This window comes from Stegostoma tigrinum, chromosome 7, assembly GCF_030684315.1.
Source record: "Stegostoma tigrinum isolate sSteTig4 chromosome 7, sSteTig4.hap1, whole genome shotgun sequence".
Lineage (NCBI taxonomy): Eukaryota > Metazoa > Chordata > Chondrichthyes > Orectolobiformes > Stegostomatidae > Stegostoma > Stegostoma tigrinum.
This window is the reverse complement of record NC_081360.1, coordinates 72546711-73123426: the sequence shown is the minus strand read 5'-3', so window position 1 is coordinate 73123426 and position 576716 is coordinate 72546711. Positions and strand designations below refer to the sequence as shown.

The following is a 576716-nucleotide window of genomic DNA, read 5'->3' as shown; positions in this document are numbered from 1 at the left end:
GATATAATTACCATAGGGGCAATATAGCAAGCTTTCTCCAGGATGATTCCCAGGAAGGCAGAGGTTTTTCTTTTGAAGACAGACTTTAGTCAACTAAACTTATATTCTTTGGGGTTTAGAAGAATGAGGGGGGTCAGAGTGGGGTGGGTCTCATTTATAAGATACTGACAGGGCTGGTCAGATTGAATGCAGGGATGATGTATCCTCTGGCCAGAATGTCCACAACATGGCACCATGGTCTCAGGAGAAGGACTTTTTTACTCAGACAGTAGCGAATGTGTAGAATTCTCTACTCTGTAAGACTATGGAGGGCAAATCACTGAAAATACTTAAGAAAGACATAGATTTCTCGACCAAAGAGGCTTACAGGAGTATGGGGAGAGAGCATTGAGAACGCAGTGTAGCCAGTTGGAGGATAGATGGATTATTGAGTCCGGTGAGAAGTAGAGATTGAATGGGTCCTGAGAGAAGAAGAATAGGAATACTTGAGAACAACAATTTTCCTCTAAGGTGCATGTGTGACCACAACACAGTAATGTGTAATATACTGCACTGAAATCAACAAATTTCTCTTAACTTTATGGAAGTTGACTTTTGAACTGTAATTTGCCCATGAACAGGAAAAAGTAATGCTCGCTCAGAAGTTTATAGCCCACATAGTACAAGGAAACTTAGAGGGAACATTGTTGGGCAGTACAAGTGAGAATCTGAAACTTGGATACAGGCACAAAATGACTTCTCGATGCAAGTTAGCACAACAAAATGGCTTCTAGGCTGTGAACTTTATTAATTGTGCCAGAGCAACATAAATCACTAACCCTCAGACTGCTGCAAAGGAAGATTAGTAGACAATGCGCCTTTCAGAATACAGCAGTAACCTGATAAGATAGAGAAGTACTAACCGCTCTGACTGACCTTCAAGTGCAGGTGCAGCAGCTCTCTGTAGTAAGATAAAAAATGATCTAAGTGTAGTGACATAAGTTGTTTATCAGTTAATATCATTGGACTTAGTAACTGTCAATGAAGCATTATTATATACTGATTGGTAATTGTTTGAATATACTGTACGAGCACACCTTGTAGCCTGCTTTAAGAAAAATATAAAATGTCTTTGTATTGATTTCTGTGTGCAGCTCCTCCGAAGAATACAGAAGAGCTCAACTTCTGTGTTTCTGGATGATCTGTACCCAGCCGTATTGAAGAAATAAAGAGTTAAGCGTTAAACAGCCAGACCGATTGCGAGTGTTCATTGACTGATTGCGGAACCAAGGGGCCCCACCGGGGGTCGAGATTTTCACAATAATCACCTATAAATAGGTTTCCTGAAGTAAGTACTCAGCTTGTTAAAGCCTGCACCTTTGGCCAAGCTTTTGGTCACCCAAATACCTGCTTTTTTGGTGGATTGTGCCACTGAGAAGTAGTTTGGGGGTTTTTCAGCTTGTGTGCACACTCATTGAAATGCCTCAGTGCTTACCATGATTACTTCTATTAGTTATTATACAATATATTGGAAGTGTCAAAGAAGCAAAATGAAGTATTAGTTTTTAAAAAGTCTGCAGCGAATTGTTCATAGGCATAACTTAAATGCATCTAATTAAATGTTATACTTGATCAGCATTGCACTGAAAAATACAACTCACACAAGAATAACAATGGTGTATAATTAACCTACAGATTGTGGTCATATAAAGCACTTGAACTTTGTTCTGTGATAATGGGAACCGCAAATGCTGGAGAATCCAAGATAATGAAATGTGAGGCTGGATGAACACAGCAGGCCCAGCAGCATCTCAGGAGCACAAAAGCTGACGTTTTGGGCCTAGACCCTTCATCTGATGAAGGGTCTAGGCCCGAAACATCAGCTTTTGTGATCCTGAGATGCTGCTGGGCCTGCTGTGTTCATCCAGCCTCACATTTCATTATCTTGAACTTTGTTCTTGTTTATTTAGGAATTGTAATGTTAAAAGATTTTAAAGTAAACTTTGGAATATACAATTAACACCATAACTACTTGCTTGTACAAAATCTAAATATTGATGAAACAGACAAGAAGTCAATATTTTTGTCTCGGCTCATCAGGACAAGAGACACACTTGAAGAAAGAGACACCAGTTTATACAGCAGTGAAGAGGGCCCTGATTGATTAGTCCATCAGTGTCATACAGACACAATGAAAACAGTTAAATATCAATCTTAAATCTCAGACTAGGCATGTAGACTCTAATTGGTCAGTGTGCTAATTCTATGAATCTGGGAGAGGTTGGCAGAATCCATGATCAATGTTCCGTCTAAGCTGGACATACACAAAACCACTCCGGCATTTCACACACTGCAATCAAAGTGCCAACATGGTTAGCAACACTCACAGCTTACTCTGCAATGGCTGCTGTGTGCGGACTTTTAGAGGTTCATGTCAAAAGAAAAAGAATTAAAGGGAAGGCTACCCAATCCCTCTTGTTTCATGAAAAATGAACCATCTACGTACAAATTCCTGCCTACATAGATCAAGGGGCCTGTCTTTTAAACTCCATAGCTTCGACATGCAATAATGTACCATACTGCAAACCCAACTGATGATCTGAAATTGGTCTTTAGTGTAATTGGTTGCTCAGTCCAGATTATTTAATGAATGATTTCCAATAGCAGCATCACATCTAATGGTGAAAATACTGTTCTGGGGCTTGCCAGCACGGGCTGGTTAATTACAATGGGATTAGCGCCTACTACAAATGGTCAATAGAATGTTGTTTGATATGACCAACCTATTGTTGGGATTTACAGCCCCTATATGTAGCATCACACCGGCGCTGAAATTCATATCACAAACAGTTGGGCTGAATCACAAGGTTGCCAATAAGATTGATCTTGTAATGCATGAAACTGAATCCAATGCTACATTGCCCAGAAAACATATTCTTTCAGCAGATTGTAGCTTGATAAAAAGAGATCCAGACACTGAAGACCCATTAATATTGTCTTGATATAGTCATATAGTACAAATGTCAATGTGTTTGTCTTCTGATAGATCTGCCAATGGGTTCTCTACTATTATGTACCAAAGCCCACATTGACTGGTCAGTGTATACATTGGGATTCCTACCATTCCATACACAACAAATCAACCTTATTGACAACCTCAGGAAGGGGCCTATGTTGCCAGGTCTTTGATCCTGAGTGGTATCAATCTATCTCAGATTAACCTTGGAGGAGACGTTTCTCAGACATTTGACCAATAGATGAAGCTAGCCATCTCACTTTGCTGCTTTGCAATAAACCAAAGTGGTTTTCTCCACTAAAGGAATGATCCCTTGAAGTGGGAAAGATATTTTCCCTACAACGCAGATGAATATTGTGAAATGCAAGTTTCAGTGCTGGTGTGATGTCAGGCATGTAGATCATACAGCCCAAAAACTGGCAAGCTGTATCATACAACATGTTGTACATCTGAAACAAAAAGCAGAAAGTGGTAAAGAAACTCAGCAGGTCTGGAATCATGTGTAGAGAGAAACAGAATTAATATTTGAAACCCAGTGACTGTTCATCAACATGGTGTAAGTATTAACCTAAAATTTGATGGGTAAGGCAAAATGAAGTTAAATAAAATGAAATGAAATGAGGAAAAATGTGTGAAGGCTGGTGATGACCTAACAATTTGGAACGTCACTTGTCACTTGTGTTCAAGTGATTCTAAGTTTTGCTGAAGGAATGTGTGTATGTTTAGATTTAGTGCTGTAGCCAGCAGTAATGGATTATCACACTAACTCTGAAAGAGTTCAAGTTCTGTTTAAAACATTCACAGTGAATCAGATGTCATAATATGTACTATTTAGTAGCTAAGATAACAAGGTGTAGAACTGGAGGAATGCAGCAGGCCAAGCACAATCAGAGGAGCAGGGAAGCTGACATTCTAGGTCTGGACCCTTCTTCAGAAATGGGGGAGGGGGGAAGGGGATTCTGAAATAAATAGAGAGGTGGGGGGGGGAAGCGGATGGAAGATAGTTAAATGAGATAGGTGAAGAGGAGACAGACAGGTCAAAGAGGTGGGGATGGAGCCAGTAAAGGTGAGTGTGGGTGGGGAGTTAGGGTGGGGATAGTTCAGTCCAGGGAGGATGGACAGGTCAAGGAGGCAGGATGAGGCTGGAAGGTAGGAGTTGGGGGTGGGGCTTGAGGTGGGAGAAGTGGATAGGTGGGAGGAAGGACAGACAGGCAGGGAGACGGGGACGAGCTGGGCTGGTTTTGGGATGTGGTTGGGGGAGGGGAGATTTTGGAGATTGTGAAGTCCACATTGATACCATTGGGCTGCAGTACTTGGTAACTGAGTATGTGAGTGCTATGAAATGGTGCTGTGTAAATATGCTATGGATGTTTGGATGACAAAGGTGGTGTCAGCTTGAATAATTTGGCCTGAGGTTAAAGTTATCAAGTTCAGGAGATAAGTTTCTTTCCAGGGAGACACAAGGAAGTCTTAATAAGCAATTAATCAAACTGAACATGGTAAACTGCGTCAGAGATAATGGGAACTGCAGATGCTGGAGAATCCGAGATAACAAAGTGTGGAGTTGGATGAACACAGCAGGCCAAGCAGTATCTTAGCTCCTAAGATGCTGCTTGGCCTGCTGTGTTCATCCAGCTCCACACTTTGTTATCGTGGTAAACTGCATATTTGTGATGTTTACCTGCGGTTAAACTGATCATTTACTGGAGACTGGACAATGTCAATATTTGAATATACAGCTTCTTTGTGTAGAAAAGGGTATAAGGAAGGCTTACCTCAGAGCACAGTTATCTAGCTCAGGAGGGGTCATTTGATCAGTGATTCAAGATTGGGACAGAGGAGGCCAATCTCCTGTTCTGGTCTGATTTTCACACAACTCCACAAAAATGGATTCACTTGTGATTGTTAACATTGTGTGTGTAAGATTTTTGTCGTACTTCTAGTAGTGTACTTTTTTTAATAAAGAACTTTGGGTACCCTCTGTTGTTAGAACTGCCATGGAATATTGATATCCTGAGTAAACCTGATAGATCAGGGCAAGTGAGAATAAAAGCTTACAGTGTCTGATTGACCATTCACAACAGGCAGCGTGCCATATATGCTCAACCAGCCATTGTTGCCAGCTTCACAGCAGTATCTACACTATTGGATGTGATTCTGTCATTGGACATCATTTATTGAATAACCTGAACTATGCTGAAAATTGCAATGCAAACCAATTTAAGACCATCAGTCAGGCTGGGAGAGTGATACATTTCCATGTACTAGCTGCTACATATATTAATATGAGATAACAAGGTGTAGAGCTGGATGAACACAGCAGGCCAAGCAGCATCAGAGGAGCAGGAAAGTTCACCCCTCAGGTCTGGGCCCTTCTCTAGAAATGTTAACACTCTGTTTTATGTAGGCATAATGAATTCCCAGAAATTACCATGGATATGAGGATATGGAAGGACTACTTTACTGGGAGAGGCTGAGTTTGTTTGGCCTTTAGTCATTGGAGTTTAGAAGAAAGAGAAGCAATTTTGTTGAAATATATATGATTAGTAGCAGACTTGACAGGGTTGATGCGGAGAGGTTGTTTCACCTTGTGTGGGGCTCTAGGGCCACACTCAGAGTAAGAGGTTGCCTATTTAAGATATTTCTCATCTTACAGGGTAATTAATCCATGGAATTCTTTGTTGTCAAGGTCTGTATGGGTTGGTTCATTAGGCATATTCAAGGCTGGAATAGGCAGATTATGAAGACCACCAATCTCTGCTGCATTCCTGTGGCAAAACCCTGACCAATCGGAATCTACATGCCTGGTCTAAGAGCTAAGATTGACAGTTAACTGTTCTTGCTGCAGCTCTATGCCAATGATGGCTGAATCAATCAGTGACTTCTTCTCATGCTGTATAATTTTGTGTCTCTTTTCTCAACTTTTGTGTCCTAGTCCTGATGAGTCCAAGATGAGAAGCTTCAAGTTCTTGTCTCCACTTAGCAATTAATTTTAGAGTTGCTACGTATAAAATATACTTACCCATGCTAGTTTGGTAACAAGGGAGTTAATTCAAGCTTTTATTAGTCATAGCATTTTATCGAACTTTCCAAACAATGTTACTCTGTAGCATTATGACCGCATTAATGCCATTGCCCAATTCTTCCAGATTAGTTGATCGCATGACAGCATTTCTATTTGAGGTTGTAGATATGTTCGGCGAGCTTGTAGGTTTGGTTGCAAATGTTTCGTCACCCTGCTAGTTAACATCGGTTTGCAAATAACAAGAGGGACAGAACACCGACACTTCACCGGAGGCGCACTGACAATGTTACCTAGCAGGGTGACGAAACATTTGCAACCAAACCCACCGGCTCGGCAAGCATGTCTATAACCTCATCCACAATCCAACCTGCAAATCTTCTCAAAAACTTTATAAATGTTTCTATTTAATTATGTTTGTCATAGTTGATCTTCCGTGACACATCTGATGATCAGTTGAAGGCATAAAAGAAGAAGAATGTGTTTTATATCAGCATCAAGAGCTGCCCTTGAATTTGGAAGGAGCACATGATCTGATATAAAAAACAAAATTGCTGGAAAAGCTCAGCAGGTCTGGCAGCTTCTGTGAAGAAAATATCAGAGTTAAAGTTTTGGATCTAGTGACTCCTACTCAGAACTTCATCTGGAGCAATCTAAGCTGAAAATTGTAGATACAATATCACAAGTCTGATTTTACCCCTGCCAGTGTTAAGTAGACTTACTGTTAATCACAATCACAAAAAGAATTACTACTACTACTGTTGGAAAGCATTAGAGATGAATCTATATCTGTCAGGTAATAGCCCCCGTTTAACAGAGGAGGAGAATGCACTGGGGTAAAAAATCTCAGAGATAATAGGAACTGCAGATGCTGGAGAATCCAAGGTGTAGAGCTGGATGAACACAGCAGGCCAAGCAGCATCACAGGAGTAAAAAATATTTGTTCATGTTATGTTTAGACTTCGATTCAAGTGAGGCCCTTTTCCTGTTAAGCAACTTCTGTTATCTAACATTTTATTACATGATGAGTTGTAAACAATGAAATATAAATTGGCCCTCCAATAACAGTTGAGGAGTTACAAAGTGCCTATTTACATCCTGCTATTTATGATATAGAGACTTATCCCTTGTCTACCACAAACGACCGGTAAAATGGGGCCGCTCAGGAGTATTTTCTTCTTCATAGTTTTTATAGGTTTGTCTGATGCAGAAATAAAATTATCGTCTGATTTTATGGTAATCGCTGGTCCATTGACAAATGTTCTGGTGAAGAATTTAGCAGAAGATGAAAAGAAAGACCAGAAGAACAACTTCAGTGTGCAAGAGGAGGCACAGTACTTTTGCCAGGACGCTCTTTCAAGCCACCTAAAAGATTACCTTTCCAATCTACATAAAAAAGGAATTTCCCATTACAAAGTAATCCTTCCCTGGACTAAAATTCTGCCTGAAGGTACATCTGATAAAATGGATAATGATTTAATAAAATGCCATTCAAATCTCCTAAATGTGATAATAATTGCAAATCTCAAACCTTTGCTGGTTCTGCATGACAGTGGCATGCCTCAAGAGCTGATTGAAAAATATGGTGGCTGGGAGAATGAAGCACTTGTTGATTTATTTGTGGACTACGTGCGATTTGCATTTGCAACTTTTGGAGATAAAGTTGAAACCTGGATAACATTTGATAACCCTTCAGAATTAATAAAATCCAAACATAAGCTGCAGCACGCTGGACCTTTGGCAATCAGGAATATAATCAGTGCCCATGAAAAGGTTTATGGAATTTATCACAATGAGATGCAACACAAAGGTAAGGGTTTTTAAAGTAAGTATTAGAAATTCAAGAATTCTGTTTTCTGCATGAAATAGATAATATAAATAAAGCAATCTTTTAGTTCATCATTTTGCTATCTTACAAATATGGAGCTATTAAAACCAGGCTCATTATAATTCAGTCGAAAGCATTCCACTTGATCGGTCTTACATCCTTCAGCCTTACACCCACAGTCTATCGTAAACAGCGCAACTTGGTGCAGTGTGTACTATTCACAAGTAATTTATAGATTCATCAAAGAGCCTCTAAGAAAGAATAATTACAATACAATTGATTTCTATATTATGTTTGAAAGTGACATGGTTCAATCCAAAATTAGCGTCTTAAAATCTAGGCAAACTTATACTTCTTCGAGGCACAAAGATCCATCGAGAAAGGTGATCACAGTACATCTAACAAGAGAAGTAACGGATTGTATTAGACTGAAGGAAGAGGCTTATAAAATTGCCAAAAAAAGTAGAAATTTGAGGATTTTAGAATTTTGTAATGGAGAGCCAAAGACTAATTTTTAAAAAATACTAAAAAAAACTGCATCTGTCTTCAAAGAGCAAAGAAAACTGGAAAACCAATGGGATTAACAAGAAAGAAGAATTTTTAAAAAGTTCATAAAAAATGTAGAAATGCAGAAATTAATGGGATCGAAAAATACCAAATACCATGGACCTGATGATCAATATCTAAGAGTATTGAACGAGGTGGCTGTGGAGACAATGGATGTCAATTTGCAAGTGCTAGATTTTGGAATGGTTTCTGTGGTTAGGAGAGTAGAAAAGAGAACACCACCAGTTAAGGAAGGAGGGAGAGAGAAAATAAATAACTACAGACCTGTCAGCTTGACATCAATAATAGGGGAAATTTTAAAATCAGTTGTAAAGAATGTGGAGATGAGACATTTAGAAATTAGTAGTGGGACTTGGCAGAATCAGTATTGATATATGAAGGGGAAATCTTGTTTGATGAAGGTGTTGAAGTTTTTGAGGATGTAACTGCAAAATAGGTAAAAGCAAACCAATAAGTAGTGAAACTTTCAAAACGCTTTTGATAAGATCCCACACAAGAAGTTAGCGAGCAAAATTAGAGCAGATGATTGTGGCTAATATCTAGGGTTTCCTCACTTAAAGCCAAGTGCTGTGTTCCTACAAATTGCAATTTTAAGTAAGATTCCTGTAAGAATCAAAGTTAAGGCTAGTTAGGTTCCATTAGAAACAAAATCAGAAATTGCTGGGAAAATGCAGGAGGTCAGTCAGCATCAGGGAGAGAAAGCAGAGTTAATGTTTCAAATCCAGTGACCCTTCCTCAGAAGTGAAGGCTTTTTATTGGGCCCACCTGAACAGAGAAATGAATTATAACATTATGCTTCGAAGTCGAAATACAGTATTTTAAACAATTAAGTTCCTACATTGGTAAATAAAACTGTTAAAGTAATTTTGAATATTTCTTGTGAAAAGGAAACATGTAGTATATTAATTACAGTACTTCCTACAGTGCACCCTCCGACTGTAAAGCCAGGAGTTGGGCCTTGCCAGGGAGCTATGCTGAGTGGCCTTTGCTCGTTGGGTTTTGAGCTGCCTGTTTGGGCCTTTGTTTGTTCCTAGCCACATTCGCTACAGTTAGGTGCAAATAATCCCTGAGGCTGTCGATGAGTTTAGGTGGAGTCTAACAGTTCTGCTGCTTTGGCTGCCACTTCAGTGGGTGGAGACAGTGTTTGGCTCCGAAGTCACAGGCACCTTGTGGGTCAGAGAGGTGGCTCCTGCACTCTGAGATCACTGGTGTCGGTGGGTTAGTGGGGAGAGGGGACAAAGAGTTTTGCTAGGGGCTTCTGACCTGTAATGTAGCTGGAATCCTGTACATGGAGGGGAATGGTTACTGGATGATGCAAAAGCATGGCAGGTGGAGGGATGGCTGTTAACTAACAGTCAGTATTAGCACAATAGAAAGGAATAACCTAAATACAGATGAGCATATGCATGCACATGAGCAGTCCATCAAGTGTTTTAAGGATGGGTTCTTAGAACATCACATTCTGGAGCCAAACAGATCAGGTTCTACCATGGCAACATGCAGTGAAGTAAAATTAATTAATGACCCCATGGTGAAGTTACCTCCAAGTAACAGCAACCATTATATGATTAAATTTTAAATTCATTTTAAGCGAATGACAATGCATCTAAGACTAATGTTTTAAATTTAAATAAAGAAAATGGTGAGGGCATGAAAGAACTAGCTAAAGTACATTAGCAAACTAGGTTAAAGAACAGAGATATAGATAGAGTGGCAGACATTTAAGAAACCCAAAATAGAAACATTCTAAGAAGAAAGAAAAAGAAATCCAAGTGTGAGACCCATCATTTGAAGCTAAGTAAAGGTTAAAGATAGCACATTAAGGTTAAAGATAGCACATTAAAGAAAAAGTATGTAATTGTGCAAAGATGGGCAGCAGGACAGAATATTAAAAGAAGCAAGGAATGACTATTAATTGATAAGGGCAGAAAAATTAGAGGAGGAGAAAAAGCTGGCTAGACATTTAAACAGATGGTAAAAGTTTCTATAGATAGTCAACAACAGAGAAGAGTTAAGAAAGTAAACGTTATTCCTACAGAAAGTGAATCTGGGGAGTTAATATTGGAAAATAAAGAGATGAATGGAGCAGGTATTCTGTATTGGCCTTTACTATAGAAGATATTTGTAACACCCTGGAAACGGTGTTATATCAGGAAAGGCGGGTAATGTTCGACAAAGTTACAATCAGCAAGGGAAGTGGTACTAAGCAAATTTCTTGGAATTGTGGGCTGACAAGTCCTTGGATACTGATGAACCTCAGCCTGGAGACTTGATTTTAATTTTCCAAAAATTCCCTTGATTTGAGGTAGGTTTCATTAGATTGGAAAATTTTAAGTGTAACTCATCTATTCAAAAGGGGAGGGAGAAAGAGAACAGAAAACTATAGGCCAGTAGTTTTCAAATGCTGACATGTCAGTCTTCCCTCCTCCCAGTCCATCCCAAACAGCTGTCAGAATTTTGCTTGTGGATTGGGATCGGATGCTTCAAAACTTTGACACAGGCAGAATTATTACCATTTGACCAAAGCAAAATATTATAATATCAAGAAGCTCTTCAGTAAAAATGACTAATACATGGAATTACCTGAAAACCCTGGAATTATGCAAGGTATAAAGAGTAGAAGCAACAACAGTTCATAATCAAAAAAATCTGAATGCTGCGTCTGCTGGAAATCTGAAATAAAAACAGGAAATGCTGCAAAAGCTCAACAGATGGAGAAACAGAGTTAACACTTTAGTTTGGTTGAGAAACCTTTTCTCACTCCCCAGATGTTGCCTTACCTGCTCAGTGTTTTTTCTTTGCATTTTCTATTTTTATTCAAGAAATTGTAGTTCTTCAAGATGGGAGAGATAGAACTGGTCAAATGATGTCCTTATCCATATTTATCTTATTTTGTGAAGTAATATTGCTGTGCAATACTTAATCCTCTACATGATTATGGTCATGTAAATACAAGGCAATAATAATCACACTCTTTTTTGTCAAAGTCTAAGGTCAAGAATCCTGATGTATGACAGTTTATTAAAGTTCAACAAAATAAAATTCCTCATGCCTTCCTTGATTCAGGTATGACTAACGGTTTAATTTTACAATTGATTCAAAGTGTACTTTCTAATGTGCTTCTTGGGAGATTTTATTACAGAAAAGGAGCTGTATAAATGCAAGTGGTTAGCAATCAGTATTAACAGCAATTTTGTGCTATCTTTTGGAAATTGTCAATGGTAAAGTGGCAACAAATGTAAAATCTTTCACAGAATTGAATCTAGATTCATTGTTATTTTTATTTGCAGAAGGAACATTGTCTATTGTTTTGAACATTAACGGCGTCTTTTCTACAGATGATATGTTCCAGCCATTTCGGCAACTTATCAATGAGGTGAAATATCAAACTTGAATGCTTGTTCCTTTTGAAAATGCATCTATCCAAAAGTGACCGTGTTACAAAACATTTGCCAATGCCTTCCTATCAATAGATAACAAGGTGTAGAGCTGGAGGAACACAGCAGGCCAAGCAGCATCAGAGGAGCAGGAAGATTTCGAGCCGAGACCCTTCCTATCAATAGGCGACTTGAAATTACACTATGGATTAGTTAAATAGTGCAGGTATTGCTTCAAGGCCAATACTGAATGAAACATAGAAAATGGGAGCAGAAATAGGCCATTCAATGCCTCGAGCCTACACCACCATTCAATATGATCATAAAATCTCAGCATCCCATTCCCGCCCTTTCCCGATACTCCTTGATCCCTTTAGCCACAAGGGCCACACGCAACTCCCTCTCAAGTATATCTAATTAATTGGTCTCATCAGCTTCCTGTGGGAGAGAATTCACAAGTTTACAAGTCTGTGAGTGAACAAATTATTTCTCATCTCAGTCCTGAATTGCTCACCCCTTATTCTTAGATTGTGACCCCTTGTTCTGTACTTTCCCAACATTGGGAACATTCTTCTTGCATCTAGCCTGACCAGTGCCATCAGGTTTTGTACATTTCTATCAGACTCCCACACCCCATTCTTTTAAATTCCAGCAAGTACAAGCCGAATCGACCGAGTCTTTCCTGATATGTCAGTCCTGTCATCACGGAAATCAATCGGGTGAACCTTTGCTAGACTCCCTCAACTGTAAGAATGTCCTTCCTCAGATAAGAGACCAAAACTGCATGCAACACTCAAGCTGAGGCCTCACCAAAGCCCTGTATAACTGCAGCAAGACATCCTTACTACAATACTCAAATCCTCTCACTGTGAAGGCCAACATGCCATTAGCTTTCCTCACTCCCTGCTGCACCTTCATGCCAACCTTCAGCAACTGTTCCACCATGGCATCCAGATCTCATTGCATCTCACATTCTCCTAAACTGCCACCATTCAGATAATAATCAGCCTTCCTGTTTTTGCTACCAAAGTGGTTAACCTCACATTTATCCACATTATATTACATTTGCCAAGTGTTTGCCCATTCAGCCAGTGTCCAAGTCACCCTGCAGCCTCTTAGCATCCTCCTCACAGCACACACTACCATCCAGCTTAGTGTCATCTGCAAATGTGGAGATATGGCATTCAATTCCTTCATCTGAATCATTAGTGTATATTGTGAACAGCTGAGGTCCCAGCACTAAACCCTGTCGCACCCCACTTATCACTGCCTGCCTGCGACTCTTTAAAGGACCTGTTGATTCCAACTCTCTGCTGCCTGTCTGCCAACCAGTTCTCTATTTACGGCAATACATTACCTCCGATACCATGAGCTTTAATTTTGCTTTCTAATTTCCTGTGTGGAACCATGTCAAAGGCCTTTTGAAAATCCAGATACTTAATATCTACTGATTGAGCACTGTCTACTCTACTGGTCACATCCTCAAAAAATTCCAGAAGATTTGTCAGGCATAATTTCCATTTAGTGAATCCATACTGACTTGGACCAATTCTGTCACTGCTTTCCAAATGCTCAGTTATTACATTCTTAATGATTAACTCCAGCTTTTCCCCACCACCAATGTCAGGTAACCGACTTATAATTGCTCGTTTTCTCTCTCCCTGCTTTTTAAAAGAGTGGAGTTACTTTAGCCACCCTCCTGTTCACTGGAACTCTTCCAGAGTCTACAGAATGCTGAAAAATGATCACCAATGCATCCGCTACATTTAGAGCCACTTCCTTAAGTACTCTGGGATGCAGAGCATCAGGTCCTGGGCACTTTATCAGGTTTTAATCCCATCAATTTCCCCTATACCATTTGCTGATTAATAAGGATCTTCTTCAGTTCTTCCTCCATGCTTGACCCCTGTTCCCTAGCATTTCCTGAAGATTATTTATGTCTTCCTTAGTGAAGACAGATCCAAAGTATTTGTTCAACTGGTCTGCCATCTCTTTATTATTCATTATGAGTTCACCAGATTCTAATTGCAGGGGACCTACATTTGTCTTCACCTGACTTTTTCTCTTCACATATCTATAGAAGCTTTTATAGTCAGTTAATATGTTTTCCACAAGCTTACTTCCATATTCTTATTTCCCTTTCTGAAATAAACCCTTTATTCTCCTCTGCTAAATTTTAAATTTCTCCCAATCCTTGGGTTTGCTGCTTTTTCTAGCCAATTCATATGCGTCCTCTTAGGCTTTAACACTGTTCCTGATTTCCCTTGTTAAGCATGGTTGAGCTACCTTCCCCATTTTACTGTTATACCGGACGGGGATATACAATGGTTGAAGTTCATCCATGTGTTCTTCAAATATCTGCCATTGCCTATCCACTGTCAACCCCTTAAAGTATCTTTGGCCAGTTTATCCGAGCCATTGCATGCTGCATACTGTAAAAGTTAGCTTTCTTTAAGTTCAGGGCACTGGTTTCAGATTTAATTGTGTCACTCTCCATCTTAATGAAGAATTCTACCATGTTATGGTCACTCTTTCCCAAAGGATCTCACATCATAAAGTTGCTAATTGATCATCTCTCATTACACAATACCTAGTCTAGGATGGCTTGGTCTTTCATTGTTCATCAACACATTGTTGAGGAAACCATCCTTCACACGCTCCAAAAAATGATCCTCCATCGCATTGCTACCAGTTTGGTTAGTCCAGTTAATATGTAGATTGAAGTCACCCATAATAACTGCTGTACTCTTACTGCATGCATCACTAATTTCATGTCTGATGCAGTCCCCAGCGACTACTGTTTGGTGGTCTGTACACAACTCCTACTAATGTCTTTTTTCCTTTGGAATTCCACAGCTTCACCCATACTGATTCCACAATGCCCAAGCTAATGTCCTCCCTTACTATTGTGTTAGTCGCCTTCTTAACCACCAACACTACCCTACCTCCCTTTACTTTTCTTGAAAATTAAATAATCCTGGACATTGAGTTCCCATCTTTGGTCACCCTGGAGCCTGGTTTCTGTGATCCCAATTACATCATATCCATTTGTCACTATTTGCATAGTTAATTCATCCACCTTATTAAAAATGCTCCTCACATAGAGACACAGAGTATTCAGGCTTTCTTTTTGACATTTATTGCCCATTAGAATTATTGTGAAATGTGGCCCTTTTTGATTTCTGTCTTTGGTTTCTCTGCCTTCTACTTTCACTTTTTCCCTTACTGTCCTTTGTTTCTGTCCCCACTTCTCTCCGACTTCTTGCATTGCTTCCCATCCCCTGGCCATGTTAGCTTAAATCCTCACCAATAGCACCAGCAAACAGTCCCCGTAGGACATTGGTTCCAGTGTTGGCCAGGTGAAGATCATCTGGTTTGTGCTGGTCCCACCTCCCCCAGAACCAGTTCCAAAGTCCCAGGAATGTGAATCGCTCCCTCCTGCATCATTCTTCAAGACATGTATTCGTCTTAGCTATCCTGCCATTCTTACTCTGGCTAGCACCTGGCATTGGTAGAAATCCTGAGGTTACTATCTGTGAGGTCCCATCTTTTAGTTTCACTCCTAACTGGCAGGAAAACTAAGACAATTGTTTGTATCTTGATTTTATTAGCAGATCACTGACAGGTGCTATTTTCATGATATGTTGGGTAATATGCACAATTTGTGATCGCACTTTGTGAGTTCATTTACAGTTAAGGTGACATAAACACAACTACATTTTAATTAATCCAGAAAATGCATATTGCTGAGAAAAAAGAGGCATGATATTGAAAATTTTCATCCTGTATTCATCAGGACAGATGCAAGAATGCCCAACATCAGAGGGTGCAGTAGTTTATATTTCTTAAGGAAAAGGTGCTGATTGGTTGGCTAATTGATGCTGATTGTTTAGGACATTGCTCTGGAAAATGCATCAGAAAACATCACACTAGCACCAAAATTCAAGTGGTAGGCAGAATCTATCTTATGCTTGTTCGCAGCAATTTGAAAATAAAAAATCTGATGTATTGTTTCTGTGTTCTGGCAGCTTTTTAAGGCTAGCTTCAGCTGTTACTCAAATTATTGAAGAACCTTGCTCCTGAAGGGCAGTTTGAGGTAGAATGCACACGTTAGGGACAAAATGTGCCCATTCATATGTATGCGTGATACATGATAAGCAGTGTTCTGATCAGAGTACATTTAATGTGCTTCATTTTGGCATCAAGTCTGCATAGTGAACAAATGGCTCAGTCTGCCAGATATGCAGGCTGTATGTTCCAATAACAAATTGATCATATCAAACAGCATGTCCCTCTGGTAATTTGCAAAAGACTAAGTATTGATCACACTCTACCAGTAGATGTTTTAAGACTCAGAATGTAACATATAATTTTGAACGTGACTCTGTAATTTGCCATCACTTATTGAATAATCATGAATATACTGCGAATTATACTAACAACCCATTTAAGATTATCATTTTAGCTCACAATGTGGTTAATTTATGATTGCAACATATACATTCATAAACAATAAAAAGGAACACAAAGCCTTGACGCTTTTTGGAATTAAACAAAATCTTTGGGGAACAATAGTTTTTTTTTGCTATATTTCTCCTTGGTTGTCACACCTTTTTGTCCACATCCTGGACATTTCTCCATGGGGACCCAGGAGGTGGGTCTCCTATCCTGTCTGCTTTAACTTGGAGTGAATAGGTGCAAAGATGAGATTTTTCATCTGCCCGTTTAGCAATCAACCCTTTTTTCCATCTCAGATCTTCATAATTGGATGGCAGACATGTCTTTTAGGCTGTGGGGATCTCAAAATTTTGGCAACATGGAGTTAGAGGTGAGACAGTGACTCTGACACAGCCTGAACTCCAAATTCACATCTTCCATGGGAAACTCCCAGTTGTGTGTCATTGTGACTCTCTAATTCTCATAACATCCACTCCATGCACTCTATTTCAAGTGAAATGTGGAAGGTGTAAACTCTTTAAAAAATTATGATTTTTCAATCAAATAATGTTTGCTTCATCTGGGCTTGACAATGATTATTGCATCATAAGTCTTTTGGAAGGAGTTATAAAAGTGTAGATGGGAGCTTCAGGAAGAATTAAGTATATTTAGAAATTGGATAGTAACTTACTTTGTTTCCATTTACAGGGAATGATGGATTTGATTGCTGTTGCTGTATCAGATGATTGCTTATCAAATCATAAGGTAAGATGTAAGGCGTCATACAGAAAAAAAAGTAAATAATGATACTTGAATATTTATTTATAGATAAAATACCTTCTAAGGTAACAAAGATATATTTCTTTTCACAAATACTTGGATATTCACCAAGACATAAAGATGAATTTAAATTCATTTTAGATATCATGAAGAAAATACCTTAAATGGTAAATGTTATATAAACTTAGAATATAGGGAATATTTCAGTTGGAAACAATTAATTCAACATTTATTTCTCAAAATGTTAGGCTTCCACCTCTGGTCAAATATATAGGGTGCTTCATATCATTGGCATTAACAGTCATCAGTGTTTCTCCACTAACCTAACTAGTGACTGTGAGATTTTGTGCATGGCATCGGCTCGTTAGATTTTCCATTCTTCCAAATGCAGTTAACCAGTCAAACACTCTCTCTGTACTCTGACAATGGGCTCAACGTCAGGCAAGATTCATACAATACAATGATCCCAGCTGATGGTACTAGCGGACAAATCAGATTCCAGAAAAAACCTGGCTTGATGGATCACATGTGTTTTTCTTATTTAAGTTAACATGGCGTCAACCACTGAAACATGGTCACACAAGGCTGAAGAGATTTGTTAACAACAGAACAGAAGTTTACTACGCAAAATGTGAAAACTAAAATAATCAACATATGTGAAACAATGTGAAAAGTCTTTAAAATGCATATCCAAACAAAATCCCTTCCTGTTTTGCAACAAACCCATTAGAACTGAGATACACAAATCCAAAGAACTTACCACTCTGCAACAATCTTTAGGTTCAATGTAATTAGAACATAGAACATAGAACATAGAACAGTACAGCACAGAACAGGCCCTTCAGCCCACAATGTTGTGCCGACCATTGATCCTCATGGATGCACCCTCAAATTTCTGTGACCATATGCATGTCCAGCAGTCTCTTAAATGACCCCAATGACCTTGCTTCCACAACTGCTGCTGGCAACGCATTCCATGCTCTCACAACTCTCTGCGTAAAGAACCTGCCTCTGACATCCCCTCTATACTTTCCACCAACCAGCTTAAAACTATGACCCCTCGTGCTAGCCATTGATTCTCACCAACCAATACTTTCTTGTAAACTGTGAAGTCTTCCTAAATGGATACTCACAAAGCAAACAGCTTTGATATTGTCAGGTTTTCATAACCTGCAGGTTTCTTTCCTGGTTTGGAAGTTCCACTCATTTCCACACATTTTCACTCAAGTATTGTGCTTTCCCTGAACTATCCGATACTTCTTTATAGGAGAGACCCCAGTCAGGTCTCCTCCAAACTATGCTAAAAGCTTCCACTTTCTGAGAGTTCTAAGCTGTAGCCAATTCTTGATTATCATGAATAAAAAAAATTAATGATCTTCAATGTATACCCTACCTGACATAAACCATCACACTTAAAATTAATTTTCCATTAACATGCCAGAATGTCCCTTCTCGCTAACACATACTGAATTACAACACTGTTCCAGAATAATTGTCTGACATTGTTTTTTTTTTGTAGCCCATCTATATGCTACTATTATAAAATCCAAGCATCAGGAACTTTATTTACATGTAAAGCAAACTCAATTCTAACCACAGCGGAAATAAATGAATCCAGTTGAAATTTACCTTTAAAATTATAATTTTGAGATTTGGAATGTCTGTTAAAATAAAGTGTAAAACTGAATTGGTAGGAGATTTTCTGCACATGGTTAACACAAAACCTTAACATCTGATAATTTTGTAATAGAATTTTCTGCCCAGTAACAGATCAGAAATCTTTGTTCTTCCAGATTGACTCCTTAAGGGATGAAACCTTAAAAGCAAATAGAGATTCCGTATCAGAAAAACTGGCAAAAGTGAAGGTACCGTTCATTTGAAATAAAAATATTGTTATGGTGGGTTGAGCAAGGGTTAATTGGCTCATTGCTTTTCAATTGCCTTGGTTGGCTGTAAAAAAGATTGCACTTTTTTTTAGCATGCAGCTGTACCTCTTTCTCATAAAAATGTAGTTACTCAAAGTTTATTGTATCAGTAAGAGACAATTTCAAGATTTTGTTGAGTAAAAGAAAGAGCAATTTTATTATCTGCTAACCTTGGCTACAAAGATGGTTTAACTTAGACCACTGTTGCTTAATTAATGTCTAGTATCTTCGACAGTAGCAAATATTGCAGATCTTGCTACTTTCTCAATGTCTGCATGTTTCTTTCAAAGTTGAGCAGTCACCATGTACTCTATCTTTTGAGAGGCAGACTGTGGGGGGGAGGGGGGGGGAGAGAGAGAGAGAGAGAGAGTGACAGAGAGATGTATCTCCAGTTCTGCAGTCACAATCTCCCTAGTTGTACCAAAAGCAATTCCATGCAATGCAAGCTAATGTGTGCATTTCTATGCCTGAGTTCAATGTTTCCAAGCTTGATGAAGTCTTTCATCTCCAGTATGTGAAACTAATCATACAGGTTTAAGTCAAAACAGCAGAAACAGGATTCCTTCATGAATGACTGTTGGACTGGCTTTGGTACCTTCTGATACAATGTCAATCTCAGTTCAGATCATTTGGTTTATTCAACAATGATTTCCTAATCTTGGCTAACCTGTATAATCAGTAATTTGCTGAGTCATTTCCAGTCAATGTTTGTTCCCTTCTAAAAAGTATTTCAGTCCATGGATGTTTCAGATATTACAATTAGCTGATGGAATTCAAAAATTGTTATTCCATATTTTGTCATTAACATGAAAATATATGATTTCTTGCAAACAAAGAAATGCAAACATTATGTAATCATTCTTAACATCAAATACACAGTGAGTTGTAATTGGAGAGTAGCACAACAACAGCCAAAAATTTGCAAAACTGAACATTAGACTGCGTGTACAATATCCTTTTAAATGTGGCCCCAGCACTTGTGTATTTCTAGTATATCTCAGGAAACCCTAGCAGAGGTCAGTCCTTCTGGCTACAGCAAGCAGAAGAATTGGACTAGCATGTGATGAGAGGGCTACCACGGGGGTGTGATAGCTTGTAAATGAGGTGGGTTCAAGATGATGGTGCAGGAAAACAGGTTAGGTCTCATAAACAAAAAAACAGGGAAGATTCAGCTATTGGTTTATAAAACCTTCAGATCATTTTCCAGAAATTGGGGGAAAGTATTTTTCATCACAAATAATGTATCTTTATTAGTGGAAATTGATAAAAATTGGTTGTAAGCATTCTAAATGTACTGATATAAAATAAAAAGTACCGACCAAACAAAGTAAAGGTCTACAATCTATATTCTAATCTAAATAACATAGAATAAAGAACTTCGGATTCTGGAGATCTGAAACAAAAGCTGAAATTGCTAGTGAAACTTAGCAGGTCTGGCAGCATTTGTGGGAAAAAGTGGAGTTAATGTTTTGTGTCCAGTGATTCCTCATCAGAATACTTCTGAAGAAGGATCAGTGGACTCAAAACATTAACTCCACCTTTTCTCCACTGATGCCGACAGACCTGCTCAGTTTCTCCAGGAATTTCTACTTCTGTTGTTGTGTGTGCATATGTATATGTCAAACTTAGTCTTCTTCACACAACCTTTCAATCTCAAGGAACTAGATAATCAAATTTATGTGAAGGTCCCAACTGATTTTACTCAGTACTACTCAACGCTTTCAGTAGTTAAACCTACTTTGACAGTTTTTAAGGCTTTTGTATTTGAACAACTGCCTTATTCAGAACCTGATGCAATAACTGAGCCAGTCACAGTGCAGACAGTTGTTGAAACTGTCTCAACGCCTCTTTCATGCATTAGTGACCACTGGTAAAATCTTGTAATATTTATGAATAAACCTGAGGACCACTTCAGGCTGTAGTTTTTTTTTTAATGTCCGTAATGTTAAATTTCCAGAGATTTCACATGTTCAGAATAGTCATGAAGTTTTGGTTCTGCACAACTATTGTTTGCAGCTTGATCCTAATCCTGACCCCGGCCCACTTACCAAGATGAGTGAGAAGAGGGTATTTTGGACAGATGCTCATGCCATCTGTGGTGCAGCAATCTTTTTCAGCTGAGACAGCCTTGCCTGGGCACCAGCATCAGTCCAAGACTTCTACAGAATTGGGAAGGCTGTCAGTTTTAAATTTCGCGGTTTCCCTACTGCAATCAATTACTCCAGAAGGGACTGCAGAAAGGCAATGATGCATTCAATTGAAATGTATCTGTATTCCCCTACCTGAGGCATTTAAAATTGCTGGTTGTTGGGAGCCAGGAGTTGCCTGGCATGACTGTGACATAGAGACAGGTTATAAACATAGAATCCCTACAGTGTGGAAACAGGCCATTCAGCCCAACAAGTCCACACCGCCCCACTGAAGAACATCCCAGCTAGACCATTCTCCATGCCTAACCAAAACATCCCTGGGCACTTTGAGCAATTTAACATGGCCAATCCACCTACCCTGCACATCTTTGGAATGTGGGAGGAAACTGGAGCACGCAGAGGAAACCCACACAGACACGGGGAGAATGTGCAAGCTCCACACAGACAGTGACCCAAGTCTGGAATCAAACCCAGGTCCCTGGTGCTGTGAGGCAGCAGTGCTAACCACTGAGCCACCGTGCCGCCCTAAATATATAACGCAGGATATCTGCCTCTTGTTTGTGGTGTCATAATGGATCTACCAAAATGTGGATAAATGCATTCAGCACTTCTTCAAACTTTTAAGTGTAAATTTGTGTCGAAAAGCTATCATCACCATGAAGACATTCAGCTCCTCTGACTGACAGACATTCTGTCATAAGTGGAACAAAAACAAAGTTGCTGGAAAAGCTCAGCAGGTCTGGCAGTGCTTGTGAAGGGATAAAACAGAGTTAACATTTCAGGCCTGCTGAAGTTCAGAAACGTTAACTCTGTTTTTTCCTTCACAGATGATGCCAGACCTGTTGAGATTTTCCAGCAACTTTGTTCTTGTTTCTGATTTACAGCATCCGCAGTTCTTTCGGTTTTTTTCTTTCGGTTTTTATTCTGTCATCACTGTCCTGTTTTAATGGCATTGGCATCCCAGATAATATAACTTCAAATCTCCCGAGTTTAGAGCCTTTTATGTACATTGTGACCAAGGTTGGACTTAACAGTCATAAAAGTTTATCTTGACACAAGTATGTAGCATAGAATCTATTGTACACAATAACATATGTTTTTAACTTCATTGACATCTTGGAAAATATTTTGCAATTCAGATTTCAATGGATCAGTTTGCTAAGCAATGGGCAAGTAAATATAGTAATAGTAATTTATTTTTTCACTTTTCAGAGCATCAACAAACATTTACAGATTTTGATCTTTAGCTTAGACTTTTCACAATGTGCTGTGCCAGCCGTAGGCAGCACAGAGTATAACAGAGCTAAGTTCACTGAAGTTGTAAAAGGTAAGTGAAGGTTCTTCAACTTCCTGGACATGATGGCAACTCAAGCCTCCTTTGTGACTCTGCACAACCCCTAAACCCCAATACCACTACCTACTCCATTCCAATCCAAGTCACATATTTGTCTACACGTGTGCTTTAAGAAAGCAAATCATATTATATTGATCTACGTGTATATTGAAATGATTGTACACACTTTTTTTGCTTTTAGGTGCATTTTACTGGTGGCCCTGGGCAGGGGCAATTTCACCCTTTGTTAACAACCAACAATCTAATAAATAGTGTTATATAATATCCTAAATAGAGTTTTATTTATGTCTTAGTAAGTATTGCATATCTCTGTTCAAAGTGTTGTAAGTTCAATTCTTAACTTTTTTTTCTCTCACTGAAAGCTCTAAGTAATAATGAAGTGTCAGTGATTGGCTATGATGTTAGTCACTTCCTGGACCATTTGCCACTTCATTATCAAAGAAGCAACTTGGATAATGAAAGGTAATTAAATTATAAAATATTTTAAAATCCACATGATTATGTTGGAAATTTCTTTGTAAATGAAAATAAATTTATGGAATTTTGAAAAATCTTGTTAGTGTTAAGTGAAATTGTGCTTCGCACCTTAGCCAGGGCAAAAGTTTCTGTGATTGATTCACAACATTACAAGCAAACAAATTCTACTTTTAAAAACATGTAAAACTGGTTGACGTAGAAATTGGTATGTGCCTGAATTAGTGTTTTCATCCCTATTTCAGCCTTTCGGCAACTGAAACCCAAATTTGTATCTTTGCAGCCTCTGGAGTTAACAATTTCTGTGCTCTCTCCCTTATCTCATCCCTTAGCCTCCATAAACATCAGTTTGTATAAAACATCAGCTTGTGTAAAACTTTGATTCTCAAATCTTAAACCGCAGCAAGTTTCACTCACTTATCCCTCTTCCTGCTGACCTAAATTTACCTCAACACACCAGCATTTTCATGTTCAAGACCTCATCCTTACTTAAATGCTTCTACGCCCTCTTTGGTTCCTATCTCCACAAACTCCTCCAGCCCAACAACTAGAACATAGAACATAGAACATAGAACAGTACAGCACAGAACAGGCCCTTCAGCCCACAATGTTGTGCCGACCATTGATCCTCATGGATGCACCCTCAAATTTCTGTGACCATATGCATGTCCAGCAGTCTCTTAAATGACCCCAATGACCTTGCTTCCACAACTGCTGCTGGCAACGCATTCCATGCTCTCACAACTCTCTGCGTAAAGAACCTGCCTCTGACATCCCCTCTATACTTTCCACCAACCAGCTTAAAACTATGACCCCTCGTGCTAGCCATTTCTGCCCTGGGAAATAGTCTCTGGCTATCAACTCTATCTATGCCTCTCATTATCTTGTATACCTCAATTAGGTCCCCTCTCCTCCTCCTTTTCTCCAATGAAAAGAGACCAAGCTCAGTCAACCTCTCTTCATAAGATAAGCCCTCCAGTCCAGGCAGCATCCTGGTAAACCTCCTCTGAACCCTCTCCAAAGCATCCACATCTTTCCTATAATAGGGCGCCCAGAACTGGACGCAGTATTCCAAGTGCGGTCTAACCAAAGTTTTATAGAGCTGCAACAAGATCTCACGACTCTTAAACTTAATCCCCCTGTTAATGAAAGCCAAAACACCATATGCTTTCTTAACAACCCTGTCCACTTGGGTGGCCATTTTAAGGGATCTATGTATCTGCACACCAAGATCCCTCTGTTCCTCCACGCTGCCAAGAATCCTATCCTTAATCCTGTACTCAGCTTTCAAATTCGACCTTCCAAACTGCATCACCTCGCATTTATCCAGGTTGAACTCCATCTGCCACCTCTCAGCCCATCTCTGCATCCTGTCAATGTCCCGCTGCAGCCTACAACAGCCCTCTACACTGTCAACGACACCTCCGACCTTTGTGTCGTCTGCAAACTTGCTGACCCATCCTTCAATTCCCTCGTCCAAGTCATTAATAAAAATTACAAACAGTAGAGGCCCAAGGACAGAGCCCTGTGGAACCCCACTCACCACTGACTTCCAGGCAGAATATTTTCCTTCTACTACCACTCGCTGTCTTCTGTTGGCCAGCCAATTCTGTATCCAAGCAGCTAAGTTCCCCTGTATCCCATTCCTCCTGACCTTCTGAATGAGCCTTCCGTGGGGAACCTTATCAAATGCCTTACTGAAGTCCATATACACCACATCCACAGCTTGACCCTCATCAACCTTACTAGTCACATCCTCAAAAAACTCGATAAGGTTTGTAAGGCATGACCTACCCCTCACAAAGCCGTGTTGACTGTATTTGATCAAGCCATGCTCTTCCAGATGGTCATAAATCTTATCCCTCAGAATCCTTTCTAACACCTTGCAGACGACAGACGTGAGACTTACCGGTCTATAATTGCCGGGGATTTCCCTATTTCCTTTCTTGAAGAGAGGAATTACATTTGCCTCTCTCCAGTCCTCAGGTACGACTCCAGTGGAGAGCGAGGATGCAAAGATCTTCGCAAGTGGCGAAGCAATTGCATTTCTCGCTTCCCAAAGCAGCCGAGGACAAATCTGATCCGGGCCTGGCGACTTGTCAATCTTAATGTTTGACAAAATTTTCAGTACATCAGCTTCCTCTATCTCTATCCATTCCAGCATGCACACCTGCTCTTCAAAGGTTTCATTCACTACACAGGTCGTTTCTTTCGTAAAGACAGAAGCAAAAAACTCATTTAGGGCTTCCCCTACCTCCTCAGGCTCCACACACAAGTTCCCTATGCTATCCCTGATCGGCCCTACTCTTTCTTTGACCATTCTCTTATTCCTCACGTAAGTGTAAAATGCCTTTGTGTTTTCCCGGATTCCTTCTGCCAAGCCTTTCTCGTGCCCCCTCCTGGCTCTCCTCAGACCATTTTTGAGCTCCTTCCTTGCCTGCATGTAATCCTCTCTAGCTGAACTTGACCCTAGCTTCCTCCACCTTATGTAAGCTACCTTCTTCCTTTTCACTAGAAGCTCCACCGCTCTCGTCATCCAAGGTTCCTTTATCTTACCCCGTCTTGCCTGTCTCAGAGGGACATATTTACTCATCACTCCCAACAACTGTTCCTTAAACCATCTCCACATGTCTATAGTTCCCTTACCATGGAACAACTGCTCCCAGTCCATGCTTCCTAACTCGTGTCTAATCGCATCATAGTTTCCTCTTCCCCAATTAAATATCCTCCCATTCTGCCTAATCCTCTCCTTCTCCATAGCTATGTAGAATGAGAGAGTGTTATGGTCACTATCACCAAAATGCTCTCCCACCACAAGATCTGATACCTGCCCCGGCTCGTTTCCGAGCACCAAGTCTAGAATGGCCTCTCCCCTCGTCGGCCTGTCAACGTACTGCGTTAGGAAACCCTCCTGAACACACCTTACAAAAACAGCTCCATTCAAATCTTCTGCTCGAAGGAGGTTCCAATCAATATTAGGAAAGTTAAAGTCACCCATTACAACAACCCTACTGCGTCCACACTTTTCCAAAATCTGTCGACCTATGCTTTCTACAATCTCCCTGCTGCTATTGGGGGGCCTGTAGTAAACCCCTAACGAGGTGACTACTCCCTTGCTGTTCCTAATTTCCACCCATACTGACTCAGTAGGCAGATCTTCCTCGACAATGGAAGCTTCTGTAGCTGTGATACCCTCTCTGATTAGTAGTGCTACACCCCCTCCTCTTTTTCCCCCCTCCCTATTCTTTTTAAATGTTCTAAACCCTGGAATATCCAGCAACCATTCCAGCCCATGAGAAACCCATGTCTCTGTTATGGCCACAACATCATAGCACCAGGTACTGATCCATGCTCTAAGTTCATCACTTTTATTCCTGATACTCCTTGCATTAAAGCAAACACACTTTAACCGATCCCTTGGTTCCTTCCCAGGAAAATCCTTCCCACTAGCTGGTCTACCTCTTGCTACTGCCTCACCTGCATCAACGCTCACCTCTGGTATACAGCTCAGGTTCCCACCCCCCTGCCATACTAGTTTAAACCAAACTATTCTACCATATCTCATCTGATTTTCGCATCTTGTACTTCTTTCTGTCCTTCATCAGCTTTGGTTCATCTTCAACTTGGTGTCACTTTTGACCCTGAGAAGCACCTTCAAGCATATTTTCACAGCACCACCAAGGTGGCCTACTTCTTGTCATCTAATTTTGTACCTGTTGCAGTGACTGAATCCTTCATCTATCCTTTTGTTACACTGACCCTTAAATATCCCAATGCACTCCTGGCTAGCTTCCCAAATTCTACCTTGTATAAACTTGAGGCCATCCAAAAATCTATTGACTGTGACCTTATCGCTTTCCAATCACCCATCAATGTCTCAACTTTGAAAATTTCTTGATCTTATTTTCACATCATTCTACAGTACCACCCCCACCATCGCCATCTCCACGCTTTCATAAACATCGCCACCCTAACAACTCTCAAAGACTTTTGTTCCTCTAATTTTGGCCTCTTGAGCATTCCTGATTTTAATCATGCCGTCATTGGTGTCTTTGCCTTCAGCTGCTAAGGTCCATACCCTACTAAACCTCTTCGCTTCTCCTCACCTCACATTCCTCCTTTAAAACACTTCTTAAAACCTACCTCTTTTACCAAGCCTTTGGCCATCCACCCCACTCATTCAAATGTAAGTCAAGATCAAATTTTGCTTTATAATACTCTTGTGAAGCTCACAGTGCAATATTATCACATTCAACATGATATATAAACTAAACTCTCGTTTGCGTGTTGTTGCTATATAGGCCCACGCCCCGGGATTCCCTCACAAAAATAACCCATCAAATATCTACCTCTGTGCACTAAATAATTTCCTTACAGCAGCTCTGATCTAATTTTTGTTCAATTTTGTAGCTTGGCATTCATTTTTGTTATCGTATATCTCAGCAAAGTATCTAGAGATATTTTCTGTGACAAAGACGCTTTATAAATTTGTGGCGGCATGGTGGCTCAGTGGTTAGCACTGCAGCCTCACAGCGCCAGGGACCCAGGTTCGATTCCTGCCTCAGGCGACTGTCTGTGTGGAGTTTGCACATTCTCCCGGTGTCTGTGTGGGTTTCCTCCGGGTGCTCCGGTTTCCTTCCACAGTCCAAAGATGTGCAGGTTAGGTGGATTGGCCATGCTAAATTGCCCATAGTGTGTTGGGGTGTGTGTGTTTTAGGGGGATTGGTCTGGGTGGGATGCTTCAAGAGGCGGTGTGAACTTGTTTGGCCAAAGGGCCTGTTTCTACACTCTAGGTAATCTAATCTAAATTGAAGCTGTTGTTGCAAGAATTCTATCTTTAATCTGTTAAGGACCTCCAGCTTCCATCCTCAGATCTGCAGATTGAGTTCTGATTTTCTGAGGGGCAGTTGGAGCAAAATAACTGTGATTGCCTGCCCAGTCAAATATTTTAATATTGTCTTGCCCCATCCCAGCTGTGATTTGGGTTGGCATATGCTCCTGCTCTAATTGGGCAGATATCTGAGGAGGAGCAGTAGCTATGAAAGTTTGGGCTGTAAGTCTTCCATGCCTTCTGATCCAAATCTAGGCATTATCCTCGCTTTACTGAAATAGTGAAGCTCAGTGTTTTGCGTTAACAGGATTTCTTAAGTGGTTTAACCTTTCTTTTATCTCACGTTTTCAGCAACTTTTCTCCAATGGAAGAAGGAAGTGAAGATGAGCTGGCAGAACATAACAGTGATATCCAGTTTCATGGAAGATCTCGCCTTTCAGCTTATCAGACTGTTTGGGAAAAGTTTTCTGTACAATCAAATGCAGAGAGGGACTCCTTCCTGATTGGTACTTTTCCCAGCACTTTTCTATGGAGCACAGCTACTGCCTCATTTAAAATTGAGGGAGGCTGGGCCGAACAGGGGAAAGGAGAAAATATTTGGGACAGGTTTGCACATGAGGGAAAAGTGGAAAAAAACCAGACGGCAGATATTGCCTGTGATAGCTTCCATAAAATTGATTATGATGTTTACTTAATGAGAGGTTTACAAATTAACTCTTATAAGTTCTCCTTATCATGGTCTAGAATTTTCCCGACAGGCAATTGGACTAAACCGAACCAAGATGGAATAGACTATTACAACAAGTTAATTGACAGTCTGTTGGAGTCCAACATTCAACCAATGGTAACTCTATATCATTGGGATCTTCCCCAAGCTTTGCAAGATATTGGTGGATGGCAGAATGAGAACATCATAAAAGCATTTAGTGATTATGCAGATTTTTGTTTCGCTACCTTTGGAGACCGTGTGAAGTACTGGATCACATTTAATGAGCCCTGGGTAGTTAGTTATGCTGGCTATGGCACAGGACAGCATGCACCCGGAATCAGTGATCCAACTAATGCATCCTATAAGGTGGCCCATTCTGTAATCAAGGCCCATGCCAATGTTTGGCACATTTACAATAATAACTACCGCTCTCAGCAGCATGGTCAAGTAGGAATAGCTTTGAATTCAGACTGGGCAGAACCTAAATCTCCTAATAAGCCAGAAGATGTTCAAACAGCTGATCGATACCTGCAGTTTATGTTGGGCTGGTTTGCTCATCCAATCTTTGTTAATGGTGACTATCCAGAAACCTTAAAAGCTCAGATAAAAAAATATAATCAGGAATGTCCTTCTGCCCCTGTCCATTTTCCATCATTTACAGAAAAGGAAAAACAATACATAAATGGAACTTCAGATTTTTTTGGACTCAGTCACTACACCTCTCGACTAATCAATTCTACCACCAATAAAGTATGCGTTTCAGATTACAACCGTATTGGAGACTTTTTTCCACAGGTTGACAATTCATGGCGCTCAACTGTATCACCCTGGATATACATTGTGCCCTGGGGCTTACGAAGGTTACTAAATTTTGTTACCCATGAGTATACGGGTACCAGCATTCCGATTTACATAACAGGGCATGGAATTCCAACAGAATATGATGGCCTTGATATCATAAATGACACCATAAGGATAGAGAGTATTGCTGCCTACATTAATGAAGCACTAAAGGGTAAATATATATTCCTTCTGTCATTATAGATAATTTAGGAATAACATGTAAGTAACATATAATGCTAATTATCCATAAATTATTCAGCCAGTCATTTCTGCTTTAATATCATTTGACCATTGTATTGCAGGATACCATCAACAATATACCCTGTTTTCTTAAATAAAAAAAGACCTTGTATTGCAATTACAGATTCAATATCGATGTATGATATGTACAAATAATCTATTGATAAATATTCATCTGTTTATTCAGTACTGAAGCACTCATTCCAAAGGTGTCATAATCTAAATTATTAAGAAATTAACCTACTATCTTCCACACTATGGTGTATTGATCTTGTAAACCATATTGCAACCTACAATCTAGTCTATCCCAGTTCCTTGTATGTGGTCTGATCCAGCAAGGTGACAACTATTGTAATACACTTATCACAGTGCCAAGCCATTACTAAGAAAACAAAAGCGCACAGATTTCTTAATATGCCCTCAATCAAAATAGTACAACAGTGATGATTGAAGATTCCATTAAGCCTCGACTATCATTCATAGAATCCCTACAGTGTGGAAACAGGCCATCCAGCCCCAACAAGTCCACACTGACCCTCAGAGCATCCTACCTAGACCCAACCCCCTATGACCCACCTAATCTATACATCTCTGAACACTGTGAGCAATTTAACATGGCCAATCTGTCTAATTTGCACATCTTTGGGCTGTAGGAGGGAACTGGAGCACCCAGAGGAAACCCATGCTGACACGGGGAGAATATGCAAGCTCCACACAAAGAGTCGCGCAAGGGTGGAATCAAACACGGGTTCCTGGCGCTGTGAGGCAGCAGTGCTAACCACTGAGCCACTGTGCCACCTGTCTCATATCATATTGATAAAGGTTCAAAAAGTGGTTTGCTAATTTGGTAGTTATGTGACACACACCTAATCTACTATTCCTGCCATAATACAATTTCCTTAGCTATTTTAATTAATGTTTAAGCACAAAGTTGAAGCAAATAGTAAATTACTGTATATAGCACATTTTGAGAGAAGTTGCTGAAAACAGATTTTCTTAGATGTACTGCAGAAATGCCATACAGTTTCAATAGGGCTTGTTGGCAAAAAACAAGCATTGTGATGATTATGAGTTTGGCAAGAAAGTAATGATATGAATCACATGACAAAAATAGAGAGCTACTGGTATTTTAACCTTTACTTATTTATCATAACTATTTTTGCAAAATTAATGAAGATTTAAAGGTAAAACATGTTGCAAAGCTGAATAATGACTTTAAAACTGGTTGATCGATAGCCTCACATAATTTGCTAGTTGCATATATTTGCTGCAAACATATTTAACATCACTTTACCTTTGCATTCCACCAGCTTCTATCACAGATAATGTCAATGTGAAGGCATTTACACTACGGTCATTAATGGATAGTTTTGAAGGTCCACAAGGGTACAACCATCGATTTGGACTCCATTACGTGAATTTTGAAGATTCTAACAGACCTAGAACGCCAAAGGAATCAGCATATCTTTACACACAAATAATCAAGAATAACGGTTTTGTTAATCGTTCTTTGAAATACTTAATTCAGACCACTGTTCACAACAATAATGTTAAAAAATTAACTGCTTTGCCTGCATCTGAAGTACCTTCTAAAGCTAAGATTGTGTGGGAGAAGTTTTCAGGCCAGGAGGACATGGAAAGGGATACATTTTTTTATGACACATTCCCAGAAGGATTTGTGTGGAGTGCATCCTCTTCAGCTTATCAGATCGAAGGAGGGTGGAATGCTGACGGAAAAGGACCTAGTATATGGGACAATTTCACACACACACCTAATATGGTCTTGAAAAGTCATACAGGAGATGTTGCATGTGATAGTTACAACAAAATTGATGAAGATCTTTTCATGCTTCGAGCACTGAGAGTTCAAACTTACCACTTTTCTATTTCATGGCCTCGTATTTTCTCTAATGGCAGTATTGAATCATTGAACTTAGCTGGTGTCAATTACTATAACAAGCTAATTGATGGCCTCCTTGCCAGCAACATTACACCAAGGGTAACACTTTACCACTGGGATTTACCTCAGGCTCTTCAAGATATTGGAGGCTGGGAAAAAGAAGAATTGATTGGCTTGTTCAATACATACGCTGATTACTGCTTCAAAACTTTTGGTGATAGGGTTAGGTTCTGGATCACATTTAACGAACCCTCTGTATTCAGTTGGGAAGGATATGGCACAAGCTCCTTTCCCCCAGCTTTAAATGAACCAGGTCATCTTCCATACAGAGTAGCACATGTAGTGCTAAAAGCTCATGCCAAAGCTTTTCACACATATGATGATAAATACAGGAGTACTCAGAAAGGCTTAATTTCCATCAGCCTTAATGCAGACTGGGCAGAACCCAAGATATTTAATAATCTCCGGGATGTGGCTGCAGCTGATCGCTACCTGCAGTTTACTTTGGGCTGGTTTGCACACCCCATTTTTAAAAATGGTGATTATCCCGAGGCAATGAAATGGCAGGTTGGAAACAAGAGTGAACTGCAACATCTGTCAGCTTCAAGGCTTCCTCAGTTTACAGAGCAGGAGAAAAATTTTATCCGTGGTACTGCAGATGTTTTTTGTCTCACTACATACACCACGAAAATTGTAAGTCATAATATTGCCAAACTGAAATCATTTTCTTATGAATATGATCGAGACACAGCTGAAGGATTTGACCCAGGATGGCCAACATCAGCTATTAAGAAGTTCAGGGCTGCAGCCTGGGGGCTCAGAAGACTTCTGAACTGGATCAAAGAGGAGTATAGCAATCCCCCTATTTACATAACTGGAAATGGAGTAGCTACAAAACCGATTTCCACTGTGGATGATACTGACAGAATATTCTTCTACAAAACGTATATCAATGAGGCTCTAAAAGGTTATTTGTTTCTATTTTTCATGTACAAATAGTACAGGAAGTGTTTATTGAGGGCGCTTGTAACAATTCTAACTCTTAAACTTAAAAAAACCGAAAGAATCGCGGATGCTGTAAACCAGGAGCAAAAACAAAATTACTGGAGAAGCTCAGCAGGTCTAGCAGCATTTGTGAGGCATAAAACAGAGTTTATGTTTCAGGTATGGTGACCCTTCCTCAGGTGGACAACAGCGCTCAGAACAAAACCGGACCCGAAAATTTAAGAGATAATGGGAACTGCAGATGCTGGAGATTCCAAGATAATAAAATGTGAGGCTGGATGAACACAGCAGGCCAAGCAGCATCTCAGGAGCACAAAAGCTGACGTTTCGGGCCTAGACCTTAACTCTGTTTATTACCTTCACGGACGCTGCCAGACCTGCTGAGCTTCTCCAGCAACTTTGTTTCTGATCCCAACTTTTGAACTAGTTCAGCTAGTCCTCTCATCCAAAATTAAAAGAGTGATAGAATCATAAGGACACGCAGCACAAAACAAATCTTTCTGTCCAACTCGTCCATGCCAACTGGATATCCTATATAAATCTAAACCCATTTACCAGCATTTGGTCCAAGTCCCTCTAAAAACTTCCTTTTCATATACCTCTCCGGATGGCTTTTAAATGCTGTGATTGTCCTGGTCTCCACCATTTCCTCTGGCAGCTTATTCCATACATGCAGCACCCTATGTGTGAAAAAGTTGCCCCTTCGGTCCCTTTTATATCTTTCCTCCTCACCTTAACCTTTGCTGTCTAGTTTTGGACTCCCTGACCCTGGGGAAGAGACTTTGTCTATTTATAATCCATGCCCTTCATGATTTTATAAACCTCTACAAGGTCACCCCTCAGTCTCTGACAATCCAGGGATTACAGAAATATCTGGATTTCTTCAGGAAGGAATGACCTCTAGTTACTTTTGCTCATGCTTCAGCTAATTTGAAGTCTTTTCTATTTTAATTAAAACACATAAGATATAGAAATGATGGAATCAAAAGAGAGAGCTGAGAAGGACAAAGATAAGAAGGGTCACAGCAGGAAGAAAGTTGGTTACAGTTCAGTAAATGTCAAACTTACTGTCTCTGCTCCACGAAAGGTTTTCTTTAAATATTATTAATGTTTTAGTTATATGCTGCTTTATCTGCAAACTCATTTACAGAAATATTGTACTGAAAATACAGTCAAAGAGAATAACATTGAACTACTTAATAGTTTATGCAATGAAAGATAACAATTATGAACCAAGTCACCTGGAATTCTTTGTACTCTATTTTTAAAAATTGCAGCTTACAAGTTGGATAATGTTAACCTTAAAGGATACACAGCTACATCCCTTCTGGACAGTTTCGAATGGGTCAATGGTTATAGTTTTCAGTTTGGACTGCATCATGTAAATTTCAAAGATCCTAACAGACAAAGAACTCCAAAGAGGTCAGCACATTATTTTACAGAAATAATTCATGGCAATGGCTTCCCACCTCGGAAAGAAGATGAATTCATTTATGGAGAATTTCCAAAGGATTTTGCATGGAGTGCAGCTACTGCTGCCTATCAGGTTAGTTTTTAAACTAGTTGCATACTTCGAGTTTTACAGACTTGTGCCACATAATTGATATTTTTACCTTGATTATAGTGTTTATGCATAGAAATAATACATGTTTATGTTTATTTTCTACGGGTTTTAATCAGAAATTGGCCACCATTTCTACTAACCACACTGTGAAATAAAATATCTGAACATCAAGAATAAGGGAGATGTCAGAGGTAGGTTCTTCACACAGAGAGTGGTGGGCGTGTGGAATGTGCTGCCGGCAGTGGTAGTGGAGTCAGATACTTCAGAGACTTTTAAACGACTCTTGGATAGGCATATGGAAGATAGTAAAATGTAGGGTATGCAGGGTAGTTTGATCTTAGTAAGATGCTAGGTCGGCACATCATCGTGGGCCAAAGGGCCTGTACTGTGTTGTACTGTTCTATGTTCTATGTTCTAGTACATTTACAAAGCAAAGAAAATTTGGGAGAAAAATGACTTGGATATCGCCGTCACCAGTGATTTCAAAAGGGATCTCCAGACGTTCAGCAACAGTGATGGATGCTTACTGTGCTTGCTGTTCTCACAGGCAGCAGCCAGGAAAGTACAAGCACTGAAGCCCTTCACTTTCAATTTCAACTTTCAGATAGTGGCATAACTGATTGAGTCGTTTAAAATAGATGGCGAAATGTTATAACAAACTTGTAAAGAACTATATACAGCATGGAATTTTTCATCATAGTAGAGACATTTTCAATTTTGAATATAAATTTAGTTTTATCAGACTGAGTAAATATGTTTAATTATGAGGCTAGTGTTCTGTTAAAAACTGGTTATGTTTCATTCAACAAGGTGTAACTTTTTGAAACATTTTTATGACAGTATTAACAGTATGAGAAGTTTTTCTGGGATTTCACACTGGGGGACCTCAACATCACACCTTCTGGAAAAGTATGAAATCAACAATAGCAATATGTAGATGTCTGTATTATTTGTGCATTCATGTGCTGACTCTGAAACATTGGAAGAATTACTTGGAACACCAATAGTATTGCTATCATTACCACTAGACTAATATGTATAGAACTGTTCTAATTCCTATGTTGGTGAGCCATGCGATATTACAGTCTGACTTCCCAAATGTCACACCATTGTTACTATAAGTTTATAAAATCATAAGAAATAAGAGCAGACATAGGCCATCAGGCCCTTGGACCTCCTCTGCCGTTCAATAAGGTCATAGGTGATTTGATTGCTGCCTTAAGACTACTTGCTTGCTAACTATGCCTTGACGCTCTTGTTGATTAGAAATGTGTCCAGTAAACCTCAAAACACTCAATAACCCAGCCTCTACTGATCTCTGAGGTAGATAATTCTAAAGATTATCAGACCCTTGAGAGAAGAAATTCCTCCTCATTTTAATCTGAAACAGGAGACTTCTTATTTTGAAATTGTGCCCCTAACATTATCTATTATATAGCATTATCTATACTGTCATCCATTGCTGTAATTCAGCTCCTACTTGTTTGTAACAGTTGTGTTGTTTTCTTCAGAAAATTGTGATCTGCAATCTTTATATCAACTATATTTGTCAGTCATGTCACTGGCTGTTTGCAACAATAACATCGAGTAACTCCAACATCATTGACAACATACATAAGCTGTTGTAAAAGGAAGATATCTGCACTAGTCTACTAGCACTGCAGATGAAGTGGCTATGAAAGCACTTGATGCACACTGCCCTAACCTACATGACAAACCCTGCTCAAATGAAAGAAAAAATTTAAGACTAAAAGTGCATGTCACACTCACTGACTGATTGTACCTGTTTGTGTGGAACATTATAACTTGTGGTACAGTCCTACCACTGACTTTCTTGGCAATATCTAGTAAATTCACCTTTTCCAAAGTGTGAATATTGATAGCTGGTGGGTACAGACACTCTGGACTTTTATGAAGTATTCTTTCAATTTTGAACCAAATACTTAAGTATCTGTGCATGAGTATCTTGAGCCTATCCTGACATGTAAGCAGCAACATTGCAAATTTCTCACTATGCTCATTCAAGTGCATGTGGCAACAAAGCTCTGTCTCACTTATAAAGAGAGTGAAATTCTATAGAAATTATTTCCATAATTTAGCAAAAACACTGACAAGCTATCCTTGAAACAAGTAGTTTGTCTTTCCCAATCAAATTATATCAATTTACCTAAATTCAGCAATTGCTTGGCAATTCGGGCTTGTTGCTTCAATGCAGATTCAACATAAGCAATAGAAAGCAGTAAGGACAACAGTGGTGCCATGTCACATTATTTTATTAAGAATTCCTTGTAAAATTCAGAACACCATCATGAAGAGAATGTTACTGGTAAAAATTTATCTTATTTCACAGATGCTTATATGTGAGAATTGCTGCTGAGTTGATTAGTAAAGCCAGTGATGCAAAATATATTTTCTACCACTAGATGTTGCTAGTGCACTATACTCATAATAGAAACCAATTTATGGCAACCAATTTACTTTCTGGTTATTTTGAATCAACCTGTTAGTTTATGTTATGATATACTTTTGACATGAATGGAACTTGAACCTAAACCATCTTGTTCAGAGGGAGGAACACTGCCCCTGTGCCCCAGGAGCCTTCTGAATTTGCCCTCAATGTTTGCAAAGGAAACACAAAGGACAAAGAATGTTATGATGTTCAATATTCGTAGAAGACATAATATTAAGCAGATGTTTAAGGACATGAATTAATTGTATATTTATTCTAATTGTATTTAATTTGTTTAATTGACCATAGATTGAAGGAGCTTGGAGAGCTGACGGAAAAGGACTTAGTATATGGGATACCTTTAGTCATACACCCTTGAAAGTAGGCAATGATGATACTGGAGATATAGCCTGCGACAGCTATCACAAGATTGATGAAGATTTGGCTATTCTGAAACAACTGAAAGTCAACCACTATCGCTTTTCCCTATCCTGGCCTCGCATCCTTCCAAAGGGAACCACAGGATATGTAAATGAAGTTGGATTAAATTATTATATACGGTTTATAGATGCTCTTCTTGCAGCCGACATTAAACCTCAGGTATGTATGCCTAATTAACAAAACTATATTTGTTAGTAAATAAAGCATTAAGGATCATTTCAGCTAAACACAAAATACAGCTATTTGTACTTAAAGCATTAACAGGATAACATACATCTTTAGTTTGGCAATTTTATTTTAACATTCCTCAGTTCACACTGTACCGTAAAGGTTAACTGCCCTGTTGAAAAGAGATATTTTTGAGCATTTTTTGGGACTCATTTTCTTAAGGTAATGAATTGTTAAATCAGACTAGGCACCAGGTTTACTCATAACAGTCTACTCATAACAAATGGAACTTAGGTGGGGCAATGATCATTTAGTGAGGGGTGAGTCATTCATGTTCCTGATCAATAACCCTGCTGGAGAGTGCCTGTGTGGAGCTAGCACAAGAAGGCTGTCATTTTAATGATACATCGCGTATTGGGGTTATTTTATATAAGACATTAAAACACATTACAAGTTGCGAAGCTGACTTCACAGCAAGCCAACTGATTTCTGTGCGCATAGCTTGCAGACACACAGCAGACTAGCTGCCAGGCAGGGTCACATCATTGCATACACATAGCACCTGGATCCTTAAAACTGAACTCATTCGAAGGCAAGGTGCACAATATAACTGGGGCAACAGGAGGAACAAAAGTCATGAACTGTGTGCACGAATTGGCCAGCAGTTGTCACTGTTTACACGAAAACATGGCAAGGTTTTGGTTTGGAGCAGGAGTGGACACTGATGTCTCAGAACCAGAATCTAATAAGAACCTCTTCAGAAAAGTAGGAAGAGCATTGAAAAGAATGAAGCATAGAAGTTAATTCTCAGATAAGCACATTTTAGCCATTGATGAAATGGTGTTAAATTTAATAACTAACAATCTGTCATTGTATTTTTCTCTTGCTTGCAACAGGCTTTTAAATTAGACTAAAGGAAGTAACTTAGTAAGCTTAGTAATGATTAACATAAGGATTCAAGAGCATTCATCAAGGGTTAACTATCTTTTAAAGAATTTTAAAAGATTGTAGGACTTCTTAAAAACTTTGTACTTATTAAAATGATTGATTTTATATTTTTGCTGACAGAGGCATTATATTATTTAACATTTTCTGGATTTTGAAATCTGTAATTGTATGTTGCTGTAAGAAGATTGGACAAGTGTTTTGAGCATTAAGATTGAGGTATCAAATGTCCTCTTAAAAATCTGTTGTCACTTTATAAAGTGCATACTCTAGTTTCTGCTTCTTATTTTCTGGTTATCTATAGGTCACCCTTTATCATTGGGATTTACCTCAGGCTCTGCAAGATGTTGGTGGCTGGGAAAATAGTAGTACCATTGACCGATTTGTGGAATATGCTAACTTTTGCTTTCAAAAGTTAGGTGACAAGGTCAAGTTCTGGATAACTTTGAATGAGCCTTACAACACAGCACTTCTTGGTTATGGCTACGGCACTGCAGCACCAGGTATTATGTGGTACAGGTGCTCTTTTTCAGTCCTTATGCATATGTATCATGCATGTACAAACACTTAGAAGCAAGTATTGTAGATTTGTATTTAATGCCTTACAGATGCATGTGAACAATGATTTTCACAAAATATTATTTTAGCAAGTTGTCTTTGCACCTCACCCATTTTCGTCGACATGATTCCATTGGCCTCAAGCCAGAAGTTTTGTTAGATCATTTAGACTTGCATATCTAAACCTATGATCAAACAAAAACTTCAAGCATCTGATTGAATCATTCATGTATGGATTATAGTTACGTTCTAGAAGTGAGAATGTTATTGAGTTCAGGCTACGTATGCAAGTGCAGTGACAGATTCTGTTTGAAATGTTTAACATAGAACATAGAACATTACAGCACAGTACAGGCCCTTCGGCCCTCGATGTTGTGCCAACCTGTCATACCGATCTCAAGCCCATCTAACACACACTATTCCATGTACGTCCATATGCTCATCCAATGACGACTTAAATGTACCTAAAGTTGGCGAATCTACTACCGTTGCAGGCAAAGCGTTCCATTCCCTTACTACTCTCTGAGTAAAGAAACTACCTCTGACATCTGTCCTATATCTTTCACCACTCAATTTAAAGCTATGCCCCCTCGTGCTCACCGTCACCATCCCAGGAAAAAGGCTCTCCCTATCCACCCTATCTAACCCTCTGATTATTTTATATGTTTCAATTAAGTCACCTCTCAACCTTCTTCTCTCTAATGAAAACAGGCTCAAGTCCCTCAGCCTTGCCTCGTAAGACCTTCCCTCCATACCAGGCAACATCCTAGTAAATCTCCTCTGCACCCTTTCCAAAGCTTCCACATCCTTCTTATAATGCAGTGACCAGAACTGTACATAATGCTCCAAGTGCGGCCGCACCAGAGTTTTGTACAGCTTCACCATAACCTCTTGGTTCCGGAACTCGATCCCTCTATTAATAAAAGCTAAAACACTGTATGCCTTCTTAACAGCCCTGTCAACCTGGGTGGCAACTTTCAAGGATCTGTGGACATGGACACCGAGATCTCTCTGCTCATCTACACTACTAAGAATCTTACCGTTAGCCCTGTACTTTGCCTTCTGGTTACTCCTACCAAAGTGCATCACCTCACACTTGTCTGCATTAAACTCCATTTGCCACCTCTCAGCCTAGCTCTGCAGCTTATCTATGTCTCTCTGCAACCTACAGCATCCTTCGTCACTATCCTCAACTCCACCGACCTTAGTGTCGTCTGCAAACTTACTAACCTATCCTTCTACGCCCTCATCCAGATCATTTATAAAAATTACAAACAGCAGTGGACCCAACACCGACCCTTGCGGTACACAACTAGTAACTGGTCTCCAGGATGAAAGGTATGCAGATGGGGCCGGTTAGCTCAGTTGGACAGCATGTGATTCAGAGCAGCGCTAACAGTGCAGGATTCAATCCATTCCAACTGAGGTAGATTTAAGGCCTGCCTCCTTCTCTCCCTTGTAATAAATTCACATTAACTGTGGTTCTGTGACTGTTGAATAATCAAGGATGCTGAGTGGAGAAGGTAAATCTAGATGTACTAGGTGCATTTGAATAAAAAGAATGCCCTACTAGGTCTCAAATCCATAACCTTCTGATTCAAACATCAGTTCACACTTGCATGTCACCCAGCCAAATGTTTTGCAATTCACTTTAAATCTTCCTGGAAAAATGGATGCCAGTAGGATGTAGAGCAACCAACAGAATTCTGACGGAAGTCTTTAGACTCGAGAGAGATCAGGATAGAATAGATAGAGTGAGACTGTTTCTGCTGGTACAAGGTACAAGGAGAGGGCAAAGATTAAAAATGATTTGCAGAATAAGCAAATGTAATTGAAATAACACTTCAGTAGCCAGCATTCCTTCACCAATCACTCTTTATTCACAAATGTGTAGCCTTCAACAATAGCACAGTCTGTCACTGAGGTCAGTTATTCAGGGTGCCTAATGTCCCTGACATTCATTCCTTTATGTTAGTGAGATCTCTGTAATTGGCCCAGGTTAACAACTCAAATCAGAGAACTCATATTCTATGAGGTCCTGCTGGGTAACCTCGTTTACAATCACTACAGTAATGTGAGAGTAAGTTTTTTCAAGCCATCGGTGGTTCTGGTCTGGAATGCAGTGCTTGGATGTGTGTTGGAATCAGGGTCAATCGAGACTTTCAGGATGATATTAGATAATTATTTGAATAGAAACAATGTTCAAGAATATGGGGAGGAGGCAGGTGGGAGGCACTAGGTAATGACACTCATAACAATCTGGTGCAGGTATGATAGGCTGAATGGCTCTTTTTAAGCTGTTAAGTTGTTATTCTGTGATGTATGGAATGGCATCAATTTTAACCCTTCAGGTGGGAATCCCATGGGATTGTTCAGAATCCTACACACATCCTAATGGTAACTTCAATACAGAGTAAAACCTGGCAGCGTAAAACTATTATTGCATGCAAATCCTGTCCGTTTTTCCGTGAGCAAGCTAAATACATTTGCTCCTATAAACCTCCAATATTGTGAGGAAATATTAACTTTTGTCTCAGATTTCCAGCATCCACAGTTCTTTTATTTTAAATATTTATTAGCAGTTTTACTAACAGCCTTAGTTACTATCCTGGTAAAACATTAAAATAATTAATATGGAGGTGATATTGATGCATTATATTTAATTACACTACGATTCTGACTAGCCTACTCTGTTTTATTCTGAAAAAGTACGATTTTTTAAAAATTAATCAACCGCTACGTTGTGTGTTTTAAGGTATTGGCACAAGATTAGGCAGAGCACCTTATATAGTTGGTCACAATCTAATCAAAGCACATGCTGAAGTTTGGCACCTGTACAATGAAACTTACAGACCACAACAGGGAGGGCTAATCTCCATTACTATCAACTCTGACTGGGTTGAGCCAAGGAACCCATATAAACAGGAAGACATAGATGCTGCAAAAAGGCACTTGATGGTAAGAAACAATTCATTTTGATTTACATCTTATTTAGTTAATTAAGTTGGACTCCATTTAAAAACAGGAGACTATAAATAAACCTCTTCCTGCTCCTGATTGTTGTTAAGTGACTTCCTTTGGAGGGCCTGTGTGTGAACAATGAGTTAGATTTTATGGCCACTCGTGAGCTAATACAAATGCACTGTCCACAGACTTTATATGGATAGTTACAAGTGTGCTTCTTGTCAGTTAATTGTTCAGAAAGTGTGATATCCTTTGTAGAACATCTGGAACCTGTAAAGAAGGGATCCAAATGATCCACTTAGATGGTCAAAGTCCACCATATTTCAGTGTTTCTATCCACTCTTATCCAACACCTCAATAAAAATTAGGCACATTAAATGATGTTGAAGGAATAGGGCACAACCTATGTAATAAAAGCACCTTGTACAGTTACTTAAACATTGGACAGGAAGATTTCCCATATTTCATTTATAAGTTAGTGACTTGATATGAATTGAATAACTCCAGAAGAAACACAATAGAGTCAGGACACGGTTGAAGTGTAGTTTTAAGTTCTTTGTCCTTTTAGTTTTACGGTGGTTGGTTTGCATATCCAATTTTCAAAAATGGTGACTACAATGAAGTGATGAAAGCACGTGTAAGAGAGAAGAGTCTGGCTCAAGGTTTACCTAAATCTCGGTAAGTAATATAAACTTTCCAATGACTGAAGCATGTAAAATGGTTGTGCAAATCGAGATTACAACAAATGACTTTGATTTGTCCATTGGCAAAAAGTGTTTAGAAATTTTCTATGAATCACCACCATATTGTTTTCCTTTTTGTCCATAAATCAATATTTTCTTTAAAATTAATGCAGTTATTACAGAATGATGCAAATCTTGTGGTAGCTGTTAAATTTGTAATTGAAAATGTAATTATTTAGTGAAATCATTTAATAACAATGCTGGACTTGTGCACTGAATTAATGGCTCAGATGAAAGACTGAGTAGAATTTCAGTTAGGTTCTGAGAAAGTAATCACTAGGATAAAGATACCCTGCACTTTCCCAGCACTTAGGGAATTGGGTTTAGTTAAGCGGAAAATGGGCTAGATATCAATCAGATCTTGTTGCCGCTGTATGATCTCAGGATTCCTGGGTTTCCCCAAAATATCTGTAATATTTTCAGAAAGGCTCATGTGGTACTTCAGTGTGATTATGGACTTATCATGCTGCATAGCCTGTTTTTAAGCTCTAGCCGATTGGAAATACATTGACATTTTCATTTAGATGCAGTGAACACATGTATTCTTAGCCTTTCACAATATTCCCATAATAGATCAACCATCCACTTCCACTGAAACAGCACATTTCAGGTGGCATCTGTTTGACACTTTCTGAGCACTCGTAGTGCAAGATTTCCCCAGATTTCACAAGAGATAGCACATCAGCAACAAACTAACAAAGTTGCTAAAACTAAAATGATCAATGTAATAAAAATACAAGAACTATTACCCCTCAGAAATCTTTGACAGCTAAGTAGTGAACTGCAGGGTTTTAATGACTGTGCACATTAAGATAAAGATTAAGTATTTTACAAGGTAGGACATATTACTGAATATTACAGGCTTTGTCAAGTTTTACATGACACATTCATGTCTCTTGTTTGTCCTTGAATTAAACTTTAGCATTCACTGAGGTAGTTCTGAATATATTTCTGTACAAGTGACTTGTGCAAAATCTTGCATTCAAGTTCGCGTAAAAACATCAAAGTATGGATATCTAATAATGTCAACTATAGATTAGCTCACTTGACTGTTTATTATTTTCATCTTTGCAGACTTCCTGAATTCACTGAATCTGAGAAACAAAGAATTAAAGGAACATATGACTATATAGGATTTAATCACTACACCACAGTCTTGGCTTTTAATGTCAATTTTGGGAATGCTATCCCAACGTATGATGCCGACAGGTAACAGTTTTGAAAAAGAAAATAGTAAATTTATCAGAGTTAAAAATGTTAGTCAGACTATTGAAAGTTCGCAAAACATTACATTCTTCACCATAATTCCTATCCTCTGTTGTCCAGCTCCATGGAATTTACCTCATATGGTTTCCTCTGTTAAATCCAAATCCATCCAGGACATCTTCAGCAATGTCTTCTTGTATTGACCCCATAATTTCACCCCTATGACCCACATGATCCATTGGTCCTCATCTCCTCTTTATCCACACTTAATCTGCACTTTGCCACACATTACTGTGACCATCAAATGTATACTGGTGGCCATACCTTTACTTCTCCAATACTCACTGTGGTGTTTGAACTATTTCTTGTGTTGCATGTCAAACTGTTTGTTGAACAACAAGTCCTCAATGAACCATGATTTCCTCCAGCACTACAGAAAGTAGACCAACCTATTGTTAGCAATAGCACCATCATAAACTCCACTCACTTGTTACTACTTCCATCCTTGCCCAGCTTAGGTCTTGGCTTCAACCAAACTAGCCATAATCTTGTTGTCATCTTAGGCTCATTGATTCAACTTATTGCCTCCTACCAATGCATTTAAAATATATCTTTTAAAGTTACTTTTAAAACCTACCAGACTCTCCCCAAGCTATTTCTGCAGCCTGTTCTAATCTTATTTTCCTCAATGCTGTATTCACCTGACTCTGTCCCTTTGAGCTTCCCCTCGCTTTGGGTCTCCATGTGTATTGATGTCACGATATTCAACCATTAAACTGTTTTTTGTAAAGCTTTTCCTAAACTTCCCTGATTTTACAATTCTTTTTCTATTTTTCAAAACTCCACATAACCCTATGATTGAGCCTTTGGTCGTTGACCACTCCTAATTCTCATTGATAATGGGAACTGCAGATGCTGGAGAATCCAAGATAACAAAGTGTGGAGCTGGATGAACACAGCAGGCCAAGCAGCATCTCAGGAGCACAAAAGCTGACGTTTCGGGCCTAGACCCTTCATCATGTTGGCTTGACTTTAACTTCTCCCATTCCCATTTGAAAAGCACTATATTCTTCAGATTAAAAGCACTGCATAAATGCACATAATCAGATAAATCCACTGATCTATTGGCAAACAATGCGCCAACATTTTGGATTGAGGTTCAATTAGTTTGCTGGTGTAACTGTAGCTGGTGGAAATTCTGAAGAAACAATATAAATGGTGATTAATAGTATGCTTCATTTGCAAAAAAAGTTAGTATTTATTATAGATTTTGGCCAGAATACAATAGAAAGACTTATAAAAGTTTTGGGTAATTTCAACTTACTAGAATCACAATTAATGGAGCAGTTACAACCTCAAAATAAAGCTGGCAGACGTATTGCTCTATTAGCAGCAACAATCCTATCAGTATTAGAGTCCCCATCTAAAGGATGGTCCAAATGTTTAAGAGAGTAGAGATAATGGGAACTGCAGACGCTGGAGAATCCAAGATAACAAAGTGTGGAGCTGGATGAACACAGCAGGCCAAGCAGCATCTCAGGAGCACAAAAGCTGACGTTTCGGGCCTAGGCCCTTCATCAGAGAGGGGAATGGGGAGAGGGACTGGAATAAATAGGGAGAGAGGGGGAGGCGGACCGAAGATGGAGAGAAAAGAAGATAGGTAGAGTGGGGAGTATAGGTGAGGAGGTAGGGAGGGGATAGGTCAGTCCAGGGAAGACGGACATGTCAAAGAGGCGGGATGAGGTGGTAGGTAGGAAATGGAGGTGAGGCTTGAGGTGGGAGGAAGTGATGGGTGAGAGGAAGAACAGGCTAGGAAGCGGAGACAGGCTGGGCTGGTTTTGGGATGCACTGGGGGGAGGGGACCAGCTGGGCTGGTTTTGTGATGCACTGGGGGGAGGGGAAGAACTGGGCTGGTTTTGGGATGCAGTGGGAGAAGGGGAGATTTTGAAGCTTGTGAAGTCCACATTGATACCATTGGGCTGCAGGGTTCCCAAGCAGAATATGAGTTGCTGTTCTTGCAACCTTCAGGTGGCATCATTGTGGCACTGCAGGAGGCCCATGATGGACATGTTGTCCGAGGAATGGGAGGGGGAGTTAAAATGGTTTTCATCTGAGGAATGGGAGGGGGAGTTCAGGGGGAGTTTTTGAGGTATGCATATCCAACACCTCTCTCATCAGTATTTGTGGCAGCTCTCAGTACTAAGCTTGCAGCCAGCCCAGTGCCCATTAGACTCCCTGAGTATTGTTCAGGGCAAAGCAGACAAACTGCTTCATGAGATAATGTGAACTGCAGATGCTGGAGAATCCAAAATAACAAAGTTATAACATGTCCATCATGGGCCTCCTGCAGTGTCATGGTGATGCCACCCGAAGGTTGCAGGAACAGCAACTCATATTCCGCTTGGGAACCCTGCAGCCCAATGGTATCAATGTGGACTTCACCAGCTTCAAAATCTCCCCCTCCTCCACTGCATCCCAAAACCAGCCCAGTTCTTCTCCTCCCCCCACTGCATCCCAAAACCAGTCCAGCTCATACCCGCCTCCCTAACCTGTTCCTCCTGTCATCTATCCCCTCCTCCCACCTCAAGCTGCATCTCCATTTCCCACCTACCAACCTCATCCCGCCTCCTTGACCTGTCTGTCCTCCCTGGACTGACCTATCCCCTCCCTACCTCCCCACCTATACTCTCCTCTCCACCTATCTTCTCCTCTATCCATCTTCGGTCCGCCTCCCCCCTCTCCCTATTTATTTCAGAATCCTCTCCCCATCCCTCTCTCTGATGAAGGGTCTAGGCCCGAAACGTCAGCTTTTGTGCCCCTGAGATGCTGCTTGGCCTGCTGTGTTCATCCAGCCTCACACTTTGTTATCTCAAACTGCTTCATGACACTTCTTTGATGCCAGTATTTTACTGTTATTATTTATATGAAGCCAGGTCCTCAAAATGATTCCAACATGTTAATCCCTGTATTGGGCAGGGCTGGATGAAAATGTTAAAACTGAGGCTTATTAAATCTTCAGCACTCTGATTATAAATATAGTAGAAAATCTGTCAAAGGTACTTCAATTCCTACAAAACTCAGGACAGCTGTGTTTTGAATAATTTATTCTTTATTTCCAGAGGAACAGGAACCACAGTAGACCGCAGCTGGCTTAGTTCTGGATCGTTCTGGCTGAAAGTAACTCCTTGGGGTTTTAGGAGAATTCTTAACTGGATTAAGAAAGAGTTCAATAATCCTCCTATTTATCTAACAGAAAATGGAATTTCAGAGCATGGCGACAAAGGCCTCAATGATACCTGGAGGATCAATTATCATAAAAATTATATAAATGAAGTTTTAAAAGGTAGGGAACATTGTGACTATCATTCTTACTTGTCAGTTAATTTTGTGGCATACTTGCACGTACATATAGGCAACTAAAGAAAAATGGTCTTTGCTATACATCAACCCAATCAGTTTACCATTCTAAATATTTAACAAAACAGACACTTCCTGTTTCTCTGGATTGTGTTGTTTCTTTTACAGTCCATTACAAAAAAAATGGGCAAACCAGTAAAAAACAATCACATAATTTTCAAGGCAAAAGTGTTTATTTTTGTTAAAGGCACAAAGTCTAGATACTTATACATGTCATCTCCCCCTCTCTCAAAAGGACAATTTATTGATCCAATAGGTTCAAATATGGTGTTTAAAAATAGGATGTTTAAAAATAGGACCACAATTTAAATATAACCCACAGTAATGGCATTGCATTCCAGCCAGGAAGTTGTAATCAATGTGATGAAAACCTAATTAGGAACGTTAGAAGTAGGAACAAGAGTAGGCCATTCAGCCCCTTGAACCTGTTCCACCATTCGAAAAGGACATGGCTGATCTATGATTTAGTGCAATATACCTGTCCTTGGCCCATATTCCTTAATATCTTTGCTTAATGAAAAATGATCTATCTCAGGTTTAAAGTGAACACATGTTCCTGCATCCACTGTTATTTGTTCCAAACCTCTACCATCCTTTGAGACATCTCTCATTTCTTAACATCTCTCCTGAGTGATAAAGCCCTCATTCTCAGACTATGCCCTCAGGTCTAGAATCCCCAACAAGCCACAGTAGTTTATCTTTACCTACCTTGTTTTTATCTGTTAATATCTTGAAGACATTGATCAGGTCACTCCATGTCATTCTTATGGCCACCAAAGTTTATAATTACTTTATACTTCCAGCAATATTACTGCAGGGTGGCACAGTGGCTCAGTGGTAAGCACTGCTGCCTCACAGCGCCAGGAACCCGTGTTTGATTCCACCCTCGGGCGACTGTCTATGTGGAGTTTGCACATTCTCCCTGTGTCTGCGTGGGTTTCCTCTGAGTGCTCCGGTTTCCTCCCACAGTCAAAGATGTGCATGATAGGTCAATTGGCCATGCTAAATTGCCCATAGTGTTCAGGGATGTGTAGATTAGGTGGGTTACAGTGGGGTGTGACTGGGTGGGATGCTTTGAAGTTCATGTGGACTGGTTGGGCCGAAGGGCCTATTTCCACACTGTAGGTTCCACATTCTATGATTAACTTTCTGAATTCTGAGAAAACAGACCTAATTTGTATAATCTCTCTTCATAACTTAACTCCTGAAGTCCAGGTATCATTCTTGTAAATCTACATTGTGCACCCTCCAAGACGAATACATCCTTCCAAAGGTGAAGTACCCAGATCTGCTCATAGTACTCTAAGTGAGGTCTAACCAGGATGTTGTGCAACTGCAGCATAATTTCTACATCCCTCTACTCCAGTAGTACAAGGATGCGCTCCAATGTGGTAGACCAACATTGTCAGCAATAGCATCATCATAAACTCCACTCACTTGTTACTACTTCCATCCTTCCCATTCGGTCACACCAATTATTCCAGCCCCTTCTCTAAGCCTACCACCAAGTTCCATTTATTCCATCTCAACCCTTTCCCTGGACCTGCCTTTGAGTAGCTGCCAGCAAGGAAAGTTGGTGAAAGTTTGTATTTGCAAAGCTCAAGCTACCTCTACTGAACTCACAGCAAAACCAGTCAAACATTTATTCCCACCCTTACATCTTCCATGATTTGACTATAAAATACCAATCTACATCCCATGTCCCATTTAGCGGCTTATAACCAGAAGCTTTTTTGGCAGTTGTTGTGTCATTTGTTTATAATTTGTTTTATTTACAATGTGATGAAATTCAGACTAACTATTTTCTTTTCTGCACGTGCATTCAGCTATTAAACTTGACGGAATCAACATCCGTGGCTACACAGCATGGTCACTGATGGATAACTTTGAATGGGCCATGGGATATGCAGACAGATTTGGCTTATTTTATGTCAATTACTCTGACCCTTCTTTACCTCGTATTCCTAAAGCTTCAAGTAAATATTATTCTACAATTATTCGTTGTAATGGCTTTCCTGATCCCGCTTTAGGACCTCATGAATGTCTCCAATTAGAAGGTAAATGAATAACACTGAGTATCGATATTAATATTTGAAGAACACGTATTTTAATGAAATGTTTTGACCAAATGTATTTCTTATCCTACCTTCGTATTTTTTGTCATCATTTAGCCACTTTGTTCTGAGAGTTACTTCACGGTATGTAGACAGGAATTACACAAACGTAAAAATTTTACTCATGTTTATTGTAAAGCAGACGTTGCTCTGTCAAGGTGAGAATAGAATACACAATTCCTGGTTTTTGGATGTAGCCATGAACAGTGCTAAGTTGTACCTAAATTACGTAGGAACATAGGAATAGGCCATTCAGCCCTTCAATCCTGTTCCACCATTCAATGAGATAGAGACAATCTGTTCATCTGCAGCACTGTATACACTCATTTTAATGAACACAAATGTTATATGTATTTTCTAATGTTCTTGGTGACATAGGCAAGGATAAATTTGTCGTTTACCTTTTGTTTTATTTGAAGGTGTTGAGCCTTGTCATTCTGCTACTGTTGTCCTTGTGATGATACTATTCTGACAGGAAGCTAAAATATTGACTTGCACGACCATTCAGTAAAGTCATGGCAAGCAATTACCTCAACTTCTCTCTACTGCTATTTTCAAAGTGTAGAACATTCTAAGATTTTGTCTCATGAGAGTAAAGGAGCAATAAATATGCTCATATCAGACATGGAGAGGAATTTGGAAATGATGGCGCTCCTGCAATGTTATTGGTGTCCTTCTCAGTGGTAGAAATTGCAGGAATAGTAAGTTTGAGCTGTGGTCTTGTGGATCATATATTCTGCAGATAACAAATATCAATTGCAAAGATATTAGGACTTGAGTCCAGTGACAAAGGCGCTGAAGAGCAAATGGCTTTACCTTGAAAAATATTGGTCTTCCTGATTTTAGTTGCTGGCATAGACATGTGACTTAGCCTTATGGTTAAGGGATTGGGAGGTGAACCACTTCATATAAAGTATACAGTTACTGATCTGAATGATTAGCAATGTATTGCTGAAATAAAAACAGTAAGTGCTGGAAAAACTCAGTAGATCTGGCAACATCTGGGAGAGATAAACAAGAGCTAACATTTCAAACCCAGTAGGACTCTTCTTCAGAACCTGTTTTAAATTATTCTGAGTGCTGCCAGACCTTTTGACTTCCTCCAGCACTTTCTGTTTTTGTTGCAGATTTTCAGTATCTACAGTAATTTATTTTTCTTTTGTGTGCTGATATTGCTGGTCTTGTTTTAGCTTTTGGTTCATATTGATTCTATAATATTGAAGGTGGGACATACAGTGTTTTTTGTACTATTTAAAGGGTGTGGTCTTCTCTTGTGTGAGGTGGTCAATATATACCATATGTCAGATCCAAACTAGTGGATTGTTCAGGCCCTGTCTGCCATAGGCTGCTTGATGGTGGAGGTGTGAATAGTGTCACAATAATGATAAAATATTCGATTTTCAAATTCTACCATTTGATTTGTAAAACTGGACTAAAATGGTTTTCAAATGACAAAAAAAACACTGACTTAATATGGTCATAGCAATCACCTGGTTCCCAATGACAAAAACATGAAACAAATGTCTGATGAACAAAAATAATTGAAACCAAAACTAACACATTATCAAAATGCTCTGAAACTAGTCAATCTTGTGAAAAGTGAAGAAATCCTAGTCTCCTGTTTTGGACGGTAATTTTCCAAGATAGCTTGTACAGACTAATGAAATAATGGGAGTGGAGGAAATTGTTCTTTCAAAAGCTAAATTTAAGTTAAAAAGTTTTTTATTGGGTTTGTAACACGAACGTTATATACAACAGAGAATCTCAATGTGCTCATACAATGCAGCTCTAGTGGGGGATCTATCCCTAACTCAGATTTAGCAGCTGAGGTTTTCAAATTAGCCTATTTAATCCCTAGATTTGATGAAGAGGATATAGACATCTTCTTTTTGTCTTTCAAAGGTTGGCACAGTTATTAGATTGGCCAGTCCAACAATGAACACTGATGTTACAGATTAGGCAAATTGAAAAAGCTCTTGAAGTTTGTATCCTGTTGCCTGAGAGTGTAGTTAGTCAGCGAATATGGTGATTTAAGTTTGTACTAGTAACTGCAAGAGGTGCACCAGCAATCATCTGTAACATCAGGAAATGGCTTGATCAGACATACCTGGAATTTGAACATTTTGGGCAGCTTGTTTCGGACTGCTGGCTATGATGAACAATTGCAATTGAGGCCACCTACAAAAACCTCCATGAGGAAATTCTCCTTGAAATGTTCAAGGGTTTCATATCCTTCCCAAGCCAGACTCATGTTGAGGAGCAGAGGGCACTTGTTCTCAAAGACCCCGAGGGGGAGTTCTGCATCTTACAACAGATCAGTAACATAGAAATTCTCCCTAATCTCCCATATCTGACAGGAAGAGCACGTCACTCTACTGAAGGCCATCTTTGCCCTTTAACAATCTACAGACCCAGAGAATAGCACAGTCTTACTGCTTTAAACAAAACTGCTTCAGGCCGACTTAGTACCTTTGTTTTATATTTTTAAAATTTAATCAAGAGACAGATCTCAACAAAACAGAATCAAAAAGAACCCACTCTACTAACTTATTGCACATTTACAAAAAAGAAACAGTAATATTATACTTAAAAACTATCCATTTAGCTGCTCCCCTGCTGTGAGCGCTCCCACACAGGATTCGCCTAGCTCAGTGAATTTCACTGTTTATAATTTTTCTTAGGCAAACTCCAGTGTCCAGAGATACTTGAAATCAAACAGCAGAGGCAATAGCTGTGCAGATTCACTGCTGGGTTAGACAGCAGTAGAGGTTTCTTTCTCTGTTTGAATCACTGCCCAAGTGTCCTCTACCTTTGTCTCTCTTTCTTTTTAAAGTGCCATTGTTTTGATCTTTTTTCCCCAAAGTTTCAAAACCATGAAACAGCTTATAAAACAGTAATTACTGCTCCTAGAATTCAAGGAATTCAGCATAACACTGAAGAAACCCCCAAAAAAGGAGCAGTTCATACAGACACAATTTTTTTCTCGTCCTCCACTTTGGATTACTCAGGGAACGAGAGACCAGACAGCCTGACATCAGTGATGGGCAAATTGTTGGAGGGAATCCTGAGGGACAGGATTTATATTAGTTTGGAAACGCAAGGACTGATTAGGGACAGTCAACATGGCTTTGTGCATGAGAAATCATTTGTCACTAACTTGAATGAGTTTTTTGAAGAAATAATGAAGACGATTGATGTGTGCAGAGCGGTGGAAGTGATCCATAGGGACTTCAGTAAGGCATTCAACCAGGTTCCTCATGGTAGACTGGTTAGCAAGGTTAGATCACATGGAATACTGGGAGAACCATTTGGATACAGAACTGGCTTGAAGTTGAAGACAGAATGTGGCAGTGATGGGTTGCTTTTCAGATTGGAGGCCTGTGACCACATTCTTGCGGCGGTGTGCCACAAGAATCAGTGCTGAGTCCACTGCTTTTTGTCATTTATATAAATGATTTGGATGTGAACGTAGGAGATACAGTTAGTATATTTGCATATTACACCAAAATTGGAGGTGTAGTGGACAACGAAGGAGATTACCTCAGAGTACAACAGGAACTTGATCAGATGGGCTGAGGATTGGTGGATGGAGTTTAATTTAGATAAATGTGTGGTGCTGCATTTTGGAAAGACAAATCAGAGCAGGGCTTATGCAAAAACTGAAGTTGCTGGAAAAGCTCAGCTGGTCAGGCAGCATCTTTGAAGAGAAATCAAAGCTTGATTGATTTGAGTAAATCCGCAGTTCTTTTGGTTTTTACTCAAGACTTATACACTTTATGGTAAGGTCCTGGGGCGTGTTGCTGAACAAAGCGACATTGGAGTGCAAGTTAATAGTTCCTTGAAAGTGGATACACAGGTAGGTAGGTAGTGAAAAAGATTTTGGTATGCTATCCTATCTTGGTCAGTGCATTGAGTACAGCAATTGGGAGGTTATGGTTGTTGATGGTTAGGGCACTTTTCAAATATTGTGTGCAATTCTGGCCTCCTTGCTCTAGGAACGATGTTGTGAAACTTGAAAGGGTTCAGAAAAGATTTACAAGGATATTGCTAGCTTTCGGGAGAGTCTGAATATGTTGGGGCTATTTTCCTTGGAGCGTCAGAGGCTGAGGGGTAATATAATAGAGATTTATAAAATCATGAGGGGCATGGATAAGGTGAATAGGCAAGGTCTTTTCCCTGGTGCGGTGGAATCTAAAACTAGAGGACATGGGTTTAAGGTGCGAGGGAAAAAATTTAAAAGGGACTTAAGGGGCAACTTTTTCATGCAGAGGGTGGTGCACGTATGAAATGAGCTGCCAGACAAATTGGGGAAGACTGGTACAATCACAACATTTAAAAGGTATCTGGATGGATATATGAATAGGAAGGGTTTATAGGGATATGGGCCAAATGCTGGCAAATAGGACTAGCTTAATTTAGGTTATCTGGTCGGCATGGACAAGTTGGAATGAAGAGCCTGTTTCCATGTTGTACATCTCTATTATTCTATAACTCTACAACAGATGCTCACAAATCTAGCTAGAAGGGAAAATTGTTGATTTGAAGAAGTTCCAGGTGCTAACAAAACGTGCTTATAGGAAAGAGAATGGCGGTGCCTACTGCCATAAGTCAGAAGCTTGCTGATGGAAGGATTAATATTTTATTGTGGAATTTAAATGTTAAGGGTGAATATTTGTTCTGCTGACATGTAAGAAATTAGGTGTTAAGCTGCTGTGGGTGCCTCTGTTTTCCAGACAAAATGTGATAATCTAATTATACTCTGTTCTCTGTTGATCTTCCCTACAAAGTGGGGGCCATTGTCTGAACTAATCTGTCGAGGCACCCCGAACCTTGGTATGAATTCTGTTAGTAGTGATTTTACCACTGTCGAGGCTTTATAATTAGTGGTTGGAAAGGCCTCAATCCATCTACTAAATGCATCAACGATAACAAGTCAATACTTAAAGCAAAGTACACACGGCAATTCAGTAAAATCAAGCTGAATGCACTCAAATGGACCACCTGGCAAGGAGGTTTTCCCTGTTACACACCACACTCCTTGACCAGCATTATTTTTCTGGCATGTTCGACGTGACTGCACACTCATTTGGGCTGCCTCAGCCAGTCGAGGGTGCCACCAGGTACGTAGCATGATATTACTCATTCCCTCCATGCCAAGGTGGGTATCAGTATGAAGACAGTCAATAAGCATTCGTAACAAAGCATCAGGTATACACACTTGGCCAACTGGAGTGATCCAGAAGCCTTTTGACGCAGAGCGCGAACACCCATGTGTCTTCCATATTCATTTTTCTGAGTCAGGGGCGTCCCATCGTAAACACTGCACCGTGACAATGCCTTGGTATGCTCGTTGTTTTCAAGGCAGGTGAATGATTTAGGGCCTGCCGGTTCATAGAGGACACAATAGATTTGCAAGCTGTTGCAGCGTTTTTCGCAGCTTGATCAGCTCTAGCGGTGCCCTTACTGACACCTGTATCGTCCAGTACGTGTGCAGGACACTTGATTATGGCCAATTGCTTGGGGAGGAGGATGGCTTTGAGAAGGTTTGGGGCATACAGTGAGTTCTGAATGGGCGATCCCGAGGAGGTGAGGAACCCTCGTTGGGATGAAAGCTAGCCAAAATCAGGGGCCACACCAAAGGCATATCGCGAGTCAGTATATATATTAGCTGACTTCCCAGTGGCTAAGATAAAGGCTCGTGTTAAGGCAAAAAGTTCTGCTTTTTGGGCGGACACGGGAGGATCGAAAGTGGCGGATTCTAAGGTGGTCGTGTGGCCCACAATAGCATAGCCTGACAGGCGAACTCCTAAAGCTGATAATGAAGAGCTATCATCCACGAAGAATATGAGATCTGGTGTTGGTAATTGGGCATCTGAAAGGTCTGTTCGAGGGGAGGATAGGAAATGATTGCGCAAGAAGCAATCATGGGGGGGTGTTCCTGAAGTCCCTCGGGTGGGCTACTCAAGAAGGTCACCGGGTTTACAGTCAAACAGGAAGAGACATTCAGAAGGGGATTATTAAGGAGAGCTACCTCATAATGGCTCAGGCATGCCTGTGTAAGATGTTGGGTCTGATGGGAAGTCAGGAGGGCTACAATAGCATGTGACAAATAGATAGTCAGGGCTTGTTGGAGTGTAATATTGGAAGCAGCGGTTACAAGAGAGTAAATAGCGGGGAGAATTTGCGAGCAGGGTGAGAGTCCCATGGCTACCGGGTCAAGGCGGGTTGAGTAGTTTGCCACCGGCCTTTTGTGATCCCCATGGGCTTGGGTCAAGACAGTAGTTGCACAGTCCTCCAAGATACTGGCATATAACTGGAATGGCCTATCATACAAGGATCGTCCGAGCGCTGGTGCACTGGCAAGGGGCTTTTTTAATTCCGTGAAGGCTAACTGTTGTTCATCTGATAGGGAGAAAGTATTTGGGGCAATGCCTGAGGCCAAAGGGGTTAACTGTTTGGTGAGGAATGTTATGTTCAGGAGGCACTGTCAACAGTAGTTAACTAAGCCTAAAAAGGCATGCATTTGCTTGGGATTTGAAGTCAAAGATGTCATTAAGATAGGTGTAATGTGCTCAGGGATCAACTGTCTATCGGAAGCGCTGTACAGAGTTTCCAGAAACTTTACTTGTTGCTGGGTGCGCTTAACCTTAGTGGCTGGTATAACATATCGCCAAGTGTGGAGAGCGTTCAAGAGATGGTTAGTATCAGCAATGTTAGCAGATTCTGAAGGACTAGCTAGGAGCAAGTCATCAACACATTGGACAATGGTAGAACCGTCCAATATAGGGGCGAACGGTGGGTCCAAAATTGCCTCTTGAAGGCCTCATTCTTTATAGTGATGCCTTCGTTAAGGCAAAGGTTTTCAACCTAAAGGGAACACAAAAAATCTCTTCCGGCTAGATTAATCCCTAAATCAGGAGCTATACAGATATGAGGCCAAATTGGACAATCAGTGGTTCTGTCAGGGGGTATTGCTTCTCCTGCCCGGTTAGACCACTAAGGTACATGGAGGCGGGGGAGAGCTTAAATCCGTGCTGACGCACACAAGAAGGGTCAAGTGTTAATGCTGTGGCTCCAGTATCAATCGTAACGGGGACTTCCTGTCCTTTGTCAGTCAAATGCATTATTGGTTCATCTTCAGGGTCTCTGGAAAATTTGAAAGAGGAGCTAGTCATGCCAAAAAGGGATTACTGGTGGAAAAAGGTTGTCTTTTCCCAAGGGGCTTTCCTTGAAATTGATTCTGCGGGCAGTCCCGCTTCCAGTGGTCCCGATTACCACAATTGAAGCATCCCTGCGTTGGGCGGGGTGGCCCAGACCTCATCTTTCGGTTTGGGGATTGAGACATAATTAAGCACATCTCTTAGGGTTTCCATGGAGTGTAGACCTGTGTAGTGGCCTGGGCTGCCTATCGGGGATATGGGTCAGGGACGGTTCGATTAGGAAACCGTCTCTGTCTGCATTTACGGGAACCCTTTCCTCTTCCCATTTGGTATGGGAGTGTGGAAGGTGGCAGAGAATAGGGTGGGAGTAAGGGCTGCCAGCCCTGGGACTGAGGCTGAGGTGGAGGAGCACTGACAGTAGGGTTAGGGTATATAGGTTGGTGTGGTTGTGATGGTGGGGCACTGGGTGACACTCGCCAATCCTCCTCTTGCTCATCTGTGTCATTATCCTGGAATAACATGGGCGGACCAGACATGTCAGGAGGTACCTCCGATTTTTTTCCACATGATAAACCAGCTTGACACTTAAATTCTGATTCCTTATTTTGCCTCTCCTTTCTCAATCTTTCCTGTCCTGCTTTACTCAAATCATAATCCTCACACTGCTGCTTCAACATTCCCACGACTTCGGGTTTCCCTCATGATCACATACTCTAATCCCTCTCCGACGTGCATTATTCTCCCAGCTGGCCTGTTTAGATTTATTCGTTATTTCCTCAGCAGTCTTTCTCCACATGGATATTAAAGTTTTCCATTTAGTCCCCGCATTGCGTTTCCAAATTGCTTCTTCTGCCTTTGTACATTTGTCTACATCCCAAGTTCCTCCTAGTGGCCAAATATCATTCCCTAGTTTTTTTATTAAGGCATGCTGACAGATGTCAGAACCACTCCTCATCCTCAGGAATAGCTCGGCACATTCAATGTAGGGGAGCTCCAGTGTCAGATTTATCCAAGGTTTGTCCCATCCTTAAAACCCCCTCCTTTGTGTTTTTTTAAAATCCAGTGTCTTAAGTCTCCACACCCACTTCAGGGTCATGACCTTCATGTGTGGGATTTCCCCTCTTAACAGGCGGTCTAAGGCAGGGTGGTTGAGACAGGCAGACACTGTAACGATCCTATACGTATGGCCGAACATTTATTCTACTTTACCAATCTTATACTAACATCCCCCGGACTTAGTTAATTTGACCTGACCTAGGGACTCTAACCCTGGCCACCGGAGGACTCTAACCTCCCAGATTTTCCAGTTACCCCCCGACCTGGGAACTCTAACCCCACTAATACAGGTGGACTCTAACCTCCAAATTCCTAACCCTGACCTGGGCACTCGAACCCCAGTCACTGGGGGACTTGAACCTCCCAGACTTAAGCTCTGTTAATGTCTAAGCGTATTATTCATGCTGAGATCCCATCAATACAGAGACCACTGGGACAAGGGGTTGACCGAATGCTAGGTTAATGGAGAAAGTTCAAGGCAAATCTTACCTTGTGGGCCCACATGTGTCACGTCACCGGCACAAGACACTTACTCAGTCCTCCTACGAGCTCTGTATGTATTGGGATCACATCCTCTTCGCCAAATTGTCCTTTTGAGTTCTTTTCACCTAACATTTACGTTTGAAACAAATGTACAGCACCAACACACAGATAACTTGCAGTAGCATTTATTTAAGTAAGCGCTTACAAATGTGGAGGATCACTCTACAAATTTCACGCAATATGTAGCGTTTTGCAGTTATGCCCCCCCGATAAGGGAACCGTCTTCCCTTTATATAGGATTTTACGTCACAGTCAGTCATGTACGCAAGATACAACTTTTTACTTCCCCATAGTCATATGCCTAGCAACAGTGATAGTGCATGACTTAATCACCTAACTTTAGAAGCAAAGGTCAGCTGCCCAAAAACAAGGTGCACAACTAGACAGTTCCTCAATTCTCAATCGCCGCTCTAGACAGTTCCTCATCTTTTTAGCTTTAGTTCAACATTTACAGAGAGCAGAGTATAATTAGACTACCACATTTTGTCTGCAAGACAGAGGCACCCACGGCGCAGCTTAGCACCTAATTTCTTACTTGTCAGCAGAATATTCACCCTTTAACATTTCAGAATGACCTTGCCAACAGTAAGATCAATGCCTCAAAAAGAAGCTCAAAGAAAGACGGTGGGATGCAGTTGAGACTCTAGTAACCAAGAGTGGTTCAGAAACCCCACAGAGGGCATAGAAGTGTTGAAGTAGTTCAAGATGGATAACAAATTAAACATAGCAGAAATCCAGGTCACAGTACCAGAAAGGGTCCTCAAGGATTAAAAAAATCCCATTGTAGCTAATGGCAATAAAAGGCAAGATAAGGCCAGGAAAACTGCCGAAACGTAACCAAGCAGAGCTAGATATGTGGTCAGCAGAAATTTTCATGAAAAATATTAAAGGGGGGAACCAGAAGAGTTCTTGGAGAAAATGAAGGTGAGGCTTCACTGAGTGGAGGAGCACAGGAAAGTATATCAGCAGCTGAACATTCATCTGATAATAGTAGTATTCCAGGGAAGTGGAACTGCTGAGGGCAAAACCCAATCTGACCTAAAGGGAAAGAAAAGAAAACATACCTCACAGCAGATACTGCTGGTGGAAACCACCAGGGAGTTATCAGTGAGTTTAAAAGAGTAACAGAGATAGTAGGAACTGCCGATGCTGGAGAATTTGAGATAACATGGTGTGAGGCTGGATGAACACAGCAAGCCAGGCAGCATCAGAGGAGCAGGAAAGCTTGACGTTTTGGGTCGAGACCCTTCTTCAGAATGGGGGAGGGGAAGGGCATTCTGAATTAAATAGGGAGACGGGGGAGGCGGATAGAAGATGGATAAAGGACAAGATAGGGTGACAGGAGACAGACAGGTCAAAGAGGCCGGGTTAGAGCTAGTGAAGATGAGTGTAGGTGGGGAGTTGGAGGGGGATCGGTCAGTCCAGGGAGGACGGACAGGTCAGGGGGCGCGGTATGAGGTTAGTGGGTAGGGGATGGGGATGCGGCTTGAGGTGGGAGGAATGGTTAGGGAAGCAGGGACTAACTGGGCTGTTTTTGGCATGTGGCCAGGGGCAGGGATAGATTTGAAGCTTGTGAAGTCCACATTGATACCCTTGGGCTTCAGGGTTCCCAAGCAAAATATGAAATGCTGTTCCTGCACCTTTCGGGTGACGTCATTGTGGCACTGCAGGAGGCCCAGGATGGACATGTCATCCGAGGAGTGGTGGGGGGTGGAATTGAAATGGTTCGCGACTGGGAGGTGTAGTTGCTTGTTGCGAACAGAGCATAGGTGTTTTGCAAAGTGGTCCCCAAGCCTCTGTTTGGTTCCCCCGATGTAGAGGAGGCCACAACAGGAACAGCAGATACTGTATATCACATTGACAGATGTACAGGTGAACATCTGTTTGATGTGAAAAGTCTTCCTAGGGTCTGGGATGGGGAGTGAGGGGGGAGGTAAAGGGGCAGGTGTAGCACTTGCTTCGGTTGCAGGGAAAAGTGCTGGGAGTGGTGGGGCTGGAGGGGAGTGTGGAGCAGACAGGGAAGTCATGGAGAGAGTGATCCCTCTGGAAAGCACATAAGGGTGGGGAGGGGAAAATGTCTTTGGTGGTGGGGTCGGATTGCAGATGGAGGAAATGTCGGAGGATGATGTATTGGACTTGGAGGTTGGTCGGGTGGTACATGAGGATGAGGGGGGCTTCTGTTTTGGTTATTATTGCAAATAGGGGGTGTGAGGGATGAGTTGCAGGAAATGCAGGAGACACGGTCGAGGGCATTTTTGATCACTGTGGGGGGAATGTTGCAGTTTTTGAAAAAAGAGGACATCTGGGATGTTCGGGAGTGGAATGCCTCATCTCGGGATCAGATGCTGCGGAGGCGAAGGAATTGGGAATAGGGGATGGCATTTTGTCCCCCTCCATCCACACATTGATGAGTATTACTCTCATCTGAATATTGGGCAGTTTTCCCACTGCCTCCGCCTCCGTGCTTATTTCTACAATCATGAACCTAACCCTCCCTCCAGTGACCCCTTTGCCCACCTCCAACACACCCCCTCCTCCTGGAAACCACCTCAAAGCCTCCTACCCTCCCTCGACCTCTTCATCTCTAATTGTCGTCGAGACAGCGATCGGCTCAACCTCTCCACCCCTCACCACCTCCAACCTCTCCCCCGTAGAACGTCCAGCCCTCTGCTCCCTCCACTCCAATCCTGACCTCATCATTAAACCCGCAGACAAGGGAGGTGCAGTGGTAGTATGGTGCATTGACCTCTACATCACCGAGGCCAGGCACCAACTCTCCAACACCTCCTCCTACCGTCCCCTGGATCATGAACCCACCCCTGAGCACCAAACCATCATCTCCCAAACCATCCACAACCTCATCACCTTAGGTGATCTCCCACCCATAGCATCTAACCTCATCATTCCCCAACTCCGCACTGCCTGCTTCTATCTCCTTCCCAAAATCCACAAACCTGACTGCCCTGGTCGACCCATTGTCTCTGCCTGCTCCTGCCCCACCAAACTCATTTCCACTTTTCTGATGAAGGGTCTAGGCCCAAAACATTGGCTTTTGTGCCCCTAAGATGCTGCTTGGCCTGCTGTGGTCATGCAGCTCCACACTTTGTTATCTACCTATCTGGATTACATTTTCTCCCCCTTGGTCCAGTATTTACCTATCTATGTCCGTGACACCACCCACGCTCTCCACCTCCTCTAGAACTTCCAATTCCCTGGTCCCCAACGCCTCATTTTACTCTGGACATCCAGACCCTATACACCTGCATTTCTCATGCAGATGGCCTAAAGGCCCTCCGCTTCTTCCTGTCCCGCAGACACAATCAGTCCCCCTCCACTGACACGCTCATCCGCTTATCCAAACTCGTCCTCACCCTCAACAACTTCTCCTTTAATTCCTCCCACTTCCTACAGGCAAAGGGGTTGGCCATGGGTACCCGCATGGGCCCACACTACGCCTGTCCCTTTGTAGGGTACGTGGAACAATCCCTCTTCCGCACCTACACTGGCCCTATCCCCCATCTCTTCCTCCGTTACATTGATGACTGTATCAGCACTGCCTCGTGCTCCCACAAGGAGCTCAAACAGTTCATCCTCTTCACCAACACCTATCACCCCAACCTTAGGTTTACCTGGACCATCTCTGACGCCTCTCTCTCCTTCCTGGACCTCTCTGTCTCCATCTCTGGCATCCACCTGGAAACCCAATATCCATTTTAAGCCTACCGATCCCACAACTACCTACAATATTCCTCCTCTCAACCATCTTCCTGTAAAAAGGCCATCCCCATTCCCAATTCCTTCGCCTCCGCAGCATCTGCTCCCGAGATGAGGCATTCCACTCCCGAACATCCCAGATGTCCTCTTTTTTCAAAAACCGCAACTTCCCCTCCACGGTGATCAAAAATGCCCTCGGCCATGTCTCCTGCAATTCCTGCAACTCATCCCTCACACCCCCTATTCGCAATAATAACCAAAACAGAATCCCCCTCGTCCTCATGTACCACCCGACCAACCTCCAAATCCAACGCATCATCCTCCATTTCCACCATCTACAATCCGACCCCACCACCAAAGACGTTTTCCCCTCCCCGCCCTTTTGTGCTTTCCAAGGGACCACTCTCTCCGTGACACCCTTGTCCGCTCCACACTCCCCTCCAGCCCCACCACCCCCAGCGCTTTCCCCTGCAACCGAAGCAAGTGCTACACCTGCCCCTACACCTCCCGCCTCACCCCCATCCCAGGCCCGAGGAAGACTTTTCACATCAAACAGATGTTCACCTGCACATCTGTCAATGTGATATACTGTATCTGCTGTTCCCGTTGTGGCCTCCTCTACAGTGGGGAAACCAAACAGAGGCTTGGGGACCGCTTTGAGGAACACCTACGCTCTGTTCGCAACAAACAACCAGACCTCCCAGTCGCGAGCCATTTCAATTCCACCCGGTCTCCATGGACGACATGCCCATCCTGGGCCTCCTGCATTGCCACAGTGACGCCACCCGAAAGTTGTAAACACAGCATCTCATATTTTGCTTGGAACCCTGCAGCCCAAGGGTATCAATGTGGACTTCACAAGCTTCAAAATCTCCCCTCCTGACCAAACGCCAAAACCAGTCCAGCTAGTCCCCGCCTCCCTAACCATTCCTCCCACCTCAATACCCACCCCCATCTCCTACCCACTAACCTCATACCACATCCTTGACCTGTCCATCCTCCCTGGACTGACCTATCCCCTCTAACACCCCACCTACATTCACTTTCAATGGTTCTAACTCCGCCTCTTTAACCTGTCTGTCTCCTCTCACCCTATCTTCTCCTTTATCCATCTTCTATCCGCCTGTCCCTGTCTCCCTATTTATTTCAGAATCCCCTTCCCCTCCCCCATTTCTGAAGAAGGGTCCTGGCCCGAAACGTCAAGCATTCCTGCTCCTCTGCTGCTGCTTGGCCCACTGTGTTCATCCAGCTTCACACCATGTTATCTCAGTTTAAAAGAGTTACCTACTTAATGGGTTAATATAAAGTTGAGTGACAGAGGCAATCTCAATCACTTTTGACAGCAAGTGTCAGAGTACTATCAACTAACTTTCTAGAAATCAAGTTGGAAAAGTGCCTGAATTATGAAACTGGACAGTGAAGGGTTAAAACTGGGACAGGAAGCGCAGCCCAGGGAATCATTCTGGCTGCCATTCCCAAAACAGGTTTTGAACCCAGGATAGAATGGAGAGTGAACGTTCCAATTTATGTGTTTCATTCTGACTTTATATTACAACATTCACCATAAACAAGGAGAAGTGCTGTTTGCTTCCATTTTTCACGGCAAGGTGGTGTCATGACAATCCTAAAATATCGAAAACAGATTTTTAAAAATTTCATTGTTTAATTTTAACACCTGGGTCTGAAATTGTTTTGGAAAGGATAAAATACTATAATAATACTGACTTAAAATGGCCACAGCAATTTCCTAACCGTAGGTTGATGAAACCAGTGTAAGATATACAAAGACAGTTTGAACTAAAATCAACATTATATCGAAAGACCTTGTAACCAGGCAACCCAGTCAGGGATGCGAAGGAATAAGCATATGGATGTACATGGAATAGTGTAGGTTAGATGGGCTTTAGGTTGGTATGAGAGGTCGGCACAACATCGAAGGCCGAAGGGCCTGTACTGTGCTGTAAAGTTCTATGTTCTATGAACCGTCATCTATTTTCGTCTATATCTTTTTGCACGCCAGAGATGAAACTCACTTACAATTAGCAAACATAAAGAAACATAACTGGATGTAAGTTTGCTCGCTGAGCTATAAGGTTAGTTTTCAGATGTTTCGTCACCATTCTAGGTAACATCATCAGTGAGCCTCCGATGAAGATGTTACCTCGAATGGTGACTAAACGTCTGAAAACTAACCTTCCAGCTCAGCGAGCAAACTCACATCCAGAAACTCAACCTGAGCTAAAATCTTCTCAAAACTCGCTAGAAACATGGCTTTTTGCAAATGGCTTGCGCAAAACAAATTTTCTTTCACAAAGCTATTTTCTGGCAGAAGAAGGGAGATGATTTATGACTGCAGCACTGGAGAAAGTTTTGGCTGTCTTTCCCTTTTGAAGGACAAAGCATCCGGTCACTAAAATAATTCAGAGAAACAGCCAGACACTGAGAGCTCAGAGTTCTGAAATAGTTACCACTGCTTGAGGATTCAAAACATCAAATAACCAACTGTGGCCTTAGGTTAAAATCTTTACATCTTAAGAATACTCTAAAAGTCTTCCTTTTCTACTGGATGTTATTTTTCAAAAATTCTGTGCTTGTGGTGTGTAGGTTTGATGTCACTTTTTTTCTGATTTAGCAAATAATTACTCTTCCTTTCTCACACAAGTATCTTGTAATTCACTCCTTATTGATGCAGTTGACATTGAGTAAACTGCATTTTCTTTAGAAGGCTATTACTTCATGCCAGAAAAACTTCAGTCATTGTTGTGGCCAGCCACAATGGTTGAAAGAGGAGAGCAGATTCTTCCTCTCCTGATCTTGCAAACATAGCTATCCTTAGTTGTGGAGTTGCTAAGTCTTCAGCTGATCTTTATCACTTCAATTAAAATCTTGTTAGGGTCGATACCCTTTGCTTGTGCCCAGTGTACTCAGCACTGGTGAACATCACATGGAATGAACTATATTGGCTTAACCCCAGTATCTAAGGATGAGTATTCAGGAAAACACTGAGTCGGATGACTTACTTATCAACTTTAAAGAAATTTGCACTTTCAGGATTCTACCAAGGTTGAAGGTGAGGAGGTTCCTGAAGTCTCTTCTTCCTGATAGTTGTCATTTTGTTCACCACTATCTTCATCTGGCTGGTGCAAAAGCTACAGGACTATCCTGATTGTTTTGGCTGCAGGACAATTTACCTCTGCCTCTATCAATTTCTGCACTTAGTGTTTAGCATAAATGTAGCCATTTGTTATAGCTTACCTTGGTTTCCACCTCATTCTAATGCTTGTCTGATGTGGTTCCTGGAATGCCATTCTGCACTTTGTATTGATGCAGAGTTTGTCTCCTGCTTTAATGGTGATGGGCATAATTCTCCTCTTGATAATGGCCCACAGCACCATAAAAATACCCAGCTTTAGCTAGCTAGAAGTGTCAATTTGTGCCCTCACAGTAATTTTACAAGTAGTGGACAATAGCATCATGATTGCAACAAGATTTTGTCATCATAAGGATTTTAGTTACTTCTTTTGTATTAATTTGTCAGATGAATCCAATCTACTATTGGATGTTGACTGACAGATTTCATTCTGAGAGTATAACAATGCCAGGCTGTTGCTTGATTAGTCTGTGGAACAGCTCTCTGAATTTAGGGACCAACTCCATTAGATTACAAACATTTTGCAGGATCGATTAGTAAAGATTGTCTTAATCTTCATTATATCCATTATTTATTACAGGGTTGCACTCTGTGTCCAGTTGTGCAGATAGCATTAAAATGTATTTGAGGAGCATTGGGCTAGACTCACTCATTCAATGAATCAGTTGAATGTTTATCAATATTTAGCAGCTCAGATTTATTTTTCTGGCACTATGTCACAGATATCGTCTTCAATATGATAATTTCACGTACGTTCGGGTTCATGAGATTAACAGTTGCAGCTACAATTTATATTTCCTTTGTGATTTACTAATTAATTTATTCTTTTCACTGGTTACAGGAAAACATTATCAGTCAATAATACATATATCCTATAACAAAAACAGAAATGATTTGAAAAGCTCAGCAGGTCAGGCAGCATCTGTGGACAGAAATCAGAGTGAACATTTTGGATCTACTGACCCTTCCTCAGAACTGGGCTGAAATGTAAACTCTGATTTCAGATGCTGCCAGATCCGTTGAGCTTTTCCAGCCATTTCTGTTTTTGCATCTGATTTCCAGCATCCAGTTATTTCAGTTTTTATACATATATCCTATGTTTAATGAAATCTTTGGAATCAAATGCATACATGCAACAGGCCAGTATCACAGTATCACCTTGTGATGAGGCATATCAATTTAATTAGAACCACATAATCACTCTGGTTACATCAGAGAAATAAATGCAGAAGTTCTGAAACTTGGGTAGGATGTCCAGCTGGGGTTCCCCAGTGAACAACATAATGGAAGAACTATAGGAACCACATAAACAGCTGATTATTCTATTTTCTGGGGTTTCTACCAAGGTTAGAGCAGGTGATTTGGAAGACTAACCCACCTCTTTCGCCAACTATGTCTGAATTTTTTTAAAAAAAACTAACAATGTTAATAATTGTAAGTAGAGAAATGCAACATTCTTCATGTTGATAAGTAGCAACTTATGGAATATTCTTTCACTAACTATCTGCTTGATTTTCCAGCTACCACTGTGAAACCCTCATCAGCCAAATCCCTACCAACAACCACACCAACAAACACTGGAAAGGTTCATTTTCTGGGATTACAGATATCTACTGTGAATGCCACAAGTGTTTTATATACTTTGTTTGCCATTTTACTGGTTGCTGTTGTGTTGTTGGCTCTCTTTTCATATAAAATTTGGAAAACAAGTAAAGCAAATATATCTAAATCACATTCATGCACAAATGAGTTATCGTTAGCTCATAACACTAACTTTTGAATTACGATAGAGTGAAGGGGATGTAAGCGGAAACTCTAATTCACCAAGCATAGTTTCTGCACAGCATCGACAAAAATCTGAGACACAGATGTTTATATTGCTTCAATAAAGTTTCTGCGAAAAAAAACTAAAAGACTGGGAAAATCCTCAGAAATTCCAGATAAATTTCATACTATTTGATTTTTCAATTACCTTCAACTTATTGGTTTTGTATGTTTTTACTGTGATCAACATGCAGATTGCCAAAATATCAAATTAAGTAGGTGTGTCCAGGAGAGGAGAAGCACAAGAGAAAATTAATAGGTCCATTAACCAATATTTTATGTTAATTTTCTTTGAACACTTTCCAATTACTATAAATATGGATTTGAAAAAAGGATGATTTTTAATTGACAGTCAGATAACAGAATCTATTAACTTTCCTATTTGCTTGAGAAGGTAATGTTTCACAACTGAACAGGGGCATCTTGGTGTCTGTACACTGAAATGATTAAAGCTGATAGTTGATAGGTATTTATTAAAATAATTATTAAATTGGGTTTGTAAACACAGACAGTGATAGACAGTCAAAGGGATGAAGTTAGAACTTTAGGAATCTGGTTTGCTCCAGCTGGAACACTGTGGATAATGCTGGGCACTACACTTCAAAAAAAAAATTAGGGTATTTATTCCTGTGGAGTTAGGAAATTTAAATGCGTTTCCTCACAGGAGGTTTGGTTAAGGCGTGATTTAATAGAAGGTTTCAAGATAATGTTTTGATAGATAAAGATTATTCCCTTTCCCAAATGTTGATTCAAAACCTTTAGCAAACATCTAGAAGGGAATTTGGGAATTGTTAGAACCCTTGATGATTTTTCATTATTTTAATTTTATTCATGTCAATTTTGGTTTGGAACTGCGAACTGATAACTGAAAATGACCAATGGAATGTTGTTGGCAAATTAAATAGTGTTAAATAAAGAATGAGAGAGAGACAAGTCAGGCGAGGCCTGGAAGTCAATTGCGGGTTAATTCTTCATCAAAAAGATTCCATAGATGCTTCAAGACTGGGGAAGAGCAATGTATTTGACTAGACAAAGTATTTTGGTCTTTAATGAGGCCAGTAGCTGGGAATTGGCTCCAGCAAGTCTGAAAAAGGCCTTCTGCTCAAGCAGATGGCAGATGTTAAATGGTAAATGGGATATCATGGGAAGAAGGGAGAAGCCAGTGTTTTAGACTGTGTTTTCTCTTAAAAGGAATTTGGCAATTAATGCTGCAGCATGAAGATTTGAAAACTCTCTTCCTAACCTTGCTGTTATCAACTATTAGAAGTTCAGAGAATAGAAACATAACAAGTATTACTGTCTTCCTGTGAGTGTGCTAAACAAAAGTAGCCACAATTGTTTCTTGGTTGATTTTTTTGACAATGTCAATCAAATATACCAGTGGAATGGCACTTCATGAAAACCACTAAAGCAACCTGACCAGTCTTTGGCCTGCTGTGTTCATCCAGCTCTAAGACCAGTTGTGTTATTTTGTTTATCCCATATCTGTTTATTTGTCTCTTACGTGTGAATGGGGCTCAAAACAAATGATATTGCATTTTAAACCATAGGCATGGAATTAGATTATTTTGTTATTTAATTTTGTTCTGCTGAAGTTACTGTATTGCAAATAAATTGCAAAGTTTTCTGTTTAAGCTACAATCCTGGTGTCGAGAATGGATTATTCAGAGTCGGGGATTGGTCATTCAGAAAGTCTGGTTAAGGTCAATTTTGAGGGACTTTGAAAGTTTTAATTTTACTGTGTTCTAAATGTAAAGGTGGAAAAGCGGTTTTGGATCTGCCGTCCATCTCAGTGTCATTACAGAATTGTTCACTCACTTAGTTTATGCCACAAAGTGAAATAATTTTAGGAAGTTCCTGGAGAATTAAATTGCATGTAAACTGGAATACAACCTTCATTAAGGATTAATAAGACAGTAGAGGGAAAAAAGGGTATCTACAGGCACTAACATGAATCTCCAAAAAACTAGACAGCACTTAAACACCGTTCAAAGAGGAAGCTAAGTTCAAGGTGTTACTGTGAGGTGTTTACCAGGGCCATTTCACAGATCAGCAATGTTGCCACATTGCAAGCCAGGGCAGAAACTGCTGTCTCTGCTCATGTGCAAACTCTGCTAAGTACTTACTTTCAGAGTCTATGTAGATTGCAAACTTGACATATTCCCCAATTCAGAAAAGACAGGTACCCGCAGTTATTCACAGCTGAATTTTCTAAGACTTGAAGAAAGTACAAATAAAATCGACACTTGCTCCTAATCATTGCATAGGATGACATACTGTGACAGGAATGATTCAGAAGAACATCAAGTTATGAAAGAAACAGGTATTCACGTTTCGTTGTAATGTTACCAGGCTCAGGACTGCCTCAGGGACCTGAGGTGGTTACAGAGTTGCTTCAGCATGAGTTGGACAAATTGAATGAGTGGCCAAGTACACAGCAGATGCAACATAATGTGGACAAATGTGAAGTTATCCATTTTGGTGGTAAAAACCAAAACACTGATTATCATGTGATGGCTATAAATGTAAAATGAGACACAGGTGCCCTCATACACCAGTTGCTGAAGGCAAGCATGCAGATGCAGCAGGCAGTCAAGGTGGCAAATTGTGCATTGACCTTCATAGCGAGAGGATTTAAGTACAGGAGCAGGGATCTCTTGTCATAGTTATACAGGGCCTTGATGATATTACACCTGGAACAGTGTGCGCAGTTTTGGTCTCCTTAACTGAGAAAGTTCTTCTGATACAGGGTGTGCAGTGAGAGTTTACGAGGCTGATTCCTGGGATGGCAGGACGACTTGAGGTCGAGTCATTCAGGATTATATTTACTGTAGTCCAGAAGAATGAGGGCAAATTGAGATTAGAGTTTCAGTTAGTAGAGTTATATGCCAATTGCTCATAATTGTTAACGTGCACGTAGGAGCATAATTACTTGTAGTAAGTCCATTAACCAGAGTCTAAACGATACTTTAAATTTAGTATTTCTGTAAAATATTTAACTTATGAACTGGTTCCAGGAATAATGGGGCTGGATTTCCAGTGTGCTACCTAAGTCAGGCAGAACAACAGGTTCAGGTATGTTGCAGCACAAGCCATCTTTGGGCTCATATGGTAATAATAAACCACTTCTTATTCCCATGTTTTATTATATTATCTCAACTGTAACATTTGTTTCCTGCATTGCATCATTTGATTTGATCCGTTTAGGAGAGCTTGCAAAGTTGCCATTGCAAACAATGTACACATATTCTATCATACATAAATTATACCAATGAGAACATCTTGTGGAAGAGGAAAACACATCAAAAAAATCATTTTTTGAAAACTTTAAACATTTTATTATCAGTTTTAAATTAATAGGACCAGAAACTGCATGGTGTCCAGCTAACGTGTCATACAGGCAGGAAATGGATAAACTTAAAACACAGGACTTAAAATACATATTGCTGCAAAAGGTGTTTGGAAACATAATTTGGAACTTGCTTAAAGTGATTTTTTTGCACATTCTCATTGTAGCAATTATTGCTTCCTCCGTCCCAGAATTAAAATAATCATAGAAATCCATGCAGAGCAGGAAATTAACGGTACAAAACACACCCTCTGTCCAGTTTCTCATTTTTAAAAATGGAAGTATACTTGTATAACTTTAAAGCAAAATAAAGTACAACTGTTTCTACTTTAATAAGGGGTATAAGCTACATTTGTTGAGTAGAATTGCCATTCCATGTATTATTATCATCATCGGCATCATCCTCTGTTCGCAGTCTGTAAATCCTTCCCTCCCTCTTAAAGTCCTCCCCACGTCTTTCAAGTAATCTCCTCCTTCTTACTTCCCTGAAAATGCAATAAAATCAGTGAAACCTGTACAAAAAAGATACCATCAAATTGCAAGTTTGTTTAGAACTGGACATATAGCTACGAGTCAGTAGCAGATAAAAGAAAATGCCTCTTGTGAAATGGAGATTTCTCTACACAGCATGCCTAGTGGAGAGTTATTGTTTTATGACTGGGATATTAGCTTGCATATTTCCAGCACAAAAACAGAGATTTCTTTGTCACAATGGATACTGGGTAGAGATCTCTTTCATACAAAAATTAGAAATTACAGGTTGGATGGGTGCAGGATCAAAAATGATGGCTGAGAGAAAGTGCTACTGTGGATAACAGAGTCATACAGCATGGAAACAGGCCCTTCGAGTCCAACCAATCCATGCTGACCATAATCCCAAACTAAACTAGTCCCACCAGCCTATGTTTGCCCAATATCCATCTAAACATTTCTTATTCGTGCACTTATGTAAGTGTCTTTGAAATGCTGCAACGGTAACTGTATCCACCACTTCTTTCGGAAGTTCATTCTGCATAGGAACCACTGTCTGTGTAAAATAAATACTGTCCATTATGTCTTTCGAAAATCTTTCTACTCTCACCTTCAGAATATAGCCCTTAGTCTTGAAATATCCCACTCCAGGGAAAAGACATCGACCATTCACCTTACCTATGCCCCTCATTATTTTACAAACCTTAATAAAGTCACCTCTCAACCGCCTACGCTCAAGTGAACAAAGTCCCAGCAACATCACAGTAAATCTCTTCTGAACCTTCTCCAGCTTGACAATATCGTTCCTATGACCAGGCAACCAGAACCCGACACAGTATTCCAGAAGAGGCAACACCAATGTCCTGTACAACTTCAACATGACGTTGCAATTCCTATACTCAAAGGACTGAGCAGTGAAGGCAAGTGTGCCAAATGCCTGTTTAAACCACCCTGTCTATACATGACATAAACTTTAAAGAATTATGTACAGCACCCCTAGATCCCCCTATTCTGCAACACTACCCAAGGCCCTACCATTAATTGTATAAGCCCTACCCTTGTTACCAAAATGCAATACCTTGCATTTATCTAGATTGAACTCCATCTGCTATTTTTCAGCTCATTGACCCATTTGATCAAGATTCCTCTGTGATCTTAGAAAACCTTCACCGCCCATTTTACCAATAATCTTGGTGTCATCCGCAAACTTACTAACCATGCTTTCTACATTTTCACCTAAATCATTTTTATAAAGTTACAAACAAAAGTGAGCCCAGCACCGATCTTTATGGAACAGCACTGGTTACAGGCCTCCAGTCCAAAAAACAACCTTCCACCATCACTCTTTCTCTGCTGTTAAGCTAACTTTGTGTCCAATTGGCAAGCTCACCCTGAATTCCACATAATCAAACTTTTCTAATTAGTCTAAGGTCCTTAAGAGTTGTGCTAGCTGCAGACTCAAGAGGCGAGGAAGACATGGTTTGTCATTTCTTTGCTATATTCACCTCATTTTGGATGGTATCCTAACGCTTGGAACTTCTCACATAACAGTTGCAAATTTGAAATTACTAATAAAGATTCTGAACCATTGGGCAAACTTAAAAAGGCAAATATAATAATACAAGTACTGCTGGAAAAAAAAGTCTTTAGCAAAGCTTTCCGCCTTGCTGACATTAGAACAATTTGCAAGAATGTCAATACATTCAACAGAACAGATGGTAACCACCCACTGGTTCATTTCTTAGGGATTGTTTCAACAAGAGTTAAACAAAGCCCTGGCAATTAACTGCCAATTAACATTAATCAGTACATTCTCTTTGGCAACGCCACTACCAATCAGAATACACTGGACAGTAGAAAAGCTGAATGTTATTTAGAGTGGAGGCAATGGCCTCTAGTATTAGCACTGGACTATTTGTCCAGAGACCCAGGTAATTTTCTGGCGACTTGGGTTCAAATCCTGCCATAGCAAATGGTGGAACTGAATTCAACAGAAATGTGGAATTATGGGTCTAATGATAATGAGACCATTGCTAATTGTTGGGAAAAACCATCTGGTTCACTTCTGCCCTTTAGGGAGGGAAACTGTCATCCTTACCTGGTCTGGCCTATGTGTAACTGCAGACCCACAGCAACGTGGTTGACTCCTAACTGCCCTCTAAGCAATTAGGGAGAAGCAGTAAACACTGGCCTAGCCAGAGAAGCCCACATTCTCTAATTTTAAAAGATGGGGAAGTACTGTTGACTGTGATTTGGGGTCTTAGTGCATGAATCACAAAAAGCCAGCACCCAGGTTCAGCAGTTAATAGGGAATTCAAATGAAATGTTGGCAACAAATTCATAAATTGCTGGAAAAGTGCAGCAGATCAGCGTGGCGGACAATGAAGGAGGTTACTTCAGAGTACAACAGGATCTTGATCACATGGGCCAATGAGTGGCAGACGGAGTTTAATTCTGATAAACGTTAGGTGCTGCATTTTGGATAGGCAAATCAGGGCAGGACTTTTCCACTTAATGGTAAGGGAGAGTTGGTGAACAAAGAGATCTTGGAGTGCAGGTTCATAGTTCCTGGAAAGGGGAGTCGCAAGTGGATATGATAGTGAAGGCGGTGTTTGGTTTGCTTGCCTTTATTGGTTAGTACAGAAGTTGAGGACATGTTGCAGCTGTAGAGAACACTGGGTAGGCCACTTCTGGAATATGGCTTGCAATTCTGGTCTCCCTGCCACAGGAAGGATGTTGTGAATCTTGAAAGAGTTCAGAAATGATTTACAAGGATGTTGCCAGGGCAGGAGGGTCTGATCTATAGGGAGAGGTTGAATAATCTGGGCCCACTTTCCCTAGAGCATCAAAGGCTGAAGGGTGACCTTATAGAGGTTTATAAACTCATGAGGGGCACAGAGAGAGTGAATAGACAAGGTCTTTTCTTGGGTTTGAGAATCCAAAACTATGAGGGCATAGGTTTAAAGTGGGAGGGGAAAGATTTAAAAGTGACCTAAGGGGCAACTTTTTCACACAGAGTTGTGCATGTATGGAATGAGCAGCTAGAAGTGGTGGAGGCTGGTATAATTACAACATTTAGAAAGTCATCCGGATGGGTATATGAATAGGAAGGGGAGAGAGGGATATGGCCCAAATGCTGGTAAACGGGACTAAAATTTATTTAGGATATCTGGTCAGCATGGATGAGTTGGACAAAAGGGTCTGTTTCCATGCTGTACAGCTCTATGACTTTATCTGTGCAGAGAAAGCAGAGTTAATATTTCAGGTCCAGTGACCTTTCCTGTTTTTGTTTCTGATTTCCAGCACGTGCAGTTATCTGGTTTTTCTTTTGCTTCAATAGGGAATGGAAAGTAAAAATAGGGAGGTTCTGCTAATAACTACACAAGACAATAGTCTGACCACAGCTGGAATATCATGAACAGCTGTAATCCACTTATCTAAGGAATAGTATGCAGGAACTGGAGGCAGTCCACTGAAGGTTCACTAAGTTGATCCTGGTATGGAGGAACTGTCTTGTGAGAAGAGATTGAGTAAGTTCTCCATAGTAATTAGGGAATGGAAATGAAGTTATCAAACAGGCATAAGCAAGCAATAAGCAAGATCTTTAGTTCGCTTTTAATGCAAGAGGATTCCTATACAAGATTAAAGGATTTTCTGCTATTCTACAGTGCTTGGATTTAAAGTATTGTGTTGATTTAAGATTCCTTTTCCAAAGAAATGTATACCTGCCTTAAAGTGTGTGCAATAAAAATGCACAAGATTGCATCCCAGGGTGAAATGGTCTACCCTGAGAAGAGACCAAGCAGAACTGGCCAATTCTGAGTTATCAATATAGTCTCAAGAAAACATATAAATTCTGAATTTTGATAAAGTAGATGTTGAGATCCTGTTTCCTCGATTTAGCGTGTCTACAAATAGAGGTTCCAGGATAAGGGATCAATAATTTATGTCTAAGAACTTTTGAAATTCTCTTCCACAAAGACACTCGGACACTGAGTACATTCAAAGCTAAGCAATTTGATTTTTGGACACCAAGGATAACAATGCATGTGGATAGGGCAGAAAATTGGAATTAATGCAGAAGTTCAGCCATGATCGGAAGAGATTTGGCAGGATTTATGTTTTACTCCTGATATAGGAACATATATTGATATAGTGCCATTAAAGTAGTAAAAATCCCAAGACACTTCACTATAGTAATTATTAACTAAAACTTACACTTAATGACCTAAGAAACAGTATTTCATGTGAGCAAAAGCTTGGCTTAAGAGGTAGGTTTTGAAGGAGTGCCATAAGGTGGAGAGATTTAAGAAAACAATTCTAGAGCTTAGGGCTGAGGCAGATGAATTCTGTTGACATTAGCAACGCAAAGAAAATTGGGGATGCACAAGAGGTAAAAACTGGAGGATTTTTGTCAGATTTTGAGCTGGAGGAGTTTCATGGAGCTAGGGAAGGTCCTTGACATGGAGGTTATTTAAAAAGAAGGTTGGGAATCATAAAACTGAAATGCTGGCAAAGTGGCAGACAATGTCAGTCAGTGAGCACAGGGGTGGTGGGGAGGACAGGAATTGGAGGAAGTTTAAATGGAGGCAAAATTTTGGACGACTTAACTTTACGGAGAAATCAAACTAGCAGGGCTGACTAGGTAACTGAGTAATCAAGTCTAAAGAAATTGCATGAACAAGTATTACAGCATCAGCTGAAGCAGAGGGGGAAGGATACAGCATTTAAAAAAAAACTTAGGACATCCCGACAAATCAAAGTAGAGAAAATGGGTAAGAAGAAAAAATTAAAGATTCTCTCTGAATACATGCTGCATTTATAATATGGCAATGAATTTGCAGCACAAAGAAATGAATGGTTGGGATCTGATATCCGTCACACAAGGTATGGCTGCCAGGTTCCCAAGGCTGGGACTGAATGTCTACAGATACCTGACATTTTGTAAGGATAGACAAAAAGAAAAAAATAGTGAGAATGCTCTGTTAGATAAAGATATGGGAGTTGTAAGAAATGATCTTGGCTCAGAGGAGAAAGAAGTAATATCAGTTTAGGTGGAGATGACAAATAGCACAGCTCAGATGTCACTGGTGACGGTAGTCTAAAGGACTTCTAACAGTAGCAATACTGCAGGACAGTTTAAATGAAAAAACAATGGGGCTTGTAAATAAAACAGTACAAATATTGTCAACAAACTCAAATTTCATGTAGACTAGAAATATCAAACTGACAAAGTTAGCCTGGAGGACAAGTTCATGAAGTGACTTTGGGAGTTTCTTAAAACAATGTGTGGGGAAACAACGAGAACACAGGCTATTTTAAATTTAGTAATACTCAATTACCAGAATTATTTAGTGGTCTCATAGTAGATGTTCCTGGGAAGGAAATATAGGTAGCCGAGTTCTCTGGATCTGACAATCTGCATATAAATACTTGAAAAGAAATGGCTACAGAAATAACTGATTATTACCTTCAAAAGTTCCCTTGCTTCTGCAAAGTTCACTGCAAATTGGGAAAACTGTAAATGTTACATCCCTATTCAAGTGAGGAGGGAGACAGAAAACAGGAAACCATACAATGCTCATGAATTTTGACCTATAAATGGTATTAAGGGATGGAATCAGGAGAGGAGAGTCTATCTACAGCTCTATTCTCCAACTGGATAGAGGATAGTGCTGCTAACCATATCAAAGACCACAGAAAGAGCCGGGATGCTTTTCTACAGTTACAACTGCATGGATATTACTTCTGACTAAGAGACATTTCAGTTCTGAGTCAGGGGCTGAAACCTGATTGGGAATGGGTTTCAAACATGGACTTTTGGGAAAGATGAGAACTCACTCAAGGAACTTTGAGAGGAAGATCCAAAGATGTGCAGGTTAGGTAGACTGGCCATGCTAAATTGTCCATAATGTTCAGGGATGTGTAGGTTAAATATATTAGTCATGAGATATGTATGGATAGGGAACAGGGGTGGGATGCTTTTCGGAAGGTCGGTGTGGGCTTGATGGTCTGAATGACCTGCTTCCACACTCGACGGATTCGATGATTTATTATCTGCTCACAAAAGCTAGTCATTGACCTCTCTACTAAGCATGTATAAGCCATTCCCACCGATTCAATGATAACATATATCAATGATTTAGATAAGGAAGCTAAATATAACTCTCAAAATCTGCAGAGAGCACAAATCTGGGTAGGAGAGAATGAGCTGTGAGGAGGATGCACACTTGCTTCAGTTTGATTTGGGCAAGTTGAGTGAGTGGGTATATGTGATACAGATGAAATATAATGTGAATAAATATAAACGTTATCCACTTTGGCAGCAAAAACAGAAAGGCAGATTATTAACTGAATGGCAATAGTTTGGGATAGAGGAGGTGCAATGAGACCTAGTTGGCCTTGTAAACCAGTTGCTGAAAGTAAGCATGCAGCTGCAGGCAGCGAAGAAAGCAAACTAAGAGGTACAGAGGAAGTAGGACTTAAATGCAGAATTAGGAAGGCTAAAAGAGGCCATGAAATGTTTTTAGCGAACAGGGTCAAGAAGAATCCCAAGGCATTTTATGCATCTATTAGAGGGAAGAGGGTAGCAAGGGAAAGAGTAGGCCCACTCAAGGATAACAGGAGGCAAGTTATACGTGGAGCCACAGAAGTGGGGGAGATCCTTAACGAGCATTTTGTATCTTGTTCGTCTAGGAGAAGCACATGACGGATGTTGAGGTCAGGGATAAGAGTGTGAATAAGAACAAAGAAACCTACACAGCACAGGAACAGGCCCTTTGGCCCTCCAAGCCTGCGCCGATCAAAATACTCTAGAGAATGTCAATATACTGAAGGAAATAGCGAGTTTTGAGAAGATTTGTAGCTCAGGTTGAGGTTCTGGATGTGAGTTTGGTCGCTGAGCTGGAAGGTTAGTTTTCAGACGTTTCGTCACCATTCTAGGTCACATCATCAGTGAGCCTCCGACGAAGCGCTGGTGTTATGTTTGTTGAGAAACACATTGACTTGGAGCCAAATCTACCATCCCCTGAGAAAAAGAACAGGAAATGACATCACCAACCCAAGGAAACCTAACCAGATAAATAGAAAGCGGGACATAACACCAGCGCTTCGTCGGAGGCTCACTGATGATGTTACCTAGAATGGTGATGAAACGTCTGAAAACTAACCTTCCAGCTCAGCGAGCAAACTCACATCCAGAACTGAAGGAAATTTTGGGTCTCTAAAATTGCATTAAGGTAGACAAGTCCTTGGGACCAGATTGGACCTATCACAGGTTACTGAGGGAGGTAAGGAAAGAAATAGCTAGGGCATTAGCAGATATCTCCATATATTCTTTGGACCACAGGCAAAGTTCTAGAGGACTGAAGATTAGCCAATATTGCTCCCATTTTTAAGAAAGGAAGCAGGGATAATCCAGGAAATTATAGTCTGGTGAGCCTGATGTCTGTGGTAGGGAAGTTCTTAAGTCAAAATACTGAAGGGCAAGATATATGCACATTTGGAAGAAAAATGTTCTTGATAGTGACTGGCAGGTTGGTTTTGTACAGGGAAGGTCTTGTTTAACCAACCCGATTGAATTTTTTTGAAGAGGTGACAAAGATAATTTATGAGGAAAGGGCTTAAGTAAGACAATTGATAATGTCCCACATGGCTGATTGGTACGAAAACTAAAATCACATGGGATTCTGGGTGACCTAATTAGAGAAGTACAAAACTGACTTGGTCATAGTAATCAGAGGGTAGCAGTGGGATGGTGTTTTTCAGAATGAAGACCAGTAATTAGTGGTGTTCCACAGGGATCAGTCTTAGGTCCTCTGTTGTTTGTAGTATGTGCAAATGATCTGGAGGAAAATGTGGGTGGTCTGATTAGCAAATCTGTAGATGACACGAAGATTGGTGGAGTTGCCGTCAGTACCAACAATTGAGAGGATACAAATAGATTGGTGACTTGGGCACAGAAATGGCAGATCGAATTTAATTCAGACAAACGTGTGGTGATGGATTTTGGAGGATTAAATTTAGGTGTAAATTATACTGCAACTGACAGAACCCTTAGGAACATTAACATTCAGATGGATCTGAGTGTGCAGGTCCACAGTTCCCTAAAGTGGCAACATAGGTGACCAAGGTGATTAAGGCGGCATATGGCATGCTTGCCTTCATCAGCTGGGGCATAGACTACAAAGAGTTACAGCCATACAAAACCCTTGTTAGGCCACATTTTGGAGTATGAGGGGGGTCAATACAGTGTGGAGCTGGAGGAACACAGTAGGTCAGGCAGCATTAGGACCTGATGAAGGTTCCCAACCCAAAACACAGACTCTTCTGCTCCTCCGAGGGTGCCTGACCTGCTGTGTTTCTCCAGCTCCACACTGTATTGACCGACTCCAGCATCTGCAGTTTTTCCTATCTCTCTTTGGAGCATTCTGTACAGCTGTGGTCACCATGTTACCAGAAGGGCGTGGTAGCTGTGGAAAAAGTACACAGAATGTTCACCAGGATATGCCTGGTCTTGAGGGCACTAACTATGTGGAAAGGTTAAAAAGACTTGAAACGTTTTCATTGGAAAGACAGCAGCTGACAGGAAACCTGATAGAGGTCTAAAAAATTATGGAAGGAATATATAGGGTGGATAGTTAGAGGGATTTTCTCAGCGTTGAAGTTTCAATTACAAGGGGGCACAGGTTCAAGGTGAGAGGGAGAAAGTTTAAAGGTGAGGCAAGTTTTTCAGAATGCTAGGAGCCTGGATTACATGCCACAAGTAGTGGTGGAAGCAGACATGTTGGCAACATTTAAGAGGCAGCTGGGTGGTTACATGAATAGGGAAAGAATAGAGGGATTTGGATCAAATAAGGGAAGGTTTGTTCAGATTTTTGTTTTAGTTAGGCCATGATGATTGACACAGGGTTGGAGGGCTGAAGGGCCTGTTCCTGTGCTGTACTGTTCGTTTGTTCAAATGGTATGTTAACCTTCATAATGGGAGGATTTGAGTAGAGGGATACAGGAGCTCTAAGTTCTTGATGCAAAGGTACAGAGTTTTGAGAGGCCACATGTGGAGTGTTATGTGCTGTTTTTGACTCCTTATCTGAGGAAGGAAGATCTGACTACGGATGTAACGGAAGTTTACCAGACTGACTCTTGGGATGGCTGATGCATGAAGATAGACTAGTTCGATTAGGACAACATTCATTTCAGTTTAGAAGAATGAGGGGGTAGTCTTATTGAAACCCATGAATTTCTAACAGGACTTGAAAGGGTAAATGCAAGAAGAAAGTTCCTGATGACCGCAGAGTCCAGAACCACGGGTCACGGTCTAATGACACAGAGTAGACCATTTAGGCTAGAGATGAGAAGAAGTTTCTTCACCCACACTGGTGAGCCTATGGAATTCTCCACTACAAAAAGCGATGGAGGCGAAAACACTGAATGTTTTCAAGATGGAGTTAGATATAGTTCTTAGGGCTAAAGGGAACAGAAGGTAATGGCAAGAAAGCAAGAACAAGGTACTGGGTTGGATGGTCAGCCACGGTCGTACTGAATGGCAGAATGGCCAAGTCCTGTTCCTATTTCTATGCTTCTGTCCAGACCATTCAGAAACAAAACCTCCCTCAAACTCCTGATCAACGAAGAAAAATGCCAGCTTGACTAATCTTTCCTCACAGCTGTATTATTCCAGTGCTGACAACATCCAGATAAACATCCTTTATATTTTCTCCAGTGCAATTACATCATTTCTGCAATTAGGTGACCAGGACTGCATACATAACTCATGGATTTATATATTATCAAATATAAGATCCCTGCCTTTATATTGCATTCCTTGGCTAATAAAGGGAAGGATTTCATATGTTTTCTTAACCACCGATTTACCAGCTCTGCAACCTTCAGGGGATCTGCAGACATTGACCTTTTCTAACCAGTATTTTGCTACTAGTGTGGACTTCTTTCCCTTGTTTGATCTCTCCATACGTACCACTACATTCTTGGGTACATTTTGCAGAATTAAAATTCCATTTCTTAATTGCCTGTCCACCTGATCAGTCCATTATATCTTCTTGTAGCCTACAGCTATCCTTCTTGCTATCAAACATACAACCAACCTTTGTGTCATCTGCAAACAGACACAGCACTGAGCCTTGCAGTATCCCATTGGAAACAGCCTTCCAGTGACAACTGTCAACAACTACTATTTGTTCCCTGCCACTGAACTAATTTTGTATCCATCTTGCTACATTCTCCAAGAGTCTATGGGTTTATCTTTTAACATATGTCCGTCGTACGGGATCTTGTCAAAAGCCGTGTTAAAATCACTCTAGGCCACTTTAATTGCATTACCCTCATTACTTTTTTTGAAAAATTCAAATAAAATTAGGCAGGCACAGTATTCCCTTAATAAATCTGTGCTAACCATCCATGTTTAATCGTGCCTTTTTAAGTGGCAGTTTGACCTGATGTTTCAGAATTTGTTTCAATGATTTGTCCAATTCTGAGAATAGACTGACTGGTCTGTAATTAGAGTACCTATCCCTCGCTCCATTTTTTCAACAAAAGGTTGAATGTTAGTAGTCCTCCAATCCTCTAGCACCACACGCATATCTACTCAGGATCGAAAAATATCATGATTAAACCTGCTATTCCCATCCTAGATTCTTTTAACAACTGTGGGTATATTTTATCTGGTCCTGGTGATTTTTCACTTCCACAGTTATTATTTCCATTAATGTATTTTTTCCTATTTTTATGACATCTAATGCTTCACAGCTCCCTTTTTATTATAATATTTATATTGTCACCTTCTTCTGAGAAGACAGAGTTTACATTAAGAACACTTTCCACCTCAAGGGAGGTAACAGTAGTTTAAGACAGGAACCTTTAGAACATATGTGCATATTGGATCAAATGGTACTATGTTTTTTCATCCTGGCTGCATGTGAAGCTACCTTATACATTCAGTTGCATACACTATTAAATGTACTATCTATTTCAAATAAAGTGAACAGTCCTAAGATCAAAGCAATATTTTACAAACGATACTAATTCTCAAAACATAAATTTAGAATTTATCTTCAGCTTATCAAAAAGAATAATATCGCAGGGATACCTGTCTGTGTCGGATGAATTAGAAGCTGCCGCTCTCAAACTTTCTGGGTTTGATGGAGAAGTATTTACTCTGGATGACCGATGTGTGGAATCACTAGCAAACAAATAATTGCTGAGAAACCTCCAAATTGCAATAATTGGGTAAAATAATGTATTCAAGAAAGCCCACAATCCTCCTTCCGAGGATCGTATCATTGATGAAGTTGACCGTCCGCCCTACAAATACAAGAATAAGCTCAGGGTTACTGAGTGAATCTAAATCAAAGCTTTTTAGTATTTAGTAGTCTATTTTAGTTAGTGGGTTGCCTGTAGAGATTACAAAGACTTGTCTATTAAACCAGCTCCAAATGCGGTGGAATGCAAAATTACTGCCAAATGGAAGCATTTCAAACACAGTTCATTGATATTGCTCACTTCACGTCATAGTTGCTTGGTAAAGATTCTGCTTTTTCTGATTTACACATTCTCTGGACACTTTTTCTTTATTTACCTTGGACTGCTTTGCATCATCATCTTTGTTTAAATTAATAAATCCTGCCCTCTACCCTAACACAGACCTCCTCTTTTGTTTTTTACCCCCTAACCACCCTGGTGTTGTACTTGCTTTAGATCTGTGACACCTCTAACCTTCCATTCTATGAGTCATTAATAATTTCCTTCTCCACTGATGCCCACAGATGGCCTCCAAAGCATTCACAGCTTTCTCTGCTTTTAAGTTATAATTTCCCATCAATCTATTTGTAAAATAGGTCTGACTTGGTTTCTAAACATAACTACTCTCAAAACTGTTTACTACAACATTCCTGCATAATACAGGAACATAAAAACACAGGAAAAGCAGTAGACCATTCAGCAGGCCTTTAGTCTCTTCTACCATTCATGAAGACGATGACTGATTTGCGGCCAAAACCCATATGCCTGCCTTTGGCCTATGCCACTGAATACCTTTTGCTTATCAACGGTTTACCTATCTCAGATCTAAAATCAACAACTGACTTTACAACACTCCCAACAATATTCAAGAAGCATGATATCATCCAGGACAAAGCAACGCACCCGGTCGTTTGTGGATCTAGTGCCATTCACTTACTCCACCACTGATGCTCAGTAGCAGCAGTGTGTACTATCTACAAGAGGCACTGCAGAAATTCACCAAAGATCCTCAAACAGCATCTTCCAAACCCATAGCCACTTTCATCTAGAAGGTCAAGGGCAGCAGATATATGGGAATACCACCACCTCCAAGCTCCCCTTGAAGCCACTCACCATCCTGACTTGGAAATATATTGCTATTCCTTCAATGTCACTGGGTCAAAATCCTGGAATTTCCTCCCTAATAGCATTGTGGGTCAACCCACAGCTGGAGGAATTCCACAGTTCAAGAAGATAGCCCACCACCACCACCTTCTCAAGGGCAACAAGGGATGGGGAAGAAATGCTGGCCTACCAGCGACAACCACACCCTACAAATGAATAGGAACAAAAAAAAACTGATCTAGCTTTCACTGCTGTTTGTGGTACAGCATTCCAAATATTCATCCCCATGTATCAAAGTGCTTGTTAACAATCTCTCCTGAACAGTCCAGCCCTAAATTTGGAGAACAGACCCCCTTGCTCAAGAATCTGAACTTGAGAAAAGATTTCTCTCCACCCTGTCTTTACACTGATCGAACAGATTATCACAAACATCATGACAAGCTGGATTCTAAACTTAATTTTAATTAATTCTCCTGTGAGTTCATAACAACACAAACTGATATCACTCTCAGGAAGATCAACAACATTGATAATTTACTTGATTATTTAACTTAAATTGATCATTTACTAGAGTTAACATGGAGTCCAGTGACCTCCATCAGTTCTGAAAGCAACTGGGAAATGGTGGTATTTATGCAGATGGCGTGGGGGTGGGGGGTAGCTGCTATCACTGCATCTGAAAAATCTCTCTCCAAAATCCCATCTCATGCTATCTCAAAGCTGTTCTACCCTCCAGTTCCACTTAATTTTTTGGCTTGTTTCAAATTTTAACTAAGAGCTTTTGCTATCGTTTCAAGTATTAAGGAACACAAGCTGCAACAACTCAAGAGTACAATGCCCCACTGGAACCTTCCATCCCTCTCCTTTCTGGACACAAAACTTACCTCTTGTCAGGTATTTAAGACACTTTCTAACCTTTGTTCTGATTCTGAATAGTCTGTACTCAAAGGGCTTAGTTTTATCTCTTTATGTCACCACCTCAATGAATTTGAGACACAACATGACGTTAAACTCTGCTTCTTATATCTCTGTGCTCATGTACATAGAACATTTCTAGGGACAGGAAGCTCTCCCTATCCCACAGACACGTTCATCCAATTCTCCTTTCTCCCAGGCCCCTCCCTCTGGTTTCTTATCTGCATTCAACCTGTTAATCGACAACTGGCGACATGACACCAGTTGCCTCAATTCTTCTGCCCCAGCCACCATTCTAAGCCATCTCCCACTGAAATGACTTCATTCAATGCTCTCGGATCCAAACTTGACTTTGTAATCAAACCTGAAGAGGGCGGTGCTCTTATTGTTTGGCATAATGACCTGGAGCTTGCAGAGGCTAGCCACCAGCTCTCAAACACCTCCTATATACCCGGATCATGGCTGCACCATTGAACATCAAGTTATTGTTTTCACCACTGTCACCAAACTCATCTCCCCAACACAGCATCACAACTACAATTTACAACCCTGTTCAGCCCTCTTCTACCATCTTCCCAAAGGAATGGTGGCACAGTAGCTCAGTGGTTAGTCCTGCTGTTTCACAGCGCCAGGGAGATGGGTTCAATTCCACAGGTGACTGTGTGGAGTTTGCACATTCTCTCTGTGTCTGTGTGGGTTTCCTCCCACAGTCCAGAGATGCACAGGTTAAGTGGACTGGCGATGTTAAATCACCCAGAGTGTCCACTGATGTACAAGCTGGGTGAATTAAGAAATGCGAGGTTACAGGGATAGGGTAGGGGATGAGTCTGGGTAGGATGTTTTTTGGACAGTTGGTATGGGCTCAACGGGCTGAACTGCCTGCTTCCACACTGCCAGAATTCTATGAATCTACAAAATCCACAAACAGAATTGCCCATGCAGACCCATTATTTCAGCTGGTTTCTGCTCTATGGAAATTATTTCTTCTTACTTTAACTCAATTTTTAAAAAATATATATTTTCTAATCAACCAGTTCAGAGATGGCACAGAGTCATACAGCACAGAAACAGACTCTGTGGTCCAACCAGTCCATGCCAAGTCTCATCCCAAACTCAACTTGTCTCAACTGCCTGTGCCTGGCCCATATCCCTCCAAACCTTTCCTATTCATGTATCCACACAAATGTCTTTTGAACGTTGAAATTGTACCCATATCCAGCATGTCCTCAGGAAGTTCATTCCACACGCGAACCATCTTCTGTGTAAAAAATTTGCCCTCATGTCTTTTTTTTTAAATCTCTCTCCTCTCACCTTAAAAATGTGCCCCCTAGACTTAAAATCCCCCATTTTAAGCCAAAGACAACAACCATCAACTCTAGCTATACCTCGCATTGTTCAACTTTTGTGTCATCTGCAAACTTACGATCCATGCTTTCTATATTCTCAAAATCATTTATTTAAATGACAAATGAATGTGGACCGAATACTGATCCTTTGGAATATCGATCCCTTGGAATACCAGTGGTCACAGGTCTCCGCTCTGAAAAAAATAACCCTCCACAAAGCTAATTTTGTATTCAATTGGCAAGCTTACGCTGAATCGCTTTGATCTAACTTTGCTAATTAGACTATGATGCATACCCTTGTCAAAGACTTGTAAGTCCAAGTAAACAATATCTACCAGTCTGTCCTCAATCTTTTTGGTTACTTCATTAAAAAACTTCAATCAAGTCTGAGAGATACAATTTCCCTTGCACAAAGCCATGTTGATTATCCCTAAGATAATAAAATGTGAGGCTGGATGAACACAGCAGGCCCAGCAGCATCTCAGGAGCTCCTGAGATGCTGCTAGGCTTGCTGTGTTCATCCAGCCTCACATTTTATTATCTTGGATTCTCCAGCATCTGCAGATTATGCCTAAGCACTCCTTATCTCTCCAAATGCACGTAAATTCTATCTTTCAGAGTCACCTCCGACAATTTATTCTCCACTGATGTCAGACTCACAGGACTAAAGTTTACAGGCTTCTCCTTACAGCCTTTCTTGAACAACGGTACAATGGTATCCACCCTCCAGTCCTCCAGTATTTCACTAGTGTTTATAGATTAAAAAAAATTTCTGCTAGGGCCCTGTAATTTCCTAACTTACCATAAAGTCCTGAGATAGAAGTGGCCAGGTCATGGAGACTCATCTACCCTAATGTTTTCTAAGACCTCTAGCACTTCCTCTGTGGTAATATGAACTGTTCGACTAGAAATAGTCATTTGATATCTCTCCCATCTTCTGAGATTCAACACAAAGACGACCTTGTTGATCTTTAAGGGTTCCTATTTTCTTCCTAGTTGCTCTCTTGCTCTTAAAGTGTTTATAGAATTTTTTTTGGATTATCTTTACCTTATCTACCAAGGCTATCTCATTTTCCCTCTGCCTTCCTGATTTCCTTAAGAATGCTCCGACGCTCTTTACATTCTTCAAGAGATTCAGTTGATTTCAGCTGTCTATATCTATGATTTTTTTTCATTCTTGATTAGATCCTCAATGCCCTTATTCATCCATCCTACTCGGGTGCCTCCCACAATGCTTTCTCAGGTACACTGATGACACTATCAGTGCTGCTTCTGTTTTTGAGATAATGGGAACTGTAGATGCTGGAGAATCCAAGATAACAAAGTGTGAAGCTGGATGAACACAGCAGGCCAAGCAGCATCTCAGGAGCACAAAAGCTGATGTTTCAGGCCTAGACCCTTCATCAGAGAGGGGGATGGGGAGAGGGTTCTGGAATAAATAGGGAGAGAGGGGGAGGCGGACCGAAAACCAGCCCAGTTCGTCCACTCACCCCAGTGCATCACACAGCTAGCCCAGCTCGTCCCCTCCCCCCACTGCATCCCAAAACCAGCCCAGCTTGTCTCACCTCCCTAACCTGTTCTTCCTCTTACCCATCCCTTCCTCCCACCTCAAGCCGCACCTCCATTTCCTACCTACTAACCTCATCCCACCTCCTCGACCTGCCCGTCTTCCCTGGACTGACCTATCCCCTCCCTACTTCCCCACCTATACTCTCCTCTCCACCTATCTTCTTTTCTCTCCATCTTCGGTCCGCTTCCGCCTCTCTCCCTATTTATTCCAGAACCATCTCCCCATCCCCCTCTCTGAAGAAGGGTCCAGGACCAAAACGTCAGCTTTTGTGCTCCTGAGATGCTGCTTGGCCTGCTGTGTTCATCCAGCTTCACACTTTATTATCTTGCTTCTGTTTATATCCTGATTTTGGAAAAACTGATCAATTTTGCTTCCAATCTCCATACTTCACCTTCAGCTGGTCCGTTTATGAGTCCTCCCCTCCTTGATATCTGTTTTCATTTCTGGGGACAGGCTGGGCACTGATATCCAGTACAAACCCATCAACCTCCACAGTTACCTTAATTATACACCCTCACACTGCTTCCTACAAGGACTTCATTCCATTCTCACAGTTTCTCAGTCCGATCTGTTCGGATGATATCACTTTTTGCAGGATGGACTCGGACATGTTCGCCTTCTTCCTCAACTGAGGATTCCCTGCCACTATGGTTGACAGGGTCCTCAACTGCATCAGATATATTTCCCATACTGCTGCTTTGACTCCTACCCTTCCCTCCCACTAGGATCGTCCTCACTTTTCACTCCAAAAGCCTCCACACTGATAAGATCATAAGCTGACATTTCTGCAATCCCTAGCAGGATGCCACCACCAAACATATTCCTCTCCCCTCCCTTAATAGCGTTTCTCACATACCTCTCTCCCTGGGACTCCACGATCCACTCCTCCTCAACACCCAGCACCTTCTCACATCCACACAGCACCTTCCCCAGCAATCACGGAAGGTGCAATACTTGCTTGTTTACCTCATCCCTTCTTATTATCCAAGGCCTCAGAAACATTTCTCAGGTAAAGCAATAATTCACCTGAACTTCATTCAATCTGGTTTACAGAATTCACTGCACACAATGTAAGGGCTCCCCTACACTGGGGAGATAAAATGTAGACTGGGTGACTACCTGGCCGAAGATCTCCCTTTGTCCATAAAAATGACCCCTAGCTTCCAGTTGCCTGCCACTTCAACACACCACTGTGTTTCCATGTTGACATGTGTGTGTCAGGTCTGCTCCAGTGCTCTGGCAAAGGTCAATGCAAGCTGAAGAAACAAGAACTCATCTTCTGTCTAGGCATCTTACGGCCTTCAAGATTGAACATTGAGTTTAACAATTTCAGAGCGTGAACATCTATTCATCTCGCTGCTGCATTGCACCCCCCACTCCCCCGCAAGCAGGATAAATACCACCATTTCTCAGTTCTGGTTAAGGCTCACTGGACAAGAAATGTCAACCCTTTTTCTCTCCACACATCCTACCAGACATACTGAGTTTCACCAGCACTTTGTTTTTGCTTCACATCTCCAGCACCCGCAGTTCTTTGCTTTACTTTATCATTTACTAGGGATGGTGTGTGTCGGAAATGTTTTGCTGAATGCGGACAGCATGCCACATTACAGGATTTTTAAATTCTAATCTTTGCTAATCCATTTGATCTAAACTGTGCCTTGGAAGGCATCAAAATCCACGTTTTACCAGTACATGACAAATCAGTAAACTCAACAGGCAACCAAGTTCAGAAGTCCACAAAAATACTGCTTGAAAATAATCACAAACATGAAATGTTGAAATATTCAATGTACTTTAAAGTTAGTTATGTTTTAAGTGTAATGTAGTAGAACTGGGTAGTAATGTACAGAAGTTTAAAAAAATGCAGCTTTAAAATTTACTGCAATGATGTTCGCTTTCATTCGAAGAAAGATCAAGGATATTCCATTTAATTCGTACATCAGCTGTAAACTTCTTTAAAAATATTACTGTTTTGAAATTCAAAAATATTATATTACTTTTCAAGTAAATTTCAGGTCTTTTTGTGGTGTTAGATGAAGTCAGATGGAGAGAATTCTAATACATGCTTATTCCTGGATGCGCATACTTACTGTTAATCTATTGACTTTCTGTGTGGTGTTTAATTCAATGGGTTATTTTATGTACACAAATTGGTTATCTTTCCAGCAAGAAATTACTTTGTTCTGGTAATAACTGCAAAGAGGCTTGTGTCTTTCCAACACAGTTCCAAACTATTTAAATTTTGCTACCTGTCCCTTTTCTTCGTTTCAATATTCCTAAGTTGGTTTTAACATGCTCATATATTGTTCTTTATAGGGATGGAGACAGCAAGAATTGGGGGAGAAAAAAAGCATTTTCAAAAACATACTGGGACTAGGATGATTGAGGCACTTGGTACCAACTCCAGCTCAGTCAGTGTTTTGCTGTAATCGTCCTTTGTAAATTGCTTCCTTGGAAAAGTTATTGCCAATTCAAAGTGTCCATAAATACCACCAACTTGCTGCAAGAAAGGAATTTAAGTCAGACATGGTGAATTTTTCATAAAATCATCCAGTTGTGCAAATGGTAGGTAGATACATCAGGTGATAAATTGCTGAAAACTGTCGAAAACTATAACAATATTTTCCTAGCAAGATCTACTGAATAGATTTCAAATAATTTTAAAAATGAACAATAATTTACAGAAATTGCTGGAGGAACATTGCAGGCCTGGCAGCATCTGTGGTGAGAAAGCAGTGTTCTGCTGAAAGGTTAGTGGGCTTGCAACATTAACTCTGCTTTCTCTCCATAGATGCTGCCAGACCGGAGTTTCTCCAGCAATTTCTGTTCTTCTTTCAGATCTCTAGCATCCACAGTTTTTGTTTTAGTTAACTACAAATTTATACCTCTACAATGCATTTTACACAACAAGACATCTTGAAGCACTTCAGGAGGAGCATTACGTGATTCATTTTGGTACCAAAGACAATGAGAGAAGGCGTTATAAAATGAAGGATGCAATTCTAAAGAGAATGCAGGAGCATAGGTATCTGGGTGCGTGTGCACAAACCATTAAAAAGACTGCAGGGCTGAGTAATTAATGAAGGACGCAGAATCCTAAGGTTTACAAACTGGGGCGCAGAAAGGAAGATTACAATAAATTGAATAAAACACAATAAAACTATGGTTCAACTTTGATAGTGCAGCCTCCACCCTGGGAACCATAATTCAGGAAAGACGTGAAGGCATCACAATGAATGGAGAAAGGGTCCAGGTGAATGATTTCAGCAATTCTAGTTACTTTGGTTGGGTTTGAGGGGGGGGGGGGAAGGAGAGCTGGGCTGTTATCCTTTAAGAAACACAGGCTAAGAGAGTTATTTTTTAATTCACTGACTGGACATGGGTGTCTCTGGCATTTATTGATTATCCCTAATTGCCCAGAGGGCAATAAATTGTCACCCAAAAGACTGTGGGTGTGGAGTCACAAACAGACTAGGCCAGGCAGGGATGTCAGATTTCCTTGTGTAGAAATCACTAGAGGTCTCCAAAATAATTACACATCGTGGCAGCATAACTAAAAAGAAGCTGCTTACATTTAAGGGATAAATGAGCATCAGAGGACACCACTGTATGGTGACTACCGAAGGATCAGTGCAATATGAAGAAAGAATTTTTTTACGCAACAAGTGCTTAGGACCCAGAATGTACTGCCTGAATGCGTGATGGAGGGCGATTCAACTATGGCTTTGAAAATGGAATTTAATAATTGCTGATTATATTTAAATATCTGAAGAGAAAATATTTGCAGGCTATGGGGAAAAAGACAGGCGAGTAGGAATAGGTGAGTGACTCCGGTAAGACTTTCATTCCATGCTGTAATCATTTTATGATTCTATCATAAAGCAAAATATGACACTGAACCACATAAGATTTTTGGATGGACAACTAAGATTTTGGTTAAAGAGTTTGGCTTTAAGAAATGCCTGAAAGAAAGCAGGGAGGTGGAGAAGTTTAGCGCACAGGCAGGTAAACGTACAGCCAAACAAAGATGATGCATTTCAAATCAACCTTGATGAAGATACCACAATCAATGGAGTACAGATGTTGCAGAGGGTTGAGGGTTGGAGAGGAGGTTACAGAAGGAGAGAAGTGGGGCCATAAAATGACAATTAATTATTTTAAGGTGTTGCTTAACTGGGAGCTGGTAAACATTGTGAGAAGCTGTCTTCCTGTGCAAGACATGTCTAAGACAAGAGGGCATTAGCTTAAGATCAGGAGTAAGTGGTTTAAGAGACGATCTGAGGGAAAAACCTTTGCATCCAGAGAGTGGTGGAAGTATGGAACATGCTGCCTGAGAAGGTAGGGGAGGAAAGTACTCTCGCAACATACAAGCAGTTCTGGACAAACATTTAAAATACCAGAAAGTAGTAGGCTGTGGACCTAGTGCAGGTAAATGAGATCAGTATAGTTTGGGGTTGTTGGTCAGCACAGACATGATGGATCTAAGGGCCTGCTTCTGTTCTGTATGAGTATGGCAAATAGGGCCGATGAGTGAATGGAATTTATAGACAGAGGTGTTTTAGAACCAAAGCATTAGAATAGTCCTTTAAATTCTTGCTTCAGAGATAGAAACATATGTGTTTAATCAGCTACGTTTCACTGACCCAAGGTTCCAAATGGAATGCTACACTACATTAAATTAGAAACTTCAATCAACTTTAACGTTTGAACCAAAAATTCACAGTTAATTTTTGATTTGCTGAATGAAAGCTTGTTCTTTGGAGTCAAAGTTTAGAACCTGCTAATCCATCAGGATGTGAATTTTACTCCTGGTCCCAGAAAAAAATACTTGCACAACAAAATACAACACAAAATGTAACAGTGACCCCATTGTAAAGGTGCCTCTGAACAACAGTGATCCTGTTAGAATTTCACATTGAACTCAAGAATGAGAAACATGGAACTAAAACTTAACCTTATACTAGAATGAAGGGGTAGGGCAGCCTAAAAAGTGGCAGACATATATTAAATAATTCTCAAAGACCTATTCTGTGGCTAACAAAAGTAGTTAAGCAATGTATCAGGCCAAAACAAGTGGCTCACAATTCTGCAAAGATTAATGGTAGGTCAGAGGTCTGAAGAAATTTTAGAAATCAACAATTATTTTAAAAAGTGAGAACATAGGTTATGTCAGAGACCTAGCTAGAAATAGGGACAAGGTAATAAGATTTTCTACAAACAAAAATGGAAGGAACAACTGAATTGAATGCTGACCCATTACAGGATGACAATCAAGAATTAATAATGAGAAGTAAGGAAACGGTGGAAATGTTAAAAAGTGGAATGCCACAAAGAATCCTAAAAGAACTGAAAATCAATATGGAAAGGGGAAGAACTAAAACAATTATAATGGACAGAGTGGTGGTAATTTTCCCCAAATTCATTGGATTTTGAAAGCTCCCATCATTTTGGAAAACAACAAATGTAACATTTAAATCAAAGAAAGAAGGCAGACGGAAAGCAGGAAAATAGAGGCTAGGTTGAGTAATAACTTTCATAAGGAAAATGCTTGAAATCATTAAGGAAGTATGAACAGGACATTTAGAAAATGACAACAGAATCAGACAGAGTCAATGTGATAATAAAATGTGAGGCTGGATGAACACAGCAGGCCAAGCAGCATCTCAGGAGCACAGTGCTCCTGAGATGCTGCTTGGCCTGCTGTGTTCATCCAGCCTCACATTTTATTATCTTGGAATTCTCCAGCATCTGCAGTTCCCATTATCTCAGAGTCAATGTGATATTGTAAAAGGGAAATTGTATTTGATTAATTTATTAGAATTCTTTGAGCAAGAACAAACAGGGTAATGAGGAGCCAAAACATGTAACATATCTGAATTTCCAAAAAAAAGTGAAACGATTACTAAACAATGTAAAAGTTTGTGTGTTGTAGGTATTACAAATTAGCATGAAGAGGGCATTGGTTAACTAACAGAAAGCAGATCGCAATAAGAAAGAATTCTTTTGTGTTGGCAAACTATAGCTAACGGAATGCCATAACAATCAGTGCTGTGATCCCAGCTATTAATAAACTATTATTTATGTGCATTCGGGAACCAAATGTATGACAGCTAAACTTGCAGATGACACAATGTTGGGAGGACAGCAAACAGTGAAAAGGACAAAGAAAGTCGTAGGTTAAGCAAGTGCAGGAATGTAGAAAATAGGAGTATAACATGAGAAAATGTGAGCTTTTCCATTTCGGTAAAAAGCAGAATTTTAAAAAAAATACGTATTGGAGAGAGGCTGCTGTAGTCTGTGATATATAGGTATCAGTGTCCAGGTATATACATCACATAAGGCCAGCATATCAGTATAGCAAGGGATAAGGTCGACAAATAAAATTATTATATTAAAATTAGGGAAAGTGTTGGTGAGTTCTACAGGGCAACATTTTGGATTTTGGCTTCCGTACCTCAGGAGGAACCTATTTCATTGCAAGCAATTCAGGGTAGGTTTGCGCGACTAATTCATGAGATGGAAGGTTTGTCTTACAAGGGAAGCTCGAGTAGGTTAGCCCTTACGAGGGAAGCTCGAGTAGGTTAGCCCTATACTCCGAATTGAATGAATGAAAGGTAATCCAGTCGAAACATAAGATTCTGAAGGGGCTTAATGGGATGAACGCTGGGAAAATTTTCTGCTTGGGCATAAGCCTGGAACTGAGACGGGGGGGGGGGGGGGGGGGGGTGGCTGCCACAGGTTAAAATGGAGATGACGAAGTTTTTTTTTCCTTTCAGAGTTGTTACACTTTGTAATCTCTTTTCTGAAGAAAAGCAGCAGATAGGGTCATGGATGTATTTAAGGTTGAGGTAGAAAATACTTTGACCAACAAATTAAGTGTTATGGGGACAGGAAGGAAAGTTAAGTCCACAATCAGATCAGCTATGGATTCAGTGAATAGTGCAGCAGTTTCGAAATGGCTAATGGTCTACTTGTGCTTCTATTTCTAATGGTCTTATCTGATTATTGTGTGTACCTGGTGCTGCGACTTTGTCTCATCAAAATGCTTTGGAATGAAAAGCAACAGTGATAGGATAGGGAAGTTTAATTACTATCAATCAGCAGGAAGTTGTGGGAAAAGCCAGTGCAATGAGGGATAAGATAATGAAAATGTAAGGCATGGGCACAGCTTCAAATGAGGATCCACACAATTCAACAAATAAAAAGTCAACCTTATTCAATTTGTTTTTACCGATTCTGCAAACTGTCTCGCTTCTAATAAAGTGGCTACCGCTGAGAATTGGTTTGTAAAGGAAGATCCATCAGGGAGTCTAAACTGGATTCGGCACATATTGCTACAAGACAAAAGACAGCATTTTAACCAACTTGTAATAAGACTATTTCTGACTAAGTAACTCCAAGTTCAGACTCACCATATTGAAAATGCAAATATATTAAGGCTGATCAATATCTGAACAGGTTCTCATGACATTACAAATAGAAGCTCAATTTTACTCTTCAGAAAGCCTGAAGAATGCTAAAATAGGAAGCAATCTTCACACACCTTCAAAGAGATAAAAATCAACATATGAATCTCAAACTTCAAATCCAGTTGGAGCCCATCACTATTTATAGAAGTACCAAATTAGTGTCAACCGTCTGCATCCTATCAATGTAAAATAGTTTTATGATATTTATCCAAAGATTTAATTTAGTACTTGTAACATTTTCAATGTTTATTTAGCATATTTAAATGTTTAATTAATAATTTTTTTTAAAAAGTAACTTCGTAATTTGCTCTGTAGCACTTTACAATACAGGTTGAATTCCTGATACTGACAGTGAAACAGATCTATATGTACTGCGTTGCTTTTGACCTCAGAAATTATTTTTTTTTTAAAACTAAATAATGTTCACACCTTGTATGCCTCAGATAAAAACAGCAAGAGAATGGGTTTCTAATCAGGGCTTTTCTATTTAGGATTCCAAGTTTGCTGAATGATGACGATAACGTTAACACCAGTTCATTTACAGTTTTGTTTTTCTGAATGTGGTATGTTTTTACAATGTATCTTTGTTGAATAATTGACAAATAAACTAAGTACTTTTCCTGCATAAATTCTGTCACTTAAGTTTAACTTCCCCTAAACACAGTTCTCCTGTCCCTTAGGTCTGGCAAAGTCCAGAGCTTCCTTAGTACTGACACACACTACCTTGTGTTCTTGCTACATTACACTGCTGTATTCTTAATGGCCACGAGTTACAACCCAGGATGGGCTGTGGTGTAATCCTAGCCCCAAACTATTTTTTTTAAAGTGAGACTGAATTTGGTGGGAAAGCAGCCATCTATGGCTACCCATATGCAACATCAAGAGCATTTCTGATGTCTTAATGCTTCCTCTTGGCGATAGACTGGGGACGGAGAGGAGCAACCCAGTTAAGATCTTCCCCATGTGCCTACCACCTCTTCAAATGCTTATCTGGTTATAGTTGTGACCATGTAATCCTCTGGAAGGGCTGCTCACCACAATGGTGGTCCTGCACCTCTACTCATTTTCACTTCAAATATATAAAAACATTGATCTCAACATGAAAAGTGGCTCCTTTCCCTCCTTAATGTGACAGCACATTCAGGAATGGAAGGCTACAAATTATCCTTAAAGCTTTGACAGCACATCCATCATTCCTAAATGGTGGCATTTGTAACCATCTGGCCATTCAGTAGCAAATCCAGCTTAAATCCATATTAAGTGACTGATCACTATATAGCATGAGATCAGGATGTGCATCTGAACTGGTGAAGTCCCAATCCAGAACAGAAAATCTGCTTGGAGCTGAATTATATTTGTGAAATAGAGTGGGAAATGGAGAGCAAAGGAGTAAAACCTAACTCCCTTAATATCTAACAAAGTGATGTTAGAGGGAACATTCCAGGTAAATTTTCAAGCAAACAGTCTCTTGTTCAAAGACTGAACTCAGCCTAAAAATGAATACCAAATGTTAAATGTACATACAAAAATAGAAACTTCTGGAAAATCTCATAGGTCTGGCAGCACCTGTTAGCCTAATCAGTTAACATTTTGGGTCCACTGACCATTCTTCAGAACTGGTCAGAACGTCCTCCATTCGGAGGAAGGGTCACTGGGCTTGAAATGTTAACTGATTTCTCTTCACAGATGCTGCCAGGGCTGCTGAGCTTTTCCAGCAATTTCGGTTTTTGTTTCGAATTTCTAGTATCTACAGTTCTTTCGGTGTTTATTAAATGTACACATTTAGATAGGTTTCATTGAATGCAATACCTTCTTTCCTTTTTGCTCTTTGCATCTACATTGGCCTGCCTCTGCATCTCAGCTGCTCTTTTGGCAACTTCAGCTTCTTCTTTCGTCTTTGCATAGCGTGCAGCTCTCTCTGCACGGTCCTAATAAGGAAAATTCTTTCCAGTTATTACTAAATATTGTTCATTTCACTGGTTCATCTACTTTTGCATAAATCATTGTATAACATTCATGACCTTCCTCATACCAAAGCTTTACATATTAAACAATTTAATTTTTGACAGACAGCATCCTAAACATTGTTATATTTTTGTCAGCCAAGTGGGGGAAAAATTCCATTAAATTCAAAAATAAATAATTTTGCTTTAAAGCCTCATATCTGTGGATTCTATTTTTGATAAATTTAAGGAAAAGATAGTATGACTCCAAAACAAATCTGGGTATGATCACAGAGAAGGGATTCAGAAATAAGTAGAGTTGGAAAATTTTACGGAGTACTCATTAGTCCCGTTTTTAAAAATCTATTTTGTTACAATCTTTATATGATTAAATTAACTGGCACATCACTTTGCGTACAACCAGTAGTTCCAGAACAGAGCCTCTTCCAGGTTTGAATTCCTGTTTCAACTGGCATTGCTGTTGTGGACTACTGCCTACACAAGAGAGAATAATTGGAACACTACCATTTCACTTCAGTTAAATGCATCTTCGGATATGCTGAATGTAACATTGTGATAATGCTATCCAAAGATGCAACCACTGATTAGACCATCTTACCTTCTTAAATAGATGAGAAGACTTTGGCCGCGCTGAAGCTGTGAGATAGATGGAGACTAAATATGTTCTCCTAAACAGTGATGTTTGGCTTTTACGTAGGGCAGAATTTCAAAACTTAGTTAAGGAATTAAACAAGATTCTTAATTGTCAAAGCACAAACCAATGCAATCTGCTGTCTTATTCTTTCTCGTGCTAAACGCTCTTCTTCTTTATCTCGGCTTCGTTCCTCAAGCATTCTTTTTGTCCTGTCTTCCTCTTGTTTTCTTTTGAATTCCACCATTTCCTTGCCAACTTTCCTACGCTCAATTTCAACTTTAATTTCATTCTGAAAAGATATGTTTGAAACAGTTATAAAACAAGGCTTCAATAATTTTACAAGTTAAATTTAATATATTTTAACTTTCTTTTTCTCTTAGACAAAGTGAGACAAGTGAAGTCTACACAGTTTAAAGAGCACCAAATGCTGGTATCCTTCATAACTACTGCAGTGTAATTGTTGAAAATCATCATAAAACAGGGTATTTTCCTGCTTTGTAAGAAATAATGAGAATACTTGACTATCAACAATACCCAAAACCATTGCTTATCCTTTGTTCCACAGGTTTGGGAATATCTAGTACTGCCCTTCTTCCCTTTTCCTACCTACCATCTTTCTTTACATTTTGGACTTAATTCAGAAAGAGGAAATACACAGCTATTTGAACATACAATAACCCAAAGCACTGATGAAAATTTTCCATGAAAAGGTAGGTGTAATCATTAATTTGAAGAAGTTGTATGACCAACACTTCCTTAAGATACTTGGGGGGAAAAAAATATTAAAGTAGTAGTCCTGGTGTACTCTATTACATATTATAAATGAACATATCAAAAATAGCACAAGCAATGCCACAGGAGTTGAGTAAATACAAGCAAGTTCAAATCTACCACACATTAGTGTAGGATAATAAAATGCACCACTCTATGCTTAAGTTGAGAACAGCTAGCTCCAGTGATGTTAAAATTGTAATTCTAAGCACCTTACGTCATGACAAGATTTTCCTACTTTTTAGAATGGACTCAGATAGCTATAAAACCTACTTTGACAGCAAATAAACAATAGCTATACTTCTTTATACTCTGTGGGTGAAACTCTCTTATTTCAAGCCATTATACACTCTAATGTAAGTTTTTCAGATGACGGAACTGTACTAAGCAGCTCTTCTGTACTTGCAGATTTTGATGCAATTGGTCAACAAGAATCGAAGTATCCAAAATACAAGGCAACACGTATTTGTTTTCACAGTTGTGGCAATTATTTCAAATAGGTAGATAATGGTGAAACGCAAAACTTCCTAAAAAACCAACAGTAGTTATTTTTATTTTCAAAGCAGTTGGGGGTGGGCGGTGGAGAAGAGAGCTGGATCAATGCAACATCATCATTGAAGGTGTCAGGTTAAAATAACTGCCCTTTGTGAAGGTGTGCAAATTTATTCAGTTATCTGACAGTTTCAAGAGAAATTTTTACATTGTAGTGCAATTCATAACTAAAACAAACTCTAAGCTCTTTCAGAGAAAGCCAGGCTGAACTTACAAGAAACCGTTAAAAGCTGAGATGGATGATTTTGCTCTTACAGCATAAATCATATTATCCATGTTTTTCAAAAATAACCTAAAATTTCTAGGTTCTTTTTAGGTCAATTATATTTTAAACCGGCATTCAAAAATCTGAAAACCTCAATAAATTGTAATTTTTTGTAAATTTATTTGTTCATGGGTTGAGCATCTCTAGCTAGGCCAGTGTTTATCTTGTGAAGTAGCAGGGAGTTGACATCTTGAATAGTTGCAGTCCTTGGGATGTAGGTACACCCATAGAACAGTAATGACCTCAGAGGGGAACACGCAGGTGATGGTGTTCCCATTAATCTTCTGCTTGTCCTTCTTGGTGACAGAGATTATCCATATCGAGGGAGTGCCAAAGGAGCCTTAGAAAGTTGTTATGGTGGATCACACAGATGATACAAAACGCAGCCACTGTGAGTTGATGGTGAATGGAGTGCACATTATGAAGCTTATTTTGTCCTGGATGGTGTTTAACTTCTAGAGTACTGTCAGAGTTGTTCTCATCCAGACAAGCGGACAGCACTCCATCACACTCCTGAATTGTGCCTTGTGGATGGTGGACAGTGTTTCCCAATCTCCAACCTACTTTTCTGGCTGGTGTTTACATGGCTGGTCCAGCTCAGTTTCTGGTCAATTTCAATCCCTAGGATGTTCACAACAGGGTTCCAGTGATGGTCATTGAATGGCAAAAGCCAATGGCTAGATTCTCTCTTGTTGGAAATGGTGATCCCCTGCTATTTGTGTAGCTTTAACGTTACTTGCAGCTCATCAGTCCAAGCTTGGATGTTGTTCAGGTCTTGCTGCATATGGACAATGCAGTACCTGAGAAGTCACAAATGCTGCTGAACAGTATTCAGTGGCAAACATTCCCATTTCTGCCCTTATGTTGGAGGGGAGGTCATTGATGAAGCAATTGAGGATGCTTTGACTTGACAAACTTCCCAATTCCCATTGACTTCAGTTTGGTTCAGGATCCAAAGGATATGATCAAGGACAATCACTGTTACTTCCTCTCGAGTGAGGCTCTTTTTCCATTTTTGGAAGAAAACAGCAATGAGGTTAGGAGCTGAAAACAAACTATGTCAATGCGCAGGTCATTGCTGACTAAGTGCTATTTAGTACTACGGTCATCAATCCTTACCAGAACTTTACTGATGTCTGCCAGGTTGGGTTAGCACTGCTTTTTATGTACCTGGGTAATTGCTCACATTGTTGGGTGGATGCCAGTGTGTTCCCATATTTGAACAGCTTGATTATGGATTTCTGGAAAATGTTGTTTTTAAACCATTGATGGGATGTATCAAGGTTGTTTGCAATATCCAGCGTTTTCAGCCATTTCTTGATGTCATATGCAGTGAATTAGCGAAAGACTGGCATCTGTGATGCTCAGGAGGCAGAGATGGATCATCCATTTGGTACTTCTGCTGAAGGTGGATGCAAACGTTTCAGCCTCGTCTTTTGTGCCAATGCACTGGGCTCCCCATTCTCATGGATGCAAGTACCTACAGACCCTCCTCCTCTTATGATTTTTAATTACCACCACCATTCATGACAAGACACAGCAGGGCCACAGAGCTCAGACCTGATTTATTTTTATTCACCGAGGGGAATGTGAGCATCATTGGCTGGCTGACATTTATTGCCTGTCTATAGCTGATCTTGAGGTGGTGGTGGCGAGCTGCCTTCTTGAACTGTTGTAGTCCACATGCTGTAAGCAGACCCAAATTATCCCTGAGGGAGGGCATTCCAGGATTTTGCTCCACCGATGCTAAAGGAATGGCGATATATTTCCAAGACAGGATGGTGAGTGGCTTGGAGGGGAACATGCTGATGGCGGTGTTCCCAGGTGTCTACAGCCTCGGTCCCTCGAAACACGTGTTTGGGTTTGGAAGGCGCAGGCTAAAGATCTTAGGTGAGTTTCTGCACTGTATCTTGTCAATCATACATACTGCAATTGAACATAAAAGGAGTAGAAGCAGTGCCAATCAAGTGGATAGCTTTAAGCTTCTTGAGTGCTGTTGGCGCTGCACCCAGTCAGGCATGTGGGTAGTATTCATTCACACTCCTAACAAGCCTTGTAGATGATGGATAATCTCCAGGGAGTCAGGGGTGAGTTACTTTCTGCAGTAATCAGAGTCTTTGATCTGTTCTTGTAGCCAGTGTTTACGTGGTGAGCCAAGTTGAGTTTTTGGTCAATGGTAACCCAAAAGATGTTAATAATGGGAGGTTCAGTGATGCTAACACCATTGAAAGTCAAGGGGCAGTGGTTAGAACATCTCTTATTGGAGACTGCCTTTGCTTGGTATTTGAGGGGTACAAATGTTTCTTGCCACTTGTCAGCCCAAGCCTGGATACTGTTGCATGTTTTATTATCCGAGGAGTTGTGAATGGTGCTGACCATTGCACAATCATCAACGATAGTTCACACTGCTGTCCTTATGATGGAAGATAAATCATCGATGAAGCAGCTGAAGATGGTTGGGCCAAGGACACTACTTGAAGAACATCTGCAGAGATATCCTGGAACTGAAATGAATGAGCCCCAACAACGGCAACCATACTGATCCTACGTGTCAGGTCTAATTCCAGCTAGTGGAGAGTTTTCCCCCTTGAACCCAGTGATTCCAGTTTTGCTAGGACTCCTTGATACCACACTCGTGGGAATGAGGCTGTGTCAAGGACCGCACTCTCACCACACTTCTGGAATACAGCTCTTTTGTCCATGGTTGAACCAAAGTCGTAATTATGAGGTCAGGAGCAGTGCGGTTCTTGCAGACCCAAATTAGGTGTCCATCAGCAGAGTTATAGCTGAGCAGACACTGCTTGAAAGTACTCTTAATGACACCTTCCATCACTTTATGGTCCGAAATAAAGTTTCAGGGAAGCAAGATGGCACTGGCAAGCAAGACGTTGGTTTGAAGTGTGTCTACTTCAATGACAGGAGCATCCGGAATAAGGTAGGTGAACTTGCAGCATGGGTTGGCACCTGGGACTTCGATGTTGTGGCCATTTCGGAGACATGGATAGAGCAGGGACAGGAATGGTTGTTGCAGGTTCCGGGATTTAGATGTTTCAGTAAGAACAGAGAAGATGGTAAAAGGGGCAGAGGTGTGGCATTGTTGGTCAAGGACAGTATTACAGTTGCAGAAAGGATATTTGGGGACTCGTCAACTGAGGTAGTATGGGCTGAGGTTAGAAACAGGAAAGGAGAGGTCACCCTGTTGGGAGTTTTCTATAGGCCTCCAATAGTTCCAGAGGTGTAGAGGAAAGGATGGCAAAGATGATTCTTGATAGGAGTGAGAGAGACAGGGTAGTTGTCATGGGGGACATCAACTTTCGAAATATTGACTGGGAACACTAAAGTTTGAGTACTACAGATGGGTCAGTTTTTGTCCAGTGTGTACAGGGGGGCTTCCTGACACAGTATGTAGATCGGCCAACAAGGGGCGAAGCCACATTAGATTAGGTACTGGGTAATGAGCCTGGCCAGCTGTTAGATTTGGAAGTAGGTGAGCACTTTGGTGATAGCGATCACAATTCAGTTATGTTTACTTTAGTGATGGAAAGGGATAGGTGTGTACAACTGGGCAAGAGTTATAGCTGGGGGAACAGCAATTACGATGAAATTAGGCAAGATTTAGGGAGCATAGGATGGGGAAGGAAACTGCAGGGGATGGGCACATTAGAAATGTGGAGCTTATTCAAGGAAAAGCTCCTGTGTGTCCTAGATAAGTGTGTACCTGTCAGGCAGGGAGGAAGCTTTAGAGTGCGGGAGCCGTGGCTTACGAAGGAGGTGGAATCTCTGGTCAAGAGGAAGAACAAGGCTTATGTTAGGATGAGATGTGAAGGCTCAGTTCGGGCACTTGAGGACTACGAGGTAGCCAGGAAAGGCCTAAAGAGAGAGCTCAGAAGAGCCAGGAGGAGACATGAGAAGTTGTTGATGGATAGGATCAGGGTAAACCCTAAGGCTTTCTATAGGTATTTAAGGAATAAAAGAATGACAAGAGTGAGATTAGGCCTAATCAAGGATAGTAGTGGTAAGTTGTGTGTGGAGTCAGATGAGAAAGGAGAAGCGCTCAATGAATAATTTTCAACAGTATTCACTCTAGAAAGCAACAGTGTTGTTGAGGAGAATACGGAGATACAGGCTACAAGTCTAGGTGGGATTGAGGTTCACAAGGAAGAGGTATTAGAAATCCTACAGAGTGTGAAAAGATAGATAAGTCCCCTGGGCCGGATGGGATTTATCCTCAGATCCTCTGGGAAGCCAGGGAGGAGATTGCTGAGCCTTTGGCATTGATCTTTAACTCGTCATTGTCTACAGGAATAGTGCCAGAAAACTGGAGGATAGCAAATGTGGTTCCCCTGTTCAAGATGGGGAGTAGAGACAATCCTGGTAATTATAGACCAGTGAGCCTTACCTCAGTTGTTGGTAAAGTGTTGGAAAAGGTTATAAGGGATAGGATTTATAATCATTTAGAAAAGAATAATTTGATTAGGGATAGTTAGCACGGTTTTGTGAAGGGAAGGTCGTGCCTCACAAACCTTATTGAGGTGGCCAAACAGGTAGATGAGAGTAAACCGGTTGATGTGGTGTATATGGATATCAGCAAGGCATTCGACAAGGTTACCCACAATAGGCTATTGTACAAAATGCGGAGGAATGGAATTGTGGGAGATATAGCAGTTTGGATCGGAAATTGGCTTGCTCAAAGAAGGCAGAGGGTGATCGTTGATGGGAAATGTTCATCCTGGAGCGCAGTTACTAGTGGTGTACCCCAAGGGTCGGTGTTGGGACCACTGCTGTTTGTCATTTTTATAAATGACCTGGATGAGGGCGTAGAAGGATGGGTTAGTAAATTTGCAGACGACACGAAGGTCAGTGGAGTTGTGGATAGTGACGAAGGATGCTATAGGTTGCAGAGAGACGTAGATAAGCTGCAGAGCTGGGCTGAGAGGTGGCAAATGGAGTTTAATGCAGACAAGTGTGAGGTGATGGACTTTGGTAGGAGTAACCAGAATGCAAAGTACAGGGCTAACGGTAAGATTCTTAGTAGTGTAGATGAGCAGAGAGATCTCAGTGTCCATGTACACAGATCCTTGAAAGTTGCCACCCAGGTTGACAGGGCTGTTAAGAAGGCATACAGTGTTTTAGCTTTTATTAATAAAGGGATCGAGTTCCGGAACCAAGAGGTTATGGTGAAGCTGTACAAAACTCTGGTGCGGCTGCACTTGGAGTATTGTGCACAGTTCTGGTCACCGCATTATAAGAAGGATGTGGAAGCTTTGGAAAGGGTGCAGAGGAGATTTACTAGGATGTTGCCTGGTATGGAGGGAAGGTTTTACGAGGAGAGGCTGAGGGACTTGAGGCTGTTTTCATTAGAGAGAAGAAGGGTGAGAGGTGACTTAATTGAAACATACAAAATAATCAGAGGGTTAGATAGGATGGATAGGGAGAGCCTTTTTCCTAGGATGGTGACGGCGAGCACGAGGGGCAGAGCTTTAAATTGAGGGTTGAAAGATATAGGACAGATGTCAGAGGTAGTTTCTTTACTCAGAGTAGTAAGGGAGTGGAACGCTTTGCCTGCAACGGTAGTAGATTCGCCAACTTTGGGTACATTTAAGTGGTCATTGGATAAGTATATGGACGTACATGGAATAGTGTAGATTAGATGGGCTTGAGATCGGTATGACAGGTCGGCACATCGAGGGCCGAAGGGCCTGTACTGTGCTGTAACGTTCTATGTTTACTGATGATCATGCATTATCCGATGGGGTGCTAACTGGGCTGGTTGGATTTGTTTTACTCTTTGCATACATGGCATACCTGTGCAATTAGAACTGAACACACAGGAGTGAAATTAGGCCATTCGGTCCATCGGGTCTGCCCATCTCTCCATCATAGCTGATATGTTTTCTGATCCTATTCTGTGTTCTGACTGTAACCCTTGGTCCTCTTACAAATACACTTAACGACCTGGCCTCCAAAGACTTCTGCAGCAACAAGTTCCACAGATTAATCACTCTCTGGCTGAAGAAATTACTCCTCCTCAGTTCTATATGGTCATCCCTTCACCCTGAGGTTGTGCCCTTGGTTCCTGGTCTCCCCTACCACTGGAAACTACTCCTCCACGTCACGCTACTCAGGCCTGTCAGTATTCTATAAGTTTAAAATCAGATTCCCCTCCATTCTCCTAAACTCCACTGAGTACATCTTCAGCTCCTCATATGACGAGCCCTTCATCCCAGCATCATTCTTGTAATCCTCCTCAGGATGCCCTGCAACACTAGCTCATGCCTCTTTACAAACGGGGCCCAAAACAGCCCACAACAGTATAAATGCAGTCTGATCAGCATCTTTTACAGCCTCAGCAGTACATTTCTGCTCTTGTATTCTACCCCTCCTGAAATGAATGTTAACATTGCATTTAGAACATAGAACATAGAACATATCAGCACAGTACAGGCCCTTCGGCCCTCGATGTTGTGCCGACCTGTCATACCGAACTCAATTCCATCTAACCTACACTATTCCATGTACGTCCACATACTTGTCCAATGACGACTTAAATGTACCTAAAGTTGGCGAATCTACTACCGTTGCAGGCAAAGCGTTCCATTCCCTTACTACTCTCTGAGTAAAGAAACTACCTCTGACATCTGTCCTATATCTTTCACCCCTCAATTTAAAGCTATGCCCCCTTGTGGTGCCGTCACCATCCTAGGAAAAAAGCTCTCCCTATCCACCCTATCTAACCCTCTGATTATTTTATATGTTTCAATTAAGTCACCTCTCAACCTTCTTCTCTCTAATGAAAACAGAATCAAGTCCCTCAGCCTTGCCTCGTAAAACCTTCCCTCCATACCAGGCAACATCCTGGTAAATCTCCTCTGCACCCTTTCCAAAGCTTCCACATCCTTCTTATAATGCGGTGACCAGAACTGTACACAATACTCCAAGTGCAGCCGCACCAGAGTTTTGTACAGCTTCACCATAACCTATTGGTTCTGGAACTCGATCCCTCTATTAATAAAAGCTAAAACACTGTATGCCTTCTTAACAGCCCTGTCAACCTGGGTGGCAACTTTCAAGGATCTGTGTACATGGACACCGAGATCTCTCTGCTCATCTATACTGCTAAGAATCTTACCATTAGCCCTGTACTTTGCATTCCGGTTACTCCTATCAAAGTCCATCACCTCACACTTGTCTGCATTAAACTCCATTTGCCACCTCTCAGCCCAGCTCTGCAGCTTATCTACGTCTCTCTGCAACCTACAGCATCCTTCGTCACTCTCCACAACTCCGCCAACCTTAGTGTCGTCTGCAAATTTACTAACCCATCCTTCTACACCCTCATCCAGGTCATTTATAAAAATGACAAACAGCAGTGGACCCAACACCGACCCTTGCGGTACACCACTAGTAACTGCGCTCCAGGATGAACATTTCCCATCAACGACCACCCTCTGTCTTCTTTCAGCAAGCCAATTTCCGATCCAAACTGCTATATCTCCCACAATCCCATTCCTCCGCATTCTGCACAATGGCCTATTGTGGGTAACCTTATTGAACGCCTTGCTGAAATCCATATACACCACATCAACCGGTTTACTCTCATCTACCTGTTTGGTCACCTTCTCAAAGAACTCAGTAAGGTTTGTGAGGCACGACCTTCCCTTCACAACTGCTGACTATCCCTAATCAATTTATTCTTTTCTAGATGATTATAAATCCTATCCCTTATAACCTTTTCCAACAACTGAGGTAAGGCTCACTGGTCTATAATTACCAGGGTTGTCTCTACTGCCCTTCTTGAACAGGGGAACTACATTTGCTATCCTCCAGTCATCTGGCACTATTCCTGTTGACAATGACGAGTTAAAGATCAATGCCAAAGGCTCGGCAATCTCCTCCCTGGCTTCCCAGAGGATCCGAGGATAAATCCCATCCGGCCCAGGGGACTTATCTCTCTTCACCTTCTGAAGGATTTCTAATACCTCTTCCTTGTGAACCTCAATCCCACCTAGACTAGTAGCCTGTATCTCAGTATTCTCCTCGACAACATTGTCGTTTTCTAGAGTGAATACTGTTGAAAAATATTCATTTAGTGCTTCCCCTATCTCCTCTGACTCCACACACAACTTCCCATTACTATCCTTGATTGGCCCTAATCTCACTCTTGTCATTCTTTTATTCCTTAAATACCTATAGAAAGCCTTAGGGTTTACCCTGATCCTATCCATCAACAACTTCTCATGTCTCCTCCTGGCTCTTCTGAGCTCTCTCTTTAGGTCTTTCCTGGCTACCTCGCAGTCCTCAAGTGCCCGAACTGAGCCTTCACATCTCATCCTAACATAAGCCTTGTTCTTCCTCTTGACCAGAGATTCCACCTCCTTCGTAAACCACGGCTCCCGCACTCTAAAGCTTCCTCCCTGCCTGACAGGTACATATTTGCGTTACTAAATGAACCTGTATGTTCACCTTTTCCACATTGGTCAGGTAGCTGCTGGTGTTGCAACTATACTGGAAGAACTTGGCCAGAAAAGCAACAAATTCAGGAGTACAAGTCTTCAGTGCTATTGCTGGAATGTTATCAGGGCCCATACCCTTTGCAGTATCCATGCCTCTAACCATTTCTTGATATCATGCAGAGTGAACTGAATTGGTAGACAACTGGTTTCTGTAATACTGGGGACTACTGGAGGAGGCCAAGATTGATCATTCACTTGGCATTTCTGGCTGAAGACTGCTGCGAATGCTTCTGCCTTATCTTTTGCCTTTATTTATTGGGCTGTTCCATCAACGAGGTTGGGGATATTTGTAAAGCCTCCTCTTCCAGTGGATTGCTTAAATTGTATACCATCATTCATGACTAGATGTACTAGGACTGCAGAGCTTAGATCAGATCCACTGGTTGTGGGATGTTTAGCACTCTCTAGCATTTGCTGCTTTTGCTGTTTGACAAGCATGTCGTCCTGTTTGGTGGTTTTAACCAGGTTGACACCTCATTTTTAGAAATGCCTTCCCGCCCTCTCCTTTGAGCCAGATTTCCTTCCCTGAATAACCTTACAGAGCCAGATGGGATTTTCCTAACCAACAATTTTTCATGTTATATCTGTGGATTCTCAATTCCAAACATATTTTCTTGAACTCAAATCCAACTATCTGCTATGGCGGGATTCAAACCCAAGTCCCCAGAACATTAGTTGAGCTTCTAGATTAACAGTCCAGAAATGTTATCATTAGGGCATTGTCTCCTCTTAATTTGCGTGGAATTGCTTCACTTTACTGCATCTTGCGTGCATGTTTGGCATACAAGTAATCTTGCATGGTAGCTTCACCAGGTTGACAACTTATTTTTAGGTATGCCTGGTGATGCTCCTGGCATAGCCTCTCATACTCTTCACTGAACTCCAGTTGGTCTCTTAGCTTGAGATTAATGATGGAGTGGGGATATACACATTTGAATTCACTTTCTCCAAGTTCAAAGTTATAGCATCTGGAATACTAATCCATTAATGCTATTTACTTAAAAAATTACCAGAACATGCCATAAAACTATTTATGTAAGGAAGAAAAAAATCCATAAGTTACAATATCTACCGCTAATTCATCCTCCTTCTTCTGCTCTCTCCGCTCTTCAAGTTTCTTAGTGAGCCTAGATGTAAATAATAATAAGGAAAGCAGATTAGAAACCAAAACTGGTAGTTACCACTGACACTAATCACAAGAATACTGCTCAAAGAATCTGAGCTCAAAGAATTTCAGCAGCTTCTAGATTTTCTTACTTTACATCCATCTTAATTTGGTCTCATCTTAATTTGTTGTTTTTTGAAAAGGTGAACAGATATATTGATGACAGCAGTGCAGTTGATTTGGCTTACATGGACTTCAGTAAGGCCTTTGACAAAGTCTCTCGTGGAAGGGTGGTCGAAAAGCCAAGAGCCCAGGGGTCTGCGGCAAGTTGGTAAACTAAATCCAAAAGTGGCTTGCAAATTGGAGGGAAAGGATAATGCTGGAAGATTATTTTTGTGCTTGAATCAAATTGAATTAGCATTACTGTCACAAAGTTGCCCCTTACAGTTGAATGTAGAAGGTATAGTTAGTAAGTTACAAGTGTTACAAAAAATTGATGGTGTTTTTGGTAGCAAGGATGGTCTCAGGCTACAGTCTGATGTTTGTCATTGTAAACTGGGTAGAACAACGGCATATATAATTTAATCCTGTTAAAGTGAGATGATGCATTTTGGGAAGTCTAATAAGGGTAAGATTCACACACCGAATAGTAGGTCCTTTGGGAATCCTGAGCAATAAAGGGACCATAGTGTCCAATGATCCGTGAAAGTGGCAGCACAAGGAGACAGAATGGTGAAGGTGGTTTTTAGAATGCTTGCCTTCATTAGCTGAGTTGCATACTGTAGGAACAGGCAAATTTTGTAAAGCATTGGTTACACCAATAGCGAAATAGCGTGCACAGTTCTAGCTGCCACATTATCGGAAGGATATGACTGCACTGGAGACGGTGTGAAGAAAATTCTCTAGGACGATGCCTGAGATGGAAGGTTTTAGTTACGAGGAGAGGCTGGACAGGCTGGGTTGTTTTCCTTGGAACAGTGGAGGTTGAGGGAGAATCTGACTGAAATATATAAAATTATGAGAGGCATAGATAGGGTAGATCGTGAGAATCTCTTTTCTACAGCAGACATGTCTAAGACCAGATGGCATAAGTTTAAGGTGAGGAATAAGTGGTTGAGAGGGAATAGAAGATAAACCTTTTCACTCAAAGGACAGTGGAAATACAGAACATGCTGCCTCAGGTGGTGGTGGAGGGAGGTACTCTTGCAACATTTGAGAAGCAGTACTGGATGAGAAGGCACAGCAGACTATGGAACATGTGCTGGTAAATGGGATTAGTATAGTTTGGCATTTGTTGGTTGGCAGAGACATGGCAGGCTGAAGGGCCTATTCCCCTGCTATATGACGTTGACATTAATGACCTGTGGCATCAAATTATGGAGCAAGAAGAAAATAACTAGATTGAAAGACTGCAACGCACAAAGTAATTAAAATAAATTGTGTTCAAATCATTTTACTGAATACAAAGTAAGGACCGATATTACACATGGGATGCAGTGAAAAAAAAGTGAATGTAAAAGCCAAAATTAGTTTATTGTTTTAGGTTTTTGAGGGACTTTGGCTCCACATTTTTTAAATACTTTTTCAGACTATGACTTAGTACTTGGGTAAAAATTCTGTTACTTCATTAAACTAGATGCAACTTCTTCATGGATTTGTAGCGAGAGTCGTATATAAACAGGTGAAGTTCACAACAATCAGACTTCTAATTATTCCATTTGTGCACCTGCAGTAGCACATCATGGACAAGAGAAGGATGTACTGAGGAATTTTCAAGATTCCCACACTGATCTGGACATAAGGAGACAAGCTTTTGCAGGTTTCATATATCAACAGCAGCAGTGATGATTTCACCATTACTGTAAACACAAGCCTGGGCCATCACCAAGATTGAATCAAGATTTTTACTCAAAATATACAATTCAAATGCTAGGTTCAACTAATTGTAAAATTATGGAAAATAAAATCAAACTAAAACAATTACTATTAGCAATATTAAAAGTCCAGGAACTAAGAATATTCTAATTGCTTATTTCACATTAAGCATCCATTAACAAAGCATCAACAGACTAAATACTTCAGGACATCTTCAACTAACTGTGCAGTACAGACAAGGAGTTCATTGGAAATACCTTTCAACTCGAATATTAAGGTCTTCCTCAGTTTGAGGAGGAACAGAACATTCATCAATATAGCATCTTCCAGATGGGTCAGCATGATCGGAATGGTCTGGATGTGTAGATATTTTAGAAGGTGATTCTGGGAAAATAGCAAAAATAAATGCAGAAATTTATCTTGAAGCATTAGTATTCCCACAAAATGAACAGAAGTATAAACAAGTTTGTAACTTGGACGACTTTTAAGATTATTTTTAGTGGAGTATAGTGTAAAATGCATAGGCCGTTTTTAGAGACTTGCAAAAAGAAAATATCATTCATGTACAAGATCACATAGGATGTGTTCACAGAGTACTCAATTCTCAGTGGATGTTAAAGCACATCTGCTCTCACCTAAATTTACAAGGGTAACTGGATGGGGATCAACTGCAAAAAAGATTAATGAGTTCTACAAATCAAAAGACATGCAGGCCAACTGAAATTCCTCTGGAACCATTCCAGCCAAGGTTCACCATAAACAAATAAAAACTCAAAACTAATCTATGATCAAAAGTTTGTCATCACATACTTCCACAGTAATTTTTATTTTAAATGTAGGCAACTTTAGGCCATTCTCTCTATGAAATTACATTTCAGGTATGCTTTTACTGTTAGAATGCCACTAAACTAAATCCAAACAAAATTATAAAATGTGAGGCTGGGTGAACACAGCAGGCCCAGCAGCATCTCAGGAGCACAAAAGCTTTTGTGCTCCTGAGATGCTGCTGGGCCTGCTGTGTTCATCCAGCCTCACATTTTATTATCTTGGATTCTCCGGCATCTGCAGTTCCCATTATCACCAAACAAAATTATAGTGGGGAAATAGGAGGACCTGGCCCCACTTCATCACAAGGGGGCACATGTCAATCTTCTGCTAGCAGGGAAACATGCTGTGATGAAATTGGATCTGGACTCATAGGAAAACCTGCCTGATTCGTAACGCGATATTGCCTATAGTGGTCAGCTCCTGATATCTGATTGATAGTTCTTGGTAGGCAAGGAGAATTTCTGGTGCTGATAGGCACTTAGCTGTGTCAAGCCATTCCATCAGAAATTTTGCTCAGTGTCATTACTAAGCAGAAGGATGCCACTTGGCCCATGCTGGAAAAACATGCAATGCTTAAACTTTTAAAATTATTTTACAATTCGAATAATATCACTTTCTGCCATTTGCACGTGTCACCCCTTCTCAGAAGTTCAAAATAATCTTAAAATGCTGTGTTTCAGCACACTTCCACAGCATAAATGCTCTATACCTTCACAAATTTAGAAGTATTAAACATGGCCAATATGTAAAAACTGAACATTCAAAGTTGAACTCACATTCGATAAAACCTTTCCAGTCTTTAAAGACACATATAATTGTGTTCCTTTTGTATTGTATAATGACCTTGTTCTTACAAAAAATGCCGTATCTGATTTCATGTGGGTCGTTCCTTAGAACAGTCATTATTTTAAAAATGTACGCACAAATGTTGAAAACTTTTTGCTTGTCAGTTGTCTTTCTTAAAATCAAGCAGGGGATTACGTTAAGGTTTTAATTCAGAAATACTATACTTGACAGCATGACTATCTGTTGTGCCCAATTAACATTTTGTGCTTGAAGGGGCTGGCCACACAAGACTAAATGAAGAGCAGACACATCATTAATTCCTGTTCAAGACTTCAACGTGCTTGTGTGTAATTTACAGGCTACTACAGTTAAAGCATGTGCTATACGAAGAATTGCTCAAAATGTATCAATATGATTTTGTCAGTACAACAACTGAACTTTATCAGGCTGTAATATTACTAAAGAGCTGATAGAGAAACAACTGAGTAAGGCAAAAAATATGATGAATGATAGGTGCTTTGTTTTACTGAGAATTATTGCAAGGAAAGTCTCAAACTCAAATCAAACAGCATGACTTGAAAGCTTAACAAAGCATACAGATCTCTATTTTTCACCAAATGACTGGACAATGGAATGAAAAATCAGTTGTGAAGCAGTGTACCTGCAGTTCTTAAGACTAGGAATTCAAGTGTCAATGTTTACATAAAAATTTACATTACTTAGAAGTACAATTATATAGTTTTATTTTTATTCAGGAACACTCATCATCGTAGTTTTCAGAACAAACCAGTTTGAGTCTTTCATCCAAAATGCTTATTCCACTGCCCCAAAACAGCATAACTACAGATTAATTTTAAGCAATACGTTGTTTAAAAAGAATTAGGAAGACAGTAGGTAAATGAAAGAATCCTCTCATCTTAACATTGCTCCCTATTGCACTTGTAATGGACCCTATTGCACTTGTAATGGACCCTATTGCACAAGTCAATCCAGTGCTTCATAAAAAGAGAATGTTTGTCCAATGGATCACAAGAGTTGATCTCACTCTTAACAGAGCTAAGATTTCAATTACTAGTCAATACAGAGTACTTAGCTGAGTTTAAGATAATCAGGCAGAGTCAACGTGACTTTGTGAAAAGGAAATGACAATGGACAAAACTAGTTGAATTTTCTGAAGTAGTTAACTCTGGATGAAGGGTAACTGGTAGATGTAGTGTACTTCAATTTCCAGAAGGCATTTAATAAGCAGCCATGTCGTAGGTTATGTTGGAAAATAAATGTTCATAGTAGAGGATGCAGCACATTTATGGATAGGCGATTGGAGGCTAACAAGAAGCAGAGAAGAGGTGTAACTGATTCTTTTTTAGGCTGGCAAGATGCAACATGTGATATGCCACAGGGATCAGCGTTTGGAACTCAGCTCTTCAAAATTTACATAAATGACTTAAATGAAGGTATGGTTGCCAAATTTGCTTATGATACAAAGTTAGTCAGGAAAGTAAGCTGTGAAGAGGACACAAAAAGTTACAAAAGATATTGTTTAAGTGAGTGGGCAACAATTAAACAAATAGAGTAAATTGCAAAAAAAACTGACCATTTTGGCAGGAAGAGCAAAACTGTATCAATTGCAAATGCTTACTATGTAGGTACAGTAAGTAATTAGCAAAGTTAATAGAACGCAGTTATTTTTCATGAGGGGAGATAAAGACAAAAGTGGAAGTTATACAGGACATGGTGAAGCCACAGCCAGAGAACAGTGCACAGTACTGGCCACCTCTTTTAAGGAGAAACGCAAGTATCAATGGATACAAAGAAGGTTAACGAGATTAATAACTGGAATTGGTGTTCTGCCTTTTGAAGATGGGACAGGCTAGACTTGTGCCCAATGGGGTTTCAACAAATAAGAAGGAGCTTGAGTGAACAATAAAAAACCTTCAAGTGGTTTTAACAGGACAGATGTCATGAAGACATTTCTCTTATGGTAGAATCTAGAACTAAGCTAATTGATTGAAAATCAGGAGAGTTTAAGTGAAATGTGTTCTCTCGGAGGTTATGAGTCTTTGGGGCTACTTTCTTGAATGGGTGGAGAAAGTAGAGTCCTTCCCTCTCTAAGGCAAAGGTGGAGAGATTCTTGTTAAGTCAGGGTTGAGGGTTATCAGAGGTAGATAGGAAGGCAGATTTGAAGAAACAGTCAGTCAGTCAGTCATAACTGCAATGTATGTTGGAGAATGTTCCAAGGGGCTGAATGGCCTGCAGTGAGTCACAGTTGAGACTGTAGAACCAAAAATACCAAGTGATAATTACCAATGCAATACGGCTGCCACACAAGCCAGGGATATCACCTGTCCACAACAGGATGGGCTGCAGTAAGTGTGAATGATGTCCCCACATTCTATGTGTTCAATAGGGTAGCATGAGGACATTTTGACAGGAAGACTTGAGACAAGAGGAATGGTGGAAGGAGCTGTGAAACAAAGCAGGGTGGTCTTTTCCAGCCAATACCTCCAAGTTCAACTTGGAGGCAGATCATCAGAAGAATTTCTGGAAATGTCAAGGGAGGCTTTCCAAACAAATTTTAAACCCCTATTCTTGAAATTCCAAATCATTAAGTTCTTGAGTAATTAAAAAACAATCAAATCATTTTCACAAAATGATCAGGACATTTTCCTAATAAACTGACAACTTGTGTATCCTTTTAAAATGCATATTGTTATTTAAATTTTTCATATCCTAATACTTGCATTTCTTCCCCCCCACCACTGAGTGTAATACATTTTGGTTCTACCACCAGTGACAACAGGTATACACAGTAGTCAGCAAGTGTGTCATTTGTTTGCTGAATTCATTTACCTTTGGGTCTTATTTGGGATGCCTTGGCTGGTAATGTTTCAGTTGTTTTCAAATCAGATACTTGTGGCTCATTTGGTTGAGTGGTTCCTGAAGCTTCACTTGTTGAAGGCTGGTTTTGACCTACATGGTTTTCTTGGTTGTCACCTGCTGCTGCTGCTGCTACATTCTTTTGTCTATGCATCTAACAGAAAACAAAGGAAATATTTATGAACTCAGTAGGAGACAAATCCATTGAATCCTCAACATTAACAGATAAAAGAACTTCTGAAAAATACTGAAGACATCTTAAATAGATGAGCTTCGGTAGATTTCAATCAGCAGCTGCCAAACCGTGGAATTTGAATGAATAAAAAGTTAAAAGCTCTTACAGATCATGTGCAGAAAGGAAGTACTTTGCTCACACATGAAAATAATGTAGATGTCATGCTTTTCTCTTGAACAATTGGTTCAATAGACCAGTTGGCCTTCTTCTGTCCCTATGTCTTATATCTCTATGACTCTACACAGCACAGAAACAGACCCTATGGTCCAACTTGTACATTTACCAACATTTGGTCCATATCCTTCTCAACTCTTACTCTTCACACACCCATCCAGATGCCTTGTAAATGTTGTAATTGTACCAATTTCCACCAGTTCGTCTGGCAGGTCATTCAATAAACATACGTCCCTCTGCATGAAAAAGTTGCCCCTGAGGTCCCTTTTGAATTTTCCCCTCTCAACTCAAACCTATCCCCTCTAGTTTTGGACTCCCACTACAGGGAAAAGACCTTGTCTATTTACCCTATCCATGCCCTTGTGATTTTATAAGCTGCGAAAAGGTCACTCCTCAGCCTCTGGCATTCCAGGGAAAATAGCCCCAGTCTATTCAGCCTCTTGCTACAGCTCAAACCCTCCAGCCCTAGCAACATCCTTGTCAATCTCTTCTGAGCTCTTTCAAGTTTCACAACAAAAACCGAAAGAACTGCTGATGCTGTAAATCAGGAACATAAACAGAAGATGCTGGAAAAGCTCAGCAGGTCTGGCAGCATCTGTGAAGACAAACAAAAGTCAGAGCTAACGTTTCAGATCTGGTGACCCTCCTCAGAACTTATGTAGCTGCTAAAGTTTCACAACATCCTTCCTATTGGAGGGAAACCAGAATTTCACACTTTAATTGAACAGTAGCCTAACCAATGTCCTGTACAACCAGAACATGACCTCCCAACTCCAATACTCAATGCACTGACCAATAAAGGCAAGCATACCAAACACCACCTGCACTATCCTATCTAACTGTGACTTCACTTTCAAGCAACTATTAAGTTGCTCTCCAAGGTCTCTCTGTTTAGCAACGTTCCACTGAACTTTACCATTAAGTGTAAAAGTCCTGCCCTCTCCAAAATGCAGCACCTCATATTTACCTAAACTAAACTCCATCTACCACTCCTCAGCCCATTGGTCCATCTAAACCAAGTTCCTGTTGTACTCTGAGATAACCTTCTTTGCTGTCCACTACACCTCCAAGTTTGTTGTCATCTGCAAACTTACTAACCATACCTCCTACATTCACATCCAAATCATTTATATAAAATGACAAAATGCAGCAGACGCAGCACCGATTCTTGTGGCACACCGCTGATCCCAGGCCTCTAGTCTGAAAAGCAACCTGGGTCTAACGTCAATTCCTGAAACCTTGACCAGAGTGTCGATCACTATTTCAGGACTGTTGCACTGCTCGAGGTGTTGTCTTTTCCATGAGGTAGAGTAAGTGATCTTGGGTGGTCATGAAAGATCCCACGTCACTGTTCAATCAAATGCGGGGGAGTGGCTGGACAACATTTATCTCTCAATCTAGATTACATTAGATTATTGGGCCATTTTCTTTGTGTTGCTTTTGGTATACTGATGGGCAAAAACTGGCAGTTGCATTTTCATAACTTATGACTGTGATCATATTTCAAGAAGTCTTCACTATGAAATGCTTCGGGAAGTTCTTAGATCATGAAAACCCACGACATTAGTAAGTGGTGTTCTTCATTCTTTGAGTTAACACAATGCAGTTGGTGTAACTTAATTATAAAGCATTACAGATCACATATGATTAAATGTTTCACATATACGCATATTGAAATGGTGCATTGAAGCTACAAAGTCACAGCACACTATCGGCTCGGAAGGGGCCGACTCTACCCAAAGGCTGTCGTGAATTCAATAGCATAGCTAAATTCAAAATCATTTAAAAATTCAGACAAACTTTCAGCCAGACATAAAACAATTTTTGAACTTGTGACAAAAACGAGTACAGGGGGTTAGGTTGGACGCTGAAGTCCAGGACAAACAGGGTAGTTATCTCTGGATTACTACCAGTGGCACATGATAATGAAGTAAGAAACAGGGAGAGAGTGCAGCTAAACACGTGGCTACAGGGCTGGTGTAGGAAGGAGGGTTTCCATTATGTGGATAACTGGAGCACATTCTGGGGAAGGTGGGACCTGTACAATAAGGTTGGGTTGCACCTGAACTGGAAGGGCACAAATATCCTGGGAGGGAGGTTTGCTCGAAATGTACGGGATGGATTAAACCAGATTGGCAGGGGGTGGGGAACCGGATTTATAATTCAGACGATGAGGTATTCAGCCTTCCAACAGACACAACACAGAGTGAGGTTGTTAATAAAGAAATGCTGTTGACAGACCGTAATTGTGGATACAGAGACGGTTTGAGGTGTGTACACTTCAATGCTAGAAATATCAGAAATAAGGCAGACAAACTTAGAGCATGGGTGGGTATTTGGAATTACGATGTTGTGGCCATTACAGAAACTTGGATAACTCGGGGAGAGGAATGGTTGTGGGAAGTTCCAGGACTTAGATGCTTTCAAAGAAGTAGGGAGAGTGGAAAAAGAGGCAGGGGAGTGGCACTGCTTGTCAGGGCCAGTATAACAGCCACTGAAAGGCAGTTTGAGAATATGTCTACAGAGTCAGTTTGGGTTGAGGTCCAGAACAAGAAAGGAGCAGTCACTTTGTCGGGCTTTTTTTTTTAAAAACAGACGCCCTAACAGTTGCAGAGAAATAGAGGAGCAGATTGGGAGGCAGATACTGGAAAGGTGCAGAGATCGCAGGGTCGTATTCACAGGGTGACTTAAACTTTCCAAATATTCATTGGAAACATTTTAGTAGTAGTAGTTTAGATGGAGCGGATTTTGTCCAGTGCATTCAGGAAGGATTCCTCACACAGATAGGCCAACTCAAGAGGAGGCCACTTTGGCGCTTGGCAACGAACCGGGCCAAATGTTAGACCTGTTGGTAGGAGAGCATTCTGGAGATAGCGATCATTACTGTTACTTTTACAATAGTCACGCAAAAGGATGGGTACAAACATCAGGGTAAGGTTTATAATGGGGGCGGGGGGGGGGGGGGGGAGGGTAATCACAATTCTGTTAGGTAAGAACTGGGTAACATAAGTTGGGAACAGATGCTGTCAGTGAACAGCACTATTGAAATGTGGAGATTGTTTAAGGACTGTATACTGCGTGTGCTCAATATGTTGGTCCCCAGCAGGCAGGTAGGATGCAGTTCAGTGAGGGAGCCTTGGTTCTCGAGAGGGGTCAAATGACTGGTTAAGAGAAAGGAGGCGGCTTATGTAAGGTTTAGGAAACAAGGAATGGAAAAGGCTCTACAGGGATACAAGTTATCCAGGAAGGTGCTGAAGAAAGAGCTTAGAAGAACTATAAGTGGGCATGAGAAAATCTTGGTGGACAGGATCAAAGAAAACTCCAAGGCTTTTACACGTACGTGAGGAATGAGAAAATGACCAGACAAAGGGTAGGGCCAATCAAGGATTGTAAAGGGAATTTGTGCATGGAGCTAGGAGATAGAAGAGGTCCTTAATGAATACTTTTCTTCGGTATTCACAACTCAGAATGACCTGGTTGTTGAGGAGGACAGTGTGAAATAGGCTGATAGGCTACAGGAGGTCTGTGTTAGTAAGGAGGATGCGCTAGTAATTTTGAGAAAGTTGAAGATAGATAAGTCCCCTAGGCCTGATGGGATTTATCCAAGGATTCTATGGGAAGCCAGGGACGAGATCGAAGGGCCTTTGGGGATGATCTTTTCATCCACACTGTGCACAGGTATAATGCCAGAAGATTGGAGAATGGCAAACATCGCTCCATTGTTCAACAAAGGAAACAGAGATAACCCCAGAAATTACAGGTCAGTTAGTCTTACGTCAGTGGTGAGCAAATTATTGGAAAGGGCTTTGAGAGATAGTATTTCTGGATGTGAGTTTGCTCGCTGAGCTGGAAGGTTAGTTTTCAGACATTTCATCACCATTCTAGGTAACATCATCAGTGATAGGATTTATGATCCCTTGGAAAGGCACAAGTTGGTTTGTGATAGTCTGCATGGATTTGTGAGGGGTAGGTCATGCCTCACAAACGTTATTGAATTCTTTGAAGAGGTGACCAAACACATGGATGAAGGTAGAGCAGTGGATGTGGTATATGTGGATTTAAGTAAGGTGTTTGATAAGGTTCCCCATGGTAGGCTCATGCAGGAGGTAAGGAGGCATGGGATGGGGGAAAATGTGGCAGATTGGATTCAGACCCTTAGAAGACAAAGGGTGGTAGTGGACATAAAATATTCAACATGGTGCTCAGTTACGAGTGGTGTACCACAAGAATGTGTCCTGGGTCCTCTTCTATTTGTGATTTTTGAAAATGATTTGGATGAAGAAGTGGAAGGGTGGATTAACAAGTTCGCGGACAATACAAAGATGAGTCACTGTGTGGACAGTGCAGAGGGCTGTTCAAGGTTACAAAGGGACGTTGATAGGGTGCAGAGCTGGGCTGTGAAGTGGCAGATGAAGTTTAACCCTGAAAAGTGTGAGGTGATTCATTTTGGAAGGACAAACTTGAAAGCAGAATACAGGGTTAACAAAAAGATTCTTGGCAATGTGGAGGAGCAGAGGGATCTCGGGGTTCATGTGCACAGTTCACTGAAAGCTGCCACCCAGGTGGATAGAGTTGTTAAGAAGGCGTATGGTGTATTAACTTTCATTAATAGAGGGATTGAGTTCAAGAACCATGAAGTTAAGCTCCAACTATACAAAAGCCTGGTTTGGCCACATCTGGAGTATTGTGTCCAGTTCTGGTCGTCTCATTACAGGAAAGATGAGGTGATGGAAAAGGTGCAGAGGAGATTTACCACGATGTTGCCTGGAATGGAGGGAAGGTCTTACGAGGAAAGGCTGAGCACGTTAGGGCTTTTCTCTTTGGAACAATGAAGGATGAGAGGTGACTTGATAGAGGTGTATAAAATGATCACAGGGTATAAATTGAGTGGACAGCCAGAGACTTTTTCCTTGGGTGGAGGTTGCTATTACAAGGGACATAGTTTTAAGGTGATTGGAGGTAGATATTGGGGAGATGTCAGAGGTAGGTTCTTTACTCAGAGTGGTAGAGACGTGGAATGCATCGCCGGAGAGGGTAGTGGAGTCGGCCTCATGAGGAGCATTTAAGCAGCTATTAGATAGGCATATGGATGATAGTATAAGGTAAGGTTAGAGGTTAGATAGACGTTAGGATTAGGGTAAAAGTTTAGCACAACATTGTGGGCCGAAGGGCCGGTACTGTGCTGTACTGATTTGTGTTCTATGAAATATGAATATAATTCTGCTGTACTGAATAGCATTACTAAAACACATTCTAATTAAAGCCAAGTGTTTGAATCTTCATTAAATATGGTTTATACAGCAACTTCTAGGATAGCAGAACTGCGTATCTATCAATGGTTCAAAACAGTATCAAATAAAGATCATGGTACATTACCAATAATTCTGTTCTTTTAACAATTGCACTAGGTTTGCAGAAAAGAAATTTTGGTTTCCATACAATTACACTCTAGTGTTTGATTAATTTGCAAACATAGTGATTAAATAATTGTACTCAAAACTCAAATCCTGACTATTTAAAAAAGGGATAGAATTATGTCATTTTTTTCAAAGCTACCAAGTTAAACTTTCCAAAGTTTCAATTTAGAGTAGCTTGAATCTCAGAAAACTACGGTAATTCCCAAAATGGAATGAAACAAACATTTAACAGCTGCATCTCTATACATTTAGAATCACAGAATCCCTCCAGTGTGGAAACAGGCCATTTAGCCCAACAAGTCCACAAGGTCCCTCCAAAGAGGATCCCACCCAGATTCATCTCCCCCAACCCTTTCCCCCATAGCCCTACATTTCCCACAGCTAATTCATCTAACTTACACACCTGTAAGTTAGGACCCCTAGATTCTATGGGCAATTTAACATAGCCAATCACCTAACCTGCACATGTTTAGACTGTGGGAGGAAACTGGACAACCCGGAGAAAACCCACACAGACACAGGGAGAACATGCAGACTCCGTACAGACAGTCGCCCAAGGGTGGAATCAAACCCAGGTTCATGGCGCCGTGAGGCAATAGTGCTAACCACTGAGCCACCGTGCTCAGAAATTAGATGATGATGGTTAGTAGTCTCAGTGCACCAGTATTATTGAGCAATTTGGTTCTGTTTCAAAATTCAAATATGTAAATCAAATAAAACAATATTAAGAAGCTTAATCACTACACAAAAGGATAATTTCAAATTGCTTACTTCCTTGACTTTCTGAATTCGCGTTACTAGTTCCACTGCAGTCACACTTCCAGCAATAACTTCCAATGGGATTCCATTGTCCCCTATAAAAAAACTTGATGGAATGCACACCACAGGATCTGAAAGTTATTAATTTAGGGTACTACACAGAGAAAATGTGAGATGAGTTGGCCAACACTGTTATTGATCTTATGAATTTTTGTCTACAATGCAAAGTAACAGCTTCAGAAGTTTTGGCTTCTAAAGATTTGCAAAATTATACTACCTGCACTAAATTACTTGCATCAAAATTTGTTACTGACAAACAGCTGCTATCTATTTTCATGTCTAATAAAGCAAGTGTTTTGACCACAATGTAAATCCAATGGCCCTTACAAAGCAAACAGGTGCATGAAAAAGCCAATGTCTGACAGCTATCTGTAGCATAAATCTAAAATCTCTCCCAGTGGAATTAATTCCACTAGTTGCTTTGCATTGTGTGAAAACCCGTTGTTCAAGAATTGGCAATGTGCCCTTTCCTAACATGAATGAAACAAATTGATTTAACAATGGTCCATCACGAGGATGATCTCAAAATAACAGAAAAATTCATTTACATAAATGCTAAAAAATTTCTCTCATTAATTTCATTCCTCACCTTAAAATTAATCTTTTCAACAAAAAGAACTATTTTTGGTTGCTTCTTCCATCATCAAGACTCGGTCTTCATCATTATCACCAGAGATCAACAATCTATTGACTTAGTCTTCTTAATTTCCCAGTTCTAATTCAGTGACAAACAAGTCTTATCAAGGAATCCTGCTAAAGGCTCAGTGACTTTGCAGTCAGCTAGCTTTGGTAAATCACTGTTTGGAATACTTTCCTCTGCCTTTTGCTTAGAAGAAGTGAAAAAGCAGAGTCCAGCTTACACTCAGTATAACGCAATAAAGCTCAAATAAAGTTCAAAAAGGTACTGCATTTGCAAATATACAGTGGCTTATTCACAACTTACTGCATTTTATTCAACTTCTGACTCCACCACAAAGTTCTTTTATACCATAAATGCTAAAGGCATGTGAATAAACTTTCACAGAAATCACAAGGTTCAAATTTAGATTCACTAGATAGGTTGAACTTATCAATGGATGTAACAGTCTGTAGTCAGACAGAAACTATATTCCAAAGTTCTTCAAAATATGTACCATTATGGTGTAATTAAGAGAGAAATAATTGTCATTTTATAAAAATAAAAATAAATGAAAACAACACTGCTATTCAGGTTGCAGGCTTCTTTGACTCATGTTCAATAAGGCACAGCAAGGTGGCTACGTTGGACTAAGTGAAGGGACCCTCATGGGAACTTCATGTTTCGTGTTTGAGTGTGAGAGATAATAGGGATGGCACTTCTTAGAACTTGATTTTCTTCTGTATAGACATCTTGCTATCCTCGTATCAAGGTAATTTTGGTGTCATTTTTGTATACAGAGCGCTCAGTGAATGCAAACCATCTATTTATACATTGTAATTGGCATTTCTATGTTATCATAGGGAGTCCCTTACTGGTACTGACATATTTTTGGATTTTGGCTCCAAATGGACATCTCCGGATTACAGTACCACAAAAGAAGACCGCTTTTATGCATAATTTCCATCAAGAACAGCTTTGTTAAACATTAAAAGGATACAGATTTGAGAAAACTGCACACATGTTTCACTGTAGAAAAAAGTAATAAACACCTTTATCAAATATTACAATGGCAATTACTTGCTTGAAAACATTACAATAATAATACATCAAATCAAAAGCATTGTCCGTGATTAAGCAAACTCCTGCAATTGAGCCACTTGCCTTTTAGCATCTATTTTAATGGCGACAAAAGAGTTCGCAGTTGCATCTGCTACTTCTTCAGCCTCCCAACTTGCAGCCATCTGTGCTGACTGTTCATCATCCCCTAAAAATAACCAGCATTCAAAATATGTCAGTGATATTCCATGCACACATGCAGTTATGTTCACCTTCAAATCATATCAACCTATAATTTTTTCAGTTTATTATTTCACATTATTTGGGCATACTGGCTAGGCCAGCATTCATTGTCCATCCCTAACTTCCTTTGACAAAGTGGTGACATACCACCATCTTGAAACACTGCAATCTACGTGCTTAATGCAATCTTATGCAACAGCAAAAGTCCATTTATGGTGAACTTGAATGATGCATTAGATCAATATTTTGCAGTGTTTATGCATATTTGGTAGATCTGCAAATTAAATGCTGTAAAAATTAATGTGTCTACAATGTCATATAGAAAAACAATAAGTAAATTCAGACAAAATTGAATTATTATTTTCTTTTATTTGGTACTTAAACTCTTGTAATGACCATTTCTGTAACTTGAAAGCCTGAGAAATATATCAAAGATAAATGAAAACTACAGAAAAAGTTAAAATATAAAGAATACTAGAAAGCTGATATAAAACAAAATGCTGGAACAATCGTAAAAATAAAAACCTTGCATGCACGCATTTTCATTTTTGGTACAAATTTTGCCTAAGTATTTCCGGAATGTTCAATTTTGGTTTAGTGATAATAACAGCCAGTTTTCTTTACTTATACTACAGACTGACAGCAGACACCACAATCCTTATGTTAAATATGTGCAAACAGCTACAGAAACATATCAAGTATGTTGATTATTCATGATTAAATGAGAAACCTCCTTCAAACAATGATCAGACACCAAAAGATTACCATGAACACATGCACAACTGAATAGCAATTTTATTAATTTTAATAAAAGAAAGCCCCCTTTCACCTTTGATAGTTTGCATTGCCGACTGCCCATAATGGGTTTTGGCTGTAAAGAGAATTATCGAGTTGTACCACACAGAAGTGGACCCTTCACTCCAACTTTTCCACACCGGCCACATATCCAAAATAAATCTAGTCCCATTTGCCAGCATCTGGCCCGTTTCCTTCTAAACCCTTCCTAGTCATGTACCAATCCAGATGCCTTTTAAATGTTCTAATTGTACCAGCCTCTACCACTTTCTCTGGCAGCTCATTCCATGCATGCACTACCCTCTGTATGAAAAAGCTGCCCTCCAGGTCCTTTTAATTCTTTCCTTTCTGACCGTAAACCTCTGCCCTCTAGTTTTGGACTCCCCTATCTTTGGAGAAAGACCTTGGCTAATCACCTATCCATGCCAATCACCATGATGTTTTAAACCTCTACAAGATTACCCCTCAGCCTCCCATGCTCTAAGGAAAAATAGCACCAGCCTATTCAGCCTCACGCTATTGTTCAAACCGCAGCAACATCACTGTAAATATTTTCTACACCCTTTCAAGTTGAACAATACCTTTCACAAAGCAGGGAGACCAGAACTGCATGCAGTATTCCAAAAATGGCCTAACCAATGCATTGTACAACTGCAACTCCTACACTTGATGCACTGAACAATAAAGACGAGCATACCAAATGCCTTCTTCACTACCCTGTCTATCTGCAACTCCACTTTCAACGACCTATGAACCTGTACTCTAAAGTCTCTTTGTTCGACAACACTGCTCCAGGACCCAACCATTAAGTGGAGAAGTCCTGCTGTGGTTTGCCATACAAATCTTTTGAGAAATAACAAAGCTGATGAAAGAAATCCAATGGATATTAGGCAAGTGTTTGATAAAGTGGCATCAGTGTACAGTTAACAAAACTGGAGCTTTGGCTTAATAACAAAAACGCAGCAAGTTGCTAAAATTATTCTCATTGAAGGTGATTTCCAAGAAACAGGTATAACAGACTCACTTTTTTTTGATATACATAAATGATTTGGACACTGGAATAGAGACCAGAATTTCAAAATTTTCTGCAGTTACCAAGGTTGGAGAACGAAGATGATTTCAATCAACAGCAACAGATTAGCAGAATGGGCAAACAAGTGGCAATAGAGCAGTAAGAGGTGAAGCATTTTAGCTAAAAAAAAAATCAGCATTTTTAGGGGATGCAATATCTTGTATAGTTCTAAAGAGGGTGTGGGAGAGGGGGGGGGGGCCTTTGGAGTGCATGTGCAGGGAAATAATTCTGAACAATCATACAGTTCTGAGTAGGCTGCAAAAAGAGTACTTTCTCCCTTTCTGATCAATACGCTTTAGGAAGAGGATGAAAACTTGAGTTTAGAAGGATGAGAGGGGATCTGATTGAGGCGTATAAGATTATTAAAGGGAATGGACACGCTGGAGGCAGGAAGCATGTTTCTGCTGATGGGTGAGCCCAGAACCAGAGGATACAGTTTAAAAATAAGGGGTAGGCCATTTAGAACAGAGTTGAGGAAAAACTTCTTCACCCAGAGAGTGGTGGATATATGAAATCCTCTGCCCCAGAAGGCAGTGGAAGCCAACTCTCTGGATACTTTCAAGAAAGAGATAGATAGAGCTCTTAAAGACAATGGAATCAAGGGTTATGGGGATAAGGCAGGAACAGGATATTGATTGTGGATGATCAGCCATGATTATAATGAATGGTGGTGCTGGCTCGAAAGGCCAAATGGCATACTCCAGCACCTATTGTCTATCATCTAAAACATGCAAAGGAGAAGCATTTTTATACAGCCAATCAACTGGATGAATTTCACAAATCTCAAGGATAGTAATCTCTAGATTACTCCTGGTGCCACTTGGTACCGAAAGTACAAATAGAAACATAGGGCAGATGATTGCATGGTTGAGAAGCTGGTGCGGGGGACAGGGATTCAGATTTTTGGATCATTGGGATCTCTTCTGGGGCACCTGTGACCCCACGCAAGAGGGATGGGTTGCACCTGAATGGGCAGGGACCATGGAGGGGAGATTTGTTCGAGCTACTCGGGTGGGTTTAAACTAGTCTGACACAGGGGTGGGACCCCAAACAGTAGTGAGACAAAAGAGAAGGTTGCGGCGAGTGCACAAGTTAAAGGCAGCAAGTTAAATAGACAAGGCAAACAAGAACATGAGTGAAGGAACAAGTCAAGAATGATGAGTTAAACTGCATTTATTTCAATGCAAGAGGTAGGACAGGTTAGGCAGATGAACTCAGGGCATGGATGGGAACGTGGTACTGGCATATCATAGCTATTACAGAAACACGGCTGAAGGACTGGCAGCTCAATGTTCTGGGGTTTCGGATGCTAGTGGAAGAATGGAATGGGAGACAAGACAGGAGGGGGAGCGGTGTTACTGATTCAGGCAAACTTCACAACAGTACTTAGAGAATATATTAATGGGGACCATCCACTGAACCTATATGGGTGGAACTGAGAAATAAGAAGGGGGTGATCACTTTGACAGGACTGTACTCTCAGCCCCCCAGGAGCTGGGAAATTGAGAAGCAAAATGTAGGAATATCGCAGATAGCTGTATGAATAATAGGGTTACAACAGTAGGGGATTTTAACTTTCCAGACACAGGCTACACTGCCATGATGTTAAAAGCTTGAATGGTGAGAAATTTGTTAAGTGTTTCTAGAAGAACTCTCAATCAATATGGAGATGGCCCTATCAGAGAAGAGGCAAAACTTGACTCCGCTTGAGGAAAAAAAAAGAGAGCAAGTGACTGAGATGTTCGTAGGGAGCACTTTGGGGCCAGTGAGCATAATTCTATTTGTTTTAAAACAGTTTTGGACCAGGCCAGGGCTAGTCCACCAGTTAAATTTCTAAATTGGGGCAAGGCCAATTTTGATGGTATTAGACAGAAACTTTCAAAAGTTGATTGGGGTAGGCTGTTCATAGGTAAAGGGACATCTGGCAACTGCGAGGTTCCAAAAAGTCGGATGATGGGAGCTCAGGGCCAGCATGTTCCTATTTCATGAGCAAGGCAAAGGAACACTGGATGACTTATGACATGGAGATGCTGGTCATGAAAAAGGAGGCATAGGCAGCTTGGATCAAGTGAATCCCTTGAGGAGTGTAGGGGGTGTAGGAGTACACAACAGAGGGAAATCAGGAGGGTGAAAAGAAACAGAAGGTGGTTTTGCCATACAAGGTAAAGGAGAATCCAAAGAGATTCTACAAGTACATTAAGAGCAAAGGAGTAACTAGGGAGAGAATACAGCCCCTTCAAGATCAATGAGGTCGACTATGCATGGAGCCAAAGGAGATGGCCGAGATCCTACACAAGTATTTGTCATCATTTATCATGAAGAAAGACATGGAAGCTAGGGAACTAGGGAAAATAAATACTGATATCTTGAAAAGATTCCACAATACACAGCAGGAAGTGCTAGAGGTCTAAAAACCCAAAGGTAGATAAATCCCCAGGGTCTGATCAAGTGTATCCCAGGAAATTGTAGAAAGCAGCCAGGGGTGAGGTGCCTGAAGACTGGACAGTGACTAATGTTGTGCTATTATTTGAGATAGGCTGCAAGGAAAACACAGGGAACTACCAGTGAGCCTGACATTAGTGGTGGGTAGTTTGTTGGAGAGGATTCTGAGAGACAGGTTCTACATGCATCTGGAAAGGAAGGAAAGATTTGGGATAGTCATTATGGTGGTGTGTTTGGGATATCAAGTCTGACAAATTTGATGAAGTTTTTTGAAGAGGTGACCAAGAAGATAGATGAAGACAGAACAGAGGACATTGTTGAAGCCCTTGTTAAAGTCTATGCTGACAAGGTTCCACATGGTATACTGGTTAGTAAGGTTAGAACACATGGAATCTAGGGACAGCTCGTCAACTGGATGTAAACTAGGCTTGACTGATGGTAGTAGTAGAGGGTTGCCGTTCAGAGAGGAGGTCGGCAAACAGCAGTGTGCCACAAGGATCCATTGTTTGTCATTTCTATAAAACTATTTGGATGGGAACATAGGAGAAATGGTTAGAAGTCTGTGGATGACACCAAAATTGGTGGTATAGTAGATCAAGTGAAGGTGGTTATCTAATAGTACGAATGAGAACTTAATCAACTGGGCCAATGGGCTGAGGAATGGCAGATGGAGTTTAATGCAGACAAACACAAGGTGTTGCATTTTGATAAGACAAACCAGAACAGGTCACATCCAGTTAATGGTAGGGCCCCTGGGAGTGTTGCTGAATAGGGAAACCTAAGGGTGCAGGTACATAGTTCCTTGAATGTTGAGTCACAGACATTCAGACTGGTGAAGGTGGTATCTGGCACATGTGCCTTCATCCGTCAGAGTACTGAGCACAGGATTAGAGACAGTGTGTTACAGCTGTACAAGAAACTGGTAAGGCCACATTTGGAGCTGTGCATAGAATTCTGTTCACATTGTTCTAAGAAGGATGCTATTAAGCTGGAAAAGACACAAGAAAGATTTACAAAGACGTTATCGAGACTGGAAGGTTTGAGATACAAGAAGAGGCTGAATAGGCCGGGACTTCTCACTCAACCTCTAGGGAGTGAAGGGGCTGAGAGTTGACCTTTATCGAAGTTTATAAAATCATGAGGGGGGCATTGGTAAGGTGAATAGCCAAAGTCTTTTCCCTAAGGGAGGGGAGTCCAAAACTACAGGACATAGGTTTAAGGTGAGAGGGGAAAGATTTAAAAGGGACCTGAGGGGCAACTTTTTTCACAGTGCGTATATGGAACAAGCTGCCAGAGAAAGTGGTATGGGTGGTGCAATTATAACACTAAAAGGCAGGTGCATGGGTATATGAATAGGAAAGGTTTAGAGGGATATGGTCCAAATGCAGTTTACCGCGACTCGTTCAGTTTAGTTAACCTGGTTGTCATGGTTAAGTTGGGCTAAAGGGTCTCTTTCTGTGTTGTATGACTCCTATGAGGATCATGAAGTGGAGGCAATGACTAAATCCAAAATGAAATTGGATGGATGTTTGTAAGAAATAACGTGCAGGACATGGGAGAAGAAATAGGAGAATGGGTATGGATTCTCTGTGGAAAGCTGACATGAGCTGGGTGGGCTGAATGACTCCACGGCAAGTAAGCTACAAATATTTTTAAATACACAAATCATAAAAAAGTAATGAACAAGCAACAAAAGATTAGGGTTTTCATATATAAGCTAGGAGGGAGAAGAATCAAATCAAGAGTTGAGTTTATTTTGACAGTACTACCATTTCTGAAGCCAAAATGTATAACTATTTCACAAATGACAATTTTAGCAAAGTGAAATTGGATATAGACAAGACTTGAATGTTAGTCTGTACCTGCTGTGCTAACTTGTGTAATAATAGTATCTTCCTTTCTTGAGATAGGAAAATCAGTTAATGTTAATTACAAGTAAAACTTGTGGGTTACGACTCTTTGCTTGATCGCCAAGGCAAAAGTGAAATGCTTCATTTGCTCAACCTATTGGCAGATATGTTTAAATTGTTAGATTGGTTGGTTTAATGTCAAATAAATTTAGCAAGTTAAATAGGACACTATTTTTAATCATAAACATTCAAAGGTCAAATGTAGGCATACTTTCGACATCATTTATGGGCAGGGTAATTTTCCAAATAGTTGATCCCTATGCATGCTTGTGTCTAAACTTTTAACTTTCAGTGTTTGAGACACACAGCCTCTTCTTCCTTGGGCAGCTCAGGAAATTTGGCACGTCCATAAAGGTCCCTCGCCAACTTCTATGGATGCACTACTGAAAGCATACTGTCTGGGTGCGTAACAGCCTGGTATGGCAATGGCTTTGCTCAGGACCGTAAGAAACTTCAGAAGATTGTGTATACAGCCCAGACCATCACGGATTCCATTTCCATGGCTCACTGACGTGGAAAGGCAGCTAACATCATCAATGACCAACGCACCCTGGTAAGGACCTTCTACAACCTCTTTGGTCAGGCAGAAGGTACAGAAGCCTGGATGCATGCATAAGTAGGTTCAGAAACAACTTCTTTCTGGCTGTTATCAGACTGTTGAATGGACTCTAGCCTCAAATAATGTAACCTGTATGCCTCCAATTCTTTTTGTTTTGTACATCGCTTGCTTGCTGTGATCTGCCTGTGCCACTCGTAAATAAAGCTTTTCACTGTATTTTGGTACACGTGGCAATAAAATCAATTAATCCCACATTTGATTTGAAATGTAAACTTTCAAAATTAACAACTCTAACTGTACTGCTCTTTGCTGTGGGCACGGTATAGTGCCCTTTGTTGACTACCAAAAGATGCTAATTAAGGATGAGGACAGGCTTCAGACGCCATTGGATGCATCAGGACATGAGAATTCAAACAAAGCAAAATCAAAGTGGAAAATAATGGGGCTACAACATAGACAAGATATATGGATGCTTCTAATTATTCTACTCATTTGTCAGCCATCTTGAATTCCCCTTTCACCTTCACTCCTCCAGACTGACTCATGCTGAAATGTCATCCCCAAAACATCAGCATCCTCTGGTATTTTAGTCAAGTGGCAATGTTTCACGCATTAGCCCTTCAATGCTGGTGCCAGTTTCATGGCAATGGTTATCACAACTGGGTCAAATTTGGTCTTCATTTGACATTTGCACATTTCTAACAATGCTCACCAAACAGTAAGTGATTGTTTCTCTACGCATCTCCCATCACCTTTTAACCCCTGACCATTTTTAATCCAATAAATTAAAGTCCATGCAGAATTCAGACCATTTCCTTGCTAAAATCTAATAGTTAAGTAGAACTCAGCTACATAAATTAATTCCATTCCTTTCCCTCGTATAACATGCAGAACAAAATGTTTAGGCTAAAATTCTATGAGATGAACTTACAAGCAGTGCTAAAATCAATGTTCTTTAATGTATATATATAAAGATTCATGGAGAGACAGGATGTTTGTCTGGCCCAGAAATTTGGACAATAACATCTGCAAGGAGACATCATCATCACACAATAAAATAAACTTTAACACGATAAACGGAAGCACAGATCTGGGCATCAGGGTATTTATCGTATGTGCATCACACAGCCTTTCCCATACATCCATCAAGTTCTTTTTCGGAAGTTTACCAACTCTGCCGTTCAAATCCTCCCTCGCCTCTCCGTGCTTTGGGATATCGGAGACACACCATTTTAATCAAAGGCAACAACCCGCCTTGCAAAACATCCATAACAATTCCAAGGGAGGAGACGTCTAAATATTCAATCAGGCCTCTTACTCAATTTAACCAGGCAGCCGGTCGCTGCAGAAGAAACTACACAGTAATAATAAAAGTAGAACCAGTAAACGTAAACAGTGTGCACAGAGCTGACGTGTCCGGCCTATCCAAGGGCACGGTGAAGCCGAACCGACGAGGCTCCTTAGCGGCTAGGCCATGTCCATCTCCTCCCTCCCCTCCATACCTCGAATAAAAACAATAAAAACCGCGTTCTGTTGCTTGGCGAAGGCGATAGCGTCTGGAATGCTGCCGTTGAACCAGTGCATGGTGGTCATCGGTCTGTCGCTGTCTGATCGCCTGAGCTTGGTGCAGCACGGCTCAAGTTCTCCCGTCCCCAAACGCCCTCCAACACCGGACCCGTTCACAACGGCGATGACGCAGCACCCACCTTGCACCAGTCACACTCACCCCAGCGCTGTCAATCACCGGCTCTTCCCGCCCCCTAACGGTGGGCTGTCAATCACTGGCTCCGCCCGCCCCCTCTAACTGCGCTGTCAATATCCGGCTCCTCGCTCCCACCCACAACCCTGCGCTGTCAATCACCGGCTCTTCCCGCCCCCCCACCACCAAGGGCTACCAATCACCATCTCCTCCTGCCTCCCTCTAACAGCACCGTCAATTACCGGTTTCTGTCTGACGTTACGCTTAGTGGGTGAGTGTGGTGTCAGGAGGATGCCAAGAGGCTGCAGAAGCACATGGACTAACCGGGAAAATACCTGGTGAATGCACCATAATGTGGATAAATGTGAAGTTAACCACTTTGGTCACAAAAACAGGAAGGCAGATTATTATCTGAATGGTGGCAGTTTAGGAAAAGGTGAGGTGCAATGAGACTTGGATGCCATGTTGGAACAGTCGCTGAAGGTTGGCATAAAGGTGCAGCAGGGAGTGAGGAAAGCTAATGGCATGTTAGCCTTCATAGCCAGAGAATTTCAGTATCGGAGTAAGGATGTATTACTGCAGTTGGAGCGGGCCTTGGCAAGGCCGCAGAACAAAGAGCAAAGAAAATTACAGCACCGGAACAGGCCCTTTGGGCCTCCGAGCCTGCACCAATCCAAATTCTTTATCTAAGCCTATCGCCTACTTTCCTGATTTTTCTGATGAAGGGTCTCGGCCCAAAACATCAGCTATTGTGCTCATGAGCCTCCTGTGTTCATCCAGTCCCACACTTTGTTATCTTGGATTCTTCAGCATCTGCAGTTCCCATTATCTCTGCCTACTTTCCAAGGATCTGTAGCCCTCTGCTCCCTGCCCACCTGTCTAGATACAATTTAAATGACGCTATCATGCCTGCTGGTGGAGGCGGTAGAAGCAACACGTTCCAGGCACCCACCACCCACTGCATCAAGAACTTTCCATGCATTTTCCCCTCTCACCTTGAAATCGTGACCCTTAGTAATTGAATCCCCCACTCTAGGAAAAAGCTTCTTGCTATGGCCCCTGCCTATACCTCAGAATGAGCTTGAGTATTGTGTGCAGATTTCCTAATCTGAGGAAGCATGGTCTTGCTGTTGAAGGATTTCAGTAAGGGTTCACCAGATTGATTCCTGAAATGGCAGTATTGACATATTAGGAAAGACTAAATTGATAGGGCTTGTATTCACTGGAATTTAAAAGAATGAGGGGGTAATCTCATAGAAACGTATAAAATCCTGATGGGACTGAACAAGCTTGATGCAAGAAGAATGTTCCCAATGTTGGGGAACTCCAGAACAGGGGGTCACAGTCCAAGACTAAAGATTAAGCCATTCAGGGCTGAGTTGAGGAATAATTTCTTCAGTCACAGGATTGTGAACCTGTTGGGGCCAGTTCATTAGATATATGCAAGAGGGAGCTGGACACGGCCGTTGTGACTAAATGAACCAAGGGGTATGGGGAGAGGGTGAGAATGGGATACTGAGATTGCATGATCTGCATGATCATATTGTATGTTGGTGCAGGTTCAAAGGCTCCTGCACCTATTTTCTGTGGTTCCTTCTGTCCCCTCACCCTAGCGCCGATCACTCGGCTTCCCCAACAGTGCTGTCAATGACTGAGTCCTCCCCGCATCAAACACCAATCACCGGATCCCACCATGCTTTGTCCCACAAATCACCAGGTCTCCCCACACCCCCCATAGCATCAATCACCAGGTCTCCTCTACCCCCATCATCAATCACTGGGTTGTCCCATGCCCCACACCCCACCATTCCCTAGTGCCGTCAATCATCAGATCTGCCCTCCCCCCACAACTTCCAGTCACCAGGTCCTCAAGCCACAATGAGGTGCTGATTGATGAACTGTACCCTGTCAGTAACCGGTCAAGAGTAGCATTGGGTTTATGCAGTTAGTTCCCATGGTAGCCATGAGGACAAGTCTGAGATTTTTTTTATTTATTCATTTATGGGATGTAGGTAGCACTGGCTGCCTACTATTTAAAGCCAGTCTCCTAGTTCCTCTTGAGAACATGGTGACCCTTCTTGATTCACTGCATTGCAGATGCCATAAGGTGAGCCTGAGTGTTACTTTGGTAACAAGACGTTAACTAGATTTCTCTCTCTCCCTCCAAGGTTGTTGCTCTTGTTTTTTTTCTAGAACTTTAAAGTTTTTTTTAAAATCAACTCAGCAGGTCTGGCAGCATCCGTGGAGGAAACACAATCAACATCAATGCTTGTGTTAGGGTTGCTGGACCAGAAACAGGAACTCTGCTTTCTCCCCACAGATGTCGCCAGAGTAGCTGAGTTTCTCCAGCACTTTGTGTTTTCGTTTCAGATTTCTGGCATCTACATTTCATTGCTTTTTGTTTGTTAGTTTGTTTGTTTGTAAGCTCCAGCCTCTGCGGTACTTCACTTAAAGACCAGATATGCCTGTATCAATTTAAGAGTTAGTGGCAATTATTTAAAGTGCAGGTAAATGTTAATTTGCAAAACTGTCCAAATTTAGGATACTGTTGGCTTCATGTTAAAACATTTCAGCTTCAGTGGAAAATGAACAGCTGTAAAGCTGGGGCCAGTTGACAGTGCCACACATGTACTCCTCCATCGCAGGCGGATGGTTGGTAATGTCACAGTGCACAATGGTCTGCTGTAATGACGTGATCAAGGCATTACATCACTTATAATGACATCAGTGCTGCTGTTATTCACCAGAATGTGCCAACCACAGCTGACCTAACAACGGCCCGTCAAGGGGGCCACTTTCATGGTTGCGGCGGGGGCGGGGTTGGTGGAAACATTCATTATTGCGAAAAAAGCAGGAAAGGGAAAAATCTTTCTGTTCAAAGGCATTGTGACACGCTTCCGGATCAGGTCGAACTTGAACCTGGACGTTGCTGGCGCAGAAATAAGGACACAATCATGGCACCACAATGGGCCTAACACAAGAGGGATATACTGAGTTACTGCAGGCTATTGGAGGTAAGGGGAGAAAAGAATTGGAGACAGTAATCGGGGACAACAACAATTGGTTTTTACCACAACACAGGTGAAGTGTTCAAATGCAACAAGGACTGCAAAAACTTAATTTGTTTGACAAACTGATTATGGTCGTTGAAGTAACAAATTTCATGAGGGTATGTGCTTGTATTTTTGGATAATAAATCAGCACTTAATACAGTAGCATATAAGAGACTCATTATTAAAGTCCACAAGGTTGAAGGGATGCAGTGATACAAAATTGGTGAAGAACAGAAAGTAGGTAATAGCAACGAGTAGTAGAAATGTTGCCAAGGCTACTGTCTCACTGCTCCTCTCTCTTTCTCTCTCTCACACACGTACGCACACACACACACACACACATATATGTATACAGACATTTCTTTATAAACAATCAACTGTATATGTTTGTGTGTCTGCTAAAGAGCATGTCAATACAGCATTACTGATCGCATCAGCTGGAGTCTAAAGTTAATAGGCATTGTAAGACATTCATGGATGCTCTGTGCATGCAGTAAGGTGCTCAGTGCATGAACAATAAGAGGGCACCTAAACAGCCCTGAAATGCTGCTAGGTCCAATCCATGAGTAGGTACCTACCCCTAATGTAGACTTTCAGTGCTTGTTGCTAGTGTACTCTGCAATGCACACTTGGGCTTTCCAAGCAGCCTGCAAGTGGATTTGAGAGGTGCCATGTCAGTCCTGAGGAGTTGGCAAGTGTCTGAAGGCATTGTCCATAGACAACAGGTGAGCGCTACTGGTACCCTGTGACACTGTTTGGTGCTGAGCAAGAGTCAGAGAGATTTTAAAGCACCGAAAAAAGTGTCTTATTTACATTACATCCACACTGACCATCAAAGGTCAATCTATTCTCATTTTACTTTCCAGCACTTGGTCCATAGCCTTGTATAGTATGGAGCTTCAAGTACTTCACTAAATAATTCTGCACTGTCTTCAAGGTTTCTGCCTCTACCACCCTTTTAGGCAGTGAGATCCAGATACCCACCATCCTCTCCATGAAATCCCTCATACCCCTCTTAACTTCCTGTTTCTTATCTTAAAACTATACCCTGTGGTTATCGATCCATCTAGTAAGGGGAAACATTTTTCTCTATCTACCTCATAACTTTGTAAACTTCAATCATGGCCTCCCTCAAACTCTCTACTCCAAGGCAAATAACCCCAGCTTCTATCGGCTGTGTTCATAGCTGAATCCAGTTTAAGCAACATCCTGGTGAATTGCTTATGCAAAGAAAAATCAAAGAACTGAAGATGGAGATCAGAAACAAAGAAGCAATTACTGGAAAAACTCAGCGGAGCTGGCAGCATTGTGAAGAGAAAACAGTCAACGATTCAGATCTAGTGACCCTTCCTCAGAACGGTTCTGAAGAAAGGTCACTGGACCGGAAACAGTAACTCTGAAATCTTTTCTGCATCCTCTCTATTTGAATCACATCCTTCTTTATTGTGTGGAGAGCTGAACTGTGCACAGTACTCCAACTGACTAACATCTTATGCAGCTCAGCTAAAATCTACCTGGACTTGTATACAGTGCCTCGATTATTAACTGGAAGTATGCCAAATGCCTTCTTAATCACTTTACCGACCTGTTCTGCGACTTTCAAGGATCTGTGGACATACACATAAATGCTCCTCTGACCATCTGTACTTCCTTGGGTTTTACCATTTAACCTATATCCCCTTGCCTAGTTCATCTTCCCAAAATACACCACTTTACACTTGTCAGGATTAAATTTCATTTCCACTGTTCAGCCCTTCTGACCAGCCAGTCTATATCATCCTGGACACCAAAGTCCATCAGAGCATATGGCAAGCTGAAATTGCCAGGCACCTGCTCTGACTTCCATGTCGAAATTTTTTGACATCTAGTTTATCTGAGAGGCTGGATATTAATGAGATAGCTTGTTGAATCCAACCTATGATCTCCTTTAACTGGTCACTTTCCAAGAAAGCTAATATGATGCTACCCTTTATATCGAGAGGACTGGAATACAAGGGTGCAAAACCCTGGTTAGATCCTGCTTGGAGCGCTGTGAGCTGATCTGGGCACCACACCTTAGGAAGAATATATTGCCCTTGGAGGGAGTACAAGAATGATACCTGGACTTCAGAGGTAATGATATGAGGAGACATTACACAAATTAGGCCTGATTTTTTCCAGAATTTAGAAGATAAATGGGTGATCTGATCAACGTCTTCAAGATAACAGGAAAAGACAGGGTAGATAAATATTCCACTGGTTGGTGATTTTAGAGCTAAGGGCATAGACTGAGAATTAGGGACAGACCATTCAAGTGACATGTTATGGAGTCAGAATCATACCGCACAGAAACAAACGCTTCCGTCCAACCAGTCCGTGCTGAACATAATCAAAAATGAAACTAGTCCCACCTGCCAGCTTCTGGACCATATCCCTCCAAACCTTTCCTTTTCATATATCTATCCAAATGGCTTTTAAACATCTCCACTCAAAGGGCGATAGATATTTGCAACTCTCTTAACAAATGGCAGTAGAAGCAGGATCAGTTGTTCAATTCAAATCTAAGGAAGGTGTTTTTGTTAAGCAAAGGTATTAGGGGATATGGGCCAAAGGCTGACTTATGAACTGAGATCATAGATCAGCCATCATCTCATTGAATGACAGAACAAGCTTGAGGGGTTGAACAGCCTACTCTGTTCCTATGTTCCTAACTTGCTGCTATTAAGCTAGAAAATCACTTTGCTACTAAGAAAAAGCATAAAATACGCAACAAGGAGCCCATTTTGTGTCATGGTAGTGTCCCTACCACTGGATCAGGAGGTCTGACTCCAAGTTCCACTTGTTCTTGAAATGTGTAATAACATCTCTGAACAGGTTGGTCAGAACATATCTAAAAGATAAACAAGCAAACGACCAAACTAAGATCACAAGATGTAGAGATAACACGGTGTGAAGCTGGATGAACACAGTGGGCCAAGCAACATCAGCAGAGGAAAGCTTGACATTTCAGATCAGGACCCTTCAGAAATCTGATTTCTGAAGAAGGGTCCCGACCCGAAATGTCAAGCTTTCCTGCTCAGCCCGCTGTGTTCATCCAGCTTCATACCATGTTATCTCAGATTCTCCAGCATCGGCAGTTCCTACTATCTCTGTAACAAGATGTAGAGCTGGATGGACCCTTCTTCAGACCTGAAACATTAGCTTTCCTGCTCCTTTGATGCTGCTTGGCCTGCTGTGTTCATCCAGCTCTGTACCTTATTATCTCAGATTCTCAAGCGTCGGCAGTTCCTACCATCTCAACAACCAAACTAGTCTGATAACACTCAGTCTGATCTAATCTTAAAAGCTAATCATACTCAGGCCTGGTTAGTACTTCAATGGAAGATTGCCTAGAAATTCCAGACATAATCAGTTTTGCAGGGCTCTTGCGGCGCAGCGTTCATGTTCCTACCTCTGAATCAAGAAGCCAGTGTTCATGTCCCACCTGCTCCTGGGCTGTGTAATAACATCTCTGATGATATTGATCAAAAAAAATCTAAAAGATGCAATGATATTCTCCTGATGCAGAGACTGGTCTCACCAAACATCTTGTCCAATTATGCCAAAAATCTCACCATGGCCCACATCACTCAGACCCGTAGAAGATTCTGCCCTGTTTCTACCTTCGGCTTAACATCCATTAGAAATATAGAACATAGAACAGTACAGCACAGAACAGGCCCTTCAGCCCACAATGTTGTGCCGACCATTGATCCTCATGTATGCACCCTCAAATTTCTGTGACCATATGCATGTCCAGCAGTCTCTTAAATGACCCCAATGACCTTGCTTCCACAACTGCTGCTGGCAATGCATTCCATGCTCTCACGACTCTCTGTGTAAAGAACCCGCCTCTGACATCCCCTCTATACTTTCCTCCAACCATCTTAAAACTATGACCCCTCGTGCTAGCCATTTCTGCCCTGGGAAATAGTCTCTGGCTATCAACTCTATCTATGCCTCTCATTATCTTGTATACCTCAATTAGGTCCCCTCTCCTCCTCCTTTTCTCCAGTGAAAAGAGACCGAGCTCAGTCAACCTCTCTTCATAATATAAGCCCTCCAGTCCAGGCAGCATCCTGGTAAACCTCCTCTGAACCCTCTCCAAAGCATCCACATCTTTCCTATAATAGGGCGACCAGAACTGGACACAGTATTCCAAGTGTGGTCTAACCAAAGTTTTATAGAGCTGCAACAAGATCTCACGACTCTTAAACTCAATCCTCCTGCTAATGAAAGCCAAAACACCATATGCTTTCTTAACAACCCTGTCCACTTGGGTGGTCATTTTAAGGGATCTATGTATCTGCACACCAAGATCCCTCTGTTCCTCCACACAGCCAAGAATCCTATCCTTAATCCTGTACTCAGCTTTCAAATTCGACCTTCCAAAATGCATCACCTCACATTTATCCAGGTTGAACTCCATCTGCCACCTCTCAGCCCATCTCTGCATCCTGTCAATGTTCCGCTGCAGCCGACAACAGCCCTCTATACTGTCAATGACACCTCTGAGCTTTGTGTCATCTGCAAACTTGCTGACCCATCCTTCCATCCCCTCATCCAAGTCATTAATAAAAATTACAAACAGTAGAGGCCCAAGGACAGAGCCCTATGGAACGCCACTCACCACTGACTTCCAGGCAGAATATTTTCCTTCTACTACCACTAGCTGTCTTCTGTGGGCCAGCCAATTCTGTATCCAGAAAGCTAAGCTCCCCCGTATCCCATTCCTCCTGACCATCTGAATGAGCCTACCATGGGGAACCTTATCAAATGCCTTACTGAAGTCCATATACACCACATCCACAGCTCGAACTTCATCAACTTTTCTAGTCACATCCTCAAAAAACTCGATAAGGTTTGTGAGGCATGACCTACCCCTCACAAAGCCGTGTTGACTGTATTTGATCAAGCCATGCTCTTCCAGATGGCCATAAATCCTATCCCTCAAAATCCTTTCTAACACCTTGCAGACAACAGACGTGAGACTTACTGGTCTGTAATTGCCGGGGATTTCCCTATTTCCTTTCTTGAAGAGAGGAATTACATTTGCCTCTCTCCAGTCCTCAGGTACGACTCCAGTGGTTCCTTTACCATGCTTAAAGTTTAAGTGGTTAGCTGTTACAATTTAAGATTTGTTTTTGGTGTAAAAATATAACAGCTGCTTTCTTAATTTCTTGTGCACTGGAATTCTTGGATCCAACTGGTGTTCAGGTTGTTGCTGTGTGCTTAGGATAGGGCAGTTAAAAATAATTTGGAATATTAAAACGTACATTCACATTGCTTCAAAATGAACAATTCTATTCTTCTCTGAAGAAAAATCTCATACTTCCATTTGTTTCTTACAAAGGTTCAAACAACAAATATCCTCCATCTAACGATCTGTGGCCAAAATTATTCTATTACCAGTCATTCAAATGTGTGACACTCTTCACATTAGTGTTTTGTTCATTTCTTCTTATTTGGATCCAGTTTGGATCCACTCAAGTCCACTTTTGTGTATTGTCCCCATAATTCTTGACTCCCTTACTGATGAAGAATCAATCTATCCATCCATCTATCTAGCTCAGCCTTAAGTATGCACAAGAACCTCTGCCTCTACAGCTCTCTGTGGCAAGGAATTTGTAAGACCCACAGTTCTCCATGAGAAGAAATTCCCCTTGGTCTTAAATTGGCACCCATTTATACTGAGACTGTGCTGCCTGGTTCTAAATTCTCCCATGAGGGGAAATATCCTCTTAATTTTAATATGTAAATCCCCTGAAGAATACTATACATCTCAATGGATCCCCTCTCATTCTTCTAAACTCCTACAATGACAGTCCCAACCTGTTTAAAAGACCATCCTTCCATACTAGGGATAATCCTATAAAGCCTTCTATGTAATGCCCGCAGTGAAATAATACCTTTTCTTAAATATATTTAATGTAGCATTGGTGGTACAGGATGAAATAAGTACATTAGCAAGAAATGATCTTGGATCAAAAGACGTAGAAATTGTACAGGTGGAGAAAAGAAATATAAAGGGAAGGAAGACATTGATAGTAGTTGTCTACAGGCCCTCGAACAGATACTATACAGTAGGACAGTGAACAAATGAGGAGATAATGAGGCTGTATAGCAAAGGCAATAGGTTAATCATGGGTGACTTGAATTTTCTGAGAACAATATGTTGTGGATCCAGAGATTAAGCTATTTTCGATCTAGTGATATGTAATGAACTTCATAAAGGATGACACAGTAAAATATCACTAGGAAACAGTGACCATAACATGGTAGAAGTAAGCATTCACTTTATGAATGCAGAACTTGTACAGCAACAACTCTGATAAACTTATATAAGGGTAATTAAAGAAATTAGGACAGAACTGGCTGCAATAAACAGGGAAAGGAGTTCAGCAGCAGAGATAGTTGAGGAACAATGGCAGATGTTTGGATTAGATTAGATTCCCTACAGTGTGAAAACAGGCCCTTCAGCCCAACAAGTCCGCACCGCCCCTTGAAGCATCCCACCCAGACCCATCCCCCTATAGCCCACACACCCCTGAACACTACGGGCAATTTAGCATGGCCAATCCACCTAGCCTGCACATCTTTGGACTCTGGGAGCAAACCGGAGCACCCGGAGGAAACCCACACAGACATGGGGAGAACGTGCAAACTCCACACAGACAGTCGCCCGAGGCTGGAATCGAACCCGGGTCCCTGGTGCTGTGAGGCTGCAGTGCTAACCACTGAGCCACCGTGCCGCTTACAACAAAGATGTAATCCCAGTGAGGAGGAAGGATTCCAGGATGGGATAAGCTAAACATAGTTAAGCAGGACAGTGAAGGATAGCATCAAATGGAAATAAACAAGTTAAAAAGTGGCAGGATTAGTGGTAAGCCAGAGGTTTGACAATATTTTAAAACCAGCAAATGATTACCAAAACATAACAGAGGAAGAAAATAAACTTTGAGGGTAAACTTGCAAGATGGACAGCAAGTGCCTCTTTAAATACATGAACAGGAAGGAAGAAGCCAAGTGACCAAAGGCCCCTCAGAGAAGACGGCTGGGGAATGATAGAAAACTAGGAAATGGCAGAGGAGGTGAATAGTATACAGTAGAAAACACAAAAAGATTCCAAAATTACAAAAATAATCAAGGGGCCAAAGAAGAAGTGGAAATAAATACAATAACTATCACTAGAGGAAAAAAAAACCCAGGGAAATGAATGCGGCTACAGACTGATAAGTCACTGGATCGGATGGGGTGCATCCCAGCATATTCAAGAAAGTAGCTACAGAGATATTGGATGCACTGGGAGTAATCTCTCAAGAATCCTCAGATTCTTGAGAAGTCCCAGAGGATTAGAAAACAGCCAATCTCATACCTTTATTTAAAAAGGGAAGACAGAAAGAAAAAAAAACTTTAGGCCAGTTAGCTTAATATTTGTTACTGGAAAAATGTTCGAGTCTATTATAAAGGACGCAATACCAGAATATTTAGAACAGCATAATGAGTAAGCAGAGTCAGCATGGCTACATGAAGGGATGTCATGCATGACAAATTCATTAGAATTCTTTGAGGAAGTAACAAGCCAGGGTGGATACAGTCATAAAGATCTACAAAACATTACAAGTTCAGGTGCAACCTCTCTGCCTTGTACTGGTTCCAAAATCCTCAAAAATGGTCCCTCCATCCTGCAGCAGCTACACATTTATCAGGACTAACTCCCTATTGCTATATACACTTGTATGAGGCACTGGAAGTAATCCAGAGGGTTACTATCCTTTGGGTCCTGTTCTTTAATCAACATTCTAGCTCCCCAGACTCTGCTTGCAGGACCTCATCTCTTTCCACATGTTGTTGATACCAATATGTACCACAATCTCCACTGTTTGCACTGAAGCTATTCAGTGACGACCCTGACACTGGCATCAGGAAGGCAACAAACTTTCCTGGAGTCTCTTTTTTCAGCTACAAAAATACTAGTCTTTTCCTGTTATGATTGAATCCCCAACCACTGTAGCCTACAATTCTTCTTTCTCCCCTCTTGTTCAGCAGGAACATCTACAGTGCCATGAAATTGGCTACTACTGCTTTTACCTGCCAATCATCTGCCCCGCATAGAACAGTATATTGTTAGAAACAGAATACTGAAGAGAAATAATATATTTGTTTCAAGTGGGTTTGAATCCTGCCACAACAGATTTTGGAATTTGAATTCAATAATCAGAGAGAGAAAGTCTGGAATTAAGAATCTACTGATCACAATGAAATCATTGCCAATTGTCAGAAAACCTCATCCGGTTCACTATTATCCTTCAGGGAAGGAAATCTGCCACTCTCACCTGGTCTGGCCTACGTGACTCCAGAACTACAGCAATGCAGTCGACTCTCAGTTGCCCTCTGAAATGGCCTAACAAGCAACTCAGTTGTACAAATCTCTACAAAGTCTCAAAGAAATGGAACCAGATGGATCACCTGGCATTGACCCAGGCACCAGAAAAGACAATGTAGAAACAGCCCTGTTGACCCTAAAAAGTCCTCCTAACTATCATCTGGGGGTTAGTGCCAAAATTGGGACAGCTGTCTCATAGACTAGTTAAGCAACAGCCTGACATTATCATACTCTCAGAATCATATCTTATAAACAAACAATGGCCCAGACACTACCATCACCATCTCTGGCTATGTCCTGTCCCACTGGTAGGGCAGACCCAGCAGAGGTGGCAGCACAGTGGTATTCAGTCAAGAGGGTGTTGCTCTATGAGTCCTCAACAGTGACTCCAGGCCCCATGAAGTCTCAAGTCTTCAGGTTAAACATAGGCAAGAAAACCTTCTGCTGATTACCACATTGCATCCTCCCTCAGCTGATATATCAGTACTCCTCAACGTTGAACAACACTTGGAGGAAGCACTGAGGATGGCAAGGGCACAAAATGTACTCTGGGTGGGGGATTTCAATGTCCACCACCAAGAGTGGCTCGGCAACAGTACTACTCATTTAGCTGGTAGCCTAAAGGACATAGCTGCTAAACTGGGTCTGTGGCAGGTGGTGAGGGAACATCATGCTTGGCCTCACCCTTACTAATCTGCCTGCTGCAGTTGCACCTGTCCATGACAGTATTGGTAACAGTGACCATCACACAGTCCTTGTGGAGATAAAGTCCCGCCTTCACATTGAGAATAACTTCCATCGTGTTGTGTCGTACTATCACCGTGCTAAGTGGGACAGAATTCACACAGATGTTGCAACTACAGACTGGGGGTCCATGAGGCGCTGTGGGCCATCAACAGCAGCAGGATATACTCCAGTACAATCTGTAACCATGTGGCCTGGCATATCCCTCATTCAACCATTTCCATCAAGCTAGGAGATCAACCCTGGTTCAATGGAGAGTGCAGGAGGGCATGCCAGGAGCAGCACCAGGCATACTTAAAGGTGAGGTATCAACCTGGTGAAGTCATCAAACAGAATTACTTTTGCCAAATAGCGAAAGCAGCAAGCAATAGACAGAGCTAAGTGATCCCACAACCAAAGGATCAGATCTGAGGTCTGCAGTCCTGCCACATCCTGTCGTGAATGGTAGTGGACAATTAAATAACTCACTTGAGGAGGAGGCTCCACAAATATCCCCATCCTCAATGATGGAAAAGCCCAGCACATTGGTGCAAAAGATAATGCTGAAGTATTCGTAACAATCTTAAGCCAGAAGTGCCAAATAGATGATCCATCTTGGCCTCCTCCAGTGGTCCCCAGCATTACAGATACCAGTCTTTAGCCAATTTGATTCTCTCCACGGAAATGGTTGGAGACACTGGATAGTGCAAAGGGTACGGGCCCTGACAACATTTCGGCAATCGTACTAAAGACTTGTGCTCCAGAAATTGCCATTCCCCTAGCCAAGCTGTTCCAGTATAGTTACAACACTAATATCTACCCAACAATGTGGAAAATTGCTCAAGTATGTGCTGTACACAAAAAGCAGGCCAAATTCAAACCGGCCAATTACTGTCCCATTAGTCTCCTCTCGATCATCAGTAAAGTAATAGAAGGTGCCATCAACAGTGCTATCGAGCAGCACCTGCTCAGAGATCACTCGCTCAGTGATGCCCAGTTTGGGTTCTACCAGGACCACTCAGCTCCTGATCTCATTACAGCCTTGGTCCAAACATAGACAAAAGAGCTGAATTCCAGAGGTGAGGTGAGAGTTACAGCCCTAGATATCAAGGCTGCATTCGACCAAGTGTGGCATCAAGAAGCCTGAGCAAAATTGGAATCAATGGGTATCAGAAAGCAAACTTCCCAGTAGTTAGAGAGTCATACCTGACACGTAGGTCGTGGTTGTTGGAGGTCAGTTGTCTCAGCTCCAGGACAACTCTGCAGGAGTCCCTCAGGATAATGTCCTGGGCCTAACCATCTTCAGCTGCTTCTTCAGTGACCTTCCCTCTATCTTAAAGTCAGAAGTGGGCATGTTCGATAATTGCACAATGTTCAGCACCAATCATGACTCCTCAGATACTGAAGCAGTCCATGTTCAAATACAAGGAGAGCTGGACAATATCCAGGCTTTGGCCGTAACCAGTAAGAGACTATCTAAAACAGTCTGTTGATGTTCAATGGTGTTACCATCAATAAAACCCTCACTGTCAACATCTTGGGAGTTAGCATTGACCAAAAACTCAACTAGGTTCACCATATTAACACAGTGGCTGCAAGGGCAGGCCAGAAGGTCGGAATACTGTGGTGAGGAACTCACCTCCTGACTCCTCCCTGTCAACCATCAACAAGTCACAGGTCAGGAGTGTGACGGAATACTCTCCACTTGCCTGGATGACAGTAGGCCCAACAACACTCGAAGCTTGACACCATCCAGGACAAAGTGGCCCACTTGATTGGCACTACATCCAGAAGTATCTACTCCCTCTACCACCGAAATTCACCAAAGATCCTCAGACAGCACCTTCCAAGCCCATAACAACTTCCATCTCACGGACAAGGGCTTCAGACATATGGGAACACCACCATCTCCAAGTTCCCAATCAAACCACTCACCATCCTGACTGGAAATATATCGCCGCTCCTTTACCGCTGCTCGGTCAAAATCCTGAAATTCTGTCCCTAACAGTATTGTGTGTCAAACCCACAGCAGGAGGACTGCAGCAGTTCAAGGCAGCAACTCACCACCACCTTCTCAAGGGCAACTAGAGATGGGTAAGAAATGCTGGCCAGCCAGCTACGCCCACATCCCACAAATGACATAGAAGGGGACAAGGCCACAGGGGACTCCTGTACTACTTGCATTCCTCGATACTGCCTGGTGGTCACCCATGCCCTATCTGCCTATTCAGTCTTCACCTGTGGTGTGACAATTTCATGACATGTGCTACCCATGACTTGCTCAGCATCACAGATTCTCCAAAAGGAATTTACCCACAGCTACAGCTCCAAAATGTAGTTGGCTAACAGCAGCAACTGAAAACACTTCGAACACATGGTCATCAGGCAAAACTGAAACTGAAGCTGACCACATAGCACAGGAAGAGCATATCACAGGTTCAAGCTCTACTACCATTACTTTCCTAAAGTCCCTCAGTTACTCAATTTTTCAAAAAATAATTATGTTCATGTGAGAAAGCAGTTCGCTGACTTCCCTTGTTAACTATGCTTCCCTTAACCTACTTTGCTCAGTTACTTTGGTGATAATGGGAACTGCAGATGCTGGAGAATTCAAGATAACAAAGTGTGGAGCTGGATGAACACAGCAGGCCCAGCAGCATCTCAGGAGCACAAGAGCTGATGTTTCGGGCCTAGACCCTTCATCAGGCCCGAAACGTCAGCTTTTGTGCTCCTGAGATGCTGCTGGGCCTGCTGTGTTCATCCAGCTCCACACTTTGTTATCTTGCTCAGTTACTTTATTTTGTTTTGGCTCAGATTTTCATTTACTCCTGTTGGTTTTTCAGTTAATACCTTCTTCCAAAAAAAAAACAAACACTATTTACAATCACAAATCAGTTCACATAACACTTTGCTGCAATATCACTGTTCAATTTGTTTTTCCTATCAGCAGACTCCTGAAGCCATAGCCGTTAAACTAGGACTGCCCTCTCTGTCTGTTCAGTTGAAGCTGAAGTGCTGGGGCGCTATCTTGGGCCTTAAATTTATCCTGTTGCTGACTCCCTCTGGTCAGTGGATGCTGAAGAATATAGCCTTACAAATTATAAACACAGAAAGGCTTCAGAAACCTTGAAACAAAAATAAACAAACTCTTTCCCCCTGCAATGAACTTCCATAGTGCTCGAAATTCCCAGAAACACACACACTCACTCAGATGATCTATCCCAACTACTCATGAGACATTTACAGAACTTCAGAAGGCATTTGATAAGGTATCACACAAGATTCTTAAGAACCCATTGTGTTGAAGACTCTGCCAAAGCAAGGAACAATACAGCACAGGGATAGTAGAAACTGCAGATGCTGGGGAATCTGAGAGAAGGTGTAGAGCTGGATGAACACAGCAGGCCAAACAGCATCAGAGGAGCATGAAAACTGACAAGTTCAGCCTAGACCCTTATTCAGAAATGGGAGAGGAGAAGGGGATTCTGAAATAAATAAAGCGGTCCCTAGACCTCCTCTTGGTTTCCCCAATGTGGAGAAGGCTGTTCCAGATGTGGTACACCTACGTTCGGTTTGCAACAAACAACTGCACCTCCCAGTTGCAAACCATTTCAACTCCCATTCCTTAGACGACATGTCCATCTTGGGCCTCCTGCAGTGCCACAATGATGCCACCCGAAGGTTGCAGGAACAGCACTTCATATTCTCCTCGGGAATCCTGCAGCCCAATGGTATCAACGTAGACTTCACAAGTTTCAAAATCTCCCCTCCCCCAAACGCATGCCAAAACCAGCCCAGCTCGTCCCTGCCTCCCTAACCTGTCCTTCGTCCCACCTCAAGCCCCACCCCATCTCCTACCTACCAACCTCATCCCCACCCCCTTGATCTGTCTGTCCTCCCTGGAATGACCTATCACCCCCCCCCCTCCCTAACTCCCACCTACACTCACCTTTACTGGCTCCATCCTCGCCTCTTTGACCTGGCGCTCCAGTTTCCTCCCACAGTCCAAAGATGTGCAGGTTAGGTGGATTGGCTATGCTAAATTGCCCATAGTGTTCAAGGGATGCCTAGATTAGGAGGGGTTAAAGGGGGATGAGTCTGGGTGGGGTGCTCTGAGGGTTGGTTATGGACTTTTTGGGCTGAAGGGCCTGTTTCCATTCTGTAGGGACTTTATGATTCTACAATTTGATGATTCTACAGATTGCCACTCAGCCTCCTGTGCTCCAGTGAAAACAAATCCAAATCTTTCTTCATAGCTAAAATTTCCCATATTAGGCAACATCCTGGTAAACCTCTTCTGTACTCTCTCCAAAGCTGCGGCATAACTTGTCTGTCCTTATACTCAATGCCCCTTCCAATGAAGGCAAGCATGCCATAGGCTTTATTTACCACTTTATCTACCTGTACTGCCACCTTTAGTGATCTCTGGATCTGTACACCCAGATCCCTCTGCATATCAATACTCCTTAGGGTTCTGCTATTCACTGTTTCATTTCCAACTGTACTTGACTTTCAAAATGCATTGCTTCCCATTTGTCCAGATTAAACTCCATCTGCTATTTTTCTGCCATGCCCCCAAATGATCTATATTCTGCTTATCCTCTGACAATCCTCCTCACTATGTGCAACTCCACCAATCTTTGTATCATCTGCAGACTTACTAATTGGACCAGCCACATGTTCCTCCAAACCATTAATGTCAACCATGAACAGCAGAGGTCCCAGCACTGATCCCTGTGGAGTCACTAGTCACAACCCTCCATTCCACAAAGCATCCTTTCATTGCTCCTCTCTGTTTTCTATGATTAAACCAGTTCTGTATCCATCTTGCTAGCTCACCCTTGATAGCATGTGACTGCCATGAGGGACCTAGTCAAAGGCTTGACTGAAGCCATGTTGACAACATCAAACACTTTGCCCTCATCATTCATTTCCTCCAGAAACCCGATCAAGTTAGTACGGCACGACCTCCCGCGCAGAAATCCACGCTGTCTGTCACCACTAAGTTCATTTGTTTTTAAATGCATAAAGGTCTTGGCCCTGAGCATCTTATCCAATGATTTCCCTACCACTGACATGTGGCTCACAGGCCTGTAATTTCCTGGATTATCCCTGTCCCCTTCTTAAACAATGGGACAACATTGGATATTCTCCAGGACCTCCCCTGTGGCCAAAGAGAATACAAAAACATCTGTCAATGCTACAGCAATTTGTTCTCTTGCCTCCCTCAATATTCTGGGATAGATTTCATCAAGACCAGGAACTTATCTACCTTAATACTTTTTCAGACACACACTTCCTCCTTTTAATCGCAACTTGACTTAGAAATTTGATACTCCCTTCCCCAAGATCATCCTCCACCAATTCCTTCTCTTTGGTGAATACTGACACAAAGTATTTGTTTAGAATCTCAGCAACCTCTTCTGGCTCCACACTCAGATTCCCTCCTTTGTCCTCGAGTGGCCAAAAACAAAGGCTTATATCAACTGCTTGTCTTGCCAAAATGTCAGATTGAACCAGGGACCTTTTGATCTTCAGTCTAATGCTCTCTCAACTGAACTATTTCAGCCGTCATCCTTACCACTTGCCTTCACACTTATTTTTGTGCCATCTGCAAACTTGGCTAGCATGTTAACTTTCCTCATCAAAATCATTAATGTGTTATAAATAGCTGTGGTCCCAGCATTGATTCCAGAACAGAGGGCAGTAGTGAGAAGTGTTTCAGGATTCTGGGAGTTTTTCTTGCCTACTGGCAGCATATAAAAAGGAGACAAGCTCTATCAGGAGAGAGGCTGGGAGGTCCAAGTGTTGCTTCCGAGGTCAAAATGCGGACTCTAGTTGGGCTTCTCGGAAGATGACAGTCAGAATTAAAGTAAAGCAAGGAGATAAATTATTTCCTTTTCTTTTAATCCAGAAGTTACCAGAAAGGTAGTAATGGGAGTTAGCTGAGTAATATACTCTTCCTGAGAAATATGGAAAATCAGGGAGATGTCAAATTGTCCCCGGCAATTACGTCTGCAGGAAATGTGTCCACCAGCAGCTCCTCTTAGTCTGCATAGTTCAGTTAGAATGGCAGTTGGACTCGGAGGAGCATACAGGAGGCAGAAAGATGTCTAGTTAAGAGTTTCAGGGATGTGGTCACACTAAAGGATCAGCCAGATTGATGGATAACTGCCAGGAGGAACAGAAAAGCAGTGCAAGAGTCCCCTGTAGCCATTCCCTCTCAAATCTGTATACCATTTCAGATACAGTTGGGGTGTGGATGGCCTCTTGGGGAATGCTGCAGCAGTGGCATCACGGTTGGCTTTATTGTGCAGCAGGGAGTGTTGAAGTGTAGGTGAGCAGTAGTGACAGGGGCTCTATAGTCAGGGGCATGGATAGGTGTTTCTGTGGCTGTCAGTGAGACTCTAAGAGTGTTGCCTCCTTGGTGCTGGGTCAAGGACGTCTTTAAGCAGGCACAGGACGTTCTGAAAGGGGTGAGCAGCCAGAGGTCATGGTCCATACTGGCACTACCAACCTAAGCAATAAGAGAGAGGAGATCCTGCAAATTAATTTAGGAAGTTAGGTATACAATTGAAAAGCTACACCCCTAGGGTTGTAATCTCAGGATTACTCCCTGTCCCATGTATTAATGAGGCTCGAAATAGGAAGATTACTTGGTTGCATTCATGGATAAAGAGCTAGTGCAGGACTTCAGATATCTGGATCATTTGGATCTCTTCTGGGTCAGGAAGGACCTGTACAAGGATGGGTTTCATCTAAACTGGAGGGGCACTGATGTCCTTGCAGGAAGGCTTGCTAGTGCTATATAGGAAAGATTAAAGTAGTTTGGTAGGGCAGGTGGCAACCAGAACAGGAGGTCAGCATATGGATTGATTGAGAACAAGGTCAAGGACGAGTCAGGGAAGTCTAATAAGAAGAACAGGCAGGGTTAGGATAATGAACATGGTATGATTGGTGGTTTAAAGTGTATTTATTTTACTGCAAGGTGTATAACAAGTAAAGAGATGATCTTAGGAGCCTAAATTATTACATGGGACATCAATGTTGTAGGGATTAGAGAAACTTGATTGAGAGAACAACAGGTTTTGCAGCTCAATATTCCAGGGTTTGGATGCTGTGGGTGAGATTGAGGGGGTTGGAAAAGGGGTAGGGGAGTTACTGGTTAAGGAGAATATCACAGTTGCACTAGGACAGGACATCTTGGAGGACTTGTCCAGACAGGCCATGTGGGTAGAACTGAGGAACAAGACAGATGCAATGGCTACAATGGGATTCTTCTCTAGGCCCAGCGTAAAATGGAGGAACAGATGTATAGGCAGAAAAGACGCAAGAGCAACAGGGTTGTTATACCAGGCAACTTTAACTTCCCTAATATTGACTGGGATTCCCTCTGAAGCTTAGATGGGCCAGAATCTATGAGGTGCATCCAGGAAGATTTGCTGATATAATATGTAGATAGCCCAACTAGGGTACGAGCAATATTGGACCTTGTATTGGGGAATGAACCTGGCCAGGTGATTGATGATTCAGTGGTGGAGAATTTTGGTAACAGTGACAGTCATGGTTGAGGTGAAGACTGGTCCTCGGGTAAAAAGTGCTAAACTTGGGGGTAGGCTAAATACAATAGTATTGGGCAAGCAGCTGTTTGGGGATAAGTCTGTATCTGACATGTGAGAGTCTTTTAAAGGTCATATGATCACAGTTTGGGACCAGCATGTTCCTATGAGGATGAACGATATGGATGGCAAGCTTCAGGAACCCGAGATGATGAGCAATTTTGAAAGTTTAAATCAAAAAGAAGAACATACGTAAAGTTTAGGAAATAGAAATCAAACAAGCCCCTGGAGGAGTATAAAAGTAGAAAAAGACTTAGAAAAAATTAGGAGGGCTAGAAGGGGCATGAGATGTCTTTGGCAGGAATGTTTAAGGAAAATCCCAAGGCATTTTCTATGTATATTAGGAGCAAGAGGGTAGATCAACTCAAGGACAAAGGAGAGGGATTTATTTCCCTAGAGCCAGGGAATGTAGATGGGGAGTTTAATTATTTCAACTGGGGCCTTGGGAAAGATCTTTGTATTCTCTTTAGCCAAAGACAAGGTTCCAGAAGACTGGAGAATTTGCAAGGTTGTTTCTTTGTTTAAGAACAGCAACAGGGATAATCCAGTAAATTATAGGCTAGTGAGCCTTACATTAATGATCAGGAAATTATCAGAAAAGATTCCGAGGGACAGGAGTTACTCACATTTTGAAAAGAATACACTTTTGAGGGATACTGTTCATTGCTTTGGCTAGGAGGGGTCTTGTCTCAAATTTGAATTTTTTTGAGGAAATGAAGATGAGGATTGATAAGGATAGAGCTGTGGATGTTGTCTCCATGGGCTTCAGCAAAGCATTACTTAGATTATAATGTATTAACTACAAGGAGAGGTTGGACCGTCTTGGATTGTTTTCACTACAGCATTGGATGCTGAGGATAGAAATATATGAAATTATGAGAGGCATCAATAGAGTGGATAGTCAGAGTCTTTTTCCTCCAGAGTCCAAATGCCAAGTACGAGGGGGCACAGGTTTAATGTGACAGGAGACAAGTTCAAAAGATGTGTGAGGCAAGTCTTTGTTAAAAAGAGGGTGGTAGGTGCTTGGGGAGATGGTAGAAGCAGATGCAATAGAAACATTTAAGAGGCATTTAAGACAGAAACATGAAGAGGCAGTGAACATTGCATTATGGAACACGTGCAGACAGATGGGATTAGTTTAGAATGACATCATGGTCAGCACAGACATGGTGGCCACAGTACTTGATAATAGGCTACACTGTTCTGATATTATGGCACTCCATTGGTTACAGGTTGTCATCCAGAAAATGCTCCCCTTGTCCCAACTCTCATTAGTTTGCCAAGCTCTATCCATGTTAATATCGTACCTCCATTAAGATATGGCCTTATATATTAAATAGCCTAATGTTGGTACCTTATCAAATACCTTCTGAAAATCCTACAAAAATAGCCTGATCCCTGGTTGGATCCAGATCTTGTTCTTAGTGTCTCGAATGCACTATGAGTTCTTCATTGTGGCTGATATTTTGATTGTTCAAATCTACATGAAGATTATATTCATGCATGGTTAATGTACTGAGTTTGTTAGGTGCCACCATTATTTCCTGATTTATTCTCCATCGCACTGTATAGCTACTGTCACATGGCCTAACGACTCCTTTAGAAAGCTACAGAGGGATTTGGGAGTCCTTACCCATAAATCTCAAAAAGTTAGTATGTAAGTTCAGCAGATAATAGGGAATGTAAATAGCCTTTATTTCATTAGCAATTTAGTGTAAACATTAGAAAGATTTTACTAGAACTATACAGTATCTGGTCAGAAAACAACTGGAATGCTGTGTGGAGTCTTGGGATGCATGTCTAAGCAGTGGAGGCAGTCATGAGAAGGTTTATGAGCTGATACCATGGATGGAGGACTGCCTTAGGACTGGCTGAGAATTTTGGGCCAGTCCTCCTAGGCATTGAGAAGAGTAATAGGCAACCTTATTGATGCTTGCAAGATTCTTAAGGTAGTTGACAGAGTAGAAGCGAAAGGTTTTCCTTGTGGGACAGTCTAACTCAGAATAAGGAGTAGGACATTTAATATGGAAATGAAGAGGAATTTCCTCCCTCAGAGGGCAGTAAATTTATAGACTTCTTTATTGCAGAGGCTGTTGAGGCTTGGCATTGAGCATATTCAAGGCTGAGATATACAATAGCAGTATGGAATTCCAGGTTATTCGGGAAAAGACAGGAAAGTGAAATTGAAGATTATTAGATCAGCCACAAACTCATTAAACGATGGAGCAGACCTGAATGGTCTACTTGTGGTCCTACACCTTATGATCTTGGTTCATACATGGAATTTCTCTAGATTGACTGTAACAAGTCAAAAAAGAATTATTCCCAAACTTCCTTTGACACATTACACTGTGGATATTTCCTAATTTCTGAGCTCATTCGCAAAATGTGTCAAAACATGAAAACAAATCTTTGTACAAGGGAAAACCCTGCATTTTTCAATTTAACTGTTTATTAAAGTATCTGAAAAGTAACAAATTCATTGTGAAAAGTTTGTTTCTCTAAAATACTGCTCATTGTTTTGAATTATTTACAACAGATTCCATTGAGTTCCTGACATTATTCATTTGTAGATTAACCCCCCATTTGAATTGCATTCAGTGTGTACACTACATTCATTCTGCAAAGTACAATCATATTGCAAGCAAAGCACAATCACCTTATCCATGGCCAACATAGAACAATTACACCTAAATTTACAGGGGGATGGCAGAACGGTTACTATGCAGCGATTGCATTAAAGAATTTATAAAATTTCCTTAACTAATGAAGCCTAATACAATACTCAAAATTAAGATAAAATTATAAACATCAAATGATCTGCTTCTTTTACAACATATGGGGTGTTGTAAAATTTACTCTAATTAGAAATTCACAGGGTAATTTGCTTGTTTTCAGTCAGTGTTAAAAGTCAGTAAATACAGTAGCCACTGGGCTTCATTATAGATGCATGAAAATTGTAACCCAGAAGTAATTTGTTACAAAAGCACATCAAAACAAAATCAGATTATAACAGATTAGTAGGGTACACCCTTAGCTCTGGTTGAAGTTAAACTTCCTTTATTTTACATGTATCTTCAATCTCTAAAATTATTTATTTTATTGAATACTATATCCAAGGGATAAAATTATTCCTCTAACTCGATCTCCTCCCCCAAAAATATAGTGAACGCATTGCTCAATGACAAGACGACGATACTGAACGTAACAATCTTGTGTTATCACTGGTTTTCCTCAACTAATGTTGTTCAGAATAATCCAGTCTGTTTACTGCCATCAATAGCATGTGTGTTCTGTTCAACTCATTTTCATGCCAACATAGACAGAGTGACATCTCCTTCCAGCCTACATAGTTACTTCAAGATGTCTTGTAGTTCCATTCTTGATCCCCTATTTTTGACGGGTCATCTCATTCAATGCTTGCCAAACCCTCCTTATCATATCCTCAATTCCAGACCTCCGCCTTGAAATTGTGTAGTTCTGGTGCACTGGTTAACCCTGAACTGAGATTCAAGTCTTGTATTTAACATGTCTCCACCTCCATCAAGTAGCCTGCTTTGATCCTCATCTCATCACCCCAAACTGTTGTTTAACCAATTAAATACATTTAGGTTAGTCCACTCCAAGCTTGACTTTTTCCACTGATCCCCTTACAAAGGTCTTCAATTTTCATCCTACATAATTACAATTTATCCAAATTGATACACCACCTTGCAAAAACAAAAGAGAGATTCAACAATATCTTTCTTTAGAGCAGTGTTATGCTAGATGGAGTTGATCTTGTAAAATGTTGACACTTTAGTGCAAATATTTGTCCCATTCTTCCTACGACCCAGGTTAATCCTTCATTAGCAGTGGTGGTGGGGGCTGGGGGAGGGGGGGGGGGGGGAGTGGGTGGTGGTGGTGACGATTGGTGGTGTGAAATAGGTCAGGCGCCCTGCCCACCCACTGTAAGTGAATAAATATTTATTTACAGATTACATCAGTTTATTAAAAGGTATGCTGCCCACACCAAAATATAGCTGGTGTGGACAGTTGGACAATTATGAGCAGCTCATGCAGGGTGTGCTCTGCATACACCAGACAGCAGACACTACTCCAAGATGCTATCCCAAGCTTCCACTACCTACATCTCCAAGAGAACCACTTCTTTTAAATCCACAATAACTCCTCAGCTTAAACTAAGGCCATAAGAAACAGGAACAGAGTAGTCCATTCAGGTGCTTAAACCTCTGCCATTCTGTAGATTCATGGCTGATTTGATATGACATGACTCACGACCACCTTTCCCTACGACCCTTGATTCCTGTACTGATCAATAATCTATCTCAACGTTAAATATATACAAAGATTCTGGCCCATCACTCTGCGTCAAGGAGTTCCAGACACATAATCCTCAGAGAAGATATTCCTTCTCACTTCACCCTAAAATTGGTGCACTTTCATTCTATGTCCTCTGGTTCTAGCCTCTCTGAACAGGGAAACATTCTCTCAGCATTCACCTTGTCAAGTCCCTTAAGAATCCTTTATGTCTCACTGAAATCACCTCCAATTCTTCTATACTCCAGTGAGTAGATTCCAAAGCCATTTAGCCTTTGCCATAAGACAATCCTCCTCTAGTGGGGATGATCCCAGCAAACATTCTTGGAATTACCTCCAGTAAAATAATTTTTTTTTAGATAAGGGGACCAAAACTGCTCACGCTACTCCATGTGTGGTCAAACCAGCAGCTTACACAATTGCAGTAAAACGTCCCTACTTTCATACTTCATTCCCTTTGGAATAAGGGGTAACAATCCATTTCCTTCCTGATTACTGATGCACCTGTGTGCAAGCTTTGAGCTTCACACACAAGTATTCCTAACCCAGTGTGGAGCTGGATGCACACAGCAGGCCAAGCAGCATCTTAGGAAGCTGACGTTTCGGGCCTAGACCCTAATCCCTAAATCACACTGTTGCAGTTTTCCATTTTTTTTTCCCATTTAACGCAATTCTTCTTTTCTCCCTTCTAAAATGAACTTCACATTTTCCCACATTATACTCTATTTGCCAACTTTTTGCCTACTTACGTAATCAATCACAACTTGCTCTTCCATCTGTAAAACTGAGTCTTACCTTTCTGCAGCAACCATGATCCTCTTCAGGCCTCTTCCTGCATTACCAGCAGCTCCCAAGGGCTTGACAGCTTCTCAAGTAAAGGACTCAATTAGCCAACTTCGCCTACCTGCGGTGCTTTCTAGCTGCCACGTCAGCATTCAAAGCAAAGCTGAATTTTGTATCTGTTGGTGGAAAGATGAGCTTTCTGCATCCCTGCAAATTCTGTCCTTTGCATCTACGTCACTAACTTGCAGTGTTATAAGATATGAAACACCAAGACAAGAAAATGTATTGCGTTTCAAATAGCACCCAAACCATACCTTATGCAGCTAATATATGGTTACTAATATTCTTAGATATGAGGTTGGCTTTTAGTTTTGTGATGTATTCTAAAAGAAGGATGGCCCCTTTAACTAGTAACTACTTTTATGTCAATTAAATAAAATAAATTACTATTTATAAATTCTAGTTCAGTTCTGTAAAGAAAGTTGACAACTTCATTCAAGGATTGAAACTACAAATACTTCAGACATGTAGTCACTGGTCAACACCCAAACAATAAAAAATACATTGTCCAAATAAGTTACAAAGAGTATTTTCATATACTTGTAAACATTTATTTTTTTCGAACTGAAAAATGGGAAGGGGGCAGAGAACTTGCATCAGCACACATTGTACAGCCTGGCAGGTTTACACACAACCAAAAAGAAATTATAGGTTTGTATGACAATAATCCAACAATTATGTTCATGTCCATTGATCCTCAATATTGGGTGAACTAAAAACACTTAAACTTTCTAACAAATGTCCAGCATTTAAGAAATAACACAAAAACATTGCAATCTGGGGCTTCAAAACAACAAATAAAGAATGTCCACACAAATAATTTTATGAGCCCAATTAGTGAGTCTGAAGTTGACCAAAAATAGGATATTAGGGGCTAAGTGGTAAACTGCAAAATCTTCAGGCTGCATCTAAAGGCATTATTTTCACTCATTCTTCTTTGTAGATCACTAGTGATCAGCCAAGACAGATAATGGAACAGTTTGTTCCCACTACTTTGGGCTTCTCCAAATTATTTTTTGATTTTTTTTTAATAGCGTGAACTCACATTTTGCTGGTCCTGCTGGGTATAAAACTGTTAAGGCGAGTAATTACTGGCTGATGCTATTGACAGAAGGAGTTGCTGTACAATGGAGCTCTGGATTGGATACAAGATTCACAGATATAAAACAAAAAGGCTATAAAATTTGTACTGTGGTTCTACAGCATTCTCCATATAAAGATGCTGTTTTGTGATATGCTCAGATACTTTGTTGTGACAACGGTGAACATAAATTAGGAAAATCATCGCCTTTTTTGCTGGATCACTGGTTTTCTTCAATTGTTAGATCATAAAACACCAAGGCTCCAGGAGTCTATACGTCAACAGAAACCATTATATAGGCCCAATCGAGGAGGGAAAAACAGTGGAGGAGACTGCAGGTCCAGTGCAGCACTTACTACTGAGAACTAGCCCTTTCCATAATGTGAAAATCGTAGTGCTTCTTGCTTGTTCTCAGTTTGAATTTGCTGGAGTTATTTTGTTTCAACAATGCATTCTGAGCAGCTAGTTTTGAAGGAAACATCGCTATGATTGTGTACATGGATGCCAAGTCACTGGAAGGTTTTGAGTGTTCTGTGTTTGCATTACTATCACCACTACCACCACCACTACAATGTGGCTGAGTGTCTTGCAGCCATCGAATCTTGGCACCAGCTTTAAAGAGTTCATTTAAGAGTTTATCAGCATCTGTACGACTAATTCCCTCTGGTAGGTCAGTTACCTCCAGGACTCTGCTGACAACTGGAAAACAGAGAAAGCAAGCAATTTACACAAAAAGAAAACTAACAACAAAATTAGCATTTTAAAATTTTCCATACAAAACTATAAAATTTCATTGAGGTTACTGCAACAAGGTCAGATGCCAACAACTTCAATCTCACTGACTGCTTAGAGCACAGTAAGATTTCCAGCAATTGTACTGGAGTTAAGTCCCATTCTAGCACATCCATATCAACTTATGTTATAGTTTTAATAGGCAGAAGCTTCGAACTGAAAATCTCGGTAAAGCATTTTTTTGTCTACAGCAGACTTTCCTTTGAAGAAATAGCACCTGAACAACCATGCAATCTTAGTTTTCCAGCTCCTTGACATGAAAAAAAGCATGGAGTTTAGTTTGGCATGCATTTGGTGATCTTGAATGAAAAGATACAATATATTTGCTGCAGGATTAGGAAGCAGCCCAGGTGCAAAGAAGATATAGAAACATTTATTACATCTCTCAGAACAAATGATTTTGTTGCATGTAGGAAAGTAATTCAAGAGTGACGGTCAGTATTTTGGCTAAAGAAGTAATGAACTTGTCTGCAGCAAGATGACTCGAAAACAATTCCTTGCTCTTCATACAGTGGTGGGTCAAAGTATTGATCTTAATTACTCACACAGACAAAGTATGAAATGCAATTATTTGCAACTCAATGGATTGGACCAGATTGCTGAGGTTTTCCCTTGGTGGGAAAGACACACTCACTAGTTTGAAATTTATAAATTGGTTTAGTTTGCTGTGGAGTAATCCAATGTATCCACAATGCATAATTTGATTCAGTGTGCAGCTTTGTGAATGTCATTTTGTCTAATGTTTTGCTAGCCAAACGTGTAGAACACAAAACTTAATATTCTAATGAATGGAAACTGGAAGAACTGCAGATGCTGTAAATCAGAAACAAAAGCAAAATTGCTGGAAAAGCTGAGCAGGTTTGGCAACATCAGAAGAAAAACATCAGAGTTAACATTTAGGGTCCAGTGACCCTACCTCAGAACTTCTCATGAATGGTTTAGTTACTTGCTCAGAGTTTTATATTCCGTTTTCTTCTGAAAGTGATAAAAACTTAATTAATTCAGAATAAAAGGTCTGACAGCCAAGTTAGGCTTCAACGATCTAGGAGCACTGCATGAGCCCTGATGAGTCCACAAAGCACAGAACCATTTTTATGAGGAGAAAACTTGAGCCTGCAGGGTTAGGTGGTGGAAAGTGGATTCTTTGACAACCAGTAACAATTGTCTGATGTTGCCTCTCCTAGTTCTTCTTACCACACACCTAGGTTTCTGAACTGCTCCCCCAATTGGCTCCCAAGTGTTGTTCTACCATGTTCCCAAACTTCTACCCAACTACAACATCCAGCATCGCTCCAAATATAATGGGGTAAACACTAAATAACATGGAATTTTTTGCCCTTCCCTAATTGGCCAGAGGGCAATTAAGAGTTAACCAAATTGCTGTGGGTTTGGAACCACATGTAGGCCAGGCTAGACCAGGTAAGGATGGCGCATTTCCTTCCCTGACGGACATTCATTACTAAGTCAGATGGAATTCTACAACAATCAACAGTATTACATGAACATCATTTGGCTAACTTATTTCTGAAAAGCCAGATTTGGACTAAATTCAAATTTTACTACCTACCATGGAGAGATTCAATCCTATATCGCTAGAATGTCAGTTGAGGGTTTGAGATTTCAAGTCCGTGATATTAGCACTACACCACTGCCTTCCCAGATTATTAGTCTTATTAAGTCACATATACCTTACCATATAAACCAGCTTATTTGTCACTGAACAGGTTAGCAAAATACACAGCTGTTCTGCCAGCTGAAAAAATATTAAAATTTCCTTGGCTCAAGGAATGTGGGTATCACTGGCTAAGTTAGTATTTATTACTCATCACTAATAAGCTGGAGAACATGGTAATGAGTTGTCTTCTTGAACCTTTGCAGTCTTGAGAGTATAGGGCCACTCAGAGTGCTATTAAGAAAGGGAGATTAAGGATTTTGACCAATGACAGGGGAAGTACAGTGATATAATTCAAGTCAGAATAATGTGTGGCTTGGACGGTACCTTGCAGGTGGTGATTCTTGCATACTTGTGTCTGGGTGGTAGAGGTTGTGAACTTGGAGGAGCCTTGTTGAGTTATTGCACTGCATCTTGCAGATTGTCTGCACTGATGCCACTGTGTGTCAGAGTAGGGAACGAACACTGAAGGTGACAGAGTGCCAATCAAATAGCCTGCTTTGTCCTGGATTAAGCATCAAGATTAAGTGCTGTTGAAGCTGCGTACATGGAGGCAAGTGGAAAATTTTCCATCACACTTCTGGCTTCTCTCTTACAGACAACAGACAGATACTAGGGTGACAGGGGGTGAATTAATTGCAACTGAATTCCTAGCCGTTGATCCAGTTTGTTTCTAGTTGATGCACCAACCTCTGTACATGATCTTCCTCGATCCCACAAAAGTCTCCGACTCAATCAATTGCAAAGGATTATGAAATACCCTCCTCAAATTTGGCTGCCTACAGATATGTGTCACTGTTTTCAGCCTGCTTCACGACGATATGCAAGCCATGAACCTCACCAACGTATCTACCACAACCCCAATGCAACTGCAAACTGGGGTAAAGAAAGACTGCATCTCTACAGCAACACTCTTTCCATCTTCCTCAAGCAACACTCTAACCCATCATCACAAAGCTCCTGCTTAAGTGCAGTGAATCTAATGCACAAGGCGGCATCTATTCAATTTTTGATATTTCCAGACCAAAACAAAGACTCCAGATCTGTCATCAAGCTGCAGCATGCAGACAATTCCTGTGTTGCACACACCTAAGAAACCAACCTACAAACCACAATTAATGCCATCACTGAATGTGTATCAGAATGAACCTCAGACTTAGCATTTGTCAAATACAGAATGTCTACCAGCTTGCTGCTGCCACACAACACTGTCCTGCAACTACCAAAATCCACAACGAGCAACTGGATGTGGATCATTTCCCACTCCTCAAGCAGATGTGACAGGAAAATCCATTATCGACTTCAATGTGTCAGCACATCCTTGAGATATCCGAGGGACACCAAGTTCCAAATCAACACCAAGATTATGGTCTGCAGAGCAGCCATGGACCATCATCCTTCATGTATCAGAAATGGACTAAGTATGGCAGACACCTCAAATTCCTGAGTTAACACCAGTGGTATCTTCACAAAAGCCTTTGCAAACCACTGGCAGAATAGGCATAACAAATCAAGTGTCTTCTTCCTAGCCAACATGTCCTGCTTTGAGGCAGTGGTCAAGCACGATCAGATGCAACGAGCGGGCAACACTGTCTACATGCCTAATACAAGACTCCCTAAATAAGTGCTGCACTCTGAGCTCCACAATGTAAGTGATCATGAGGGCAGAAGCAACAGTACAAGAACACCCTGTAAGCCTCTGTAACATGCATCATTCCCACCAATATGTGGGAATTCCTTGCCCTAGAACGTGCAAGCTGGAGAAGAAGCATCTGCGAAGGCACCAACCACATTGGGTGTCACCTAGTGGACCATGTGAAAGCAGGAGAAACAGTGCGCAGTATCATGAGTGACCCACCTAACTGCCTCATCAAACACTACCTACCCAACTTATGGATCCAGGCTTGGGCTGTTCGACCACTGCTGGACACTTCCACTAGTCCGAGTAAAAGTAAGCCAAGCTGAACTCTGAACGACTGCTAAAGAAGAGAACTGTCACCATCTGCCTGTTTACTCAACTAGTTCCCATGGCAAAAGCAAAACATGGTTACTTTTCCCAGATTATGGTACCTTATGAGTTACTATTGGACAGTGAGACAGTGAATCTATAAGGTTAACTAGGTCAAGATTCAATTTTGGGAAGGGTCTATTTATGGTGAGTGGAATGTCATGATCTCCCAAAAGGGATAAGTTAAATGGAAGTAGTGCCGATGATTAGGATGATGATCTGTAATTTGGGACCTGAGCAACTGCTCTTATTCTACCTTAACAAAGGGACAAAAGGTCCCAAATCTGTGGTCTCCCTTTTTAACAGTAACCATGTTAGTTACTTGCGACATCTTACAAATTTGAGATCTAAGATATTTGGACTTCCAAAAGGCCTGCAAATAAGGTACCACATAACAGACTCATGACTAAGGTGTAGAATATAGAATCAGTACAAACGTGAGAATAAATCTCAAACTGACTACAAAAAGAACTGTAAGAGATGTTCCATAGGACTGTTGCTGGGGCCACTGTAATTTACTACTGATATAAACAAGTTGGACTTGGGAACTGGAAGTGCAATTCCAAAATTTATGGATCAGGTCACATTCCGGAAGCTGGAAGATGAAATAGGGGAAGATATTGCTAAACCTGTGCAATAGGTATTTAACTGACAAATAAATTTCAATATGGATAAATTTGTGATGTTACATTTTGGAAGAGCAAATAAGGAAAATTCAAACACCTTGGAAAATAGATACTTTACTTAAGAAGAAAGCTGCATTGGAATTGGTTCAGATTAGTTTCCCAAAGTCAATTCCTGGGATGAAGGAGTTGACTTATGAAAAAAGATCAACAATATTTGACCTGTACCCATTGGAGTTTAGAAGAATTAAGGATGAGACGACTGAAATACTACTAAAAAGATTCTGAAAGGGCTTAGCAGACTAGATGCTAAGTCCTTCCTAGCAGGGGATCTAGAAGTAGGATGGACAGATTAAAGATAACAGAACTCTCACTGAAGAGAAGGATGAGAAAAAATTCCTTCCCCCCAAGAAGTCACGTGGATTTGGAATTCTCTTCCGCTGCAGGCGGTGGGAGGATGGTCACTGAACATTTTCAAGGCTAAATTAGACAGATTTGTGATCGGAAGGGGCTTTTGTGGAAAGGTAAGACAGTGACAGCCCCAATCAGATCAGCTATAAATCTTACTCAACTGTGGATCAGCCTCAATGGGTCAAATGATGTACTCTAGCTCTTAATTTTTATGATCTTATGATCTAAGCGAAGTAGAACCACAAAAGGGACCTGGGAATCAGACAGGTAAATCACTAGATGAATAACAGTTCAACAAGCCCAAAAGTAAGGCAAAAGCAAAAGCCTTCACTTCTAAATGGATGAATTGGTTACCAGAGAGTTCACGTTGAGTACTGGTACAGGTGTTGCCAAAAAAAATGCACCAGTTAGGTAAAGAAACAGTTATCTGCCAATGTTTGTTTTAATTTAAACCAAGTAGTTGATTGTGATGGGTCAAGGCATGCCCACTGTGTATTTGTTAAGTTGACATAATAACAACGTGTACACATTCCTCCTGGCAAGGCTCTTTCCATTCTCAGTCCACCTGCCAGCCAATCTAAGAACTTTTGTTCCCCAAACAGTATAACATGTTGTTTCCCTTTAACTGGTATTCTTGCAAACATCCTGATGAATGCAAGACAAAAATCTTTGGGAAAATGTGTCTTTTTCAGGAATAGTCAACCTCCATATCGAGGTTTTGCACTTATTTACGCACCAGGTTCTCCTGCACCAAGGTCTGTTGACGCTGCTTTCCTCGTTTGTTTCTTTCCTCTTCCTCCATGCCTATTCAAATTCTGACCCTAAAATTTCAATACAAACATCAATCCAACATTATCTAAATTATTCTTTCAGGATTAAAAAGAAAAAAAATTAAGAATAAGCCCTTAGCAAAGCAAATACCAAATGTAACAGAAACTAACCGGCAAACATCATGGACATTATTCCACAGGAGAAAACAAGGCTGAACTCTACCAAAAACCAGCACAAAATATCAGAAAAGATCTTTAAAAGACTGAAGGATTTCAAGTGCACCCAGTTCTGCACAAGTTGAATTTCTGGAATCTTCTGTGCTGATTTAAAAATAAGAAAAAAAATCTGTAGGAAACTGGCTGTACCACAAAACTGGTCTCGTTCCCAAACCATATGAATCACTGGCTGAGCTTCTATCCCTCATGCCTGTTTGTGGATTATCGATAAGATTCTCTAAACTGAGTATTTTTTCAAAGGCCACTAATAGAATCTAAAACTGAAAAAATGAGGCTACTTTACTGCAAAGAAACTTGTATAAGATTTGTATCTTTTTAAAAATTTCATTTTTAGCATTTGCGTTGCCATTGTTCGTTAAAAAGTTAGATTTTACTCGTATGTGGAATACTAGACACTGATAAAATGTAATTTTGTGATAAGTCTATTTTTAGCAGACAATAAAATTGTGCAAATCTATTTGTGTTAAGCCAACGAGATCAGGATATTATGACTTTTGTAATTCTCAAAACAAACCTGTTGTGTTGAGACTACGTGAGGCCCATGTAGAAGAGGACGGATCGGAGCGTTGTACTGCAAAGGCTGGCCAAGCAAAGGGTAGCGCCCATCTCCTTTAACAGAAAGGGGTTTTTTAAAAATATATACTCCTGTGTAAAGCTTCAATTTACAACCTACGTATACAGGTTCAAGCATACTTAAAGAAAACTCAAGGCATCTGTGACAGGAAACCAGACAAAATTAATGAGACTGAAGTTCTAGTTAGTTATTAGGAGTCCTTCCAAATGTTAATGACATCTATTAAAGCAATTAAACTATCGAACACCAATAAAAAAAAACACTTTTTAAGTCCTGTGTAACAGAGAATAAATAACTGATGTCAACAAGAGGCAAGTTGGTTAAGACAGACAAAGGTCAAGAGACATGGGATTCTTCTTCCAAATATTTTCCTTAATTTCATTGCATGACCAAACAGATAGCAAAACCCAAGGTACTTCTTCATATGAAAACTTACAAGTTGTGCATCAATTAAACCTATGACAAATTTGGAGTTGTTTATATCATACTTCACTGATATCTTGTCGTTCACATCACACTGCCATGCCTGATATCTTGAAAAGTAAAAGGAGCAACACAAGTTTAGGAGACTAATACGATCTGGTTCTGCAATGAACAAGAGTGCAGGAAATGCCCATTTCTCCACGCAGTACACAATGGCTGTCATTTTGGAGGACGTGCTTCCAAATTTAATTTACATCGCCCTTACATTTTACAATTAGCCTTTTCTTTCTTTGTTAACTATTTTGTCAAGTTAGCAAATAAAATGCAACTGATATTGCGAGTGATTTATTTATTTATTGTCATGTGTATTGAAGTACAGTGAAAAGCTTTGTTTACAAACAGGACAGGCAGATCATAGTTAGCAAGGTTGGACAGATCAAAAAGATTTAGACAGAGAGATACAGGTTACATTACATGGAGTGTGCACTAGGCGACATCAACATTAGCGGGATCAGCATTATTTGAGGATACAGTCCATTCATCACTCTAATAACAGCTGCAAGAAGCTGTTCCTGAACCTACTCGTTCGTGTGTTCAGGCTTCTTCAACTTCTGCCTGATGGAAGAGTTTGTAGGAGACCATTACCGGAGTGTGACGGGTCTTTGATGATGATGATTTCAGTCTTTCCCGACAGCAAGCTGTGTAAATGGAGTCCATGGACTGAAAGTTGGCTTCTGCGGTGGTTGGGGCTGTGAACACCACGTTCTGTAGTTTGGCAGTCCTAGTCAGAGCCGTTGTCACATCAGTCCGTTATGCACACTGACAGTATGCTTTCAATTGTGCATCCTGGGGTCTTCATGGATCTGCCAAATTTCCTGAGCCACCTGAGGAAGACGAGGTATTATTATGCCTTCTTGACTGTCACATCTATGTGGGAAGTCCAGGACATATCGTTGGTTATCACGCCTCTAGATAGACACATGAATGGGCAGACAGCAGGGGGATACAGATAGGCAATAAGTTTAGATAGAGGATCGGGATCAGCGCAGGCTTGGAGGGCCGACGGGCCTGTTCCTGTGCTGTAATTTTGTTTGTTCTTTGTTCTGAGGAACTTGACGCTTTCCACTCTTTCAACCTCAGTTCTGTTGATGGAGATGGTGGCGTGTTCTCATTCTTTCTTTCTGGAGTCAATAGTCAGTTATCTAGTTTAGCTGACATTGAGAGAGAGAGGTTGTTCTCATTGCACCACGTCACCAAACCTTCTATCTCCCTTCTGTATTTTGACTCATGATCTAGTACCAGACGAAGTGCAGAAAAACATTTTCAAAAAAGGTACAAATCACCAGAAATGTTGCAATCTCTTCTGAGCTCCATATATAAATAGTGCATGAACTTTGATGGCTTGTGTGACCCTAACATTTTCAGAACAACTTGAAGTATTACAGTGGTGGAATGCTTTCGACTGGATACAAACAGAAGAATATGATGAAAAACTAGGATGATGTAGGTCTGTGAGAAGGCGGTGGCCCAGGACAGAGAGATAGGAGAAAGCAAAAATGGAAGGAAAGAGAGAAAGTTTTAAAAAAAAAGTCAAGGATGGAGATAGACTTTTTACACTATATAAATATATATATTATAAACACAGACAATCAAAAAAGACCTCGTATGGTAATTTACAGCCACTGAAAATTTTTGAAATGTAAGAGACAGAACACAAGAAAAACTACAAAGGAAGTTGGGAGATGAGAGAGATTGGGGGATGGCATGGTGAAGAAACAGCATGCGTGAGATGGATATGAATGAACTTTTTTCCAGCGATTCAGTTGATCATATCTTTTCGTGCAAGGATCAGCCCTACATTTTTCTTTGCATCACCTAGAAGATCGAGATATATCTGTGTTTTGATCAGTGGTAAATACAGTACTTAAGACATGATCTAACCAGATGGACAAAACATCTCAGAAATTGCTACTTGAAACAGATGGGTAAAAAGCAAAATAATCAAAGTCTTTCTGTAGACAAACAGCATTTGTAATTTAAGGATGTTCTCAAAAACTTAATAAGGGAGTAGCGAAGGCAACACTATAAAAAGCTCATCTAGGTGAATGTGCATCACAAGTTGAGATGCTTGTGTAACAGCTGCTCAAAGCAGTGACACCATGTAATTATGATGTCTCTAAGAAATGTGGTAAAGAAAAAAAAAGCCTGCCTCTTGATGGTGAAGTGAGGCCACTCCAGTTATATCTATGGCCAATCCCCTGCTCAAAAGAATCTAGGATGATGCTTGTTGAGGTCCTTGAACTAGAATGGTGATGTGCTGCATCTAGAAAAGGTATAGAAGATGGAATACTGCTCAATTTTACAGGGATTTTTCTTCTCGGTCATGAAATGGGCAATGAACAGGGAGGCTTATGAAAAATACTCAAAAGAACTCACGGACAAATTTCAGTGATGCCTTCTTAGCTTATGCTTTGTTGTTCAACTGCAAGAGTGTTTGTACTAGTGACTTAAGAATTTACCAGATTATTGCTGAAATCAGGTTACATTATCTGCAGTCCAAGTAAATTTCAGTCTTATATTTAATAAGTAGTAAAATTTGTGCCAATTTGAAGTATGACTGGGCTAGTGATCTACTGCTGCTCTTAAAACCTGTTCAGTTCAGAAATCTCAGTAAGCCTTATTAAAAACAGTGCAAACAAGTTGATAATAAAAACATTTCTGCAATCTATTGCAAATGTTTGGCGATGCAAATATTTTCTGATGAAGGGCCTAGGCCCGAAACGTCAGCTTTTGTGCTCTTAAGATACTGCTTGGCCTGCTGTGTTCATCCAGCTCCACACTTTGTTATCACATATTTGGTGCATCCTCTTTTTTAATTGTAATAAATGTGGAAGAAGGAAATTGACTGGTACTATATCAAATCACTTTGGATTAAAATTTCCACTTGGTGGAAGCGCAACCCCACTACAGCAAGTTCCAAATCTGCATCTCTTCAAATGAGAACAGCAAGGATTGCAATCGATGGAACGTCACATCACCACCAATTAGCTCGCCTCGCAGCCACACAGTTATCCAGCTTGCAACTATACTGTAGTTCATGCACTATCACTGGGTCAAAAAATCTGGAACCTTTTCCCTGACAGCACTGTGGGTAGATCCATACCATATAGACTGCAGGAGTTCAAGTAGGCAACACCTCACCATCCTTAAAAACAACAAAAGGATAGGCAACAGATGTGAGTCTGGCAGCATCAAGTGAATGAATAAAAAAGTAGTTAAGAATAAAACAACGCCCAAGATAAATTATGGTACTGAATCCACAAAACCGAAGCTCAGAGGAAAAATAAAGTTACAGACATAAGGGCATGTCCATTTGTTTTATTTTATATGGAGCTCTATTTTAACTTTACTAAAATGGATTGTCTAGGAGTGTGAATCTTGCCTTGGTGTGATGGATCCTGGGTTCAAATGCTTGAAAAGCCCTCAATCTGTTGTGGACCAGGCCAGACCTCCTCAAAATATTTTTAGAAGGTAGCTGACACCCTAATGTTTTCTTACTTTAAAAGGCAGATGTGCAATGGGTGTTCCCTCCTGTCTATAACAATCTGTGTTTGAATTTACCTTTTGGCAAGAGGTGATGCGACTGGTCAAACCACACGGCTTTAAGCAAAACAAACTTTATTTAAATACTACAGTTGAAATACAAACAAAAGAAAGCAGAATTCACAGTAACTTTCCTGTTGGAAAACCTAACCGACCCAATACAGCAACTTAACTAATTAACTATTCCAATATAGTAACATCCCATAAACACACCTCTTGCCAAAAGGTAAATTCAAACACAGATTGTTATAGACAGGAGGGAACACCATCCAGAGAGAGATTTCAGACAAAAATCAGAGAAATCCTTTACTGAAGAGAGATAATGGGAACTGCAGATGCTGGAGAATCCAAGATAATAAAATGTGAGGCTGGATGAACACAGCAGGCCAAGCAGCATCTCAGGAGCACAAAAGCTGACGTTTTGGGCCTAGACCCTTCATCAGAGAGGGAGGAGGGTAACTTCTTCAGGTTAGGCATGAAGGGTCTAGGCCCGAAACGTCAGCTTTTGTGCTCCTGAGATGCTGCTTGGCCTGCTGTGTTCATCCAGCCTCACATTTTATTATCTTAAATCCTTTACTGAAGCTTGCAACACTTTTAGGACCCAGAATGTCTTGTCACTGTTACAGCTTTAGAAAAAACTTACAAAAAACTTGAACTGGAGAACTGGCCACTCCCTTTCGATTGTTAAACTGTAACTCCCTGACTTGTCGTGACCTCTGCCTTTACAACCTCTCTTCTAAAAGACCATGGACAAAATAGCGTTTTTAAAGTGACAGCATCGTCACATGAGAGAGGTCGAAGGGCAATGTATAAAACTGTGGGTGTTAATCATAACTATTTTGATTTGTAAAAGTTTGAGACTGACCTCAGAATTGTAACATTTGCTTCTGCTACTCATCACCTCTACAGATTCAGATGTTAAACATGAGTACACGAACGCATTAGAAAATCCAATTCCGTTATATTGATTGCATTACTCTTGTCTATTAGACATTAAGATATTCTTTGTTTGTTCTTTAGAGAATTCAGTAAAGTTAAGCCAGCAAGATCATCCATTTTGAAATTGGTACTGATTGCCATTTATCAAATTTTTAGCTTCTAGATGTTTTATGAGATCTAATTAAAGAGTCCATTAACTTTTCTATCACTGATATTAAGGTAACTAGTCTTTGGCTCTATGAATCTTATTACCTCCTTTCTTTAATGTAGATACAACCATTTGGGGTGCGCCAATCTTCTGGCACTGTTCGATTTTCTACAGTTTTATCCTGACTGTTTGATCAGTTAAAGAATACTGTATCGTTTTGCTATTTGCCTTGGGATTATGGGCACTCTTTTGAGTAGCAATTTCCTAATGCTAAATTGGGGTAAGTGCCGACAGTAATCTCCTTACATGAAATGTCTCTGGTTCGGGAATAGTAAACTTCCATTCCACATGTCTCCAAAGGGCACAACTTCAAAGATAATGAAATTGTTTATTTCCATCTGCAACAATGTATGTATTAACATTTCAAATGGAAAAATATCAGCCGCGACCCAAGTAAATCTGACAATATCACTATTGATAAGGAACATTGTTATCTCCTTTGGGAACAAGGAGTGAAGACGTTATGCACTTTTGCAGTTTAGGTGAAAATCTGTTTCAGTTACATGCACTGTAATTGAAGATATAAGAAACGGGGACACAATGCAGTAGGTGTCACAGGAAGAATCCATTCAGACCCTTTAGCTTCTTTGGTCATTCTGTCAGATCATGAATGAGCTCTCCCTCAGTTCTATTTATCCATGTTTGATCCTTACCTAATGCAAATCTTTCAATCTTCAAAAAAAAGTGTTTAATGTTTCAACACTTGAAAATCAAGCGAATACAACAGTTCTTTTTTTACACAAACTGCCATTATAATTTAAACCTTTAAGCCTATCCATTGTTGATTTATCCTTCTTAAGGTTGTATATAAAAGCTGAAAGCAGTGTTCAATCCAAGGTTCTGTACCAATAAATAATCATTTTCTCTTCTTTGTATTCCAGCCCTTTGTAAACAAAGGCAAGGAGACTGATAAATTCTTGATCTCACAAGGAATCAAGGGCTATGGGGAGAGTGCAGGGAAGTGGAGATGAAATGCCTTCAGCCATGATTAAATGGCGGAGTGGACTCGATGGGCCGAATAGCCTTACTTCCACTCCTATGTCTTATGGTCAAACATTCCACAGGGCCTATGTGCTGCCCTCTTCCTAAATTTGTATACACCTGGATACCAAAATCACTGAGTCTTAGAACCCTAGTTTCTTGCCATTATGGAAGTATTTTTACTTCGTTTTTATTGGATCCAAAATGGATGACCTTACATGAATACACTTAAGCCTATCTGCAATACTCAGTCTGCCTAGGCCCCTTTATAACTCCATGCACAGCTTTAAATATCACCTTATTTAGTTGGGTGTAAACTTTGAAATTTTCTGCAGGATTTATTTTTATCACAATAATTTAGGAATATTATGCATCTTTCTTAAAACTAAAAATGGTCAGAACTGAGGTCTGTATCTGAAGCAAATACCTTGTCCAGGGACCACAGGTTGAGGAAACTGTGCCATTAATGGAAGCGGTCCTAGTCCACTGCGGACATTTTTAATAGTTGTCATTGGTTGTGGTCCCGGTGATTGAGCTGGAGATACAGCAGGACTACCTATCTGTGGACTGCTCTGTTTAAAACAAAAGTCAATGTCAAATTCAAAGAAACTCCATGTAATTTTAGCTTTCTTATTTCATGAACTCAGAATCTTAACTAAAAACAAGTGACTTAAAGTCCCATGGGCTGACAAAACACCAATGTTGGCTAAATTCACAGACATTAATTAAAAGTCAAAATGCTTTATTACTAGGTCAAGCAATCGCCCTCCAACAACAATATAAAATTAATGACTAATATTAAAGGACAGAGTCACATTTTGTTAGGATGCCCTTACTAAAGTGCACTTTCTTTGAAGTTTCTGTGGCTATCATGTTTCCAGAGATTCAAATCCTTCCTGATCCTGGTGTTACAAGTTTCACTTGTTGGGACATGAAACGGGAATAACTCAAGGTCATCTACTGCCTCACGAGCAGAAGCATATAGGTAGGTGACAGTGATATACCAATTCTTCAAAGTATGCTGGACAGTGATGAAGCACTTTCATGTCACACTGGGATAGGTCCCAAGGCATCACACAGGCTCATTTTTGATTAAACATTTCACCAAGTAAGTGTTGTTGATCCTTCTGGAGAACGTTACCAGGAAAAGCTGTATCATCGCCTTATTTTGTAAGTTGGCTTCTCCTGCATGTGGTGTTCACTAAGCTTGGGAAATGTTAACGTTGAGATGCCTAGGTTCCCAAGATGTGATGGTTGTGTGGTGTGCAGCTCTGTCAGGGCTGTCCACGAGGATGCCTTGCAGATGCTTCATGGCAACTCCAGTTACAGGTTCTGAATACGGATTCTGACACTAGTTTTGAGAGGAGGGAATGTAGGTTGGAAGCAACCGTGCTAAGATTATATAAGGGTAATTACAAAGGAGTAAGGAGAGAGCTGGCTGAAGTGAACTGGGAAAGTAGTTTTGCAATAAAGATGATTGATGAACTATGACAGGCATTGAAGGAAGTATTCAATGACTCAGAAAATGACATACAAGGAGGAAGATTCTAGGAACAGGATAAGCCTACCATGGTTAGTCAGGGAAATTAAACATAGCACGGGATTGAGAACAGAAGTCACATACAATATGGCAAAGATTAGTGCTAAGTCAGAAAACTGGGAAAATTTTAAAAAAATCAAGAAAACACAACTAAACACGGAGAAAATGAACTCTGTAGGTAAACTTCAAGCAATATCAAGACAGACAACAAGCATCTCTTTAAACTTGAAGCAAAGCAGGAGAGAAGCCAAAGTGACTTCAGAAAATGAGAATAGTAACTAATTTTGCACCAGGAAATCGCAGAGGAGGAAAATAAATACTTTGCATCAGTCTTCAGAGTAGAAGACACTAATAGATTTCAAAAGTGCTAAGTAATCAAGGGGCAAAAAGGAGGACAGGAAATAAATACAATATCTATCACCAGAGGAAAAAGTTCTGGGAAAGGAGTGGGGTGAAAGTCTGTAAGTCCCCTTGATCTGATGGGATCCATTCTGGAATATATTAAAGCAAGTAGCTGGAGAGACATGAGATACTCTGATAGGAATCTTCTGGGAATTCTGAGATTCTAGGAAAATCTCAAACAACTGGAAAACTACCAATGTTAACACTTTTACTTGTAAAGGGGAGGAGACAAAAAAACAACACTGGAGGCCAGTTAGCTTAATGTCTGTTCTTGTGAAAAGGTTACAATCCATTCTAAAAGGCTGCTACTGCAGACCATTTAGAGATAAATATGATCAACCAGAATCAGTATGGCTTCACAAAGGGGAAATCATGCCTGACAAATATTCTCTTTTGCTCTCAATGTACTTGGAGGATCTGTTTAGATTATCTTTAGCCTTATTTTCAGAAGATTAATTTAATCCCAGTTGTCTGTATCTAATGTATGATCTTCTCTTCTTGTCCAGAACTTCAATATCTTTATTTATCCATTGTTCCCTAAATTTGCCAGCCTTGCCTTTCACTTTAACAGGAACATAATGCTTCTGAACTCTTATTATCACACTTTTGAAAGCCTTCCACTTGTCAGCTGTTCCTTTACCAACGAACAATCAACTTTTGAACGTTCTTGTTTCATACCCTTAAAATTATCCTTATTCCAATTAAGAATAGGAACTTCGACAGAAAATTTATCATTCTGCATAACTATTTTAAAACTAATAAAAATATGATCACTTATCCCAAAGTTCCCATAATAACACTTCAATCACTTGCCCTGCCTTATTTCCAAAAAGGTGGTCATGTTTTGTTCCCTCTGTAGTAGGAATATTTACATAGTGATAATGAAAAAGTTCTTGAACACTTAAATTCTTCACCATCCAAACCTTTTAACACTACAGCAGTCCCAGTCAATGTTTGCAAAACTAAAATTCCACACTACTACAATATTATTCTTGTACATATTTCAGATCTCTCCAGACATTTGCTTCTTAATTTCCATGACGATTGGGGTGCATACAATCCAGTCCCATCAAGATGATCATCCCCTTCTTACTTCTAATTTCAGCCCATACATTTTCATTAAATGATCCCTTGGAAATATTTTCACTATTTACAGCAATAATGCTTTCCTTAATCAAAATGCCACAGATGTTCCTTTTTTGCCTCTCTTTCTATCCTTCCAATAACTTCTATAACCCAAAACACTGAGCTACTAGTTATGTCCATCCCTCAGCCAAGTTTCTGCAATCGCTACGACGTCAGAGTCCTATGTTTCTCTACATGCCTTCAGCTTATCAGCCTCACCTGTAAGACCTCATGCATTGATATATATGCAGTTTAAGTGTTCAGACTTTCTTTTGTCTGTCTTTTCTAACTGATTTTCTTTTTTCTGATTCAGAACCATCCTCATCTTCCTTTCTATTTTCACTTTTACTTAGCAAGTCCACCTCTCAACCCCCAACCCTAAAAGTTTACAGGCTCCCGAAACAGAACTAGTTAAATCTCCCTGCCAGGATATTGATCCCTTTCCAATCAAGGTGAAACGCATCCTTTTTGAACAGATCTTCTCTGTCACAGAAGAGATCCCAATGATCCCAGAAAATGAATCCTTGCGCATTGTACCACCTCTTCAGCCATTGATTTATCTCCCTATTGTTTTATTGCTTCCCTCATTAAAGCTTGGTACTGGAAGTAAACCAAAGATTATTTTTATGTTCTGTTTTTTTAACCTTGCAGCTAACCTCTTATATTTACTCTGCAAAGCTATAACCCTTTCCCTAACTACGTCATTCCTACTAGCGTACAACAACTGCTGGACTCTCATTCTCCCCATCGCCAATGCGCTTCGAATTTTGAATGTTTTGAGATGCTCTTAGCCCTGGCAACAGGAAATCAACATACTATCCTAGATTCACACTCAGTGCCACAGAATCTCCTGTCTGTGTTGCAAAAATGGTAGGAGTATGACCAAGGGACTCAAAAAATAAAATCAACTAGATTAGACAAATGCAACATGGATATATCGAAGGGAAATTTGTAGGTTTGACAATAAAGTCTCACTTGAAAAGTTAGTACGGAAAATTAAAGCACATAAAACGAGATAATATATTAGTATAGGTTGAAAATTGGTTAAGCAGGAAACAGAATATTTTAATTAGGTGATTTACATGCATTCTGAACTTCAAATTACACCTGTTTATTCAGTACCATTTGTCAAGATACCCAAAATTTGTCGAAGGTGTTCCAATTTAAATTATAAATGCCATGGTCTTTTAAATCTAAGTTAAAATATAGGACTTTATTGTTACCTGTTCTGAAGTAAGCCTGGGTTACTTAATTGAAAGAGTGTGAAGGGAATTCACATTCTTTTACCAAGAGGGTGATGCAAAGTGTTTCACTTGGAGAAAACAGCAGCCGCCTATGTGCTCCGAAGTTCCAATAAAGTATTGGATATTAGATTGTAAATGTTGTGTTTCAAACTCGATTCAGTCGCTTTTCTTCAAAGGAGACAGAGTTGGAGTCGAAAAGATAGCCATTTATTACTTCTACCTGGGTACAAAGCTCATGTGATTCACACTATCATGAAGATGGGCTTTGAGAATGGGATTGAGAGAAAGGAACCCGCGAAAGAAGCCCACTGTGATATCAAGTTTAGCTTTTCCGAAAATATTACTGTAAACCACAGATCAGTTAGTCTGTTAGATTTGGGAGAGGGAGAGCAGCTATAGGCAACAAGGTGCTGTGATTCACTTCAGAGGGATGTCGATGGCAGCTTGAAAGACAAAGACTAAATTTGAGAGAACTTAAAGTGAGGTTGGAGGATTTGCCTAGCTTTTGCAACAGGGAGAAATCTCTGGCAAAACCTATGCCATGACAACAGCTTGGGAATTAAAAATTTCCAGGCTGCGCAAAGAAAATGTCAGAATTTTAGCAAAGGGATTCTACAAATACATTAAGGAGAAAAGGGTAACTAGGGAGAGAATAGGGTCTCTTAAAGATCAGCAAGGCCATCTATGCACGGAACCGCAGAAGATGGGAAGATGCTAAATGGGTATTTTGAGGCAGTGTTAACTGTGGAGAAGGATACAGACTATACAGAACATGGGGAAATAAAAAGCGACCTCTTGAAAAATGTCCATATTACATAGGTCATGGTGCTTAAACGGCATAATGGTGGATAAATCCCCAGGACCTTATCAGGTGTACCCTAGCCATCTATGGGAAGCTAGGGAAGTGATTGCTGGGCCCCATGCTGAGACATTTGTACCATCGATAGCCACAGGCAAGGTGCCAAAAAACTGGAGACTGGCTAATTTGGTGCTACTATTTAAGAAAGGTGTTAAGAAAAAAACCAGGGGTCTTTAGACCAGTGAGTCTGACATCGGTGATGGACAAGTTGCTGGAGTGAATCCTGAGGAACAAGATTTACAGGTATTTGGAAAGGCAAGAACTGATTAAGGATTGTCAACATGACTGTGTGTAGGAAATAGTGTCTCACGAATTTGATTGAGTTTTTCGAAGAATTAACAAAGAGGATTAATGACAGTAGAGTGGTGGATGTGATCGACATGGACTTCAGAAAGGCTGGTAGACTGGTTAGATCACACAGAATAGAGGGAAACCGAGCTATTTGGATACAGAACTGGCTCGAAGATAGACGACAGAGAATGGTGGCAGAGGGTTGCTTTTCAGACTGGAGGCCTGTGACCAGCGGCATGTCACACGTATCGGTGCTGGGTCTGCTGCTTTTTGTCATTTACATAAATGATGTGTATGTGAATATAGGAGATATGTTTAGCAAGTGTGCAGATGACACCAAAATTGGAGGTGTACCGGACAGCAAAGATTATACAGAGTACAACGGGATCTTGATCAGATGGGCCAATGGGCTGAGGAGTGGCAGATGGAGTTTAATTTAGATAAATGTGAGGTGCTGCATTTTGGAAAGGCAAGTCGGGGTAGGGCTTATACACCTAATGGCAAGGTCCTGGGGAGTGTTGCTGAACAAAGAAGCCTTGGAGTGAAGGCTCATAGTTCCGTGAACGTTGAGTTGCAAGCAGATAGGACAGTGAAGGTGGCATTTGGTATGCTTGCCATTATTGGTCAGTGCATTGAGTATTGGAGTTGAGGGGTCATGTTGCAGATGTACAGGACATTGTATTCTAAAAGTGGCCTACTTAATGTGCAATTCTCATCTCCCAGCTATAGGAAAGCTGTTGTGAAATTAAAAGGGTTTAGGAAAGATTCACAGGCAAGACTGCTTGGAGGATTTGAGCTCTAGGGAGAAGCTGAATAGGCTGGGGCTATTTTTCCTGGAGAGTCAGAAGCTGAGAGGTGACCTTACAGAGGATAGGCATGAATACAGTAAACAGCCAAGGTCTTTTCCCCAGGGTGGGGTGTGTCCAAAACTAGACAGCGTAAGTTTAAGGTGAGAAGGGAACGATTTAAGAAGGGACTTAAGGGGAAACATTTGCATACAGTTGGAGTGCGTGTTCAGAATGAGCTGCCAGAGGAAGTGGTGGAGGCTTGTACCATTACAACATTTAAAAAGGCATCTCGATGTGTATACGAATAGGAAGGGAGTAGACGGATATGGGCTAAATCTTTGCAAATAAGACGAGATTTAAAAGTTTGGTTCCATAAATTAAATTATAAGCTTGTTACAAGAATAGTGTTCAGTCAACACATGTTAAATTTTTGAGTCTCTATGGATTATTGGGAGCAGACAGGAAAGTAGAGTTGAGGCTGAGATGAGATCAGCCATGATTATTAAATGGCAAAGCAGGTTAGAGGGGCTAAATTTCGTACTCCTATTCCTAGCTCTTTTGTTATATAGGAATTATAACAAACAAGATATCCACAACATTGCTCCATTCTGTTATATACAACATTAATAAATGCACAAAAGTTACAGAATATCTGTAAACAGTGTATACCCTATAAACTGAAACCGAGTTGCATACTTGCGTGGTAATCTCTGGGTTGTTAAATTCTGCAGATTTATGTCCTCTATGGTCCATGGTGAAATACTTATTTTGCTTCCACTGGGGTGGAGAATGAGCACGAGGATGAGGGTTGTTGGGTATGGTAAGCTGCATCATAAGCATTCCACTGCCATGTGGTGACACAACTGCTAAGAGGAAAGAAAAAGTTATGAATGCATATACAGTCAAAATAAAAAAAGTAATTAAATCTACTCCATGATGTCCTTCCTCCTATCATTACACACCAGAGATAAATAATAACTACATCAGTCCAATAAAGCTTACAAATTTGGATAACAAAAACAATTTAGCACCAAGTATGCAAGGTTAAATAAACAAAAACCAAAAACTAGAAATACTCATTGGAACTTGTAGCACAGGCTAACGACAACAGTTTTGGCCATCTTGATGCTTAATTTTAAGGAAACTTTTTAAAAAAAATTCAAGTCTGCATGATGGACAGGCATGTTACAATACATAGAGGTGACAAACTCATTGAAGGGTGTGTGATCAGGTGGAACTAGAACTATCAGCTCTATGGAACCTGACATCATGTCTTTGGTGTTGCATCCAAAGGATTACATGAAAATGAAAAACAGGACAAGCCTTTGAAAGGGTAGATTTCTTGAAGGACTCAAGTAGTTACAGTATAAGGAAAGGAAGAATAAAAAAGTGCAGGAGCCAAAAGGATTACCGATTTGAAGTTACTGTTTTGACATTACTGAAAAATCACTTTCAGATTAAATACCTGAAGATTATTAAACATGATTGCATTTTTCACATTTCTGCAATGTGTTCAAATATATATTCTAAAAGCTATTTCTTAACCTATCAATTATGACAATTAATTGCATATTGCATCAAAGTGTACCCAACTTCATAAACTGAATGTTGATAGTAAATATCGAAGCAATTCTTAAGTAAAACAGTGCAGTTCAATATTTGAATCTTCTATTTAAAAAAAAGTCATAAACCAGTAACACTCAAAATATTTCAATTGTTTGTTACCTCTGCAAAATGACAACTTAACAATGGTAGCTCGAAGTTTCAGGTGAATTTCTTAGTTTTGAAAAAAGAACAAGTATGAAATGCCAAAAATTAAATGAATAAACCAAACATGAGAAGATTAATTTCCCTTGTTAGATTTAATCTCTCAAAAATCAATGTTCTGTTATCAAGGCAGTGGTGGCAAGTCAGGTAGAAAAAAGGTAGTAAGAGTGCACAATATTGCTTGTGCTGAACAAAAACACTATTGACAGGAAACAATGCAATTGAGTCTTGTTGGGAACCTATAATCAAACATTCAACTCATCTTGCATAGACCAATAGGAAAAGATGAAAAGAAAGACAGGAAGGGAATTCTAATTTGGGATCTGTTTTTGAATACCTGTCATTTTGCAGAGGAGTTGACTGAAATCTCTTTTTCCCTGCAAATGGAGTATTAACTTTCCAAATGCCCTCAAGCATATGAATTTTAGATGATGCTTTGGAGAACACCAGATTCTATAGTCTGATTGGAAATACTTAGCAGATCAGACAGCATCCTTGGACAGTGCAAAAGAGGCCCAGATATTCAGACAGTCATTTCTGCTGCACAGACAGGAACCATCCACTGGGACAGTGTAGGAGTCTTGATGAAACAGAACCTGAAGGAACTGACCAAGAAATTGAAGATTCCAAAGGGCAATTTCCCTGCACGCGGAAGACAAGAAAATTCAGACAGTTCCTCTGCAGTTGAAAGTTATCCAGGAACTGTAGGACAACTAAAAACTTGGTTTTACTCCCTATTAACTATTAAACTGACCCCCAAACTACCCCACACTTGCTCCAGCTACACCAGTTCCAGACCCTGACTGGAACCTTTTCCTTCAACATGACCCCACAATTCCTTTTAACCCCAGACCCAACTGCACACTTCTCTCACAGACCTAGACACCATCCATTTTTGCTCCAAGCCCAATCAATTCTGCTCTCACATCTTGTTCCAGGACACAACTTCACTGTCAGCCCCAGAATCTAACAACCACCTCTCCCTCAAGTAAATGACAAACCAGTGGGATCCGATATCCTCACACAGTTAACCCAATTAGCTCCTACCTGGCATGTGAACCTACACTCACCTCTCCCATCACTGGGCCATACACCTCCTCGGAACCCAGCAGCACCCAATATCTCTCCCAATCTGACCTAGCCTAACTTACCTGGCCCCCTTTCCATCCTGTGCCACGGCAACTACCCATCTAGCAGCTTAATCTACTAACCTAAACTCTTACTTATCCTTTGACAGGAGCTGTTAAAGTGGTAACATTGCTGCTGGACATTAAAGTACAACAATTACTTCTGTGAACAAGACAGCAAGTTTTGTCTTTCTCCTGATGATCCTGCATAACATGACAGTTGGGTTTAATGTATGCGCTGCATTTTTGTAGGAACTGTGAAAGAAATCTCCTGTCAGAAATGTAGAGCTCTTTATTCACAGGGAAAGTAAGAACAATCTCACAATGATCGCTTCTCATTGGAAAATCTGGCCCAAACATTTTAGGCTGATGACTTTTCAACAGAATTGGGATAAGTTAAAGGCATAATAGGGTTTGAGCAAACACTAGGCAGGACATAGACTTAGAAAGAATTGCAACTAGGTGGATGACAAGATGGGAGTTAAACAAAAGGACTGGTGTTGTGGTAAGTGAAGCAGCAAAAATCTGCTGGGTGCAGATATGCTGCTATCTGAAGGCAAAGCCAAGAGTAAAACTGAAACGTACAGAGAAAAAGAAACAAAAACGGGTAAGGGAAAACAGAAGCCTGAAATTATTCAACTCAATGTTAAGTCCAGTAGACTTTAAAATAACAAATTAAAAGACGTGCTGTTGTGTCTCAAACTTGCTTAGGAATTAACTGGATAAGTTTAGTAGGCCAAGGCCAGAAATGCAAATGTGAGGGCATGGTGAAGAATTAAAACGACAGGCCACCTGAAGGTTTGGGTCATGCTTGCAAATCGAAAGGTAGTGTTTTGTAAAGCAGTCACTTGACATGCTTTTGATCTCCCAATATAGACTTAACACACTATGAGCAATAAATTTAGCAAATATACTGTTTAACTGGAAGGAGTGCTTAGGGCCTTGGACATGCAGACAAAAGGTAAAAGGGTGCAAAGCTGGATGAACACAGCAGGCCAAACAGCATCAGAGGAGCAGGAAGGCTGATGGTTCGGGCCTAGACCCTGAAGTAAGGTCTAGGGCTGAAACATCAGCTTCCTCCTCCTCTGATGCTGCTTGGCCTGCTGTGTTCATCCAGCTCTACATCTTGTATTCTCAGATTTTCCTGCATCTGCAGTTCCTACTATTTCGGAGGTAAAAGGGCATTTATTACATGTTCTGGGTTTGCATGAAGGGGATGAGGTGTTAGGGTTGACTGAGAAGTGAACCCAGTATCATGGCGGACACAGTCAATTTAGAATTTTGGAAGGGAAGTATGTATTTGGTGGTGGCACAGCACTGCAGACGTGAGAAATGAAGGAAAATGATTCACTGAATATGGAGACTGACAGAAGCAATGCGAAGTCAAGTCGGGGAGGAGGAGCTCAGACATATGGGAATTGCGACAGGCACATTAAGTTCTGTCAACCATGACGACGATTGGGAGAATAATGCCCTATGTTCCTTGTTTTCATACTATCACCTCCATCCTTAGGCCACTGCTTTGGTGAAGTGCAGTGTAAACTTGAGAAGTCACACCTCATCTCCCAAAAGGATATCTTCACATTCTGCACTCTCAAAATTCAAGAATTTCACACCATCTCCCATTTTGTTTCATTTTATTTGAATATTTCAGTTCAACCTGTACTTTTATATAAAAAAATAATTGAAACAGCAGTGCACCTGCTTCCTACAGATGTTTTGTTTTAGTTTCTGTTTTTTGGCCCTCTCACCATCCCTTCGGCCCTGCAACACACAGTCCTTTGTCATTCAATATTTCCTTTCTTTCAACCCATCAAATACCTTCCTCTGTCCTTGTCCCATCCATCTTTTGGTTAAATCATATCAGATCTCTCAGTTTTCCAAGTTCTGAAAATTTGAAATGTCCACCCAGATTTATTTGTTTTTTGAGCCCACTTCACCAATCAGCATGATCATGGCTAACTCTTGACTTAAATGTCAAACTCCCCATACCCCTGGAAACCTTTAGCTTCAAGAAATCTACTTCTTTCTTAATTTTATTTTATTTCATGGCTTCATCTCCACAGGCTACAGTGGTAGCGAATTTCACAGGTTCACCACCCTGAGTGGACAAATTTCTCCTCATCCAACCCAAAATGACAAACCCTCTATCCTGGACTACAGCCCCCTTGCTCTGGATCCTCTGCTGGGGGAAGCATAATTCCCTGCATCCAGTCTATCCAGCACTATCAGAACTTCATACGTTTCAATGGGATCCCTCTCATTCTTCTAAGCACAATTCAACACAGACCCAGTCAACCTACATTCTCCTCGTATAACAAACCTGCCACCTGAGGAACCCGTCTGGTGAACCTTTCCTGCACACACTCTACGACAAGTATGTGATTTCTTATATAAACGAGACTAAAACTTCAAACAATACGCCAGATGTGGACTCAAAGGGCTGTACAACTGCAGTAAGACCTCACTGCTCTCGTACTCCAAGTGCTTTGCTATGAAGGCCAACACACAATTTGCTTTCCTTACGCTTCCTGCACCTGCATGCTTGTTTTCAGTGATTGATGTACAGGAGACATCTAGGTCCATATTTATAATCAGCATTTCCCAATTATCACCACTTCACTTATGCTTTGCTCTTGGTTTTTCCAACTTCAGTGGACAATATTTTTATTGATTCACTGATTGGACGATGGCATGTTGGCTGACCACAACTTATTGCCTGTCCTTGCTGCCCTTCAGAAGGTGGTGGTGAGCTGCCTTTTTGACTGTTGCTGCTCATGTCCTGTAGATTGAATCACAGTTCCCTTGGGGGGAAAACTGCAGGATGTTGACCAAATTGCAGTGAAGGAACAGTGATGTATCTCCAAGTCAAAATGGTGATGGGGGGGGGGGGTGGGGCGAATTTGCAGGTGGTGGTATTCCCACATATCTGCTGCCCTTGTCCTTCTGAAGAGAGGGTGTGAAAGTTTGTGGATATGGTGTCAATCAAGCGGGTCTTGTTCTCACTGGTGTCAAGTTTCTTAATGTTGTTGCAGCAGCACCTCTCCAGCTGAGGCAGAAGTATTCCATCACATTCTTGACTTGTGCCTTGGAGATGGTGGACAGGCTTTGGGAGTCATGAGGCAACTTACATGCTGCAGCATTCTTAGCCACTGACCTGCTCCTGCAGCCACTGTGTTTAATCGGAGAGCCCAGCTGACTTTATGGTCAATGATAAACCATAAAATGTTGACAGTGGGGGATTCAATGATGCTCTGTTCATCCTGTTTTTCCAACTTCAGTGGACAATATTTTTATTGATTGTCAAGGGGTGGTTGTTAATTGTCTCGAGTAGAGATGGCCATTGCCTGGCATTTGTGCAGCATTTATCAATGTCTTACTGCATCTGCCACATTTGTTCATATACCCAAGTTGTTTAAAACACCCTGATGCCCTTTTAGGTACTCTACACTACTTCCACTCCTACCTCGTTTTGTGTTATCAGCAAACACGCAGGCAACGGCCTACAGGTTTACCAGTGAGCTATTAATCCAGAGACATAGGTGATATCCTGGGTGTGTGGGTTTGAATCCCACCACAGCAGATTGTGAAATCGGAACTGAATAAAAATCTGTGAGTTAAGAGTCTAATGATAACCATGAATCCAATGTCGACTGTTGGAAAAACCCACCTGGTGCACTAACGTCCTCTAGGGATGGGAACTGCCATCGTTACCTGTTCTGGCCTACCTGTGGCCCCAGACTCAGAGCAATGTGGTTGACTCAACTACCCTCTGGGCAATTAAGGATGCAATAAATGCTGACCTTGCCAGCAAAGCCCTCATCCCATGAATGAATTTAAAAAAAACTTGATTGGCTCATCCAAATCATATTATGAATAACTGCGACCCAAGCACTGATCTCTCTGGTATTATTATGTCATTATCTTCCACCCCAAAAATGATGATTGATTGTAGACTTGCTTGCTAAGTTGCTGCGTTTCATTAGTCACCTTGCTCTGTAACATCTTCAGTGTGCCTCCAGTGAGGCGTTAATGTACAATTCTACTTATTATATAAACGCCTGTTTGCTGGGGTGGGTAGCATCACTTCTGGTTCTGTTTTTCAGTGGTGTTGGTATATCAGGTCCAATTCAATGTGTTTGTTGATAGAGTTCCAGTTGGAATTCCAGGCCTCCAGGAATTCCCTGGCACGTCTTTGTTTGGCTTGTGCTATGACGAATGTGTTGTCCCAGTCAAATTTCATGTCCTTTTTTGTCCAGGTGTATCGAGATCAGTGAGAATTGGTCATATCTCTTGGTGGCTAGTTGGTGTTCGTGTATCCTTATTGCCAGTTTTCTTCCAGTTTGGCTGATGAAATATTTCTCAGTGCTTGTATGGTATTTCGTTAGTTATATTCGTCATGGGTATGGGAAACTTTGTCTGTCAGCAGCTATCGCAGGATGGTTGTTGGTTTGTGGGCCATCCTATTACTTAGGGGTCTGAGTAGTCTTGTGATCGTTTCTGATGTACAGTAGGGTAACGTGTGTGTTTGGACATGTTGTGTCTTCTTGTGGTCTGTCACAGAGGACCACAACATGATAACCAAGGCATCCACTATTTCCATGGCAACCTCCTTTAGAACCCCAGAATGTAGATCATCAATCTCTCTTTTCCGTAAAACCCTTACTTCCCCAGCACTTTGGGGGAAGATTTTGTCTTCAGTTTGTAACTTCATTATCAATTCATCTGATACAGACTGGAAGAGGCCTACTTTCATCTTCACTTTTTTTCTTACGCCATACTTAGAAGAACTTTTACAGCCCACTGTTGTGTTCCTTGCATGTTTGTACTCATACTACATTTTTCTCTTCTTAAATCAACCTCTTGCCCTCCTTTGCTGAATTTTATCTGCTCCCAGTCCTCAGGCTAGTTAGTTTTTTCTAGCAACTTTCTAGGACTCCTCTTTGAACCGAAAACTAGCCTTAATTTGGTTACAATATTAGCCTGTTAGTTGTGTTGTTTTGTCCGAAAGGAATGTATAACTGCTCCAATGCACACAGAGTCAGAGTAATACATCATGGAAACAGACCCTTCAGTCCAAATAGTTCATGGCCAATCATGCTCCCAAACTAAACTAGTCCTACTTGCCTGCATTTGGTTCACATCTCTCCAAACATTTTCTATTCAAATATCTGTTGCTTAGAAGTTAACCATTACCTATCCACCATCATATCTTTGCATGAAGTTATCCAGTCCTGCACTCTAATCATCCCTCATACCTTCATAGATTCTTTTGTATAAATTAGGGCTACTTCATTTTCTTTCCCAAATGATAAAATTTATCATATGGGTTTTTTTCCCTTACAAGACATTTGTACAAATACGTTTAAACTTATCTTTTTGACATTATTTTTGTATTCCAGCCATATCTGCTGTTAGCACTTGTTGCCTTAGCAAGAGTGGAAGGTAATATTTCATTTTCTTCACTCATCAGGTTCCTATCCTGCTATGTGCCACAAAAGTTTAAACCTTCCATCACTGTACTCACGAATGCCCCTGAAAGGGTGCTGGTCTTGACCCTGCTAGGCTGCAAGTTATCCAGCTTATATAGGTTCCATCTTCTCGAATTGTTCCCAATGCCTCAGCAATTTAAATCCTTCTGACAGGCACCATCCTTTCAACCATGCATTAATTCAAACTATTCTCCTATACCTAATTGGAAAAGCATGTATCACTGGAAGTCATTCTGAGATTACAAGCTTTGGGGTGCTGCTTTTTACTTTATTTTTTAGCTCCCAATATTCTGCATGCAGGAGCCCATCCTTCATTTTACTCATGCTGTTAGCATGAGTACAGTGACACTCTTGCTGCTCTCCCTACCCCTTCACAATGTCCTGTAGCTGCACACTGACATTTTTCGACCCTAGCACTAGGCAGGCAACACATCGTCTTAGTGTTACAGCTGCTGCCACAAAGTATCTCTCTGTTCCTCTTTTGATAGAAACCCCTATTAAAAACTGTTCAAGCACACTTTTTCTCTGCCCCTGCTGCTACGGAATGACAGAACATTGCCCTAAAAAAATTATTTCCCCAGCAGTATCTAAAACAGAATCTGTCCCAGAGACAGTGCAGAAGTCCCTGCACTAACTGCCTGGTTCTTTTAATCTGTCTGGCGGTCACTTGCTCCTTTATGCTTCTGCAGTCTTTACCTGTGGTGTGGCCACCTCATTATTCATTCTATCCTCAACTTCTGCCTTGGTGACACGTCTCAGTAACTAACCACTATACCAGATCCAAAACATGTATTTCCACTAGCTGCAGCTGGAGAGGCACCTGACATATTTGGTCAGAAGGGTCTAGGCCCGAAACGTCAGCTTTTGTGCTCCTGAGATGCTGCTTGGCCTGCTGTGTTCATCCAGCCTCACATTTTATTATCTTGACATATTTGGTCACCCTGGACACAAAGTGTCCACAACTTGCGTCCTCATCATTGGGACTCCATTGGGCTCAGCTGCCTTGCCATGGCTTACCCTTAAATTACTCATTTACATTCTTTACTTTAAAAGGAAGATTAAATTATTTGAGGGATCTTAATCTTTACGATTTAAGCATTCAATCTGGACTGGGGGAGAAAAATAAAAAAATCAGACCTAGCTTTGCTCTTCAAGTTTGTCACACAGTCTGCACTAGCTCCCTGTCTTACTTGATGAGCTTATACTTTTCATTCAGCCCCATTCTTGAATATTTTTAAAACACAACCTTCTTGTGCAAACTTTCAACTCCTGGTCGCTTAAGGCTGTTTCTCAGCGATGTCACACTTCTGTCTTCACTGTTTCCCAAGGCTGAAAATCTCTCCCACTCTCTCATTGGCTTTTGAACTTCCCCAGTCTTGTGCTGGTTGGTATTATAATATTCATCTACTTACACCTTGTCTTTTATATATTTTGTCAACTTTACCAGCAATGTGTTCATTACGCTAAAATCTACGAAGGGAAAAGGCTAACCACTTATAATAGACTAATTAAACAGCTAGGTTCTTTCTGTATAATGCAGCAGCTCCAATGAATACAGTTCTGTCTCTGACTACGCTATCCTTCATGGGATCCTTACCGCTCCTGTGATGCTGACTGCCTGTTTCAGGGTTCTCACCTTGCCTGCTCTCCTTAAGTGGGAGTCCCAAACTCAACATTGAGAAGTTCAAATGGACCCAATTTTTGCTCTGTGAAGAGGCTTATTCTCATTGTGGGGGTTGTGAATCTTTACAGAAAGCATAAATGCTCGTGAAGCCAGAAGAAAGGGTGGCAAAATCTTGACGTTCTCAAGTCACTTAAATGGTCAGCCATTTTAAAAATAGTCTTTGCCAGTTTCTTTGTGGGTTGGAAAAAGCCACTCTAGTGGTGTAACAGTCATTTGTTGCCATATGCCAAGTTCAACCATTACTGTGCAGATAGCCCTTGATTAACATGGTTTTTACTGCTCATGATGCCAATAATATGGTCCTGATTCTTTCATGGTTCTTACCCAATTCCCAGTAATGCAGGGAATAAATGTGAGCCAAAACTCAATATTGCTTTTCAAGTTCTCCTCCATTTAACTCGTTTTGGCCATTCATCACTAGTTTTAAAAACTGTCCACAGCCTTCCACCTCAAAATAAGCTATATTGTATTTGAAACAAGAAACAAACATTCTTTTCGCATATTTTCATGTCTACTTCAGTGTTTAATATTAATTTTGTGCTTGCATTCTACACTTGTTTGACTTACTGGGAATATAATCAACTGTACATTTCTGATACAGTATGTTTTTTGAATAACCTGGCAATTTTTAGCAACGTAATAACTATGTTAATCATGGAACACTTGCATTATGAATCACTGGTTTCTTTTCACACTCTATCATTGTCACAGTGGGAGGTAGTGGGTTTTAAATTCAACTTGACTGACAGCTCAGAGAGGTTAAGTGATGAGCTGCCCTTCACATGGCCTTACGAAAACAAGCTGTTTTCATAAGTAGGGGATTTAAATGTTTGAATGGGCTTCAATAATTGGCCTTTGTAATAGCATAGTGAACTCTGCAATAGGCACATTTTCTTCCTTCCAGCTCAATTCTGGAGATCTGCACACGGTGGATACTGCGCGAGATGGCTTGGATGACGTAAAGGCAAAGGGAGGTAACTGGGGTCAATGAATTGGCACCATGTTAGCATAGAGACAGTAAGGCACCAAATGTAGGTGGGTGGTGAACATATGGCTACATGTGGAAGGGTGGGGGTGGGGTGATGGACTGGTGGAGTGAGTGAGAGAAGCATGGAGGGCCTAATATTTCAGAAAACGTCTAACACAGAGAGCTAGGGAACCGACCTAAGTAAGCAGTTGCCTGCTTCAGGAATGAGTATTCAAAATGTGGACTCTGCTTTTCCCTCCACAAATGACGCCTACCCTCTTGAGTATTTAAGATTTTCATTTTTTATTTCAGGTTTCCAACATCTGAAATATTTTGATTTTCTTTAATTTATTAACCAGTTAACGACTTCAATTGCTGCCTACCATAATTGCTGAAAAGTATCTTGTAATGTTTTTACTGTTTTCCCTTCGGGTTGCTTTTAAAATATACAATTGTATCTATAGCCGAGACTTTGCTGTATTACTTGGTCAATTAGCATCCTGACCGTAACTTCCTACACCTTTACATGCATAATAAAATGTGAAATCCAGAAGCTTCTGTCAAGAGGTAACCAGCTCATCCACAGGGTGTACTGTTCACCAATACCCTAAAAGCAATATTATGACAATAAATAAGGCTACTTATCCATTTGTTTCATGCTAGTGCTTTTGGGAGTAACTGAGTTTTTAAAGTAAAGCAAGAAATGGTAGTTACTACTGAGCAATCACTCCTCCTGAAAAGTTATATTTACAAGTGCTGAGTTTCATTTCCTTCTGAATAAAATTAATGGAAATTTTAAAAAAACATTTCTTAGGCTTCTTCCTGTTCTCCCACTATTCCATTTGCATTTCCTAATCCTTACTTTGCTTCCTTGTATACAATTTAGATGTAACTTCCACTTCCTGTTTGTACTTCCTGGTTTATGCTCTGGTGATTCTTCAATCTGATTGGTTGAAGAGTCACACTCTTTCTCGTTCTGTTCATAGACATCACAGATCCACTAGACAGGCTGCTGTATTGAGGCAGACACCAAATGATTACCCATGAAAATGCCTGTAAGCAAAAAGTACAGCAAAAGCCATTCCTTGGCTACCAGAAAGAAAGCCTATGGTTTAAACCATATGCAAACAAATTCAATCTTTGGGCTACATTGACATCAATTAGCATGCAGAATGCCAGAAAGCAAAACTGAAAATATACAAGGATAGACAAATATAGAATATCACATGGATTAACCGGAATTAGCATTATATAAATTAGGCTAGGTGAAAAACAATAAGATAGACATACAGAGCCACAATAGCCACAATCTTAAACTAGCAGGGGAGCATGTGAAGATTTCATTTTGATTGGGAAGTGCAAGTGAGAAAGTTGTTATTTACTCCAATCATTAGAACAAAATGGTAAAGACATGGACAAGAGATAGAACAAAAGGTGTGAATCAGACGTAATGTGTAATGAAACACATATTGTGATATTCAGTATTGAGAACTGTTCAGTCTAGCCTGTGGAGCAAAGATAATATCACCTGAGACATTTCCTCGAAACAGGATAACCTGACTGTGGGCTCTAACAGATGCCCAAAGAATAAAAGCTGAAAACAGGTAATATGTAAACAAAGCTGAAGTGATTTAAGATAAAATTGTAAAATTATTTTGTTTTAATGAGAAGAAAATGGGAAGTCAAGATAATACGAGACTTTAAACAGCTGGCATAAAACTGCCAACAAAAATATGAAAATAGTAGGACTTGTTAAAGAAGTATTCTGTCATTTTTCTCGGTCGAGGAAGAGAATGAACATAGGGCAAATAATGGTGCATCTAAGACTGGGATTTATCAAAGCTATAAGTAAACAATATTAGGGAAAAAATATTAAAACACTGACAAATCTGTATGTTCTAGTGGGTTCCTTCGTCAGGTGAGTAGATTAGAGATGCTGGAACAATAAAATTTCAAGATCTTTTGATTCACGAACCGCCCTTCAGACTAGAAAACTGCTAACATAACTTCTATTATTTGAGATAAGGAAGAGAAACCAACATCAGTATACTACAGAGATAATGGGGACTGCAGATGCTGGAGAATCCAAGATAACAAAGTGTGGAGCTGGATGAACACAGCAGGCCAAACAGCATCTCAGCAGCACAAAAGCTGACGTTTCAGGCCTAGACCCTTCATCAGAGCCTCTGATGAAGGGTCTAGGCCCGAAACATCAGCTTTTTTGTGCTGCTGAGATACTGCTTGGCCTGCTGTGTTCATCCAGCTCCACACTTTGTTATCAGCGTACTACAGTCCTGCTTTAATCTAATATTTGAGGAAATTATTGGGATCTATAAAAGGAAAGATAAATTGATTAAAAACTTAAAAATAAATTCTAGCTGAAATAGAGCCAATGTGGATTTGTAAAAGGACAATTCATATCTGAAGTACCCAACTGAATTTTGAGAAGTAACTCTAATAGTAGGCAAGGAAGTGGCTACAGATGTAGTTTATATGAACATCAAGAGGACACTTGAGAAGGTCCACATTAATTTTTGAGCAAACAGATGCTAAAGCTTACAGAATTGAAGCCAACTAATTTGCATCATTCAGAAATCAGTGTTTGAGGATAGAATAGGATAATGGCTATGTATTGCAACTGGAAATAAATGGCAAAAGGTGTTCCTCTAGGGTCTATGCAGTTGTCTCAATTATTCACTGTACAAATTACATTGATCGTCTAAGAGATACATATGTATATCCACATTTTCCAATGACAAAACTGTAGACAGGAATATAAAATTGTAAGCGAGACCTAGATTAAACGAGTGGAAAGAACATGGTAAATGCATCTCACTGCAGAGAAAATCCACACCGGGCCAAAAACAACAAATCTGACAAGACGGGGGTCCAAAGCAATTTAGAGGTTCATGCCCACAGACCACTAAAATACAATGGTCAGGCAACTAAAAAAGGCAAATAGAAAAAGTTAACCATTATAACTAGAGGGTTAGAACATAAAAAGGACTTTTGATCAAGCTAACAACAGACCACATCTGGTGCACATTTGGCCACTGAAAGGATATACCGACTTTGCAAGGAACACATTGCATATTCACCAGATGGGCTACTGGGGCTCCACAACACAATTGGAGGGATGTGCAGTCAAGACTGATGGATGGACACAGGACATAGATTACGCATGATCTCACTGAATGGCAGAAGGTTTAAGAGGTTCAATGACATAATCGACTCAGTCTCGTCTTGTATGATGAACCCACCAATCCATCAATCATTTCATTGAATCATTGGCGCACTCCCTTTTGAGTGCAGCATTTATTTGTTATGGAGACTCAAACTGTATACAATACTTCAGGAACTGAGATGCTGCTTGGCCTACTGTGTTCATCCAGCTCCACACTTTGTTATCTTGGATTGTCCAGCATCTGCACTTCCCATTATCTCTGTATACAATACTTCATGTGTTATTTCAACAAGATTCTCAATACTTTTCACAACAAATCCAAATATTTTGAAGTATTGGGACTGAAACATAGAAGATATGAGCAAAAGGCCATTCGGTCCATCCAGCCTGCTCCACCATTCTTCATGGTCATGGCTGATCGTCCAACTCAACTGCTTTCTTCCCATAATCTTTGGTCCCATTCACCCCAAGTGCTATGTCCAGTTCTTCGAGTACATTCAATGTTTGGCATCAACTACTTTAAAGCGGCACAGTGGCCGAGTGGTTAGCACTGCAGCCTCACAGCGCCAGGGACCCGGGTTTGATTCCAGCCTCGGTCGACTGTCTAGGCGGAGTTTGCACATTCTCCCCACTTGCGCGTGGGTTTCCTCCGGGTGCTCCGATTTCCTTCCACAGTCCAAAGATGTGCAGGCTAGGTGGATCAGCCATTCTAAATTGCCTGTAGTGTTCAGGGGTGTGTGGGTTATAGGGGGATGGGTCTGGGTGGGATGCTTCAAGGGGCGGTGTGGGCTTGTTGGGCCGAAGGGCCTGTTTCAACATTGTAGGGAATCTAATCGAATCTACTTCCTGTGGTAATTAATTCCACAGGCTAACCATTCTTTGGGTGAAGAAATATATGTCTTCTCATATCCGTCCTACATCAGCTACCCCGAATCCTCATACCATGACGTCTGGTTCTGGACACAGCTACCATCGGGAACATCCTCTCTGCATCTACCCTGCCCAGTCGCCTGTCGCCTATTTTCCAAGGATCTGCATCCCTTTGCTCTCTGCCTGTTCACGTATCTATCTGGATACATCTTAAATGATGCTATCGTGCCAGCCTCCACCATCTCCACTGGCAACATACTCCAGGCACCCACTACCCTCTGCATAAAGAACTTTCGAAGCATATCTCTCTTTAAACTTTTCCCCTCTCACCTTGGAATCGTGAAATTCACCTGAACTCTAGCAAAACCAATCCCAACCTCAATCTCTCCTCATATGGTAGGCCTGTCATCCCTGGAATCAGCCTGGTAAACCTTTGTTGCACTCCCTCAAGAACAAGAACATCCTTCCTCAGAAAAAGGAGGCCAAAACTGCACACAATATTCTAGGTGTAGCCTCAAAGCCCTATATTACTGCAACAACACATCCTTGCACATGTGCTCAAAACCTCTTGCAATGAAGGCCAAAATACCATTTTCCTTCTTTACTGTCAGCTGTATCTGCATGCTTACCTTCAGTCGCTGGTGGATGAAGGACACAGAGGTCCTGCTGCACACTCCCCTCCCCCAATTTACAGCCAGCCATTCAGGTAGTGATCTGCCTTCTTGTTTTTGCTTCACAAGTGAATAACCTCAGATTTATTCAAATTATACTGCAGCTGCCATTGATTTGCCTATTCACTCAACCTGTTGAGATCACAATGAAAGATCTCTACATCCTCAAAGTTCACCTTCCCACCCAACTTGGTATCATTGGCAAACATGGAGATGTCACATTTTGTTCCCCTATCCAAATCGTTAATATATACTTGGCGAACATCTGGGGTCCCAGCACCGATCCCTGTGACACCCCATGAGTTACTACCTGCCAATTTGTAAAGGATCCATTAATTCCTACTCTTTGTTTCCACTCTGCCAACCAGTTTCCTATCCATCTCAATAGGCTTTCCCCAACCCCACATGCTTTAATCTTGCACATTAATCTCTTACATTGGATTTCATCAAACGCTTTCAGTATAATTAAAATTGACAGTGGGTACAGAAAAACTAAACATTGTCAGGTGCAAAAACCTTACATCCATACCAGAGATTAAGCTTTGTGGTGGAAATAAATACTTTGTCAAATTGCTGCTCTTACACTGACAATTTTTACATTTGCTATACATACCAAGCTGTTCTCTCTGGTCTTCAAAAGGCATGTCAGTCGGATTCTCCATAATAGTCGTATATGTATTGGCAATTGTTGACTAAAATCAAGGGCTTCAAATAAATCAGTTCTCCATTTTTATGCACTTTTCAAAGATTACAGCAGCCATCTTTAAGTCCCTTCTTGCAGGTGTAAGTCTTTAGTTCCCTTTCAATTACAATTATCAAATTAATATCTATTTGCAACAGTATATCTGTGGTATTTAGTGCCTTCTCTCATTTGGCTTCCTCTGCCAGTTTTGTCCTGAATTGTTATTATTTTATTATGAACAATTGAAACATGAATCCCTTAGGAGTATTAACCAATCACCACCTAGGATGTCCACTCATACTTCAGACCCCACCTTGCTCATAGGTGGAAATGAGCAAATTGAAACCAATGAATATTGCCATCATATGAGATAACAAGGTGTAGAGTTGGATGAACACAGCAGGCCAAACAGCATCTTAGGAGCAGGAAAGCTGTTTTCCTTACAATGTATGTTAATCTTCATTGTATCAATACTCTTCTCAACATCTCTAATTAAGGATACCCATATCCAATTTCTAATTCGATTTTCCCTACAAACTCAAAAAAGGCAAAGACTCCATCAAAATCATCCAATTCCCTTTCATGGGCCTTAAACTTCAATTTCCCTTCACTCTTCTTTCTTAGTCTACCTCCTCTTCTCCAAGTTGTAATCTTTACCAGTTTGGCCTTGCTTCTAACACTGAATGATTCAATAATCATCCTACATCATGCCTAGCCATCAAATTTCTTCAAATCACAGAGGAGTCACAAAATCAACAGGCTTCGACTTTACCCCCTCCTGTCTCCAAAATGAGCCAGTATGTACACCTTTCACATTCCAGTACCGTCACAGCTTTAGCATCACAGTTCTTGTGCAACCTCTTGCCCAATTTTATCGTGCTCCTTAACACCGCTGATTGCGGACTCAAGGGGCCATGATATTAAATCCCAATGATGACAAGGAGATCAGGGTTGATTCAGAAAATGCAAACTGAACTCAATGCACTGCCACAATATTTACAGCATTGCCTCACAAAATGGTCTTTATCTTGAATGCAGAGAATTTAATTAAATGTTTTAAAGTAAGACTCTAGTTTTAAATTTGCCTGCCAACAGATTTTCCAAGGGTTGTGAAAACTGGCAAGTAATATCTTCATATGGTTGGTGCTTTGTTCAGTATCTGTAACAGACCAAGAGACTCCGGTGTCTCTCAAGGGAGGTGTCCAATCTGCCTATCTGGCAAGTATCAGACAAGAACTGAACAACATCAACGATCATCTCTTATTAAATTTGGTAGGACATTCACTCCCTGAAATTCTCTGTATCCCAAAAATTGCCAAGACTAGCTGGGGAGATTAACTTATTAGGTATAAATTTATAACCATAGTTGAGGGGTTTTGAGAAAATGATAGGGAAACATTTCATTGTTTTTGAATTTGCACAAGTTGCCCCTTGTGCTTTTGGTTGATTGTTGCCAAAAACATGAATGAGACAACAATCTCACTCCCTCCCTTTTCTCTGCAGCCGCTGGACATTTTCCATTTTTCAATTCATGTCCAATTGCTTTTTGAAATGTATAATTGCATCTGCTTCAGATTGAGTAAAATAATCTCTTTCATTTCACCTAGAGCTCTGTTACTGATTATTTCAAAATCAATGCCAATTTTGACCCCTTTGCCACTGGAAACATGTTTTTCCTTATTTACTCAAGATTACTCCTACCCTTAATGTTCTTGACTGTCAAAGAAAACCCAGGTTCTCTCTCAGAACTGGAATGCTGTGTCCTTCAAATTATTCGAAAAAATTGTCCTCTGCAACCTTTTACAAAGGCCACAGTATTCTTCCTGAAGCATCATGCTTGAGCCAGGGTATTGCCAATGATTTATAATGGTTTAGCATAATTTCTGTGCTTTGTACATTATGCCTGAATTCGGAAAATCCAAGTTCCAAAATGCTTTTTCAATACTCATCTCAAGTTGTCCTGCCACTTCTAAAGATTATGTGCTTTCATGTCAACAGCTCTATTCCAACACCGATCTATGAAATTTATATTAGATCATAAGACATACGAGTGGAATTAAGGCCATATGGCCCGCCGAGTCCACTCCGCCATTTATCATGGCTGATGGGCATTTCAACTCCACTTCCCTGCACTCTCCCCGTAGCCCTTGATTCCTTGTGAGATCAAGAATTTGTCAATCTCTGCCTTGAAGACATTTAACGTCCCGGCCTCCACTACGGTCCGTGGTAATGAATTTCACAGGCCCATCACTCACTGGCTGAAGAAATGTCTCCTCATTTCCATTTTAAATTTACTCCCTCTAATTAGCGAGTGGAGAAGATTTGTAGCTCAGGTTGAGGTTCTGGATGTGAGTTTGCTCGCTGAGCTGGAAGTTTAGTTTTCAGACGTTTCGTCACCATTCTAGGTAACAGTGAGCCTCCGATGAAGCGCTGGTGTTATGTCCCGCTTTCTGTTTATCTGTTTAGGTTTCCTTGGGTTGGTGATGTCATTTCCTGTTCTTTTTCTCAGGGGATGGTAGATTGGCTCCAAATCAATGTGTTTGTTGATGGAGTTTCGGTTGGAATGCCATGCTTCTAGGAATTCTCGTGCGTGTCTCTGTTTGGCTTGTCCTAGGATGGATGTGTTGTCCCAATCAAAGTGGTGTCCGTCCTCATCTGTATGTAAGGACACTCTTGATAGTGGGGTCATGTCGTTTTGTGGCTAGTTGATGTTCATGTTTCCTGGTGGCTAGCTTTCTGCCTATTTGTCCAGAGATAGAAACAACAAGCACATTGGCTCCAAATCAATCTACCATCCTCTGAGTAAGAAAACAGGAAATGACATCACCAACCCAAGGAAATCTAAACAGATAAACAGAAAGTGGGCCATAACACCAGCGCTTCACCGGAGGCTCACTGATGATGTTACCTAGAATGGCGACGAAACATCTGAAAGCTAACCTTCCAGAATCTGCAGTTCCCATTATCTCTGATCACTTTCAACTAGAATTTTTTTTCTCTTTCATTAGGTTGGGATGCAGGGTTTATAAGTGGCCATTTTGCAGTGAATTACAAGCATAGCTTGCTTCAGATAAATACTACATTTGAAATAAATAAAAGTCTACAACACGCTTCCAAATTTTCTTGACCTCTGCCGGAAGTTAGTTAGTGTCATAAAACAGCTGATCTGACAGCACCCTCTTGTGGCTTCAGTGAGTTGAAAGTTTCAGCCAACAGAATGAATTCCACACAAATAGAGAACATTTAACTTTGATATCTATAAATACATTAAGGCATAAGGATATACTGGTTATTAACTAGCAAGATAATTCTGTCAATTGGACTTCTAACAGAGCTCCTCCCCTTGGAAATCTCTTTAAAGCTTTTATTACTTTTTTTAGCTATCCATACTTAGTCATCGAAAGAAAAGTCAACCCAAATATAGTTAATTCTTCATTTAATGCTTCATTGTTGGTTTGAGGGCATACAATTGGTCTCCCAATAAATCAATCTTAGTCAACCATGAAAAGAAATAGCTAATTATATTAAATAACTGTTAACGGTGATAGTTCTCAAGATGTCCTTCCGATGAGATCAACAGCCCAAAACTGTAGCTACTGCAACATTAACAAGATAAAAGATGTACCTCTTTGCAACCAACGGTAACTCAACGAACAATGGATTTTCTTTTCCTCCTCAAACCTACAGCCAGACCAACAAAGTAAGCTTTCTTCTTCTTCAATCTAGCTTGTGGCAATAAATTTAAAGTGATCACAAGATCATGCACACAGATATTTACATTTCTAATATGAATCAGGACACAACACTATCAATGTAGTGTACCGAATAATCAGGCAGTGCCATATATTTCTGCATAAATATCATTGCCAGACATATACTTTGATAGCTTAATTGTTTATGTACAAATTTAACCATAGTGGATACCATGCTTAAAACAAACACTTGCTTTGCAGTTATCTCAAAACACTTTTCTCATTTTGCAATTTTTATGCATTCTGAATGCACAAACAAAATAGACAAACGATTGAATGTTCATAAAATGGATTCACAGAAATGCAGGATCACAGAATATCCTGGCCTCAAATTTCACTTGGATCTTGTTTAACCAGTCAATCCCTGGCCATACTGGTAAAGGCTTTTTCTGACAGACACATGGCCATCAATTAATGGGGGAACATTAACTGGGTCCAGGGAGTAATCTTAAGCCTATTTCCTTCTACATGACATTATCTGAAGTGGCAAGGGAGCACGCAGCTGATGCGTGGCTATCAGTACACAGCCCTTCAGCCCAAAATCCATTCTGTGACACTTGATTCCATACTGACGTTTCTACAAAATCTAAGACGGTGGAATCAACTATTTTTCACTGATTCACCTTGCATGGTGGATGATGTCACAGAAAATGAAAGACAACAAATGCAACAACACAAAATGAACCAGGCTGTCCCCCATTTCACAGAAATATATTGTTAAAATCTTTTGTTTAAACGTAGGAAACTGAGCAGGATTATTCATAAGATATTCAACAGCTGGGGTGAGGGCAGTTAAGTGTAAAGTAGGTTGACAGAAATGGGCCTTCCCAAGCACAGGTCATCTCATTCAGAAAATTTTTAGCTCTAACATGTGTTAGGACTTTTCTCAAATCCATTCAGAGAATGTGGGCATTAACATGGGCATTCATTGACCACTCCTTAATTGCCCTATAGAGTAAGTTTACTCCAAATGAATGGCTCACCTGACCATTTCAGAAGGTAAGAATCAAACTCAATTGGGACTGGAGTCGTATCTAGACCCAGCTAGGTAAGTACAGTAAATTTCCTTCTCAAGACGGGAATGATGAATCAGTGAGTTTGTTTTCTGACAGTAGTTTTATAGTCACCCTTACTGACAAGATATTTTTTAAAAAGAATTTAAAAAGTCTTGATATCAACACTTCTGTAAAGAAAAAAAGCTAAAGGAAGCTCAATTATGTTCATGTTCAAAACCCTCTCCCAGTCAAATGTCATCACTGTTTAAAACAAATATTTCAAAAGAAATTCAACAACTACTAAATTTAATGACAATCTAAAAAGGGACACTTCTTTATCTCTATGCAACAATAGCCTTCAAATTTCATTACTGGTGCATTGTCCAGGTCTTAAAAGAATCCAATTCCCGCTCCTTCCAAACAGTACCTATTATTACCAGAGCTATGCCTCTACTTTCACGATTTTATACAGTTTGTTCTCCTGTCATTCATGCTGGGTTGTGCTTAGCACCTCCTGCAGTTTTGCTCAATGTACCATTTGTTGGATATTATTTTGGCAATATACCAAAATAAAGCAAAAGTGTATTTCCTTTGCATTCAAAATGATGAGGTTAATTATAAATAAAGGATGATAGTTAAAGGTATTTTAGGCATTGTGGATGGGGAGGATATGTTGAATGGCACATATTGAGTTATGAGGCCCTGTTCTGATAGCAATGGCTACAGGTGAAAAGGTATGGTGGTTTGTAATTCTGGTTCTAACTGTAGACTAGGAAATCGCGGGCTCTTGTGGCACAATGGTAGTGCCTTACCTCTGGGCCAGAAACAAAAACAAATTGGTGAAGAAACTTAGCCTGTCTGGCAGCATCTGTGCAGGGAAAGCAGAGTTAACATTTTCAGTCCAATGATCCTTCCTCAGAACTGACTGTAGCTAGGAAAAGGTGATGCCGCCAAGCAGAGAGACCGCAAGGAGGGGGGGAGAAAGAGAGAGAGAGAGAGACGAGAGAGAGAGAGAGACGAGAGAGAGAGAGAGACGAGAGAGAGAGACGAGAGACGAGAGACGAGAGACGAGAGAGAGAGAGAGAGAGAGAGAGAGAGAGAGAGAGAGAGAGAGAGAGAGAGAGAGAGAGAGAGAGAGAGAGAGAGAGAGACGAGAGAAGAGAGCACAAGAGCAAGCGTGAGCGAGGGAGGAAGGGAAGGGGAGGTAGGACAGAGGGAAGCAGGAGGGAGAGGGGAATAAGTGGGGGTAGAAGAAGAGACCTCAGTGAGGAATAAAGACAAAAGGACAATTTGTCAAAGAGATTGTTCATATTACACCGGGGAAGGGGGAAAAAAAGGGACCGCGAGCAAGTAAAAATGTGTTGGCTCTGATGAAAGCAGCCCATGCTTTGTCGGGGCCTTGAGTGTGGGCATGGGGAAAAGGTATTGAACTTCAATAATTTTGGAGCTTGAAACACCACCTTCCATATCTTAATACCCATGCCCACACTCCAGGCCCTGTCATAGCATGGGCTGCAAAAACACAACCAACCTGTTTTAACATATGCACTGTCCCCAAGGCCAGCCTTTACCCTTCTTTGGCTTATTATAACCCATCACTTTGTCTGCGTAGCCTGTCTTTATCTTCCTCGGAGCTCCATCCCTACCTACCTGCTCATTCCTTCCTCTCCCCATTCCCAAACACATCATATCACTTTTTCTTAGTTACTATCAGTTTTGAAAAAGCATCACTGGGCTTGAAACATCACCTCTGCCTTCTTTTCCACAGACGCTGCCACACTTGTTGAATTTCTCCATCAACTTCTGTTTTTGATTCATATTTCATATCACAGATTGTGTTAAACAATTTTGCATCTTAATAGCATGCCTTTTGCTTCAGTATAACCACATAATTTGTCTATAGAAGAAAACTGGTTTGAAGGAACTTTTTATTCCAAGATTAATACAGAAAAAGCATCCGATTGCTCATTTTAGGAACTGAGTGAGACAATTAAATACATGTTTGTGACTTGTGAAGTAGCTTAAAAAAGGTGGGCTCCTTCCATCTCAATTGTAGCAGCAAACAAAACAACAGACAATATGGGCTTTGACAAAGGACACGAGACTTTTGAGCTGAGTGTTAGAATTGCATGATACCACATTTGATTTCGCTAAGCAGCAGCAGCTTCCAAAATGGAAGAATTGCATTATCAGGAGTATACTCTTCCTTGGCACGTGAATCCTTTCCTTTTACCAAGGTTGTATTCAGATACTTTATGAAATAGAAACAAGAGAGAAAAGTAAAACTAGAAGTTCTATTTAAGCTTTAATGGCAGAAGTATTTTGCAGATCAACTTCAATATGAGCTATATTGATCAGTAACCAGCAGAAAAGACAAAATGCATTAAGAGGAACAAAAATACAAATACTTGACCCTTGTAACGATGATGTAGAATTAATGGTAAATGAATGGTGTACAATTGGAAATAGATATCTAAATTTATTAAGTATAATTCAACAACTTGTTGGGGATCACATAAAACACAAAAATAGTTTCCAATCTCAGTGACTAGGAAAAGAACAAAAAGTATTTTTTTCTGTCAACTTTATAACAGGCCAATCTGTCTCCTTGGTGATTATCTTTCAAGATTAAACACGTCCAAATGAGAGAACGCAACCCTTAGGATTCGATCTGCCTACAATACTCCAGTAATGATTTAGAGAAACAAGTTGATTCTGCACTTCCAAAGGCAACCACGATCCTGAAGTAAAGTGGACATCAAAGACACCTTGCTTGCTATCCTACCAGTAAAATATTTGTCAGTTGCTCAGTGGCCTGTTGATGACTATCAGTATGAAGCCTTGCAAGGCAAGCATCAACTTCAGGAGATCCAACAAACATGCTGAACAGCACAGAAACATAAAATTAGAGAAGTTAGTCATTCTGCCCTTCGAGACTGCTCTGCCATTCACTATAAGTTACGGTTCATTGTTCAACGGGGTACTCTTTGATGCCTTTAACCCCAAGAACTATACCTAATGCGTTCTTGAAAACAACAAAAAAAAAATCAATACTTGACCTCACCCACTTTCTGTGACAGAATTCCACAGGCTGACCACGCTGGGTGAAGAAATTTCTCATCTCGGTCCTCAAAGGCCAACTCCCTATTTGTAAACTGTGATCCAGCATGTTAGTCATGACAAGCTGCTGAGATTTTAGTTGCTTAAAAATTTGTGGAAATCTGTGGCAAATGCAATCTTTGTTGACACTTGTAATAACATAGTCCATCTGATGATTATACTTGTGACTGGCAGTTTTTGCAAAGCATCCTAAAACAGGAACGATTATCAGTATAAACAGTGAATGTATATGTCCCCACAATTCACCCTGTGTTTGTTTTATCAGCAACAATCCAATTACAACCTCAGCAAGAAATAGTTTATGGATCAGCGGATTCAGTGAATTTAAGTTTCCATACTACCTTGAATTCCTGCTAAGTCCTGTGTTTGCTTAGTGACTAGCTTCACTGGTGAAGAATGACCACTGGTCTGAGTATTGACACAAGTAGCAAATGCCATATTGAAGTTACACCAATCGGGAATGAGAAGACAGAGGAGTGACTTGAGGGCAGCTTGAAACTTATGGAAAGGTTTGATCGGGTAGAGATAAAGAAACCATCTCCAATTTTACCGCAGACCAACAGGAAGGCTAAAAAGTGTAATACAAGCAATTACAAATTCAACTAATAAATTTATCAAAGACATACTTGATTTAAAGAATAACTAGAAAATGGAACTTGCTACCATAAGCACTTGAGGCAAATGGTACAGATCAAGGCAAATCTAGATGAACACAAAGAAAAAAGGAATAAAGGTTATACATTTTTCTGAAGAAGGGTCTAAGCCAGAAATGTCAGCCTTCCTGTTCCTCTGATGCTGCTTGGCCTGCTGTGTTCATCCAGCTCTACACCTTATTATCAAAGGTTATACTGATAAGATTAAATGAAAAGGGGTGTAAAGAGCTATTTTCAGAGCATAAACACAAGCATGGACTAAATGCCCTTCGTTTTGCTTAACCTACATAATTGGGATCCATGAAAAACATTCCAGCAGTCAACACTTCCATTAATGAGGAAGATCAACAGATGAAAAATTTCAAAAATTGTCTAAAGATATAAGCAGCAATTTAAACAATTTTACTTCCTGATTTCTTCAATGCCAATACTGAATTTATCAGGTTGCTTAAACCTAAAGCCTTTGTTTTGTCTGAGTCTATTTGCAAAATAATCAAAGACATTTGGCTAAACAATTACTCAGACATCAGATTTTAATCAATTTCCTACCTTCTAGAGTTTTCATTCTTTGAAACGGTCTGCATCCTCCAGACACCATGGGACTAAAGCCTAGCTTGAGTGGTTCTGTGGAAAATCACCTGCCTAACATGCACACAAAAAATGTTGTCATGACTTTGCAGATCAGCATTGCTGCAGTTGGTCTCCTACTTCCACAGTATATAGCCAAAGGACCTGGTTGTTTCAATTATAAAGCCTGACTTTTTCTTCTTCGCAAACCAACCCAGTTCCAATCAATGTATTCTGATGGGACAACTTAAAATTGCTTGGTTGTGGAGGTTAAGTCTGTCTCCTTGTGGAAATAGCAAGCGTATTCAATCAAACTCCCAGCAGTGTAAAATAAATTGCTCAAGGAAGCAAATTCGACGTCTAACATACTCATGCTTCATAAAAACCAAAAGGACTGCAGATGCTGTAAATCAGGAACAAAAACAAAGTTGCCAGAAAAGCTCAGCAGGTCTGGCAGCACCTGTGGAAGAGCAAACAGAGTTAAGGTTTCGGGTTCGCTGATCCTTCCTCAAAACTGACGGTGGCCGGGGAAACATCTATTTATATGCAGAAAATACGAGTGGGTGGGGTAGGGAGTAAACGATGGGATAGAGCCCAAAGAGACAGAAAGACAGTCGGACAGACAAAGGAGTTGCTAATGATCAGGCTGGGAGGGGAATACTTGTTAATTGGGACTGTTAGTGACTAACAACAGGGGGTGCGAGGTGGCAGGCTATGTGGTAACAAGGCCTGGTGTGTGGGGTGGGAGGCTGGGACATGGGAGAGTTTAGGTCCTAAAATTATTGAACTCAATATTGAGTCCAGTGGGCTGTAGGATCCCCATGTGGAAAATGAGGTGTTGTTCCTCCAGTTTGCGCTGAACTTCACTGGAACACTCTAGCAAGCCAAAGAAACAGATGTTGGCCAGGGACCAAGGTGGTGCATTCAAGTGGCAGGCAACAGGTAGTTCAGGGTCTTTTTTTGCAAGCAGAACGTAAATGTTCTGTGAAGCAGTCACCAAGTCTACGTTTTGTTTCCCCAGTGTAGAGGAGGCCACATTGTGAGTAGCGAAGGCAGCAGGCTAGATTCTTGGAAGTGCAGGTGAAGTGTTGCTTCACTTGGAAGGTATGTTATGTTTGGGCCCTTGGATACTGGGGAGGGAGGAGGTAAATGCGCAGGTGTTGCACCTTCGCCAGTTACAGGGAAAGGTGCCGGAGGGCTTTGGGGAGGTGTTGGGGATGAAGGAAGTACGGACCAGGGCGTCCCGGAGGGAACAGTTACGCCAGTTTCAAAGCTTCCAGTTTACCGGCTCCAGCCACCTCCTCTTTACCATGGATGTGCAATCCCTTTTACATATCCACTCCCCACCAGGACAGCCTTAGGGCTCTTCGCTTCTTCCTAGAGCAAAGACATGAACCACCCCCACCCACCTCCGCTTGGTTGAGCTTGGCCTCACCCTCAACAACTTCTCTTTCAACTCCTCTCATTTTCTTCAGGTAAGAGGAGTTGCCATGGGTACCTGCATGGGCCATTGTTATGCCTGTCCTTCATGGGGTATGTGGAGCATTCCTCGTTCCAGTCCTATTCTGGCCCCCACCCACAACTCTTTCCCCAATACATCACCACTGCTTCCCCCTCTCTTCAAGAATTGGAAAACTTGAATTTCGCCTTCATTTTCCACCCAGCCCTCGCTTTCACCTGTTCGATCTCTGACTCCTCCTTTCCCTTCCTCGACATTTGTGTTTCCATTTCTGGGGATAGACTGGCCACTAATATCCATTACAAACCCACTGACTCGCACAGCTACTTGGACTATACATCCTCATACCTTGCTTCCTGTAAAAACTCCATCCCATTCTCTCAGTTCCTCCACCTCCGTCACATATGTTCAGTTGAGGCCAACTTTGGCTAGGGAACCTCCGAAATGTCCACATTCTTCCTCAACCGAGGATTCCCCAGGTCCACTGACGACAAGGCCCTCGATCAGGTCCGACCCATCTCCTGCAATTCTGCCGTCACCACTTCTCTTCCCACCTGCAACAGCGATATGGTTCCCCTTGTCCTCACCTATCATCCCACCAGCATCCACATCCAGAAGATCATCAGAAGCCATTTCCGCCACCTCCAGCAAGATGCCACCCACCAGACACATATTCCCCTCCCCTCCCTTGTTCACCTTCTGCAGGGACTGTTCTCTCTGGGACACCCTAGTCCATACTTCCTTCACCCCCAACAGCTCTCCACAGCCTACGGCACATTCCCCTGTCACCGAAGGTGCAACACCTGCACATTTACCTCCTCCCTCCCCAGTATCCAAGGGCCCAAACATATCTTCCAGGTGAAGCAACAATTCACTTGCACTTCCAAGAACCTAGTCTACTGCATTCACTGCTCAATGTGGTCTCTTCTACGTTGGGGAAACGAAGTGTATACTTGGCGACTGCTTTGCAGAACATTTACGTTCTGCTTGCAAAAAAGGCCCTGATCTACCTGTTAATAAAATGTGAGGCTGGATGAACACAGCAGGCCAAGCAGAGGCATCCAGCCTCACATTATATTATCTTGGAATCTCCAGCATCTGCAGTTCCCATTATCCCTGATCTACCTGTTGCCTGCCACGTCAATGGACCACCTTGGTCCCTGGCCAACATCTGTTTCTTTGGCTTGCTACAGTGTTCCAGTGAAGTTCAGCGCAAGCTGGAGGAACAACACCTCATTTTCCACATGGGGATCCTACAGCCCGCTAGACTCAATATTGAGTTCAATAATTTTAGGGCCTAAACTCTCATGTCCCAGGCCCCCACTCCACACACTAGGCCTTGTTACCACATAGCCTGCCACTACACACCCCTAGTTGTTAATCACTAACTATTCACAACTAGTAACAACTATTCACCCTCCCAGCCTGATCGTTAGCAACTCCTTTGACTGTCCAACTGTCTTTCTGTCTCTTTGGGCTTTATTCTATCGTTTACTCCCTACCCCACCCAACTTCCTATTTTCTGCATATAAACTGACATTTTACCGGCCACCATCAGTTCTGAGGAGGGGTCAGCGAACCCGAAACGTTAACTCTGTTTTCTCCTCCACAGATGCTGCCAGGCCTGCTGAGCTTTTCCAGAAACTTTGTTTGTATTTGATACTCATTCTTCAATTAGTCTAGCTGAGAATGGGAACTGTAGTATTGCTGACCAGTGCTTCCCCCTTGGCAGGGTCAACTGTGTTTTACTTCTGGTTTCAGTCAATGGGTGAGAAGCCCACAGTACTCAGGTGTGCTGGAGAATTCCTGACGTCAAATAAATTTTCCATCTGGCAACGATACACACAATGATATGCATACATTCAGAGATGTTTAAGCAGGTGAAGCCAACACCAAATTTAACAATTCCCAACTGAGACTGACTGCCTTTTTGTGCTTTGCTCCCACATTTGGCAGCGATATCCCTTCACTGGTTAATTGAGAGATAAGGACAGTAAGTTTTCAATACATTGCTATTAATGGTAATAACAATAACTTGCATTTTATAAAATCTCTTAGGACAACATCCCAAGGAGCTTCACAGGACTTATTTTTAAATATAAAAAAGTATACATACAACAAGAGGATAACTAGGTAAAGATCATAGGGACCATAGAAGTAACTTGTACTTGGACGAGAACTTGCAAGCACAGTCCTTAATGAACACTCAGTCTTCATAATGGAAAAGGATCATGCAAGTACAGACGTCAGGGTGGAGGACTGTGAAATATTAGAACAAATTAATAGAACGCGGGAGAGAAAAGAGGGTGAGAGAAAGGATAGAGAGGTACTAGCAGGTTCAGCAGGCTTAAAAGTGGATAATTCAGAAACCCTAATGAGATGCCTCCCAGGCTGTTGAGTGAGTCAAAGGAGAGAATATCAGGGGTTCTAATTGTATTTGTCAAATCATCTCTAGCTACAGGTGTGTTGATTGATGCTGGAGGACTGTTAACGTTATCCAACATTAAGAAAAATGAATCAACCAGGAAAACAGAGACCAGTCAGTTTAACCATGGCGATGGGGAAGTTACCAGAAATAATTTGGAGGGATAGAATATACGTGTACTTGGACAGAGACAGGCTAATCAGGGATAGGCAGCACAAATTTATTAAGGGAAGGTTGTGTTGGACAAGTTTAATCAATTTTTTTTGAGAAGGTAACCAAAAGTATTTTTTCTGAACTCATTCATAGTATGAGGGTGTCATTGGCTAGGCCAGTTTTCATTGCCCATTCTGAACTGCCAATAGTGCAGTTCAGAGTCAACCACATTGTTCTCGGTCTGGAGTCATACATAGGCCAAACCAGGAACAGATGGCAGTTTCCTTCTCTGAAGGGCATTGGTGAGCCAGATGCGTTTCTCTTGACAATAGTTTTATGGTCACCATTAGACTTTTAATTCCAGATTTTCAATGAATTCAATTCCACCATCTGCTACAGTGGGACTTGAATCCAGATTCCCAGATGATTATCTGGGTCTTCAGATTACTAGTCCAGTGATAACACCAGTGTAATTGCCTCTCCATTTGATGAGGGAAACGTATCAAATGTGATCTACATGGATCTTAACAAGGATGTTGACAAGGCCTCTCATGGCAGACTGGTCAAAAAGGAAAGAATCCACGGGACGTAAGGTGAAACAGTACTTTTGATCTAAACTCAGTGGACAGGCAAGAAGCAGAGGGCGCTGGTAGACGGATGTTTCTAAGACTGCTGAAAACGGACTTCCAAGATTCCACAGGGAGTGATGCTGGGACCTGTGCTTTTTGTGGCAGACATTAAGATTTGATGCAGGTGTACGATCAAAGTTTGCAGATGAAAATTGGTAGGGTGGTAAATTTTGAAGTTAAATCATAAAGCCTCAAACAGGGATATCAGCTGATTTGCCATCTGGGCAGAGCAACAGTAAATACAGTTCAACCCAGCAAGTGTTGGGTAACGTATTTGGAGGGGGCCGACACTAGGAATTTCACGAAGAAGGGTAGGACCTTGGAAAGTACCGAAAATCCGCGTGTCGCATGTATCCAGTGGCAGGGTAGGTAGGTAAACTAGTTAAAAAGGAATATGGGATACATGCCTTTATTAGTTGAGGTACAGAATACAAGAACAAGTGTTTATGATGGAACTATGTAAAGTTCTGGTTAGGCCACAAGTGGAGTTTTGCATGCAGTCCACTCAGCACATTATAAGAAAAATGCGATATTGCACAAGACAGGATACAGTGGAAACTTACCAAAATGCTGCCCAGACTGTAATGTCTGAGCAAGGGTTGTTTGCCTTGGAGCATTGGAAGTTGAGAGGGGACCTGACAGAGGTGCATTAGATTAAGAAGAGCACAGATAGCTTGGATGGGAAAGCACTTCTTCCATTAATAGAAGGGTCAGTAATCTGGGGGTATATATTTAAGGCAAGCGGTAGAGGCTGACTTTTTAAATCACGCAGAGGGTTGTTGGAGGAGTCTAGAACTCACTACCAGAAAGGGTAATTGAGTCAAAGGTTTTTTGTAACACTTTAAGTTGTACTTAATGTCCAATTGTATTGCCATAGACTCCAAGGTTATAGGTCAAAAGCTGCAAATGAATTAACGCAGTCAGATCTTTGTTGTTCAGTACTGATACAATGAGCCGAACAGCCTCTTTCAATGCTGTAAGCATTGAAGTCTGACAGTGTAATCGAATAAAAATGATATTGAACTAAACAGTATTAGGTCAAAGGAGTAGATTTTACACAGGAACTTAAGGGAAAACATGGAAAAACAAAGGAGCTTTGGTAAACGAAGAGTGTGATTTGGATTTAAAACTGATGAAGGCATGGTTTTTCAATAGTAAGGGGAAGGGAATGGGGTTACATAAGAAACCAGAACTAAAGAAATGTGGAGTTCGGGATGGTTTGTAGGACTAGAGGTAGCTGAATTTGATTAGGAGGGCTTGGAGTGATGAATGTTTAATTGGAGCAAATTATAGCTCACCCAGAATTGTATATCAAATAAATAGACCAACATCAGAGGCAGTGGAGGATTTGATAAGAAATAGGTGGTATTCAGGAGATCCTAACTTTCTTTTTGCAACATGTTAAGACTTGGTGTACCCAGAACCAGATTATGCTTTACTCAATGTCTGGAGAGGTATTAATTGTGAGCGACTATTTCCAAAATATGAAAAATTTTCACGTTAAATGAAGTGACTGAGATACTTGGAAGTTTTGATTGTGACTCCAAAGAAAATTTGCAATATTGTTAACAGTGGAAAAAAGAACAAAACAGGACAAGATTAAAAATCAATTTAGTAGGTGATGAGGCAATTCTTAAAAAGCAAATTCTTGTGAATTAATAGGTATAAACCAGAGCAAAGAAAGAACCAAAAGAAGTTACTTTGCTCAAATTTCAATCAGTTTATGACCGAAAAGAGAAAAAAAACAAAAAGGTACTTAATATCTGTCAGTTGGACAGAGGTGAGCAAGAGCTGCCTTCGGTAAATTTTGGACAAAGGCCTTTCAAGCATAATGTTAACAGTAGCAGCACAAAGTTGTATTACTGCCAAACTCAACAGCACATCAAGCACCAAAGGGATCCTTCATAAATTAATCATAAAAGCCAGGTCATATCTGTCAGTGTATTGTCTTATATTTTTAATGATTTTTGTGAAATAGACTTGATCTTTCTGGATATATTTGAAACTCAAATATAAAGACTTATACACGAATTAAAATTTTTGAATTAGGTACAAAGGAAGACGGATTGAGGATCAAATCACCAAAAGCTAGTCAGATATTCAGGTGAAGGTTATGTTAAAAAGAGTGATTATAAACTTAGAACTCAGTCCAGAGGAGAGACAATACAGAAATGACCAGTCAATTTCTCAAGTTCTCAAAAAGTAACTACAGTCTAATTATATATACCTATTATTAAATAGATAAAAAGCACCACCTGACGAAAAAATAGCAGAAACATCTATCAAGCTGATTCAATCCATCATATAAAGCATTGCTAAAAGTGCTTACACAATATTGGCAAAGTTGCACACTTAAATTTACAGCATACAACAACCATTTGCTAAGTTTAAACCATCTTATAAAACACATGTATTGTCAAACTAAAAATCATGCTGAAGAGTTAAGTATTATGCTAAAGGGAACTCAGTTAAGGATGACAAACTGCAATGTTGCTAAGATTATTTCGTATGAATTTCAATCTTGTCAGTGTAATTTTGAACCCATGTTGTTAAACTCGTGATGACGATGATTCGGACAACCATATCATTTTCGCACTTAACAGAGTTTGGAGACACTGTTAGAGATAAAGGTTTGTATCATAATTCCTTTTACGGTCACTGGCGGAGTTAACTACAGCATCTTGTTCAATTTTTAAAATTTAATTGGTGACAGGGTATACTTCATCAATATAATGAATTGTGTTGATCTCAATTGATCTGTTATGGCATTTCATGTTGGGAGTGAAAATCAAGTTCAGTTTGTAGATGAATTACGGAGAAGATTGTCCCAAAGCACACAGAAGCAAAGTATGTGAAAGTCTTCAATTCTGCCCTAATAACATTATAAATTTGAAGAAATTTGAATAAATTTTTGCCAGTGGAGAGCATGTGTATTATGTAAGATCATTAGAAATACTGGCCAAATGGTTCATCCAGCCTGTTTTATCATATGATTACAGCAGATCTAACTGCGGCCTTAACATCCACTTCGTGGCTACATTCCATTGTCTTGAATTTCTCTATCTGTAAAAATCGAACACACCTTTGAATGCATTGAGTGACAGTCTCCATTGCTCACTGAGGAAAACAACTCCAAGGACTTTAAAGCTTTAATGAAGAAACTCCTTCTGTATCAATTTTGAATGGAAACCTCTAATATTTAAATTGTGCCCTCCAATTCTAGACTTCGAGAAGAGAACTATCCTTCCAGCATCTGCTCCAGTAAAGACCCCAGAATTTTATACATTTCAGAAAGATTATCCCTCATTCTTCTAAACACCAGTTGGGCATCCCCAGCTGGCCTAATCTTTCCTTCTAAGTCAAATCTTTCATTGCAGGAATCAGTCTGGTGAAGACTCTCTGGACTGCTTCCAAAGCAAGTATTTCCTTCCTTCCTTACACGAGGAGACCAAAACAGTACATAATACTCCAGATGTGGTCTCAAATGTTTTGCGGAGCTGCAGCAAGACTTTGCTGCATGCAGTAAAGGACAACATATCATTTGTCTTTTTGTAATTCAAGTGTAAGAACACGCTTTCCTACTTTTCCTGTCAAATGGGCAACCTCAAACTTTCTCAAATTACTTTATTTGCTAACTTTTGGCACTTAACCTATCAATTCTTTTGCAGACTCTTTGTATTTTCCTTATAACTTATTTCCCCCAAGTTATTTTTGTCTCATCAAGAAAGTTGCCTACAATACAATCAATCCTTTCATCGAAGTCATTTATACACACATTCTAAGTACTTGAGGTCCTACAAATTTGCTAACTTAAAAATGACCCATTTATCCTAATTACCTCTTTGGGATAATCCACCACACTCATGATCTCTTACTTTGTGAGGTAATCTTTTATCTGGCAACCTAATGAATGTTTTGAAAATTCAAAACATACACCTCTACCAGTTCCCCTTCATTCCATCCTGAGAGAACTGTGCTAGATTTGTCAAACATGTATTGGCTTTTACAAAATAATGACTAGTTGTTTTATGCATTTTAAAAACACCACACAAATGTAAGGAAGAGGTGAATTTTCAAATATTTGACAGTATGTTAGATTTTCCAGTTAATTTTCTTTATTCTGTTGTGTCCTTGGGTTTCAAGATTTGAGTATCTAATTTTAGCACAGATGAGAACCTCAATTTCCAGACAATCATTTTTATTTGGTGTAAATGGAAATTCTAAATTTTTTAAAATAAGAATTTCCACTTAATTTGTTAAATCTAGGAACATAATCTGGAGTACGAAGTTCATTTACTCACCTGCACACTGTTGGCTTTGCAGTTGTTGAGAATTGCATGGTGAAGATGGCCGAGGGAACTGCATCTGATCTGTTCCTGGAGGCTGCAGATAACCTACTGATGAACTTTAAAGAGAAACAATGCTTACTATGTGTTTAAACTATCTGGATTTAGATCAGAAGTACGAGCTCCACTCTCGGTAAAATCAATAAAAAATAGCTACTTTTTGCAGGTCTTTTAAATGCTGAGAGTAATCATTTTCCACTTTGATCACTTGCAATCTATTTCAACAGAAATGGAATGAAATACACAGGGCGTCTTTGGAGTTACAACTGTAGCCAACTAGTCATGGTACAGATGTCTTGGAGCTGACAATTGTCAAAAGCAGCTTGTCTAAAGTGAAAAATGCAGATCAAAACAAGGCAGGAGTAAAAATCTGCAGGATCTCATTGCTAACAGCATATTTAAATTTGATGAAGCTAATGGGCAAACCCAAAACATGGTATTTTACAAACAAAAATCTAAAACTTTTATATAAATAAAAGCATGACAGCAACCATACTCCTTGTATAAAATGGTCAGAAATCATGGCAGTGAAATCATTTCCAGGCTGTTAGAGCTGTTCAAGTGAGGAGTGGGATTTAAGTTGGAATTTCAATTGGAATTTCAACACAGAAGGTTTTCAGTAAGTGATCAGAAGTTCAAAAAGCCTTGCTCAGAGCCAACTTTCAGTCTATGTTGAAACATGAGAGACAAAAGAAGACACTATTCAAGTCCTCATAAGTTGGAACACAACATGGCTTCTCGTTTTTCACATATTACAGGTATTAAGAAGAAACAGTGGTAACTTAAGATTCTAACAGGAAGGTAACGGTTCTTCGCCTTTTGTATCTACATGAAAGATAGCATCATGAACCCTAAGTAAATCACAACAAGTGCAGTGGAATCATAATACTTCAGTTTGCTGTTTTGTGCATTCAGTAGAAGGGCATTCAATTCAGTTCCTAAACGGGATACTTATAATGGGAGATTTCAACATGCAATAATCAGAGACAGCAATGGAAAAGTAGTGTGAAACTTGATTAAAAGCAATCAATGACAACAGGAACTCAAAACTCTAAAGAATTCATAAAGATATTACTTTTGTATGCTAATGGAATAGAAAAGGAAGGCAAAGTTTTGCTCTTTCAAAAAAAAATCTGATCAAACTGATGTGGGCATGACTGGCTCGGTCGGTGTTTATTCCACACTGCTGCGGACAATGTTGTGGTGAGCTGCCATCTTGAACCAACGCTGTCCTTGGCATGTAGGGGCACCCAAACAGCTATTTGTTAGGGAATTGTAGGATTTGACCCAGTAGCACTGGAGGAACAAGCTTAATAGTTCGACCTCAGGATAGTGGATGGCTTGGAGAAGACCTTGAAGACTTTGATACTCAGAACATTTGTTGCCCTTGTACTTCTGGGTGGCAGCAGACTTATCTTGAAAAAGTGAAAAGTTGGAGGAGCCTGGATGAGTTAGAACATAGAACATAGAACAGTACAGCACAGAACAGGCCCTTCAGCCCACAATGTTGTGCCGACCATTGATCCTCATGTATGCACCCTCAAATTTCTGTGACCATATACATGTCCAGCAGTCTCTTAAATGACCCCAATGACCTTGCTTCCACAACTGCTGCTGGCAACGCATTCCATGCTCTCACAACTCTCTGCGTAAAGAACCTGCCTCTGACATCCCCTCTATACTTTCCACCAACCAGCTTAAAACTATGACCCCTCGTGCTAGCCATTTCTGCCCTGGGAAATAGTCTCTGGCAATCAACTCTATCTATGCCTCTCATTATCTTGTATACCTCAATTAGGTCCCCTCTCCTCCTCCTTTTCTCCAATGAAAAGAGACCGAGCTCAGTCAACCTCTCTTCATAATATAAGCCCTCCAGTCCAGGCAGCATCCTGGTAAACCTCCTCTGAACCCTCACCAAAGCATCCACATCTTTCCTATTAATAGGGCGCCCAGAACTGGACGCAGTATTCCAAGTGCGGTCTAACCAAAGTTTTATAGAGCTGCAACAAGATCTCACGACTCTTAAACTCAATCCCCCTGTTAATGAAAGCCAAAACACCATATGCTTTCTTAACAACCCTGTCTACTTGGGTAGCCATTTTAAGGGATCTATGTATCAGCACACCAAGATCCCTCTGTTCCTCCACGCTGCCAAGAATCCTATCGTTAATCCTGTACTCAGCTTTCAAATTCGACCTTCCAAAATGCATCACCTCGCATTTATCCAGGTTGAACTCCAGGTTGCACCATACCTTGTAGAGATGGCACACACAATTACTGTGCAATGGTAGAGAAAGGAGTGAATGCTGAAGATGAAGGTGGTGGATGGAAGGTCAATCACATGAGCTACTTTGTACTGCATAGTCATTTTTCTTTATTGCTGCCTGGAGGAGTACAGCTCCCACAAGAGTACAATACTTCATCAAACTGCTGATTTATACGTTGAAGATGGGAAACAGTCAGTGGGGAGCCAAGTGTCGAGTTACTCGCAGTAGTATTCTGAACTCCTCTTGTAGATACTGTGGCTACGCGATAGGTCGAGTCCAGGTTTAGGTCAACGGTAACTCCAAAACGTCGGAAACGTGGAATTTAGCAGTGACAATGCCATTGAGCATCAAGAAGTGATGGTTAGATTCTCTATTGTTGGAAATATTATTGCCTGATGGCTGTGGGGCACAAATGCTACTTGCCACTTAGCCCAAGTCTTGAGCGTTGTATAGATATTGCTGCACATGGGTACACAGACTGCTTCAGTGAACTTGTGGCATTAAACCATATGCAATCATCATGGAACAAGGTAAGCAATGAAGAAGCAGCTGATGATTGGGCATACGACACTATTCAAATGAATTCCTGCAGTAACGTCCTGGGGCTTAGGTGACTGACCACCAACAACCATGACCAGTGGAGGGATTTTCCCCACTTTACATTGACAGCAGTTTTGCTAGGGATCCTTGATGCTAAAGTTGCTTGAATGTGGCCTTGATAGAAGGCCAGTGTCTTTCACCTCACTTCTGCAGTTCAGCACTTGTGTCCATGTTTGGACCAAGGCTGCTATGAGGTTGGGAGTTGAGCAGCTCTAGACCTAACAGAGGTCATTTCTAAATGTATTTGGTACCTGCTACTTGGTAGCACTATTCACCATCCGTTTCATCACTTTCCTGATCGGGTGGCAATAGGCCAAGTTGAATTTGTGCTGCATTCTAAACTTAGGGCATATCTGGACAATCTTCCATAGTCAGATGGATGTAAACGTTGTAAATGTACTAGCACAACTTCGCTAGCAGTGCACCAGGTTCTGGCACACAAGTCTTCAGTAATATTGTTACAATGTGACATCACTCAACACTTGCAATATCCAGCATTTTCAGCTGTTCCTCGACATGGCATGCAGTTAACTGAATTGACTGAAGACTAGCATCTACGATACTGAGGAGCTGTGGAGGAAGCCGGAGATGGACAATCAAATTGGTACTTCTGGTTGAAGACTGCCACAATACTTCAGCTTCGTCTTTACACTAATATACTTTACTCCCATATCATTCAGAATGGGAATACTGTGGGCCTTTACCTCCCGTTAGTCGTTGAATTGTCTACCAGCAATTGTAACTAGCTGTGACAAACTGCAGAGAGGAGGTCTGATTTGTTGGCTGGGGGATTGCTTCAGCTGTCTACTGCATTGCAAACAGTAGAAGTATGATGCAAATCGACTGATGTTGCAACTTCATTGGAACCTTTGTGTAGTATGGGATGCAGTAAACCTAAAAGTTTGTTGTTACTAAAATGATAACAAAACACTGAGCAAGGGAAATGAAGCAAATATAAGAGCTAAATGAAATTAAATTTCAACACATGTCCAACATTTTCATCACCCAAAACTTGAACTTAACATTCCTCAAAATTCTTAAGATTAGGACTGAACTATTGTTGATAAAACACAAAGTCAGATATAGTTCGGAATGAAAAGAAAAAAAAACATTTCATAAAGTAACAAAGTGGACAGTTTAAAACATTGCACCAAAGACACTGACCTGATACTATTTTGTTGAGGCGGTGGGATAACACTGTAATAAACTGGCATTCCTGCAGAAGGTAAAGGCCCTTGGTTTGAATGACTTGGAATTAGAATTGGCTGATGATAAGACTGTTGACCGACTCCTTGAGAGCCTGGAGTTAATGATATCTAAATTTTAAACACAAGGCGTTAGATAACTTGTAGCTTTTTGGACAGCGTTGAAGCAAAAAAACCAAAAAAGTTATTCAAGTATCAATTAATACATCGGTTTTTTTAGGCTTTTTAACATGTTAGCGAACAGTCTATTGGATAACATGCAGGATCAGAACAAGTGGCAAGTTCTAATTTTTTTTAAACCACATATCAGGCAACGAACAGCATACATACTCACATTTTCTTGATATCGAGCAACATTATCACTGATGGATTTACCAGAAAATCAAAATCTTAAGGATCACAACTGACAACAAAATTAACTAAACAAGACACGATAATAATGTTGGCTTCTTGAACAGATCGGAGATAATGTAATCTGACAAAAGTGGCTCATCCCTTATTCTTTAAAGGCTATCAACACATCATAAACTGAGTATTCTTGAATTCCCTTTCTTGGACTGCTGCAATTCCATCAACATCGAGGAGCTTTACACTATTCCTGACAAAATAGCCTGCTTGGTGAGCACTCCATTTCAATGGTTTCAAACACCTTTCATCATTGATCAATATGCTCTAACTAAACATGCACAACTGACACTGTTCTTGCATAACATTGCCGAGACATATTTAGGAGCATTCTCCAAGAAAATCCACACCACCCTGATTTATATAAAAAGGTCACAAACACAAAATCCTGGAACTTTTTGCTTCCTAGCACTGTGGGAATACCTTCAGTGTATGGACTGCATGATTTCAAACAAAAAGCTCATGACCACATTTAGGTGGGAACCTAGTGGTGCTGCACTGCCAGTGTCATACTCATAAGAAAATTGATATTTAAAATCTTTTCAATTTCAGTATTAAACAGCTTAATTGCAAAGTGACTGAACTGTTCCAAACAACCCAAATTTAGGAAAAACACCAGACATAGGCAGCGGTAATGGTGTCACAGGTTCTTCATCCTACAATGTGATCACAAGCACGCAGTGACTTTGGGGAAGCTAGCAAACTGATGAGAAGTTATTCCCAATAAACTGCTATCAGGTTATGTTACTGGAGCCACTAGGATGGAATACATTAAGTTACATGTCAGTAACACAACTGATTGCATTTTAAACCAAAGATTAAACTTCCTTCATTAAAACAACTAGTTGAGGCCAGGGGCATGTCTTTGTAATTTGACCAAAAAGCCCGATATTTATCATTCCCTTCAAACTTTACTATTTCTTGAAGTGGATTCCCAGAGAAGTAGGAAAAAAAAATCACTTAAAAAGTGACATACCTGATAGGATTGCATTGAAGGATACTGGACCATCATGCTTTGCATCTGATTGCCCATATTGCTATGTTGGCCACTCACAACATTTTGATTTTGAGGCTGAACACTAACCAAGCCCTGGTAGCTCTGCTGTTGACTCGACAATACTGTTTGAAAGCCTGCAACAACATAATTACAAATTTATAAATTTAGTTGATTTCTTCCAATAAGTGGATATGGCCCAAACGATATGAAAGGACATATAATGCCTTGGAACATAAGCATTGATAAAATGACGTTACAAGAAAATCCTGTGAAGTTCAAATTCTATTTGATAATATGCAAATTTTCAAAATGATGGATCTTTTTATTTAATTCTGCATTACATCATGTGGTACCTTCAAATTACACTTCTTTCTCAAATCACATTGTCTTATTTAAAATCAAAACATCCAGATCACACTTTATTCAAAATAATCTGGCCACTTTCATATTAAAGAGAATGTGCAGCAGAAATATGCCATTTTAGTAAAAATAAGAATTCTTACTATTTATACTTTTATTCAGTCTTGTGGATTTTAGTAGACTTTTACTTAACAAAGCAGAATTGAATCTCCTTTCAATGCGTGTTAAGTCACCTGCACTAATATTTCATCTAATTCTTGCTAATTTTGCTTCTCTCATGCCTTGCTCACAGTTGTGATTCATCCAGGTCTGCATTACAGACAAGCAGCTTGACAGCACAGATGGGCAAAGAGAGTAGATAAATAATTTTCAATGTTGTATGTCACGTGTAAGAACTGCAGATTCATTTATGGGTAAACCAGATGATATTTTCAAATCAACCAGTTTAAAAGATATTATCACACACCTCTGGAGTAAATGGGAGTTGAACTAGACGTCATAGCTCAGAAGTAGGGACATTACCACTGCACCACAATTAGCCCTATAAAACTTGAAACGGAGTTCTGGATTACTCGTTAAGTGACATTACCACCCCTAATGGTGAGCGAAACATCTCCACAGTTGAAGCAGTACAGGTGACGCTCATTGGAATTTGTTTTTAAGAGTTAAGTCCTGGGGTTCTTGTGGTGCCGAGAGACCCAAGTTCGAGTCACATCAGCTCTAGACATGTGTAATGACATTTCTGAACATGGCTATTAGGAGATTGATATCTAAAAATACAAATAACTGGTTTTGTGTCCTTGAAGAGGCAGCATGCAGTTTCCACCAATATTCTTGGGGTTTTTAGAAAATGGGGACCACAAGGGTAGAGTACCTTATTTCCTCATCTAACTCAATTATGGATTAATTGCCTCCTTTTCACTTTGCCTTTTCCATCGTTAATGGTATTGTATTGACCCTACCAGGTTTTGCATGTAAATTGATTACTTGGAAACATCAATAATTTTGTTGTGGCAGATAAGTTAAAAAATATCACTGGTGAATTAGCTGTGGAAAAAGTGCCAGTTGTACGTAATAACACTTCTGGACATTAAAAACAGAAAAGCTTCTTATTGAAAAAAAGAAGTGTTCAGTTATGCATGAAAGCAATTTATTTTAAAAGCTGCTGGCTCTTGTGGAGCAGTGGTAGTATCCATGTCTGAGTCAGGACGCCTGAGTTCAAGTCCCACTTGCTCCAAAAGGGTGTAATAACATTTTGGAACATGGTGATGAGAAATTTGAAGACAGGGCTGGGTTTTGCCACCAGCAATGTTCATTTGCTCAGTTCATTAGTTAGGGGATTCAATAGTAGGTCCACCACAAAAAAAACTGTTTTAGGGCTCTTGTGGCACAGTGGAAGTGTCCCTGCCTCTCACCCACAAAGTCCTGGTTCAAGTCTCATCTGTGCCAGAGATGTCATCTCATGTTTGAACAGGTTGCTTAAAGTAACCGAGAGCTGAGTTATTAGGAGAGCTCTAGTGGTGCAGTGGTGCCTCTGTCTGTTGCTGATCCAGAAAGCTTAAGTTCAAGTCCCAACTGCTTCAGAGATGTCAAAACATGACTGAACAGGTTGAATATAACTAAAATGCTGATGAATTAGAAAATATATCGTTTGTATCCCACAGAAGTAAATATATTATCACTATTCCAAGGTGATAATTCAACATCAGCTTATAAACCCAAGAATAAATTTTACATATGATTTTTAAAAAGTGACCAAATTTACAAACTATGTTAGAGAATACAAAATACCGAATAAATTATTTCAGCATTTAAATGAATTAAATTTTTAAAAATCCCATCATACCTTGAGACTTTTCAACCATTTAGTAAAATCTTAAGCCAACAGGCATAAGTAAACAGCATTATTTTACAATCAACCTGCTCAGAAATGTTATTACACATCTCTGGAGCAGGTGGGACTTGAACATGAGTCTCCTGGGACAGAGGCAAGGATACTACCACTTTGTGAGAAGAGTGTATTACATAAACTACACTGAATTCTCTGTTAAGCAGGAACACACAAGAACAATATTAAATTTTAAGCAAAATGCTCAATGGCCAAATTACATGGAAGATGCTCTCAGTGACAACCAGATAAAGTTCAAGCGAAAGGTGGCAAGTGACTGCAGCGTGACCATGTGCAATTTTCAATTATTTCAACACTACACAGCAAATCACCAACATCCCCTGAATACTGCAAAGCAGGGCAGGGTAAATGGATGATACAGAATATTTCTTCAGGATTACAAGCATCATTCCATTTTTAGATGATTTTATTCATTTCCCATCACCAAAATGGAGAAATAACAGGAGTATTTGGTACCAAAGACAATTCAATAGGAGTTAAAGAAATTTTCTACAATCCTATTTTAAGCAGAAAATACATTTAATTTCTTACAGTTTACAAGAAACCAAATCAGAGTACAATCCCACTTTTTTAAAAAATCAAATTATATTAATCTTCAGATTCACAGATTTTCATTTAAGTAACATGCTATTCAGGCATTTCGGAAAAAATACAGGTTCCAAGATCTGTTTCATCATATTTCATTTTGATTTTGTAAATCATCAAACTGGACATGTCCCCCGTGGTTTATGAAGCAGCTGAAAAAGAGACCGGTTCACTGTGAGAAATCTAGCACTCTCAGACAGTACTCCGGCCTCGTATTCAACAGCTCGTGGAATACTGATGATAAATTCACATTCAACATCCTTCAAACATTTGCCAGAGTGGAGACCAACAAGTTGACAAGTTCAAAGAAAATCATTCAGCACCTCTGATTTTCACAAAATGGTTTAATTTTGTTTCTTTTTGGACAATAATAAATGTGACCAACAGCATAATTCTGTAACCTCCTCTGTTCTTCAGGAGACATTTCCAAGGACTTTAAGATGATCAATTGAATGAAAAATTTAAGTGATCAGATTCAAAAACAGATGTGAAAACAAGAAAGAAAATGAGCACAAACAGAAACCAACCTGTTTGCTGGGCAGTTTGTGACAATGGCTGGTTCTGCTGAGTGTTGTAATGGATAGGGGCTACAGGTCGATACTGTTGATTAGAATGGGGGTACTGACCTGGAGCACAGTAACAACTAGACAGCTGAAAAAGGAAAAGAAAAACAGTTCTTAAAGAGGATTGTTGCTATGAAACATGAGCTAAAAAGGTTTTTTTTTAAAAATCAACACAATAAGCAATCATCTCATTCGCACCAAAATTTGTTACAAGAGCACTGCTCATTTAAATACACCATCAATATATTGTGGGCATTGTACTTAAGTACTGTCCCCTTAACCAGTTATTCAATCCCCTTTAAGGACCCCAAAAGATTATACATCTGTATAATCATTTTGTATATGGGCCTTTTTCATATATTATTATTAGAAGTATCAGTGTACAGTTTACCAAGGCAACGTGACGCAACATGAATGCTTGGTACCCAGTTTTGCAATGTAAGCTTCTGCTTTCAGTTCAACTCATCTTCTCTCAAAATTCTTCTGTATTTTACACAAATCAGTTTGTTGTGGATGCAAAGCAATCTAAGAAGAGTACTCCAGTGCATTTTATAAACCATACAACAGGTGACCTCTGAAGGATTAGGCTAGTGTTAGCACCATTTCACTTCAGAATGAGCAGTCAGTCATTAATGGCGCATCTGGCCCTAAGACCGTTATCAACACTCCCTATAAACTGTACACTCAACCATCTGGAATACTTTGCACACTGAAGTAGACATTTTGATCACACCAGCAAAGTTGGGCAGTGTTGACATGTTAGATATTGGCCTATATTAAGAGCAAAAACCAGTGATTGAAGGAACAAGGAGGCTTGAGTGAGATAGATTGGGAAGTGTCTTGACACATGGGACAGGCAGGGAGAAAGGTGAGCAATGAAAAGTCTAACAAGATCTCAGTTCATTGGAGACAGAAGGTAGGCAATGCATTAATGAGGCCTGAGAGAGGTGATCTTTAAAAGAAAGGCATGTTGGAGCCAGTGAGGGGTGGATGGCACATGGCACATGACACATTTGAGTGTTAAGAAAAATGGTGAGAAGGAAAAGGTTTCCCTCAAAGATACATGGTGCATGTCAAGCTGCAATTTATAATGGACTGTGCATCAAAATAAATAGACTGCCTGCAATTTCTGGAAGTTCAGTGACTTTCAAAATGGTCACTGATAAAGTAGTAGTGCTCTAAAAAGCCTATATCCCAGCCAATACAACAAAAAGGAAGGAATACTGTGCATTATGCGCTGTCCAAACGGTTGATGAGACAATCATAAGAATCACACTTTGTAATAAAGAGAATTAATGCCACGAGGAGCCAACGGTGTATTGCTGGACTACTAATCTTTGGCAGAAGATGGGACAGGATTATTTTTGGAACAATCTAGAACTAAAACATCTAATTATGACCATGAAAACATTGTCAATAATGGTAAAGGGCCATCTGGTTTACCAATACCATTGAAACACAAACGCAGAAGATAGAAGCAGGGGCAGGTGGTCATTTGGGCCATCTAGCCTACTGCACCGTTCTTCGCAATCATGGAGATCGTCCAACTCAGTGGCCTAATCCTGCTTTCTCCCCTTAACCTTTGATCTTATTCACCCTAACAGCTATATGTAGCTGCCTCTTGAACACATTCAATGCCTTGGCATCAGCTACTTCCTGTGGTACCACTTTTGGGTGACGAAATGTCTCATCTCCATTCTAAATGGTGTACCGCAAATCCACAGACCTAGACCTCCAGGTCGGGACACACATCATCGGGAACATCCTCCCCATATCTATCCTATCAAGACCTGTTATAATGTTAAGTCTCTAGGAGATTACCCCTGCAATTGTCTCAACTCCAGCAAAAACAATCCTAACATAGTCAATTTCTCCTCGTATGTCAGTTTTGCCATCCCCAGAATCAGCCTGGCAAACGTTCATTGCACTCCATGGACAAGAGAATCCTTCATTAGAAAAGATGATCAAAACTGCATACAATATTCTAGGTGTGGCCTCACCAAGGCCCTGTATAACTGCAACAATTCTTCCCTGCTCCTGTACTTGAAACTTCTTGCAATGAAGGCCAACATACCATTTACCTTCTTTGTTGCCTGCAGCACCTACATACTGACCTCGAGAGACTGGTCGAACAAAATCTGCCATCCTAGTCTCGATAAGCCTAAATGTGACTCTGGATCCACAGCAAAGTGGTTAACTCTTAAATGTACTCTGAAATGGCACCTCAGTTGTATTAAACTGATGAAAATGTCTCAAATCGAGCAATGACATATGATGGAGCACATTGCAGCAACCTTGGCACCGAAACAAAAGCACACTTAGCCCTGTCAACCCTGAAAAGTCCTACTTACCAACTTATGGCTTCGAGAGACAAAGTTAGCTGGCAAACCTGTCTCACGGAATAGTCATACTCACTGAATCATACCTTATAGACAGATAGCAGGAAGATTGTGTATGCGTGGGTCTTGCCTCGCCGGCAAAATAAAAGGCAAAAGACAGAGTGAACAACAAAGTAAAATACAATTAGGAAGCAGCTGTCCTTCATGTACTGAACATTGGCTCCAGAAGCCAGGCTGCCTTATGGCATTAAGTCAAACATGGGCAAAGAAATTGCCTTCTTATCACCACTGAGCACCTCCGCCAACCACCAATGAATCCATACTCCTCCATATTGAATGCTTTTGCACAAAGCACAGAGGAGGGAAAGGTCCGCAGAATGTCATCTGGATGAGGTCAACGTACATAACCAAGAGTGGCTCAGCAACATGCCTACTAAGCCTTAAAGGATACCACTGCTAAATTGGATCTGAGGCAGGCGGCAACAGAACTAACAAAGAAACTGGAAGCAGAGTACACCACATGTCTCTGTGCCTGCTCTACCATTCAGTATGATCATGGCTGTAACAACAGGGGGACAAAAAGTCCACATTATTTCTACATCACAAGCGTGTTTGCCACAGAGGCATTGGCCCATGACAGTACTGATCATACAGTCCTTGTGGAGATATAAGTTCCTTCTTCACAAGCAGTACATGCTTCATAGTGTTGTGTGGCTCTACCAGCACCTTAAATGTGATTGATTTCAAAGAGATCTACTAACTCGAGTCTGGACATCTCTGGGTGCTGTATGCCAACTACAGCAACAGAATTGGATTCAACCACAAATCTGGAACCTCATGGCCTAGTTAAACACAGTCAGGAGGTAACCCTGGTAAAACAGGATGCAGGAGGTCATACCTGAAAATGAGGTATCAATCTAGTAAGCTACAAAACAGGGTTACTTGTGTGTTAGTCAGCATAAGCAGCAAGTGATAGACAGGGCTAGACAATTTGACAACCAACTGGTCAGAACTAAGGTCTGCAGTCTTGCCACTGCCAATTATGAAGAGTAGATAATTCAACAATTCACTGGGGCAGGAGGGTCCACAAACAGCCCAATTTTCAATGACGCACGAGCCCAGCACATCAGTGCAAAAAGACAACACTGAAGCACATGAAACGATCTCCAGCCAGTTGTGGCAAGTGGACTACCTCCTCCTGAGGCGCCAAGTATCACAGATGCCAGATCCTGAGATATCAAGAAACGGTTAAAGACACTGGATACTGAAAGGCTACGGGCCCTGACAATAATCTGGTATTTGTACTGAAGACTTGCGTTCCATAACTTGCTGGACCCCTAGTCAAGCTGCCCCAGTACAGGTATCTACCAAACAATGTGGTAAATTGCTTAGATATGTTCAGTATACAAAAAAGGTCAAATTCAACTGACCAATTACCATCCCAGTAGGTGACTCTCCACATCATCAGTAAAGTGATTGAAAGGGTTATAACAGTGCTTTCACAGGGCACCTGCTCACAGATGCTTAGTTAAACTTTCTCCAGGGCTACTGAGCTCCTGACCTAAGCTCAGAATTGGGCTGAAAAGTGGCAAGTATCATTCCGCATAAGAGCTAGACAATGGCTATCTCCACCATCTGAGATTGTAACCATCTCTCCCAAACTCAAATGTCATTGCCATCAATATCAATGCATTACCAATGGTAATGACCAGAAAGTAAACTGGATGAGCTATGTGGAGAAGTTGCTTCCCTTTGTGGAACAGTCTATGACTGGAGGGCATAATCTCAAGTTTAAAGGGCTGCTCACTGAACCAGAGTTGAAGAATTCTTTTTCTTTCAAAGGGGAATGAATCGGTGGCATGTTTTTGAATGCAGAGGGTGGTAACGACTGGGTCATCAAGAATATTTAGGGCCGAGATTAAAAATCTGTCAATTACTAAGGGGATCAAAGCAAACCTACGGCTTGTCTTATAAATATGGTACCAGGTCACAAGCAAGGAGTACAGCAGGAACTCACCTCCTGATTTCCCAAAGCCTGTCTATCGCCTACAATGCGTAATTCAGGACCTCGATGGAATACTTCTCACTTGCCTGGACAAATGTAACTACACCAAGCCTCAAGAGGCAGCCATGATTGGTAGTACAGCCTCGAAACTTTCAGTCCCTCCATACCAACACACAGCGGCAGAAGCTGGTATTATCTACAAGCATCCCACAACTCTTCATGGCTGCCTTCCACAGCACTTGCGAAACCCACAACCGATTTCATCTGGAAGGACGAGGGCAGCAGATACATGGAGTTGATTGCCTTCTTGAACCAGGAATATATTGTCATTCCTTTCAGTGTTGCTAGGTCAAAATATTGGAATTCCCTCCACAATAGTACTGTGGATGTATCTACATTAACGGACTGCAGCGGTTCCAGAAAGCTGAAACACCATCTTTTCAAGGCTACAAGAGATGAGCAATAAAAATGTTGGCCCAGCCAGTGAAGTGGATTTCAGAGTGGTAGGTCTGAGTCAACGCTTTGGTTGGGTTTAGTTAAGTTTAGCAAGAGCTGCCATATTTATTATGATCTTATAAAAAGTGTCCTTTTCAAATCACACAGGGTCTTACACTGCATTGCCTCCTGCTACTTCATAATAGGAACCAATCATCTGCAGGAAATTTATTTATCTTGCAAATTCAAATCCTCCAAACCAAATGACAGCATTCCATTCACAGTTTTTAAGACCATTAGCAAGCCAATCATTCAGTAAAGGAGACAGTACTTGGTAATGTGCAATGTAAGTCACTTTACAAGCGTAAGAGGGATTTCTACGGAGGTTTCCGCTGTGGAGGCTGCCAGCACTGGTGCCTTGGCTTTGCTGAATCTGTTCAACATGGATGATTTTTGTCAATGTACTTCAAAGCTTGGTGCTCATAGATGAGGTCTGTAACAGGACATTTGTTCATTACTTCCTGTGCTTCCCATTCCTTGATGCAGAAGATATTTAATGGCACATTCTCTCAGGAAGGCTGCTCACCACACTGTGCTGAGATGGAAGGCAGACAGTAGGTACTTAGGTTGAACAAGTAATCACAGAGGTAAATCAAGTGTAGCATGATAATTTCAACTAGCTAATGGGTTTTTGATGTGTTGGGGAGTGATTCTTGAAACAAAAGGAAGACAACGGAGGAGCTCAGTTAGGATGCACATTGTTGTGTTTAATTGAAGCAGAAACTTGTGTAACTCGGAGAAGAATGGTTGTTGGAAGATCCGGGGTTTAGATGCTTTAAGAGAAATAGGGAGAGTGGAAAGAGAGGTGGGGGAGTGGCATTGCAAGTCAGGGCTAGTGTCGCAGCTACTGAAAGGCAGTTTGAGAATGATACGTCTCCAGAGTCAGTTTGGGTTGAGGTCAGGAACAAGAAAGGAGCAGTCACTTTGTTCGGGGTTTTTTTGTTTAAACAGACGCCCTAATAGTTGCAGAGAAGTAGAGCGGCGGATTGGGAGGCAGGTACTGGGAAGGTGCAGAAGTCACAGGGTGTTTTCAACTTTCCAAATATTGCTTGGAAACATTTTAGTTGTAATAGTTTAGATGGAGCAGATTTTGTCCAGTGCGTTCAGGAAGGATTCCTGACACAGATAGACCAACATGAGGAGAGGCCACTTTGGATTGGGTGCTTCGCAACAAACCGGGCCAAATGTCAGACCTGTTGGTAGGAAAGCATTTTGGCAGTAGCGATCATAACTGTTACTTTTACAATAGCCATGGAAAAGGATTTGTACATACAGCAGGGTAAGGTTTATAATTTGGGGAAGGGTAATTACAATTCTGTTAGGCAAGAACTGGGTAACATAAATTAGGAACAGATGCTGTCAGGGAAGAGCACTATTGAAATGTGGAGATTGTTTAAGCAATGCATACTGCACGTGCTCGATATGTTTGTCCCTAGCAGGCAGGGAAGACGCAGTCGAGTGTGGGAGCCATGGTTCTCGAGAGAGGGCGAATGACTGGTTAAGAGGAAGAAAGAGACATATGTAAGGTTTAGGAAAAGAGGAAAGAAAGCTCTAGAGGGATACAAGTTAGCCAGGAAGGAGCTGAAGAAAGGGCTTAGAAGAGCTACAAGGGGGCATGAGAAAACCTTGGCGGATAGGATCTTACACGTATGTACAGAACAAGAGAACAACCACACAAAGGGTAGAGCCAATCAACGATTGTTAAGCGAATTTGTGCAAGGAGCCTAAAGAGATAGGAGAGATCCTTAATCAATATTTTTCTTCTGTATTCACAACTGAGGGGGGCCTAGTTGTAGAGGAGAACAGTGTGAAACAGGCAGGTAGGTGAGGGGAGGTTGATGTTAGTAAAGATGATGTGCTAGGAATTTTGAGAAAGTTGAAGGTAGATAAGCCCCCCAGGCCTGATAGGATTTATCAAGGGTTCTGTGGGTAACGAGGGACAAGGTCGAAGAGCCTTTGGCGATGATCTTTTCATCCACACTGTCCACAGGTATAATGCCGGAAGATCGGAACAAGGCAAACATCATTCCATTGTTCAAAGAGAGGGAACAGGGATAACCCCGGAAATTACAGGTCAATTAGTATTCCATCAGTGGTGGGCAAATTATTGGAAAGGGCTCTAAGAGATAGGATTTATGATCCCTTGGAAAGGCACAGATTGATTTGTGACAGTCAGCATGGATTTGTGAGATCATGCCTCACAAGCCTTATTGAATTCTTTGAAGAGGTGAGCAAACACATGGACGGAGATAGAGCAGTGGTGGTGTACAAGGATTTAAGTAAGGTGTCTGATAATGTTCCTCATGATAGGCTCAAACAGAAGGTAAGGGGGCATGGGATAGGGGAAAATGTGGCAGATTGGATTCAGAATTGGCTGATCCTTAGAGGACAAAGGGTGGTAGTGGACATAAAATATTCAACATGGGGCTCAGTTACGAGTGGTGTACCACAAGGATCGGTTCTGGGTCCTCTTCTAATTGTGATTTTTGTAAATGATTTGGATGAAGGAGTGGAATGGTGGATTAGCAAGTTCGTGGATGATACAAAGGTGCGTCACGTTATGGACAGTGCAGAGGGCTGTTCTAGGTTACAAAGGGACATTGATAGAATGCAGAGCTGGGCTGAGAAGTGGCAGATGGAATTTAACCCTGAAAAAAGTGAGAGGCGATTCGTTTTGGAAGGACAAACTTGAAAGCAGAATACAGGGTTAACGGAGAGATTCTTGGCAGTGTGCAGGAGCAGTGGAATCTTGGGGTTCATGTGCACAGATCCCGGAGAGCTGCCACCCAGGTGGACAGAGTTGTTAAAAAGTTGTATGGTGTGTTAGCTTTCATTAGATGGATTGAGTTCAAGAGCCGTGAAGTTAAGCTCCAGCTATACAAAAGCCTGGTTTGCCACATATGGAGTATGGTGTCCAGTTCTGGTCACCTCATTACATGAAAGACGTGGAAGTGCTAGAAAAGGAGCAGAGGAGATTTGTTGTCTAGAATGGAGGGAAGGTCTTATGAGGAAAGGTTTGAGAGCGCATTTCTTTTTGGAAGGATGACAGGTGACTTGATAGAGGTGTACAAAATGATCAGAAGTACAGATAGAGTACACAGCCAGAGAGTTTTTCCTGGGGTGGAGGTAGCTTTTACTAGGAGACATAACTTTAAAGTGAAAGGAGGTAGATATCAGGGAGATGTCAGAGGTAGGTTCTTTACTCAGAGTGGTAGGGGCGTGGAATGCATTGCTGGAGAGGGTAGTGGAGTCGGCCTCATCAGGGGCCTTTCAGCAGCTATTAGATAGGCATATGGATGGTAGTATAAAGGTAACGTTAGACCTTAGGTTTAGGGTAAAAGTTCAGCACAACATTGTGGGCCGTAGGGCCTGTACTGTGCTGTACTTTTCTATGTTCTAAGGTATGTCTTTGTGCAAGATGACTTTTGCTAGACAGGTGTGCAGTTCAACTCTGGGGAGAATTAAAAAGTGTTGAGGTCTGGAGTATTGTGCCTGCAGTGGCTCATTTAGATCCAGCAAAAGTTTGGTTAGTTGTATTCATTAGAGTTCAGAAGGTTGAGGGGAGATCTAATAGAAACTTACAAGGTAATATATGGCTTAGAAAGGGTGGATGCTGGGAAGTTGTTTCCGTTAGGCGGGGAGACTAGGACCCATGGGTGCATCCTTAGATTTAGAGGGGGTAAATTTAAAATGGAAATGAGGAGACATTTCTTCAGCCAGAGTGTGGTGGGCTTGTGGAATTCATTGCGGAGTGCAGTGGAGGACGGGATGTTAGATGCCTTGAAGGCACAGATCGATAAATTCTTGATCTCACAAGGAATCAAGGGCTACGGGGAGAGTGCAGGGAAGTGGAGTTGAAATGCCCAGCCATGATTTGAATGGTGGAGTGGGCTTGATGGGCTGACTGGCCTTACTTCCACTCCTGTCTCTTATGGTCTTATGAACTGTTTCTGATTTTTACTGTTTTGCTCAGACATTCCTGAATACAGAAAGTCAATGTTGAATACCAGAATTATGGTAGATCTAAAGACACCAACAGTTCAAAATTTAGAAAAAAAAAACTATGATAAGAATACCTGAAGCAACTGTCTGTAATAAAAAGCATAAAACTTTATCTGTAGACAGTATGAAAATTTAAAATGCACAGTGAGTTCTACCATATGTTTAAGTTATTCTAAATTAGGAAGTAATTAAAGTAAATTAAATAAGCAGCACAAATAACTAAGTAAGGACAGGTGTTAAGCTGCAGCTGTGGAATGTGGAAACTTTGGATGCTAAAGCAATCCAGGACAAACAGATTTGCGCAAAGTGTGAGGATTTCTTTGAATGCCAGATCAGAATCATTGAACTGGAAACTGAACTGCAGACACTGTATAACACAAGGGAGAAATACCTGGACACCGTCTTTTCTAAGAAAAATCACACCTCTTGGAATAGGGTTGCATGTTTTTGCCAGCAGCGAGGAACAGGAAGATGTGACCATGACTGAGGAAGCAAAAAGGACGAGGTAGCTAGCAGTGGAGGAGCCTCAGAATGCAACTGCTTAACAGGTTTGAGGTGCCTTCAAACTCTGTAGACAAAAGCACACAGTCTGGAAAGTGAAAGAGTAGACTAGCTATAGCACCATAGTAAGGAAACCAATCAAGATGGGGGAACAAAAACGAATGTCACCCTCGTGGAGAACTGTATTGTGAAGGAGATTGACACTGTTCTCAGCACAATGAGTTTGAGTCCAGAAGGTTGTGTCACCTGTTTTGTGCCAACGTTGGGGACATGTGCTCACAGCTGGAGAAGAACTTGGAATGGATGAGAAAGGATCCATTTCTTCTGATCCATGTCATGCAAATAACAAGTGGGACAAGAAAACAGATTCTGCATAGTCAGCATTATGAGTTAGGCTCAAATCAAAAAAAGGACTTCTAAGCTAATAATTCTGGATTGTTACCCAAGTTCATGCAAATTGGCAGAGGGCAAATCAGATTACAGAGATGAATGTGTAGTTTAAAGACAGATGTTAGAGAAGTGGGTTTTGGTTCGTGGTGCACCAGTTTGGAGGAAAATGGGTACTGCACAGTTGGGACAGCGTACATGTTGAGATGGTGGTAGCGATGGCGACTTGATAGTCAGGGGCAGAGATGGGTGCTTCTGTGGTCAGGAGTGAGACTTCAGGATGGTGTATTGCTTCTGTGGTGTCAGGGTCCAGGGTGTCATTGAACAGGCACAGCACATTCTAAAAGGGGAGGATAAACATGCTTGAGGTTGCGGTCTGCATTAGTACTAATGACACAGGCAGGAAGAGAGATGAGGCCCTGCAAAGGGCATTTAAGGCAGTTAGGTACATAGTTGAAAAGCAGTAACTCAAGGCTTGCAATCTTACGATTAAATCCTGTGCCACATGCTAGCAGGGCCAGAAACAGAAAGATACAGTTGAAAGCAAGACTAAAGAACTGGTGTAGGAGGTAGGGCTTCAGATATTTGGATCATTGGGATCTCTTCCAAGGCAGGAGGAACCTGCCCTAGAAGGACAAATTTCACCTAAACTAGAGGGGCACCAATATCCTTGCAGGGTGTTTGTTTGTGCCAGTCAGGAGATTTTAAACTCGTGTGATGGGTCTGGTAACCAGAACTGGAGATCAGTACATGGAGTGATAGAGGAAGGGAAAGGGGCTAAATCAAGTAGGTCTAATTGGGAGAACAGGCAGGACGAGGTTAATGAATATGGCAGGACTCATGGGCTGAAGTGTATTTATTTTAATGCAACGAGTATAACAGGTAAGGCAGATGATCTTACCGCCTGGTTTACATAGGACTACGATGTTGTAGCCATTACAGAAACTTTGTTGGAGAAGGGCAGAAGCTTATGGTTCTTGAAGAACTGGCAGTTCAATGTTACGGGAATAAGATGTTTCAGGCATGGTAGGGATGTAAAAGCAGTGGAGGAGTTGCCTTACTGATTAAGGAGGAAACATCTTTCTACCCACATCTCCAGACAATTCTGTAATTCAGTGCTCTGGTAGATGAAGTTCATGTAAGCAAGCTGCTGACCAGCTTCATGTGCTGAACTGCAGGTTCAGCCAGTTAAACTCTAATAGCAGTTTCATTAACACAAAAGCTATCTCAATTACATTCCTACCTGCACTCAAATTGCTATTTTCAGCATGCATTTTTTAAAATTACACATACACAAAGAAACACTTCCTAGAAAGGCAAATAAAACTACACATAACATGTCCTTCTCAGTAGCCTGAAGACTGAAGCACGACTACAGGTATCCTTAATTGCTAATCAAATAGCACACCCAAGCCAATAGCTATCATCGGTAGATCTGAATACAAACTGCTTTGAAATGTTAATCACAATATCAAGTATCACATCAGTAAATTTAAAAGAAATCTAGAACTTCAATATCTTTTTGGAAACTCCTTTGGTTTATTCACTGAAGTTAACAGTGCATCAGCAAGGTAAAAATCAGAGCTCCTTGTGTCCAATAGCGTTTATCATAAATTGGGAATCACAGAATTTGCACAGTACGGAAGAAGGTCCTTTGGCCTATCATGTCCCCAGCCATCAAGTATCTTATTTATTCTAATCTCAACTTCCAGCACTTGGCCTGTAGCTTTGTGTGATAGGGCATTTCAACTGTTCATCTAAATACTTAGTCAATTCTTTTTGAGGGTTTCTGCCTCAAGGACCCTTTTTGACACCAAGTTCCAGATACTCACCACCATCCAGATGAAATACATATTTCTTCAAATCCCCTCCACCTGTTCTTTACCTTAAAACTGAGTCCTCAGGTGGGTCCCGCCACTCGGGAAAAGTTTCTCATCTATGCCCGTCATCCTTCTGTATACCTCAATCAGATTCCTCCTCAGCCTTCTTTGCTCTAAGGAAAACAACACCAGCCTAACCAGTCTTTTTTCAGAGCTGAACTGCTCCAGCCCATGCAATATCCCGGTTAATCGCCTCCACATCCTCTCGAATGCATCCACATTCTTCCTATAGAGTGGCAACCAGAAATGCTGTGTTCCAGCCTTGGCCTAACTAATATTACATAAAGCCCCATCAGGACTGTAAAATCTAAAGTTATCTTTTGTCAAAAATATTATCAGTTGCATCTGTGATATGTTAGTATGTTTACTATATGTCCTGGTGAGACCAATGCTGCAGTCAGTCAGAGTCATGTCATGCCAGCACATCATATTTTTGTTGGCTGGGGACATGAATAGTCATGCATATGCATCAGATAGAAGCGGTGACATTTGCAAACACATGGACAACAACTGTATAGTAATGATATAAAATAGAAATGTTTGACAATGATCAGTTCACTAATCAACATGTTTAAAAATTATTTTTAATTAATCTATTTGGCCATATTATGGCACACCTCTAGGACATGTGGGGCTTGACTATGAACATTCTGGCCCACAAGTAGTGACACCGTTACTGCACTACAAGAAACACAATACCTCCACCCCACTCCCTGCCACCCTCAACCCCTTAAATAGCCAAATGTAGCTTCAATCTATCAACCTCTGGGTCGGAGTTCGCATGTTACCACTGCATGGCTCTCTGTGCTTAAGATTTATGCTGCCTTAAGAACTGAATTCTGATATAATTTAACCCCAATCAAGTACTTAATTATACCAACTTATTAGAACATTATAACAGATTGTAATAGATCTGGGTAACAATATTTTTGACAGGTTGGAAGATATGGAACTTTTTTTGGATACCTGACCATATTCAAACTGAAGATAATTTTGGGTAGTGTAAAATTCATAATTGGGGTACACAAGGATGCTGCGAAAAAGAAAAACGACAGAATCCAACATCAAATTAGGAATCAAACAAAAACAGGGGAAAACAACCCGAGTACCTAATTTAAATGCTCTATGAACACATCGTAGCCTGGCACTGAAGAACATTGCTAAACCTCACCCTTCATTTATTCCGTGCAGCAATTCACCAAATAGTGCTTAACAGCAACATTAAGTTCCATTATCTGACAGTAACACCCCTCAACTAGAAAACAAAATTTTTCCTTGATGAGAAGGATAAAACCCAGAGTTGTGCAAAACAAAGTCACTACATGCAAGCTCTCCATTACACTATCAACTCCGCATTTTAGCTGGGCTGTCTAAGGAAATGCAAAATGATAAGATCTGTCCTTTTTAGAGGAAAAAAGTTTCACTTGTGCTTTCAGAGGTCTTCAAGTTAATTCTGCTAGGTAGTTAACTAATGGATTCATAGGAAGAACTGAGCAAACGCACAAGCAAAGAGTTGGAAGCTACTTCTCAAATGTCATTTGCTGTGAAGTCTTTGGGGTGGGGGGGGGGGGAATGGTTTGCAGTGGCAGCTGGAGGAGATTCTTTACAAGACAACAATAAATTTAAGGAAGATATTTAAGAAGGCTTTTTTTAAAAAACCAATTAAGTGAAGGAGGAGGATAACTGAAAAGTGGTATGCTGCATCTTGCTTTTACCTGCAGAGGCTGCTGCACGTATCCCTGCTGTTGAAGCACCTGTTGATTAACTGCTGGACCAGAGGCAGAATAGTTAGATGTAGCAAGTGGCTGGCCTGGAGATGCCACAATAAATCCAGGCTGCTGTTGTGGCTGAAGCACGACAGACGATGGGAATATGGCAGTGTGGGTATCTGGGGCTTCAGCAGATGGCTGACGGCCAATGCTCATCTGGCTAAACTGGGCCCCCAGACTTTCTTGCTGCATGAAAAATAGAAAAAGTTACAATTAAAATTGAACAGTACGAGTAATTAGCACATTCCCTCTTATTCTACAAAACTAATGGCATGCAGATGCTTAATCAGCCTTTCTGGGAAAAAGGGTCTAGTCTAATACTACGAAAAGCACTTCCTTCTATTAAAAAGCAACTAAGATTGAGAAATCACCACCATTCTTTCAATCATTCATTCAGAGGACTTTGGTGTCACTGGCAAGACTAGCATATATTACCCACATCCTAACTGCCTTTGAGGTACAAGGGGTTGACAGCCACTTTGTTCTCAAATGAGTCTGCTAGGCCATTTCAAACAGCTGTTAAAATTTGTCCGTATTGCTGTGGGTCTGAGATGCACAGGTCCTTAACTGAGAAAATATGTTAGATCTTCTTTCCCTAAATTGGACCCGAATAAAGCAGATATTTTTAATGATAATCCATTAGTTAATGGTCACCCGGTGCTGGTGTTAGCTATTGCTTAACAATTCCAGGCTATTCAAAAAAACTCAATGAAAAATTCCTAAGTTGCCATGGCAGAATCTAAATTAATGTCTCTGGATCATTCTTCTAAATTTCTAGGTCATACTAGAAATTGTGGGCGAGAAACATATTAATATATATGAAGGAAGATGTGTTCTACGACACTAAGGTATTAGATCGATAAGTACATCCCAAAGTATAGAAATTTACACAGCTCTTCTACTGCCAAACATGCTGGCTATATTTATTAAAGGAACACCTTATCCGTAATGCAAATTGTCTATGGCATGTCTACATTACAATTTAAAAGAGGTTACGGACAGTGTTAGATACAAAGAGGAATCATAAAGTTCCAAGAAAAAACTAGGTAAAGACTGAGAACTGGATGCAGTTCAGAATTCAGCACAGGAAGACCATGAGGTTAATTAGGAAGTGAAAAATACAGCATGAGAAAAAACTTGAAGTCTGCTTTTATGACCCTTGCAAGAGCTTTTAAAGTGAAGACGAACATTGGCCCCTGACAGTCTGAAACGGGAGAACGGATAATGCAGAACAAGGAAACAACAGATTAACTAATTAATTTTGTTGTGACTTCATAAAAGATGCAAATAACTTCCCAGAAGTACTAGGGAAGTAAGGATCATTGAGAAGAACGAACTGAAGGAAATTAGTATTACTAAGTAAGTAATGCTGGATAAATTAAAATAGTAAAAGGAGGTAGTCATGGAAATAGTGGATGTGTTGTCTGTCACCTTCAAAATTCTTAAATTTCTGGAACAGCCTCCACAAATTGGAGGGGGCATTTAATGCAACTCTGCCTTTTAAAAGAAGCGGAAATGGGTAAACTGGGATGTACACATACTTCGGTAGTAGGGAAAATGCTCGAGTGTATTCTAAAGAATGTGATTAACAGGATACATTTTATAAAAAAAAAATCACTGATATTACACGAAGTCAACATGGATTTACGAAAAGAAAATGACATTTTATAAACCAGGAGCAGCTTTTTGGGTATTTGGATTTTCAGAAAGTTTTTGATCAAGTTCCACATAAGAAATTAGTTGGCAAAAACCTTGGTATACTGGTATGATTGTGAACTGGTTGGCATGCAGGAAGCATATGTTTGGAATAAATAAGTATTTTCCAGAGAAGAAGGCAGTGACAATCTTGGTATTGACATGATCACTGCTTGGGCCCAAACTGTTCACAGTATAGCACTGATTTTGAAGAATAAATCAGGTATAATATTTCTCAGTCTGCTAATAACACAAACTAGATTGGAGCCAGAATGGTGGGGAAAATGTAAAGGGCCACTCAGAGAATTTGAGTGAGTGGGATAATACATGCACGTATAACTTGGACAAATGTGTAGGAGAAACAAAATGGCAGATTATCTAAATCATGACAGGTTGGGAAACATTAATGTGCCAGGGGCCTGTGTGTCTACGTATACTGTTCACTGAAAGCAAGCATATAGGCACTGTAAGCAGTTAAGAAGGCAAATGGTATTCTGGGTTTCACTGCCCAGATGTCTGAGTATAGGACCAAGAAGTCTCAGTGTAGTTGTACAGGAGCTTGATCAGACCACACCTGGAGTATTGCGTACAGTTTAGGCCTTTTTTCCCCCAAAGAGCGGGGATACCCGCCACACAGGAAATGCAGCAAAGATTTACCAGACTGATTCCTGGGATGCTAAGTGAGGAAAGATTGGGTTCCTTCAGTCTATATATATTGGTGTAAAGAGAAACGAGAAGGATTCTCATTCAAATTTATCCAATTCTGACAGGACTGGACAGACTGGATCCAGGAATGATGGGTTCAATAGACGAAATGGCCTATGTTACCGCCTACATTGTGAAGTCAGCACTTCATAATTCAACAAGGAATATTCACATTTAAGCAACAAGAGAGATTCAGATAAAGTGCATGTTCAGGGTACTTGAGCCATGTTTGAAGTTTAAAAAAATGAAATAGAAGGACTAAGGATCAGCACTCAGGCTGCTTTAAAGCATTTGTTGTTGGTTCAATTGTAGAGGCACCTTTGGACACACCCATACTTTAAAATCAATAGAACAATGCTCCAAAAGACCAAAGACCATCCAGTTTCTGTAAAGTTCAATATATCACTTCGTTTCTGTTCCAATTATATACAAGGAACCAGCATTTTGTACTTTAGATAAATACTATCCTCTATCAATAAGGTGTTACACTATTGCACAGGGACAGTGCAGGGAAGTGGTGTTGAAATGCCCATCAGTCATGATTTAAATGGCGGAGTGGACTTGATGGGCCAAATGGCCTTACTTCCACTCCTATGTCTTATGGTCTTATTAAATTTATTAAAGACAGGAAAAAACAAAATTATGAAATCAAATAACTTTTAAATTAAATCATGTGTTGCTTGCTTCTTGTTTAACTTGGGAATATAAACTTCTTTTAGATTAACCTCAAACAAAAATATTTTTAATTCATTCTTAGACTAAAGGTGAGCTTAAGTGAATTATAATCAAGCAATTCATTTGCAGTAGTAGTAAATGAAGTCCACGGCAACTTTCTTGAATTTTTCATTGTAAAATTAAGCACAAACTAAATTAACAGCAGCTTCTGCTGTAAGTAATTCGTTTTAGGTTTTTTTTTCAAACAAAAAAGAAGAAATTTTAGGGCAGTACCTTTTGATTAAACATCCTCCCTTCTGACAGATTATTCAGCTCTGACTAGAATGGGTATTCTTTAAAAAAAGTCAACTTTAGCTCTACCAAATAGGCACTTTGCTACCTGAATTTCAATGCAGATTTCAAAGGAATACTTTGAATAAGTTTTAACCATCTTAAAGAATAAATGCTGATATAAAGAAACTAAATTTTGAAAATATCTTCAGCATATCAAGAGCAACACATAGCAAGTACATAAAAATTACAAGCAGCAGTGAAAAGAAAGACACACATGTCTAAAAACTAAAGATCAGAAAGATGAAAATAGAATAGTGAGTGTCAATACCACAGTGTATTGCTGGGTGGGTGATACTGGCACCAGTTGAGGTGGGTAAGAGACCGCAGAGTACTGGATAGGCTGTGAGGAAGATTGAAGAGCCCGAATTGGCTGAAGAAGCAATAGTTTGCACAGTTAAATTAGCAACGTTCACCTTAAAACACCCCAAAAGGTTGCAGTGTAATTAAACAAAAACATCATATTATTCCAATTTTTAAAAAAAATTTTTAAACCAAAAAATAGAGATATCATTTCATATCCTTCTGCTTAATGTAAAAACTGCCATCCAACAAATAAGTCAATACTTCAACTTTAAAAGATTCCTTTAAAGTTAGTATTTGATATGGTTTACCCAATTTAAAACATGCACCCCTGTAATCAATTGTCAATATATTCAAAGCAGCAGGAACTGAGGAGTTCAGAAATTTAGGAGTTCAAGTACAGAAATCATGAAAATCAGGTGGAAAGGCACAAAATATTTGTGTTAGCCATATAGGCACAAACAGAAACTACTGGAAAAATGCAGCACGTCTTGCAGCATCAGTGGAGAAAAATCAGAGTGAACATTTTAGAACCCAAAACATTAACTCTGCTTTCTCTCTGCAGATGCTGCAAGACCTGCTGAGTTTCCCCAACAATTTTTGTTTTTGTTTCTGATTTCCAGCATCGGCAGTTCTTGTTGTTTGAGCTACATAAACTCTGTTTAAACTCCATTTCAAATATTTTGATGAGTTTCAGCACCATAGTATAAAGGAAATATATTGGTGTTGAGGGGCCTGCAGTGCAGATTGATTCACCAGAGTAGTACTGGAGTTAAAAAGGTGCAATGATTACAGATAGCAGATGTGGATTTCCTTAATTACAGAAGATTAAAGAGTGATCGAACTGAGGTGTTAAGATTATTAAAGAGGAGTTGAATGGCTACAACAGAGAGGACTTTGTTTTAAACTGGTGAAAGAGTTCAGTACAAGGAGTAGCAGAAACCTGAAACACTTTCTTGAATAGGTGCTAAGATTAACCACATTGAAAATGTCAAGAAATAAGGAGATACATTTTTGATAGCCAAAAGTATTTAGGAATATGGAACTAGGGCAAGATGCAGATAATCAAATCACAGAAAATTGAATGAGCAGACACCCACGTGGCCCAAAGAAGCTGCCTCGCCATTCAACACGATCATGACTGATCTTATATCTCAATGCCACACATATGCTCTCATACTCCTGGACACTCTTAGCCTTGACAAATCTATTTCATTGTGAAATACATTCAGTAACTTGGCCTCCATAGCCTACTGTGGTAGAGAATACCATAGGTTCACCATCCTCAGATGACATTTCTCCTCACCTCAGTCCAAAATGGCCTACCACATATGCTGAGACATAGATCCCTTCTTTTGGAGCCCACTGCCAGAACAATCAACGGAGCCAAATCCGGTCTGTACTGCACTGTCATAATTTTATGTTTCAATTAGAACCCCCTCATCTTTTTCCCCCAACTCCAGTGAACAGAGCCCCACTTGCCCCGAATTTCTTTTCATATAACAAACCTATCATTCCATGAATCAGTCTGATGAACCTTTGCTGTACTCAGTCTATGGCAGGTAGATCTTTTCTTAGGCAGGATTAAAAAAAACTTCACACAATAGTAAAAATGTGATCTCATCAAGGCCCTGTATAGCTGTACTAAGTCGTCCTTGCTCCTGCACCTTTTTGCTACAAAGGCCAACATACTACTTGTTTTCCTAACTGCTTGCAGCACCTGCATGCTCGCTTTCAGTATTTGGTGTATTTGGACATTCTTTGTATTCTCCTCACTCTCTCAATATCCCTGTGGATGTGCACTGTCAACCGCAATCAAACTGAATAGTGGGTTATAGGCTGAGTAGTACACTTCTGTTTCTAAATTTTTGATTGGAGAGCACGTGTAAACTGAGATCCGGTTGCCCCATTCCAAATTCCAGACTGCTTTATATAATGCATTGACAGCAAACATAATATTATCCATCTGGGGCATAAATATTTGGAGAAGGCAGACAGCTCGGATCCCCGGAAAGAAATTAAATGGCCTGGCAACTGGACCAGAAGATGCCTGCCCTGCAACCCTAAGATGCTAGACAGGCTAAACTTGAAGTGAGAGAGACTTCTAAACCAGTGTAGGGGGATGTGTCAACCTCTGGAGCTCTAGCAGATCCTTATGGATTCTGGACTCAAATAATGGGCAATGGGGCAGGGAGAGTTTGGATAAATTCAGGAGAGGGATGAGGAATTGAGTCTAATTTGGGGAGGGAGGCCTGGGAGATTAAATTTTCTGGGTGGGGGTGCACCTTATGTGTAGGCAGCATCCACTAAAAGTAGTTTTTAAAATGGCAGGGAGAACAGCATTTTCTCTAAATACAGGCTGGCTGACCAACCACCCACCCACCACTGTAATATGGTCAACTACGCCTGCTTATTTTCTACATCTGATGATTAAATAGACAATGATGTAACATCTTACTTCCAGGACACACTCAAAGATATGTACAGATTCAACTCAAAAATGGTCAAAAAGTTAGTATATTCTGTTACATCATAGCTGAATGTTATAATGGAGGTACAATGCCCTCTTGAAAAATTTATGTTAAATAGAAAGTAGTTCAGAACAAGAACCATTTGTACTGCTGTCAAATGCTACTCATTTTTTTAATATATCATAGGCACGCACTTAGCACATGACTAACAACTGCAATGCTCCACACAGGCAGTGGATTAATTTAATTATCAGTTATCTTCCTTCTGTAACTCAAATTATTTCTTGGTTTTTCTGGACTACAAGGATCAAAAGTTTTCTTCTTTAATGGAAATTAAAATTATTAATTTATATTATTCAACTTAAATATGACCAACTGAAATAGAGTAAACAAATAAGGAACAACATTAATAATTAGTCATTTTGAACTAAAAAAAGGTTGGAATTGAATTCCCAGTCATACCTTTGAACTTTAAATTATGATCAGCTAACCTGAGAAAGGATGTGATTTGCTACTTGCTGCTGTTGTGGAACAGGTGGTGGTTGTTGTGCAGAACCAGCCATAGAGTTCCTTACAGTCTGCTGGGCTGGAGGTGGATTATACACTACTGCTGTACCATCTGGATTCATGAATGGTTGTCCTGGAGAAAAGAAAATTGATTCATGCATCAACTGAAATAAAAAAAAAAATGATTTCCAAACTGAATTCATAAGATATGCATTTTTAAATTAAATCTAAACAATTAAAGATTGAAAAGCAAAGGGAAAGTGGAATGCAAAAGGAGCAAACTGAAATCTAATAAGTCAGGAAGGCGAGGCATGGAAAGTTTGAGGAAAAATTATGAGTGTACGGCAAACCTTGACTGTGAGAAAACCAGAAATACCAAACCTAGCCACATTTTCTTCTGTCCAAATAGCGAACTAGTTCAGGATCCTCCTGGGAAACAAAGATATATAACTCACCGGGCAATTTCTTTCAGTACCAACTGTTTCCTTAAAAGTTCTGCCCTGCCATCAACTCACTTGGAAGTGCAAGAAATTCATGGCCTGCTTTATCTTCAAGATGGAGATAACTTGTTCAATTGCACTTCTCTCCTTTCCCTCCTTTCCCTTCTCACCTAGCCTCTGTGGGTATGGACTGTGCTACATTATCTTCATTCATTTGTTAAACTGCCTTGCAATCCGAAACAGGCAATGATAGCAATACAATGCCATGTACTTAGTTCTACTTTTACCATCTGATCATATGAGAGCATTCCCAGCATTGGCCTCTGTTCCCACTCTTTTACCAGCAACTTTGGTGAGTTTAGGAGTGTTGTCCATTTCCCCTTCATTTGCTTACCAAAGACATGGGGCCAGCTTCCACATATACACTGCACACACATCATCTATATTCTACCAGGCCTTCCATATCATTTGGATCCAGTTAGAATTTCTACATTCTTTGTCATCAATTCCACTTCATCATTCCTAGCCACTGTCTCAGATCTCAAACTCCCATCATGATGACCACCACACTCAACATTCTGACATTAAATACTTTGCACTTCAAAGACTGTGTACTTCTACGTCTGAAATATTGCTCATTGCTGTTCCAGTCTCAGCATGCCAAACAGTCTTTGAATTTTCCATTGTCGTATCAGCCAAGGTTACATTTCTCTACACCATAAAACAGCAGCTCATAAAACACTGTTGTACACATCTTTTTCCACCTCAAATCATGCTCCAGTTTAATGTGTGCGCTTATTAACCTCTACTTGATCCCAGCCAATGTCTTAAATCTGAAAAGTTTAACCTTACATTTCAATCCATGATTCTGTGTTGTCTTGTCTCTAACTTTCATCAGCCATTCAATACCCATTGTACTTCATTCTCCATCAGTGTTCACAGCCTTGTATGTCCCATGCTCTGCCCCTCTAATTATCTCTTCGAGAAAATAAAAGTTTTTTCCCCCCCAATCTTTTGGCATGTTGAACATCTCCTTGGTAATGGCATATACTGTCTGATTAGGCAACTGTAAATTCTGCAAAATAACCTGTATGTTTTAAGTTCTATATAAATGCAATTTGCGGTTGACAATTCTGTCAGGTTTAGTCCCTTTCATTTCAAAATTGTTGAAAGCAACATATTTTCAAAGTTGTTCAATAAATTGTTAAGGATGGTTAAAGTAATCTTGGCAACGGTAGCTCAGTGATTTTACGAAAAACATCAACTCTTTATGTAAAAAGATGCAAAAGGCTAGATATGCAAACAAAGTGAAGAATTGAGCATACATGAGACAAAGGCCAAGGTCAAACAGGTCAAACTTCAGGCTGGACTACTTAAAATCAGCAACGGTGTTTCATCTCAAAATGCATAATACGTACTAATATTAGGTGTACGTGCATGATTACCAGTTAAACAGCAGAACAAGACATTTCTCAGTAATATTAAATTAGTGTACAACACAAAAATTTTGTTGAGAAAAACAATTGCCACTACTCAGTAAGAGCTGATCATTTGAAGGTATTTCATACTGTGAACAATATGCATCTATTAAACATATTCAAATCTAAGAGTCATATAATTTAAAATTCCAGAAGAAAATACAATTAAAAGTACTTTAATTCCTTATAGGAATTGCAATATCATTATGATAATTACCAATGAAAATAAATAAACTTACATACAAATCATGAAACAACATTGAGAGAATATCTAACACGTGCATAACGTATGATCATTGATGCAAAGTATCTGTTGATACAGTCCTACATTTTTATCTAATCTGAAGTAAATCTTGTAAATAACCATTTAGGCAGATCACCAGTACATCAAAGATAAATGAAAAGTCTAACAGCTCAAGTGACCACAAGTGAAGACAATTGAAAGAACAGAGAATCAATTTGTTTCTAATGGTAAATCTACTGGAAGTATAGCCCTGAATTTAAACTTGTGCCCAAGTCTCAAAAACACACAAAAATTGGTAGATTTAAACAAAACATTTAAACATTTAATGCACAGCTAACATTCATAATTGGACAAGTTGACACATCAGGGCTCTTATGGTGCAGTGGTAGTACCCCTATCTCTGGACCAAGAGGTGCGGGATCAAATCCCACTTGTTCCGGAGGTGTGCAATAACATCTCTGTACACGTTGATTAAGAAATAACCAGAAGTTTAATTCTGTTTCTGTTTAACAGAAAAATACCTATGTATTCCTTCAAATGTTCTGTTATAACCTAAAGCACCCTTGTAATTTGGTAGTACTGTATGAAGAACAAAGCATTTGGATATTCCTTAATTTACCACATACTGCCATGGAACATATTAGTTATCATAAACCCAAAGTACAAATGACCAGACCCCATATCCTGTATTAAAAAGGGTGATTTTAATCCTACTGTCCAAAAACTTTTCCCTCTTAAACTCGGGCAAATGGTAGATTATTTTTTGCTTAGTTCCAAATTGATGGTTTTAATTTAGAACTGTGCACACATTTCAACTGGTTATTAATATTTTCAAATATTCAGCAAAATCAAAAAATTCAGCAAAATGTATAATTAGGGACAGGCACTAAACACTGGCGTTGCCAGCAATGCACACATCTCATGAATGAATGAATGCAGAAAATGTTGAGACAAAACAAACACTTTGAACTAAGTTCTTGGTTGACTTGCAAGAAGGGCGGTAAGTCCATTTTTATTTTGTTACGCATCATATTTCACCAGGGTATCCTGATAATTTGCTTCCTTTACTGGACAGAAATTCAGTCTTCTAATTTCAAATCAGTCAGGCTATCTGAATAGCTTATGTGCTGTCAAAGTATGCTGTACTTTGCTTTGTGTTGTAAATGGACTTTGGATCCATATTAATTATATATGTGGCAAAAATACTGCACTGGAAATCAATGAACTAACAGAAGGGGAATCCATCCAATTACAATAAAATATTCCAAAATACTGAACAGCAAAAATCTGAATTACAAATATCAACACAAGCTTTCAGGCAATAGGATACCATTTGATACAACTTGGCTTTCTAAAATTATTCCAGTGCCTTTTTTAAAAAAAACATGTCCTGTAATGCATATCCATTATGTGCTCTTTAAAATTAAGCACTGTGTTTTCTGCAATCTCCTAATTCATAATTTTTGAGAGATCATCTTCTGATTCTTATAGTTGTATCTTTCGCTTTCTACACAGGGATAGCTTGTGGCCCATTGTTTGCAAATGCAGATGCATATCTTTGACCAGAGTTAGAAATGGCCAGATTCTTTGATAGAGTAATTAGCTTAGAAATTGGAAAAAGTCTCAACTTTCCATCAAAACTTCAATTTTAAAGTTCATGTCAAATAAGGTCGCAATTTAATCAGCGATTGTACATTAACCTTCGAAATATCCCTTCCCAAAATTCAGAATCAGTCCCATGACTGTGTTTGATGGTTATTTAATTCATTATTGCTCTGATCAATAAATATTTCATCTGTTTTTAAAAAAAAAATCACAAAAAGTAGTATCTGTATTGTCACTTCAATGTAGTAAAGCCTTTCCAAGCAATGTTATCAAACAAAAATATTACCAAGCCACATAGGAAATTTTAGGGAGATGACCTAAAACTAGGTCATTAAAGATAAGTTTAAGTAGCTTCTTAAAGCAGGAAGAATGAAAAATAGGTGGAGCATGTTTGGGAGGAAATCCTAGAGGTTTGGGCCATAGCAGTTATTGAACATAGGAATATTTATGAGGGTGGAACTGGAAAAGTACAGACATCTTGCGGGGCTAGAGGATCGAATCATAGAAGGATTTTTAAACACCAAGAATGTTAACATGAAGAGATTGCTTACTCAAAATGAATGGTGGCGATTTACAGTGCTTGGTCCAAGTGAGAATAAGTAGTAGCATTAGACCTCCCTTTAGAGGCTAGAACCTGGGAGATCAGTCAGGACTGTACTGTAGCTGTCACGTTTAAATATACAGAGGCACAGATTATGGTTTCAGCAGCAGATAAATTGAGACAGGAGTCAACTTTGATGGCATGATAGATAGAAACATAGTTATGATTGTATGGTGTACAGCTGAAAGCTCAGCTTGGGGTTAAATATGAAACAAAGATTATGAAGACTGATTCAGCCTTAGATGGCTGCCAGAGAAGAACTCGCTCGCTCTCTCTCTCTCTTTGGGAAAACAGTTGGAGAGGAAGACTGAAATCAACGGCTTCAGTCTTCCAAATGTTTGGACAGAATGCGTGCTCATTGAGTACTGGTTGTTAAACAAGCAGTCTGACAATTGAAAGATAATGGAAGAGTGAAGAGGAGTAGTGGTGAACAATTCACAGCCAATGAGTGGAAAAGCTATCCCTGACTTGTATACGCACCAATGTGAAAGACATGAGAATTATTTTGTAAAACGTTTAAAAAATTGAAAAAAGATGAAATAAAGACTTGTTTGAAAAGATTAAAACTGAGCAACTTTTAAAAACTTACATGATACAGAAAACTGCATAATTTATAAATGGAACTCAAGTCAACTTATTTTTGAGGAAATATCTACAATTACATACGTATCCAGGATCACTTTAAACAGCCTGAACAACATTTCAATTAAAATAGCAAAGTTTTGCAGAGTAAATTCCAATTACAAATATATTTCACATAAATCCCAGCAGTGGATACCAACCTGTTTGAGGGTTCACGAGAATACTGCCAGGTGGTATGCCTGCAGCTTCCAAGGGAAGCAAAAAGAAGCTAGTGCTAGTAGGAATCACTTGCCCACTCATGCCACCATCAAAGGAAAGAGAATTACTAGTGTTGACAGCTGAATAGACGGCTGGCACACCATGAGTTTGGCTCATAGCTGTGACTGGAAGAGGTTGATGGGTGCGAGAGAGGGAACCCGTGGATGACCCTACACTACTAGAAGACTCTGAACCTGGGAAAGGAGCAATGAAAAATCTTTATCTAGAGACAGAAACATCATGCCTTTTTCCTTTCTATGCATCACGATGAATTGTCTTAAGAGTTCAAGCATGCACAACGTTAGGAAAATTAGCAAATCCCCGTTGACTCTAACATGTTAAATTATTAACAGCACACAGTAACAACAATTTAATCAAGCAAACTCTTATCTCTTATATAACTGTACAGCTACAACATGCAGGCTTAGTAATATGAATGCATTAGCTTTACAAGTAACAGTAAAAGCAGCCTCTAATGAAAAGGTCAGACATTAAGCGGCCAACATTCTTTTCCAGTAATTATAGGTTTCTGTGTCTAGTTGCAGTTATCACAGCACAAAAAAGTTTTGTTTCTAAATATCCAAAATAAAGCAAACACTCCATAATATAATGAACACAACAATTCAGTAAGGAAGAGAATGCAAGCTCTTGGCACAGACCAAGTTATAATAGCAGACATTATTCTGAATATGACAAAAAAAAGTGTTAACACAAATTAATGTAGGCTAGTATATACTTAAATAAAGAAAATTATTAATTTTGACAAGGAATTCAGAAAGCTTCAAAAGAATAAAAGAACTAAACCGCAGTTTGCAGAAATATTCAATGACTAGGTATTCCCGGACTTATTTGTGATCATGAAATTGTAATGTCAAGACTTTTTTTGCATTTTTCTGGAACAACTACTGCCCACATTACTTTGGATAACCAAAGAGATCTAAAACAGTATAGCACTAATTAGTTGTACAAGTCAAAGAATAATTATTTACAAATGACTTACTGGCTCCTCAATAATTTAGTTTTTAAATACAATGCCTGATGCACTCCTAAGCCATACAGACAAGTAGGTTCCAGGTTGACCACTAGTCTGTATGCAAGTTGCTCATCTCAAGTCAGGAAAAAAACAGATGCCAACAGTGGCTTCAGCACCCCTGAGCTCAGCAAAGCAAAAATCAATCTGCAGTGACCCTGGTTGCAAAATACAGATGCAAACGTCCACTCAGGACAAGTTCGACCCAGCTGCAACACTCCTTCGTTGGTGAATGTGCAAGCGAGCACGTGACTCAAATATGAATAATGGTCAATTTGATGAGGTACTCGAAGGCTGTTAGCCTTTGAGGAATAGTACCTACAGCAAAAGCCCTCACCTTCGGGCAACAGGGAATGGGCAACAAAAAAACTCTAACAAAATCTAATTCATAAATCAGAAAAGTGATGAGAAATATCAAGTTGATTTGACCCTCTGAAAGCCAACATTTGCCAAACTAGTACTTTACTGTGATTGTGCAATGTTGTGTATAATAAGAATGTACCTGCTTTTGAAAGCCTGCCTGTACTTTTGCTGCTACCAGAGCTATCACCTCTTGCCAGTACAGAAATTCCACTGAAGCTGCTAGCTTTTGTCATTGCTGGTTTCAGGTTGCGGTTGGAACTATCTGAATCTGTACTGCTCCAAGGACGTGGCTCGGACCACTTCAGCTCATTTTCAGTACTGCTCTGACGACTGTTGGAGGATCTCCCAGTTCCGTCCTTATTTCCTCTGCAACGTACAAAATAAAGTTAACATTTATCTTAATTTTCCAAGACCTCAAAATGTAAACAATGAATGAGTTCAGACTGCACAGTCATACAAATGTTCTAATTTGAACAAGCTTTCATGTACCTAAATATTTGTCGCCTTTGTTGTGTGCTATTAGCAGTTTCTTCTTCATGAATTCTGTTGATGTTAACAGGAGATTTCAGAATTTATGACGAAACACCATGAAAGCCTAATCAATTAAACTGTCCATTCAAATCATCACTAACCTTTTATCTGTAAAGTAATTATCCTGGGAAAATGATAACTGAAACAAAAACACAAATTTTTAGTTGCAGCAACAAAACTAACAAAAAAAACTAACTGATGAACAATCATGGCTTTTTTATACACTAAGGTGAAACCAACATTATTCATTGGTACCAATGATGTTAAAAAAACCCATAAAAACTCAACTATTTTCTGTACATAGTGAATTGTTTAGTTTAAGGACAAGTCAAGGTTATCAGCAAGTTGTGTACATCTTGTAATGAACCTTGAAAGAAATTTGTGATAATGCATGGTTTAAATCAAAAATCGACAGCAAATGCAATAACAGCAATCTGCAAGCTGTTGATTCAAGAAAATTGTTTTTACTTCATTATAAATGATCAGGGTATAAACAACAGCACTGAATGATATGAGTTTTATAAACAGCAATCTGAGCACTTATAAATTAACATTTGAAAGATTCTCCTTCAAATACATCAAGGAAAGATGATTGAATTGAATTGTTCAAGACAACGAAGGGTCTTGATAGGTAGAGACAGTTGATGTTTCCTGAGGCTCAGGAACAAAGGGGAACAAGTCTGGCTTGGGGATTCAGGTGCATAGATCTTTATCATGCCACTATTAGGTGCAGAAAACAACCAAGACAGCTAATGCAATGCTGGGCTTTATATTGAGGGGACTGGGATGTAACGGTGCAGAAGTTATGCCGTAGTTACACAAAATCCTGGTTAAACCCCACTTGCAGTACTGACAGATGTGGGCATCATACCCTAGGAAGAATATATTGGTGTTGGAACGAGTATTACATTGGTTTACAAGAATGATACCTGCACTTCAGGAGCAACATTATGAGGTGAGATCATGCAAATGAGAGTTTTAGAGTCGTACAGCACAGAAACAGACCCTTCAGGCCAATTCGTCCATGATGACCAAGTTTCGCAAACTGAACTCGTCCCACTTGCCAGTGCTTTGCCCACATCCCTCTAAAACCTTGCTTACTCATGTGCCTGTCCAAATATTTCTGAAATATTCTAACTGTACCTGCATCTACCACTTCCTCTAGCAGTTCATTCAACACACAACCTAACATCTGTGTGAAAAAGATGTCCCCTGTAAATCCTTCCCCTGAAAAAGATGCCCAAATTAGGACTTGATCTCTAGAACTTAGAAGGTTACGTGATCTTATCAAAGTCTTCAAGATATTAACAGGAAAAGACAGGTAAAGACAAAATTAAACTATTTCCACAGGCTGGGGATTCTAGATTGAGGGGACATAGCATGAGAATAAGGGCAAAACCATGCAGGAGAGCTATTAGGAAGCATGTCAATACAAACAGGATGGCAGAAATTTGCAACACTCTTCCACAAATGGCAGTGGATGGTAGTTTAGTTGTTACCAAAAATTTATCTATCTCAGATTTAATGTTAAGCAAAAGGTATTAAGGGATATAGGCCACAAGTAGGTAGACGGAATTGGGGTACAGATCAGCCACGATCCCACTGTGTGGCAGAACAGACTCGACGGGATGAATGACCGACTCTTATGCCCTCATGAACAGGGCCTGATCATTCAGGACGAACACGAGAAGTTTCTTCATTCCAATGGGTGAAAATCATCAGAATTCTTTATCGCAAGGGGTTATGGATGCATCATCATTGACTACATTTAAACGTGAGATAAACAGATTTCTAGGCAATGAAAGATATGGGCACAGGGAGGAAGTGAGAGTTGAGCTTAAGATCACCATTATCATATTCACTGACAGACTTGATGGGCTATATGGTCCCCTGCACCTGTTTCTATCTTCTTTTTGTTATGGCATATAATAAAAAATCAGTAGGTAGACATCCAGCAATGGCATCCAACATAATGGCATCCAGTATAAAGACAAATGTTGATGGCATCACAATTTTTCAACAGTGGCTTTAAAACATTTGAACATTCATATTGAAGGTATACACAACAAGTATGGGAAAAAAAATACTATGGCATAGCATTAGTTCCAAACCTGCAATGAAAGTATACCATAATTGCTGTTAATTGTGTGGCTTCCTGTCCCTCTTGAACGAACAATATGCCTATAATGCTCTGCACTGAGTGCAAAATAAAAGTTACATAAAATCTAGATCTGAGAAGAGCTCTTCGGAAAAATTATTTAGCTTTTTAACAACTTGCATGTCTTAAAAATACTTTTACAAAGAGTAATTTATTTTTGTTTTCCCCCAGAATAGAGTCTTGACCAGTAAAAAAGCTCCAAACTTCAATGGTAAGGTCATTATAATATTCTATTTCAAAAGCCTGTTGTTTTTTTTTTATTTAGACTGCTTTAAAGATGATGTTTGGTGCTCCAAGTAAGTGTTTTCATGCAAGTGTGATGTAGGGAAAATTCATCTTTAAAAGGAGCTTGAAGTGCTTCAGTCCTATATGCCATCTATCAGAAGCATTATTTACGTTGTCATTTCTTCTACCTCATATTCAAACACTCTGCTCAAAGGACAGTTTTCTATCATCATTTACCAGAGCTGAGTATCTTTTTTTCACATACGCGACAGTGACTGTGCTTATCAAGCACAACACCCCAATTGTGGCTGTGACTCGAAAGCACCCTTTCAAATTTAACAAGTAGTACAAAGTCCTGTCAAACACTATTACAAGAGCACCTGAACATGATCACTAATCTGCTCAACAGGGCTTGGGATTTGTGGCCATCTAATACTGTCAGCAACCAAACTTTGTTAAGGTGAAAAACAAAAAAGTGGCTGTGGATAAAATAAACTCCATTATCATTCTGCCGGCTTCTCTTTTACATACTTCCTGCTCAATGAGCTTCAATTTTTTCCAGGCCTTTCCTCAGGATAGTTGACAACCATTTATACTTACAAGGTTCTACGGAACAGCATTCCATATCATACAGCAAGACTCCACAAAGATTTCCTGGTCAAGGCTACAATGCAACTTTCGGTTTACTAATGTATCATTTACTCTAAAATCTCCACAACCAAATCAGTCAAGTTCAATGCCTTCCAGATTTTCAACTACTTATACAAAAGCTTGTAACATCTATTTGCATATCCAATTTAAAACCATATATTTACTTTTCTCTTTCCCACCCTATACTTACATCTTGAGAAAATATCCTATCTCTGACCCGCTGATATTCCTCTTCCCTCTCCTCTATTGATTTGCTTCTTCTATCATCCCGCAATCTGATACGTATCTGGAAATTTTGAACACATCGTCTTCTTAGGAGATTGAAATATTTCAAAGTAAAAAAAATTTAATTGAAGCTTTAACAATATCAAAAATATATGTATTTTTGAAAACAAATTCCAAAAAAAGCTTTGGAATTTAATTTGTCCATATTAGTACTGCTACACTCCTTTCTGAAAAAAGTGTTTTCTCAAGTGTCAATTTCCATTCTCCCGAGGCAATGTATGTTTCTGTCACAATTGCCTTAACCAATTCCAGATATTCCCAATTTTGCCTTTCATTTCCAGAAGGCAGTTGTAAGTGTTTCATTTGAAACAAATAACCTGTTTAATGTATGAGTCTCTCAGACTCCATTACTATGAAATATTCCAGTACCACCTGTGAATAATCTCTTGGTTAGAAGAAATGCTTACAATTTTATAATGATCATTCCTGGACTGAACTGAAAGTAAACTATGCAACCAAGTTTTAAACTGATCAATCTACTGGGTAGTATTCACACAGAAACAACTCACATGGGGAGTACAAACTTGGGCAGTCTCTTATCATTCATTGTTCTGCTAAGCAATCGTGTCATTACTTAGGAGGATATCCCCATTTAATAACTTGTCAATGAGTTTCATATTCAAAAGCCTGCCAATATGGTAAACCCAGCATTTGCTAATGCAAAGAGCAACATCCTTGAAATACTTTGCTGTTCTTATCTTCAGAGTGTCAAATAATGCTTACTACAGTGATCATATAGGACTTGATGCACATGACATCTGGTATACATAACACACAAAAGCACTGTGAACAATGCAAAATTACCTGAGTAAAAATGCAAAATTAATTCTTTCCTAAATTCAATTATTGCATTGAATTTAAATATAACATGTGTAGACAAAAGATTATGGTCTGTAAACTTCCAACAATTGAATGATATTATTAAAGGTGAATCCAGGGCTCAACTAAGCTATATTCCAAACCAATGGCTTGAATTTAATTTGATCCCTCCATCTGGTTTGTTAAAACTTCAGCTCCATATTTGTGCCAGTGGAAAAAAAGCACAAAAAAAATCGCAATGCTATTTATGACATCATTTTATAAACAGAATTTAAGCCAGAAGTTACAATTGGTAATTTGATTAGCAACAGTCCAAGATGCCTGCTGTATATGCAGCAGTTTATAAACTAGTCTAGTAGTGTCTGAATGCACCATTTTGAATGAGTGTTTTCAAAGTTGACAAATTCCACAACATGAAACTAGAATATAACTGCTGCTCCAGAAAGAAATATATAAAACCTAAAACAGCAATACAACAACTTTTGCTTTAACAGAGGGATGAAATCCAAGGCTGCAGTCAAATCAAGCACTTACTTGGTTATCATCTTTGTCAAGGCTTGAGTTATCTCGTTTTAAAATATATCTCTTCTGAAAATCATCACTTGTATCATCTTTTATATGTTCACAAAACTTCTGGTCAGGTCTAAGGAAACAAAATTGAACTGTGACTGACTGAATTAAGCAAATTACATATTTCCAAATCATCAATGGCAGACAGTACCAAATCCAAAAATTCTACTTTTCTCCTGATTTTGAGATGGTCTGTTTTCAATCTGTGCAAAATGTTCAAAATTCTCTCAAAATGCACCATAATGATTTTTCCATCTCTTGATTCAAATCAATTCGGTCAGTTTTCTGAGCAAGGAGTCAAATAAGTGTTCTCGGTTCACATCTGCTTCTTTTGCAAGTTATTTCAAATCTGTGCTCATTTATTTTTATGAGTGGGATGAGTTTATCCCTATTGACTCTACCTATGCCCCTCATGATTTTCAAAACTTCCACCAAGTCACCACCTCGATGTTTCTTCCAAGAAAAACAGTGACAACTTCTCCAATTTATCTTCATAATTGATGCTTCTCTATTGCTATTCTCAGAAACCACTTCAGAACTTTTAATATATGCTCATTCTTTCTGAAGTGTGGCAACCAGAACTGCATATGATCTTTGAGTTGAGGTTAAACTGGTGTCTTTAGCAAGTTCATTATGACATCCTCATTCTTGTCTTATGCTATTATTTAATAAAGCTGAAGATACTGTATGTATTAACTGCTTTCACCACTTGTCCCGTCACCTTCAATGTCTCATACAAAAAGTTGTTTTCTGCGCACCAATTTACTCTGTTTTATTCAGTTTAAATAAGTATCAATACTTCACTTTATGCACGCTTGCAGAATTTTATGAAAATTTGGGATTTCTTCCCAGGAAAGACATCAAATTCTCTCTCTAAAGGCTGTTACCTTGATGATATCAATGGGCCAGCCTTCCACAAATACATGGATGTTTTCTGTTGCCACGATTCCTGCCCCTGTCTACTGACTTAGTTTTCAGACTTGTCTGACGTGCAGTCTGGCAGTAAACTGCAAATTCCTTGAACAAAGCATTGGGATGATTAACAGTTATGGTTTTAAATTCCCATCCCAACTGAAAACTGCATTTTGGAAACCAACTCAAGCTGGTGACCGGCCTCCGCCTTACATTTAAGCAAACAGTTTGCAACTTTGATGCAATAGCTCAGCTGAACTTCATAGAATCATAGAATCCCTACAGAATCCCTGGGAGCAGGTCATTCAGCAAATTGAGTTCACACCAACCCTCCAAACAGCTTCCCTCCCAGATTCACCCCCTACCCTCTCCCTGCAACCCTGCATTTACCATAGCTAATCCACTTAGCTAGCACATCCCTAGATATTTTGGCCATTTAGCACAGCCAATCCACCTAATCTGCACATCTTTTGACGAGGGAAGGAAAGCGGAGAACCAAGAGGAAATCCAAGCACACATGGGGAGAATGTGCAAACTCCACAGAGACAGTCGACGGGGGTGAAATCCGGTCCTTGGTGCTGTGGGGCAGCAGCACGAACCAGTGAGCCACAATGCTACCCTATTTAACCTGAATTCCTTAAATGTTTCCATTCCAAAGATCACAGCCACACTTCCCACTTTATTTTCTATTCTTCAAGCAACATGGGCATTGCTGGCTAGGCCAACATTTATTATCCATCAAAGAACGAAACATGCTGTGGGTCTGAAGTCACATGTCGGTCAGACAGCAGATTCTCTTCCCTGAAGAGCATTAGTGAAACAGATGGGCTTTTCTGACAATTTACAACAGTCATCATTCAACTCTTAATTCAACTTCTACAATTTGCTATGGCAAGATTCAAACCTCGGTCTCTGCATCAATCATCTCAATAATTCCACTGATCTATACAAGCTTCTATGTCCTTATTATTCAAATTCACAAGAAAATCTTACATTTAACATGTTCACCTGCCCCACAACTTAGCCCTCAGGTGCCATTTACTGCTGAGACTGATCTCATGCATCTAAACTCTCTGCTCCTTTACTGACAACAACGAAGTGTTGTAGGCCCAGTGAAAATATGAATTCAGTGCAGGAGTATGCCACTGAGCTCCTCTAAACTGTGCTGCTATTCAACAAGATCATGATTGCTCTGACTTTGGCATCAACTCTGCATACCTACAAACCCCAAAACCAGAGCGTTTTTTGGTTAACAAGAGAGGCAACCTTTAGCCTTGAAAATATTCCATCACCACAAACCCAGGGAAGAGAGTTTCAAAAACTTAAAACACAAAAAAAATTCTCATCTCTGGCTTAAAGTTCTCATTCCTAAATTAAACCTTGTGCCTTAATTGAAAGTCTTGCCAAAGGAAAACATCTTATTCTGTAACCACCCTGTCAAGTGCTCTCAGAACCTTATGTCTCATGAAAATCACCTCTTGTTCTTCTAAATTCCAATGGAAGACAGACACAGCCTGTCCAATCTTTCATTGCAAGATAATCTACTACAATACAGGCTTCAGTGGAGCGAATTCTTCTTTGAACTGTGTCCATGGGACATAAGAACTAGGAGCAGGAGTAGGCCATCTAGCCCTTCGAGACTGCTCCACCATTCATTAAGATCACGGCTGATCTTTTTGTGGACTCAGCTCCACTTAGCCGCCTACTCACCATAATTCTTAATTCATTTACTGTTCAAAAATCTATCTTTGCCTTAAAAACATTCAACAAGGTAGGCTCAACTGCTTCACCAGGCAGAGAATTCCACAGATTTACAACTCTTTGGGTGAAGAAGTTCTTCTTTAACTTAAGTCCTAAATCTGGTCCCCCTTATTTTGAAGCCTTGCCCCCTTGTTCTAGTTTCACTCGCCAGTGGAAACAATATCCCTGTTTCTAGTCCATCTATTGCCTTCATAGTTTTATATGTTTCTATAAGATCCCTCTTCATTCTTCTAAATTCCAGACAGTACAGCCCCAGTCTACTCATAAGGCAACCTTCTGAATTCCAGAATCCGTCTAGTGAACCTCTTTTGTAACCCCTACAGTGCCAGTATATCATTTCTCCAGTATAAGCAACTAAAGTGGCACATAGCATTCCACATATGGTCTAACCAATACCCTGTCGAACCGCAGCAGAAAATCCCTACTTTCACATTACATTCATCTCGCAATAAACAAAACATTTCACTCCTAGAGGCACTAAGAACTGCCGATGCTGGAGTCAGAGATAACACTGTGGAGGTGGAGGAACACAGCAGGCTAGGTAGCATCAGCGGAGCAGGAAAGTTGACGTTTCAAGTCGGGACCCTGCTTCAGAAGTGGGGGGGGGGGGGGGATGAGATCTCCAAAATAAACAGAGAGAGGAGGGATGGGGCTGGCACTATCGCCCACCCCTTCCTCCACTACATCGATGATTGTTTCAGTACTGCCTCATGTTCCCACGAGGAGTTGAACAGTTCATCCATTTTACTAACACCTTTTACCCCAACCTCAAGCTCACCTAGACCATCTCAGATATCTCTTCTTCCTGGACCTCTCTGGCTTTTTCACTGGTAACCACCTTGAAACCGACATCTATTTCAAGCCCACTGACTTGCACAACTACCTCGACTACACCTCCTCTCACCCACCTTCTTGTAAGAATATGATCCCCTACTCCCAATTCCTCCACCTCCGTGTCTGCTCCCAAGATGGGGCGTTCCACTCCCGAGCATCCCAGATGTCTTATTTCAAGGATCACAACATCCCCCCTTTGGTGGGTGAAAACACTCTCAACTGCATCTCTTCCATTTCCCATACCTCTGCCCTCACATACCCTTTGTGCGATAAAAACAAAGGCAGAATCCCCCCTGTCCCCACTAACCTCCATATTCAACACACCATTCTCCACCACTTGCAATCTGACCCCACAACTGAAGGTAAACTTCCGCCCCCAGCCCACCTGCCTTCCATCAGAGCCACTTTCTCTGCAACTCCCTCATCCAATCCACACTTCCCACTAGCCCCACCACCCCTGGCACCTTTCCCTGCAACTGCAGAAGTGCATACCTCCCTGTCATCCCCACCACTCTGACCTGACACAACCTGTTCATCTTCTCTCCCAGCAACAAAACCAAACAGACAAAACGTGCCCAGAAACCATAACCACTCTCCCCTACTTCAAAGACATTTTGGAAATGACTGCCAGACTACTCAGACCTCTTGGCATCACGGTAGCCCACAAACCCACCAACACACTATAACAGCAGCTAATGAATTTAAAAGACCCTATACAGACAACAAGCAAAACGAACATCATCTACAAAATACCTTGCAAGAACTGTGACAAACACTACATTGGACAAACTGGCAGAAAGCTAGCCACCAGGATACGTGAACATCAACTAGCCACAAAACGACAAGACCCACTATCACTCGTATTCTTACGTACACGAGGAAGGACACCACTTTGATTGGGACAACACATCCATCCTAGGACAAGCCAAACAGAGACACGCACGAGAATTCCTAGAAGCATGGCATTCCAACTGGAACTCCATCAACAAACACATTGGCTCCAAATCAATCTACCATCCCCTGAGAAAAAGAACAGAAAGTGACATCACCAACACAGGAAATGACATCACCAACCCAAGGAAACCTAAACAGACAAATAGAAAGCGGGACATAACACCAGCGCTTTGTCGGAGGCTCACTGATGATGTTACCTAGAATGGTGACGTAAAGTCTGAAAACTAACCTTCCAGCTCAGCGAGCAAACTCACATACAGAACCTCAATCTGAGCTACAAATCTTCTCAAAACTTGCTTCTCTCCCACCTATCCATCCGTCCCACCTCACGAACCAACTGCCTACCTGCACTCACCTATCACCATCCCACCTACCTTCCCCAGCACAACCCGCCCTCTATTTCTGAGCTCCCTTCCCCCTCCCCCATTTCTGAAAAAGGGTCCTGACCCAAAAAGTCAACTTTGCTGCTCCTCTGATGCTGCCTGGCCTGCTGTGCTCCTTCAGTTCCACACTGTATTGACCCATATGTCATCCCAAGTCACTTGCTGTGATTCACGGACTGATGTTTCCCAGATCCCACCTTACCTCACATGTTGAGGAATCTATATTTAAATATTATGTGACTTTCCTATTCCTCCTGCCAAAGTGGACATTCAATTTTTTATGTTACATTCTTGAATTCAGATTGACTGCTCATTTAATCTTTAATCCCTTTCCAGATTCCTGTCTTTTTCACAACTTAATTTCCTACCTACTGTTGAATCATCAGCACACAGTCAGTTCTGACATAATATGCGTTCCTTTGATGTGAATAAGCAGAGGAGAACACTATTTGGCTATCAGGAAATTCCATCCCCATCACTTTCAAGTGTTGCAGTTAATGTAGGATTTTCTGAACTGCGAGGTTGTGCAAGAATGCAATTATTGCGTTACATCAGAACAGACTGTACTTAGCAATTTATTCAGTCCCTTCATCCAAATGATTTCTATTGACTAAATAATTGAGGCCCAACACCAATTCCTGTGATACACCATTGTCACATCCTGCCAACTCAACCAATCCATTTATGCTCATCCTCTGTTTCCTACCTGCCAAGCAACCGTAACACCTGGCATAAATCTAGGCACAAAAACAACAATGACAGATTCAGTAAAACTAAAGAACTGTGGCAATCAGAAACAAAAACAGAAATTGCTGGAAAAACTCAGGTGTGGTAGTACCTGTAAAGAAAAAGCACGAGTTGACGTTAAGTGATTCTTCTTTAGAACCTTGAACCCAAGATGTTTCTTGGCTAATTTCTGTTTGTTTCTTTTTTTCCTGTTTAATGACCCCGAGACGATGCAAAGGTCACTTTGCGGCCATCCACTTTGGGTCAAATTTAGTCGAACTGTCTCGTGGATTAGGCAGGCAACAACCTGACACAGTCATACTCTCAAAATCATACCAGAGAATGAAGCAGACTTCACTGTCACCATCTCTAGATGCCCCTCTTCCCTGCAGGACAGAACCAGCAGAGGTGGTGGCACAGAGATCATACAACAGGTGGAGTTGCCCTGGGAGTCGTCCACGTAGGCATAGATTTTAAGAGCAGGGTATTTATACTGGAACATGTTACGGACCAGGCCAGACACCCCGGAAAAAACTTTGAAAGGTAGCCGTGACCCTAACTTTTCTTACTTTAATGGTAGATGTGAAGTGCATATTCAGGATGTGATGAGATGGGCCAAGCTACCTGATGTTAAGCAAAATACAACTTATTTAAACACTATAGTTAAACTACAAACAGAAGAAAGGTGGGGGGGGGGGAAACGAGGGTGAGGGCGAACGGGGGGGGGGGAGAAAGAGGGAGGGGAGGGAGAGAGGGGGGAGAGAAAAAGAGGGGGGGAGGGAGAGAGGGGGGGGGAGGGAGAGAGGGGGGGGGGAGGGAGAGAGGGGGGGGGAGGGAGAGAGGGGGGGGGAGGGAGAGAGGGGGGGGGAGGGAGAGAGGGGGGGGGAGGGAGAGAGGGGGGGGGGAGGGAGAGAGGGGGGGGGAGGGAGAGAGGGGGGGGGAGGGAGAGAGGGGGGGGGAGGGAGAGAGGGGGGGGGAGGGAGAGAGGGGGGGGGAGGGAGAGAGGGGGGGGGAGGGAGAGAGGGGGGGGGAGGGAGAGAGGGGGGGGGAGGGAGAGAGGGGGGGGAGGGAGAGAGGGGGGGGAGGGAGAGAGGGGGGGGGAGGGAGAGAGGGGGGGGAGGGAGAGAGGGGGGGGAGGGAGAGAGGGGGGGGAGGGAGAGAGGGGGGGGAGGGAGAGAGGGGGGGGAGGGAGAGAGGGGGGGGAGGGAGAGAGGGGGGGGAGGGAGAGAGGGGGGGGAGGGAGAGAGGGGGGGGAGGGAGAGAGGGGGGGGAGGGAGAGAGGGGGGGGAGGGAGAGAGGGGGGGGGAGGGAGAGAGGGGGGGGGAGGGAGAGAGGGGGGGGAGGGAGAGAGGGGGGGGAGGGAGAGAGGGGGGGGAGGGAGAGAGGGGGGGGGAGGGAGAGAGGGGGGGGGAGGGAGAGAGGGGGGGGGAGGGAGAGAGGGGGGGGAGGGAGAGAGGGGGGGGAGGGAGAGAGGGGGGGGAGGGAGAGAGGGGGGGGGAGGGAGAGAGGGGGGGGAGGGAGAGAGGGGGGGGAGGGAGAGAGGGGGGGAGGGAGAGAGGGGGGGGGAGGGAGAGAGGGGGGGAGGGAGAGAGGGGGGGGAGGGAGAGAGGGGGGGAGGGAGAGAGGGGGGGAGGGAGAGAGGGGGGGGAGGGAGAGAGGGGGGAGGAAAAAAGAGGGGGGAGGAAAAAAGAGGGGGGAGGAAAAAAGAGGGGGGAGAGAGGGGGGGTGGGAGGGGGAGAAAGGGGGGGGAGCAGAGCGAGAGGAGGGAGGGGGGAAAGAGGGAGGGGGGGGAGAAAGAGGGAGGGGGGGAGAAAGAGGGAGGGGGGGGAGAAAGAGGGAGGGGGGGAGAAAGAGGGAGGGGGGGAGAAAGAGGGAGGGGGGGAGAAAGAGGGAGGGGGGGGAGAAAGAGGGAGGGGGGGGAGAAAGAGGGAGGGGGGGGAGAAAGAGGGAGGGGGGGAGAAAGAGGGAGGGGGGGAGAAAGAGGGAGGGGGGGAGAAAGAGGGAGGGGGGGGAGAAAGAGGGAGGGGGGGGAGAAAGAGGGAGGGGGGGAGAAAGAGGGAGGGGGGGAGAAAGAGGGAGGGGGGGGAGAAAGAGGGAGGGGGGGAGAAAGAGGGAGGGGGGGAGAAGGGAGGGAGGGGGGGGAGAAGGGAGGGAGGGGGGGGAGGAGGGAGGGGGGGGGAGAAGGGAGGGGGGGGAGAAGGGAGGGGGGGGAGAAGGGAGGGAGGGGGGGGAGAAGGGAGGGAGGGGGGAGAAAGAGGGAGGGGGGGAGAAAGAGGGGGGGGGGAGAAAGAGGGGGGGGGGGAGAAAGAGGGGGGGGAGAAAGAGGGGGGGGAGAAAGAGGGGGGGGAAGAGGGGAGAAGAAGGGGGGGGGAAGAGGGGAGAAGAAGGGGGGGAAGAGGGAGGAGAAGAAGGGGGGGGGGAAGAGGGAGAAGAAGGGGGGTGGGGAAGAGGGAGAAGAAGAGGGAGAAGAAGAGGGGGGGGGAAGAGGGAGAAGAAGAGGGGGGGGGGAAGAGGGAGAAGAAGAGGGGGGGGGGAAGAGAGAGAAGAAGGGGGGGGGGAAGAGGGAGAAGAAGAAGGGGGGGGGGAAGAGAGAGAAGAAGGGGGGGGGGGAGAGAGAGAAGGTGGGGGGGGGGGAGAGAGAGAAGGTGGGGGGGGGGGAAGAGGGGGGAGAAGACACACACACACACACACACACACACACACAGGGAAAGAGAAAAAGGAAAGAAAAAGAAAAAGAAAGAAAAAGGAGGAATTAGAATAACTTAACTAATTGGAAAGCCGAACTGAACAATAGATATACAGTGCGTGTTCTGAATGAACAGTTCTAGTATGGCAACATCCCAAAAACACACCCTTTGGCACAGAGATAAATTCAGACACACATTGTTATGTGCAGTTCTTCAATCAAGGAGGAAACAACGAGAGAGAGATTTTAGAGAGCGGTGTTGTGAAGACTCATTTGCTGAAGTTCCATCTCTTCTGGCACCCCAAGCAGCTTTTGACTGCTACAGCTTTAAAAAAAACCAGAAAGCCTGGTCTGTGAAAGCTGACCTCTGCCCTTTCATTTTCCAAATCTTTTTTAAAAAATCCTCGAGGCCTCCTAAGTTATTTAATTAAGTCGTTTTCAGTAGCCAGGTTGGGACCTCTGCCTTTGCAAACCCTCTTCCAAAAAGCTCCCCGAACAAAATAACCTCTTTAAAGTGACAGCACCATCACAAACTTTATAAAGTATTTGTTAGACCTAAATTATCGTGTTAGTTCAGGAATCCATATTATAGGAGGGATGTGACAGCATGGGAGGGGGTGTAGAGGAGTGCAGCTTGGACTGGAGAGTTTCAGTTATGGACAAAGATTGGACAGACTGGAGTTCGTCTTCTGAGAGCATTGGAAATGAGAGGAGATAATGATTAATACGTATACAATTATGAGGGGCACAGATTCAAAATTCACTGCCTCTAAGAGTGGCAGAGACAGAAACTGTCATACCACTTATATTTGTATTTACACTGCAAAGGTATACAAGGCTATGGGTCAAGTGCTGGAAAATGGGATTAAAATAGCTAGTTGGTCATTTTTGATCAGCTTAGATGGTCTGAAGGGCCTTTTTCTGTGCTTTTGATTTCTAGGACTCCAAATTCCATGAATCTTGTGGCATCAGATAAAAAAATGGCAAAGAAACTGGCTGCTGATTACCACGATTACCATCTCCCACTTCAATTGAAAAATGAGCACTGTCCATGTTGTACACCTGGAGGAAGCAGAAGCAGAAGCAGGGCAAGAGTGCAGAATGTACTTTGGGTGGAAGGCTTCAAGACTGTCTTAGCAGTACACTACTTACTGATCTGGTCCTACAGAACGTAGCTGCTAGACTTGGTCTTTGGCAGAAGAGGGAAATATATACTCGGCCTCATCTTCACCAAACTGTTCATTACTACCATAGTGCGAAATGGAGTAGATTGAGAACAGGTCCAGCAGCTCAAAGCAGGCTATCCATTCGGCACTACATGTTATAAAGTAGCAACAGAATTTTTTTCCCATACAGTTTTTAGGTTAATCTCATGGCTTGGCATGTCCCTCACATTACCATGATCATTTGAATTCAGTCATCAATGTAGGAAAGCATACCACTACCTAAAAGAAATAGGTGATAGCCTGACATTCAAAAGTAATGCTGAGGATGTACAGGATGCTGGCGTTCTTCTGGAATACTGTGTCCTGTTCTGGTTGCCCAAATATAGGAAGGAACAAGTGTAGTAGAAGGCTGAGAGGCAACCTGATAGAAGTCTACAAAATAATGAGAGGTATTGATAGCGTTAATTGTAGTTGTCTTTTCTCTGAGAGGGGGGATTTCAAGATTAGGAGAGTGCATTTTTAAGGTGAGAGGAGAGAGATTTAAAAAAGACATGGGGCAAATTTTTTACACAAAGGGTGGTTTGTGTGTGGAATGAACTTCCTGAGGAAGTGATGGATGTGGGCACAGTTACAACATTTAAAACATATTTGGTTAAGTAGGTGATTAGGAAGGGTTTGGAGGGATATGGCCCAGCAGCAGACAGATGGGACTAGTTTAGTTTGGAATTATGTTTGGTACGGACTGGTTGGACTGATGGGTCTGTTTCCATCTGTCCGACTTTAATTCTCTATCTATGCCAATTTAACTCCTACACTACGAGCTCTTATTTTTCAAAGGAGCCACAGATGTGGCACTTTGGCTAATGTCTTTTGGATATCTGAATACTGTACATGCATCACTTCCTCATCATCTACTTGCTTATTACTTCCGCAAAGAACACAAATTAATCAGGCATGATTTTCTTTTCATGAAATCATGTTGACTCTGCCTAAGTGACTTAAGATTTTAAGTGCTCTGCTATAACTTCTTAAATAATTGATTCTAGCACTTTCTCCGTGACAGGTATTAGGCTAATTGGCCTATAGCTTCTTGTTTTCTATCTCCCTCCTTTCCGAAGTTGGAGAGGACTTCCGCAGAATCTAGGATGTTTTGAAAAAGTAAATACAGCGCACCCATCTTCTCAGCAGCAACTTCTTTTAACACCCGAGGATGAAGCCTATGAGGGTCAAATATTTGCCAGATTTTAGTTCTTTGCAATTTTCTCAGTTTCCTTTTCTGATGATTATGATTGATAAAGTTCTGGATGTGAGTTTGCTCGCTGAGCTGTAAGGTTCGTTTTTCAGACATTTCGTCACCATTCTAGGTAACATCATCAATGAGCCTCCGGTGAAGCGCTGGTGTTATGTCCTGCTTTCTATTTATCTGTTTAGGTTTCCTTGGGTTGGTGATGTTATTTCCCGTTCTTTTTCTCAGAGGATGGTAGATAGGCTCCAAATCAATGTGTTTGTTGATGGAGTTTCGGTTGGAATGCCATGCTTCTAGGAATTCTCGTGCGTGTCTCTGTTCGGCATGTTCTAGGATGGATGTGTTGTCCCAATCAAAGTGGTGTCCTTCCTCATCTGTATGTAAGGATACTAGTGATAGTGGGTCATGTCTTTTTGTGGCTAATTGATGTTCGCGTATCTTGTACAGTGTATTCAAAAAGAACTGATACCCAATGAACACATTCCGCCATTTTCTCAGCAACAAACCCAAACAAACAGACAAAACGTGCCCAGAAACCATAACCACTCTCCCCCACAAAGACATTTTGGAAATGACTACCAGACTACTCAGACCTCTTGGCATCACAGTAGCCCACAAACCCACCAACACACTAAAACAGCAGCTAATGAACTTAAAAGACCCTACGCAGACAACAAGCAAAACGAACATCATCTACAAAATACCTTGCAAGAACTGTGACAAACACTACATTGGACAAACTGGCAGAAAGCTGGCCACCAGGATATACGAACATCAAATGGCCACAAAAAGACATGACCCACTATTCACTAGTATCCTTACACAGAGATTAGGAAGGACACCACTTTGATTGGGACAACACATCCATCCTAGGACATGCCAAACAGAGACATGCACGAGAATTCCTAGAGGCATGGCATTCCAACTGGAACTCCAACAAACAACACACTGGCTCCAAAGCAATCTACCATCCTCTGAGAAAAAGAACACGAAATGACATCACCAACTCAAGGAAACCTAAACAGACAAACAGAAAGCAGGACATAACACCAGCGCTTCACCGGAGGCTCACTAATGATGTTACCTAGAATGGTGACAGAACATCTGAAAATGAACCTTCCAGTTCAGCGAGCAAACTCACATCCAGAACCTCAACCTGAGCTATAAATCTTCTCAAAACTCGATTGATAAAGTTCTTCATTCTCTTAATGCCAGCTCCAACTCAACATTCAAGTGAATGTTTATGAAAATAATCAAATTATTAGCTCAATTATAAACAAAAACATTTCACTGTTTAAATTACTTACATTCTTGTGTTGCTAGTTTTGTTTATGATCACAGCCTTTCCTGTTTGGTCGACATTGTGATCCAATCCAAAGTATGCAGCCACTCTGTGCAACAACATCCTATGGTAGGAGGTCATTGGAGGAAACTTCCTATATTGAATACTGAAGAGGAAGAAAGAGACACCACTGGTGACAATACACAAGCCGTGAAAACATGTTGAGCTAATGTATTGATATCAGCTCTTACTTGTTATTACTGATAAAATCCAGAATTTCTTGTTCTAACTTCAGCAACATCATTCTATCCCTGGAGAACAAAAAAAAGAGTCCATCAGCAGCATTTATTTGCCAAATACGCAACACGGTTCAAATAATTGAAATGAAGCAACCAGAAACTAACATAATTTTTCCATCAATGATGAGCCCACTGCCAAGACAGCGAGTCCTTTTAGAAATGGAGTCATTGCTATTTTGTGGGCAATGCCCAACGCATACATTAAGGCTCTACGAACATTTTTGAGATGAATGATGAATTAGTATTAAAGTAAAAACCAAAAAAAAACCAAACTGTGGATGCTATAAATCAGAAACAAAAACAAATTACTCGAAAAGCTCAGCAGTTCTGCACATCTGTGGAGAGAAATCAGAGTTAATGTTTCAGGTCAAGTGACCCTTCCCCACAACTCTTGACCTGAAACGTTAACTCTGATTTCTCCCCAGAGGTGCTGCTAGACCTGCTGAGCGTTTCCAGCAATTTCTATTTTTGTCATCAATGAGTTAACACTATTGGTTTGGTGGTGTTGCTTGACCCAGTTGCGAGTTCTATACTGTGTTAAACTGACACTATTCACGAGACGAACACTTGTAATATCACTGTAGGAAAGGACACTTGTATACTTCAAGACAAAACAGAAATATGTATTACTGGAACAGTCTTTGGAGAAACAGTTAAAAGCCCTTGTAGGATTTAGCGTCATAACTTAAAAGACACATGAAGCAGTTTCACACCTTTCATTGAACAAAAGAAAATATCTGGAAGAATAACTATGATGCTTGTTATCTATGTAATGTTGTACATATAATCAACAGTCCAAAGATGCGCAGGCTAGGTGCAGTGGCCATGCTAAATTACCCGTGGTGTTCAGGGGTGCGTGGGTTATGGGGAATGGGTCTGGGTGGGATGTTTCAAGGGGTGGTGTGGACTTGTTGGGCCGAAGGGCCTGTTTCCACACTGTAGGGAATCTGAAAATAATCAACAAATAATCCAACAACTTGATTTGAAAACACATGCTTTCGGAGTGTCAATCCCCAAGGAGGACTGACGCTCCAAAAGTTTGTCTTTTCAAATAGACCTGTTGGACCAGAACCCTAGTGTCGTATGGTTTCTGACTTCAATATTATAGTAGTTCAAAAGCTGAACAACTGCAAAACAGGAAGTGTAACCGTGGATGGCAGCTATTAGTAAAATTATAATTTTGTTGATATAAGCTGTGTTAAATTTAACCAACGTTAAGTCAATAGTTAACCATTTCTTCACAGGTTGACATGGCGGAGTTCGACTACATGCATAACCATGGCATATACCATTGCAATTCTAGCACAAGGCTATTCAATGCCTCAACATGTTAATGCTTCAATTATATTGAATTTAATTTCACAGTCTTGCTCATTCCTCCGTGTAGCAAACTATTTGCTGTGCACACTTGCAATATCACCAATTATTTAATTAGTGATCAACATTAGAACACCTTATACAGAAAGTGTGCACTGTTATTTGTGTAGAAAATGCTGAAGTGTGAATCTGATTTGAAAACAAGCAGATTTTGGCACAGTAGTTTTTTGTGCACTGCATAACCATATACTGGATTTTCATAATGCAGTTATTGAAGAGCTTACGCCAGCTTCGGTTCTTTAGTAAAAGTAGTCTTTCAATATCTCCATTTGGCAATAATTTTCTTGTTTGTACCTTTGGAAATGTAGATTTTTGTGTGTTTATCAATTATGTGGCAGTAACATATATTGTTTGAAACTGCTGGTAGTGGTCCAAAATTCTTCAAAATTGTTACGGCAACTATGGTTACAACTAACAGCTGCTAAAAGGAAGGTGAGTATACAGTTATTTGACCAATAAATATCAACTGGCTGGTTTCATCTTTCACCTCAAGTACAAATATTAAAATTTCCTAATTTGTACAAAGCTATGCAACATGAGCACTATGTAGCTTAACATATGACACATCTTCAAAATGTAAAATCAGAAATGTCAGTTTAATATATACCTGGGATTATTTTTCAAAGTATTTACTAAAAATTCATGAAGATCTATTCCAGTGGAATCTGTGTATTCTTGGCTGGAATCTAGTCAAGAGAGGGAGAATGAAAAGTTTCATTCATTCACAAGTAAATCATTAATTACGAAAATCTTGAAATATTTTCACGAAGAAATGCAATCTGCACAAACCTCTTGACAACATTTTTTTCTGTATTTTGTCTGGTTTCTCTGCACATTCTTCCTTTTCGGTTTCATCTTTAATAGTCTGATCTTCTTTATCAAATGCTTGTGTTAACTGGAGGTGAATTTTATCCTGTGAAAACACAAAGTAAATTCTAAGAAAAAATTCAATACGACCAACAGATTCAACCTATTAATGGTTATTGTGGGGCAGGTAACACACCATTATTTTCAATATATTTTGCCAAATGTTTGAAATCAATTTGGAAAATGTGTAAATACCTTGGATGGTGTGTTATTGATCCACTAAGGAGACTCAAGTTTCATATCATTTCAAGTTAAATGGAAGAGAGCCAGTAAAATATTGAATAAGTTAGATGACATAACTATGAGATACACTCTCATGACAAGCAAATCAATTATTACAATACAAAGAACAGGCAATGTTTGGTAGAAAGCAAAGATCAAAGGGAAAGATGAAATTATGAAGCTACAAGTCTTATAAAACTGCTCGCTTTCCTTTCAAAAGGAAAAGATTGCACAAAAACTTCCCAGTCACTAGAAAGTGACCTTGCTCACATACACAAACAAAACTGTTTCACCGTGCACTCAAACTCATGTTGACGAGACAGACTCTTATACATATTTACCAACATAGCTGTACTAGGAAGCTCTGGCAACTTGATGCTGGCTGACAACAAAGCAAAGAATAACCCGTTGCTTAGGCTAGAGTTATCACTAGAGCTGAAGGAAGGCTTAGTGATCATTCAAAAGGTACAACTCATTAGCAGGTTTCTAGCTGCATTCCTCGCTTCCGATTCATACATTTTCTGTATCTCCAATACAAAGTGCGAGCAAGAGAACGATAGTCAATGGAAGGTCTAGCTCTGAGGGGTAATTGGGGAAGCTGGGGGTGGGGCGGGGGGGGGGTGGTTGAGCAGGGGGTGGAAAAGAGAGGGAATAACAGGGAGAGAGGTATGAAAGATCAAAATCAAAAGATGACGATAACCAGAAGAAATGAAGATTCATCTGACAACATGATGAAAGATGAGATTGATAAATATAATTAAAGACAAAAAAAGGTGCTGGTCCAGTGAACTTTTTACAACTACAAAAAGACTATTCAAATATTATTAGTGGAACCCCTATGATCATTCATGAAAGTGGAAATTCTCCCTCCATACTAGTACAATCAATAGTAATTTTCATGAAGATCTCTTGTTTTGAATAAGACATTCAATATTCGAGACATGCTTGGGTACTGGGGCTCGTCCTCACCATTTACCTGCTTGTCTCACTTCTGGCCTGTTGTTTATATTATTCCTGTATACGTCCTGTCCTTTGTGGACTGAAAATGTTATTTCCTCGATAGTATCATGCTTCAGTTCCTTTTGGCTTTATGAAAAAGCTTTTAAATGTTCGCATGCCAAGGAATTGTGAACTGTATAACACAATGTCTCAAACACATGCTGTACCTTCATTCTTCCTTAAACTTCCAAACAACCTTTAACATTTCCCAGTTTTTGCCTGCACAATCAGAACACCACAACACTGATTCTGACCAAGTAAGCCAATGTTGGTTCTGGTCCAACTAACTATCCTTTGATAGGCCACTCGCCAAACCAGGTTCATCTAAAAATCACACAGACAGCAAGAACTGCAGATGCTGGAGTTAGAGATAACACAGTATGGAACTGGAGAAGCACAGCAGACCAGGCAGCATCAGAGGAGCAGGCAAGTTGATGTTTCAGATCAGGACCCTTCTTCAGAAGAACAATTTTCTGAAGAAGGGTCACAACCCGAAATGTTAACTTTCTTGCTCCTCTGATGCTACTTGACCTGCTGTGCTTCTCCAGCTCCAAACTGTGTTATCTCGTCGAATCACATGCCTGTTAAGATCCCTCAACATTTCTTTTATCTCTGCCACATAACCTTCAATATTCCTGCAAAACTGCAAGTTTACTTTTAAAACAGCTGTCACTGCAAGGGTTTCATAGCAGAAGTAGTCTTTTTGATATGGTTAAAGCCATGGTCAGAAGGGCTCAAAAGATTGAAAGCATCAAATATTCGAAAGAGCCAACAAACACTAATATTAGGGTGTTTTGGGTCAATCTACAACCTTGGACTGCAGCAGTTCAAGAAAGCAGCTCACGGCCACCTCAAGGACAACTAGAGACAGGCAATAAGTAATGGCCAGCGAGCGATACCCATGTCCCACGAGTCTATAAAACAAAAACTTCAGCAATCATTTCATTCAAAAGAAGTAGACAACCAAGGAATAATGAAGAAAATAATTATTTAAATCACAATACAGAAACAGGAACAAGATAGGAGGGCCAATAATTATTATTTTGTCTGTACAGTCTGCTGGGAAATACAGATATTGGAGCTACAGTGCTACCTACTGTTGGGATATCCAACATTGCAAGTTCGACTGCTACCTCTGGGGTTATATGCCAGGCATTATCAAAATGGCAAGTCGGGAGTAAAGCACAAGAGTATGACAGAATCTATGTACACAACTGCACAAGAAAAACCTCAACATCCTCATTAGACAGATTACGTATTTGAGCAACTGGTTATTTAACATTTTTGATTTACCTTCTCTACCACACCAACTGTCACAAACCCCTTACGATCCTGGTTTCAAAACATATCAAGAAAATTGGATTAAATTACTTAACACATGAAAACAAGACGGAGAAAAAAACAAGCATGGTTATCACTCAAAATCACAACACTGAACAATCTCAATTATTCCGGTTTCAACCTGCATAGATCACATTACTAACTTGGCTAGTTTTCTTTTATTCCTTCATGGAATGAGGGCATCACTGGCTAGGCGAGCACTTATTACCCATCCCTAATTACCTGGGGGGGCAGTTAAGGTCTGGCATCATGTGTAAGCCAGACCAGGTGAGGATTGTAGTTTTCTTCCCTAATGGACATTAGTAAACAATCGACTCACGGTCATCATTAGTTGATTAGACTTCTAATTCTAGACTTTAAAAAAAATTTCAAACACCACTATCTGCTAACATGGGATTTGAACCCGGGTCCCAAGAACAGGGTCTTCGGATTAACAGTCCAGCAATAATGCCACCAGGCTATCACCTTCCCCTGTTACCTCTAAGCAATACACAAACATTTCCCAGGCTGGACTGTCTCACTTTCACTTGGCGCACTGAATCCTGTTTCTTTTTAAAACACAATCATACCATATTGATGAAATAGTGAACTCTATCATTTGTGCGCACACACACACACACACACACACACACACACACACACACACACACATCCAAAATGAACAAAACTGTTTGCAGCAAGACAAGTGTACAATCTAAGTGCACAGAGTTAGACAGAGCAACTAATCAAAATCAAAGAAATCATAATTAAAATTGTTTAAAGTTATGGTGTAAACAGTACCACAATTCACCAAGTTTTAACACCATGAATAAATAACTCAAACTGCACTTAAGTATTCCGTCCCCAGTCTGAATTCGGCCTCCAACACAGTTTCAATGAAAACTGTGCAGAAGTTTGAGGAACAACATCTAATCTCTCAATTAATCTTTCAAAACCTTCCATAACCAACAGCAACTTAACATCACAACTGCTGCTTCTAAGTTTTTGGACAAAACGTTGTTTTCATGGTGATGCTTCTGAAGCTAATGTTAAACTTCAAGAGCTTTGTTTGTATAAGTGAGTTTTATGTTCTGCAGAACATCATTCATGACTTTTTTGTGCACCCACTAAGCTATGTTTCCTCGCTTAAAGAAAGCTGGCAAATCTGGCATACACGATACCTATTCCTGCCCTAAATTTTCATATGGGTGATGACAACCATTCACAGCTTCAAAACTCAAGCTGCATGTACAAACTTTCAATGTGGTATAGCTGCATTCAGAGATTCATTTCCAATAAATGGTTAATCAAAGTACTACATCGAAGAGAAAACATAAATGTAATGATGAAATTTGAATCCAATGACTGCATCTTCTAGTCTAAGCAATGAACTTGCCAGTATTAAACATTCATACAAAGTTAATATTTTCACATTATTTTAAGTACAAAAGCAAATCATGAAGATAGAATTCACATAATTTAGTTTTCTTGATGGTAGACTGAAAAAAAAACACCTCTGTAGAAATCACCACTTATCAACTGATCTAATTGAAAAGGGATTTCGATTAATATTTAAATCCAAAAACTGGAAGCTATCTTCTTTGTCGTGCTGTATGACCTTTAAAAGTGCAAAGATCAATGTAAACACAAAATAAATCGTAAAAATTATTACAAGATATAACCAATACAACTTTTAAAAATTCTAGAAAATACAATAAAGCAAACAGGATTAAAATTTGGTTGAATTCTTCCTACTGAAGTATATATACAGTCTATAAAACTTGGATTTATATACACATTCTTTTCCTCGCATTACCACCAATCAGCTCCTTTCATCTTAATTTAAATTGATATTGTTGCAAGGTAATTGGTGTTCATGAAAGGCACGTTGAGAATTTATCAAGACAGTTACTTCTCTCTGAAATGAAAGCATTTATTTCAAGTAGCAAAATACTACACCATCAGACAAGGGTTTTTGCTTAATCCATTTACTGTTGCATGTTACCTGATTATCCTGCGGAACATCAGCTGTGGGCGGAGGAGAAGACTCTTCACACACAGCCAGGCTCCTTACTAGCTTTAACTTTGCATTTGACTAAAGGAAAACATTCATTGTTAGGGCAAATGCAGTGATGTAGAAATATATTTATCTACATTTATTTCATCAAACATCAGCTCTTTGCAACAGTATACCCGTAACAGCTTAAAATGAATTTTGAAAAAAAAAAACTTTTATTTTCACATATCTATTTGAATTTTTCATTGGAAAAATTGCTTGGATAAATCAACTCATCCTTCCTTTTTATGTGGTCTGCCCAAAGATGTTCATCATCTGTTTGTGCTCTGGCCTGAGCAGTTTTTCTTGACAGTTCTGTCAGTCATGGTTTGCCACTATCTTCCATACTCAGGGACAGGATGAGGAGGCAGTTAACAAATCTACCTCAGTCGGAACAGGAATTGAATCCATCCTGTTGGCATTCATCTGAAACACTCACTAGCTATTTGGCCAAATGAACTAACCAGCTCCTGCTTTAAATCTAAGCTCTTTGATTAGGTGAGGTGACAATGATTTAAAATTCCATACTATGTTACGGCAGGATACAATTTTCCAATGGTTATTTTGTTTAAATACCCTATATACTTGAGTAAAAGTCAAATCATGTAAAAGCCGACCCCTTATTTTTGGGCAAAAACCTAATTTTCCATATACCTCATGTAAAAAAGTCAACCCTAGTTCTTCACAGATAATTCGGATTTTAGGGCAAGTGCTAGATGGTGTTCATTCTCATCTGTCAAAGAATCTTCACAAAGTGTATCTTCACACCGAAGATGGAGATGAAAAGAGGATTCAGTGTTTTAATTTTCAAATAGTACTATGTTAGTGGCCTGCAGATGGAGATGAAGTGCTACCATCCAGTCTCCCAGGTTTGATGTGACTTTGTTTTCAACTCCAGGATACTCTGGCATTTTAGCAGATTTCTCTTCATCAGCTTTCATTCCTTTGTCAGAGTTTCAAAAGAATGAACCCAGTAATTGAGACACTTTGGAACCAATGATTTACTGTTTCACGGAGGATGACAGAGAGCTTTGGACACAGGAGTAAACGGAAAAGATTCAGGTTTACTTCGTGAAAGAACACTCAGGTTTTAATTTAAAGGGAGAATAAATCGATCTGTTTGTTTTTTTCTGCTGACAATAACGAATGCTCATGTGAGCTGTGATACTATGAGACATTATGACTTTCACTGCAGTGTTTGTTTTTCATGGTGCTAGGGTCGCAGAAGTACCAGTAATTAACAATTTTTTTTTATTCTTTGTTCATCTGGAGATCAATTGGGCGTCTGCTAACAATACAGTATTTTTTGACTGTAGATTGAATTTCAGCCCCTCAAAAGTAGTGCCAATGTAATAGTTGACCCCATAAATTTAAACGTACAAAGTCTAAAAATTCAACCTTTACACAAGTATATACAATAGTCAATTCTAATTAATAGGTACAAAATTGAAAACCCAAAAACACAAATATCAATTTCTTTTAAAGTGGGCCTGCCATTTATACAGGGGACAAGTGTACACTTCTTGCAAGTATATAGTTTTACACTTATAATAAAGCAGCATTTACCAGTCTATAATTCAAGACAACGTTGCCAAAATCATTAGAATAGGAATACTGAATTTAATTCTGTTGTGAAATTGTCAGATGTGAATTTGAAATGATGTTGCATATACCCACATAAATGAATCTGTTCAAAAGGTAAACTTAAATTTAGTGCCATCTCCCAAAATGTGAGATTCTACGTTTAACTGATTAGACAGGGCATCAGAGTTCAAATTTGACATACTTTACCATTACATAAATTCAAGGTGTCATTAAGCATCTCACAACAGAGAGGCACATAATTTTGTACGATTCCAAAGCACACCCAAAAAAAAAATGGATAAACTATTTTTCGAGAGCTGTTGACTCGCTTCAACATGGCTACTATTTGAAGAATACAAAATGTTATCAAATTATTGCTGCACATTAGGAACCAATGAAAACGTATTCTCTCAAAAAAATTGATTTGATCTTTGGTTGATGTCTCAAGACAACATTTCTCATGCCAGCCCTTTTCTTAAAAAAAAATTAATGCACCTTAGTGGTGCAATGTTTTCCGAGTTTGAATAAAATTGGCAACTGTCAACACCCAGGAGCAAACAATAAATTTACTCTTTTTGACAACAAAGTCCCAAAATGCAAAGAAAAGTTTGCTTTGAGCTCCAAGCGCTAACTAAGCACACCACCATGCAAAATTGCTACTGGTCCAAAAACGCTTTCACAAGAGCAGAATCAAAAACTACACACAATTAAGCAATCACAAGATATAGATACATCTAAAAGCACCTGACTCATTTTCAACTGAGCATTGAGAACTTTACTAAGTGAAGCACTAAGCCAGTACAAAAAGCACTGCAAACTATTTGGACAGCAAAACCTAAATTGGAGCAAGTATACATGCATGAGAGTACAAACTTTTGAGGATACAATGCTGCAATAAATGAAACATGATTTAAATAAAATACATTTCTAGCAAACAATAGTCATAATAGAGTCATCAAGCATAAATGGCTTCCTCTAGCATGCTATGACACACTTCTACTATACCTTTGACTTTTTCCCCGCCTGTCCAAGACTTTGTCTCTGCACAGTGGACAAGAGATCATTGCAGTAAAATAGTTTAATACACATGACAACAAATTTCCAAAAGGAGTAAGCTTGTCATATCCACCTGAGCCAAATAGCATTTAATGGAGTTTAATAAAATAAAATAAATAAATAGAGTCAAGAAATAGGATTCAACAATCCAAAAATCTACATCTCAACTCGATAGGTTGTATTATGGAGCTAAGTCAGCCAAATTTCCTCATCTCTTTTTGCTTCTCGTAGGATAACACAGTATTCAATTTCAGTACACGTTAGGCAGAATAAATGACTAACTAAACCAAAAAAGTACACAACTGAGCTGTTCTGATAAGTAAAGGTCTACTATCCAGGTGTAAAGAAATCAAATATTTAGGGCCCTCAATGTAAAATTTGTCCACGGCACAGTAAGTTCTCCCTTTAACTACAAGTGATCACGAATTCCAAGTTGCTAAGGTAATCAGGGATCAAAGTGACATAACAAAAACATCAGAGAGTTCAATAAAATTATCTTCAGAATCTGGTATGAATGCTGCTGTAAAATTTACAATATGCTTAAGTTACTGAGCTCTAAATATGCAAAAATATAGTTGATCTGTTTAATGTTTTTTGCTGACTAACTTCAAGAAAAGCAATTTAACAAAACATACTTGCTGAATCTAGGTCTTATTAATATATTAAAATGAACTGTTTCAATAATGAAAGGAGAAATCTTCTCATTGTTTAATGTAATTTTGAATTGCGTTATCCATGAATTCTCCACATTTGTAATCTTACGTCAAACAAGTTTGATACATTTTAACCCAGGAGTGTAATCACAAGATTTTTGACACTGAAATTTATCTAGCATACTCAGCACTCAAAACAACCACTCTATCTCCAACTCATTCAACATAAAATTCTATTTTAGTTCAAACAATTCAATTAATTCAACCACCCTGTCCTGAGAGATATGAAATTGTCTAATTCTGATCTTCTGAGCATCCCCAATTTCCACAACTTGTAGCATAGATCCAAACCCTGATATTCAATTCATAAACCTCTTCAACTCCAAACCTTCCTATCCATTTTTAAAGGCACTGCTTTAAATTTCTGTTCCCAAAATCTCCTCAGCCACGTGGTGTCATATGTTTTGAAATGCCTGTTACCAACGCTTCTGGTCATTTTATGTTAGAGGTGTTATGTAAATACAAGTAGTTATTGCTTTTCAATGTTCCTTTTGCCCTCACTACTCAGATGACCACTCTTTACATTGATCAATCATTCATTCACTTCAATCCTTTCATTCATCTTTAGAATGCTGTTCCCCAGACATAACTGGAGGGTAGGTCATCAAGAATATGCAAGACTGAGTTAAGACAGATTTTCAACTAAAGGAGTTAAAGATTACTGGAGAAGGCAGGAAAGTGCAGTTAGGGCCACTATCAAATTAGCCTTGATATTATCAAAATGACAGACCAAGCTCAATGTAACAAACGATTTATTCCTGCTCCTATCTTTTTATTATCCATGATCAAACTGGCTTTTTGAAGACAGGTTTGTACTGATGCTCCCTTTGGATTCAGAAGTTGGTTTTCAGGAACCGGTGATAACAATTTCTCCCTAGTTTGAATGCATGCAAGGCCATACACAATAAAATGAAAAAAAATTGAAATGGGCTTGAATATTTCTAAGAAGTGTATAGGTATACTGACTAGGTCACTGCTGTTATTATACAGATGGCTGTTCATTTCTTGAAAATACTTGAATCATTAGCCTTACAAGCTTCCTGTCGTTGTAGTATATGTCCTTATTTTTAAGTAGTCAATAAAATTCATCCTACCCTTATTTTTAAATTATGCACAATTGTACAGTACAGTAATTACTGGTTCAGAGTCGTCATTTTTCCATTTGGCCAATATATCTTCATGTGGAAAAGACATGTTCAAACCCAGAAATTGAGTTATACTAACTACCTCACTAAAAGAAACTGACAAAAGATCCAAAATACAAAAAGAATTATCTCTCTTTTCACTGCTTTTGACATGGGACCTAGGCATTGCTGCCCAGGCCCACATCTGATACCCATCCCTAATTGTTCTTTCACTGAATAACTCCAGGGTGCAGCGAGGAGCTAAACACAATGCTGTTCGTCTGGAATTCCCAATTCTATATCGGGGAAGTCAAGTGGAGGCTTGGGGCCCCTCGGTGGAACATCTACGCTCTGTTCACACCAAACAATGCACTTCCCAGTTGCAAACCAGTTCAATACCCCCTCCCACTCCTTGGATGACATGTCCATCCTGGGCCTCCTGCAGTGCCACAACGATGCCACCTGAAGGTTGCAGGAACAGCAACTCATATTCCACTTGGGAACCCTGCAGCCCAATGGTATCAACGTGGACTTCACAAGTTTCAAAATCTCCCCTCCCCTGAATCCATCCCAAAACCAGCCCAGCTCGTACCCACCTCCCTAACCTGTCCTCTGACCTATCCACTCCTCCCGCCTCAAGCCTCATCCTGGTCCCTTGGCCTGTTTGTCCTCTTGTCTCCCTAACTCGACACCTACACTCACCTTCACTGGCTCCAACCCTGCCTCCTTGACCTGTCTGTCACCTCTCCTTTTATCCAACTTCTATCTGCCTCCGCCTTTCTCACTATTTATTTCAGAATCCCCTTCCCCTCCCCCATTTCTGAAGAAGGGTCGAGACCTGAAACATGAGCTTTCCAGCTCCTCTGCTGCTTGGCCTGCTGGGTTCATCCAGCTCTACACCTTGTTTGTCTCAGATTCTCCAGCATTATGGCAAGTTTCCTTGCTATAACAGCCAATAGCAAACCAAATGGGGTTTTATGGCAGTTGAACACAGCTTTAAGGTGATTATTAACAGAGCCACTTACAATTCTAGATTTTGTTGATTGATTTTAAATTTGATCAGCTGCCAAGGTGGGATTTAAACAGATGTTCTCAAGGGATTACAACCTAGGCTGCTGGATTATTAGTTCATTGACAATGCCACACCAGTACCATTCCCTGATGCATAACAGGTGTGCATAATCTACTGCAGCTCAGAAGTTTTAATTTTTTAAAAATGGTGGAAATCTTGATCTTACTACACCAATGTCAATACATGCACTGTCTGCAGGCACGAGATGCAAGCTGTTAAAGTTACAAATATTTACTTGCAAAACATGTCACATTTCTGTTTTGGTCAAGAGACGCTAGGGGAGGCAGTCCAGTGAAGATTCACTTGGCTAATATCAGGACTGCCTTATGGGGAGAGGCTGAGTAGATTGCATCTGTGATCACTGGAATAAAGAAGAATGAGAGGCAATCTTATTGAAGCATAAAGATTCTTGGGGGGGTCTTGACTGGGTAGATGCAATAAAGTTGTTGTCCCTTGTGGGACAGTCTGGGACCAGGTAGTATAATCTCAGAATAAGAGGTTGCACGTACAAGGCAAAGGCAGAGATGATGAGGAATTTCTTCTTTCAAAGGGTATTCAATCTGTGGAATTTATTACCGCAGAGGGCTGTTGAAGCTAGATATTAAGTATACTCAAGGCTGAGGTATTAAGGGAATCAAACAAAGCTGACAACAGAGAACTTGAAGAATATAAAGTAAGCAGGAAACGACAAAAAGCTAAAAAAAGGGGCTATGAAATGTCCTTGGCAAACAGGATTAAGGAAAATCCCAATGTTATATATGCATATAACATGCAGGAATGTAGCTAGGCAAAAGGGGGAGGTCCACTCAAGGACAAGGGAGAAGGACATGTAAACAGGGGTATGTTAATATTCTAAGGGATGTCAAAGAGTGGGTGTTGGGGACTTTGAAAAGCATTAAAGTCAATTAACTCCCAGAACTTGAGATCTATCCCAGAATAGTGGGGAAGGGAGAAAATTGCTGGGGCCTTATGTGAAATATTTGTACCTTTAGTCACAGGATCGATCCCAGAAGACTAGAGGAGAGCCAAAGTTTTCTCTTTGAGGAGGTCAGCTGGAATAATGCAGGAAGTTACAGGCTGGTGAGCCTTACATCTTTGATTGGCAAATTATTGGAGGACAAGATTTTTGGAGACATGAGTTTCTCACATTTTGCAAAAATGCAGAGTTATTAGCGATGGTCTGCATGGTTTTGTGCAGAGTAGATCATATTGCAACTTTGATTGAGATTTTTGAGGAAGTGACAAAGATGACTGATGCGGGCAGACAGTTGATATTTTCTGCATAGAATTTAGAATGGCTTTTGACAAGGTCCATCATGGCAGGCTGACAGAGAAGGTGAAGTCATACGAGATCTGCAGTGAGCCATTTGTAGATAGATACAGAATTGGCTTGGTCATAGAAGACAGAGTAGCACTGCACGGGTGCCTGTCTGACCGGACATCCAAAAGGTGTTCCAAAGGGATCAGTGCTGAAACCCCTATTGTTTGTAATGTTGATTTGGCATCCTAATTAGTGAATTTGTAGATAACAAAGAGTAGGGAGCTGTGGAGAGTGAGGAGGATTGCCAGAACATCAAGAGGTTGGAAAATTGAGCAGATAAATGGAGAGTGAGGCATTTTGAAAGATCTAATGTAGGAGGGAAATGGCAGAACCCTTAGAAGCATTAGCATATATAGGGGTCTTGACATACAGGTCACAGTTCCCTAAAGGCCACACAAATGGATAAAGTGGTCAAGAATGTAAAGTTGCCTTCAATGGTTGAGGCAGAATATAAAAATTAAAGCATAGAGTATAAAAATATTAGAGAGGTGGAGATTTCAGACAGGGTACAGAAAAGGTTTACTGGGATATTGCCTGGTTTGGAGGGTATTAGCTCTGAGGAGAGAGTGGACAAACGTGGTTTGTTCTCACTTGAATAGAGGTTGAGGAGGCAACCCGAAAGTAGTATACAAAAATTATCTTAGGCATAGAGTGAATTGATATTTGGTGTCCTTTGCCCGGAGTAGAAATGTCAATTACTGGAGGACACAGGTTTAACATAAAAGGTGGGAAGTTTAAAGGATATGAGAGAGGCAAGTTTCTGTTTTGAAACAGAGGGTGGCAAGCACCTGGAATGTGCTGCTGGAAGAGGTAGCTGAAGTAGATACAAAAGCAACGTTTTAAAGGCACCCAACAGTACGTGAATAAGCATGGAATAGAGGGATACCACTGCATAGGTGTACAAGGTTTTTAGTTTCGAAAAGCGTCATGCGTTCGGGCAGACTTGGTAGGTTGAACGGCCTGTTCCTGTGCTGTGCTGTTCTTTGCGCAAAGTTCAAAGGGCAAAAGCAAAATGGAATTATGGATTATCAATTTAACTATAATCTCATTGAATGGTGGAGCAGACTGGACGGGCTGGAAGAATTCAGAAGTAAGCGCATCTCCTCTGCTCTTCTTGGTGAGCACATTAAAGATGTATTTAGATGAGCACTTGAAATTCCATAGCACACAAAGCTATTTAAAAATAGCTAGATGCTTGATGACTGGTGCGAAATGATAGGCTGAAGGGCTTTTTAATATGCTGTGGAAACTAATACTGAAGAGGACAAAAATGATCCACCAGTTGACAGTAGTAAAGGTATTCACATTTAAATGTAAAAGAAAATTGCAAGTTGGGAAACTTCAAGGTTTTTTTAATCTCACCTGGTGCCTTTCTTTCCCCCCTTTATTCATTCACGGGATGTGGACGTCACTGGCCTAGCCAGCATTTATTACTCATCCCTAATTGCCCAGAGGGCTGTTAAGAGTCAACCACATTGCTCTGGATCTGGAGTCACATATAGGCCAGACCTAGTAAGGATGGCAGTTTTCTTCCGTGAAGGACATTACTGAGTCAAGTGGGTTTTTGCAACAAATCGACAATGGATTCATGGTCATCATCAGATTCTTAATCCTAGACATTTATTGAATTCAAATTCCACCACCTGCTGTGGCAGGATTTGAACCTGTGTCCCCAGAAAATTGTCTGGGTCTCTGGATTAACTGTCCAGTGGTAATATCACTAGGTCATCACCTCCAACATGCTATCGAAGTCTCCTGTAAGGCTCTCTTTGACATCCTCCTATTTCTCATCTATATTTTGCTTCAAAGCAAACATCAGGTTCGATATGTATGTTAACAGCACCCAGTTCCATCTCATCATCATTTCTCTTCGTCCCCCCACTGATTGTAGTGTTGACCAACTTCTTGTCCCAGATCCATTCTGACTGACTCCAAAAAAAAAATCAAGATCCAAAATATTTCTTTGGCCCTTCCATAATTTCATGCACTCACCACTGATTTTGTGCCCTTTGCTAACATCCATGCCAACCTGAAATGGACATGGCAAACTCAGTATCCTGGCTGATCCTGAGTTCTCCATGAACTATTAGAACACATTTGAAATCATAAATAAAAAAAATTAAACACTCAGGGATAATGTGGTAAAAGCAGTGCCCAGAGGGTTCAATGTGCAATGTGCCTGGCTTAATAACACAACTGTCCCCTTGTTACATTTTAAATGTCTAAAAGATTTTAATGGTTAAACTTCACTAAGCTTTGCACATTTGAACAAGGATTGTGCAGATACTAGCGTCTTCTGATATAATGCACAGTCACAGATACAGAGGTACAACAGATTATAAGAAAAAGGCACATGCACAATTATACACTGACCTTCTGACTGGGCCAGCCTTCTCGTAAATTACATGCTTGTTTACAAATCCATTCAACGTCCTTTGTTTATCTACTTTCCAGTTGAATCTTGAATATCAATGTAATTCCTGTCTCAACCTGTCATAGGCAGTAAAATTCATAGCCCCGAAAATAATTCTCTCTTGGTCCGTGTTCTAAATCTTTTTAACCTAACCTTGTGCTGTGTCTAACTAATTTTTTATGCTCCGAATTAAAAAGGATACCTCATTCTCAGCAGCTAACATTGTTAAACTCCATCTGAGAAAATAACATAAATGTGGTAAATATGTTTTTGTCAAATGTCACTGCCCAACTATACAGTATAGCAGCCATGTGTTGCAAACGTGCAAGTGAGTTGCATTGAAACATTTGATAGTGAGCCTGAGAAACATGTTAAGACTACTCAAAATTTGTTAATTGAAAACAGACTCCAAACAAATCATTTTCAAAATGTCATTAGAGGCAAAACTTATTTTACAAATATATAGTGCATGTCAACATGCAACTACTTGATACTCACACCAAAACTCAAACAGTTGACCTAAACTGTAGGAGTCAGTTATCCATATGTTTAACAGCGCTTACCTGAGAGTCAATTCTGTTATCCATACAATTTTCATTCTTTTCTCCTGCCTTTGGCTCATTGCTTTCTGATTTTACCAGATTTTCTGATAATGATGACTGTTTAAGGAATTTTTCTTTCGCCCTCATTGCTTCAGCTTCTTCTTTTATAAGGCCAGTATCAGACATGCTCATTAGATAAGTTTACTGTGCATTCTACTGAAAATATGGAACCTGCAAGGTACACAACACCAGCTTCAGGTTACAGAACAAATTTTCCTCCTAGGTTAAATTTTTTTCTACAAATCTCAAATATGGGCAGTTATGATACTGCAAAATTACTGTTAAGTAGTGCACTCAAAATTTAATTCAGCAACCTCAATACAATTATTTGAGAAAGCAAAAATATAAAAATAATTTTGTAGAAATTGGATTTTCAAAACATATTTAATAACATATCAAACCAACAGAGATTTGTATCACTGATACAAATGAATGATGACTGTTGTAAAGAGACAGTGGCAGGACAAGAGTTTGACACAAGATAGCAGTCATCAAAAATTCTGTTGCCTATCAAATCAACACAATGCTCACTATTGCTCTTCGCAGTCACAGGAATACATTTGGGTAGAGACAGCATAATAATAAATTTGTTGACTGTATAACAGTAGATAGTAATATCAAACATGAAGTCAACTGTAATAGAATTCAGAAAGATAGATGAGTTACTAAATTGAACAGTTCGATGTCAGATGGAATTTAATGCTGAGAAATAGGACATGAAGTATTTTGGGAAGATGAATAATGAGAAGACATTCACCAAAGGGAAAAATTGAAAAGCAGTGAAACAACAGTGACTGAGGGACTCAAAAATAAAAATTGCGCAAGTGAATGAAGCTTAAAAAAAAAGAGAGTTTGGTACAACGGATTTATTAAACAAGGAACATTAAGGCAAAAGCCAAAGATAACGTAAAGTTGCGCAAACTCTCAGTAATTTCAGATTTACTAAAGCATCCAACTCTAGATACAATTAATGAACGAGCCAGACAGCATCAGAAATATTTTAATAAGATGAAGTCAAGGATGAGAGGTTTTCATACTGAGGGTACTACAAAAAGCTAACTTGTTACTTAAACAAGACTTGTGGGATGGAAATTGTGTCACAAATTACAAGGTCAACAGCAAATGATAACTTGCATTTTAACAGCTGATCAAATTGACTAGTCCAAGACATCAGGATGATCCCAGATTGGAATACAGTAGCTCATCACAACCATGGTTGCAGAGGCACATTGCAACTGGTGATAGCACCTCAGTAGCCCAAATAATTAAAAGTACTATGAGGATATGGTCAAGCTGAGTTCATTTTTCCATAGTAACGTAGCTTGCAAGACCTTGAATTGGCTGTGGAGCTCAAGCCCAGTATAATTATTGGCACCTTCCTCAACTTGCAAAGACAGGAGGTTAGGAAAGAGGGCTGTATAAAAAGACCTAATCAAGAAAATGAAACATTCCAATGAAATAATATTTAACACTAGGGTCTTTCATGTATTTTTTGAATGTTATGTACATATGGATAAACATTACTACAAAATGTGTTTTATGTTACCCAGTTGTTATAATTAACTTAAATTTTCTTAAGCTATTTGATTGAAATTCCATATGTAGGCCTGCTTCAAGAGAGGATTCTGGAATTTTGACTACGAGACCCCAGGTGACATCATGACCCAATCTGGGAGCTTTTGAACGAAGTCTTGGATGTTTTCAAAGTTACCCTATGGTTTTAAAAAGAAAAATAGCTGAATAGGAAGTTTTTTTTAAATATACAAGCGGCATGAGAGAGAAAAAGAACTTGCAACTCAGGATTTATTACTCTCTCTGAACTTGCTTCCACAGACAACCTTTCTGATTATGCACGTATTGAACACGGAGTGATAACAGGGGAAGAAGTGTGACAGGACAATGATCCAGTGTTCTCACGCAAGAGGTGACTATTAAGTGACACCAGCTACGAACAAAGCAGCTGTCAGTTAACTCAATTTCCTCTAACTGTCACCTTTAATACCAATCGTGATGTGGAGAAATTCAATTGTACAAGCAATAACACAGCAAAGGTTACAACCAGAGGCTGGCTTGAAGAGGTAATGTGCTCACATCCAGCAACAGTGTCAGCAGTTTCTGCACCATCCCTGAAGATCTTTACTGTAACACAAGACTTAGCCTTACAAAACTCAGAATATGGGAACCAAAAAGTGGAAAGGCTGTTTGATTATGTGTTCATCCAGACAATCCACAACTAGTCTTAAAATCTTAATCTTTGTTTTTAGGCGTGCACAGATAATTACTCCTTTTCAGAAAGAGATATTGTTTCTCTTTCTCTGTACAGAAGTAGTCATTTGCAAAACCTATACACTGGCTACAAAGTATTGTCAGGTGTCCTGCGAGTGCAAAAGTTGTTGATGTCATTAGTCGTCAAAAAAATAAATAAATAAAAATCGGTATAATGGCAGCAGCTCATTTACCATAAACTGATAGCATTCTATCAATAATTTACCATTTTACCCACTGCCGACTGAACTATTTGTGTTATACACATTTATTATCATCACTTATTCCGATATGGTTGACAGAATTTTTTTCTTGGATGACTGATCAGATGCTGTCAATTTCCTCTATTTGCAGCTACTATTACTGAGAAGAAGAGTTTTTTTTGTTGGTGGTTTCCTACTTACAACATTTTTAGATGAGTTAAGAGAAAGAAATAATCTGCTCAGCCCATAAAGCAAGTGGACAATACACCACGAAATCCTCCAGAAAAAAATTAAACACTCATATGTGTAAACTGAAAGGATTTTTTAAAAAATGACCACGTTTGAAGAGTCCAGATGATTTTTAAGCATCTGGATTGAGAGTGCCAATTGATGTCAATGATATGACCTTGGTATTGGATAAGGTTTCAACAAAGGGAGGAGAAATGAAAGAGCACTGACTTAAGGCAAGAAACAAAAGACTGGGAGATAAAGGGAATATTTTGTCAGTGGTACTTTACAAGTGGCATTCTCCAAGGTATCTGCACTTGATTTCAGTTCTTAACCAACTACATGAATGAGCCAAAGGGAAAGTTAACTGGATTCCAAAGTTTGCAGGTGATTAGAAAGCATGATAAATAATATTAATGGAAACAGCAAGTTACAAAAGGTGACATTCTTAGACTGGGTGAGTAAATGGGTAAAATTATGGGATATGTCAATGTGGAGAAAAATAATGTACTTTCTAAATGGCGAGAGTTTAGGCCCTGCCTAAAAGCAAATGACTTAGATAAGTATACATAAATGATTAAAAGCTGCAATCCAGCTGTTCAGCAAGTAATAAAAAGACAAATCTACTTTTTAAAAAGTAAGAAACTCATTCACAGGATGTTGATATATTGGTAGAGAGTCACTTCTTTGAACCATTAAAATCCATTTGGTACAGTTCACATCATTGCCTGCCAACGCACGAACAGAAGTTCTGATGTCATCACTGTGCACTCTCAGCACACTGTAACAGGAAGTTTCTGTGACTGTTCCCAGAGCACTGAAAAAGGATATCTGATGTCAGTGTCTGTGCACACTACTACTTACCACTTGCTAGCCATTGCCTCACTCCACTTACTACGTTGTTCGCAGCTACACTCAGGGCTTTGAAGGCTTTGCTGCGTCAATGGCATGCACTATAAATGTAAACACTGTAAATGTGAGCTTTTAAAAAAAATTAATCAAGGCAAATTTGTAAACTTTCCAATGCAGCAAATCAGATATGGGCTGTGTGGTTCTCTGGTGAATCTGGATTGGCATGCATGGAAAATTTTCAAAAAACAGGCAGCTCAGTGACGTCGCAGATACTGTGGGTACGTGGTGAGTGCGTGCACTCTCTTGCAATTGCAGTGGGAGCAAATACGTGCATATGAGAGTGACATGAGGGAGCATTTTGTTTTCAATGAGCTGATAGTAAACAATGAAATTCTTATTAGTCCATATGGCTGACTTGCAGCCTTTTTAAAATTAAGATTTTCAAGACTAAGATTTTATGTGGTAAGGATATTAAGAGGTAAGAAGCAACAGAAAAAATTAAGTCGAGGCACAGATCAGCCAGGATCTACCCGAATGGTTGAACAAACTTGAGAGCACTAACGGCCTACTCTTGATCATGTACTGCCTTTTCTAACATCAAACTGAAATTGCACAAGTTCAATTTAAATTCACATGGTGTAGACCCCTTACCAATACTACAAATATTCATGCAATGAACAATACATTTGGTGCTCGATAAAGCTCGTTTTCTAAAAGCTCAAAACATGATTTATCATTGTAGTTTGAATCATAAGATTTGCAACTTCAAAGACAGTAAGAAAATCACGTAATGAATATTGGTTTATATTTGCACATGGAGAAAGATAACAAAATGCAGAAAGTTGTTGCACTTGATTAGTGCACTCTACTTTAATGCCAAATTTGGCCCATTTGGTTAAACCTAAACTTGTACCTTAATTACAGCCAATTTCCCAAGTCAACTTTTCTGCTTCCTTCTTCTACCAACTGCGCCCTTTTTCTTTCTCCTCGTATATTCATGATCATTATAGATGATTACCTCGCACTACACAAAGATCTACACTGGTTGATTCCATCTTACAAGGGCCTAGAGAGCAAATGCGACAGCCACATTATGAGATGTTGCTGAGCACAATCAGCAAATATGATGAACAGCAAATTAATCTATTTTTGGTGGTGTCTGAGGAGGGAGAAATGTTGGCTGGGATACCAGGAGAACTCACTGCTCTTTCATAGTGCAATGCAATCTTTTATGTCCACCTGAACAGAAAGACAAGTGGAATTTATAATATGGTCTTTCATGTGGCAAAACACATACACCACCACGGGATAGTACAACACATCAACACACAAATACAGTCTACCTGTTGTGTGTTTTCAGCTGAACCTAAACGTGTTATGAACTTCGGCCCATTTAACCATGATATGAAATAAATTTTTGGGGCAGGGCATGCCAGACAGTGACAGAGAGACAGAGAAAAAAATGGTTCCAACTACGAAATGTGAGAAGAAAAAAAAACTGTTATCCAATGTGCACTGCAATACCAAAACCAAAGCACAGTTCTGGGTTTAGGATTGCAACAAAAATGATCTCTGGCTTGCATGCAATGATGAGAACAGATCTGATACTTCATGTTGGGATCTGTGAGAGGCATGATATTCCAATCCCAAAGATTATTCAAGGCAAAGAAAACAAAAACAAACAATAACGTCTGAGGCTTTGGGGATATATAAAACAAGCAATAATCCACATGAATCCAGGTGGCAAGAGTTAGGTTGAAAGCAATGTAAAGACTCAAGTTAAAAACTATATCAAGAAAAGGATTAAATTGCAGAAGAGAATTCCAGAGTATTGGCTGATTTCTTTAAAATGAATCAAGGACTTGTGAGGAAAAGAAAAACAATGGCTGTATACAAAACAGTATTAATAACAGAATTAGACCATTTTAATAATGGTAATATCAAAGCTCAAGCCAGAGTCCTGTAAGCCAGAAGGGGGTTGGAGAGTAATTTTTAACAGAACTGCTGAGTGTGCAATGCCCTTCCCAATTGAGGACAGACTGCTTCACTTACAAAGGGAGAACTGCCCAAGGATGGAAATGAGAATGCATGGGGCAACTGTCTTTCTTCAATTCCAAAGTATAAAACAGACAAAATGATGAAGAATAAAATCCACTTGAGGTGCTATTTAATTTCTTTTACAACAATTAACCTATGTTTGTTTTATCCTTCAATACTTAAGAGGTTACATCTAGCAGTTCATTTTTGTTATTCTGTACTAATGAAGTAATATACACTGTGATCTGTAGTTTAGGCTCCAAATTTACCTTCAGCCTTTGATAGTTATGTTTCTGTGGCAATGAGGTAATAAACCAAGCCAAGATTTGCCCTTAGTGCTGCTGATCAGGAGGTCAACTGTACTGAGCCTGCTGGAAGTTGACAAGAGGAGTCCCATGTCCTTATCACCAGTGTGGAGCCCTGGTCTGAATAGGTCTTCCACCAATGAAGTAAATCATTCCCAAACACCTAAAAAGGAAGAAATATACTATATTAACATAAAAATATTAATCCAAGATACTTTAAAATGTTAAATTCAACAGAAAATATTGAAGCTAGATTCTTTTAGACATGTCAACAACCAGCCAAAAATAATCCTTCAAGAATGAACTTCTCTTCTATGCCTATATATGAAGTTAAGGGAAGCCTACACACATCTGACATACAACAATATTTGCTCATTAGGACCAAAAAGGATGATTTAAAAATTGCTGAATCACTGAGCAAGAAAGTATCAATTTAAACAAAAAAGCACACAGAGTCTGATTCAAACCTAAGTACACAAAAACATTTTTCAAAAATCAGAGAATTTTCTTTCTGGGAACTGATAATCTTCTGTGAAACACAAGAAGAAAAGCATGTAACAACTGTGATGCAAGGTGTGACAGATTTAAGTAATTTAACAACTGTTTGCATTTTTGAATTTTGGACCGGCAGTATATGGGTTTTGTGTGCGTCTGAAGGAGTTTAATGATCAACTTGCAAGTTGCTCTGCAGCCGCAATGATTAAGAAGAAAAGAAACAAACAATCAAATCTGTACTTGAGATAGATTGCCTCAAGCACGAAGCAGTTTTAAGTATATTGTGACAGTCTCAAATAAACAGTTATACTTTGGGGTTTCAGATAAAAAACAAAATTGCCATTTTTTCAGAGCCCATGAGGAAAAAAACACCACAGGATGAAAAATAAAATGTTTTAACTCCAGCTTCGGTAGTTTGCAGGTATTTGGCCAAACCTGGATATATAAAAAAGTGGGTGTTTCTCCTGAGAAAGCAAAATAATTTAAGACTGTTACAGAAGAGGTTAGTCTCTGTCAGGAGTTTGGTTTAATAATTAGATGGTAGCCTAATGGTATTATCACTAGACTATTAATTGAGGGACTCACATTTTAATCTCACCATGGCAGATGGTGGAATCTGAACATAGTAATAATCTGTAATTCGGAGTCTAACGATGACCATGAAACTATCGCCAATTGTCAGGAAAAAAAACATCCAGTTCACTCACGCCCTTTTGGGAATGACATAAAATCTGCCACCCTTACCTGATCTGGCCGACATGTGACTCCAGAACCACAGCTTTGTGGTTGGCTCTTAATTGCTCTCTGGGCAATAAATGCTGGTCTGGCCAGTGACACCTGGATCCCATGAATGAATACATTAAAAAAGCTGCATGCCACAAGTGTTTGATTAAAACCCTGAACACATTATGTCAAGCTGAGAAAGCTTCAGCTCACTTATGTGACAAAACATGGAAGAAGTTATCAGATTCTTCTGACCAGGAAATGAGCCACAGCTAAGTCAATCCATTTGAGAGCAAGAGAGGGTGACAGTCTGTGAGGGCGAGAGCAAGAATGCGAATTCTCTCTGTTAGGAGCACAGGAAAAGTAGTGCTTTTCAGGTTAAAGTAATTGTATCTTACAGCGTGTTTCAAAATCTTTAAAATTTTAATCCTCGTTTCTTCTGCGTTACAAACCACTGTCGTATTGCTCAACTCAACTCTGCAGGGCCCAGTGTTTGTGCTTCAGTGAAAGGGCATCGCCTTAAAATCATTATTAGAAGTAACATATATAGCCAGATTTCATTCTGGGATCCGACTTGCCCTATCACAACATCAGTTGGGATCATAAGATCTTCAAAATAATGTTGTCTGTTGTATTCATGAAAATTTGAATATCAATGTGAAAATATTAATACAATTTGCAAATGTAGAGAATTGACAAAGAGTACTGGTGTTCATTGTTGTAGTCAACAAATAAAAATTAAGTAGATAAAATTCACTAATTAAACTCTTAAGGGCCTGGAACATGTACCAGTCACCCCTGCGAATAAAGTAACTTGCTCCATTTTCATCTTGATGTATTACTTCTTCTAAGTATTATTCCATACTGAACAACAAAATTTCTTCTGTGATACAATTCAGAATTCTGCACAGTGACGCTGGACTCATTACTGTGTTAAATACTAAAACAAGAAAAGGAAACATTAAAATGTGCCGAGTAAGATATTTACAGATATCCTTAGTTACAATCCAATTGGATTAAGCGTTTTCAGGTAAAATCGTAAACTAGAGTTAACATCATTTAAAAACTTTGAACTAATCAATAGTTTAAGTCATTTAAAATCCACAATTTTTACTGCAACTGTACATTATCCTTTATATATGCATGTTATCCAAAAGGACATAAAGTGTTAGCCATCTCATTACTCTTTGCTCATTTAAAATTTTTCCTAAATGCTGAAATGGCACAGCCTTTTTCAAGTTTGTCAACATGTGTGTCTTGACAAACTTAGAGCTGTTACTTCCTGTAAGAGAGAATGAAAAGTTAATGTCATAGTTTAGAAATTAGTTGGAAATTATCGTGACAGATTCATCCAGGAATCCGTTCTATTAACTGCCCACATTTTCAACGTGAAATAAAGCCAAAAATAATAATAAAATGAGGTGAAAATTCATTTATAAGTCAGGATTGTCAAAGTTACATCTGAACTAATCACGTCTTATGTTTGTGAAGTTGCACTCAACTGAGCAAAACTTTTGCCTGCAAATTAACAAGCCGTCATTAGCTGATGAGCTAATTGTTCCATAGTTCTACACGTGCTTAAAAGTTGAAGCTGCTCATCAGACTATTGATGAAACATGGGAACAAGTATAGATCATTGAACTTCCAAAGTTTATTCTGCTATTCAAGCAGGTTAATCTAAGGCTTAACTCTAACTTTGTCACATATCCCTTAAGGCTTTGATCAGCCAATCTCCATTCTAAAATTAAGAACTTTTAACTGACACTTACACAACAGGGTTTTAAACTTTAACACCCACTTGGTGAAGATACAGTCATCTGTACATTGCATGTTTTCATAAATGGAAACATGCAAACTGGTTTGCCTTTTCCTCAACAGTGATTACACTTCAAAATTACATTAATGGCTCTATGTTAATATCCCTTGATATGAAAGATGTCACATAAAACAGTCTTGTTTTAAAAAAACTCCACTGTTTCAGACTCCTCAACAAGCAGAATGTGTTTCTCTGAATTTGGCTTTTCTGTTTCTGTTACTTAGAATTAAATGACAGTTGTCTTTTCCCCAGGATGGATACTGCAAAACTAGGGAGCACATTTTCAAGGTGACAGGGGAGAGATTTAAAAAAAAAGACATGAGGAGCAAATTTTTTTAGTTTACACAGAGGGTGGTTTGCGAGTGGAATGAACGTCCTGAGGAAGTGGTAAACGTGGGTACAATTTACAACGTGTGAAGGACAGTTGGATAAACACATGAAAAGGAAAAGGTTTGGGTGGATATAGGCCAGGTGTTCAGCTTGGACTGGTCGGACCGAAGGGTCTGGTTCCATGCTGTTTGATTACGTTGAAAACAGGATGGCTTTCTATCATCACAATGAAGCATGTTATAAATACATGGCCAACTGATGATTTTACTATCAATATCAAGTTTTCTCATGATCAAGAGTCAAAATATTTTGATTGCCCATGTTTAAACCTATAAACCTGAAAGTGAGATAAGGACTAGCATGACATACTACATGTTATAAAATTGTCAATTACCAATTAACACTATTCCCTTAATATACCATCGGTTCTACAACAGACAGGAATCAATGGATGGCTTGGTTTCCATCAACTTTACTATAAACTTCAGCACTTCCTCCCACCACTGGCATGGAAACCAATAAATTTGTGCAAAGTTGTGTCAGTGTTTTTGGGTCATTCTTTGAAAAAAAAAATTGAATCATGAGTTATTATTCCTAATTATTTCCTCCGAAACATTTCCAAATGTATTGCAAGAACACATGCAAAACATCGTGAAGAAATGATGCTGATTGAATGCAAACTGCACATTTTATGACAAACTGCTGGGGTATCTGCATGTGTGGAAAGAAAGCAGAGTTACTGTTTCAAGTTCAGTGACTCATCAGAACTGATAGCAGCTGGAAAAACGACTGGCACTGAAGAGACGAATGAGGAGATTGAGCCAAAAGGGGAAGGTCAAAGAAGGGATTATGGATGGCAGGCCAGGACAGAAGACAAGCTGAATAGGTAATAGTGAGAGCGGAGGGTAGCAAGGAATGAGTAATCTGAGCTGAAAGCACCCAATGTGACAATTGGCCTGAGATTTGGTGAAGACAGGTTGCCTGGGCTAAAGAAAAACACATCGTAACAGCACTGGGTACGGGGTCAGTAAGATGCATGAAATGATAGAATCAAGCTCTAAATATATTGAACTCTGTCGACTGTGAAATTACCATTATGACAATGCACAATAAATAATCAAGTTGCCATAGTCCCAAGGTACCATAAGGATGCTCTCTCAATTGACGTGATGGCTTAATTGAAGGGTCATCGTGCCTCAAACAAGCATGAAATGCTCAGTCCAGACATGTGAGGAATACAAGAATTCCAGAGGGAATTAGGAGAGCAAGAAGGGACCATGAAATGACATTGGCAAGTAGGGTTAAATAGAGTTCCAAGGCATTCTATACATACACAAAAGAAACGAATAACAAGGGAGAATGTGGGACCACTCAGGGAGCTTCTGCTTGGTGGCAGAGGATGTGGGCAAGATTGTCCATGATTTCATTGCATAGGTATTCACTCAGGAGGAGACGACATAGGACAGGGAGATTTGCGTGGAGCATGCCCAGACACTATGAGATCAAGAAAGCAGTGGTGTTTGGGTATCTTGAAGAACATGCAGGTGGCAGAGGTAAGAGGGGAGATTCCTAGGGCCTTGGCCAAGACCTTTGTATCCTTGGCAGGGGCCAGAGTGGTCCTGGAGGACTAGCAAGTAGCTAATATTGTTCCTCTGGTCAAGAAGGGAAAGAGATAATCGAGAAAATTATAGGCCCGAGAGTCTCACACTGGTGGTTATGAAGAGAATCCCTAGGGATAGAATTTACTTGCATTTGGAAAAGCTTGGCCTAATTAGGGACATTAGCATGGCTTTGTGCGTGGCTGGTCATATCTTACTAACTTGATTAAATTTTTTGAGGAGGTGACAAAAGTTATTGATGATGGTAGAGCAGTGGATGTTGTCTGCATGAATTTTAGAATTTTAGGCTTTCAGCAAGTTCCCTCAAGGTAGGCTCACGCAGAAGCTTAACATGCATAGGAACTATAATGACGTGGCTGCTTGGATTCAGGATTGGTTTTCCCACAGAAAGTAGTGGTGGAAGGGTGACTTTTTTTTCGGGCTGGAGGTCTAGTGGCATTCCACAGGGATCTCTGCTATTTGCGATATATATGAATGACATGGATGAAAAAGTAGACGAGTGGGTCAGTAAGTTTGCAGATGACAGAAAGATTGCTGAATTTATGAAGAGTATACAAGGTTGTCAAAGAAAACAGCAGAATGTCGATTAGTTGCAGATATGGACAGAGAATTGGCAGATGGAGTTTAATCCAGTTAAGTGTGAGATACTGCACTTTGGGAGATCAAACGTTAAGGAAAACTATACAGTTAATGGCAGGATCCTGAGCAGCTTTGATGTACAGAGGGATCTTGGGGTTCACATCCATAGCACCCTGAAAGTGGCCACTTAAACTGATAGGGTGGTAAAGACGGCGTACAGCATGCTTACCTTTAATAGTCAGGGAATTGAGTACTAGAGTCAGGATGTCATGCTGCAGCTTTAGAAGACTTTAGTTAGGCCACACTTACAGTACTGCATTCAATTCTGATTGCTACATTACAGGAAGAATGGAGAGGCTTTGGAGAGGGTGCAGTTTAGGTTTATCAAAATGTTGCCTGGATTAGAAGGTATGAGTTATAAGGTGAGGCTAGAAAAAATTGGATTGTTTTCTCTGGAGTCGCAGAGGCTGACAGGAGACTTGGTAGAAGTCTGTAAAATTATGAGATGCATAGATACAGCTGACAGTCAGGTTCATTGACCCCCAGGAGTTGAAGTGTCTAATACTAGGGGGCATGCATTTAAGGTGGGGAGAGGGAAAGAGTTCAAAGGAGATGTGAGGGGCAAGTTTTATTTCAAAACACAGAAATTGCTAGGAGTCTTGAACGCACTGCCAGGGATAGTGCTGGGGGCGTTTGAAAAACTTTTAGATAAGCACATGAATATGCAAGGAATGGTAAGGATTTGGAGCAAGAGCAGGCAGAAGGGATTAGTTAAATTTGGCGTCAAGTTCAGTGCAATGTCATGCGACAAAGGACCAGTTTCTGTACTGTCCCTGGCAGATAATGAGAGTTGGTTGTGGCTGCTTTAGGATAATCAACATGCATGAGTTAATCAGGGCTGCAAGCTAGACTTAACTATCTTTCTCTGCTTCATTATCTCCATCAGGTCAGAAGTGGGCCTGTTTGATGAGCATTGCACAGTCATCAGCTCAGTATATTATTCCTCAGATACTGAAATAATTCATGTCTGCAGGCCTGGGCAAAATCCACATGTGGGGTAATATTCCTACCTAACAAGTGTCAGCTATCAGCCATCTCCCAGGAAGCACCAACCAGGAAGGGTAGAAGGGGTGGCAAGAGATGACGGGAGTTGAATTCTTGATTATGAATAACGTTATGAACAACGTGATGGCAGTACTGAGAGATGATATTCTTGAAGGTTCGGCCACCGAGTACGTGGTTAGAACTTGAGAAATAAAAAGGGGGAGGTTATTTTGATTGGATTGTACCACAGAACCCCAATCAGCAAGAGAATGAGGAGTAAATATGCAAGGAGATCACAGATAGCTGCAAGAATATGGCTGTGACAGTAGGGAATTTTAACCTTCCCAACATCAGCTGGGTGTGTCATAGTGTTAAGGGGTTGGATGGAGAGAATTTTTCCTTTAAAAAGTCTGTTCAGGAAGAATTTCTCATGCAATATGTAGATGGCCCATGAGGGAAGGGGCAAAACATGACCTCCTCCTGAGAAATAAGGCAGGGCAAATGACAGAAGTATTAGTGGGGGAGCACTTGGGGACCAGCGATCATAATTCCATTAGTTTTAAAACAGCTATGGAAAAGGATAGGTCTGGTCCATAAGATAAAGTTCTAAATTGGGGCAGGGCAATTTTGATGGTATTAGACAGAAGCTTTCAAACGTTGATTGGAGGAAGCTGTTTGCAGGCAAAGGGATGTTTGGTAAGTGGGAGGCTGTCACGTTTCAGTTAGTAAGAGTTCAGAGCCAGCATGCACCCTTTAGAGTAAAGGGTAAGGCTAGCAGGAACAGGGAGCCCTGGTTGATGAGAATTATTGAGGGCCTGATCAAGAAAAAGAAGGAAGCTCATGCCATGCATAGGCAGCTGGGATCAAATGAGTTCCTAGAAGTGTATAGGTAGTATTGGAGTACATTTGAGAGAAATCAGGAGGGCTAAAAAGGGACACAGGAAGGTTTCGGCAGATAAAGTAAAGGAGAATCCAAAGGGATTCTACAAGTACACGAAGGACAAAACAGTGCCTAAGGTGAGAAGGCTTTCTGAAGATCAACAGAGTCATCTACATTCTGAGCCTCAAGAGATGGGTCACATCCTAAACAAATATTACTTTTCAGTGTTTACCACCAATAAAGGCACGAATGCTGGGGAATGGTCGGGGGGGGGGGGGGGTGGAATAAACAGTGATGTCTTGAAAAAGAGTCCACATTAACACAGAGGAGAAGTTGCTGCAAGTTTTAAAACATATTAGGGTAGATAAATCTCTGGGGTCTGATAAAGGGTATCCCAGGGCTTTGTGGGAGGCTAGGGAGAAAATTGTGGGGCCACAGAAGAGATATCTGTGGCACTGACAGCCATGAGTGAAGTGCCCAAAGATTGGAGGGTGGCTAACGTTGTGCCATTATTGAACAAAAACTGCAGGGAAATGTCTGGGATCTAAAGACCGGTGAACCTACTGTCTGTGGTGGCTGAGTTGTTAGTGGGGTTTTGCTGAGACAGGGCCTACAGGCATTTGAAAAAGCAAAGACTCATTTGGAATGATCAGCATGGCTTTGTGCTTGAGAAATTGTACCTCACAAGTTTGACTGAGTTTTTTGAAAGGGTGGCCAAGAAAGTAGATGAGGGCTTGAGCAAGGCCTTTGACTAGATACTGTATGGTGGGTTGTCGAGTAAGGTTAAATCTCATGGATCCGAGGGAAGCTAAACAATTGGTTAGAAAATTGGCTTGATGGTAGATGACAGATGGTGGTGGTAAAGGGTTCCTTTTCAAACTGGGAGGCCTGTGGCCAGTGGTGTGCCACCTTTATATAAATGATTTCGATGAGAATTTAGGAGGTACAGTTAGTAATTTTGTGAATGACATCAAAATTCAAGGTATAGTAGACTGTGAAGGTGGTTATCTGGGAATAACGCAAGATATTGATCAACTGGGCCAATGGGCTGACAAATGGCAGATGGAATTTAATTTAAACACAAGGCATTACGTTTGAGGTCAAACCCAAGCAGGACTGACACAGTCAATGGTAGGGCCCTGGGTAGTGTTATAGAATAAAGAGATCTAGGGGTACAGGATCATAGGTTCTTGAGAGTGGAATCACAGGTAGACAGGGTAGCAAAGGAGAAGTTTGTGGTGCTTGCTTTTATCAGTCAGAGCACCAAGTATAGGAGTTGGGATGTCTTGTTGCAGCTGTACCAGACATTGTTAAGGCCACATTTGGAGTACTGAATGCAGTTCTGATTGATCTACTGTAGAAAGGGTATTACTAAACTGGAAAGAATGTAGGAAATATTTACTAGGATGCTACCTGGACTGGAAGATTTGAGTTATAAAGGAGACTGGATAGGCTGAAACTCTTTTTGCCTGGAGTGTAGGAGACTGAGGGGTGACCTTCTAGCAGTCTGTAAAACCATGAGAGGCATAGATGAGGTAAATAGCCAGTAGCCTTTCCCAATGGTAGGGAAGTCAAAAACTAAAGGGCATAGGTTTAAAAATGAGAGGAGAGAGATACAAAAGGAAGCACAAGGGGAATTTTTTCATACAAAAGGGTGGTGAGCATCTGGAAAGGCTGCCAGAGGCAAGTACAATTCTGGCATTTAAGAAACATTAAGACAGGTACGTGGATCGGACAGATGTGGACGAATATGGGCCAAACACAGGCAAATGGGGCTGGATGAATTATGAGAACTGGTTGGCGTGACAAGTTGGGCCACTCTAAATATTTTTCTCCAAAGATCTGTTGATGATTTCTTAAAATGGCAATTGAAAATCAATACAGATGAAGACAGAGATGATGCTTTTTGCTAGGACAATTCAGACAACTAGGTTTCAAGGGTACAAGGTAGGTTAATATTGCTATAAAAATGAAACAAGGCAATAGGGATCATTTCAGGAGAAACATAACTGAAAAGTATAGAGGTTATGTTCAAGATACATAAAATTTTAGCATGTATGCAATCTTTCCACCAAATTAAAACCAAGATCTGGAGGTACAGAAGAAAAGTCAAGAATGATTTACAAATGTAGTACAAAAACAGACTTCAAAATTGTCAGGAAAGACTGGATAGTCAGTTTTTTTGTCAAGCAAAGTGAAAGGAAGAGGAATGACTAAGTTGAGAAAGTGAAAGTACTGAGATAGTAGGAACTGCTGATGCTGGAGAATCTGAGATAACAAGGTGTAGAGCTAGATGAACACAGCAGGCCAAGCAGCGTCAGAGGACCAGGAAAACTGGAAACGCCAGCTTTCCTGCTCCTCTGATGCTGCGTGGCCTGCTGTGTTCATTCAACTCTGCACCTTGTTGTCTCTGAAGTGAAAATACTAATGGGTTTGACAGATGGACATGGACAATATTATCCATTATGTCAGAGTCCAAATCTAAAGGAAACAAGATAGTCACAAACAAATCCAAGGAGCAATGTGGGAGAAATTTCTTCACACTGAGTGTGTGGAAGGTCTTCACTCTCTTGCTCTCTTCCCCTCTTACTCTGGACTCCTTAACCATATTAAAAGCTGAGAGATCTTTAATCAGTGAATGACCAGCCTCTACAGTCCTTTGTGGTAAACAATTCCACAAACTCACCACCGTCTGAGAAGAGGAGACCTAGATGTTCTTAGACATGGTCATTTCTGAAGAAGGGTCCCGACCAGAAATATCAATTTTCCTGCTTCTCTGACGCTACCTGGCATACGTTCCACCAGCTCGACGTTATATTGTCTCTGACTCCAGCATCTGCAGTCCTTTGATCTCATACCCCCAACTTATCCGCCAAACAAAGGAGGGCCCAGAGAGAAAGGCATCACGTCCTGCTATACAAAGCAAAATAGTAACAAACTATGCAAATGATTTACAATGTTTCAAACTATTGAGTGCACCTCCCTGATTGGCCAAAACAATAGAAAAAGATCCAGAAAACCATCCAGAAAGAAATGAAAACACCTTGGACCTTGTGGAGACCTTTGGAGGAGACCAGCATGGTAAGAGGCAGAGACCAGCTGACCATCCGGAGTGAGACAGAGTAGGAAAGAGAGAAAGCAGTTTTGCAGACAGAGCCCAAGAGTTTGAGCATGCAAAAAAAGAGACCTGGGAAAGCCTGCAAGCTTAAGGGGTCACAAGGGATTAGAGATAGTATTATTTCATATTTAAAGGTTCTTGTAACTTGTTTCCTAATAAAGTTGTAACAGCTGTGCTCATAGGGATTTGGCTGCTTCAGTAATATCGGACAATTGGGCAAATTCATTCATAACATTCTGGTTGGAGTTTAAAGGAGAAAATAAACAACCAACACAAGAGCCCACAAAGGCAAAGAGTACACTGCTGTCCACTGCAGAAGAGCTTCAGCACAGGCACAAGGATGCTTTGCTGTAGCTGCACAGGATTTTGATGAGATCATACCTTGACTATCCAGTTTTTGCCGCTTATCTCAACAAAACTTCACCAGACTGATTCTTGGGGTGCTGGTTTGACCATCAGAGGACAAATTGTGTCAACGGGCCCATATTCACTGGGCTTTAAAAATAACAAGAGGGAATCTCACCGCGATATAAAATCCTGACAAGTTGGACCAGATCAGCCGCAGGGAATGAGTTTCCCCTGGCTAGTGAATCCAGTGCAAATGGTAACGATCTAAGATGTATAGTTATCCACTTTAGATTACGATGAGATGAAATGTTTTTACTCAGAGGCTGATGAACCTATGGAATTCTATACCAGAGAAGGATGTGGAGACCAATTTAAAGGTTATATTTAACAAAGAGGTGAATAGATTTCTGGAAGCTAAATATGTCAAGGGGTATAGGGTAGAGACTTGATGGGCCCCCACTGGCTTATGTCTGCTCCTTTGTGTGTCTCCGTGAAGTTACTGCACCAGCTACGCACAGGTCACCAGTATGATAAAAAAAATGAAACAACTGCGGATCCTGTAAATCAGGAAACAAAACAGAAATTGCTGGAAAAGCTCAGTGGGTCTGACAGCATCTGTGAAGGGAAAAAAACAGAGTGAATGTTTTGGGTCCAGTGACTGTTCCTCAGAACAGTTGAGGAAAGGTCACTGGACCCGAAACCTTGACTTTTTTTTTCCCCCCTTCCTAATGCTGCCAGACCTTTTCCAGCAATTTCTGTTTTGTCACCAGTATGATAGAATGCTTTCCATTTGCCTGAATGGTGCAGCTGTCAATACAGAGGCAAGATTGAAGGATTGTGTGGACTCGGACCTGAATCCTAAGTACAGGCCAGTAAGGAATGACAGCAAAGCAAGAAAACATGGTGGGCTGGCTCCATTAATGATGATCATAACATCTTTGAGAGGGATGACCTAAGTTCCGGAAACCAAGATGTAGAAACAATTGTGTAGTGGTGAGAAATTATAAAACGAGTTGTCACTTAAGAGAATGGTGAACAAGGCCCATAACAGTAAGCACACTGCATGGTGTATATGACAGAAAGAAACATAATGAGAGCTTGAGAGAAAGTATGGTGATAGCCATGTGAAGTTTTAATTTAAGTATGAAGGGGAAAAGTTCGACAGACAAAATAGCCTTGAACATGAGTTCACATAACAGCATGTTCCGGAGCAGGCTAGAGAACAGGCTTCACTAAACCTCATAAAATTCCATGAAATAACATTAAATCAATAATCTAAATGAAGAGGGGTAGGTAAGAGAAAAAAGGAGAAAAAGCATGCTAGAAATATTTAAAAAACAAGTAGCAATGTCTATAAATAGGCTATTGCACAAAATGCAGAGGAATGGAATCGTGGGAGATATAGCAGTTTGGATCGGAAATTGGCTTGCTCAAAGAAGACAGAGGGTGGTCGTTGATGGGAAATGTTCATCCTGGAGACCAGTTACTAGTAGTGTACCACAAGGGTCGGTGTTGGGTCCACTGCTGTTTGTCATTTTTATAAATGACCTGGATGAGGGCGTAGATGGATGGGTTAGTAAATTTGCAGACGACGCTAAGGTCAGCGGAGTTGTGGATAGTGACGAAGGATGCTGTAGGTTGCAGAGAGACATAGGTAAGCTGCAGAGCTGGGCTGAGAGGTGGCAAATGGAGTTTAATGCAGACAAGTGTGAGGTGATGCACTTTGGTAGGAGTAACCGGAAGGCAAAGTACTGGGCTAACGGTAAGATTCTTAGTAGTGTAGATGAGCAGAGAGATCTCGGTGTCCATGTACACAGATCCTTGAAAGTTGCCACCCAGGTTGACAGGGCTGTTAAGAAGGCATACAGTGTTTTAGCTTTTATTAATAAAGGGATCGAGTTCCGGAACCATGAGGTTATGGTGAAGCTGTACAAAACTCTGGCGTGGCCACACTTGGTGTATTGTGTACAGTTCTGGTCACCACATTATAAGAAGGATGTGGAAGCTTTGGAAAGGGTGCAGAGGAGATTTACTAGGATGTTGCCTGGTATGGAGGGAAGGTCTTACGAGGAGAGGCTGAGGGACTTGAGGCTGTTTTCATTAGAGAGAAGAAGGTTGAGAGGTGACTTAATTGAGACACATAAAATAATCAGAGGGTTAGATAGGGCGGATAGGTAGAGCCTTTTTCCTAGGATGTTGACGGCGAGCACGAGGGGGCGTAGCTTTAAATTGATGGATGAAAAATATAGGACAGATGTCAGAGGTAGTTTCTTTACTCAGAGAGTAGTAAGGGAATGGAACGCTTTGCCTGCAACGGTAGTAGATTTGACAACTTTAGGTACATTTAAGTCATCATTGGACGAGCATTTGGACGTACATGGAATAGTGTGTGTCAGATGGGCTTGAGATCAGTATGACAGGTTGGCACAACAACATCGAGGGCCGAAGGGCCCGTACTGTGCTGTAATGTTCTATGTTCTATGTAAATATTATAAATGCAAAAATACATATCAGTCTTATGGAAACTGATCCTTGGGAACAAATAAAAGGTAAATAAGTAGTTGGCAGGTGAACTGAACATATTTTGCATTGGTCTTCACGATAGAAGATATAAGTAACGTCCCAGAAGTAGGGCTAAATTATGAATTGGAAAGAAGGGAGAAATTTGGGGGAAAAAAAATCCATCACCAGGAAATGGCATTGCATATACTGTTCTAACTGGGGACTGATAATTGCCATGCCCCAACTGACTTCAACGTGGGGTCTAAAATGAAGTTGCTATCGAACAGCAAGTACAAAGATTTTAGTTTCCCTTGATATACAGGGAATCCTATTAGATTGGAAGATAGTGAATGCAAATTCTTCAATTAAGGAAGTCAGGACAACAGAAAGCATGAAATTCCAGGCCAATTAACTTAATGTCTGACGTAAGGGAGATATTAGAAACTATTATTCAAGAAATTATCACAGGGCACTTGGAAAAGTTCAAACCAATCAGGCAGAGTCAACATAGCTTTCTGAAGGACAGATCATATTTGATCAATCTACTGGAATTCTTTGAGGAGGCAGCACTGTTGTGGATAAAGCTGTATGTATTGTACTTGGATTTCCAGAGGCAGTTGATAAACTGCCACATAAGGTTATTGGGGAACATAAATGCTCATTGTTATCCAGAGACAGGTTGGTTTACAAGAACCAGAAAGTAGGCATAAATGGATCATTTTGAAGTTGCATGCTGTTACGAACGGTATACCAAAGGGAGTGGCTTTAAGGTGGCAAAGGATCATATGACTGTGCTACTGGGTGCCTATGCCAGTGGAGACTTAAAGCTTAAGCCTGTGGTGGTGTATCACTCTGCCAAACTGCGGGCCTTGAAAAGTTACCTTAAATTTACATTAGGTGTCCAGTTGAGGTCAAGTAAGAGAGGTTGGATGACGAGGCAAATTTTTTCTGACCTTATTGTTGATGCTTTGGAAGATGTTTTTAGGAAGTGTTGCAGGGAAAAAAAAAAGTTTTATTTCAAGATCCTCCTCATCCTGGATAATGTGCTAAGCCATCCTCCCACCATTGGTGAGCTTTCTGAAAACAAAGTACTTTTTGTCCCCAAACACAACCTCTCTCCTTCAACCCATTGACCAGGGTGCAATAGCAGCTTTTAAATACGTGTCTTAAACTTCGAAAAAAAAACTTTAAGATGCTGATTGCAGGCACTGACAAGGATAAGTAAAGTGTTCTTCAATTTTGGAAGAGCTTCAATATCAAGAATGCAAGTGACATTATCTTGGAAGCCTGAGGCAATGGCAATAAAGGAATCCTCGCATGCACTGTGGCAGAAGCTTCCTCCGGATTTCTTTCAAGATTTTAAAACTTTGATCTGTCAAAGAAACTCCCAGGAATCAAACAGCATTGTGCTGATCTTGTAAGGCAAGTTCAATGCGAAGAAGTGGAGAGCGAACACGTTGAAGAGCTGCTGGAATCCTACTGTGAAGGCCTTTCTACAGCTGATCTGCAACGACTTGTCGCTGAGGGGAGAAGTGGAAGCTGGAGATGAAGATGATTAAGTCCAGGATGCAGCACCACAAGAGCTTTCCACTTGTTTTGTCTTGTATTCAGAGAGAAATTGAGAAGCAGTTGCAACTCTTAGAGGACAATGGTAACAATGCAGAACGCTGGAGGCTAGCAGTTCGTGGAATAGGATCTGATCTGGCACCCCATGAACAGCTTCTTCATGAAAGAAGAAAAACCGCAAAAATAGGTCTGGTCAGGTAGATATAGGGAAGATGTTTCTTTTAATTGAAGAAGGTAGAACTATGCATGACAATCTTAAACAATGGGGTTCCCACTTAAAACAAAGATTAGGTGATTTTTAAGCCAAAACTGTCAGAAGACAATGAAATATAGCATTTCAATTCTGGATTAGCTATTTTTTCACCCTAACCCTGCAACCACAACTGCACCTGAAGATGGTGGTGGTGATGACGATAACGATGATGACGCCCCTCAGCCTGTACATTAAAGACAGAGCAATCTCAAAATCTCCATCCCCATCAAGTCATCTTGACATTTTTTCAAAGATAAGGTGTTAAATTTACTTTTGTTTCATTACTATATTAGTTAAACATGTATGCAAACTGCGCCATCCTGTGTGTTAGGCTTTTGAGTGATTTTTGAATGATTGACTTTGTTCTTAAGTGATCTGCTCCAACCTCATTATTTCTGCAGCACGATTTTCAATAATGCCATGTTGTGCAGGAATTCAACTATCCTGTTATAACAGAACTGACCATAAACAGGTAAGCTGATCGAATTTAAACATTTATCACACAGGGTACCGAATATAGCACACTGGTGGCACTGCATCTGCAGCACTGTGCACAGAACTGGACATTTTTTTAAAAAAAAACTTAAATATGTAAATGCATTAGAGGCAGTTTAGAGAATGTTTCAAGACAATCTAGAATAAGGTGTCTTAGGTCAGGTTAGCATGGAAGGCTTCTAATCTGCTGTCATTCAGAAGAGTCGGACAGATAGAAGGATCCTGTGGAGCTTCCCTTGAAAAACGTGGTGGAAGGCAAGTCCTTTAATATTTTTAAGGCAGAGATACATAGATTGATAACCTTTGACCATCTTGCTTAAGAATAGTTGGACATGCAGATTTGGAGGTGATAATCAGATCAGCCATGATTGAATGTTGAAAGGGATGGTAGAATTGAAGGGCTGAATGGCTTAATCCTGCTATTTTCCTAAGTCACACAAGCAAGCCACTTCACAAGCAGGCCATCCAGCACTTCAAGCATTCACTCCCTTCATGACTGTAGTGTATTCCCTGCCGGGTACACTGTAACAACTACCAACATCTCTTCAACCGCATATGTATAAAAAAAAAATCAACTGCATCCACTAACTAGAAGGTCCACGGCAAACATACCATCCAGGGTCCTCCTCCAGGTTACAACCCTTGCTCATGTAGACAAACAAACACCTTCCTTTGTTCCTGAGCTAATATACTGAAACTTCACAGTTCTCACCATTTCAAGAATAAGTAACTGAAATGGACTGCGTTAACTTTTCAAGTTCAACGTGACTCTTCGTTGGAATTCTGCTTCTCTCCACAGATAGCGGAACACCTGCTGAAATTCTTCAGCACTTGGTTTTTCTTTCAGATCTCCAGAATCCATGGCATTTTGCTTTCATTTGAAATGGGCTAGAATAGTTTGATAAGGCGGCTCATTATTATCTTCTCTAAGGCAAATAGGAAGCGGTAATAAAATGTTGTTAACCAAAAGCAAAATATTTAATGACACATGTATGGGCTGTACGTTACCACGTGCTACATCCTTTTCTCAATTCATGAAACTTTTTTCACTACTGCTGAGTTAATCAATTTACCTCCTTACAAGTTAGCAGAAAAAAAATTGTTGTTAAATCACAAAGGGAATGCCAGAGGACAGTCACAAGCAAGGAGCCAGAAGGAAAATAGAACATAGAACAGCACTGCACGGTACAGGCCCTTCAGCCCACGATGTTGTGCTGAACTTTTACACTAATCTTAAGGTCTATCTAACCTCCACGCCCACCTTATACCGTCATCCATATGTCTATCTAATAGCCAGTTAAATGCCCCTAATGAGGTCGACTCCACTACACTCTCCAGCAATGCATTCCACGCCCCAAACACACTGTGGGGGAAAAAAAAAAGAACCTACCTCTGATATCTCCCCTATATCTACCTCCACTCACTGAAAAGCAATGCCCCCACATAACAGCTACCTTCACCCTCGGAAAGATTCTCTGGCTGTCCACTTTATTTATACCTCCATCAAGTCACCTCTCATCCTTTGATGTTCTAAAGAGGAAAGCCCTAGGTCTCTCAACCTTTCCTTGTAAGATGTCCCCTCCATTACAGGCAACATATCCTAGTAAATCTCCTCTGCAGCTTTTCCAACACTTCCACATCTCTCCTGCAATGAGGCGAGCAGAATTGGGCACAATACTCCAAATGTGGCCGCATCAAGGTTTTGTACAGCTGGAGCTTAACTTCACGGCTCTTGAACTCAATCCCTCTGTTAATGAAAGCTAACACACCATTCGCCTTAACAACTCCATACAAATGGGTGGCAGCTTTCAGGGAACAGTGGACACGAACCCCAAGATCCCTCTTCTCCTCCACCCTGCCAAGAATCTTTCCGTAGACCCTATATTCTGCTTTCAAGTTTGTCCTTCCAAAATGAATCACCTCACACTTTTCAGGGTTAAATCCGATCTATCACTTTTCAGCCCAGCTCTGCATTCTATCAACGTCTCTTTGTAACCTAGAACAGCTCTCCACACAGTCCACAACTCGACCCACCTTCATATTGTCCACGAACTTACTAATCCACCCTTCCACTCCTTTTGGGGTGGCACGGTGGCTCAGTGGTTAGCACTGTTGCCTTACAGCACCAGGGACCCGGGTTCAATTCCAGCCTCAGGCAACCGTCTATGTGGAGTTTGTACATTCTCCCCGTGTCTGTGCACTCCGGTTTCCTCCCACAGTCCAAAGATGTGCGGGTTAGGTGGATTGGCCATGCTAAATTGCCCATCGTGTTCTTGGCATGTATAGATTAGGTGGGTTATAGAGGTACGGGTCTTGGGTGGGGTGCTCCTAGGGTTTGTGTGGACTTGTTGGGCCAAAGGGCCTGTTTCCACACTGAAGGGATTCTATGAATTATCTAAATCTTTTACAAAAATCACAAATAGAAGAGGACCAAGGATAGATACTTGTGGTACCCGTGTTGAATATTTTCCGTCCACTACCCACATTTTCGGTTGGTCAACCCAAATGGTCACAAGTGTTACTTACACAAACAGAACCAAAATTCAAGGATTCAAATCAAAAATAAAACAAATCCATACTGCATGCATTTCTGGAGCCCTGCCACAGCAACGATGTTGTGAAACTCGAATGGATTCGGAAAAGATTTAACGATGTTGCCAGTGTTGGAGGGTTTATGCTATAGGGGGAAGCTGAATATGCTGGGGCTGTTAGCCCTGGAATCTTGGAGGCCGAGAGGTGGTCTTATTGATTTTATAAAATCATGAGGAGCATGGATCGGGCTAATATCCAAGATCTTTCCTCCAAGGTGGGGAGTCCAAAACTAGAGGGCATAGCTTTAAGGAGAGAGGAGAAAGATTTAAAAGGGACCTAAGAGGCAACTTTTTCACGCAGAGGGTGACATGCATGGAACAAGCTGCCTGAGGTGGAGGGTAGTACAATCACAATATTATAAAAGGCATCTGGATGGGCACATGAAAAGGCAGGGATTAGAGGGCAATGAGCCAAATGCTGGCAAATATCACCAACTTTAAAGGGCATTTAAATGGTCACTGAATAAACACAAGGATGATAATGGAATAGTGTAGATTAGATGGGCTTCAGATTGGTTTCACAGGTCGGCTCAACATCGAGGGCCAAAGGGCCTGTACTGTGCTGTAATGTTCTATGTAAATGGGACTAGATTAATTTAGAATATCTGGTTGGCATGGATGAGTTGGACCAAAGAGTCTGTTTCAACCTATACAACGCTATAAAAACTCCAGTAGAATGACATCCTCTAAACTTATGATAATTAGTGATTATGATAATCATTACAAGTATTATTGGTTCAACAGACTTAAATGTGAACACTAAAAGGTGAACTGAGGTTTGATCAGACTGTAGATATGGCCGAACACCCAGTCTTAGTTCACAATCATACTTAATTCAAAACTGAAAAAGATATTATCTAGGTATTATTTGACAACATAATGTGGTTGCAATATAGAGCAAAGCATAAACACAGCTTCAAATTTGTACATTTGATGCGAATGTGTTTATGTTTAATACAGAAATAGTAACATGGAGCCAGAAGATTTTAAAGTTTCAAATTAAAGGTCAGATGTTAAGATCTGTAAAATAAACAGAAATCCACAGGTGATAATGTGTTTGACAATGACAGTCAATTGCCAAACAACTGTAGATGTATGCAAGAGCTAATCACAGAGTCAGAAATTCAGTCAGTAATTGTAATTCGGGTACAACTCAGTACATATAAAAACACTAACTATTGGCTCACAATGTGATCACAAGTCCAAGTGCATCATGAACAGAGAGAGTGTTACAAACGTGGTGGAAGGAAGAAATCAATACAGATGTAAACTTGAGACAGTATCCAAATTTTTTCCTTTCTAAGTTTAGGAAAGAATAAACAAAATGAATATAAAATAATGCAGATTAAGATATGACAGCAGATCAGATGCCTGGACTGCAATATGTAAATGCTATTCCTCCATGTCCTGTGCTTTGATTTTTCTTATATTCTCCAAACTGGACCTCTTGCCTACTCTTTGTTATGGACCGGTCCCAATGCTGAACACTGTCTGCATACTCCTAATACTTTCCAATGTCCTTTCAAGAAACTTGAAAATGTCCGGCATTCTCAGGAAAGCAGGGAATACACGATGGGAGATCTCAATTGTGCTTACTAAAGGATGCAATTTGATCCAGCATGACTAGAGTGGCATACCTCAAGCAGACATCTTTTATTCCCAATCATTCCTCAATATACTTGAGGTGCAGTATCATTGGACAGTAGACAAACAAACTTGTTTCAGACTTCAACAACCACATTCGAGGTGACAGTGATTGATTGCCCTTGACATTAAGGCTGTACATTACGGAATGTTGCATCAAGGAGCTTTAGCACAACTTTAGCCAATGGGGATGAGGAACAAAACTCTCCGCTATAGGAGTCAAACCTTGCAAAAAGGAAGATATTTGTAGTTTCTGGGAGGTCAATAATCTTAGCTCCAGGACACTGTTGCTGGAGTTCCTCAGGGTAGTGTCCTGGGCTCAACCACCTTAAGCTGCTTCATCAATACATATCTATCAATCATTAGGTCACAACCGAGGCTAGTTGCTGATGCCTGTATGATGTTTGTGATTCCTCGGATGCTGATGCAGACCATGCTGAAATGCAGCAAGACCTGGACATTATCAAGGCTCGGGCCGTAAACTACCAAGTCACATTTGCATCACACAAATGCCACGCAATGACTGTTTTCAACAAGAGAATCATCCCTTGAAATTCCAGTGTTACCACCACTGTATTCCCTACTATAAACATTTTAGCATTACCATTGACAAGAGAACTAGACTGCCATATAAAATTACGTAGCTACAACAGATCAGAGGCTAGGAATCCTACAGCAAGGAATTCACATCCTTTCCATCATCTTGTCACAAGTCAGAAGTGTGCTGGAATACTCCCCACTCGGCTAGATAAGTGCAGCTTCAGCAACACTCAAGAAGCTTGACATCATCCATGACAAAGCAGTACACTTCAGTGACATGACATTCACTCCTTCCACCACTGACAATCAGTAGCAGTGGCGTGAGCCACATGTAAGATGCACTAAAATCCTCCAGGGCTCCTTAGGCAGAATCTTCCAAACTTTTGACCATTTCCATCTGGTAGGGCAAAGACAGCAGATACATTGGAGCACCACCCTGACTTACTATTATCATCGCCATTCCTTCAGTGCCACTGGGCAAAATCCTGGAATTCCGTCCCCAAGGGATTGTGGGTCTACCTACAACAGATGCACAGTGGTAGCTCATACTACCATCATCTTGTTCATCTACATCCCACGAATGGATAAAATATATCTGGTTGTGGGGAAATAATTGGAGAAAATTTTGAAGGTAAGTAATCCCCATTTAGAGAAACAAAGTTTGATCAGGGATAATTAGTATGGTTTTGTTAAAGGGAAGTCATTCCAAACAAATCTTGTTGTTTCATTTTATCAATGAGGTGACCAGCGGTGTGCATGAGAGTAGTACAGGTGAAGTAATTGGTACCAATTTCAGCAAAGTCTTTCAAAAGGTCCCACGAGGAAACTGTTAAAAGCAAATGATATCCAGGGCAACTTGGGAAGTTAGGCCCAAATATGGCTTAGTGGCAGGAGACAGAGTGGTAGTCAAAGGTTGTTTGAAAGAATGGAGACCAATATCTAGTTTCATACCAGGGAGATAAGTGTTGGATCCCAAACTGGTTGCAATTTAAATCATATAAGGAAGATGATAAGTACATGTGCAGATGACATGAAGAGTGGCTGGGTGAGGAGGAAGCTCTTCTATTACGGGAGGATATAACTAATTGGACAGATCAGTAGTAGATGGAATTTAACACTGAAAAGTAAGAGGTGATGCAGTTTGGAAGAAGTAACAATACAAGGGGGTATGCGGTGAATGCAGGATACTGGGAAGTTCAAAGGAACAAAAGGATCTTGGCATGTTTGTCCACAATTCGCTGAAGGTGACAGGGCAAGTAAATAGGATAGTCAAGGCAGCATATGGGGTCCTTGCCTTTATCAGTCAAAGCAAAGATAATATGAGCAGAGGGGTTATATTGAAGTTGTGCTGGACTTTGGCTTGGCCACAGCTGGAAAGTTGCGTGAACTACAGAAATCATGAGACTGCACTGGAGGTGGTGCAAAAGAGACTCGCCACATGTTGCCTCGGATGGAGCATTTCAGGTGTGGAGAGAGGCTGGATAAGCTAGAGTTATTTTCTTTGGGTCCGGGAAGGTTGAGGGGGACCTGACAAATATCTATAAGATTATGAGGAGCATGGACAAGGTGAATAAAAAGCAGTTGATCCCCTTAGTCAAAGAGAGGGGGTTATAACTTTAAAGTGAAAGCGGAAGGTTCAGACAGAATTTGGAGAAATATGCATTCGCCCAGAGGGTGGAGCAGCTCTGGAGCACACTGCTTTGGAGGGGAGTTGAGGCAGGTAACCTCACAACCTTTAAAAAAGGTACTTGGATGAGCACTTGAAATGCCGTAACATTCAATGCTATGAGCCTAGTGCTTGAAGGTCGAACTAATGTATACGCAGTGTAGAAGTGATGGGCCAAAAGGGCCTCCTCTGTGCTGGATAATTCTATGATTCTACGATTCTACATGTTACTCTCTACACTCATTTTATAGAATAGGCCATAAACTTGTTTAATAACCCAGCAGGCACTGACGCAAAGTAAGTGGGATGGTTTAAGAATTAAACATTTCCCATAGTAATATCTAAGCGATCTATGTGACAGAAACAGACAGGATCAACTGAACAGATTAACAGACAAAACGAAAAGAAAAAATAAAATCATATGAAAATTAAAAAAAAAATACAGAGATCTTGGTCAAATGAAAAACGTAAAAGAACAGCAGAAAGTAGTAAAACATATCGAGATAGAGATACAAAAGCAAATAGGGAAAACAAAATTTACAAAAGGACAAAGTGAACCCAAAATTCTAGAATTACAATAGAAAAGAGGGTGATACAAAGCACTATAAGCTCCTTGACAATATGGCAAGAATCAGTTTTCAATAAAATAAGGAAGTTGTGGATATATTGAAAACTACTTTATGATGAGTCAGAGTCAAACTTCCAGTCCAACTTACTTGGCAAAGTACTTGAAGTCCTAAGAGATTAACATGCTAGAAATACTTACCAAACTGATAATGAATCAGGTAGTGATCTTATTCAAATTAATGTAAATAACAATTATGAAGAAAAAATGGCATAAAAGACAGGAGTCCCAGGATCAGATGGTTTTCATCCCAACATATGAAAGATACTAGGTGAGAACATTGAACATGTCCCAACTGTAATGTTCTAAAGTCCTTCTCATTCAGAAATCATTTGTTTAGGATGGAAACTTAGGCACATCATTACACTGTTCAAGAAAAGGTGAGGTGGGGGGGGGGGGGCAAAGTCAGGAATTACGCAACTATTTACCAACATTAAAGTCATAAGAGTTGTACAGCACAGAAACAGACCATTTGGTCCAACTCAAACATGCTGACCCGATATCCTAAATTAATCTAGTCCCATTAGCCAGCATTTGGCCCCTATTCCTCTCAACTCTTCCTGTTCATATACCCATCCAGATGCCTTTTGAATGTTGCAATTGTACCAATCTCTATCATTTTCTCTGGCAGCTCATTCCATACACCACCCTCTGCATGAAAAGATTTGCCTTTAGATTCCTTTCAAATATTTCCCCTTCCTCCTACGCTCTCTAGCTTTGGACTCCCCTACCCTGGGAGAAACGTCCTGACTATTCATCCTCATGATATTATAAACCACTATAAGGTCACCTCTCAGCTTCCAACACTGCAGGGAAAATAACCACAGTCTATTCAGCCTGTCTGTTGTTCAAACCCTGCAACCCCAACAATCTGTAATATGATCCATCATCTGAACTGGATAACACAAAAACTGAGAACAATGAAAACTGAGGCTGAAAACACAAAAACAGGTTGCGATAACTTGCAGCAAAAACACTATTTTCTGAGCCCTTTTCTTATAGCAGGGAGATCAGAAGTGAATGCAGTATTCTAAAAGTGGCCTAACCAATGCTCTGGACAGCCGCAACATGACCTCCCACCTCCGGTACTCAAAGCACTGTCCAATAAAGGCAGGCATACCAAACGCATTCTTCACTACCCTGTCTACCTGCAACTCTACTTTCAAGGAACTATGAACCTGCCTGCCAAGTTGAAGCTCATAGAAGCTCAGGCAAGCACTGAGTAGCAGGAAACAGATGATATGATTAATGGGCAGGATTGTAATTGGCAGAATATGCGCAATGGCATCCTCCAGGGGTATATATGGGGGCCTAATCAACTATTCACTGTGTTCACTCGCATCTCCGGCAATAAGATATCACGTCACAAATCTAAATTTGCTAACAAATTAAAGATGGGGCAGCATAAGCAGTTTAGATGGAAGCAGATGATTACAAAAGGGATTCACTGAATGGACTAGAAGCAAACAGGTTTTCACAGAGCAACTTAAGCATACACTCTGAACATAAAATGAGTCAAATAGGGTAGTCCTGACATAGATCCTCCTGAAGTTAGAAACAGTTGAGCTTTAGGCTGTGCTGGGGATGCAGGTACATAGATAATTAAAACGTCATGAATATCTGGGAATACTATAAACACTTTTCGGTACTTTAGCAAAGATATACTGGCTTTGGAAGGAGTGCAGCACAAATTTACCAGAATAATATGCGACAGTATGAGATGAACATGAGGATAGATTGCATAAACCAGGATTGTGTTGCCTAGAACAGGTAAGGGAAAGGGAAACGTAATTGAGATTTCTCAGATACAAAGGGAAGTAAATGAGGTACACAAAAAAAAATACACTTTTTGCTATGTTAGTAAGTATTAAATTAAAATAGATGAAAAATTTAATTAGACTACCCTGGAGTGAAATTATGCAATATTGGCAAAGGGTTGCTAGAATTTGGAACTCAATTTGAAAAATGCAATTAACGTTACAGCAAGTGCAAATAAAAGAGACTGATTGATTTTTGCTCTCCAAAAGGTATTAACAGTGATGGGGCAAAGAGAAGAAATGCATCTGGGGCACAATTCAAACTGGATCTTACTAAATGGTGGTAACAGCTTCAAAAGTCACCAGACTTGAAATGTTAAATCAGCTTTCTTTCCATAGATGCTGCCAGATCTGCTGAGTTTCTTCTGCAATTTCTGTTTTTGCTGTAAATTATCTCCAACTGTTTTTGTGTTCTCAGCCTCAGTTTTCATAGTTCTCAGTTTTGGTGTTATTCAATTCAGACAATAGATAACATACAATCTAACCACTACATACTCATTGGAAAAGCATACATCTTTGTAAATAAATTATCAACAGTCATGGAAAAGCCGGTGTAATATTCACATGATGAAACAGATCAGTCGTTTTGAGGGATTGGATGGCCTTTCACCTCTGGATTTAAGATTACGCACAGCACTGGCTAACATTAACATGTATGCTAAGTGCAACAGTCTCTTTGTAAAAAGTTGGAATGGCTACACAATTTCTAGCTACATGATGCAAACACACAAAATTACATTTTACTTGGCATTAATTTGCAATCTTGGTCAAAAGCTGACAGAAGTGATTCTTGGGAAACTGAAAGGTGTAATGGATGCTCTTTACAAATGTGGTGTTGTGGTTAAGCTTAAGCATAATGTCATTAGAGGGCTGAAAGAGCACTACACTAAAACAACCTCACTTGGGAATGCTCGAAAAGCAACAATGAGTAACAAAACACATGGCACACTATTTCTCCACGCCAACGTTTTCTATCTGAACAAGAACAAAAAATTTACCCCAAAGAGAAAAGAAGCAATCACTAGATGCAGTCATGACAATAAACATCATCATAGAAGGTACATGCACTTACACTGTGCTTCATTTGATCTTGGAATATATCAGTGCTTCAGATTCATATAATTGTCTTGAAGTGCAATCAATTGTTATGCAGAAAAATTTTACAAGATTCTATAGATAACAGACAAGGTGGATGACTTTTAATCTCTAGCAGTTCTGATCAAGTGATGAATGCTGGTTAGGACAATACGCTTTCCTTTGAATAAACTGTAAGAAATACAACGTGTTAGAAAGTCATTCCACCAGCCAAATGGCTATCTGATCTTAGCTTCACCAACACATTTGTCTGTTCCCCATAGCCCAACTCCTGGATCAAAAATCTATCCAAGTGAGCCATGGCTATCCACCCTCTTGCTCCTCGTGGAAAAGAACTGCACAGATTAAGAGAAGGAATTTCTCATCCTGTCCATTTTAAAATCAGAGGCTTTTTGTCTTTAGTTTAGTAGAAATATGAAAGAATAACAGAAATTGCTGGAGAAACTCAGCAAATCTGCCAGCATCTATGAAGAGAAAGCAGAGTTAATATTTCGAATCCAGTGATCCTCTTTCTCCACTGACGTTGCCAGATCTACAGAGTTTCACCAGCACTTGCTGCTTTTATCTTTAAAGTGCACCTCCCTACTCAACATGCCCTCTTCAAACAGAAAACGTTCTCTCAGCAGTGACCCTGTCAAGGCAGTTTATAATCAGATATGTACAAAATGTTATTAACTCCAATGAGTATCAGCCAATCACAGTCAACCCTTCATCCCGGGAACTATGCGAGTGAACCTTTAATGAAGTAAGTGTTTCCAATGCAAGCATCTTATTATTTAAGAAATAATTAAATCAAAACCATAAATAGTACTCCAGCTGTGGTCTCACCAATGTCTAATGGTTGCAGCAAGACTTCCGACAAGTTTTATTCTCTAGCCATACTATAACAGCCAAAGCACAATTTACCTTCTAAGTTACGTACTACAGCTGCGTGCTGATTCAAGTTATAAGGTTCTTTGTATCCACAAGAATAAATTGATGTGAAAGCAAGATCTGAAAATCTTAACCAAAGCAGCACTTATTCAGCGTGACACCAAAGCGTGAGACTGATTCAAGTGGGCCTGTACTGAAACCTTTCTTAAAGAGATGAAAACACCACTAATTGATCCAAGACAACAGTAAGCTTACAGGTAACTCACAAAGTGATAATAAAAGCTTGCATAGGTACGGAAAGAGAGAAAAGATTAGAGAAGACAAAATTAATTTCATTAGTCAAAAAAGGGGGCCGACATAGGACACCAGTTCAAATACATATTTTGGTTGTTGTCATAAAAGGAAGACAAACAGCATTCCAAAAACATTGGGAAACACAGGGTTTAAGTGACAGGGCGGAACTAAAGGAATTCACGATTGTAGGGAAATGGTGTTGGGGAAATCAATGCACAATGTAGCCATTTTAAAAAGGAGGTGTAGAGAAGATGGACAATGGTAGACCAGTGAGCCAGGCATCAGTAGTGAGGAAAATGCTAGAAAAAAAAATATGAAAGATTTAATAGCAGAGTACTTCAAAAACAGTGACATGATCAGTCAGTACCAGCATGGAATCAGGCAAGGGAAATGAGTCAGCAAATCTACTGGAATTTTTCTTAGACATAAGAAAGTTGAAAAGGGAGAGCCAGTGGTTGTGATTTACAAAATTTCACCAAAGAAATTAACATTAAAAAAAGCGTATGGAATAGGGGATAGTGCATTGACATAGTTAGAGAACTGGATGGCAGACAGGAAACAAAATGACCCATTTATTTCTATTCTTTATGAGTGGCAGGTAGTGACACACACACACACTGCAATATCTTCAAATTTGCAGATTCGACAAAGCTGGGTGAGAGGGTAAAATGAGGAGAATGCAGAGATGCTTCAGTGTGATTTGGACAAATTGAGTGAATCAGCGAGCGTAAACCTGGCAGTTGACATATAAACATGGAAAAATGAGGTTATTCACTTTGGTAGAAAAAACAGAAAAGCAATTTTATTATCTGAATGATGATGGACTGGAAAAGGAAAACGTACAATGAGGTTTGGGTGTCCTCGAGGTGGCTGAAATCATGCAAGTACAGCAGGCAGTGAAGGTGGTAAATGGTCTGATGGCCTTTATAGCAAGAGGATTTGAGGACAGGAGCAGGGGTGTCTTGCTGCAAGTTGATCAAGGTCTTGATAAGTCCACACGTGGAACATTGTGTGCAGCTGGATCTCCTCATACGAGAAAGAATGTTATGGTTACACAGGGATTGCAATGAATATTTGCCAGATTGATTTCTGGGATGGCAAGACTGACATACCAAGACAGATGGGATCAGTTCAGATTGTATTCACTTGAGTTTTAGAAGAAGAATGAAGAGATGATCTTGTACAAGCCTATAAAACGCTAACATAACCAGGCAATATATACATAGGATGGATGCTCCTGATGACTGGGCAGCCGAGAACCAGGGGTTATTTCAGACAGAGACGAGGAGTAATTTCCTCATCCAAGGAGGGGTGAGCCTGTGGAATTCTCTGCCACAGGAAATCAGCTGAGGCCAAAATATTGAAAGTTTTCAAGATGAAGTCAGATACTAGTCTTGGGGCTAAAAGAATCAAAGGAGAGAAAGAAGGAACAGTGTACCAAGTTGGATGAGCAGCCATGATCATACTGATTGGGGGAGCAGGCCCTCAGGCCTACTCCTGTGCCTATTTTCTGTGTTTCTAACTGAAAAACTCAGAGCAGCAATGACCATAGTAGCTTAAAATAAGGGGCTTGCATGTCACAGACTGGAGGTCAGGTATGTAAAAGAACACAAAAACTAGAAGCAGAGGTCGGCAATTGAGCCTGCTCCACAATTTAATATGATCATGGCTGATCACATCCTAGCCTCAAATCCGCTTTCCTAACTGCTTTCTGTAACCCTTTGACACATTACTCATTAAAATCTATCCCCTTCTTAAACTTACACACTGTCCCACCATCCACTGCAATATAGGGTAGTGAATTCCACAGATTAACAACCCTTTCAGAGAAGTAATTCCTCCACACCTCGGTTTTAAATTTGCAACCCCTTAACCTAGAACTATGACTCATCATTCTAGGTTATACAAGAGAAATCATCTGCTCTATGTCTACTTTGTCAATCCTCTTTAGAATCTTACATGCTTCAATTAGATCACCTCCCATTCTTCCAAATTCTAGAGAATGTGTCAGCCTAAACTGCTCAATCTTGCCTCATAAAACAAGCCTTTCATTTCTGGAACTTATCTCGTGAACTTTCTCTCAACTGCCACCAATGCAATTACATTCTTCCTCAAGTAAGAGGACCAAAACTGTACACCGTACTCTAATACAGTCCCACTAATGTTTTGTACAGTTACAAATTTTGCTACTTTTCTCTTCACTCCTGTACCTGCGTTTCTGCAACTGATACAGGACACTCAGATCCAGCATTTAAGTTTCTCTCCTTTTAGATACTAAGTTGCATATTTTCCTTCCAACCAAAATGGACAGCCTCACGCTTACTCACAATAAACTCCATTTGCCACATATTGGCCCATTCACCTAATCTATCCACGTGCATTTGTAAATTTCTTGCTTCTTCACTGCAACTACTTTCCCAGCTATTGTAGTGTCATCTGCAAATCTTGCTAAATTATGTTGTTCGCACAAGTCATGAATATAGATGGCATATAGTCGGGACCACAGGATCAGGCCATACTATTTACAGCTTCCCAACCACAATGAGACACATTTATAAAGGCTCTCTGTTGGTTAGCCAATCTTTTTCTAAGCTAATACATTACCTCTATCCCAACATGATTTAACCTTTTGGGTCTTTAGGAAATGTGGACATACGACATTGATTTTAACATCAAATGAGCTCCAACACATTTGTCTAACACAAGTTACCCATCATAAATCTATGCTGTCTCTAACGACTTGCGCTTTGACTTTCCAAATTACTCCATGTTACACCCTTAACATATTCCAACAATTTCCCAACAAAGACGTTAAACTAACTGACCTATAGCTTTCTGTAAACAAGTCCTTCTTTGTACTTGGCACGGAATTACAAGAGGAATATTGGAAGAGACCCCAAGATCTGAACCTGAGATAATTTGGCCTGCTGTGTTCATCCAGCTCCACACTTCGTTATCGCAGATAAAAACCTTTGGCTGTTCTACTTTAGACATTCCACTGTAGTACAGAGGGACCAGTGAACTGCCTGCACATAGGAACATAAATAGGCACAGGAGTAGGCCATTCGGCCTGTCAAGCCTGCTCTGCCATTCAATAAGATCATGGCTCATCTTTTTGTGGACTCAGCTCCACTTACCTGCCCACTCACAATAACCCTTAACTCTCTTACTGTTCAAAAATCTACCTCTGCCTTAAAAACATTCAGTGAGATTGCCTCAACTGCTTCACTAGGCAGGGAATTCCACAAATTCATAACCATTTGGGTGAAGAAGTTCCTCCTCAACTTGAGCCTAAATCTGCTCCCCCTAATTTTGAGGCTCTGTTCCTCAGTAGTTTCACCCACCAGCGGAAATAACATCCTTGTTTCTACCTTATCTACTGCCTTCATAATTTTATTTATTTCTCTAAGGTGGCCCTCTCATTCTTCTAAGTTCCAATAAGTATAGTCCAAGTCAACTCAATCTCTCCCCAGAAGCCAATCTTCAAATAAGATGCTGAATTGCAATCTCTACAAGTAAAAGTAAATGAGCCTGTGGCATTCTTCAGCAGGAGTGTTATCCCTGGCATCAACGGAAATAATTCTCTTAACTAATATTACAAAAAATACATTCATGTCATTATCATGCTGATGTATGGGAGACTGCTGAGCATATATCAGTGGCCATGTTTACTATGTTATAGTGGCTAAATTTCAGTGCTAATAATGCAAATTGGTGAAAAATGACTGAGGGGCAAGCTGTCAAGCAAAGATATGACTGAACATCTAAAAGGTGACGTAAAGAAGCCAATGAAAAGCATAACTGAAAACGCAACTTCCAAATCTCAGGTCATTATCACTAAGGACAACAGTTGTATGCAAGCATCATCATCGTCAAGGTGTCCTCCAAGCAACACACCATCCTGACTTGGAATTACATTGCCATTCCTTCACTGCTGCTAGGTCAAACACCAGAAGTCCCTTCCTAAAAGCACTCTGGCAACACACACAGGATGACTGTGGTGGTTCAAAAATTTAACTCACTGCTACCTTTGAGAGCAGTTGGGATGGGCAAATGCCAGTTCTACCACTGCAGTCAAGGCTAAGAGAAATTCCAAATGGATGCCCAAAGTTAGAAATAGTTGGCTGCAGTCTGAAGAAAGACAATGAATATCAGTAAAATCAGCAAAGGTTCATTTCATCGAATGGGTGAAGATCATTATTGATAGAGGGACTTGATTTACAGAAGCATTGAGTTAATGCAAAATAATTGAAATAGCCAATGCTACAGCCAAGTTAAAACAATGACAGGAAATTAGAATGCAACAACACACCTGTAATTTAGTTAAGATGGTTACTTGTTGAAATATAATTCCAAGTGCCATCATCTTAAGAGATTAAAAAAGTAAACAAGCAGAATGCAAGAAAACTCTAACAGAAAACCAATCAAAATTGAACAGTAGATTACAAAACGTTTCCAGTTTCCAGGCTGACTGCAAATGAAGTAGTTCTATTGTACGTGGAAGTAATAGACACTATCGCAACGCAGGCCACATTGTTTCTGTTTTTTTTTGAGTCAGGCTGGCTTTCAGGAACTGCACAGCATTGACCAAGAAACATCAATGGTCTACCAATGTTCTTGCATTGAACATTTCGAAAAAAGTGTTTTCAGCCAGTCTTGTTCACTTGGGGATCTGCTGTTTGCTTCTCAGGAGGTATACAAAGACTTCAAACATAAAGATAAAGCGCAAGGCTTTTGGGAATGGTTTCTGATGAACTTTGCAATGGCATTCTCAACAGTTCCAAGGTTGATAGGAGAAAACAGGCTTGATATATCACAATTTCAGATTGTCATACAACACAACACATCTGAAATACTTCAAGAGTTCATTTTTGTCAGTTTTATCAAATTATTAGGGCTATTTACAGATAACATCTACACTTGGGGAGCAAAAAGACCAATATCAGACTCAGAGACATACAGTATAGAAACAGGCCCTTCAGCCCACCAAGTCAATGCCAACCAACAAACACCAAACTACACCAAACCCATTTATCTGCATTTGGCACACAGTCTATTATGCCGTGGCAGTTCAAGTACTCGAGATACTTCAATATAGAAAACTATTTTGAAGCACTTAAAGCAGTTACAAGTAGTAACTATAATAATACAGGGAAAATGAGCCGCTTTTCTGTAAAAATTTAGCATTACTCAGGGATACCAACACACTTACATTTTCTGTAATAGTTTCTTATACATAGTTTAATGCAATTTCCTAATATTCTTACAACTTCAATGGCTATAAAGCTCTCAAGCTTAATTCTACCTAATTACATTGTTGTATTATCTCCTTGTACTACATCCCATCAGATATTTCTAGTTGCTCAGAAATGTTTAATGGTTTTTGTTTTAAAAAAAAGGCTATCTATTCTCAAACATACTTTTCAGTTTCATTGTCTGGGTGCTTTATTTCATTCAAATGAAGCGTTTGCCAATAACTTTGACATGCACTCATCAAAATGAAGGTTAACTGCATGCCACCCCAAGAGGATGCTGCACATTTGATTTTTTTTGAAAGTAAAAACTAATAAAATGGTCCATTTATGTACTATCAAAAATTAAGAAAAACAGGAGCTTCCTGCTCATCTTTCGACCTACTTTCTATTTCCACAGAGGTAATCATGAAAGAAAAAACCCAGCAATTTAAAGACGGGCAATTCCAGTTAAAGTAAGCTTACAGAGAAAGCTTGTCAAATTTGAAAAAAACACAATAATCAAACGCCCTTCCGACAAAATGAGAGTTATGTTAAAAAAATGCAAGTTGATACCCTAATCCTCGCTACTCACCGTCACTTTATTTTCAGCCAGTCGAAAATATAAATCATAGTCGATTTTAGCGAAAAGGCGGTAAGATTTTATATCTAATACACTCCAGTCCTACTGGTCTATTTTAGTAGCATGACTGAAACATTGTTTTATGTATTATTCAATTTTTAAAAACTCATCAATTCCATGTCATAAAAGACAAGCCACCAGAAAATAAAACAAAATCGACGACTCCGTGCAGGTCCGATTAGTGTCTGAATAAATGAACCATGCCGAACTCTCACCTGGTTAAAACATGTCGTATACTCACCCAGTAGCTGTGCACACGCGCGCATGGACATGGAAGATCTCCGACAGTACAACCGATATAACGAGCTGGTGGAGCATTCAGACGAATAGTAAGGTCACAAGGACTATCTATTCGAAATCCCCTCGTTGGGTTTCTCCCAAACCCACCGCCAGCGCAGGGTTGGGGTTTCGGCCTATCGGGGAGGCAGAAAAACTAGGCCGCCGGTCTAATTTTACCCAGCCAAATCTTTCTATACGTCGCTTCCGCGACTCCTTCATTCGTCCGTCATCAGCAATAGCGATGACCTTCTCACTGTGCGTGGCGCACATTTACCACCGGTCCGCCTCCCTCCCCCTCAAAGTAGCGAAAGACACCAACCCCTGATTTAAACTAATTGGATCAGCTCTGCAGGAAGCTGATTCTTTTTAAAGTCAGAAAGACTTACCGGCCTTCCACCGACAGGATTTGTTGCAACGAGTCGGGAGCATGGCTGAACCAAGCTCATTACCTCGCTCGCTCCCGACCCCCTCTTTTTCCACCCCTCACCCAACTCCAACAAACCTAATGGAGGAAGCAGTGACGCTCGCCGACTGACACTGACAGCGCCCAATAGAGGCCACAGTAGCAGCTGCCGAAGCCGGAGCAACTCTAAATATAAATGTTTAAAAGGCTTAGAGGGGCTACACCCAAAAACTAGCTTCCAGTTGATCTTACGGCCAAGTCATTTTGCACTCGCCGTACACAAGGAACTGTTAAATGCGAAAAATATTATGTGTGTGTTCATGTGCTTAATAAATATATCCAACAACCTGATTCCTGACAACTACTAACAAACGTGGATGTGAAATCAATTAGAATGCAATCTCTGAATGGGTAAACATACAATTACTTAGATTACAGCAGTGTGTATTCGGATTTGATATCCGGCTCTTACACTGTACTGTTGATTGTATCCGTTTCTCCTAAATCCCCCACAAAACGAGAAACCGGCATTGGCTGACGTTTCCACAAACGCTATCCAGAGGGCCAATCTTCATCAAAATCGTCCCTTGCGTTTTACACTGATCCACAGTTATACTGGGGTGCAGCATAAAACATGATGGATGTCAACAGGTTGTCCTGACAACAATTTGCAACCTCATCTCTCCTATCTTGCAGCATGCACCCCAAAGAAATCAATATTCTGTATATCCTGAGGCTGAACATCAAGCTTGCTTCTGTATTAAATTACGATGAGGATTTTGGAGCAGTCCTTTTTCTACCAGCAGTTCTATCCTTTCTGCCATTCTCCCTCAAGCCCCCCCTCAACCAACAGGCAGCTGTCAATCACCCGGGCACAATGGTGACTCTGAGCCAATGAACGGCAGCAGAGGGCGGGGCCAGGCCGCCATCACGTCAGACTCAGGGAGCGGGCGCTCTCTCTCAAGCCCCGGCGCACTCTCCGAAACCTGCTGGTCCCTTTCAGGGACAAAAAAGGGGCCGCGTTAAATAAAACTCTTGCTCAACAAAGCAGACGCGCGATCGATCTTACCCACCATCCACGTGCGAATTCATCGAACGGCCGAATAGGAAATTGGCGAAAATAAAACCCAGCCTCAAAAATCTACAGAAGAATCCCCCCACCCCCAACCAAACGCTGACCCGGCATCACTGCGTTACATCATCACGTTTAACATCACTCGCAATGACGGAGAGCACGCTAGCGTGATGACGCTACTAACTTGGTTCAAGCGCGCTTCTCGGGTATAGTGTGACAATGTAGTAATTCTTCATTGAAGAAAATGTGTTGACTACTACTGCTGTTGCAGTAAGTTTGGTCATGAAGTTACCGAGTTTAATTTTTGCATTATATGCTAAGAGTGTTCTATCACTTGCTTTAATTTGATGCCGGAAGGTTTCTCAAAAGTATTACTTATGTAATGATTTTTTTAGAAAACATATAATATTTTTGATTTCTAAGTTATTGTAAATTATATTTTGGTAGTAACACTTGGTAGAATGGTTTGTTGAAATATATATTGTGTAGAAACTATTTGTCGTTCTTTTAAACCGGGTAGGGCATAAACGATTTCACATGGCGTAGTATCAGAGATAATGGGAACTGCAGATGCTGGAGAATTCCAAGATAATAAAATGTGAGGCTGGATGAACACAGCAGGCCAAGCAGCATCTCAGGAGCACAAAAGCTGACGTTTCGGGCCTGGACCCTTCTCTGATGAAGGGTCTAGGCCCGAAACGTCAGCTTTTGTGCTCCTGAGATGCTGCTTGGCTTGCTGTGTTCATCCAGCCTCACATTTTATTATCACATGGCGTAGTGATGGTCAGACCTGCCGATGCTAGTGAGAGATAAAACAGTGAGGATCTGAATGAGCACAGCAGGCCGAGGAGCAGGAAAGTTGGCATTTCGGGTCGGGACCCCGAAACGTCAGCTTTCCTGCTCTGATGCTGTGCCCCATGGCGGAGAGCTAGTTTATGCGTACAGTACAGATAACAAGGTGTAGAGCTGGATGTTTGCATACAGTAGTCGCGCAGTTCTTACGTTTTCAGGGAAGTCTACTCATATCTCCTTCTAAATCGGAAAATAATTTTACACATGAAGTCGTGATGAAAGATCCGACGCTGAGTTATATTGCATCCAACACTTTGCAAACGAGTGGTGATGGTCATTAGGGAGGCGTTTGCACCAGACGGTAACTTGTCACAATGCAGTGCCAACATCGGGAAAAATTTGCAGACAGGCTGACTCTTTTTTTCAAAAAAGCTCGCATATCTCACCAGCTAGGATTTACTTTGACTAGAATTCAGTTAATTGCTGGGCAAGTGTCTTTTTGATGCTGTTCGTGGGATAAAAGTCAACTACAATACAATCACAGTACTTGAAGGAATCCTGTATTCTCAAAAATCCAGACAGAATGTAACAGTATTGTTTTTTCTGTGTAAAACTAATTATGCAGTTAAATGTATTATAGAAGACCGCAACAAAATTCAAGTCTTTTCTTGATATATATATTCAAGGGGTCTAACTTTGGTTTGAAATTAAATGTTAGATGACATAAATGCTGGAAAAAATAACTAACTGATATGCAAGTTTGAAGTAATTACCATTCAAGAACAAATTGTTCAATGTTTATTTGCCTAAACTACTGTCTCTTGTGCCTTGCTGAAGCTTACTGTGATCTTAACTATTGATCATGCTGCCTATCTGATGTCAGACTTGTCCTTTTGCATGCTCCGCTCAGTCTATCCCCCTCACTATTTACCACCCCATGAATTTTCATATCTTCCACAAATTTATTGATCTTTCCCCATACATTTGTGTCTGAATTGTTTAGATGTACTACAAATTGTGAAAGGCCCCAACAGACACAGGCTTCCAGCCACAAAAACGTCTTTTGATCATCGCCATTTGCTTCTTGCCAATCAGCCAATTCTGGATCCAATTAGCAAAATTTTCCTTGTATCTCAAGGGCTGTTAACTTTGCTATCAATTTCCCATGCAGGACCTTTATCAAAAACCTTACAAAGTAAAATGCAAGTGCCCTTGACTACATACCTGGTCAATTTGTTGAAAAATTCATTCAACATGGTTAATCATGACCTCCCCTTAACAAAACCGTGCTGCCTGTTTTTGAGTAATCCATGCCTGCTGTGTGCCATTATTTTGTTTACCTATCTCTCATGCAGCACCTTATCTAACACCCACCGATGACATCCTTGAAAAAAAAATTTATTAGCGCTCTATTTCCTCTTTAAAGCTTTACAAACGTTGTAAGACACAAGAAAAGTACTAATTGGACCGGAGGGGAAAAAAAACAGGAAATGCTGGACACACTCAGCTCGTCTGGCCACATCTGTGGAGCGAGAAACAGTTCATGTTTCAAACTGATACTTGTTTTCTCTCCATCTTCGGTCCGCCTCCCCCTTTCTCCCTATTTATTCCGGTTCCCTCTCCCCATCCCCCTCTCTGATGAAGGGTCTAGGCCCGAAACGTCAGCTTTTGTACTCCTGAGACGCTACTTGGCCTGCTGTGTTCATCCAGCTCCACACTTTGTTATCTTGGATTCTCCAGCATCTGCAGTTCCCATTATCACGAGTATTCAGACTTATTTGAGTAAAATTACTTTTAATTTCTCATTTGTCTTTCTATTGTTGACATAAAAAAGAGATCTGCTGAATAAATCAAGGCCCAGACAATTAATTAGGCATTGACATGTGGATATAAAATTGGTTGAGGTCGAATGTAGTGGGAACGTGGTACTTTTTCAGACTGGGAACATATGCTTTGGTATCTGTTACCAGGCTTTGTATTAGGATGACTGCTCTTTTTGATGTTTATTAAAACATTTTTGTTGGAGGTGCCTACATAAGAATTGAGCTAAATTCTGGATCAGTATGTACCCTGAAGTCATACAGGCCCCTCTTACCACTTAATGCAATCATAGTCAAAACAATGTGAGATAATCTGAAATTTTTTTTTAAAAAGTATCTGTAAATGTGAAGAGTAGTGTAAATCCAATTGTGTGGGACAGATTTGAAGATGAGCAAGAGAGAGCTGCACAAAGGATTTCTGATACTGATGATTTAAAAAATTTTTTTTTTGCAATTGCTTACAGGGAAAGGGATAATTGAGGGAAACATGGGCCTTCCAAAAGTAAGGATGATTTACAAATGAATGAAATGACAGACAAATTGAATAATCACTTCTGTCAATTCTTCAGTGTATAGGAAGAATTTAATATAACTGTTATTGTTTGTGGTGGCACAGTGTGTGGCACTGCTGCCTGACAGAGTCAAGGACCCAGTTTCAATTCCAGCCTTGGGTGACTATCTGTGCAAAGTTTGTGCATTCTCCCCAAATCTGCGTGGTACTCTGATTTCTTCCCATCGCCCAAAGATGTTTGGGTTTAGTCAATTGGCCCTAATAAATGTGGGGTTACGGGGATAAGGTGGGCCTAGATGGAATGCTCTTTGGAGGGTTGGTATTAGACCTGATGAGCACTGGAGGGATTCTGTGAACTTGGTGCTTTGTTCACATTTAAAGTAAGCAAGGCAATAGTTTAGAAAACAAAAGGCTGATATGTTCTAAGTATAGTATTTTCAAAGAGAACTAATGAGGAAAGTGAAGACGATATTTTTAATCTTGCAAAACGCTCACACCTTGTTATCTCAATTCAGGAATTGTCCTTTTTAGTAATTGGGGAATTAAAAATGTAACTGCATTATTTAAGGTAGGCTGGATGAACTTGGAAATAATGAACCTGTTAGTGCAATGTCTGTTGTGAGGAATATTATTACAATCTGGAGTAACAACTGAGTGGTCCAGCAAGTGAGCTTTTCAATAAATTTGAGCTTTTTGAATTGTTCAGGGGCTGTGAGCAGCATTTATTGTCCACCTCTGTTCCCCTTGAACAGGAGAGTTAACGTCGATTAGCTAAGAATTGGTCATAGAAGTGTGTGATGGTGTACTTCAGGAGGACAGCAACACAGAGGAAATTTGAGAAAGTTGCCAGTCCTGGAGAAATGCAGCTGTAAGGAAAGCTTGGTTACCCTGGGGTTTTTCTCCTTGGAACCCAGTGGGCTGAGGGCAGACTTGAGTGAGATGCGCAAAATTGCAGGAAGCCTGATAAAGTGGATGGGAAGACCTTGGCAGAGAGGTTAGTGATTTGGGACATAGATTTTTAAGTGATTGGTTGAAAAAATTATTGGGGAGATGAGAAATATATATTTTTCACCACACAGTGGTAGGTGTCTAGACCTCAATGACTGAAAGCGTTATAGAGGAGAATCCCTCCCTTATTTAAATGGTACCTGGAAAAATAGTTCAAGTGCTGTAACCTGCACACCTGTGGACCAAACACTGAAAGCTGGAATTAGGTTGGGTAGCTTGATTTTTGACTGGCACAGATGAACTGGACCAATTGTCGTTTTCCTGTGGTCAGATGTTCAGTAATTTCTATGATACTGATTCAAATTTTATTTTTTGTACCAATAAGCAATTTGGCGTGGAAATGTCTATGAATGTAGTGAACCTCCTGAAGTCAACCCATAGTTTCCATAAGAGTGTGTTAAGATAAAAGCCAAGCTCATGAAAAGAGCGGGGAGGTGATTTTGACTTCTACAAGACACTTGTTAGATCTCAGTTAGTGATGTGTGAACTTGTGGATGGCACATTGTAGGAAAGAAGTGAATGTACTGGAGAGAATGGCTCAGAAATGAGAAACTTCAGTTATGAGGATAGATTGAAGAAGCGGGGCTGTTCACCTTGGAAAGCAGAAGGCTGCGAAGAGGTCTGTTTGAAATATTTCAAATGGTAGGGTAAATGAGATGAAACTGTTTCTGCTTGTAAAATGAAAAAGGAGAAGGCGTGGATTTAAAGTGACGTGTGAATGATGTATGAAATTCTATTTTCACACAGTAAGTGGCCAGGGCATGGAATGCACTGTCTGTGAATGTGGTGGAGACAGGTTCAATTAAGGTATTCAAGATGACGTTGAGTGACAATTTTGATGGAAATGCAGTGCAAGAGTGTAGGGGTGGGGGGAGGCAAGGAGAATGGCGCTGGTTAATAGAACTGGTACAGGCACAGTGGACCAAATGATGACCTCCTGCACCCGAACAATCTGTGTTTCTATGAATTGAGGGCAGCTAATTGACCTGGTTAGGCAATTGTTAAAAAGCAGAAGAGAGGTGGTAGAGAAAATGGGTTAAAAAGTATATAATTTTTAATGAACCTATTTAGATATGCTATGACACACCTCACTGGCACCTATAACTTAAACCTAGACCTGCTGGCACAGATGTAGGAACACTCTGATTATGCCCCAAGACCATTTTTGTAATGGCTATGTGCTTGAATTGGAAGAAACTAATCAGCACTATCATAAAAATATATCTGTTGCCACATAGTTTATTAATAGCTTAACTAACAGAATAGTGTGGCAGTCAAGAAGCCTGAGCAAAACTGGAATGCGTGGATATCAGAGGAGAAACTCTCCTCTGGAGTAGTCATACCTGGCACATAGAAAGACGGTTGTGGTTATTGGAGATCAGCCATCTCTGCTCCACAGCATCTCTGCTGGAGTTGCTGAGAGTGGTATCCTCGGCCCAACCATGTTCAGCTGCTTCATTAATTACTTTCTCTTCTTCATAAGGTCAGAAGTGGGGATGTTCACTGATGATTGCACAAAGTTTGGCACCATTTTCAACTCTTCAGATACTGAAGCAGCCCATGTTCGAATACAAGAGGATCTGGACAATACCCAAGCTGAGGCTGACAAACAGCAAGTAACATTCACGCCACACAAATGCCAGGCTATGACTGTTTCCAGTTAGATGCAATCTAACTGCTGTCCCTTGCTCTTCAATGGTATCAGATGACTGGATCTCCAATCATGTTGATACTTCAGGTTACCATTGACTAGAAACGTAACTGGACACGCCTCATTAACCACTCAGAGATAGCAAGAATTCCAGGTGCTGGTGTCAGAGACAACACAGTACAGAGCTGGAGAAACATTGCAGGCCAGGCAGCATCAGGAGGGCTTTTCTGAAGAAGGGTCCTGAGCTGAAATGTCAACTTTCCTGCTCCTCTGAGAGTTGTCTCACCTCATAAACATCGTGGGCACAAGAGCAGGTCAGAGGCTATGAATTCTACAGCGAATATCTCCCCTCCTGATTGTCCATCATCTACAAGGCTCAGGTTGGGAGTGTGATAGAACACTCCATGCTTGCTTGGATTGGTGCAGTTCTAACAGCACTCAAGAACCTTGACATCATCCAAGATACAGTAGCCCATTTAATTGGCACCACATCCACAAGCATCCACTCCCTTCACCGCTGGTGCTCACTGACAAAAGTGTGTACTATCTACAAGATGAACTGCAGAAATTCACTAAAGATCCTTTGATAGTAGTATTTGTGAGTTTGGAAGATGCTATCTAGAAAGACGGGGCAGCAGATACATGGGAATAACACCTGTAAGTTTTGGTCAAAGCCACTCTCTAATCTGACTTGCAAACATATTGCTGCTCCTTCACAGCTGCTAGATCAAAATCCTGGAATACCCTCTCCAACCGAACTTTGGTTCAACCTACAATAAGTGGCAAGTGACTGCAACAGTTCAATATATGTTGGCCAGCTAAAATGCCTATGCCCCATGAGTGAATAAATAAAGGGATCCATTTGTACATGTTTGCATGTTGATACAAATTGTTCAAAAGAACAATTGTACAAAAGTTCAAAGAACAGTATACGTGAACATAAATTTGTGAAGAGGCAATACCTGATTTAAGTGCAGGTAGTAGGCATGCATTTTTTTGTGAATGTTTTTAAAAAAAAACCTATCAATTTAAAGCCAGTGGGAGTTTTGGTTTTGTGCATGCAGTTCTATAAAATGTACAAAACATCAGTAAGAAAGCTTGAGATAATGCTGGCCTAAAACCTGGAGAGTTAGAATATAGAGGGTTTTTTTTGTGTACAGTGATACAAAACCTTGGTTAGATCCCTTTAGGAGCATGAGGTGTAATTTGGGGCATTGCTGTTTATTGTATATTAATTTTGAAACCACTGGATAGAATTACCTGAATTATTCGTTTCTTCCTTTATTAATAATGGACCTGCCAGTTAAACTGGCTGCCTTGTTTTGGGTGATGTTGGAACTGCACTAATCCAGGCAAGCATGGAGTGTTCCATCACACTCCCGACTTTCGCCTTGTAGATGGTGGACTGGCTCTGGGGAGTCAGAAGGTGAGTTTCTAGCTGTAGAATTCCTCACCTCTGACTTCCTCTTGCAACCACTATGTTTATGAGATGAGCATGATTTCCAAGTTGCAATGGACCTGAAACTCAACTACATAGTCAGCACACAGAAGATTTATGAAATAGGCAGATCTGTGAATTGATGAAAATGCCCCTGAATAATAATGCATAGTCATGTGAAGTGATCCATTTTGGAAAGAAGAATGGGCAAAGACAAGATGGACTAAATTGTTTTGTTTCATAGGGTTGCAGGAATGTGATGACGGTGGGGGTGGATGGACACAATTTATTTAAGGCCTTCAGACAAGTTTAGACAGTGTTTTAAAGATGCATTACTTTAAGGGACGTGGGCATCATGAGCTAGCCCAACATTTGTTGACCGCCACGTTTCCTTAGACAGCATGGTGGTGATCCACTGCCTTTACGGTCAACAGTCTGTGATGTAGGTCCACTGACAATCCTGTTAGGGAGGAAGTTGAAGGATTTTAACCCAATGACGGTGAGGCAGCAGCAAGATTATTCAAGTCAAGATATTGACTTGAGTGTGGAAATATTCTGATGCATTTGCTGTCCTTGTCCTTAATGGCAGAGCTTGCTGGTTTGGAAGGTGTTGCTGACAGAGGCTTTGAGTGTTTGGAGTGTATCTTGTAAATGGTGTACCCTGCTGCCACTGTCCATTGTGATGGAGTGGTTGAACGTGGCATCAATCCATCATGCAAATCAGGAAATCTGCTTTGTCCTGAATAGTGTTGCAACTCGTTGCTTGGATGAGTGCAGCTCAAACAAATGTCAGATGTTCCAGAGATAGTAGGAACTACAGATGCTGGAGAATCTGAGATAATAAGGTGTAGAGCAGGATGAACACAGCAGGCCAAGCAGCAAAAGAGGAGCAGGAAAGCTGACATTTTGGGCCTCGACTCTTCTTCATTTATGTGACCGTCTAACCTTCATTTCTGAAGAAGGGTCTAGGCCCGAAAAGTCAGCTTTCCTGCTCCTCTGCTGCTTGGCCTGCTGTGTTCATCCACTTCTCCGCATTGTAGAATGTTCCATCACACTTGTGCCTTCCGATGATGGGCAGATTTTTGAAGTCAAGAGTTGAGTTACTGTGCTTGGAATTCCTAGCCACTGAACTGCCATAGCATTTATATGGTTGGTGCATTTGAGTATTTTGTCCACAGAAAATTCCAGGTTATTGATAGTATGATCTTTTATGGAAATGCCATTGAGTTTGAGTGTTAGTTAGTTAGATTTTTTTTCTTGTCAGAGATGTTTGCCTGGCAGTCATGTGGCATAAATGAGCCAAACTTGCATGGGGACTTCAGTGTTCATCACCAAGAATGGATCATGAGCAACTGCCGACTGAACTGGCTGAGGTCTAAAGGCCAGAGCTGCTGAACAGGGTCTGTTGTAGGTGGAAAAGGAGTCAAGAAAAGGGAAAAATCTACTTGAATTCATTTTTACAAATCCATCTTTCAAGATTGATCTTTCCATGACAATATCGATAAGAGTGGCTATCACAATGTATTTTTGGTGACTGAGTGTTGTCTTCGCTTTAAAGATATTTTCCATCGTTTTGTGTGGCACCACTACCATGGTAAATGGGATAAATATTTGACAGGCCCAGCTACTCAACTGAGCATCCATGACGTGCTGCATACCGTCAGCAACTGTAGAGTTCTTTGTTTATTTATTCACAAGATGTGGGCATCATTGGCCAGGCCAGCATTTGTTACCCATCCGTAATTGCAAGTTAAGTGTCAACCACGTTGCTGTAGGAATGGAGTCACATGTAGTTAAGGATGGTGGCTTCCTTCTCTAAAAGACATTAGTGAACCAAATGGGTTTTTCCTGATCAACAATTGTTTCATGTTCATCATTAGACTCTTAATTCTGGATATGTATTGGATTTAAATTCCACTATCTTCCATGGCAGGATTTGAACCCAGGTGCCCAGAAAATTACCGGGGCGTCTCGATTAATAGTCTAGCAATAATACAACTAGGCTGTCACCTCCCCAGTAATTACACTCAACCTCAATTTATAACCTCATGACACGGTACATACCTGATCTGTCTTTATGATGAATCCAGCAATCAGTTCTGGCTCCATAAAGAGTGGAAGTGGCACCAGCCATAGCAGAAAATTGGGTGATACCAGATGAATCTACTCACTGAGCTACCTACTTGCCAAGCTGTAAGTGATAAATGGAGCTAAATGATTCTACATCCAATGAAGGGAATCTAATTTCTGTAGCCCTCCAACGTCCAGTCATTAACAATGATAGACAATTAGAGAAGTAACTGGAAGAGAAGGTAACCTAAATATCCCCATCCTCAAGTACAGTGATTGGAATCCAGGGTATCAGCATGAAATACTGGGCTGAAGCATTGACCAGAATTTTCAGCCAGTAGTACCAAGTGGATGATGCCTCTCTGCATCCTTAAGTCTCCATCATCACAGATCCTCGTTTTTGATTAGTTCAGTGTGATGTCATGAAATGGCTGAAGGCATTGGTTACTCTGAAGGCTTATCGTCCTGACAACATGTCAGGCATGATGGCACGGTGGCTCAGTGGTTAGCTCTGCTGCCTCACAGCACCAGGAACTTGGGTTCAATTCCACCCTCTGATGACTGTCTATGTGGAGTTTGTGCATTCTCCCTGTATCTGTGTGGGTTTCCCCCGGGTGCTCCAGTTTCTTCCCACAGTCTGAAGATGTGCAGGCTGGGTGGATAGTCCTTGCTGAATTGCCTGTAGTGTTCAGGGATGTGTAGATTAGATGGATTATAGGGAATGGGGCCTGGGTGGGATGCTCTGAGGGTCGGTGTGGATTTGTTGGGCTGAAGGGCCTGTTTCCGCACTGCGGGGATTCTATGATATGATTCTATGTCCACTGTTGTACTGCAGATCCGCTCCGCACATAGCCATGCCTGTAGTACAGCTACAGTGTTGCTATCAACTGATAATGTGGAAACTTGCCCATGGGTGTTGTCCACAAAAAGCAGTTGCAATCCTGCCCATCCAGTTTCCACTTCGTAAGAAAACAACAAAATGAGGATCATAGCAGGTCAGACAGCGTCCATGAAGAGAGAGCAAGCTAATGTTTTGAGCCTAGATGACACTTCAGCAGGGACATACTGCAGCAATTTGCTCGTACCGCTGCATAAGTCTACTCTTGATCATAAAATAAGTGACGGAATGAGTCATTGACAGCACTGCCAAGTGACATTTATCAACAGTCATATGCTCGTTGCTCAGTTTGGGCTCTGACAATATTACTTAGCTCTGGACTTCACAGCAACCTTGGTCTAAATATGCACAGAAGTGCTGAACACTCGAGATAACACAGTATGGAGCTTGAAGAACACAGCAGGCTAGGCAGCAGAGGAACAGGAAAAGTTGACGTTTTAGGTCGGGACTCTTCAGAAATGGGGAGGGAATGGACCTTGGAAATAAATAGAGAGGAGGGATGGGGCTGTGGAAGGTAGTTGGATTGGTGGTAGGTGAGTGCAGAAACGGAGTGGTGGGGATTGATTGGTGAGGTCGGCAGAGTGTACGGGTAGGAGAGAAGATAGACAGTTGTGTCGGGTCAAGGAGGCAGGGATGAGAGGGAGGCTTGGATATGGGCTGAAGCCGGGGTGGGACATTTTAAAAACTGTTGAATTCCATGTTAAGGCCATTGGTCTTTAAAATCTCCCCACTCCTAGCCTAATCCCATGTCCAAGCCTCGCTCTCATCCCCACCTCCTTGACTCGACGCAACCTGTCCATCTTCTCTCCCACCAGACAGAACATAGTAAAAGTCAGATTGTGGTAAAACCAGTGTTGTAATTAGTTGTGGATTTGAAGTTACAGTATGGCCGAGTGAATATACGAATTTCATTTCTAGAGCTTGATGTTTGTTTTGATTTATTGTCTGTCCAAATAAAGCAGTTCCTGCAGTGTTTGGGATAAAAAGTGTTAATATTATGTGCTAAGTATTTTTAGCAAAATATTAATTACAGGGCTTAACCTATGTCCTATTATTTAAAAAATGCAGTTGAAGAAATCATGAAAAAATCCCAGCAGCTCCAGCAATCTCCTCCATCTTTATTTGCTGAGAACAAATGCTCAGAAGACGAATTTGATATTCTGCTTTCGACACTGCCTGAGAAACTTAATCGGAGATTACTTCCTTTCCAGAAAGAAGGAATTAAGTTTGGCTTTGAAAGAAATGGCAGGTAAGCAAATGTTTATCATTTTGAATTGGTGATGATGAGAACACACATCACTCTGTTTCACTTTTTAATGCCTATGGCATTGTTCATCAGGAGGCTGGAGTCTGGATCATACTTGATGCTTATCTGCTTAGATTGCCTGGCCCTTAAAGGGCATGCCTTACACAATCTTTTGAGAATCCAGGTAATTATCGCCAAGATCAAATAGCCAAGTGAGAATCAGGTGCCTAATGGATGTAGGATGTTTGACTATTGGGGTAGAGAGCCCTGGAAGATGTATCTATGTTGCTTACTCTTAACTGCCCTGTAGGCAACAAATACTGGCCTAGCCAGTGATGCCTTCATCACATGATTTGAGTTTTTTTTTATCCTAGCAGCCCTGTGAAAGTATTGTGTTATTAAAAGACATTCTTTGAAGTTGCTTTGGAAAAAGCATTTCAGTGATTTTAAAATATTACTGGTTGCTTGGTGGTACAGGATGAGAGTTTTGTTGAAAAAAGAGACATGACCTCCAATCTGCTTGTCTTGTGCTCATGGAAACAGAAACACAAGAACATCAATAACTTCTTCCCTTTGCAAGGAGACTAAATTTCAGTTCTGTCCTGATGGGTGCAAAACAAAAGCTTCAACATTATGTCTTGTTTCACACGCAGCAATATTCTAACTCTTGCTGACGAAGGCAAAGTGTACAGCATTGTCCAGCAAGGTTTATTGCTTCCAGGTGGCTATTTTACAAGTGTTTTGTAGTTTGCATTTTTAAATTCCACATAGCCTGAACTGCCAGAAGATAGGGCATACAGTTGTTATTTTCTGCCTGTTAACTGAAGTTACTTCGTGCTGACATTTTTGTTGTCATTGGTGAAATGATGTTGGTCAGCACTGGCCTCCAGGAAAGCTGCCCACAAACATTTATCAATCTCTGTAGCATGAAATTCTCATTTCCAGACGTGAATTTCAATCTGATCTGGGGCACAGGAATCGCCAACATGTGATCCTATCATATTGGGAAAGTAGCCAATCTCACTGAAGAATTCACACAGATGATAAGCCAGGAATATAATGTGCTTTCTTTTTCTTGCTGTTTTGCTTTTCGTGAAATTTATGAATAAATTGGAATGTACACATCAAAAGACTGAATATCATGAATGACCTTAAAAAGTGACTGTATTAGAGATGGAAATTTCGTCATTTTGGAAAGATCTGACACTATACACAGAATATGAGTTTTTCAGGGCCATTACAATTGTTCAGTCTTCATCATAACTTTGTATATGCTGGTGAAAATGCAGTCTTGCTTTATTGGATTTTGACCCAGTGACAGTGAAGGAATGACAATATATTTCTAAGTCATGATGGTGAGTGATTTGGAGGGGAACTTGCTGATGGTGGTGTTTCCATGTTTCTGCTGCCCTTGTCCTTCAAGATGGAAATATTAATGGCTTTGGAAGGTGCTGTCTGAGGTTCTTTTAGTTAATTTCTGCAGTACATCTTGTAGATACTACATATTTCCGCTATTGAATGTCAGTGGTGGAGGAAATGGATATTTGTGGATGTCATGCGAATTAAGTGGCTACTTTCTCCTGTAAGCTTTTTGAGTCTTCTTGGAGCTGTAATCATCCAGGCAAGTGGGGGGTATTCCATTATTTCTGGTGGCCCATTATGCTAATGTGGTCAGTCCAGTTGCGTTCATGGTAAATGGCAATGCCAAGGATGTTGATAGTTTGACACTAGGTGATGGTAACATCATTGAATGATAAGGGTCAGTGGTTAGATTATGTCTTATTGCAAATGGCATTGCCTGGCATTTGTGTTACACAAATGTTTTGTGACATGTTAGTCCAGCCTGGATATTGTCCAGCTGTTGTTGCAGTTGAACATGGATTACTTCAGTGTCTGAGAATTTATGAATTGTGCTGAACATTGTGCAGTCATCAGTGAACATTATGATGGAACGAAGGTCATTGATGAAGCATCTGATGATGGTTGGTCCTAGGATACTACCCTGAGTAACTTCTGCAGAGATGCTCTGGAGCTGACGTGACTGACATCCAAAAATCCCAACCATCTTCCAATGTGCCAGGTATGACTACAGCAAGTGGAGATTTTTTCCCCCCGATAAACATATATTCCAGTTTTGTTTAACCACCTTGATGCCACGTTCTATCAAAGGCCAGACCTCTGAGATTCCATTTATTTGCCCATGTTTGAATTGAGGCTGTAATGAAATCTAGAGCTCGTGGTCCTGGTGGAATCCAAATTGGCCGTCAGCGATCAGGTTATTCCTGAGTTGATACGGCTTGATAGAAATGCTGATGACCCCTTCCATCACTTTACTGATGATCGAGAATGGACTGATGGGGAGGTGATTGGCTGGGTAGGACTTATCTTGCTTTTCATGTACAGTTCGTACGTGGGCAATTTTCCACATTGTAGGACAGATGCCAGTGTTGTAACTACACTGGAAGATCGTGTCTAGGTGAATGGTAAGTTCTGAAGCACAAGTCAGAAGTGATGTTGTCTGAATATCGTCAGGCCCATAGCCTTTGCAGTATCCAGTGCCTCCGACCATTTCTTGATATCATGAATCAAATTGTCTGTAAACTGGTATTTGTTACGTTGAGGAGGTTGAGCTGGATCATCCACATGTCATTTCTGGCCAAAGATTGCAGCGAGTACTTCAACCTTATCTATTACACTGATGTATTGGGCTCTTTCATCATTGAAGTTAGGGATCATTTTGGAGCTGCCTCCTCCAGTGAGCCGTTTAATCCATTCAGGACTGGGTGTGATAGTACTGCAGAGCTTAAGTCTGATCTGTTGCTTGTGGAATTGCTTAGCTCTGCATTTCATTTGCTGCTTATGCTATTTGGCATGCAAGTAGTCCTGTTTTGGTAGCTCCACTAAGTTGACACCTCATCTTCAGGTACTCTTGGTGCTGCTCCTGGTATGTCCTACTGTACCCTAAGTTGAACCATCGTTGATCACTTGGCTTTGATCGTAATGGTTGATTGGGGGATATGCCAGCCCATGAGTTTGTAGATTTTGCTGGAATTCAATTCTGCTGTGTTGATGGCCATAGTGCCTTATGGATGCCCAGTCTTGAGGAGTTGCTAGATCTGTTCAAAGTCTGTCGCAGTGGTAGTGCCCACAGTGCAGTAGAGGGTATTCTCAGTATGAAGGTGGGATTTCACCTCCACAGGCTGTGCAGTAGTCACTGTTATCAATACTGTCATGGACAGATGCTTCTGCATCCAGTAGATCAGTAATGATGAGGTCACGTGTGTTTTTCCCTCTTGTTGGTTTCCTCACGACTTACCACAGACCCAGTCGAACAACTATGTCTTAGGTCCCCACCACCAATCTGCTGCTGAGCCACTCTTGTCGGTGGATATTGAAATCCCTCACCCAGATTACATTTTTGTTCTTGCCATCCTCAGTGCTGCCTGTAAGTGTTTGTCAAGATAGAGGAGTACTGATTCATTGGCTGAGGGAGGGCGGTATGTGGGGTTCAGCAGGAGGTTTCCTTGAGGTTGTAGACATGCTTTCCAAGCCAGTGGATTTGGTTGCAAATGTATCGCCACCCTTCTGGGTAACATCATCAGTGCACCTCCAGTGAAGCATTGGTGTTCTGTCCCATTTGTTATTTATATGCCTCAATTTTTTGCAGTGGTTGGTACCAGTCGCAGTTCTGTTTCTCAGTGAACTGGACCAGGTGTACAAATCAATGTGTTTGTTGATGGAGTTCCGCTTAGAATACCAGGCCTCCAGGAGTTCCTTGGCGTGTCTCTGTTTAGCTTGTGCGATTATGGATGTGTTGTCACAGTAGAATGCATATCCGACGTTGCCCATGTGTCGTGAGACAAGACACCCAACAAACTAGTTGAAGATGGCAGATTTCCTTCCCTGAAGACCATTACTGAGCCAAATGGGACTTTTTTTTTCCAACATGTGACAATGGTTTCATGGTCACAGAAGATTTGTAATGCCGAATTTTTTTATTTTTCTGAATTGACTTCAAATTCCATCTGCTGCGATGGAATTTGAACCAAGGTTCCCAGAACATGAGAACGAGAGAAGGCAAAATCGGATGTAATAGTGTTACACTTAAAGGTAATTACAGGGGCATGAGAGAGGAACTGATGGAAATCGACCGGAAGCAGAGCCTAGCGGGGAAGACAGTAGAGCAACAATGGGAGAAGTTTCTAGGTGTAATTGAGGACACAGTACAGAGGTTCATGCCAAAGAAAAGAGAGATTATCCGGCTGGGTGGGGTGGGGAGGGGTTATACAACCATGGCTGACCAAAAAAGTCAAGAAATGTATCAAAGAAAAAGAGACAGCCTATAAAGTGGCCAAGAACATTGGGAAATCAGAATATTGGGACGGCTACAAAAACAAACAGAGGATAACAAAGAGACGAATAAGGAAGGAGAGGATCAAATATGAAGGTAGGCTAGCCAGTAATATTAGAAATGATAGTAAAAGTTTCTTTCAATACATAAGAAACAAATGAGAGGCAAAAGTAGACATTGGGCTGCTCCAAATTGATACTGGAAGGCTAGTGTTGGGAGATAAGGAAATAGCTCAAGAACTTAATAAGTACTTTGCGTCATTCTTCACAGTGGAAGGCATGAGTAGTATCCCAACAATTGAGGAGAGTCAGGGGGCAGAGTTGAGTATGGTAGGCGTGACAAAAGAGAAAGTGCTAGAAAAGCTAAAGGGTCTAAAAATTGATAAATCTCCTGGCCCCGATGGGCTACATCCTTGAGTTCTGAGGGAGGTGGCTGAGGAAATAGAGGAGGCTTTGGTTGTGATGTTGCAAAAGCCACTGGAGTCAGGGAACATCCCAGATAATTGGAAAATCACCGTTGTAACCCCCTTGTTCATGAAAAGATAAGACAAAAGATGGAAAATTATAGGCCGGTTAGCTTAACAAAGAACATAGAACAATACAGCGCAGAACAAGCCCTTCGGCCCTCGATGTTGCGCCGACCTGTGAACTAATCTAAACCCCTCCTTTTCTACACTATCCCATCATTATCCATATTCTTGTCCGAGGACTGTTTAAATGCCCCTAATGTGGCTGAGTTAACTACATTGGCAGGCAGGGTGTTCCACGCTCTTACCACTCTGAGTAAAGAACCTGCCTCTGACATCTGTCTTAAATCTATCACCCCTCAATTTGTAGCTATGCCCCCTCGTACAAGCCGATGTCATCATCCTCAGAAAAAGACTCTCACTGTCCACCCTATCTAATCCTCTGATCATCTTGTATGTCTCTATTAAATCCCCTCTTTGCCTCCTTCTCTCCAATGAGAACAGACCCAAGTCCCTCAGCCTTTCTTCATAGGGCCTGCGCTCCAGACCAGGTAAATCACCTCTGCACCTTTTCCAATGCTTCCACATCCTCCCTGTAATGGGGCGACCAGAAATGCACGCAATATTCCAAATGAGGCTGCACTAGCGTTTTGTACAGTTGCAGCATGACATCGTGGCTCCGGAACTCAGTCCCTCTACCAATAAAACCTAACACGCCGTAAACCTTCTTAACAGCGCTATCGACCTGGGTGGCAACTTTCAGGAATCTATGTACATGGACACCAAGATCCCTCTGCATACCCACACTACCAAGAATTTTTCCATTGACCCTGTATTCTGCCTTCCTATTATTCTTCCCAAAGTGAATCACCTCACATTTATCCGCATTGAACTCCATTTGCCACCTTTCAGCCCAATTCTGCAGTTTATCGAAGTCTCCCTGCAACCTGCAACATTCTTCCACACTGTCCACCACTCTACTGACTTTAGTGTCATCTGCAAACTTACTAACCCATCCACCTATGCCTGCGTCCAAGTCATTTATAAAAATGACAAACAGCAGTGGTCCCAAAACAGATCCTTGAGGCATGCCGCTAGTGACCTGACTCCAGACTGAATATTTTCCATCCACCACCACTCGTTGCCTTCTTGGAGAAAGCCAGTTTCTAATCCAAACTGCTAAATCTCCCTCAACCCCGTGCCTCTGTATTTTCTCCAATGGCATACCATGTGGAACCTTATCAAAGGTTTTACTGACGTCGATGTACACCACATCAACTGCCCGGCCCTCATCCACATGCTTGGTCACCCTTTCAAAAAAACTCAATGAGGTTTGTGAGACACGACCTGCCCTTGATGAATCCATGCTGACTATCTCCAATCAAATTGTTGCTTGCTAGTTGATTATAAATTCTATCTCTTATAATCCTTTCCAAAAGTTTTTCTACAACAGATATAAGGCTCACAGGTCTATAATTACCTGGGTCATCCCTACTTGAACAAGGGCACAACATTTGCAATCCTCCAGTCCTTTGGTACTAAACCTGTAGACAATGAAGACTCGAAGATCAAAGCCAAAGGCTCTGCCACCTCCTCCCTAGCTTCCCAGAGAATCCTCAGAAAAATCCCATCAGGCCCAGTGGATATATCTACCTTCACACCTTCTAGAATTGATAGCACCTTCTCCTTACTAACCTTAATCCTTTCAATTCTAGTAGCCCATGCCTCAGTCATCTCCTCTACAATATTCTGCTTTTCCTCAGTGAAAACAGATGAGAAATAGTCATTTAGCACCTCTCTGATCTCCACAGGGTCCACACACAACTTCCCACTTCTGTCTTTGACTGGCCCTATTCCTACCCTAGTCATCCCCTTATTCCTCACATACCTGTAGAAAGCTTTAGGGCTCTCCTTTATTCTACCTGCTAATGTCTGCTCATGTCCCCTCCTTGCTCTTCTTATCTCTCTCTTTAAATCCTTCCTAGCTAATCTGTAACTCTTCATCACCTCATCTGAACCATCGTCTTATCGTCACATAAACCTCCCTCTTCCACTTAACAAGAGATACAATTTCTTTAGTAAACCACGGTTCCCTAACTTTATCGCTTCCTCCCTGACTGACAGGGACATACGTATCAAGGACACGCAATATCTCTTCCTTAAACCAGCTCCACATTTCGATTGTCCCCATCCCCTGCACTTTGCTAACCCATTCTATGCCTCCTAAGTCTTGCCTAATCGCATTATAATTGCCTTTCCCCCATCTATAACTCTTGTCCTGTGGCATGTTCCTATCCCTTTCCATTGCTAAAGTAAACATAACTGAATTATGGTCACTCTCTCCAAAGTGCTCACCTACCACTAAATCAAACACCTGGCCCATTACCAAGTACCAGATCCAGTGTGGCCTCCCTTCTTGTCGGTCCTTCGACATACTGAGTCAGGAAACTGTCCTGCACACGTTGGACAAAAACAGATCCATCCGACGTTCCAGAGTTATAGCATTTCCAGACAATGTTAGGGAAGTTAAAGTCTCCCATAATGACCACCCTGTTCCTTTCACTCCTGCTCAGAATAGTTTTGCCGATCTCTTCTCCATATCCCTGGAACTTTGCGGAGGCCTATAAAAAACTCCCAACAGTGTTACCTCTCCTCTCCTGTTTCTGACCTCAGCCCATACCACCTCGGTTGTTGTTAAAATTCTAGAATCCATTGTTAAGGATGAGATTTCTAAATTCTTGGAAGTGCAGGGTCGGATTAGAACAAATCAGCTTGGATTTAGTAAGGGGACGTCATGCCTGACAAACCTGTTAGAATTCTTTGAAGAGGTAACAAGTATGTTAGACCAGGGAAACCCAGTAGATGTTATCTATCTAGACTTCCAAAAGGCCTTTGATAAGGTGCCTCACGGGAGGCTGCTGAATAAGGTGAAGGCCCATGGTGTTTGAGGTGAACTACTGGAATGGATTGAGTTTAGGCTCTCTGACAGAAGAGAGAGAGTTGGAATAAAAGGCTCTTTTTCAAAATGGCTACCAGTGACAAGTGGTGTCCCGCAGGGTTCAGTGTTGGGGCCACAGCTGTTCACTTTATATATTAGTGATCTGGATGAAGGGACTGGGGGCATTCTGGCGAAGTTTGCCGATGATGCGAAGTTAGGTGGACAGACAGGTAGTACTGAGGAGGTGGGGAGGCTGCAGAAAGATTTAGACAGTTTAGGAGAGTGGTCCAGGAAATGGCTGATGAAATTCAATGTGAGAAAATGCAAAGTCTTGCACTTTGGAAAAAAGAATACAGCATGGACTATTTTCTAAAAGGTGAGAAAATTCATAAAGCCAAAGTACAAAGAGATCTGGGAATACTAGCCCAGGATTCTCTAAAGATTAACTTGCAGGTTGAGTCCGTGATTAAGAAAGCAAATGTGATGTTGACATTTATCTCAAGAGGGTTGGAATATAAAAGCAGCGATGTACTTCTGAGACTTTATAAAGCTCTAGTTAGGCCCTATTTAGAATACTGTGTCCAATTTTGGGCCCCACACCTCAGGAAGGACATACTGGCCCTGGAGCGTGTCCAGCGGAGATTCACACGGATGATCCCTGGATTGGTAGGCCTAACATACATTGAACGGCTGAGGATCCTGGGATTGTATTCATTAGAGTTTAGAAGGTTGAGGGAAGATCTAATAGAAACTTACAAGATAATGCATGGCTCAGAAAGGGTGGATGCTGGGAAGTTGTTTCCGTTAGGCGGGGAGACTGGGACCTGTGGGCACAGCCTTGGAATTAGAGGGGTCAATTTAGAACGGAAATGAGGAGACATTTCTTCAGCCAGAGAGTGGTGATCCTGTGGAATTCATTGCCACGGAGTGCAGTGGAGGCCAGGACATGAAATGCCTTCAAGGCAGAGATTGATAAATTCTTGATCTCGCAAGGAATTAAGGGCTACAGGGAGAGTGCGGGTAAATGGAGTTGAAATTCCCATCAGCCATGATTAAATGGAGGAGTGGACTCGATGGGCCGAATGGCCTTACTTCCACTCCTATGTCTTATGGTCTTATTAGCTGAATTTCTGGATTAATAGCTTAGCAATAATACCACTCGGCTATTGTCTCCTCTTGTTTGTGCTATAGCCACCTAAAAATCAAATTAAGATCCTTTCCCCACCCCACCCCCCCCCCCACCCCCGACAAGGGGGGGAGGAAAAAGCATGCTTCTGATTTTGTCATGTGCCGTAATGCCTATGGATAGAACTTGAGCTTAGCTCTATTACAGGAGTGTGTGTGTGTCTGCCTGTCAGTGGGCATAGAGATAAGTAAAAGAAACTTTTCAGACAATTCATATCAAAGCATGTATTATCATCTTTAGCATTCAGTGTTCAAAATTTCTTGGACTCGTTGGAATTGAGAAATTGTGCTATTATGAAAAGCATATTGCCTTACCTGAACTGGAGAAATGCATGAAGGCGGAGGCTGGAGGGATGATAAGCAAACTGACCATAGCTCCATGGTACAGGGGAGCCATTTAAGAAGGGTGTAATCAGATCGGGGATCGTGTTGTCAGGGGAGTAGACATTGTAGCCAGGATCAAGAGTACCAAAGGCTATGTTGCCTGCCTGATGCGTAGATTCAGAATAGCTGATCTGGGTTGCAGAGGAACATGGAGTGGGAGGGAACGCTCTAATTATTGTGGTCCCTGTATATGCCAATGATATAGGGAGAAAGAGGAAAAAGGTTCTGAGGTAAAATGAGCAGCAAGGAGCTGAAATTAAAACATAGAACTGAAAATGTTCTATGGATTGCTACCTCAGCCATGAGCCATGGGCACTGAGTCAATAACATTAAAGAGGTGAATGCATGGCTCAGAGTTTGATGTGGGAGAAATGGGTTCAAATTCGTGGGACACTAGCACCAGTACTTTAGAACAATGTGCCCTTTTCCTCTCCCCTCCAGTGGACAAGCTCAATTTGAATCAAACTTTGACCAGAGTTCTGGCAAATTGCGTAATCATGGCTGTACACTGATCTTCATGGCTGGGAACTAAATATTTTTGGTGACCGTGTCCTTATGAAATGACAAGCAGATGGGCAAGAGGTGCAGGGTAGCCTTGTTAATAAGAAATTACATTAATTTCACAGCAAGAAGTGATTCAGTGTTGGAAGATGTAGCATCTGTATGGACAGAGTTGAGGAACTTCAAAGGCAATAAAAGACTCTGATGGAAATTAAGAGCAGGGCTCCTAGCATTGTCAGGATGTGGTGAAGGAAACATATCAGCGCATTCAAAAGACATGTAAGAAAAGCACTATTAGTATAATGGAGGATTTCAATATGCAGGTGGACTGGGAAAATCAGGTTACTAGCAGATCTTGAGCAAAGGAATTTTGCTGCAGCAGCTTCTGATAGAACCCGCTGGAACAAGCAATTCTGGATTTGGTGAAGTGCAACGAGGAAGCCTTGATCAGGAAACTTTAAGGTGAAGGATGCCCTTGGGGCAGCGACCATAATATGATAGAATTCACACTGTAGTTTGAGAGAGAGAAGGTGAAATCAGATGTTACAGTATTTCAATTGAGTAAAGCTAACTACAAAGACAGAGGGAAGTGCTGGCCAAGAGTTGATTGGAATGGGAAGATGGTGGAGTAGCAATGACAAGAGTTTCTGGGGTAATATGTGAGCCACAGCAGAAATTCATCCCAAAGAAGAACAAACGTACTAAGAGGACCATGGCTGACAAGGGAAGTTGGAAACAGCATAGGAGCAAAAGATAAAGCATACAGTGTGGTGAAGATGATTGGAAAGTCTTTAGAGGAGACTAACTAAATATCGCAATAAAGGGGGACAAGATGAAATATGAGATAATAGGAACTGCAGGTGCTGAAGAATCCGAGATAACAAGGTGTGGAGCTGGATGAACACAGCAGGCCAAGCAGCATCTGAGGAGCAGGAAGGCTGACGTGTCGGGCCTAGGGTCCAGGTCCGAAATGTCAGCCTTCCTGGTCCTAAGATGCTGCTTGGCCTGCTGTGTTCATCCAACTCCACACCTTGTTATCTCTGAAATATGAGGACAAGAGTTTTTATTTTTAAACACATCTGGATAGTAAGAGGGAGGCAAGAGTGTACAATAGATTGCTGAAAAATGAAGCTGGAGAAATGGTAATGGGAAACAAATAGGGGAACCAAATAGGCACGTTACATCACTTTTCACAGTGAAGACACCAACAGCACAATAGAACCTCAAGATGGCGGGTGGGGCAGACATGAGTGCAGTAGCCATCACTAAGGAGAAGCTGCTGGGGAGGCTGAAAGGCCTGAAGCCTGGACAAAACACCAGGACCAGACCGACTAATGTCCCAGAGTTCTGAAGGACCTAGCTGAGCAGATTGATCACCACCAGTCCTTCCACATTCAAGAATCACTCGAGTCAGAGAAGGCCCCAGAGGACTGGAAAATGGCTAACGTAACCCTCCTGGTTAAGAAGGGAGGGAGGCGCTATGTGCAGTCTACAGCTCGTGGCTTGTCATATTCCAACCACCCCACCCCCACCCCGGTCAACCCATATCAAGGCTTGGGAATCAACTCTTGTCAATCTGAGCAACTCAATGCTGCAGTAGGCTATGGAGTTCAAGTCATTGAGTGAAATTAAGACACAGATAGATGTTTGATTGGTAAAGGAATCAAAGGTTGTAGGGAGAAGGCAGGAGAACGGGGCTGAGAAACATATCAGCCATGGTGGAGTAGATTCAATGGACTGAATGGCTTAAATCTGCTCTTATATCATATGATCTTATGATGAAGGACCTGAGATCGTTTACCAAGCAATCTGCAAGACAATAACTACCACTCAACTCTGATCCAACATACATTGAATAGTTAATAGAGAGAGATGTTGGGAGTGGTTAAGTGTTAATCAGATTACGTTGTGCAGAAGAAGCAAGTGCCTGGAAAAATGGAGCATTTGCATTTGAAGTTGGGCATTTTATTTGTATGAGAGTTTCCATCAATTAGCATTGAAAAATAACCTTTGACTTTGAGACATGAGTCATTGATCTCTGGCCAAAAAACCTTTCTCACATGCTTCTGTTTGCCAGATAAAATGTGACTATCTAGAAGTGATAGGAGATTTACTGGTTAAGTAAACAGGCAGGAGATTCTGTGGTACTGAGCGAGAGTCCCGGATGGTATGTTACCTCCCGGGTGCCAGGGTCAGGGATGCCTCGGATCGGGTCTGCAGGATTCTTAAGGGGGAGGGAGAGCAGCCAGAAGTCGTGGTACATATCGGTACCAATGACATAGCTAGGAAACGGGCTGATGACCTGAAAAATGTTTATAGGGAGTTAAGATGGAAACTGAAAGCCAAGACGAGTAGAGTCGTAATCTCAGGATTACTACCGGTGCCACGGGCTAGTGAGGCTGGAAACAGAGAGCGCAGCTGAACACGTGGCTACAGAGCTGGTGTAGGAGGGAGAGCTTCAGGTTTGTAGATCATTGGGATACCTTCTGGGGAAGATGGGACCTGTACAGGAAGGCCGGGTTGTGTCTGCACTGGAGGGGCACCGAAATCCTGTGTGGGAGGTTTGCTCGATCTCTTTGGGGGAGGTTTAAACTCGTTTGGCAGGGTCATGGGAACTGGAGCTACAGATCAGAGGATGGGCTAGCCAGTGTACAGACAGACAGACAGGGCAAGCAGAAAATGCAAAAATGCAAAAAGTATCAGGATAAGGGTGACAGACTTAGAGCACGGATCAGTACTTGGAACTACGATGTTGTGGCCATTACAGACACTTGGATAACACAGGAGCGGGAATGGTTGTTGGATGTTCTGGGGCATAGATGTTTCAATTGAAAGAGGGAGGAAGGTAAAAGAACTGTGGGGGGTGGCATTGCTAATCAGGGATGGTATCACAACTGCAGAAAGGGAGGTCTTGGAAGAGGGTTTCTCCACTGAGTCAGTATGAGGTGGAGGTCAGAAACAGGAAAGGAGCAGTCACTTTATTGGGAGTTTTCTGTAGGCCCGTCCCCCCTCCCAGTAGCAACAGTGACACTGAGGACCTGATGGGAAGCAGATTTCGGAAAGACGCAGAAGTAATAGGGTTGTTGTCATGGGCAATTTCAACTTCCCTCATACAGACTGGAACCTCCTCAGTGCGAATAGTTTGGATGGAGCAGATTTTTTTCCAAGTGTGTCCAGGAAGGATTTCTGACTCAAGCCGATTAGAGGGGAAGCCATGTTGGATTTGGTGCTTGGCAATGAACCAGATCAGGTGTCAGATCTCTCGGTGGAAGAGCATTTTGGTGATAGTGATTACCACTCCCTGACCTTTACTATAGTCATTGAGAGGGATGGGGGGTTGCGCAGATGGTATGGGAAAGTATTTAATTGGGGGAGGGCGAGTTACAATGCTATTAGGCAAGAAGTCTGGTGCACCAATTGGGATCAGATGTTCTCAGAAAAATGCACGATAGAAATGTAGGTTGTTTAGGGAGCAGTTGCCTAACTGTACTCAATAGGTTTGTCCCACTGAGGCAAGGAAGGGATGGTAAGGAGAAGGAAATTTGGATGACAACACATGTTGAACACCTAGTCCAGAGGAAGAAGGAAGCTTACTTAAGGTTGAGGAAACAAGGATAGAACAGGGCTCCAGAGATCTACAAGGTAGCCAGGAAGGAACTGACGAATGGACTTGGGAGAGCTAGAGGGAGTATGAGAAAACCTTGGCAGGTAGGATCAAGGAAAACCCCAAGGCATTCTATGCTCATGTGAGGAACAAGAGCATGGCCAGAGGTAGGGCTAATGAGGGATAGTGGAGGGAACTTGTGCCTGGATTTGGAGGAGGTAGGGGAGGTCCTTAATGAATACATTGCTTCAGTATTTGCCAGTGAGAGGGACCTTGATGTTCGTGAGGACAGCGTGAAACAGGATGATGTGCTGGAATAGGTTGGTGTTAGGAAGGAAGATGTGCTATAAATTTTGAAAAAACATGAGGATAGATAAGGCCCCGGGCCAGACGGGATATACCCAAAGTTGCGACAGGAAGTGAGGGAAGAGATTGCTGCCCCTTTGGCCATGATCTTTACGTCCTCACTGTCCACTGGAGTAGTACCAGAAGATTGGAGAGTGGCAAATGTCATTCCCTTGTTCAAGAAAGGAAATAGGAGTAATCCTGGAAATTACAGACCAGTCAGCCTCACTTGTGTGGTGGGCAAATTACTGGAGAGGATAAGAGAGAGATAATATTTATGATTGTTTGGAAAAACACAGTTTGATTAGAAATAGTCAGCATAGCTTTGTGAGGGGCAGGTCATGCCTCACAAGCTTTATTGAATTCTTTGAGGATGTGGCAAAACACGTTGAAGGTTGAGCAGTGGATGTGATGTATATGGATGTTAGCAAGGCATTCGATAAGGTTCCACATGGTAGGCTCATTCAGAAAGTAAGGAGGCATGGGATTCAGGGAAATTTGGCTGTCTGGATACAAAACTGGCTGCCCATTGAAGACAGAGGGTGGTAGTGGATGGAAAGTATTCAGGCTGGATGTCAGTGCCAGTGGTGTTCCGCAGGGATCTGTTCTGGGACCTCTGCTCTTTGTGATCTTTATAAATGACTTGGATAAGGAAGTGGAAGGGTGGGTCAGTAAGTTTGTGTCATCGGCAAAGGTTGGTGGAATTGTGGACAGCGTGAAGGGACGATCTAGGTTGCAACGAGACATTGACAGGATGCAGAGCTGGACAAAGAAGTGGTAGATGGAATTCAACCTAGAAAAGCGTGAAGTGAGTCAATTTGGAATGAATTTGAATGCCGAATACAAGGTTAATGGCAGGATTCTCAGTACTGTGGAGGAACAGAGGGATCTTGGGGTCCATGTCCATAGACCCCTCAAAGTTGCTTGATAGGGCTGTGAAGAAAGCGTATGGTGTGTTGGCTTTCATTGGCAGCAGAATTGAGTTTAAGAGCCGTGAGGTTATGCTGCAGCTTGATAAAACCCTGGTTAGACCACATTTGGAATATTGTGTTCAGTTCTGGTCACCTCATTACAGGAAAGATGTGGAACCTTGAGAGGGTGCAGAGGAGATTTACCAGGATGCTGCCTGGACAGGAGGGCAGGTCTTATGATGAAAGGTTGAGGGACCTAGGGCTTTTTTCATTGGAGTGAAGAAGGATGAGAGGTGACTTGATAGAGCTGTATAAGATGATAAGGGGCATATATAGAGTGGATAGTCAGAGATTTTTCTCGGGGCGGAAATGACTATTACGAGGAGACATAATTTTAAGGTGAGTGGAGGACGGTATAGGGGAGATGTCAGAGGTAGATTCTTCACGCAGAGAGTGGTGGGTGAGTGGAATGTGCTGCCAGCAGTGGTAGTGGAGTCAGATACTTTAGAGACTTTTAAGAGACTCTTGGATAGGCTCATGGAGGATAGTAAAATGTAGGGTATGCAGAGTATATTGATCATAGTAGGATAATAGGTTGGCACAACATCATGGGCTGAAGGGCCTGTTGTACTGTTTGATGTTCTAAGTAAGCCAGTCAGCCCATCAAATGTGTTCCTCCAGTCAATGTGATCATGGCTACTCAATTCTCGATTCCACTTTCCTGTCTTCCCCTAATAACCTTCAATTCACTTACTGATTTAAAATCTGACTATTAAATATAGTTGATAAGCCCACCTCACCAGCCCTCTGCAGTAAAGAATTCCACAGATACACGCCCCTCTGCGAGAAGAAACTCGTCCTCTGTGACCCCTTTTTCTGAGATGATGCCTCTCGTTCTACGTTGGTTCTCCCGCAAGGGGAAACTACCTTTCTGCATCAATCCTGATAAGTCCCTTCAGAATTTTGTATGTTGGAATAAGTTCTTCTTTCATTCTTCTATAGTCCAATGAGGACCAAACTACCTTTCTGCATCAATCCTGATAAGTCCCTTCAGAATTTTGTATGTTGGAATAAGTTCTTCTTTCATTCTTCTATAGTCCAATGAGGACCAGCCCAATATACTCAAACTGTCCTTCAAGGATAGTTCTTTAACTGTTGTCATCCAAGTCAACCTTCTCTGGAGTGCTTCCAATGCCAGAATATCTTTTCTTTGCCGAGGGCTCCAGAACTGTTCACAGTACTCCAGTTGTGGTTTAATTGGTGTTTCCAAAGGTTAATCTACTTTTTGATATTCCATTCTCTTTGAAGTCGAGGGCAACATTCCATTTGCCTTTCCTGTTATCCACTGTATTTTTGTGATTCATGGATGAGGTCTCCCAATCCCTCTATTCCATAGCTATCTGCAGTCTTTCTCCAATTAAACAACATCCAGCTCCTCTATTCTTCCTGTCAAAGTGCATAACCTCACAATTTTCCATGTGAGATTTCATCAATTAACCCTTCATTTTCCTGCTGCAGAGTCTTCATGTCATTCACACTACTTGATTTTTCGTCTGTTTTTGTGTCCTTCTTGTTTTGTCTATAGTACAGTCGCTTCCTTCATGGAGGTCATTGCTATATGTTTTAACAATAATGACACCAGCACTGTGTGCTGAGACACACTCATAGTGACAGTTTGACATCCTGAAAATACCCCCCCTTTACAACTCACTATCTTCTGTTTGTTAACCAATCATCTATATATGAGAATATACTCCATCCAATACCGCTTGCTCCTATTAATGGTACCTTATCAAACAACTTCTGAAAATCCAAATATATTACATCCTCTACTTCCCTTTTGTCTATTCTGCTTGTTACCTTCTCAAAGAATTGTCGTAAATTTTTGTCAGGTGTGATTTCCCTTTCATGAAGCCAAATTGACTCTGCTTGATCATGTTATGATTTCTAAATGCTCTGTTACAATAGTATAATCTTTTGTAATAGACTTTAATATTTCCCAATAAAGATATTAAGCTCACTGGCCTGTCGTTATTTGATTTTGTTACTTTTAGAAAACTGCAATCCCTGGGATGACTTCAGAATCTGATGATTCCTAAAAGATTACTACCATTGCATCCACTTTAATATCCACAGATACATCCAGTCAGATCCAGGGGATGTATCAGTCTTTAGCCCTATTAATTTCCTGAGCACATTTTTCTCTGGTAATCGTTATTTGTATTTAGTTCCTTTCCCCCTTTTGCCCACTGAATGGTAATATTTGAATGCTGTTGGTGACTTGAGCTGTGAAGACTGATGCAAAGCATTTGTTCAACTGGGATTGGCAGAACAGTATTATTTCCCAGCCACTTTCTCTTGGGGCTTCTGTTGCCTTTGGATTTGCTCTTCCTTTTCATATATTTGTGGTTACATTCGGGAACTAAATTAGGAAGTCTGAATGAGAACATATTTACTCCTAAGTTGTATTCATAAAGATTACACACTTTCGGTGTAATTGTGCAATATTTTGAATACAATCACGGGATATTTTTAACGCAAGCTTTTTTAAACTTCATTTTTGTAGAGCTATAAAATTGTGTTGGTTAATAGAACTTATAAAGTTTGGCAATGTGAAAATGAATTTGAACAAACTCTTAAGCAAAAAACTTATTAAAACTAACACAACTGTGAACATAATTTTTGCCTGTTTTACCGTAAGCAACAACATTTTTTTCACACTAACAATCTGAAAAAAAATCTACTTTTCATCATTTTGCTATATATATATATATATATATCCTATATTTCACTCCGTTCAATCACTTCCCTTATCCTACAGTTCAGGCAAGGTGTGATGTCTCTGGACAAATAATTCAGAGACCGGGGCAATGTCCTGAGTAGATTTTAATGATTTCAAATTTCATCATCTGTAAGTAAAAGTCAGTCTAATGGCAACCAGTGCCAGTTGTCGTAAAAACCCATCTGGTTCACTCATGTTCATTAGGAAAGGAGAATCTACCATTCTTAGCTGGACTGTCTATATCTGACACCAGAGCTTTAACATTGTGGTTGATTCTTGTACGTCCTCTAAAATTAGAAGAGCCCCAGTCGTTTCTAAGTGAATTGGGATAGGCAACAAATACCAGCCTTCCTAGTGATGCCCTTATTCGTGGCAAGAAGAAAATGTACAATCAAAATCATAATTCTTAACAATGAGCAAATTTAGCCTTGCTTCATAACAGCTCTGTAACTACTTCAGCCCTATGTTTACTGGTGAATGTTCCCTTCCTCTGAAAGAGGCCTCCTGTGGTATCCTCGCACTGTGGGACTTCAAGCATTCAGCCAACTTGGTTCTACTGCTTGAAACTCCCTTTGCTATTCACTCCACTTTATTAAACTTCCTCAGCCGATGTATTAGGCCCAGACTTTGGGCACTCCTTATTATTTTAACAGGAGGCATGTATTTTCATGACGCGTTTGTGAGACATCTTGGGACACAGTTTACATTTAAGGTAATATACACATGCAAATTAGCATGTTTCAGATGTAAATCGATTTGTGAAACAAAGAAATTACTGCAGAGCACTATATTGTAGTCATTGTCAACAGCTAAATATTACTCAATCCAACACCTTTGCATGTAAGGCGTTTTGAAGAACTATGAGCCAAAAAAAACTAGTTGTGTTTTGATATGGAGTCTTTTCCTATAAATTAATCTGTAAATAAATCTTTGGTCACTGGTATTGGGCTTTTGTGTGTAAGTGTAGAAATGAAATATTGTGGACATGCTTGAAACGTCAGGAGTGGGGGAGTATCCTGGAAGTGTCAAGAAGCAACAAGGCTTTTGTTTTTGACTCCTGTCTGATATTTGGATTTTGGTGAAGTGAGTTAAATTGTAAATCATGCAGTTCAACATCACTTAACTATACTTTAAAACTATTTAGACTTTTTCCCAAATAAAATTTTGTTATTGCTGATTCTGAAGTGGCAAATGACCTGAGTAATTTTTTTCTTTGTTTAGTGTTTCTTATCCTTTTGATACTGTATCAGTACCCGTTAACTCATGGCGCAGATGGAAGTGCTATATGTAAGATCAGCAGGAATTTTGATAAAATGCCTGGATTTGTTTAGCATAGAGAACAGTTCCTTAAAATAAAGGACTTGTTCATCACTTTTGTCACAACACTACTTTTTTAAATTGTCCATTCCATGGTGCTTTTTTTAATCATGACAACTGGATTCCAGGGAAGGCTGAGAAATTTCTTTTGTGGTTTCTGTAGAGACAGAGACACACATATCTGAACATATGCGGGCAGTTACTTAAATTACAGATGAGCTTCCAGGTGTCAATTACTCCTTCTGGTCACCATGATGTTGATCAGCCTGCTTCATCCTGGCTAGCTAGCTATCATGTTAGACACAGTTCCTCATACCCTGCTCAGAGCTTGCTATTCATGTCATTGGCTCTGGAAAGGCAGAACCTGCCTTCTTGATGCTCAGCAGTTTGAGCAGTTGTGGGATCATTGGAATCTATCTTCTTGAGGCTGAGCAGCCACTTCAAGATTTCTGATTGTATTTCATAACTCATTCTTTAGCTCTGTCACAACAAACAAGACAATTTCACTTCCACCAACTTCTTGTTTTTCAAGCAACCAAAGCGCACGCTGTGTTTGTTACAAATTTAACAAGATCTTTAATCTTTTATTAATTTATAACAATAGTGCAGTTACATCAAGTTATTCATTTTACAAGCTTGAAATCAAGATAGACTGTAGGAATCACAAGTCACTTAAACTCATTCAGTTCCTTATAAATGCATTGATTGTATTTGCATGCTTTCCCCATAGTAGGCACCAACATTTTAACTCATCTAGCCAGTACTTACGATTTTGCAACCACTCCATCTGGATCTTTTATCCAATAATAGAATTCAAGACAGCAAAGGAACAGGCTTTCAACCCACTATGCCTGCACTGATTTGTAATCCTCTATATCTGCTACTTCTTGTTCAGAGGCAGTTTGTATACCTCAGTTCTCCTCCCATTCATGTGACTATCAAGATACACCTTTAAACATTGCAAACATGCCGGTTTCCATCACCTCTACTGGCAGTGCTTTTCAGGCACCACTACCCTCTGTCTTTTAAAAAAAAATTAAGTTTCCTTGCACTTCTCCCCTAAACTTTTCCCCCTCACCTTGAACCTGTGCCCTCTTTCCCCAGGGGGGAAAGGTCAACTTCAAAAGCCTCTGACTATCCGTGTCACTCATAATTTTGTAGACTCCTTTTTAGGGCACTCCTCAGCTTCTATCTTTCTGGTGAAACAATCTGAGTTTATCCAACCCCTCCTTTATAACTATAACTAAAACCATCTAAACCAGGCAATATCCTGGTAAACCTTCTGCACCCTCACCAAAGCATCTTCTTCCTTCTGTAGTGTGGCAACCAGAACTGTCCACAATTTTTCAAATGTGGCCTAACTAAAATATTGATACAGCTGTAACATTTTATAGCTTTTATATTCCGCACCCCGGCTGATGAGGGCAAACATGTTGTATGCCTTGTTGATGACCTTATCCACCTGTGTTGCCATTTTCACAGCTCTGTGGACCTGTACGTCACTGCTCCTAGGGATTCTGCAAATTATTGTATCATTCATGCCTGAATTTGATCTTCCAAACTGCATTCTCTCATTGTCCACATTAAACGCCATCTGCCATTTCTCTGCCCAAATCTAAAATCTGTCTGTATTCTGCTCTATCCTTTGACTCCACTAATTTAAGCCATCTGCGAATTTACTAATCAGACCACCAGCATTTTCTTCCAGATCATTAATACATTTTACAAACAACAAAGGTTCTAGCATTGATCCCTGTGGAACGCCAGTATTTACTGACCTCTACTCCAAAAATCACTCTTTCACCACTACTATCTTCTACGACCAGTAGAGCAGTTTTGTATCTGGCTAGCCAGCTCACCCTTGTGAGACTCTACCTTTTGTATCAGCCTCCCATAAGGCAACTTATCAAATACTTTACTAAAGTCCATATACACAACATCCACAGTCCTTCTGTCATGAATTATTCTTGTCACATTGTCAAAAACCTCCAGTCAAGTTGGTGAGACATGACCTTCCCAGCACAAACCCATGCTGCTTATCACTAACAAGTACATTTGCTTCCAAATGTGAATAAATCCTATCTCTCAGTATCTTCTCCAGCAGCTTCCCCACAATTGATGTCAGCCTCACCCAGCCTATCATTGCCTGGATTATCTGTTTCCTTTTCCTTTAAATAAAGGAGCAACATTGGCTATTTTCAAGTCCTGTGGAATGAATGAATGAATTAGCTCATATTGTTGTGTACACTTGAATGAGTGCAGTAAAAGGTTTGTCATGTCACCACTTATGTTGCCGCCTTGGGTACAGATTCTTCAGTATTTGGTACAAAATTGAAAGAATAATAATGGAAGTCCAGGATAAGGATAAAGGTGGTTGGGGGGGGTGGGGGGAAGATATTTGATTTACAGCCCTTTTTCCCCAGTCCATGGTAGTACCTAGCTTCCAAACTGCACCAATCTCACCTGAGGTCGAAGAGGATGTGAAAATATCTGTTAAGGCCCAATTTATTTCCTCCCTTACCTCCCACAGTGTCCTGGCATAGATCCCATCTGGCCCTGAGTACTTGTGTACCTTAATACATTTCAATGTACCCAATATTTCTTCCTTCATTATGGTGACCTGCCTGAGAGTATTCGCACACCCTTTCTCTAACCTCCACATTCCTCACATGCCTTTCCTTGGTGGGCACCAATGTAAAGTGCACATTAAAAATCTCACCCATTTCCCTGCCTCTACACATAACCTCCCTCCTTTATCCTTGAGTGGGCCTAGTCTTTGCCTACCTACCCTCATGCTCCTCAGATATGTTTAAAATGCCTTGGGATTCTCCTTAACCCTGCTGGCCGAGGACATTTCGTAGCCCCTTTTAGCCCTCATAACTCACCATTTGAGCTCTTTCCAACTTTATCTATATCCTTCAAGGACTTTGGCAGTTTTTTGTTGCCTACATCTTGGGCAGGCTTCCTTTTTGTTTTTAGTTAAGTTGATAATTTCCCCTGTCATCCAAGTTTCCCAAATCCAGCAATTCCTTTCCTTCATGTTCACAGGAACATATCAAGAGGGTGGTTAGAGAGTGGGTAGGCCCACTTGAAGACAAAGGAGGGAAATTATGCATGAAGCCAGGGGAAGCGAGTGAGGTCCGTAACACAAACCCTACATCGGTACTTACAAAGGAGAAGGATGTGGTGGGTAGTGAGTTTCGGAAGGAGTAATGATGATATTCTAAGGCATGTCAACACACGAAAGGAGGTGGTATTAGAGGTTTTGAAAAGCATTAAAGTTGACAAGTCCCCAGGACCTGATGGGACCTATCTCAGAATATGGAGGGAGGAAGTTGCTGGGGCCTTGTATGGAATCTTTATTTCCTGTTCAGTCACGAGATATTCCAGATGACTGGAGAATAGCCAATGTTGGTCCTTTCCTTAAGAAAGGAAACTGGGGTAATCCAGGAAATTACAAGTCTTCTGTCAGTGGTTGGGAAATGATTGGAGAAGATCCTTTAGGAACAGAACTTCCTGATGTGGGAAAAATATGGACTTAGTGGCAATCAATTTTGTGCAGAGGAGGTCATGTGTCACAAACTTGATTGAGGTTTTCGAGGAAGTGAAGAAGGTGATTGAGGGTAGGATGTCAGATGTTGCCGATATTGACTTCAGAAAGAGCTTTGACAAGCTCCCTCTTTATGGGCTTCTACAGAAGGTAAAGTCACATGGCATCCATGGTGGGTTGGTAGAATGAATACAGAACTGTCCTAGTCATAGAAGACAGTAGCAGTGGGAGTGTTTACCCTACTGGAGATCTGTGACCAGTGGTGTTTTACAGTGATCAGTGCTGGGACCGTGTTGTTTATACTTTATAAAAATGATTTGGAGCAGGATGTAGTCAGCCTGATTAGTAAATTTGTGAATAGCACATAGATTTGGGTGGGGGGGGGGGCATGGTAGTGGCGTGGGGTGGTGAGTTGCGGTTGGGCAGAGAAATAGCAGCTGGAATCGAATCTGGACAAATTCATGTTGCTGTATTTTGGAAGGTCGAATGTGAAAGCGAAGTATACGGTAAATGGCAGAATTCTTAGCAGCATCAAGATACAGAGGTATTGAGGCATACAGGTCCAGTGTTCCCTGAAAGGGGCAATATACGGGAATAAGTGGTCAAGAAGGCAAATGGTGTGGTTGCCTTCTTTGATTAGGACTTGGAGTATAAAAATTTGCAAGAATGTTGCAGCTGTATACAAATTTAGCTAGGCCACACCTTGAATATGATGTACAGTTTTGGTCACCACACTACCAGAAGGATGTATGGCATTGGAGAGGTTTCAGAATCAGTTTTCTGGGTGTTAGCTGGTTTGAAAGGTATTAGCTATGAGGAGACATTGGACAAACTTGGTTTATCTTCACTTGAACATCAAAGGATGAGAGGCAACCTGATAGAAGGAGAGACAAAGATAGAATGGATAGTTGGAGTCTTAGTGAGTTTTGAGAAGATTTGTAGCTAGTTGGAGTCTTTTCCCAGAAATGTCAGTTATTAGGGTACATTGGTTTAAGGTAAGAGGGGGTAACTTTAAAGGAGATGTAAGAGACAAGTTTCTTTATACAGAGGGTTTCAAGTGCCTGGAATGTGTTGGAAATGGATACAAAAAGAATGTTTGAGGCATCTTGACAGAACTATAAATAGGCAGGGAACAGAGGGATGCGGACTGTGTAGAGGCCAAAGGGCTTTGGTTTAGAAAGGCATAATGTGTCAGTGTAGCCTTGGTGAACCGAAGGGCTCATTCTGTGCTGTGTTGTTCTTTATATTATTGTATTTTCTCCCTCAATAACAATGCAATTATTATAGAGCCATACAGAAAGGAAACAGTCTAACTCATCCATGCTTACCAGCCATCCTAATTTGACCAGCCCCATTTGCCAACATTCGGCCCATATTGCTGTGGACCCTGGCTGTTCATATACCCATCCAGATGCCTTTTAAAAGGTTGTAATTGCATCTACCTTAATCACTTCTTCTGTTCTGTAAAACCTTAGTAGACTCAACTAAAGTTTGTTTTATCATGTCAGGCTGATTAATGAAAACATGAGAATGATTAAAAAAATGCTTAAACCATAAATTTTTTTCAAAGTTAAAATTTGATGACCGTTTTGTGTTCAAACAGCCTTGGAGGAGTCACCATCTTTTATAAATATATGAAGGTGACTATTAATGTAGAATGTCTTTAAATCAATACAGAAAACCTAATCGGAGCTTGTCTTTCCGTCAAGTTGCAATTCTGTCTATCCATGTAAATGGTGGACAAGTGCCTGAGTCCATTCACAAGATGTACAGATTCAACATCAACATTCAACATAAAGTATGCAAGGGTTATGGGAGAAGACAGGAGGTTGCCACTGGATATCTAGGATTACTATGATACCAGGATAACCAAGAGCACTGGGATTGCCGCTTCAACACACCATCGTATTCCTATGCCAACATAGTCTTGGACCCACTGCACCAGTGCAGCAAGGCTCCAGGCAAGCTGGAGTAACAGCACTTTCTGTTTGAAACTCTTCTCACTTCAGGATGAATGTCAAGTTGAATAATTTTAGAGCCTGGACATCACCTTCATGTCTTTTATTCACAAACATATGTCAGGTCCTGTCACACACAAGTTGCTTTCAGCTCAGCCAACCTATTTTCAGAATGTAAGTTTGCTCGCTGAGCTTGGAAGATCCGTTTTCAGACGTTTCATCACGTTTTTTTTTATTTGAAAAAATATACTTTATTCATAGAATGTACAAAAAATAAAACATTTATACACCTACCCAGTCATGCAAGCCGCTCCGGTTTACCCGGGGGTACGTACACCAACTAAAGGAAAAAAACAAAACAGAGAGAGGAAAAAAAAACAAAGCAAAAGAAAATACCCCGGCAGTCGTCACCCCGCACAGTCCCAGTTGGCCCCCTGACCAGTTGGGGAAGGCGCCAGCTGGGCCCAGTTACCAGATAGGGTTCTTTTTCGTATTCTGGACGAGGGGGTTCATACGGTGGTCTTTCCCCACCGCGCCTTGGCGGTGGCTGCCCCAAGCTTTAGCGCGTCCCTCAGCACATAGTCCTGGACCTTGGAGTGCGCCAGTCTGCAGCACTCGGTCAGGGTCAGTTCTTTCAGCTGGCAGACCAGCAAGTTGCGGGCAGACCAAAGAGCATCTTTCACCGCATTGATGGTCCTTCAGGCGCAGTTGATGTTGGTCTCGGTGTGCGTCCCCGGAAACAGCCCGTAGAGCACGGAGTCCCGTGTCACGGAGCTGCTCGGGACGAACCTCGACAAATACCACTGCATCCCCCTCCAGACCTCCTGCGCATAGGCACACTCCAGAAGGAGGTGATCGACAGTCTCGTCCCCCCCGCAGCCACCTCGAGGGCAGCGTGCGGTGGCGCACAGATTCCGGGCATGCATAAAGGATCTCACTGGCAGAGCCCCTCTCACCGCCAGCCAAGCAATGTCCTTGTGCTTGTTTGAAAGTTCTGGCGATGAGGCATTCTGCCAAACGACTTTGGCAGTCTGCGTGGGGAACCACACGACGGGATCCACCCTCTCCATTTCCCGAAGGGTCTCGAGGATACTACGTGCTGACCACTGCCTGACGGCCTTGTGGTCAAAGGTGTTTCCTTTCAAAAATTTCTCCCCGAAGGACAGGTGGTACAGAACGGTCCAACTACTCGGAGCGTTCCGCGGCAACGAGGCCAGGCCCATCCTTCGCAACACTGGGGACAGGTAGAACCTCAGTAAGTAGTGACACTTGGTGTTTGCGTACTGAGGATCTACGCACAGCTTGATGCAGCCGCACACAAAGGTAGCCGTCAGGGCGAGGGTGGTGTTCGGTACGCCTTTTCTCCCATTTCCCAAGTCTTTGTACATGGTGTCCCTGCGGACCCAGTCCATCCTCGACCCCCAAATGAAGTGGAAGATGGCCCGGGTGACCGCAGTGGCGCAGATCCAGGGAACAGGCCAGGCCTGTGCCACATACAACAGTACCAAAAGCCCCTCGCACCTGACAACCAGGTTTTTACCCGCGATGGAGGGGGACCGGAGCGTCCACCTGCCCAGCTTCTGCTTCAATTTGGTGATACGCTCCTCCCAAGTCTTAGTGCACGCCCCAGCTCCACCAAACCAAACACCCAGCACCTTCAGGTAGTCTGTGCTGACGGTGAAGGGGATGAAGGAGCAGTCGTCCCAGTTCCTGAAGAACATGACCTTGCTCTTACCCCTATTGACTTTGGCACCCGAGGCCAGTTCAAACTGGCCGCAGATGTCCAATAGTCTACTCACCGACTGACGATCGGTGCAGAAGACGGCGACATCGTCCATGTACAGGGAGGTCTTGACCTGAAGCTCTCCGCTGCCTGGGATAGTCACGCCCTTCAGGGTCACGTCCTTCCTGATGGAGGCGGCGAAGGGCTCCACACAGCACACGAACAAGGCAGGAGAGAGTGGGCAGCCCTGCCTGACTCCAGATCTAACAGGAAAACTGTCTGATTCCCACCCGTTGATCGGGACTGCACTAACGATGTTGGCGTAGAGCAGCCGGATCCAATTGCGGATGCCCTCCCCGAACCCCAATTTGGAGAGGACGTCCCTCACGTAAGCATGAGACACCCTGTCGAAGGCCTTCTCCTGGTCCAGGCTGACGAGGCAGGTGGCCACCCCCTGTCCTGTACATAGGCGATCGTATCCCTGATGAGCGCGAGGCTCTCAGCGATCTTCCTGCCCGGCACAGCACAGGTTTGGTCAGGGTGTATCACTGACTCCAGGACAGACCTGACCCGGCTGGCTATGACCTTGGCCAGGATTTTGTAGTCCACGTTCAAAAGTGAAATGGGACGCCAATTCTTAATTTCTTCCGTCTCCCCCTTCCTCTTATAAATGAGGGTGATGATGCCCTTCCTCATGGAGTTGCACATTTCCCCTGCCCGAAGTGCACTATCGTACACCTCCAGCAGGTCCTGGCCGACCAGGCCCCACAGAGCGGAATACAGCTCAACCGGTAAGCCGTCGCTTCCGGGAGTCCTATTCCTCTCCAAGGACTTGAGGGCTCTGGTCAGCATGTCCAGGGATATCGGCCGGTCCAGCCACTCCCTCGTGCCATCGTCTAAGACCTCCCTGATAGACGACAGGAACGACTCGGAGGCCGTGCTGTCCGTGGGCTTCGTGTCGTACAGTCCGGCATAGAAGGATCTGCTGATCCTCAAACTGTCGGGCCAAGACGACGTCACCGAGCCGTCGTCCTCCTTCAGCCAGCTAAGCACAGAGCTCTCTTTGTGCACCTTCTGAAAGAAGAAACGCGAGCACGTCTCGTCCTGCTCCACGGAGTGGACCCTGGACCGGAAGACTATCCAGGAGGCCTCCACGGCGAAGAGTGAGGCTTGCTGGCCCCTCACCACGGAGGTCCTCCGTGACATCGACCCCCATCAACTGCAGAAGGAGCAGGTTCTGCACCCTTTTCTGGAGTCGCGACAGCTTTCCCCGCCTCTCTCGTGCCTTCTGAACACCCTTGAGGACAAAGAACCTCTTGATGTTCTCCTTCACCGTCTCCCACCAGTCGCCTGGAGACTCAAAGAGGGGTTTCACGGTTCTCCAACCGGCGTACTCCCTCTTAAGCTCCTCGACGTTCTCTGGAGTCAACAGAGTCGTGTTGAGCTTCCACGTCCCCTTGCCGGCCGGCTGGTCGTCCTGTAAGTGACAGTCGGCCAACAGGATGCAGTGGTCAGAGAAGAACACCGGCTCGACACCGGTGGATCTGACCGAGAACGTCCGTGACACAAAGAGGAAGTCTATCCTTGAGCGGATAGACCCGTCTGGCCGCGACCAGGTGTACCTCTGCTGCGCTCCGTCTGCAGGGGTGCTGAAGACGTCGAGCAGCTTGGCGTCCTTCACCGTGCCCATCAGGAATCTGGACGTGACGTCCAGCTGAATCCCCCCACCCGCTGTCCCCACGCCGGATCTTCCATCTGCATCGATGATGCAGTTGAAGTCTCCGCCTAGGATGACCGGCCTGGACGTAGCCAGCAGGGGTGGAAGCCGCTGCAGGACGGCCAACCGCTCACTCCGTACCACTGGGGTGTACACGTTGATCAGCCTCAGGGGAGCATTTCTGTAGGTGATGTCAGCCACTAGGAGGTGCCCCCCCACCACCTCCTGAACTTGAGAGATGGTGAAGTCGCGCCCCCGCAGCAGAATAGCCAGGCCCGAGGAGCGACAGTAGTTACCCCCCGACCAGATCGAAGGCCCACAGGTCCAGGCGCCGGACCATTTCCCGTACCTGCCGAGGTGCGGTATCCCGCACTGCTGCAGAAACAGGAGGTCGCCTTGATGGTGGTCAGGTAGGCCAACGTGGACACACATCTCGCGGTTGACTTGACGCTGCGCACATTAATGCTCGCAATTCGTACCCCCATTGTGGGCAGTGACCGCAGTACCCTCCCCAAGTCCAAGGTCCAGCCCCTCCATCTGTCCCTTCATGCCCATTGCCCGGGCTAACTGCTGGACGCTCTCTGGGCTCAGGAAACCGTCCGTGCTGCCTTCCGGGTGGCATCCCCCCGTCAGGGGTGCGGAGGCAGGAGGGTCCGGCTCCGGGTCAGGCTGGGGACGCGCTGTTTCTTCCTTCCCGCCTGGAAGTTCCGGGAGGCCCTCCAGTGCTCCACCGGCACTTGACTGGGTGTCAGAGTGAGCCTCAGGACGCCTCCCGTCACCTGGAAGCGGGGTACTGCTTTCCTTCCCCCTCGAGACCTTTACCTTCTGCTTCGGGTGGGCCCTCTCCGAATCCTCCTCGTCAGAGGAGCTCTTGTCGCCCCCCTGTAGCTGCCTCTTCCTGCCTGATTGTTGCGGTTCCTGGGCCCGTCGACGCACCTTCCTCCTCGCTTTCCGGACTGTCGTCCACTCCCCTGGGTCGCCTGTCGCCGCCTCCATTGGCTCCGGGTTGTCGGGGGGGATCGGAGCCTGCAGGGGTGATTTGCTGGCCTCGGGCCCATCCTGCAGGGCTGGGCCCTCCTGCACGGCCTGGCCCTCCTGCACATTAGTGGGGTCCTTGCTGGGCCCTGGTGCCTTTCTCTCCTCCAGGGGGGCTGGCCCCGCATTTCCCCTGCCGGCGACCTGGGCGTAGGTGGCCCCCCGCTGCGGGCATGCCATAAAAAGGTGGCCTGCTTCCCCGCAAAGGTTGCAGCTTCTCTCTAGTGGGCAATCCTTTGCAAGGTGTCCCTCCTCCCTGCAGATGGTGGCTTTGCAGTCCGCCGCCATGTGACCTGACCTACCACAGGCATGGCAGACTTTAGGTAGCCTTGCATAGGTCAGGTAGCCCCTGCTCCCGCCGATCGCGAAGCTGGACGGTGGGTGTGCGACATTCCCGTCTGCGCCCATCCTTAGCGTCACCTTGACCTGCCTCTTACTCGTCCAGATGCCAAAGGGGTCCACGATGTCAGTTAGGTCCCCTTCCACCTTCACATACCTTCCGAGGAAGGTCAGGACATCAACTGCTGGCACATGCGGGTTGTACATGTGTACAGTCACCATACGGCTCCTCTGTGCTGGCATCACAAACAGTGGGACAGCGGTCAATACAGAGAGGGGGCCCTCACCTCCTTTCTCCTTGAAAACCTCCAGGAAGCGCTCGCAAAGCTTGGCACTCCGGAAGGTCACATCGTAAAAACCCCCTCCGGGGAAATCCTGCAGGCAGTAAATGTCCGCAGCAGCAAACTCACAACAGTCCAACAGGACCCTCTTCACGAAGAAGGTGCGGTCCACAGGTGCACCTTCATCCACTTTCTTTACAGAAACACGGATGGTGTTCCGGACCCCCTGACCTGGGGCACGAGCACTTGCCGCAGCCATCGTTGCAGGTTGGCTGCTCCCCTGAACCAGCGTTAGGCCGAAGCCAGCATTAAGATCCACTGGTCGCAAGGGTGCACAGCCAACCCGATGTCCTCCTTTCACCTCAAAGACAGCACTCTCGTCCTCTCGGTCCACAAGAGAGTGGGTCTTTATTGTGTTCGAGATGTAAGCTGGTTCACTGAGCTGTAAGGTTTGTTCCCAGACGTTTCGTCACTATTCTAGGTAACGTCATCAATGAGCCTCTGGTGAAGCACTGGTGTTATGTCCTGCTTTCTATTTATCTGTTTAGGTTTTCTTGGGTTGGTGATGTCATTTCCTGAATTGGTGATGTCATTTCCTGATTTTTTTTTCTCAGAGGATGGTAGATTGGCTCCAAGTCAATGTGTTTGTTGATGGAGTTCCGGTTGGAATGCCATGCTTCTAGGAATTCTCGTGCGTGTCTCTTTTTGGCTTGTCCTAGGATGGATATTTTCACTATTAAGCCCATTTTCACTCTGTTCCAATACTCACTACCACCTTTTTCCATGATAAGATAACAAAATGTAGGGCTGGATGAACACAGCAGGCCAAGCAGCGTCTTAGGAGCACAAAAGTTGACGTTTCAGGCCTAGACCCTTCTTCAGAAAAGGGGGAGGGGGAAAGGATTCTGAAATAAATAGGGACAGAGGAAGAGGCGGACTCAAGATGGATAGGGGAGAAGAAAGGTGGAGAGGAGAGTATGGGTGGGGAGGTAGGGAGGGGATAGGTCAGTCCGTGGAGGACGAACAGGTCAAGGGGGCGGGATGAGGTTAGCAGGTAGGAAATGGAGGTGCGGCTTGAGGTGGGAGGAGGGGATAGGTGAGAGGAAGAACAGGTTAGGCAGGCTGGGATGAGCTAGGCTGGAATGAGCTGGGCTGGTTTTGGCAGTGGGGGAAGGGGAGATTTTGAAGCTAGTGAAATCCACATTGATACCATTTGGTTGCAGGGTTCCCAGGCGGAATATGAGTTGCTGTTCTTGCAACCTACGAGTGACATCATTGTGGCACTGCAGGAGGCCCAGGATGGACAAGTCGTCTAAGGAATGGGAGGGGCAGTTGAAATGGTTTGCGACTTGGAGGTGCAGTTGTTTACTGCGAATCGAGCATAGGTGTTCTTCAAAGCGGTCCCCAAGCCTCCTTTTTCCAGTATCCTAGTTTACTGTCAACAATCCGTTTGTCTGCCTAAGACTCCCACCACCCCTGCAGCTCCATCGCCATCTATGTTTTTACTCCTTTTCACTCCCCATCCCTCCTCCACTCTACCCCATCATCTTGTCTCCACCGCACATACCCCCCCCCCCCCAAAACCGCCTGCCATCATCAAGATGAATGCTACTGTTTCCTAGATGCAGTTGTGAAGAAAGGTCCCTGGACTTGAAATGTTGACTCTGTTTCTCTCTCCACAGATACTGTCAAACTGGCTACGTTTCTCCAGAAATTTCTGTTTTTGTATTGGGTAATGATTTTTGAAGAGCCACTGTGGCATGATGGGATGAATGGACTCCTGTTCCATAACAGTTCAGTGATTGATCTAAATCCGCAGCTTTTGAATATAATTATTTTCAGTAATAATGCATTATTTGTGAGTGATTGTAACCACTGACAATGTTTTTAGTTTTACCAAATGAAGTTAGGACTAATGGTCAGCATGGTAAAACTAGGATTCAAACACAATTGTTGTGATCAATTAATTCATACTGCAGTAGTGATAAATGTGATATTTGGTGTATATCCTACTATTTTCTTTCACAGCCAGTATAATATTCAGGCTTCTAGTTCAGTATAGTGTGTACATATTCTCAATACAACATGCTGTGTAAAATAATACTTCAAAATATCTTAACGGGAAACATTTCCTTGATTGAGCTTCATTATTCTCAGACTACTGTGAAGATTTTGTTTTAGTTGCTGCAGTAACTAATATTTGAGGCTGACTACTGCCTTAGCGCACAAATGATAGGTTAAGCCTAAAATTGAATTTTGCTTGCGCTGGAGCAAAGGAGATTGAGCAGTAACCTTACAAATGTTTATAAAATCACGAGTGGCATAGAGAAGGTGAATGTCTTTTCCCTACGGTTTGGGATTTCAAGGGCAGCTGGGGATGTCCAACAAATGCCCACATAAAGGAGAGAATTTTAAAACGCTTTTTGATGGAAAACAGAACAATAACTTTTTTGATTCTGATTTTCCATACTCTCACGTTATTAGTGCTGCTGCAAACATCAGTAACATGTATAGAAAGACAGGAGATAGGAGCAGGAGGCGGCCATTTGGCCCTTCTGCCTGTCATGCCATTCAACACGATCATGGCTGATCATTAAAGTCAATAGCCTAAGCCTGCTTTATCCCTATAACCTTGGATCACATTCAACCCAAATGCTATATCTAGCCACCTCTTGCAGAAACATGGAGTCTCAAGTCTGGCTGTTGGAAAATCAAAGACATCCATGCATGTGACACTACGTTTATGACTCTGACAAAAGGCTGAAAATACTTCTTCGGTATTCTTGACAACTGCTCTTGAAAATACAGCTGTGAACCCCCAGCTTGAACTGTTGCAGCCAATTTGGTGCTACTGAGAGCCAGAATCACTCTTCCAAGTCAGAATAGTGTATGGTTTGGTGGAGGACACGTTATGGAAATGTTGTTCCCATATGTGTTGTTCCCATAACCTGCCCTACAGGTTATGGATTTGGACGATTCTGTTTAAGGAACCCAACCTGGTAGCTATAGTCCACCTATAATGGAACTCACTGTTTCCACTGTACATAGGTGGGGAAGGAAGACAATGCTTAAAATTGCACACAGTCACCTGCAGGTGGGATTGAACCTGGAACTGTGAGGCAGCATTGCTAACTGCTGAGCTGTTGGGAGTAATAGAATGTGGCCTTTATTATTTTTGATGTCTTTTTGATGTAAAAATTTCCATTAGGGAACACGAATATCTTGTTCACCATATATACGCTCTTACCCTTACCTTTTTCACCTTGCCATCTCTACTGGAGTCCAGATCATCGACAAGACAATCTCTGAGTAAATGTTTCATTCTCTTATTCAATCCCTCCTTCCTCTTAGTATTTTCAGCAGAACATTGTCACCCAGTAACACAAATATATACTCTTAAATTCTGATTTTCATCCATCTGCCACAGAATAGCACAGCTGCTGCTGTTCAGCTGAATCACTTCCTTGCCATTTGCCAGAATCCCATTATTTCCCAGAAAATTAATTGTCCTGGAGTCACACAGTGTGGCCCTACCTCTGTTAGTTGCCTGCTCAAGCTCCGTAGCTTTGCCCCTTCAAGGCGGAAGTGTCCACACTTGAACAATTCTGGCTCATGATTGACAGAATCACCAATTGCCAAGTTGGATGTGATGAAATAAAACAATACTCATTCTCTTTACTTGAAATAGTGTATTACTCGACCTTTCTGGAGGGCAAGAACAATGATTCTGCACAAAAAACTACCTCCATAAATCCCTTTCCCCTATCTCAAGTAATACATGCAAGTTATTCATGAAACTCTTCCATTTCTAAGAGCAAGCCCATAAGGCTTCTGCCCTTTCCCTTGCTTTTCGTCTCCTTACCATTACAGCATTGGACCTCAACCATTTTGCATTTTCTTGTCTTGTGTTTTTCTTTTTTACCCTCAAGAAGATAATTTTGTTCATGTGACCCACCTTCTGGTTTGTCAGCTTTCACCTCATTCGAGCTTGAAGTTATCAAAGTTTTTAAGCTAATCTATTTTCTGTGATAAATGACTGACATACAGTGGTATCCTTAACCTTGCTGTGTCTTTCTGTTCAAAATTTCAATTAACAATTTCTCTAAGGGAAAACTCCATTGTCACAAAATGCCGTCCTTCTCTATTATCCTTTTACCTTTTACTGAAGCTCTTGAATGTTTCCAGAGCTGTGCTTAGCTTTTGCAAAGTTTCAATGTCAGATCAATCTCATCTAGCTTCTTAGATCTTGGTCAAAGCTAAGAATGATATAGTGTGTTTGTGTGATTCTGGTGCTTTGTACTTCCTGGGTCTTTGTTTTTAAACTTAGAAAATCAGAACTCCACTTGTTCAGCCCATTCCTCCATTCAACACCGTCAAGGCTGATCTGAGCACCATATTCCTGCTGAATTCCATACCCCTGACACCGTTAACTTCTCGAAATATATCTATTTCTTTCCTAAATAGATTCATTTGGCTTTGCCTCCACAACCTTCTGTGGTGGAGAAATCCAGAGGTTCATCACTTGTTGTGTGAAGATGTTTCACCTCATCTCAGTCCAAAATAGTCTATCCCCTACCCTGTGTACCCTTTCTGGATCGATGGCCAGGCGAAACATCATTCCTGCATCCGGTCTGTCCATTTCAATGAAATCGCCTGTCATTCTTATTAGTCCAATGAGTATGGGTCCAATCAACATATGACAAACAGCCATTCTCAGGAATCAGCCTCACGGACCTCTGAACTCCCTCTCCAGCATGTATATTGTTTCTTGAGTTAGGAGACCAAAATTGCTTCCAATATTCCAGATGTAAGATTTCTTTGTCCCTGCACTCAAATTCCTTTACATTGAAGGCCAACATACCATTTGCCTTCCGAACTGCCTGTTGCACCAGCGTGCTTGTTTTCAATGACCAATGTACAAAGATACCTCAGTCCCTTTGCATGTCAATCGTTATACTTATGAAGCTACCCTGCATCAAAAATATCAGAAATAACAACCAGACTCCTTTGACCTCATAGTATCATGAGTGCACACAAACCTACATCAACACTGCATCAAGTGTTATCAAAGAGAAAAGACCCCATTCTGACTGTAAACAGGACTAACGTGATATAGAGTGCCATGCAGCAAGCACAGAAAACATAACATTGGATGAATGGGGAGGAAACTGACAACCAGGATGCACAACATACCAGCTGGCAGTAAAAAGACATAACCAATATTCACTTGTCTCTGTACACACAGAGGATGAAGACCATCACTTTGATCTGGACAGGCAAACAACAGACATGCAAGGAAATTTTTGGAGGCCTGGTTCTCAACACGGGACTCAGCAGACACATAGAAATAGACCAGCACACAGACATCTGCAATAAAAACAGTCAGGAAGTGACAAGATAGTAAGAATTGCCGATGCTGGAGTCAGAGATATCACAATGTGGAGCTGGATGAGCACAGTGGGCCAGGCAGCATCAGAGGAGCAGGAAATTTGATGTTTTGGGTCGGGACCCTTCTTCAGAAAAGGTGACAAGACTCACCATAATCGTAAAAATTCAGAATGAAGTGGAACATTAATGCTTTATTTAGCGGTCGCTCTGTTGATGTTGCCTAGAATGGTAACGAAATGCCTGCTCACCATGAAACAACTAGCTCAGCGAGCAAATGAACGACTGCTTCCACAACCTGAGTTACAAATTTTTGTTAAGACCTTAAAAACATCAATCATCTCCCAACCTATCATGAGTTAATTAATGCCAATCTATTTGCCAGTTGAAGCAGACAATTTCACATATATTCACATTATACTTCATCTGTCACATACTTTTCCACTCAACTTGTCTAAATACCCTGAAACCTTTGTTATCCCCCCTTTTGCCACTCTCACTCGCAACTAATTTTGTGTTAGCAGCAAATTTGGAAATATTACACTTGATTCCTTCATCCAAATTGTTGATAGGTATCATGAATATCTGATGCCCAAGCACTGATCCTTGCAGTACCCCTTGTGTTACCACCTTCCACTTTGAAAATGACCTATATGTTCATTCTTCCTGTTTGCTGACTAATTCCAATCCACGCTAATATATTATTAGCGATCCCACCTACTTTCATCATGCACAATAACGTCTCGTGGGACTTGATCAAAAGCTTTCTAAAAATCTAAATACACCACACTCCTCATGTATCCTGCCTGTTTCAGAATCTGCACAATTTTGGAAAGGAACAGCCAATATGTTGACTATTTACAAGATCACTTCCTTTAGTATCCCAGGATAAAAATTATCAGGCCTTGGTGATTTTGTCAGCTGCCCGTCCCATTAATATCTACAGTGCTTTCTTTTTTTTGGTAATGCTAATATATTTCGATTCCTCCTTCTCAATAGAAAATCTTGACTCCTTTAGATTTTGAGAAATGTTTTGTCATCTTCTGCGAAGACAGACAAAACTAATTAATTTTTCTGCCATTTCTTGTTCTCCATTATTAATCCTTCTATTTCAGACTATAATAGGGCCTGCATTTGATTTAGCTAATCTTTCGTTAAAATAGAGCTCTTACAAACAGTTTTTATGTTCCTTGCAAGTTTACTCTCATAGTTTTTTCCTCTTGGTCTTCCTTTGCTGAATTCCAAACTGCTCTCAGTCCACAGGCTTGCTGCTTTTATATGACTCCTGTTTGGATCTAATAGAATCTTTAATCTCTTTTATTAACCATGGTTGAGCCACTTTTCTGTAATGTTAATGTACCTAAAAGCACTGCATTCATTCCTTTTCACCATGCCCTGTTCACTGTCATGCCTGTTTAATTAAAGATGCGTGTAATCTTAATTTCCTTCTCAACGCTAACCTCTGCCTCTCTATCCTTTTTGGATGCCCATAGATCTCTCTCCATTACTTTCTGCACCTTGGTGCTTCATAATTCCATTCAGATTTAGATGTGGAGTTAATCAATTTCCTGTGCCAGTATCCTTTCTGAGTTGTATTTGTTTAATCTTTCACTAACAGACACGCTTCATCCTGTTCCATTTTTGCCAGTCTTTCCCAAAGCTTGAACACTCTTGGACAGGCCTTGGTCACTACATGGTCTTATTTCCATGATCATAATCATATTGTACCTGTTTGCAACTATTTATATTGTTGATTTATCTAACTTATTGTAAAAGTTCTGTGAACTCAGATATAGTACCTTTTGAACTTTTGTGTTTGTTTGACATTGCTACACTTGAATTTTGTATCCCTGCCCTATTAACTGATAGCTCTTGTTTCCTGTGCCTTCCACTTCTGCTTTCAATTTCTGTATGTTCCATTTCCATCTTCACTTTCCTCACTCTTGTATCCCTATTCATGTTCCTATCCTCCCCCACCCATTCCAGTTTAAACATGCACCAATTGTGCTAGTGAACACCCCTGGAAGTATGAGTCCTTGTCTTGCAGGAGTGCAGCCTTTCAAGCTTTTTACAGGTCCCTCTTTCTCTAGAATTGGTTTCAATGTGTCAAAAATCTAAATCCATCCCTCTTACACCATCCTCCTAGACACACATTTATCCAATCTGTATATCGGTGAAGAGATGGTAGGAATTGCTGATGCTGGAGAATGTGAGCTAACACGGTATAGAGCTGGATGAACAAAGGTCTCGATCCGAAACGTCAGCTTTCCTGCTCTTCTGATGCTGCTTGGCTTGCTGTGTTCATCAAGCTCTACACCGTGTTATCTCTGTATATTGGTGAGGCCACTTTCAGAATACTGCATTCAATTCTGGGCTCCCTACTGTTGGGAAAATGTTGTTAAACTTGAAAAGGTTCAGTTAAGATTTACAAGGATGTTACGAGGTTGAAAGGGTTGAGCTATTCAGAGAGGCTGAATGGGCTGGGGCTATTTTCCCTGGAGTGTCAGCAGCTGAGGGGTGATATAGAGATTTTATAAAATCATAGGGATCATGGATAGGGTGAAAAGCCAAAGTTCTTTTTCCCAGGTTAAAGGAGTCCAAAACAAGAAGGCATAGGTTCAAGATTTATTAGGGACCTTGGGACAATCTTTTCATGCAGACAGGGTGGTGTGTGGCTGGAACAAGTTGCCAGACGAAATGGTGGAGGCAGCTTCTAAAAGGCTTCTAGATGGGCACATGATTGGGAAGGATTTAGAAGGATATAGTCAAAATCACAACAGATGCGACTAGATCAGTTTAGGATATCTGGTTGGCACGGATGAGTTAGACTGTTTCCATGCTGTATAACTCCATGACTCCTATTCCTGATTTTTGCTGTCATGTAGCACTGAGAATAATCCTGCAATGATGACCTTCAAGGCCCTGCTTTTTAATTTATTACTTAGCTCCCTATATTCTGCATATAGAACCCAATCCCTCTTTTTTTTTTAATCCCGAGTTGTTCAGACCAAAATGCTTTCCCTCCCTCTTCAGCTACTCAGCTACTCAGTGACATCCTTAACTTTGTCATCAGGCAGGCAATACACCTTCCTGACTCTGCAGTCACAGAAACATCTATCTGTTTCCCGTATGATAGAATCCCATGGCACAAAATTGCTCACACTTCTGTTTTATGTGTTCTGCCCCAGGTTCCCAAAATATGAAAGTCAAAATCCTAATCCCCATTTGACTATAAATCCTTCAGCCTCCTTCCCTTATATTTCCACTGCATTTTCTCTAGCACTGAATCTCATGTTGCTTCAAAATTCACTTTCTAAATGTCTACATTTTGTCTTTCATCTTTTGTTTAAAAAATCTCATCAGAACCGGTCTGTTTAACCAAGCTTTTATTTGGCCCTCATATATCTCCTTTCCAACAATATGCTGGCAGCAACATGCCTTCATAATGTTTCTATTATCATAGCAGAAACTTTCAAATACAATCTCTATGATTAGAACGATTGGTTAAAGCGTTGCAGCTGTTGAGTATGAGTAGGAAAACTGTAAACTGATATTTTCACCAACCTAGTATTGGAAAATATAATATTCTGTATTCTTGACCCTTTCAGTAAAATTGTTATTAGTAATTAACAGTTGCAGTCCCTAAAATGTTTCAATTTGCCTGAGCGATGAATTAGTAGTAATTCAGTGCAACCAGGATATATAAAGCAGCTGTGGGATATTTTGGATTGGTTTTTAGCACCATTTTAAAGTTAGACTAACATGGTCCATTTTGTTGTTTTAGATAAAGCCAGATAGGTTTAATATAATATATCTGTTATGATTACATTATATGTGCAGTGTTTGTGATAAGTGGTGGAAAAAATGCTTCATCTATTCTGCTAGAATGACTTGTAATATATGTGTCTAAAAGTAACTGTTTTAATTATTGATTCAGAAAAAAAGGGACCAATTGAGATAACTAAATCAAAACTTCAGTACTAAATTAAAATCTGTGAATATTTTATAGGCGTTCTTTGCATTGGTCTTTCATTTATTACTCTTTTTTTTTTTGTTTAGGTGCATGATTGCTGATGAGGTAAGAATATCACTTGATCTTTAGTCCTAAACTGGAATTGTAATACTGTGATTAAATCACATATGTCTCTTCTCCACACTTTGGTTCTTACAAGAAGAAACAAGCGGAAGATGCTGTCTGCCATCAGTTGTTCTTGTTGAGTATAATTTGAAAGAATGGATCTGTGATGCCTGATTCTTTCTAACTGGTAGCTTTCCCTATAAAGTCAAAAGGCACAACAATATTTTGTTTTATTACGTTGCCATCATTGAGATCTGACTACTGTAGTCTATCAAATTACAAAGATACTGTTAGTATTCCATGATATGCCCCATTTCCATTTGCTACTTGTCAATGTTCCCACTGCTGCCAAATAAAAAGCCTTGTCAGCAAAGCTCCTGGAGAACAGCTTTAAGTTGCAGGAAATGCATGTCTATTTCTCTTAACACAGTGCAGCCTGCCAGCAAATAGCCCAACAGACCTCCACAAGGAGAACTAAAGTACAGAATCGGTGGCCAAGTTTATACACATTTTTTAAAAAAGAGAAGGGAAGGGAAACAAAGACCAGGAAAAGACTGAGGGACACATGGCAAACTAGTGTCAAGCTTTGAGCAAATGATTGGCCATTAGGGAGGGGGTTAGGGGATGCAGACACGAATGGAAACAACAAATTAAAGCAAGCAGTTCAAATAAATCTCACAAACACAACATGGTTTTTAATGTTTTTGCTTTATACAAAATTTCAATTACTAACGAAAACTACAGTCAAAAGGGCTTAGTTTCTTTTTAAATTTACTTCAACCTTACTTTTTAACAACTTTGTTAGAATGAATCCAAATGACCAGAGGAAATTTTCTGGAGGTGGTATAAGTATGCTGTTTACCAAATTCTTACAAAAGAGATTTGAAAACTGGAATAACATCTGTAGTTGCTCCTACCACCACTTTTACTCTGTTTCCATGCCAGTATTTATGCAGAGTTGCATAATACTCTGTTATAACAATCATGGTATTGTGCGATGCAATGCAAAGCTATAATTGGAGTTGCTGATATCACTGATTAAATAATATTTTAATGGATGAACTGTTTTGAATTGCAATCAAGGCTTGAATGATTAGATTCCACAATTGTGACATTATCCTATATGATTAGATTCTTTCCTCTCCCTCGCTCTCAAATTCTGATCAGTTAATTTTCACTATCAGCGGTCTCTCTCCTGCAGCACTCCACCCCCCTACTATAGCATAAATGCTCTGCATGCGCACACACTTCACATCAGCTCTGATGAAGAGGCATCTAGATTCGAATGTTAGCCTGCTCTCGATCCGTTGATCCTACCTGTTCCACTGTGATTTCCAGCATTTATTGTTTTCAGTACAGATTCCAGCATCTGAAGTAATTTGGTTTTTAACTGAGATCTTATTGTTAAGAATTCTCAAGGCATTCATGATCAGTTTGAGGGAGTTCAACTTGGGTCTCTAATCGGTATCCTTAACTTATCTAAGACCAGTTGTTGAGTTATGAACATAGAGTTGTCTAACATGATCTAGGAAAATAAACTAAGGGCAAAGTGAGTGGTTGAGTAGTGTCTGACATTTCAGATATTTGATAATGCTGATGTAGTGGAAGGAGTCATTAAGTGGATGAACCACCTGAGGTGGACAAAATGGAAGTCAAGGAAACTACCCAGTCAAAAACTTAAGTTTGCAATGTGGTGGAAACTTATGATGAGTGAGATGGATAAGACCTTTTTGGAATCAGCAGAACATGACTAAAAAGCTAATAATGAGAATTATGAAAATAAATTAATGAGAAATATTGAAAGCAAACAGCAAGAGCTTCCACAGGTGTATATAAAAAAGGGAATAGCTAAAGTAAATGTGAAACACTTGGAGAATGCCACTGGATAACTGACATTGTAGAATAGGGAGAGGACAGATAAATTTGAACCAATATTTTGCATCAGTCTTCACGGTTTAGGATATTATAAACATCTCTCAGATAACATAAGCAAGGTGCTAATGGGAAAAAAGATCTTGGAGCATTCTATTATCACTTCGCTTGAAGTATTTGACAAATTACTGAGACTACAGGCTGAAAAGTCCCCTCCAGCCAAAAAAGTGGCTACAGAGATAGTGGAGGTATTTGTTTAAAAGTAATTGAATTTTCGGATTTAAAAATGGTTAAAGTGATGCAGTTGCTCAACAAGGGAGAGACCGAGCAAGCAGGAAACAGTAGGCCAGTTACCTTAATGTCTGTTGTTTGGAAAAAAGCTGGTGTCCAATATTAAGGTAGAAATAACAGGGCACTTTGTTTTTCTTTGCATTAAGTTTTTCAATCAACATGGCTTTGTGAAGCGGAATTCATATTTACGAAATTTGCTTGTATTCTTTGACACTATAGCGCACAGAGTTGAATAAGGGGTCCAGTTGACACAGCGTATTTGGATTTCCTGAAGGTATTCACTGAGGTGCTGCCTAAAAGTTTCTTGCTCAAGTGAGGAGCTCACAATAATGGGGGTAATGTATTAACATAAATTTGGGTCTGGCTAACAGAAGAAAAATGAGTCAAGATTAAATAGGGGGTTTTCCAATTGTGGAGTGCTGTGAGGATTAGTCCTTGGGCCTCAATTATTTCTTAGCCATATTGATGACTTGGAGTAGGGGACTGAGTTTAATGTATTCAAATTTGCTGATGATATGAAAACAGTTGAGATGAGGAAATAAGTAATCTGTAAGGGGATATAGATAAGTTGAATGAATGGGACAGAAACTTGGCAGGTAGAGTTTAATGCAGGAACGTGTGAGGCCTCGTACTTAGGCAGGAAGATCAAAAGGCAGACTCTAAGTGAAGAGAGCCTTTTTTTTAAAAAAAAGAAGTTGCAGCACAGATTCCGGTTGTTCTTTTGCATGAAACAAAATGTTAGCATTCAGGTGTAGCAAGCATTTCAGACGGTAAGTAGAATTTTGGTATTTATTGCTAGGATGTTAGAGCTTAAAGATGGTGAAGTTTTCTTACAACTCTGCAGGCTGTTGTTGAGGCTGCCCCTGGAGTTCTGCGTAAAGTTTTGGTCCTTGTATTTAAAGTAAAGGATATACTAGCAATGGAGGCAGTTCAAAAGAAATTCACAAAGTTAATACCTGGAATGAACAGGTTGACCTTTTGAGAATAGTTAGACAGGTTAGGCCTTTACTCATGAGTTTAAAAGAATGAGGGGTGATCTCATAGATGTACTCAAGATTGTAAGCGGAATGGCAGGGCAGATCTTGAGATGATTCCAGTCATGGGGAAGTCACCCACTGGGGATTACGGAATAAAGAGATACTCGTTTAAATTGAGGTACGAAAAAATTTCTTCTCCCAGTAGCTGGGCAATCTCTGCAGTTTGTTCTGTTGGAGAGTTTTGGATGCTGTATGACTGAAATTATTTAATGAGGAGGTAGAAAGCCTTTTGAAATATCAAGGAATTGATTGTGTTGGTGATCTGGCACCAAAGAGGAGTTGAGGCCAGCAGTAGATTGGCCATGATCTTGAGTGGTGAGACAGGCTCCTATTTCCCATGTTCTTGCGTAACATTTGGGAACCAAATTAAAGTATGAATCAATAAAACACCAGAAATTGTTTTCAATTGCAACTTTTTCTTCCTCGGGTTGTTTACTTATTGTTTTTATCGCATTCAGTCCAACTAATTACGGAACATGAGAAATTTTCCTGGTTTCCTTTTTATTTTGAAAATAATACTTCGTCAAATATCTTTGCAGTTTGTAAATTGCTTCCTTTATGTTTTGCGAAAAGCTCATTAGTGATTCCCTGTGTGGGGAGATCATACATTTGTAGCACTGAGCTGTACTCTGTGGAGACCAATAATGTTTGGTAATGAGATGTGTTCAGTTGACAATGGCCTGATACCATGGTGTTGGAGTTTTATAATTATTATTCATGTATAAATTATGTGTTGCAAAGTTGATGATCTTTGATTTCCATGGAGTTGCATTTTTATTTTTGTGGTATTGCTGAGATTCATTTATTACTACAAACCCTTTGACCCCTTATGAGACTATAGTAAAGCTCAGCATGATACAACCAGCAGGTTTTGAGTTTCTTGGGCTCATAACAATGGTTTTTCTTCGACTTTCAGAGTCAAAACAACCAGTTTCTGTTGTGTTTTAGAAATTTGGGTGGTTCCTTGGCCTTTTAATATGTTTACTTTCTCCCCTGATTCATCTTTCAAATGTGTGATTGTTGGGCCAAATCTTAATTCCTTAATTAACTGGTTAGGTTTGTCTTCTTGGGCACAGAAGCTACTACCAGAATGAGCCTCATTCTGCTTGCCCTCTACTGGCCTACTTGATTGCGGGTCTGCTGCTGACGTAGAATCACTGGACAGAAGTTTTGTGTTTGCAGTCACTGTTTCATTGAGTGAAACTCATAGGGCCTAAATCACTGTGGCTTGGAGTGATTTTTCTCACGCAATCTTCCCTTCTTCATCTAGCTAATTGCATGACTGGGCTCTGGGATTCTTGTGGCTGGAGAGGTGCAATCACTCGCTGCTTCTGGGACTGTCTGTGTCTGGTGCCTCTGGTGCCATATTTAGACCTGAGCTGTATGCCACCTCAGATGCTGCAAGCCCAGAACTGTTCTTCACCCATTATTACTGAGCAAATCGCCCAGAGGAAAGGCAAGCTCACTTCCTGCAACATGGACAAGGACCTGGAGATATTGGTGAACAGGCCTTGGAGAGGAGGGTAATGCTTTTTTTCAGGTGACTGCCATAGGAGCCCATACCACCAGACCAAGCCAGCCTGTGCATAAACTGAAGCACAGGTTAGAAAGGAAAGACCAGCATTGCAGAAAAAATATCCATGATCTGTGCTCCATAAGGGTTATTGCTGCAATCATCTCTGCTACCTCGTACTCACAGGTCCAACACTCACTTTAACACTGACCTTACAGACACATCTCACCATGGCTCATGAGTACAAATGTCAGGACCATGCCCAGTCAATGGCTGTTACGCACTTCATCTTCCCATAGCACTAACCCTCCTAACCTTTGCACTTCCTGCTTATTCACTGGGGGCACTTCACCATGTCTCCTGCCCCTGCATCACCACTGATGGCTTTTCCATCCCATTACATCAGACTCATTTCCTCCCTTTGTCTCACTGAATGAAAAATAAGCTTGCCGTCTCATCCCTTGGCTGACTTTGGTTGTACCCCTCGCTGACTGTCGACCCCCTTCACCCACAGTCAACAGCACCCCCCTTGGACTTTCACACGTCATCATTTACTTGAAGCACATGCAGTGTGTTTACTGCATGAAGTACTGGCATATGCTGCAAGTCTGATATTCTCATAGTACAGTGCCACGAAGCAACTCTTCGATTTCGTCTGATTGAAAGGTCGACTAGTGGCTGTTTTCTACTGTCATAAGCTGTCTGACTCTCCCTCTACAATAAAAATTAATGTAAGCCACAAAGGCTAGCAGCTGTAATTGAGCACGTAAGACCCTGTGTGCTAAGGAAGCATTGTGACCTATTTGTCAGCTGGCAGCCTGCAAGTCCAAGCTATAGTTGGTAAACAGTGAACGAAGAAAACAATGTGCAGTTCATGGATGATAACAGCCTCCGAGCAAGCAATAACATGAGGGACTGACAAGAAAGTGAGCTAAGAACTGTAAATTGAATCCTGTGCAGATGTATTTGACACGTGTGTCCCTGAATGCAAAGCAGTCTGCAAATTATTGGTGTCCCTGAGTTCCAAAGTAAAGTGTTCAAGTGGTAGCTGAGTTCCTGAAGAGCAGGCTTGTGGGTGTGGTGTGACTCCGAATGCAAACTTGTCTGAATAAAGAGAGAGAGGTGGCCCTGGTGAATGCAGAGTGTTATTAGAATGAAGCAATTACCTGATGGCAGGGAAGAGCTTGTGGCATGATTCAGCTGCTAGGTACCTGCTCTGAAAGGTGTGTCAGGAATTTGCACCTTCTGGCTTCTCAGTGAAGGAGTAGCACGTAGATAAGTCAAGATGGGCTTTTAATAAGTTCAAAATGTATGGGAGTAAGGTAGTTGCCACTTAAAGCCAAGATTCTGGATTTTCTGGAAGGCAAAAACTGTGATAAATTTTGCTCAGTCACTAGTCAGATTTTGAAAAATTATTCACTTAGTACTTTACGGTCTTTGTTGCCATTATACACATGATATCAGGGAGGGACAATTTCTACCCATTGAATTATATGCTTCAAAAGGATGTGATTTGGCCTACCCTGTCGATGACAGATTTCTAGCCTTGAGTCGAAATAGCTTTTTCCACATTACCTGAAGTTTTTATTTCCTTCGATTGAAAAGGAAATAGGGATAACCCCCGAAATTACAGGCCAGTTGATCTTACGTTAGTGGTGAGCGAATTATTGGAAAGGGCTCTGAGAGATAGGATTTATGATCACTTGGCAAGGCACAGTTTGATTCATGATAGTCAGCATGGATTTGTGAGGTGTAGATCGTGCCTCACAAACCTTATTGAATTCTTTGAAGAGGTGACCAAACATGTGGATGAAGATAGAGCAGTGGATGTGGTATACATGGATTTAAGTCAGGGATTTGATAAAGTTCCCATGGTAGGCTCATGCAGAAAGTATAGAGGCATGGGATAGGGGGAAATGTGGCAGATTGGATTCAGAATTGGTGTACCACAAGGATCGGTTGTGGCTCCTTCTAATTGTGATTTTTGTAAATGATTTGGATGAAGGACTGGAAGCGTGGATTAGCAAGTTCGCGGACAATACAAAGGTGGGCCATGTTGTGGACAGTGCGGAGGGCTGTTCCAGGTTACAACGGGACATTGATAGGATGCAGAGCTGGGCTGAGAAGTGTTATGTGGGGTTTAACTCTGAAAAGTGTGAGGTGACTCATTTTGGAAGGACAAACTTGAAAGCAGAATACAGGGTTAATGAAGAGATTCTTGGCAGTGTGGAGGAGCAGAGGGATCTTGGGGTTCATGTCCACAGTTCCCTGAAAGCTGCCACCCAGGTGGATAGAGTTGTAAAGAAGGTGTATGGTGTGTTAGCTTTCATTAATAGAGGGATTGAGTTCAAGAGCCGTGAAGCTATGATCTAGCTGTGCAAAATCTTGGTGCAGCGACATCTGGTGGTCTGTCCAGTTCTGGGCGCCTCATTACGAGAAAGTTGTGGAGGCATTGGGGAAAGGTGCAAAGGAGATTTGCCAGGATGTTGTCTAGAATGGGGGGAAGGTCTTACGAGGAAAGGTTGAGAGAGCTAGGGCTTTTCTCAGAACAACGAAGGATGAAAGGTGACTTGATAGAGGTGTTCAAAATGATCAGAGGTATAAACGAAGTGGACAGTCAGAGAGACTTTTTCCTAGGGTGGAGGTAGCTATTAGGCGGGGGCATAGTTTTTAAGTGATTGGAGGTAGGTTCTTTTTTCACAGAGTGGTAGGGGCGTGGAATGCATTACCGGAGAGTGTTGCGGAGTCGACCTCATCAGGGGCATTTAACCGGCTATTAGATAGGCATATGGATGATAGTATAAGGCAGGTGTGGAGGTTAGATAGACCTTAAGATTAGTGTAAACGTTCAGCACAACATTGTGGGCCGTAGGGCCTGTACTGTACTATACTGTTCTATGTTCTATGCTTAATTAGTTTTGAATATGCTTTCATACCCTTCCCCATTGATGCTTTCCAGATAATAACTTTCTCCTAAATTAAAATTTCCTAAAATGACACTATTGCTATCTTTTCAAATTACTTCGCTGCTTGTAAAGCCAATAGCCACTGTTGGTTTGGGACATGAGGTACCAAATCTTTCAGCAGCTTGGTTCACTGATGCCCTTCAGGGAAGGAAACTGCCATCCTTACCTGGTCTGGCCTACATGTGACTCCAGACCCACAGCAATGTGGTTGACTCTCAATTCCCTTCTGGGTAATTGGGGATGGGCAATAAATGCTGCCTAGCCAATGACACCCATATCCCATGCATGAATAAAAAGAAGAATATTATTGTTACCACTGACCTGCTACTGAAGCCACACTATCCTGGGTTGTCACAAAAGACAGTGGTTCAATTGGAGTCCTGTTAACAAAAATCACTGACCCTGTTTCTGTACTTAGCAAAATAAAACTGTGTACCATTAACTGGTTGGAGCTTAGTCCTGTATTAAGCCCCCGAGACACAACGTACAGACAAACACTGAAAAATATTGCTATTACGGTTGGAGAAAAAGACCTGCTGGTAAACACAATTTAATAAAACCGGTCCATAGGATTTGATATGTTCCTTTTGCTTCACAAGACCTTGTGTACTCAGATCTCCTTTCTGGCTTCTATAACTTCTTAGCAGGAGACACAAGACAATTGCTACATTAATTTGTCACATCTTTGAGTACTGGTTAAAGACTGCAGCTTACAGCAATTGGCTTTCTGTAGTTAGTAACCTGGTAACAAAGTATTAGTTAATGGCTTGGTTAATGGAGTATGTCTTCAAATGTTCTTATTTAATCACAAACTTGGCCAATAGGCCCGAATAAGTGTTCGTCTTATTTTGAAGCTTCTGTTTCCATTAGTGGGACATGTCTGTTGTCATGGCAACAGATGACCATGACCCTGAATTATTTATGGACATATTGAACTTTTAATTATAAATTGCTTTCCTTAGAACAAAAGACATTCAAGCTGAGGATGTAAATTCAGTGGCTATTGAAAAATCCCTGAGTGGATTGCACCAAGGCCCAAGAGGAATTCGAGGATGTCACAGCTCAGGAGTATCGAGGGAACTTCAGACTATGACACTTCAAATGAAGATATGCTATTTAAAAATCTCAACTGTGACCTCTTGTGGTGGTGGGCCCTGGACTGCGTATGAAATGTATTGGGGGGTATAAAGACACTTCTGGGTGAAAGATATATGTTTGTGTTTTATCCTTCCAAGTGTACTCAAAATAGCTGGTTAAAAACCAGTTGTCACCCTCAGTGTGTGCTAAAGTGCTAGTTTCTGGTTCAAATTGCACTTTGCTAAAATGTGCTGTGAAAGGATATGTTGATGACTTCTTCAAGACACTGAATGCAGGTTTTTGAAAAAAAACTCTAATTGCTGAAAACCAGGCATCGGCAGGCCACTTTCAAGCGCTGAAAGGGATGACTTCAAGTGAGGAAAGGGGTCACAATCTCCAAACAACACTTCACTATCATAGATAATAAGAACTGCAGATGCTGGAGAATCCGAGATAACAAGGTGTAGAGCTGGATGAACACAGCAGGCCAAGCAGCATCTTAGGAGCAGGAAAGCTGACATTTGAGGCCTAGAGGGAGTTCTTGACCACTGTGGGGGTAATGTTGCAGTCCTTGAAGAATGAGGACATCTGAGATATATGGGAGTGGAATATCTCATCCTGAGAGCAGATGCGGCAAAGGCGAGGACCGCAACCTCCTGCAAGCACACCCCGCCCCCCCCCCCCCCCACCCATGGTTGAGAACACCCTCGACCGTGTCTCCGGCATTTCTCTCGACTCATCCCTCCCACCCTGTCCCCGCAATAACCGCCAAAAAAGAATCCCCCTCGTCCTTACATACCACCCCACCAACCCTGGGATCCAACACATCATCCTCCTACAGTTCCGCCATCTGCAATCCGACCCCACCACCAAAGACATTTTTCCCTCCCCACCCTCGTCTGCTTTCTGGAGGGAACCACTCTCTCTCTGTGACTCCGTTGTCCGCTCCACACTCCCCTGCAGCCCCACCACACCCGGCATTTTTCCCTGCAATCGCAGGAAGTGCTGCACCTGTCCCCACACCTCCTCCCTCACCCCATCCCAGGCCCCAAGAAGACTTTCCACATCAAGCAGATGTTCACCTGCACATCTGCCAATGTGGTATACTACATCCGCTGTACCTGTTGTGGCCTCCTCTACATTGAGGAAACCAAATGGAGGCTTGGGGACCGCTTTGCAGAACACCTACTCTCGGTTCTCAATAAACAACTGCACCTCCCAGTCGTGAACCATTTCAACTCCCCCTCCCATTCCTCAGACAACATGTCCATCATGGGCCTCCTGCAGTGCCACAATGATGTCACCCGAAGCTTGCAGGAACAGCAACTCATGTTCCACTTGGGAACCCTGCAGCCCAATGGTATCAATGTGGACCTCACAAGCTTCAAAATCTCCCCTCCCCCCACTGCATCCCAAAACCAGCCCAGCCTGTCTCCACTTCACTAACCTGTTCTTCCTCTCACCCATCCCTTCATCCCACCTCAAGCCGTACCTCAATTTCCTACCTACCACCTCGTTCCGCCTCCTTGACCTGTCCGTCTTCCCTGGACTGACCTATCCCGTCCCTACCTCCTCACCTATACTCTCCTCTCTACCTATTTTCTTTCTCTCCATCTTCGGTCCGCCTCCCCCTCTCTCCCTATTTATTCCAGTTCCCTCACCCCATCCCCCTCTCTGATGAAGGGTCTAGGCCCGAAACGTCAGCTTTTGTGCTCCTGAGATGCTGCTTGGCCTGCTGTGTTCATCCAGCTTCACACTTTGTTATCCTGTTTTATATGGATGTGTTTTTAAAATACTTATGCACTAAAATAAATATAATGGTCATGTCAGTTAATGTATTAAGTTGTATTGATTTCCAGATCTCTCAGTTACCTTCACCTTATCCTGTAGCAGGAATCAAAATAACCATAACTTTAGACTTTTGGCTGTGGAGCTTGAAATATCATAGTGAGTAACTCACCTCCTGATGTCCACCCATTATCAACAAGGCACCAGTTAGGAATGTGATGAAATATTTTCCACTTGGCTGGTTGCATGCAGCTCCAACAATGCTCAGGAAGCTTGATACCATCCAGTACAAAACAATCTGTTTGGCACCACATTTACAAATGTCTACTCCTGCCAACATTGGCACTCAGTAGCAGCATGTACTAACAGCAAGGTGTACAAGATGCACTGCAGAAATTCACCAGATACCTTTCCAAGCTCATGACCACTTCCATTTTGAAGTACAAGGACTGCAGTTACTTGGGAACACCATCACCTGCAAGTTTTCCTCCAAGCTACTTGCGATCCTGACTTGGAAATAATATCACGTTCCTGGAATTCCTCCTTTTAGTGGCATTTTGGGTCAGCCTACAGTACAGGGGACTGTAATGGTTCAAGTAGACAGTTCATCACTGCCTTCTCAAGGCCAAGTAGAAATGGACACTGAATGCTAGCCAAACAACGACACTCACATTCCATGATTGAATTTTTTAAAAGGTATGAAATGTTCCAAGTGAACGAGAATTGTGGTACATGAAGGCTTTGAATTGTCTGATCATCAAGACCATTGACTTGCATTTCTTCTAACAAACTCCTATTACAAATGCCATGTCAAATGACTGTGCATATGTGTAGGTAATTTATAATAAGCCTGTTCAGAGATATTGCAGCACACCTTTGGAGTAGAGATAATGGGCACTGCAGATGCTGGAGAATCCAAGATAACAAAGTGTGGCGCTGGATGAACACAGCAGGCCAAGCAGCATCTCAGGAGCACAAAAGCTGATGTTTCGGGCCTAGACCCTTCTTCAGAGAGGGGGATGGGGAGAGGGAACTGGAATAAATAGGGAGAGAGGGGGAGGCGGACCGAAGATGGAGAGAAAAGAAGATAGGTGGACAGGAGAGTAAGAGATTGCAAGAGAGTTGCAGTGGGAGAGAGATTCCCTGAGGTTGGTCCGGAGGGAGGAGGGTAACTTCTTCAGACACCTTTGGAGCAGGTGAGTCTTGAACCCACTTTCCAACTTAGAGGGAAGGACACTATCACCGTCACACAAGAGTCCCTTGCATATGTGTGTATGCTGTAGCTGTGACTAAGAGCAGCTGACACTGATTGGGAGAATTCAAAACACACTAGAAAAGGACCCTTGTGCCACTTCCAGTCGTGTTCCTACCTCTGGGCTTCCTGATTTCAAGCCCCACTCTGCTCCATTGATGAGTAATAACATCTCTGAAAAGTTCGATTAGAAAATATGAGAACAATAAACAAGAAAAAACTCTTGTATCACTTTTGGTAGTGTCCCTACCTGTGTGCCAGGAGGCCCAGATTCAAATGCCACCTGTTCTAGAGATGTGTCATAACATATGAACAAGAGATTTTTGAAAATGGCAGGCTTGCCAGGGTGATTAGCTCAGGAGTAGAATACTTGACTACAGACCAAGAGATCCGTGGTTCACAGATGCCCCTAGGAAGTTGCATCTTAGACAGGATGTGTAGAACTGGAATATACTGTTCAAGCTGTTTAATTCAGACAGGGGCATTTCAGATAAGTGGTCTCCTTGGTTTTGAAGCTTTTGAGGTGGGTGTGATTGTTGCATGGTGGTAATTATCCTCATTATCCTAATGCCCAGTTTAATATTTTGTCCTTTGTGTCATAGTGGTAGTGTCCATGCCTCTGGTCCAGATTAAAGTCCTGCCAGGTTGATTAAGAAATATGTATTATTGCACCCTTTTAAATCTGCCTTTATATATACACAGTGGTGGTATCTCTACCTTTTGAGCCAAAAGATCTGCTATTCAAATCCTATTTATTCGAGACCTATGTCAGAGCATATCTGAATCGGTTGATTAAAATTATTAAAAGAGCTCTGTGGCACTGCATCTGCTCATCCCACCTGCTCTGGAGGTGTATAATGGTGTCTCCGAACACAAGTCGATTAGAAAATACTCGCATGCGCACGCGCACGTTGCCCCAGGAGAAAAGAGCTTTTGTAGCACAGTGGTAATGTACCTACCTCTGAGCCAGGAGATCTGGAATAGAGTCCCACCACCTCCACAGTTCTGTAAAAATCATCCCTTAATGGGTGGATTAGAAAATACCGAAATGCTGTAAATATAGAGGAAAAGAATACACAACAATTTTCCTCCTATAATGGGGAGTTGTTCTGTAGAAAGGAACAATAGTCTACACTTATAATGAGTATTCTGAATATACCTATGGGAGACCATACCAACTGCTGCTGCATCCTTTACCAGATGCATGTTAACATTGCAACTATTTTTTTTCCCTGACCTTCGACATTTAGTATTTTTTTTAAGTTGTAACAAAAAATTGCTGACAATATAATTTAAAGATCTTTAATTTTTACAGATGGGCCTTGGGAAAACTATTCAAGCAATTGCATTGGCATACCTCTATAAACAGGAATGGCCCATGTTGATCGTGGTCCCATCATCTCTCAAGTACCCTTGGATTGAAGAAATAGAAAAATGGATTACTGAACTGAATCCGAATGACCTCAATCTCATCGAATCTAAAAATGATATTGGGTGAGCTTGTGAAAAGTGTCCATTTTTCTGCATAAGTAAGATCCAATCATATCTCACTGAAGGAAAGCCAATTAAAATATCAGTGATATGAATCCCTACCTGTTTTTTCATTACAAGGTCACATCAGAGCTACCAGCTTGAATCAGTTAGTTAGTTAATTGCTAAAAATTGTTTCCTGGTTTGGAAATGTTGCACAGTTTCAGCTTTTGAATGGAACAATTATACATTTGACAATTTGGTTTTTTTTTACTGTACGTATGGATGGATGGAAAGACAGAATTTTCTTGAAGAAAAATTCTCAAATTATCAGAGTGAACACTTTTGAAAGAAGACCTCTTGATGCCACACACGATGACAGACAAGAGTAATTGTGTATCGCTGAGCAAGCCCTTGTGGGGTTTGGGGAAACTTCATGAAGGAAATGAATGGAATATAAATGAAGTGCTAGAAAAACTCAACAGGCCATGCCGTACCTGTGGAGAAGAGAGAGAGAGAGAGAGAGAGAAGCAGAGCTAGCTGTTAAGGTCAATCTGACTACTTCAGAACTGTCCTGAAGAAAATTCACATTGGACTTAAAGCATTAACTCTCTTTCCACAGATGCTGTCAGACCATGTTGAGTTTTTTCTGTACCATCTGTCTTCATTTCAGAAAGCTTTCCAGCAAGTAGTGTATTTCGACCATGACAGAGGAGCTGGTGAGATTTGGAATCCCTTCACATATTCATCCCCATGAGGATTGTCTGAAGGCTCCTCACATCTTCCTTGAAAAAGGCCTTACCAGTCCCCATTTATACCATTCTCAATGTTGTGCATTTGAGCTTTATTTTGTGCCCTTTTGGGGAAACAGCAATAGATTGTGAAAGAAAATTTTCAGAGTTCAGCTTGATATTTTTGCATAAATCTTGACTGAAGCTGGGTGAGTAGAACAGTTGCTCCTGATGAAAGATGATGGTTTGGAATTGCTTAAAAATATGTTGAATCTCTGTAAGCAGTTTAGTTTGAACATTCCAGACCAGGAGGATTTGGTTACAATCTTGGAGGAGTATTTTCAAAGTGAGAAACTTCAAGCTCAGTTGTACAAAAAGTCCATGAAGGGATGATCAGCTTTCCAATTCGCAAATTTCAATGATTTGATTTATTCTATTTTACTTTCTTTTCTTTTGAATAATAAACTTCTATGTTATTAATATGTAACAGATTAAAATAATTATTGTGGTAGTTGTTAACTTGTCATTTCCTGAATTGCAAAAGTCAGCAAGAAATGTTGGAGCCTTATTATGCTAATCTTGGGCACATCATGCATGAGATTTGTCATAGCTTATAAAGGCTGATAGCTTCTAAATTGTATTGAGAAATCAGCCACGTTGGACTCTCTAAGAATAAGAAAAGATACTGAAAAAATATATATTTGGCTATCATTTATCTAACTGGTCTCTTACCCTGTCAATTTGTGAATCCTGATCAAATTGTCAAACTGAACTTAAAGCTTTAGTGTTGCAACTGAAATAATCTAGTTTCAGGCAGTACATAAATAAGTTATTTTCTCCTGTGTCTTTGTGTTCTGAATATTTCACACTGATATGACTTCTTTCCCTCAATACTGCTTCCCTTTGATCAATAAATCACCTTAATTTAAAGATGAACCTCTTTGCAGCTTATATAAACTTGCCTGAGGGAAGACAATTCCATTATGTTTGATAAATGACACCAGGACACTATACTTTTTCAGCTCAAAACTGTTGGGGCTTTTAGTCTTTTGGCTCTTATTCTCAGCTGACACAGTTTATGCAGACGAGACTTAAATGCATCCAAATTTAGCTATGTTCTTGCTGTCAAATTAATCTATTCTTGGTATTTTTAGTTTGAAATAAAACTGCAACCTCTTTATTTGTTTCTTTTTACTTGCCCCACTTGGTCTTCAAAACAGAATTGGGGCATGGGCAATAATCCGAATCCCGTTAGCAAATAATTAAAAACTTCTTTCTTTTATTGATTCTTCTCTGCCTTCTGTATCAGAAACTGAATTGTACTGGTTGCAATCTCAACATTCTGTTAGACCCCAAAGTGAGCTTCCATTTAGTTAACTGTACCTCCAAACTCGCATTGTAACATCACCCAGCTCAACACTGACCTCAGATTTACCCAAAAGACTGCCATTTTTGTGCTTGCCTTTCTCTGAAGAAAGCTAGATTATTTGCTGTCAACAGTTACTATCAACTGTTGCTTTTCACTGTTAAAACTTATCCTTTATAAGTGAGAACCATTCGCTATGTGCTTCCTGCCAGCAAGTGAAAGTATTTGGAGAAAATAAATCATGGAGCTGCAAGTCCTGGCAAGCCAGAAGGTGAACCTTGTGAGCAGGGATCATTAAACTGCCTTTCCAGATTTTCCCTCCATCCACAACAGCGTTGTTTTTGATGTCTCTCTACATCTGTGTATAGGAGGGAAAGTCAGAGTTTTAACCGGTAAAGTTATATATCAACAGTTCATAGTTGTTTACCGGTAGCCAGAATCTGTTTATTTGGCCCTTGGAGACTTGTTAATCACTGTAATCAGCTTGAGTATCAGCCTTCAGATAGAATTTTATCTAAGGTGTCTGGTGGACTTTATATATACACTGAATGACCATTCTACTGATCATTCAAGATGTTGCATCATCGAAAATGCTTAATGTGTTGGTCAAAAGCTGTATGTCCCTTCTGAATTGGTGTTATCAGCATTGTTTGTTCCTTGATTCAAGAAAGATGTCTCCTTGGGGTTGCATGTTTCAACTATGATTTTTTTTGTGTGACTAAAAATCAATTGTCGACCCTCAGATCTCTGGGCACGTATACATGCATGAGACAGTGCGATCTGAAGTGCTGGATTTGTTTCCTTTTATTTTCTTTTCTGTTGCAGCTCTGCCTTATAATTAGCATATAGTGACGCAAAACAGGTGTACCTTTTATTGGACAGTTTGTCATAATTTTCGATGATTGGTAGCAATCTGATGCTGTCAATGCTGCTGTTTCAAAGCAGCTTCAGTGTACTTGAATTTTTGTTTTTGACCTCACTGAAATGCTGTAATTTACAATTTTCCTTTGAATCTGAATCTTAAGATGTAGTGGAAGCATTGCTAATGGAATTTCTATAGAATTATGCATGCTTATGCATATTCCAGGTTTCATTGAGTATAGGGCTGTGATGATGAGCACCCTGCGCGAAGACTCTAGTTGACTTGCCTTTTTGTTGTCATGGTCTCATTCACATGCTCATTGTCGCAGCTTGTTGAAGGCCAAGTTGATGCAGCTGTTTGGGCGTTGGATCTCGCCAACTGTCATGACATTTTTAAGAGAGATGGCTATCAGGATATGAGAAATTTAAAGTTTTGGTAAAGATCTGTAGCTCAGGTTGTAGGTGAGGTTGTTGACTTGCTCGCCGAGCTGACTTGGTTTCGTTGAGGCGTTTTGTTACCTGGCATGGTGACGAAATGTCTGACTATAACAAGCCAGCTTGGCAAGCAAGTCAACAACCTCCAATGTGAGAAATGATTGTCATCTTCGCCATGTATGAGAGGTGGAATATTAAGTTGACATGAGTTCTGTTTTGGAACATTCAGGGACAGGCTGAATTTGTATATGCAGAATTGAAACAATGTCACTGTGTCTGTCTTTGGTGGTCGACTTAATTTTGGCACTGAGACAACTAAGGCTTAAGAGTTACTTATCTAGGCATTATTTGTAACACCATTTGCAATGTGTAGCATGCGATTATTGTACCTTGATAATACAGTACAAAATCATTGAGTGGTTGATGTTGGAGGAGGTGAGTAGCAGCAAAAACCATGTCAGGAATTCCGCTGAAAGGTTTAAAATCACCCTTTGGGCAAATTTTCTCCGTCACAGCAGTAGGCAATTCGGGAGAATGGTGTAATGGACTGGAGGAAGATTCCTTGATTGTTCCCACAGAATGACTTATCTCCCTTGAAGATATCTATGATTTATAATATTTCTAAAGTTGGTGTCTTTGTGTGTGAGAGTTGAGGTTTGTGGGAAGGGCAATATTTCCTTTCCCCCTCCCCACAAGAAGAGTTGCTGGATCAGTAAATGAACTCATGTAATTTGTATGGAAAAAAGACATGAAAAATAGTATTTGAATATAGGAAAATTGGTTAAAGTATTTGCTACTATTAGTCAGCCAAAAAATCAGCTACTTTGGTAATATATGATCACTTTCTTATGGGCAATAATTTCCAATTGCGTATCAATATCCAAATATGTCAAGGGGCTAAAATGGCTCACTGGTAATGCCCCTGTCTTTGAGCCAGGGAGCCCAGGTTCAAGTCCCATCTGCTGCAGTGGTGTGTAATACTATCTCTGAACAGATTGCGTGGAAAGTACCTGCAACTGTTTTTGTATGTTAAAATTTTCAATTTTGGTGCTGTTATTTTGAATTTTAATATTGAATAATCTTCAGTCAAAACGTGAAATCCTTGTTTTAGAATTCCTTTCAAACCCAGATAAATTCCCTTTGGTTGAAACAGTTGGCAATTAGTGTCCTCAACAGACTATGTAAAGGTAGTTGCCATACTCCCAGGGGACCATCGGGCTGCTCTCTCATAAGAGAAAGTCAACTTGTGATATTTTTAACCTGAGGGTCACCACACCTCAGGTGAGGGGAGAAGTTGAGGAGGATAGTCTTTCGTGGTAACTTCAGCTGGTGTGGGAAAGGAATAAGGAAAACTGTAAATCACAGCATGAAATATTTGTTACTGCTTTGGGTACCCAATGTGATACTCTTAACTAGATTTTGTGAATTAACCAGTCATGTGAAAATAGATCAATCTCAGTGCACATCATTGTGCCGAAGGATGAATTTGCTTCATCAATATCAGAACAGGCTTAAGATGCTGAATGGCACACTCCTGTTCCGAAGATTTTTTTTTCCAATTATGTGGTCTTAAAAGGATCTCCCTTGAGTTGTGGATGAGTTCCAGGAACTCATTCCATTCTAATGTATTGTCTCAGCTCTTATATCAAATTGTGTTGCTCTTGATACATTTTATGAAATCGTTATTTCTGATGAACGTCCTAAAAAAATCAAGATTAATCAACATTATTACACAATATAAATGCAAAATACCTGGAAGTGCTATAGTTTTCATTTCTTAACCTAATGAGAGAATAAAATACTACATAAGAAACGGTATGGATTATAGGCTTGATTAGCACCCTAATAAGTGAACAATATGTAAAGTGGATGGAATAGGTCACAAAATTGTATATTTGTGGCTTCTTTACTTATCATGCAGCTTTGACAAACATGATCATCTCCAATTTCGATTTGTAATTTGTGTATTGCCTGCAAGTTATAAACATGTTCAAGGAAAATATTGTCATTAAAATATTTCTGTGGCACGCAGAATCAATTTGTTTGTACTTGCAGGAGAATTCCAACCAGCAAAATTACCATAGTGGGTTATGGCCTTTTAACAACCGATGCACAGACTTTAATAGATGCTCTACATGACCAAAATTTCCAAGTTGTTATAGTTGATGAGTCCCACTACATAAAGTCACGTAACGCAGCACGAAGCACAATTTTGGTACCTATTGTACAAAAAGCTGCTAGGGCAGTCCTGTTGACTGGAACTCCTGCACTGAGTCGCCCAGAAGAGGTGAGTCTGTTAACCTTCTTAAATAAGTTAGTTGAGTTTTGTAAATTTTTGCAACATTTTTCTGTTTCTTACTTTCAAGTAATGGATCAATGCTGGGCAATACAGAACTTAATTGTCATTAATAATTTTTAAATTATTGTCTGGCAGTTCAGTTTGGTCATGTGGTGTGTATACACCCTGCTTTTTTTTTAGGAAGTCATGCCCATGCCGTGTGTCTGAAATGAACAGCTGCTCGTACTCTGTTTTTCAGAACTTCAGTGATGGCTTAGGTGACTTGCTGTACTAGCATCCACAAAGCAGAGAATTATGTGGATAACACATTTAGGCAAGTGGTCATGCCACGGGTTAGGAGCATACAGGCAGAAATTGAATGTCTGATCACCAAACATTCTGAGATAACCAGGCAGGGATAGCAGCATTCCTTTGATTTTTGGAATTCTTTACCTTTGGATGGCTGTGGATGTTCAGTCATTCATTATGTACAAAACATTGATTAATAGCTATCTGGAAACTAATGACATCGAAGAGTAAGAGCTTATCATGCAAAAGTAATTTTGAGGTAAATGGCCAACAAGCACATAATTAACTGGCAAAACAGGCAGGACAGGCTGACTGACCTACCCCTATCTTTCCAATTGAAGTCAACTTGCTTTTTCTTGAGTTCAAATGCTGTCTGGTTGTAAAGAGGGCATAAGGTAAATCAGGGTAAATAAGGTAACTGAAGGGTACTGACAGTTTAAAGAAGCGGGCAATTTTTTAAAAAAGGGCAGATATCATAGGATAATGAATCTTGTCCATTTTGCAGGCGGAGTAGAAATGCAGTATTATTTAAATGTAAAGAGGTGACAAAATCGCGTAGTGTAGAGGGATCTGGGTATCTTGGTACAAGAATCATAAATGATAGAATGCAGGTACAGCTGTTAATTAGGAAGGCAGATTGAATGTTAGTGTTTACTGCAGAGGGAATTGCGTATAAAAATTCATTAAAAGAACTTCTAACTTCAGTTAAAGTTGAGAGGTTTTGTTACCGTTATGCACCACATTAGGAGCACTGTGCACCACCTAAAAAGGATGAAATTGCATTCAAAAACATTTAGAGAAGTTTAACTTAACTTCTTCATTCAAGACGTTAGTTGTCTTGTAAGGAACGATTAGACAGATTGGGCCTAATCATTTAACATGAGAAAACTTGAGGGTTTATCTTTAATGAAGAACATTGACCCTGAGAGTACTTGACAGGGCTGATGCCAGGCAAATGTTTCCTTTGTGAGGGAGAGTAGAAATTTTGGAGCACAGTTGAAAAGTAACAGGAGTCTACCATTTAAGCAGAGATGAGTTTTTATTTTCTTTGAGAGTCATTAACCTGCGGAATTCTGTTACCCCAAAAGCAATAGAAGGAGGGTTATTCAGTATTCTAAAAGTTGGGTTTGGTAAATTCTTCATTTAACAAGGGAGTGAAAAGTTTTAGCAGCAAAATAGAAAAGTGGAATTGAAGCTATAATCCGCTCAGCCATGAACTATTCCACATGGCAGAGCTTAATGGGTTGGAAGGTCTGGGGAAGAATAAAAAGTTGCTGGAAAAGCTGAGCAGGTCTGGTAGCGTCTGTGAAGGAAAGAACAGAGTTAATATTTCGGGTCCGGTGACCTGTTCTGAGAAAGGGTCACTGGGCCTGAAACATTAACTCTGTTTTTTTTCCTTCACAGATGCTGCCAGACCTGCTGAGCTTTTCCAGCAAGTTTGTTTTTGTTCCTGATTTACAGCACCTGCAGTTCTTTCGGTCGTTATTAAGGTCTGGGGAAGGCCCAGCTTGCGCATTGACATGTCTGTTCTTCTATTCTCGTATATTATTCCATGAATAATGTTTGAATGTCAGTGATTTATGCATGCGGACAGTATAATATTGCAGAAAACGATCAAAGAACCGCAGATGCTGGAAGTTAGAAACAAAAACTAAAATTGCCAGGAAAACTTGGTAGGTCTGGCAGCATCTGGGGAGAGAAAGCAGAGATAAAAAATTTTGGATTCAGTGACCCTTCTTCAGAGCAAATTGCAGCGAGGAAACGGTTGGCATATATACTGAAGATGGAGTGGAGTGGAGGCAATGATAGGGGGAGATTCAAGCCGGAGAGAGAAAACGACAGTTGAACAAACAAAGGAATGGGTAAAGATCAGCCTGAGGGAATGAAAACTGTTAGTGGCTGATAGTGGATTGGTTGTGGTAGCAGCCTGTGTGATGACCAGGCCTGGCATGTGGGTGCTGGGGTAAGATCTTGGAAGAAGGTGCTCAGGCTGCAACATTACTAAACTCGATATTGAATCCTGAAGGCTGCAGAGTCCCCATGTGGAGAAGAAGATACTGTTCTTCCAACTTGTGCTGAATTTTGCCAGAGCATTGCAGCAAACTTGAGACTGTGATGTTGGCCGGGGACCATGGTGGTGTGTTGAAGTGGGATGCAACAGAAAGCTCAGCGTCATTTTTGCAGACAGAACATAACGTGTTTTGCAAAGCAGTCCCCAGTGTGCGTTTTGTCTACCCAGTGTAGAGCAGATAACATTATTGCACAGTGAATACAGTAGCCTAGATTGAGTGAAGTGCAAGTTGAGTCACTGCTTCGCTTGGAAGGTGTGTCTGGGGTCTTGGAGATAAATTGTGATGGTCTGGGAAGGTGCCGTGGGGGTGTGGGGAGCTGTTGGGAGTGGATGACTCATGGAAGGTATAAAACATTGCCCATTTACTGTACACTGAGGAGATGAAACACAGACTGGGCAACCACTTTGCAAAGCACCACATTATGCAAAAATGATCCTCACCACCTTGTTACCTGTCTCTTCAACACACCACCGTGTTCCCTGGCCAACATCTCTGTCAGGCTTGCAGCAGTGCTCCAGTGCAGTCTGGAAGAACAGCATCTCATTTTCCGCTGTGGAACTCTGTTTAATATTTCTGACTTTGTATCTGTTATCTAAAATCCTTCAATACCCTCTGCAGTCTTTGACAATTTGCTGTCTTTTGAATAACTTATGTAAACGTCCATGATACCCTTTGCCATCGTCATTTTAGTTGATCCTAATAGTAGCCGTTGTTTTCTTGAGATTTTATACTCCATTTAATGAAATATTAGATACCTTTATCTTGCAGGATACAAGAACGTCTTAATAATTTAGAAGCTCTTAAGTATGTAGGTTTTGGTAATTGTTTTTCCATTGATTTTTCTGTTAATTTTTTCACAGCTTTTCATGCAGATTGATGCATTGTATCCGAGAAAATTTGGAACATGGACAAATTACGCCAAGAAATATTGCAATGCTCATCTTAGGTAAAAAAAGTCATTGAGAAAATTCAGCAGCAATTATTCTTTTAAAATCACAGAATCTTTGTTTAGAATGTGATATCTCATGCTGAAATAAGAGCACTGCTTCATGAGGAGCAATGTTCAACTGATTTTTTTTTGTTTTTTGCTGTTTTTTGAATAATCTAGCCAATTTACCTCCTGATCTATTTCAAGAACGACAGTTATGAGCAGATTGGGTCCTTGAAAAAATCAGTTTGTTTTAAATTTATATCATATAATATACACACTATTTGTTGCTGATATTGACAATAGAGTCAAGAATACAAGATGCTACAAATCCTTAGCAGGTCAAAAAGTAGCTTGGAAAGAAAAGCAGATTATGTTATGAATCCATTGAGTTCTGACTCAATAGACAATTGACATCAAGACCACATTTGACCATGTGAGGCAGGGAGCCCAACGAAAACTAGAGTCAATGGGAATTGGAGTAAACTGGTTGAATCACAGGAGGTTGTTTGAGGTTGTTGGAAGTGCATCATCGTGCTCCAGGACATCTCTGCAAGAGTTCTTTCAGATAGTGTGTAGACCCAACCACCTTCAGCTGCTTTGTCATTGACCTTCTCTCCATCAGAAGATCAGAAATGGGGATTTGCACTGATGTTTGCACAATGTTCAGTGCTATTTGCAACTTCACACATACTGAATCAGTCCGTGCTCAAATGCGGAAGAGCCTGGACGATATCTAGGCACGGGGTGACAAGTAGCATAATTTTACGTTGACCGTGTTGTTACCGGCACCAAATCTCCCACTAGCAACGTTACTATTGACGAGAAACCAAACTTGACTAGTGATATGAGTACTGTGGCTACAAGAGCAAGTCAGAGGCTAGAAATTCTGGAGCAAGTAACTCGCCTCCTGACCACTCAAAACTCGTCCATTATCTACAAGGCACAAATCAGATGTCTAATGGAATACTCACCACTTGCCTGGATTATATTAGCAGCCCAGGAGCACTTGAAGCTTGTCACTAACCAGGACAAACAACCCAATTGATTGACAATATATTTGCACTTGCGTTTGATCAAGCGTGGCATCAAGGAGCCCGAACAAAACTGGAATCAGTGGGTATCAAGGAGAAAGCTCTGCTGGTTGGAGTCATACCTGGCATGTAGGAAGATCTTGTGGTTATTGGAGGTCAATCATCTCAGCTACAAGACATCTCTGCAGGAGTTCCTCGGTATACTGTTCCAGGCCCAACCATCTGCAGCTGCTTCATTCCATCTCCATCACCTTCCCTCCATCATAAGGTCAGAAGTGGGGATGTTCGTCAACGATTGTACAATGTTCAGCACCGTTCATGGCTCCTCAAATACTGAAACCGTCCATGTTCAAATGCAACAAGCTCTGGACAATATCCAAGAGATAATGGGAACTGCAGATGCTGGAGAATCCGAGATAACAGAGTATGGAGCTGGATGAACAGAGCAGGCCAAGCAGCATCTTAAGAGCAAAAAAGCTGACGTTTCAGGCCTAGACCCTTCATCAGAAAAGGGGCAGAGGGAGCGGGTTCTGAAATAAATAGGGAGAGATGGGGAGGCGGATCAAAGATGGATAGAGGAGAAGATAGGTGGAGAGGAGACAGACAGGTCAAAGAGGCGGGGATGGAGCCAGTGTAGGTGGGGAGGTAGGGAGGGGATAGGTCAGTCCGGGGAGGACGGACAGGTCAAGGGGGCAGGATGAAGTTAGTAGGTAGGAATTGGGGGTACGGCTTGAGGTGGGAGGAGAGGATAGGTGAGAGGAAGAACAGGTTAGGGAGGCAGGGACGAGCTGGGCTGGTTTTGGGATGTGGGGGGAGGGGAGATTTTGAAGCTTGTGAAATCCACATTGATACCATTGGGCCGCTGGGCTCCCAAGCAGAATATTTCCCCTGCAACCGCAGGAAGTGCTACACTTGCCCCCATACCTCCTCCCTCACCCCCATCCCAGGCCCCAAGAAGACTTTCCAATCAAGCAGATGTTCACCTGCACATCTCCCAATGCGGTATACTGCATCTGCTGTACCCATTGTGTCCTCCTCTACTTCGGGGAAACCAAGTGGAGGCTTGGGGACGCTTAGAAGAACACGCATGATCGGTTCGCAATAAGCAACTGCACCTCCCAGTTGCGAACCATTTCGACTCCCCGACCCATTCCTCAGACGACATGTCCATCCTGGGCCTCCTGCAGTGCCACAATGATGCCACCCGAAGGCTGCAGGAACAGCAACTCATATTCTGCTTGGGAACCCTGCAGTCCGATGGTATCAATGTGGATTTCACAAATTTCAAAATTTCCCCTCCCCCTACTGCATCCCAAAACGTCCCCGCCTCCCTAACCTGTTCTTCCTCTCACCTATGCCATCCTCCCACCTCAAGCCGCACCCCCATTTCCTACCTACTAACCTCATTCTGCCCCCTTGACCTGTCTGTCCTCCCTACCTTCCCACCTACACTCACCTCTACAGGCTCCATCCCAGCCTCTTTAACCTATCTGTCTCCTCTCCACCTATCTTCTCCTATACCCGTCTTCAATCTGCCTCCCCATCTCTCCCTGTTTATTTCAGAACCCTCTCCCTCTCCCCCTTTTTCTGATGAAGGGTCTAGGCCCGAAACGTCAGCTTTTGTGCTCCTAAGATGCTGCTTGGCCTGCTGTGTTCATTCAGCTCCATACTTTGTAATCCTGGACAACATCCAGGCTTGGGCTGGCAAGTGGCAAATAAACTTCATGCCACACAAATGCCAGGCTATGACCATCACCAATGAGAGCCAATCTAACCACCACCACACCTTGACATGCAACGGTGTTACCGTCACTGAATTCCCCACTGGCAATATCCTGGGGGCTACCACTGACCAGAAACTCAAATGGACTCATGATATAAACATAGTGCCTGCAAGTGCAGGTCAGAAGGTAGTAATACTGTGGCGGGTAACTTGCCTCCTGACCTCCCAAAGCCTGTCCAAGGCTTCTGCAAGGCTCAAGTCATGAAGGTGATGGAATACTCCCCACTTACCTGGATGGGTGCAACTCCAACAACACTCAAGAAGCTTGGCAACATCCTGGACAAAGCAGCTGCTTGATGAGCACTACACCCACTCCCTCCATCACCTGTGCTCAGTAGTAGCAGTGTGTACTATCTACAAGATGCACTGCAGAAATTTGCCAAAGATCCTTGGACAGCAGTTTCCAAACCCACATTGACTGCCATCCAGAACAGACAGAGCGCAACAATGCCACATTTAAATTCCCCTCCAAGCCCTCACTATTCTGACTTGGGAAATATGTTGCTGTTTCTTCACTGTCACTGGGTCAAAAATCTTGGAATTCCCTCCCTAATGGCATTTTGGATCAACCCACAGCAGGTGGACTGAAGCAGTTCAAGAAGGCAGCTCACCACCACCTTCTTAAGGGCAACTATGGACAGGCAGTAAATGCTGACCAGCCAGTGACATCCACATCCCACAAATGAATTAAAACAAAACGCAACTGCATGATGTTAAAGATAATAAAATGTGAGGCTGGATGAACACAGCAGGCCAAGCAGCATCTCAGGAGCACAAAAGCTGACGTTTCGGGCCTAGACCCTTCATCAGAGAGGGGGATGGGGGGAGGGAACTGGAATAAATAGGGAGAGAGGGGGAGGCGGACCGAAGATGGAGAGTAAAGAAGATAGGTGGAGAGGGTGTAGGTGGGGAGGTAGGGAGGGGATAGGTCAGTCCAGGGAAGACGGACAGGTCAAGGAGGTGGGATGAGGTTAGTAGGTAGCTGGGGGTGCGGCTTGGGGTGGGAGGAAGGGATGGGTGAGAGGAAGAACCGGTTAGGGAGGCAGAGACAGGTTGGACTGGTTTTGGGATGCAGTGGGTGGGGGGGGAAGAGCTGGGCTGGTTGTGTGGTGCAGTGGGGGGAGGGGATGAACTGGGCTGGTTTAGGGATGCAGTAGGGGAAGGGGAGATTTTGAAACTGGTGAAGTCCACATTGATACCATATGGCTGCAGGGTTCCCAGGCGGAATATGAGTTGCTGTTCCTGCAACCTTCGGGTGGCATCATTGTGGCAGTGCAGGAGGCCCATGATGGACATGTCATCAAGAGAATGGGAGGGGGAGTGGAAATGGTTCGCGACTGGGAGGTGCAGTTGTTTGTTGCGAACTGAGCGGAGGTGTTCTGCAAAGCGGTCCCCAAGCCTCCGCTTGGTTTCCCCAATGTAGAGAAAGCCGCACCGGGTACAGTGGATGCAGTATACCACATTGGCAGATGTGCAGGTGAACCTCTGCTTAATGTGGAATGTCATCTTGGGGCCTGGGATGGGGGTGAGGGAGGAGGTGTGGGGACAAGTGTAGCATTTCCTGCGGTTGCAGGGGAAGGTGCCGGGTGTGGTGGGGTTGGAGGGCAGTGTGGAGCGAACAAGGGAGTCACGGAGAGAGTGGTCTCTCCGGAAAGCAGACAGGGGTGGGGATGGAAAAATGTCTTGGGTGGTGGGGTCGGATTGTAAATGGCGGAAGTGTCGGAGGATAATGCGTTGTATCCGGAGGTTGGTAGGGTGGTGTGTGAGAACGAGGGGGATCCTCTTGGGGCGGTTGTGGCGGGGGCGGGGTGTGAGGGATGTGTCGCGGGAAATGCGGGAGACGCGGTCAAGGGCGTTCTCAATCACCGTGGGGGGGAAGTTGCGGTCCTTAAAGAACTTGGACATCTGGGATGTGCGGGAGTGGAATGTCTTATCGTGGGAGCAGATGCGGCGGAGGCGGAGGAATTGGGAATAGGGGATGGAATTTTTGCAGGAGGGTGGGTGGGAGGAGGTGTATTCTAGGTAGCTGTGGGAGTCGGTGGGCTTGAAATGGACATCAGTTACAAGCTGGTTGCCCGAGATGGAGACTGAGAGCTGCATGATGTTAAATCTCTGTTATCTAAAGAGAATGTGATTTATTTTAAATTTTCAGTCAGCAATAATATAGTAGTTTTCAAAAGTTTGTTTATTGCAGTTTCAGCCAAGATACAATTTCCTGAAAATTGCCTGCCATGTGATCTTTTCACTGGCTCTTCAAATGAAGTTCTGATAGCTGAACTCTCTCCCAAGTTAAAGGGAGAATGTACAGTTGAAAATTAAATAGGTATATATGTCATCTAACGTTTCTTCATGCCTGAAGTATTTTAGCCAGTATGCTGTGTGAAAAATGAGAAAATGTTTCTGATATTTTGAACTAATGATAGGTATTTTGGCAAACGAGCTCAGTGGGATTGCAAAGGAGCTTCCAATTTAGATGAGCTTCACCGATATCTGAGTAATATAATGATTCGACGAATGAAGGATGAAGTTTTGACCCAGCTGCCTCCAAAAATTCGACAACAAATTCCATTTGATTTGTCAAAGGAAGCCGCTAAGGTGAGAGTTTGATTCAATGGTATTCTATAGAAATTCCTGCTTTGTGAATGAATTATTAACTTTTCCGGCTAATATTTTGAAAGACCAACATTTCTTTTTGATCCAATTCCAAGCATCAGATACTGCCAGTATGCTAAGCCTCTTGGGACTGATGCTGTGCTTAATTGCTAAGTAACCTCATCTATTTTCTGAAATCAGATTTATAGATGCCCTAAACAAATTTTTAAAAAAATAAATGAATAGATTATTTTTAATGCATCAAGAGTCTAGGTTATTTTAATATCGAAAGCATTTTGAAATTGTAAAATGTTCGTGTTCTTTTCAGTATTTGTGTGCTTTCTCAGTGAGCCTTGCAGAAGAGCAACTTGTTGTGCCTTTGCAGTATCTTTTCTTCTGCACACACCTCAATTCATTCTGAAACCCCCACTCCTCCCTCACTCTGCCTTGCTCTAAAATTCTCTAAATGATTTTACTTACAGCTCCTAGCTGCTAGTCTGGGTAATGAAGAAATGCTACAGTGCATCTATTTGTGTACTATAATTAAACATTTTTATGGGTAGGATGGATTTTGCATAGTCTGAAGTCAGACAGCAATTTGTATTTCACAAATAGTTTTAGTCATTGAATTTGACATAATATCTCTAACTTAGTAGAATGTCAAAAGCATGCATCTCTCATTTTATTGTGGCATACCTTTATTTATCTTTAAATTGCAGACCCAAAAATGATGACTACTTCTCTAATTAATTGATGTTAACAGCTAATAATTAATTTTGGAACCTCTAAAATAGTAGACACTGAAATGTTCTTATTTCATAAAATTCAGTCATTAATTATGTGAAAATAGATTAAAATTGTAGCAGTAAATGACTCTTTTAAACAGCTATTCTCCAAAATAACATCTGTTATTAAGGGTACGTACAAACTTGATCATTTGCCTTTATCAGGTGAAGACTAGTTCATATCTGTGACACAATTATTTTTACTTTGAGGTGCCCAGCACTTTAACTTTATAATCATTTAACAATTTCTCCTTGAAACATTCTTGGCTCTTGATTTATATCACCAGAGTAAAGATTTTCCATCTTCGCCCCCAGCTTGTCACTTAGCTCCTATAATTGCACAGAACGTGTGACTGACCTATCCAGCATTGATGTTTTTGCAGGAACAGTCTTGTATCTCTGAGAATTTTCCTGCTCTTGTTGCTGTACTCTTACAGGATAAAACTGGGGCATGCATCATAGATCCAGTAATTGCTGTGCCCTTTTTTTGTTCAAAGCATTTATCTTTCTGCCCACGTAGGAAATGAATAGCAGCATTGAGGAGTGGGAAAAGTTAATGAGAGAGCTGCGTTCGAGTTCAGCAGAGACTGATAACCCCTTTATACAAGTCATGGGTCTCATCACTCGCATGTATAAACAAACTGCTGTTGCAAAGGTAGATACACTATTATTTACTATGGAACTTTGTCAATTTTCAGTGTAAATGATATGTAGATTTTAGCTATATTCAGTATCAACCTAGTGTTATATTTACACTTGCAATCTGCACATGAAAACTCAACATTTAAGCCTTTTTATTGCTTTTTATTTTGATTACAACATGGTCTTTTTGTCCGTTGCGCTTTGTGCACAGATCTGCAAAGACAAGGCTTGTTTAGTACATTGCTGCACTTTGTTTGAAATATCGTGGCCTATTTCCTTCATAAGTTCCTCCATCAGGAGGGTCAGACAGTTCATTCACATTAATTGCCATGGATCTGGTGAGTGCCACTTGTCACTATGCAAGATTGTGTAATTTTGCAGTGCGAAAAAAAGTCTTGACTTTTCTTTACTGTTTCAATCATTCAGCAGATCTCCCATGAGAGAGCCTGATTTCAAATTGCAGTATAGACTGAGATATAAACTCGTGCCAATTTGCACATGGAAAACTTGCATATCAATGCCTCCTTCCACATCCTTAGAATGTCCTTGAAAAATGTATGCAATGATTTAGTTTTGACATCAGTTTTCTATGAGAATGATTGCCAATTTGTATACAGCAAGCTCCCACAACCTACAATGAGATAAATGAATAATAATCTGTCTGGTGTTGCTATTTGAGGATAAGGTTTGAGTCAGATGTTTTATGTAGTGCCATGCAACCCTGCATGTTTATTTGAGCAGTTGGCAGGACATGAGCTAATGCCATTCCAAGTACAGTTACTCTTGCAACATATCGCTTATTAACTGTCAGATTAAAGTGTCAACCTAGGTTGTATGGTCAAGTCCGAGAATTAAGTGACTTTATAGAATTGCTTATCAGAGAAGAGGAATATTCAGTTCATTGCACGTAGTGAAACTAGACTTGAAAAACAACGACCACAGAATACAAAAGGCAGAGCTAAGCAATCTCACACTATTGGATGAAACTGAAGCTCAGCCATCTTGCCACATCAAGCCATGAACAATGGTGGAAAATTTTAAAATAAAAGCTCTACAAATATCTTCATCCTCACTGAATGGGGGCGAGGGGACAAGGGAGTTGAAAGGCCAGGCTGAACGGTATCAGCAAGCTAAAAGTATTAAGTGGATGGTCCATCTGGCATCCTTTTGTGATCTGCATCATCACAGTTGTCTGTCAGTGGCCAATTCAGTTCACTCCTCCAAAGTTGTCTGTGGATAATACAAAGACTATGACAAAATTACAGCAGAGGCCCTGAAGAATTGTTCTCAGAATGAGCCATGTCTTCTGCTAAGCTGCTGTAAAAGTGTAAATGCCCAACAATGTGGAAAATTGGCCAGATGCATCCAGTCTGCAATCAACAGGGCAAATGCATTTTGGCCATTTACTGTAACATCAGTCTATTCATCATTAATGAATTTATGGAAGGCACATCAACAGCAGTGTCAGATGACACAATAGTGACCAGTTCACCAATGCTCAGTTTAATTTCTGTCAGGGCTACTTGGTATTTGACTGCTTTGCAGCTTTTGTCCAAAAATGGGCAAAAGGGTCGAAACTAGGAGATGAAATAAAATTTATTTGTCTTGAATCAAGGCAGCATTTGATAGGATGTGACATCAAGAAGCCCCAACACATTTGAAGTCAAGTGAATCAAGGAAGAAATTCTCTATTTGTTACAGTCATATCTAGGCCCAGCCATCGTTAACTGCCTCCTTGATGAGCTGTCGTCTATTGTACATCTCAATTCCTCTAACTATAAATTGTCTCCGCATGTCTGATGTATTAAATTTCACTTTCTATGTATCTGTCTATTCCACCAGTTTATCCATGTCTTCTTGAAGAGCAGTGGTAAAACTTCCAATTTCTGGGCAATACAAGTGTACAACTTCCTCTTTGTTTAAAAAAAATTATTATTCCTTTTTCCTCTTTATAAGCATGTCATTTAGGAACAGCGGTACAATTGAGCTTCCAGCCTGCACTGTCGTTCAATAAAGTCATACCTGATCTCATCTTATTGTGGCTTTAGCTTCACATTCCTGTCTACTTGCAATTGCCATCAACTCCCTTGTTAGTCAAGAATCTATCAATTTCTGCTTTTAATAGTATTCAATGTGCCTGCCTCCTTCACTCTTTTGGGAATGGAGTTCAAACAAAACTCAACCCTCTGAGAGAAAACACACATCCCCTTGTACACTTCAATGGAAATGCCCTTGTTTTTGTACTGTGATCACATGAGATGTAGAAGTAGGAATAAACCACTCATCAAGTCTGCTCCACCGTTCAATGAGATCGGGACTGATCCAATAATCCTCAACTCTACTCTTTTTTTTTTCCTTATTCCCACATTGATTCTCTTACTAATTTAAAAAAAAGTTTATTTCAGCCTTGAATACACTTAACAACCCAGGCTCGACTGCCCTCTGGGGTAATGAATTTCATGGATTCACTACCTTTATGAGAGAAAAAATTCTCCTCATATCAGTCACAGGTGAAATGATCTCTTTGCACCTTCTCTGTCAAGGTGCCTAAGAATCTTTTACGTTTCAGTAAGGCCTCTTGGTCATTCTTCTAAATGCTAGTAAGCGTACACTCAATCTACTCAATCTCCTTTCATAAGCAATCTCTCCATACCCAGAATCAATCTTGTAAGCTTGCTTGGGACTACATGCAATGCCACCACATCCCTCCTTAAATAAGAGGACCAAAACTGTACACAGTATTGCAGGTATGGCTTGATGAGTGCTTTATATTGTTTTAGTAAGACCTCATAATTTGTAAAACTCCATTTCCTTTGAAATAAAGGCCAATAGTCAACTTGTCTTCCCTATTACCAGATGATCTTTTGATAGCTTTTTGTGATTCATGCAGTAGGACCTCCAAATCTCTCTGTGCCACAGCTTCCTGCAGTCTTTCTCCTGTATTCAACCTGCCAAGACTTTTACCACTCACCTAATCTGTCTATATTTCTTTGCAGACTCTTGTGTCATCCTCACTGCTTGCATCCCCAGCCATTTATGCTTTTCACCTTTCCCACAAGGGGAAACCTTTCAGCATCCACCCTGTCAGGTGCCTTTAATATCTTTATATGTTTCATTAAAACCATCTCTTCTTAAGTCCCAAAGAATGCAGGCCCAGGCTGTTCGATTCTTCCCCAAAGATAAATCCCTCACTTCAAATGTTAGTTGAGTGACTTGTCTGGACTGCTTCTAAATTACTTAAAATTTTAAATGAAGAGAGTAAAAGTGTGCATAATACTACAAATATGGTTGGACCAATGCCCTGAAACCTTACATAACATTAATCTTTTATATTACATTCCCCTTGCAATAAACAACATTTAGCAAACTCCATACTGCCACCCATTCGTTGAATTGGCCTCTTTTGGGTAAGCCATTAAACTGAGATGTTATGTCCCCTTCTCAACATTCTCCTGACAGACATCTATTCCTCAACCAAACTTGCTGTGTCGAGATCTGGCATGGTCTTGATGAGCTGAATAGCATACCTCCTTTGCCATAAGTCACTTAGAATGACGTTTTGGTTGATTATGCTGCTTTTAAAAAATAACCAGCTAATTTATAAATGTATTGTGTCATGACTGTGAAGAATGGGCTGATAATTGTGCCTCAGGGTTCCATATGATATCACAAAAGTTGTTAAAATCTTAATGAGACCACCAAAATGGTCAACTTGCCTAACTGACAGCTACTCTGGATGAAAATATTTATGTCAAGTTAAGTCACAAACAGAAAAAAAAGGATTGAACTTCAAGATCTGTGAAAAGCAAGAATTTTTAATTCACTACTATGCAACATGAGTTATGCCCCTTTAAAAAATCCACATGTACACATAGTCACAGTTAAGACAGACAAAAGACGTGGTTTTACACATACTTTATGCATATAAAATAAATATGGACAGGTTAAACAAAATTCCAAAAATCATCGAGACCACAAGGTAGAAAATTGCTTTCTCAGTTCTTTTGATCTTTGCAGTGATGATGCACTGTTTGTAGGGTAATGATTTTTCTTGGATTTGATGGCCAGTCGGGTGGATCGAGGTCTTTTCTTGTTCAAATTATTTTAAGCTTTTTGTTTTTATGTTGCTTCCTACACAGAGGAAGGGAGAGTTGGGTGCTTTCTGTTTACAGGTTCTGGGAGTGTTTTTCCCCTCTTGTCCTGGCACTTGCAATGTTTAAGCACTGCAGCCCAACCAGTCAGAAGGTTGTTTTCAGGCAAAATTTCCTTAAATTAGGAGACTTGGTGCTACTTGCTTTTATTTTCTGTCTTACTGCTTCCAAAAGGAACATTGTGTTGCAGAACTTGACAATATGCAGCACTTAAGTTGCTGGATTCTCTTGGTATTTCAGATATAGGAACTTTTTATTTCAGTTTATCATCCCCAAAAATGAAAATATGTAGTCTCTTGGAGTAGTTATTAAAATTTTGTGCAAATTCAGGAACATTTCGATTTTATTCAAACTTTCATTATTAACACATGCATTACTGAAGTAACACATGTTTAGATTGCAATTGGTGATTATTTTCTGCTTACCACACATTAAGCATTTTAAGATAGATGTCTCATGCTGATTTTGCGATCAGATGATTGTACTTCTACTTTTTAGTGTGTATATGGTGTCCATGTACACAGATCCTTGAAAGTTGCCACCCAGGTTGACAGGGCTGTTAAGAAGGCATACAGTGTTTTAGCTTTTATTAATAGAGGGATCGAGTTCCAGAACCAAGAGGTTATGCTGCAGCTGTACAAAACTCTGGTGCGGCCACACTTGGAGTATTCTGTACAGTTCTGGTCACCGCATTTTAAGAAGGATGTGGAAGCTTTGGAAAGGGTACAGAGGAGATTTACGAGGATGTTGCCTGGTATGGAGGGAAGGTCTTACGAGGAAAGGCTGAGGGACTTGAGGCTATTTTCATTAGAGAGAAGAAGGTTGAGAGGTGACTTAATTGAGACATAGAAGATAATCAGAGGGTTAGATAGGGGGATAGGGAGAGCCTTTTTCCTAGGATGGTGACAGTGAGCACGAGGGGGCATAGCTTTAAATTGAGGGGTGAAAGATATAGGACAGATGTCAGAGGTAGTTTCTTTACTCAGAGTAGTAAGGGTATGGAACGCTTTGCCTGCAACAGTAGTAGATTCGCCAACTTTAAGTTGTCATTGGACAAGCACATGGATGTACATGGAATAGTGTAGGTTAGATGGGCTTCAGATTGGTATGGCAGGTCAGCACAACATCGAGGGCTGAAGGGCCTGTACTGTGCTGTAATGTTCTATGTTCTATATACTTACAGTTTATGAAAATGTTATACTTTGATCACTATCGGGCATTTTATTTATTGATTCTCATGGTAGAACTTACTTTGAGTAAAATCAGAAGTCTTTCAAATCTAGTATATGGTTCACGTATGTAGCATCAATAGTCATACAGCAAGAAACAGATCCTTTGGTCCAACTTGTCCATGCGAACCACATTTCTCAAACTAAGCTAGTACCCTTTGCCTGTGTTTGACCCATATTCCTTTCCTATTCATGTATCTATTCAAATGTCTTTTAAATGTTATAGCTGTACCAGCATCTACCACTTCTTCTGGCACTTCATGCCACATGTGAGCAACCCTCTTGTGATGAAAATTTTGCACTTCAGGTCCCTTTTCTAAATCTTCCTCCTCTCACCTTAAAAATATTCTCCATAGTTTTCAACTAGCTCCACCCTTGAGAAAAGACTTCTGCTCTTCGCTTTATGTGTTGAGCAGCTTCTTAATTTATGCCGTGGTGTCTAACATATTTTAAGCTAGATAAATGTGAGGTGCTGCATTTTGAAATGGCAAATCAGGCAGGGCTTGTACACTTAATGGTAAAGTCTTGGGGTGTAGATTCATTGTTCCTTTGAAAGTGGAGTCACAGGTAAATGGGAGAGTGACGAAAATGTTTGGTACGCTTGCCTTTATTGGTCAGTGCATTGACTATAGCAGATAGGTCATGTTTTGGCTGTACTGGGCATCAGTCAGCTATGTGTGAAGCTATGATCTAAATGGCTTGTTCATAGATGTGAGAGCTGCCAAGTCATTAAACAGTTGCAAGGCCAGTGTAGTTTTAGCCAAGGTTTATGCATAGTTTGTATATCCTGACAGTAAGCATTTAAGTCATCATTGGACAAGCATATGGACCTACATGGAATAGTGTAGGTTAGATGGGCTTCAGATCGGTATGGCAGGTCGGCACAACATGGAGGGCCGAAGGGCCTGTACTGTGCTGCAATGTTCTATGTTCTATGTTCTATAAACACTTCACTAATTATGTATCTCTAAGTCTATATGATAAAAATGGGCAGCAAGCTTACTTTGCTAATTTTGCTTTTAGGCAGGAGCAGTGAAGGACTACATTAGAATGATGCTACGTGATACAAAATTGAAGTTCTTGGTTTTTGCTTATCATTTGACTATGTTGCAAGCTTGCACAGAGGCTGCAATAGAAAGTAAGGTAATGTATACTTTAAATCATTCTCACCTTACTGCCAAAATTGTGTTCATCGTTGGAGCATGCATGACCAATATTGTTATCTTTCTACTTCATGATTCAATTTAGAAACCATCAATAAGGTAACAAAAGAAAATAACTCAATGTATTTAATATCTTTCAAGATCTTAAGTGTTTAACCTGGCCTAACCTCAAAGTACTTAATTACCTGCAATTCTGCCAAATTCATGAATAGTCTAATTTGCGATTGTAAGAACATTTGAAGTGGGAGCAAAAATGGGTAATTTAGCAGTTCAAACCTGCTGTGAGTCCTAATATATCTTGTATTTAGAGAATATCCTTCTTGGATCATAAAACGTATTAAGTCTTGTCCTTTGTTGCATTCCCTGTAGAATGTATATCTCTAACTGAGGAACTAAACTGTAAACAGTATTCAAGGTGTGATCTCCTCAATGTTGTGTATAACTCTAGTTAAGATTACTTTACTTTCAACCTTTTTCACAAAGAGTTTGGAGTTTTACATACAGTTTACACTTTTTAATTGCATTGGCATATCACCAGGACAGTGCTGTGTCCCTTTTTGTTTGTGAAATATATAAACAATGTAGATGAAAATAGTGGTGATGAGGGAAAGATAGTATCCTAAATAACTTTGTACGTGACTTTAGATCCTCGGAAGCAGCAGGACAGATATTAACAGGGTAGTTAAGAAGGCTTATGGGACACTTGCTTTTATCAATTGTGGCATAAGAGCAGGAAGGAGCTGTACAGGACTTTGATCTGGCCACAGCTGAAGTACTGTGTGCAGTTCTGGCCACTGCTCCATAGGAATAACAAGACAAGTCATACAAACACTGTAGCTACAAGAGCAGTTTAGAAATTTGGAATTGTGTGGTGCATAACTCACCTTCTGACTTGACAAATCCTGCCTACCAGTTACAAGGCAGGAGTCAGGGTTGTGATGGAATGCTGTTGACTTTCTAGTTTAGGTGCAGCTCCACTAACACTCGAGTGGCTTGACACTAGCCAGAAAAAAAAAAACAGCTTGTTTGATTGATACTCCATCTAACAATTGAATGTTCACTTTCCACCACAGTAGTAGGAGTGCGTGCAACCTGCAAAATGCTTTTCCACAACTCACCAAGGTCCCTACTATGGCACCTTCCAGACCCGCAACCTCGGTACCTCGAAGACCTGGGGGCAACAAATGCATGGGAACACTACTCCCTGCATGTTTCCCACAAAGCCACACATCCTGAAACTCTCTCCCTCACTGCAGGTTCAATATACCTACATCACACGGACTTACCAACACCTTCAAGAGCAATTGGGTCAACATTTATTCCCCAGAAATCAAAAAAACAAGAAAATCTAGTTAATTTTTCAAGCCCAGTGACTCTTCACCAGAACTTAAGGTGAAATTTTTAAGAAGTGTTTAAAACTATGAATGGTGTTACACAGTAAATAAAGAGAAACTGTTTCCAGGGATGAAATGTGAATGACCAGAGAATATAGATTTAAGATGATTGATGAAAGAACTGAAAGTGGTGCAAATTATGTTGAAATGAAAAGCACAGTATAAAAGAGGGGAAGCTGATTCGATGGGAACTTTAAATGGGAATTGAATAATTATCTGACAAGAAATAATTACAGGGTTATGGGGAAGAGCAGAAGAGTTGGAGTATTTGGATAGCTTTACTGAAGATCTGGCAGAGGCAAGTGGCTTCCTGTGGTGGATCATTCTGATTCTGATGTAAACTGTTCCCTATCCAAAACACTGGGCTGTTATGTAATGATTGTAGATAACAGGATGTTAATATAGAAACCGACATTCAAGGATTAACTCTTCTGGCATCGTATTGATTGTAATATTGTTGCTCAGTATTAATTATACAAATATGAAATGCCTTTTTTTTATTTAGGCACGGTACATAAGAATAGATGGTAGTATTCCATCTTCAGAAAGGATTCATCTTGTCCATCAGTATCAGAATGATCCAGAGACTCAAGTTGCAATCCTTAGCATCAAGGCTGCTGGACAGGTATTGTGATTACAATAAAAAAAGTGGAGATCAATTATTGATGTTTGATTAGGAGATACTAAACAAGAAGTGTAACCAATAAGTAATGTTGGATATTATTTTGCAATGTAATTTTAATGTAAATCTTGAAAGATTTTAACTTTCTTCCATCAGCTCTGTTGCTCTTTCATTTCAGGAAATGTTGGAACAGATGAAACAATTTTTCTTTCAGGTTTTTTAGTATTTCTTTCGGACGTATTTGTGCTTTTCATTTTTCTGCTTTTTTAAATTTTGGTTTTTGTTTGTTGCAATGATGTTTTCCCTTTTTTTTTCCAAGGGCTGATTGCACATTTTAAATGTCGGGACGATGTTGTGTGACAGGAACGGCTGGTGGAAAACAGTATATTTAGTCTGAGGGCCGTTCTCTGATACACATTTGGTGAATGTGTTGCCGCTGGGTTTTAGCTCAGCCTCTGGGTGGAGGCAGTACAGGCATTGTCTGTAAGCTGGAGTTTGGTGGTCTTGGTTCTGGATTGGAGGCATCGAAGATTGAATAGTTTCTCACTTGTGCTGTGGTTTAGTTCCACTGCAGCAGAGAATTGCAACCAAGAAGATGGGGAAGAATGCTGAATGTAAAGGGTCTGTGGTAAATCTTTTGAGGATCATAGCTTGCATGTCATCGTGAAGCAGATGAAGAATGGTGATAAATTTCAGTGGGCAGCTGAATTGAGGATTTCCATAATCCCTCAAGGTTGACAGATATAAAAGGCCTTCATGAGATTGAGGAAGCCCATGTACAGAGGTTGGTGCTATTCCCTCATCTTTTCTTGGATTTGTCATGTTCTAATAATGCCCATTGTGCTTCTTGACAGACATAAACTGCGCTGACATTTGGGGAGGAACTCTTCAGCCATTGGGAGAAGGTCACTGAGGAGGATTCTCACTATGACCTTTCCCATCGTGGATAATAGGGAAATCACTCTGTACTTTCCCTTGTTGGATCTGTCTCCTTTCTTGAAGATGGCCACTGAGATATCCTGGCTCACTGCCTTCCTTCCAGACAAGGACAACAAGATCATGGCTCCTCGTAAGAGAGCTCAAGCAGGGATACCATCTGTGCTGGAGGCTCCACTGTTTATCAGCTGTCATTGGCTTTTTGAACCTCATGCTGGGTTCAAGGTGCAATGAGATGGCAACTGATAATGTGTTGCAGGATAATATTGAGAGCACTTGTGTTTAAGCCTGTGTCTTTGTTGAGGAGGTCATCGAAATGCAGCAGGTATTGACTGCCTTTTGGTCTTTGAAGAGCAACTCTGTTTTTGGCTGTCAGCAGAATAGGACCTTGGATACTGGGAGTGTGGATGGTTTTGATTAGATTGAAGAAGCCATGCGTGTCATGGGTTGTCAGAATTTTGCTAAGTCTCTTGTGCTGTTTCCACTCACCATCTATTCCTCAGATCATGCACTTTTTTATTGCATCTCAACCTTCAGCTGCCTGTAGTCTTGTTTTGGTGTATTGAGTTTTGGTAGAGCTGCCAGTTCAGGAAAGTCTGATCCTGGATCTTCTAATTATTCTGATCAGAGTAGTCTTGCTGTTTCCTGGTGAACAGTTATACGTAGGATATTCCTCATGACTGCAACAACTTGTTGATACAATGATAGCCCCATTAGTAGATTAGGATAGAAACCTCTGAACAGGTTAATTAGAAAATGTTATGACACACCCTCGGAGCAGCTGAGACATGAAGCCAGGGCTTCTTGTTCAGAGGTAGGGACTATCACTGCACCACATTAGCCGTGTACTTACAACAGTACAGTACAGGAACACGTACTTCAGTCCAGCATGTCTGTGCTGACAATGATGTCATTTTGAACAAATTCTATCTGCCTGTAGAAGGCCTGTATCCCACTATTCCCTGCCAGTTTGTGTCTGTCTAAATGGCACTTAAACTTTGCTGACGTATCTGCTTCTACCATCTCCAGGCCGGTATTCCAAGCACCTACTATCCCCTGCTTTTTAAAAAAAACTTAGGTCAAACATCTCCCTTTAAACTTCTCCCTTTTCACCTAAAGCCTATGCCTCATAGCATTTGACATTTCCACCATGGGAAAAAGACTCAGAATATCCGTCCGATCCATGCCCCTCATAATTTTATAGACTTCTGTCAGGTTGTCCCTTAGCATCCCACACTCCTTACCCACATCCACTGGCTGCAGCCACAGGTGTTATCCCTTTGGTCCCTAATAGGTCCCACTCTTTCCCTGGTAACCCTCTTACTCTGATAATGCACTGATTAAAAAGCCTTGAAGTTTTCTTGATCCCATCTGCCAAAGGTACTTTTTGGCCCCTCTTTGCTCTCCTAATTTTCTTTTTAAACACTAGCTACACTGTATACTTTTGAAGGGCCTCCCCTGTTTTTAATATGCTCTACTTTACCTGTGGTTCCTCCTTTTCCTTTGTCAAACTTTCAATGTACCTTGACATCCGGGGTTCCCTAGCATTGCTGCCCTTGCCTTTCACTCTTAGAGAAACATACAGACCCAGAATTCTCACTGTACAACTTTTTAAAAGGTGCCTATTTTCCAAATATAGGCTCACCTGCAAGTAACTTCTCGTAGATTGTTTGCCAGATCTTGTCAAATGTTATTGAAATTGGCCTTTCCCCAGTTTAGACATTTTAACTTCTGCACTGTCCTTATCCCTTTCCAAAATGATTTTGAAACATAGAGTTATAGAACATAGAACAGTACAGCACAGAACAGGCCCTTCAGCCCACAATGTTGTGCCGACCATTGATCCTCATGTATGCACCCTCAAATTTCTGTGACCATATACATGTCCAGCAGTCTCTTAAATGACCCCAATGACCTTGCTTCCACAACTGCTGCTGGCAACGCATTCCATGCTCTCACAACTCTCTGCGTAAAGAACCTGCCTCTGACATCCCCTCTATACTTTCCACCAACCAGCTTAAAACTATGACCCCTCGTGCTAGCCATTTCTGCCCTGGGAAATAGTCTCTGGCTATCAACTCTATCTATGCCTCTCATTATCTTGTATACCTCAATTAGGTCCCCTCTCCTCCTCCTTTTCTCCAATGAAAAGAGACCGAGCTCAGTCAACCTCTCTTCATAAGATAAGCCCTCCAGTCCAGGCAGCATCCTGGTAAACCTCCTCTGAACCCTCTCCAAAGCATCCACATCTTTCCTATAATAGGGCGCCCAGAACTGGACGCAGTATTCCAAGTGCGGTCTAACCAAAGTTTTATAGAGCTGCAACAAGATCTCACGACTCTTAAACTCAATCCCCCTGTTAATGAAAGCCAAAACACCATATGCTTTCTTAACAACCCTGTCCACTTGGGTGGCCATTTTAAGGGATCTATGTATCTGCACACCAAGATCCCTCTGTTCCTCCACGCTGCCAAGAATCCTATCGTTAATCCTGTACTCAGCTTTCAAATTCGACCTTCCAAAATGCATCACCTCGCATTTATCCAGGTTGAACTCCATCTGCCACCTCTCAGCCCATCTCTGCATCCTGTCAATGTCCCGCTGCAGCCTACAACAGCCCTCTACACTGTCAACGACACCTCCGACCTTTGTGTCATCTGCAAACTTGCTGACCCATCCTTCAATCCCCTCATCCAAGTCATTAATAAAAATTATAAACAGTAGAGGCCCAAGGACAGAGCCCTGTGGAACCCCACTCACCACTGACTTCCAGGCAGAATATTTTCCTTCTACTACCACTCGCTGTCTTCTGTGGGCCAGCCAATTCTGTATCCAAGCAGCTAAGTTCCCCTGTATCCCATTCCTCCTGACCTTCTGAATGAGCCTACCATGGGGAACCTTATCAAATGCCTTACTGAAGTCCATATACACCACATCCACAGCTCGACCCTCATCAACTTTTCTAGTCACATCCTCAAAAAACTCGATAAGGTTTGTAAGGCATGACCTACCCCTCACAAAGACGTGTTGACTGTATTTGATCAAGCCATGCTCTTCCAGATGGTCATAAATCTTATCCCTCAGAATCCTTTCTAACACCTTGCAGACGACAGACGTGAGACTTACTGGTCTATAATTGCTGGGGATTTCCCTATTTCCTTTCTTGAAGAGAGGAATTACATTTGCCTCTCTCCAGTCCTCAGGTACGACTCCAGTGGAGAGCGAGGATGCAAAGATCTTCGCAAGTGGCGAAGCAATTGCATTTCTCGCTTCCCAAAGCAGCCGAGGACAAATCTGGTCCGGGCCTGGCGACTTGTCAATCTTAAATCACTCTTATGATCACTCTTCCCAAAATGTTTGCCCACTGAAGCTTTAACTATTTCTTGGGCTTTGATTTAGCACCTCCCCAGATCTAGTAGGACTATCTACATACTGACACAAAAAGTTATCCTGGATGCTCTTTAAAAATTCCACCTCCTACTAATCCTTTTATCCAATAGCGATCCCAATTCATGCTAGGAAAGTTGAAATCCTCTACAACTGTACCACAGTTTCTCTCATGTCTTTCTGTGATTTACTTCAATATCTGCTCCTTTATCTCACATACTATATATTTCATTTTATTTTATTTCTCCTCAATTACAACATTAATTTGATCAATTCCTTTATAGCACCTGTCAAATGCCTTTGGGAAATGCAAGTGCAGTGCATCTACAGATTTCACTGTTCCAAAGAGCTCTAATTAAATGGTTAAATATGATTTCCCTTTATTCAAAACCAAATCCCAAAAACCTTGAGTTTTTTTCATTGCCCAGCGATAAACTCCCTAACAATTGATTTTAACCTACTCCCACGACAAATGTTAAGCTAACTGGCCTTTAATTTTCTTTTTCTACCTCTCACCCTTCTTGAAAAGATAAATTGTGTTTTCTGCTTTCCAATCTGGTGGAAGCTTTCCTGAATCTAGTGAATTTTGGAAAATTCGAGTCTGAAGTCTAATTAAACCTCTTAAATCACACATGACCGAATATAATCTGGTCCTTCATTGAAAGCATTCTATGAACTCCTTTTCCAGGCTGCCATTGCCAATTTGATTTTTCCACTTTACATGTAGATTAAAATCACCCATGATTTATTGCAGCCGTTCCATCATAAGCATGCAATTTTTTTTCTTGTAACTTTGTCCTGCACTGTGGTTGTTATTAGACATCTGTGGACGACTCCACACAGGTAAGCACCTGGAATGTGCAAGTTAATCTCAAAAGCACAGCAGTATCCTCTGACCCCTCTCCTACCTTATTCATTGTCACACCTTCCTGTCCTAAGTTGTCTACTTTTTCTCTCTAACAATACAAAGACCTCCATGATCCTTGGGTTAGAAAACCTGGAAGTGAATGAATTGTCACTGCTTCAAGGGTCTATATACGCTGATCAATGTTGCTCATGTCCCTTACTACAGCTGGAATCAGACAGCCCTGACTTGAGGTGTAGGTCTGACTTCTGGAACCAAGTGTGAGATATTTCTCCACCCCTCCCCCCCTCCCTTGCTGTGTTGGAAAATGTTCAATTTGGCAGCTATTTACATGACTTTGAGTTGGAGCAACTGTATCTTTATACATTTGTTCCAGATGTTTGTCTTGGATCACTTTCAGGTCCAGAAGCTCCCACGTTCCACATTTGTAACACACACCTATCCCATCAATGTCTCTGTACTAATTAGTTAAATTTAATTTGTTCATTTAACTATTTATGTGAAATTAATTGCTCCTCTCGAGCAAAAAATTACTATATGCATTAAATGCTGATACCACTTGGAATGTTGTATACTTCTCAATTAAACTGTTAAGTGTCTTGGGTATCTATGTTAAAGTTTTAGTGCTTTCTGTGAATAGACCTACCCTAACTGAAGCATCTTTAGCAGGCTATTTACACAATTCCTTTAGTTTGGCACAAGCTGGCAATCACTTTACTAGATACCTGTGATAGCAGTCTTGATTTTCACTCTCTGATTTTACAAAGCAGTAGCAGTGGAACCTGAGTAACAGAAATCAGTTGGGTACAGAATTATGGATAATAACCAGTATCCAAAATCTATTGTATTAATACTTCATGTTGTAAATGAGTTGCAATGATTCCCCTACATTGCAGTCTAGATGTACTAAGCTGTAACACTGGTGAGTTTTAAATCATGTAGGCTATTAAAATGTTCTCTACTTAATTTTATTGTATTAAACTTTATTCTGCAATTCAATAACTTTTGTAAATTTTTAATGTTGAGAAGTGTGATTTTTCAGAGCAGCCGAAATGCAATGACCGTGTTTTCATTTACTTTTTCGTATTACTTACAGGGTTTAACATTTACGGCTGCTACACATGTTGTCTTTGCTGAGTTGTTCTGGGATCCTGGTCATTTGTTGCAGGCTGAAGATCGGGCTCATCGTATAGGACAATGCAGCTCGGTTCATATCCATTATCTTATTGCCAGAGGAACACTGGACTCACTCATGTGGAGCATGCTTAAGCGTAAGGTAGAGTTTCCACTAAATGTTTTAAGGAATATTATGTACCAGGATGTTGAGTGCCAGTGGGCATGCAAAGAACAGCCTATCAACAGTAAGATGCTAACTTGGTGAAACTGCAAAACAGGACCATTTACAAGAATAGTTATAGAATGTGGATAGAATCAAGAAGATGGGTGGTCCTCCTTGGAGAGAAGGAGATTTGATAGAGGTTTATCAAATCATGAGTAGACTAGATAGAGTAGACAGGGAGAAGCTGTTCCTGTTCATAAAAGGAGCAAGACAGAGAGGATATTTAAAGGTTAAAGATTTAAAGTGATGTGAGAAAGAAACAAGGATGATTTGGAAAAGTCTCTTTCACAAAGCGAGTAATTAAGGTATGGAATGCACTGCCTGGAAGTGTGGTGGAGGCAGGCTCAATTGAGGTATTAAAGAGGACACTGGATGATTATTTGGATAGAAACAGTAGCGAGAATGGGGATAAACTGGAGACTGACGCTAAGTAATGATTCTCGTTTTGGGGAACCAGTGCAAGAACACAGAATGAGCCATAACACCATCTTCTGCATCGTAACAACTGAGAGATTCTGGGACTTAGATGCCATACAGCATAAGCAGCAAATGTTTAACATGGATAAGCAGTTCCACAACCAGTCAATCAGCTCTAAGATCTCTAGTCCTATCTTATCCAGTCATTAATGGTAAGGGACAAACAACTTGCTGGAAGAGTCTACACAACATACCCATATTCAACGATTAGGGTGCCCAATGTATCAATGTAAAAGATAACACTAAAGCATTTACAACCATGTTTTCCAGTGGATTATCTATCTTGGCCTTCTCAACATGTATCATAGACTTCAGCCAATTCAATTCATTCCATGTGATATTAAAAATGTGGGAGGCATTAAATACTACAAAGACCTGATGACATTCTGATGATAGTACTGAGTTGAGTGCTCCTGATCCTGCCATGGAGTGAGCTAAGTATAAAAGCTACAGCACAGCTACCTGACAATGTGGATAATTGCCCAGTTATGTTCTGAACACAAAGCAACAGTCCAGCATTGTCAATCAGTCTACCTATCAGTCTACTCTCGATCATCAGTAAAATGATGGAAGGCATCATCAAAAGTGCTAACAGACATCAATTGCTTAACAATAATCTGCTCACTGATACTGTTTGGGTTACACCAAGGCCATTCCACTCTCTTGATTTTATTACAGCCTCGATTCAAACATGGACAAAAGAGTTGAGTTCCTGCTAAGGCTGAAACCTTTGATACCAAGGCCTCATTTGTCCAGGTTTGGCATTGATGATCCTGAGCAAAACTACAACCAGTCGTAATTGGGAAGACTCGCCACTGATGGGAGTCTGTTATTGGAGGTCAGCCATGTTATTTCCAGGACTTCTCTGCAGGTGTTGCAACAGGAGCAGCTCCAATGTTATTCAAGAAGCTTGGTACCATCCAACATTAAGCAGCTCTTTGATTGGCATCGCATCCAAAAATATTCATTATCTCCACAATTTGCACTCCCTGGCAGCAGTGTGTGCTATCTCCAAGATGCACTGCAGAAATTTGCCAAGACTCCTTAGTCAGTACGTTCCAAATCATGACCGTTGTCATCTAGAAGGACAAGGGCAGCAGATACAAGGGGGTATCACCAACTGCAAGTTCCCCTTTTAAGCCACTTTCCATCCACACTTGGGAAAGTATCGCCGATGCTTTAGTGAACCTGATGAAAATCCTGGAACTCACTCCCTATTTACAGTATAGGTCTAATGACAGCAGTTCAAGAAATCAACTCACCTCCACCTTCTTAAGGGCAACTAGGATTTGATTCTAAATGCTGGCCCAACCAGTAATGTCTATATCCCATGAGTGAATTATTCTTTTTAAAAATGCAACACAGAAATAAGCCATTGGCTCAGCAAATAGCCCAAGGATTTCTTCCCTCCTGAGAGAGAATCTGAGTAAAGACTATCAACATGACATTGTCACCAAGAAATCTAAGATGGAACTGGGAAGAAATTTTGTTTATCTGAAGAGTGGTGAAAATGCTGAACGCTGTCATTTGAAGTGGTTGATACCAATAGTATAGATGCTTTTAAAGTGACTGTGTGCATGTAAGTAAGAAGGGATTAGAGGGTTGCAATAATATAGTTAGGTAAGGAAAGATGGGAGAGAAGGCTTATGTGGAGCATTATTATCTGCATTGATTGGTTGGTAGAATGGTCTGATCTATGCTTTAGATCCTTTGGAACTAATTGCTCTCCCTGATGCTTCGACCTGCTCGTGTTTGCTCTCCAATGTTATATTTAATTAATTCTGAAAGTTACATTTGAATCCGCTTCCAATATCTGAGTCTTTGCATTTCAGATCAGCTTAACATGCTACATGAGTAAGTTTCCGTTTCAATTTGATTATTTTACCAGTAATCTTAAATCTGTACCTTCTCCAGTGGAAAATTTCCTCCATGTGTTCTGTATCAAAGCTTTTTATAATTTTTGAGCATTTGTATTAAAACTCCCAAAAAACTTCTCTGCCCTAAGAATAAAATATTATTCTTCAAACTGACTGACATTCTTTATCCCTGATATCATTCTAATTTTTTTATAACTGCACGTTGTTGACTTCTTTCCAACATGGGCATACTATTCCAGCTGTGTCTTGGTATGTGACTTATGAAGATTTTGTACAACATCCTTGGTTTTGTATGCACTTTTTCAATTTATGAACCTAAGGATCACATATGCTTCTCTAACTGGAGGAAATGCTCCTCTACACGTTTGATTAAAACTTTTCTCAGTTGTATCTCCTGTTCTGATCCTGAGGATATAATTTTAATATTTCAAATCATTACATTAGATTAGTAAGCCACACCCTTGCCCCTGAGTCAGAGCTCTGGGTTTGAGTCTCATTTCAGAGCTTGTTGACAATTACAGAGATAAACACTAGACAGGGTGGTTAAGAAGATGTTTAGCACACTTGCTCTCATTACACAGTCCTTTGATTACAGGATTGTGTTGACATTGTGCAGGACATTGGTGAGACCTCTAATGGAATACTGTGTCCAATTTTGGTCGCCCGGTTATAGGAAGGATGTTATGAGGCTGCAGAAGATTCAGAAGAGATTTACCAGGATATTGTTAGGTATGGAAGGTTTGAGTTATAAAGGAGGGCAGGATAGACTGGGTTGAGAGATAATGGGAGCTGCAATGCTGGAGAATCCGAGATAACAAAGTGTGGAGCTGGATGAACACAGCAGGCCAAGCAGCATCTTAGTGTAGGGGGTTGAGAGGCGATTTCATAAAAGCCTGTAAATTAATGAAAAGTAGAGATAGGGTTAATGTTAGTTATCTTTTCCCTAGATGGGGGATTTCAAGAGTAGGAGGCACACTTTTTAAGGTGAGAGGAGAAAAATTTTAAGAAAAGACATGAGGAACAAATTTTTTAAATTTGAGGGTGGTTCATGTTTGGAATAAACTTCTTGAAGTAGTGGATGTGAGAACAATTACAACATTTAAAAGATATTTGGATAAGTACATAAATAGGAAAGGTTTGGAGTGGTGTAGGGCAGAAGCAGGCAGGTGGAAGTAGTTTGAGGAGGGGTCACCGGACCAGAAACATTAGCTGATTTTTTTTTTCTTCACAGATGCTGCCAGACCTGCTGAGCTTTTCCAGCAACTTCTGTTTTTGTTCCTGATTTACAGCTTCTGTAGTTCTTTCAGATTTTAGTTTGGGATTATGTTCAGCATCGATTGGTTGGACTGAAGGGTCTGTTTCTGTGCTGTGTGTTTCTATGACTTGTGACACTGTTCAAACAAGTCAATAATTGATATGCAAATCCTTCCAACACTTACCCACTTTTCCGAAGGCATAAGTGTATGTGAAGATTCAGAACAGATTCCTATTTTAGTGACTTTACACAATGTTATCTTGGTGATATTTCAGACTTTTCCACAATGAGGCCTCAAAACTACACAATTTAAAATCAATCTCTTTTGCAAATTAGCATGTCTTCTTTACTCCTGTATTATATTTATAAAGCTCTAATTTTGATGGCTTTGTCTGCCTGAGCTTTACTAAGAAATTATAAATGGCATTCCTGAATCCTCTAGTCGGCCATATCTTCCAGTGACTTTGCATTGAGTTTAAACTCCCATTCTTTTCCCTTTCAAATGAATGCATCATTCACATCCACTGTAAATTACATCTGCCAATGTCTTCCCATTCTGTGAACCTGCCCTTTTGCAGTCATCCTTACTGTTTGGAAAAGTCCCTATTTTGCCACAACAAGGTTATAGATTACACCTAAATCCTAACCAACTGTACATTGTGAAAAAAAATGTAATGTAACTTATACCCCATGAGTTCAAGACTTCTTTCATATCCAAATACTTCAATTAAACTTGTATTAAAAGTTCTGCATTGATTAACTTGTCATTAATTGCCAGGTTTATCCAGATCTCTCTTCCTGAAATTGTCATACTCATTACCATTGTAACTTGTACAATTAAGAAGAGGTTTGAAATATTATCAAAAGCCCTCCTGTCTCCTTTCTGAGTAAACAAAGCCTAGAGCCGGATGAACACAGCAGCCCAAGCAGCACCTTAGGAACACAAATACCAGACAGAGGCTTGGGGACTGCTTTGCAGAACACCTACACTCGGTTCGCAATAACTTCCCCGTCGCGAACCATTTCGACTCCCCCTTGCATTCCTTGGACGACATGTCTATCCTGGGCCTCCTGCAGTGCCACAACGATGCCGCCCAAAGGTTGCAGGAACAGCAACTCATATTCCGCTTGGGAACCCTGCAGCCCAATGGTATCAATGTGGACTTCACAAGCTTCAAAATCTCCCCTCCCCCTACTGCATCCCTAAACCAGCCCAGCTCATCCCCGCCTCCCTAACCTGTTCTTCCTCTCAACTACCCCCTCCTCCCACCTCAAGCCGCACCCCCTTTTCCTTCCTACTAACCTCATCCCGCCCCCTTGACCTGTCCGTCCTCCCCGGACTAACCTATCTCCTCCCTACCTCCCCACCTACATTCATCTCTACAGGCTCCATCCGGCCTCTTTGACCTGTCTGTCTCCTCTCCACGTATCTTCTCATCTATCCATCTTCGATCCACCTCCCCCTCTCTCCCTATTTATTTCAGAACCCTCTCCCCCTCTCCCTTTTCTGAAGAAGGGTCTGGCCCAAAACGTCAGCTTTTGTGCTCTGAAGGTGCTGCTCGGCCTGCTGTGTTCATCCAGCTCTACACCTTGTTATAACAAACATGTCTGATCTCTTCAGGTTTCTGTTTAAAGAAGCTAGCCAGGAATCTTTATTGTTAAACGTATGTTGTTTGCTTCACTTCCTCTTGTCACACAGTCAAGTAATTTGTTTTTACAGTATCGGCTAAAACTTACAGAATATGCTGTTATTCAAGTTACCAAGTTACTGTGCTCCGGCTTGAGTGTGTTTTCTGAAGGAGGTATTTAAACAGGAAGAGGATTTAAGAATTAAAAATATATGTATATGAGAGTTTTTAATTTGACTTTTCTTTCTTTCACCACTTGTCTTTATTTTAACCGTTCTCATTCCTAATTTTTCTGTCAGCCAATGTATGTACGGATTTCTGTAGAATAATGTTCAATGTATTTCAGTATTGATTTGACTATTGGCTGTTGCCAATTACTCATTTCTGGAATTGAAGTGTTCAGTCATCTTAAAGACAATGGCCAGAGAACAAACGTGAGAACTTAAAGTTCAAACTTCAACCATGAGGCATTGGTCCAAAGGTCTACTGCTGTGTTTAAAAAAATGAATAATTAAAGTGCAGACCTTATAACAAATTTAGAATTTTTTTGAAGTTTGAAAATATGTTTGTTTCAAATATGTAGGCCTGGTCAAATGAGCAAATTATCTGCTGTTTTTATTCACTGAAGATGACTTACTCTGCTTCTTAATTACAGACTCGTGTAACAAGTAACACATTAAATGGAATAATGCAACACTTGGAAGTGGAAGAGGGCGATAAAGAAAAGTGGGACTTCTTAAATACTGCATTGGCCTGGGTGCCAAATGAAAATTTTTCAGGAACTGAGGATGGAGTGTTTTTCACCCATGTAAGTGGTTCAACGTTACTGACATGAATAGTAATTTTTCAAATCTAAGTATTAATAGCAACAATTTTTGAGTACACCTAATGGATAGAACATTCTGTTTCATGTTATGTTTGTTAATATTAGTACTACACTGCCAGTCATACATTTTCATATTCTGTGACACCAGTTCATTTTCAGTTTATCTCACCATCTTTGTTGCATCCTATTTCTCAACCATGATCATGAGAAAAATCAAGAAATATCTTCAAAATTGTCGTACGTAATAAAGAACAAAGCATAGCTGAGGCAATCATTCAAGTTACAAATTCGATTGATGTTTGTAAACCACTGGAGCCACTCTTGTGGATTGTGATATTAGTGCAAGAACTTGATTTGCATACCCACTTGCTCCCATAAATCTATTGTTTGTAAATTGCAAACTGTTCCTCTAGCTACCTTCCTTCAGATACTTTATTTCTACAGAGCAAAGAGAGTATATAGGGTTTTAAAATTCAACAGTAAGATAAATGGTTTGCAAATAATAACAGTTTTGAGTTACTACTGTAGACCATAACACTTTACTTGGATAAATGTTTTTAACTGTCATTTCTGAAATTTAAGATAAATCCGATGATCCCATTAAAGATTTTGGCATTGGCAGTAAATGTTGAATTTAATAAATGCTTTTAAATAGTGCTTGGACTTTCCAAATACCATCTAAATTGTTGCAAATTTAACACAAGGTTAATGACTCCCCTTTAATGGGCTTTTAAGCTTTACAGATTTCTAATTTTGTCGTTAAATTGATTCATCATTTTTTTGAAGTAAATTATATTTTCCTTTCAGTTTGAAAAAGAAAAACAGCATGACATCCGCTCATTCTTTTTGTCAAAACCTGACTCCAGGGAGAAACGCAAGAGAACCCTTCAAGATTTACCCGTCAGCCAGTTTTCTGATACATTCGAGCTGCAGCAATCACCTGATTCCCCCAATTCAGCTCAACAACCACAAGGAAAGCTGGATGAATTAAATGCAAGAGGTGGTGAAAATGAGAATGAAGTGATAAGCAAAATGAACAATGATGAGCTGCTGTTTAAAGATACCTTTGAACCACAGACTAAACGATTGAAATCTTTATTCACGCCAATCAAAAATAAGGCAAGTTCAAAAAAGAAAAAGTCCAAAGGTGGGCTGACACCATCCACAATTAGAATTTCAAGTACTCAAAATTCCCTGGGCGAAGCACAACTTACCTCACGAAAACTGCCTGTAACTGAAAAAACGTGGAACTGCAAAATGTGCACGTATACTAATAATATCTTTCTGTCTTACTGTGAAATGTGTGAAACTCTGCGAGGCTTTGGTAAGATTCTTCTTTTATCTTGAATCAAATATCTTATCAAAATACTTCCTGGAAAAAACATTCTTTATTAATAGTTTACTTCAATTAAATATACAGGTAAATTGGTTTACCAATCAAGGGGAAAGCTTCTGATCATGGGAAAGATTCTAGTACTTGGAAGATATATTTTATGTTAGTGTGATTATTATCTTAGTGCTGTAAAGGCTGACTGCTATTTTGGTTTTGTTTTTTGCCAATAAGCAACTAATATTACAGAAGAAAGCGGCTGCTATTGAATCTTTTCATCTTGCACTCATCAGGAACAGATGGAGACTACTAAATATCAAAGGGAGCTACAACTTATATTCATGAGAAACCAGGGTGCTGACTGATTGGCAAGTGGACTCTAACTAGTTGAGACGTTGTCATGGAGAAGGCACACGGGACAGATACCCCAAAGGTTTTAATTTTTAAAAAGACAGGTTGGGTCCGATCGGCCAAGGCGTGCCAAAGGAATGCACCAGAGAACCGTGTCCTCGGGCCTTTGCTTAATTAAAAAGGCACAATGTCTAGCAAGTGTAATTCAGGCATGTTGCAAGCTTGACTGATGGTCTTAGGTTGGTTGTTGGTGTAATTCTTAATAGGTTTCACCTTAGTAAGCTCAATGCCGTGCTCAAATTCACCTTCGAATAGAGCTGTCTGCCATTAGCCAGCCTTCACTGATCAGTTTGAGAGTTGGAATTCCTGTAGCTCTGCAATATTAGATTGACCCTAGCAGCAACTTTGTAAATAGTGCTCAAGCCATTTGCTCAGCATCCTCACCTGATGGTGAAATAGCGCACTTCAAAGCTGTCCTGTAGGAATTGGCCACCCTGAACAGATTGCTTGATGTATGTCATGCAAATAAATGGCTTGAGGTTGCTACTTTCATTCCTTAAGTGTGCTCAATGTACCTCAAGTTAACCTGGAAAAGTAAGTTGTCTGGAAAAATCTTGAGCATCAAGTGAAGCTGGCTATTTCATACTGCAGCTGTGTCGAGCAACACAAGTGGCGTTATCTTGGAGCAGAATGCTATTATCAAGTCAGAAGCTGTTTGGCCCACCTTAACAACGAGTAATGTGGTATACTAATTTCAATACCATAGTGATGCCAGGTCACAACACATCCTAAGAACTGACAAAATAGCAGAGGATAGTGTTCTCCATACTGTGTACGAGAACAGCATGTCACTTCGGCTGTCCACAACAAGCCACAGTACTGACCATATGCAGCATGATTTAAGTTTTAAAAAAAAGGAATATTTTCAAAGAAAAACAATTTTGGATTGGGGGAAGGCAGATTTGATTAAAATAAGGCAGGATTTGGCCAAAATTGCCTAGGAATGGCTTTGTTTGGGTAAATCTACAGCAGAACAGTTGGAGGCATTCAAAAAGGAATCAGGAAGAGTACAAGCCCAACATGTTTCCTTTAGATTGAAACATTAAAGCAACAAGCCCAGAGAACCATGGATGTCATGCAATGTTCAGGAATGGATAGGAAGGGAAAACAGAGGCTTTTAACAGGCACAAAGGGAGCATATGAACAGAGGCTCAAGTGGAGTACAGAAAGTGCCTTGAGGAGCTGAAGAGAGGAAAGATGGGACATGAAAAAGCACTTGTGGTTACGATTAGAAGAATCCAAGATATACAAGTACACTTAAGGAAAAAGGATATCCGAGGAAAGTGTAGGATGCATCAGGGTCAAGGGGCGATCTGTATGTAGAGCCAGAAGTCAATTGTGGTAGGTTGTTAAATAAGTACACCACTCGGCTGAGGGAAATTGTAGGTCCAGAGTTTGCGAAGGTGGGCTGTGGGGTTCTTGAGCAGATTGATATGGGGAGTGAGGAGTTTTCTGAGGTTTTGGCAGGCTTTAAAGGTGGACAAACCCCATGTCTGGATGAGTTGTATCCCAGGGTGCTGTGGGAGAAGACGGAGAAAATTACAGGGGCTCTGACCCAAGTTATTTTTAAATCCTCTTTAGCTAGAAGGGAGATCCGAAGAGGGCATAGGTTTTAGGTGAGAAGGGAAATATTTAAAAAGACCTGAAGAGTAAATTCTTCACAATGGAGGATTGTGTGTGCATGCAACAAGCTGCCAGAGGAAATGATGGAGGTGGGTACAATTACAACATTTAAAAGACATTTGGATGGGTACAGAGTTTGTGGGAACTGTACATGAATTGTAAAGCTTATAGCGATATGGGTCAAATGCTGGCAAAGGAGATGTGGTCAGATTGGGTTCTTGGTCAATGTGGACGAGTTGGACTGAAAGTTCTATTTTCAATCTGTATGACTGACTGGAGGCAGCTAATGTGACTCTAACTTTTTAAGAAGAGTGGCCAAACAAACCAGGGAGCTACAGTCCAGTGAGTCTCACGGCAGTGGTTGGGAAGCTATTGGAGAAAATTCTGAAGGATATAATTAATTTCCCCTGGAAAAGCACGGTTTGCTCAGGGATAATTAACATGACTTTGTCAAAGGAAGATCATCCCTAACAAATTTGATCATATTTTTCAAGGGGGTGATCAGGTGTGTGGATGAGGTTAGTGCAGTTGATGTAGTTTTTTATGGATTTCAACAAAATCCTACATGATGGACTGATAAAGAAGATAAAAGCACATGAGAGCCAGGGTAATTTGGCAATTTGGATCTAAAATTGGCTTACTGATAGGAAAGTGGTGTTTGAAGGCTGTTTATAGAGTCATAGAGATGTACAGCACGGAAACAAGCTCTTCAGTCCAACTCATCCATACCGACCAGATATCCTAAATTAAGATCGTCCCACTTGCCAGCATTGGTCCATATTCCGTCTGAACCCTTCATATTCCTGTACCTATTCAGATGCCTTTTAAATGTTGTAATTGTACCAGCCTCCACCGTTTCCTCTGGCAGCTCATTCCATACATACAGCACCCTCCATGAGAAAAAGTTGTCCCTTAAGTCCCTTTTGAGTCTTTCCCCCTCTTAGCTTAGAAGCGTGCCCTGTAGTTTTGGACTGCTCTACCTTGGGGAAAAGACCTTGATGACTATTCACCCTATCCATGTTCCTTATGATTTTATAACCTACAAGGGTACCCTGCAGCCTCCAATGCTCCAGAGAAAATAGCCTCAGCCTTTCCCCATTAGTTCCAATCCTCCAACCCTGGCAACATCCTTTTAAAATCTTTTCAGGTGAGCCCTTTCAGGTTTAACGACAGCTTTCCTTTAGCAAGGAGACCAGAATTGAATGCAGTATTATAAAAGTGCCCGAATTCATATCTTGTACAGCTGCAACATGACCTCCCAACTCCTATACTTAATGCACTGACCAATAAATCCAAGTGTTCTAAACACCACCTTGACTACCCTGTCTACCTGTGTCTCCACTTTGAAGGAACTAAAAAACTGAACTCCAAGATCTCTTTGGTAACACTCCCCTGGGCCATACAATTAACAGTATAAAAGCCCTGCCCTGATTTGTTGTAACACAATGTAGCACCTCCCATTTATCTGAATGTGATCATCTGCTCCTTGGCCCACCCAACCAAGGTCCTGCTGTACTCTTGAGGTAATCTCTGGCTGTCCTCTACAACATCAATTTTGGTGTCATCTGCAAATTTACTAAGCATACCTCCTATATTCATCACCAAATCATTTATATAAATGACAATGGGCAGATCTGTGTCTGATGGAATTTAACCTGAAAAAATTTACTTTGGAAGAAGTAACAAAACAAAGAAGTACTTGATGAATGGCAGGTCACGCAGGAGATGAGAGGAACAGAGAGATATTGGGATGCTTGTCCACAGATCCCTGAATGCAATGGCACAGACTAATAGAGTAGTGAAGAAGTCACTGAATGCTTTCAGTTGAGGCATAGATTATGAGAGCAGAAAGATTATATAGAAGCTGTCCAGGAGTTTGGTTAGGCCACAGCTAGAGTACTGTGTGCAGTTCTGGTCTTTGCACCGTCGGAATGATGTGATTGCATGAGAGGGGCTGCAGAGGAGATTCTTTCGGGTTGTTGCCTGGCACAGAGCATTTGAGCTATGAAGAAAAGTTGCATTAGCTTGGGTTGTTTTCTTCAGAATAGAGAAGGCTGAGGAGTGACTTGATTTGAAGTGCATAAAATTATGAGGGTCATAGGGTGGAAAGAGAGCAACCATTACCCTTCGTCGATGGGTCCTTAAAAGGGGGCGTAACTTAAAGATGAAAGGCAGTCAGAGGTTTTAGGGCGCATTTGAGAGAAAATATTTTTACCCAAAGAATGGTGAGAATCTGGAATGCACTGCCCGAGATGACAAATATGGCAGGAAACCTCTCAATCTTTAAAAAGTACTCGGATGAGCATTTGAAATGCCATGACATTCAAGTTGATGAGCAAAGTGATGGAAAGTGGGACTACTACAGATTTAGAGTTGTTTGGTTGGTGCAGACTCAGTGGACATGTATGAATCATACTCTACCAAACTGTGTTTGCAAAACTTAAAGCATAGCCTCCATTATTAGCTGTGATTCTGTGAATGGGCAGCAGTTATTGAGCAATGCTGAGTGTACCAAGTATTACAGAATTCTGATTATCCGCCATGTTTACAGTGTGGCTCGGTATAAGCTACATATAATCATGTATATGGCACAGTCCTCTGCAGGCAAGAGGAATTAAGACACACTGCCTTGTCAATTAAATGAAAAAAAAAGTCATGACAAATTATCCCTGGTGCGTTCTGCATAGAAAGTCTTGACCAATCATAGTCCACTTACCAACTAATCAGTATACTGTTTCCCATGCTGTATAAATTGTTTTTAATTTTGAACTTTGGTTTTCCAGAGTTGTATTTTCCCAAATATCAGCAAAATGTCAATTGTGAGGAGTATGATGATAGGTTTTCGTCCATGAGCTTGACCAACGTTATGCTCTCAATTTTATGCTACTCACTGAATTTTGAATAATGTTCTGAGATTTTGGGAATGCCGGTCAAGACGGAGACCTGGAGAAGGCAGCAACAATTTAGAATCTCCATTTACCAATGCGACTTTGGTATTGGGAATTGTCACTATCTAGTTTCTGCCCCCATCTGGGAAAATAGCAAACAGGATATAAATGCACTGAGATTCTGCAATGATGAGATGTTTATGCACGCAAATACTCTGCTCACTACTCCCCTGTGTGATTATCATCTTGCAATTAAAGCCTTAGGTGGAAAATCAGACTTTTTTTTTATTTTTAACAGTGTCAGTAATCTCATTTTTTAGATTTCACCTTACTTGTGTAATAGGCATGTCATTGCTGACATTGTTTAGGGCCTGGGAAAATATTTCGGATGTTTTGGCAACATTTTAGACTGAAGCTTTTCTTATCACAGGTGATCAAAAGGAAAAATATTTGTCTTCTCATGAAAACCTAAGTGAAAAAGAATACAAAGGAGGAACCCAACCTGATACTGACTGCACTGTCCTATCTGACCAGGAAAGTGAGGAAAAAGATGAGCCAAGTTCGCCCACAGAGCAGACAAATAATGAAGAGCTACACATCACTACAGTGAAATCTGAGGAAAACCATGTACTTTTCAATATAGACAAAAGTAGCAATGATGTTTCCAAAGCTGAAGGAAGAATGTGCAATGCCAGTCAGCAGCAACAGGGTAATTCAGTTTGTTCTTCATTTCTACTTCTGCAGCTGTTTACAGCCTTTAATTTGATTTAAACACAAGTAGTTCACAGATAATTCCTTTATGTGCTGTACACAAGTTAGTTTCTTGAGGGCAGGTTTTGCAGTATTTGTTGACTGACCATCTCAGAAATTTCCCCAAAGTGTGTCTATTCTGAAACTTATTTATCTTACATTATTTACTTTCTATTGGCATAGTACATTTACCCATAACTTCTTGGGGAACAGTATTTGATCATCTTGATGTATATCAGTTATATCGATCTATTGATTCCAACATTGACCAATTCATACCTAGGCTGATATTTATCCTATATACGAACAAGAATAAGCCATTTAGCCGCTTCAGCTCAGTTCACCTTTCTATAAGGACATACCATCAGTTCTTGAACTTGATTTATCCATAATTGTTCCATACTATTTTATACCCTTAAGTAATAAAAATGAATCTCAGCCTTTAATGTTGCGATTGGCCCAGTGCCCAAAGCCTTTGTGTTTGAGGTGCTCAAGATTTCACTTGCTAGGTTTGTTAAAATATGTGTTTTATAATAACTTGCCTCTAAATATCCAAACTCTAAAACTGTTTAACACACCTTGCCTTTCATTGCTCAGACCTTATGAGTGTAGGAAGTTGGGACATCATATTGGGGTTGTACAGGATATTGGTGAGGCCTCTTCTGGAGCACTTTGTGCAGTTCTGATTGCCCAGCTATAGGAAGGATATTACTAAACTGGAGAGGGTTCAGAAAAGATTTATCAGGATGTTGCCAGGATTGGAGGGTTTGAGATAACAAAACAGATTGGAAAGCTGGTAGTTTTTTTCACTGGAACTTAGGCAGTTGAGGGATGACCTTTTCAAGGTTTATGAAATCGAGGGGCAGAGGTGAATGGCTTGGCTCTTTTCCCTAGGATGGGGGAGTTCAAAAACTAGGGTTGTATTTTTCTGGTGAGAGAAGATTTTAAAAAGAGCATCAGGGGCAACTTGTTTACACAGAGTAGTTAGTGTGTGGAATGCACTGCTAGAGAAAGTGTAGGAAGTACAGTTACAGTGTTTAAAAGACATTTGGATAGGTTCATGAATAGGAATGGTTTGGAAGGATATGGGCCAAGTGCAGGCAAGTAGGACCAGTCTAGTTTGGGAACATTGTCAGCATGGTGAGTTTTTTGAAGAAGTAACGAAGAGGATTGATGAGGGCAGAGCGGTGAATGTGATCTATGTGGACTTCAGTAAGGCTTTCAACAAGGTTCCTCATGGTAGACTGGTTAGCATGTTGGATCACATGGAATACAGGGAGGATTAGCCATTTGTATACAGAACTGGCTCAAAGGTAAAGACAGAGTGTGGAGGTTGAGACAACAAGGTGCAGAGCTGGATGAATACAGCAGGCCGAGCAGGAAGGCTGATATTTTGGACCTAGACCCTTCAGAAAATATAGGAGGTTGAGGATTGCTTTTCAGACTGGAGGCCCCTGACCAGCGGTGTGCCACACTGATCAGTGCTGGGTTCACTGCTTTTCATCATTTATATAAATAATTTTGATTTGAATATTGGAGGCATAATTAGTAAGTTTGCAAATGACACTAAAATTACAGGTGTAGTGGACAGTGAAAAGGGTTACGTCAAAGTACAATGGGACCTTCGTCAGATGCGCCAGTGGGCTGAGGAGTGGTAGATGCAGTTTAATTTAGATAAATGAGGCACTGCATTTTGGAAAGGCAAATGAGGGCAGGACTTATATACCTAATGGTAAGGTCCTGGGGAGTGTTGCTGAACAAAGAAACTGTAGAGTGCATGTTCATAGTTCCTTGAAAGTGGAATCACAGGTAGATAGGACAGTGAAGAAGATGGCTGGTATGCCTACCTTTATTGGTTAGTGTATTGAGTATAGGAGTTAGGAGGTTGTGTTCACTTTTGGAGTATTGGGTGCAATTCTGGTCTCACTCCTAAAGAAATGATGTTGTGAAACGTAAAAGGATTGGGGAAAGATTTATAAGGATGATGCCAGGGTTGCAGGGTTTGAGCTATAGGGAGAAGCTGAATAGGCTGGGGCTATTTTCCTGAGAGTGTTGGAGGCTGAGGGGTGATCTTATAGAAGTTTTTAAAATCCTAAGTGGCATAGATCAGCTAAATAGCCAAGGTATTTTCCCTGGGGTGGGGGAGTCCAAAAATACAGGGCATAGGTTTTAAGGATGGTTGGCTCGCCAAGCTGGTTTGTTGTTCTGCAGACGTTTCGTTACCATGCTGGGTAACATCCTCAGTGCAGCCTCTGATGAAGCATCGGTGTATTTTCCCACCTGGTTTTTAAACTCTGGGGTCCGTTGCGATGGAGTACCTCACTTCAGGCTTCCTCCGTAGTGCAATGTCTATGGGTTGAATTCAATGTCTTTATTAATAACATGCTTCGTGGAGTGCCACGCTTCCAGGAATTCTCGTGCCTGTCTCTGCCTAGCCTGACACAGGATCTTGGTGTTGTCCCAGACGAAGTGGTGGTTCCCCTTGTCCATGTGGATTGAGATGAGTGAGTATTGGTAGTGTCTTTTTGTAGCCAGTTGGTGGTCAAGCGTTCTTGTTGTTAGTTTCCTTTCCGTTTGTCCGATGAACAACAAGAGTACATGAACACCAATTGGCTGTGAAAAGGCATGACCAATACTCACTCATCTCTGTCCACATGGACAAGGAGAACTTCGACTGAGACAACACCAAGATCCTGGGACAGGCGAGGCAGAGACAGGCATGAGAATTCCTGGAAGCGTGGCACTCCACGAAGCATGCTATTAATAAACATATTGAACTCGACCCCATATACATTCCACTATGGAGGAAACCTGAAAGTGAGGCAGTCCAGCGCAACAGACCCCAAAAACCAGGCAGGAAAACACGCCGATGTTTCAGCGGCGGCTGCACTGAGGATGTTACCAAGCATGGTAACAAAACATCTGCAGGACAACAAACCAGCCCAGTGAACTAACCAACCTCAACACCCACAACCCGAGCTACAGATCTACTCCAAAACCTTAGAGGGCACAGGTTTATGGTTAGATGGGAGAAGATAGAAAATGGATCTGAGGGAAACTTTTTCATGCAGAGAATGGTGATTGTGGAATGAGCTTCCAGAGGAAGTGGGGGAGGCTGATACAATTATAACATTTAAAAGGCATCTGGATGGGTATATGAATAGGAAAGGTTTAGAGGGATATGGGCCAAATGCTGGCACAATGGACTTGATCTACGATATGCGGTCGGCATGGACATGTTGAACCAAGGGGTCTGTTTTGATGTTGTATGACTCTCATTCTATAATTATGCTGTCTTGCTCTGGAATTCCCTTGTCAAAGGTAGAGATTCTCAGTGTGTATATGTATCTAAAATAATGAATATTTTGTTTATTAAACAGTCCACTTAAATAACAATTTAACCTTTTAAAACATAAGGAATTTCAAAGCAAAGTAATGCATTGGCAAAGTTAGCCCTTTAAATCCTAGTATAATTCTAATAAGTGTGCATTATACATGTCTTTCACAAAGTTTAGTGCCCAGACTTATCACGCTCCCTGTGCATTCCGTTTAACATTCCTCTCTTTGAATAACCAGTTGCCTTTGTTATGATGTACACTATGTTTTGCTTCAGTAGCAATTTATGGCAAGGAGTTCCAACAACTTTACATGTGCAGAGATTTTAAATAACCTTTTTGTGGGTATCTGAAATATCTTCTCCCTTCAGCAATCCCTTGTAATCTGCAAGACATGCATCAACTCCTCCCTTAACCTTTTCTGCTGTCATGAGAAAAACATCCTTTAAGTTTGGCATTTGATATAACTTTCCCATCAATTTCTGCATGTTTCTGCCTACCACCAGCACCCACCATCTGGCCTCCAGCCCCCACTCCCAACATTTCCTGTTTTGAAGGCAATGACTTCTTGCAGAGTATCCTGATCAATGAGTGTCAGCAAGTGTTTCAATTGCAAAGCATGACAACTGTATCTGTCCTCGCACCAATTGTTCACAAGCAGCAGTTTCTGATACTTTTAACTTTTGTACTTTGTTAGCACCCCTTCTATATTTGAATTTTTTTTAAGAGAATGGAACTAATCATGAAGTGTGTTCATACTTTTCTGATCTAGAACAATCTGTTATCAGTTACAACAGCAGTGATCAAGTTTATGATGGCTTCATGTTTTGTGCAAGCAGAAATACTGATAGAATACATTTGTACACCAAGGTATGTTTAGTCATTTCATCTCAATGTGTATTGTGCAGATGTGTGTCCATGTCTTAAATTTGAAACATAACACTTAACCTTCCTGATTGCTTAATAGACTTATTAACCATTTTACAATTTGGCTGTTCAGAAACAATTTTTAGGAAACTTCCCTATTTAATAAATAAAATCTATGTTCTGTTTCTGACTACAAATAATGTGTACTTAAAAGGCAGAACATTTCTTTGTCTCCTTGCAAACAAGAAACTTGTCCTTACAGAATACTTTCAGCACCGTTACAATTCAGTGATTATTTCATATCGTTTCACAGCCAATTAATTATTTTTGAAACATTGCACCATTGTTTTGAAGGCAAAGATAACACAGTAAAATGAATTAAGATGCATAGTTAGATAATTATTTTCTGTCATACTAGTTGTTAGATAAATATTGATCATAATATAAAAAGAATTGTTCTTCTTCAATAACCCACAGATTCTTTACATTTTCATAGATCATAAATCATAGAATCCCGACAGTGTGGTAACAGGCCCTTCGGCACCATGAGTCCACAGCAAACCTCCAGACCATCCCACCCAGACCCATCCCCCTATAACCCACCTAATCTACACATCCCTGAACACTGCGGGCAAGTTATCATGGCCAATTCACCTAACCTGCACAACTTTGAACTGTGAGAGGAAACTGGAGCGCGCAGAGGAAACCCGCGCAGACACGGGGAGAACATGCAAACTCTACTCAAACACTTGCCCGAGGGTGGGATTGAATCTGGGTTATAGGTACTGTGAGGCAGCAGTGCTAACCACTGGCTAAGCAGACAGAACCTTGATTTAATATCTCATCAGAAAACAGGATATTCACCAAAACAACATTTTTTCAGTCCTGTATCAAGGAGATGACCTTGATAACAAAAGAAAGTGCTAGAGTTGATTTTTAACTGTCTGCACTTGTCTAACATGGGGTTGTAATAACCTGACAGCTATCTGTAATTTTCAGCCCTATTTATGATGCCACTTGTAATATTTACACTGTTTCATGCTTAGGAATCTCATTGCAATTGTAATGCATATCATGTTGTTTATTCATAAGTATGAGTGAGCCGTGTGACCAATAGTCCTTAAAGACGGTACTGATAAGGAAAAATAGAATTAAATTGGTGAATGACACATAACTGATCTAAATCATCTTGACCACATCAAAACGGAGAACCAGCATGACCACTGCATTCATTTCTAATCATTACTGGAAGAATTGGAAACCACAGTCAAACAATTCAAATAAGTTAATGAAGTTAATTAAAACGTTATTACTTCTGATTCTCCTCCGTCCCCTCTTCATTCAGACTCTGTCTCACTCTGCATTGATAGTTAGGTACCTATTGTCTACAAGCGAGGTATTGCCTCAAATTGTTTGGGTTCTTGCATCATTCATGTGGCAGGGAGTGAGTACAAGAGCAAAGAAGGTTACCTCGAGGAATACAATGGGGTCTTGAAAATATGGGCCAATGGGCTGAGGAATGGCAGGTGGACTTTAATTTCAATAAATGTGAGGTGCTACATTTTGGAAAGATGAATCAGGACAGGACATACCATTAAGTATGTAAGGTCCTAGGGTGAGTTACTGAACAAAGAGACCTTGGAATGCAGGTTCATAGTTCCTTGTAAGTGGAGTTGTGTGGGTAGGTAGACAGAGTAGTGAAGAAATTGGGGATGGACAGGACATTGGTTTTAATCACATTTTGGAGTATTGTGCACAATTCTGGTCTCCCTCCTATAGGAAAGATGTTGTGAAACTTGAAAGGGTTCAGAAAAGATTTACAAAGATGTTGCTCGGGTTGAAGCGCTGTAGAGAGAGGCTGAAAAGGCTGGGGCTCTATTCCCTGGAGCATCAGAGGCTGAGGGGTGACCTTATACAAGTTAGGTACCTATTGTCTACAAGCGAGGTATTGCCGCAAATTGTTTGGGTTCTTGCATCATTCATGTGGCAGGGAGTGAGTACAAGAGCAAAGAAGGTTACCTCGAGGAATACAATGGGGTCTTGAAAAGATTTACAAAGATGTTGCTCGGGTTGAAGCGTTGTAGAGAGAGGCTGAAAAGGCTGGGGCTCTACTCCCTGGAGCATCAGAGGCTGAGGGGTGACCTTATACAAGTTTATAAATTCATGAGGGGCATGGATAGGGTTAATAGACCAGGTGTATTCCCCATGGTGGGACCACCCAAAACTAGAGGGCAGAGGTTTAAGGTGAGAGGAGAAAGATTTATAAAGGCCAATTTTTTTCACACAGAGGGTGGTGCCTGTATGGAACAAGCTGCTGAGGGAAGTGGCGGAGGCTGGTACAATTACAACATTTTAAAAGGCACCTGGATGGGTAGATGAATGGAAAGGGTTTAGAGGAATAGGAGGCAATGCTGGCAGATGGGACTAGATTGATTTTTTTAGGATATCTGGTTGGCATGGACAAGTTGGACTGAAGGGAGGGTTGTCTCCACATTGTACATCTCCAAGACTCTGACATCTCTCTCTGTGACTAAGCTTAAATTCTCTCCCCTAGGTGGAGCTTGAACCCACAATGCTCCAACTTGGGCCCATGAGCAATAAATGCTCCAGTGGCCCATAGTTTGGATTGATTTTGACTCTTTCCTGTGCCAACCTTGGAGCAAGAAATCAGGCTGCTGCTGAGATACCTTCTGCCTTTATTATAAGTCTAAAAGCAACAGCAGAAACCTGGCTGAAATAAAGGAAGATAGTTATTTCCTTTAAGTTTAATGGTGCAGGTGCTGTGATTCCTTTTGAACTGCTGCACTGAACATGTTGGCTACACACCTTTTTGAAAATATGGCGTGTCATAATGAATGTAATTTGCTTCATAATTTTGTTTTTATTTTGTACTGTTCAAAATACCCTATGACAAAATGGAACATTGCAATGGTACAAAGTCCCTGGAAAACCTGGTTCATCGTTAAATAGAAAACTCCAAGGCTTTTTACACGTATGTGAGGAATAGGAGAATGACCAGAGAAAGGGTAGGGCCGATCAAGGATTGTAAAGGGAATTTGTGCATTGAGCCTAAGGAGATAGGAGAGGTCCTTAATGAATACTTTACTTTGGTATTCACAACTTAGAAGGAGCTAGTTGTAGAGGAGGATTGTGTGAAACAGGCAGGTAGGTTAGAGGAGGTCGTTGTTTGTAAGGAAGATCCGCTAGGAATTTTGAGGAAGTTGAAGACAGATAAGTCCCCTGGGCCTGATGGGATTTATCCAAGGATTCTATGGGAAGCGAGGGAAGAGACCGCAGGGCCTTTGGCGATGATCTTTTCATCCACATTGTCCACAGGTATAATGCCGGAAGATTGCAGAGAGGCAAATGTCATTCCTTCATTCAAAAAAAGGGAATAGGGATAGCCCCGGAAATTACAGACCAGTTAGTCATATATCAGTGGTGGGCAAATTATTGGAAAAGGCTCTCCTATGAGATAGGATTTATGATCCCTTGGAAAGGCGCAGTTTGATTTGTGATAGTTAGCATGGATTTGTGAGGGGTAGACCATGCCTTACAAACCTAATTGAATTCTTTAAAGAGGTGACCAAACAAGTGGAGGAGGGTAGAGCAGTGGATGTGGTATATGTGGATTTAAGTAAGCCATTTGATAAGTTTCCCCATGGTAAGCTCATGCAGAAGATAAAGAGGCATGGGATAGTGGGAAGTTTGGCAGATTGGATTCAGAATTGGCTGACCCTTCGAAGACAAAGGGTGGTTGTGGACAGAAATTATTCAACATGTTGCTCAATTACGAGTGATTTACCACATGGATCTGTTCTGGGTCCTCTTCTAATTGTGAGTTTTGTAAATGATTTGGATGAAGACGTGGAAGGGTGGATTAGCAAGTTCGCAGACAACACGAAGGTGGGTCGTGTTGTGGACAGTACGGAGGGCTGTTCTAGGTTACAAAGAGACATTAATAGGATGCAGAGCTGGGCTGAGAAGTGGCAGATGGAGTTTAACCCTTAAAAGTGTGAGGTGATTCATTTTGGAAGGACAAACTTGAAAGCAGAATACAGGGTTAACGGAAACATTCTTGGCAGTGTGGAGGAGCAGAAGGATCTTGGGGTTCATGTTCACAGTTCGTTGAAAGCTGCCACCCAGGTGGATAGAGTTGTAAAGAAGGCGTATGGTGTGTTAAATTTCATTAATAAAGGGATTCAGCTCAAGAGCTGTGAGGTTATGCTCCAGCTATACAAAACCCTTGTGCGGCGACATCTGGTCTTCTGTCCCGTTCTGGTCGCCTCATTACAGGAAAGATGTGGAGGCGTTGGGGAAAGGTGCAAAGGAGATTTACCAGGATATTGCCTGAAATGGATAGAAGGTCTTACGAGGAGAGGTTGAGATAGCTGGGGCTTTTCTCTTTAGAACAACAAAGGATGAGAGGTGACTTAATAGAGGTGTACAAAATGATCAGAGATATGGGTATAGTGGACAGCAAGAGACTTTTTCCTACGGTGGAGGTAGCTATTACGAGAGGGCATAGTTTTAAGGTGAGCGGAGATAGAGGGGAGACGTCAGAGGTAGGTTCTTTACTCAGAGTGTTCGGGGCGTGGAATGCATTGCTTGACAAGGTAGTGGACCCGGCCTTTTTAGGGGCATTTAAGTAGCTATTAGGCATATGGATGATAGTATAAGGTAGGTGTGGAGGTTAGATAGACCTCAGGATTAAGGTAAAAGTTTGGCACAACATCGTGGGCTGAAGGGCCTGTACTGTGCTGTCCTGTTCTATGTTCTATATATAAAGTTGCTTACTCAAGCATCTTAGTTTTTGCACTGTGTCAAAATGAGTACTTATGGCAAATGTATTGAAAAACAGTTAAATCTGTTCTACAACTAGAAATGCATTGTACAAATAATGGAATGAAATTTTATGCTATTATCTTCCCGTACTGAACGCACATGCAGCCCTCCCGCCAAAACTATGTCATTGTACCCTGTTTCTGTTAATTCACCCTTTTTTCCCCCCCTATTTGTTCTAGTAGTGTAAATTAAACGAAATGAAATAGCGTAGATTTATTTTTTAGAGATATTTTCACGGAATGTGGAAGCAGGTGAGAACAGTCCAACTTGACAGTTGAAATCTTCCAGATTTGGCTTGTTTGGTGAGGAAAGGTCGGAACAGTAATACAGATGGCTAAACAAATTTTAGACATTTTTATTGTCAAAGATTTCCAGAGTTTCACACTCGATTATAAGGCAACAGAGTGAATGAGTCAAAGGGGAGAAAATGTCCATGTTGTAACGGCACTGGAAATATTATGGTCAAGTATGCAGCTAGTTCTTCAATGCAAACCTTCAGTGCCAAAGCTGGAATGTTTTTGGAATCCATAGCATTCCACCTTCAGCACTTTCTTGGAGTTGTTTTAGCATTTCTGGCTAATGATGTTTCAGATCCTGTAATATTTTATACTGATCATTGAGGGTGGGAATGTTTGTAGCATCACATTTTTACTTCTTTAAGCCATCATTTATGACTGGATTAGGCAGAATTTCAGGGTTTTACAATTAAAATAAATGGTAAAAGGCGATGGCCTAGTGATGATATCACTGCACTGTTAATCCAGAGACCCAGACAACGTTCCGGAGACCCGGGTTCGAACCCTGCCACACTTGATGGTTGAATTTGAATTCAATTAAAAAAAATTGGGAATTAAGAATTTGATGATGACCACGAATCCATTATCAATTTCGTAAAAGTCCATCTGGTTTGCTAATGTCTTCCTACCTGATTTGGCCTAGATGTAACTCCAGACCCACTGCAATGCAGTTCACTCTGAACTGCCCTCTGGGCGATAAGGGAATGGCAATAAATATTACCTAGCCAGTGATGCCCTCATGCTGTTCATGAATGAAATAAAATGGATGGAAGGTTCCAAGGTATGCCAGCTAAATTTGCTGAAGAAACAAAGATAGCTGGGAATATGAGTTGTCGACAGGACATTAGGATTCTACAAGGGAATATGAATAGGTTAAGTGAGTGGGAAATATCTGGCAAGTGCAATATAATGTGTGAAATTGTCCATTTTGGAAGAAAGACTGAAAAAGCACATTATCGAAATGGTGAGAGGATGTTGACAGATTTGTGTGTCCTAGTCCATGAATCACAGGTTAGCATGCAGGTAGAAAAAGAAATCCGGAAAGCTAATAGAATGTTATGGTTCATTGCGAGAGGCAAGGCAAGCAAGAGTAGGGAAGTTAATTTTATTAGATTCCCTACAGTGTGGGAACAGGCCCTTTGGCCCAACAAGTTCACACCTCCCCTTGAAGCTTCCCACCCAGACCCATCCCCCTATAACCCACACACCCCAAACACTATGGGCAATTTAGTATGGCCGATCCACCTAGCCTGCACATCTTTGGACTGTGGGAGGAAACTGGAGCACCCAGAGGAAACCACTCAGACACAGGGAGAATGTGCAAACTCCACACAGACAGTTGCCCGAGGCTGGAATCGAACCTGGGCCCCTGGTGCTGTGAGGCTGCAGTGCTAACCACTGAGCTACCGTGCCGCCCCTTTTCAATTACATAGGTGAGACCAAACTAGAGCGAGGCGTCAAGTTTAAAAACAAAGAGGTGTGACCATTTAAAACAGAGTAGGAAACATTAGCATTGCCAGGTGCAGTTCTGGCATGTTGTCAATGAAGAGCACTGTCAGTCCCCAGTAAGGGGTTCACCTTTGTCCCCCGCCACCCACACATCAATGAATACCAGTCACGTTTGGACTTTGAGCAGTTTTTCCGCCGCCTCCACCTCTACGCCTATTTTTCTAACTGGGCGCCTAACCCTCCCTCCACAGACCCCTTCACCCACCTCCAACACAAGTCCTCCTCCTGGACACCACCCCCAGGCCTCCTACCCTCCCTCGACCTCTTCATCTCCAACTGCTGTCGTGACGTGAACCGCCTCAACCTCTCACCCACTCCAACCTCTCCCCTGCGGAACGTGCAGCCCTCCGCATCCTCTGCTCCAACCCCAACCTCACCATCAAACCCGCAGACATGGGAGGCGCAGTTGTATGGTGCACTGACGTATACATTGCTGAGGCCAGACGCCAACTCTCCGACACCACTTCCTACTGCCCCCTGGAACAGGACCCCACCCCCAAGCACCAAACCATCATCTCCCAAACCATTCACAACCTCATCGCCTCATGTGACCCCCCCACCCACAGCCTCGAATCTCATTGTTCCCCAACCCCGCACCATCCACTTCTATCTCCTTCCCAAAATCCACAAACCCGCCTGCCCTGGTTGACATATTGTCTCCGCCTGCTCCTGCCCCACCGAACTCATCTCCACCTATCTGGACTCCATTTTCTCCCCATTGGTCCAGAAACTCCCCACCTACGTCCGTGACACCACCCACGCCCTCCACCTCCTCCAGAACTTCTAAATGCCCGGCCTCCAACACCTCATTTTCACCATAGACGTCCATTCGCTGTACACCTGCATTCCCCAGATGGCCTAAAGGCCGTCCGCTTCTTCCTGTCTCGCAGGCCTGACCAGACCCCTCCACCGACACCCTCATCTGCCTAGCTGAACTCTTCCTCACACTCAACAACTTCTCTTTCGATTTCTCCCACTTCCTACAGACAAAGGGGGTGGCCATGGGCGCCCGCATGGGCCCAAGCTATGCTTGCCTCTTTGTAGGTTATGTGGAACAGTCCCTTTTCCGTACCTACACTGGCCCCAAATCTCACCTTTTCCTCTGTTACATTGATGACTGTATCAGCGCCGCCTCGTGCTCCCAAGAGGAACTCGAACAGTTCATCAACTTCACCAACACCTTCCACCCCAACCTCAAGTTCACCTGGACCATCTCTTAACACATCCCTCACCTTCCTGGACCTCTCTGTCTCCATCTCAGGCAACCACCTAGAAACCGATATCCATTTCAAACCCATGGACTCCCACAGCTACCTAGAATACACCTCCTCCCACCCACCTTCCTGCAAAATTTCCATCCCCTATTCCCAATTCCTTCGCCTATGCTGCATCTGCTCCCAGGATGAGGCATTCCACTCCCGTATATCCCGGATGTCCTTGTTCTTCAAGGACCGCAACTTTCCCCCTCTGCCGCCCCCCAAACCTGGCACCTTCCCCTGCAACCGCAGGAAGTGCTACACCTGCCCCCCACACCTTACCCCCCCACCGCCAACCCAGGCCCCAAGAAGACTTTCCACATCAAGCAGATGTTCACCTGCACATCTGCCAATGTGATATACTGTATCCACTGTACCCGGTGTGGCTACCTGTACATTGGGGAGACCACGCGGAGGCTTGGGGACCGCTTTGCAGAACACCTACGCTTGATTCGCAATAAATGACTGCACCTCCCAGCAGCGAACCATTTCAACTCCCCCTCACATTCCTTAGACAACATGTCCATCCTGGGCCTCGTGCAGTGCCACAATGATGCCACTCGAAGGTTACAGGAACAGCAACTCATATTCTGCTTGGGAACCCTGCAGCCCAATGGTATCAATATGGATTTCATAAGCTTCAAAATCTTCCCCTCCTCCCACTGCATCCCAAAACCAGCCCAGTTCGTCCCTGCTTCCCGAACCTGTTCTTCCTCTCACCTATCCCCTCCTCCCACCTCAAGTCACACCTCCATTTCCGACCTACGAACCTCATCCCACCCCCTTGATCTGTCCGTCCTCCCCGGACTGACCCAGCTCCTCCCTAACTCCCCACCTCTACTCACCTCTACAGGCTCCATCCCTGCCCCTTTAACTTGACTGTCTCCTCTCCACCTATCTTCTCCTCTATCCACCTTTGATCCACTCCCCCTCTCTCCCTATTTATTTCAGAACCCTCTCCCCATCCCATTCTTTTCTGATGAAGGGTCTAGACCCGAAACGTCAGCCTTTGTGCTCCTGAGATGCTGCTTGGCCTGCTGTGTTCATCCAGCTCCACACTTTTGTTATCTCTGATTCTCCAGCATCTGCAGTTCCCATTATCTCTTATAATGTTACTTTACTGCTTTGATATGATCTTGAACTAAGTTTTAGTTTGAACTGTTAAGTTTGTAGATTACATTTTCATTCAATTGCTTTGTGCTGAAGTGGTGTTGTTCCTACAACTTTCAGTGTACTTATTTCTACTGTATTTTATGGGAAGCATGTTATTTTCATTGGCATTGAAACTAATGTGTGGTACTGAAGCATTCAGGTGTGTGGTTTCCACTATTTGTGTATTATTAGGAGAGAGAACCTTTAAACTGCAATTTTATTCCTTTGGATGTGAAGTCAGAAAACTGGGAGGATTTGCCACCGTTCTTTGACCGGAAAGAAAATCGTGCTGTGGTAAGTCGTTGTTAAATTTTATGAAACAAAATAGAATATATTTGTAGACTTTTTTGTTTAAGATGCATTATTTTGTATGTTGGGTACTGTTAGAATCCTGTAACGTATAAAAGTAACTTGTCTGCAGTCTGAATCTCATTCCTTGTTTTGAGTGTGAAATGCTTGTACAAGTGTGTAAATAAAATTGAGTTTGACAAAGTACACTTCCTTAAACTGCCGGAAATACTGCGCAAGTTTAAGTATGATGCAATATTCCACAGACACGTGGAAACAAAGTTACTTACAAATTAATTAATTCCCTCATTGTTGCTGTGTCAGAATTTTGAAGCCACTTAGCTAACAGCATTGTGGGTGCACCTACACTACATGGATTGCAGACGTTCACGTAGGCCTCTTCCTGGAATATTGTCAAGGGCAAGTAAGAGTGGGCATTTAATGCTGCCCTTGCCAGCTACTCCCTCGCCCCATGAATGAATTTTTAAATTATTAAATAATTAACTATTGAATTGCAAGAATGTTACTAAAGTGTGGTAAATGTTATAAACAATTGTAGCTGAATACTCCTAACAAATGGAAAGAATTTGCATTTACTTAGCTTTCAAAGTATCAGGAAAATCATTTGCAGCATGTGAGCATTGCATCTTTCATTAACATGTATTGTTGTGAGAAAATGGTGAGCAGCCTTTTTGAACTACTGCATTTCATATAAGTGCATCCACAGTGCTATGAAGGGAGCTCCAGGATTTTGACATGGTGACAGCAAAGGGGCAGCAAGATTTCCCAAGCAGGATTGTGTGGATTTTGGAGGGAAAATGTACAAAAAGTGGTGTTCTCATGCATCTGCTGTCCTTAACCTCCAGAGGGAAGGACCCTTTTGAGCTGTTGCAGTGCATCTCGTAGATTGCATATGCTGCTGCAACTGTGTCAGAGGGAGTGAATGTTGTAAGTGTTAAATGGAGCACCAGTTAAGCAGGTTGCTTTGACCTGGATATTATTGAGCTTCTTGAGTGTTCTTAGAGCTGCACCCATCCAGACAAATGGAGAGTATTCCATCATACTCCTGAATCATGCCCTGTAGGTGGCAGGCAGGCTGTGAGGAGTCAGGACTTCCCAGACGCTGACCTGCGGTTACATGCATAGTATTTATGTGGCTGGTCCATTTTGCATCTGGTTAATGATACCTCTCAGGACGTTGATAGTGGGAAATTCAGCAATGGAAATAAAACTAAATGTCCAGGGACGTTGTTGGAAACTGTCTTGTGGCAGACAGTTATTGCCGCAAATGTGAACACAAGTCTTGTATGTCAAATCAGCCCAAAGCTAAATGTTATCCTGATTTTTTTTTCCCTCTGCCAGTTTTCAGCCCAAATCTGGATATTATTAATGCATTTGGATATGGACAACTTCAGCATCTGAGAAGTGATAGATGGTGCTGAACATTGTGTAATCATCAGCAAACATCTCCATTTATAATAATGTTATTCATAATGACCATGTAATCTGTTCTTGTGGATTAATAACAGAGCAGAAAATCAGGAAAATTCCCTCATTTAAATATTCTACTGTGATATCATGTTAATCTGAATAGGCAGTCTAGGCCTTAATTTAATATCACATTCAAAAGACAGCACTACAGTGTTAGCCTGGATTATGCACTCATGTTTCTGAGCTCAAACTTGAATCCACAATCTTCTGAATCATGAATACATCCAGCAAGCATTGGCTTATCATTTTTGCTTATCAGCCTGAATGTTTGAAAATACTTAAAGATATTTTCAGTTGAAAATGGTGCTAACAGTTGCATATTGAATCACTAGTTAATTTTAGCTGAAATTGGACCAAATCTTCTGGGGACTGCCAGTCACAGTCAGATTGCCATTCTACTCCTAAACTTACTTTGTCCTTGATGCTTCACATTTCTGGCTTAAAATTCTGATTTGAGCCTCGTAAGGAGCATAGAGTGCCCTTACTGCGGGAGACTTCCAAAACTTGTATGGTAAGTTCTGGAAACCAAATAATGTGCCCCTTTTAACACAATAGCATCTGCTTCTTTCCAGGATTTAAAGTTCCAATGTCTCTTTAAGAAGCTACAGATGTAAGTTGTTAGATGAACGAGGAATGCACAGTATGTCCTGGGCTGTTGGATTGGCTGGGTCAGGGTAATGTATGTGGGGGGAGTGGGGTCCAAGTGGATTGGCGCAGAGGTTATATATACCACTGAACTGAATCTGCCATTATAACAGTTTCTTTACCTCCAGCTCTGCATAAATCCGCATCTTGACCCCATGACTTTTTTTAAAATTGAATTTCCAGCTTCTGCGTTTTGTACGAGAATGGCTCAGCTTGTCTACAATGAAGCAAAGAATAATTAGGAAGAGTGGTCAGATGTTCCACAGTCCTATTCTTGTGTTAGAAAACATATTAAAAGGCCAACATAGACAAAGCTGTACAAAACGGTAAGATTTTACTAGAATGCTCCTAATGGTGTGACACCATAGTTATTTAAGATGGAAACAAAGATGTCAGAATATGAAGTTTGTACAATTTACTTTGTACATGATGTAGCACACTTTATGAATTTAAAATGGTAGTCCCTTCTCAGTGAAGGACATTAATGCTCAAACAAAAAACGAAATTGCTGGAAAAGCTCAGCAGATCTGGCAGCACCTCTGGAAAGAAATCCAAGTTAATATTTTGGGCTGAGTGACCCTTGCTCAGCTCTGTTTTTGTTTCTAATTTACAGTATCTGCAGTTTTTTTTTAGTTTTTAACTTAAGAGATTAATGCTGCGGTTTTGGTGACTGTCCGGTCCTTGGATTATTTCACTTTCTAATCTTCCTGAGTTCTTATCCACTAAATTTTTTAAATGAAATGTTAAAAAGAGGTGAAAGCTGAAGATGTTTAAATATATTTGCTTTAGTTTGTTTACTTTAATGTTTCTTCCTTATTTTCCAATAATAAAATGAAATGCCTTACTGAAAACCTGCATGAAATATTTCTTTTATTTAGATTTATAACAAAAGATGATGTAGCTGCTGTATCTCTAAATAAGGCACAAAGTGAAGGAGGAACTGTGCGAGTAATAGCAAGAGTGAATACATTTCAGGGCAAGACTAAAATCAAAACTTCCAATCAACCAAGTGAGGAAAATCTGAACAAGTATGTGTCTATGGTTTCCTGTTTACTAGATGATGTACCATTGAGAGATGGAAGTGGTTCATTTTACAAATGGTACAGTTCTTGGGTAGCATTTCACCACTGAAGAAATAACCAAAAAATTTGCCAGAAAGGCACTTCATTTTAAGGGAATAATTGCTTATATAAAAACTGAATCAGATATAATTGATGTTGTTAATACAACAACTAAACAAAGTGGCATTTTGTAACACCATAAAACTAACTGCAAAATTTTTTATTACAAACATGCATTAAATTGTTGTGCGATATCAGACATTTGCCTATTCAACCACTGGCTTTTCTTGTCTTAAAAATCTCAATTTAGCTTCTTTTTGTCTTTTGAGTAATACTAATTGTTGGAAGTTTATATTACATGCTTCATTTACTGTTGCAGGAATTAGTTGCACTGTTGAATGATCATCAGGTATTTTTCACTGGTGTTTTCAGGCTGAAATGTATCATTGCTGCAGTGAGCTTTCTACCAGTTTTCTGAAAATATTCACTTTGAAATATTGTTGCAATCCACCAAATGTAATTATTTAATTTGAGTTGTAAATATGATTGAAGTGTTCATACTGAGCCTCTACAGATGATCCAGTATGCAATGATTATCAAAATCATGCAATTGTACTTAAAAGAAATTGCTTGAACATTTGAAATTTGTAATGTTCGCTTAACATTGTAAAATTTAAACTACGAAGTATAAATGCAGTAACAACATATTGACGTACCATTGCCTGCAGAATGAGCCAGAAACAGTTATCAATTTAATAGGTATCAGAGCATCTCATGACTTAGAATCAGATTTGAGCACAGAAGATTAATACATTTTAGAACAGTCATGTTTACAAAGAGCTAGCTCACTTTAAAGATGGAATACATTTTTGACTCATTCTTAAAAATATGTGCATATCATTTGTACTTGTCCTTCTTTCAGCAACGTAAGCGAAAGCATCGAAAATAAAATCTGCAACAGGACTTCTTTAACTGATGAAGTAGCTGGCATTTCTTTGGAAGCTGGCTATGTACAAGCTGTGAATGAAGGAGGAAACCCTCTATGTCTTGCTTGTCAACAGCCAACAACCCAGGTCAGCAAGTATCATAAATCTACAGCTTGGGATACACGATATTGCTCCCAAAAATGTCAGGAAGATTTTTTGGTTCGATCCAATCGATGTTACATGAGATCAAAGGTTTTTGAAGCTGAGCATGGAATCTGCCAGCAATGTGGCCTCGATGCACAGCAGTTGTTTCTTCGTGTCCATGATACGCAGAGAACCCACCGGAAAGAGCTACTTGAAAATACATGGCTGTCACAGCTTTCCCTCGATCAGGTAACTGCAAGAATTCAAGTTAATTTGTTTTACTTCACGTAAAATTAATTTGCAGTGTTTGCTTGTCCTGCATTTTATTGTAAAACAAATTATATTCAGGACTAGATAAAACAAAATGTTTCTGCATTGAGTTTAATTTCATACCCCTGCCTGTACCATTGCCAAGTGTGCCTTCCTGTCGGCTGCCCATCTACCTTGTGAAACCTATTTGCTGTGGTGTTTCTTCTGTCAGACTTTTCAGTCATTGTTTGGGGCTTCTAAAACTGAGGAGAAAGATTTGTAACTTGTGCAGTTGTTTTGATCTTCCACTTGGAGTTGATAATCCTTTGCAATTGGATCGGGTATTCAAGCCGAAGATTTTCACCACCCTGAAATGAGTAACCTCTTTCTCACTCCCTCACTCTCATAAGCACATTAATGAACCGGATAGGTTTTTACTACTATTGACAGTGGTTCCATGGTTGTCATTAGGCTAGCTTTTTAATTCCAGATTTTTATTGCACTTAAATTTCACCAGCTGCCGTGGTGTGATTTGAATCATTCTCCCCCAAAAAATTAGATTTGGATTCTAAATTCTAGTCCAGTACACAATGCCACCACCTCCTTTGAGGAACGATTGAGGATACTGAGCGTACATTTTCTGGAGTTTAGAAAAGTGAGAAGTAATCTGAGAAATTTATTATATTTTTGAAGGCATAGACAATGTTGGTGCAGAAAGGATGGGCTTGATTCTTCTAAGGATTGGCAAACAGTGTTAGATTACAACTGTGTTTCCTCTTTTTCTATACTAATAAATAGCTTCAAACAACACAAACTAATCAAGGCTCCTTTAGAAGTTTGCAGCAAGCTTTAGATCCAGTAGGTCCCTCTAGTGCAGGATCGGTGGCATGTTAAACCATGCCTGCTTTCGCATAACAGTAGTTGCAATATTCTACGATTATCTATCAGACTGAACATTTAAATCACTTTGACAGCTTACTTGAAAGAGTATGTAAAGTGTGTGGTTTGAATAAAAGGGTGCAGGGTGGGAAGGATGCCAGCTAAGTAATGGAATGTTTAGGGTAGGTCAGGGTGCATGCACGCGTTGTTCTGTGGGGGTCGGGTGTCAAGTCCAGTAGCAGGCAGTTGGGGCATGAAGGAGGTGGGGCGATGGGCCCTGGATGGGGAGATGAAATGGTGTTAAGTCAGCTGGGTGGGACAAGCTGGGTGTCAGGTTCTGGGAGGTGGAGGGGGTTGGAAGGTCAGGGGTCAAATGAGTTTATTTGGGGACATGTGTTGTGTTTGGGGTGGGAGGGGGTGCAGGTTCATAATTAACCAGAAATTGGATGAGGTTTTTAATTGTTGAACTCTTCCTGGATAACTATTTATTTAACTGCAGTGGAGCCCTCAAGTCTCTGATTTGATTGGGTACTTTTCAGAGGGCTCCAGAATAGGGCAATTGCTGACCAAATCTGTGATTTCCTAGCAAATCTCAGTCCACTGTGTGCCTGGGTTACTGTAGATTGCTATATCTGGGCATTTTACAATCTGAGCTGATATATTTCCCTTTGCTTTGGGTCTAAAACCAGGGGATACAGCCTCAGAATAAAGGGCAACTCATTTAGGACTGATATGAGAATAAACATTTTCACCCTCTTCCCCAGAGGACTGTGGAAGCTCAGTCATTATGTACCCCAAGATAGAGATTAATAGTTTTCTATTGACTAATTGCAACAAAGGGATATGGGATTGTATGGAAATATGGTGGTTTTTTAGACGATCAGCCATGATCGAGAATGGCAGAGGCAGTGCAGAGCTGAATAGTCTACACCTGCTTCTATATTCAAAAGTACTCAGTCGATCACTTTGCTGCCCCCTCACTTAACCTGCCTATATCTGTTTGCAGCCTTTATGTTCTCTTCACAGCTTGCATTCCTACCAAGCTTTGTATCCAGATTTGCTAATGATAACAGCACTTGTTGTCACTTTATCTATTGTTACTATGGATTATAAATAGCTGTGGTCCACCTACATGCTGTATCTCATGTGCTATCATGTGAAAACACTGCATCCATTTTTTACATGTATACTGACAACACGTAGCTGTACGTCAGCATTGCCTTATTTGACTCGTCTGCTGTCCCTAAACTTAGCCATTTTTCCAACATCCGGTAAAAGATAACAGACAGAAACTTTGCTCATTGATTTTTGGCATTGCTAATAATTAATGACTTTGGTGCTCACAGAAGTTCCTTCATTTAACCACCGTCTCAATCCGTCCCGTGGACTTTATCACATCGAATACTATTCATTCATCACCAATGCACTCTGACCTCCATTAGTTCTTGGTTAAGTAATACCTTGACTTTAAAATCCCCAGGAGAGACTTGCAAGTCCCTCCATGACTTCGTTCTTCCACTCCTCAACTTTCCATGATATCCCTGCACCTACAAGTCTGGCCCTGAGTACAACTGAAATGGCTCCACATTGATAGCTATAATTTCTGCTGAGGTTCCTCAGTTCTAGAATTACCTCTTTAAACTTCTCTGCTGGCCTTTCTTCCTTTTTAAAGTCCACATTTGAAGAAGCTTTTTACCATGTGATCCTATATTTACTGGAGTGGATCAGTGTCTTCCTATGAAGTGCCATGAGTATTTTAATACATTGAAATAATTTAATTCTCTAACACTAATGCGGGAAATTGCACAAAGCCCCTATATAGCCCACACATGAATCATGACCTAGTTTCTACAGCAATGTTTGTGCAGGAATAGTCAAATTACGACAACATAATTTCCTCAAAGAAAATGCTATTATTGAACATGTTCCCTTTCATTTAAAGTAGCTTTATTTGCAAATAGTTTAAGTTAATTCTTCAATAACTTGTTGTGGCATTAAAATTCATTTTAAAATGTGATTTTTGCTGAAATAGGATACATTTACTTAAGTTTTGGACTGTGGAAAAAACTTTTTTTTTGATAATCCATTGGTTTCAGTTGAATGACATGATTTGGAATCCAACTGAGGGACAGTTCTGGCAAGTGGACCATATCAGACCAGTTTTTGGTGGAGGAGGACAATGCTCCCTTGAAAACCTACAGACACTCTGTACTGTCTGTCATAAAGAGGTTAGTAAACTGGTCTAGCTTTAATCTGATGGTTGATGACACATTTCTTTCCCACAATAGTATTTTTAAAATTATCACCTGTTTCTCAAGTTTTTGACTGTCATGATTGATAATAAAAACAAAGAACTGTGTCAGTCAAAATATTCTTGTTACATGACATGTAAATATTGTGCCTTATTAAGATGGTACTATGTAATATAAGCACCGGCTTACAGTACTAAGCTGCACTTAAGCATTATCATTTGCACTCCATCCACCTACCAGGTGCCATAGGAAATAATAATAAATATCAGATGTCATCCACAATCCAATCAGATTTATTTTGTCCTTAGACTAGAAAGCAGCTATTGTGGTGATGCCATGTAATTTAAATAATGAGTGTTAATACTGTTTTCCCCACCCTTCCCTCAAACAACAATTAAAAAGCTATTCGTTTTGATTTCCTGCGACAATATTAGAACCAATATGTAAAATTAAGATTAAGGCATTAGGTGGAGCAAGAAAAAGTATTGTTTTTGGGAATTTTTTGGGGGTATTGAACTTTTTATCCTAATGGATATCTCCAAGTTCCATTTAGATTCGATTAGATTCCCTACAGTGTGGAAACAGACCCTTCAGCCCAACAAGTCCACACTGCCCCTTGGAGCATCCCACCCAGACCCATCCCCCTATAACCCATACACCCCTGAACACTACGGGCAATTTGGCTTGTCGATCCACCTAACCTGCACATCTTTGGACTGTGGGAGGAAACCGAAGCACCTGGAGGAAACCCACGCAGACATGGGGAGAATGTGCAAACTCCACATAGACAGTTACCCGAGGCTGGAATTGAACCCGGGTCCCTGGCGCTGTGAGGCTGCAGTGCTAACCACTGAGCCACCATGCCACCAACAGTTTTATAGGCTTTATTATAAATCACATTAAACATTGAAAATCATTCACAATCACATTCTTCAAGATAAGCTTCCAAAATAATAACAAAATCCTGGAAATACAGAGCAGATCATACAGTATCTACACTATTCTTCTTTTTCATATGTTCAGTTTCTACTCTGTATGTAATAAGAATGTGGAAAACTGGGCAAAAATTACACTGGTAATGTAACAGTTTAAGATTTCCATGCAGATAACTAGTATTTAACATTGTGCTATCTTTGTGTTGGTTTCACCAAGATTGTGCTGATGAAACAAAAAAAATGCCAGTGGAATCTACTGCCATGCTAATGTGTATGAATAACATATAGGCTGACACTCAAGTTGACACATTTTCTTGCTGTGAGTTCGTAATTTTCCTTGGACCCTGACTGTTCAAGCTGACTTACAAATATTACTGTCCATTTTTTATTGTGACATAAACTGATGAGATTGGTAGGAAATTTCAGCAAAAATAGGTTAACATGAAATTTCAGGTGTGGCTTGCCAATTCGATCATAAATTCATGTTACTCCCATCCCTGATTGCCCCTGAGAAGATGGTAGTGAGCTGCCTTTTTGATTGACTGGAGTACTTGGTGGTGTTAGGGAGGGTGCTCCAGGATTTTGACCCAGTGACATAAAAGGGATGATGACATTCCAAATCAGAATGGTGTGTTATTTGCAAGGTGACTTGGATTGGGTATTCCCTTTCATCTGTTGCCCTGTCCTTCTAACCAGTAGAGACTGCAGTTTACACATATGCAGTTGCAAATATGACATTTCTTTGCTTCGTATTTTAACTAACGGTGACCAGGCTGTTTTTGCACACAACCCAAAGGCTACTGATGAGATCAAAGATTCTGCACAAAACATGACAGAAATAGTGAATTTGCAATTTAAAAATGCCTGAGACAATCAGAAATTCTACATTGAGATGAGTAGTTGACTTTGTTCATTCTTGGGATATGAACAGTATTGACAAGGCATGGCAATATTTATTGCCGGTCCCTATCACATATAAACAAGACCACTTCGGGATGGGAAATATCTTACCCCACCCCAAAAGGGCACAAGTCATAAAATTAGCTTTTAGTAACAATATGGCAGCTTTCCTTATCATTTTGTATGGTTCCCAGTCTACAAGCTACCAGATTCATGTCCTAAGCTTCAATGTACTTTGACTTGCTCATCTCTTGTATTGATCATGGCATTGTTTTTTGACTCTTTGAAACATTAACCCCCAAATGCACATCCTTATCCTCCCAGCCTTCTGACTCAACATGTCATGGGAGCTGGTCTACTGAATTCTTCCCTGTCCATTCAACATCATGGCTTGAACAGAAACCAGGCTGGTAAAGCCCTCCTAACTGAAGCCTCTGCTTCTGGCAATATCTTTCACTACTGGCCTCACCTAGAGTCCAAAAATGCCAGTATAATCAATCGTACGTTATTCAGAGTAACTTGCTCAGGCTGACCAGACATCCCAATCTGACGTCATCCCATTTGGCCCATATTCCTCTGAACTATTCCTATTATTACACCCATCCAGATGTCTTTTAAACTGTGCACCTCCATCACTTCTCTGGAAGCTTGTTCCATACATGCACCACCCTCTGCAAGAAAAAGTTGCACTTTAGGTCCCTTTTAAATCTTTACCTCTAGTTTTGGACTCCCCTACTCTTGGGGAAAAGACCTTGATTATTCACCCTATCTATGCCCCTGATGATTTTATAAATGTCTATAAGACCACCACTCAGCCTCCAAGATAACAGGGAAACAAGTTCTAGCCTATTCAACTTCTCCCGAGAACTCAAACCTTCTAGTCCTGGCGATATCCTTTGTAAATCTTTGCTGCACACTGTCAAGTTTAACAACATCTTCCTATAGAATAGTGACCAGAATTGTCCACAGTATTCTAAACATGGCCTTACAAATGACCCGTACAGTTGCAACATGAAATCCCAACTCCTCTGGTCAATGTTCTGACAACTGAAAGTATGTGTCCCAAAACCATTTTCACCATCCTGTCTTCCTGCAACTCTACTTTCAAGGAACTATGCACCTGCAGCCCTAGGTCTGTTTATTTGGCAATACTCCCCAGGGCCCTACTATTAACTGTATAAGCTCAACACTGATGGGAACTGCAGATGCTGGAGAATCCAAGATAACAAAGTGTGGAGCTGGATGAACACAGCAGGCCAAGCAGCATCTCAGGAGCACAAAAGCTGATGTCATCCCTCACCTTCCTGGACGTCTCAGTCTCCATCTCGGGTAACCACCTAGAAACTGATGTCCATTTCAAGCCCACTGACTCCCATAGCTACCTAGAATACACCTCCCACCCACCCTCCTGCAAAAATTCCATCCCCTATTCCCAATTCCTCCGCCTCCGCCGCATCTGCTCCCAGGATGAGGCATTCCACTCTCGCACATCCCAGATGTCCACGTTCTTCCAGGACTACAACCTTCGCCCCGCAGTGGTCAAGCCCTTGACCGCATCATCCGCATTTCCCGCAACACATCCCTCACACCCCGCCCCCGCCACAACCGCCCCCAGAGGATCCCCCTCATCCTCACATACCACTCCACCAACCTCCGGATACAACGTATCATCCTCCGACACTTCCGCCATCTACAATCCGACCCCACCACCCAAGCCATTTTTCCATCCCCACCCTTGTCTGCCTTCCGAAGAAACCACTGTCTCCACGACTCCCTTGTCCGGTCCACACTCCCATCCAACCCCACCACACCCGGCACCTTCCCCTGCAACAGCAGGAAGTGCTACACTTGCCCCCACACCTCCTCCCTCACCCCCATCCCCAGGCCCCAACATGACCTTCCATGTCAAACAGATGTTCACTTGCACATCTGCCAATGTGGTATATTGTATTCATTGCACCCGGTGTGGCTTCCGTTACATTGGGGAAACCAAGCGGAGGCTTGGGAACTGCTTTGCAGAACACCTTCGCTCGGTTTGCAACAAACGACTGCACCTCCCAGTCGCGAACCATTTCAACTCCCCCTCCCATTCCTCAGACGACATGTCCATCATGGGCCTCCTGCAGTGCCACAAGGATGCCATCCGAAGGTTGCAGGAACAGCAACTCATATTGCGCTTGGGAACCCTGCAGCCCAATGGTATCAACGTGGTCTTCACAAGCTTCAAAATCTCCCCTCCCCACCACTGCATCCCAAAACCAGCCCAGTTCTTCCCCTCCCCCTACTGCATCGCAAAACCAGCCCAGTCTGCCTCTGCTTCCCTAACCTGTTCCTCCTCTCACCCATCCCTTCCTCCCACCTCAAGCCGCACCTCCATTTCCTACCTACTAACCTCATCCCGCCTCCTTGACCTGTCCATCTTCCCTGGACTGACCTATCCCCTCCCTACCTCCCCACCTATCCTCTCCTCTCTACCTATCTTGTTTTCTCTCCATCTTTGGTCTGCCTCCCCCTCTCTCCCTATTTATTTCAGAACCCTGTCCCCATCCCCCTCTCTGATGAAGGGTCTAGGCCCGAAATGTCAGCTTTTGTGCTCCTGAGATGCTGCTTGGCCTGCTGTGTTCATCCAGCTCCACACTTTGTTATCTAAGTTCTACACTGGTTTGTCTTACCAAAATGCATCACCTCAATTATCTAAATTAAACTCCATCTTTCACTCTTCGGCCCATTGGCCCATCTGATCAAGGTCCCAGTGTCTTTTGCAAACTTACTAGTCTATACTTAACATCTAAATTATTTATATAAATGACGAAAAGCAGCGGACCCAGCACCAATCATTGTGGCACATTGGTGGTCACAGGCCTCCAGTCTGAAAAGCAACCCTCTGCCTCATACCTTCAGGCCAATTTTGTATCCAGTTGGCTAGCTCCCCTGGATCCCATGTGATCTAACCTGACAAACCCGTTTTATCATGCAAAACCTTGTTGAATGCTTTGCTGAAGTTCATATAGGAAACATCTCATGCTGTGCCTTCATCAACCTTGTGAATTCTTTTAAAAATAAATTGTCCAGTTAGTGAGACTATTCCAAAGCAGTCCAAATGCATGTGTAAACCCTGTCAGAATTCACTCCAATAACTCACCCACCACTGATATAAAGCTCATACGGCTGTAGTTCCCTGGTTTTTCTTTACAACCTTTCTTAAATATTGGCACTACATTAGCCAACTTCCAGTCTTCTGCGACCTCACCTGTGGCTGTCGATGATACGAGTAGCTTCCCAGAATTTTGTTTTACCTCTGGCATTTCTCTCTCCATTTTTAGCATCTTATTATTTTCTATCCCTTTGGTCTCCCATTTAGGATTCTGGCTATGTACTATTGCCCAAGTACCATATTAATTTTCTCAACAAGCAACCCTTACTGTTTTCTTCCCTCTGCATTTGTGGGGAGGACTTTTTGAGGACGTGAAGGAGAATATTGAAAGTAGGAGAAGTGAGGAAGTGTTGCACTTTATCAGCATTTCATAATCTACACTGTTACAATTTATGAAACTTGTTTATGTTTTGGAACTGTCTTGAGTTTAAGGTAAAACGTGGCTCATGTGAACTGATTTCCAACAGGGCTTAAGTGGTCAAAGAGCATTGTGGATTGTTACTGGGATGATGTATTCATGTTGGAAATGATTGCAACATTGAGTTACAAGGAGTAGACTTCAAATATGTCTCTGGGATTATGGGAAATTCAAAAGTATTGGATTGTAAACAGTTCCTTTATTTATTAACGTGATGAGGCTGGCTGGCTGGCTAGGCAGCATTTATTGTTCATTCCTAATTACCCAGAAGGCAGTTGAGTCAACCACATTGCTGTGGGTCTGGAGTCACTTGTAGACCAGACCAGGTAAGGATGGCAGTTTCCTTTCCGTGAAGGGCATTAGTGAACCAGATATGTTGTTTACAGGAAGGTTTGGAAAAACCTATCACAAAAACTAATGAACAAAAGTCAGTGAAACCCAGTACAGTGATAGGGTATGACCCAAGAAAGAATGGTTAATTTTATAAAATTAACATGGGGAAATGAACCAACTGATTACCACCCATGGCATAGTGGCTCAATGGTTAGCACTGTCGCCTCACAGTGCCAGGGACCCAGGGTTGATTCTACCCTTGGGTGACTGCCTGTGTGGAATTTGCACAGTGTTCTCCCCATGTCTGCATGGGTTTCCTCTGTCTGCTCCAGTTTCTTCCCACAGTCCAAAGATGTACAGGCTAGGTGGATTGGCCATTGAAATTGCCAGTTGTGCTCAAGGCTGTTTAGGTTAAGTGGGTTAGACATGGGAAATGGAGGGATTGGGGAATGGGTCTGGGTGGGATGCTCTTCTGACAGGCAGTGTGGCCTGTTTCACACTGTAGGGATTCTATGATTCTTTTGGAATGTAGATGTTTTAGAAAAGTCATGTAAGCAACACTTTTACAGCAACTTGTTGGATCTGAACTGGCTGGATGCTTGAGGGATAGAAACTTTTCAATTGCAGAATATCAACCATGCAGCGTAATGCCTCAGGGAACAGTCGTGTAACTGAACTTGTGTTGAGTTAATATGGTATGGTACTCTAGTAAATTACCTCTTCACTGTTCATAAGACAATATACAAAACTGCAAATAAGCAATATGTTGGACCCCTTCCATGCTTTTATTCAGAGACTGCTTCCTTAATCTTTCAATATTGAAATGCATTTAATATTGTTTTAGAAAGCTAGTGTTTAGGAAACCAAATCATTGATTCACAGTAAGCATCACTACCTTTCATTTGAAATGTCTCTGTGGCTGTAAACTGTAATGATAAAAGTTTAGCTAATTGTCTTTCAAGTTAACAGTGAACCAAACTTTCTCCTCCTATAGAGAACAGCAAAACAAGCCAAAGAAAGAAGCCAGGCAAGAAGACTTTCAGACACTTACAAAAATGCATCAGATATCCGAAGGTTTTTTACAAAGAAACGAAAATGATATTTGTAAACATAAGTTTCCTGGTTTATTCATGTACTAATTGATGTATTACATGTAATAACAATTAAAAGTCAGTAAGACCTTTAACCTTTGTATTTATTTGTCATTCTTAAATGCATAATTCCCTATATCACAAATGGCTGCCAGGTTTCAGACAAAACAGTACATAATTAACCAAAAACTACAGTGTAAACCTAGCTAAGATAGCCATTAAAATAGAACATTTAACCAGAATGTCACACCTGAAGATTTCAAGGAAGTTCTTAAACGGAGAAATGCAGTATCAATTGAACTGTAATCTCCCAAGTAAATCTGACTAAACAGGACAGGTTTTTCTTAAAAAAACATTTGGACAAACAGACATTTTCCCCTTTCAATAATAATATACAGGGATAGTATGTGCTAGTGAGTAAAAGTGACCATGTATATCACTGGACTGAAGTGCTTCTGTGTACAAGCCAGAGTTCAAGCACCAGTGTATTATGAAGGTGAAAGAATCATTCATTAGGGATCTCTACATTGCAGGAAAAGTACTCTCTTGCTCTGAGTACTGGAAGCTAGTCAAAAGGAAATAGGTCAAAAGAATTTCAGCTCATTTGCAAAACCAAGAATCAAAAACTAACTGTTCAACAATCAACTTCTAACTGTCTATTCTCTTTGAACAGTCCTGAAATTTGTTTTATTCATGGGATGTGGACATCACTATCTATATTGGACAATAAATGCTCGAGGGCAGGTGAGAGTCAACCACATTGCTGTGCGTCTGGAGTCACATGTAAGATCAAATAAGGACAGCAGTGATCCGGATCAGTTTTTCTGACAATTGGCAAGTGTCCTTAAATTCCAGATTTTTAACTGAAATTTAAATTTTACCATCTGCCATGGCAGGATTTGAACCCAGATCATTACCTAGCCTCTGGATAAATCATCTCGTAACAATAGTACTAGGCCATTGTCTCCCCCAGTTTATACCTTCCAACAAGGCAAAAAAGCATAATAATCAATACCAATATAGCTATTTGTAATCACTACAGAATAAAGTCGAAAACATATGGATCGAAAGTACATCTATGTCTTTTCTTAATATCCATACATCTGCAATACCACTCCTATGCCTGCAACTGAGGTGGAAGAATGCTGCTACTCAGGATGTCTTGTAGCTTGAGGTGTCCTTAGATGTCTTCTGCTGCATATTGGAAGTTCGAGTCTCTGACAGAGGGGTTAAGAAGCTGTCACGTGCAAGTTGCTGAACACAAGTCACTGACGCACATGACATTGATTTGAGAGTGTGGTCAGGATGAAGGCAGGCGGATCCAGTCTGGGTGTACCTCTGTTCCTGGGGTTGAGGATGTCTGACCTTACCCTTGCACTGACTGGAGATGATCCTGTAGAAAGACATCATTAAACTATGGAGCAACTTGAAATTGTCCCTCACCCAACTCCAAGGTTGGTCTTGTGCTCTACTGCAGGTTGCCTCTAATTTTTTTTTTTCTATTCATTTGTGGGATTTGGGCATCACTGGCTGGCTAGCATTTCTTGTCCATCCCTAGTTGCCCTGGAGAAGGTGAGCTGCCTTCTTGAACCGCTGCAGTCCTTCTGCTGTGGATTGACCCATAATGCTATTAAGAAGGAAATTCTAGTTTTGCTGAAATAGCTGTTTTAAACAAGACAACATTGAATAAAAGTTGACATCTGTTTACATACGATATCAACACTAATCTTCTGAGCCAGCTGGCAATGTACTAATACTTCACTGTGCCCTGTGGTTTAATTAAACAGGCTCTATACCACCAGTTAGTGAAATGACCAGTCACCAAACAATTGTGTTGCATCCTCCAAATTACTTTTAAGTGAAAACAGCATGATATCAATATTCCATATTCAGCAGAGGTTCACCTGCATATCTGCCAATGTGGTATACTGTATCCATTGTACCCGGTGTGGCTTCCTCTACATTGGGGAAACCAAGCAGAGGCTTGGGGACTGCTTTGCAGAACACCTCCGCTCTGTTCGCAATAAACAACTGCACCTCCCAGTCGCAAACCATTTCCACTCCCCCTCCCATTCTTTAGATGACATGTCCATCATGGGCCTCCTGCAGTGCCACAATGATGGCACCCGAAGGTTGCAGGAACAGCAACTCATGTTCCGCTTGGGAACCCTGCAGCCCAATGGTATCAATGTGGACTTCACCAGCTTCAAAATCTCCCCTTGCCTCACTGCATCCCAAAACCAGCCCAGTTTGTCCCCTCCCCCCACTGCACCACACAACCAGCCCAGCCTGTCTCTGCCTCCTTACCCTGTTCTTCCTCTCACCCATCCCTTCCTCCCACCCCAAGCCGCACCTCCATTTCCTACCTACTGACCTCATCCCACCTCCTTGACCTGTCCCCTCCCTATCTCCCCACCTATACTCTCTCCACCTAGCTTCTTTTCTCTCCATCTTCAGTCCACCTCCCCCTCTCTCCCTATTTATTCCAGTTCCCTCTCCCCATCCCCCTCTCTGATGAAGGGTCTAGGCCCGGAACGTCAGCTTTTGTGCTCCTGAGATGCTGCTTGGCCTGCTGTGTTCATCCAGCCTCACATTTTATTATCTTGGAATTCTCCAGCATCTGCAGTTCCCATTATCCCAGAATTAACAATTGTGTGCACTTCTTTCACACTTTATATTTAAAAATACTAGCATACATGATGAAGGCTTGCACTGATAATGGATGGTATTAGAACAGAGTTGTTACTACACACAGTAAATATTTTTGTTATAACTTATTATAACCACAAAGATAGATGCAGGGAGGATGTTCCCAATGGTGGGTGTGTCCAGAACCAGGGGTCACAGTCTGAGGACTTTGGTGTCGACAATTTAGGTCAGAGATGAGACATTTCTTCACCCAGAGTGGCGAGCCTGTATAATACATTACCACAGGGAGTAGTTAATGCCAAAAAATTGAATGTATCCATTAGATATAACACTTGGGTGAATGGGATCAAAGGTTATAGGGAGAAAGCAGGATTAGCCTACTGAGTTAGATGAGCAGCCATGATCGTGAAAGACAGCCCTCGCTTCTGTCTTCTATGTTTAAGGTTTAATGACATCACAGCCTACCATGACTGAAACTATAAAATATGTATAGTATCATTAGTATGAGAGTTTTAAGCAAGATTTCAGCAGTTCAAAATGTAAATAATACTGTAGTAGAGGAATTTAACCTTCAGATTGACAAACAAGGTCTTAACCAAATCACAAACTCAATATAAAATTATATCCTTATGATCACTTTTTCTAGAGAAATTCTTACAAAGAATGACTCATTGCTCAACACTCGATCTCATTCTTTAACAGCACTGAGTACTTTCTATCAACACATCCTTTTCATTTTTACACTGGAGGGAAAATTGTAGGTTTGTAGAACAAGTTAGCCACAGGAACGTTAATTCATACAAATCTCTACCCTAGAAAGTACTGGAGTCTAGTTTAGGCATATTTTTGATCTCGTGAGTCCAGGGTTTTTACAAGAAAAAAAACCTGCTTTAATAAGATTTATTAACGCAATAAAATTCTTAAAGCATCCACAACCAGCAATGTCTTTGATGTGGAGTACATGTTACAGAGCAAAATTCTTCCACATGATTGACAGTTCTATAAACAATGTTGCTACTCCTGCATTAACCAAAATAGCAACTGAAGTAATGACCATATCAAAATTCACAATGCACTAATCAGTTTCATTTTACATGTGAACAGTTTCATAATTATAACTATACTTAAAATATTTATGCTGAAATTGAGATTCAGACCATTATCTGCACTGCTGCGAGAATCAATGCAAGTTTTCTACATGTGCATGCATTGTACTTGTCACACTGTTAACTTGAAAAAAATTAATAGCATTTTAGATTGGGCCACCGATGTTTAACATAGAGCCCAAACATATTCTCTTAAAAGTCTACTCGACTATGTGAACCTATGTAGGAATGACATTGAAATATTTGATATGATAATATTTTAATGGGTTGAATGATCAAATATTCAAATCCTAAAAGAATGATGTATCTGATGAAAATGCTCCAGCTAGACGGAAGTCATCTTTTAACATAACACAGTACATGCGTTGCGGTAAAGATTTGGAGTATGGTGCAGGACGAGGTGCAGATGTCCGGAGAATTATTTCACGTCCAGTTGGAGGAGGAAATTCTGATACTGTTCCTGAGCTTGACCTGTGCTCTTCAGAAGAATCTGGCTTTCTAGGTTCATCATCAATTGGAGTCAGAGTAGCAGTCTTAAATAAAAAGAGATGATTTTTCTTTTACACCAATTACATAACAATGGTTAAAATTAATTCAGTAGGCAGTGACAGGAGCAAAGCAGTAATTTAGTGATATGCGCAGGATTTAATGAGGAAGCCGAAAATTAAGTTGACCAAACATGTAGGTACCAAAAGTGATTCTGCAAATATACTTAAAATAATACAATAACCCCGGTGTTTGAAATCATTCAATGCCTCTAAACCAAGAAACCAGATCAAAACTGACTAATATTTTTAAAATGCAAGTTAATTACTTTATGAATATACAAGTTCAAATCTGAATCATGGCATACAGCAGACTTGCACCGAACACACACTGTGCTTTTCACTCAAATTAACAAGTAATTACGTTAATATTTTGAAATGTGTACACACTTGGTAAGAAACACTTCCCATAATATTAGTGACATTCTCTCTGAATGATCTGGTCAAGCATATGGGCCATTAAAATAAATCTTGTATTTAAATATAATGAAACAGAAGTCAGAATCATAATGCTTTATGCTAGATTCCTGCCATTTATACACTATCCTTAAAAAAACTGCATCTACATGAGGCATGATATGAGGGTAATGGAGGAGAATGGCTGGTCGTTACCTCTTCAGTAGAATCAGCCAGCTTGAGAAGGGTTGAGAGAATAGTAGTATTAGGAGAGAAACAATGATGAAGAAAGGAAAGTCAAGTCAGATGGTTAATAAGGGGTGAAACAAAAGTTAAAATAAATATATTCATTTTAAAATATGAAAACACCCCTTTGACATAAAACACTAAACTGGTCACTACTTAAACAGCCATCACTGGTATTTATTACATAATCAACCACTAGAAATGTCATAAAACAATAGATAGGTCACAGCAATTTTAAATGAACAGGTTATTAATTACCAGAAACCTATAAATAGCACATAGCAATTCATTAATTTAACTTCACACTTTGCTGTTGCTGTTTCAAAAAAAAAAAGGGAGGGGGGCAGTTTTCATTATTATGCCCAATGAACAGATATGGAATTTCATACCACCCCACCAACCTCCGGATACAACGCATCATCCTCCGACACTTCCGCCATCTACAATCCGACCCCACCACCCAAGCCATTTTTCCATCCCCACCCTTGTCTGCCTTCCGGAGAGACCTCTTTCTCTGACTCCCTTGTCCGCTCCACACTCCCCTTTAATCCCACCACACCTGGCACCTTCCCCTGCAACCGCAGGAAGTGCTACACTTGCCCCCACACCTCCTCTCATACCCCTATACCAGGCCCCAAGATGACTTCCCATATTAAGCAGATGCTCACCTGCACATCTGCCAATGTGGTATACTGTATCCACTGTACCTGTTGTGGCTTCCTCTACATTGGGGAAACCAAGCGGAGGCTTGGGGACGCAGAACACCTACACTCGGTTCGCAATTAACAACTGCAACTCACAGTCACAAACCATTTTAACTCCCCCTCCCATTCCTTAGACAACATGTCCATCCTGGGCATCCTGCAGTGCCACAATGATGCCACCCAAAGGTTGCAGGAACAGCAACTCATATTCCGCTGGGAAACCCTGCAGCCCAGTGGTATCAATGTGGACTTCACAAGCTTCAAAATCTCCCCTCCCCCAACTGTATCTCAAAACCAGCCCAGCTCATCCCCTCCTCCCATTGCTTCCCAAAACCAGCCCAGCCCATCCCTGCCTCCCTAGCCTGTTCTTCCTCTCACCTATCCCCTCCTCCCACCTCAAGCCACACCTCCATTTCCCACCTACTAAACTCATCCCACCTCCTTGACCTGTCCGTCCTCACCGGACTGGCCTATCCCCTCCCCACCTATGCTCCCCTCTCCACCTATCTTCTCCTCTATCTGTCTTCAGTCCGCCTCCCCCTCTCCCTATTTATTTCAGAACCCTCTCCCCATCCCCCTCTCTGATGAAGGGTCTAGGCCCGAAACGTCAGCTTTTGAGCTCCTAAGATGCTGCTTGGCCTGCTGTGTTCATCCTGCTTCACACTTTGTTATCTTGGATTCTCCAGCATCTGCATTTACCATTATCTCTGATGGAATTCCAACTTTCTCTTCTGCCTTGCTACTACTGCTGCCACAGAATCTCACTTGTTGCTACCATTTTGAAACTAACTGATCTATTCATGTAAACGTGCTTCACTGTGTAACATCCGTAAATAGCTATAGTGCTCCATGTGCGCATAAGCATCAGTGTATAATTGCATTACTGGCACTGCACTGGATTTACTGTGGAAATGTGCAAGGGAAAACAGAATAAAGTTAATTCCAAAGGAATAGCAGCTTCCCTGTCAAAAGCAGAAATTGCAATACTGGTTCTCACAACCCAAAAAAAGTTTAAATTAGATTTCTCTAATTTAGGGGAGGCAATAGCCTAATGGTATTATAGCTGGACTGTTCATCCAGAAACCCCAGATAATGCTCTGGGGATCTGGGTTCAAATCGTGCCATGGTAGATGGAGAAATTTGAATTCAATGAATATCTGGAACTAAGAATCTAACGATGACTGTGAATCCATTAGCTAATTGTCAGAAAACCCATCTGGTTCACTAATGTCCTTTAGAGAAAGAAATTGCCATCCTCACCTGGTCTGGCCTACATGTGACTCCAGACCCACAGCAATGTGGTTGGCTCTTAACTGTCTCCTGGATAATTAGGAATGGGCAATAAATGCTCCCTGGCCAGTGATGCCCTCATTCCATGGAAAATAAAAAATTATTCATCTATGTTCTTAACTGACCTCTTGGGTAATATTCTGCCCTTTCTAAAAACAGCTATAACTTTGACAACTCTCCATTAAGAACTTCTACAACTTTAAGAAAGCTAGGATTGGAAGATCCAACTATATAAATGTACGGCTGCTTATCTTAACCTGGCAATAGCTCTATCTGTGCTTAGAACCTGTATGGTACATTTGTAAGACTATATCATCAAAAGGGTGTTAACATGCTGTTGATCATTGCCCGGTAAATTGTCTATTCCTTGTTTCAAAAAAAATTCAAAACAATTCAATCCTCATTTATTATTCCAATATTTTGCCTTCTCGTGGCGTAAAAGAAACAATTTGAATGATCATGGCATCTCAAGTCTACCTAACCAACAAAGTGTAGGTACTGCAGTATTTTAGAACTTGCAATGGCCAGTTTGTGTACTGCAAGATCCTACAAACAACACTGTGATAATGACCAGATAATCAGATTTTCTCCCCAGTCATGTTGTTAAGGGATAAATCTTTAGAGACAATTCCCCTGCTACCATTCAAAAATAGCAATTAACTTGTTGAGATGGTTTAACATTTCACCTGAAAGACAGTTCATCTATGAGTGCAGTTTTTCCCTCACGGTTAGAACAGATTTTTGTGCTAACCTTCTACAGGGAACTTGTACCCACACACTGTTTTAGAGGGGACACCCACTGTGGCATAGCCAGAGCAACTGACACACAGGGTGGCAAATCACTTGATTTCATTTTGTGGCATGCTGTAATGTATTAATGCAAACAGCATTTCAAATGATTCTGTCCATGTTACGTTCAGCAGACCTTAACTAAAAGCATGAAGGATAATGCACAAATACTGTAACATTTATTTATTTGCTAGATCCCTTCACATATTTGTTTGGATTGGAGCCTTTAATAATTTCCTCAGCAATATATGTTGCACTGCATACTGTTCAGTTTCCTATGTAATAAAGTATGAAATTGACTGTATGTTCACTTGCACATTCCCTTCAACTGTGTCATTAACCAAAAGGGAAAAAAGGGTAGTGCATACCGTAATCTTTACAAGATGGGCAGAACAACTGACAAAAATAATTAATGTATTGTTTTTTTAAAGAAGAAATCCAAATATTGACATTCAATTTCAGTTTGTCCTCACCCTCTGTGCATTCACAAAAAGTTTGTAAATAATGCTCCCTGTGGGCCCTCGTCCTGCTCCAATGACTGGTACTTCAGGCTGTTCTAGGAGTTGGCTCACAAACCTAATGGAAAAAAATTAAACCAGTGAATGACACATGAGAAAACCTCATCGATCTTCTGAATGTCTACTAGTATGCCCATTTTAGTTCAATTTTAAGACAAATTCCAAAGCTAGATTTGCAAGAAATTGATAGAAACATCAAAAACTGAGCGCTTATTACGCAAGACAGGCAAATTATCATTAAGAACATTAATAATACATACTTTTAAGCAAAATCACAAATATTGTATTACATCAGTAATATTCTAACTTTATCTAAATATGTATGACAATGCTTCTATTTTAATGCCACTGTTAAATAAAAACAAGAATACCATTAGATTAGTCAATCATCATTTGTTAATGTAATTAAGAGCCACAGCTCGATGTGACACAGTTCCCCTAAAGAGAAAGGCATTGCTGCAGGGGGCTAGAACAGGGGAGAGTCTATGCCCTAAAATTATTGAAGTCAATACTGAGTCTGGAGCGCTGCAGGGTCCCCAAGCAGAAAATGAGGTGATGTTTTTCCAGCATGCACTGAGCTTCGCTGGAACACAATAGCAAGCCAATGATAATGGGAACTGCAGATGCTGGAGAATCCAAGATAACGAAGTGTGAAGCTGGATGAACACAGCAGGCCAAGCAGCATCTTAGGAGCACAAACACCGACGCTTCGGGCCTAGACCCTTCATCAGAGAGGGGGATGCGGAGAGGGTTCTGAAATAAATAGGGAGAGAGGGGGAAGCGGACCGTAGACGGATAGGGGAGAAGATAGGTGGAGAGGGGAGCGGTCAGTTCAGGGTCTTTCTTGTGAGCAGAACTTAGACATCTGTGAAGTGGTCCCCAACTTTGCACTTCATTTCCTTCCTGTACAGGAGACCACACTGAGCAGAAAATGCAGTAAACTATGTTGTGGGAAGTGCAGGTGAAGTGCTGCTTCATCTGGAAGATATGTTTGGGACCATGGATACTGGGAGGGAGGAGGTAAATGGGCAGGTGTTACAACTTTGATGGTTACAAGGGAAGCTGCTGAGAGGCTGTGGGGGCGTTGGCTGTGAAGAAGAGTGGACCAAGGTGTCCTGAAGGGAATGGTCCTGGTGGTGGCATCTCACCAGAGGTGGCAGAAATAGCATCTGATGATCTTCTGGATATGGATGCTGGTGGGACAGTAAATAAAGACAAGGGGAACCCTATTGCTGTTAGGAAGGACAGGGGATTTGGGAGGAGTGAGAGAGATAGGTCAGACTCCGTTGAGGGTCCAGTCGACAACAGTGCTGGGGAAGATGTTATCTCAGATTTCTCTTCACAGATGCTGCACCCTCTCAAATTTAACAACATCCTTCCTATAGAAGGGCGACCAGAATTGAATGCAGCATTCTAAAGTGTCCTCACCAATGTCCTGTACATTCAAAGCGGAGACAGACAAATATTTAAATCAAGAAGGAAAAAAGGGTTATGGGGAATAGGCAGGAAAAGTGGAGGTGAGGATCATCAGTTCAATGATGAACTCACTGAACAGTGGGGCAGACTCAATGCACAACTGCCTACTTCAGCGCCTACGCCTTATTGGCTTTTATGGGTTCTGGAATGCTGGTCCAGTGACATTAGCAGAGTGCCCCCAGTCCCTCAAGAATCCAATTTATTTATTTTAACAAACCACTTCATAGTTATCAATTCCTTATATAAGGATTAACAAAAACAAATAACCCAGTTATTTTCATTACAAGTAAATCACAAGCAATAAGAACGAAAAAATGTGGGAAGGTTAGGGAAGAGGAATTGGCTAAATTAAAATGGAACTGGAGGCAAGATACTGCACTCCAATCCCCATGCTGTCCACCACTCTCTACATACTTCGAGGGAGCTGGTGGGTACTATGGTGCGCCCTCTTCAGGGGCATTAGAATGGGATTTAAATAGATGGTTGATTTTGACCAACAGAGGTGCAACAGGTTATAAATTTTTTCTGCGCTGAGGATCTCTATGACATCCAGACACAAAAGTGGGTCAGGAACAATGAGTGACTCCATGGCTCATTGTCTAGACCTCCTGATGGATCTTTTCGCCAGTCCTAAGAACCCAGTTTTTTGTGCGCGCTTTCTCTTGAGAGATGCTTTTAAGTACCACAGAATTTTTTTAAACCACCACTAAAAAACCTACTACTTTCTTTTAAAACATTTTTTCAAAAAATTTACAAGCATCGGCATCAGCACAACTAGTAGTAGTTAGACAAGGTAAGGAGTCAGGGAGATAGAAAATTAAAATGGAGTTGGAGGTAAAAACATGGTACTCCACTGCCATGGTGTAAACCTCTCTCTGAAAATTTCAAGGATACTGGTGGATGTGTATGATCCTTCTCCAAGGACACCAGGTACAAATATAGTTGTTGAAGCTCCCTCCTCCCCGACCCATCACTGACTGCTTGGACCTGTTGATGGTTACCTTAGCCAAGTCCAAGAACTTAGTTCTTTGTAGGTATTTCTAATTAGCTTGATCAGACGTGTTGGGGCACATCTTTGGAATAAGTGAGACTTTTAACTTCTGGGTCAGAGGTAGAGACACTAAAAATCCCAATTCTTTTGTTTTTTTCTGTGTACCCACTACCAAGTTGACTAATCAAAACAACCAAAAGAAGGAAAAAGCAAAAATACCAGCAAACATTGCCCACCACAGGCAGTACAACTTAATAGCCAAAAAGTTAGGCAAAACAAGGGAGGGATTAAATCAAAACAGTGTGAGGACAGAGATAAAGCGCTCCAGCCCACTTCTTTCTAATATCCTTAAGGGTACCAGTAGACAATATCAACTCCCTCTCCTAGGACACCCAGCTACAAATGAAAGAACCAGTTCTCGTTGATTAAAAAATATCCATCTGTTCAGAGATGCTTTCATAGGATCATAAATTAACCAATTCCTATAATGCAGATACAGACCATTCTGCCCGTCAAGTATACCCCTCCAGATTCCCACCATATTCCCATAACACCACATTTACTATGGCAGATCCAACTAGCCTGAACATCCCTGGACACTGCAGGGTAATTTGGCATGGCCAATCCAACCAACCTGCTGATCTTTGGATTGTGGGAGGAAACTGAAGCATCCAGCAGAAACCCACACAGACATGCGGAGAAAATGCAAACACCAGACGTATGTTTGCCCCAGGCCGGAATTGAACCACAGTGCTAAACACTGTCTCCGTGCCACCCAAAATTACACATCTGTGGGAGCTGGTGGACTTGAACTCAGGCCTCCTGGCTCAGAAGTAGGGGAACTACTACCACAACTGCCATTTTCATAAAAAACAAATTAACCAATTCAGACATGTTATGACACCTTTGGTGCAGGGAGGACTTAAACCCAAGAAACCTGGCTCTCATGTACAGCTACAACCCCTTCATCACAAGTATCTTTGTTTCATCTATTATAATCACCCTGTTTTGAGATTTTATTACATACATGTGGAGCAGAAAGGAGTTCAACCCAGGTCTCCTGGCTTAGCGATAAGGATACTACCATTATTCCACAAGAACACTGAGGCACTTTATATTTTCTAATCAACCTGTTCAGCAATGTTATTGCAAACCACTACAGCAGGTGGGATTTGAATCCAGACCACCTGGCTCAGAGGCCAATGTAAATACCACTGCATCACAAGAACCCTCACAAGTGCCCTGAGACAAAGTCCAACAAGCATCAACTCTGAAGCTTTTCTGCTTTACCTTTAAAGGGATTTGCATTTCTATCACTAATTAACACCACGTGGGATTACCGTTCAGCATGTTTGCAGCCTAGTTAGGCAGTGAAAGAACAGGTCCTTCATTCAAAGGCACTCAGTACTTGATCACAGGTCCTGGCAACAAGCAGTAGGCTGCCCACTGACGAAACACATTGTCACAGTCCATCTCCCAAGGCTCCATCCTGGTGTCATTTTCCCTTTCTCAGGGATCTTTAGTGTATGTGCAGGAGAGTTACTAGCATTAGCCACCACTCCTGGAAAGCTTCTGGCCTGCTTGGCTAAGCCCTCGGGGAGCAGCATTTCCCCAATGGGGTAGGTTCCATAATGAAATCTCCCTCATGGAGCCAGGAACCTTGGTGACAGGTTTCCCTCTTCTGATGAGGAACTTCGTTCCCTTGGTCGTGTCAGAAATTGGGTTGGCAATGGGACCAAAGTGACATTATTGGTAAGAAATTGTAGAAATAATTATCAAGTTACTGATTAGGAAAGCAATATAATATATCCTTCACCTCTCCAATTCTTCACGTTCCTCTTCCTTTTCACATTTCTTGATTCCAAATTTAGCTTGAAGTGATCTGGATCTGGCAATAATGGCTTCTGAAGCTATTATCTGACCAATTATCTCCTAGAAAAAAAATACCAAATAGTTGTTTCCTTATTTTGTAAAAGGTCTATTTTACAACAATTATAAATATTCTTGATGGGTAATGCCAGCAAAACTTACTTCCAATTTTTTGATATCAGGGTTTGAATATCTTAGAAGTTTGCTAGCATGAGCAATAATCTGCTGAATTATTTTTCTCACAGAGGGGATATCTTCCATTGATTCTGTTGAAGATAGTAAATAAATTAACCGTACCATTACCACTGAAAGAACAAAGATAAAGTAACACACGTGGAGATCATAAAGAATAATAAAGGCTTAACAGACAACTTGTAAAGTCAATTAGCACCTTAGATTGAAATTCTACAAAATGCTGAAAACTTTCAATCATAAACAATTACAAATATTTTAAAACATTAATGTTGTATCTGGTGTATTCACAAAACAGTTTTACCTTCTTCTTTCACTTTCAGCAATGCAGCATGCAAAATGCATGGTAGTAAATGTCGAGTCAAATCAGCAGGTTTTAGGCCAACTAAATAGTGAAGAACCTGAAAAGGAAACACACGTCTTATTAAATAAGTCTGAATCTGCAAACAAGTACCATTAAATTATGGCTAAAATCCCATGAGTAGAGACTTTATTAAAACAAAAATCACTGAGTTATTATGCTATCTTACCAGTCAAGACTTTGTAAATTACATCATCCTTCTGAGAAAGGGTCATCGGACCTGGAATGTTAACTTTGATTTTTCTGAACACAGATGTTGCCAGACCTGCTGAACTTTCCCAGCAACTTCTGTTTTTATTCTTGATTTACAGCATTTGCAGTTCTTTCAGTTTTTATTAAGGTTTCTCTGATCTCTGCCCATAAAGTCTGTCACATCCGGTACGTGCTTAGTAAAATTCCTTCTGTACATTCTCCTTCGACTGGATATCGTTACTAAAGTAAGACACTCAAACCTGCAGTCTAACTAATGTTTTATACATATTGTTTGTTTAAATTTGTACTGTATGCTCTGTATCAAAATTTAAAATTCTGTAGCTTGTGCATCATAGAGTTATCGACCCATTCTCCCAAACATCTTTTAAGATGTTTGCATGCAAATTAAGTTTCTGTATTTTGCTACTTTTAAGAAGATCTACTATTAAGTGTACATTTCCTATCTTACTCCTCCATAATTTTATCTGAGTCTGTTTAATTTAGCAATTTATAACTTCCTGAAGTTATTAAAGATATTGTTTACATTTCTATTATCCATATATTTTGATATGGTGTATTTTTTCCTGGGAAATATCACCCTTCACATCTGTTTTCCATCTGCTAAAAAAACATGAATTACACAACACTATATTGTCTGTACTAACAGCAAAAAAAATGCTGGCGATCGTAACGGATCAGGCAGCAGCCATGCAGACAGCAAGCTAACACTGAGTCTAGATGACCCTTCATCACAGCTACCATGTTGTCTATCCTGTCAATATTTTGTATTTTTATGATGATATTTCTTTTCTATTTATACAGCTCCAAGTTGAGAAGATTTGAAGCTCAGGTTGAGGTTCTGGATGTGAGTTTGCTCGCTGAGCTGGAAGGTTAGTTTTCAGACGTTTTGTCACCATTCTAGGTAACATCATCAGTGAGCCTCCGATGAAGCGCTGGTGTTATGTCCCGCTTTCTATTTATCTGTTTAGGTTTCCTTGGGTTCGTGATGTCATTTCCTGCGCTGGTGATGTCATTTCCTGTTCTTTTCTCAGTTGAATGACATCACCAACGCAGGAAATGACATCACGAACCCAAGGAAACCTAAACAGATAAATAGAAAGCGGGACATAACACCAGCGCTTCATCGGAGGCTCACTGATGATGTTACCTAGAGTGGTGACAAAACGTCTGAAAACTAATCTTCCAGCTCAGCGAGCAAACTCACATTCAATACAGCTCCAATGCTACACCTACCCAACGACTGAAAATCCATACAAACACCACTCACTATTACCTTAATCAACACATGCCATTATTTCTCTAAAGGAATCTATTAAATTATCATTAGTCAAAGCCCCAACTGCTGTCCTTAATTAACGTACAACTTGAGTCAATATTATGCCCTGTAAAGCAACAATGTCCACTAAATCTGCTGACTAGACATATTCATGGTTACAGCCACACAATATTAAATACATGCATTAATTTTAGTCAAAAGCATCTTACATATTTTCACAACACAGCTTTACATGCACGTTTATTTAAACTTGTGTGTTATTATTCAATACTACTTTACTGATAGACACACAGAAAACGCAAGCTTGTACACTACGCATTGAAGGCTACCAACATCATACACTGACAAAGGCATCTATTACTCATTTGCTTACCTCAGTTAATGATTTGGATAACAACGGTCCCTCAAAGCTTTTCTAAAATTCATATTAAATTATGGTTGCTCGGTTTTTATCTCTGTTTCACTTGTGGAAATATAGCCGTACAAACTTATGGTAAAATTTTCATATTGCAACAGCCAATCATTTATGGGCTGACTTCTGGTTAGTACTGTGTAACAGGACCGTGTTTCCTCTATTTTGAAAGTCACAAACATTTTCAGTACTGTCTGCACAATTATTATTAGTCTCTTTAATTGCCACATCTCCCGCTCATGAATCTTTCCATTTCCAACACCAATACTCACCTGTAGAGTGAAGCTAAGAATAACGTCATCACAAAACTTCTCATCTCAAATTCTCTCTAATCTTTATTATTCTGCTTTTCAAGTCCCTGAGATCCTTTGCTATTTTCCCAAAGCATAAACTGCTTTCATACGTCTCTTAGCTTTTTGTTTCTCTCTCAATTGCGTCATTAATGTAGCTATTTAAATTAGTTATACCTTCTCAGCCTCCCTTGTGTCATCAAAGAGACGTTTTTGTCGTCGAGCAGGAATGGGCTTCGCTGTTTCCCATGCCTCCACCCACATGTTACCAGGAATTTTCATTCTGGCACTTAACTCTCCTCTGAGAACTTTGTCACCTGTTTCATCAGTGAATTCTTCCTCAATGTAGTCACGAGGAGAATACCACCTCACAAAATCTTCCAGACAACAGCCAGGATTTGCAGCCTAAGAAATAAATCAATTGAGTCACAAAATTATTTTATTTGAAAATTTAAGTTATCTTCTTTAAGTTGTAGTGGTTATTATTCAAACGTTTATTAAAGAAAACTTACTTCATGTAACCCTAGGCAATTAAACATCAGCACACTTTTGCATCTACCCACTAGCCTCCTCGCCAAAGAACTATTAATTGGTGCTAGCAACTACTGCCCATCCTCAATTGCTCTTGATAAGCTGCTTTCTTGAAGCACTGTATATCCCCCAATGTTACTGGGAAACAGCTTCAAGACTTTGAACCAGTGACACAGAAGTAACAGCAACACCTTTCCAAGTCAAAATGGTGAGTACCTTCAAGAGGAACTTGCAGGTGGGAATGCCCCCACATATTTTTTTAAAATTCATTTGTGGGAAGTGGGCATTGCTAGCAGGCCTGCATTTCTTGCCCTCGAGAAGGTGGTGGTGAGCTGCCTTTTTGAAATACTGCAGTCCTCCTGCTATGGGTTGACACACAATGCTATTAGGGAGAGAATTCCAAGATTTTGACTCAGTGTCAGTGAAGGAACAGCAATATATTTCCACGTCAGGATGGGGAGGAGATGGTGATGTTCCCATACATCTGCTGCCCATGTCCTTCGAGAAGGAAGTTGTCACGGGTTTGGAAGGTGCTGTCTGAGGACCTGTGGTGAATTTCTGCAGTGCATCTTGTAGATAGTACGCACTGCAGCTACTGAGCGGTGGAGGAGGAGTGAATGCTTGTAGATGTCATGCCAATCAAGTGGGCTGCTTTGTCCAGATGGTGTCAAGCTTCTTGAGTGTTGTTGGGGCTGCACTCACCCTGGGCAAGCGGGGAGTATTCCATCACAATCCTGACTTGTGCCTTGTAGATGGTACACAGGTTTTGAGGAGTCAGGAGAGGAGATACTCACCACAGTATTCCCAGCTTCTGGCCTGCTCTTGCAGCCACACTGTTAACATAGTGAGTTCACTTGAGTTTCAGGTCAATGGCAACCCCCAGGATGTTGATAGTGCAGGATTCAGTGATGGTGACACCACTGCATGTCAAGGGGTGGTGGTTAGATTGTCTCTTATTGGTAATGGTCATAGCCTGACATTTGTGTGACACAAATGTCACTTGCCACTTGTCAGCACAAGCCTGGATATTGTCCAGATCTTGTTGCAAGTAAACACAGACTGCTTCAGTATCAGAGTAGTCACAAATGCTACTGAACATTGTGCAATTATCAGTGAACATCCCCACCTCTGACATAATTATGGAGGGAAGGTCATTGATAAAGCAGCTGAAGATGGCTGGGTTAGGAGACTACTGAGGAATTCCTGCAGAGATGTCCTGGAGCTGAGATGATTGGAAGATGACTGTGGTTGTGGGAGGTCAATGTGTCAGGTATGACTCCAACCACTGGAGCATTTGCACCCGATACCCATTGATTCCAGTTCTGCTAGGGATCCTTGTTGCTACACTCGGTCAAATGCAGCCTTGATATCAAAGGCTGTCACTCTCACCTCACCTCTGGAATTCAGCTCTTTGACCATATTTGAACCAAAGCTGTAATGAGATCAGAAGCTGTGTGGCCTTGGCAGAACCCAAACTGGGTGTCACTGAGTAGGTTATTTCTGAGCAAGAGTTGCTTGATAGCACTGTTGATGACACCTTCCATCATTTCACTAATGATTGAGAGGAGATGGTAACTGGCCGGATTGGATTTGTCCTGCTTTGTGTGTACAGGACATACTTGGGCAATTTTCCAAATTGTCAGGTAGATACCAGTATTGTAACTGTACTGGAACAGTTTGGCTAGAGGACCAGCAAGCTCTGGAGCACGTCTTTAGTATTATGCCAGAATGTTGCCAGGGCCTGTAGCCTTTGCAGTATCCAGTGTCTCCAACTGTTTCTTGATATCACTTGGAGTGGATCAAATTGGCTGAAGACTGGTATCTGTAATGCTGGGGACCACTGGAGGAGGCTGAGATGGATCATCCACTTGGCACTACTGGCTGAAGACTGCTGAGAATGCTTCAGCCTTCTGCACTGACGTGATGGGCTCTTCCATCATTGAGGATGAGGATATTTGTGTAGCCTCGTTCTCCAGCGAGTTATTTGATTGTCCACTACTATTCACGACTGGATGTGGCAGGACTGCAGAGCTTTGATCTGATCTGTTGGTTGAGGGATCGCTTAGCTCTGTCTATCAGTTACTGCTTTAGCTGTTTGGTGCGCAAGTAATCCTGTTTGGTGGCTTCTCCAGGTTGATAACTTAACTCTGGTATGCCTGGTGCTGCTCCTAGCATGCCCTCCCGCACTCTTCATTGAACCAGGGTTCATCTCCTGGTTTGATGGCAATGGTCGAGTGGAGGATATGCTGGCCATTGAGGTTACAGATTGTGTTTGAGTGCAATCTGCTGCTGTTGATGGCCCACAGCGCCTCATGGATGCCCAGTCTTGTGTTGCCAGATCTATGCGAAGTCTGTCCCATTTAGCACGGTGATAGTGCAACTGCAGCTGGCAGATTAATAAGGATTAAACAAAGAAACAAACAAACCTACAGCACAGGAACAGGCCCTTCGGCCCTCCAAGCCTGCGCCGATCAAGATCCTCTGTCTAACCTGTCATCTATTTTCTAACGGTCTGTGTCCATTTGCTCCCTGCCCATCCATGTACCTGTCCAAATATATCTTAAAAGACGCTAACGTGTCTGCGTCTACCACCTCCGCTGGCAACGCGTTCCAGGCGCCCACCACCCACTGTGTAAAGAACTTTCCACGCATATCTCCCTTAAACTTTCCTCCTCTCACTTTGAACTCATGACCCCTATGATTTTGTAGACCTCAATCAGGTCCCCCCTCAATCTCCGTCTTTCAAATGAAAATAATCCTAATCTACTCAACCTCTCTTCATAACTAGCACCCTCCATACCAGGCAACATCCTGGTGAACCTCCTCTACACCCACTCCAAAGCATCCACATCCTTTTGGTAATGTGGCGACCAGAACTGTACGCAGTACTCCAAATGTGGCCGAACCAAAGTCCTATACAACTGCAACATGACCTGCCAACTCCTGTACTCAATACCCTGCCCAATGAAGGAAAGCATGCCATATACCGTCTTGACCACCCCATTGATCTGTGTTGTCACCTTCAGGGAACAATGGACCTGAACACCCAGATCTCTCTGTTCATCAATTTTCCCTAGGACTTTTCCATTTACTGTATAGTTCACCCTTGAATTTGATCTTCCAAAATGCATCACCTTGCATTTGCCCGGATTGAACTCCATCTGCCATTTATCTGCCCAACTCTCCAGTCTATCTGACTTGTCCACCTTAATGTCTTTTAGACCAAGTATATTTTTCCCTCTTGTTGGTTCCCTCACGGCCTGTCACAGACCCTGTTTAGCAGCTATGTCCTGTTGGACCTGACCAGCTCGATCAGTAGTACTGCTGCTGAACCACTGTTGGCGGTGGACACTGAAATCCCCCACCCAGAGTACGTTTTGTGCCCTTTTCATCCTCAGTGTTTCCTCCAAGTGTTGTTCAACATGGAGGAGTACTGATTCATCAACTGAGGGAAGACAATATTTGGCAATCAGCAGGAGGTTTCCTTGCCAACGTTTAACTTGAAGCCACGATACATCGTGGGGTCCGGAGTCAATGTTGAGGACTCCTACAGCAACTCCCTCCCAACTGTATACCACTGTGCTGCCCCCTTTGCTGGGTCTGTCCTGCCAGTGAGACAGCACATATCCAGTGACGGTCATGGTGGTGTCTGGGACATGGTTTGTAATGTATGATTCTGTGGGTATGACTATGTCAGGCTGTTGCTTGACTAGTCTGAGAGACAGGTCTCCTAGGGCTCTTTCTGCTATTGCCGCTTCTGTTGCCTAGGTTGATGTGTCCAGTTTCATTTTCGAGTCTTTGTAGCAGCCAGTACATCGGAGTGGCTTGCTAGACCATTTCAGAGGGCAGCTGAGGGTCAACCACGTTGCTGTGGTTCTGGAGTCACATGTAGGCCAAACCAGGTGAGGGTGGCAGATTTTGTCCCCTTCAAGACCTTAGTGAACCAGATAGGTTTTTCCAACAATCAGCAATGATTTCATGGTGATAAGCAGATTCTTAATTCCAGACTGTTGTTTCTTGCATTCCAATTCCACCATTTACCATAGTGGGATTCGAACGCAGATCCCCAGAACATCTGCTGAGTTTCTGGATTAACAGTCTCACAATAATACCACTAGGCCATCACCTACACCTGCTGCCCTTGTCCTTTTAGATGGTAGAGGCCATCTTTCTTCAAAAGCCTTGAGTGATATCTGCAGTGCATCATGTAGATGGTATACAGTGGCATTACTGAGTGCTGGTGTCAGAGGTACTGAATGTTTATGTACGGGGTGGCAGCAAGCAGGTTGCTTCGTCCTGGATGGTGTCAAGCTTTCTGATTGTCATTGGAGTTGCACTCTTCCAGGAAATTGCAAAGTACTGCATCACAATCCTGACTTGCACAGTGCAAATGGTCAGCAGGCTTTGGAAAGTAAGAGGTGAGTTACGCACTGCAGGAGTCTGAGCCTCTCACCTGCTCTTATCGTCACAGTATTTATATGGTTAATCCATTTCAGTTTCCAATCAAAGGAAATCTCCCAGATGTTGACAGAGGATTCAGCGACACTCATGTCATTTAAAGCACGAGATAGAGGTACAAATATGTAATCAGATTATGGAAAGGTGTAGGAGCAACAGGGTGGTGGTGATGGGAGATTTTAATTTTCACAACATTGACTGGGATTCACTTAGTGCTGGGGTCAAGATGGAGCAGAATTTGTAAGGAGCATCCAGGAGGGTTTTCTACAGCAGTGTGTACGTAGTCCAACTCAGGAAGGGGCCATATTGGACCTGGTATTGGGGAATGAGCCCAGCCAGGTGGTTTAAATTACAGTGGGGGACTACTTTGGAAATAGTGACCACAATTCCGTAAGTTTTACTATACTCCTGGACAAAGAGGAGAGTGGTCCTAAAGGAAGAGTTCTGCATTGGGGGAAGGCTAACTATACCAAAATTCGGCAGGATCTGGGGAATGCAGATTGGGAGAAACTGTTTGAAGGTAAATCCACATTTGATACGTGGGAGGCTTTTAAAGCGAGGTTGCTTTGCGTGCAGGAGAGACATGTTCCTGTGAAAATGAGGGATAGAAGTGGCAAGATTAGGGAACCATGGATGACAGGTGAAATTGTGCGACTAGCTAAGAGGAAAAAAGAAGCATACATAAGGTCTGGGTGACTAAAGACAGACGAAGCTTTGGAAGAATATCAGGAACGTAGGGCGAATCGGAAACGAGGAATTAAGAGGGCTAAAAGGGGACATGGAATATTTTTAGCAAACACGGTTAAGGAAAATCCCAAAGCCTTTTATTCAGATATAAAGAGCAAGAGGGTAACTAGAGAAAGAATTGGCCCACTTAAGGACAAAGAGGGAAAGTTATGCATTGAGTCAGAGAAAATGGGTGACATTCTTAACAAGTACTTCGCATTGGTATTCACCAAGGAGAGGAACATGACGGATGTTGAGGTTAGGGACAGATGTTTGATTACTCTAGGTCAAGTCGGCATAAGGAGGAAGGAAGTGATGGGTATCCGAAAAGGCATTAAGGTGGACAAGTCCCCAGGTCCCGATGGGATCTATCCCAGGTTTGTGAGGGAAGCAAGAGGGGAAATAGCCAGGGCATTAGCAGATATCTTTGCAGCATCCTTAGACATGGGTGAGGTCCCAGAGGACTGGAGACTTGCTAATGTTGTCCCCTTGTTTAAGAAGAGTAGCAGGGATAATCCATGTAATTATCAACCGGTGAGCCTGACATTAGTGGTAGGGAAGCTGCTGGAGAAGATACAGAGGGACAGGATCTATTCCCATTTAGAAGAAAATAGGCTTATCAGTGATAGACAACATGGTGAAGGTCATGTCTTACCAACTTAATAGACTTCTTTGAGGACGTGACAAAGTTGATTATGAGGAAAAGGCAGTAGATGTCATATACAAGGTCTTCAGTAAGGCGTTTGATAAGGTTCCCATGGCAGGCTGATGGAGAAAGTGAAGTCACATGGGGTCCAGGGTGTGCTAGCTAGATGGAAAAAAAAACTGGCTAGGCAACAGGAGACAGAAAGTAGTAGTGGAAGGGGATTTCTCAAATTGGAGGCCTGTGGCCAGTGGTGTTCCACAGGGATCTGTGCTGGGACCACTGTTGTTTGTGATATACACAAATAATTTGGAGGAAGGTGTAGGTGGTCCGATTAGCAAGTTTGCAGATGATACGAAGGTTGGTGGAGTAGCAGCTAGTGAAGGGGACTGTCAGAGATTACAGCAGAATATGGATAGATTGGACAGTTGCACAGATAAATGGCAAATGGAGTTCAATCTGGGCAAATGCGAGGTTATGCATTTTGGAAGATCAAATTCAAGAGCAAACTATACAGTAAATGGAAAACTCCTGGGGAAAATTAATGTACAGAGAGATGTGGGTGTTCAGGTCCACTGTTCCTGAAGGTGGCAACGCAGATCAATAGAGTGGTCAAGAAGGCACAGGGCACGCTTTCCTTCATCGCAGAGGGTATTGAGTACAAGAGTTGGTAGGTCATGTTCCAGTTGTATAAGACTTTGGTTCGGCAACATTTAGAGTACTGCGTACAGTTCTGGTCGCCACATTACCAAAAGGATGTGGATGCTTTGGAGAGGGTGCAGAGGAGGTTCACCAGGATGTTGCCTGGTATGGAGGGCGCTAGCTATGAAGAAAGGTTGAGTAGATTAGGATTATTTTCATTTGAAAGACGGAGATTGAGGGGGGACCTGATTGAGGTCTACAAAATCATGATGGGTATAGACAATGTGGACAGCAAGAAGCTTTTGCCCCCCCCAGAGTGGGGGAACTAAATTACTAGGGGTCATGAGTTCAAAGTGAGAGGAGGAAAGTTTAAGGGAGATATGCGTGGCAAGTTCTTAAAGCAGGGGTGGTGGGTGCGTGGAACGGATTGTCTGCATCTACAACCTCCGCTGGCACAATAGTGTCTTTTAAGATGTATCTGGACAGGTACATGGATGGACAGGGAGCAAAAGGGATACAGACCCATGGAAAATAGCTGACAGGTTTAGACAGACGATCTTGATCGGCGCAGGCTTGGAGGGCCGATTAGCCTGTTCCTGTGCTGTAATATTCTTTGCTCTTTGTTTCAAAAAAAAAATCGAGGAACAATGGTTGAATTCCCTCTCTTTCGAGATGGTCATTGCCCAATACATGTGTAGTGCAAATATTTCTTTGCGCTTGTCTGTCCAAAGCTGATACTGTCCGGGTCTTGTTGCATGAGGACATGGACTCCTTCAGAATCTGAGGAGTTATGCATGATGCAGAACACTATGCAATCATTAGCATGACCTCCAAATCCATGCACTTTAATTTTGCATGCTAATCTCTTACACGGAACCTTATCATATGACTCCTGAAATACCAAGCAAAACACATTCATTGGCTTCCATTTGTCCATGCTACCATGATCAAAAATCTCCAGCAGATGTGTCAACCAATTTCACTTCCATAAATTGTTTGGCTAACAGAAATGTGAGCCCATTATAGATAGTCTGGAGAATTTATAAAGGGGGATCAGAGAAATGGCAACGAAGCCAAATGATTATTTTGTGTGTTTTCACTTGCGAAAAATACAAGGAATCTCTCAGATCTAGAGATCCAAGTGGCTAGAGAAAATGAGTGAAGGGAATAAATTAGTTAGAAGACTGAACTAAAGGAATTAATGTGGCTGAAAATTGATAAATCCTAAGTCTACATTTTGGAGTGCTGAAGGAAATGGTTATAGGAATAGTAGATGTATTGGTGATTATCTTCCAAAATTCTACAGATTCTGCACTGATTCCTTCAGACTATAAAGGTGGCAAATATGATCCTGTTATTTAATAAGGGAACAAAACAGAAAACAACAAACTGCTGGCCTGCAAGGCTTACGTCAATAATGAAAATCTAGATTCTATTTTAAAGAATGTGATAAATAGATAAATGGATCATAATGATCTGAGCATAATCAGAATGAATTTACTAATAGAAAGACAACAGGCTCGTCAAACACAGTTTTTTTGAAAACGTTACAAACAACTCTGAAAATCTAAAGTCAGAAGGCTAATAAGAAAAATTAAACCACATGGGATAAAAAGTAATGAAGTGTCATGGATTAGCAATCGGCTAACAGAGAAAACAGACTGTAGAAATAAACGGATCATTCACACACTTGCAGGCTGTCACAAGTGGGCTACTAAAAGAATCAAGATCTGGTCCTTGGCTGTTCACAATATATGACAATGAAATGGGAATGGGAGGATAAAATATAATATTTCCAAATTTACGAATGATACAAAGTGGGAATCAGCATTGCAAGGAAGACAAAAAAGCTTCAAGAGGATTTAGCTTCCTGTCTGGATACGAATAAAGCAGATAGAATACAACGAAGAAAAATGAGAGGTTATCCACTTTGCTGATGAGAACGGATGTGCAGAGCATTTCCGATATAAGAGGTTGGAAAATGTAGATGTATAAATGGGCCTGGATGCTCGTCAATTTGTTATCAAATACTAGCATGCAGACTATTCAGGAGACTAACGGAATGTTGGCCCTTATTGCAAAATGGTGTGCATACGATAGTGAAGTCTTGCTCCAAATATTTGGGAACTTAGTTAGATTGCAGCTGGAGTAGAACATAGAACATAGAACATAGAACAGTACAGCACAGAACAGGCCCTTCAGCCCAAGATGTTGTGCTGACCATTGATCCTCATGTATGCACCCTCAAATTTCTGTGATCATATGCATGTCCAGCAGTCTCTTAAATGTCCCCAATGACCTTGCTTCCACAACTGCTGCTGGCAACGCATTCCATGCTCTCACAACTCTCTGTGTAAAGAATACACCTCTGACATCCCCTCTATACTTTCCTCCAACCAGCTTAAAACTATGACCCCTCATGTTAGCCATTTCTGCCCTGGGAAATAGTCTCTGGCTATCAACTCTATCTATGCCTCTCATTATCTTGTATACCTCAATTAGGTTCCCTCTCCTCCTCCTTTTCTCTAATGAAAAAAGTCCGAGCTCAGTCAACCTCTCTTCATAAGATAAGCCCTCCAGTCCAGGCAGCATCCTGGTAAATCTCCTCTGAACCCTCTCCAAAGCATCCACATCTTTCCTATAAGAGGGCAACCAGAACTGGACGCAGTATTCCAAGTGCGGTCTAACCAAAGTTTTATAGAGCTGCAACAAGATCTCACGACTCTTAAACTCAATCCCCCTGCTAATGAAAGCCAAAACACCATATGCTTTCTTAACAACCCTGTCCACTTGGGTGGCCATTTTAAGGGATCTATGTATCTGCACACCAAGATCCCTCTGTTCCTCCACGCTGCCAAGAATCCTATCCTTAATCCTGTACTCAGCTTTCAAATTCGACCTTCCAAAATGATGGTCACCTCACATTTATCCAGGTTGAACTCCATCTGCCACCTCTCAGCCCATCTCTGCATCCTGTCAATGTCCCGCTGCAGCCTACAACAGCCCTCTATACTGTCAACGACACCTCCAACCTTCGTGTCATCTGCAAACTTGCTGACCCATCCTTCAATCCCCTCATCCAACTCATTAATAAAAATTACAAACAGTAGAGGCCCAAGGACAGAGCCCTGTGGAACACCACTCACCACGAACTTCCAGGCAGAATATTTTCCTTCTACTACCACTCGCTGTCTTCTGTTGGCCAGCCAATTCTGTTTCCAAACAGCTAAGTTCCCCTGTATCCCACTCCTCCTGACCTTCTGAATGAGCCTACCATGGGGAACCTTTTCAAATGCCTTACTGAAGTCCATATACACCATATCCACAGCTCGACCCTCATCAACTTTTCTAGTCACATCCTCAAAGAACTCGATAAGGTTTGTGAGGCATGACCTGCCCCTCACAAAGCCGTGTTGACTGCATTTAATCAAGCCATGCTCTTCCAGATGGTCATAAATCCTATCCCTCAGAATCCTTTCTAACACCTTGCAGACAACAGACGTGAGACTTACTGGTCTGTAATTGCCAGGGATTTCCCTATTTCCTTTCTTGAAGAGAGGAATTACATTTGCCTCTCTCCAGTCCTCAGGTACGACTCCAGCGGACAGCAAGGATGCAAAGATCTTCACCAGTGGCGAAGCAATTGCATTTCTCGCTTCCCAAAGCAGCCGAGGACAAATCTGGTCCGGGCCTGGCGACTTGTCAATCTTAATGTTTGACAAAATTTTCAGCACATCAGCTTCCTCTATCTCTATCCATTCCAGCATGCACACCTGCTCTTCAAAGGTTTCATTCACTACCAAGTTCGTTTCTTTCGTAAAGACAGCAGCAAAAAACTCATTTAGGGCTTCCCCTACCTCCTCAGACTCCACACACAAGTTCCCTATGCTATCCCTGATCGGCCCTACTCTTTTTTTGACCATTTCTCTTATTCCTCACCTAAGTGTAAAATGCCTTTGTGTTCTCCCTAATCCGTTCTGCCAAGCCTTTCTTGTGCCCCCTCCTGGCTCTCCTCAGACCATTTTTGAGCTCCTTCCTCGCCTGCCTGTAATCCTCTCTAGCTGAGCTTGACCCTAGCTTCCTCCACCTTATGTAAGCTACCTTCTTCCTTTTGACGAGAAGCTCCACCGCTCTCGTCATCCAAGGTTCCTTTATAGTATCGCGTGCAATTTTGGTTTCCTTATCTCAAAGGTATTATTGTCATACAGGGAGTGGAACAACGGTTCACCAGGCTTGTTCCTGGGATGGTGGGTCTGTACTTTGTCAAGAGTATGGGCAAACTGGACCTGTAGAGAATTTTGAACAATGGGAAGTTATCCCATTAAAAGTGCCAAACTACTTAAAAGGGATAGACAGGGTGAATACAGGTGAGATTTCTACCCTAGTTGGGGAGGAAGCTATTTCAGAGGAAATAGTGGGACTACAAGACATATTTCCATAAATACAAGGAATGGCACTAAGACCTGGAACTCTGTATATCAAGGATTATAAAGCTTATGATTAAGAACAGAAACTTACTGCAAACACCAAAGACCAAATACACGCAGTCACAGGTATTAAAATAGGGGAACTTGGAAAGGAAACCAGGAAAGCAAAAGGTCTGCATAAGAAAGAATCAGTTGGTAGAACAAGGAACTTATGGGGATTTTTAAAGATATAAAGAGCAAGAGAATAACCAGGGAAAGAGTAGAGCCTGTTACAGACCATCATTAGACTTTTAATTCCAGATTTTATTAAGCTGAAATTCCATCATTCGCCACAATGGATTTCCAACCCACATCTCAGAATATTACCTAATTGTCTGAATTATTAGTCTAGAAACAAAACTACTACATTAATCATATCCTTTTCTAATAATATACATATCACTTGATCTCCTGGTGCATTTGAAGTGATGTTATTGCATTTCCACTGTTGCACAATGATGTAAAATAATGTATCTAATTAAATAAATTTGTGCATCATGATATTTTTAATTGGGTGATGTTCCCCTAAAGTTTGGTAATTAGGGAAAATGAGATTTGTAAAAAATTCTTTTACCTTGAAAGATTCCATGTCTGACAGCAAACAGGCGCTCTGCATTCTAGCACGTAGATGTGCTCCTTCAGCTGATGTTCCCAATTTAGCTAAGACTTCTGACTGTTCTTCCAATAAATCTTCTGTCATTGGTGCTGGTTCCTGACAGGAAGGAAGTTTCAGTGAATCAAAATGATTGTGTTAGGTTTGCTCCCTGTGCTTTCTGGTAATTGTGGAAAGGAGGATAGGGAGAAGAAAGCCTGATTAAAAGAGCAAGAGAATACACCTTAGATTGGTCTAATGATACACTGAATAATACATTTGATTATTATACAATACTGAATTGTGAAAAATCTAACAGACCAATCCTCTGACTTTACCATGGCTCTTTTTCAAAATTTCTTGAATTGGTCATGGTTATAAGATCTATCATCCAAGTTGAAGGTGGTGAAAGGGAATGGGAATGTAAAGTATCACATTATCATTGCACTATAACTGGTTCCTTTTGCACTGTCGGTATTTCATGAACAGATGGTGACACACAAGAGAATAATGGGAACTGCAGATGCTGGAGAATCCATGCTAACAAAGTCTGGAGCTGGATGAACACAGCAGGCCAAGCAGCATCTCAGGAGCACAAAAGCTGACGTTTCAGGCCCAGACCCTTCATCAGAAAAGGGGGATGGGGAGAGGGGTCTGAAATAAATAGGGAGAGGGGAGGAGGCGGACCAGAGATGAATAGAGGAGAAGATAGGTGGAGAGGAGAGTATAGTTGGGGAGGTAGGGAGGGGATAGGTCAGTCCAGAGAGGACAGACAGGTCAAGGAGGCGGGATGAAGTTAGTAGGTGGGAAATGGGGGTGCGGCTCGAGGTGGGGGGATTGGTGAGAGGAAGAACAGGTTAGGCAGGTGGGGATGAGTTGGGCTGGTTTTGGGATGCAGTGGGGGAAGGGGAGGTTTTGAAGCTTGTGAAGTCCTCATTGATACCATTGGGCTGCAGGGTTCCCAAACGGAATATAAGTTGCTGTTCCTGCAATTTTCGGGTGGCATCGTTGTGGCACTGCAGGAGGTCCAGAATGGACATGTTGTCTAAGGAATGGGAGGGGGTGTTAAAATGGTTCGCGACTGGAGGTGCAGTTGTTTACAGTTCCCTCACACCCCGCCCCCGCAATAACCGCCCAAAGAGAATCCCCCTCATCCTCACATACCACCCCACCAACCTCCGGATACAATGCATCATCCTCCAACACTTCCGCCATCTACAATCCGACCCCTCCACCCAAGATATTTTTCCAACCCCACCCTTGTCCGCCTTCCAGAGAGACCTCTCTCTCCACAACTCCCTTGTCCACTCCACACTCCCCTCCAACACCACCACACCCGGCACCTTCCCCTGCAACCGCAGGAAGTGCTACACTTGCCCCCACACCATCTCTCTCACCCCCATCCCAGGCCCCAAGATGATTTTCCATATTAAGCAGATGTTCACCAGCACATCTGCCAATGTGGTATACTGTGTCCACTGTACCTGTTGTGACTTCCACTACATTGGGGAAACCAAGCGGAGGCTTGGGACCGCTTTGCAGAACACCTACACTCAGTTTGCAATAAACAACTGCACCTCCCAGTCACGAACCATTTTAACTCCCCCTCCCATTCCTTAGGCGACATGTCCATCCTGGGCCTCCTGCAGTGCCACAATGATGCCATCCGAAGGTTGCAGGAACAGCAACTCATATTCCGTTTGGGAACCCTGCAGCCCAACGGTATCAATGAGGACTTCACAAGCTTCAAAACCTCCCCTTCCCCCACTGCATCCCAAAACCAGCCCAGCTCGTCCCCACCTGCCTAACCTGTTCTTCTTCTCACCTATCCACTCCTCCCACCTCAAGCCGCACCTCCATTTCCCACCTAACTTCATCCCACCTCCTTGACCTGTCCGTCCTCCCCGGACTGTCCTATCCCCTCCCTACCTCCCCAACTATAGTCTCCCCTCCACCAGGCTTCTCCTCTATCCATCTTTGGTCCGCCTCCCCCCTCTCCCTATTTATTTCAGACCCCTCTCCCCATCCCCCTTTTCTGATAAAGGGTCTAGGCCCGAAATGTCAGCTTTTGTGCTCCTAAGATGTTGTTTGGCCTGCAGTGTTCATCCAGCTCCACACTTTGTTATCTTGGTGACACACAAGTGCGTGTTTATAAATGTGTGATTTTTTTTCTTTCTATTTGATTGTTGTTGACCAGTCCAGTTCCAATGACCTTGTTTATTATGACATACGGATATTTTAAAGTAAGGAAAATCCTAGGTGTTTACTTTGCAAAATTATCTAGGGCTAGGAATTCTGATGACATTTCTACTCCCCGCTGTCATTTTTCAGCTGTTTAAGCAAATCCTTCTGAGGGTCCTTCAAGTTGATAAGCGCACAGTCTCATCCATTCTGTGATAATCAATGAAGTACTACAGTAGAAAACAATTGTCTTTTAATTAAAAGTTGTGTGGAATCTGCAAATTATTTTTACATGTTTAAAAGTAAATTTTGAAAGTTTCTATCAAATCTGACAGCATCACTTGAAATTTTCTGCATGAGTAAGAAATACTCCTTCATGGGATCTGGAGGCCCTCAAAATGAAAGTGTGTGTACATAAAAGAAGTAAATAAGAGAGCCATGTGACTTGCAGACTAGAAGGAGAACCACAGACACAAGAAGAGCTACACACAATGCAGCTGAAGGAAGGATCATAGCTGGGTTGCACACAAAGAGAAAGCAGACAGGAACAGAAATAGGAACATACTCTACTCCTGAAAAAGCAAATCACTCTCAGGAAGGGGTCAGCTTTTTGTTGGACTGTAAAAGGAGATAAGTGGTCTTGGAGTCAACGTGCAAGCTGCTACAAAGAGATCTATAATAATTCATGCATTCGCAAACATATTATAGCTGCAATCAGATTTAATAATCAGGATTGGAACTCCTGCCCGATTATTTTCGAGGTGAATTTGAATGCATCAACTATTAACTCAACAGAGATCAATAAGTTTAGCAGCGACCTGGAAGTGTTTGTCAGTCTCTCTGCTTTCTTGGTAAAAGTATCCACTTGGCCACGGATCTAATGAAATACGTTGAATCTATTCACAAGGGATGACTTTAACAATTAACAAAAATATTCAACATATAACAACTTCAAAGTACCCTAGTCAGGCAGACATAGGGTACATCGGAAGAAATGTTTCCTTTCATGCAGTGATCAATAACTACGAGCAAACATTTAAAAGGTAAAGGTCAAGTGATTTAAAGGAGGATTTACGGAATAATTTTTCAACCAGAGGATGGTGGGTACTGGAACTCACTGTCTGAAAGAGTTGTAATGGCATGAACCACCACAACATTTAAGAAGTATTTGGATGATCACTTGAAGCACAATAGTACACAAGGCTACAAGTGCTAAAAAATGGGACTACTGTAGGTTAGTGCTTGATAACTGGCAAACACAATTAAAGAGGTAATTCATGATTCTCAGCAAAACTATTTTTTTTAAAAAAAGAGAGCGATAATCCAACCACGGCTAACCAAGTAAGTTAAATATATCAAGTTGAAAGTGAAAGAGCATAAGGAGGTAAAAATCAGCGATACCCTGAAGACTGGCATAAATTCAGAATCCAGAAAAGGGGGACTGTAGATAATAAAGACAAAGAAAATAAACTATGAAGGCAATTAGTGAGGAATAAAAACTGACTAGAAGAGCTTCATTTAATATGTAAAAAGGAAGACAGAAGTCAAAGTGGACATGGGCCCTTTGGAAAATAAGTCTGGAGAGATGGTTTAGGGAAGTGGGAAAATGGCAGAGGGATTAAACCGATACTTTGCATCAGTCTTTATAGTGGAAGATATTTCAAATATCCCATTAATACTCAAGAATACGAGGGAGCAATTAAGTGCCATCTCCATCTCTTAAGAAGGTGTATTAGAGAAACTTGAGGGGCTTAAGGCAAATAAGTCCCCTAGCCCTGATGGCTTGCAACCCAGGATCCTAAAAAATATGTAGCTACAGAGATAGCAAAGCTTGTAATTTTCCAAAAATGACTGGATTCTGCAGAAATTCCAGGGGATCCAAAAACTGCTAATGTTTGAGGGTCTGAATGGCCTATTCCTGTTCCTATTTCTTATGGTCTTACTGTACCATAAAACACAATGACTATAATACTATGACAATTTTAAAATGCAGAATTGGAAAGTAATGTTTGTTTTATTCAAAGCACTTCATACCTGTGTAACTGGAATATAAAGTGGATCTCCTGTACAAATCAGAGTCAAGTTGCCATGTTGATGAAGACGCCCTTCAGGTCTCCACTTATGGATATCCTTCTTCCCACCATCTTTCTCCTCTCCTTTTGCTGCTTCTTCTTTCATGTCACCATCTTGCAATTCTTCTGTGTCACTCAGACATTCAAAAAACTCATCTTCACTATCACTCCACGAGTCCCACGATTTCTGCTGAGACGTTTCTCCTTTAAGGCATTCTGGTGTCACTTTGCTACTTGACACCTTCCTCTCCATGGAATCGCCCAGTGCATTTTCAGCTGTTTGTTTCCTTCCATCGTCTCTTGCTTTTTTCCTCTCAATGCAGCAATTCAGCATCTTAAAGTTAAAAATAAAAGTTTTCACAGGAAGCTAAAAGCTTTTACCATTGTCCTTTTCATTCTGAACCTTCCTCTAATGTTCAAAGGTTCCAATGCAGTGCTGCAGAGGGTAAACAGCAGATACCAAAACAACTCAAAGGGCCTTCTGTTCCACAATTCTGTGGTCACAATAATCACTGTTGATTCTCACATCTACCACAAAATTTCAGTCTATTACTTCCCTCTCATTTCCCTTTTTAAAATATTTTTTGATCATAACTGAATTGCTCCCAATGAATGGAGTGCTACTGTACAGTGTTCTGATTTAAAGTGGCAGTTAAGCACAGACAGGAAGAAAGGAAGAGGCAATGAGAGAACATTGTATGTATAATGATGCTGCAACTCCAACCAAATGTTCAAGATTGAATAATAATCTGTTTTGCAAAAGTGAATTAAAATTCACACAATAGTATGCTACAAACAGTGCGAATTATTGGAAGTTGACTGCCATACTGATGTAGAATTACAAAGAATACATGACATACAAACCGGCCATTCAGACCGAACAGTCCACTGTATTCCAATGAAGACTCTTGCTGTCTTTCCTCATCAAAATACATCACTGCAAGCTTCTACCTAATCCCCTCACCCAACAAGTTCACCAAGCCTCCCACAATACTCACTCCTCATTTCTTGTGGTTACATGTTCCACATTTGCATCACTCCCTGTAAAGATATTTCTTATGAATTTCCTACTTGATTGATGACTATCTTAGTGATGAACTCTAGTGTTTCGTAAGTGGAAACACTGTCCACACGGTCAAAAACTGTTCTAATTTTAAAGAACCTTAGGTCACAACTTAGCCTATCTTTTCAAGACAGAAGCAGCCCAACCTGTCTATCATTTCCCTACCAGAATTTGCTGATTCATCCCTGCACATATTCACAACTTCTTCAATGACTGAATTTTTTTACGACATGGCAAACACAAATATGCAGTGTACTCCGTATGTGGTCAAAGCAAGGTTCCATGAAAGTTTTAGCAAGTTGTTTCCCTTTCAATTCTCTCTAGAAATAACGCCTAATTTTGAGTATTCAACGGACCCTATTAGCCTGCACTGCTACATTTAGTGATTTGTACATTTTTTTCCCTAAATATTCTTCGGCTCCTTTACTACATTTAAGTTCCAATTCCACAAGTAATAAGCTGACTCCTTATTTTCTATCAAAACGTAATACCTACACACAATGTGAAATACACATACCAATTAGATGTCCATTTTGCAAGTCCATCAAGGACATCTTGCATTTTGTTTTAGTCCTCCTCAATTCTGACTATCCCCATCACACCTCCATAAATTTGGTGCCATCTGCCAATTTCATAATTATTTTGCTTCTAAAATGATAAGTTGTTAACAAAATTTGTGAAAGATTGTGGTCCCAGCACTGATCCAAACGGGATGCGCTTTCCACCTAATACTATCAAAAGATTGAAACCCAAGCAAGCAGGAACATTGTGTATGCGGCAGCTCTAAGTAGATACTGGGATTTTGGTCTAAGTCAATTATTGGCTCCAAAAGGTTCAGTGGTTTTGAACAATAGTGTAGGCATAAGAGGTCTCAATGGACAATCAATGTAGAAAACTTCAAGGAAAACCAACCAGAAAGAAAAGCACAGAAACTCTGAGCAGGAATAGGTCATTCAACCCTGCAAGTCTGCTCTGTCGTTCAGCATGAATATTGCTGATCAATGCATAATCTTGCTTTCTCCTCATATCCCTGTCATTAAAGACTTGGCATGCTTCAATGGTAGAGAATTGCACAGGTCCACTGTCTTTTGAATATAGAATTGTTTCCTCACCTCATGCCTAAATTGTCTACCCCATACTGTGAGACTGTGTCCAGTGCTTCTAGAATTTCCAACCAGGAAAAACATCCACTTTGCATCTAGTTCTTGTCCATGCATTATGCTCACTGTTGCCATGATGTTCCTACATAGAATCCCGAGTGCAGAAAGAGGCCATTTGGTCCGTTGAGTCCTCAACGAGCCTCTGAAGAGTATGCACCTGGACACAATAACCTTCTGCATCCTCACATTTATCATGGCCTCCTAGCCTACACATCCCTGGACACTACAGCCAATTTTAGCTTCACCTATCCACCTAACCTGCACATTTTTGGACTGTAGGGGGAAATTCATCCAGACAGAGGGAGAACGTGCAAACTCCACACAGTGACCTAAAGGTGGAATTAATCCAGAGTTCCTGACAATAAAGCAGCTGTTCTAAACACAGAACCAGATTTACTTTATATATCTGCTTGGGTTCAATCCTCAACCTGACAGCAAATCCTGTCTTGTTGGGTTGTTTTGGTCATTCCGCCATCTCTTTTACCTACTTCTTCAAACCAATTAATTGAGATTGTTTAAATCTCTCTCATTATTCTAGGTCTTCTTTCCCTAATTTGATATTTCTTCTTCCTTCATCTATTACACAGACATCTCCAGTAGTGCGTTTGATCCTTTATCATATTTTATCTGTCTTGACACAGAATCCATTTTAGTTTTAATGATGGATGTGTCACCACTTTCCAATGCCATCATGCTGTCTTTACTCCCGAGTTTCCGGTTGCCAGTTATCAGCAACCGTATAGGCACCACGGATGGACATTACTGTGCGTGCGTGTATATGTATATGTATATATAGTTCCTCCCACAGCATAATTTACATCTTTTTAAACTCCTATTCTACCAATCTGTTAATCCTGGTTTTAAACTCTCTTATTTGAGTCTGCGCTGTATTTATTTTTCTGGTTTGTTCCATTTCTTGTAGATATCTAGTTTCTAGATTAAGATAGGAGGGGATACAGTTCTGATTGCTGAAATGAAAAGATATGGGTAACAAAAACAAATTTGCATATATGATGCTTTGCTCAGTTAAGTGAGCATTAGCTGCAAAACATGAACTAAAAATATAGTTCAAAGTATAATCTTTAACACGATTCAAGAATCTAAAAGTACCAGAACTACCAGGGATGATTCCCATGTGGAACAGATATGGTGAAAAGTGTTAGATGTTTAAAGTGCAAGTCCAATATCAATTTGCCAGAGATATTTGTGAAACATTTACACAAAATGCATATTTTCATAGTTCATGAGAATTAAAGGAGAACGATGTCCATTACTACTGAACATTAAGCCAAACTGTTTGCTGTTGAGAGAATTTTTTTTAAGCAGTGCAATGCATTCAAAAGCTTAATGAGATATCAGAAATTTAATATTTACCTTTTTTTCATTATAAGTAAGGACACAGTGTTGGCCTAAATTCAAGAAGAACATGACAATACTATTCTTTTCCTCGCTTTGAGATATTTAATCAATTCAACTCAAAACATTTTAATGAATAAACCTTAACATGTATATCATGAAATTTGATGGTGCAATTTTCAATCCTACCTGCAGTTTCTGATGTAACAGGCAGCATTTTAAATCTGGAGCTCCGGTAGCTAACCTGCAAAAGAGGACTATTAATTTGATTCTTTCTTCATGATTGTATTGTTGTACAATTCTCTCATTCAAAACTACATTCAACAAAATCATCCTTCAAAATCGCTTATTAAATTTTCACATACTCCAAAACATCTTAGGATCTAGGCATCTCTGCATTTTAGCTGAGACTCTCTTCAATCTTTGGAGGTTTCGTAACGTGTAACATGACTTTCCATACTACAGTTTGGTCTGTCTATTGTTTTCCAATGCTGTTCTAAACTTATGAACAGTTTGTAATCTGAGATGACAACTGGAAATGCAAAGATTCAAACCTAGGTTTCTCAATGCATGGCAGATACTTTATTTTAAAAAAAACTTACCCTGGTATAAGATAATTATTTTCCAATCTGTACCGCATTTCCAACACAAACTCCTGCCATAAATGGGCTACGCCCCTCATTCCTCCATGATAAAAGTTAACCATACAAAGACACAATGACAGTTTGTACGTCAGACTGTCTGAGGGAGCAGATTTAAATTGGCAATAAAGATTCTGGCAAAAAGAAAAAAGAAAATATTAGAAATTTAAGATATTTACAAATTTTTAATGGAACAGAGCTAATTTTATTTCAATAATAAAAAAAATCTGGAAAGTGAGATGGAATGAACAGATGATACATCAGAAGCAGTGAGACAGGAAATGGATAAGTAGCTCCCTTTAGTCAACCTGAATGATTAAAAAAATTCTCGTCATGGCAGCGAGTGGAATTTGAATTCCATTAAACAAAAACCTTGAATTAAGAATCTACTGATGACCATGAAACCATGGTCAACGGTCAGAAAAACTCATCTAGTTTACTAATGTCTTTCAGGGAAGGAAATCTGCCACCTTCAGCTGGTCTGGCCAACATGTGACTTTAGACCCACTCTCAATTGCCCTCTGAAATGGCCTAGCAAGTCATTCAATTGTACCAATCACTACAAAGTCTCAAAGAAATGAAACTGAATGAATCATCAGGCATTGACTTAGGCACCAGAAAAGACAGTAGCAGAAACATCCCTGTCAACGATGCAAAGTCCTCCTCACTAACATCTGAGGGCTAGTGCCAAAATTGCGAGAGCCGTCTCTTGGGCTAGTCAGGCAACAGCCTGACATAGTCATACTCAGAATCATACCTTAAAGACAATGTCGCAGACACCATCACTATCCCTGATTATGTCCTGTCTCACTGGCAAGACAGACCCAGCAGAGGTGGCGGCACGGTAGTATACAGTTGAGTAGGAGTTGCTCAGAGTCCTCAACATTGACTCCAGAACCCAAGTTTCATGGCTTCAGGTTAAACATGGGCAAGGAAACCTCCTGCTGATTGCCACATACTGTCTTCCCTCAGCTGATGAACTGGTATGCCTCCATGTTGAACACCACTTGGTGGAAACTCTGAGGATGGCAAGGGCACAAAATGTACTCTGGGTGGGGGATTTCAATGCCCACCACCAACAATTGCTCGGCAGCAGAACTACTGATCAAGCTGGTTAGATCTTAAAAGACTTAGTTACTAGACGGTGTCTGCAGCAGGTGGCGAGAGAACCAACAAGAGCGAAAAACATACTTGGCCTCATCCTTACTAATCTGCCAGCTGCAGACGCATCTGTCTATGACAGTCTTGGTATCAGCAAAGACTGTACACTCCTTTTGGAGATGAAGTTCTGCACTCGATTTGAGAATAACCTCCATCGTGCTGTGTGGTATTACCACTGTGCCAAATGGCATAGACTTCAAACAGATCTAGCACCACAAGACATGGCATCCAGGAGGCGCTGTGGGCCATCAACAGCAGCAGAACTGTATTCCAGCACTATATGTCACCTCAAGGCCCGACATATCCTGCATTCAACCATTATCATTCAGCCAGGGGACCAACAATAACCATGCAGAATACAGGAGGACATGGCAGGAGCAGCACCAGGCATACATGAAGATTAGGTTTCAACTTGATGAGGCCAAACAGGACTACTTGCACGCCAAACAACATAAGCAGCAACTGATACACAGAGCTAAGCTACCCCATAACCAATGGATCAGATCTCATTCCCGCAGTCGTGCCACATTCAATCATGAATGGTGACAGATGATAAAACAATGCACTGGAGGAGGAAGCTCCACAAATGTCCCCATCCTCAAATGATAGAAGAGCTCAGGACATCAGTGCAAAAGTAAAGGAGTGGATGATCCATCTCAGCCTCCTCCAGTGGTCCCCAGCATTATAGATACCAGTCTTCAGCCAATTTGATTCACTCCACATAATATCAAGAAACATCAAGAAGCACTGGATACTGCAAAAACAGGGACAAGAGCAGAATTCCAGAGGGGAGGTGAGGGTGACAGCATCACTGAGCCCTAGCAAAACTGGAATTAATGAGTATCAAGAGGAAAACTGTCTGGTGGTTAGAGTCATACCTGACACACTGGAAGAAGGTCGTGGTTGTTGGAGGCCAGTCATCTCAGCTCCAGGGCATCTCTGCAGGTGTTCCTCAGGGCAGCATCCTAGACTAAACCACCTTCAGCTGCTTCATCAATGACCTTCCCTCCATCAAAGTCATAAGTGGGGATGTTCATCAATGACTGCACAACGCTCAGCACCGTTTGTGACTCTTTAGCCACTGAAGCAGTCCGTGTTCAAATACAACAAGATCTGGACAATATCCAGGCTGGGGCTGACAAGTGGCAAGTAACATTGGTGCAAAACAAATGCTAGGCAATGATCATCACTGACAAGAGATAATCTAACGACCACCCCTTGACATGCAAAGGCATTACCATCATTGAATCCTCCCCACTATCAATTCCTGGGAGTTATCATTGATAAGAAACTCAACTGGACTCACCACATAAATGCAGTGGCTACAAGAGGAAATTAGAGGCTAGGAATACTATGAGGAGAAACTCACCTCCCATCTCCCCTGAGCCTGTCCACCATCTACAAGGCACAAGTTCGGAGTGTGATCGAACACACCCACTTGCCTGGATTAATGCAGCCCCAACAACAGTCAAGAAGCTTGACACAATCCAGGGCAAAGCAGCCTGCTTGATTGGCACCACATCCACAACCCTCCACTCATTCCACCACCAACGCAAATAGCAACAGTGAGTACTATCTGCAAGATGTGCTATAGAAATTCACCAAAGATCTTCAGACAACTTCCATCTAAAAGAACAAGGACAGTAGATACATGGGAATACCACCACCTGCAATTTCCCCTCTAAGCCACTCATCACCTTGATTTGGAAATATATCACAGTTCCTTCACGTTTATTGGGTCAAAATTCTGGAATTCCTTCCCTAATGGCATTGGGTTGACCTATAGCAGGAAGACTACAGGAGTTCAAGGCGGCAGCTCACCACCACCTTCAAGGGCAACTGGGACAGGCAATAAAAGCTGGTCAACCAGCGACACCCATATTCCACAAAATGAATAGATTTTTTAAAAACTAGCAGACATACTTTGAAAAAAAAAAGGGCATTAAATTATTAACTACCACAGAAGGGTTCAACTGCACCACAACAGATGGTGGAATTTGAATTCAATAAATTTCTGAAATTAAGAATCTTATGATGACCGTGAATCCATTGTCGATTGTCAGGGAAAAACCCACCTGGTTCACTAATTTTCTTTAGCAAAGGAAACTGCCATCATTACCTGGTCTGGCCTACATGTGACTCCAGACCCACTGCAATGTAGTTGACTCCTAATTGCCCTCTGGCAATTAGGGATAAACAATAAATGCTGCCTCGCCAGAGGTGCCCTCATCCTGTGCATGAACAATGAAAAAAATGTCTGTGCTGCTGTGATTCTATGACATTTTCGACCATAAGATGGAGGAGCTGAGGTAAGCCATTCAGCCCATGGAGTTTGCTCCACCAATTACTGAGATCATGGCTAATCTGACAATCCTCAACCCCATGTTCCTGCCTTTTCTGCCTAAACATGGATTCACCTACTGATTAAAAGAAAATCTCTCTCTCAGCCTGGAGTATATGTTATGCCCTAACCTTTGTGGTAATGAATTCACTTTCCTCAGAGAAGAAACTCCCTTTCATCGGTCTCAAATATGCGGCCCCTTATTTTGCATCAATCCTGTCAAGTTCCCTAAGAATCCTACAGGTTTCAATAAAGTTTCCTCTCATTCATCTATATTCTGACAAGCATAGACCCAAACTATTCAATCTCTTTTCAAGGAGAAAAGGGCATGCAAAAGCAGGAATAATGCAGTGAAGTGTAGATTGCTGCAACAGATTTTAGGGGGAGACAATGGTCTGGTGGTATTATCGCAAGACAATTAATCCAGAAACTCAGCTAATGTTCTGGGTACCTGGATTCAAATCTCGCCATGGCAGATGGTGGCATTTAATTTCAATAAACAATCTGGAATTAAAGGTCTAACGACGTCCATGAAATTATTACCATCAGAAAAACCCATCTGGGTCACTAATGTACTTTCGGGAAGATTATCTGCCATCCCTACCTGGTCTGCCTACAAGTGACTCCAGACCCACAGCAATGTAGTTGACTCTTAACTGCCCTCTGGTGAATTAGAAGTAGGCAATAAATGGTGGCTTTATCCAGAGATGTCCACATCCCATGACGAAATTTAAAAAAGAATCAGCTGACATAAATCAGACAACTGGAGGCTTACGTACACTGTACAATGTGATGACATTTTAAACAATTTTTTTTTAAGAAAGAAATCCACATGCCAGATGCCAAACAAAACAGAATTAATACTTTGACACTTACGTAATTCACAAAAAAAAATGCTTTACACGCAATTAACTATCAGGAATGCTGAACCAATATGTAATTCCCAACTGCTTTAGGTTCTACAATGTCATGCAGGTTAATGTTGAAGGAAATCTCAAAGTAAAACCAAATAAAATCTTCCCTCATGAGCAATAGCGAGCAAAAATGCAAGTTAGAATGGTTACAGTTCAAAGGACAAAAATCAATAAAGTTTAAATTGTTGTTAGCAATCCCAAATTTGAGCATTGCTGAAAAGAGGCATTCTATGAAAGCCTTTCACATTGCATGAATGAAGACAATTCACAAAAAACACCATGTGGCAAAACAATATTTACACTTTTTAAGAGGAGAGTCACAGAGCACAAAGAACCTACAGCCATCACATCTGTACCAGTCAAAAGCAGCTGTTCTAAATCCCATTTTCCAGCACTTGGCCCACAGCTTTGCATGCCATGGCACCATTGGTGCACATCTAAATACTCAAGTGTTATGACAGTTTCTGCTTCTACTATTTTTAGCGTGTCTCGGTATATTCCTTTGCCTTGATTGCCCTACCCAAGCTCATCACATTTATCTTGAGTGAATTCTATTTGGCACTGATCAACCCATCTGACCACCGTCTCTAAATCATCTTTGAGCTGATGTCTATTGTCCTCATTATTTACCCATCAATTTTTGTCTCATTTGTGAGCTTAATGATCAACCTTCCCACATTCATGTCTAAATCATTTAGATAAATCACAAACAGCAAGGGTCCCAATAATGACCTCTTTGGCTCCTCTGTGTACAGACTTACAGTCAGAAAAACGGCCCTCAATCGTCACCCTCTGCTCCCTGCCACTCAGTCAATTGTGGATCCATGGGCTCTTGAGCTTTGCAATCAGTCGCCAATGTGAAACTTTACCAAAGAAGAGTGCTGATTGGTACAGGCATTGTCATAGAGAAAGCACCAATTAGATGATGACAGACAGTTAACTGCCAAGCTTTAAGCTTTAAACTAATCAAGTTGATTCTGATTAGTCAAGACTTTACCTTGAGAAATGAACCAGAGAATGGCCAACACCTACTTTGTCAATTTGAAATTCATACAGCACATACAATTCTTGGCCTGCTCACAACTGTTTAGCAAATGCTGTCCAATTGTGGAATCACATTTCATGTTGGATATTGTATTTTGAGTTTTGCAAGGCTGGTTACACTGACAACCCACGAACACTAACAACTGGGTTTACTTGGGGCAGACACACAAAAATTGAAAACTACATATGTAAAATACACAAGGCACACAGTACAGCAGGCACACTGTGCCTGTTCCAACTCAGCAAAATAGAAAGTAGGTAATAACTATTTTCTGATTCATTTCTCAAGGCAATGCCATGACTAATCAGCATCAACCTGCTTGGTTTGAAAATTAATCAGTTTGGCAGTTAACCATGAATCATTACCTAACTAGTACATTTGTTACAGCAATGCTACTGCCTAGTACAGGCCACTTACCAACCAATCAGTACTCCCCTCTCAAATTATAAATTTTTTTTTCCCCTTACATGGTACTTTTGTGAATTGTCCAAATGAGTGCAAGGCTGAACAAAAAAAATGATTTATAGATAATGGAGGAGGCAGAAATGAAGAGAAAAGAGAAAAGCAATGGAAAATATTATATATTTTCAGTGCTGTTGCCCTGATCCTCTCGGATTATCTAAAAATATTGGCTGTTCGGAGGAGGTACATATCTAATATGGAATGGCCTAACTAGCTTTCATCTAGTAGTGTTTGGTGATCCTAGAAATTAATCTTGGACATTACACCTTTGCTACTCTCCAGTCCTCACATACAATATGCACACAGACATGCAGATACCTCCCTATTACCTTTCTACTGAATGGAATTATCCAAATAGTGAAAGGTTGCTGGGTTCTGAGAAATGTGGATGTCTTAATGCATGAATCACAGAAAATCAGTATAGCAGTTATAGCCAGTAATCAGCAAAGTTCTGTTTTACTGCAATTGAATTGAATGCAAGTCTAGGGAGGTTATGCTTCAGTTATATAGGGCATTGGTCAGGCTGCATCCATAATACTGCATACAGTACTGGACACTATACTTACAGCAGGATATTAATTTGTGGGAAGCATATAACAAAGTTTACTGAATGATTATTGGGAACGAGCAGATTGCTTTGAGAGGAAAACCTTGGCCTGCCTTCTCTGGAGTATAGAAGAGTTACAGGAGATTAAATTTGAAACATGCAAGATCCTTATGGATTTGAACTGGTGAATGTTGAAAGGATATTTTGTCGTGTGGCAGGATCTAGAACTAAGGTTACAGATTAAAAATAAGGGGTCGCACATTTAAAACAGAGATGAAGAAGCATTTTTCCCCACCTCAGAGAGCTGTCTCTCTTTGGAATTCCATCTTCAAAAGGCAGTGGATACTGAATTTTTAAATATTTTTGAAGGTAAAGGTAGATAGATTCTTGATTACTAGGGGGATGAAAAATCAGGGATATGCAGCAATATCGAGTCGAGCTTAAAAATCAGATCAGCCATGATCTTACTGAATGGTGGAACAGCAAAGGATAGAGTGGCCTACTTTTTAAATATGTCCATATGAATCTAATCGTCTGAACTGTTTTTCTTTCATGGTGCAAAATTTAAGGACTTAATAATAGAAAATAAATAAGAACTTGAAACTAAATAGGGTCTTCCATAACTCAACAGTGCAGCTACTTTCCTATCTATGAAGTACCTCTGAAGCGTACTCATTGCCCAGTGAAGTAGTTGACGCTCCTTCAGTAAACGTTTTTAAAGCTACAGTAGATTTTTTTTGAATAAAGGAATTAAGGGATACGGTGAGAACGCAGGTAAGTGGATCTGAGTCCACAAAAAGATTAGCCATGATCTTATTGAATGGCGGAGCAGGTTCAAAGGGCCGAACGGCCTACTCCTGCTCCAATTCTTATGTTCATTGCTGTACAATAGGAAAGAACAGCAGTCAATTTGCAGGCAGTATGGTCCTGCAAATAGCACGGAAATAAATTAGCATCAGTTTTACGCCTTGGTCAAGTGATAAATATTTACTAGCACAAGGAGAAACTCCTTACTCTTGCCCAAATAGTACAGTGAGATCTTTTGCATCTACCCAGGAAGTTAGCCTTCAAATGAGAATTTCTGCAAAACTTCAGCATGCCCTCCACAAGACTTTGAAGAGTACTTGAGATTGTGTACTCAAGTATCTGGAGTCCACGATTTTTTGACTCAGGCAGGAGTGCTACTAAAGATTCACAGCTGGCATTTAGGACTTTTGCTTGTGCTTCACAAGGAACTGCATACATAATCAACACTAAAGTTAATACTATGTATTAGTTCAGAACAAGAATTTAATAAGAAATAATAGTGAACAATTTGTGTATGCTTTATCAAGTTCTGTGGCAAATTCAACATCTTCAACCGTAATCATATTACTACTTTTATCCGATATGCTTATAAATAGGATCAGAAGTGCTGAGTTAGGTGGGAAGGAACAAACATGCCTAAAATTTATATCAGTTATCAAACGATATTTTTCTGCAACATACTAAATAAAAATTCCAACATCCAACAATAAATTATTTCAAAAGACTTTCTAGATTGAATTGAAATGATTCTGGAACCTACATAACTCTCTTCCTCAAACGTAGCGACATTACTTCCTCTTGAGGTACTACGTTTAGCGTTAGACACATCACCAGCAGCATCTGGGAACAGAAACTAAAAATACAAAATAACAAGTTAGACTACATTTACTTTGTCAAGGTGTGTGTGCTTGGAAGTTAATTGAATTGGTGATTTAACTCTTGTACCCATATTTACCTGATAAATGTATTTTCCATCACAGTTCACAATATTTCAATAAATGCTTCACTGAAGAAATAGAAAATAACTCAGCAACATGAAACTAAATTGCCATCTTATTTCATCAACAGATTTAAATTTTTATAACTATTTTGAAACTGCTTGCGACAAAAAATTGGGTACTTCATCCTTTGGCATGGTGCTCACTCCTTTAAATCCCATCAGAATGCATAGGCTATTTAAAAGCCAACTACAATCAGATTCCTCTACCAACTTTATGCAGTTCTGTGTTGCAAGATTCAATTACAGAGAATTAGCTAATGCAAAATTAAACAATTCTACACCATTGTTCAGTTTGCAGTTGATTGACAATTTCTTTGTGAAGTTTAATAGTTACACATTCAAAATTAAGTAATGGCCACCGACCTCATTTGAGTTTTAAAAACAAAATTTTATTTTAAGTGGATAGTCTTGTAATTAATTATTGTCAAACTCCAAAAAAAAATCAATTTGAACATAGAACATAACAGCACAGTACAGGCCCTTCGGCCCTCGATGTTGTGCCGACCTGTCATACCGATCTCAAGCCCATCTAACCCACACTATTCCATGTATGTCCATATGCTTATCCAATGACAACGCAAAATGTACCTAAAGTTGGCGAATCCACAACCGTTGCAGGCAAAGCGTTCCATTCCCTTACCACTCTCTGAGTAAAGAAACTACCTCTGACATCTGTCCTATATCTTTCAACCCTCAATTTAAAGCTATGCCCTCTCGTGCTCGCCGTCACCATCCCAGGAAAAAGGCTCTCCCTATCCACCTTATCTAACCCTCTGATTATTTTATATGTCTCAACTAAGTCACCTCTCAAACTTCTTCTCTCTAATGAAAACAGCCTCAAATCCCTCAGCCTTTCCTCATAAGACCTTCCCTCCATACCAGGTAACTACCTAGTAAATCTCCTCTGCACCCTTTCCAAAGCTTCCACATCCTTCTTATAATGTGGTGACCAGAACGGTACACAATACTCCAAGTGCGGCCGCACCAGAGTTTTGTACAGTTGCAGCATAACCTCTTGGTTCCGGAACTCGATCCCTCTATTAATAAAAGCTAAAACACTGTATGCCTTCTTAACAGCCCTGTTAACCTGGGTGGCGACTTTCAAGGATCTGTGTACATGGACATCGAAATCTCTCTGCTCATCTACACTACTAAGAATCTTACCATTAGCCCAGTACTTTGCCTTCTGGTTACTCCTACCAAAGTGCATCACCTCACACTTGTCTGCATTAAACTCCATTTGCCACCTCTCAGCCCAGCTCTGCAGCTTATCTATGTCTCTCTGCAACCTACAGCATCCTTCGTCACTATCCACAACTCCACTGACCTTAGTGTCGTCTACAAATTTACTAACTCATCCTTCTACGCCCTCATCCAGGTCATTTTTATAAAATGACAAACAGCAGTGGACCGAACACCGACTCTTGCGGTACACCACTAGTGACTGGTCTCCAGGATGAACATTTCCCATCAACGACCACCCTCTGTCTTCTTTCAGCAAGCCAATTTCCGATCCAGGCTGCTATATCTCCCACAATTCCATTCCTCCGCGTTTTGTACAATAGCCTACTGTGGGGAACCTTATTGAAATCCATATACACCACATCAACCGGTTTACTCTCATCTACCTGTTTGGTCACCTTCTCAAAGAACTCAATAAGGTTTGAGAGGCACGACCTATCCTTCACAAAACCGTGCTGACTGAAATTACCAAGAGCAGCTTAGATTAATAGAAATGCTCAAAGACAAAGAAGCAAGGAAATCTCATTGTGCAATATCTGGAAGTAGCTTAAGGGGCATTAGCTGAGACTTTAGAGTTATGATCTTCTAAATGTTGGTTGCTTGAGGACCAAGATGATGGTTTGTATTTTATAAATCAGAAAGAAAACTGTTGACCTTGAAGACAGCCACCTACGAAGAATCAGCAATTTCCTTCATCCCAAAGTTATTTTGAATCTGATACCAAGTTAAGACACTCTCCAGCTGTCCAGCAAAAGTAATGTCATCAAGCAGGGTAAACAATAATCACAAAGAAGAATTCTTAGAAACCAAATCAGGACAAAAATATACTGATCGTCTTGCAGTTTTATAGAATTTATGAAGTGATTCAATCAATAAGGTGAACACAAAGGTAAAGTAACAAACTTCAAAATAATTAAACAGTGTGGAATCTCAAATGGAAAAAAATTGCGTTACACAAAATCCTTGTTATGTGTGGGGAATTGGGGCACAGGCTTCCCAAAGATAACAAAACATGTGGATAGTGCTCCTAAGCAACAATCCTATGTATCATGGAAGATCAGGTGAGTCAATGAGAAAACAAACAGGGTCTGGGACCAACCTCACGAGCATGCGGATGTACAGGTAATAAATCAGCGGATAACAGAAATGAGTGTTTGATTAGATTAGATTAGATTAGATTCCCTACAGTGTGGAAACAGGCCCTTTGGCCCAACAAGTCCATACCGCCCCTCGAAGCATCCCACCCAGACCCATCTCCCTACAACCCACCCACCCCTGAACACTACGGGCAATTTAGCATGGCCAATCCACTTAGCCTGCACATCTCTGGACTGTGGGAGGAAACCGGAGCACCCGGAGGAAACCCATGCAGACACGAAGAGAATGTGCAAACTCCACACAGATAGTCACCCGAGGCGGGAATCGAACCCAGGTCCCTGGCCCTGTGAGACTGCAGTGTTAACCACTGAGCCACTGTGCCACCCAATATTCAAATATTAAATTAGTTCACGGGGAACAAAATAATTAATTAGTCAGCATTACATCTCATGACTCGTATTAAAACTCTAGCTAAACCTCATTTTCTTGGCACAACTTTATGGGTTTTTAATAGTAACATTACAACAAGAAGAGGGAATCTCTCATTAACTCAATTTTTTCTTAAAGATTGTACCAGTAAGGACTTAACAAGCACCCTGTGGAACAGCAGCCACTTCTGGATTTGTGCAATTAACTGTTCATGTTTAAACACTAGACATTGTTTTGTGTTTCACAGAATACTGATGGTGAAAACGGATTGTTTCAACAAATTACGGTGAAACTATGCCAAACTCTGGGCCAACAGTGCACACTAAATATCCAGTTACGACCAGGAATTATTTATATGCCTTTTATTAAAAAAGTGCACTTAACAAGTTTAAACTTGAAAACAGAATCTGAGGGAGGTATTCTATTTTCTCAGTAAAAACAAGACAATTTAAGATACGTTCAGTAATTAATAGCAATCAAGTAGTAAAATAAGATTTGGATTACATGACTTAAAGTGCATTACTCAAAGCTTATCTAGATCTTGAGGCCCAGGTGAACAATATCAAACATTTAGGATTTCCACAAGAGAGTTAATACATGAGCTCAAGTAATGTGGAGCAGCAATAAAAAAAATTGAAGGCATTTAGAAACATTTACTTGCTAACTTCCCTACCACTCAAAAATTAACAAGATTACATGAGGTTTCTGTTATTTTGTTCCTCAAGACCAATTCTTAAGAAATCTGTAATAATATTTAAGATTTTCAGAGTTAATGGACTTTAAAAATCATTTTTTTTATGATACTGCATATGAAAACTTTAGGACAGTCTTGTGTAATTTATGCTCTCTTTCTATACCAGAGACAGTAAAGTTACAAAGGAGACAGCAAAGGAATACAAAGACTTTCAATGGGCTTGATGTGTGATGATAATCTCAGTAAAGAAGCTGTAGCTGGCATGAAGCAATGATGTTCATCAACAGGAGACAGCAGCTGTATCTAAACAATATGATTTTTAAAATAACAATGCTAAAAATCGAAGTTATAATACTTCTACTGCCACAATCTACTTACCTACAAATCTCTAATTTATTTGGATTGAGAATTGAAATTTATTGTAGCCCCAAAGTTTCCTGTGGTTATATTATTTTCATTGCACAAATTATCGCAAAAGTAATAAATTTTAGTACGGACACATCTTCAAATTATCAGTAGATCCATACGTTCGAACAAAATAATGACTTACTATTAAAATGGAGTTTAGAACTTCATTGCTAATTGGTGACTCTTCCACACGTCTATGTCTATGCATCCTCTTGCGAGCGCTGTGAACCATATTTGACATAGTGGATAGTCTAGGCATGTGAACTGTGGTTGGCTCTGTGAGCTTCTGCAATGCTTGGCTGATATCTGTGCTTTCTGCTCAAAAGAAGCATTACTGTGAGCATCTAATTTAGTACAAAGCAATTCTATTTATTGTACAAGCCAAGCTGTTGTTTTAACCTTTGGTTTCATCTTCAAAAGCTGACCTTCCGAGAAGTTCATCAGTTGATTCCTTTCGACGACAAAGTTTGAAGAATTCGGTAAGAAAATCTCCTATATACATACACATATAAATGTGTAAAACCATTTAGAATTTCTAGTGGAATGTTATAGCATAAAATGTTACATTATTTTCATCAGCAGTGTTCCTTGTCATAATGAAAAGATTCATACCCAATAAGCACTGGGGATTATCAGCCTTCCTTACTCTAACAGACCACTGGGGAGCTTGTACAGCATCAAGGTCCCTGACAAAAAAAAAGGTGAATAAATTGTGAAAAGTATTTACAGTTTCATTAGCAAGTTCGAAAAGGTAGTAATAGTGCCAAATTGCCTGACGCACAGATGAATGTTATTGATCACTCACAATCTCACTTTAGTTTTCTGTTACACAACTGAAGAAGTTAAAACCAGTTGAGGTTCAAAAGTACTTCTACAGACTTTCATCTTTCCTATCTCTGCTTGCTTTCTTTAGGAACAACTTTATTTATTTTTTCTATTCCTTTGTACAATACTCATTACTTCTGAACTGTAAATTAATTGTCAGAACTTTATCAATTTTCCATGTTGAATTTTATCTCTGTATTCCTCTCAAATTTCAGCAAAATTTAATGAAGTCCTTTCTATAAGCTTGTGAAATGGATTAAATAGAGACTGAACTCTCAAGTTTTATTTTGTACAAATATGTCATCGTAGGGTAACAAAAGATAGATTGAGAGTGTGGTTGTGTTTTGAATTTTTTCGATAGTAGATTTGCTGTTTTGCAGAAAATGAAACATCAGCATTTGAGCTTTGATTCAATCATAATTATAAACTCGCTTTAAAAACAATTTTGACAAGCATAAGAAAAATTTAGGAAAATCAGTACTTACGAATATACATCGTTATCGACAATAATGCCTTCTGTGAGATGAGGCCACGTGGTGGCTAAATGTAATTCACTAAAACACGAATATGACAATAGTAAGGATCCTGTTCTTCTTTGACAATTTCTATAATGTCATTTCTGGTGAAGGTACATCATTAATATGAAGTTCAATGAACATATGGAGTTCTGATATTCAACTCAAAAAGCTCAAAGGGCAAAACTACAAGGGTGAATGTACAATTTAGTTACACCAATCTTATCTTTGTAATACAATACTGGCATAAATCAGATTTTCACTGGTAAAATTACATGCTCTGGGGAGGTTCAACTTATTTGCCCACCTGGTATAGTTGAATAAAGATTTCTGGGTTCGACAGACATAATATTAACCTACTTAAATAAATTTAACAAACAAGAATAATACTTTAAAAATGACTTACGCTATCTAACTGAAGCTTAGCATTTTCCAGGTTAGTTGGCCAGGTAACAGATAGCAGTGATAAGAGAAAATATCTGAGCAATGCACTGGCCACTGAGATACCATGGCGAATAATTTTATTTAAATGATTTACAATGCTATTTCTTCAACATATTGACAAATGTTCTTCTAAACTAGTATACAAGTTTAATATTTACTTTATTAGGGCATTTAAAAATTGAGATAACCAATTCTTCAACTGAAAAAGGCGTATTTTCATATGAAATTTAATTGGAATTAGTGCAGCAGCATGCCTTTTCTTGTTGCAAAATTCTAAGGTCTCCAACAAGTCACTTATTAAAGCATCCATTAAGTAACACAACAGCAGTGGACAGAATACATTAGAACATCATGTGTGGCGGAAAGAGTCCATTAATTAGTGCAAAGTACAAAGAGTCTATAAAACAGCACAAGAATGGTGGAGAAAGTCTCTACATTGCACGAGAGGGATGGAGAGAACTCAAAACCTAACAGCAGCAAAAAACACCCTACCAAATGCAGGAAAGAGCAGCAAAGAGCCCATTTAAAAGCACAATCTTCCACAAATGTCTGAAGCTTAAAGAAATTTAGATCAGAGTAAATGAGCTGAAGCCTGAGCTGCAGACGCACCATCACCCCCGGGGCAGCAAAGGTTACATGTACATCTAATTCCAGACAGTGGACATACAACTCTGAATCGGGTCTTTTCTCTCAGTCAACTGTCAGGAACAGCGGGGTGCAACTGTGAGAAAGGGAAGAGAATCAAAGAAGAGGGACTGGTGGAGCCTTAGTCTTTGAAGTTGTCCAAGAGGTTCAAGGTTCTTTTTGTATGGATGAGAGCAGCATCTGCTTGGTGGACAGCACTTGAGTTGGACAGCTATGTTGCCTGCCCAGTGTAAGGGTTCGAGACACTTACTTAGGGCTACAGAGCAACTTGTACAGGTAGGGAGAAGCTATAATAGTGGTGCTTAATGGAGGTACCAATGACGTAGGTACAACTAGGAAAAAGATTCTGTACAGGGATTATGAGCAGCTTGAAAGATAATTATCTTTGCAGCAACATCAGAGCAATGAGCAAATTGGCATAGGATAAATAAAATTACAGACAAATTTGTGACAAAGATTGTGGGAGAAATTAGTTTTGATCATTAGGCACTGTCACCAACGCTGTGAAAAGCGGAAACAGTAGGTTTGACCTTCACAGACTTCAACTGGACCATGCTGCAAACAGTGTTCTGCTGTCAAAACTAAGGTGGCACACAGAGCTCTAAACTAAGTAACAGGTGTGAGTATCAACTTTTGGAAGATTCTGTGAATCAGATAGAGAAGACAAAAATAAGGAAATTATAGATCAGAGCCATAAAGAAAGGGGCAGAGTGTACCAGCCTAGGGATTTCAGCAATGGTAAAAAGACACGTATTTGAATGTGCACAGGGTCTGTAACAAAACAGATGAACTGACTGCATAGAAATAAATATGTATAATCGGATAGCAACTACAGAGGCATGGTCACATGATGGCAAAGAGCAGAAATTGTTTGGGGTAAATCAGTTGAGATACAGTGGCAGATATTTAAAGAGCTATTTTAGTACATTCAGAATAGACAAAGTGTAATTAATACTGCCTTCAGTTCTCATCTCCCTGTTACAGGAAGGACATTGGTGAAACCTGAAAAGGTTCAGAAAAGGATGCTGTCAGAGTTGGCGGCTTTGAGCTCTAGGGAGAGGCTGAATAAGCTGGGGATATTTTCCCTGGAGCATCAAGGTGACCTTGTAGAGGTTTGTAAAGTCATGAGAGATATGGTTCGGGTGAATAGCCAAAGTCTCAACCCTGGGGTGGAGGAGTCTAAAACAAGAGACATACAAGATGATTAGAGGATTAGAAAGGGTGGACAGTGAGAGTCTTTTTCCGAGGATGATGACGTCAGCTTCTACGAGGGGGCATAGCTACAAATTGAGGGGTGATAGATTTAAGACAGATGTCAGAGGCAGGTTCTTTACTCAGAGTGGTAAGAGCGTGGAACACCCTGCCTGCCAATGTAGTTAACTCAGCCACATTAGGAGCATTTAAACAGTCCTTAGATAAGCATATGGATGATGATGGGATAGTGTAGGGAGATGGGCTTAGAATACTTCACAGGTCGGCGCAACATCGAGCACTGAAGGGCCTGTTCTGCACTGTATTGTTCTGTGTTCTGTGTAATTCTTGTAGGTTTTGAGAGTAGGGAGTTTTTAAGTTTTTTTTCCAACTGTTTGCTACTTTGACAGTTTAAATTTTTAAGGGACAAACCTTTTTTAAAACAAAAATCTCATTATGCTTGCTTGCAATTTGTCATAGAGTCAGTGTCATACAGCACAGAAAAAGACCTTTGGTCCAAGTCATCTATGCTGTTCAGACATCCTAACCTGACCCAGTTCCATTTGCCAGCATTTGGCCCACAATCCCGCTAAAATCTTCATTTTACTTAAATTTACTCCTTTCACATTTTATGTTTCTTCCAGGTTTGGATGAATCTAATCAAGCTGACTGCTGGAATGAAGGTGAGATTAGCTCATTATATAGTTGGCCTAAAAGGGCTTTGCCATTGCCAGACAGTAATAGTTCAGAATCTCGGTAGTACATATAAGAAGGGTTAAGTGCAGTGGAAGAGAGTGGAATTAGAGAGTTTGTTAAGTATGAGGATTTGGCAAGGAGAGGAGGGAGATTCTTCTTTTTTCTTTCTATCTTTTTGAAGCTACTGTGAGACAAAGCTGCAATAGAGAATAGAGTTTGAAAATAAAAATCAAATAACTACATCACAGGAGACCTGTTCACTTCATTAATTTCTAATCTTTTGCTGATAGTAAATAAGTCAAAAGTAATCTTAAAGTGTAGCAAGGCACCTTAACCATAAGGAATGTCCATTCTTCGGCAAGAGGCAAAATGTAGGTATACTATATGACATGTACAAACTCATGCAGGTGTCATCAGCTGCAGAAACTTGGTCTCCATGTATCGGAACTTGAACAACAACTGGAGTGGTGCAACTACACCAAAGCTCAGAGGTAGTTACATCACAGATTCAGAGCATGCAGGCAGGCTGGAAATAGGCAACCACCAGACAGCACAAGAGAATCAGACAGGTAATGCAAGAGTCCAATGGAGATCCTACTTGAGAATCAGTTTTCCATTCTGGATACCTGGTGAAGGTAATATTCTTCAAAGGAGCTCAGCAAAGGTCAAGCCCATTGCACCATATGAAGGCCAGCTGTAAAGGGGGCAAGACACCAAAGCTCCTTCAACAACACATTCTAAACCTGCAAAGTCTACCACCTCGAGGAATAAAGACAGCAGATGCGTGGGAACACCACTTCCTGCAAGTTCTTGATGGATCAGAATTCATGTCTATTAACAATTTTTAATATAACTCCATAAATCATGTCTGTTAATCTATTAACCCATTAATTCATGGTGATAACACTAACTGCAGATTTCTATGTACCAGCCACCCCCCATTCAAACTAATTCAGGGGCTGGCTACTGTATCAGGTTACAACTTGCAGTTACACCCCACTTGAAAGTGCAGTCATCCATAACACGTTATGTAAACTACTCCATTTAACAAGACCAACATTCCATTCAAACCCTAAACCTCACCCTATTGCAGTCAGGTGTGGCGGCGAATAAAACTGCGCAGACAGTACAGAATGCAACCTTTCTGCACCCCCACATCAAAAAAAATGTTATTTGTTATTAAAATCCAACTGCGAATAGGTGCTATTACCAAGCCTTTTATCTATATCCCTCTCCAGCAAGAGTAGCTCCAAGTATCATTCAAAGGTGATAACTGGACTAGCCCTCTTCCTTTAAAGTGAAATGTGACTTCTCTGCAGACTTTTCTTATATATTACATAACCAGGTACTTGTCCCAAGTTTTTATTCAACATGTATATAAAACTTTAGGCCACCAGTAAAACTTAACAGATCGCTATGCAGTGTATGTAAGCAACCTTTAACCCGCTAATAAAAGTAACAGCACTAAGTCCAGACCTGCGCGACTTTGAATGAATGAATGAAACTGACAACACTACTACACAGGTGTGACCACGAAACCAATTGAATGATAGTAAATAGAATCCACAGATGGAGGCAATCATGAAACTAACTAAACACGAAATTGTAAATAAAAACCACAGACAATCAAAACTGTTGGGAACTCAGAATTCTATTTTTAAAATAAACACAGGGTGTCTTTTTCAACTTGAAAATTCTAACCTTGACAATAACGAGACTAACACCTTTTGAATTATATAAGGACAAACCAGAAAGACACGCTAATCTCATCAAAATAACCATTACTACTGAATAACAGCTGCCATTTGGCACATGTTTAAACCATCTCCAATTTCCTGCAAAATGGTTTTGTACAATATCTACTGCTTAACGCTCAAGTGTTGGAACATTAATATATACTTGAATTCTGTATAAAAACAGCTTCTTTTGAGCTTTGATTTTGGGATTCTCTTTAGCCTTACATCATGTTGCTATAAATGTACAATAAAGAGGCTATTTTCGCCACTCACTGATCCTGGTCGTCTGGTTCTTTGAACACAATCTCACATTTCCTTCCAAATCTCTCTCAATCCTAATATGATGCTGTATCAATGCTCATTCACTGTCACCAGGTCAAATAACACTGTGGATACTCACATCCAGAGGACTCCAACAATTCAAGATAAGGCACTTCAGCACAGACCTTAAATTCTGATCCAAATCCCATGAAAGACTTGAAAAAACAGGAAGAGAAAAAACGGAGAGAAAAGAGCAGTGGATTAATTTCTGAGGGAGGAGACAGGCATTTTAGCAGCCATACATGAGAGTCCAGCATAGTATCCCTACTTCCTGGTGACAGGTTCAAGAATGCTACAGATTGGCTACAAGACATTCTTCCAGAGCACAGTGATCAGCCAGAGATCCTAGTCCATGTTGTCAACAATAACCTAAGTTGGAAGAGGGACATAGTCCTACAGTCAGAAATTTTGAGAGCCAGGTAGAAACCTAGCAAGGAAGACCTCAAAAGTGGTAATGTCCAGATTACTCCATTACTATCAGGTACAAGTGATTACAGAAACAGAAGGGCAAGACAGATGAATTCATGACTTGAAACAGTTCAGGAGAGGCGCAAAAACAAAATCCACAACTACTAAACTCTGGGGCAGGTGGCTTTGAACAAAACTCTCCAGGGACATGGGAAACAAGGAAGCATGTTGAGACAGTAACATTAGGTCCATAAATTGCTGCAAAAAACAGAGCAGAACAGTAGAGAATCATACTTTAATAGGTTGTTCAGCGCTAAAGAGAAATTCAAACATTCAAAAACAGGTGTGTGTATTTTTATATGCATTTACGACATGACAGCATCACTGGATAGGCCAGCATTTACTGTTCATCCCTAGTTGCCTTTAACAAGGTGCTAGTGAGCTGCTATTTACGTGTGTAGGTAGACCCACAATGCCTTTAAGAAGTTCCAGGATTCTGAGCCAGCGACACTGAAGGAAAAGCATTATATTTCCAAACGAGGATGGTGAGCAGTTTGGAGGCAGTGATTATTTGTGGATGTGGTGCAGTCAAGTGGGCTGCTTTGTCCTGGATGATGTCAGGCTGCTTTAGTGTTAATGGAGCTGCAGTGATCCAAGGAAAAGTGGAGCATTCCATGATCCTCCTGTCTTGTACCCTGTAGGTGGTGGACAGGCTCTGGGGAGTCAAGAGGTGCACTTGCTATATTATTCCTAGCATCTGACACTCCCTTATTATCACAGTATTTATATCAGAGATAGCAAGAACTACAGATGCTAGTGTCAGAGATAACAGTGTGGAGCTGGAGGAACACAGCAGGCCAGGCAGCATCACAGGGGCAGGAAAGTTGACATTTTGGATCAGGACCTTTCTTCAATAATCGGGAAGGGGGAAGGGTGCTCAGAAATAAAAAGAAAGAACGGTGGGGTTAGGCTGGGAAAGGTAGGGCAGATAGTGATAGGTGAGTGCAGGTTGACAGTGGTGGGAATTGGTCAGTGAGGTGGGAGGGGCGGATAGATGAGACGGAAGATGGACAGGTTGTGTCAGGTCAAGGGGCAGGGATGAGAGGGAGGGTTGGACATGGTATGAGGCCAAGGGTGGGAAGATGTTATTTATTTACATGACTATTTATTTTTATTATTTACTTACATTTATTATAACTATACGAGTAGTTAAGTTTCTAGACAATGGCAACCCTTAGGATGCTGGCAGCAGTAAATTCAGGAATGGTAATGCTGTAAAACGTCATGGGTGATGGTTAGATACTCTTGTTGAAGATGTTCATTGCCTGGTATCTTTGTGGCACAGACGTTATTTGTCACTTATTTACCCAAACCTGGATATTATCTCAGTCTTGATGCCTTTGGACATAGACTGATTCAGCATCTGATAAGCCATGCATGATATTGGACACTGTGCAATCAGAGACATGCAGAGTGGAAACAGACCTTTCAGTCCAATCAGTCCACGTCAATCATGTTCCGAACCTAAACTAGTCTCACTTGCCTACATTTGGCCCAAATCCCTCCAAATCTTTCCTATTCATGCATTTATTCAAATATCTTTTAAATATTATGAGTGTACTTGCATCCACCACTTTCTCAGCCAGTTCATTCCACACCCAAACTTTCCTCCTCCTCTGGTGCTGCCTGGCCTGCTGCATCCCTCCAGCTCCACACTTATCTCTGACTCCAGCATCTGCAGTTCTTGCTATCTCCCAATCAAAATAGGAGGTGCTGTTCATCAAGCTTAGCTTGAGGTTCACTGAAACTGTGCAGAAGGCCAAGGACGGAAATGATAGCATGAGGACAATATAAAGAATTGAAGTGCCAGGCAAACTGAAGCTGTTGGAGATACAGAGTTGACTGAGAATTGGGCCAAGGTATCACAGAAGGAATTGTCCATTAGGAATGCTGAAACAGAAGGGCAGAGTAAGACTTGTTTGATGGTGGCATCATGATGGAGTTGGTGAAAAGTTATCATTGAATATTGAGGTCAGTGCAATGCAAAGTGAGGACAAGGACAACTTTGTAGCTTTGGGACAGGAAAAAGGGGTGAAATCAGACGTGTGGAATATGTAGTGCGGGGGACATGAGCCTTGTCACCTACTGTGGAAGAGAATGAAAACGATATCTTCACTTAAAGAAAATAGAATGACATTTCAGTATCATGGATCATTGAAACAGTTGCAACAGAGATTAAAAGATTCAGGAGAACAAAGAAACAAAGAAACCTACAGCACAGGAACAGGCTCTTCGGCCCTCCAAGCCTGCGCCGATCAAGATCCTCTGTCTAACCTGTCATCTATTTTCTAATGGTCTGTGTCCATTTGCTCCATGCTTATCCATGTACCTGTCCAAATATATCTTAAAAGATGCTAACGTGTCTGCGTCTACCACCTCCGGTGGCAACACGTTCCAGGCGCCCACCACCCACTGTGTAAAGAACTTTCCACGCATATCTCCCTTAAACTTTCCTCCTCTCACTTTGAACTCATGAGCCCTAGTAATTGAGTCCCCCACTCTGGGGAAAAGCTTCTTGCTATCCACCCTGTCTATACCCCTCATGATTTTGTAGACCTCAATCAGGTCACCCCTCAATCTCTGTCTTTCAAATGAAAATAATCCTAGTCTATTCAACATCTCTTCATAGCTAGCACCCTCCATACCAGGCAACATCCTGGTGAACCTCCTCTGCACCCTCTCCAAAGCATCCACATCCTTTTGGTAATGTGGCGACCAGAACGGCACACAGTACTCCAAATGTGGCCGAACCAAAGTCCTATACAACTGCAACATGTTCTGCCAACTCTTGTACTCAATGCCCTGCCCAATGAAGGAAAGCATGCCATATGCCTTCTTGACCACCCTATTCACCTGTGTTGTCACCTTCAGGGAACAATGGACCTGAACACTCAGATCTCCCTGTTCATCAATTTTCCCTAGGACTTTTCCATTTACTGCATAGTTCACCCTTGAATTTGATCTTCCAAAATGCATCACCTCGCATTTGCACGGCTTGAACTCCATCTGCCATTTATCTGCCCAACTCTCCAGTCTATCTATATTCTGCTGTAATTTCTGACAGTCCCCTTCACTATCAGCAACTCCACCAATCTTAGTGTCATCAGCAAACTTGCTGATCAGACCACCTACACCTTCCTCCAGATCATTTACATATATCACAAACAACAGTGGTCCCAGCACTGGTTACAGGTCTCCAATTTGAGAAACTCCCTTCTACTTATATCCTGTCTCCTGTTGCCCAGCCAGTTTTTTACCCATCCAGCTAGCACACCCTGGACCCCAAGTGACTTCACTTTCTCCATCAGCCTGCCATAGGGAACCTTATCAAACACCTTACTGAAGTCCATGTATATGACATCTACAGCCTTTCCCTCATCAATCAACTTTGTCACGTCCTCAAAGAATTCTATTAAGTTGGTAAGACATGACCTTCCCTGTACAAAACCATGTTGCCTATCACTGATAAGCCCATTTTCTTCCAAATGGGAATAGATCCTATCCCTCAGTACCTTCTCCAGTAGCTTCCCTACCACTGACGTCAGGCTCACCAGTCGATAATTACCTGGATTATCCTTGCTGCCCTTTTTAAACAAGGGGACAACATTAGCAAGTCTCCAGTCCTCTGGGACCTCACCCGTGTCGAAGGACGCTGCAAAGGTATCTGTTAGGGCCCCGGCTATTTCCTCTCTCGCATCCCTTAGAACCTGGGGATAGATCCCATCCGGACCTGGGGACTTGTCCATCTTCATGTCTTTTAGGATACCTAACACTTCCTCCTTCCTTATGTCAACTTGACCTAGACTAAGCAATCATCTATCCCTAACCTCAACATCCGTCATGTCCCTCTCCTTGGTGAATACCGATGCAAAGTACTCGTTAACAATGTCACCCATTTTCTCTGACTCAGCGCATAACTTTCCTTCTTTGTCTTTAAGTGGGCCAATCCTTTCTCTAGTTACCCTCTTGCTCTTTATATATGAATAAAAGGCTTTGGGATTTTCCTTAACCATGTTTGCCAGCAATATCTCATGTCTTCTCTTAGCCCTCTTCATCCTTTTTTCAGATTCGCTCTACATTCCCGATATTCTTGCAAAGCTTCGTCTGTCTTCAGTCGCCTAGACCTCATGTATGCTTCCTTTTTTCTCTTAGCTAGTCTCACAATTTCACCTGTCATCCATGGCTCCCTAACCTTGCCTTTTCTATTCCTCATTTTCAAAGGAAAATGTCTCTCCTGCACGCTAATCAACCTCTCCTTAAAAGCCTCCCACATATCCAATGTGGATTTACCTTCAAACAGTTTCTCCCAATCTGCATTCCTCAGATCCTGCCGAATCTTGGTATAGTCGGCCTTCCCCCAGTTGAGTACTCTTCCTTTAGGACCACTTCTATCCTTGTCCATGAGTATTGTAAAACTTATGGAATTGTGGTTGCTATTTCCAAAGTAGTCCCCTACTGTAATATCAACCACCTGGCAGGGTTCATTCCCCAGCACCAGGTCCAGTATGGCCCTTTCCCGAGTTGGACTACATACATACTGCTCTAGAAAACCCTCCTGGACACACCTTACAAATTCTGCTTTGTCTTGACCCCTAACACTGAGTGAATCCCAGTCAATGTTGGGAAAATTAAAATCTCCCATCACCACCACCCTGTTTCTCCTACACCTTTTCATTATCTGTTTACATATTTGTACCTCTCTCTCACGCTCGCTGTTGGGAGACCTGTAGTACAGCCCAGCATTGTTACTGTATCCTTCCTATTTCTGAGTTCTACCCAGATTGCCTCACTGCTTGAGTCCTCCATGGTGCCCTCCTTCAGTGAGGCTGTGATATCGTCTTTGACCATTACTGCAACTCCTCCACCCCTTTTACACCTCCCTCTCTGTCCCGCCTGAAGCATCAATATCCTGGGACAACTACTTGCCAGTCATGCGCTTCCCTCAACCAAGTCTCAGTAATAGCAATAACGTCATACCTCCAGGTACTGATCCAAGCCCTAAGCTCATCTGCCTTATCTACTACACATCTCGCATTAAAAAAAATGCGCCTCAGGCCACTTGTCCCTTTGTGTTCATCATCTGCTCCCCGACTACTATTCCCTTTAGTCACACCGACTCCATTATCTAGTTCCCTACAGGCTTTCGTTTCTACCTCTTTTCTGTCCAATATTTGGTTCCCATCCCCCTGCCAACATTAGTTTAAACCCTCCCCCACAGCATTAGCAAAAGCACCCCCAAGGACATTGATTCTAGTCTAGTTCAGATGTAGACCGTCCAATTTGTACTAGTCCCACCTTCCCCAGAACCAGTTCCAATGTCCGAAAAATCTGAACCCCTGCCTCCTACACCATCTCTCAAGCCACACATTCATCCTAGCTATTCTTTCATTTCTGCACTAACTAGCACGTGGCACTGGTAGCAATCCTGGGATTACTACCTTTGGAGGTCCTATCTACACGCCTTACAATTGAATCCCCAATGACTATCGCCCTTCCACTCTTTTTCCCGCCCTTCTGTACAGCAGAGCCAGCCATGGTGCCGTGAACCTGGCTACTGCTGCCTTCCTCTGATGAGCCATCTCTCCCAACAATATTCAAAACGGAATACCTGTTTTGGAGGGAGATGACCGCAGGGGACTCCTGCACTGCCTTCCTGCTCTTCCTCTGCCTTTTGGACACCCATTCGCTATCTCCCTCAGCAATCCTAATCTTCGGTGTGACCAAATTGCTAAACGTGCTATCCACGACCACCTCAGCATCGTGTATGCTCCAAAGTGAGTCCATCCGCAGCTCCAGAGCCGTCATGCGGTCTAACAAGAGCTGCAGCTGGACACACTTCCTGCACGTGAAGGAGTCGGGGACATGAGTCTTGTCCCTGAGCTCCCACATTGAGCAAGAGGAGCACAACACGGATGTGAGATCTCCTGACATTATTAAACTGAACTTAGATAAATGAAAAAGGAACCAAAAGGTTTTTGGCAATCACACGATGTATAAAGAAATGTGAAACAGAATAAGCCTTACCTTACCTACACACCACCGAGTTTTTTTTTGGTTAGGGGAGGAGGGCGGGAGGGAGACACTACACGTGTAGAGTCTCGGGTTCAGCCACTGTTCAAATAAATAAATGAAGACCACTCCCGCTCGAGGTAAGCTTTTTAAAGTGGTAAAAAAACGTTACCTTCCCAGCAGCCTCCTGGTGCTCTCTCTGTGTGGCTCTCTCGCTCTCCTCGCGAAAAATCAGAATGGGGTCCTTACATGGTCTAAGCTGTAAGGACAAATATACAAGGTTGCTGTGACAGTCAACAGGCTGACACAGTTGTTATAGTGTACCACCAGAAACTGAGACAGCAAAAAGTCAAGAAGGGAAGAGTACTGAAGTTGAATGCATGGAGTATTTGTGTAAGACCTACAGAAAAATTCAATTTAAGTACAGGCAAGCAACCTTTTAAGCAAAGCTCTCTGAAAGATTTGTGGCACCAGAGCCATTGGGTGTAGCAAGATTGATCATCTTTGCATGCTGAGCACAGATAGTGAAGCTATATTTCTACAGAGCTGTTATGTTTTTGCTTCAGTTTATTGTTTGTAATTGGTAGCAATAATTATATTTAAAAAGGTTATATTGTCTATATCCAGTCCAGTGGTAGAACTCCTTATTTAACTGATAACAGGTAGGCAAATAACATTACCAAAACTTCACTTTTTAAACTGAAAACATTTCTCCTACTACAATACACTGCAGGATCAGAAAAAAAAAGCCTAATTTACTATTACAATTTGCATCAAGTTGCAGCCTTACCTTATCGGGTCTTCACATGCTCCAAATGGTAATTTTCCAAATTCTAGACCACCCACTTCTCCTCCAACCAATGCATCAAAATCTACACATGAAGGAAAATTGTGTACAAGGCACTTTGCTCACATAAAATGTCAAACTTTCAAAGTCTTATGTAGCTAATAAATATCTACCATACATGAATTAACTATAAATTCCTGAATTATCCAGGCCATAAGATAACATACAGCAAATAGAACTTCTGTGAAAAGCCTGAAGGTAATTTTTTTTCTCAAGTCCAGGGGATTAACGCTCGATAAGCCTAGATTTACACCATACAGAGATAGCTGGAACAGCAGATGCTGGAGTCAGAGTCGATACAGTGTACCATCGATACAGGTCTCCTGCTGAAGGGCCTAGGCCCAAAACATCAACTCTCCTGCTCGTCTGATGATGCCTGACCTGCTGTGGTTCTCCAGTTACACACGATCAAATTATCCATACGCATTAGTTTTTTGATTATTCATAATTTTTACAGTATTTAGACTTGTGACAATCATCATTTTGCTCCCTTAGTTCAGATTTCTGCAGCTCTACTTCTAACCAGTACATAAAAACATCACAAAACATTATATTAGCTACTGATTGTTGATATGAAAAGACTTGCACTTGCACCCAGTTTTCCCCAACGTTTAAAATGCTTTTACAACACAATTGCTTTTGCAATATCAGAAGCACATCAGTTGATTTATGCACATCAATTTGCCACAAATAGCAATGTAATAATGACCAGATAATCCGTTCTTGCAATGTTGTTTGAGGGATTCCATAATAATTTAAGTGAAGCAACCACCACTCTGCCAATTTCCAATTGGAGACCTCAAGGAATCAAAAAGGGGCTCCCCAGCAGTTCTTTAACTGATGGGTGAGATCTCAGTTGACCTAAATAGGAGTGGACTTGAACAAATAACTTTCTGACTTCATGGAAAGCCTGCTACCAACTAAGCCATGGCTGAAACTTAAAAGTTGTCATAAAAATTGTCAATAATTAGACTGCCTTTAGTTTAAGGTCAGAGCTATGAAATTTGAGCATATTCTTTTAAAATACAATTAAGCTTTACCATGAAGAATGAATCTGCTGGACAATACCAACCAACTCTGCCCAAAAGTCACTTTAATAATTAATCCATCAGCAACCGCTCTAATGTTTTCTAACATTACTTTACTTTCCCTTTACTATTCCTCTTTTTCCAGATACATAAATCCCTTGTAAAATCGTACGTACACGGGAGTGACACTACCTGCAAGATTCTCTCCAAGCAACTTATCATCCTGACTTCCGACATATAAATCGCTGTTCCTTCACTGTCACAGGGTCAAAATCATGGAATTCTCTCCATAAAGGGCATTCTGGGTCTTCAGCAAATGTCTGCGGTGGTTTCAAGAAGGCAGCTCGCCACCACATTCAAGAAAAATTAGGGACAGGCAGTAAGTGCTGGCCAGACAACAGCGCCCAGGTCCCACAACTGCATGACACATGCACAGATTTTGTTTTAACAACCTGCGGCAGAAAATTTCAAGTCTTACCACCTTCTTTATAAAAAAAATCTACATACCAAATTAAGGCCTTTAAAACACAAGAAAAACAGTCAAGTGTAAACAATGTTTACCTTAAGATCAGAATAGCCATTACCAAAAAGGCATTTAGAAAAAGAAATAAAATAAAGCTAGACTTATTTGGAAAGGGTCCAATGTTACTGATACAAGATATTTGAACAATCAGCAAGTAATGTAACAACACATTTCTAATTCACTATCTTTAAAACTGTTAAGAGTTCAAGAGGGATTACAGCCGTTCGTATAGCAGCTATTATTGACACAACTAAATTACAACTTTATGTTTAACTATGAAAAGGACCAGGAGTTACTAAAACTACAAATTCAAAGTACACATTAGGAATGCATGAAAGAGAAGGACACAATGTGCTGCAAGTGGCACAAATTGAGAACTATTATCTACTTCCATAACTTATCACAACCTATTTCATACAACCAAATTTTAATAAGCAGCCTGATGTATTATGCTTACATATGCTAATGGGATTCGACTTTAGGAAATACTGTAATTCCCTGCTGGTAAATGATGGTCTATTATGTGACCAGCACTTCCAGGAGTTCACGTTTTGCAAAAGACATGTGCAGCTTTTCAGTCGTAGTCCCATGTTTGGCAAATGAGCTGTATACCTTCATCCTGGAGCGCAGTTACTAGTGGTGTACCGCAAGGGTTGGTGTTGGGTCCACTGCTGTTTGTCATTTTTATAAATGACCTGGATGAGGGCGTAGATGGATGGGTTAGTAAATTTGCAGACGACACTAAGGTCGGTGGAGTTGTGGATAGTGACGAAGGATGCTGTAGGTTGCAGAGAGACATAGATAAGCTGCAGAGCTGGGCTGAGAGGTGGCAAATGGAGTTTAGTGCAGACAAGTGTGAGGTGATGCACTTTGGTAGGAGCAACCAGAAGGCAAAGTACAGGGCTAATGGTAAGATTCTTAGTAGTGTAGATGAGCAGAGAGATTTCGGTGTCCATGTACACAGATCCTTGAAAGTTGCCACCCAGGTTGACAGGGCTGTTAAGAAGGCATACAGTGTTTTAGCTTTTATTAATAGAGGGATCGAGTTCCGGAACCAAGAGGTTATGGTGAAGCTGTACAAAACTCTGGTGCGGCCGCACTTGGAGTATTGTGTACAGTTCTGGTCACCGCATTATAAGAAGGATGTGGAAGCTTTGGAAAGGGTGCAGAGGAGATTTACTAGGATGTTGCCTGGTATGGAGGGAAGGTCTTACGAGGAGAGGCTGAGGGACTTGAGGCTGTTTTCATTAGAGAGAAGGTGGTTGAGAGGTGACTTAATTGAGACATATAAAATAATCAGAAGGTTAGATAGGGTGGATAGGGAGAGCCTTTTTCCTAGGATGGTGACGGCGAGCACGAGGGGGCATAGCTTTAAATTGAGGGGTGAAAGATATAGGGCAGATGTCAGAGGTAGTTTCTTTACTCAGAGAGTAGTAAGGGAATGGAACGCTTTGCCTGCAACAGTAGTAGATTCGCCAACTTTAAGTACATTTAAGTCGTCATTGGATAAGCATATGGATGAACATGGAATAGTGTAGGTTAGATGGGCTTGAGATCGGTATGACAGGTTGGCACAACATCGAGGGCCCAAGGGCCTGTACTGTGCTGTAATGTTCTATATGGTTTGAATACCGTACTGGGAAAAGCATTACTGTGAAGTACAGTTACAATGGACTCAAACCATTAACCCTGTTTTTCTGTTCTCTCGCACTCAGTCAGCGTCATACAGCATGGAAACAGACCCTTCGGTCCAACCAGTCCATTCCAAATATCCCACTCTTGGCCTATTTCACTCCAAACCTTTCCTATTCATGTGCTTATCTAAGTATCTATTAAACACTAACTGTGCCTGCTTCCACCATGTCCTCCAGAAGCTCATTCCACACATGAACCATCTAAAAAATTTGTCCCTCACATCCTTTTTAAATCTCTCTCTTCTCACTTTAAAGGCATGACCCCACTTTCAAAATTCGCACCTTACAGAAAAGACATCTATCATTAACCCTATCCACCCTCCATGATTTTATAAACATCTATAAATCCACCTCTCAACCTCCTGTGGTCCAGTGAAAACAGCTCCAGCAGATCCAATCCTTCATTTCTCAAACCTTCCATACCCAGCAACATCCCCATAGAATTTTTTTGAACCCCGTCTAGCTTAATATCCTTCCAATAACACGACGACCAGAACGGTCAGGATATTTGCAAGAACACAATTTAATTGCAGGATGGTGTCTATTAAAACATTCATGAAAGGATACAAATTAGTGTAAGTATCATCTACAAATCAGAAACAGTACAAGGGTAGGAGGTTAGGTATCACTGAATGAGAGACAAGTTCATGGAATCTGAGAGATGTTTGCAACAACTGAGCATAGTTAGATCTCATGCAAAAGCCTCTATTTCAGAATATATAGTGTTGCTAAAATTGAATTGAACTGCCTGAGTTGCTGAATTTGGGTCTAGTTTACCACAAAGTAGCCTATTGTGCAAACGTCAATGGGTGCCTTGAATCGAACATTGCTTCTTTATTCACCACAATGTCAAATGAACTCATGAACAGTCCTTAACACTTGAAAGAACTCTTAGGTCAAAATTGTTTGTACCAAATCAACCAAGTCTATGACCAATTAATGCTGCACAGAGCCATAGGCATGACAGGGAGTAGAGGGACATTACTTTTGTGCGTATTGGGCCACCCAAACATTCCAATGTGTTTTCTTACTCATTGAGAAATCAGCACCAAGGTTGGCTTGTTACTATTGGCTGCTAACGTTCTAAGTTATACAGCCACAAAAGATGGACCATGGATTGGCAAGCCAACATATTCACTTCTGAATTCTCCAGCCACTGCCACACGCAGCTCTCAGAAGTCTGTAATGCAACTGAAAAAATTAGAAGGGTGAATGTAGCTGGCTGCTTGCTGTAGGCCCACCTCTCTTGCTCAATATATACTTGAGAGCTCCTCAGTTCCATATGCTAAAGAAACCTTGAGAGCCTCATAAATAGGGTCCCCAATCATTTGCTCACCATCCATGCTTCCTCCTGAAATAAGGTGCAAAGTCAACCTGCATTACAATGGCTACCCTGATCTCTCACTGTATATTGCACAAACTCATGACCTCCAATATTAAGAGATAATGGGAACTGCAGATGCTGGAGAATCCAAGATAACCATGTGTGAAGCTGGATGAACACAGCAGGCCAAGCAGCATCTCAGGAGCACAGAAGCTGATGTTTCCGGCCTAGCTCTCTGAAGAAGGGTCTAGGCCCAAAATGTCAGCTTCTGTGCTCCTGAGATGCTGCTTGGCCTGCTACGTTCATCCAGCTTCACACTTGGTTACCTCCAATATTAACTCAGTTTCTCTGTTCATTGCTGCCAGATCTGTCGAGTATCACCAGTATTTTCTACTGTTACTGATATTAATAAATGTTATTTCATAGTACAGAACTAAATGTATGTCAAAAATTTGAGCAAGAGTGAAGCTAGCTGTTTCAAGTGCTTCTAAGAGTAGCAACATTAGTGGTGTTCACTACTGCCAACAATCCAAAAAGATGATCTGCCCATCACACAAATAAATAATGTGGTACATGAATTTCCAAGGCTGAGAGATACTTGGTATATGAGTCTCACATCCTAAAGTCTGGCAGATTACATCAAACAGCATGTCTGAACTGAAAGTTCGAAACAAGAGACACACTGGGCTCAAACGTTCATTCTTCTCTCTCCACCTTTGCAGCTCGACCTGCTGAGTTCCTCCAGTGTTCTCTGTGCTTGTTTCATATTCTAAGCATCAATGATATTTTGATTTTAAAACTCTAGGCACAGGTACAAGTACAAATCCTCTCATCAGCTGGGCAAATTTATATTCAATTATTGAATCTGGATCTGAATGATGGATTGGGGTTGCAGCAGGTGATGAAGGCACCAAAAGGAGAAATCTACTGAATCTTACCTTCACCTGTCACAGATTCATCTGTCCATGACAGGATAAAAGGTTAAACAGACAGAAAACTTTTCCCTTGACGAAGGAATCAATGACCACTTATTCTAGATTTAAGGTAAAGGATGGAAGGTTTTGAGGTGATGTGACAAAAAAGAGACTCAGAGGGTGGTGGAATCTAGAACTCGCTGTGTGTAAGGGCGGCAGAGGCAAAAGCCCTCAAAACATTTAAGAAGCATATAAGACCATAAAACGTAGGAGCAGAATTAGGCCACTCAGCCCACTGAATGTGCTCTGCCATTTGATCTTGGCTGATAATGATTCTCAACCTAATTCTCCTGCTTTCTGCCTGTGACTCTTGATCCCCTGAGTTATCAAGAACTTACCTACCTCTGTCTTAAATACACTCAATGACTTGGCCTCTGCAACCTTCTGCGGCATTGAGGTCCACAGATTCGCCACCCTCTGGCTGAAGAAATTCCTCCTCATCTCAGTAGTAAAGTGTCGTCACTTCATTCTGAGACAGTGCCTTCGGATCCTCATCTCTCCTACTAATGGAAACATCTTTTCCACACCCACTCTTTCCAGGACCGTCAGAATTCTGTAAGTTTCAATGAGATTCCCCCTCATCCTGCTAAACTCCAGAGTACAGACCCAGCGTCCTCAACTGCTCCTCATATAACAAGACTTTTACTTCGATGTGCACTTGTGATGCCCAGGCATTCAAAGCTATGGACCAATTGTTCAAAGACATTGTCAGAGTAGTTAGGTAGCTGTTTTTTGACTGGCATAGACACAATGGGCCAAAGGGGCTATTACGACGTTGTAGATCTCCATGACTCCACATAGTCTTTGGAAAGACAAAGGCCCATCTTCACATTGAGGATACCACCCACAGCAATGCATGGCAATACCACCATGACGTTAACAGGATAAATTCAAAACAGATTCAGCATTTCAAAACTGGACATCCACGAACAGTCATCAGCAGAATGTTATTCTGTAAAAGGTAATCTCATAGCATATCCCTCATTCTACCATTACCATCAAGTTAATGCAGCATCTCTCACTCTGCCATCACCATCAAATTTACCCAGCATATCCCTCTGACTACCATTACCATCAAGCTAAGGTATGATGCAATGAAGAATGCAGGATACCATTCTAGAGTAGCACCGAGCTTACAAAAAATATTGGTATTAAGCTGGTGAAGCTACAACACAGAACTATTTGTTTGCCAAACAACAGAATCATGCAACAACCATCGAATATATTAAATCTCTGCACTCTCCTTACAACCAATTGTGGGCAATTCAACAATTAACCAGAGGATACTGAATGCAAAAATATACAATCACCAATGACACCACAGCAACATTGAAGGCTTGTGCTCCAGAGCTAGCCAGGCCTGCAGCCAAGCTGTTTCATTCATTGTAGCTGTTAACACTGGCACTAACCAGCAATGTGGAAAGTTACTCAGGCATGTCATACTTAAAGAAGAGAGCAAATCTAATCAGGCAAATTACTACCCTTCAGACTAAGCGATCGTCAGAAAAGTGATCGAAGGGGACTTTGACAGTGCAAATGGTATTTCCATAGCAATAACCTGCTCACTAAATGGTCAGTTTGGGTTCTGCCAAGGCAATTCTTCTTCTGCAGCTCCAGGAAAATTGAATACAATGAGAGTCGGGTGATAATATTCCATAGCTTGGGGTCAGAGGATAATGATTGTGGTTGTGGTAGATCTATCATCCCAGCTCTGGGATTTTACTGCAAGTGTCCCTCAGGCTAATATCCTAGACCTGATTATGGTTGTCCATGTATGACTACCTTTACATCAAGTCAGATGTCGAAATGTTCACACAATGCTCAGTGGACTGCATGGTTTCAACAAGGCAACTCAACAGCACCACCTCAAGGACAGACAGGGTTGGGCAATAAATGTTGACTGGCCAGCCAGCTACACCCATGTCTCACGAGCAAAGAAATAAAATTAGCATTCCCAACGCCTTTAAACAGCAAGACAAGGAAAACACTCAGGCTTGGGCAAGTAAGAGTCCTGCCACACAAACTAAATTTTGACTATCTCCAACCAATGAGAATCCAACCATTTCTGACTGACGTTCAATGGAATGGCTACCATTGAACTGCCCACCATCAACACCCCAAGGATTATCACTGAACACAAACTGAACTGGACCAGCCATTTAATTACCATAGCTACAAGAGCCAGTTAGACACTGGAAATTCAGCAGCAAGTCATTCAGCCCCTGATTCCCCAAAGCTTGCCTACTATCTGCAAAGCCAGGAGTGTGATGGAATACTCACCATTTATAGAGTCAGAGGTCCACAGCATGGAAACAAGCCCTTTGGCCCAATTTGCCTAAATGAATGAAGTTTACTCGGACTCAAAAAGCTCAACAGCATTCAAGCCAAAGCAACTTGCTTGACTGGCTCCCCATTCACAACATTAAAAATTCAGAGATAATGGGAACTGCAGATGCTGGAGAATTCCAAGATAATAAAATGTGAGGCTGGATGGACACAGCAGGCCAAGCAGCATCTCAGGAGCACAAAAGCTGACGTTTCGGGCCTAGACCCTTCATCCTCTCTGATGAAGGGTCTAGGCCCGAAACGTCAGCTTTTGTGCTCCTGAGATGCTGCTTGGCCTGCTGTGTTCATCCAACCTCACATTTTATTATATTAAAAATTCAGAGTCTCCACCACTGACACACAGTTGGAGTAGCTTGTGCCATATACAAGATGGATTACAACAACACATCAAGCCTCAGCAGGTACCACTATCCAAACCTGGGGCTTCTAAATAATGATAAAGACAGCAGACAAATGGGAATATCACCTTTCAAGTTTCACTCCAAGCCCCATACCAGCCTGGCAGAGAACTAAATCTCCATTCCTTTAACGTCGCTGGATCAAAATCCTGAAACTTGGCCCCTAATAACATTAGGTGTATATTTGATATAGATCTCCTGTTGCAGGTTTTCTACTATGTTCTGGAGGGACAATTCAGGCAGCTAATGCTGGCTTTGCCAGAAACATCGCCATCCCACTAAAGCATGAGAAAAGTTTGTGTAAGGGTAATTTTATTTTAATTAATGGGATGTCGGCACTGGTTTGCCTAGCATTCATTACCCAGCCGTAATTCCCCAAAAGACAGTGTAAGAATCAACCAAATTACCGTGGATCTGCAGGTAAAGGTAGGTCAAACCAGTAAGGATGGCAGATTTCCTTTCCTAAAAGGCATTAGAGTACCAGATGGGCTTTTACAACAACTGACAGTAGTCACGCAGTTGTCATCAGGCTGGCTTTTTATTCCAGATTTTAAATTAATTCAAATTTTGCTGTTTGCCATGGTGGGATTTGAACTAATGTCCCAGAACATTAGCCTAAGGCTTGGATTATTATACAAGTGACATTACCACTCTGCCATCATCTTTCCATATACATATACACAAGAAATTAGGGCCTGCTGTTTGAATTTTGATTCAATGTCAACCAACTCAATGGTAACCTTTAAACTGAACAATTAGATACATATTTACAGATTATAAGAACATTAAATATGACCTGCCGTGTTCCTACCTGGGGGCTGCTGGGGCCAGGAGTATTGTTGCCAGTCTTGAAGGACATATGTAAACCGAATAGCTACACTTATTGGGGGCAAAGGTGTCAAGGGGCATCCCTAGAAGAGACAAAACACATAGGCAGCCATATCTCCAAAAGAGTACACCAGTAAACAGAAAAGGTAAGGTTTAAATTTCTTATAATATAGAAAACACTTCATCCTTTCGAGCTGAAAACATCAGCAATTTTATCTCAAAACGTGACAGGTTTAAAAAATTAAAAGGATCTAAAAATAATAAAAGTTGGAACAATATAATTACATCAGATAGAGGTTTTCAACCTTTTTGCTTAGGAGATATTTTCCCACTTCATAAAGAGTTTCACACATCCCATTTAAGAAAAGAGCGTTTTTGTAAAAATGAACTTTCATCCAAATACATTTATTACTTAACATGAAATCTTCCTAGTGCCACGCAGACAGGGGTTTGTTGTAACGGCACCAAAAGAAGTCTTAGTTTAAAGTGTAGCATTGCGTTACTGATGTAAATTCTGCTGCACTTGTCTAAGTGACAAAGTTCAATTCCTGGTTGTTGAATTGAATGGTCCTGGTATTCGAGTGCAGGTACAAAAGGTCATTAGATAGAAGCATAGACAGTTTCAGCAAGTCTGGCAATCTACTCATTCTCAACACAGTTTCTACCTGAACTGCTGAGCTTTTCTAGATTTTTTGTTCTTATTTCAGATTTCCAGTATGTACAGTATTTTGCTTTTGTCATTTTAAAGAAAGCATTAAGGATTAGATGGCAGTATGTGAAGTCAAACATGATAAGTGCATGGACATGGTAAGGGCTAAGACACAAGCAACAGCATTTGGATGAGCAGAAATCATTCTGTAGAGGACTGAATGCTCTGGGTTTCTCAATAGTGTGTACTCCCTCTATGATATAATGTATCTTGAAAAAATTGGAAAGTTGATTGCAGGGCCCTGTACCAATTAAACAATAACACTGCATAACCACCTTTAACCATTATTTTGTTCCAGGCAAAACTAAAAGGCTTTTTTTTAAAAACACAAGAACATAAAAACTGAGCAGGAGTAGGCAATTCAGTCCCTGCTCTGGCATTTAATGCAATCATGGCTAATCTCATCTCAGCCTCAACTCCACTTTCCTGCTGCTCTCCAAAACACTTCAAACTTTTTTTTTTAAAATCTATGTCCTCCTGCTCAATGTCCAGGCATTCACTGCACTCTGAGGTAATGAATGCCACAGATTTATGACCCCTTAAAGATAAATAATGCTTCGGCATCTCTTTTTTAAGTCTGCCACCCCTTATCCTAAAATTATGACCTCTTATTCTAGATTGACCCACATGAAGAATCATCTTTATGTCTACTTTTTCAATCCCCTTTAACATCCACATCTCAATTTAGTTAAAGTGAATGAAACAAGGAAAAAAATCTGTATCTGAACAAAGGGCAAAAAAGAGACCTTCAGACACAAGGTCAAACAATCTGTATTAATAGGTTAGGAAAAAGAAAAGTAATACAGTAATAACAAAGGTAAGACAACCACTGGAGATCAGAGTTGTGTGCCTTAGTTTGAGCAATAGGGAGAGGCTGAACAGGTTGGGACTATTATCTCTGGAGCGTTGCAGGCTGAGAGGTGACTTCATAAAGGTTTGTAAAATCATGAGGGGCATGGGTAGGGTGAATAGTCAAGGTCTTTTCCACAGGGTAGAGAATCCAAAACTAGAGGACAAAGGTTTAAGGTGAAAATGGAAAGATTTAAAAGGGGCCCTAAGAAGCAAATTTTTCACACAAAAGGATGATGTGCGTACGAAATGAGCTGCCAGAGAAAGTGGTAGAGGCTGGTACAATTACAACATTTAAAAGGCATCTGAATGGGAAGGGTCAGTTTCCATGCTGTACAGCTCTAACTATGAAAACAATAGCAATGAGCAAGCAAGAGGACCCCAGCTTAGAACTCAAGATATGATATGGGCAGTTCTGCACTAACATGCGTTTTGTTAACGCAATTGATGAATCATGGACGCTGCTCTGATAATGGAAGCTTTCTGCTGTACAGGTATAGCAATTTTCTATAGTGCAAAGTCATGCAAGAATGTAACTACTGCATTATAGAACTACCAATATTGAACTGAATGCAATTTCTCTCTTTTAAATCTCTTTTGCTACCACTTAATGTCAAGCAAAAGCATGTATAATGTTAAACCTCCAAGGTTTCAATGTCTCCCTGCTTGTATGAAAGACTTTTGAAATGTAACGTATCAACGGTCAATAATCTTTATCCTTTATTTTATGTATTTACAGATAAAAGCAGTCCACTGTGGAAATCACAGCTCAGCAATGTGAGGGATATAAACCTCAAAGGGAGTCCTGCCCTCCAAGGAGTAGGATCAGTACAAGGAAATTAAATTTTAAAAAAAGACTATAGAAACTGGAAAAGATGTCAAGTGTTAGATAGAAATTAGTATCCAATGATTCTTACAAATGCTGTAATGTAAACTTCTATCACAGGACTTATAATCTTTCCAGAAGATATGCAGCCATGTGAAATACTTGCTTAAGTCACAATAATATTAAAACACTAAGTTCTTGTGTCTGTGTTTCTAGAGCCAGCCCTTATGGAACTCATCTGAAAACAGCCTCTGTAGAGATGACAACCCTTAAACACACCTATCCCACTGAATCATCAGCTCAAATAAATGCAGTCTTGAAGATTTCAAAACAGCAATAACCATTTTGGCAGGTGACAACAAAGAAAGCACAGGTGAAAAGTGGAAATCCTCTTCTCTAGACCCTCCACAGCTACTTAGGTCAGGAAACTAGACCTTTGTAGTCAGAATATTAAAGAAGACATTACTTAATCAAACCAGATTATTAGAATTACTGGAGCATCTGTCAAGGAAATGCCAGCAAATGACAGCTAAGCTAAAGAAGTCTGGCAATTAAATGGGATGCTAAGATCAGACAAAAGTTCATACAAAACAATTCTTACTGCACACAAAAATTACACTCAGCCATCATCCAGGCTTTTAGTTGCATCACTGCCACAATGCCTACCTTGAATATATTATTTCGCTTCCTCAAATAATGTGCAAGCTGGGAACAGGTTTCCACAGTGCTACTGAAACTAATTTGTTTGTGCATCTACAAATAAAAGGAGCACCAAAGAATCCAGAGATAGAAGGTGCTGCTGTCAAACAAGAAGTCAGTACTTCCAAATTACTTGTCCATCCTTTCCTCAGCACTTGCCAGAAGGCTGGCTGGGCCAAGCTGTCTCTACACCAGCAGATAGTTCATAGGCTATAGAATCACTCAAGAACTGCAGCTTAAGAATTGAACAGCTGCCTCACTCTCAACAAATTACTGTTCATTCCTAAGACACAAGTAACAGCTGTTACCCAGTCTCTGTGGTGGTACACAAATATCACATTATAGTACATCACTGCAGCACCTTAAATCACTTCTCTATTTAAAGAACTGGGCTATAAATCAACAGATAAACAAAGACCATGGCTGTTGATTAAAGATCTGGGAATTGAAAGCAAGTATAAGTGGATATAAAGCTTTTTCTTTGTATTTAGAGTCAGAGATGTACAGGGTGGAAACAGATCCTTCAGTCCAACTTGTCCATGCCCAGTAGATGTTCTAAATTAACCTCGTCCCACTTGCCAGCATTTGGCCCATAATCCCTCTATGGGCTGAGAGGTGGCAAATGGAGTTTAATGCGGACAAGTGTGAGGTGATGCACTTTGGTAGGAGTAACCGGAAGGCAAAGTACTAGGCTAATGATAAGATTCTTAGTAGTGTAGATGAGCAGAGAGATCTCGGTGTCCGTGTACACAGATCCTTGAAAGTTGCCACCCAGGTTGACAGGACTGTTAAGAAGGCATACAGTGTTTTAGCTTTTATTAACAGAGGGATCGAGTTCCGGAACCAAGAGGAAGCTGTACAAAATTCTGGTGCAGCCGAACTTGGAGTATTGTGTGCAGTTCTGGTCACCGCATTATAAGGAGGATGTGGAAGCTTTGGAAAGGGCGCAGAGGAGATTTACTAGGATGTTGCCTGGTATGGAGAGAAGGTCTTACGAGGAAAGGCTGAGGGACTTGAGGCTGTTTTCATTAGAGAGAAGAAGGTTGAGAGGTGACTTAACTGAGACATATAAAATAATCAGAGGGGTTAGAGAGGGTGGATAGGGAGAGCCTTTTTCCGAGGATGGTGACAGCGAGCATGAGGGGGCATAGCTTTAAATTGAGGGGTGAAAGATATAGGACAGATGTCAGAGGTAGTTTCTTTACTCAGAGAATAGTAAGGGAATGGAACACTTTGCCTGCAACGGTAGTAGATTTGCCAACTTTAGGTACATTTAAGTCGTCATTGGATAAGCATATGGACGTACGTGGAATAGTGTAGGTTAGATGGGCTTGAGATCGGTATGACAGGTCGGCACAACATCGAGGGCCGAAGGGCCTGTCCTGTGCTGTAAAGTTCTATGTTCTATGTAAACCCTTCAAATTCATACTTCCATCCAGATAACTTTTAAATGTTGTAACTGTCGCAGCCTCCACCACTTCCTCTGGCAACTTAATCCACACACACACTACTCCCAGCGTGAAAGCATTGCCTCTTAGGTCTCTTTTAAATTTTCTGCGCTCAGCTTAAAATTATGACCTCTAGTTTTGGATTCCCCTACCCTGGAAAAAGGGCCTTGGCCATTCACCCTATCCATGCCCCTCATGATTTTACAAACCTCTAAGGTCAGCCCTCAGCTTCTGATGCTCCAGGAGAAATAGCCCCAACTTTTTCGGCCTCTCCTTGTAGCTCAAACCCTCCAACCCTGGCAACATCCTTGAAGATTTTTCCGGAACCCTTTCAAGTTTGTTGTGGGATGAAATTATCATATAGACAAAATAAGAGGAATCGTTCTCTTTGCTCATGAACCAACTGGTTAATTGACTTGGAGTCAGGGGTGGGGATGTGTGTGTCTTGTGCTTTCCTTCCGCAACTTGCTGAACAATTTTGCAAAATTAAAAGATGATTACTTACATAACTAATTTGTTATGTATCCAAGCAATGCATCCAGTGAATTAAGTTTTGTCATATTTTGCAATCATTTCAGAAGTCAACAAGAAGTTGGAACACAAGACACATTCACTTAAATGCATTTTATATTACTTCATCCTCCGCAGATAACTATCTGTAACCAGCTGAACTATTATTTTAAGAGTTCAGCTTTAGTGACAGCCAGGTACAAATCAGGTCAAAGGATCAGTACTCATTCTTCCTGCAATCACACAGTCCTAGTTTCAGTGCCTAAAATATGTGCAACTTAGAGTCACTGAGTCATCGCAGCATGGGGAAAGGCCCTTCGGCCATCAAGTCTTCTATATTCAGTGTTAAATGAATTCCTTTGGGAAAGATGTCAAGGTCATGAAAGCACAGAAAAGATCTAGCAAGATAATACTAAGGATAACTCTTTATTTAAGAGAGGGGACTAGAGAAACTGGCTCTTGCTGGAAGAGCCAAAACTATTAGAGATTTTTAAAATTGATCAGTTTTCTTATTATGGTTTTTGCTTCTAAGTAAATGGGAAAAGTAACTCAATTATTAGCAAATTTCCAATCAAAAGACGTATTTAGATAAAATGAAGCCGTTAACATCAGCAACATTCTAACAAGAATAGTACAAACAGCATCCAAGACTTTTAGAAAGGAAATAGAGAAAGAAAAAGAGAAAGGTGTAAAGCTTCCAGCATGGAACTAAATGGTAGACTCTTTTTCAGAGACTCTGCACAAGCACAATGGCCTAAATAATCTATTTCTGCATTGCAAAATTCTATGATTCCGATCATTGTTCAAAGTAAGCGTGCACAAGTGCCGGATCCTGGATCCCCAAGTGGGCTAGTGGCACAAATGGAGAAAGTGTCCAACTGTGAATCAGAAGATTGAATGCTGGCTATTGTACAATTTTAGTTGGGGTCTTGTGATACAGTGGAAATGTCCCTAATTCTGGGTTTGAAGGTATGGATTTAAGTCACATCTGCCTTACAAGTGTACCGTAATGTCTGAACGGGTCGACTTTTAAAGTGTGTGCAGCAACCTGGAAGATACCACCCACTCTGCCCACAAGTTGCCCCATTTAAGATAATATACATGGAGACATGCAAGTCACACAAAACAAAAGTTAGTTGGAGGGAACAATGATTTCAACAAAATCCAAAGCATATTTCAAGAAATCAATTAAGATATATTTCAAAAATACTTACAATCTTTGATTTAAAAATATCTAGTAGACCAGATAAATGATGGTATTGGTTTGGCACTTTCCGAAGATGAACCATTTCAAAATCTGTCCGTACACCAGGACCTTCACACGCGCCCACATACATTCTCCGAGACTTTTGTTGAATTTGCACAAATAGAGTCACCTGACTAATTTAAAATTCACAAATTAATGACACTAACCTCAAATTACATCACATGCAAGTTACATGCAGTCACCACTTCTAAAGTAAATCAAATTTATGATGAAACATCTGCAAAATATGTTTCAATTTCTTCTTTTCAAGCTTAGTCATCCAGATTTGGTGGGGATTTTTTTTAAAGCAATCTGTCAACATTCTCCTTTAAACCTTTGAATCACCATGACTTCAGGATTTAACACAGGTGCAGAGTGTACATCTTGAAGTTGCAGAGTCACTCACTGCCCAACATATACCAGACTCATTTTTTCCCAAGTCAGTCTTTGAAATCACTTCACCGAGCAAGACCTTTTCCTTTTTATAAAAAATTCACATCACTGGTTAGGCTAGCATTCATTGCCTAACCCTAATTTATCCTGAAGACAGTTAAAAGTCAACCACGTTGTTGCAGGTCTGGAGTCACAAGTTAGTCAGACCTGGTAAAGTTGGCAGTTACTTTCCCTAAAGGACATCAGCAAACCAAACAGGTTTTTCTGACAATGGACAATGGTGTCATCATCATCATGAGGCTCTTAATTCCAGTTTTATACTTAGTTCAAATTTTACCATCTGCTACGGTGGGACGAGAATCCGGGTGCCCCAAACAATACCTGAGTCTTTATGTCCTAGTGACAATAATACACGGCCATCATCTCTCCCATTGCTGTTAGAAAGCCCATACAATATTAAAGTGCCTCAATTAGGGCTTTTAGCGTCAATTTGAGTAATAACTTCGGCTGAATAACAGATCCAGCCCTTAAATATATTTTTACTTATGTAGAGGGCATTCTTATATGTCACTATGATGCTTCATGAACTGTTCAGACCAACGCTTTTAAAAAGATTGTTCATGATATTTTGGCTTCTGTCTTCATCCGATGTGTATGCCCCAATCTTTTCTTCACTCTATGCAAAATGTTTTTCAAAGTGATCTGATTTTAGAGTTTTTCACCTCCTGTTTGACAGAGTGAGAATTCTTCAATGCAATTTGCTGCTTGGCCAGCTGAATCTCTAAACATTGCAATATGGCACATATAGAAGGGTCTAGGCCCGAAACGTCAGCCTTCCTGGTCCTCTGATGCTGCTTGGGCTGCTGTGTTCATCCAGCTCTACAGCTTGTTATCTGAGATTCTCCAGCATCTGCAGTTCCTACTATCTCTGTAACTAAACAATTGTTTCTTTTTAGTTAGTTTATAAAATCTAAGTAGTTTTAACAGCATGCTGCGATTAGAAAATTGTTTTTTCAGAGCAGGTTCTGTGGCTCACTAAATGTTCTTGGACATAATGCTGTCAAAAAGCAAGAAAAAACTGACTAAAAAGATGTACCATTTTACAGTGTTTGAAACAAGATAGAGCAGAAAACTCAAGATTGATTTCCAGGACTAAAGGGGGCCACAATACACCCTGTAACTTCAAGATTTCCACTCTAATCCATGCATGCCTGATACCCTAAAGAGATATTTAGTTTCAGAAGGTATGCCAATGAATGTTGGCTGTTCAAAGTCAACCCCAACACCACCTCCCACAAAATCTGGCCACAATTTCCATAAATTGATCATTTACTCTCAATGCCATACGACATTATTGTAATACATTTGTTAATAGGAATGATGTCACAAACAAGATTTAGATTACAGAAGACAGGAATAATAGACACAAAGTCCTCAACTAAGGAACTGACTAAGAAATGTCCAATTCTCAATTCCTCTAAATTAGACGGGGTTAGGGTTTGGACGCAACTAAATGACTGACTATAGGGATCACACTTTAATTCAAAGGCAAACCCTCAGATGGCAGAGAAGTATCTTGCAAGATTAAACAAAACTGAAGTCTTGTTTTCCAGTTTCCTTCAACTGTTCTTTATCTTACTAGATAACCAGGGAAACAATTACAGACAGTCATATTGTCACACAGCAGATAGCTGTTCAGCACATTTGTTTATACCAGCTCTGTACAGCAACCCACTCATTTACTCTATTCCTGGAGCTCTGCAAATGAACTTACTTCAAGTATCAATCTAACTTTAGTTATCTTGGAGAGATTTAAAATGATTGAGAGGCAGCAGAAATTTCTGAATGGCATGACTTTTTTTGACTAATCTAATTGATTTTCTTGATAGCATGCACTGGACACTTAACTAAATGGATTTTAAGAAAGCTTTCAACTAATTGAAGTTTGCGTGCAGAGAATGGCCAAAATTGAAAAACTGATTTTGTTTTGGAGACAAGGAATCGTGTAATTGTAGCACTTCTAACGATTAAGATATGAAAACCAAAATAACTGTGGATGTTGTAAATCAGGAACAAAAACAAAGTTGTTGGAAAAGCTCAGCAGGTCTGGCAGCGTCTTTGGAGGAGAAAACAGAGTTAACGTTAACTGTTTTCTCCTCCAGATGCTACCAGGCCTGCTGAGCTTTTCCAGCAACTTTGTTTCTGTTCCTGATTAAAATATGAATGCTTTCAGCCATCTCAGATAACTGGAATTAACAGACTTCGAGGTACATTTATTTCCTTTATTGTCAATTACTATATAGTCAGCTGGACCATTACAGGTGCGTGAAATCAAAGTAGTCTTAGCATTTCAATATTCAAGCAATAAGGGATGAAGTCCACACTACTAACAGAACAAACCTTGATGAATTTTACAATGCAAAGAGAAGCAAAGGACAAAGTGCTTTATGAATTATTTTCCAGCACAGGGGAAATGTTTACAAGTGACAATCTAAAAGACCAGCGTGAAATATTTAAAAATCAAATTAAGAACTAATTAAAACAGGAATGCAGGATCACATGATGTGTTGTACTGCACAATAGTGCACAAGCTCGTGATCCTATTGTGATTCATACTGACCACATCTGTTGCAAGTGTTGGCTGCTTGAGGAGCTCTGGCTCAGAATAGCCGAATACTGAAATGCATCAGTGATTGGGACAATTACCTGGGCATGGTGTTTCGGAAGGCAGTCATACCCCCGAGATTAACTACCTCAAATCTGATCAGTGGTTAGGGGCAGGAGGGTATGACGACACGCGAGGTAGGTATAGTGATCCAGGAGGTAGTGAAGGAGCCTCAGCCCTTGATGTTTAATAGGTTTGATATTTTTGCTCCTGTATGGACGAGAGCCGGAGCTATAGGGAGGATGAGCAAACCGACTAGTGCAGGAAGTCATTCAAGAGCGGGGAGAAAAGATAAATGTAGCTGTAATAGGGGTTACTATAGCCAGGGGGATAGACAGCGTTCTCTGTAACCAGGATCAAGAGATCCGAAGGCTGTGCTGCCCGGATTCAGGACATCTAATCTTGGCCACAGCGGAATTTGGAATGGAAGGGGAACGATCCGGTTGCTGTGGCCCACAAGGATACCACGATGTAATAGAAAGATGATGTTCTGTTGAGGGAATATGGGCAGCTAGGGGCTAAGTTAAAAAGAAGAACCAAAAAAGGTAATAATCTCTGGATTACTCCCTGAGCCAAGAGCAAACTGGCACAGAGTCAACGAGATTAAAGAGATAAAAGCGTGGCTCAGAAATTGGTGTCAGAGAAACCAGCTTGAATTCATGGGACATTGGCACCAGTACTTTAGAAGAAGGGAGCTGTTCCAAAAGGACAGGCTCCATCCGAAACATGCTGAGACCAGAGTCCTGGAAAATCACAAACAGGGCTGTGAGTAGGGCTTCAAACTAATTAGTGTTTTTTTTTTGGGGGGGGGGGTGGTGTTCAGTTACATGGAAGTCGATGGAAAAAAATTAAGCGTGGGAGAGGGCTCAGCAGAAATTAAAGTTTCCTAAACTAGTAATAAAACAGACAGTATGGGAAAGATCAGAAATCTTACTTCAGGTGCAGCAGATAAGGGGACTACTATAAAAACAGGGCAGCGAACGCAGGACTAAGGGTGCTGTACTTAAATGCAAGCAGTATAACAAACAAGGTAAATGAACTTCTAGTGCAGATTGAAATTGGCAGAGGTGATGTCATGGGTATTGCAAAGGCATGGCTGCAAGGGGACCAAGGCCAGAAACTAAATATCCAAGGCTATGTCTTCTACTGAAAGGTCACACTGATGGGTAGAGGGAGGTGGGTGGCCTTATTAGTAAGAAATGATATAGGGTGAGAAAGTGTTGAATCTGTGTAGGTAGAGCTAAGGAATCACAAAGTGAAAAAAGATCCTAATGGGAGTTGCGTACAGGCCTCCTAGCAGTAGTCAGGGTGTGGGCAAGAAAATAAACCAAAAGGCAGAAAAGGCACAATTACACTAATTACAGGGGGCTTCAATATGCAGGAGGACTGGGACAATCACATGGTAGCAGAGCTTCAGAAAAGAATTTTGTGGAATGACTGAGGTGGCTTTTTCGGAGCAGCACTTCTAGATTTGGTATTATGTAATGAGGCAGATTTCATCAGTGAGCTTAGGGTGACAGAATCCCTGGACGGGGTGCAATGACTGTAATATAACAGAATTCCCTCAGCTGTTTGAGAAGGAGAAGCTGCAATCAGGTGTAATGGTATTACAGTTGAATAAAGGTAACTACAAAGACATAAGGGAGGAGCTGGCCAGAGTTGGAAGGGGAACCTAGAAGGAAAGACAATGGAGCAGCAATGACAGGAATTTCTGGGGGTAATTCAGGAGGCACAGCAGAAATTCATCCCAAGGAAGAAGAAACAAAGTAAGGGGAGGATGAGGCAACCATGGTTGAGGAGGGATGTCAGGGACAGCATAAAAGCAAAAGACAAAGTATATAATGTGGGGAAAATTAAATGAGAAGCCAAAAAGATTGGGAAGCCTTTAAAAGCAAATGATAGCTTAAAAAAGCAATTAAGAGAGGAGAAGATGAAATAAGATTAAACTAGCTAGAAACATAAGTTTGCAGGAGGTTGTTTTTAGATATATAACAAGGTGAGAGGCTACAGTGGACATTTGACCACTGGAAAAGGAGGCACAAAGAACTGGAGGGAGAACTAAATAGATACTTTGCATCTGTTTTCACAGTAAAGATCAGGACTTCAAAAGAGTCGGGGGCACAGGTAAATGTAGTGGCCATCATTTAAGTGGTGGTGCTGGGAAGGTTGAAAAGTCTGAAGGTGAATAGAATACGCAGACCAGATGGATTACACCCAGAATTCTGCAGGACATAGCTGAGGAGATTGTAGAGACATTTGTTTGCTCTTTCAATCACTCGCAGAGAGGGTCACAAAGAACTGGAAAATGGCTAATATAACATCCCTGTTTAAAAAGAGAGAGGGACGAAGTGAGAAAATTATAGACCAGTTAGCCTAACCTCAGTCATATTTAACATTTAGACTCCCTTATTAAGAATGAGATTACAGAGTACTTGGAAGTGCATGGTAACAAAGAGCTGAGTCAGCATGGCTTCATCAATGGGAGGTCTTGCCTGACAAATCTGTTAGAGTTCTGTGAGGAAATAACGAACATATTAGACAAAGGGCAGCCAACAGACACTATCTATTTGGATTTCCAGAGGACTGAGAAGGTGCCACAAAACAGGCTGCTAAGATGATACAAGTTTCATGGTGTTAGGGGCACAGTATTGGCATGGATAGCAGATTTTCTGACTGGCAGAAGGCACAGAAAGGGAATAACGGGACTTTTCAGGATGGATGCCGGTGACGAGCAGAGATTCAGAGGGGTCGGTGTGGGACCACAACTAATCATAATATATATTAATCATCTAGATGAAGGAACTGAGGGCATTGTTATTCTGTTTGCCAAGGTGGAGGGGCAAGTTGTGTTGATGATGCCTGAAGGCTAAAGAGGACTTGGACAGGCAAGGAGAGCGGGAAAAGAAATGGAAGACGAAATGTGGGAAAAAGTGAGAGATTATGCACTTTGGTAAGGATAGAGGTGTTTTCTAATTGGGGAAAGGCTTCATAAATCTGAGGCACAAAGGGACCCGAGAGTCCTAGCTCAGGATTTTTTTTTTTTAAGAATAACATGCAGATTCAGATGACAGTTAGGAACACAAATGCCACATTAGCATTTGTTTCACAAGGGCTAGAATATAAAGAGCACAGATGCACTGCTGAGGCTGTATAAGGCTTTGGTGAGACTGCATTTGGAATTTTATGGGCAACTTTGGGCCCTGTATCTAAGGATGGCTGTGTTGGTGATAGAGAGGGTCCAGAGGAGGTTTACAAGAATGACCCCAGGGATGAGGAACAATTAAGGGCTCTGGGTCTATACTTGGACTTTAGAATGAAATGCAAACTCTACCCACTGCATACAGTGGATGTGGAGATGTTTCCACTAGTTGGAGAGATTCAGACCAGAGGACACAGGCTCAGAGTGAAAGGATGACCATTTAGAAATGGAATGAGATGAAATTTCTTCAGTCAGAGGGTGGCTGATCTATGGAATTCATTGCTGCAGAAGGCTGTGAAGGCCAAATCATTGAGTATATTTACAAGTTCTTCATTAGTAATGGAATCAAAGGTTATGGGAAGAAAGCAGAAGAGTGGAGTCAAGAAACGTAATCCACAATCGAACGGTGGAGCAGACTCAACAGACCAAATGATCTAATCCTGCTCCTATCTTATGGTCCAAGATCAAGATGTCAATGCAATTACTGACAATCAGTCGAAGAAATAAGGGCTTTGCTCATAAGTAAAAAAAATTCTCAAGGGAGATACATAGAAGCGTAATGACAACTGAGCTACTGGAAGAGTTGACATTGTCAGCATCAGGAGTGGTGAGCTGGACAGGGAGGGAATTGGCAAGCTTAGCACCAACGAATACACTGGGCAAAAAAAAACATCAAGAGACTGGAATGATACCATTGAGTTGCTATTTGTGACGGGCCAGTACAAGTGCTTCATTAAGATTTTTTACTTGGCAAAGACAAATACTTTAAGCCAAGGGATAGTCTCCCTATTCACTGAATTTAAAGTGACTAGTCTGCAATTTAATTTATGAAAGTGTAAACTCTTATTAATTTATAGTGTTGTTCGAGACTGTCCATAGTGTGCAAGAGGTCTCTATTGGGGACCTGAGATCCCTAATAGAGGGACATTGATGCCTGAAAGGAAAAGAAAAAGTTTCTTGTTAGCATGGTGAATGAACCAGAGGAACTGTGGAGTGGATGTATCCCTGAGCCAGTTAGGGACCTTGGCATGTTCTGAGGAAAAGGTTACTGGACCCAAAATGTTAACTCTGATTCTTCCTCACAGATGCTGTCAGACCTGCTAAGCATTTCCAGCAACATTTTTCCCCTCTAATTTACAATATCTGCAATTCTTTCAGTTTTTATTAAGTATGGTAAATCACTGCATGTCTCTTCTAGGCATGCCCACCTCAAAGATGTTCTGCTCCTCTCTCCGACAGGATTTCTGTTCCAATCTTTTCTCTTGTCTGCCAACGTTAATTTCACTGTCACTCACGGTGTTTGACCAGGTATTTCTTTAACTCTATTCCACAGCCATATCACATTCCTCAGTGACTGCCTCTGGCTCAGACACACCCTATGTGGATTCCAACTGAAGGTTCATCCCTTGTGTTATGAATTCACACACTACCACAAGTATCTCTGCAACACCCCACAGACAGGTGCTCTCGCCGAATCCTTGAGATCCACTCAGTGCCACGCAGTGTCACACACGGACACTAGACCTCTCTTTCCAACAGCATTGCATCACACTGGCTCTGGGATACATCCACTCCAGTTCCTCTGGTTCACTCGCCATGCTAACAAGAAACTTTTTCTTTTCCTTTCAAGCACCAAGGTGCAGCAACTCAGGAATACCCATAGCCCTCTGAATCTTCCACCCCTCCCCCAACCCCACCTCCTGTCAAGTATTCACTATTCCTCCTAACCTTCCGCTGTCAAATGTTGAACATTCCATGCTCAGCAAAGGTCTCTGCTTTATCCCTCTGCGTACCCACCTTAAGAAATTTTGGACACAGCATGACATTGAACTTTTCTTTCACCATCTTCGCATCCATGCTCATTTCTTTGGACAAGAGTCCTCCCCCCATCCCACAGATCCCTTCACCCAGTTCCAACACTGTCCCTCCATCTAGAACCCTCCCTCTGGCTTTGTATCTACACTGGATCTATTAATTGAGAACCGACGATGTGACATCGATCGCCTTCTCTGCCCCCCTCACCCAATCCAACCTATCTCCCTCTGAACTGACTGTGCTCCATGTGCTTAATCCAACTCTTACTTTGTTGTTAAGCCTGCCAATAAGGGTGATGCCGTTGTAGTCTAGTGTACTGACCTTGGCATCACAGAGACCCAACACCAGCTCACAGATGCTTCCTCTCATCCTCCCTGGAGTGGTGGTCATGCCACCACTGCCTCTAAGCTGATAGTCCCACAGCCCTGCACAGCTCACTTCTACCTTGAGTTCTAACGAAGGGTCCAAAACATTAACTCTGATATTTCTTCACAAATGCTGCTAAACCTGCTGAGCTATTCCAACAATTTTTGTTTTTTTAAAGCAAAGACTATGTTTACCAAGGGCCACTCTCTCATACTAGTGCAAAGTTCATCATTCAACAGATAGGACTTTCCATAAGGAGCTTGTTACTATCCCTTCATCCAAAGGATATCTGCTCATGGATTGTGAGCAGAAATGTTGCTTCATATCAGGAAGATAGATGGAAGGGGGTTGAACAAGTCATCATAGGGTGGTGTGGGAGGTGCAACACCAAAGACTTCAACGAACATGTGGATTTTCATCTGTCAGTAATGTGTGGGAGCATGTCAAGAAGCCAGGAAGGTAGATGCACACTACTCTACTGCAGAGTATGATAGAGCAAATGTAGCATCCACATTAATTCAATATTTTTGGTTAGATTATCGCAGGTTCCAAGATGCTAGAGGTAAGGGTAGGCTATGGGGGGGTCAGTGTTAGGACCGCAAGAAGGTCAAAGAGTTGAGAGGGATTGGGAGTGATAATTTGGATGGCAAAATACTTGAGACACGAAAAATGAAAGAAGACATGGTGATAGGAGAGGTCTATAGAGAAAATGAGGAAAATAAAAAATGGAAACAAAAAAAATTGGCTCAAGTTCATAACAATTCATAAAGCGATCATAAAGTCTAAGATTCTCTCCTTCAGTATCCATACCAATGTTCCATCTGTTACAGCCCATATAGAATTTTCAAATATTTACCTACCACCCAGTGTTTCCCAATGCAATAGAGATGGAGCTGAGCAGTAGGTTGCATTTTGATTCACTGACGACCGCATCATTACTTGCTGCTGGAGCAATTATCACAAACTCTCGTAAACCATACCTAGGGTAAGAAACACCTTTAGATGATGAATTTGCAATTGATAGCTCTCACTCAATTTCAACACTAATGGCAAAATGCAAGGAGTAAATCCAAAATCGTTACAGGTTTTGCTGAAATATGTCATTTATCTTTTAAGATCTTGGGAGGCACTTTTCACAATCAAAAATTCTGCTTATTCAAGCAGTATTTTAAAAACAACTTTATCTTAATCCCAAGTTTCCCCCAGATTACATTATCAAAATGACGAAGTGCAAGTGAAAAGTGGTCCTAATGTTGCTGTAGAAGGCATGAATCTATCTGGATTTGCTTCACAGCTCCCTTCAAATGGTAGAACTGCCCTTGGGGAGAAACAATCACAGTGTGCTACTTAGAAACATAGGTTGTGGGGAATGCGAAAGCAGTGGACTTGTTTTATTTGGTAAAGAAGAAATTTAAAGTCCTGATATTTCCCAAGATCAAAGAGGAAGTAGTTTATTAAATGACAACACATTAGGTAATAGAGTGAAAAGTTCAAGCGTCAGGATACATAAATTAAGGAAATCAGAGGGAAGTTGAAACTTTTAACACTAAGGAGAAAGGAGTTGTGGAATAAGTTACCAATTAAGGCCATCTGGTTGATGGGAAAAGTGAATGAGCTATATGACCAAAACAGAGCAAAATGTGGGAAGGCAGTTGTTAGAGTTGATCTCTGCAAAGGAACTGGTCTGTCATGGCTTTCTTCAGATCCTATCTGTAAAGATGGTATTAGAATAGTCTCTGTAAGACCTCTATTCTACTCCACAATCTAACAGGTCAGCTAATCTGCACCTTCATCTAGCTGCTTCTGGAACTTAAAACAATTAAATTCACAGGACAAAGGGTACTGTGAAAACTAAAATCTTACAAGTCAAGGACCCAACAGGCTTCACCCTGGATTTTAAGGAAAGATGGAAACTATGGGCCATATAGGCTAATTTGTGACATAAATTTCAGTATTTTTACTATTATTAACAATGTTACAGCAGGATACATACAAAATCTTACGCAAACAAGCAGAGTGAATATGGTAGTGTGAAAAGGAGACCATGTTTAATTAATTTATTAGATTTCTTTGAAAAAGTAACATGAAATGTGGATGAATCACAGAATCCATAGTGTGGAAAACAAGTCATGTGGAAAATCAGCGTGGAAAACTGACTCACCCCCTACACTGTAACCCTACATTTCCCAAGGCCAATCCACCTAGCCTGCACATCTTTGTGGGACGAAACTTGAGCACCCAGCAGAAACCCATGCAGACACAGGGAGAATGTGCAAGCTCCACACAGACAGTTGCCCAAGGCTGGGAGTGAACCCTGGTGCACGGCACTGAGGGGCAGCAATACTAACCACTGAACCACCATGCCTGAAAAGGAAAATGCAACTGTGAAACACATTATTTCCAAAGGATACTTGATAAGGCATCAAGCCACAACCTACTCACAAAGAAAGAACTCATGATGTAACCTGTAGGGAGTGACATATTGGCACAGCAGAGGTTTCGTTATGTAACAGGAAGCACACAATACAGATGAATTGGTTATTTGACTTGGCCAGCTATACCCAGTGGCAAGGCCTCAACTACTTACAAATCTATATGTATGAATTAGATGACTGTTCTAAATGTATGGTTACTAAATTTGCGATGACACAAAGTTAGGCAAGAAACTGAGTTATCAAAAGGACATAAAGGTATCTGCAAAATGATAGGTTAACTAGGAGAACAAAAATGTGGCAGGGAGGAATATAATGTAGGAAAATGTAAACTTGCCTAACTGACCAGGTAGAATAGGAAAGCTGTATCTTATTTAAATGTAAGGAGTTTAAAGAAGAGTGGTGCAGAGAAATCTGGGTGATGAATTAATAAGTAGGTCTAGCAAGCGATTAAGGTGGCAAATACAACATTGCTTATATAAAAGGGAATGGTATATAAAAGTTAAAAGTACAGAAGTTTTGCTCAAGTTATACAGGGCACTGGTGAGACCACATCTGGAGAACTATGGACAGTTTTGGTCTCCTTAAGGACAGAATTGCATTAGAAGCAATTCAGAAAAGATTCACTCAAATGATGCCTGGAGTGAAGGGATTATCTAATGAGGAAAAGTCAGGGCTGTACCGCTTTAGAAGAATCAAATGAGATTATATTGTAAATTACGAAGTCTGGAGGGGACTTAACAGGGTGCATGCTGACAGAATGTGTTATGGACCAGACCAAACTCTCTCAAAATATTTTGAGAAGGTAGTCTAGACCCTAATGTTTTCTTATTTTAAAAAGGTAGATGTGAAGTGCATGTGCCAGATGTGATGCAACTGGTCAAAATACTTGACGTTAAGCAAAACAATTTATTTGAACACTATAATTAAAATACAAACAAAAGAAAGAAGAATTTAGCTTAACTATTGGAAAACTTAACTGAATAGCAGAGAATATCTATTACTAATTTACTGTTCCAATATAGTAACATCCCTTAAACAGCTGCTCCTCCTCATGAGAGAGACTGGAACTAGGGGCTACAGTTTTAAAGTAAGGGGATGCCCATTTAGGGCAAAGGTGAAGAAAATTTTGTTAGCCTGTGGAATGCTCTTCCCAAAGAGCAGTAGGGGCAGATTCATCTCTGACAAAATCAGTTTTTGTTCTGTGTTTGAAGCTGACAGTTAGTTAGTTGTAAATGGTAACATTTGAAGCACAAGATGTTTCACTGTTATTACATTTGATCTTGCCTGAAAACAAGGCCATGGTTTGTTGCAAGGGTGTTAAGTATGTCACTCAACTCAATTCAAGAGTCAGTGGTCATTTTACTGAGTCAAATAAGGAACTCAGTCAATTTTAGTATGTCAGGAGTAGGGGTCCCTTGCTGATGGGTGGGTGTCCAACTGGGGCTCAGAAGTTCCTGGGAGCAATTTGCTGGCTCTATGCTGTGTCTTAATGAGATCTGGCGACTCAGTGTCACTAACATCTGGATGTGAAATAGGTGGACTCTGTCTTTGTTACATCTGCTATTTTACATGCTCTAAGAAGTGATGACCACCATTTGGCTAACCTATATTTACCCCACGTTAACTTTGGGTATTCAGAGCATAAGTTGTATTGTAGATGGCTTTACTTTTCAATCTTTATACAGTAAAGTTCACTTTATTTGCTCAAAACTACATGTCTCTTTTTATTATTGGTAAATACATGGGGCTCCAAACTTCATCTGGTAGGGCTCTGAAAAATTTTAAGGCCGAGTGTAAATGGCTCCAAATCGATAAATGTATCGATAATACAGCTTTAAGAGTGTATTTTGTCCCTTTTTTCAAACAAAGAAAGACTGAGACAGAGGCGGAGAGCAGTCCGCTCAAAGCCAATGAAGTAAACAACATGTGAGGGCTTGGTTTTTTTTTAAAAAAAGTTGAACAATAGAAGCAGCTTGAATGGGTGCGGTCAATTTCCCACAGAACCAAGATTTTCAGTTTAGTTTTCAGTATCAGTTGCTGGAGTCTTGAAGCTGGATGTGGAAGCTCTTTTTCTTTCTCTGTTCTGGCTAATAGCTGTGGTTCTCTTCTTGTTGCTCGAACTGCATGCGAGACAATCTATTTTACTGAATTTGCTTTTGCTAAAAGGTGTTTATGGGATATTATTATATTGGAATAGTTAATTAGTCATAGTTTACATATATTCTTTTGATAAGCAATTTGACAGAGACTTACGGGTAAGTAAATTCTTTCATCTTATTTTGTCTGCATTTTAACTGCAGTATCAAAAAGTGTGTTTTGCTTAAAGTCAAATTGTTTAACAAACTGAATGGCATCTGGAACACCTTACACTTAGCGTTAAAATAAGAAAAACTTATGGTCTGAGCTACCTCAATATATTTTGAAGGAGGTTGGGCTGGTCCATAACATAAGGGAGTCAAAGGTTATGGGGAGGTAACAGTAAGGTCACAATCAGATTAGCAATGACCTTATTAGATAGTGGAGTTAGCTCAAGGGGCAAAATGCACTATTCTGCTCTTAATTTGTAAACTCATATGCATCTAATAATTTCAAGATAGATGTAATTGACTCAGCATTCAATGCATTTTCAGAGAGAGTTTCATATTTCTACTATCCTTCGTAAAAAAAGTCCTCAGTGGCTCTGAATTCACCCCGAATGGCACTTGGCTCTAATTTTAAGATGATGCCTCATTATTCTGCTTCTATTATTCATGGAAATTGATTATCTACTCTGACCATTATACCATTTTCAAGCAAAATAATTAGATCAGTCCTCAATCTTTAACACTTCAGTGAACTGAATTATATGTAACCTGTCCTTATAAGTTCCAGTAAATCAGTACTAATATCACAAACAGCTCCCACAAACCTCCGGAAAGCTTGATTAAGAGCAAAGAGGCAAAAGCCTACAGCAAGGCCAGCTTTCCACTTGCTTAGTTGGGAATGGTGAGTATAATAGGAAAACCAGAGTATAGAATATTTCAATAGTAGTAGATAATTTTTATAAATACTGGAATTTTTGGAAATTTTTTACATCAAAATCCATGTAATCAATTACATTCAACTGATTAATCAAATCTATATATCAACATCATCTTCCAACCATTTGTTTATGCTAATTTCCCATGGTTGCCTTCCCATGGGAGGTTCATCAAATCAACATTGTTCTCAAGGTGCTCTGTTGTTATAATTATCTTAAAACGCAGCAAGTTATTTCACCAGTAGTGTTCAGTGTACAGGCACTCAAAATTGAATTTATAATACCAGTCTCCATTGTTGCGGATAACGTTACTATACTGTTGGCACGTATTACTCAGCCAGAATTTATTTAGAAAGATGAGAGACAGACAGAAAATGCATGTAATAAGAACACATTCTCTGGTATCCCTTCCTTTCCCCCTGAAAAACCTATCTTAAGTTTATATTGTGCTTTTAAGAGAGACCACTGCTTCTGCATTTAAAAAAAAGGCAGCATGTAAATGAGCTGTTATACTGGACCAGAATTCAAGTCGGATTAATACATATAAAATTGTCCCACATACACAAGATTTTTCCTCTTGCTCACTACAGAATCAATTCTAAACTGGCATTGGCTTAAATGTGTTATGTTATTTGACATCTGCACAAAATTGGAAAATAAATAATACCAAGCTGAATAACACCGAGAACATGCTTACCATCTGACAAGACAGTGCGCCCTGGGTGGAAAATCATTGCTCATGGATAGTAAATCCTGCATTGCTTCAGGAAGAGCATCTGTTAAAATACAAGTTCTTCTTATTAAGAAAAATACATCTTACGTAAGAAAAACAGGAAGCCCAATTCGTTCACAGGAGTTAATTCTTTTGAGCATATGTAGGCATAACTATTGGAAATTAACTGAATATGATGGCAAGCAAGGCCAATTTGTAGTATCTATACTCCTAACAAGAATTTAACAGTTTTAGATCCTAAATGATCCACTTCTGTAATACAAATATACGTGCACACAATTGCAAGTTGAATAAATTCATTCCAACTCAACACTTTCAAAAATGCAATATAGAATTCAATTCTTCAATTATACTTTAATATAAAAGTTTATGATTCCAGCCAAAGTTATCATTGAACAAGTCAGATCCCAGAATAAAATCTGACTCGACAGACCGTATTTTGATTTTCTTCTTAATTTAAGATGGCAGTATTTCACTAAAGCATAAGCATACGTGGCTGTGGGTTTGGTTTTAATAGTTTTTAAGAAGTCTATTACGTAAAAGAAATAAAACTAAAACAAACTAAACCCAAAGTACATATAATTGTTTGAAAATTTCAAAGCACAAAGCAAAACAAAATCCCACTGAGCTCTCAACACTGTTACATTATAGTTACTCAAGACCAGAAAAAAAATTCCTTCCCCTATCAAATTTGTACCTTGACTTAACTGCTGCTTCTCTGATCTAGTCCTGTGAGCTACAAAATCTTTTTCTTTGATTCACGTAGTTAAAATCCTACAGTCCCAGCTCTGAATAACTAATGCAGGTTTCTAACCAAACACTCATAACTGCAAGTTTTCATAAAGTACAGTCTTGCACTGAGCTCAATCAGCCTAGTGAATTCCTTTTAAACTGTCTCCAATACCAGCATATCATTTCTTAAACACAGGAACCACTGTATGTAGTATTCCAGGTGTGGGCTCACTCAACAGCCTGTACAGTTGTCACAAGACTTGCCTATTCATAAGCTTAGTTGATAAAACCAACCACTTAACCATGTCCTGCCACCTTAAGGGATGAGTAGACGTGCACACCAAGGTGTCTCTCTCTCTCTTGCTTGGTGCTTCCCAAGATCCTACTATTTATCATGTACTTCCTGGCGGTTTGACCTGCCCAAGTGCAAGAACCCTAACCCGCCTCAGACTTATCTGGATTGAATACCATTTGCCATTGATCAAACCATCTGGGCAGCCCACCTAAATTCCCATGTATTCCTAGGCTTTCATCCTCACTATTCACCATCCCAATTTTCATATCACCCCCAAACTTCCTCTTGCATTCAACATTGTGGTACATATAAACAATCAGAAAATGTCTCAACATTGGTCCCTGCAGAATCCCACTAGACACAGACTTCTTGTCACAAAAACACTTCTCGATCATCACCCTTTGCTTCCTGCCAATCAGCTAATTCTGTACCCAATTTGCCAAATTTCCTTCATCCCCATGATTCTCACCTTCACTGTCAGTCTCTCATAAAAGACACGATGAAAGGCCTTGATGAAGTCTAAATAGACTACATAGTTGCATTGCCTTCATCTATACAACTGGTCACCTCTTCAGAAAGTTCAATCAAGTTAATCAGACATGACCTCCCCTTGATAAAACCATGTTAACTATTCTTGATTAATCCATGCCTCTTCAAGTACAGATTAAATTTGTCCCTAAAATTGCTTCCATTAGACTCTCCATCACTGAGGTTAGCCCAACTGGTCTGAAGTTTCCTGGTTTATCCCCTGCACACTTCTTTGAAAACAGTATCACATTGGCTGTCCTCCATTCCTCTGGCACTTCTCCTATGATGATTTAAAAATTATTGCCAATGCCCCTGCTATTTCTTCCCTTGCCTCACTCAACAACATGGGACACATTTCACCCAACACTGGAGATTTATCTACCCTTAAGTCTGCCAGATCAGTCAGAACCTCTTTGCTGTCTACACTAATTTCTTTAAGCACATCATAGTTCTTCCCCCAACTTCTATACCTACTCATCGTTCCTCTCTCTAGTGGTCACTGACAAAATATTCACTTAGTGCTCCACCCACAAATTCCCAGTGTGGTCCTTACTTGCCTTAACCTTTTCCTAGTTATCCTGAATGTTTGTGTAAAATAACTTCAGATTTTCCTTTATTTAACCTGCCATTGTTCTTTGAATAAAAAAAAACAAAGAACAAAGAAAATTACAGGAAAGGAATAGGTCCTTCGGCCCTCCAAGCCTGCGACGATCGAGATCCTGTCTAAAACCTGTCATCTATTTTCTAAGGGTCTGTATCCCTTTGCTCCCTGCCCATCCACGTACCTGTCCAGATACATCTTAAAATACACCATTGTGTCTGCGTCTACCACCTCCGCTGGCAACACATTCCAAGCACCCACCACCCTGTGCATAAAGAGCTTTCCATGCATATCTCCCCTAAACTTTTCTCCTCTCACTTTGAACTCATGACCCCTTATTCATCATGGGATGAGTGTGTCATTGGCCATTTATTGCCCATCCCTAACTGACCAGAGGACGGATTAACAGTCAACTGTGTATCCGAGGTCACATATAGGCCAGTTAGGTAAGAATAGCACTTTCCTTCCCTAAAGGACATTGGTAAACCAAATGGGTTTTTCCTAGAATAGAGAATGGATTCATGGTCATCATTATACTCTTTACTCCAGATTTTTATTGAATTCAAATTCAACTATCTGTCATGGCAGTTCTCAAACCTGGATTCCAGGGTATTATTTGGGTCTCTGGATTAATTGTCTAGCCATAATACAACAGGGACATTGGCATGAAAAAGGAAGGCCTTGTGTTTTTCTCCTGATTTCCTTGTGAAGTTTCCCTTTAAACATTCTGTAGTTGTCTAGGACTACTTCTGTTTTTCACCCTCAGAATCTGCCATAAGCCAGCCTTTTTCTCTTTATTTAATCTTGTACATCCCTCAATATCCAGGGTTTGTAGGATTTCTTGGTCACACCCTTGTCTTTATTGGAAGATGTTGGCGCTGTACTCTCACTAGTTCCTTCTTGAATGCGCCCCACTGCTCTGACACAGATTTACCTAAAAACTCCCAGTCCACTTTGACTAAATCATATCTGATCTTATTAAAATCAGTCTTTCCCTAGTTTTGAACTTTAATTAATAGTATTAATAACCAAGTCAACTCAAATAGCCAGTCATACCTTCTTCAGATTCTTCTTTTATTTCTTTATCAGTCAGATATTCTTGTTTGAGATAATGGTGTGTTATACTGAATTTATAGTCCGCGAAAGAAATTTCATCAGACTTCTCCTCCCACACTCCAGAAGTGAATTCACCCTGTAAATTCACAACACTGAACACTGTTTCTTACAGAACAGATTTTAAATACATATGTGAAGAGTCAACACAATGACTTTAAAGGCATGTTTACACAATATTCCTCTTGAAAACTATGCAGTATCATGGGCTGGAATTATTATTCCATGGATATGGGCCAAAGAATGCAGACAAGGGTTAATGACAATTATGACAATTTTGCAACATCCTTTATCACTGCATAAATTATGCTAGAAGATGCTTTAGAAACTGCCATAAATGAACACATTATAAACAGTAGAAGAAAACTGAATCAACCACATAACAAAGCAAACATAGAAAATAGGATCAGTGATAATGGGAACTGCAGATACTGGAGAATCCAAGATAATAAAATGTGAGGCTGGGTGAACACAGGAGGCCCAGCAGCATCTCAGGAGCACAAAAGCTGACGTTTCAGGCCTACCCTATCATAGAAAATAGGAGCAGGAATTGCTCCGCTGTTTATTATGATCACTGCTGTATTTATATTGCTTTTATTTTGAAAAATTTGCTCTATTTTTTGAAACTTTCTTGATAAAAACATGAAACAGCAAACAATATTATTTTACTTATCTACATGAGAGCATTTAGTAAAACAAACCTTTTCCAAAAGATTCCTTGCAGTGCTTCCAATCAGTTTCCAATTGTTCAGTACTTCTTCAATTCTTGACACAAATCTAAAAGGTTTTGAAAATACAATGTGATGTTAAAATGCTTGAAGTTAATTAACACTTCAATAAAGACATAAGATGTGACATGTAATTTTGGAAGCCATAGTTGATTTTTATACTTAACTGTAAAAACATTTCTTAGGCTTCAATCTAGGAAAATCTTGAAACATTTGTTCACAGATGTAAGTATACTGGTTAGGACAGCAATTATTACTTATCCCTAGTCGCCTCGAGAGTAGTTTAGAGTCAACCACATTGTTGGGAGTCTGGATTAACATAGAGGCCCCACACCAGTTACGAATGGTTCACTGATGTCCTTTTAAAAATCTGCCAGAGATTTATTTTTACAACAATTGACAGTGGAAACATGGTCAAGATTAGACCAGCTCTTGATTCACAGATTTTACAGAAAACAGATTTCTGCCATGTTAGGATTTGAACCCACATCTTTAGAACATTAGCATTTAAGAATACAGTGTAATATACTGCATTCAAAGAATGAGGATCAATACATGTCTGAAACTTACCATATTTCCACTTAGAACATAGAACAGTACAGCACAGAACAGGCCCTTCAGCCCACGATGTTGTGCCGACCATTGATCCTCATGTATGCACCCTCAAATTTCTGTGATCGTATGCATGTCCAGCAGTCTCTTAAATGTCCCCAATGACCTTGCTTCCACAACTGCTGCCGGCAACACATTCCACACTCTCACAACTCTCTGTGTAAAGAACCCGCCTCTGACATCCCTTCTATACTTTCCTCCAACCAGCTTAAAACTATGACCCCTTGTGTTAGCCATTTCTGCCCTGGGAAATAGTCTCTGGCTATCAACTCTATCTATGCCTCTCATTATCTTGTATACCTCAATTAGGTCCCCTCTCCTCCTCCTTTTCTCTAATGAAAAAAGTCCGAGCTCAGTCAACCTCTCTTCATAAGATAAGCCCTCCAGTCCAGGCAGCATCCTGGTAAATCTCCTCTGAACCCTCTCCAAAGCATCCACATCTTTCCTATAATAGGGCAACCAGAACTGGACGCAGTATTCCAAGTGCGGTCTAACCAAAGTTTTATAGAGCTGCAACAAGATCTCACGACTCTTAAACTCAATCCCCTGCTAATGAAAGCCAAAACGCCATATGCTTTCTTAACAACCCTGTCCACTTGGGTGGCCATTTTAAGGGATCTATGTATCTGCACACCAAGTTCCCTCTGTTCCTCCACACTGCCAAGAATCCTATCCTTAATCCTGTACTCAGCTTTCAAATTCGACCTTCCAAAATGCATCACCTCACATTTATCCAGGTTGAACTCCATCTGCCACCTCTCAGCCCATCTCTGCATCCTGTCAATGTCCCGCTGCAGCCTACAACAGCCCTCTATACTGTCAGCAACACCTCCGACCTTTGTGTCGTCTGCAAACTTGCTGACCCATCCTTCAATCCCCTCATCCAACTCATTAATAAAAATTACAAACAGTAGAGGCCCAAGGACAGAGCCCTGTGGAACACCACTCACCACTGACTTCCAGGCAGAATATTTTCCTTCTACTACCACTCGCTGTCTTCTGTTGGCCAGCCAATTCTGTATCCAGACAGCTAAGTTCCCCTGTATCCCACTCCTCCTGACCTTCTGAATGAGCCTACCATGGGGAACCTTTTCAAATGCCTTGCTGAAGTCCATATACACATCCACAGCTCGACCCTCATCAACTTTTCTCGTCACATCCTCAAAGAACTCGATAAGGTTTGTGAGGCATGACCTGCCCCTCACAAAGCCGTGTTGACTGCATTTAATCAAGCCATGCTCTTCCAGATGGTCATAAATCCTATCCCTCAGAATCCTTTCTATCACCTTGCAGACTTCTTTTGATTGCCCCAAGGTACTAAAGATTTCTCTTCACAGACACTGCCAGACAACTGAGCTTTCCCAGCAACTTCTGTTTTCATCTGATAATGAACATCTTTGGAACACCAACTTCCCTTTTCATTATTTTAATGCTTTAAACATCATTTCTAGGTCATTTAAACATCTTTAACGGAGAAAAGAAATTTGAGATGTTAAAGGAAGTGTATAATTTTGAAGTTCCAGTGTGGTCCATTACTTGTACCAGTCCGTCACAGCTTGGTTAGACCGTAAGACACAGAAGTACAAGTCGCTCATTCAGCCCATTGAGTCTACGCCACCATTCAACGAGATCATGGTTGGTTTGATTTTCCTTAAGCCTATTTTCATATCTTTTCCCCATGATCCTTGACTCCCAGATTAAAAATTTCCCTACACAAGTGCTAAGTAGACTTAATGATCCAGCCTCCACAGCCCTCTGCACTACAGAATTCCAGATTTACTGTCTTCAGAAAAATTTCCTTGTCATTTTTCTTAGTGAGTGACCCCTTACTCTGAGATTACACCCTCTGATCCTAGACTTTCCACAAGGGAGAAAACCTCTCCACATCTTGTAGAGCTAAGAATTTTGTGTTTCACGAAGATCATCTCTCATTTTATAAAATTCCAATAAATACAAACCCAATCTACTCAACCTTTTACCATAAAATAATCCCTTCATACCCAACCACTTGAACCTTTTCTAGACTGCCTCCAATGCGTTTACATCTTTCTTGAAATAGGAAGATCACAACTATTCCCAATACCTTAATTGTGGTCTTACTAGTGCCTGTATAGTTTTAACATGATTTCCAATTTTTAGGTTATATTCAGCTGAAATAAAGGCAAATATTTCAGCTGTTTGTCATCTGCTGAATTCTTATGCTCGTTTTTTGTGATTTATACACAAGGACTCCTAAATCTCTCTGCACCGTAGCTTTCTGAACACTTTCTCAATTTAAATAATATTCAACTCTTCTTTCTGCTAAGTTGTATAAACCCACATTTTCCTCACAGTATATTCCATGGGTCAAACTTTTGCCCTCTCACTTAACTTGTGTATATCTCATTGCAGACTCTGCCATCCTCATCTTGTCTTCCTAAAATTTAGGAACAGCATGTTCACTTCACTAATCCAAGTCACTAACATATTACAACAATTGTGGCTCAGCATTGATCCCTGAGGCACTCCACAAGTTACATGCTGCCATCCTAAAATACCCCTTTATCCAGCTCCCTGGATTGTTACTTACCTAATTATCCATCCATACTAAAATGTTACCCCAACACCGTGTAGGCTAAATAAAAATTGAGAGAACTGCAGATGCTGCAAATCAGAAACAAAAACAGAAGTTGCTGGAAAAGTTCAGCAGGTCTGGCAGCATCTGTAAATAATTCAGAGTTAATGTTTCTGGTCCAGTGACCCTTCCTCAGAACATCTTTCCTCATTTGGTTGAGTATGGAGGGATAATCAAGAGGCGACTAGATATAGCACTTGGGGTGAATGGGATCAAAGGTTATGGAGAGAAAGCAGGATTAGGCTATTGAGCTGGATAATTAGCCATAATCGTGAATAATGGTGGAGCAAGCTGGAATGGCAGAATGGCCTCTTCTTGCGCCTATCTCCTATGTTTCTGTAACAGGTAAGGGTCACCAGACCTGAAACGTTAACTCTGATTTCTCTTCACAGATGCTGCCAGACCTACTGAGCTTTTCCAGCAACTTCTGTTTTCATTTGGGACCACGTGGTACCTTACCAAACACAATTAAGAAATTAGTTTTCAATTTGGTTACTAATTAAGGAATAATGAACTGTCAGACTGACAACCCTAGGAAAGGGAAATCACAACATGAAATTCTTCTATCTTTTCTCCAGAGGTGACAACACAAAGACAATCAATTCCCCAATGATACTGTTAAACACACCTTCAGAGATTCTCTTTCTTTCCCTTACCAAGCCAAATCAAACCAGGATGGTTTAGATTTTAGATTCCCTGCAGTGTGGAAACAGGGCCTTCAGCCCAACAAGTCCACACCGCCTCTTGGAGCATCGCACCCACACACCCCCGCACACTATGGGCAATTTAGCATGGCCGATCCACCTAGCCTGCACATCTTTTGGACTGTGGGAGGAAACCGGAGTACCCGGAGAAAACCCACGCAGACACGAGGAGAACGTGCAAATTCCACACAGACAGTCACCCGAGGCTGGAATCGAACCTGGGTCCCTGGCGCTGTATGGCTTTGAATTTATGTCACAACCCAATCAGTGACCATCACACTCAGACAAAAACACACCTCAAAGTATCTTGACATAATCACATTCCTGTAGTTTTACACATTCGTGGATTATTTAGAATCTTATAACAAGATACAATTTAATAAACTTCAACAGCACCAAGCAGACAAAGCATTTATTCCATTATGAAATGGAATGGCTCCTACAACAAACTGTCTTAAACATGGAGTAACTGACTCCATGAGTTCACTAAAAGGGTGTCCTGAAGATTCCCTTAGAAGCGAATGGCTTAGGAGGAGCTGTTATAGACGGCAGACCCCTGAAGAATCTAAAATCGTTAAACTAAGTGGAAAAACCTGCTGAGTATGCACTACCAATCGTGTTCATGATACATAAACCACAGTAACCAGATAGTCTACCAGGCATTCAAAGGGTGGGCTGTGCCTGTGGAGGACAGACAACCAGAACCAGGCTCTCGCGCGTCTCCACCACGGACGCTCGCGATTCCCAACGGCCACAGCCCTGACTTCCCTTCAGCCTACCTCTCCCACTCCGACGCCGTCGTAAAGTCCGTGATTTCGAACACTTCCGACTCAGGCTGCCGCCATTAAAAGAAAAGAAACACACGAGAAAATAGTGTAAGAACCATCATGGAATGGCCAACTATAACGACAAACAACACACTTTCACACAGAAAAAAAAACCCATTCACTCACGTCACTGTCCGCCGCCATCTTGAAATCTGTTTGTTTGTTTGTCAGGCGATGCCTTGTGGGTAGAGGCACGCCTCCTCCCACCCCAAGCCCCACCCCCCCACTTCGTACCTACGATCCTCATCCCGCCTCCTGGACCTGAGATAATGGGAAATGCAGATGCTGGAGAATCTCTGATGAAGGGTCGAGGCCCGAAACGTCAGCTTTTGTGCTCCTGAGATGCTGCTTGGCCTGCTGTGTTCATCCAGCTCTACACTTTGTTATCTCCGCCTCCTTGACCTGTCCGTCCTCCGTGGACTGACCTATCTCTTCCCTACCTACACACCTTTACTGGCTCCATCCCCACCTCTTTAACTTGTCTGCCTCCTCTCCACCGATCTCCTCTTCTATCCATCTTCTATCCACCTCCCCTTGTCTCCCTATTTATTTCAGAACCCTCTTCCCCTCTCACATTTCTGATGAAGGGTTTAGGTCTGAAACGTCAGCTTTCCTGCTCCTCGGCCTGCTGTGTTCATCCAGCTCCACACCTTGTTATCTCGGATTCTCCAGCATCTGCAGTTCCTATTATGTCCAGATCCGGAAACACTTCGGTCATCATATGGGGTGATATGGAAATACTGGTCGTCTCCAGTCATCGCTGTCCTGTGGTGTCTGTAAACACTGGTCATTCTCGTTCAGCATACCCGGGGTGATATGGAAATACTGGTCATCTTCAATCATCACTACCCTGGGGTGATCTGGAAACAGTGAACATGAATGTTCTGGGGTGATCTGGAAACACTGGTTATCAATGTCCTGTGTCAGTCTGGAAACACTGGTCATTACTGTGCTAGTGCAGTCTGGAAACGTTGGTCATCGCTGTCTTGTGTCAGTCTGGAAACACTGGTCATCACTGTGCTAGTGCAAGATAACAAAATGTGAGGCTGGATGAACACAGCAGGCCAAGCAGCATCTCAGGAGCACAAAAGCTGACGTTTCGGGCCTAGACCCTTCATCAGAGAGGGGAATGGGGAGAGGGAACTGGAATAAATAGGGAGAGAGGGGGAGGCGGACCGAAGATGGAGAGTAAAGAAGATAGGTGGAGAGAGTATAGGTGGGGAGGTAGGGAGGGGATAGGTCAGTCCAGGGAAGACGGGCAGGTCAAGGAGGTGGGATGAGGTTAGTAGGTAGCTGGGGGTGCGGCTTGGGGTGGGAGGAAGGGATGGGTGAGAGGAAGAACCGGTTAGGGAGGCAGAGACAGGTTGGACTGGTTTTGGGATGCAGTGGGTGGGGGGGAAGAGCTGGGCTGGTTGTGTGGTGCAGTGGGGGGAGGGGACGAACTGGGCTGGTTTAGGGATGCAGTAGGGGAAGTGGAGATTTTGAAACTGGTGAAGTCCACATTGATACCATATGGCTGCAGGGTTCCCAGGCGGAATATGAGTTGCTGTTCCTGCAACCTTCGGGTGGCATCATTGTGGCAGTGCAGGAGGCCCATGATGGACATGTCATCTAGAGAATGGGAGGGGGAGTGGAAATGGTTTGCGACTGGGAGGTGCAGTTGTTTGTTGCGAACTGAGCGGAGGTGTTCTGCAAAGCGGTCCCCAAGCCTCCGCTTGGTTGGGAGCAAGAATCGGCACCACCTCTTGCTCCCCAGAGGAGCTTGAACAGTTCATCCACTTCACCAACACCTTCCACCCCAACCTTCAGTTCACCTGGGCCATCTCCAGCACATCCCTCACCTTCCTGGACCTCTCAGTCTCCATCTCAGGCAACCAGCTTGTAACTGATGTCCATTTCAAGCCCACCGACTCCCACAGCTACCTAGAATACACCTCCTCCCACCCACCCTCCTGCAAAAATTCCATCCCCTATTCCCAATTCCGCCGCCTCCGCCGCATCTGCTCCCACGATAAGACATTCCACTCCCGCACATCCCAGATGTCCAAGTTCTTCAAGGACCGCAACTTTCCCCCCACAGTGATCGAGAACGCCCTTGACCGCGTCTCCCGTATTTCCCGCAACACATCCCTCACACCCCGCCCCCGCCACAACCGCCCAAAGAGGATCCCCTCGTTCTCACACACCACCCTACCAACCTCCCGATACAACGCATCATCCTCCGACACTTCCGCCATTTAAAATCCAACCCCACCACCCAAGACATTTTTCCATCCCCTCCCCTGTCTGCTTTCCGGAGAGACCATTCTCTCCGTGACTCCCTTGTTCGCTCCACACTGCCCTCCAACCCCACCACACCCGGCACCTTCCCCTGCAACCGCAGGAAATGCTACACTTGTCCCCACACCTCCTCCCTCACCCCTATCCCAGGCCCCAAGATGACATTCCACATTAAGCAGAGGTTCACCTGCACATCTGCCAATGTGGTATACTGCATCCACTGTACCCGGTGTTGCTTCCTCTACATTGGGAAAACCAAGCGGAGGCTTGGGGACCGCTTTGCAGAACACCTCCGCTCAGTTCGCAACAAACAACTGCTCCTCCCAGTCGCAAACCATTTCCACTCCCCCTCCCATTCTCTAGATGACATGTCCATCATGGGCCTCCTGCACTGCCACAATGATGCCACCCGAAGGTTGCAGGAACAGCAACTCATATTCCGCCTGGGAACCCTGCAGCCATATGGTATCAATGTGGACTTCACCAGTTTCAAAATCTCCCCTTCCCCTACTGCATCCCTAAACCAGCCCAGTTCGTCCCCTCCCCCCACTGCACCACACAACCAGCCCAGCTCTTCCCCCCCACCCACTGCATCCCAAAACCAGTCCAACCTGTCTCTGCCTCCCTAACCGGTTCTTCCTCTCACCCATCCCTTCCTCCCACCCCAAGCCGCACCCCCAGCTACCTACTAACCTCATCCCACCTCCTTGACCTGTCCGTCTTCCCTGGACTGACCTATCCCCTCCCTACCTCCCCACCTATACTCTCTCCACCTATCTTCTTTACTCTCCATCTTCGGTCCGCCTCCCCCTCTCTCCCTATTTATTCCAGTTCCCTCTCCCCATTCCCCTCTCTGATGAAGGGTCTAGGCCCGAAACGTCAGCTTTTGTGCTCCTGAGATGCTGCTTGGCCTGCTGTGTTCATCCAGCCTCACATTTTATTATCTTGGAATTCTCCAGCATCCGCAGTTCCCATTATCACTGTGCTAGTGCAGTCTGGAAACGTTGGTCATCACTGTCTTGTGTCAGTCTGGAAACACCGACCATCACTGTCCTGGAGTGGTGTAGAAATACCAGTTATCACATCATCACTGAACTGGGAATGTTTGGAAACATAGGTAATTGCTATCCTTGGGCAATCTGGAACCATTGGCCATCCCCGTCCTGTGGTGGTCTGGAAAATCCAGACATCACTGCCCAGCGTCGTAATGTAATCTCCTGTCATCACAATCCTGGAGCAGTCTGGAAACAAAGATGTCACTGTCCTGAAGCAGGTCTGGAAGACATTACTGTCCTGGGGTGATCTGGAAACATGGTAATCACCAGTGGTCATCACTGTCCTGGGGCAGTGTGGAAACACCAGTCATCACCCTCAGCTTTCCTAGTCATCCCTAACCTAGGATGCTGTGGAATCATTGGTCATTGTCACCGGTCATAACTGTCCTCAGGCAGTATAAAATCACCAGTTATCCTTGTCCTTGGGCTGTCTGGAAACACTGATCATCCCTCCTCAGGCAGTCTGGAAACACTGATCATCCCTCATCTGGGGTGGTCTGGTAACACCGGTCACCATCGCTAGTCATCACAGTCTTTGAGCAGTTGGGAAACACCTGGTCATCACCACCATCATCATCCATGACCGGGGGGATTGTGGAAACACTGGTCATCATCACCAGTGGCAGTGTGGAAACATTAGTCATTACTGTTCTGGAGCAGTGTGAAAACAGTGGGCATCTTCACTGTCCTGGCTGGTCAAGAAAGCCTGGTCATCACTGTCCTAGAGCAGTGCTGGTCATCATTGTCCTGCGGCAGTTTGGGAATACCGGTCATCATCTCAATCATCTCCCTCCTGGAGTGATCTGGGAATACTGGCCAGCGTTGTGGCATGGTGTGGAAGCACCGGTTATTATCACTGTCTAAGGATAGAATAGAAACACTGGTCATCACTGTTCTGGGGCAGTCTGGAAATACTGATCATCATCACTTCCTGGTGTGTCTGGAAACACCAGTCATTACTGTCTTGAGGAAGTGTCGAAATAGTGGCCATCACCACCATCCTGGTGTGGTGAAGAAACACTGGTCACCAACATTGGTCATCACCAGTCATGGCTGACATTGAGTGGTCTGGAAATGTCAGTCATCACAGTTCCAGGGTGGTATGGAAACACCACTCATCATCACTGTTCATCAGTCTCTTGAGACGGTTTGGAAATACTGGTCATCATCATGAGTTGTCTCTGTACTGGGAATGCCTAGGAACACGGTCATCTCCATGCTGGGGTTGTGTGGAAATTTTCAGGTACTTTTGCTTTTAGATCTGCCAGTGCATCACCTCACAGATGGTTAGAATTCCACAATATTGTGTCCTTTAAACAGCACATCCATGTCAATCCTGTACACTTAAAAACCATTCTTCAAAGCACATGTCATTTGCAAGGGCTTGTTTGGTCCTTCTGTTGTGAACACTGATCTCAGACAAGTCATTTCTTTCACTGGTGTATTTCTTTATTCTTTTGTAGAAAGTTGAAAATTCTTTATCACGTTTACTTGTCCCAATCCATCTCTCCATATCAGTCATCAGCTTATACACCATGTTAAACAATGTAGCTACTAAACTTCAATATAACCCATGAAAAGTTTCAGAGCATTGCATAAAAAGAGAACAAATAAAGTTCAACCACTTCATTGGCAACCTCTGCTGTTGAAGCATCACCATAGTATTTCAGGGCGCTGTTCCTCAACTATACTCTGAAAGAAGCTTCTCCTAAGGTTCCAGCATTTCAGCAATCCATCAATAGTTGGCAACAGACAAAGTCATACAATACAGTATGCTGAGCTAATGTACAAGAACTCATGGTCTTCTCTCAACAAGTTGCCCTGGGTCCTCTCTCTACCTACCCCAATTGAGATACCCCATTTTGGGGCTGGCAGTCTGCTGTGTCAATCACTTATGTGAGCCCTTTTGGCCAATGATTATTGGCAATTACTCATAAAACCGGGTTGACTGTTATCTGCTTGCCTGCTTTCATGTGAAGGTTATTGGCTCTTCCTTCTAAGACTAAACATCCAATCTTCCTAGACATTGCATCGATAATAGGGAAGTTTGGCGCACAAGAACTCTTTGACATCAGTTATGGCCTCTGAATCCTATGGCTTTTCCTCTGTTTTTATGTGCTAAAGATCTTTTTATATTTCAGAAGGCCAGTTACCTGTATTACTCAGGTGCACAGAAAGTGCTAAATATGAAATACTTAAAGAATTCATTTTTAAAGAGGACCTCAGCTTCCAACAATTGATTAATATTGATGTCATTCATTTTGAACTATCGTTACATTTGTCAGTGAGCGTGTATAAATTAAAGGACTTACCCTTAGGCTGAGTCACTGCATTGCAAACAATTTGAGCTTAAAAAAAAGCAAGACTAAGTGCATCCAGGAATGCAGAGCTAGTGCATTTCTGGTGTGCTGAAGTGTATTCACCTTCCACTATAAAATTGGTCTTCTGATCACCCTACACATTACTTTTAATTAAACATTATGAAACCATTGTCTTCAACCCCTACCACAAACTACAATTATCATACATTTTTGCCTTCACTCCTGCCACTGTCTTAGGTAAAACGAAATGTTTTACTACCATACTGTTGCTGCTGATGTTGCTCCCTTCCTGAACTATTCCAATGTTGTAATAAAAAATACGGAAAGCACCTTATCCCAATCCTGTCCTTGACAGCCTCTCATTTTTCTCACTCAGTTAAAAACTGTACAACTCCTTTGTCTAATTACCCCTCTCCAAGGCACTTTGGAATGGTAAAGGTCAATAAATTTGAATTACGTTTCTTTTGATCATTTGTTACATGAGAAAAATGTTGATGTGACAACATATAAAATGCATATTAAATGTAATTACATGTGAATCTGCTGTAATTACAGATTGATGTACATTTTAATTCTTTAACTGGCTGTAAAGAAATGAATAATGGTGAATATTTTCCAAAAGAATACTAAACTCATAGAGCAGTTGTTATTGATTCACCAGTAGATTTATACATTTCAGCCATATCTGGTATATATCCTGTTATAATAGAAATGTATCATCTGTAGGTTGATAAGACTTTGGGTCCTAATGGTCATTATCCTAGAGTCTTAAAAGAGGTGGTTTATGAGTTAATAAAATGTGAGGCTGGATGAACACAGCAGGCCAAGCAGCATCTCAGGAGCACAAAAGCTGACGTTTCGGGCCTAGACCCTTCATCAGAGAGGGGGATGGGGGGAGGGAACTGGAATAAATAGGGAGAGAGGGGGAGGCGGACCGAAGATGGAGAGTAAAGAAGATAGGTGGAGAAGGTGTGGGTGGGGAGGTAGGGAGGGGATAGGTCAGTCCAGGGAAGACGGACAGGTCAAGGAGGTGGGATGAGGTTAGTAGGTAGCTGGGGGTGCGGCTTGGGGTGGGAGGAAGGGATGGGTGAGAGGAAGAACCGGTTAGGGAGGCAGAGACAGGTTGGACTGGTTTTGGGATGCAGTGGGTGGGGGGGAAGAGCTGGGCTGGTTGTGTGGTGCAGTGGGGGGAGGGGATGAACTGGGCTGGTTTAGGGATGCAGTGGGGGAAGGGGAGATTTTGAAACTGGTGAAGTCCACATTGATACCATATGGCTGCAGGGTTCCCAGGCGGAATATGAGTTGCTGTTCCTGCAACCTTCGGGTGGCATCATTGTGGCAGTGCAGGAGGCCCATGATGGACATGTCATCAAGAGAATGGGAGGGGGAGTGGAAATGGTTTGCGACTGGGAGGTGCAGTTGTTTGTTGCGAACTGAGCGGAGGTGTTCTGCAAAGCGGTCCCCAAACCTCCGCTCAGTTCGCAACAAACAACTGCACCTCCCAGTCGCAAACCATTTCCACTCCCCCTCCCATTCTCTTGATGACATGTCCATCATGGGCCTCCTGCACTGCCACAATGATGCCACCCGAAGGTTGCAGGAACAGCAACTCATATTCCGCCTGGGAACCCTGCAGCCATATGGTATCAATGTGGACTTCACCAGTTTCAAAATCTCCCCTTCCCCCACTGCATCCCTAAACCAGCCCAGTTCATCCCCTCCCCCCACTGCACCACACAACCAGCCCAGCTCTTCCCCCCCACCCACTGCATCCCAAAACCAGTCCAACCTGTCTCTGCCTCCCTAACCGGTTCTTCCTCTCACCCATCCCTTCCTCCCACCCCAAGCCGCACCCCCAGCTACCTACTAACCTCATCCCACCTCCTTGACCTGTCCGTCTTCCCTGGACTGACCTATCCCCTCCCTACCTCCCCACCCACACCTTCTCCACCTATCTTCTTTACTCTCCATCTTCGGTCCGCCTCCCCCTCTCTCCCTATTTATTCCAGTTCCCTCCCCCCATCCCCCTCTCTGATGAAGGGTCTAGGCCCGAAACGTCAGCTTTTGTGCTCCTGAGATGCTGCTTGGCCTGCTGTGTTCATCCAGCCTCACATTTTATTATCTTGGAATCTCCAGCATCTGCAGTTCCCATTATCTCTGGTTTATGAGTTAGCTGATGCATGGTATTAATTTTCCAAAATTTGATAGATACTGGAAAGGTTCCATCAGAACAGAAAGCAACAAATATAACTGCTTTGTTCAAGAGGGGAAGGAAGCAGAAAACAGTAATTTAGCTTGACATTTATCATGGAAAGGATCAAGGAATTAACCTTTAAGGAGGTTATGATTGGGCAGTTGGAAAACAACGTAATTGGGAAGAGTCAGCATGGTTTCATGCAAGGGAAGTTGTGTTTAACCATTTTTTTGGCATTCTTTCATGGAGTAATATGCCCTGTGATTAAAGGGGAAGCAAATGGCGTCCTGCATTTGGATTTCCCAAATGCATTTCTCAAGGTTCCACATAAAAGGTTACACAAAATAATTCATTGTGTAGTGACTAATACACTAGCATAGATAGAAGATAATAAAATGTGAGGCTGGATGAACACAGCAGGCCAAGCAGCATCTCAGGAGCACAAAAGCTGACGTTCGCATAGATAGAAGATTGGCTGGCTAGCAGAAAGCAGAGAGTGCGCAGAAATGGCATTTTTCAGATTTACAGATTGTGACAAATGGGAGTCTATGGGGCCCTCAACTTTTTATAATTTTGTTTCAATGACTTGGATGAGGGGATTTAAGGCATGGGGGCTTAATTTGCAGATTACACAAAAATAGGTAGAATAGAACTTTGTGAAGATGACATAATAAAGATGCAAGATGATATAGAAATATTGAGTAAGTAGGCAAATGTCTGACAGAGAGAATGTGAGAAAACAAAAGGTTGCTCATTTTAGCAGGATGGATAAAAATGTAAAAGTATTATTTAAATGGAAAACAACTGCTAAATTCCAAAGTACAGAGAGATCTATGTGTCCCAGTGTATGAGACACGAAATGTTAGTATGCAGGTACAGTCAGTGATTATGAAGGCTAATGGAATGCTATCCTTTATTACAAGAGGAAGGGGCTGGGCTTGTTTCCATTGAGTTTATAAGGGTGAGGCGCAATTTAATTGAATTTGTAGGATTGTACATGTAAGGAACTCATCTATTTGGCTTTGTATCTTTAATTCTCGTTGAGTACAGAAACATGGTCTCTGCTTGCTGTCAGCATTGGTCTGAAAGTCAGGTAAATTGGGATACTGTGAATACCTTTAAAACAAGTTAAGACTTGGTACGACTCTGGGAGTAATGGGGCTCGATTTACTGTATGATAATCCAGTGGGTCATAACATGAACGTTCCTGACAAGGTGGACCTGAAAAGGATGTTTCTGCCAGTGGGTGAGTCCACATTATGGAACACTTTTTAAATCAGGAGTCATTCTTTTAGGACAAAGATAACAAGAATTTTTTCTCATTTAGAGGGTTGTGGGACTTTGGAACTCTCTGGCTCGGAAGTCAATGGAAGTGGTGTCATGGAATATTTTAAAGGTGGAGTTTGATTCTTGTTAGACAAAGTAACCAAAGGTTATAAGGGTTTGACGGGAATGTAGAATTCCAAATACTGATCATCATGATCTTATCGATTGATAGAGCAGATTTGAAGGACTGAATGGCCACCTTATGCTCCTAATTCTTACATTCATGTGTACGACAGCAGCTCTTAATGTACAATTTGATTTACCTATTAGGACAGATTCTTTCAGAGATAATAGGAACTGCAGATGCTGGAGAATCCGAGATAACAAGGTGTAGAGCTGAATGAACACAACAGGCCAAGCAGCATCATAGGAGCAGGAAGGCTGACGTTTTGGTCCTAAACCCTTGTCTAGGCTGAAACATCAACCTTCCTGTTCTTATGATTCTTTGATTACCTTTAGCTTTACAATATTTAGTCTGATAAACAGCTCTATTTCCAAATCAGCAAGGTCAGAAGTTACTTGACTTCACTTGACAAAGGAGCAGTGCTCTGAAAGCTAGTGATTTCAAATAAACCTGTTAGACTATAACCTGGTATCGTGTGACTTCTGGCTTTGTTCATCATGGCTACCATCCAAATGAGTAAAAGAAGAGGTTTGCATTTCCATAGTAGATTGAGTAGCCTTAGGATTTTCCAATTGCTTTGCAGCCAAAACAGTATTTTTTCAGTTTAGTCACTGTTTTAAAATAGGGAAAGATAACAGGCAAATTGTGTACAACAATGTTCTATCAATAACAGTGAGATACATCACAATATGCATCTATTTCAGTGAAATAGATTCAAGGATAAATATTAGCCAAAATATGAAGAAAATTGCTTTCTGTCCATACATGCTGCCAGACCTCCTGAGTTTCTTGACAAATTCTCGTTATTGTTTCAGATTTTCAGCATCTGCAGTTCTTTGGGTTTTTTTGTTAGGAGAATTGTCCTGCTGTTCTTCACATAACATCACAAGACTGTTTGCTTCCACTTGAGAGAACCATAGTTAAATGTCTCGTTCAAAAGATATCATCTCTGGTAGAGCAACATTCTTTACATCGTCTGTTAATCTGTCATTTACTTAAATCTCCAATCTGTAATTTAAGCATGTGAGTTTTTGACAAATTGTGTTGAGCTATTGCTGACAATTGGACAGCACACTAATGAACACTGTGCCCTTAAAAATAATGTGTGTTTGAGGAGCAAGTTATCAATTCTGTAGGACAAAAAGATCATATTAATACAGAGAGTCCAGTCATGCTACAACTACATTCATAAAGATGCCAGCAACTGAAATCAAAATGCATGTACAATGTACCTCATCTGCTAGTTTCTATGATAAATAATGAGCCTAGAGGTTACAGATTTTAGTTTGTTCACCCATGTATTGTTTTTTTCTTGTTCTCTGAATGACACCTGTAAGACTCTTAAACAGGGTGTCTGACTACCCTCTAAGATCCTTGTACTATGAATCAATGACAAAAACTTTGGATACAATTTACACTTTATATGCTAATCCTAAATTAATGTACAAATCAATATCATATACTCACACATAATAAAGTGTGAAGCTGGATGAACACAGCAGGCCAAGCAGCATCTCAGGAGCACAGATGCAGGGTCTAGGCCCAAAACATCAGCTTTTGTGCTCCTGAGATGCTGCTTGGCCTGCTGTGCTCATCCAGCTTCACACTTTATTATCTTGGATTCTCCAGCATCTGCAGTTCCCATTATCTCTATCATATACTCACAGCACCAGTTGCTGAATGAAATCCCATAAACAAGCATTCATTACCAGGTGGTCACTTCATTAATGATTTCTCCACAAACATCTTCCTGTGAATGATCATATCTTGCTTTCAGTTTGCAGAAGTGATGTCCTTGATGTTTGTGGCTTTATAACCTTTCTGCCTCGGGTCCGTTAGTTGATAAATCAGGTCATCCACTCTGGCTTATTATCCTCATCTATCCCAGTCCCAGTGCTGGTCTGTTACTAGAATGTATGCAATTTCTGTGCACTTCTTGGAAGGGTGGGGCTATGATTTCACACACATTTGACAGGACTTTGACTCGGTCAGCTACTGTAGTAAATCATCAGGTAACATATCCTGACATGTCTTTATTTGTGTATATCCCTATTTTAGTTCAAAACTGTTTATGTTGTGCCCAGCAATGATGCCTTCCCTACAAATCCTTCTGTCTTCACAACTTCCATATTCCTGCCATCTTGTTTTGAGATTAGGATGTTGGCAGACCCCACAGCTAAGACAAGATCAAATCCAAGACATATTGGAAGGAAATAAGACCTTATGTTACAACATAATAGAAATACACAAAATGTTAAAAATGCATTAAAGCATGACAAATGCATGAAATATCGAAATGCCTTTCACATCACATCCATGCAACACAGTTCAGTTTGGAATTAGAATTCCATCCTCAACTCAGTAGGATGTGCATTATTGCATCAATTCACTGCAAGAGTTTGTGAAATAATTTCGGTTAAATGATGTTTCAAAAATTTCTCACCTAAATAAATCCATTAGAGACTGTATCATTTCTTTTGTAAATAAATTTAAGTTTGTGTTTATTAAGACATTTTTACAAATTTTATACGTTTGTTAATATTTAGTTTACACACTGCCGCTATAGAAGTGACATAAAGGTCTGAGTATTTTGTAAACAGTTGAGTGAAGATTATGATGATATGTGCTATTAATTCACTCAGTGACTTGTTTGCAATTTGAAGGCAGAAAAGGAAGAAAAGACTGAAATCTTAGCTGGAAAGCTTATTGGAACAGAGGAAAAGCATATTGTCATTCAGCTTCTTGAACATGATCCTCCACTTACCCATTTTTTTCCCTATCTCTTGATATCCTCAGTCAACAAAAATCTCTGGCTACCAGTAGCAGTCAAATGTTAAATTCTTGTTCAGCGGTTTGAAACTCAACTTCAGGCTGAATAAACTTTTTTGCCATTGCCCATCATTTCTGTACAGATTTTTTTTAAAACAGGCCACAAGGTGGTGCCCTTTACTACAGTGTTTACAAATAATCATTTTTGGGGAAAAAAAATTAGGATGTTTCTATTCACAAATATCAGAGGAGAATCAAAATCGTTGTCAGAGACTCCTTAAACAAATCCATGATTACACGTTTAGCTTATTTGTAGCCATGATGCCACTCAGGAGGGGCAAATCACTTCTCTTAAAACTAGCCTTTCCTTAAAAGTAAGCAGGGCTGGTGATTGCCAGACAGATTATGTTGTTCACAAATCAATGCAAAAAAAATTGTTACCATATAAACTGGTCTAAAAGTCAATTTTTTGGTCAACATGATTTGGGCCAGAAATATCAAAATTGAATGAAATATATTAAAAATTATTGAAAATACTGAATATGACTGGAAAAAATATTGTTGAAGCTTTTCATCTTGCATTCAATAGGACAGAATCACAAGATAATGAAATGTTAAAGAGGACAATAATTTATACTGCATGACAAGAAGGTGCTAATTGGTTAGCAGGCAAACACTGATTGATAGAATTGTTGCCATGGAGAATGCACTAGGGAGTGGTGAATGGTCAAGCAATTTAAATAAACCGTTTCAGAGATAGTAGGAACTGCAGATGCTGGAGAATCTGAGATAACAAGGTGGAGAGCTGGATGAACACTGCACGCCAAGCAGCGTCAGAGGAACAGGAAAGCTGATGTTTCAGGCCTAGACCCTTCTTTCAGAAATTTTGAAGAAGGATCTAGGCCTGAAACATCAGCTTTCCTGCTCCTCTGATGCTGCTTGGCGTGCAGTGTTCATCCAACTCTACACCTTGTTATCTCTAATTTAAATAAAATCTTGTCAACAATGTGTGGTTTGAATATGTCCCAAATTATCAAATATTTCTCTATGTATAGGACCAGACTGTTCAGAGGGATGTTTGGAAGCATTTCTACACACAAAGACCGGTGATACTTGTTTGGAACTCTCTTCTGCACATAGCAGTGGATGCTGGATCAGTTGTTAATTTTAAATCTGAGATAGATTTTCTTGTCCAGCAAACATATTAAGGGATATGGGCCAAAGGCAGGCATATGGATGTAGGCCACAGATTAGCCAGATCTCATGGAATGATGGAACAGGTTCAAGGGGGTGAATGGCCAACTATTCCTACGTTCCTATTTAGCCTTTCTCATCAACATGGAGGAAAATACCTTATTGAAGAACAAAGAGAACAAAGAACAATACGACAAGGGAACATGCCCTTCGGCCCATCAGTCCTGTGCTGACCCATGATGCCTTCCGAAACTACAAACCTTTTGCCTCCATGCAGTATGTATCTCTCTTTTCCCTGCCTATTCATGTATCTGTCAAGATGCCTCTTAAACATTACTATTGTATCTGCTCCCACCACCTCATCTGTGCTTTCCAGGCACTCTGTAAAAAACCTACCTCTCACATCTCCCTGAAATGTTTCACCCTTTACCTTAAACCTATGACTCCTAGTTATTAACATTTACCCTTGGGAGAAAGACACCAACTTTCCAGTCTATTCAGAGCTCTATAATTTTGTAAATCTCTATTTGGTGTCCCCTCAACCTCCAGCATTCAAGTGAAAACAATCTGGGTTTTTCCAGTCTCTCCTCAGACACCATCCAAACCAGGCAACATCCTGGCAAATGTTTTCTGTACTCTCTCCAAAGCTTTCTGGTAGTACAGTGACCAGAACTGTACACAGTATTACAAATAAAATTGAAAGAACAGTGGATGCTGTAAATCAGAAACAAAAACAGAAATTGCTGGAAAAGCCCAGGAGGTCTGGCAGCATCTGTGGACAGAAATCAGAGCTAACGTTTTATGGTGAGTGACCCTCCTTCAGTTTTCAGTTGTATGCTTGTAACACCAAGACTCATCATTAGCAGTTCCAGGCTTTGTTAATACCTCCCTCCGACTTACATCTTTCTCAAAGCCTGATTTCTGAAAATAATCCCTGTTTTTTTTTCCATTGGAATGTGTACCAATTCCAAGTTTATAACTGCTACACATTCACCTACAATCCAACTGCATCTGAGTTCTTGTGATGGGGAATTCTGTGCACAGCCAACTGAAAGAACCTCCACTTTGACTTGTTAGACTCTCTAATTCATATGAGCCAATACCAATATTTAGGTTGGACCTCACAAAGGGAAAAGAAAAATAAGCACAGTCATTAAAACCACGCTGTTATGTACAAAAGAGAAGTCAATATTAAATTCACCTCTCCTCCATGACATAATCACAATGCAGATTTATCTCTTGGAAACTATAATTGACTCCACACTGGACCTAATATGCCAAAGGTCATGATATTGACTTCCCCACATGATCAATGTTTATATAAGTATGTGTTGTATACACAAACTAGGTGGACTGTGCCTTTATTAAGTGGTGCTGCCATTGGCCAGTGAATCTCTAAATAAGGTTAGTTTGTAGGGGCAATATTGTTTTCCTGATCAGCAGTTTTATCTGCTTTTTCTACCTCAAAGTCAACTGTGTCATAATCATTAGTCCTACTTGGTTCAGGAATAGAAAGTTATTTTTGGCACTAAGGTGAACTGAAAAATCTTAAATAGAGAGATCCATTTAAAGGATAATTGAAGTACAGGATCTCGGTACATAGAATTTGGTTAGGCCAATCATTCAAGGTAATGTTATATACACAAGGAAATACTGGCATTCATGTGATGTTCCACCTCCAATGAAAGCAATCATTAAAAATCTTTCACTAATGTTTAAAAAGTTGTATCCTTATCGGTTATCTTTATAACACTCGTAAGCAGACAGTTCCTTTTGTTCACGTATGTACATGGTTTAAAAATAATCCATGAATTATTATTAAATTGACACAAATCTTACACTTCATCTATGCTGTAATGATGCTATAAATATCTTGTGAACAAATGTATTTTGTGAAGAAAGTTTCGAATATTTTTGATTCCACCATCAGCTCCAGTGTCAATATATACAGAACATGGATATTGTCACAGGAAATATATTAGTTCATTGGATAAATGACCAAATTTGAACCAGTAATTTTATTTTTGTATTACTTAGATAAAAATGTTCAAAAGCAGCATATTCTGACAGAGGAAGAAGGGAACTTTTTCAATATTTATTTTTCTGTAAGTTTTCAAATTATTGGGGCCCATGCACCAAATCATTCAGGACCTCCTCCATCACACTGCCCTCAACTCTGCCCCACTTACTCTCCCAAAATTAAAACTAATGTATTGCAAAATGCGTAGCCAAAACGGACCAGAAAATGCTTACATCATTGTTTACACACTGTTTGGATAAAGCAAACTATATCACAATATAGAACATTTAAATGAAGTTGACCCATTAGTCACATGCAGCATATTTTGTATTGTACTGAGTTTATTCAGGGTCCCCCACAATTGTTCAGTTGATCCAGGCATTAATCAGCCTGAACTACTATGTGACCTGTTCAATTATATACATGTATCCAGCTTTGAATTATTCAAATCCATAGGACTTTAAACAATTATTTATGTTCATTTAATTACCTTGCACTACTGAAATTTAAAAAAAGGTCTTAATCTATTGCTGATAAATGTAAGTTAACCTTCATAAGAACTTTGTATGCACAATTGACTTAACTTCCTATTTGGCAGCAATGGTGTGTTACATTTCACTGAGGCTATCTGAGTTGCTGCATAACATACAATTTTACATACATGATGCAGTCTGGAGCTACGGACAGGGATAGTAGCCGATCTACCATTGGTGACAGATTTTAATAAGACCATAAGACATAGGAGCAGAAATTAGGCCATTTGGCCCTTTGAGTCTGCTCCGTCATTCAATCTTGGCTGATAAGTTCCTCAACCCCATTCTCCCGCTTTCTCACCATAACCCTTGATCCCCATTGATAATCAAGAACCTATCTATCTCAGTCTTAAATGTACTCAATGACCTGGCCTCCACAGCCTTCTGTGGCAGTGAATTCCATAGATTCACCACTCTCTGGCTGAAGAAGTTTCTCCTTATCTCTGTTCTAAAAGCACTTCCTTTTACTCTAAGGCTGTGCCCTCAGGTCCTAGTCTCACCTACAATTGGAGGCATCTTCTCAATATCCATTTTGTAATGTTGATATTCAGGTTTTTTAACTGTGTTATGAAAGCACTTGAGGTGGGACTTGAACCTAGAGCCTGTAACTCAGAGGCATTGAAACTAGCCACTGTACCACAATACCTCATAATTGGTAAGAATACTAAAAATTAACTGGAGATCAGTTAATTATGAAAGGTGATTTAGTCTAGAAATTCTGTAACATTTATTGTTTTCCTTAGCATGAGTTGGTGTAGTTAAATTTCTGCTATATATATTCTCATTATATATAGTTATCCTTGTTTTAGTAGTAACATTCTTGCCCAAGATTCGGAGGGTTCAAATCTCACATTTACACAACATTTCAATGCAGTACTGAGGGAGTGCTATGTTGCTGAGGGAAAAGTCTTTCAGATGAGACATTAAAGGAGGTAATTTTTGACTGCTCAGGGTTCCAATCTTCTCAATAAACATTCCTGAAAACAGGCTAATCCTTGTATCCAAACTGTCTGCTGTGCTTTCCCATGTAAGTGTCTGTATTTCTAATGAATTTCATTACTGTGATGTGCTTTGTGACATTCTTTTTGGGCTTAATATGGTTATGTGGAATTGTAAGTATTTGTTATTTGTTTGTTGCCCGTTTGTATTAGTTCTACCACTTCTTGAAAGGCAAACAAAAAATTTTGTAACTGAATGCAAATAGAGAAAAATGCTTCAGATATTTTAGGCATGCGGGATAATGCTCATGCATGAGAAAATAATTTAACAGAAACACTAACATTTTTAGATTGAAAATGACAGAAAATCAGCCAAAATAGTGCTGTACGTGATACGTATTTTCAAATGTTGATCACAGCAGCCACATTCATAATGGTCTGGTGATTACGTTCAGCTGGGATGGTATACAAAAGCACGTATGAAATTTGCCACCCCAAACAATGATAACAACCTCAAGAATATATGACAGTGACTACTGTCTTTGTGAAATAATAGACTGTAGTCATATAAAAATATACCTTACGTTTTAAATATGTGTAAAAATACACATATATTTGCCAAACAATTCATCTTGATTTAACAATCATTTTCTCTGTATGAGACTTAAAAAACTTTTATTTTGCTCCTCGTTGCTTTTTCCTAGTATATCAGAAAATAACTAGTACGACAATATAGGGCATTGGTCATTTTAAGGAGCAATGGTAAGAGATTTAATACAGTTAAAACATTTTCCTCATTTCAGGTACGTATGGCCCAAATACTAAATATAACCTATAGGGGTAACCGCACAGTCTGTTGGAACAATCTACTTGCCATTTGCCTGCAAAGTGCTGACAAACTCTTGTGCAAAGTGTGTCAATCAACTCATAGTGTCAATTCTTTGAAAAAAATTCCAGCGACAGCAAATATCTTAATCAATTCCCACACAGTGTCCAAAATTGAAACTTTTGCATGAATTCTCTATATTAAGTCCTTTTGGCAGTGGTTTGCTCTGGAAAGCCTTTTTTTCCTAGTTCCTCCTCTATGAAAGCTTATCCTTAGTTTCAACAAGTCCAACCGTTGCTACAGGCAACCCGACTGTAAACTGTAAGCCCATGGACAGAACAACGCCATGTCTCCGGGAAACAGCGCCGTAGCTCCCCTTTTAGATGATAAGGCGACCGTAGCACTTTTCAGCAGGATTATCCAAGACCAACACTAACTAGTTTAAATCTTAACAGTTCGTCGGAATCCTCACGGAGTCGGACCATGGTTCTTTGTCCCACTTTGATTTGACATGTTAACATCTCCAAAGGTAACACTGTGACTACTTACAGCAAAAAAAGTTCTGAATAAGGACAATTGTCTAAATATATAAGATTTAACGGTTGTAGCTATTCATTGTTTTCTTTTAGATATTAACTTCAGATGGTTTACCAGTCAGAACTGGCAGGAACAAATCGTAACCAATGCGAATTCCTACCAAGTGAGGGTGCCGGCACTCTTAGTAAAGGTTCTGCAACTGTGAATTCCATGCGTCAGTTTTAGCCACGGCCACGACCTAGACGTTTTTTTTAGTTTAAGCCCTACTACACCTGGCATTCCCAGGCGTTCTCCCATCCGAGTACTAACCAGACCTGAGTCTGCTGAGATTCAAGATTAGATTGGATACGGCACAGAAACGAGATATTCCACCCAACCACTCCACGTTGGCGTTTATGTCCAATTTCAGCTTCTTGCTATCTTTCTCCAATCACATCTGTCATCCCAACCTTCTGACACGCATTTGGCTTTTTTGCCTTGAAATGCACTTTAACCACCCCCTGAGATGGGAGTTTACATGTTGACCATTACCTGAGTTCAGATGTTTCTTCTGAATTTCTTATTGAATCTCTTAGTGACTGCCTTACACTGATGGCTCCTAGTTTTGCTCTAGGAGGTCTTGTGGTGCAGTGGATAACGCCCTTATTTCTGTGACAGCAGATCTAGGGGTTTAAGCCCCATCCCAGGAGTTGATGTGGAAGTACTATCAATTCATGATGCAGTCAGACAGGTTGAGTAAATCCTTCCAAATTATATCAATGGCAGATAGGAAGAGTGGGAGATATTCTGGGCCAGCAATGTGGTGGTAGAAATGATGGAATTTCTACTATAACTATTCATGAACTCTGGATAGCAACATGTATGTAAAAGTACATGCTGATGCAGAAATTCAGAATCCATGAGTAAACTGTGACACACCACACTTTTCCCTGCAAGTAGAAACATTTTATCTCTGTATGTGCTTTATCAAAACTCTTAATACTGTTTAAGATCGCTAGTCATTCAGCCCCTCGTCTCTTTTTCTAAAGAAAAGTAGTGCTTGGAGACTAAGCCTGTTAATTATTTCTTGATATGTATACAAATATATTTCTGGTATTATCTTTGTAAATCTTCTCTCTCCTCCACTCCAGTGCCTCTATATACTATAGA

General features: G+C 41.1%; 5 protein-coding genes across 32 annotated transcripts; 2 read left to right on the top strand and 3 right to left on the bottom strand.

The window, feature by feature from the left end:
- Nucleotides 1–7138: 7138 nt before the first annotated feature.
- LOC125453817 (lactase/phlorizin hydrolase-like) lies at nt 7139–68070 on the top strand. Of its 4 annotated transcripts, XM_048533799.2 has the most exons (17): nt 7139–7827; nt 11703–11788; nt 16935–16991; nt 18800–18871; nt 22294–22408; nt 22798–22897; nt 28092–29464; nt 30843–32399; nt 33715–33983; nt 36760–37050; nt 38309–38507; nt 41318–41520; nt 42095–42204; nt 43344–43478; nt 46595–46818; nt 48719–48949; nt 66151–68070. In XM_048533799.2, the coding sequence occupies exons 1-17, from the start codon at nt 7170–7172 to the stop codon at nt 66408–66410; spliced, it is 5940 nt and encodes a 1979-aa protein (XP_048389756.1). In that variant the 5' UTR covers nt 7139–7169; the 3' UTR covers nt 66411–68070. The 4 variants fall into 4 exon arrangements, with proteins under 4 accessions (XP_048389756.1, XP_048389758.1, XP_059503413.1 ...); XM_059647430.1 differs by lacking the exon at nt 11703–11788 and having other exon boundaries at nt 7783–7827; XM_048533800.2 differs by lacking the exons at nt 7139–7827; nt 11703–11788 and adding an exon at nt 11919–12015.
- Nucleotides 68071–69768: 1698 nt separating this feature from the next.
- Nucleotides 69769–131134, bottom strand: ubxn4 (UBX domain protein 4). Its single transcript, XM_048534593.1, has 13 exons — nt 130951–131134; nt 122533–122635; nt 122369–122397; nt 120705–120823; nt 114081–114261; nt 109874–110000; nt 107709–107763; nt 96660–96824; nt 95747–95865; nt 93700–93802; nt 88837–88968; nt 81379–81593; nt 69769–70288 (listed from the first exon to the last, which is right to left on the bottom strand). The coding sequence occupies exons 1-13, from the start codon at nt 131039–131041 to the stop codon at nt 70150–70152; spliced, it is 1578 nt and encodes a 525-aa protein (XP_048390550.1). The 5' UTR covers nt 131042–131134; the 3' UTR covers nt 69769–70149.
- A 25504-nt stretch (nt 131135–156638) lies between these two features.
- Nucleotides 156639–321561, bottom strand: LOC125454128 (R3H domain-containing protein 1-like). Of its 18 annotated transcripts, none has more exons than XM_059647415.1 (28): nt 321532–321561; nt 286848–287046; nt 280955–281164; nt 273698–273733; nt 271058–271147; nt 269026–269064; nt 266434–266557; nt 266252–266330; nt 264220–264279; nt 263994–264134; nt 251983–252091; nt 250535–250630; nt 247412–247449; nt 247269–247322; nt 246919–247145; nt 245329–245580; nt 240163–240311; nt 237169–237270; nt 233439–233678; nt 220079–220202; nt 216677–216831; nt 215255–215406; nt 211179–211282; nt 177377–177546; nt 170859–171003; nt 164218–164312; nt 163433–163517; nt 156639–157889 (listed from the first exon to the last, which is right to left on the bottom strand). In XM_059647415.1, the coding sequence occupies exons 3-28, from the start codon at nt 281123–281125 to the stop codon at nt 157546–157548; spliced, it is 3381 nt and encodes a 1126-aa protein (XP_059503398.1). In that variant the 5' UTR covers nt 281126–281164; nt 286848–287046; nt 321532–321561; the 3' UTR covers nt 156639–157545. The 18 variants fall into 18 exon arrangements, with proteins under 18 accessions (XP_059503398.1, XP_059503395.1, XP_059503394.1 ...); XM_059647412.1 differs by having other exon boundaries at nt 321426–321534; XM_059647411.1 differs by lacking the exon at nt 321532–321561 and adding an exon at nt 321422–321525.
- On the top strand, nt 321300–457042 carry zranb3 (zinc finger, RAN-binding domain containing 3). 4 transcript variants are annotated; one of them, XM_059647428.1, is made up of 19 exons: nt 321300–321633; nt 332684–332864; nt 390426–390657; nt 393890–393975; nt 399198–399369; nt 400672–400806; nt 407197–407316; nt 409236–409355; nt 415637–415816; nt 421772–421924; nt 422750–423266; nt 428625–428903; nt 433052–433149; nt 442397–442498; nt 444812–444954; nt 445507–445656; nt 446612–447008; nt 449984–450115; nt 456874–457042. In XM_059647428.1, the coding sequence occupies exons 2-19, from the start codon at nt 332695–332697 to the stop codon at nt 456976–456978; spliced, it is 3291 nt and encodes a 1096-aa protein (XP_059503411.1). In that variant the 5' UTR covers nt 321300–321633; nt 332684–332694; the 3' UTR covers nt 456979–457042. The 4 variants fall into 4 exon arrangements, with proteins under 4 accessions (XP_059503411.1, XP_048390481.1, XP_059503412.1 ...); XM_048534524.2 differs by having other exon boundaries at nt 321300–321697; nt 456874–457041; XM_059647429.1 differs by lacking the exon at nt 321300–321633 and adding an exon at nt 328617–328635.
- A 14-nt stretch (nt 457043–457056) lies between these two features.
- rab3gap1 (RAB3 GTPase activating protein subunit 1) lies at nt 457057–557642 on the bottom strand. Of its 5 annotated transcripts, XM_048534432.2 has the most exons (25): nt 557577–557642; nt 557403–557458; nt 552667–552742; nt 551909–552044; nt 548661–548739; nt 543370–543489; nt 534040–534205; nt 527768–527867; nt 518613–518694; nt 506283–506351; nt 505585–505658; nt 505372–505464; nt 505115–505287; nt 500862–500954; nt 492786–492958; nt 492373–492427; nt 488567–488938; nt 484334–484471; nt 472471–472698; nt 470046–470142; nt 469712–469815; nt 469497–469612; nt 465169–465271; nt 461883–461903; nt 457057–461258 (listed from the first exon to the last, which is right to left on the bottom strand). In XM_048534432.2, exons 1-25 carry the CDS (start codon nt 557592–557594, stop codon nt 461016–461018), a joined length of 2985 nt encoding a protein of 994 aa, XP_048390389.1. In that variant the 5' UTR covers nt 557595–557642; the 3' UTR covers nt 457057–461015. The 5 variants fall into 5 exon arrangements, with proteins under 5 accessions (XP_048390389.1, XP_048390391.1, XP_048390392.1 ...); XM_048534434.2 differs by lacking the exon at nt 461883–461903; XM_048534435.2 differs by lacking the exons at nt 557403–557458; nt 557577–557642 and having other exon boundaries at nt 551909–552060; nt 552667–552722.
- Between the last annotated feature and the right edge of the window lie 19074 nt (nt 557643–576716).

What these genes read in the sequence shown, in the direction of transcription:
- LOC125453817 (XM_048533799.2), top strand. Translation starts at nt 7,170, where the DNA reads ATGGGGCCGCTCAGGAGTATTTTCTTCTTCATAGTTTTTATAGGTTTG. An exon ending in ATTGCTTATCAAATCATAAG is followed by an intron (nt 16,992 to 18,799) that starts GTAAGATGTAAG and finishes TTGTTCTTCCAG; the next exon opens with ATTGACTCCTTAAGGGATGA. An exon ending in CCAACGTATGATGCCGACAG is followed by an intron (nt 43,479 to 46,594) that starts GTAACAGTTTTG and finishes CTTTATTTCCAG; the next exon opens with AGGAACAGGAACCACAGTAG.
- ubxn4 (XM_048534593.1), bottom strand. Translation starts at nt 131,041, where the DNA reads ATGACCACCATGCACTGGTTCAACGGCAGCATTCCAGACGCTATCGCC. An exon ending in ATCCCAAATAAGACCCAAAG is followed by an intron (nt 110,001 to 114,080) that starts GTAAATGAATTC and finishes CTATTTTCCCAG; the next exon opens with AATCACCTTCTAAAATATCT. An exon ending in CCTCAATCATCCTAGTCCCA is followed by an intron (nt 81,594 to 88,836) that starts GTATGTTTTTGA and finishes TTGTATTTGTAG; the next exon opens with GGCGGACGGTCAACTTCATC.
- rab3gap1 (XM_048534432.2), bottom strand. An exon ending in GCGCACTGTCTTGTCAGATG is followed by an intron (nt 543,490 to 548,660) that starts GTAAGCATGTTC and finishes TTCTTACCCTAG; the next exon opens with GTATGGTTTACGAGAGTTTG. An exon ending in CAGACATGGAATCTTTCAAG is followed by an intron (nt 472,699 to 484,333) that starts GTAAAAGAATTT and finishes TTTATTTCTTAG; the next exon opens with GCTGCAAATCCTGGCTGTTG.
- LOC125454128 (XM_059647415.1), bottom strand. Translation starts at nt 281,125, where the DNA reads ATGAGCATGTCTGATACTGGCCTTATAAAAGAAGAAGCTGAAGCAATG. An exon ending in AATTACTTTACAGATAAAAG is followed by an intron (nt 247,323 to 247,411) that starts GTTAGTGATGAT and finishes TAACATCAACAG; the next exon opens with AATTCATGAAGAAGAAACTG. An exon ending in ACCTGTGGTCCCTGGACAAG is followed by an intron (nt 164,313 to 170,858) that starts GTATTTGCTTCA and finishes TTTCTGTTAAAG; the next exon opens with GAGATGGGCGCTACCCTTTG.
- zranb3 (XM_048534523.2), top strand. Translation starts at nt 384,823, where the DNA reads ATGGGCCTTGGGAAAACTATTCAAGCAATTGCATTGGCATACCTCTAT. An exon ending in TGCCAGTCAGCAGCAACAGG is followed by an intron (nt 428,904 to 433,051) that starts GTAATTCAGTTT and finishes TTTCTGATCTAG; the next exon opens with AACAATCTGTTATCAGTTAC. An exon ending in CACAGCTTTCCCTCGATCAG is followed by an intron (nt 447,009 to 449,983) that starts GTAACTGCAAGA and finishes CATTGGTTTCAG; the next exon opens with TTGAATGACATGATTTGGAA.